At 40.7% G+C, this 576,716-nt stretch overlaps 4 protein-coding genes, 3 long non-coding RNA genes, 1 other non-coding gene and 5 pseudogenes across 16 annotated transcripts; 7 read left to right on the forward strand and 6 right to left on the reverse strand.

Moving 5' to 3' along the window:
* Window positions 1-21,475: 21,475 nt before the first annotated feature.
* On the forward strand, window positions 21,476-21,577 carry LOC111756220 (small nucleolar RNA U13). Its single transcript, XR_002790694.1, has one exon. It is a non-coding gene; the product is annotated as a small nucleolar RNA U13 (small nucleolar RNA).
* A 19,757-nt stretch (window positions 21,578-41,334) lies between these two features.
* Window positions 41,335-43,485, reverse strand: LOC111756171 (uncharacterized). The gene is made up of 2 exons (XR_002790643.2): window positions 43,313-43,485; window positions 41,335-41,716 (listed from the first exon to the last, which is right to left on the reverse strand). It is a non-coding gene; the product is annotated as an uncharacterized LOC111756171 (long non-coding RNA).
* A 59-nt stretch (window positions 43,486-43,544) lies between these two features.
* Ahcy (adenosylhomocysteinase) lies at window positions 43,545-64,646 on the forward strand. The gene is made up of 10 exons (XM_003467707.5): window positions 43,545-43,752; window positions 50,549-50,739; window positions 52,059-52,134; window positions 53,456-53,605; window positions 54,429-54,541; window positions 55,129-55,336; window positions 55,425-55,512; window positions 55,614-55,731; window positions 57,679-57,873; window positions 63,767-64,646. Exons 1-10 carry the CDS (start codon window positions 43,725-43,727, stop codon window positions 63,896-63,898), a joined length of 1,299 nt encoding a protein of 432 aa, XP_003467755.1. The 5' UTR covers window positions 43,545-43,724; the 3' UTR covers window positions 63,899-64,646.
* Window positions 64,647-71,708: 7,062 nt separating this feature from the next.
* Window positions 71,709-105,155, reverse strand: Asip (agouti signaling protein). 3 transcript variants are annotated; one of them, XM_063248494.1, is made up of 4 exons: window positions 105,081-105,155; window positions 78,211-78,377; window positions 76,181-76,245; window positions 71,709-73,348 (listed from the first exon to the last, which is right to left on the reverse strand). In XM_063248494.1, the coding sequence occupies exons 2-4, from the start codon at window positions 78,365-78,367 to the stop codon at window positions 73,172-73,174; spliced, it is 399 nt and encodes a 132-aa protein (XP_063104564.1). In that variant the 5' UTR covers window positions 78,368-78,377; window positions 105,081-105,155; the 3' UTR covers window positions 71,709-73,171. The 3 variants fall into 3 exon arrangements, with proteins under 3 accessions (XP_063104564.1, XP_063104562.1, XP_005002783.2); XM_063248492.1 differs by lacking the exon at window positions 105,081-105,155 and adding an exon at window positions 84,201-84,292; XM_005002726.3 differs by lacking the exon at window positions 105,081-105,155 and adding an exon at window positions 82,277-82,418.
* Window positions 105,156-109,041: 3,886 nt separating this feature from the next.
* Window positions 109,042-303,224, reverse strand: LOC101789329 (poly(A) polymerase type 3-like; annotated as a pseudogene).
* Window positions 126,874-126,991, forward strand: LOC111756185 (U4 spliceosomal RNA; annotated as a pseudogene).
* Window positions 303,225-342,841: 39,617 nt separating the features above from the next.
* Window positions 342,842-346,166, reverse strand: LOC106027195 (uncharacterized). Its single transcript, XR_001200756.3, has 3 exons — window positions 346,038-346,166; window positions 345,585-345,688; window positions 342,842-343,105 (listed from the first exon to the last, which is right to left on the reverse strand). It is a non-coding gene; the product is annotated as an uncharacterized LOC106027195 (long non-coding RNA).
* Window positions 346,167-346,179: 13 nt separating this feature from the next.
* On the forward strand, window positions 346,180-363,707 carry Eif2s2 (eukaryotic translation initiation factor 2 subunit beta). The gene is made up of 9 exons (XM_003467690.5): window positions 346,180-346,373; window positions 351,938-352,115; window positions 354,461-354,564; window positions 357,556-357,691; window positions 358,566-358,666; window positions 359,101-359,249; window positions 360,062-360,118; window positions 362,542-362,627; window positions 363,238-363,707. The coding sequence occupies exons 1-9, from the start codon at window positions 346,359-346,361 to the stop codon at window positions 363,411-363,413; spliced, it is 1,002 nt and encodes a 333-aa protein (XP_003467738.1). The 5' UTR covers window positions 346,180-346,358; the 3' UTR covers window positions 363,414-363,707.
* A 5,564-nt stretch (window positions 363,708-369,271) lies between these two features.
* Raly (RALY heterogeneous nuclear ribonucleoprotein) lies at window positions 369,272-451,306 on the reverse strand. Of its 7 annotated transcripts, XM_063248497.1 has the most exons (11): window positions 450,880-451,098; window positions 425,813-425,895; window positions 415,968-416,052; window positions 377,212-377,476; window positions 375,859-375,931; window positions 375,633-375,680; window positions 373,614-373,780; window positions 372,878-372,991; window positions 372,351-372,658; window positions 370,906-370,954; window positions 369,272-369,626 (listed from the first exon to the last, which is right to left on the reverse strand). In XM_063248497.1, the coding sequence occupies exons 4-10, from the start codon at window positions 377,465-377,467 to the stop codon at window positions 370,910-370,912; spliced, it is 1,011 nt and encodes a 336-aa protein (XP_063104567.1). In that variant the 5' UTR covers window positions 377,468-377,476; window positions 415,968-416,052; window positions 425,813-425,895; window positions 450,880-451,098; the 3' UTR covers window positions 369,272-369,626; window positions 370,906-370,909. The 7 variants fall into 7 exon arrangements, with proteins under 7 accessions (XP_063104567.1, XP_063104569.1, XP_063104565.1 ...); XM_063248499.1 differs by lacking the exons at window positions 425,813-425,895; window positions 450,880-451,098 and adding an exon at window positions 451,286-451,304; XM_063248495.1 differs by lacking the exon at window positions 425,813-425,895.
* A 128-nt stretch (window positions 451,307-451,434) lies between these two features.
* On the forward strand, window positions 451,435-453,494 carry LOC111756168 (uncharacterized). The gene is made up of 2 exons (XR_002790641.2): window positions 451,435-451,812; window positions 453,164-453,494. It is a non-coding gene; the product is annotated as an uncharacterized LOC111756168 (long non-coding RNA).
* A 9,758-nt stretch (window positions 453,495-463,252) lies between these two features.
* Window positions 463,253-463,377, forward strand: LOC111756215 (small nucleolar RNA SNORA2/SNORA34 family; annotated as a pseudogene).
* A 40,908-nt stretch (window positions 463,378-504,285) lies between these two features.
* LOC111756164 (small ribosomal subunit protein eS27-like) lies at window positions 504,286-504,850 on the reverse strand (annotated as a pseudogene).
* Window positions 504,851-537,345: 32,495 nt separating this feature from the next.
* On the forward strand, window positions 537,346-538,541 carry LOC100730072 (histone H3-like; annotated as a pseudogene).
* The last annotated feature ends 38,175 nt before the right edge of the window (window positions 538,542-576,716 follow it).

A 576,716-nucleotide genomic window follows, 5' to 3' on the forward strand; every position in this document is an offset into this window, starting at 1 on the left:
TGGATAATTTTAGCATAAATTTGGCAAAATGTTAACTTATGCTATGTTTTTTTCATTCAGAAATCAAACTCAGGATCTCGCACTTGCCAGGCAGGTGCCACGCTGCTGAGCTATATCCCAGCTTGCTAAAATGTTATCTAACATTCACATTTAACTGGATATCCTGGATGTTACTTGGCAATCCTGCTACCAGGTGGAATTACAGGTAGTACATTTAAATATTTAAATAAATTACCAGGGCCAACTAGATAAGATATATTAAAAAAAAAAAAAAAACACCTGCCTGGTGTGGTGGTGCACTCCTATAATCACAGCACTCAGGAGGCTGAGGCAGGAGGATCTTTGCAAGTTCCAGACCAGCCTGGGCTACGAAGTAAATTCAAAGTCAGCCATAAGTGTGTGGTGAGACACACACACACACACAAAACCCCTCATAGATCTCTTTTTGCTTCTTTCCTTTCTTATCTCTTTCTCTTCCTCCTGTCTTCCTTGTTTGTTTTGAAACAGTCTCACTATGTAAGTCAGACCTGGCTGGAACTTACTGTGTTCTCCGAACTGGCCTTGAATTTAAATTCAAGGCCTCCTGCCTCAGCCTCCCAAGTGCTGGGATTACAGGCATCTTGGTGTTTACTTTCTACATTATAATTACTAAGTCATGGGGCCAGGAGTATAACTCAATGGTGCAGCACCTGTCTGGCAAGTGCAAGGTCTTGAGTTCAATTCCCTCTACTCATAATACAAAGTTAAATAAGATAAATTACTAAATCATGTCTTAACTGTTTTACATGCACTATTAGTGCAGATAGAACAAGGAAACTAAGGAAATCACGCCTCTCCACTCATTTAAATTTGAACACCATTACTGCTTCTGTCCTAATATTATAGCTAGCTAAGTTACGTGGAAATATTATAGGCAGCTGGGAATATAGCTCAGAGGCACAGCACTTGCCTGGTAAGCATAAGGTCCTGAGTTCAATTCCCAGGAGGCAGGCAGACAGTGCTAGACCCTCCAGAGGTCAACGCAGACCACAACTGTGGCTGGAGGCGCATTCACTGAAGGTCAGACTTCAAGAAAAAAGGAATTCACTCATACACTCCCCCTAGGAATAAACAGCACTGATTGATATTCTAAGTAGGCATCAATCACTTTGGGGTGGAGGACCAGACCACCTTAACACACATTCCCAGGAAAACCCTTGTCCATCCCATGTGCCCTTGCTACAGGATTTGTTTGTTAATTTGATCTCCACTTAATGTTACCTAAGTGACTATACTTGTAATCTTATTGGATCACCATCCTCCTCTCCCACCTTATACCCACCTTGTGATTTCCCACTAGTTCAATATTACCCAAGTGACTATATTTGCAATTGAACCTGTTTCACTTCCTGGCTTTACTCAATAAAACACCTTTGAGAAGTGAGGTCAGTCAGCAACCCACTTTCCAGGTCCCCTTCTGTCTCTCTTAGAAGCTTGCTTTCTCTCATAGATTCTTCTTGTTTTTAAACTCTGTTGTTCCTAGAATTCTTTCCTTGATTTGGAGAACATGAACTCAACATTTTGAACATTAGCAGGTTGGGAGTTTTTCTCTTGTGAGGTAGAGAGTAACAGAAGAGAGACAGACAGACAGACAGAGAGGATAACAACAAAAACCCAGGAGGTCTTTGCCACTCTAAGAGTACACACCCACCTGTTACATCTCTTGGCCTGAACTTCAGTCCCCTTTATCCTACTCAAACTTTATTAACTGTAGATGAATATGAACTACATCTCATAAATAATTAACATAAGAGTTATCTGGGACAGGCTGTGTGTTGAGAGCACCCTGTTAATCATACCTAGAGGGTCAGTGGGAGGTACTCGGACTGAGGTGCACAGCCTTTCAATTCCAAAAGCAAAGTTTATCACTGTGCAAATACTTTTTGCTTTTCTGTCATCCTGACACCTCTTTTCTGTTTGTACCATATTTTTGTCAGCAAGAAGTTGCTCTGAGCACATTTTCCTGTGATTCTCAGTAAATGGTTGTTTTTCACTTGCCATCAGTTATGCACTTGAATTCATTGCTTGTTGTACACAAGAGCCTGGGATTTGTTGAATTCATCATGCAATAACATGGTCTCACTGAATATTCACACCAACCTACACGAAGTGCTCAATTTCTCATCTATAAAATGGGAACTGTAAAATGGGCATGGTGGCTCAATCTTGTAATCCCAGCACCCAGGAGGGGCAATGGGATCACCATGAGTTTGAGGCCAGCCTGGGCTACGTAGTGAGTTCAAAGCCAGCCTGAACTAGTGAGACCCTGTCTCATAAAACAAAACAAAACAGGAATTGTAATATTCCTTACCTCAAGGATTAGTGCGAGGGTTACATTAGCTAAGACATGTAAAATACATAGAACAATCAAATACTCAAACAGCAATATCTATAATTTTCCCCATAATGCACATGAGAAAAATGAGTCTCAGAGAAGCAAGGTAATAGCCCTCGATTGCATTGTTAATCAGTAATAGAATTTGAACTCAAGTCCAAAATGTTGGCAACCAATTCAAAGTATTGTGCTCTGCAAGATGTGTTTGCACCAGTAATCCTAGCTACTCAGGAGACAGAAAAAGGAGAATGGCACATCTGAGTCCCATTGAGCAATTTAGCAAGACTTGTCTAGCGGGTAGGGGCTTGGGTTAAATTCCCCAGACAGAAAGAAGAAGACCAGTGAAGACTGGGCACTGAAGAAAGGGAGGCCTCCTCCCCCAACCCCAACTCCAGCCCCACCACCCCCTGGACCGAGGCCACCTCCAGCTGAAGGAAAGGAGCCCACGCCCCCTGGTGAACCAGCCACGGCGGCCCCCTGCCCAGGTGCCAACACCATTGGGGGAACATTGAGTCCGCCCTATACCTCTCCAACATCCCAGGAACCTCAGAAGGACAAAGAAGCAGGGTGCAGTCTCAGACCTCCAGCCCACCTAGTAAGGAAATTTTTCCCAGAGTTATGTAGCCAGTCTAACAAATTAACCCTAAGAGGGTCATGAGAACTCCACTTTTTTTTGGTACTAGGAATTAAAACTAGAACCTTCACACTGAGTTAATACTCCATCCCCTTTTTTGTTCTTTGTTTTGAGACAGGGTCTGCAAAGTTGCTAAGTTGCCCAGGCTGGGCTCAAAGTTGCCAGTTTCCTGCCTCAGCTGCCCAGAGTACTAGACTTAAAGGCAAAGCACCACTGTGCCCAGCATGTGAACCCAAATTTAAACCCAGACATCAGAAGTTCTGGAGGCCTTACTAAGACTGGTGTCTAAAGTGTTTGTGTGTGTGTGTGTGCACGCGCGCACGTGCGCGTGAGTAGGGGAGTAGTCTCATGGGACTGGGTCCTTGATCTGTGCGATCTGATGTACCTCCAGCTAGATAGTGTTAGAATTAAATTGAGTAAAAGGACATTTTGGTGGTGGCCACTGCTGCTAAAGGACTATTTTGTTCAACATAGTGGGGAGAAAACTCCTTACATTGGAGATCACAGAAATATTTTGTGTTGTCAAAATACAGAAAAAATAGTCTCTCAGTCTGGAGATATACCTCAGTAGCATAGCACTGCCTGGGAGGCACAGTCCCTGAATTTGATCCCTGATACCAAAAAAAAAGAAGGGAAAAATAAACTCTTTTCTTTTTCTTTATTTTTTGTCGTTTTGAGACAAGGGTCTCACTATGCAGTTCAGGCTGGCCTTGAGCTCACTTTGTAGCCCAAGCTGGTCTCAAACTTGCAACGATTCTCCTACCTCAGCTTCCAAGTACTGAGATCATACCACGCCTGGCAAGAAAGATTTTCTTATATTTCTTATATTTCTTATATAGTCTCAGACAGCATAAATGAGCTATGTCTTTGTGCTTAAAAGTAGTCTTCTGCAAAAGATTATATACTATATGATTTTTTTTTTTTTTTTTTTTTGGTACTGGGGATTGAACTCATGACTTCATGCTTGCCAGGAAGGCACTTATGCCACTGCGCTGAATCCCAGGCCCTTATATGATTCTGTTTGTATAATATTCCAAAACAGGTTAAATCTAGCTAATAGTAAAAAAAATCACAAAAATGAGCTGGGCATGGTGGCACATGCCTTTAATCTCAGCTGCTGGGAGGCTGAGGCAGGAGGATCACCACAAGTTCCAGCCTGGGATATAGGATGAGTTCAAGGCCAGCCTGCAGTATCAAGTGAAACCCTATCTCAAAAAACAAAACCTCCAGGGACTGGGGATTTAGCTCAGTGGCATAAGCACCTGCCTTGCAAGCAGGTAGTTGTGAGTTCAATCCCTGGTACCGAAAAAGACAAAAAAAAAAAAAACCTCCAACAACAAAATCACAGTAAGGTTGCCTCTAGAGGGAGGGGATTAACAGGAAAGAGATTTGGGCAATTTTCTGGAGTACTGAAAATTGTTCTTTTAATATATTATTTGGGAGCTGGGCATGGCATGGTGGTGCATGCCTATAATTCCATCACTTGGTAGGCTGAGGCAGGAGGCCAGCCTGGGCTACAAAATGAATTCCAGGCCAGCCTGAACTGCATAGTGAAACTCTATCTCAAAAAGATTTAAAGAAAAAAAAAGGGGCAGCTCAGCAGTTTCAGTAGCTGCCTGGCAAGTACAAGGTCCTGAGTTCAATTCCCAATACCAAAAATAATTCTTTGGAGTATGCCGCTGTATGCATTTTGTCAACATTCACCATATGATATGAGATCTATGCACGCCACTATATATCAATGTAACTTCAAATAACTGTCAAAAAACTGTCAAAATACAAAAATTACCACAACTTTAAAGATCTTGATTGGCTTCTATTTGTAATCCTAAAATCCAAAAATGAATACTGAATGCTAGTTAATGACAGGTATGCTAGCTGGGGCCTGGTGGTGCACACCTGTAATCCCAGAACTCAGGAGGCTGAGGCCGGAGGATTGTTGCAAGTTCAAGGCCAGCCTGAACTATATAGTAAATCTGTCTCAAAAAGACCCCCCCCCCAAAAAAAGACAAGTATGCTGAAATGTTCAGAGGTAAACTCTGCCACTTCTTTGAAATGTATCAAAAAAATAGATGGATACATGGAGAGGTAGAGGAATAGATGAATAACGATGTAACAAAACATACATAGCAAACAACTATTATAGAATCTAGGTGGTGGGAAGATGACTGTTCATTGTATGGTTCTTCCAATTATTCTTCTGTATGTTTAACTATTTTCATAGTGAAATGTTGCAGGGTAGCACGCTGCAGAATCCTGTGCAAATGCAGTCCAGTACTCAGGAGGCTGAGGCAGGAGGATCCTTGCGAGTTCAAGACCAACCTGGGCTACAAAGTGAGCTCAAGGCCAGCCTGAACTGCATAGAGAAACCCTGTCTCAAAAATACAAAAAAAAAAAAAAAAATGCAGGCCATTCTCAGGGCTGAATTCATAACCCCTGATGCAGTCCACAGACAGCCTCATCTCTTACCTATTCCTTTCTTTTGATCTATTGATCCAGCACTGTTGTGTCTGGGGAGTGTGCGCCACTGTTCCACTGTAGCCAACCACCAATCATAAACTTAATAAAGAATTAGAAATAGAAAGTTTATAAAAGGAGAACAAAACATTTTATTTGAAAGAAAGGAGGAACTGGACATGATGGCACACACCTGTAATCCCAGCACTTGAGAGGCCAAGGCAGGATTTCTGCGCATTCAAAACCAGCCTGGATTACAGAGTGAGTTCCAGGCCAATCTGAACTAGATAGCATGGCTCCATCTGAAAAAAATAAAACTAAGTAAATGAAAGAAGGAAGGAAGGAAGGGACAGAGAGCTACCCTGTGAGAGGGAGTAGGGGTGTGGAACCAGAGAAACCCTAGGTCTTTGTCTTCAGCCCCTTTTTATTAGGTAGCAGATAAAATCACACACACACACACACACACACACACACACACACACACAGAGAGTTTTGTCGCAGCTGGATTGGGCCACCATCTCCTAAGTGCGAGTTCTTAAATAGGTTTAGTTAAGACAAACAGTCATTAGGTAAGATTTTACAGTTTGATTTGGTTTTCTTTGTTCTGTCAGGCCCTGTCTCTGAAATTTATGGATTTTTAAAAAATGACATTACCTACAACAAAGGTCCAGTTGGCAATTAAGTAAAGGTAAAACAGTGTGGGTGAGTGTGTGTGTGTCGGTGTGAGGTGTGCCTGTGTATTTTACAGACTATGTGAATGTTCTGTTCTGCCGCCCTCCTGCTTCTTCTGCCTCCTTTGGACTTAACTGCAGCATGGTGGGGGGCAACTTAACTACTCGTGGGGGGCCTGGCGGAGCCCTGCTGCTTACAGCTCTCCTACTTCTCTTAGTTGTTCCCTGAGGGGCCAGGGATGTGGCTCAGCAGCACTGCACCTGCCTGGCAAGTGCAAGGTCCTGAGTTTGTTCCCTGTACTGTACCCCAGCGCCAGATTTGCTCCCTTAAGAAGGGCTGGACCCTTTCTAGCTGGGATTTGGAAGAAAGCTTATGGAGGTCTTCGTCCTACTGTTTCCCTGCTTCTCTGTCCCCTTTTCCTACAGTATATGATTTCCAAAATCCTTTGTCATTTTATTTTGTCCGAATATTTGTTCTAATTAGGCTCCAATCCCTTCTCTGCTGTTTAGTACCTCCTATGTGACCTTGCTTCTCTGTCCCCCTGCTGCCGATGGCTGGGAATTGGGATAAAGTATCTTTTTTGCATACACCTAAATTGCAGGAGATGTGATCAGTCCTCTAGACTTGGATGCCAATGGGATAGCATCTGTAAGGTCAACTCATCCGGTCACCTGAGTTCACTCTGTTTCCTCTTCTGTGAAGCAGGACTAGCAATAGTGCCTTACCCTTAGGACTGTGAGGACAAATAGGAAAACACCGACATAGGACAGGCTCAAATGGGCACTAAAAGATAACACTTGATTTTTCCGATGCAGTAACTGTGTTTCAGAGGCATTAGGTGACTAACTTGAAATCAGCTAGTAACTAGTAGCAGTAGAACTCAAATTGAGTTAGTCCAGCTCTCCAGTCCTCATTCTCCATAGCTAAAACAGTATCTTTCTAGGATTTGTGCATTGATGGATATATACAAGATGAATTTAGGCAGCACCATAAAGGTTATGTTAAAAAATACTGGCTAGGGATGTAGCTCAGTGGTAGAATGCTTGCTTCATATGCACAAGGCCCAGGGTTCAATCTACAAACAAGCAAACAATCCTTTATGATGAAAAATTTCATAGATATATTAAAAAAGAAAAAATGGTATAGTGAATTTTCATTTCCACCTATTTCAAGTATCAATTCATTGACAGTAGTTTTCATTTGCTCCCTTTACTGATGGCTTGTCTTTTTTTTTTTTTTTTCTTGGTACTGGAGATTGAACTCAGAACCTCATGCTTACCAGGCAGGCGCTGTGTGCCCGAGCTATATCCTCGGCCCCTGGCCCCTGGTGGCTTATTTTGATGGTGACAGTGTCTAAAGCCCAGCTGCCTGTCTCTGATGAGCACTGACTCAGAAACACACCTTCTTCCTGCCATTACATCACATCCTGGCTCCACCCTATGTGGATGGAGCACTGACACCATCAATCCAAGCACTATATAATGAACCATCACAAATGAACAATGCAAACTCATGAGGCCTGGGGGACACAAACATAAACCATGACAAATGGGTTAGCAGTGGCAAAGTCATGTGGCAGCTGATAGGACTTGTTCTGAAATTTAGGTAAGACACTCCCAGAGTTTCTGAGGAATTCTTGGAGACATGACGGGGAAATGCCAGCTGCATTGATAAACTGAGGTCCAATTTATAGAAGTTTTTTTTTTTTTTTTTTTTTTTTTTTGGTCTTTTTGAAAGTATCTTGCCAAGCAGTTCACGCTGGCCTTGGGCTCAGTTTGTAGCCCTGGCTTGTCTCGAATTTGCAAACAATTCTGCCTCAGCCTCCCAAGTGCTGTGATTACAGGAGTGTGCCACCATGCCCAGCTTTATAGAAGTAGTTTTTTTGTCTTTTTCCTTTTTATCGGTATCAGGGATCGAACTCATGACTGCCTGCTTGAAGGCAGGGGGTTATGCCGCTGAGCTAAATCCCCAGCCCCTAGAAATAGTTTTTAAGAAATTATTTTGGTACTGGGGATTTAGTTCAGTGGTGGCTGCCTGGTAAGCATGAAGTCATGAGTTCAATCCCCAGTGCAAAAAAAAAACCAAATATATATATATATATATATATATATATATATATTTATACATATATATATATGAATGTGTTGTACTGGTATAAAGCTGTCATGTCCTAAACTAATTTTTATAATTTTCAAAAGGCAAAACTGGGGGCCTGGGATATAGCTCAGTGGCACAATGCTTGCCTGAGTTTGATTCTGGGATTCTGGGTACCAAAAAACAAAGCAAAACAAAACACCTAGGTGAGCCAGAAATATTCAGAATTGAACCAACCTCTTAAACTTCTCAGTTGGGTGATCTTAGATAAGTAATTTCATCTCTCTGAGCTTTTGTGTTCTTATCAGCAAAATGGGGATGGCAGTGAGATGGCATAAAGATGAAATGAGAGGAAATGTAGACCAATACGGGCGTACAACAGTGTTTGATAAAGATAAAAACACAGGTGTAATTCTCTGTTGTCTTTTTCTTTTTGTACTGTGAATTTAAACAAAGATATTAGCACTGAGTTACATCCCCAGCCCTTGAGTTTTTAAATTTTTCATTGTGATATGGGTCTCATACAGTCACTAAGTTGCCCAGGCTGGCCTCAAACTTTGCAATCCTCTTGCCTCACTCAGCCTCCCAGATACAGTGATTACAGTCACGTACCTCCGTGTCCAGCTTCATTTTCTTTTCTAGTCCATGTCAGAAGAAAGTCCAACCAGGCATAGATTGTAGATAAGCATCAGATCTGGAGAGATAGCTATCAGGATGGGACAAGTTCTGGAGACAGAAACAACTAAAAAGGAGGATACATCCATTATAATGGACAGAATGCCAATTCAGAGGGGATGTGGTTGGCATGGGGTTGGTGGCAGCAGAGTAGGTCCAGAGGCTGAACTCCCAGGACCGCAGTGGTTTAGACTCAAGCTCTGAGCTAAGGCAGAGCCAATCTCACAGCCTGACCCCACTGTGTAACTGTACTAGTTGCTCTCATCACTAGGGCTCTAGGTATATTCACTATTATTGGATTAATTCATTATTATTGGATTATTATCACTAATGTATATTGTTGACCCTTTTGTCAAAGATCAAACATCTGAATTGCCCAGGGTTATTTCTGCTTCCTCTATTCTATATCACTGAGCCACACCCCTGTTTAATGTCCCAATACCATGTTGTTTTAATCATTGCAGCTTTGTAATGACTTCAAATTTGGGATTATTATTCTTCCTGCTTTGCTTTGTTCTTTCAGGATATCTTTTGCTATTCTGGGTCACTTCTGGTTGCATATGAATTTTAGAATTGTTTTCTCTTGACATAAGGGATTTTGCTGGTATTTTGATTGGGATTGTGTTAAATCTGTTCATCAGTTTTGGATATACAGACATTTTAATTATCTAGGAATAAGGAATTTCTTTTTTCAACCAAACTCAGAGGTGCTTACCACTGAAACACATCCTCATCCCTTTTTTCTTTGCTTATTTGTTTTCGAGGCAGGGTATCACTATGTAGTTATGACCTTAAATTTGTGGCAGTCTTTCTGTCTCAGTCTCCCAGCTGGGAGTACAAGTGTGTACCGCAGCACACAGCCCTTTTAATTTTTATTTTGAGACAGGGTCTTATTAAGTTGCCCAGGCCTGGAAGTTGTGGTTTTCCTGCTTCAGCCTTGTTGAGGTTCTGCAAGCAAAGGGAAAATATAAGGTCACACACACTAAGGGTCAGCAAAATGGCTGCTGTCCGGCCAGCCTAAGCAAGCTGGTTTTATTGAGATAAAGAACAAAGAAACTCAAATTGCTCATGCTTAGATTATATAACTTGTTTGCTTCTTGTCCTTACAGGACCTCATGTTTTTACCTTGGGGTGGGGGCAGTGTTTCAAGGCCTGCACTTTTCTCATAACATTGTTGACTGAATGTGTCTGGGACAAAAGAGAGTCAGTCTGGCCTCTCTACACCGCCTGTCCAGTACTGGGATTATAGATGCATGTTTTCATACCTGGCTCAGTTTTCTTAATATTAGACTGTGGCTTACAAATTATTTAGCTTACTTCTTAACATTGAGGAAATACCCTTCTAAGTATTCTACCAAATATTCTACCTGTGAATAATGAGGTTTTCCATTGTGCCTGGTGGAGACAGCAAGCATCTGTGGCTTTGTGTGAACATCATCTCTAGTCTGTCTGGGTGGTTCTTTCTTTCTCTTCAGATAAGTTTCTCCATGTGCATAAGCTAGTAAGTATTCAACTGAACACTTGAAAAGGACTCCAACCAGGTGTGGTGGTGCATGCGGAGGCTGAGGTCAGCCTCAAACTCACAGCACGCTGGGTCACAGTAACATAGCGAGTTCAGGGCGAGTCTCAACTACATAGTGAGACCCTGTCTCGGAAATAAAAAATGGACTCTAGGGTCCTCTACGTGGCTCTTCTTTCCAGCACCCTGTCCTGCAAGTTCCAGCCTCCTTAGTCTCCCTAGACTCTCAGCTCCATCTCCCTAACTTGGATAGTCAGCTGGGCTCCACCTGGGCCTGAAAACTATGCAGACCATTTTGGAAAATTGTTACCTCACCTCATTTAACTGCAGTCTTACAGGTATCACTGTCTTTCATTGCTTGATGTCCTTTCTCAAAAAAAGTTGTTTCATATTTTCCTGTTTTTGTTTTGTTACGTTTTATTTTCAGATGGAAGGGTAAATCCATCTAATTTCTTCTTTCCTAACTTCTAGGGAGGAAGGCAAGGGGACCTTTAAAAATGTTTCAACGTCTAGGCCACATCCTAAACAATTAAATCCAGATCTTGGAGGCGAAACTTAGGTACCAATGTCAATCCCTATTGCAACTTGTGTCTAGATGTCCCCCAAAGCCTTATGTGTTCATATAAAGGGCTTTTTCAGAGGTGCCTGGATCTAGAGTGTGTAATGCTGGGGTTGACTCATGGTGCCATGTAGCCTCAAGGGCACTAGGATTCAGAGTGTGAGTGCTACCCATCCTAAGTAGCCTGGGTAAGATAAAAGGATAAAAGCACAACTATGGCCGGGCGTGGTGGCTCATGCCTGTAATCCCAGCACTTGGGAGGCTGAGGTGGGAGGATTGTTGCAAGTTCGAGACTAGCCTGGGTTACAAAGTGAGCTTGAGGCCAGCCTGAACTGTATAGGGCGACCCTGTCTCAAAAAAAGACAAAACAAACAAACAAACAAAACCACAGCTGCGGTGAGTCCTTAATTGCTTTGCTGCTTCTGCCCACCATGAACTATTTCTCCTCTGAGATACCTGTTTGCCATCCATCTTGCCTTGGAGCCAGCTGATTATGGACTGAGACTGACAAAAACTGTGAACTCAATAAGACTTTCCTCCTTTAACTTGTGAGTGCAAGTATTTTGTCTCAGCAGCAAGAAAAGTAAAAGTAACTAAGATAACTACTCAGGCTAATTCAATGTGCATTCCCCAAAAAAATTTTTAAAGAAGGATCCAGGTATGGTGCCTGTAATTCCAGCACTGAGGAGGCTGAGGCAGGAAGACTGCCACCAGTTTAAGACTGGCCTAGTCTACAAAGTGAGTTCAAGGCCAACCTGTAATACATAGTGAAACTGTCTCAAAAAGACCAAACAAAACAAAACAAAAACAAAAACAAAAACAAACAAACAAACAAAAAAAAACCAATGGAAGCAAAGGTTTATTTTGGCTCACAGTTTACAGAGATTTCTGTCCATACTTGCTGGCTCTAAGGACGGGTAGCAAGGCAGAGAGGAACTGTCCAGGACATGGCAGGCAGGAAGTGGCAAAAATTCAAGGAATGCGCAGGAGACACGCTCCCAGGCCACGCCCCTGTGCCCCGCCTCTTCTGACCAGACTTCCCTTCCCAGTGTGGACTAATCCAGTGATGGGGATCCTGCTCCCAGGAGCTAATTACCACCTTAAAGCCCCACCTATGAGGTCATGCCCTTTAGAAAAGAGATGTAGGTTGAAACCACAACAGGCTGCCTGAGTAATTCTTCAGAAATGGGTTTTTCTTGCTCACAGTTCTAGAGGAAGGAGGTGCAGATCAGCTGCTGCAGGGTTTACTTCCCGAGGAGGGCTCTTTGCTGGCTTGTGGAGGGCCTCCTCCTCACTTCAGCCCTCACACAGCCTCTGCGTGATCCCAAAGATTCTTTTTCTGTGACAAGAATCAGAGAACCTACGACACAGGAGAAATACAACTCCCAACCTGCTAGATGTCAGATGTGCCAAGTTCATGTTCTCCAAACTCCCAAGAATGAATTCTAAGGAACAGTGGCAGTTAAGAGTAGGAAAGATTTATTGAGAAATAGCTCCTGAGAGAGGAGAGTTCCAAAAGTGAATTGCCCTGTGCACCCAAATTTAAGGACCAGTATTCTATAATGTGATTTTATTACTGTGGTGATTTAAAAATAACTTATTTTAAACTGAGCTGGGCCAAAGGAAAAAGGCACCAGGATACATTTGTAAATTACTGCTGGATCCTGGACTGAAGAGGTTAAATCTCTTTAAAGTTCCCTATTATAAAAACAAAGTTGTAGCCGGGCGTGGTGGCTCACGCCTGTAATCCCAGCACTCGGGAGGCTGAGGCAGGAGGATCATTGTGAGTTCGAGACCAGCCTGGGCTACAAAGTGAGCTCAAGGCCATCCTGAACTGCAGAGCGAGACCCTGTCTCAAAAAGAAAACAAACAAACAAACAAAAAAAAAAAAAAACAAAGTTGTAATCCCAGCACTGTGGAGGCTGAGGCAGGAGGATTGTCATGAGTTCAAGGCAAGTCTGGGCCACATATCGAGCTCAAGGCCATCCTGAACTGCACAGAGACCCTGTCTTTAAAAAAATGAATGAACAAACAACAAAACTAAGTTGGTTCCAGCACGGAGCAGGACAAAACTTACATATGAGAGTTAAGTGACTGACTCTAGCTGTGGATAGATGACCCCTGGGGCAGGGTAGGGAGCAGGGTAGAGCCCCAGGGAGGTGGTTTCCAGTTTATTGTTTCAATCAACAAGGATTTCCTTCCTCACTGTCTTCTTTCATTTTTTCCTCTAAAAATCAAGAAACAAAACTCACTAATTCTGGTTGGCAGATGAGAAAGTGAGTCTCCAGAAATTGAGTGATTTTTCAAAGGGCCTGGTCAAGAAGCACAGTTAAAATTTAAACCTGCTTCTCAGACACGGATTAAGGAGCAAAGCAATCTTTTGCTGGGTTGGCTTCCAAGGGTCAGGAAACATCCTTGAAAAGTGCTAAGATGGGGAAAATTCTTCTTAGCAAATAAGCAACGGGTTCCTTGCTAAGTTCCAGGGCCCGGTGGGGATGGCAGCGCTAGAGACCTCCAAGAGGCTCACTCGGTGTGACACACAGTCCCACACTGCCTTGCAGGGAGAGGAGATTGGAGCTCCCTACATGACTTCCGTCCTCGGAAGGGGTATTTCAGTGCTGAATTCAGAGCTGAATTGCCAGGAGAATAAGGAGACAGTGTTGCTACTTCCTCTTTTCTCTGGCCCTTCCTCACCTCTGCTCTCAATTAAGGAAGGCCTGGTTACATCTCAGCACTACTGCCTCCCACCCCTCAAGTGTTTGCTGAGCCCAACCTTCTTCCTGCACCATCTTTCTGAATCTATATGATGATTATATGAAATGGGTACCATCATCCATTCTACTTTTAAAGACAAGGAAGGGCATGGTTATATTAATTATTACTGCATAAGAAATTTCCCTAAAATTTAATAGCTTAAAAGAAGACATTTATTGTCTTACCTATTTTCTGTGGAACAGGAGGAGTTCAGTAGCAGATTAACTGCTGAATAGTAGTAGTCACCTAATTCAGTAAAGATTAGGTGATTTTTTTTTTTTTTTGAAGGACTAGGATCAAACTCATAGCCTTGTGCTTGCCAGGCAAATGCTTACACCGAGCTAAATCCCCAGCCCTTTTTTTTTTTTTTTGTCTTTTTGAGACAGGGTCTCACTATGTGGTTCAGATTGGCTTGTTGTACTCACTTTTTTTAATTCATTTTTTTCCAAGGATAAAAGAAGAAGAAGAAAAATAAAACTACAACAAAATTTCAAAACATGTTATTTGGGGCAACAACAGTGCATACATTGCACACTGTCATCCCCAAATCATTCATTCTTGTGCTCACTTTATATCCCAGGCTGGTCTTGAACTTGCAACAATCCTCCTGCCTCAGCCTCCTGAGTGCTGGAATTACAGGACTGCACCACCATGCCAGGCCAACTGGGTGATTCTTACCTGTGACATCTCATGAGAATCCACTCAAGATGTGGGCCAGGGCCAGGCATGGTCCCAGCACTTGGAAAGCTGAGGTAGGAGGATCACTGCAAGTTCTGGGCCAGCCTGTGTTACAGAATGAGCTCAAGGAAGCCTGACCCTGTCTCAATAAACAAACAAAAAGAGGGGCTGGGGATTTAGCTCAGTGGCATAAGCACCTGCCTTGCAAGCAGGCAGTCGTGAGTTTGATCCCTGGTACCGATAAAAAGCAAAAAGACAAAAAAAAAAAAAAAAAAAACAAAAAACCAAAAAGATGTAGACCAGGACTGCAGTCATCTTAAAGCTTGCCTGGTGCTAAGGAACGAAATTCCAAAGTGATTTGGGTATAGAGCTTGCAAATCAGTTGGCTATTGACAAAGTTATGTTACTTGCTGCTGTGGTTTGAATGCCCCCTTCAAATACACATGTTGATATTTAGTTGCTATTATAAGTGTCAATAGCATATATCTGTATTCCTACCACTTGGGAGGCTGAAGCAGGAGGATCACTGCGAGTTGAGGCCAGACTGGGATACACAGAGAATTCAAAAAGCCAGGCCTAAACTACATAGCAAGATCCTGTCTCTAATCAATCAATCAATCACTGTGTGGAGAGGTGGATCATTAAATGGAAATTAGATCTAGAGGGCTAATGTGGATTGTGGGTCAATTGTCACAAGCCTGGGTTTAATATAAAATGTAAGCTCAGCTTGTTTTTGATCACTGTCTTGTGTGCTCTCAGCATGTGGTACCTTCTGCAATCTTTGATGTGGCAAAAGAGTCCTTACTAGGGGCTGGGGACTTGCAAGCAGGCAGTTGTGAGTTTGATCCCCAGTACCGATGGGAAAAAAAAACAAAAGTGTAAAAGAGCCCTTGCTATATATGGGCCCTTCCATTTGGGACATCCTAGTCTCCAGAACCATGAGTCAAATAAACAATAAACTTCTATTCTTTTCAATTTACCCAGGCTGTAGTATTGTTTTTTTTTTTTCTTTTTGGTACAGGGAATCAAACTAAGGATCTTGCACTTGCCAAGCAGGCACTGTGCCACTGAGCTATATCCCTGGCGCCTGTAGTATTGTTACAGCAGCAGAAAACAGACTAAGACCCTTGTCATGTGGCTCTCTCCATTGGGCTGCTTGAGTACCAGATGGCAGCTGGAGTACCATATGGCAGAGCAAGTGACCCAAGAGCAGGTGAAAGTTGCAGTTTCTATGCAGGCCGAGCCTCAGAAGCCAATCCATCATTTTTACAATCGCCTAGTGGTTACACTGTCAGTCTGTTCATTGTGAGAGGAGGCTGACTAACACAGGGGAAGGATATCATGGATGCCACAGCACGGGTGATTTTGGAGGCTGCGACCATAGTGACAGTTATTTACCCAAGGTCACATACATTTGGAGTATTAGACATAGGCTTTGAACTCAGGTAGCTACTGTGTCATTGTAAATACTGGCTGGAAGGAGAAGGGACAAGCAGGTGTCCAGAGTCTCCCTTCCCCTGGAGACACTCATTCTTGAGATCCTGTTTCAAATTCCAGTGATCAGGAAATCAGACGCTATCTAATGTGTCAGACAGATACTTTATGGAAACAACAAAACCAGGGCATGTTTGTAAAAGGTTGTGCAAGGCACGCTTGCTGGACTTGCTGCGTCAAAGAGAGTCTGGGATCTTGCTTGTGTTGCTGTTGATTTACCACAGGACCTTTGCAGTCCCTCTGGGAACCTTTGTGTCCCATCTGTACACTGAGTGGTTCAATTTCATGTCCTTCAGGTCCTCTGGCTGGGAGATTCCATGTGTGGATTCTGTGGATAAGGTTTGCTGCTGAGCATAGGGATGGAATTTGCCCTCCACTTGCACTTGCCCTGTCTCAGACCTTTGCAGAAGTGCAGCAGAGCGCTCAGGTGCAAGGGGCACTCTTCTGGACCTGGGCCAGGCCTGGCCAGGCCATTCAGTCCTGCTTGGCCGGCAGCTGGCTGGCACCATTGTTCCCCCACGGAACTGGGCTCTGTTCCAGCTGCTTCCGCCCTCGGGATAGGGGAGAAGCTCAAAGGACTCAGTTGTGTGGCTTTCTCCCTCCCCCAGGGCAGGCCTGGGTCACCCAACAGGCTGACTCAGCCCGTGCAGGGGAACAAAGAGAATGAGAGATGGTGTAGAGAATTTGACATTTACCATTCTCCCGCCTCATAAAACTCCAGAGTAATTATCGCGGGAAAATGCTTTTACACTTCTACATAATGAAATTTTTAAAAACTGAGGAGAGGGGATCATTTTTAATTTCAGTGCTTAAGTGCCCATATTTTTGTTTGCCTTTTAATATCTTTAAAACTGGGGTTCATGAACAATACATAGCAAGTTCTAACCTAATTGCATTTAAAAAATTACACCTGGTGTGGTGGTGCACAACTTGTAAATCTAACACTCAGAAGGCCGAGGCAGGAAGAGTATCGTGATTTTGAGGCCAGCCTGGACTACGTTCACAAGTTTAAGGCCAGTTCTCTATGAACTGCATAGGGAAACCCTGTCTCAAAAACACAAAAACAAAAAATGAAACAAAGCCCAGCCTGTGCAATTTAGTGATTTAAGACCTTGTCTCAAAGTAAAAAGTAAAAAATGTGCTGTGAACATAGTTTAGTGCGAATGTCCTGGACTCAATCCCCAGTACTTAAAAAAAATATATAGGGTCATATACAAGGGATGATCAAAATATACAATGGCTGTTTAAAATTTTTTAATTTATTACAGTAAAAGATACTGTAATATCTTTTACTGTAGTATCTCCCCAAAATACTCGCCCCTTGATTTGAACATATATATTCCATCATTAATTGCCATTTTCTGAAGCAGTTCTGGAAGTTCTTTTTCATAAGTATCTTTATTTCTTTTCTTTCTTTCCTTTTTTTATTTTTATTTTTTGTCTTTTTTGAGACATGGTTTCACTATGCAATTTAGGCTGGACTTGAACTCGCTTTATAGCTCATGCTGGCCTCAAACTTGCAGCAATTTTCCCGCTTCAGCCTTCCAAGTGCTGGGATTATAAGCATGTGCCATCACGCCTGGGTTATAAATGTCTTTATGAGGTACACTAAAAAACACTGAGCATGATCCAACAGAATAGCATGCTGGTAAAAGCAGTAAGCTGTATCTTCATCTATTTTACTCGCTGGACCTGCTTTGTACCGTGTGACTTCTGGCTCTTCCTCAAAGTAAAAATGACCAGGAAAGGTAAACATCTTGAAGCCATCCAGAAAATTGAATTAGCTACTTCAGTGCAAGTAAAGACACTCACAAAACAAAATGTTCAGGAAACAAATGTCCAGGACTGTTTTGAAAAGTGGTAAGAACCAGGTATGGTGATGTATACCTGGAATCTCAACACTTGGGAGGCAGAGGCAGAAGGATCACCTTGAGTTTGAGGCCATCCCAGGCTACGTTATGAGCTCAAGGCCATCCTAAACTGCATAGCAAAACCCTGTCTGAAAGAAATTTTTTAAATGAAATAAATAAGTCAATAAATTCTGGGAAAAGTATGTTTGAAGCAAGAGAATATATTTTGAAAGGGCATAATGGCTGAAAGGGTTTTGGCCCAGACAGGACACTGTAGCCAGGAAAGCCTCAACCAGAAGCAGGAAGCCCCTATCTCCCCCGCCCCTAGGAATTTACCTATGACATCATCTTCTCGCCCCTGGAAATTTACCTATGGCATGAAACCTAGGCCCAGTGAGCTACCTGTGCATCCCTAATGCCCGCCTTAGGTTCCACCCCAAACCCAGGCTACTTACATACCCCACCACGCCACGTGTCCGCCAGAGAGATCACCGGACGCCAGCGGTGGGGGGTGCCGGTCTTCTCTCTCCGTGTTCTCAGAATAAAGGCCGCTTTTTGTTTTATACTTCTCTCTCTCTCTTTTTTTTAATCAACACTGGGGATTGAACTCACGACCATGTGCTTGAAAGGCAGGCACTTACGCCGCTGAGCTATCTTTTGGAAATATTTTTCATCTTTTCGAAATAATCCTATCAATGTCAACATGTCTTTTATTGTAATAATTTTTTAAAAACCTTTAGACATTCTTTATATTTTGTATCACATCAAATAATGGTGCAGATTACAATGATGTATCTTAAAGTTTAGGAAACAGAGTCATTAGGCCCTCATTCTTTGAGTTTTTTTTTTTTTTTTCTTTTTCCTTTTTTTATTGGTCCCAGGGAATCGAACACAGGACCACCTGCTTGCAAGGCGGGTTCTTATGCCACTGAGCTAAATCCCCAGCCCCTAGGCCCCCATTCTTGTATCCTGGGCCTACTGGATACTGCCTCTAGCCTTCTCCACCACCTGAAGGTTTATCCTTATCTTGGAGTCAGTATAATGCTTCACACATTTTAGAGTTTCTGCTTAACATATGATCCTGGAGGAAGTGTGAAAGAGAGCCCTGCCCTTCCTGTCTTCCTACCAAGACAGAAGACAGAGTATTTAGTATCATGAAAACGTGAAGAAGAGAAAAATTAATCCCAAACTGTGTATCAGGCAGTACATGTTTTATGTGTGTTGACTCATTCTTACAACCATTATCAGCAAATCTCCCTTATTACAGATGAAAAGATTTTCACAAAGAGGTAATGTAACCTGCTGGAGAGCACACTGCTAATAAGTGGCCAAGCCCAGAGGGAAAATAAAGCAAAATTCCTCTTTACCTCTTCCTTTTTGTTTTGGAGACAGGTCTGGCTATGTAGTCTGGCCTCAAACTCACAAAATCTTCCTTTCCAGTTCCCAGATCTTGTTTTTATGCATTTAAGACATAAACATGGGGGCATGTGGTGTTTAGCTTTTATTTATTTATTTATTTATTTTTTGGTACCAGGGATTGAACTCACAACCACAGGCTTGCAAGGCAGGCAGTTATGCTACTGAGCTAAATCCCTAGCCCTGTTGTTTTGCTTTCAGAGGGGGTCATGTTGTTCTGTGACTAGTTTTTCCTAATTAACCCCATGATTTAAACATTTCTTTTCTATGTAAGTACATAAAGAATAACTAAAAAAAAAAAGGTACTTTTTAATGCCTCCCAGTACTCCAGATGCATCCATTTGTCTGCAAAGTTCCAGGCCCCATCTTTAATGTTTCACATGCATACCTCATTGCAACATTGAGGTCATTAGCGTTTTCTCCATTAAAATTTTTTTTTTCTGAGGTAGAGTCTTGCTATGTAGTCTAGGATGGCCCTGAACTCACTATGTAGCCCAGGCTAACCTTGAATTCATAATGATTCTCTGGCCCAACCTCCAAAGCGTTTTGTCCATTTTATTAAAAAGGAAGACAGTGAAGCCTGGAGAGATTAAGTACAGTCATGCATCAAATACTGTAGTAATATTCTGGTCAGTGGTGAAAATGACATTGGTTAATGATGAAAATAAGAATGGTGCTAAGAGATTATAAGGGAACTGAGGAATACCTGTCACCTTGTGATGTGGTAATTCTTGCACTATTGTAGCAAATACATTATTCTTGTGTTGTGATCCTGAGATAAACAAAGGTACTGAACTGTGAGTCATAAAGAACCACCCATACTATTATGTAGAGTACATAATACTTGATAATAAACCACTATGCTACTGGTTTGCATAAAGATTGTTATCTTTATTTTAGAATGATACTTTTTAACAAGTAGGGATACTCTACTTGTTAAAAAGAAAAAAGGCCTATTGAGCCAGATATGGTGGTGGACACCTGTAATCTCAACATCCTGGAAGGCTTAGGCATGACTATCACAAGTTGGAGTCCAGTTTGGGAAATTTAGCAACTTAGTGAGATCACCTCAAACAAACAAACAAATCAGCTAAGGATACAGCTCAGTGTGAAAGCCCTGGGTTCAAACCCCAGTACCCTCCCCACAAAAGTTTATTAAAAATAGTTATATTGGGGCTGGAAGTTCAGCTCAGCAGCATAAGTGCCTGCCTTTCAAGCAGGCAGTTGTGAGTTCGATTCCTGGTATCGATAAAAATGAAAAAAGACAAAAAAAAAAAGTTACATTGGCAGCAGCTTCATACATCTCATACTTCTCTCTCTCCCTCTGTCTGTCTGTCTGTCTCTCTCTTTTGATCTTTTCGAAACTGCTATGCACTTGGACTGGCTTTGAACTTGTAGTACAGGCTGGCCTTGAATTTTTTTTTTTTTTTTTTTTTAGGAATTTTCTGGTGATAAATGGCCTTGAATTTGTGTTGATCCTCCTGCCGTGGCCTCCTGAGTGCTGGGATTACAAGTGTGTGCCACTATGTGTGGTCCTTTTTTTTTTTAACAGTTCTTGCTAAACAGGGTCCAGGCTTTCCTCGAACTCATTAAGGAGCCCAGGTTGGCCTCAAACTCACAGTGATCTTCCTGCCTCAGTGTTCCAGGTGCTGGGATCACAGGTATGTGGTGCCACAGCCAGTGTTTCATCTGTCCCTTGGTTGCATCAAGAGGCCACGTCAAGTGATTGACCTATGCCACTTAGGTTTGCATAAATACCTTGTGAAGTTTGCACAATAACAAATTGCTCAATGACACATTTCTCAGGATGTGTCTCATTAAGTGATGTGTGACTGTATTGAGTAAGGCAGCATTTGAACTTTGAGTCCACATTTAGACCATTGCCCTTTTCAGCGCCTTCCTAATAGCAGAGTTTATTTAATTAATTTCCCTGTTGGTGGATAGGTAGTTTCCAGTTTCCTCACTACAAGCGGTGCTAAGGTGGATACTTGGTACATGCCCCTGGATATCCATCTGGATGTGTTGTTTGGGGGTGGGTTTCAATAGTGTACTTCTGAGTCCAAGGCCAGTACTTCTTTTGTATTCTAGCCATTACATTTTTCAGAGTGATACTATTTATCCTTTCTCACAAAGAACTTTCTAATCTACTCTCCTACCAACTGGCAATGTGGGGATCTCCCTAAGGAACACAGGACTTGGAAGCAGCTGGGTTTGTGCCCTGCCTTTGCAACACGTTTTAGGATGAGCTGTTTGTCCTTCTTGGAGTCTTGTTTTCTTCTTTTATTAAAAAAGGATCCTGATCCTCAGGTTCATAAGCGTGATGATTGTGTGTTCATGCACCATGCATGACATGTGCCTCCTTTGAACCTTGTTACGACATTGGCACATTACCCATCTGACGTGAAAAAAAAAAAAAAAGGATCCTAAGACTGGGTGTGTAGCTAAGTAGAGCACATGCAAGGCCTGATCCTGATTTGACTCCTAGAACCAGGAAAAAAGAGAGAAAGAAAAAAAGGTAATAATCTAATCCCAACATCATATAGAATCATGAAGGTGTGAGGGAATGTCATTTTTGTGCCTAGCACTTAGAAAGTGCTTATTAAACAAAAATGCTCAAGAAATGATGCCAAATAAATAGTTTTGCTTTACTTATGAAACGTTGCTGGGCATGGTGACATACATCTATAATCCCAGCATTCAGGAGGCTGAGGCAGGAGGATTGCTGTGAGTTGGTGGAGGCCAGCCTGAGCTACAAAGTAAATTCAAGGCCAGCCTGAACTGCATAAAGAAACCCTGTCTCAAAAATAGAAACAAATGGGGCTGGGGATTTAGCTCAGCGGCATAAGCGCCTGCCTTGCAAGCAGGCAGTCCTTCTATCCCTAGTACCGATAAAAACGAAAAAGACAAAAAAAAAAAAAAAAAAAAAAAAGAAACAACAAAAAACAAAGCTAGGCATCTTGGGGCTGGGGATTTAGCTCAGCAGCATAAGTACCTGCTTTGCAAGTGTGCAGTCATGAGTTCAATCCCTGGTACTGATAAAAATGAAAAAGACAAAAAAAAAAAAAAAAAAAAAAGCTAGGCATCTGGTGCACTTTTGTAACCCCAGCATTTGGGAGGTTGAAGCACTAGGATTGTTGCAAATTCAAAACTAGCTTGGGCTACAAAGTGTGTACAAGGCCAGCCTGGACTGCATGGTGAGACTCTGTCTCAAAAAGACAAACAAACAAACAAAAAACATTCAACAGGAAACATTCCAGCACACAATAACAGTCCTGGAACCACCACCCCCCCAACTTCATGCTGCTGTCCGTGGAACAATGTGTTCCACGAAGTTCACAGCTATGAAAAGCCAAAAGCTCCAGAGACACCAGCCATGACATCAAATCAATGAAACGGACATGAACCACTTCCTGTCTTGTGGCTTCCCACATGATAAAGAAATCTCCTTTCTTCCTTTTGGTCAGTTTTTTTACTTCTGCAACCAAGGAGGTAATTTTTTTTTTCCCAGTGGGGACTGAACCTTTGCATTGAGCTACATTCCCAGCACCCCTCACCCTCTTTGATAACAGGAATCAAACTTGGTCTTGTGCTTGCCAGGCAGCCGCTGTGCCACTGAGCTACATTCCTAGCCAGTCCTAGTCTTTTTATTTCGAGACAGAATCTTGCTAAATTGCTAAACTGTGCAGACTGGGCTTGAATTTAGCCTCCTGCCTCAGCCTCCCAGAGTGCTGGGATTACAGGACGTTCTTAGACAATACTTTGACTATCCTCACTTCACAGCTGAAAAAACAGATGCTCAGACAGTTAAATTAACTTGGCAATAGGAAGGATTCAAGTCCTTATCTGTCTGGCTCCAAATCATGGTTTTTCCTTGTGCTTCCAGAGATCAAGGAAAGAAAGTTTGGGCCAGAGGACAGTGTAACAGTAAGTTTTTAAACCAGGCATCAAGGTTCATGAAATAAAAGACTTCACTTTTGGGGCTGGAGATTTAGCTCAGTGGCATAAACGCCTGCCTTGCAAGCAGGCAGTCGTGAGTTTGATCCCTGGTACTGACAAAAAGGAAAAAGATTTTACTTTTATCCCAGCATGGTAATACATGGAGGAGGCAGAGGCAGGAGGCTCATTTTGAATTAAATTAACTACATATCAAGACCCTGTCTCAAAAAGCAAAGCAAAACAAAACAAAAGCATTTTCTCAGCATCTTTTCTCTTCTTTTCTTTTTTTTGTACTGGGGAATCAAACTCATGACTGTGTGCTTGCAAAGCAGGCTGGGTAAATCCCCAGCCCTTTCTCAGCATCTTTGCAACTAGATGCGTCCGTGTGACTAGTCTGACCAAGGTAATGTGAGATGTTGTTATGGATTTCTGGGATATTAGAGAAGAGGCATCATCTCTTTCTTTTCTTCTCCCTGGAAAGAGGGTTTAATGACGGGTGAAAGCAGCCACTTTGTACTATGTGATGACCTTGATGCAAGCCACACCAAGAATGGTAGAGTAGAAAAGTAAATTCCAGGTTTCGGATGGTAGCCTGAAGCTGCTGCATCAGTTCTTGGTACCCTACCTCCAGTCCTGCATCTAAATGCTTTGCATATTTCTTTAAATCCGTTTTCATTTCTTCCTTCCTGTTCTGTGAAGTGGAATCTAATCTTGCTGACATGCAAACACTGAGTTCAGGCCTGGGCAGGTGATGCAATGCTGGTCACGAGGATGTTATTGCCAGGTAGTGGGAGGGGGAGGGTAAGAGCACATCTGGAAAAGTTTTCTTTTGTGTCATAATTGACAGAAGGAAGAAGAGGTCCCCTTTGCCTCCATGTTGTAAAGAAGTGACATTTGGCCCAAGGGTAACCATTTTGCGAGCAAGAAGGGAGAACCAGCGTGAAGACGGAGCCAAAGTGTGGGGACAGCAGAAAGGAGAGCAACCCGGTTTTTGATGAAGTTACAGAGCTGTCATGGAACTGAAGTTACAGAGCCTGCCCGCCTCCAGGTTCCTGTAAACAGGAGATACTAGCATTCCTCTATGGTCACGCCCATTTTTAGTTGGGTTTTGCAGCCAAACCTGGGACTACTGCCAGCAGGATGATAAGGTCCAGGGTGTGGCTAGCAGAGGAGGGACTGGTATGAAGTACAGGTGAAGGTCACGGATGATCAGGAGAGCAAGGAATCAGGAAGTCAGAGTGGAGGATGGCCAAGCTCATTGAATGACAAGCTGCCCAAAGAGATGACAGGGCTTGGGAGGCAGAGGAGGAGTGTGAGCAGGGAGCCAGGGTCTTCTGCGAATGAAGGAAGGGCTGATAGAAACAGCAAATCAGTGACTGAATACTGTGAGCCCCAAAAGAGCTAGCAGTTTGACACAAATGGGAAGAATGTATGTCAGGATCATTTTGGTTGTCAGGAACAAGAAATAATTCTGACACTTAGACATGCTACTTGTGAAGAGCCTGTTTAAGACTTCAGCCCATCTTCTCTTCCTCTGTTCTTTTATGCAATTTTCTCACTGACTTTTTAGGCATTCTTTGTGAATTGTGGATATGAGTCTTTGGTACAATATATTGGAAATCTCTCAGCCCATTTTTTTTGGACTTCTAAATGAACACTTGCTAATTTTTGCCAATCTTATGATATGAAAGTATTTTTAAACTGTGTTTTCAATTTGTATTTCCCTGATTAAGAGTTAGGGAGGCAGATGCCTTTTGCCAACCAAAGTAACCTCAGGTGGAGAGCCTAACACTGGGTCTTTTCCTTCAGTTTTGACTCCCATGATGCCTACTAGAGGCCTTATCAACGTGAGCTTTAAAAAAATTAATGGATGGCTGAATGGGGGAGGCTGACACCCTCCTCCAATAACAATCCAAAGTGGAATACCTATTATGTATGGGGTGAAAGGTTTGGCCCAGACAGGACACTGTAGCCAGGAAAGCCACAACCGGAAGCAGGAAGCCCCATCTTGCCCTGCCCCTAGGAAGTTACCTGTGACGCCATCTTCCCGCCCCTGGGAATTTACATATGGCGCCAAACCTAGGACCAATGGGCTACCTGTGTATCCCTAATGCCCACCTTAGGTTCCACCCCAAACCGAGGTTATTTACAGGCCCCCACGCCGCGTGTCCGCCGGAGAGATCGCCGGACGCCAGCGGTGGGGGTTGCCGGTCATCTCTCTCCGTGTTCTCAGAATAAAGGCCGCTTTTTATTTTATATTTCTCATCTTTTGTTAATATTTTTCATCTTTTGGAAATAACTCTATCATTTGTTGCCGTGACTCGATCGGCAGGCAACTGACTCTTGGGCCACATACCCAAAGTCTTCTAGCCAATAACCAGATAACATCCTGGATTAATCCTGAGCTTTTTCCTCTCCCAAGACGTTCCTGTCGCCAGCCGCCTGCACTCCGCATCGGCCAGACTGATTTCAGGTGAGCACTCCCCGGGGAACTTTTCGCACTGGGCAGCCCCAGTGGAATGTTCTCCCCGTCTGCGTGGGTCTGTGCATTTTCACGTCCTTAGGACCGCCCAGGGCAGGGTTCTTTCTGGGCAAACCTGCGCCCACAAAATCTCTCACGTTCTTTGGGTTCGGATAGCCCAAAGCAGAGATTTTTGGGACCGCCCACACTGAAAGAATGCCTCACTTCCCTTAAAGCCTTGCGCTTTCACGGGCAAAACTGTTACTGACCCCACGTAGACTCCATTCGTAAATCTCTCAGTGACGACTGGAGTTTACGGTTTGGAACCGTAGCCGCCGCGTGGTACCACAAATAAGTGACGACTTTTTTCTGGACCTCCGGTTTTTTTCTTGCCTGAATCAGTCATGGGGAACGTATTTTCTAACTCCCAAAAGACACCTTTACGATGCCTAATTTCTAATTTACGTACTCTAAAAATTAAAGGTACCATAAAAACTAAACAACTAACTTTTTACTGCCAGGAGGTCTGGCCAACCTACCCGCTTATCGGCAAGCCTTGGCCTCAGCAAGGAACATTTGACCCCTGCATTCTCAGGAACTTGTATGATTTTTGTCAAGCTGGCAACAAGTTATTAGAACTCCCTTATGTCCAAGCCTTTCTTATTCTGAGAACACGCCCATCTCTCATTAAGTCTTGTGCTCCAGCTGAGATACTTTTAGCTAAGTCTACTGCGCCGCAAACTTTTCCGTCCTGCCCTCCATTGTTTTCCCGGCCGCCGCCTGCCTACCACCAAACTTGTTCCCTGCCGTTACCTCCCGCTGGACCGCACTTTCCTCCCCCTATGCCTGATTCTCTCAGCAGCTCTAATCCCTCTCCATTGCAGATACCTCCCACTGTACGATTGTCTCCCTCTCCGCCTTCCAGGACCCATAACTCTCCCAGCAGCTCTAATCCCTCTGTGTCGCAGTTATCTCCTGATGTTCCATCCTCTCCCCCGCCTTCTCCTGGGACCCATAACTCTCCCAGCGGCTCTGATCCCTCTGTTAGCGCTTCCTCGCAGTCTCCGACTTCCTCTCCTGAGAATTCTGTATCCCCTACAGCATTCTCACCGCCCGCCCACCATACTAGGTCTCGGTCGCTATGTCCTTCCAGCAGGTCGCGTGATTGTTCCAGCTTGCGCGGGGAACAGTCGCCATGTTGCAACCCTCTGCCACATGGCATGGCGCCGCCATGTTCCGGAGGGCCACATGGCGACAGGGCGCCGCCATGTTCCCAGGCGCCGCCATGTTTTGGGTCACGTGACAGGGCGCCGCCATGTTTACAGGGCCCTCACTGTCAACAGGCGTCTCCTTGTGGCTCCTCTTGTGGACTACAACAGCCGCCCTGTTGCAGTGCACATGACGCTTCATTGTGCTGCCGACAGCAGTCCTCTAGCTGCGAGGCGCACAGTGAGACGCCATCTGCTCGTGTTTCCCAGGGTGACTGGCAGCAGCTCTGTAGCCGCTCTACAGATGATTGCTCACATGCGCCTACCGGAAGGATGGCTGCTCAAAAGCCCTCTGCTCTGGAATCTCCTCAGGCTCTGCTACCGCTTCGGGAGCAAGCGGGCCCCGAGAGACTTGTTAACATCCATGTGCCTTTTTCCCTTTCTGATCTATCCCAGACTGTCCATAAATTAGGTAGCTTTTCTGTTGACCCACAGAATTAAAACAGGTCCAGGAAGCTAATCAAAACCCAGCTGTGTTCCTAAATTGGCTTTCTAATCCTTGCGCCCTGCAAGCAGTTCCAGCTTTGCGCGCTGTGTCGGGCCGCCTCCCAGCCCCTCCCTCCCCTGTGCGCCGTCGTCGCCGCTGCTGCCATCTTACACGTTTCCGGGGGCAGTCTGAGCCCGCTCCTGCGCGCCACATCCCAGCGCTTGCCCCACCTACTGGGCGTGCTCTGCCGGAGCGCCGCGAAACAGCAGCTCAGCGGCTCTGCTCAGGCATGCTTTTTTTTACCCATGCCTAAATCAAAGTTGCTGGACTTCCATCCTAGTTTCACATCGCTCAGGCTAAGAGATGCCCTCCCAGCCCTAAATCTGATCATTCTGAGTGGTCATCTCATCTTCTGTCGCCTACCCGTCTCCGTCTCACAAAGGCCGCGCAGCCACAGTTAACAGGCTAAGTCATGTTTTGTTATCCACTTTGGTTCCTAATTTCTTACATTCTATTAATGATCATTTTTACAGCAGGACTCTTGGCAGTCTTTCCTAAAGACTCCCACATCATGCGTAAGATAATCTTCATAATGTTCTATATGATAACAGTTGCAGTTCTTTCTACCCTCAGCTGTCTGGTTAAACGTGACATCCCTGAAAGCATAAGCCCTTACCTTCCCTATACGGGTACAGCCACTGCCTTCCCTGCTCCCCCTATTCTTTCCAGTTCAACTCCTGGACCGGAGACAAGTTTTATACACCTACCGTCTTAACTTTTATGCTTTCAGATGGGGGAGTAATCACCTCTCATAACTCTACTCCTCCTAACCCCACGTTTAATTTTCAGAATTCTGCCTCACCATGGAAATGTTTCTACCTCAACATGGTCCTGATAGAATGATATGTCTAAATCAAAGGCACCTTTCCCTCTACCTCACCTGGGTCCTTAAATATGACAGTGCCATGTCTCCTCATAACATTTTGTCTCTTTGTTTTTCCAGTCTGACATACGTGCATTCACCAGTGAAGTTGTCCTGGCCAAAACACCTGGTACCAGCGTCTACCTGGGCATCAACCTTCATCCCGTCGACTCCCCTAGGCTCCAGTACAGCGCCCTTTGCCAGCAGGAAGTAGTTAAAGAGAGAAATCTTCGCCCCTTTTCATAATAATAACCATAAGACGGGATATGAAAGGTTTGGCCCAGACAGGACACTGTAGCCAGGAAAGCCACAACCGGAAGCAGGAAGCCCCATCTTGCCCTGCCCCTAGGAAGTTACCTGTGACGCCATCTTCCCGCCCCTGGGAATTTACATATGGCGCCAAACCTAGGACCAATGGGCTACCTGTGTATCCCTAATGCCCGCCTTAGGTTCCACCCCAAACCGAGGTTATTTACAGGCCCCCACGCCGCGTGTCCGCCGGAGAGATCGCCGGACGCCAGCGGTGGGGGTTGCCGGTCATCTCTCTCCGTGTTCTCAGAATAAAGGCCGCTTTTTATTTTATATTTCTCATCTTTTGTTAATATTTTTCATCTTTTGGAAATAACTCTATCATGGGGTACCATGAAAGAACTTATAATCATTTTTCCAAAGGTGGAACTGAAACCCAGATTCATCTGGGCCTGCCTTAGATATTAATAAAATGAGGTACTGCACTGTGGCTCCCCAAAAGATATATCCACATCCTAACTCCCAGCACCTGTGGTTGAGATCTTACCTGGAAAAAAGATCTTTAGAAATCTAATCAAATTAAGGATCTTGAAATGAGATCATCCTGGATTAGTTGGGTGAACCCTAAACCCAGCCCTAAGTACTCTTCTAAAGAGACACGTGGATGCACCCCAAAACTGGGGAAGTCCTGGAGACAGTGGAAACTGAGCGAGACAAACCTGCTCTGTATTCTTTGGAAGGAGCATAGCTCTGCTAGCTCTCTGATCTTGGACTTCTAACTTCAGAGCTGTGAGAAAATGAATGTCTGTTGTTTTAAGCCACCACTTTGAGATCATTTGTTACATCTGCCCTAGGAAACTAACTGGTAGGCCCACAGAGAAGGAAGAGGAGAAGTGAGAGCTTTGTCCTCCCTGCACGAGCTCACGAGCCTCCATCTCCTTCAGCTGTGTGACGCAGTTCCCACCCCTCTGGCCTAGCTCACCTCACTGTGATTTGGCAGCCTTCCTGCCACTCTGGGGCTGTGCCAGCCAAGTTCTCTCCTTTGGGGCCTTTTCCCGGCAATTCTCTCTGCCTCGAGTGTGTCTTCCCTCAGATATTCATGGGTACTCAGTTCCCTGGCCCCCAGAAAAGCCTGCCTGACTTCCTCTCTAAGGATCTCCCAAGTCATTCTCATCTTTTTTATTTCTCACAGCACTCACCATCAGCTGACGTTATGCCTTTCATTATGTATTTGTCTATAACAAGGTGCTGCCCTTTGACTTCTAGGGCTGGATCCTAAGAGGCGACACAGCTTCCGCCTGGCTCTCTCTCAGACACTCACCCTTGGCACTCAGCTACCAGGTGTGGGGAAGCCCAAGCCACATGCAGAGGGCAGGTGCAGGTTTCCTGCTGATGGCCTAGGCGGGTCCCAGCTGACAACTGCTCAAGTGAGGAAGCCTTCATAATGAATTTAGCCCAGCTGCTGTTAGACTGCAACCAAATGAGAGATGTGGAAGGAAAACTGCTCAGTTAAGCCCATGAGTTCCTCAAACCAAAAGAAAATAAAAGAAATGACTGCTATTGTTTCATGTTCCTGATTATGGGGTGGGTGGTTTTAGGCAACAATAGATAGCCAGAGGAGAGAACCACCCACCCTAGGCCTCAGGTAAGCATGGGAGGAGATGCCAATCTGTCTTCCCCCTGGACCCTCCTCTTCCACTATCTGGGCACAGCTCCGAGCTGGGCTCAGGCACAACAAGGGACCACTGTGGCAGCAATCTCCTTGCATAGTTTTCAGCTCTGCAAGCCTCAGGTTCTTGTTCACCACTGGCTGATGAACAGTTTCCTCTTCTGTAGCATTCCCAGCTCTCAGCACTCATGGAAATGCTACAAGTTGCCATCCTGGGTGCCTTTAAAGCAGTTTTCTCTGCTTACTTTCCCATTTTAAGGGGTTACTGTCAGTGCTTCCATTTTAGAATCCAAGTTGGCAACCAAACAATGTCCTGAAAAGGCCTTTTGGGGATCATCTTCTGCAGCCTTCACTGAAAACAAAGTTCTGGCACCTAGTAAATGCCTTTGAACAGGAGAGAATGTGGGGAGGGAGAGAAAGAAAACAAGTAGAGTTGGACACTGCATCCAATCTTCTGCCATCACTTTTGTCTGATAAGACACACTCCAAGCCCTCCTCTGTTCTATGGGTCCCTGTCTGTCACTGCTTCACCTACTGGGTGACCTCTCCACCCAGCAGTGCATGTGGAAGGGGTATCAGGTGTGTACCCCTACACTTGGGTCGGGCTGATTTGCTCTCCTAGAGACCCTCTCCACTGTTCTGAGAGCCCCTCCCTTGGGGCACTTCCTCAAGTCTACCTGGAGTAGGAAGAGCTGCATAGCAAACTCTAGCTCGCCAGGATGCTTCATTCCTGGGGAGACTCTGCAGGCACCTCTCAGGGCAGTGTTCTCCCGCAGAGGGACAAAGGAAACCAAGCCACTCTGGTCACCATCAAGTTGCCTACCTCTTCTATTTTTTTTCCCCCTTTTTCTAAAAATGCATATCAGATTCCTAGAGTTGCTGGAACAAAGTACTACAAAGCTAGTGGCTTAAAACAACAGCCATTGCCTGGTGATACTGAATAAAAGAAGCCCAAGGGTGCTTAGGTGAATTTTGGAGGGTGTCTGTAGGGTGACAGTACATCAGTGCCCCTGCTGGCACACGGTTCTAGGTAGAGGGAGAGGAAAGGGACCAGCAAACACCCAGCAAACACCCAGAGCCAGGCAGAGCCGGGTTCACATCTTAACTGCAGCCAACCCACGCAAAATGCAGCTAGTAATGATGTTTTTTTTTTTTTTTTATTATTTAAGAGGAAAAAGAGAAAAACACAAAACAAACCAAAGCGGTGTAAGGGTACACGTAATACAGAACTACAAAAAAACAAAACAAAACAAAAAAAACAAAACAAACAAACAAAAAAAACATAACAGTAAGAAATCACCTGTTAGTATATTACATATTATCATCTTGAAAATAGTTCCTCAAATCACAGTATCAAAGAATACAAGGTGGACATTCAAACAGGTAGACGATGTTTATCCTTTAGCACTGTGCAGGGGGTTAAATAAAATAGTTTAGGATTTGAAATGGTTTTGATATGAGGTGTTATTCCCCCCTCCATGCTTTCACTGTTATTGATAGTAGGGGAATAAAACTCCTGACCTACTATATGTCCAGTACAAGCTTATGTTCTCCAATATTAAAGAATGGATGTTAGGAACAACAAAGGTTAAGGACAGAATATATTTATCGAGAGAAAGAATGCTTCTGTCTGAGAGAGACAGAAGGGTTCCAAACAGGTTGCCAGGGACTCTGTCTTTTCTAGGGACTTTTATAGAATAAAATCATGGGGTGAGATGGGCTCAAGGTAGGGAAAACTGGGAACTTGCAAGGCAGATAGGCATAAGGCAGGACAGAACCATGGTTAACCAATAAGATTAACTGTTCAGGCAAAATTGATTAAATCAGGGGCAAACGGGGAAGCAAATCATGTAGGTAGAAAGGGAGCATTCTTAGAAAGCAGTGACTCTTCCTGTAGGGGATTGGGATGGTGACTCCTGACTTCCTCAGGGCGATGGGGAACTGTTTAGAATATCAGTCCTCAGGATATGGATGCATTTGTTTGATCTTTTGTCTTGAGGCCTGACTTTCTGTGGGTGGTATCTATCTCCCAGACTGCTGCCAGGTATCTAGTCTCTGTACTGGCTCCTTCAAGGGCTCATCCTTGTCTGACTGCTTATACTATTTTTACCTAATTTATTGTCTATAACAATCTGTGTTCTCCAGTGACCTTCTCTGATCAGACATTGCATGATGATTGGAAGGACAGAGGATAGAAGGGTGTGACAAATAACTCACAGCTCATTGGTTGAACCTTGGGCCCCAGGATCGTCACAGTTGAAGTACAGGCCCAATGGTAAAGGCTAAAGGACTCATCTTTGTCTAACCTGACAGTGTGCATAAGGGTGAGTGTTTGAAATTGTATGGATGTGTGAGAGCATGTGAATGTCTATGAATAAGTGATTTTTTTTTAATTTTTAAAAATTTTGTTTTGGATTTTTGAGATAAGGGTTACTGTGTAATTCAGGCTGGCCTTGCACACACTATGTAGCCCAGCCTGGCTTTCAACTCACAGCAGTTTTGCTTCAGTTCTGGGATTGAATGTTTTTGTAGTGTGTGAGTATACATGTATGTGTATAAACATTGCATTTGTGCATGATGGTGAGTGTGTGAGTACATTGTGAGTGTTTGTGTGAGAGCACTTGTGGGTACAGACATGCACTCACTAAATGGGTACCTTGGGCAGGGGCTTTGTCTTGCTCCCTTTTGCACCCCTGCATCTGGCCCTCTCAAATGAAGGTGTGTGTGTGGAATAGGGGTATCGAGCAGGATGAAATCAGCAGGGCCTGCTGGTTAGACAGCATTGGTACTTCCTATCTGTAATCAAATGCACCACTACAAGCCGTAGCTTTGCGTCTTTAAGGTGGGTATCACTGCAGAATCTACCTGGAGATTAAAGAGTTTAGAATTGTGGAAACCAAAGCAAGATAACTCAATAAATGTAAACTAGTATTACACTCAGTTGTCACTACCAACGTTCACAGAGGCTTGCCTGACTAAGACCCTCCAAAATAAATCAAAGACAACTCTATAGCGAGGTTCATTAAACTTCCTGAGCCTTTGTTTTTGAGACAGAGCCATTAACTGCAGGTCCTGTCTGCTACAGCAGCTGAGAGGCGTACAAATCAGTTGTTCAAATCCCGCCCCACAGGAGGGTGGAGTTTGGCCGCCACCGATTGAAGCCAAAACCGGGGACAGAGTGCCCTCGCCTGGCAGAGTGGGGTAAAGGCGACTCCAGCCTGACAAAGGCTGGTCTCAGAAGCCCGTGGCAAAGGGAGACAGAGAGAGGGGCAGTGGCTGGGGAGGGGTCTGTTAGTCCCCTTGCTAGAAGCCATCTCCTCTCTTTTCCTCTGCCGCGCCCCTTTCCTCCCAGCTGGCTCTGGGCACCTGCCCCACTCCCACCCCACCATCGCTCGTGCTTTGTCAGACTGGGCCAGGACCCCTGTTGTTCTCAGGGTTATGCATGTGGAGAGTGGCAGGCACCCGACTATTTGGTTTCTAGGGTCTCTGAACTAAGATCTTAGCAAATGCTACAATAAAAGAATTGAAACCCAGCAGGCTCAAGTGACAGATGACCCAGGGGCCACCCAGCCCCATTTTCCAAGGTGACTGTGGGCAGAAGCTAAGAGCTCCAAGAAGACATCTGGGAATATTCATTTATTCCCCAAAATATTGGTAACCTTCTCTGTGCCAGATACCGTGCTGGACACTGGGGATACCGCAGGCGGCCAGGTCCTTACCCTCCTGCAAGCAGTAGGTCACATGGTCACGCTCATGATGAAATTACACCTCATTCATCTGAATACATATGAGTACTGTATTCAGAGGCTCACCCTTATACATGCACCCATTTTACAGGTGGAAAGACAACCTCCAAGAGGACTCGCGGCTAGAGAGAACAGCTTAGTGCAGAATGGGTCCCCAGGGCCCCTCCAAGGGGAAGGTGTGCCCCTACTGGACCACCAGTAGGGAAGGGGGATTCTTGTTGATATCTACTTTTGCCCAGTGGACCCTCAGGGCAAATCTCCAGGATGACTAGGGTGGAGGTGGGGGAGAGACTCTGAAGGGCGGCTTCAGTAAGGGAAAAGTGATTCCCCCAGAACTGCACGTCCCCACTCCACCCCCAGGAGCGGTGTCCTCAGCTCCTGCGGCAACCAGAACTGGGCAGCAATCTGACTGGGCAGCCTCGAGGCCAGGAGGGCTCTGCGGCCAATGGACAGGCTCTGGCCGTCTCCGCCTCTTGGCCGCATCTGAGTGTTTGTGCAAAATGCAGACAGGGACAGGGGCAGGGGTAGGGGCGGGGCCGGAGCTAGGGCAGGTGCGAAGGCTGGAAGAGGCCCATCTGCCTGTGCCTGCTGCTGAAGCCTGGCCTTGTGCCCCGGCAGTTATGGCCCTCCCCTGCTCTCCGCCCACTGTTGGCAGATCTTCTCGTATCCATCCTGATACATGGATTTTGAATAAACAGGCAAATACCTGTTTATTCTTTTTTCTTTTATACAAATAATAACACAACAGGCACGCTGCTTTATACAGTGCTGGGTTTTTTTTCTTCTTCATGTAATGTTACATCTTGAAAATCCGTACTAACATCTTTGTTTTTTATTTTGTTTTATTTTGAAATGGCTGTCTCGGGGCTAGGGATTTAACTGAGCGACATAAGCGCCATAAGCGCCTGCCTTGTAAGCCTGCAGTTGTGAGTTTGATCCCTGGTACCGATAAAAAAAGAAAAAGAAAAAGAAATGGCTGTCTCAGTATTCCATGGTGCGATCTGGACCATTACTTAAAAGTTTTCTACTAAAGGGCAATTTTATGTGTTTTCAATCTTTGGTTTTTTAACATCTTTTCACTCATATTTGTGTACATCTTTGGGATAAATTCCCAGAAGTGGGACTACTTGGCCAAAGGGTATGTGAACTTGTAATAATATTGTTAACTATCATCAGAGAGTTGTTTATGAAAGCTTTCTAAATGCAATGTATAACAGGCCTGTTTCCCCATAGCCTCATCAACACATACTTCAAAATTTTTATCCACTTGACAGTCAACTTAAAAAGAAAATTAAGTGGGGGCTGGGGATTTAGCTCAGCGGCATAAGCACCTGCCTTGCAAGCAGGCGGTCATGAGTTCGATCCCCAGTACCGATAAAAAGTTAAAAAAAAAAAGAAAGAAAGAAAGAAAATTAAGCCTGGAACAGTGATACACATTTGTAATTCCAGGTACTTGGGAGGCTGAGCAGGCAGATAGGAAATTCTAGGCCAGCCTGGGCAACTTAGTGAGAAACTGTCTTAATTAAATAAAAACCAAAATAAAATAATAAAATAAAATAAGGCTGGGGATGAAATTCAGTGGTGCAGAGCCTGCTTAGCAAGCATGAAACCTAAGTTCAAGCATCATTCCTATAAAGAAAAACAATTGATTATTCCCACCTCCCGAACCTTATAGGGATCCTGACACTCAGGTGACATCCCCTCTCGCTCATGTTTCTCTCCTTTCATTTCCAATATAATGATCTAAGAGTTAATCCTCCAAGAAGTTACAGCAATCCCAAATGTCTACCCATAAAACAAGAGAGTTGGGGGCTGGGGATTTAGCTCAGTGGCATAAGCGCCTGCCTTGCAAGTGTGCGGTCATGAGTTCAATCCCTGGTCCTGGCTCATGGCCAGCCTAAACTTCATAGAAGAGACCCTGTCTCAAAAAAAAAAAAAAAAAAAAAAAAAAAGAAAGAAAGAAAATTAGCAAGGCTACAGAAGCACTCAACACCATTAATCAACAGTATCTAATTGACAACTGGTTGACTCTAACCTGACCACAGCAGGTCCATGTGCTCAAAAACATGCACCAAGAGCAACTGTATTGTGGGTCATTAAACAAATTTCAACAAATTGAAAAGATTAAAATCATACCACAATGCGATCAAACTGAAATCATTTACAGAAAGATAATGTGAAACATCTCTAAAACATGGGATTAAATAATCATATCTAAGCAGTCCATAGATTGAAAATAAAGTCTTAAGGAAAGTGGAAAAAATACATTGAACTGAATGAAAATGCGACTACACATAATAAAATTTGTGTTAAACCAGGCATAGTGACACATGCCTAAAATTCCAGCACTTGGGAGGCTGAGACAAGAAGATCACTTCAAGTTTGAGGCCAACATAGTAAATTCAAAGCCAGCCTGAAATAGACCATCTCTCAAGGGGGGGGGGGGAGAAGCCAGTTCTTTGCAAAAAATGAATAAAATTGGCTAGTCTCTAGGAAGAATTTTTTTTTTTTTGTCTTTTTCCTTTTTATCGGTACCGGGGATCGAAGATTTTGTTTTTGTACCAAGGATCCAGAGCTTGCCAGGCAGATGCTTATACTACTGAGCTAAATCCCCAGCCCCTCTTCTAGGAAGATTAACAAAGACATCCAAATAATAAGTGAACACCACACACTATTCTGTACACATAAATTTAACAACTTCAGCTGGTAATGGTGGTATATTCCTGTGATCCTCCCAGCTACTTGGCAGACTGAGTTGGGAGGACTGCAAATTTGAAGCCTGCCTAAGGAATGCAGCAATATGATGTATCAAATAAAAAAAAAAAAAACAAAGGACTGGATGTGGTGGCACATCCCTGTAGCCCCAGTACTCCAGAGGCCAGCCTGAGCTACATAGTGAGTTCAAGGTCAACCTGAATTAAATAACAAGACCTCCTCTCAAAAAACAAAAATAAATAAGTAAATAAGTAAATAAACTGGGCTGCAGCTGTAGCTCAGTGCTGGAGCACCCCAATACCAGCAATAACAACTTGAACAAAATGGACCACACCTTAAAACACATGAACTACCACAACTCACTCAGTGTGAAAAAAATAATTTGAGTAGCCCTATAATTATTAGGGAAAGTGACTTTGTAATTTAAAATTCTCAAGAAAGAAATGTTTAAGCCTAGATAGTTTCACTGGAGAATTTTTATTAAAGATTTGTCATTTTCTTCTTTTTAGTACTGGGTGTTTGAAGTTAGGGCTTTGGGTATGATAGATAAATTACATCTTCTCCCCTGCTCTTTTGAGATAGAGTCTCACTAAATTGCTCAGGCTGGCCTTGAACTTGTAGCCCTTTTACTTCAGTTTCCCAAACAGCTGGGATTATAAGTGTGTGCCACCATGCCCAGTGTGGTGGATCAACTAATGGTCAATTCGGAACACCCAGCTAAACTGAATCACTGTGGTTCTAGGTGTGTATGGCCCACCTAAGGACTGTTGCCAAAAGCATAAAAGAGGTGAAGATGGTGTGCTGTTGATTCTTCTGGAGAAGCTTGTCACACAGGTTTTCCTGATACGAACTCAGCTGGGGTCCCTGCAGTCACTGAGGATGGCTATAGTTCTCTTCAGGGGAACTCTGGTCTTTATTGTGAGCATTGCTTCTTGATTCCAGTGCGAATTCCTCAGCCTGTTGGCACAGATCCTTCAGCCTGCTGACACAGCCTTTCTAGTTTACACTATTGATCTTTTGGCCTTCCCAGTACAGATCCTTGATACAGGCTTGCATGAGACATTGTCATAGACTCTAGGGCTCCAGCTGGACTTGAGGTGGGCATGCCATGGGCTCTAGGTCTTCAGTTGGACTCATGTAGGACATTGCTGTGGATCTGGCCCTCACATGGATCTCTATTGTGTGGACAGATCTCTAACACTATTTTGCATTTGATTATTTGGGTGAGTATCAGAAAGAAATCCTATATATTATGTATCCTGTATTGAATCCACTCCCTTGTAAACACTGTGGTCACCAACCAAAGATACTAAAACTTGACAGAATCAGTACAAAGAAAGAAAACTTTAGACTAATATCCCTCATGAATATAGAAGTAAAAATCCTTAAGCAGGTACTAGAAATAGAATTAAGCAATAACAGAAGGAATTGCAGCCAGGTGTAGCAATACCCTCCTATAATTCTAGCACTTTAGGAGGCTAAGGAAGGAGGATTTCACGTTCAAGCCCAGCCTGGGCAATTTAGTAAGTGCTGTCTCGAAAATGAATGAATGAATGAATGTACTGGGGATGTCGCCCTGGCTTCAAGTCACTTGTAGGAAAGTTGATATGCCTTGATATGATAATGTTAAGCAAAATAAAACAGACACACAAGCACAAATATTGTACGATTTCTTTCATATGAGGAGCCCCAAACATAAATAATTTAAAGATAGATGTTATGAAATAGGGAGACCAATGCTCTGAAAATGGGAAGGGGAACTACAGCCAGAGGCAAAGGGAGAGTTACTGGAAGAGGTTAAGATATGTTATGTACATGTACCAACTCCCCATGATGAAGGCAATGCAAACATGTACTAATAAACTTTAACAAAGTATACAGCAATTCAGTATTTGTTCATGATTTAAAAACAATACTCAGAAAAACAGGAATTGCCATGTATGGTGGTACAGGCTTGTAATCCCAGCACTTAGGAGGCTGAGGCAGGAGGAATACTAAGGGGATCAGGGCCAGTTTGCACTACATCGTGACTTCAGGGTTACCCTGAACTGCACAGTGAGATTCTGTGTAAAAAAATGAAAAAAAAAAGAGGAAAAAAATAGGAATAGAAAGGTACTCTCTCAAATTGGTAAAGTTTTCTATAAAAACTGTACCTAACATATTAAGTGGTGAAAGACTGCATATTTTTCTTCTAATATCAGAAGAAAGACAAGAATGTCTGCTTTCATAGTTCTGGTACTTTTTTTTTTTTGACACAGGGTCTTGCTCTGTTGCTCAGACTGGTCTCAAACTGTTGGGGTCAAGCAATCCTCTTGCCTCAGCCTCCTTAATAGCTGGGACAACAGGGGCAAGTCATGGCACCCTACTTGCTCTCATCATTCTTATTCAACATAGTGAAAAATAACTTTATTCAACACAATAGGATAAGGAAAGAAAATAAAAGGCACACAGATCAGAATGGAAAAAAAAATCTCTGTTTGGAGCAACATAACTGGCTACATAGGAAATCCAAAATAGCTATAAAAAATCAATCAGTCAGACAACCCAAATTATTAGAAAGGTGAGTTCAGCAAGAGCAATCAGTTAGCAGCCTACAAGAGACACAGAAACCAACTGTACTTCAATATACTAGCAATAAACACATGGACATCAATGAGAAATAAAAATAAAAAACATCACTTATAATCACAAGAAGAAGGAAGACTAGAAAAAAAGGAAGGCAGAGAAATGAGGAAGGGGGAGAAAGACGGACTTAGGTATAAATCCAACAAAGCATGTAAGGGTTTTGTGACCATTAATCCCGACATGTTGTCTTCACTGAATTAAGAAATACCTAATAAATCAGCAACAGCACATGCGTGGGTGTGTCTGGGGAGGTGTGGCCTTGGGTGTCCTGTGGTCCCTTGTCCGTTATATTTGTGGCACTGTTTACCTGCTCTGCTTCCCAGCCACCATGAACTGAGCAGCTTTACTCCAGCACGTGCTTCTGCCATGATATTTGTCTTACAACCAACCATGAACTGAATCTCCTGTGTGCCAAACCTGTGAGCCAAATTAAACCTCTCGTCCAAATTTTAGGAATTAGGCACTGTGTCCTAGAACCAGGAAAACTGACTAATTTGTATGCTGAAAACTGCAGAATGCTAATGATGGTAATCAAGGAAGAGCTAAATTAATGGAGAAACATATTTGTAGATTGGAGGAATCAATATAGCAAAACTGTTAATTCCTCTAAAATTGCCTTTTTTTGTTACTGGGAATCAAACTCAGGACCTTGTGCTTGCCAACAGGTGCTTTACTGCTGAACTATATCCCTGCTCCCTGATATACTTTTTTTAAGGCAGGGTCTTGATATATAGTTCAGCCTGGGCTTGAAGTCACTATGCAGCTCAAGCTGGTTTCAAACTCATGGCAATTCTCCTGCCTCAGCGTTTCAAGTGCTAGGATTATAGGTGTGCATCATTACATTTGTCTGCCATATATTTAATGCAATACTTACCAAAGTCCCTGCAAAAATTCTTTTGTAGATGTGAACCATTCTGAAGAAAGATAATAAAGTAGGAAGAATTAGTGTATCTGATTTCAAGACTTATCACACAGCTACAGTATTTAAGATCATGTGTCATTGGCAGATGGACAGAAGGACACTCTGAAAGGCTGAGGCAGGAGGATTGCAAGTTCAAGTCCATCCTGGGCAATTTAACAATGTAATTAAAATGTCAATTAATGAAGAAATAAATTTAAAGAGGTTAGGGATGCAGTTCAGCGTGAAGACCCTGAAAAAAAAATAGGAAGAGCTAGAAATGGTATAAAAATTTTTTTTTGTACTAGGAATTGAAATCAGGACCTCACATTTGCCAGGTACGTATGCACTGTTCTCCTGAGCTACATCTCTGGCCCAATATAAGAATTTTTATCCACTGTTGGTAGCAGTATAGATTTTTTTTTTCTTTGTCTTTTTGAGACAGGTTCTCACTTGTAGTTCAGGCTGGTCTTGAACTTGCAATGATGATCCTCCTGCCTTATTAGCATCCTGAGTGCTGGGATTACAGGAGTGTGTCACCACACCTGACAGTAGCAGTATAGATTGAGGCACCTTGTTTTTTTGTTTTGTTTTGTTTTTGAGACAGATCCTTGCTTTGTAGTTCAGGCTGGCCTTGAACTCACTATGTAGCACAGTGAGCCTTCTATCTCAGCCTCTCAAGTGCTGGGATTACAGGTGTATGCCACCATGCCCAGCCAAAGGCAACCACTTTGTTACCTTTCTCTCTTTTTTTTTTTTTTGTCTTTTTCATTTTTATTGGTACCGGGGATCGAACTCACGACCGCCTGCTTGCAAGGCAGGTACTTATGCCGCTGAGCTAAATCCCCAGTAAGGCAACCACTTTGGAGCTGGCCATGTTGGCAGGAGGAGTATAAACCCAGCTTGGACAATTTTGTGAGATTCTGTCTCAGAAAATAGAAAGTAAAAAACGAGCTGATATATAATTCATATGAATGACCTAGGTTCAATCCCCACTACAGGAGAAAAATAAAACAAAGAATGTCAGGGTGGTTGTCCATAGCAGCAAAAATCTGGAACAACCTAGTGTTCATCAATAATAGAATTGATGAATTGTTGTACATTTATTCAGTATACTACATATAGATGAAAATAAATTGAGCTGCAGGTACAGCATCATACAATGACCCTCAAAAAATGTTGAGAAAAGTAAGTGCCATAATATATACAGTATAATTTTGTTTACTCAAAGGCACAAAACAATCAAAGTGAAAACATTTTTTTATTTAGGGATAGGCATATAGATAGTAGAACTCATGGAGAAAGCAATAGAATAATTAAGACAAAACTCAGTGTAGTGCTAAATCTGGGACTGGGAAGGAGCATGTGATTGAGTAGGGAAACAGGTGACTTTTGAGGTAAGGCACTGTTTTATTCCCTGGATACCTGAATCATCTGGATATAAGCGGTCAAAAAAGCCATAAGTGTAGGTCAGATGTCTCAGGAAGGGGTAAAAGGAACATTAAGCCATTGTGCTGGGTGTAGCAGTGTGCATCTGTTGTCCCTTCCACTTGGGATCCTGAGGCAGGAGAATCACTTCAACCAAAGGAGTTTGAAGCCAGCTTGGTCAACAGTGAGGCCCTGTCTTGAAAACAAACAAACAGGTAAACAAACAAAACATTAATCTCAAGGCTTTGGAAGAAGTTTCTAAGGTCAGAGGAAGAAATGTGGAGGTAGTAAGTAAAGCAAAAGCCACGATGTGGGTTTGAATGCAGGCTGGGGCACATAGTTGGGTTCAGCCAGGCTCTTTGATGACTTTAGCTGGGGCAGTTTCAGTGAAGACCTGCAATTGAAGGTTACACAGCTGAACACTGCATAGGAGGATGAAGACACACTAACTCAGAATGGGAACTCTGAAGAAGTTGGAGGAAGGTGCTGAAGGATGGAGGTGGAAGGAGGAATGGAGAGGGTAAGTGTGGTCTGAGAAAGACAGAAAATTTTTGATAATGTTAAAAGGTTTAATGCTGATGGGAGGGTAAATGGAAAAACCACCTTGGAAGTCAATTGGCAATATCAGGGAAAGCCAAAGATGCACCTCTAGTGCAGAAATTTCACTCCAGGTATACCGAGTAAATCACTCATGAGCATCAGGAGACAAGTACGACAGTCCACTGCTCTATGTATGTAATAGTGACTGCCTACAGCTTGAACAAAGAAGAGAACAGAAAAATCACGGTGCTGTCTCTACACAATGAGATACTGCAGGCAGCAAAAATGAAACTCTGAAGCTATATGCATTATTCTTGCAAATACGCTGATTAACAAACTGCAGGAGGATAGGTATGGTTGATACCATTTTGACAAAAGTTTAAACAGAAAGAATTCTAGATTGTTTAACGACATATGTATTTGCATACAAATTTACCTAATCTCACAATGGTGGTTACTGTCTCCAGGCTAGATCTGAGAGTCTGCAGGTTTGCTGACTCTAACTGTGGAAAAGAATTTTCAGGACGGGGCAGTAAGAGGCACAGAGAGATTTTAGGATGCATTCAAGAGTGGAATGTGGGCACTCAGAGAAATGAGACATTATTTCCTGGGGCAGGAAACATTTATACTTTTCTTGAACAGGTGGTAACCCAGGAAAAAGGTGGTCCCCAGAAGGGTGGTAGCTCATTCTACAGGTAGGGGCCTGTTTTGTTGTTTTTTAAATAGGTCATTTAAACATTTTTTGGATTCTCTAAATCTGTTCCTTTATCTTAGGATCAGGCTCTTTACTTTTCAATTAATCCAATATATGGATTGCAGTATTCCTGAGGAATTTGAGGTATGATGGGATTGGATGGAAAGGAGTCTGAATTTAACCAAGGGAATGAAAACATGGTTGTTCTTGAGTGACTTTGACACCCAAAAGTTGCAGTCTTCTTAAAAGTACAATTTTTACTTAGGATTTGTTTGTCTCTTGTCTTTTATTTCTTCTATCTTACCTCAGTTACTTGGGGAAGGGGCAGGTCTGAGATGTGTGACACAATGCAACTTTATTCACACTCTGCGGTAGGCATTATTTGTGTGTGTGTGTGTGTGTGTGTGTGTGTGTGTGTGTGTAGTTACTAGGTATTTAACCTAGGGCCTTTGAACGGGGCTACATCCCCAGCTCTTTTAAAATTTTGAAACAGTGTCTCACTAAGCCCACAAGTTGCTCGGGTTCGGCTCGCATTTGCGATTTTCCTGTGTAGCTTACCCACGAGGAAGTTGAGGTTCAAGGAAGTGAACTAGCTGGAATTTCAAAGCTCAGCTTGGTCCTGACAACGGGTTCACTGAGTGAGCGAAGGCCTTTGGCGTCCTCGCAGGTGTCTCCTACACTCTCTTCGCAAGGGTGTCACAGGTCCAATAGGCGCCTAGACACAATCCGCCCTCTTCCCGGTAAGGGTCGAAGTCCATTCCGGTCCCGCCCCACGCATCGGGCCCCGCCCCCACACCTCAGCCCCCGCCGCAGGACTCATGAATATGCAAGCAACAGGAACATATTTAAAGACGCCGGTGGCACGCTCTGATTCCTGCACCACGCCGCCCACCCACCCGGTACCATTCCTTATTCTGAGGTTTGGCCTCTTTCGCCCGAGTCCATCACTGTGTGCGGAAGTGTCGCCAGCATGTCTGACAAACTGCCCTACAAAGTCGGTGAGTTCCAAGACGCGCAGCTATGGCGGTTCCTGTGCACCTGCCTCAGGCTTGCTGCGGGGTGGTGGGTGTCCGCGTGGCCCGAGGTTTGTTGGGGGTGGCAGCCGCGGGGCTACCCCTCGGCGCCCAGAACCCCTAAAATCGCAGGCATGGCGCGTTGCTGGGCGCGCGGGGCCGCTTGGGGGCTGGAGTTCGTAAGCCGCGATCAGGCGGCCGTGGGACGCGCTTACGGACTACGAATCCCGGCGTGCCCCGCGCCCTTCGGTGCCGCTGCGCGGGCTGCGAGACGCGGGCTGGTGGCGTGCTCATGAGTCTGCTGGGTGGGATGGAGGCGCACGTGCCCGCGGCCCGGAACAGTCCGCCCTGGCTAACCCTGCGCTAGGATCCCAGCGCTTCTTGCTGGCAGACTGGGTGGTCGCGGTCAAGAGCGGACTGCTCTCTGGGCCTCCTATAGGGCAGGCATGGGCACAGGCGCTCACCAGAGTGTGTGAAAAAAGGCCTGGAAAGGGAGCCCAATGCGGGCACTGGTCTGCACTTTGTGGGGACTTTGAGCAGGTTACTCAACTTGTACGGTCACCCACCCGGCCAACAGGGACAATCGTGCAGAAAAGCTCAAAAAAAAAAAAAAAAAATTGGGAGTAGTTAGTTCTTTCCTGCTGTTTCTCGGATGGAAGGCCACAAGTAAACGTTCATTGAACATTTATTGTGGGATGGGCACTACTTTCTGCTAACTCACTTTATTGTTACTGCGATTCAGGGTGGAACTGTTCTCACAGTGAAAATTCTGAGGTGTTCTGATAGTAAGAGATGGAGCAGGATTTGGATCCAGGGCATGTAGACCTCTGAGTGCACCTGCACACCGTTATGTACAAGTGAACACTGGGAACCTCGCAAAAGAATTTTCAGTAAAGAGCCAGTTGAGACTGGCTAGCAGCTTTTAAAGTAAAGAAGACTCCATTAACCAAAAGAAAGGACACGAGTGTTTATGGAATTCTTGATCTGTATCTGGTGCTTCGTGTGTGTTTACAGAATGATCTTTTTGGATGTTGGCATTATTCCCTTATAGAGGTAAAGGTTGAGGAAAAGGTTTGCAGATTCTTGCTCAAGTAGCTCATTAGGCAGCCACCAGAGTAGCCTATTGATATTGTTGGGTGGATAAGAAACTAAAACTAGTTAAGATGAAGGACTGAAATGGGGACTAGTCATACTATGGAGAGGTATGTTAGGGTTCGGGGTGATGATTTTTGTGGGTGGAGATGAAGATTGGGAATGGGGGACCTTGGCTATGTAAGGATAGAGGAAAGGAGCTTCCATCAGCTAGAGCACATGCAGTGTGCTATCCCTTGCCCATTTGGCATCTTCGGTCACCCTCAGGACACAGCAAAATTAGGGGTGAATATCCTCACTCCACAGGTAAAGAAACTTGAAGTTTAGAGAAGATCTTACGTTGCTTTTAGCCTGTTCTTGATAGTTATTCCTGAGCCTTCTGCAAGTCCTTGGCTCCCCCTGGGTATCAATCAAAGTCCCAGAGCTTGAAAGTTTGGGAGGTGGCACAGCTGCCACCAGTGCATTGAAAAAGTTATTTTAGCTGACGGGACAGATGGTAGTTGAAGGGGTGGAGCTTTGAAGGATTGTACAGTATGCTTTGTTCCCTAAGCAGGACCTTGAGAAGGGGCTACACCAAGTCCTGCCTGGCCAGTCCTACCTCTTGTCATTGAATGGCTGTCACACTTGGGGCAAACCCTGCTCTAGGTCTTTTCCTCATTATTATTATTATTTTTATTGTTTTTTGTTTTGAGACAAGGTCTCTCTGTAGTTGTGGTAGGCCATGAACTGTGTAGCCCAGTATATCCTTGAACCCAGTCCTTCCATCTCAGCTCTCAAGTGCTGAGATTATAGGGATTATATCCTTGTTGGTAAATGCTGGGAAGTGGATTTGGTTCAGGTTTGTTTGTTTGTTGCTACTCCTGTCCTATGCCAGCTCTCTGTGGATCTCCTTATTCAGTTGTAACAGATCTGTTGGCCCTTTTTTTTGTGCTAGACCCTGCTGGGCACTGGAAATACAAAGGTGATCCAATAATGGGGTAGGACAGCCATGTATACAGAGAGTGTGTTTATTGTCTACATTTTATGAGAGGAGATCTGTTACTTTCCTTCACAGCCGCTGCCTGCTTCTGGTCTCTTTCCTGAAAGGTCTCTCTGAGTCTTTTTTTTTTGTGTCTTTTTCATTTTTATCGGTACCAGGGATCGAACTCATGACTGCCTGCTTGCAAGACAGGTGCTTATGCCACTGAGCTAAATCCCCAGCCCCGTCTCTCTGAGTCTTGCTCCACAGATCCATACAGTGGCTAATGAGGCCTTTTAAAAGAAAAATGTGCTCCCTTGAAGCTCTTACAGGCTTTCCAGGAGTAAAACCCTGATTCATCTTACTCTCTCCATTTGGCCCATTCTCTGTTCCTCTAGCAGAACTATACCAAATTCTTTCCTGTTTCCAGATTACTTATGGTACTGGGGATTGAACCAGGGCCTTTTTACTGACCTATTGCCTCACTTTTTTTTTTTTTTTTTAAGTTTTGAGATAGGGTCTCACTAAGTTGCTAAGTTTCCTAAGCTGGTGTCAAGCTCCCCCCCCCCCATCTTTTTGGGATGGGGGTCTCACTATGCAGTTTAGGCTGGCCTTGAGTTCACTTTGTAGCTCAGGCTGGTCTCGAACTCACAATGATCCTCTTGCCTCAACCACCCGAGTGCTGGGATTACAGGCATATGCCACCATGCCTGGCTTTTTTTTTTTTTTTTTTTTTTTTTGAGACAGGTTCTCACTGTATAGTTCAGGCTGGCCTTGAAATCACTATACAGTTGAGGCTGGCTTTGTACCTACAGCAGTCCTCCTGTTTCAGCCTCCTGAGTGCTGGTATTATAGGTGTGCACCACCATGCCTGGCCTGGTGTCAATTTTGAATCCTCCTAACTCAGTCTTTCAGAATGTTGGGGTTACATATGTGCACTACCATGCCCCATCTGTTTCCATGTTTTTTTGAGTATCTTTTGAGTGCCAGCTGCTGTGTTAGATACTGTATGTGGGGGAAGAGCCCTCCAGGCTAAGGACTTCTTGGGTTAAATCTCTGAGATAGGAATGACTTTAGCTTTTTAGAAGAGTTACTGTAGGAGGTCTAGAACAGAGGGAGGGGGAGAAGAAGGTGGAGGTGTGTCGATGTCCGCTCCCCGCGGCTCCTTCCGTGCTTCACTCCGCGGCTCCTTCCGTGCTTCAGTCTCTCTACAGTCTGTCCCGAAGCCTCTACCGGTCCGCTCCCCGCGGCTCCCTCCGTGCTTCAGTCTCTCCCGAAGCCTCTACCGGTCCGCTCCCCGCGGCTCCTTTTGTGCTTCAGTCTCTCTCGGGGGTGGAGGCACTGGCTATATATAGGATTAATAGCTAGGCAGACTACCCTGTGAGGCGGGAACTTAGTGGGGTGATAAGAAACAGGTGCCACACAGGCGGGCTCGATGAGAGGGGTAATCTAGCTCAGGCTTCAGTTGTACTTTCCCACAGGCCTCGCAATCACCGCGTCTGATGACTTGACAGTGCCACGGCTCCCAACATCGGTGGCACAGTGGGATCCCACTGCCAGTTGAGGAGTTAGAGGAGGTCATTAGAGGCTATCCTGTAATGTTTACTTTAGTAGAACTGTGGAGGTGATAGAACTTAATTTTTTTTTTTATTGGTACTGGGGATCGAACTCATGACCGCCTGCTTGCAAGGCAGGTGCTTATGCCACTGAGCTAAATCTCCAGGCCCTAGAACTTAAATTTTTAAAACCTCTCCTTTTGGCTGCTATGGAGAGCATCCAGTTGAGATGGTGCCTGGGTTGTTTATATATTTAGGTGTTGACCCAGGAACAGCTAATGGAGATGAAAACAGCAATGAGAAGTCAACAGATCTTACAAGTTTCTGGCCAGAGTATCTCGTTGTTGGTTTCATTTCCTAAAGTAGAGGCTTAAGGTTGTGTGGCTAAAGATTTTGATAGCTCATACTTGATGCATAGTAGATCCAGTTGCACATTTGAGCAGAGATGCTGAGTAGGCATGTGGAGTCCAATGATGATGAACCTTTTAGAGCTTTCAGTGGTACAAAGAGCCCACTGTGGTGCACGTGCCATAGGTTCGCCACCACTGGCTTAGAAAAGTCTCAAGTTCAGAGACATTTGGGCTAGTGATACATATGCAGTTGCCATAACCGTAGAGTAGGTTTCAGAACCAGAAGACTGGATGAACTTATCTGGTAAGAGTTAGAGAAGTGGGAGATGTGAAGCCCTGAGGGTTCCCAAACCTAAATCTGTTCAGTGAAGAAGAGCCAGGAAGGTAAAAAGAAGAGACAGAAGCCAAGTAAAAGCCAGTCATGGTAACACGTGTGTAATTCCAGCATTTAGAGAAGGTTGTGAGGCAGGATTGTGTGGTAAGTTGGAGGCTAGCTGGGCCATACAGTGAGACTGTATTTCAAAAAAACCCAAACAAGTAGCCAGGCATAGCAGTGCACGCCTGTAATCCCAGCATTTGGGAGGTTGAGGCAGGAGGATTGCTGCAAGTTTGATATCAGCTTGGGCTGCATAGTTCAAGGCCAATTTCAACTATATAGAGAGAGCCCACTGTCAAAGAACAAAACAGCAAGTACAAAAAAGCCAAACCAAACCAAAAAGCCAACTAAAGAAAGGGTTTCAGAAATGGAGGAATAAGTGAAGTTGGAGAGTTGGTGCTGCTGGGAAAAACACAATATGGGTCATTGAATATCAGATGGGGGGTCAGGCTGATCTGATACCTTGAGAAGGGCAGTTTCAGTGGAGTAGTAAGGTCCTGAGGGAGGTGAGTTGGGAGAGGGGAGAGTCATTTGTTGTAACAGAAAAGAATACTGCCAGTCTCTAACTACAGATGGGGACCGTGGGTTCCTTGGAGGAAAAGTAGCATTGTTCTGAATTCTGAAAGAACTATAGAGTGAGGTTGTTAGTCAATGGAGAAAGGTATTAAAGGTTTGGGAAAGGTGGAAAAGGAGAGTAAATACACTAGGAGAATGTGCAGGGCTACTGGAATTTGCTAGGTGTCCACTGGTCACCTATGGTCTTCATAAATAAGACCATTGGTATGGTTGTTTTTCTTTTCCTGTTGGGTTCTATGGCTTAGGTGCAATGGAGGTTTTAACTAGGGTGGGTGTTTTGCCAAGTGAATTCTCAGAGGGAAAGAGCACAGAGGAGATAGGCATTGGAATTGTAAATTATGGAAGGAAAGGAGGAAGGCTGAGACCATGCAGAGTGAAGGACTATGGAAATTGATAGGAACAGTGAATTGGAGGTTCTGACCTGAGTGGCTGCAGTTTTAGAGGGAAAGCACTGGAAAGGTGAATAGGGTCAACTCCTTCCTTGAAATCCAGATTTCCAAAGGAGAAGCTGTTGATGGCCTACCAGGGTGGGTGGAAGGGGTTGTAGGAAGGAGGAGTTGTGTTAGGGGCAACAAAAGGAATTCTTTCCATGGGGATGAGGAATTTCATATTTGAAATTACTTATTTTGGTGCTGGAGATTGAACCCAGGGCCTTGCATGTGCTGGGCCCTGGCTCCTATATCCCTAGTCTCTCTGAAATTTTTAGACATACTGTAGGAAATAGACTGACTTTTATTGTTTATTATTAAATTCTCTTGGAGTCCTTTCCCGATAATCCCCATCTTGTTGGGTGACTGGGAAGGATTTAAGCTTACCAAAAGATAAAAGCCACCAGAAGACCTTGTTAGACCTATTAAATTTTATTTTCCAGAGAAGATTTAAAAGCATACCAGATGACTTTTCTCATCAGGATGTTTGCAAATATTGACCCATATATGACCTTGGGAATGGGCCAGTGGGGGTTGTATGTGAGATAATTAGAAGGAAAAGTATTGAGATAGTGAAAGAGCTTAGAGCAGAGTTTTTTCCTGCCTGAGAACTTGGACAACTTTGAGATATTTGGGGCATCAGTGAAAGATCAAAGTAGGCCTTTTGTTACTAATAGCATCAGAGCCAGAGGATGTAGCTTAATGTGAATACCAAATGATTGTTCTAACTGTTCTAACCCTCAAATTCAGCAGTTACCCACCAGTTAGGGGAAAAGCAGCTGAGAATACCTAATTTCTGCACATGGGCAGGAATTGTTTCCAGAAGCAGAGGGAGCTAAACTGAGTATGCCAGTTTATTCCTCTCAAATTTACTAATCAGACAAGCCACCCCAGCTCCCCTGGAGTGGAACATGAGTTATACTGATGAGTTCCTGCCATGTGGAGTACGAAAGAAGCTTTTTCACATTGTGAAAAGAGATCAAGGAACTGTCAAGTTCAAAATGTTGAATAATGTTTATGTGGGTTGAATTGCTGAGTGTTGACTTGCGAGGAAAGATGAGAGCCAGGAGCTAAACATCTTGAGGGATTGAGGAGTGATTTGGAGGCGGGTGGTAATAGAAAGGAAGGGCAGTTGGAAGGAGAGGCATAGTCAGAGCTGTTTCCCTAAGGGGTAATTCTCTGTGTTGTAATTTTTATGTAGTTGTGTAAGTTTGATTCAGTGTGTTCTTTCATAAGATGGTAAGCTACAGTTAGTCAGGGACCATGTCTTTCTTTTTCGACTACCCTAGTTCAGTGCAGAGTTATTGCCTGATTGAGGGAACAAGGTGTTAGATTGCCAAGACCAAGAGTTTTGGGTCCACCTGAGAATCAGGTCCTTAGACAGTGACCATGCTTTATGGTTGGTGAGAGGAGAAGCTCACAGGACTCCCATCTTGCCTTTACAGCGGACATCAGCCTGGCTGCCTGGGGACGAAAGGCTCTGGATATCGCAGAGAATGAAATGCCAGGCTTGATGCGCATGCGGGAGATGTACTCTGCCTCCAAGCCATTGAAGGGTGCCCGCATTGCTGGCTGTCTGCATATGACCGTGGAGACTGCTGTTCTCATCGAGACCCTGGTTGCCCTGGGTGCTGAGGTGAGGCTTATGGCTGTGTGGCTCTGGGTATGTCCCTTGCCCTCTGGGTTCAGCCAGGGAAGAATACTCTGTGTGTGTGTGTGTGTGTGTGTGTGTGTGTGTGTGTGTGTGTGTGTGTTGAGGAGACTCCAGGTATGGTTGTGGACTTTGGGCCAGCAGGGGCTGTGTCTCTTGACTTTTCTTTCTACACACTTTGTGGTTAAATGCACTTGTGTAGGTTTTCTCTTAGACCACAAGATAAGCTTTTGAGTATACTCAACTCATCCTTCTGAGAGCTCTGCTAGGTAAAACTCAACCCCATTTAGTCATCCAAGAACTGCTTCTTATTGGTCCTCCAAGGTTGTGTTCCTATCCTGGGCCAATCATAGGTGCTGGAGGATGGTGTACTTTGATTGGTTTAGCTTGGTCATAATATGCCAGTGATTGACAGCTCCTCCAAGATTACAAGGAGGGGCCAGGGTAGCCAAAACCAACAGAGATCTCCAGGGCTCAGCCCTTAAATTTCTTCTTTCTTTTCACATTACTTCACTTGGTGGTCTGATTTTGACTTTACTTTTTATTTTATTTATTTATTTTTGTCTTTTTGAGACAAAGTCTTGCTATGCAGTTCAGGCTGTCCTTGAACTTACTTTGTAGCTCAGGCTGGCCTCAAACTTACAGCAATCCTCCTACCTCAGCCTCCTGAGTGCTGGTATTACAGGTGTGCACCACCATGCCTGGCATGATTTTGACTTTAAATACTGTTTGTATGGTGATGACCCCAAAATACATGTATTAGCCTGAATTTCTGGAACTTTGATTCCACATACTCAGGTACTGACAAATCCTTCAAACTTGGAGGTCAAAGTGAATATTTCCAAACAAACTCCTGATTGTCTGCCCCATCCTCTTCCTGAAATCTCCCCACTGTCAGTAAATGGAGCTGCAGTTTTTTAAAAACCTGGAAGATTTGACAGCTTCTTATCACCTTCATTGTTGTGCTGTATTCTTTTTTTTTTTCCTGTACTGGGAATCAAACTCATGATCTTGTGCTTGCCAGGCAGGTGCTGAGCTATATTCCTGGCCTTGTTATGCTATATTCTTGTCAGGGCTGTTCTTCACTTATGCTCTTGCTTCAGATCTTTCCCTTCCGTGCAGCACCAGAATGATAATGTTTGAGGTGGATTTTGTCACTCCTCTAGCTCTTGTCTGCCTACTCAGTCATCTCCAACCTGTCGTGGCGATGGCCTCTTACTCTGAGCCCTAGAGTTTTTCCCACTTCCTTCCCAGTGCTTCTGGGCCATCAGTGTCTAACTGTTTTGTTCTTCTGGTCCTTGTAGGTGCAGTGGTCCAGCTGCAACATCTTCTCCACGCAGGACCACGCGGCTGCTGCCATCGCCAAGGCTGGCATCCCAGGTAAAGCCCCACTCGCTGCTGGGGCATGCGGGACCCTGTGAAGGGGCTCTGCTCCCTGCTTGCTTCATCGACTCCTACAGCACCCGTCTTCTTGATGGCAGGGGGGAGGATCCTAGCCTAGTGAATCATAGCAAAGAGTTTTTTTTATCTCATCATCCTCTAAAATCCTCTAGAAGCTGCTTATTGAGCCATCTGCAGCTTGGGACCCGGAAGGGCAGGATCTGTGGCAGCCACATGATATAGAAGAGGGGAAGTTCGTTAAAGGAAAAGTATGAATTTGTTTTCAAAAAGATGGGGGAAGGGGCCTGGGATATAGCGCAGCAGTACAGTGCCTGCCTGGCAAGCGCAAAATTGTGAGTTTGATTCCTGGTATTAGAAAAAACAAAACAAAAACCTGAAGGATAGGGCAGAGGATTGTCAGAGATCTGTTGACTGAGGGTGGTAATTTAGGGACCTGGCAAAAGACTAGGGCTAATGAGGAAGGACTTTCTCACGAACTGCTGAACAGGGCACATGTCTGTGTGGGCTTAGGGAAGGAAATGGTTAGGTCTGATGGTGATTAAATAAGACATTCAGTATTGCTCCTTATCAATCACAAGCAGAGAGAGGAATTGTGTTGTGACTGACTAGGGTTGAACACTAGGGTCCAGCACTCTGGCTAGGCACCATGACTGCCTTCTCCAGCTGAGGAGCGGGCAGCTGTCCCTGCATGGCCAGTGTCCTTTGCTCAAAGGAGGATCCTGGGGGGGACTTGCAGTGGTGTTCCAGTCATACCATATGATGGGGGGAGCTTTGATTGGCGGTCAGTAACTTTGGTTCTGATGCCTTCCCTAGATTGCTGTGCTAAAAGACACAGGCATATCTTTGCCCTGATGTGGGCCCTGGGATGGTAATGATGCTAATCCTGCTTCACAGGGTTTCTCTAAGAAAAATTGAAATGGAGCAGTCGGAATCATGTCTGGTACAAAGAAAGTATTCTACATGTAGTAACTGCCTTTAGTAATTTTTTGGCCAGAAAAAATGTTTTTTCTTTGGCCAGACATACTGTTGTGAGACTTATTTATTGAAGAGAAAACTGAGGTTCAGAGAAATGAAATGATTAGTTCAAGGTCACACAGCTGGTAGGTGACAAAGCTAGGATTTGAACTCAGGCCTGTCTGGCTCCAAGTAGTGCTCTTACTGCTATTGAGTTCCCAGGGTGGCTGGACATGGCTGAGGATGGGAGTTGGGAAGGGGACAGTATTGATTCTACTTGAGCGGTTCCCTAGAACAAAGGTGCTAGTGGGGAAGGTAAGGTCCTGATGTGCTACTTACCCTCCAGTGTACGCTTGGAAGGGTGAAACAGACGAGGAGTACCTGTGGTGCATCGAGCAGACTTTGTACTTCAAGGATGGGCCCCTCAACATGATTCTGGATGATGGCGGTGACCTTACCAACCTCATTCACACTAAGTACCCACAGCTTTTGTCGGGTAAGCAGGGTGGGGTAGATGGGCCGGATGTTTGTGGCCTGGATGGAGCCTGCTCCTTTGCACGAAGACAGTAGGCTTGGCAAAACTCCCAGATTCTGTGGAAGGCCGAAGGACAGAGGATTCCCACGGTCATGCTAGGGCTTGACCCTTCTGACTTAGGATAAGGGATTTGCTTGGCTTGGCTGGGTGGGAGCAGCTGAGTTGATGGTTCAAGGGATGGGGGAGGGCTAGAAATGGGCCTGGAACACTAGGTAACCCTGCTCTAACACTGAGAAGGACCCAGCTTTGTTAAAGGCAGGGCAGGAAGGGGAGTAGTTGGAAATGGGGTACGACAAAGATAAAGACAGGAAAGGATTGATTATTCAGAAAACAGGAATGAAGCCAATAGAATTACAATGATCTTTCCTTAGGAAATATTACAGGATGTAGATGGAGCGTTAGTTGTGATCTGAATATGCCAAGAGAAAATAATTTGGCTTGATCCAGAGAGCAAAAGGAAATAATCAGAGGTTTTTGAAAAGAATTCTCTGAAAATAAAGGCTAAAGGTAGCTAATGGGTGCTTTATGAAAAAAAAAAAACAATGAGAAATGACAGTGACAGGGACTAAGGCAGGGGCAATGGGACTGCAGAGGTTGAGGGATTTGGGGAGGTGGGGTCACGAAGCCTGGTGACAGATTCTGTATAGATGACACTTACGCAGAGACATTGCACTGGCTGTGGTATCAGTCGTGGAGATGGGAGCCCGGAAGGAACAACACCGGGCAAAATGAAGAATTTGCATGAGTGAGATGTGGTCTCTGATGCCCTTCCCTTCTTGGTCAGGCATCCGAGGCATTTCTGAGGAAACCACGACTGGGGTCCACAACCTATACAAGATGATGGCCAAGGGGATACTGAAGGTGCCTGCCATCAATGTCAATGACTCTGTCACCAAGGTGAGCCCTGGTAATGAATGCTCCAGCTGCTGGCTCCTGGTGCAGCTGAGGAGTGGGCCTGCGAAGGGCGCCCATGGAGGTGGAAAGGGGCTGCAGACTGAGGGTAGTGGGTGCGTTAGAGAAAGGAAGAGTGAGCTACACAGTGGGCCTCTCTGAGCTGGGTTTCATGAACATGGCTTTGGTTTTTGTTTTTTGTCTTTTTCGTTTTTATCGGTACCAGGGATTGAACTCACGACCACACATTTGCAAGACAGGCACTTATGCCGCTGAGCTAAATCCCTAGTCCCAAGAACATGGCTTTGTTAAGAGCTTTGAGGTTATGCAAATTTATGGACCTAGCAGTCCGTCTTAGTGATTAATTCCTAGGAAGGCTTCTAGACCAACAGAGAAAGAGTAGGGAGGAGGTCTGGGAGGTGGTCCAATGAGGGGCATCTGGGGGCATTAGGGAGTGGGAAGAATCCCAGAGGAGGATCACTTCAGGCAGAGGTGCTGAGAGAACCTGAGGCTCCAGGGCTCTACAAAATACTCTGGGATTGGGGTTCAAGGCTTTACTGGCCCCCTCATTCCCTTGTTCTCTTGGCTTTCAGAGCAAGTTTGACAACCTCTATGGCTGCCGGGAATCCCTCATAGATGGCATCAAACGGGCCACAGATGTGATGATTGCAGGCAAGGTTGCAGTTGTCGCAGGCTATGGCGATGTGGGCAAGGGTTGTGCCCAGGCCCTACGGGGTTTTGGAGCCCGTGTCATCATCACTGAGATCGACCCCATCAATGCACTGCAGGCTGCCATGGAGGGTATGGTAAAGCGAGGGTTGACTGTCAGCCACTGGGGAAGAGAAGGGGCACAGCCACCCTAGATAACCCACAGCTGTTGTCTATACAGGCTATGAGGTAACTACCATGGACGAGGCCTGTCAGGAGGGCAACATCTTTGTCACCACCACGGGCTGTGTGGACATTATCCTTGGTCGGTAGGTGCCACGTGTGGGCCCTGGGGAGTGATGGAGTGGGGCAGACTCGGGACTGCTCTTCATTGCTGATGGTCTGCCATGGGCTTGGGCCCTCCCCATAGGCACTTCGAACAGATGAAGGATGATGCTATCGTGTGTAACATTGGACACTTTGATGTGGAGATTGATGTGAAGTGGCTTAATGAGAATGCTGTGGAGAAGGTGAACATCAAACCCCAGGTGAGAATCCTCAGCCCTGCCAGCAGACTGGGCAGTGGAGGGGCATGGAGAGGGCCATGTGGGGGTCACATACCCAGGAGCCCAGGTTAAGAGGTTACCGCAACCCAGATGGTGGAGTGTGGGGAAGAGAGCCTGGTTCCAGAGCTAAGCTTCAGTGTCAGGCTTGATCCTGAGGGCAGCTGGAGTCCCTGAGGGTAGAGGCAGGTGAGCCATATGTGGTGAGGTTGCTGTTTCAGAAAGATCCTTGTAACCCCGTGTGGTGGTGCACTTCTGTAATCCCAGCACTTGGGAGACTGAGGCAGGAGAACCGTTTGCAAGTTCAAGATCAGCCTGGGCTATGTTGTGAGTTCGAGGCCAGCCTGAACTACATAGTGAGACCCTGCCTCAAAAAAATAAAAAAGAAAGAAAGATCGATCTTTCTTGCTACCATGTGGAAAATGGAAGCAGTGGCACAGGGTGGGAAGGGGAGGGCGCTCTTGGTGTCCTGTGGAATGATGGCAGCCTCCACCTGGAGAGTGCTGGGGATTGGGCTCACCCAGGGGTTAAGTGGGGGGGAAACCAAAAAGGGTGCTGAGTTTCTTCTGGCTGGAACAGCGGAAAAGTAGGCTATTTTCTGAGCTGGGACAAGGACAGGTTTGCAGATGACCTGAAAGATAAAATTTCTTCAGGGAATATGATATTTTATTTGGGTTTATTTTCTCTAGAAAACATTATGACTTTATATATCAAGCGATTACTCAAGCTAAGCAACTCATTTTGTTGTTATTCTGCTGCTGATGGAACCTTGGGTCTTGCGTGTGCTAAAGCATGTGCTCATAACTGATTCTCTGGTGGTGTGACCTTTTTTGTTTTGTTTTGTTTGTTTGTTTTTGAGTCACAGTTTCACTATGCAGTTCAGGCTGGCCTTGACCCCACTGTATAATCCAGGCTGGCCTTGAACTTGCAGGGAACCTCTTGCCTCAGCCTCCTGAGTGCTGGAATTATTAAGTGTGAGCCACTATGCCCAGCTCATGCATTCCAATTTTAGTGTGTGTGCTGCTGAAGAGAGCACTCATATATTCCCCCCACCTTCTTTCTTTTGGTCTTTTTGAGACAGGGTCTCACTATGCAATTTAGATTGGCCTTGAACTCACTTTGTAGGCCAGGCTTGTCTTGAACTTAAAACAATCCCCCTGCCCCAGCCTTCTGAGTGCTGGTATTACAGGCATGTACTACCATGCCTGGCTTTTTCTTTTATTTTAATGAGACTGCCTCTCACTATTCTTCCAGACTAGCCTTAAACTCACAGTGATCTGGATTATAAGCAAGTGCCACCATGTGTGGCATGCATTCCTGTTTTTTTTTTTTTTTTATCGGGGATCAAACTCACTTCCGTGTATGCAAGGCAGGTGTTTATGCCGCTGAGATAAATCCCCAGCACACATTCCTGTTTTTAAAAAGCATGGGAAGGGTTTATTAGGTAGAAATTTTAGGAACTGCTTGAGAGCAATAGAAGCAATAACATTAGCTGCTATTTGCTGAGTACCTAGTATGTGCTGTGCAATATGCTTCACAGGTGTTATCTCATTAAAATCTCAGCTGACCTATGAGTTATTGAGTATTATTACTGTTGTTACTATCATCATCATCACTGATGGTACTTGGGATTGAACCCAGGCCTTTTGCACTGAGTTACCTCTCCAGCCCATTTTTACGTTTTTAATTTGAAATAGGATCTTGCTGATTTGCTAAGTTGCTCAGGGTTGCTTAAACTTGTGATCCTCCTGTCTCAGCCTGCCAGAGCACAGGGATTACTGGCATGCACTGCCGTGCTCAGCTGTGCTAACCTATTTGAAGGTTATTTGTTCTGGAGTATTCTGGGCTTCTCCTCCAGAGTGGGAGACAGAGGCAGATGTGGACCATGAGCCAGTGCCTCTCAGCCCTCACCATTGTCCTGGTGACTCGCAGGTAGACCGCTATCGACTGAAGAACGGGCACCGCATCATCCTGCTGGCTGAAGGGCGGCTAGTCAACCTCGGTTGTGCCATGGGTCACCCCAGCTTTGTGATGAGCAACTCCTTCACCAACCAGGTGTTGGCACAGATTGAGCTGTGGACCCATGCAGAGAAGTACCCTGTTGGGGTTCACTTTCTGCCCAAGAAGGTAGGTTCTTGCTTTTCCCTTAAGCACCCAATCCTGGGCTTTCCTCTAAGGGCTCACTAGAATTTATAAAGTGTGGTCTACCCTCTTAGAGGTCCTAAAGGCTTCTCTGTGGTACAGAATCATTCTCCCCACTTGACTGGAGAAAACTGAGGCCTACACTGGGGCATGATTCCTGGAGCACCTCTAGAGTGGTAAAAGGAGCATGAACTTTGCAGGGAGACACACCAGATTCTGATCTCGGCCTCACCATAGAGAGCTGTGTAACTGGGGCACGTTGCTTAGTTTTTCTGTGCTTCCATTCTCTCATCTGTAAAATGGAGGCTTAGGATTTCCCTTAGGGATCGTGAGCATTTTCCTTAGTTTGGGATCACAAATCCACATGTCCATAAAGACATAAAGGATGTCTGCCCCTCATTTGTCATCATCCCAGAGCTCGGGTCTTTGGGACCAGGACTTCTGAGCTTTGAAGAGAAGCCTCACGCCAAGAAATGGCATGAAATAATTTCTCAATGTTAAAAACTCCTATGGTTTTTAAAAATAAATGCGGGGATGGGGATTTAGCTCAGTGGCATTAAGTGCCTGCCTAGCAAGTGCAAGGTTCTGAGTTTGATTTCTGGTACCAAAAAATAAATAAATAAAAGTAAATCAGTGGGTGGATATAGCAAGCCCTACGCAGGTGTCATAGCAGTCTGGAAGTTTATATTTGTAATCCCATGGAAAAATTATTGGAATTCTAGCGAGTTAATTCCAATCTACTACATCCATTGCAACCCATGGTGAGAATAAAGACACTAAGGCATATTTATAGTTGTTGGAAGCCAAGGGGTCCTAAGTCCAGCTAGGGTATAGTTAACTGGAACAGCTCAATCCAGGGCTGAACCTAGGTTTTATTCATTCATGAAGAAGAGAATGGTTTGGGGATGTGTGACTGTGAAAGTGGCAGGAAGTACGTGAGTGCTGTGAGCAGTGCTGGGTGGTGGCCTGAAATCACCTCTGCAATATGCAGAGAAAAGGATACACAGAAATCCTGCGTAACAGTTCTAGGTAGTATCTAATGTTTTGGGGTTGGTACTTCAGCTTGGATGTGTAGTCTTTGATGTCCTGGGAGGTCATAGTCCCTTATCTTAAGGCTTATCCTAGTGGATAGGGTACCATGGAGCATGGCTCTCTCTTCTGCCTGGCTCACACTTGTGTTTTGGGAGCTGCAGGGGTGGGGTAACACTGAGACTACACATTAGCACCTCGCTAGACCAATTTTCATTCTTAAAGCCAGTCGAAGGGATAAGGAAAAATCCTAGCCACTCTGTACATGGAACTAGGGCAAGGTTTAGCCAAAATAGAGATAATTGCTCTTCTTTGAAGGAGAGTTGTCCAGCTGGTCTTCCACAAGTGAATCAACTCAGGCATATCTGTGGGTACAGTCTGTAGGCTGCAGGTTTATTATGGCCTTCAAATGAGCTGATGCAGGGCTAAGCAAGATACTTGACCCCTATGCTGTGGGCCTGCCAGGGTAACTGAGATGTGGAGGTCTTCAAATGCACCGTACAGACTGCCCATCCCTGTGGGTGAAAACTGTTTTAGTTCTGCCTCATTTTGCCAATATCACAAGTGAACTTCCCTTTGATATTTATCTGTCTGATGTTTTCCCTGCCAAGAGTATCTTTTGTTTTCTCAGTCTTTGGGTGCTGGAGGGTCTGTGGGGTCTCTTATCAACCCACCACCCCGTGAAAGGCTGGTTCTGCCCTTGAGGAGGAATTAGGAAGGCATCTGAGTGTATACTCCGGGCCTGGAATCTCTACACCCCAGCACCAGCCAACTCTTTCCCATGTTTCCCTGGGCCACTGTCTTGCTGGACCAAATGTTTTACCCTGCAGAACCTCAAGAGCTACCTTGGTCTGTGCAGCTTTCCTGATTCCCAGGATTGCTGTAGAATTAAAACTTTTTTTTTTTTTTTTTTGTCTTTTTTGTATTTTATCGGTACCAGGGATCGAACTCACGACTGCCTGCTTGCAAGGCAGGCGCTTATGCCACTGAGCTAAATCCCCAGCCCCTTAAAACATTTTTTACTTGACCCCTTCTCTGATCCCAGCTGGGAGAAATATGACTGAATTTGGTGATAATCGGTTGTTTTTTGAAATGAGGTCAGGTTTGGAAGTAAAAAAGAAAAAGTGTGCCATCTTACTCATTAGGACCCATCCTCACTTTCTTCCTTGATCTCTGCTAAGATGTGCCTTAGGTCTGTCTAGGCAAGGGGTTAGGTGTCATGGTTAGAGTCATGATGACAGAGAAAGCCACAATTTATTAAATTACCTTGTACTAACCACTCAGTATCACTGATCTTTTTAACAGCTGTGAAACATGAAGAGCTGTTACATCTGTCCTACAAACAAGGTTTGTAGGTTTAGAGATAGGCTTGCTCTCATAGCTATTAAATATTGGGCCAGGAGTAGAACTCAGCTCTGTTGGTCCAGGTTGTTAACAATTTCTTCATCTTTCTCCTCTTCTTCTTCCTCCTCCTCCTTCTTTTCTTTTTTTTCTTGGTCTTTTTGAGACAGGGTCTCATTATACTGTTCAGCCTGGCCTTGAGCTTACTTTATAGCCCAGGCTGGTCTGGGAACTTGGAATGATCCTCCTGCGTCAGCCTCCTGAGTGCTGAGATTACAGTTATGAGCCACTGTGCCTGGCTTAACTTTCAGGATCGTTTTGCGTATTTCAACACTGATATGTTTGCCTTATGTAAACTCAGCCTTTGACTTTGGCTTCTATGTGATCACTTCAAAGCTGCCCCTGGGGCCATAGCTCAGTTTTTTTTTTCAAGAAAATCTCTCTGTGTAGTCCAGGCTGACCTTGAACTCATGTGTAGTTTAAGCTGGCCTCAAACAGTGATCCTCCTACCTCATCTTCTAATTGCTGGAATTATAGGCATGTGCCACTACATGCAGCTAATTTATATTACTGAGATGTGTTTTGGAATATTGGAGCCAAGTGGACCTTGGTTCAAATCCTGTCATTCACCAGATGTATGACCTTGGGCAAATTATTCCACTTTTCTGAGCCTTGATTTCCTTATTTGTACAAGGAATTCTGCAGTTTTTACTAGTCAGGGTCCTTTTGGTAGCTATTGGGAGTTTTGTTCAAATCAGGGTGCTAGTTATCTACTACTATATAATAGTTTAAATTCAAAACTTACTAACTTAAAACAATAAATATTTAGCTGGTACAGTAGCATATACCTGGTAGCTCAGCTAGTTAGGAGACTGAGGCAGAAGATCTCTTGAGCCCAGGAGTTTGAGGCCAGCCTGGGCTACTTAACAGGAACTCATCTCAAAAAAAAAAAAAAAAAAAAGAAAGAAAGAAAGAAAGAAAAAAAAAGAAAAGAAAGAAAGAGAAACAGTAGTCACACCTATAACCTTGGCCACTTCGGAGGCTGAGGCAGGAGGATGGCAAATTTGAAGCCAACCGGGACTGTTTAGTGAGATTCTATCTCAAAATTTAAAAAATAAGTGGGGATGTAGGTTAATGAATTCTGGGTTACGTGTCTAAGACCACAATAACAAAACTAATTACACATTTGTTTCTCAGTTTCTGTGGAGTAGGAATTTGAGATCAGATTAACTGGGTGCTTCTGACTTGGATCTCATAAGGTTGCAGGCATGATTTCTGCCAGGGCTATTGTCATCCAAGGCTTGTCTTGGCCTGGAAGGTTGGCTGCCTGTCCATCTTGAGGGGAGGTCTCGATTCCTTCCCACAGGCCACTCGACGAGGCTTCTAAGGTATAATCAGGAAATCTTGTTTTGAAGTCTCATCTAGCTTTTGTTCTTCTGTCTCCAATGGTCTAAACAGGTTGTATCTTATTGGATTTTACTATGTACGATAGTATAAGAAAAAACCTTTTAAAGACAAGGAGATTATACAGAGACCATTGTTCATTTTCTGTTAGTCGATTCTAAATACTCTATAATGCTGTTATTCTCTTAAATGGATTTACATTGTTTTGATATACTTAATGCTACAGTATATGAAGTTGTACTCAAGGACGTCAGGGAGGGAGTCAATATGGTAACTATTTTTGGGTCAGGATTAGCTGGTGGTGAAACACTATTCTGCTTAAATGGTTATGTTTTGATCTGCCCTGTTTCGCTGTTATGCCCTCTTTTTTTCTCAATCTCCACTCCATTATTTACTTTTTTTTTTTTACCCATTTAATTACAGGGAAAAATATAGCAGGATATAATATAGTAACCCACTTTGACTTTCTATTATCTCGATTTGAAGCCCTGTATTACTCTCACCATCTTGTTTTTGACTGAGGTTCCTATATTCTGTTTTGCTGGATAGTATCAGGTTCGAAAGTTTAGGCATCAGCTGAGAAGATAATGAGATTCATTATAACGCCCATTCTCGTTGACTTTTATCTACTTTTGAAGACCTACAATGTCTCCAATGTTTTGGTTTTGTCGGTTTTATTCTTTACGGTTTTGTTCAATTGTATTACAACTAATGATATAGGCAATTCTATTAGAAATAGCGGGAGGCATTAGGGTAACCATTGTTGATCACCTTGTATTATGTTTTTATATTATCTATTATGTCCACCCTTTTGACTTGACTGATTCTGTTCTGTTATGTCACATTTGGTTTTACTCTCTTCCAAAAAAGCAACAAGAACCGTGGGAGCAATGAAACCCAAAATGTGTAATAGTCACTGTACAAAAGAGAGGAAAAGAAAGTGCTCTAAACTATATAACTGCATGTATATTTAAAAGTATAAGATAGAAAATGATATCACAGAGTTTTATTGGATCATTGAACAGAACTGTTTGCAGTATCATTGGTGGAATGTCCACTCTACAAGCTTTAATTTTGTGACTTGAACAATTATTTCTAAGATGGCAATATGTAATCCATTAACTAGTGATTTCCTACTGCGCATTTTTTTATTCTGTAAATCTGTATAACTTGTACCCCTTCACTGTTTTTTTTTCTTTCTTTTCTTTTCTCCTTAAATAAAAATTAAAAAAAAAAAAAAAAAAAAAAAAAAAGGAATTGGCTGCTTGCTTCCCTGGTGTAGTGACTCGGGGAGTGGAAAGAGGGAGCCACATTGCTTTTTATGACCTTGTCTCCAGTCATACATGGTTGCTTCTGTTTTATTCTGTTTACCAGAATTGAATTACTCAGGATTGAGAATTAGGTCCTACTTCTTGAAGGAAAGAGTACCAAAGAATTTATGGGTTTACTTATCTCATGGACCATTCTATATATAGATATATTTTAGTCAAAGTTTAATCAGAAAAGAAACTCTACTGACCATCAAGTGGGGAAGTCTGAAGATTTAGGGTTTAATGTCATCATAGTTTTTTTGTTTTTTTACATGGAGGGATACTGTGGAACCCAGGGCCTCATACATGCTAAGCATGTGTTCTGCCTCAGCAATACCCCTAGGTATTGCTTTTTTTTCTCCGTATTTCTCTATATTTATTTCATTTGTCAAGTGGACTTGTCAATGATGAGCTGAGGTGGCTACCCTTCTCCATTTAGGAATCCTAGTGGAATTGGAATGCCCCTGTCTCTACCTCATGGAAAATATGTCCTAAAGCATTTTAGTTAGCCACTGACATTGGTGGAAGTGAGGAAGGAGATAGAATTGCTGGTCTCTAGGTAGGGTAAGTTGGAGGGAAGGATGTGGTATGGTTTCCTCTTGACAGGAATGTACGCATCCAGAAGAACATACCTACTGAGATTGGGTGTGAGGGTTGAATAGAGTGCAATATAGGTAATACACACGACAGATACCCCAGAAGAGCAGTTTCTACTGTTTGGTTGCTTGATACAGGTAGAGGATCCAAGGTCATGTCATTTATTCCAGTTTTCTTTTTGTTTTTCCACATCCCAGCTGGATGAAGCAGTGGCTGCGGCACACCTGGGCAAACTGAATGTGAAGCTGACCAAGCTGACTGACAAGCAGGCCAAGTACCTGGGCCTACCCTCTGACGGCCCATTCAAGGCTGACCACTACCGCTACTGAGAGAGACAACCATCCTTCACCTCCAGCGGCCGTCTTTGTCCAGGCCACACTTCTTCCCAGGAGCAAATGGCACCAACTCTACAATTGCTTTCCAGTGTCCTCCATATGGGGCCCCCTGGGGCTGGTCAGCCTTCATACTGTTCCAAGTGTGGCTGGAGGAATTGAGGGGTCCCAGTAAGATAGAGGTATGAAACAGATCTCTGGGGAACCATGAGCTCGGGAATCTTTGAAGTGCTCAGTCAGTCCTGCCCTAGGCTGGAAGATGGTAGTGGTGGTCACAAAGGCCATGCACACTGCCATCCAGGCCTTTCTCTGGCCTATGGACTTAGACCTGTGTGCTTGGTTTACAGGTTTACTTATTTCTCAGCCCATGATAGATGAGAAGAAGCTCTATCAGAGAGCAAAGAAAAACTCTGGGAGTTTAAATGTTCCTGAAAGTGTGAATTATTTAGTGCTGGGGCTTCTTGTAAATCTCAGAATATTGAAGTTGATCCTTTTAGTATCTGTTTCACGGGGATTAGAATAGACTATTCAGGAATAATCAAGAAGGGACAGAGCGGTGATAGCCAGAGGTTGACAGGGGCCACAGTAACATAAAAAGCAGGCATAGATTTGCCATCACATTGTAAAAAATAGTTCCTGCCATAACCCTGGGTCAAAAAAATTAATTTGGTTTATAATGTTTATATAATCTTTAGAGTGTTATAGCAGAAAGGTGGGTTAATAAAATTTTTGGTGCCTAAAAGAATTCTGAGCCTTTATTATATACAGCTATGTATGACACGAGTTGGGGGCTGTAGTCATGTACCTGTGATGCATGAGAAGGCAAGGGGTCATCAGCAGTGTGGAATAGTGAGAGTTGCAGGCAGCTCCTTAGGCTTGGAGGGGTTAGCTATTCAGGGTGTGTCTTACAAATAAACAATTTCAGCTGGGTGTGGTGGCTCATGTCTGTAATCTAAGCACTTATGAGGCGGAGGCAGGAGGATCACTTTGAGTTCAAGGCCAGCCTGAACTGCATATGAGACCCTGCCTCAAAAAACAAAGCAAAATAATAAAAACCCCATACCATAAATAACCTGTTTCTTACTCAGTTTAAGACTGACCTTTGATTGGTTTATAAATTTAACCCTTTTATAATTATAACTGTTATATTTTGAGCTCTATTAAATTTTGACTCTTAATGAGAATTTCTTTTTTGTCTTTTTCTTTTTTTATCGGTACCGGGGATTGAACTCACAACTGCCTGCTTGCAAGGCAGGTGCTCATGCCGCTGAGCTAAATCCCCAGCCCTTTTTTTTTTTTTAATGAGAATTTCTTTTTTGTCTTTTTCTTTTTTAAATTTTGACTCTTCATTTGCACTTTTTTGGATTGACCCAGTGTACTTTGAGGAGCTAGTTTTACAGATGACAGTGACTTTTCTAAGCTCACAGAGTCCTCATAATGTGAATCACAGGAACATGGATGGGCAGTTGTACTCTTATGCCTAACTGATAAATTTAGTGGCTCTCTGTTCGATGTTTAAAGTCAAAGAAAAGCCAGAGCTTACCTGGGAAGACTCAACTGGGGACTGACCTGACAGCCAGCCACTGAATAGAAGGCCTGACAGATGCTGAGTTGTTTGAGGGCTGATCCTAGCTGGCTTGGAGAGAGGTGCATAAATAGCTTTGCCACCTTCTGGTTCTTTTCTGCCTAACTTTAGAGTTCAGTGCCTGGCAACAGTAGGAGAAAGGCACTAGAGAAGAGGTGGCACCAGAACAGATTTTGAAAGAACTGAAGTTTTTTAACTGGAGAGGTTTAAGGCAAACAGCATGCAACACAGCACAACTTTGAAAATGCAAGGACTGTTGGGAGGAGTTTTTTGGCTGTAATCTAGGAGCAGCCATGAGAAGGCTGGAAAAGTGCCCTGGAGAACAGGAAGGAAAGGTCTTGAGTGTCACAGTGAGGCCTTTGATTTTTTTTTTTTGGAGGCCTTTGGTTTGGATTCTTGAATAGCACAGAGCCCTAGAATATCCCCACTTAATAGAACCTTTCAGAGTTGTGATACTTGCGTAGTGATACTTGGTGACACACTCAGTTTGATCTGAATGTAGGATCATAGTCTCATGTGAGACATGGGAAGTGTTAAGCCTGTTTCATTTAAGGAATCAAGTTTTGACAAGGCAGTAGCTGGGACTGGGTTAGAGTATCACAATATGTAGGAAAGCACCCCTCTCACTGTAGTTGAACCCTGGGTCTCATGCATGCTACACGAGGGTTCTACCACAGCTGCAGGTAAGGCTTTAATGGGACTTCCACTTGAGCAGAAAGATTAATAACCGCTGATTAAAAGAGAAACCAGCCTGCCCCCTGAACAGAGGAAGGGGCAGACTTACCGAGTTTGCTGTGATGGGCAAGGTTTATACGGAGGGTTAAGTTTGCTGTGAAGGACAAGGAGTTTCCTGTGAAAGATATTGGTCAGGAGTCATTTATTTTTTGGAGAAATGGTGCCGACACCCTGACTCTTGTGCATCTGGTGTTGTGGTCCATCAGGTCCTTATTATTATTATTATTTTTTTTTTTTTTTTTTTTGTCTTTTTCGTTTTTTACCGGTACCAGGGATCGAACTCACGACTGCCTGCTTGGAAGGCAGGCGCTTATGCCGCTGAGCTAAATCTCCAGCCCCAGGTCCTTATTATTTGAAGAGCTTAAAGGCAGGAAGAAATGTGTACTATACTTTTAATGGGGTTGGGAGGTTAAGGATTAGAGATTAAGGGTTTAGGAGTTTATTTGCCCTTTGCCCTTGTGTTTCCTGTCCCAGGGCTGTCTTTAATACTTTAGTGTTCCTTCTGTGTTCCAAGTTGAAGCATTTAGAGCTGCAAAATAAGGGAATGTGAGGTACCAGGGGGTAAGATTGACCATTCCTCAGTCATAAGCTTTCTTGACTAAGTCCAACTATGTGGCACTCCCTTGCCCATGTCTTACACTGTAATGTACTCTATTTGAGTGCAGATGCATCTGAGTGACATAGAAAAGGCCTTGTTTCCTGTATTTTTAAAAGTTCAGTGGGTATGGACTTTAAGATGTGAAGTTGGATACAGCACCTGCCTGGCAAGCATAAGGTCCTGAGTTCGATTTCCAGTACCAAAAAAAAAATGTCAAGCAAACTCTGTGAGTCAAGCAAAATCCACTCAGTAGCCCCTGGTCAGAGAGGCACAATAAGCTGAAAACTGGTTCTTTGAACTTAGATGCTTATTGGAATGTCCTGCCCTTAAACATTTTTACTCCGTGTCAATAGTTGAAGACATAAGTTGCATGGATATATATGACTGCTGAAAATAACTTATACTTTGGTAATTCAACTATTATTAGTGCCAAATGCCAGCAACCTACTTCTCAACTGATCACGTCAGTGGTCACAATGGACAATGGATCAGATCTGTACAATAACCACTACTGTTTCCTGCCTTCCCATTGTGTGCCAGGCATTGTGCTTACTAAGCATCTTTTAGATATGATCTTACTTATTCTTGACGAGATCTTTGTGGAGATTTCAGTTCCTGTGTTGTATATCAGGAAATGGGTGCCATGAAAGTGTACGGGCTTTTGCATTTGATTGGACTCAGATTAAAAATCCAAGTATGAAAAAACAATCCTAGTGCGTTCTACATGCTGGCTCAGGTTTAGGTAGACCGGTAACTTCAAATCCGCAACACTTAAGCCAGTAACTGGGACTGTAGCCCAGCTCCCCTAAAGACAAAGTTGCCAGAAGAGAGTGCTATTCAGCCTCACCTCAGTTTTTCTAGCACAGTGACTTTTGGAACGATGACTTGGTAAAAAAAAGAGGTGGAGGGGGCTGGGGATTTAGCTCAGCGGCATAAGCGCCTGCCTTGCAAGCAGGCAGTCGTGAGTTCGATCCCCGGTACCGATAAAAAGGAAAAAGACAAAAAAAAAAAAAAAAAAAAAAAGAGGTGGAAGCTGTTCATGTGCGCCAGGCAAGTTTAATTGCACAGCAGTTATGCCACTTCCTCTAAAGGATCCTGTAATGGTTGATACATTGTGTCAACTTGAGAAATTTAGCAACTCAGCAGGCAGTCAGGTTCTTATTTAGGAAACATCCTCATCCTGTGCAAGAAGGGGGCACAGAGGCTGGGGATTTAGCTCAGCGGCTTAAGCACCTGCCTTGCAAACAGGCGGTCGTGAGTTCGATCCCAAATACCGATAAAAAGTTAAAAAAAAAAATAAGGGTGCACAGAGAAGGTGAGAGCACTACATTCTCCCTAGGGAGTGGTGACCTGCTGGTGATATAAAGGAGGAAAAGAGACTCCCTTTCTTTTTGCTCTTGTTGCTTTGCTGTCTTCTGCTTCACCTTGAACCGTTACCAGTGCCACGCCACCCTTGAAGCCAGCTGAATACAGACTGAAACCTCCACACACTGAGCTAAATAAACCTTTTCTTCCTTAATTTTGGGTGTTGGGTAGTTTGTCTCAGCAGGGAGGAAAACATAACAAAGACAGTCCCCATCCATGTGTTTGCACCTCCTTTCTGTCAAATCTGTCTCCATCTAGACACAGAAACACTTTTCCAGATGTTCCCTTCTGTGAGATCCCGTGGAGCCCCGCACCTCTAGTCTGTCCAGGGTTCTGGTTTCTGTTATCCTAGCTTTTCCTTTCCTCTTTGGAGATGTCCTCAGAACTTTTTGCTTTTTTTTTCTTTTAGACCTCTTGTCGCCCTTCACATCTGGTCTCAGACGTGTCTCTGATCTAAGGTCTGCCTGATGTGTGACGTGTGACACTGAGCAGGTGCTCACAATGAAAGATGTGTCTTGTGCTCCCTCACCCCTGTTCCTGACATCTTAGCTCCCCATCAAGGCTTCATGGGGAAAGATACTGGTTGGAGTCCTGCAGTATCGTGTCTTGCCTCCCCCTCACTCCCTGAAAAGGGAGAAGGGAAGACAAGGCTGGAGGTTTGGAAGGAGGAGAACTGGGTCTGCTGCTGAGTCATGTTTCTTGGGACAGGGACAGAAATACCAGCTCAGAGCATTCTTATATGTAGAGAGTTTTATGTTGAGTTTTAAGGGCTATATCAGGCACCTGGGGACAAGATGCCTGTTTTAGGGACAAGGAAGTTAGAATACTTAGAAAATATTTTGGAGAAATTATAGAATCCTAGAACTAGGAAAGATCTTACAGTTAAAACATCCTTTGAGCAAAAGCTAGAATTTGGATAAGAAGAGATGGAGGTCCAGAGAATATAACTGACTTATCCAAAGTCAGCCTGAAAGTCTGGGCATCTCGCCTGTCTCTGTATCAGGGTTCTTCTCTGGACATCAAGCTCCATGACCCCATGTGTCAGGTTGTGATGGAAAGTCCCTACTCCCTAAGATCTTTCAAATCCTGTCTGGCACAGAAGTGGTGGTCTTAGCAAGCTTGGAGGTAGCATGGAGTAAGACCCAGGAAAGGGTGTAGGGAGCTGTTTATGCTGGTGAAAACTTCAGGAGGCAGCAGAGAGTGGTCAGTTCTGCTTAGGAGGTCTCAGTTTACAGAAAAGCCCAGATTCTGATCCCTGAGACACCCTGAAGACTAGGGGACAAAGCTAGAAAATCTGTTTGAGGCGGTCAAGGCAGCCAGGAGCATTTGCTCATGTGATCCAGGCATGGTCAGTCATTGATTAGTTCTCCAAATGCACTCAAGGACATTCATGTGCGTCAGATTGTTCCAGACTTTAGGACTTTTGTTAGAAATCTGGTATGATGCAAGAGTGATTCCAGGAGTTTACTGTGGGCTAGTGGACTGCATTTGGACTCAAGAGTTGTGATGTTGTAGTAGTCTACACAGCCAGTTAGGAATTCTAAAGAACAGTCCTGGACAGTATGAAAATGTTCAGAATTCAAATAAATGAAGCTATCTGTTGGGCTTTTCAGGCAGCAGGATGGTACAGGCATCACTACCACCACCATTCAGGAAGTGCCACCTCCCAGACTCTTTCAGCTCTCACATCCAGCTGAGAGAGTTGGTAATTAGCTATTGTTTCAATGCAAACTGTCATCAAAAAGCTATCTAAAGTGGAAAACTTCAAAATAAATAAAATACATTCCTTTTCTTCTGTATCATTTCTTCAAAACACATACTGCTATACCCTTGGCCCATGGAAGAAGAGAGTAACAAGTCTACTGGGGATTAATCTGAAATTTACTGCAGATGGTTTGGCTAATGCAGTTCAAGTCACATGCTTTTCTTCACTTACCCTATTTTCTTCACACATGGGAACTGGCTGTTGGAGCTAAATCTCTTCATAAAGTTCCTAAAGACAGCAGTAATTTCCTGATCATGGATAGTGGTGCTAGATCTGTGGTTGCTCAAACATATGGAAGAACTTAGATTAAGGACCCAGCAGTTGCCAATTAAGTTGACCTATGGTCCATAATTCAAGAAGGAATATATAATGTTTTTGTGAAATCATAAGTGCAATTTCTACTTTAAAAAAGATGTAATAAAACATGCATGTTTAAACATGCTGTGCACCAAATTTTAACACACTGGAAGACACCTGGACCAAATTTTGTAGGATACCCCTTACTGTTTGTGTTTAACAGAAGGTTGTTTTGAGGTCTCAGGGTAAGCTCTTAAAACCTTTTTATAACTTCTCTGTGTGATTTAAATGTTCCTCCATACTGTGCAAACAAAACAAAAGACAAACTGGTTGCTGGGACTGATGTTGGAGAACAACTGTTAATATTTAATTTCTGGTTTCACTGTTTTTTTGTGCATCATTATAACATTCTACTAATTAAAAAATGCTGTAATGTGTATTACATAATGAGATTGTCTTAAAATTTGATTTGGGGGGGCTGGGGATTTAGCTCAGCGGCATAAGTGCCTGCCTTGCAAGCAGGCGGTTGTGAGTTCGATCCCCGGTACCGATAAAAAGGAAAAAGAAAAAAAAAATTGATTTGGGGGCTGATGTAGGTAAGTGGCAGAGCATTTTTGCCTAGTATGTGCCAGAGAGATAGAGACAGAAAGAGACACAGAGAGAGAGAGAGAGAATTGTGTTGTGGATGGAGATGGAGTACCCAAATCATCATAACAATAAAACTATAATTCTGAGCCACAAATGTGAGTTTTAACTTTGGTTATCAGATAGCTGCTTGGTAGAGTTTTGCAGAGGCTCAGAACTGTGCTCTCAGGGCTCTCTCCTAAGGCTTGAGGAGAAATTCAGAAAATGTGGAGGAAACTGAAGGAGAACTTGGATCATAAATACTTAACCTGGATCTGGGTCAACAGAAATAAGAACTAAGAGTTTGAGGGAAGAGACCACATAGGCTAAGAATGGTTCTAGTACTAATCATGGGCCATTGAACCATAAACTCTGTAGGGAGAGAGCATCTATGTTGGATTCCCTCACCACAGTATTTGTAGCACTTGGCCTATGGTAGGTGCTTAGTACATGTATGTTGAATGAATGAATGGATTAGTCTTCCATGTGGCTGTCTAGATTGGCAGCTAAATGGATTCATTACTAATGGGCTGAGTCTTTGGTTTCTATCCCTAGCCTCAGGCCTGAGGGTCAAATGGTGCCTGGTTGGTCAACAGTGCTGGAAAACACAGAAGCAGTTGCTGGAATCTGTTTCTAATACTTTCCTTACTAATGACATTTACTCAGCAGCAGCTGTGGTCCAGGGAACAGAAGGTTCTTGCCCAGTGGGCTTGCAGCCTAAGTGACAGAAAACAAAACAACCAACTGCAGCTTTTCTGTGTGGATGTGTGTTTTTCTATTAAAGGTGTGTTGTGTTCTGTGTGGGGCTTCTTGTTTGCTGTATAACAACAACAACACAAATTATTTCCTATTTTATAGCCATGCAAATGGAAGCCCAGATAGACATAAAGACACAGGGGACAGAACTGTGTTTACAGCCTAGCCTAGAGTACCATCTTTTCTTATGTGCATTCAGATGACTGCCACTCTATTCAGTCCAGGGTCTCACAGGAAAGAGGTATTTACCTCGTGGTTATCATGCCACTACAGTCACAACCCGGGTATCCAGTTGGGAAAAGATTCTTGGCAAGAAGCAGTTCTCCTGGGATTTGAAAGAAGGGAAATTGTGAATAGAGACGTGGACTTGCAGGGGGCCCTGAGCCCCACTCTTTACCCTCAAAGATAGATTCTAGGGCTGAGGTAAGGGCTCCACATTTCTTCTGCCTCATAGCCTGTCTGTCAGATAGTCCCCCCTCCTCTTTTATCATCCGGTACTGCAACTATAGTGATTTCTTGGGCAACAGCTCTTGTCATTAGGGGGCCACTGATGGGTGGTATGTTAGCTTTTCTTCTTTCCTGTCAGGGTGTCCAGTCTGGCAGAACAAGTAGATGATGCTATCTGGAGCTCTTAGCTTGTGACCCTCCCCCTGACTAGCCCTTCCTTAAGTCCCTGCCCAGACCTCCTAGCCCCCACTTCCCAAAGCAGTGTCCCAGATCGCCCCTACGCTGCCCTTCCAAAGATGTGACAGCTGCATCCAAAGTCCGCAGAATTTCAGAAAACAGCTTGGAATATTTTTTGGCAACGGGCCCCAGATAACTGAGTACGACTGCTGCCTACTCACTATGCCCAGGTCCACTGCCTCTTTTCCAGATAATAGCTGGGGTCGCAAGTGAGGAAAGGTCCAGTCAAAAGCAGCCACCCTCTCTTCACCATCGGAACCACCCGGTGAGCTTGCGCGTGCAGTTCCAACATTTTTTTTTCTTTTGAGGGGAAAGGGGCCCAGTGAGGGGAACTCCATAGAAGAAGAAAGGGTGAAAAACTGAAAAGCGGTTCCTTAATGGCTCGTCTGTCTAGCCTGCCTTCCCTGATTTTGGACCCAGCCTCGGTGTTCCCAGTTTTAAAGGCAGGGGGCAGCCTCGAACCCGGCCGCAGGACCTGGAGAAGAGAATACCACGCTTGCAGCTGTGGAGCGTGGGTAACCTGGGTCCCTAACCCCGGGAAAGCACGGCGTGGGCCGTACGTGCGACTTGCAGGTGAAGAGGGCTCGGCGAAGGGATCGCGAGCTTTGTGGTCCTGTAAAGAACTGCCACACGCCTAGCGGCAGCTTCAGATGCTATATTCTGGTTTTAGCGAAAGCCCCTTCTCTTTGAAGCCCCGCCTCCTGAAAGCTCCGCGCCAACCCCTGTAGCCACGCCCACCCCGTGGCCACGCCCGCACCGAGTTACGGAAAGCCACGTCTGTGAGCGATCCCCAGGCCCAGCAGCGCCCCCTGGACCTCGGAAGCCGCGTCCCGGCCGCGCCCCTGCGGGGACCGGGCGCACTCAGCAGTGGAGGTTGAGCACGCGGCAGGAACAGACGCTGCCGAAGAAGCGGCACTGGCAGGAGGCGCAGGGGTTGCAGCAGGCAGGCGCCGGCGGCTTGCAGCTGTCGCGGGTGGCCACGCAGGGCGCGGGCGGCGGGGGTCGGGGCGGCTTCACCTCCTTCATCGAAGCCTTTTTCTGTGGAGGAGACGCGGGGGCTGTGCGAGTCGTCCACGCCCGCCCTGTCCGTTCCTATCTCTGACTGGAAATTCCTCGGGTGGTGGAAGGCCTGGACCCGATCATGCACTGGGACATCCCAACAGTCTCCCGCTCCCCCAGATGGTTCCCCAAATCCTCCGCCTCCATCCCCACCCACACTTACATGGCTCAGTGCTGGCCCTTATCTTTCCTAAGGGACCCCACTTAGCTCCAGTTTTAACTGTGCACTGTTTTAGTCTTCTGGCTTCCGGGATACTCTCGATCCCTCTCAGTTCTGTTTTCTTAATACATTCGGAACCCCCGCCCCCACTCCCATTTTTCCTCCCATGCTGCAACCTTGGGCCAGACCCTCTGTCATTCTGGCACCTACAGTTTATCCTCCTGTGTGCTGAAGGGACCTCATGAAAGATTTAGGATTGCATCCTGTCCCTGCTTAAAAGCACTCCAGTAATTTCTCTTTGCACTTAGAGTAAAATACAAACTTTCTTTTGGTCCTTGCTCACTTCTCAGGTTGTTTACACCTCTGCCCCATTGGCCTTCTGTGACCCAACACAGCCAATAAAGTTCTTCTGTGGGACCTTTGAGCTTGTCTCCTAGCCTGGGAGCAGTCTTGCTGGCTCTCCAACACTAGCAGCTGTAGCCATGTGTGTGGCTGTTGAATATTATGTATAGCTGTCAACTGAGGAACCTATTTTTCTTTTCTTTTTTCTTTTTGGTACTGGGGATCAAACTCAGGATCTTGCACTTGCCAGGCAGGCACTTACGCCATTGAGCTAAACCCTCAGCCCCCTATTTTTCTATTTATTTACTTTAAAATTGAAGCAATGTAAAAATTTTCTCCTGTTAAACGCGTTTATTGTTTTGTTAAGACCACATTTCACTTTAGTGTAGTAATTGAGATGTGCTGTGTCAGCTATCCACAGACTTCAAAGACTTAGCTTGAAAAAGGAAAAAAATATTTCAATCACTTTTGAAATGCCTTACACGTTTTTGATTTTGCGGTATTGGATACTGAGCCCAGGGCTACGTGCGTGCTAGGCAAGCACTGTACACTCAACGGCATTTCTAACCCAAGACTGATTACATATTGAAATGTTAGTATTTTGAATATATTGGGTTAAATAAAATATTAAAAATAATTGTAACTTTTCTTAATACTTCTAAAAAATATGAGTAGTAGAAAATTTGAAATCACAAAAATATATATGGCACATATTGTTTCTGTTGGACGTTGATGCCCAAATCACTGCGGTTTTGTTTCTATGTGCTTCCTAGCAGTGTGGCGGTATGTGCCTGAGATCCCAGCGCTCTGGGAAGCTGAGGGAAGGACACAATTGAGTCCAGCCCCGGTAATTCAGCAAGTAGGAAGAATTTATCTCAAAAGTAAAGAATAAAAAAAAGACTGAGGATGTAACAGTGTGAGATCATTGAGTTCAATCCCCAGTACAGTCTAAAAACAAAAGCTTTCTTAGGCCTTCTCTGAAGATTCTTCCCTTTATCCTTCCATTCATGCTTTATTTCCTTACATTTATCATCTGAACTTACTTTACTCATTTATTTGCTATTTACCTGGGTTTCCTCCACAAGAATGTAAACTCCATGCGAACAGGGATATCTCTTTTGCTTCCTCCTCTATTCCCAGTGCCTCCTATGTAAATGTATTTGTCCCTTGTATTTTCCTGTCAGTAATCTGATTTGCTCATTCACTTTTACAGCCAACAAAACAAGCCTAGAGAGGAGCAGGGACTTCCTCAAGATCAGTGTGCCAGGTCTTATCTCCCAATACCTAGTGCAGGGCTTCCTGCTCTGGTTGCAGCTGATCTGATAGACTGAGGCACCCCAAAACAGGAATAATGTGTTCAACAGCACCTCGCTCTAGCTTCTCAAAGTGTGGGAACCTGTGTTATAATGTGTGACTTTAGGTTGCACCTGAATATCAAATGACCCTGAATCATACAGTAAGAAAGGATTTTTTCTGTTTCAACCTGAGAATTTAGTGTTGACGTGTCCTAAATGCTTCTTCAACACTTTCTATAGCATAATTCAGATTTGTACCCTTTGGCAAGCTATCATACCACCTAGTGAGATTTCACTATGCTTTATTTTCCCTTTTTTGTAGTTACCATCTATTTATAGTGATACTGGTTTTCTATCATAGTTTTTTTTTTTAAGTTTTGATTTTATTTATTTTTATTTTTGGTCAAGAATCAAACTCACAACCTCATGCGTATCAGGTAAGCACTTGAGCCACTGAGCTAAATCCTCAGCCCAAATTTTGATTTTAAATAGATAAAACAAAGATACGATAAAAGTTGTAGAGGTGGTTCTGAAAAATCTGAGATTTGAGAAACATCATATTCATCCAAAAGAATGAATGATGGTAAAATTTTTGCTATCAGAATCTGCTTCTTAGCAGATGAACTATTTTACTTGGTGAACTTTGGATCTTTAGGCTTCTGTGAAGGCTTAGCTCATGGCTCGAAGCCAGGAAGCCTTCAGGTAGTTTTCAGTACTTTGGCTAATGTAGGCCTAGAAAAATCTTTCTTTCTTTCTTTTTTTTTTTTTTTTTTTTTTTTTTTGTCTTTTTGAGACAGGGTGTGCAGTTCAGGCTGGCCTTGAGCTCACTTTGTAACCCACGCTGGTCTCGAACTCACAAAGATCCTCCTGCCTCTGCCTCCTGAGTGCTAGGATTTCAGGTGTGAGCCACCACGTCCGGCTTAGAAAATCTTTCATTTAATTTTAAACCACAGGTTGCAGGTCCACCCCTTTTTAAATCCAACCCATTCCCACAATGAGCACTCTCAGGCCTACCTTGGAAGATCGTTTCCTCTTTTCTGCTTCCTTTTTGCTGAATGTTTTGGATTTCTTGTTCAGTGCTTCAAAGAGAGACAGAAGAAGCAAAGCCAGATGTTTCTGGGACCCTGAGCTGTAGTGAAATAGGAGCAGAGGGGGCCCTGGGAAGTCTCTGGGTGGAAGAGGAGGAGGGGTTGGCTGGATGAATCACTTTGCGGGACTAAAGCCAGCAGGTTCTTGTTAGCCTAGCTGCAGAGCTGGAGCCAGGGACTGAAAGCAGTGTCCTCTGAGGGAGGGCAAACAGGAAATCCAAGGAGGTCCTAGGACCTGCCTAAGGCCTCTCTGAGAGGCCTGGTCCCTTGACTTTGATAGCTGTGGGCCACTCAGTCACCCCAAAGCCCCCTTTAGTCTTTTTTTTTTTTTTCTTTTGGTGGTACCAAGGATTAAACTCGCAACTTCATGCTTGCCAGGCAGGTGCTTAGGCCACTGAGCTACATTCTTGGCTGCTTTTGTACTCTCTCTACTTCTTTAGTCTTTAATCTGGCAGGTACAAAGGCACCGCGGCATTATGAAAATTGGCTCAGTGTCCTCTATTTCTTAGAGCTTGGAGCTGAGCAGATCTAATATGAATCCTGACTCTGCCATATAACAGCTATGTAGAATTAGGTAATCTACTTAACCTCTTTGAGATTCAGTTTTTTTTTTTTTCTGCAGAAAAGACTATACTACTCATTTTTTTGTTTGTTTTAGTTTTTTTTTTTTTTTTTTTTTTGTACTGGGAATCAAACTCAGGACCTCATGCTTGCTAGGTAGGCGCTGCACCACTGAGCTAAATCCCTGGCCCTGTTTTAGTTTTTTTGACACAGCCTTGCTATCTAGTGGAGGCTGGTCTTGAACTCACTGTACAGCCCAGGATGGCTTTGAACTTGTGAAAATCTTCTGCCTCAGCCTCTTGAGGGCTGGGATTGCAGATGTGTGCCATCATGCCTGGTTCTTTACTATTCATTTTGAGGAGATAAATGTAGTATATATTTTAAATGTGATATTTTAAAAAGTGAGATGTCTGGCAAAAGTTGGTGACAGAATGTGGATGCTCCTTCCCTTGCCTGCCTTTACTTCCCTGATATGTCTAGAAAATATCCTCTTTTTTCTAATGAGAACCAAGGCAATAAAAGGATATTTGGGATTAAATGCAGAATTCATCTGTGTTTGAAAAGGCTCTGCCAATTAAGAAGTGGATTTCAGGCAAGTTATTTAACTGTTATAAGCCTCAATTCTTTGTCAAACTTTCTTTCTTTCTTTTTTTCGGTACTGGGATCAAACTCACGACCTCGTGCTTGCCAGCAGGTACTTACACCACTGAGCTAAGTCCTGGCCAAGCCTCACTTGCTTCAAAATTATGAAATTAAAAACAAACAAACAAACAAACAAACAAACAGAGCCAGCTGGGTCTAATGTCATATATCTCTATTCCCAGCAATTTAGAAGACCATTAATGGTTGTTACAGTTTTTGCTAAGTCCTGGAATGGCAGAACTGGTTCATTCTAGATTTGGCTATATTCTGCAGCATTTCCTCCAGCATGTTATCTTTTTTTTTTTTTTTTTTTTTTTTGAGACAGGGTCTCACTATGTAGTTCAGGCTGGCCTTGAGCTCACTTTGTAGTCCAGGCTGGTCTCAAACTCGAAACAACCTTCCTGCCTCAGCCTCCTGAGTGCTGGGATTACAGGCATGAGCCACCACGCTCGGCCAGCATGTTATCATTGATGAGTTCTGTGACTTACTTAGTTTCAGAAGTGATAAGTTAAACCAAGTGCACCAAACATCTTAACTTGAGGCTAACATGCTAAGTTCTATTAGATTGATGGTATGCAAATTTTCCCAAACCAAATGAACCAAGGAACACTTAATGTATTTCCCTGGGACTATTTTCAGAATGAGCAAAGAGGCACCAGGAATATGGCCATGAAACCTAATAACAGCTTGGGGAACAGGCTTGACATTCACCCTTCATCCCTTCTGCCCAGTGGGCCAGATCCAGATACTTACCCACAATAGAGACTGAGGGGAAATCCACGAAGTTCTTGGAGGAGTTGCTCCTCAGGTATCTGTCATCTTTGGGCTTCTCCTCAAGTGGCAGGTGGCTGCAGGCAGTGAGGAAGTATAAGACCAGTAGAGTGGCAAGGAGCAGGCGGGTGGCATCCATCCCAAGAGGCCTGAATGGGACAGAGAAGGGGCCGGTAGCAGGTGGACCACAGGTAGTGGCAAGAGGATGTGCCTTCCTGTTTCTTTGGGTTTTTTTGGGTGGTTCTGTTGCTGACCCGTAAATGTTCAAGAAAAGATAGAGGATAGAGAAGGGTAGCGATGAAGGAAGAGAGAAAAGAAGAGGTGGGGAGAGGAAGAGAGAATATCAAGGGAGGGAGATTGAAGTAAAGAGAGAAAAATATGCTTTGCATTGGTCTCTGCTGAACAGAGGGCGGAGTACTGACTGTTGTATTTTAAAATCAGTGGCCCCAGGAGATCCTCGGCCTGGGAAGAGTTACTGAAAGGCCCCCCAACTGTGCCTGACAGTGGCAGAGATTTTACTAAGGTGCAGAGAATAAAGCTAATAAACTAAGGCACAGTGAAAACAAAGCAGTAATAAGTGGCTCCTTCAGACAAGAGTGTATATTGTCTTACACACCAGATTCCTACACACAAGGGAGACAAATGCAGGTACAGTTTGTGGCAGGAGACTGGCCCATGGGCGTAAAGTAACTGGGTTTATTTGCTAGCTAGCTAGAAAGGAGGCAGGTGGAGTTCAGAGTGGATGTCTTCCTTGAATGTCTGGGTTTGGCTCAGTTTCAATAGCATCCCATTCTCTGAGTATAGGATGCCCACTCCTTATCCTCTACTCTCCTATTTTCCTTCTAGTCTTGGAAAAACTGGGACTACTTTTTCAAGGTCCCTCCACCCTAGTCGTAAGGTATTGATTGGGGAGAAAAGAATAAAACAGTTTGCTTATACTGGTCTTCTCCATTCTTGGGCTTCTTTCACAGTAGCTTGGAAAATTTCTAGCTTCCTTCTCCCAGCCCTCAGCTTGATTAGAGTTAATTATCTGCATGTCTATTCCACTGCAGAAAGAGAGACCCCAAACAGCTGGTCTGTATTCTTATTACAAGGTTTTTGAAGCTGGGGAGGACAATTCTGACCTTTTGAAGTCCAGCTTCTACACCTTTCAGCCCCAGTACCCACTCTTCTTTCTTCAGATGTTCTTGTCATTGGACACTTGTCTTTTACAAATTGGCCACAAATTTTCTTTAAGAACTGGGCTGAAGGGCTGGGGATTTAGCTCAGCAGCATAAGTACCTGCCTTGCAAGCAGGCAGTCGTGAGTTCGATCCCTGGTACTGATAAAAATGAAAAAGGCAAAAAAAAAAAAAAAAAAAAAAAAGAACTGGGCTGAAGACCACACTATATCTAAGCTTATCAGATATGCCATAAGTTTTTCTTTTTTGTTTTAAACTAGTTTATAGGTTTCTTTTTCTTTTTTCTTGGTACTAGGGATTGAACTCATGACTGCCTGCTTGCAAGGCAGGCGCTTATGCCGTTGAGATAAATCCCCAGCCCCTATAGTTTTCTTCTAATCAACTTTCTTTTTCTTTCTTTCTTTCTTTCTTTCTTTCTTTCTTTCTTTCTTTCTTTCTATCAAACTCATGATCTTGTGCTTACAGGCAGGCATTTATGCCACCGAACTAAATCCCCAGCCCCTTATCAACTTTCTAAAGGATATTTTCCCTTGTCAGTTGCAGTGGAGTTACCTCCTATAAGTGGTTTAGGTCTAAAATCAGGGGAACAAACTGTACAGCGTGGCAAATCATGTCTGCTCCCACTCCAATTCTTTTTTCTTCCTCTTCTCCTTATTCCTTTCATTTTGCAGAATAAATTTACTTTCCTTGAGGATAAATATTGTATGAAAAAATTTTCTTTCTCTCACATCAGATCACAGATCAGCATGGCAGAAGACTCACACTGTGAGAGACGCATAGGAACTGAGATAGGCTGAGGGAATAGCAGCCCCCAGCCCCCAATTCTTCACCTCATAGCAGATACTCTTTGTGTGACGTGTTGACCAGAGTCACCTGTACTATTTAAATTGATTTTTCTTTTTCAATCAGTACCAGGGATTGAACTCACGACCATGCGCTTGCAAGGCAGGCGCTTAAGCCCTATGTACCATTTAAATTATACCTCTCTTAGCTTCACTTACTCACAAAGTACATAAAATGTCTTAGCATATGTTAAATATGTGCCCGATCTGGCTCCATCGTACTCTGTATCTTTGTCTGATGACCATCTTCCCTCAGTAAAGAATCATGGTATCCATGTTTGACTTTTTTTTTTCTTTTTGACTTTTCCCCCTTAATCTTTATATTCTTTCACCACATTTTGCTTTATGTTTCCTTCAGCTTCTTATTTTTCATTTCCTCTTCCTGAAGTCTGTTCCTCACTTAGAACAAATTTCACACTGACTCCGTCTCCCATTTAGTTCTTGCTTCGCAGACCTTGTCTACTCTCAATTGCCCTGATTGCATCCTCCAGGGCCCCATTCAGATTTGGGGTGTAGCTCATTTTCTCTTTGAGCACCAGGCCATCTCAAATGGCGCTCTCCCTTTTCTCAATTCCTCAAGCTCTTAAACTCAATACTGTATTGTTTACTATTTCATTGTTCTTTAATTGTTCATATGGGCTATTGTCATCTGTTAGGCATAGTGCTTTGTCTAAAGGAGGTAGGACAGTGTAGTTGAAAGAATACAGGCTCTGTGGTCACATATATGTGATTTCATTACTTACAACTACTTGCAAGTTATGTGAGGCTGTAGGGGAGAAAGAGCCCCTCTGCCCCCTCGTAATTCTTATATGGGCTCTTTGGCTGAATCTAGAAACAATTAATATGAAGATTGATTAACTGAAGGAAAGTATAAACATTTTATTAAATTTAGAGGTACACGAGAATCTTCATAAGAGTGAGGTCCAAAGAAATGCCCAAAGCATGATGCTTTTATACTTCTTAGACAAAGAACAATAAATTTGTGAAATAATGACAGGACAAATGACTATCTGCACTACAGTAGCATGTTTTATGGATGTTATTAGGAGGAATTGGGGTGAGGACATGTAAAAGTTAGTGGAAGATAAGAGTTACTTCTTAGTTTATTTCCTTGGGTTCATTGAAACCCCAATTACTAGCATGTGATAAGTCTATTTTTTGATATTGTTATGTGAAAGGCATCACTGCCAAAAGAGTCTTTATATTTGTTTGTTTTGCTCTTTTTGAGTCTTTACGTCTCGCTGCATGTAGGGAAAGAGAGGCCAAATGATCCTGTCAAAGCTACAATACTTCAAGTTATTTCAGCTTGAGTTAGTCAATATACCAGTTTGCCTATTTTGAGATAGCATGTCTTGATCTCTTTCAAGGACAAGTCATTAAATCATTCTGAGTCTCAGTTCATCATGAACAGTGGCCTCATCCTATTCATTATAGGAGGTGATCCAGTATTCTGAGAGTTAAAACAGGATCAGGACTCAGTAAATTCCTGGTATAAATATTAGTTACACACACACAGAAACATACACACACACACACATTTATTTTTTGGAGACAGGATTTGCTAAATTGCCCAGGCTGGCCTTGAACTTGTGATCCTCTTGCTCCGGCCTCCTGAGTAGATGGAATTATAGGTATAATCCCATGCCTGACTAGTTATCATTATTGATTGCAGTGTACATATGTTTACAGAAGTTGTACTGTAGCATTTAATACTTGCTCTAAAATTCACATTTGATTTTAATCCTGGAAAGAATCCTGGAAAATTCCTTCAAATTTAAGAAACTTAGAATGAAGATGAGGGCCAGCTATTTGGGTCTTTTCCTCTTCTTATGTAGTAGACATAGAGAACCTTGCTTCCACAAAGTTAAGCATTGGTGGAAGCAGGTTAGAAATTGGTCAGGCTGCTGTAAAGGGAGCCCATTTATTACACTGTGGCCTTAGTTATCATCTTGGTTACTTTTCTCTCATTGCTGGGACAAAATACCCAATGCCAATAATTAAGAAAGGAAAGGTTTATTTAACTCACAGTTTGTAGAGGTTTCAGTCCGTAATCAGTCATTTCCAAGACAGGGTGATGTGGCACAGGGGTAACAGTTCATGGTGGTAGAATACAGCAAAAGCAATAAGAGTAAAAAGGAGCACAAGAGAGGACTCTGTCCCTTATATTATATGTAGGCTAACCACCCTGGGGTGGGTGTAGCACTCACACCCATAATCCCAGCATTGGACCATGAATCAACCACAAACTCTAGAAGCTTACCCTCATGACTTCATGAGATTGTGGGGAGACAGACACAAACCATAACATTCTGCCCATGGTCCCCCAAAGACTCACGCACATCCTTTATGCAAAATGCATTTAATCCATAGCTAAGATCCTAACAGTTTCAGCAGTGCTGAAAAGTCCAAGTCCCGAGTCTCTTCTGGGATACTGCAAGCCCCTGTATAATCGAAAAGAAAATGAACACTTCCAAACATTCAGTGGCACAAGATAGACATTTCCGTACCAAAAGTTACAAATGGGGATACAAAGGAATGGGACAAAGTGAGTCCAAAATCCAGCAGGGCAAAGATTAAGTCTTGTAGTTACATATTCAGCATCCAAGGTAATCTGCAGCAAGTTGTGAGCTTCATGGTCCTCGACTTGGTCCACCCTTATGATGCTCTGGTGGTAATAGCTCATATGGCTTCTCTCTTAGGCTCACTCTTCTCAGTCCTTGCAACTTTCCTTAGATGACCCACATTCCTGATTTTTCCAAACTGCTGGGTTCTCCACTGAACCTTTGGCTTCACACTCACAGCTCCACACACTGCCCTCTCAGGGGCGTGCTGCCTGACCTTCTGTTGAAATCTGAGTGGAAGCCTTTTTAACTTCAGAACTCTTGCACTATGCAAGCACCTAAAACCAGCACCACACGGATGATGCCAAGGTCTGTTGCTAGCTGGAGCAGTAGCCAGGCTTTCCTATCTCTTTTGGCTGTAGGGGTTGAGTGCCTGGATCACTGGACACTCTGAATCAAATTGTGAGGAACAAATTCTCCATGCTGCTGCCATTCTGGAACGTGATGCTCTGAGGCTTTCATCTTAAAGCAGTCTTTCACTTTTATTGTTTTGAGGTTGCAAAGGGTAGAGACTGACTGCTTCTTGTGATGGCCAGCTCTATCTTTGCAGTCTATAGCTTTACTGGAGCTTATTTTCTTGCCAAATTCATAATACTTTAAATCATCCTGCTGGGTTCTTTGATTTGCAACATGGATATGCCTAGAAGCTCCCAACAATAGCCATGTCACTGCCTCAACATTCAACTGCCTTGAAATTTCTTCTGCCAGATTAATTAGTTTGCTGCCCTTAATCTCAGTCTTAGGCAAAAATCTCTGGACATGAGAAAAATGAAGACAAACTTTTTGCCAAGCCATAACACACATCATCTAGAGTCTAACAACAGCCAGCATAGTCCTTGCCACTGGAAACCTCCTGAGCTAGTCTTTACTGGAAGGATTTCTGACAGCCTTCCAGTTTTCTGAGCTCTGACCAGAATAAATAGCCTAAGGTGTTCCAGCACTACTCACTACTCTGTGTGTGTGTGTGTGTGTGTTTGAGATGGGGTCTCATTGTGCAGTTCAGGCTGGCCTTGAGCTCACTTTGTAGCCTAGGCTGGTCTCCAACTTGCAATGACCCTCCTACCTCAGCCTCATTAGTGCTGGGATTACAGAAATGCACACCACACCCAGCTTTCCAGCACTACTCTTTCAGGTATCATCTCTGAATGTTTCCAAACTCTCCCCACAAACCATTTCCAAAGGCTCTTGAACCACATGGTCACACACAGTCACAGCTATAGCCATCCTAATCCTCTGGTACCAAATTTTGTCTTGGCTAATTTTTTTCTCATTGTTGAGATAAAATATGCAATGCCCAAAATTAAGGAAGGAAAGGATTATTTAGCTCACATTTGTGGAGGTTTCACTCTATAATCAGCTGACTCCAAGGCAGGGTGGCTCATGGCAGAGGAGCAACAGTTCATGGTAGTAGAAGACAGCAAAAGAAACAAGAGCAAAAAGGGAGGAGTGTGAGAGAAAATTCTTTCTGTCCCCTATATTATATGGTAGGTAATCCACCCTATGGTGGGTGTAGCACTCATACCATAATCCTAGCATTGAACCATGAATCAATCACATACTCTAGAAACCTGCCCCAGTGACTTCAGGAGACTTTGGAGGTACATCCAGATACAAACCATAGCAGATATTTTACTTAATCTTACTGAGTTTCAATTTCTCTATCTGCAAAGAGGATAAGAATCTCAATGTATGCCTCAGAGGATTATTGAATATGTGAAGATAGCCTTTTAATAAAGCATCCAGCACAGTGTTTGATACATAGCATCAGTCAGGTTAGTGTTAGCCAAAGCTAAATCTCTCTCTATCTGGATTTCTCCTGCCTGTCTGATGTAGTCAGCAGAATGAACTGCTTCGTTCTCACTGATGGTGTCTTTATTTCCTTTTAGCCCTATAGGTTAAGCACTATGCTACATTCTTGGGCGACAAATTAAGGTCTAGATAGACATGTTAAGGATCCTCCAAGGGCTTGCATTCTCCCAGGAGAGACTCATCACTAAATAAGTAGTTATAACAAAGTGGATATAATGACATATTAAAATAGTGCAGGAGTTAGGGAAGCAAACAGGTTTAAGCTGGAGTTAGTGGTGTTAGAGAAGAGAATGGAGGAGGTGACTAGAAGATTGCAGACACTGAGAAGAATATACATGGAGATTCCTAACTCTGAGAGAGGAGTGCACCTCAGAAGACTAAAACAAGTTCAATAAGGCTGGCAAATAGATGTAAAGGGAGATAGAAGCAGACACCAGACCAGGATAGGTCTTGGGAATCATGGTGAGGAGACTAGACAATATCTTTGAGTCAATGGAAAATGAAGAATTTTTGTTTTTATTTTTATTTATTTGCATATTGGGGATTGAATCCATGTCTTTCTTTAATGATTGCTAAGCATGGACTCCATCAGTGAGCTATGTCTCAGTCCAAATGAAGAGTTTTAGATCTGGAAAAGACTTAATCATATCACACTGTAAAAAGATCCCTTGGCTACAGTGTGGGGATGAGGACAGTGAGACAGCAAAAAGAAAAACCAAATAAGAGGCTGCTGCTGAATTCCTGTCATTCTTCTGCTGTGCTCATCCTCATAACAAAAGAAAAGCAAACTCTATAGACTCAGAAGTGTACCAAGGCCATCCCCACCTGCCTTCCGCAGTCCTTTCCAACTTATTTTTTTCAGCATTCACTAGAATTTAGTGATTGATCTGATATAGGGAAATATAAATTCTAGCCAAGCTTGAGCAGGTCCTGATCCGCATATGAAGCTTAGCCTTTCCCACTTCTTAAGCTTATCCAGTTCCTAAACCTGATCAAGTATTCAGCTAGATATTGAATATTTATTTATCTATCATTTCTTAATGTTTATCAAAGCTGAATCTGTAGCCTTAGCGATTGTAATATTCATTTTTGCGCTTTCCATATTTTGGGATAGTTTATGAGTTAAGAATGGTTTTTACTTACTGTCTTAGTTACTTTTTACTCATCACTGAGACAAAATACCTGATGCCAAAAGTTGGAAAAGAAAGGTTTATTACAGTTTTTGGAAGTTTTAGTCCATACTCAGTTGGCTCCAAGACAGGCTGGCATGGCGAGGCGGCAGTTTATGGAGGTTGCAAACAGCAAGGCAGAAACCAGCAAAAGAGCGAGACACACCTTCTTCCTGCCATTACATTACATCCTGACTCCACCCCTAGGCCAGTGTAGCACTCACACTCCCAATCCAAGCGCTAGACAATGAACCAATCACAAATGCACAATGCAAATGCATGAGGCCTGGGGGCCACTGACATAAACCAAGACATTTCATCCCTGGCTCCCAGGACTCATGTACATCTTTTATATAAAAGACATTTAGTCTTTCTCTAAGAGTTGCCAAAGTCTTAATAGTCTTAGTGATTGATCTGATCAGCATTGCTGAACAGTCTAAGTCTCAAGTCTCCTCTAAAATCTATAGCAAACTCTTACCTGTAACCCCCTGTACAAATGAAACAAGTTTAAACATTTCTGAAATGCAAAGACACAAGATAAACATTACCATTCCAAAAGTTACAAACAGGGGAATATAAAGCATTGGAAACAAAGAAAGTCTAACATCCAGCCGGGTGAACATTAAGTCCTAGAGTTGTATGCCCAGCATTTGAAGCAATCTGGTTTCAAGCCCTAAAAGGCTTGGGTGATTCCACCCCCCTGGCACTTTCAGGGATTTCAGCTCCTGCAGCTTTTCTCTTAAATCTTCTCTGCTCACTTTTTGTAGCTTTCCTTAGATCACCAATGTTTGTGGCTTTTCCAAACTTTTGGGGTCTCCATTGCACCTTTGTATCTTTATAAATTACCCTCTCAGGGGCACACTGCTTGGCCTCCCAGATCCTTTGCAATCGAGGTGGAAGCCATTTTACCCTCAGAATTTGTGCATTTTTCTTACACCGAAAATCAGCACCATGCGGATGCCGCCAAGGTTTGCTGCCATCTGGAGCAGTAGCCAGGCTTTTTTCTCTCTTGGCTGTAGGGATCGATTCCCTGGATTGTTGGGCTCTGTGAATCTGATTGTGAAGAAAAGCTTCTCTATGTTGCTGCCATTTTGGAACCTCATGTGTCCTCCGTTGCCATTCTGGAGCATGGTGCTCTGTAGCTTTTTTCTCTGAGCAAATTCTTTCACTTCTGCAGTTTTGAGGCTGCAAAGGTTGGGACCTGCTGCTTTTTGATTTGTTTGTTTTGTTTTTTGTCTTTTTCCTTTTTTTTTTATCAGTACCAGGGATCGAACTCACGACTGCCTGCTTGCAAGGCAGGCGCTTATGCCTCTGAGCTAAATCCCCAGCCCCAACCACAAGCCATTTTCAAAGCCTCTCAAAAAACATGGTCAGGCGTAGTCACAGCAAATGACCCCACTCTCGGTACCAAATTCTGTCTTAGTTACTCTTTACTCATCACTGAGACAAAATACCTGATGCCAAAAGTTGGGAGAGGAAAGGTTTATTTCATACAGTTTTTGGAGGGTTTAGTCCATACTCAGTTGGCTCCAAGACAGGCTGTGGGGCAGCAGTTCATAGCAGCTGCAAACAGCAAGGCAGGAACTGGCAAAAGAGCGAGATATACCTTCTTCCTGCCATTACATTATATCCTGGCTCCACCCCTAGGCCAGTGTAGCACTCACACCTGAAATCCAAGAGCTAGACAACGAACCAATCACAAATGCATAATGCGAATGCATGAGGCCTGGGGGGCCACCAACATAAACCATGACACTTACATTTTTTTTTTTTTTGTGGTGCTGCGAATCAAACAATGCTAGCAAGTATGCTGTGATTGAGCTACATCTCCAGCATTTTTTTTTTTTTACATTTTGAAAGGTTTCTATCGAAAAATATATCCAGTGGACTGAAAATGCTGCTTGGTGGTAGAACACTTCACTACCAGGTGCGAGGCCCTGAGTTTCATTCCTAGGGCCATCAACAAACAGACAAACAAACCAAAAAACTAAAAGCTTTTTTCTGGGTGCAGTTGGGTGGGTTTGTAATCCCAGCATTTAGGAGGCTGAGATGGGTGATCACCATGAGTTCAAGGCCAGGCTGGGTTATACAGTTTAAGGCCGACCTGGACTATATAGGAGACATTTCAAAAAAGAGAAAAAAGAACAACCCCCCCAAACCAAATCCAGCCCAAACCAAACCAAAAAAATCTCTCCAAACTCCAAAATAGACAGACACCATGATGGGTGATCCACACAACCTATCTGGTATCTTAAGAAAAATTTTGCTGGTGTTTGATTAGATTGTAAGACTTGTGAGGGACTGGACTAAACTCATTATGTTTGCTCTCTGGGCATTTATTAACTGATGAAGTACTTAATTATTTCTTTGGGTAGAGATATTAATGACCCTGAGGTAGGAGGATCACAAGTTTGAGCCCAGCCTGGGCAATTTAGTGAGACTCTCTCAAAATGAAAGAATGAAAAATGGGCTGGGGATGTGACTGAGTGAAGAAAAAAAAAAAAAAAACAAAAAAAAACAAAACAAAACAAAACAAAAAAACAACCCTGAGTTCAATCCCCAGTTTAAAAAAAAATGAAAAACAAATGTGATCTGAGACAGATAATTTTTACCATTATCAACCAATATTTATCAGATGTAAGATTCACTTTTACAAAGGGTAATTGTCTAATGAGACAAATATCGGGACTGATCAGTTTTGATAAGGGAAAAATCTGGGCTTACTTTTGCACACCTGTAAACCTAGCACTAAAGAGGCTGAGGCAGGAGGATCATCACAAATTTGAGGCCAGCCCGGGTTACATAGTGAGTTCACGGTCAGCCTGAACTACATTGCCATGACCCTGTCTCACAAAACAACAAACAAACAAGGGAAAAAAATCTGCATTATGAATAGACATCATGTTTTAAAATTTCCTATTATACCATGCTGCTTATAATTCATCTTTTTCTTTTTCTTTTTTCTTTCTTTCTTTTTGAGACAGAGTGTAGCTATGCAGTTCAGGCTGACCTTGAACTTACTGTGTAGCCCAGGCTGGCCTTGAACATGCAGTGATCCTGCCCCAGCTTCCCAAGTGCTGGGGTTTAAAGTGGCTAGAATTCTTAAAGATTCTGTACAATGATACCTGGAATACAAATAAAAATATAATTATTTGAAATTAAAGACAATATTTTATTTACATAAAATTAAAAGATATTTTAAAAATAAAAATATGTATTTTATTTTATGGCTCTGATCTCTTCCAAAAGCCATTTTATATTTAACTCTAATTGTTGCTAAAGAGGTCCTTTTTTTTTTTTTAAATCAGCACTGGGGATCAAACTCATGACCACATGCTTGCAAGGCAGATGCTTATGCCGCTGAGCTAAACACCCAGCCAAGAGGTCCTTTTTTCTTTTCTTTTTTTTTTAATTGGTACCAGGGATTGAACTCACGACCGCCTGCTTGCAAGGCAGGTGCTTATGCTGCTGAGCTAAATCCCCAGCCCCTAAGAGGCCCTTTTTTCAAATAGAGCTCCAGCAACAATGGATATTAATTAGAACAAATCAGAAATGAATCAGTGGATAGTTCGGGGCAGCAGGAGCACTCCGATGAAGGCAGAGACAAGAGATCTGCCAATTATTGGGAAGTAGGATGTGGAGTTATTTATTTCCTTGTGTTTGGGGAAGATCACTGAGACTCAGCAACAGGTCTTGAGGGATGGACTGGGCATGATAGGTTGAATCAGTAATTGAATTCAACATTGCAAATCTCAGGGGCGGTAGGATTCATGAGTGAAGGGAGAAAGCTCTGTGCACATGGGGTTGGATATCTACAGTTTGGCTGTAGTCCCAGTTCACTGCTTTGCCATCAGAACAACTATCAACCTAACAAATACTAGTCACTGGACAGGGGGCAGGGAGGAAAGTCATCAGGTCAAATTCCCAGATTAATTTGGGGGCACATAGTGAATCCTAGGGCTTAATTTCAAAAAAGAAAAATGTTCTGTGGGAAACAGTGAAGTCTCAGGGCAATTAATCTTATCTGGGGATTGGGAGAAGGTTAAGAAACTATATACCTGATACCAATTCTGAGCTGAGGTATGTGTATTTTATTTTATTTTTTATTGTTTTGAGACAAGGTCTCACTCTACTTCAGGGTGGCCTTGACCTCATTACGTAGCCCAGGGTGGCCTCAAACTTGCAGCATTTCTCCTGCTTCAGCCTCCCAAGCGCTGGGATTACAGGCATGTGCCACCACGCTTGGCTATGGTATGTGTATTTTAAATATAATACAGATCCATGATGCTTAGTTACATTAGGACTCAGGGTTAGAATATTTTAAATTTCAGAATTTTGTGAATTAAAAATGTGATACCTATGTATTATGTTAAACCACATGTAATGGATCTAGGAAAAATACTGATGCCTCCACAGCAAAATGCATGAATATTCGTAATAAATAGGATAAATAAAGACTTAATTGATTTCTATCAATTCAGGAAAGGTTTTGTTGCCGTATGGCTTTTGGTAAATTCAGAGCTTGCTGCCAAATGAACTATATAAAGCAGTGGGGAGTGGGGTAGGGCTTATGGTTTTCAGAGTTTTTGTGTAATTACAGGCAAACCAACTCACTGCTATTAATCCAGATTAATAATTCTGAAAGCAATGACTATGTAATGGTTTCCAAGAGTAATTTATCTTTCTACTTGGTAGTGGTGAAAACTGATCTTTGATCTGTGATCTTCTTGATGACAGTTCTTCTTCTTAAACTCATCATCTGATTTAAGTTGGTACTTACAATTTAAGATGAATTTCTTTTCAACTTGGTGGGATTCAAAGAATCCAGGAAAGGGAGTCAGATCACGTAGATGAATCTACCATTTAAACAACTGTGTGACCTTCTACTTTTTTAATCTATAAAACGAAGGGATTGAACTACATGATTCAGTATGGAGTATGACGGACAAAGTAGAAACTTAATAAAGCCTTGTTTAATGAATGAAAGACTCAAGGACTTTGTTATTCTAAAATTGTGTAGATTTTGTCCAAGTCCGCTCAGGCTTCTTTAACAAAAAACCTAGAGCAGGAGGCTTATTGATAAGCAACAGTTCAGGAGGTTGGGGAGTCTGTGATCAAAGTGCAAACCCACTTCCTCCTGTATAGGTGTCTTCCTACTCTAACCCCCTTAGGCAGAAGGGATCTTTTTATTAAGGGCATTTCTATATAATCCCATTCATAAGGGCTCTGCCTCCAGGACCTAGTTACTTTCCGAAGCCTCCTAATGACATCATTTTTTTTTTTTAGATTATTTATTTTGAGATAAGATCTTCCTATGTAGCCCAGGCTGGCCCTAAATTCACTTCATAGCCAATCTAACCTTGCACTTTTGATCCTCCTGTTTCAGCCTTCTGAGTACTAGAAATTACAGGTGTGCATAATATCACTGCTTTGGAGTTTAGTATTTCAGGGTGCGAATTCAGGAGTCTATGGCAAATCCTTAATTTCTGATTTTGATTTTTCAGTCACTGTCAAGTTGGGGCAAGTTAAACAGTTATTATTCAAAGAAAGATTTTATGACGGTCACTAATATTGTATAAAATAAGAGTTGAGAGATTTTCAAATATATGAATGTGAATGACTCTGATAAAGGCCTGGAAAAGAAGGCATGGAGAGTTGTGGCTAAACGCAGTAGGCTTATGTTCCCCAAGAGTTTTGCTGATGTGCATATATGTGTGTGAATGCACATATGAATGCTACCATGTCAGCTTGCTGGTGGAAGAAATATGGTAGATAACAGTGTCCAGATCATCTTTGAGTAGTACCTCAAAGGCACTGACTATACATCCAAGTCACCTCCTTAAGTCTACCATTGAGAATAGCTTGATATCCTGATCTCTTAGGGGCTTTGGACCATAAAGCAAATGAAAGGATTACAATTTCCCAAGGATGGAGGATCACTAATCACTATTGGGGTGGAGGTGTAGTGAGAGATCAGAACTGAAGGAGTGAAAGTAGCAGAATCTTCTTGAAAACAGTGAATAGTGTCAGCTACAGACCATTCTGGGTGTAGTCAGACTGTCATGGGCTTTGCTAGTGGCATCAGTGAGGGCAGCTAGGGTGTCGGCAAAGCCAGCAATCTGGCACAGAAGGACAAGTGACCAGACTTGGTTGGTTATAATGGTGGTTTCCACTAGCCCTCCTATGTATTGATGCTCAGTGATCAGCAGATATCGTGAAGCATATCTGTCTATGTGGGGAAGAGTGGGCAGAAGCCGAGAAGTGTTCAGCTAGGGCCGACATAAAGGAGCAGCTGCTCATACTTCAGCAGACTCATGTAGGTTAGTGGTGATGAGGCAGGTTAGTCTTTGGAACAAAGCATACACTTGGGAAGAAAGGCAAGTGATAGCAAGAGAGAGTTTAATCTTGAAGATGTCTACAAAACTTAGTGCACATGTTATTCTTCAGTGGAGAGGTTCTATAGCTTTTTCTGGATCCATAATTGTGTCTCTGGCCCCTCGAAGCTTATAGTGACTCAGCTTCTAGCCACTCAGAGCTAAAATGGAAACATCTCTTTGTACACTTGTTTCTACAACTTCAGTGGGGTTCATCCAGTATTACAGACACATGAGTGCAGGGATAGTGTTGGTTTTCTTCTTGTAGACAGTAGTTCAGTTTCTATAGTGAGGAGTGTCATATGTTAGACCAGGTGCTGATTTAGAAGATAAGAAATAATAACATGGAAACAAGATGAAGAATATAAACATTGTGATCCCTGATTATGAACAAAATATATCAAAAAATTCTAAAATATGTGTTTACTTGTAAATGTAAAGAAAAATATGTGGAGGGATACCTGTTAAAAATTTTAATAGTGATTGTTTCTTAGGAATGGAATTAAAGTTAGGAGGTAGAGACATTCACTTTTTATTTTATGTAGTTTGCTATTTGAATTTTTTATAAACATAATATTACTTTGCATTAAAAATGGATGATAGAAATAAAATACTAGATGCTACTTGACATTCTCAAGTGTTTAAATGTTTTACAGAGCATAGTAACCTTTAAAGAAATAATCCTCAGATTTTGATAACATTTACCTTTAGCTTATTTATTTTGGCAGTGCTGGGGATTGAACCCAGAGCCTTGCGCATGCTAGGTAAGTGCTCAATAACTGAGCTACACCCCTGTGCCTTAAAATGTTTTTTTCTCTTAACATATTGATCATCAGACCCCATTTCTTTACAGTACTTCATGATGCTTTTAAAGTGTGGAGTAGTGACTCTAGTTCTTTTACCTTTTCCCAGTTTAGAAAAGTGACTTGCTTAGGGATGTTTTATTTCTGAATGTACCTTTGACTCATTTATTTCACTTTTTCCTGAGGAAATTGCGTTTTCATTTCCATGGCTTTTGTCTGGCAGAGAAAGAAGTTTTGCAGTAGTTCTGAGTCATAGTTTTCCTTCTTTTCTTGATTCTGGTATTCGGTGGGCTTATTTATTTTTTGCTTTGGAACGATCCTGTTGGGCGTCGGGACCCCATGGACTGTCTTGTACCGTCTCCTCATCTTAGTAACATGGCCAGCTGAATCCCTCTGTTTCCTGACTGCTAATCTGGATCTCAGTCTCACCACAGGAAGGTGCAGAGGCATCTGGCTTTTCATTTTCTTTCTTTTTTGCTGCATGTTTAAGGTGAGTTTTCATCTCTGCTGATGATTTGTCTGCCCTCGGGTTGGTCCAGAGGCTTACCAAGGGACTTCTGCTGCTGTTATTAAGTTGACAATGGTGGCAGCCATACATCAGTCTTTAATAAAAAGTTAGTATTTGATTGGAAAGCAAAATTTTCTCATCCCTTCAACAGAAACTATGCAAAGGAAACTGAAACCATGAGGACACTGAAAGAAACCATGCTTTGAATGAACATGTAAACAGAATTGGCTTCCACAAGAAAGCGTTGTCTGCGGTCCAAGGAAGAGCAACAGAAGAAACCTCCTCCTCTCTATCACCCAGTTTGTAACTTATACCTAAATTATTGGAACCTGTAAAAATGAAAATGCAGGACTGCTCGCCAAAAATTTATTAATTCAAGAAGGTGACAAGAGAGCATTAAACCCCGTTTAAGGCTTTTTAAACTTGCGGCCCTCGTGGCAAGTTGCTCACTGATGAAGCCACCTCTGGTTATAAGAGTGACAAAACTGACACTGATAATGTTCCGTGGTTGCTAAGAAGTTTGTAGACAGGGAGAAACTAAATGATTCTTAGTAAAGTTTCATCAGGAAGCTACAGATGGTGAGAGTACTTACAGACATCATGTGCGGTTGTGTGGCTGTCTAACCAGGGGTCCAGTCATCAGACACCCTAATGGAGCAAGGGAAGAAGAATGGACCAGTATCTGGCAACTGGGTTCTTAATCCAGCCTTGCTACTAACTCACTGGACCACTTCCAGCAGCTCAGTTTCTCTCAGTGAGCATTTTCTTTTTACATTTAGGAAAAAGGATTTGGATTAGATTTTAAAATTCTTTTCTAACTCTGATTCATTGTAAATCTAAAAAGCATATTCCATTCAGAGAAGCTGCAACACACTTTGATGAGTGTTTCTTCTGATAGCAAGGATTTGTCCTCTGAGAATGTCTGATATCTGAAAATAGACAATGATTTGCAGCCAACTCTGATAATCTAATTGGTAAAAACTGAGGTGTGTCTAAATGATGGGCATTATAATTTAGACATGACTTTAATTTGTGGCTTTAATTAATGACTTTAAAAATGACCAGAATTGTGACAGACAATTGAATGTTTTTTCTCAAAGTTGCAAGCTTGAGAGGCCACAAATTTATTTTAATGTTGTGAGTTGCTTAAAATATGTTTGAATTCTAGACACGCTTTCAGAGAGAATTTAAGAGTTATAAAGGGCCAGGGATATGGCTCAGCAGGACAAATGCCTGCCTGGCAATTGCAGGGTCGTGGGTTCGATCCCTGGTACACACACACACACACACACACACACACACACACACACACACACAAAACGTCATACAAGAAACAGCATGGTGGTTCATTCCTGTGATTCCAGCACGCTTAGGAGACTAAGGCAGGAGGATCATTGACTCTGAAGCCAGTTTACGTTACATAGCAAGTTTGAAACAGCCAGAACTACGTAGTAAGACATTGTCAAGAAAAAAAAAAGTCACACAAAAGAGTTATATATAATAAAATTTTTTTCTTTCCTCTTTTTTTGGAGACAAGTCTCACTACATAATCCAGGCTAGGTAGCCCAGCCTGATCTTGAACTCACTGTGTAGCCAAGATTAGCCTCAAATTTACTGTCTTCCTGTGCCAGGTTTCCAAGTGCTGGAATTACAGGTATTTACTACAATGCCCAGCTACAACTTTTGTATTGAGATGAAAGCCTATTTTGTGGACCATATATGCACCCTTAAATTGAGGGCCATATGAAATACATATCAATTTAAATTAGTCTTTTCTAAAAAATAAACTAGTAGAGGGATATGTAAATGTTAAACTCAGATTTTAGAATTAAAGGAAGGAGAATAAAACAGGCAGAAAAGAAGAGAGGAGAAAGATAAGTAGAGAGAAGGGCTGGGGATTTAGCTCAGCAGCATAAGTGTCTGCCTTGCAAGTGCAGAGTTGTGAGTTCAATCCCTAGTACCGATTGAAAAAAAAAAAAGGTAAGTACAGAGGAAAAGATAAAAATTAGAAGATGATGGGAATTGGGGGAGTTTCTTGGTAAAAGAACTTTTCTTTTTCTTTTTTTTTTTTCTTTTTGGTCTTTTTGAGACAGGGTCTCACTGTGCAGTTCAGGCTGGCCTTGAACTCACTTTGTAGATGGCTTTGGTGATCCTCTTCATTTAGTGATCTTCCTGCTTCTGTCTCCCAAGTGCTACGATTATAGGTGTGTAATATAATGCCTCGTGTAAGGGAATTTCAAATTTATCTACTTTTTGTGTGTATGTGTGTGTGTGTGTGTGTGTGTGTGTGTGTGGCACTGAGGATTGAACCTAGAGCCTTCTCACTGAGTTGTATCCCTAGCCCTGGTTTCTTTTATTAGCATATATTTCTAATACATAACAATAATTACATTCATCTTGGTCTAACTCTTTTTATTTTTTATTTTGAGACAAAGCCTTGCTAAGTTGCCCTAGCTGGGCTTGGATTTCTTTCTTTCTTTCTTTTTTTTTTTATCAGTACCGGAGATCAAACTCATGAACGCACGCTTGCAAGGCAGGCACTTATGCCTGCTGAGCTAAATCCCCAGCCCTAGGCTTGAATTTTTGATTTTTCTCAGCCTCCCATAATGCAGAGATTACAGGTGTGCATCCCCACACCCAGCTTGCATTTTTTTAAAAAATAAAAAGTAAAACAAATATAATAATAAATAAACAATTCTGAGTGAAGGTAAAACTTTCTATATTTAAAAACATTTTCAAATTTGAAAAAAGAAAAGGTAAGTTGTACTCTGATCTGCTCTGTTTTTAGAAGATTTGTGCCCTTTGAAATGCTGACTAGGGGTTCAGATCTCCTATGTCTTTAGGTATTCCAAGAGTAAGGGGATTACTTACGCCAAGCTGAGATGGATTTTCTAATTCTTCGTTCTGTTCAATCAGAATAAAAGTTGACTTCCTCCCCTGCAAGAGGATTTGTGACTCCCTTACTGTTGCTCACTCCTAAGTGGACTCTAACTTGCCCAGGTTAGAGCAGGAATAAAGGGAGGAAAATCAAACTAGAGCAGCATCAGAATCAGCTGTTGTCTCTGGGCCCAGCTTGACCCCAGCATAACTCCCCACAAACATGGGAGGAATAGGGAACAGATAAGGGCCGAATAGTGAACTTGTAACTTCCAGTTTGCAAATAAGGCTTTTTTGTAAAGCCTTGTCAAAAATGCCACGGCTGTTTGCCATCGCCCTCTCTAAAACCTGTCTTTCCTTTTTTTTTTTTTTTTTTTTTTTTTTTTGGTCTTTTTTCTTTTTACCGGTACCAGGGATTGAACTCACAACTGCCTGCTTGCAAGGCAGGTGCTTATGCCACTGAGCTAAATCTCCAGCCCCAAACCTGTCTTTCTTAGGAACCAGCTTAAGATCTACCTCTTTCAAACTCATTTTTCTCTAGCCTACTTCTGGGTTCTAGTCTTCTTCCTGAGAAGAAGCCCCCTGCCTGAGGACTGCAAGGAGAGGAATAACTACCCTGCCTGGATTGTCATTTCTTGAAGTTTCTGTGGAAAGCCTGTCTTCCAGATCCCTCTATCTGAAGATTCTGGTCATTATTGACCAAGGTCAATAATATCTCCAGTTGAGGTTTTTCTTCAGGGAGTTTTTCTCTGATCTGAATTCCATAGGAGGGTAGAAGGCAAAGTTGTTATAAAATAGGATTTAAGTCATATTCTGCCTTGTCAACCTTCCCTTGATTAGCCACATCCACAGCATGGATTAGGGACCACTAAGGTAATGGTACAAATGATCTCAGACACGGTTAAGTTGGTAACTGTTAGTATAATAATTCATTTTTCTATCTAAAAGTAGAGCTCTGAGGAGAAGAGAAGGAGGAGGAGGAAGGACTCATAGAATTTTGGGGCATGGAGTTAGGAGGGCAAATTCTAATGAAGCTGGGTGGGGAATACAAAAGGGAATGAGAAGCCAGGGGTGGTGGTATATGTCTGAAACCCCAGCACTTGGGAGGCTGAGGCAGGAGAATGGACTTGAGTTCAGGGTCAGCCTGGGCTACATAGTGAGTTCAAGGCCAGTCTGAACTGCATGGTGAAACCCAATCTCAAAAACAAAAAAACACCCCCCACCCCGCCCTTGAAAAAGAAACAAGGGACCGATGGAAAGGATCTGGAGAAGCCCTGTTCATACACTGGCTCCTTTCTCGAGACTCTCTCCTTGTGAGTGGAACTCAAAAAAGGCACTTCTGGGACAGTGCAACATTCTGAGGGATCTTTTAATCATCTTCAGTCATGACTGGTGGGGAAAACAGAAAAATAAGGCCAACTGAGCATGAGGAATTCATCAACATGTGAGGTTGACAAATGTATTTATTTTGCTACATCTGAATCCCAACTTCTGAGGTTGTTCTTGCTCTCTGTCTCTGGTTAGACCAGTCCTGGAGGTTTAAAATCCCTCTTGAACCACTAAGCAAAAGCTTACAGCTACCCTAGGCTGAGCCAGCATCGCTGGACAAATGAATATCACTTAATTGCCATCTCTGCCTTCGTTTTATGCCATCTGTTCCCCATGGAAGGTTTTTTTCAGAAATACAATTCAAGTCACATTACTCTCTGATTAAAACTATTGTTCTTGAAACAAAATTCACATTTCCTACAAGGTCTTGTTACCTCTCTGATCTAATTTGACAGACTCTCCTAAATCATTGCATTTTAGACATATTATACTCCTGACTATAGAATGTGCCCAATTCTTTCCTACCCCAAGGCTTTTACATTGCCATTCCCTTGACCTGAAATATTCTTTGTTTGGTCTTCAGCTTGATTCTCTTAGCTCTACAGACATCTGAATCATTGGCAAACTTTGGGCACAAATATCACTTTCTTCTACCTATCTATCCTTTCTCTCTCTCTCTCTTTCTGTTTCTTCTTCTTTCCTTCTTTCCCTTTCTGTCTTCTCTCCTTTCTCTCTCTTTCTCTCTTTTCCAACGGTTGAAACTTGGACCTTCACACTGAGCTACAAACTCAACCCTTTTTATTTTTTAATTTCTGTGATAGAGTCTCATTAAATCCTAGTTTGCTCAGGTTGGGCTTAAACTTGTGATTCTCCTGCCTCAACCAACCAGAGTGTAGGGATTATGGGTGCACACCAGCACACCCAGGTTTCATCCTGTTTCTTTATATCATGTTTCATAGTTACTTCTATTTATCTTTTTTATTGGTTTTCTTTCCCTTGTAGAATCTAAACTCTACAGGGATCAGTGCCTGGCTGTCAAATTAATTTTGCCACTTCTAATACCAAGCCATGCGTGGCACAAAACAGGCAATCAAGTGTTTGCCAAAAGAATGGGCAGAGAGAAAAGAAAACCAACAACAGAAAAATTCTGATTTGTTGGTTCCTTCTAGTCAGAGGCAAGTCACAAATCAGACTGGAAATGATTCAATGTCCTTTCCCTCAACTTCGTGGTATTCTGTTGAGGCTTGGAAGCCCCTCCGTCAGTTATGCTAGGATAGGCTGCGGATTCTGGCTTCTTTTGATATTTTTGCTCTTGTCTTTGACCAAAAAAAATTAAATATCCAATGTGTGTATAAAAACAATTGGCAAGGGGGTTCTGGTGGGGCCATGAAAGTCAGAGCTTTAGGCTGGGGATATAGTCCAGTGGCACAGCGCCTGCCTGGCAAGCATGAGGTCCAGAGTTTGATTTCTGGTATCAAAAAAAAAAAAAAAAAAAAAAGAAAGCCAGGGCTTTAACTAAAGGAGGCCTTAGAGATGGATCATCTTATTTAAGATACTTACAGCTGACTATGCATCTCAGGTATCAGGAACTCTGTTTCTCCCATCAAGATATAATTTTGTGTACAGTTAAATGAACAAGTTTTATGTATCTGACTTGATGATTTAGCATCTCTCGCCAGCATACACAACATAGTATTTCTTCATTCTTTTTGGGGCTTTGTGATCATTAATCCTGGCATGTCAGCTTCACTGAATTTAGAAACACTTAGCAGACTAGTTGAGCACACTCCTGGATACGCCAGGGCGGGTCATGGAGGATATCATGGAGGCCTTGGGTATCAGTCCCCTGCCTGTTACTCTCTGGTGTTGTTCCCCAGCTCTGCCTCCCAGCCACTGTGAACCAAGCAGTTTTGTTCAGCCATCAGTATTTCCACACTGATGTTCCTGCGCTGGTGCCAACTGAGTATGGACTGGATTTCCCCAAACTGTGAGCTAAAGTAAACCTTTCTTCATTTAAGGTATGCGAGTCAAGCATTGTATTCAGCAGTGGGAAAGCTGACTAGCTCTGGAGAATGAATCTAGTGTCTCACACATGCTCATTACATGCTCCACCACTAAGCTGTATCTTCAGCCCAGAACATTTCTTTCACTCTTCAAAGTTTTCTTGTCTCTCTTTCTAGTTCATATCTATTTCTATCCCCAGAGGTAAACCCTGTTCTGATGCCTACCATAAGATTAGTTTTCCTGATTCCTGAATCAGGAAGTCACACCGCACAAGTTTGCATCTGACTTCTTTTCACTCAGTGTTTTTCAAAGATACTTGTTGCATGTATAAATAGTTTTTGTAAAATTATTGTTGGTATCCTATTGTAAATATACCACATTTGTTTTTCTATTAGGAATTTATAAACCCTGCAGCCTGGCCTAAACCACTGAATCTGAATCTCTGGGGATGGACACTAGATTTTTTTTTTTCAGTGCTAGGGGTCAAACTTACGTCTTCATGAATGCTGGACAAGTGCTGTATCCCTAAACTACATCCTCAGTCTAGGAGACTTCTTTTTTTTTTGTACCAGGAATCAAACTCACGACCTTGCATTTGCCACTTAGGTGCTTATGCCACTGAGCTAACTCCTCAGCCCTAGGAGACATTTTTAATAGAATTCCAGGGATTTTGATGTGTAAGAAACACTGATTTGGTCCACCCACTCTGTTTCTACAGATTAGAAACTGAGGTCCAGAATAGGAAAGGGCTTTCTCAAGCAGGCGCTTCCGAATCCTGACTCAAACCTCTTCCACGTCACTACTCTTTCCATGCTCACTATTTAGTCACAGAATTAGGGACATGAATCAAAGTAGCTTCCATTTACTGAGTATATGCTATGTGGCAGGTTCTGGTCTAGGCATATTATGTACATTTAATCCTCTTAACAAGCTATGTATCTCAGAGGAGGAAACTGAAACCCCGTAAACAATGTCACAGAATTACTGAGTGGCCAAGAAAGTGTCAGTCCCAGGCCTAAACAACTTCAGAGTCACACGAAAGGTTCAATTCTTTTCCTGAAGCGAAAAGAAAGAACTATACAGTTCTTCATTTGCCAGCATGGCCAGTCCAATTCACTATGGAAGAAACTGTTTTAAAAACCCAATAGTATTTATTCCACTTCCTAAGACCTAGTTTCAGAACTTCTTTAACTTTTATAACACAGTAAAAGTGGTCGGCTGTCAAGATAACTAAAGATGTACCAGTAAGGGGAGGGTAATGTGTTTATTCAATCACTAGCTGTTTCCTTTGCTGACAAGTCTCTTCCCAAGGGCCAAGACTGCAAATTCTTCCCGTAGGGCTGTTAGGGATGGCTCTCCACATCTGGGATGCAAATTTCCCAAAGAGAGGACCCTGGCTCTTTTATCAGGGAGTGAACTGACCCTAGAAATCTGGGACCAGAAATCTCTGCTAGTTGAGATCCTGAATCTGGACTCATGAGAGGCTGGTGTTCTCACTTTTCCATAAAAGAGGAGGTCTGGCAAGGGCCTGACTGAGGGAAGTAGAGACCTCTCCTTTGTAGGTGGTGCGGTTGAGGCAGCAGAATGGGAACATGGGAGAAGTGGTGAAAGCTTGCAGATATGGACAGACGCTCCTTGACCAAACTTTAGTTAGGCTCAACTGAGTACTCTTTTCAACTAGGCCTTGATTTTGACCTATGGCCCTGCCTTTGGTCTGTTTTAGCACTGTTCTTCCCAAGTCTGTTTAGTGAATCACTCTACTGTTGGTAGCTAATCAAGTTCTTCATCTCCCACCTTTGATGTTTATGCCCTTAGCAGGCATCCCCTTAGGTTAGTTAGGCATGAATCTTTCTATCCTTCATATTTTCTCTTAGCAATTTTCCATCATTGTCTCCCTTAAATCCCAGTTACCTTTGCTGTATTCAGAGTTGAGCACAATTTATCTTCCCTAGTGCAATAATTTTGAATAAAGTCATCTTTTCCATTTAAGCAAGTATCAAGAATATTTTTTCTTTAACAATAAAATCATTTGATCTCTTGGGTAGCATCTACACATACAAACTTTGGCTGTTGTGGTTGACTTGGAAAATTCATTTACTATGCCTAATAGATGCTAAATAGAATAATATTATAATTGGTGGTATGATGTAAAAAGTATATTTGGTCTTTCTGCCTATTTCCAGACATACAATTCATAAAGTCCTTGGAATTAACAGGGTAATAAGTATCTTTTTATATACTAATGAGTTTACTGATGACTGGCAGAATAGAAGGTAATAAAGGATGGACCAAGGCAGGATTGGGGGTTGGGACTTCCAGTTCTACTTCTAGCCTTGGTTGAGAAAATGGTTGAAGGTTACGTTGGCGAATGATTTAATCAGTCAAGCCTTATGTAATAACCCTCCATAAAGTCCCTAAGGGACAAGGTTCAGAGAGCATTTAGATAGCTGATCGCGTGGAGGTTCCTGGAAGCTGGAACACTGGGAGACAAGATAGAAGCCCTATCCCCCTTCCCCCAAATCGTGCCCTATGCATTTCTTCATTTGGTGTTCATTGAAATTCTTTGTAATACCATTTTTTTTTGAGGTAGGGTCGGGTTGGCCTTGAGATTGCAATCCTCCTGCCGTATTCACCAGGGTACTGAGGTTACAGGTGTGTGCCACCATGCTTGGCTTGTAATATTCTTTATGGTAATTTGGTAAACATGTTTCCCTGAGTTCTGTGAGTTGCTCTAGAAAATTAATTGGACCTGAGGAGAGGATTGTGAAAGCCCCAATTTATAAGGGCTGATCAGATGCACAGATAAAACTAGGTGGAGTTTGTAGTTGTCATGTGAAGGGATGGCAGACAGTCTTAAGGACTGTGCCCTCAGTCTGTGGGGTCTGACACTATCTTCAAGTAGAAAATGTCAGAATTGAATTGAGGAACACCTAATCATTTTCTTGCTTATTTTTTTTTTTTGCGCGGGGCGGGGGGAACCCCACAAATCTCTCACCTAAGTTTTTATGTTGATTGGTGAGTGAGCGTATAGGACAGTAATAGGAAACCTTTTAGGGCTTTCAGTGGTACAAACAACCCACAAGTGCCAAGGTTCACCGCCACTGACTGGTACAACAGAAATTGAGTTTGACTCTGTTTTTTCTTATATCCTCAAGTGATTTGGATCCTTTTTTTTTTCCTTTTGTGTTTTTTGAGACAGGGTTTCAGTATGCATTTCAGGGTGGCCTTGAACTCACTTTGTAGCTCAAGCTGGTCTCTAACTTGAAATCCTCCTGAGTGCACCACCACACCCAGCTGGTTTATAAACAGCCTGCTTTAAAACTCTTCTGAAACCAGAACCATATGGCAGAATCTGAGAGAAGGCTGTGGTCCTTCTCAAGAAACAAAGGATAAGAATCTTCCTGAAAGCTGCTTTTCTCGGTATAATTGGTCTCCTGTTTCATTGTACTCTTTGAGTACAAGAAGTATGGTAGGCATAGTGATGCCCTCTTGTAATCCCAGCAATCAGGAGGTTAAAACAGGAAAATTGCTGCGAGTTTGAGGTTAGCCTGATTACAGAGCAAGACTGTCTTAAAAAAAAAAAAAAAAAGAGTATAATGCATGATGCTGGTAGGAATAGCTGAAAGGAGTTCTTTAAATTTCTTGACATCATTTCCAGCAGTCTGCTTTATCTGTCATCACTCCACAAAGACCTTAGCGTGTACTGATTTCTGATTTTGCTTTTGCTCTTTAGAAATCACGTCTCTCCCTCTCTTTTGCCCCAGTAATCATGCTGTCTTTTGATTTTCCGAGTTCCTTTTACATAGGGTACATTCTGTAGCCCATCAATCATAACCAAATCTTGAGCCAATAGCCAGGTGTGATGGCACACACCTGTAATCCCAACACATGGGAGAATGAGGCAGGCGGTTTACTGTGAGTGCGGGCCAGTCTGGGCTATATAGTGAATTCTAGACCAGCCTGAACTACAATAGGGAGACCTTGACTCACCTCCAGCACCCACCAAATCTGAGCCAATGATCTGCTATAGTTTCCAACAAGTTTAAATCAAAGGAAAAGTTAGAGATTTTGATATTAGGTGAAATTTTTTTCTGGAAAGGATCAAATCAGAACCAAAGAAATTTGGTTGAGCAAACCTTCACAATATACATGTTAGTTTTATTTGGAGAAAGTAGAAAAAGCTTTCAAGACATATACCTATGAAATTACTTTTTAGTGGGTCAGGATTTCTTGATTTCATGAAGGTACCCCAAATAACCAAATAAAATAAAAATGATTCCACGATTCCACTAGTTTAGCTTCTTAGAACAGATGTCCAGTGTCACAGAGACAAAGCAAACTCATCCACAAATGAAGAAATTAACTCAAGCTTTTGCTGATGAGCGTTAGTGTCAAAATGGGCATCCGTTCTGTTTCTTTTTTGGGGGGAGGGCTGCTGGGAATGAAACTCAGGACTTCATGCTTGCCAGACAGGCACTGTACCACTGAGCTAAATCCCTGGCCCCTGGGCATTCATTCTGAAATACCAAACACTTAGAAAGACAAGGGAGGGTTTGTAATAAATGGAAATTTGGTAATCTGTTTTTGTTTTAATAAATGTTTAATAAATGAAGCCAGGCTACACAGCAGACTAATTTCCAAATGCTAAATTATACTCTGTAAAAGCCATTAGAAATCATACTATGAACAATTTTGTGAAGACATCTAAAGAAACACTAAATGTAACTCCAGGTCAGGGTTGAAATTTAGGATTTTTTTTTTCAGAACAATTTATTTTATTGTTAGAAAATGAAAAAAGCAGAATAAAGAGAAATACAAAGCAACTAGTTTCCTTTATATTACCCTCCTCTTTACTCTGCCCTTTATACATTAATCAAATAGATCTGTGTAAATTTCCAGAAGATGAAGGATGACCAAGAAGTTATTTCCTCATTCTGGAAACATATTAAAGTTGCCAACTGAATTCATATACTTCCCACCAAAGAGTGGAGATCAAGGAACTCTGTTTCCACCTTGCTGCAGAGGAAGGTTTGTTGCTTCATTTGAAATATCAAATATAAGAAGAGGAAAACAATTAGTCATACTACAAGATCATTTCAAGCTTCACTCTATCTCATAGACAGGAAGACTCATGAAAAGAAGAAATATGTCATCAGATGAAAAGCAGCAGTAAACAGACTAGGAGAACAGATGTTACAAAAGAAGCCAAAGTAAAAGTAATTTTCTTGTATAAAGGGCTCTTTAGCAGCCCAGATGATTTGAAGCTTAAATCAAGGGAAGCAAATAGCATCTCTGAAGGCAGCAGAAAAAAAGGAAAATAGTTTTCTCCTACTTACAGTCCAAGTGACTATGCCCTTAATCAGCCTTGCTAAGGGAAGCCAGAGCAGAGCGTCTTCCCTGTCCTCGGGTAGGAGAGGCAAGGAGTGCTGTGTGAGATATTTTAAAGCCCCTAGAAGCACCCAGCAGCTGCCTTCCCAATCTTATCCCTTTGCTTTCAGTCAAGCGAGACTGTGCGTTCAGAGTTATCCTGATGGCCACAAGTTTTGTGGTTTAGTCTCCCTGTACATCTTCCCAGTCTTTACAATTGAAATTGGTGTCGACAATGAGGTTAGAAGGGGATAGAAGGGAAGTGGTTATACTGAGGATATTCCATAGGCAGAATTTAATGAGAATTTAATTCAGAATGAACCCCAGGAGGCAAAGTGAAACTTAAGCCTAGTGAGTTAACCTAGACATACAAATCCTGTTGGCAGGGTTTAATTCATTTTCTTTCAGAAATTCTGGGTGGGCTTAAAGAGCAGCTGGTAGAGCAGTTAGGACCTAGATAGGCAGATTGCTGAGGTCTGCTTGCCTTATTAGTAAAATCTCTTTGGAGCCTTTCAATATTGGTCTCCCAGTTTTCAAATTTTTATGTAAATTTTCACCAGTTGAAGGAGTTGCTTTTCTGCTGACTCTATAAGCTATTAGGCTGTGGCTCTCCTGCTTACTCTCTTGGTTTTTTTTCTTGAATCAGCTAGAATTTATAAAGTCATAATTTATGACTCCCTGGTGATTGAAGCTTAGAGGTTGTGCAGAAGGGCACAGCTTGATGCAGGGCCCTATAGAAAGTGCTGTCTATTTTCATGGCTTTTGTGGGTTTAGTAGTAAAAGGGTGGATAGGGACATAACATTCATTGATTTATATTTATTTTTAGAGACCAGTTTCTTGTTGGTGGTTTATAGGGGCAAGGGCAGCTAGAAAGAGACGTGAATAAATAATCAAGATGGGCTGGAGATACAGCTTAGTGTAGCATGGGTGAAGCAGTGGGTTTGCTCTTCAAAACCGTTTTTAAAAATCCGGAGATCTGGATTTCAGTTCAAGCTTTGTTAATTTCCCCCTGTGATACTGGGTAAATCACGTAAACCACTGTCTCCTCTAACTTACCACACTGGGCTGAAAAAAAGATCAAATAAGATCGTGTAGCTACCTTGAAAACTGCAGCACTTCACAGACGTGAATGCTTGCTAAATTCTAATTCATCATATGCTTCAACAAGTAAGCGCTTTGGATAGATAAAGAGTTTGCAAATAGAGTCAGAAGAGTACAACATCTTACGTTTGAGGGGTAGAGGGGATGGGGTGAGGTGCTGCGAGGGGTGCAACTAAGTAGAAAAGAAAGAAAAAAAAAAGGAAAGAAAACAGAAAAGACATCAGACTCCTACGGAAGACCTTAGTCTGAATGCTGATTAGAGTTCATAAACCTAAAATATAATCCTGTTTAATTAGTGGAAAGTATAAGTGAGCAATAAAAATTATTATTTCTTCTTTTTTAAAAATTTTTATTGGTACCAGGGATCCACTACGCACTTGCAAGGCAGGCGCTTATGCTGCTGAGCTAAATCCCCAGCCCCAAATTATTATTTTTTAAAAGAAATTAGCTAGGAGAAGATTCTGGGAAGATGGCAGAGCTGGAAGCATCTAGGAGTCTATCTCCCCACTTAGATGAGACTTGCATTGACAAAATTTATAACTGTTCTGGGACTCTGGTGTCCAAAGCCTTCTCACTTTCAGGAGAAGGTTTGAAAGGTAAAGTAGGGTTAATCTCAGGGTTACAGTTACAGTTACAATTACTCATCCCCCAACCTCAGACCTCTGCTAGGAAGCAGCATACAATTTGTTCTTGGAGAAGATGGTACAAAGCCTTGGGAGCCAGAATGGGCACAAAGGACTCTGTCTTCCTAATGTTGGAAATTTGTGGTCTGATTGCTTTTGGTTGTTCTGATTACATAGATGCAGAGTCTGGGAGTCATTATTGTATCTTTCCCCAGGCTCCCTCCCCAGTCAAAATGACTTCTAGGGGACTTAAAAAGGTCAATGTTCCATGTTCCCCCTTCTTTTTTACTCCCTTCATTTTTTCTTATTTCTCTTCAGGAGCTAGACATCAAAGACTAGGACAATAAAAATTACATACATGGTGATAGTTAGAAAGTGACTATGTATGCCCAGGAAGAGATGAAACAACACTGGGGACAGGAGAGAGCTTGATTTTCAGAGTTACCATATTATTGGATTAAAAAGATATAAAGTCAACAAAGAAACAGGAAAGTATGGTACATTCAAAAGAAAATAATAGGCTGGACATGATGGCGCGTGCCTGTAATCCCAGCACTCAGGAGGCTAAGGCATGATAATTACCATGATTTTGAGGTCAGCCTGGGTTACATAGCAAGATTCTATCTCAAAAACACAAAACAAAACAAAACAAAATAAAACCTCCCACCAAACAAGAGAAAATAATAAATCAACAGAAACTGCCTTTGAAAAAGATTTGATGACAGATCTACTAGACAAAGACACTAAAATGTTTGTCTTTGAGATGTTCAATGAACTAAAAAGTCAAGAAAACAATATAGAAACAAAAAGGAAATATCAACTAAGAAATAGGAAACCTAAGCAGAAACCAAAACCTGCCTGGAGTATTTGAAAGAATTAACAAACTTGAAACTAGGGCCATAGAAAAGACCACGTCTGAATAACAGGAAGAAAAAAGATCAAAGAAAAATAAACAGAGCTCGTGGAACAGTAGGACTCTATCAAGCAGAACAACATATGCATTGTGAAGTCCTAAAATAAGAAGAGAGAGAAAGAGGAAGGGACAGAGAGTAGTTGAAGAAATAACGGCTGACACTTCCAAAATCTGATGAAAGACATAATACAAATATCCAAGCAAATAGTGCATTTCTTGTAAAGTGAACTAAAAAAGATTCACATAACAACATATAATCAAACTTTCAAAAGCCAAACAACATAGAGAGAAACTTGCAAACACTGAGAAATGATTCATCTCTACAACAATCCTCAATAAAAGTATCAGCAGATTTCTCATCAGAAACTCTAAAGGCCAGAGTGTTGAAAGAAAAACTGTCATTCAAGAATACCATAGCTGGATCATCTCCATTGGTGCCGAAAGACCACTTAACAAAATCCAGTACTCTTTCATGATAAAATGTGTACTAGGAATAGAAGGAAAGTACTGCAACACAATAAGGGTCATAGATGAAGACCCCATAGCAAATGTCATGTTCAATTTCTTTATCCATATTTTACTGTGATAGTAATGTGAGTTGCTCCCAGTTTGAACTATTAAGAACAACGCTTCCCTGAACATTTTTCTGTAAGTCTCCTGGGCACACATGTAGTGGTTTCTATGTAAATGTGGAAGAATAACTGGTGGGTTCAGAATTGATAGGTTCTGATGTATGTGCATGTTCAACTTCTGAATGTTTCACAAGTTATTTTATTAATTTAACACTAGAGGGGAGTGGATGTGAATTGTTTATATATATATATCCCATCTGATATAAAGCAGTATCTTACCATAGTTTAAATTGTGTCATCTTAATAGATTGTTTCCTTTATATTTTATGGTATTTTAATTTTCTTTTTTGTGATACTCCAGTTCATGTCTTTTCCCCACTTTCCCTGTCTTGTTAAAACTCACTAATAGTGGGTATGTTAATCCTTTCTTGGTTATAAACGTTGTAAATATTTTCTTCCAGTTTTGGCTTGCCCTTTTACCAAAGTATCAAAAATCTAGATTTAAATTTTTAAAAATATTTTTTACTTTTTGGTATTTTTGAGACAGGGTATCACTATGCAGTTCAGTCTGGCCTAGAACTCACTTTGTAGCCCAGGCTGGCCTTGAACTCACAGCAATCCTCCTGTATCTGCCTCCCAAGGACTGGGACTACTGTCTAAAATTCTTAATCTTAATGTCATTGAATTATTCATATTTTTTTCAGTGTCTACAATAAAATTTTATTTTAATATAAACACATACCATTTAGAAAATACCAAGAAAAATTTATGTACAAGACTTGATGTTATTGCATTTGTACAAAGCTGGCAAGTTCTTGCTACTAGCATAGCCCAGGAAACACCACCAAGGAAACATAATATATTGGAATAGATGCTGTGGCATTTGGCCCACAGTTTAACAGCCCTGAAGTTGTCAGTGTTTGGTACTAGATGTAAAATTTCATCAGTCTGCAACCATTAAGACTTCTTACTCATCTTATTTCTAAAATTTTAAGCAGACTGTCATCTTGCGGATCCAAATCTTCTGGAACAGTCTGCAGTGCTAATTCTGCAAACAAAATATTAACCTCTATCCCATCAAAACAGAGTTTGGTGCCTGATATAAATGCCTCTTCAACAGCTCTTAAATCTTTTATTTCTTCCTGTAATTTCAATTTATCATGGAACGAGGTGAAAAAGTCATTTCGATCAACATGTCTTGGTGCAAGCATAATGCATCAATATCTACTCCTAATCTAAAAAATCCTTCCTCTAACAGTTTCAGTTACGAGTTGGGGAAGATTCTCGCATTTCTCGTATCCACTCTTTCAACAGGTTATTTAATTTTCCCCAAATTGAAATCCTGTGCTGCAGTTCTTCCTCTTCAAAAACCCCACAGGGCTTCAGAGCCTGGGTGAGTTTCTGTGTCAGCATTCTGTTGATCTTCTTGGGGACTGCCGAACTGATAGGCGAGGTTGATGCAATACTGTTTCTGCTGCGGCGGCTCCTCTGTTGTGATCCCAGTGCGTGTGCGGCACCTGCCCCGCCTCATCACTCCCCCTCCCCCTCCCCTCCCCTCCCCCTCCCCTCCTGAGCCTGATCCCCGGGGCGGAGGGAGGGGGAGCCTGCCTCAGCCAAGGGTCCAATCCCACCTGCTGCCACCACTTTAAGCGCTTCTCTTCTTTCTGTCAATATTTTCTTTCTGTGCATGTAAGAAATCTTTTCTTACTCTATGGTCATAAACATACTGTCCTATGTTGTCTTCTAAAAGTTTTATAGAGTTTTGGTTTTTTTTTTTTTTTTTTTTTTTGGGTCTTTTTAAGACAAGAGCCTCACTATGCTGGCCTTGAGCGCACTTTGTAGCTCAGGCTGGTCTCGAACTGTAGTGATTCTCCTGCCTCAACTTTCTGAAAATGCTGGGATTACGGCATGCACCGCCACACCTGGTTAGGTTTGTAGTTTTGTTATTCACATAGGAATCCCCACCCCCCGCCCCCAGTCTCGTATGCTAATTGAACCCAGGGCTTTCACCCTGAGCTGTGTCTTCAGTTCTTCTTAAATTGTTTTCTTTTGAAACAGCTTCTTACTAAATTGCTAAATTGCGAAGGCGAGGCTTGAATTTGGGACCTTCCCGGCTCAGTCTCCCCAGTGCTGGGATCACGGGAATGTGCCACCGTCCCAACTGAGAAAAGAGTATAGTAATCTTATCCTTTCCCTGGGATAAATTTCAAAAATGCTCAAAGTTTGGGGCTGGGGATTTAGCTCAGCGGCAAAGCACCTGCCTTGTAAGCAGGCGGTCGTGAGTTCGATCCCTGGTACCGGTAAAAATGAAAAAGACAAAAAAAAAAAAAAAAAAAAAAAAAAAAAGAAAAATGCTCAAAGCTTGTTTCAGCTATGCTTCCCACCCATGTTCCCCCAAGCATAATATTTTGCCCATTAATTTACGGAAGGTTTAAATATAAGAGCTATTTAAAAAATCTAAGGTAATATTACACATTAATGTATTAAGTTTCACAATATTATTAAATGTCTACTCAAAATTCTTCATATTTAACGATTCTGTCAATTTAGAATCAGTTTTTGCATCTAGTGTAAAGCAGAAAACCTATCATTTTCCCCATATCATTACTACTCTCTGACCTTCATGCTAAACAGTCTTATTTGTTCTTTTTAGTAATGCTATCTCAGTCATAAGTCAAGTTTCCATATAAGCTTGGGTTTGTTTTATTTATTCTTTTTCATTCATGTCTTTGGCTTAAACATTATCTTAATTACTATAACTTTATAGATTTTGATATTTGGTAGGCAAGCTCTTTCATCTTGTTCTTCCTGTCTTGGGCATTACGGTTCTTTTCCTCCTCTTCTACATTAATGATGGAAACTGTAAGATTCCACAAAAAAGGCTGTAGGGATTTTTATTGAAACATCTATGACTCAATCTGAGGAGAAATGTTATCTTTACAGTATCTTTTTATATATCTCCATTTATGTAGGTATTCGTCAGTCATTTTTTTTTTTTTTTATCAGTACTGGGGATTGAACTCATGACCATGTGCTTGCAAAGCAGGCGCTTACGCCACTGAGCTAAATCCCCAGCCCCTCTTCAGTCATTTTCAATAGCTTTTCCCTCACATCCTTTTTTATTAATTAATATTGTTTAAACAAATTACATGGGTTTCATTTTGGCAGATTCGTGCATACACATAGCACACTTTGATATTTTCTTTTCTTTTTTTTTTTTGGTAACAGGGATCAAATTCATGACCTTAGGTTTATCAAGCAAGTGCTAGAGCCAATGAGCTAAATCCCTGGCCCCACACTTTGGTATTTTTCACCTCTCACCCTTTTCAAAATTTCTCCTTAGAGGTTGTACAACCTTTGTGAAGTTGAATCCTGGGTATTTTTTGTTTTTTGTTGCTATTGTAAACAGTATTTTTGCGTAAATTATACATATTAGTTGTTACAAAGAAATGCAATAGATCTTTTCTTGCAATAGACTTTTATAAACTGATTTTATAATTCTTAAATCTTATGTCCCTAATGATAGTAATTCACCTATATCATTTTGAATTTTCTGCATAAATATCTGCCCATAAATAACTACTGTTTTTTTCCTCTTCCTTTCCAATTCTTGTAACTTTTAATTGTTATTCTTGTCTTATTGGACTGGCTAGGATCTCTATACAATGTTTAATAACACAAAAACATCTTGCTGACTTCCGGGAGAACATGGCGGATAGATAGCAGCAGCTTCGGAGGCTCTCCGAGAAACCACACTTAAAATCCAGGAATGGTGCCGGGCGAGAAATCGTAAGCAAGGGAGATATACTTTGCCGACCCAGGAATGAACTAAACTAAGAGAAACCAACTGGAAACGCAATCCTGGTGACATAACAGGAACAGATAAGGTCTCAGCGTGGAAGCGGCACCCTGCGCCACTGGAAGCTGCGATTTGAATTTCCTGCAGCCGCTGCTGCGTTCCAATCGGCCCGGCAAGGAGAGAGGCGTGAAAGCTCTGAGAGTGGGAAGCGGTGAATGGAGTTGAGAGTGGGACTGGCCGGGAGCCCTGCATTGACCTGCAGTGAGTGAGCGGATTGGAGACCCTTCCATAAAGTAGGAAGCTTCAGCAAAGGACATATTGGGACCGGGTGGGCTGGCTGAGACAGGATGCTGCAGTGACTTCAGTCACATATTCCCCTCTCAAGCAGGATTGGTGGGGAGTGCCTGGCCTGCATGACGCCGCTGACTTAAGACCCAGTAGGCTAGCCTAAACCAGGTCCCAGCGCCTGGAGGTGCACCCTAGCAGTGAAGCCTTTGGTAGGTTGATCTGGAGGGGCAGGCCCAGCATAGGCTGCCCAGGTCTGTGTCTCCCTAGTGCACTGCAGTAGGCGGGAACACCTAGCGCACGCAATTCAAACAAACTGTAACCAACAAAGAAAGAAACTGGGCCTCCTATATGCGCTTGTATAAAAGGAACAAAAAAATGGGAAGAGGGAGCAACAAGAAAGGGTCCTCGGTCCCCATTCCTGAGAAACATGCAATGTCAGACACAGCACCAATAGACATAAAGTGCTATCTCCAGAGCCTCGTAGATGAGTTCAGGAATGAAGTTATTAATGACCTGAAGCAAGACATAAGCAGAATAGTTAGAGAAATGCTAAGCACTGCCCCAGAAAAAACAGATGGTGGAATGGAAGAACAGAAAAAAAGGGGAGAATTGTTTGATGGAGAAAACAGAGAAAGCATAGAATACGTGAAGCAGGTTCAAAGAGATTACCAGGAAACTAAAAACTCTACCAAAACTGGCATAACAGCTTGAAAGAAACTAAGGATAGATTATCTGAACTGGAGGGCATATTTGTAATATGGGAGCATGAAATGAAAAACTTCTTAAAAATAACAAAAAACCAAACAGCAACAATACAAAGGCTAGAAGATGATAGGAAGATTTATAACTTAAGAATTAAGAACATAAAAGAAGAAGTAGGGACACAAACAAATGGACTACAAAAGCTATTCACAGAAATAATCCAAGAGAATTTCCCTAATTTAGCAAATGGTAAAGATACTCAGATGTATGAGGCATACAGAACCCCAGCCACCTACAACCCAAACAGAGCTACACCCAGGCATATAATAATCAAAATTCTAGAAATCCAATATAAGAATAGAATATTAAAATCCATCAGAGACAAGAAACAGATCACTTACAAGGGAACACACATCAGAATTACAGCAGACTTCTTGGCACAAACCATCAAATCACAAAGAGTGTGGGGGGAAATAATTCAAGCTTTGAAACATAATAACCTCCAGTCAAGATTGATATATCCTGCACAACTATCCCTAGAAATTGATGGAAAAACAAGGTGTTTCCAGGATAAAGAGGAATTAGGGGAATTTGCAACCACAAATTCAACTCTACAGAGAATACTGCAGGATATTCTAAAAAAGGAAAATACCAAGATTCCAGAAATGGTGGCAGAGAGGCCACAATGAATGGAGCAGAAAATGAAATGAAGACAAATTGACAACAAATGACAGAAAAAGAGCTCGACAGAAATGAGGCACAGCAGATCAGATGGTAGGAACAGCTATTTTGGAGAAAACAAGACATCATAATAGCTAGTGCTGATTTAGTATCATCTTGTTTTGAAGTCCCATCAAACTTGTATTCTTCTGTCTCCATTGGTCTTAAAAGGTTGTATCTTATTGGATTTTATTATATATGATAATATAAGTAAAAACTTTTATAGACAAGGAGATTATACAGAAACCATTGTTCATTTTCTGTTAATTGGTTCTAAATACCCTGTAATAATGTCATTCTCTTGAATGGTTTTATCGTATCTTGATATGTTTGGTGCTACAGTATACGAAGTTATACTCAAAGATTTCAAGGAAAGAGACACTATGGTAACTATTTTTATGTCAGGATATCTTGTGGTGAAACACTATTTTGCGTAAATGGTTATGTTTTGACCTGTGCTGTTCTGTTGTTATGCCCTCTTTTATCTCAATACCCCTTTTTAAAAATTATTTACTTTTTTCTTTTTAATTAAGGGAAAAATAAAAAATAGCAGGATACATTATAGTAAAAAAATCTTGCTAATTCTTCAACAAAGAGAATACTTTCAACATTTTATAATTATATGTGATATTATACATGTCCTTTATTAGATTCAGAAGGTTCTTTTCTGTTGTCTTCTATTTTAAAATTATAAATGAATTTTGCATTTTTATTTATCAGTTGGTATAATCATATGTAGTTTATTCCCTTTAACCTGTTAATGTGGTAAAGTAAGTTCATTCATTTTCCACATTAAACCCACTTTGCAGTCCTAATATAAAACTAATTTGTCATGCTGTGATTTACTTATAGATTACTAGATTCAGTTTAGATAAAAAGATAGCCAGACATGGTGGTGCACGCCTCTAATCCCAGCCTCTAGGGAGGCTGAGGCAAGAGGATTGCTGTGAGTTCGAGGTCAGTTTGGGCTATGTAGTAAACTCAAAGCCAGCCTGAACTATACAAGACTCTGTCTTAAAAAAAAGTTAAAATATATCCATCTATTCATGAAGGGACTTAACATGCAATATTTCTTTATTTTGCTATTTTTGTTTGATGTGGGATCATAATTATGCTGCCCTCATAAAATGAACTAAGAAGCATTTCTTCTCTTATTTTTGGTTCTTTTAAAAAATTCTCTGGAAACTTTGTATAAAATTTTCTATTCTAGGGCCAGGGATTTAATTCAGTGGCACAAGTACTTCAGTGGCAAGGGCAAGATTGTGTTTGATACCCGGTAATTTTCTATGTTTTGAAATTTTGCTAGAATTTACCTTCCAGACTTTTCAGAGTGAATTATTTAGAATATTAGATTTTATTTATTTACTTAATTTCTTTTTTTAGTTTTTTTTGTGTTCAGGCTTTTCCCAATCAAACTCTAAACCTTTTCTTTGTACTTTGAACGTATCAGAGACCTGTATGTGTTAGAAAAGATTGCAAACTTATTCTTTGTTTATTCCCAAATAAAGCCATGGAGATTTGTCTCTTTTTGTTTAACTGTGACTCAATCCTGTGTGCCAGAGATTGCTTCCTTTACTTCACCAGCTCAGAGATCACTTAGAAATCACAGCAGTGAAGAAAAATGTTTCTTCTGCAGCTAATGATTCTTTGTCAGATATCTCCCAAGAATGGTTGTGCCCTTCCTGGATTACAAAGTACGCTTTGCCAGACATGTTAGGGAACCAGTAAACTCTTATTCGGAACTCACGTTTTCTACCTTGGTACATAGTCACGCTATCTCCCTTCCATGTAGATTTCAGACTTTACTTTGACCACCGGTTTCTGTTTCTGGGTCCTTGATTGAGCCTCAATACAGAAAGGAGATTTTCACAAAAGCTTCTGTGGTGGTTTTTTAAATTTTATTTTATAGAAAAAAGGTAAAATTTCATAACAAAATAACAGGAGAATAACGGTAGTTAATACATTGCATATTGCTATCTATAAAGTAGTAGTTACTCAAGAGTACAAGATATGGACATATAACATTCTCCAATCAATATTAGCAAAAACCTTCCTTTTCTATGAACTAAGAGGCACTAATAGGATAATTAAATTGCATTTTTTTCCCTCCCATTTCCCTTTCTTCCTCTCTCCTTTCCCCTGTTGTAATTAATTTTTCCTTTTAAATAGTTTCTTTCCAGCTGGGTGTGGTGGCGCACTCCTATAATCCCAGCACTAGGGAGGCCTGAGGATTTTGCAAATTTGAGGTCAACCTGGGCTGCAAAGTGAGCCCAAGGCCAGCCTGTTCTGCATAGTGAGAGCCTGTCTCAAAAACACACAAAAAAGCAATACATAGTTTCTTCCCATTGGTGATTGTTATTAAAGGAAATAACATGTAAGGAATTGCCTAGTATTATTTCCAGTGTTAGGAAGTGCTCAGTTGGTTTAATTTTTAAAGAAGCAAAATATAATACATCAAAACAAATTTATTTATTAAAATTATAATCAGCCAAGCATGACAGTGCATGCCTGAAACCTTAGTCCTTGGGAGGCTGAGGCAGGGCGATCACTGTGAGTTTGAGGCCAGACCTGTCTCAAAAGACCAAAAGGAAAATAGAATAAAATAAAATAATGATCAAAGTAGAAACTCATTTTAGTGATTAATGAGAATATAAGTTTAAAGATAAACATAATTCATAAATTTTTTATAATTCATAAATTGATCAGTTCTTTCACTGATGCTACAAAAACATCCCATCTTAGCTATAGAATACATATACACATGCAACTAATTGATGATAGTAATTTAAATTACACAGAGAAGGCTTACACTGACTTGAAGTTAGATTCTGAAGTCAATATATATGGTAAAAATTCCATATAGTCAAAATTTCCCCTGAAATTTCTTAGGAAGATGTTATGCTGGAGATCTATTGTCTTAATACATTGAATACATACCACTTTTTGTCCTTTGGTGTTGGAACAAATTATTGTTGCCTTAGTTGAGTATCAGATTAAGGATCTATCTTACATTTAAGGGTCATGCTAAAGTTTTTTTTTTTTTTTTTTTGCAGCATTAGGGATTGACCCAGGGCCCTTTACACTGAGAAACGTAACAATCCCTTTATTTTCTATTTTGAGATAGGGTTGCTAAGAAGCCCAAACTGGCCTCAAATTTAGAGTCCTACCTCAGCTTCTCTCAGCTGGGATTACAGAGTACAGCATCATGCCTAGTTTGCAAAGTTATTCTTTAATCACTAGACTCAGAGATCCAAGAGAAACTCGTACCAGAATTAAGTTAGCTGAGAAAACAGATTCCTACCACCTATTTCGAACTTATAAGATTATCAGGTAGAACAATAAAGGAATCCCCAGCATTACTTAAGTCTCTCCCTCTTTTCATTCTTTACTTTTAGTTTGTTTTGCAAGATAATGGTGTTTATAATTTCTCTATAAAGCCTCTTGATGGTACAAAGTTTTAACCAAGGCATAGGTCTTAAGTGAGAGTACATCTTGTTAGCAGAGCAGGCAATAAACTGAAACTTTTTTTTGTCTTTTTGAGACAGGGTCTTTCTATGCAGTTCAGGCTGGCCTTGAGCTCACTTTGTAGCCCAGGCTGGTCTTGAACTCTCAACGATCCTCCTGCCTCAGCCTCCCAAGTGCTGGGATGACAGGCATGGGCCACCACTCCTGGCTGAAACATATTTTGTATTGCACTTGCTCTCCTAAAGACTTGAAAACACAAAGCAAACATTTAGGTTCTCAGTGAATTTATACGATGTTAATTTATTCAGTTTCAGCAGATTCAAGTTTCATTTAGGTTCACAATGAGTTCTAGGATATTGATTCATTCATTTCTTCTTTTTAATTTTTTTTGGTACTAGGAATTGAACTCAGGACCTCGCACTTGTGCCACTGAGTTATAACACTAGCCCAATTTATTCAATTTCAACAAACTCAAGTTTCTGTTGAGCATTTGTTTTGTGTTAGGCATCACAAAGAGGTCAGAACAGATCAGATAAGAACAATGTCCTCCAAGACTATATAGAAAGCAAAAGTGAATTCTTTACTACTCTATAAACCTTGCCTTTGTTTTCTTTTTCTTTCTTTCTTTCTTTCTTTTTTTTACAAGCATGCACCTCGCATCCAGCTCCTTTCTCCTAAATTGCTCAAAATTAAGAGGAAATGAATTAATGGCAGTTTAAACAAATGTAAACAGTAGTCTGAAACTCAGGTTGCCACTTTGTTATCCTCAATAGTTTTTACCTTTATTTTTATTTTTATTTTATTTTATTTTTTGGAGACAGGGTCTTGCTATGTAGTTCAGGTTGACCTTGAGCTCATGGTGTAGCCCACGAGTCTTGAATTTGTAGTGATTCTTCTGCCTCAGCCTCCTGAATGCTGGAATTAAAGGCATGTATCACCATGGCCAGCCTTTTTATATGCTTTAGAATGATGTGTATGTGGCCTAGCCCAGCAGTAGTAACAGTTAGCAGTGAGCATGGTGGTGCGTGGTGGTACATTCTTGTAGTCCTAGCACTCGGAAGGATGAGCAGGAGGATCACTGCAAGTCTGAGGCCAGCTTGGGCAACATCATGAGTCCAAGATCAGCTTGAACTACATAGTGAGATCCTGTATCAATTACTACTTCTACTACTGAAAATAATAATAATTACCAAACAGTGATTTTTTTTTATTGTGTGCCGGCTACTGCGTTAAGTGTTTTAAAGAGCTCATCTTGTCTAACTCTTGCAGAGACTTCATGAAATAGTTATTATCATCATTTAACACTTGAGAAAACAGGCACAGAACAGTTTAATAATCTGATTTGAACTGTTTCACCCATATTTCCTTTCAAATGCTTTAACAGCACAGAGGGAAATGTGATTATTTAAGTCTTTCTACTTGTGCAACCTTGGGGTAATCCTTTGGGAAAACAGAAGTAGAAAGATTTTATCTCTGATTTCAAGGTGCTCATCTCCCTTTTTCTAAAATGAGTTCAGGAAATATTTCAATGAAGAAAGTAGAGAGGTGGAACCTGACTTGGAGACAGACTGCATTTTTAAATTTTTTAGTATCAGGAATCACACTCAGGACTTTGTACTTGCCAGGCAGGCACTGTGCCGCTGAGCTGTATCCCAGCCCAAAACATACTTGTTAAAGCAACTGTCTGATGCTGAATTGCGGTCATTCTCTTCCTTTCAGAAGACCTCAATCTAGCCCCAAGTTCCCGTCTATCTATTTCTACCCAATCCCGCTGTGGCCATTCCAGGAACCTCACAAGCACCATGGAAAGTACAGAATAATTTTGCCCAGGAAACAGTGGGAAGAGTTTGGTGGCCTTGCCTGGGGACTCTGCAATATAGGGTTTTAGAGAGTTCAGACTGAATATGAGAGTAAAAGAAAAATTATGTTTCCCAATTAAGAAAAGTAAATCTTTAAGGAAAGGTTTCATACCATGTCAGGGACAACTCGATTAGAAGCCATCTATTTGATGTAGCATCTGAGAGACTTTTGTACTACAGCCATTTCCCTGTGTTTACAGAGCTAACTGGCTTATAAATTATTGAAACATTTAGGAATGCATAATGAATAACAGGAACAAACACTACTACTAGATTTCATGAGTACTGGAAATGACAGAGGGTGCTGTGGTTCAATGCTACTGTTTATTACTTGCATTGCTATCATTGCAAATTAGGGCAGAATAAGCTTGGTTGTTGCTTTCTGAACACATCTTTTTTTTTTTTTTTGTACCAGGGATCAAACTCATAACCTTGCGCTTACCAGGCAGGTGCTTATGCCCCTGAGCTAAATTGTTGGCCCTCTGAACACATCTTTTTTTTTTTTTTTTGTCTTTTTCCTTTTTATTGGTACTGGGGATCGAACTCAAGACTTCCTGCTTGCAAGGCAGGTGTTTATGCCACTGAGCTAAATCCCCAGCTCCCCCTCTGAACACATCTTAACACAGGGGAGGCGTTTCAGTTACTTTTCTCTTGTTGCTGAGACAAAATACCTGACACTCAAAGTTAAAGAAGGAAGGTTTATTTAGCTCACAGTTTGTGGAGGTTTCAGTCCATAATCAGCTGACTCCAAAGCAAAGTGGCACATGGTAGAGGGCAACAGTTCATGGTGGCTGGAAACAGCACAAACCACAAGAGCAAAAGGGAACAAGCATGGACAAAAGATCCTTTCTGTCCTTTATATTTTACATAGGCTGCACCTACTTGGGTGTAGCACTCATACCCATAATCCCAGCATTGGACCATGAGTCATTCACAAACTCTTGAAGCATGTCTCCATGACTGCATAAGGCTTTAGGGGGACATCCAAACACAAACTATAACAGGAGGTCTCCCTGTTAGTCTCATGGTAATAGCTAGAGTGTAAACTCCTTAAGAGGAGACATTTAAATGTTTTAATTCACCGCTATATCTCCTAGTCCTAGTGCAGGCCCTGGCCCCAGAGATGCTCGATTAAAATCTAGTGAAAAATTAATAAATACATGATCTGAAGATCACTGAGTTTTCCAAAATACAAATAAAGAGCAAAATACAAGACTGATAAAAAGAAGCAGATAGATCCTGCCTCAGTCTCCTGTGTGCTGGGATTGTAGCAGTGTACAATCACACTGGGCTAATGAATGTAATTTTTATATGTTGCAAATATGAACTAAAATAATAATAATGTGTAGGGAAAGAGGATCTAGAGATGGAAGGTGGGAGATAGGTGGAAAGGGGAAAGGGAAGGAGGAGAATCAAGATATATTAAGTACATCTACCCACTCCCTAAAATGAAAGTAAACATCATGAACTGTAAACATTCAGTAATAAAAACATATGAAATAAATAAGTACCCCTTGGAAACTTTAAAAAAAAGAACAGAGAGAATTTAAGGCCTGTTCATTCAACCTCTTAAGTTCATATAGAATTGAAAACCGAGTTCCAGACAAATGACGGACTTGTTCCATTGTCACATATTGTTTTATGGCAGAGTCAATATTAAAACTAGCTTTTTAATTCCTTTTCTTTACCTTATTGTATTTATGGTTAATTAAAAATTTTTGACGAACAATTTTAATTTAATTTAAAAACTTTTAACTTACTTTAATTTAATTCTAATTGCACTAATTAGCAATTACAGATGTATTGGGCTGAACAGTGCCTCCTCAAAATTCTTGTCCACTTGGAACCTCAAAGCATGACTTCTTTTTCTTTAACTATTGCCTGTCTGATTTTTGTTTTTACTTTTGTTGAAAAGTTGAGCCAGCTTTTTGTAGCTCACATTCCTCATCTATTAAATGCAGATAACAGTAGCAGCTACTTCAAAAAGTTACTCAGGTTATTTTGAATGCTTACTACTGTGTCTGGTACAAAGTAAATGTTAAGAAGATGGTAACTATAATGACAATATGCATGCTACATTGTCTTCTTTTTCCCTAAATATGTTTTGGACATTTTTCTATGTCAGTAACTATACATAGGTGATCACAATTTCAGCTGCTGTGTAGTATTTTTCTTTAATGAAAGTGTTTTTTCCAGTTCTCATTATTAGAAATATTGTGATGAACAGCATTGCTAATTCTACTTTTTAAATTTTAATTTAATTTTATTTTTTGTGGTACAGGGGATCAAACTCAGGACCTTGCCCTTCCCAGGCAGGCGCTTACTTACGCCACTGAGCTAAAGCCCCAGAGCTAATTCTATTTTTTTTGTCTTTTTCTTTTTTATTGGTACCGGGGATCGAACTCATGACTGCTTGCTTGCAAGGCAGGTGCTTATGCCGCTGAGCTAAATCCCCAGCCCTGCTAATTCTATTTTAAACAGCTTACTAAAAATAGTTGACCAAAACCAAAAAATAAAATTGACATACAATAATGTGTATCAAGTTTATAATTTGAAGCATTTTGATGTCTATAAATATTAGTAGAACCATGATCATAACCAAGATAACAAACACATCCATCATCAAGAAAAATTCCCCTCTGCTGTTCTGTAATTCCTGTGTGTGTCCCTCTTCATCTTCCCTGCTCACCCTAGTTCCCAGATAATCACTGACAAGATTTCATTTATGGATTAGTCTTAATATTCTAGAAATCTATACTTACTGGCCATAAAGTGTGTACATTTTCCTGGCCTCTTACACTCAGCACAATTATTTAAAGATGTATGTAGGTTGTTTTATACATCAATAGCTCATTTTTTAATGGTGAAAAGTAATCCTTTGCATGAATACACCATAACTTGTTCGTGCATTCACCTGATCATGGACATTTGGGTTCTTTTTGGGTTTTGGTGATTAAAAATGAAGATTTTGTTATGAATTGTGTAATTGTTATTATGAAATATAGCTGGTCAAATGGAATTTCTGCTTTTAGTTTTTTTGAGGAATGAACATTCTGATTTCCACAATGAGCATACTAGTTAACATTTCTACCAACAACATAGAAGCTCCCTTTTATCCGGAAACCTCACCAGCATTTGTTGTTATGTTATTTCTTTTTATTATTATTATTTTTTAATTAAAAAAATAAAAAAGAAGGAGACTGAGATAAAAGAGGATATAACAACATAATAGGACAGGTCAGAACAGAACAATTTAAACAACATAATATTTCACCACAAGATAACCCAACATAACAGTAGTTACCAAAGTGTCTCTTTCCTTGAAATATTTGGGTATAACTTCATATACTATAGCATCAAACACATCAAGACAGTATAAAGTCATTCAAGAGAATGAAAGTATTTAGAAACAACTAACAGAAAACGAACAATGGTTTCTATATTACCTCCTTGTCTATAAAAAATTTTGTTTATACTGTCACATATAATAAAATCAAATAAGATACAACATGATAAAACCGATGGAGACAGAAGAATAAAAGCTTGATGAGACTTCAAAACAAGATGATATTAAATTAGCACTAGCTATTATGATGTCTTGTTTTCTTCAAAATAGCTGTTCATACCATCACAGACAACAAAATTAAACAACCCAGAATAAAACCATTCCAATTAGTGAATGAAAACATTATAAGGCTTCAAAGCAATATAATGGGGAATCATGATTACCACATACTTTTATGTATTCTTATCATTTCTTACACTAGGGAAACTATTCAGTATTTATATGTGAGTTTGATTTATTTCACTTATGAGTATGGTCTCAAGCTGCACCCATTTATAAATATCTCAATGTGATCATTCTTTATAGCTGAGTAGTACTCCATTGTATAAAAATACCACAACTTTTTTATCCATTCCTCAGTTGATGGACACTTAGGTTGTTTCCAAGATCTGGCTATTACAAATTGTGCTGCTATAAACATGGGTGCACATATATCATGTGATACGATGCTTTCAGTTCTTCTGGGAATGTGCCTAGAAGTGGAATAGCTGGAACAAATGGGACTTCCAAGCCCAGCTTTTTGAGAAATCTCCAGACTGATCTCCATAATGGTTGCACCAGTCTACACTGCCACCAACAGTGTAGGAGGGTTCCTTTTTCCCCACAGCCTCTCCAGCATTTGTTTTTGGTGGTTTTCTTGATCCTGGCCATTCTTTCAGGAGTGAGATGGAATCTCAGTGTGGTTTTAATTTGCATTTCTCTAATGAGTAATGATGATGAACATCTTTTCATGTATTTATTTTCCATTTGTATTTCTTCATCTGAGAAGTGTGTATTCATCTCAGATGCCCATTTTTGGATTGGATCTTTGAATTTTGGGGGTCTCGTTTTTTAAAAATTCTTTATATGTTTTAGACAGAAGTGCTTTGTTTGAGGGACAGTTCACTAAGATTTTTTCCCAGTTTGTGGGTTTTCTTTTTATTATGCTGGAGATTTTTTTTGACATGCAGAAACTTTTTAATAAGAGATGATCCCAGTTATTGATTCTGGGAAGTATTTCCTGTGTGGTTTGAGTTCTGTTCATGAATTCTCTACGTACGCCTATGTCTTCAAGGTTTTTACCCAATTTGTCTTCCAATAGATTTAGTGTTTCTGTTTTAATATTCAGATCTTTGATCCATTTAGATTTTAATTTAGTACATGGTGATAGGCATGGGTCTAGTTTTAGTTTTTGGCATATGGAGAGCCAGATTTTCCAACACCATTTATTAAAGAGACTGTCCTTCTTCCAGTGAACATGTTTGGCCCCTTTATCAAAGATAAGGTGGTTGAGTGTGTTTGTAGTTGTGGTTGTATCTTCTAATCTATTCCATTGCTCTTTGGTTTTGTTTTGATTCCAGTACCATGTTGATTTTACTACAGTTGCTTTGTAGTATAACTTCAAGTCAGGGATTGTGATGCCTCCTGCCTTGCCTTTGCTGCTTAGAACTGTCTTTGCTATTCTAGGTCTCTTCTGGTTCCAGATGAATTTTAGGAGTGATTTCTCTAGATCTATGAAGTATGTTGATGGTATTTTTTATTGGGATTGCATTGAATCTGTATAACAATTTTGGGAGAATGGCCATTTTCACAATATTTATTCTTCCTATCCATGAGCAAGGGATGTCTTTCCACTTTCTGAGATCCTCTTCAATTTCTTTTTTCAGTGTGCTATAATTTTCCCTGTATAGGTCTTTCACTTCTTTCATGAGAGTAATTCCTAAATATTTCATTTTTTTGGTTGCTAGTGTGAAGGGTGTGGCTTCTCGTATTTCTCTGTCAGTGATTTTGTTGTTAGTGTATAGGAATGTGTTCCATCCAACAACATCAGAATACACATTCTTCTCAGCACTACATGGGTCATTCTCTAAAATATACCATATATTAGCTCACAGAACATATTTAAATAAATGCAAAAGAGTTGAAATTATCCCTTGCATGTTATCAGATCATAACACCATGAAATTAGAAATTAATGATAAAAGATACTGCAAAAATCCCACAAACACATGGAAACTGAATAACACACTCTTGAGTAATCAGTGGGTCACAGGAGAAATTAAAGAAGAAAGTAAACAATACCTACAAGCAAACGAAAATACAAATACAACTTACTGGAATCTGTGGAATGCAATGAAAGTTGTCCTCAGATGAAAATTTATAGCACTGAGTTCACACATCAGGAAAACAGAACAAATACAGATAAATAACCTGATGTTACACCTCAAACATCTAGAAAAAGAAAAGCAAGTCAAGCCCAAAGCCAAAAGAAGAGAAGAAAGTATAAAAATCAAAACAAAAATTAATGTAATAGAAACTAAGAAAACAATCCAAAGAATCAAAGAATCACAGAGTTGGTTCTTTGAAAGAATAAATAAAATTGATAAGCCTCTAGCCAACCTTATTTAAAAAAAGGGAAGAAAAAGCTCAAATTCATGCAATGAAGAATGAAAAACATGAAATCACTACAGACTCTGTAGAAATACAGATCATCAACACCTATTTCGAAAACCCCTACTCTCATAGGTTTGATAACACAGAAGAAATAGACAGATTCCTAGAAACATATGAAGTACCAACGCTAGGTCAACAAGATGTAAAACTGTTGAATAACCTAATCTCTATTAATGAAATTGAAAACGTAATTAAGTCCTTACCTACAAAGAAGAGCCCAGGCCCACATGGATTCACTGAAGAATTCTACATGAAGTACAAAGAACACTTAATGCTGATACTCCTCAAACTCTTCAACGAAATTCAAAGAGAAGCCATCCTTCCTAGCAAATATTACTCCAGTACCAAAACGTGAGAAAGACCCAACTAAAAAAGAGAACTATAGACCAATCTCCCTAATGAACACAGATGCAAAAATCCTCAATAAAATATTGGCAAATAGGATGCAGCAAATCAGCAAGAAGATTATACACCATGACCAAGTGGGATTCGTCCCAAGCATGCAGGGATGGTTCAACATGCATAAATCAATAAATGTAATCCACCACATCAATAAAGCCAAAAGTAAGAAGCACATGATCATTTCTATAGTTGCAGAAAAAGCTTTTGATAAGGTCCAACATTCATTTATGATAAGAATCTTACAGAAAATTGGAATAGATGGTCTTTACCTCAATGTAATAAAGGCCATCTATGACAAACCAACATCCAGTATCATACTAAATGGCCAAAAATTCAAGCCCTTTACTTTAAAATCAGGCACAAGACAAGGATGTCCCTTATCCGCTCCCATTTAATATAGTACTGGAAATACTAGACAGAGCAATTAGACAAGAGAGAGAAATAAAAGGGGTAAAGATAGGAAAAGAAGAAGTTAAATTATCATTATTTGCGGATGACATGATACTCCACATAGAAGACCCTCAAAACTCCATTGAAAGATTCCTAGATATAATAAACAAATTCAGCAATGTAGCTGGATACAAAATCAATACTCAAAAATGTTATGTTAATTTCTTGATGTCAGCCATTCTTTCTGAAGTAAGATAGGACCTCAGTGATTGTTTAATTTTCATTTCTCTTGTGGTCAGATATGCTAATATTTTTTCATATGTTTATTAGCCATTTGTACTTCTGAGAAGAGTGTATTCATTTCAGTTGCCCATTTTTGACTGGGTGTTTCACTTGGGGGAGGGTATAATTTTTTTGAGTTCTTCATATGTTTTATATGTTAGTTCACTACACAAGAAATAGCTGGAAAGTTTTTTCTTCCATTTTGTAGGATATCTTTTCAGTCTATTGGCTGTTTCTTTTACTGTGCAGAAGTTTTAAAATTTGATATGACCTCATCTGATTATTGGTGTTATTTCTTGTACAGTTGAAGTTCTGTTCTGAAAGTCCTTGCTTATGCCTATAGGTTGGTCTTGAATTCACTTTTTAGCCCAGGCTGGCATTGAGCTTGAAGTAATTCTTCTGCCTCAGGCTCCCAAGTGCTGGAATTACAGGTGAATGCCACTATGCCTGGCTATTTTCTTTCAGCAGTTAAATTGTCTAAACATTCATATCATTGATCCATTTTGATTTTAGTTTAGTACATGGTAAGAGATAAGGGTCTGGATTCATTATATATATCTAATGCTGGTGTTACCACCATCATTTTTTAAGGAATCTACCCTTGGTCTAGTGTATATTTTTGACCCCTTTATAAAAGACCAGAGGACAGCTTTGCACAGTGACAATATCATAGCCAATGAGGTCTATCCGAGGTGTGATTGTTGCTAATTGAAAAGACCAGATGACTGAAATGCCTGGGGTTATTTTTGCATTTTCTACTCTGTTCCATTGACATACATTTGTTTTTGTGCCAGTGCCGTGCTATTTTTATTATTGTAACTTTGAAATATAATTTGAAATCCAGGGTTGTGGTCCCTCCTTATTTGCCTTTGCTACCCAGGATTACTTTTGCTGTTCTGGATCTCTTCTGGGTCCATATGAATTTTAGGATTATTTTCTCAAGTTTTGAGAAAGGCTGTTGGCGTTTTGATTGTGATTGTACTAAATCTATATGTCAATTTTGGAAGTATGGCCATTTTAACTGTTTTGGTTCTGACTAGGCACAGGAGCTATCTTTCCATTTTCTGATGTTCTCTTAGATTTCCTTTTTAGAGTACTGTAGGTTTTTTTTGTTGTTGTTGTTGTTGAGGTCTTTCACTTCCTTGGGTTAATTCCTAAGTATTCAATTTTTCTTGATGCTGTTGTGAATTGTACTGTTTTCCTACTTTTTTTCCTGAGTTCATTATTGGCATACAGAAATGTCACTGATTATTGTGTGGTGACTGTATCTTGTTATATTACTTAATTTGATTATTAATTCTAGTAGTCTTTTGGGTATTTTTGGGAGGTCTTCTATGTAGAGGATCACATTTGCTACAAATAAGGATAATTTGAGTTCCTCCTCTATTCATATTCCTTTTACTTCTCTCTCTTGTCTGATGGCTCTGGCTAATGCTTCCAGGACTACACTGAACGGGAGTGGTATTAATGAATATCCTTGTCTTGTTCCTGATTTTAAAAAGAACTCTGTCAGCTTTTCCCCACTTAATGATGTTGGTACTAGATGTGTCATAAATAATTCTTGTAAGATTGAGATAAGGCCCTTCTAGCCAATTTTCTTTAGGTTTTTGTCATGAAAAAATATTGGATATTGTCAAAGGTTTCTTCTGCACCTATCGAGATGATCATGTGATTTTTGTCCTTGTTTTTGTTTATGCAATGTACTACATTTATTGATTTGCATATGTGAACTATTCTTGCATCCCTGGGATGAAGCTTACCTGTTCATGATGGTATGATCTTTTTGATGATTTATTGCATCCTATTTACCAGTATCTTGTTGAAGATTTTTGTATTTATGTTCATTAAAGAGATTGGCCTGTAGTTGTGTTTTTTTTTGGTGGGGGTAGGGTGCTTATCTGGTTTTCAAATTAGGGTAACACTAGCTTCCAGGAATGACTTTGGAAGTATGCGTCCCTTTCAATTTTATTAAAGATGTTGAGGAGTACTGACATTATATCCTTCCTGAAATTCTTATAGAAATCAGTGTTGAACACATCAGTTTCTGGGCTTTTCTTAGTTGCTAGTTTTCTTTTTATTACTGTTTCAATTTCATTTTCTATTACTGGATTATTCAGGGTTTTTATATCTTCTTGGTTCTGTTTTGGAATTTCATATGTATTTATGATCAACCCATTTCATCTGAGTCCTTCCATTTATTGTAATACAGGCTTTCAAAGTAGTTACCAGCATTCTGGATTTTGGCAGTGTCCATTTTCATTTCATTTTTTTCTTTTCTTTTTTTGAGAAGGAAAATATATTGGTAAAAGAAATGGGGAACAGGATAACTTTAGAGAAATAGGAGGTCATTTCTAATTGTACTGTTTTGAGTCTTTCCTTTCTTTGGTAAGACTGGCTAAGGGTTTGTCTACTGCTTGTTGTTTCAAAGAACCAGCTCTTTAATTCATTGATTCTTTGTACTTTTTTTTAGTTGCAATTTCATTAATTTCTGCTCTTTATAACTGTTAACTTTGTATTGTTTTCACTTTTCTAGGATTTTGAGGTGTATCATTCGGTATTTCTTTTTCTTTTTTTTTTTTTTTTAATCGGTACTGGGGATCGAACTCACTACCATGCACTTGCAAGGCAGGTGCTTATGCCGCTGAGCTAAATCCCCAGCCCCATTAGGTATTTCTTTAGGACTTTTTTTTTTTTTTTTTTGGTACGGAGGGGGGGGGGTTTGAACTCATGACCTTGCACTTACCAGGTAAGCACTTAAACCACTGAGCTAAATCCCCAGCCAAACTGTTTTTTCAGCATGGAAATTTATAGCTATAAACTTCTCTCTTAAGACTGCTTTTGTTGGGGCTGGGGATTTAGCTCAGCGGCATAAGCACCTGCCTTGCAAGCAGGCAGTCCTGAGTTTGATTCCCAGTACCGATAAAAAGGAAAAACACCAAAAAAAAAAAAAAAAGACTGCCTTTGTTGTGTCCCAAAGATTTTGGTATATCGTACTGGTATTATCATTTGATTCTAGAAACTGTATAATAATTTTATCCTTGATTTCTTTTGTGATTCATTGATTAAGAGAGTATTGTTTAGTTTCTGTGTGTTTGCATGATTTTTGCCATTGTTTTCTAGTTTCATTGTGCTAGTATCTGATAATATACACAGAATAATTTCAGTTCTTTCGCATTTACTTAAGCATGCTTTACTGCCTAACATGGTCTATCTTGGAGAAAGTCCCTTGCATTGCTCAGAAGAATTTTTTAAATGTATTTTAATAATGTTGAGAGGCATGCTGTAGATATCTATTAAGTCCACTTGTTCAAAGGTTTGGTTCAACTCAAATATTTCTTTGTTGCTTTTTTTTTTTTTGGTCTAGTTGATCTGTTTGTGATGATGAGGGTACTGAGGTCTCCCAGGATAATTGTACTGATGTTTATCTGATCTTTTATGTCCAATAGTGTTTTATAAAGTTGGGTATGCAGGTGTTCAGTGAATATATATTTATAATTGTTATCTCTTCTATTGAATTGTTCCCTTAATCAATATGAAGTTACTTTTGCCTCTTCTGATCAGTTTTGACCTGAAGTCCATTTTTTTTGGTCTGAAAATAGAATAGATACTATTGCTCATTTTCAGATTCCTGTTACATTTAATATTGTTTTGCATTCTTTGATTTTTATCATCTATTTCTTTTTGGATTGAGTATGTGAAAGGTATATATAACATATCATTAGGCTTTATTTATTTATTTGTTGGCACACTGGGAATCAAACTCAAAACCTGATGCTTGCCAGGCAGGCACTGCACCACTGAGCTAAATCTCTAGCCTTTGGATTTTATTTTTTGATCCATTTTGCCAATCTGTAACTTTTGATTAGAGAATCAAGGCCATTCACATTGGGAGTTATTACTGAGAGATATTGATTTATTCCTGCTATTGCATTATTTTCTTATTGCTGACAACCCTCTACCCCCACTTTTCCTTTCTGCTTAACTGTTCATACTATCTGGTGTATTCTTTCTATTAGAATTTTTTGCTGTTGGCTTTATTGTATCTCTATAGGATACTCTTGAGTATTTTTTTGAATAGTGGTTTGGTGGTCATGAATTTCTTTTTTCTTTCTTTCTTTCTTTTTTTTTTTTTTTTGTCTTTTTTGAGATGGGGTCTCGCTATGCAGTTCAGGCTGGCCTTGAGCTCACTTTATAGCTCAGGCTGGTCTCGAACTCGCAATGATACTCCCACCTCAGCCTCCCGAGTGGGATTACAGGTGTGAGCTACCATGCCTGGCTGGTCATGAATTTCTTAAGGTGCTCATTGTCATGGGTAGATTTTATTTCACCATTAATTTTGAAAGGTAGTTTTGAAGGATATTTCAGTCTAGGTTGGAAGTTGTTTTCTTCTAAGGATTGAAACACTTCACTCCAAGCTCTCTTGATCTTTAAGATTTATGTTAAGAAGTCTTCGGAAATTCTAGTGGATTTACTTTTATGAGTGATTGTTGATCTTCTCTAATAGCTTTTAAGATTCTATCCTTGTGTTGGACTTCTGGGATTTTGACTATGCTGTGTTATGGACAGGTTCTTTTCTTTCTTTTTCCTTTCTTTTTTGGCTTTTTGAGACAGGGTCTCACTATACAGTTCAGGTTGGCCTTGGGCTCACTTTGAGCCCAGGTTGGTCTTGAACTTGCAACAGTCCTCTGGCCTCAGCCTCCCAAGTGCTGGGATTACAGGAGTGAGCCACCATGCTCAGCAACAGATTCTTTTCTGATTGTAACCTATTTGGGGCTCTATGGGCCTCATTTATCTATATACTAAGTTCTTTCCCCATATTTGGAATGTTTTCTTCTATTATTTTGTAAACATATTTTTTCCCCATTTGTGCTATTTCTGGTTTTTCATTAATTCCAGTTAATCTTAGATTAGTCTTCTTGATGCCATCTGGTAGTTGTTGGATCCATTTTTATTGTGCACTTTTTTAAAGGTATCTCTAAATAATTGGTCACTGCCATCAGTCCTCTTTTCTATTTCTGACACTGTCTTCAAATTGGTCACTTCTGGTGCTTTCTATTTTCAATAGAAACTTTTATATCTTAGGTTTTTGTTTGGTACCTTTTCATGAACTCTAAATCTCTTCTGGTCATTCATGTTTGTATCATTTGTTTAGCTCAGGTAGCTTTTTATTAGTGTCTTCTGCAAAGTTGCTGATCATTTTGCTTAAGTCCATTATCTGTTTCATTGTATCTTCTTTGAATACTTCATTGATCTGCTTTTTATTTCTTTTATCATTTTGTATTATTCAGCAATGTGGACTTTGAATTCCTTTACATCAGCGCTCCTGGATCAGCTTTGGGGTAGTTGGGAGTTTTTGGAGGCATTTTGTTGCCTTGTTTCTTCATGATTCTATTGTTTTGTGTGTGTGTGCTGAGGTTTATGGGTTGATTATTGTGGAAAGGCTATGTTGCTAGTATGGAGACCTCTTCAGTGTCTGATTTTCAGTGATGCACTCTGGGTATGGATAGATATAGGCCTTTGCCTCTGCCCCAAGATCCAACCAACTCCTTTAATTTGGAGAGGGGAGGCTGCAGTGTATTTAGCCCAGTGCTTAGTTCTGTTGAATTAGGCCACAGTGCTGTTAATGACACCAAGGCAATCCAAATTTTGGCACACAGAGAAAACTAATAGCAATAACCATGCCACCCTGGCAATAGCAACAAAATTAGCAACAATAAAAGAACAATCAAAGACAAACTGGACATTGACATGCCAAAAGAACCAGCAATGTATCTCCATAGAAAAGAGCTCTATAATTACAGTAGAAACACTATGACAACCCAAATATTGTTGTACGGTAAATATCTACTAAATGCAGCAAGTATACCACTATTAACAATAGAAAACAATTCAATAGTAATAGAATAAAGTTAATCATTTAAAATTAATAAAGCTTAATGATTATACTAATAAAGATAGAGGGAGTGGGTAATGAAAAAAGAAAACAATAAAATTTGAAAAATCAAGCAATGGAAAATTAGGAGAGAAAAGTGAGGTAAAGAATTTCCTTAGGAATAAAAGGAAATTAATAAAATTAGATAAAAATAACCGAAAAGAACAATCAAGAAAAAAGAAAAAACAAAGCACAAAATAAAGAAAACTGAAAGAATAAAAAAATTAAAAGAAAAAAAGGAAGAAAACTCCAAACTCCCAAAAACTAATGAATAAAAATAAATCAGTCAAAAAAATCCTCTGTATTCATGAATGAGTGGTTTCTTTCCAGAATCTACAGTTTTGGAACCTAGCAAGTCATGTTTTTCGGTTTAGCTTTATAGCTTGTGGGTTTGCAAGGCCCCCGCCCCCCAGCTCCCTCTTTCTGTACAATCCAGGCTGTGACGATGGTCCTCATGTTGGTAAATGTGGAAACAATCAGACTCCTGGAGTCTGTGCTGGATGTAGGCAGTGGGGCAGGCATTCAGGCAGACCACTGGACTTCATACAGTATTTTCAGATCCAGCTGTCACTTTTGGAGTAAATCCTCATTTTGTTTTTGCAATTTATAACAGCTGTAGGCTTTTCTTGGGGCTCAAAGTGCTACCCTGGTCTGTTGTTTCTCCTTGGAGCCACTAACTCTCCAGAGGGCTAAGTTTCTCTCGCCTGGAATTAGTTTTGTCCACAATCAGGTTGGTCAAAATGACTACCCTTAATCCGGGTCATTTTATAGGGTTGCATCTGCAGTGAATACCTTGAGGAAAGTGATAATGGCATTTTCTGGGACAAAAGCCAGGTATACTTTACTGTATAGATGGCATATTCCCCAAGCTCAGAGTTCCTCTCCTCTAATGCAACCCACCACATGCATACACATGTGACCCCTGAGGTACTCAGTGGGGAGGGGAAAGGGAAACCAATGTAAACATGCTGCTCATGCTGCTTGCTATGTAGTAAGTAACATGTAGTTTGTTTTTGACCTAGGAGGCTTGTATCTTCTGCTAGCAGCCCTAGAACAGTAACCTGCTAATTTATTAGCTTGTAGCAGAATAAAGTCAAAGCTTTGATATGAAAAATTTAAGGGTGGGGTGGTAAGACCAGACTTCTAGAAGGTAAAGCACGTGGGTCCCAAGGACAGGGTTTGGGGTTTTGAGAAGATTCCTGGGATCTGATAAGGAATGCTCTTGTGCAGGTGGTAGGTAGGTGGGTAGGAAGCAAATGTCTTTGCAAGTGAGGCTGAATGAGAGGCTGAATAAGAGGACCAAAGCAAGCCATCTGAATAATGCCTGGACAGTTGTTACTTGTAGAGCACAAAAGGATTTCATGATAATGCAACACCAAGGCTGACCCCAGCTGAAAGACTGTGTGGTTCTGGCTAGTGAACTAAGAACCTCAGAGATGAAATAAATTACGTTAATAACGGGGACCTTGAGTTTTATTTATTTATTTATTTATTTTATCAGTACCGGGGATCGAACTCACAATTGCCTGCTTGCAAGGCAGGCGCTTATGCCGCTGAGCTAAATCCCCAGCCCTGGGACATTGAGTTTTGTAGGGAATAAAAACATTATGTGAAACAGGTGCAAATGATTCAACAGAAATGATCTAGAGTCCTAGGAGGAATACTGGTTAAAGGTTGGAGCCTTTTCCTCGTATAGTAGCACCATCTGCCTGACACACACACCAAGTGCAATGTTAAAATGAAACAAATGCACCCCAAAGAGCAACCACAACAAAACATAAAACAGAACAAAAAGGCAGCTGCTGGCTACTAAATTCTTATTGAAACTAAGCTCCTCCTGCCCATAGTGTCTGTGTACTTTTCAGCCTGAAGACCCCACAATGGGTAGGTAAGCAAGGAGTCCTGTGGAAATAATATAACACAAGAGTACAGCTAGGCTGGTCCTACTGACATTTTGGCTTCATGTGAAAAAGCGGGTATTTTCCCTTTTGGGGTAAACTTTCTTTTCTCACTTCACTACATGAAACAAAGCCACAGGCTCAGTTGGCTCACAGAGGTTCTCCTAAGCCTGCTTCACTGATGACTCTGCAGAAATGAAAGCTGATCATGCCCACGGGATGGCTAGGCTCAGTGACAACTCTGGAAGACAAACTACAGTAAGGGCCAGTTAAGTAAAACGAACTCTTTGCTCTTATGAGTAGTGAGGTTGCTTTTACTGACCTTTGGGCCAATGGCTCAGATTCCTGCTCTACACTTGTAAGCCCACAGACTGGTAGGTTAAAGACACCCTGCTTTGGATCACAGAAACTGAAAACAAACTGCAGCGTCCAGTCAAACAGTCTAGATCACTCCTGTGATATACATGGTAACCAAGAGTTTATTCTCTAAGTAAGACCAACTGGAATCAAGCTGCTCATCCCCTGCCCCACTCAGCTTACCACAGTTGCTACCTAGGTTCATCACTACATTGGACAAAGCCATACATCTGCCATCATGGAATGAGTACAAAGTAATCAATGTTTCTCATGCAGAAGCTACCACTGCATGCCAGCCTTAGGACTTCTGCTACAAGTTGGCTATTCGTCTCATGGTGAAAGAGTCCTATTGCATTGTTTCTGGATCCTAAGAAGTCAGTGACATCAGATTTTGGACCCTTTCTGAAGGCTTTCATTCATATGTCACTGCTGTTGACTGTGGCATAGGTATTTTTTTCAGTATCCAGGATTGAATCCAGGGACTTCACATTGAGCTACACCCCAGCACTTTGTTTAATAGGGTCTTGCTGAGCCAATAAGTTGCCCAAGCTAGGCTTGGACTTGCAATTCTACCTTAACCTCCCAGAGTGCTGGGATTTCAGGCTCACACCACCATGCCCAGCTTCAGGTTGTGGTTTTTCTGTTCTAGTCTGATGAGCAACTCTGGCTACACTACTAGTATCCTTAAAACAAATTTGTGGCATATTTTTGCCTCTCTGGATCATGATAATAGCGTACCCTTTAGAGCAAAAGTTTGTTCAGTGGCCTGACAGTCAAAATATTTGATAGACATTTCATTTCCCTTATCATCTTCAGACTGCTGGCTTTATTAAGAGATGAAATAAACTTTTCCTAAATAGCAGCTTTATTGAGATATAATAATCATACCATAAAATTCACTCTTTTGAAGTACATCATGCAACCGGCTCATTTCACTTAGCATTATGCTTTCAAAGTTCACCCATGTTGCATCATGTGTCATTCTTCATGTCTTTTCATGACTGAACCATCTTTAGTTGTTCATTGGTTAATGATCAGGATGAATTATACAAGCTTCTTTTGAAAATTGGGGGTTTTGACTACTCTAACTATGATCCCTGATAGCAATTCCATGCCAGCCTGCAGTTATGACCTCAGTGTGACCATGCATTCTAATAGAGGAGGAGAATCAACTTAATTCTGGTTTAGGCATGTGGATTTTCTTATTAGAATAACATGGTCCTAGATCATGAGGAAAATGAACACTTGGTTGAGCAACAGCCTACTGTTGCCCAAGATGACGAAGATGACACAAACGGGGCTCTGAATTCTTCAGAAAATGGTGGTGTGAGTAGAGATGAATTGTGAAGTTTAAGTTAAGGTTACACATGGGATGCATTAATTTTGTGGCTGTGGAAGGAGAACAATATCCCAAGCACTTTAAGAGGGACCACTAAAATGCACGAAGTGCAGGGAATAGGAGAATAATTAGTGTCCTCTCTATCCATTAGATCCAGCAGTGCAAATTGGTAAAGCATTTATGTGCTATGAAAACACACTCCTATAGACATAGGCTTACACTGTTTTCTGTGCCTGATGTCAGCTCCCCAAGGTGGAACTCCCTTACATGTACACAGATTGGTACAACCATATTTAAATCTGAATGATACAAAATGATATGCCTCTCCTGATGCCTCAGTGGCCTTGCTTAGGCTATGTGCGGTGATTAAGACTGGCCTGGGATTACATCCTGGATGTCTGAAGTAAGACCTATTGATCCTCCCGGAGACCTAGTCACAATTGACTGAATCTACAACTGATTCAGTTGTAGATTCAGCCATCTGTGAGGTCAGAATTGCAGGTTGGTCTCATCCTGCTGCTTGGTGACCCATACTGTATGAGATAAACTAAATGGAGTTGGTTCCAAACTCCAGGAGTCAGATCAAACAAATAGCCTACAGTATGGTGTACTCATGTGAAAACCTGCCAGAAGCCAAGATGGTATAGAACTGAGTGTGGACATTGTTATGAGACATTCTGTTACGAGTCCTTATACTCCTTATTTTACAGAATATACTAACAATGGAAGCATTAATTTATCTTTACCCAGATAATTTTGCAAGATTGTCTTTGCAGCAAGAAACTTTAAGATATTTCTTCAGAACAAAAAGCAGGCCTACATACTTCTTGCTATTAAACAGTGCCTTTAGCCAAGTATATGCTTTGCAATCCCAAGAATGTGGGAGACTGAGGCTGAAGGATCACAAGTTAGAGCCCAGACGGGCGATTTAGCAATTTAGCAAGACTCTGTTGAGAGACAGGGTGAGGGAGAAATTAATTTTAATAGGATGGTAGTGTTATTGTAGTGTTATAATTTGTGTTTCCCTAATGGTATTATTTCAATTATGCATTTATTTCATTTTTAAAAATCGAGTATCTATTAAAATCTTTTGCTTATTAAAAAGTTGAGTTGCTTTTCTTTCTTTCTCTCTTATTTATTTATTTATTTATTTATTTTTGTACCAGGAATCAAACTCAGGACCTTGCACTTGCCATTCAGGTGCTGATACCACTGAGCTGCATCCCTGACTCCTCTCCTTCCTTCCTTCCTTCCATCCTTCCTTCCTTCCTTCCTTCCTTTCTTTCTTTCTCTCTCTCTCTCTCTTTTTCTTTCTTTCTCCTCCCTTCCTCCCTTTCTTTTCTCTCCCCTCGCTCCCTCCCTCCTTCCATTCTTTCCTTTCTTCCTTTCTTTTTAGTGTTACTAGGGACTGAAATAGCGTTTTCACACTAAGCCACACTGCCAGTTGCTTTTTATTTTTATTTTGAGATAAAGTCTCATTAAATTGCAGCTGCAAGGCTCAGACTTTTTTTTTTTGGTACAGGGAGTGAACTCTCCACCTCACGTTTGCCAAGCAGACACTTAGGCTGCTGAGCTAAACCCCCAACCTAAGAGCTCAGATTTTTGCACCTCCTGCCCCAGCCTCCCAGAGTGCTAGGATTATGGCTGTGTACCATACTTAGATGTTTGTTTTTTTCTATTTCTTGTTATGTTCTAGATACAAGTCTTTTTTCAGGTAAGTTACTTGTAAATATTTTTTCCCAGTTGAAGGGATGCATACTCACTGTATTTAATAATATCTTTTGAAGAGTAGAAGTTTTCAATTTTGGGGGGTGGGCTAAAGATGGTAGATAGATAACAGCTGGCTGCAGAGGCTCCCTGAGATAGTCAACTTAGAATTCAACATAACACACCATCAGGAGCCCCAAACAGAGGGAGATGAGTTCTCTCATCCCAAGAAGAAACTAAGGTGAGAAGAACCAATCAAACACACAGTCCCAGTGCTACTATTTGAACAGCTAAAGGTTCAGTGCTCCCGCCACAATGGGTGACTTGCCGAGCTATCTGAAGTCCTGCCGCTTCAACTCACTGGAGGTGTAATCACACTGAGGTTGGGGATCGGCCAGCCCAGTGGAGAGCTGAGCTGGCGGGGAGCCTGCACCAACCTGTGGTGAGTGATGGGAGTGGAGCCATTCCATAGAAACAGGGGCTCCGGTGGATGATATTCTGGGACCAGGCAGGACTAGCAAGTCCAAGGGGCAGCAGTGATTTCAGTCAGTTGTTCCCTTCCCAAACAGGGTTGGTGGAGTGAGCTAAGCCTGGGTCATGTGACCTGGCTGAAACCCAATATGTTATCTGAAATTGATTCCCCACAGAAATGCAGTGAAGCCTCAGAAGTTTGACTGACCCAGAGGGGAGGTGATAAATAGTAATATATCAGCAGCTTGACTGATCTGCTGCCCCTGTTGGCAACTCACTAGCACACTGCAGTGAGAAGGATCACCCAGCCAGCATGCTTCAGAAGAATTGTAACCAACAAAGAAAGAAACTGGAGCCTCCTGGAAGAAGCAAAAAAGATGGAAAGAGGAAGCAACAACAAAAAGTCCCCAGGTCCCAACCCTGAGAACGTTGACCTAGAACAGGTAAATACAAAGGAGAATGAGAACAGCAAACATGCAATATCAGACACAGTGCCAGTGGACATAAAGAGATATATTCGGGACTTCATAGACGAGTTCAAAAGTGAAATATTTAGCCAAGTAAAGCAAGATATAAGAAGATTAATAAAAGAGATGCTAAGCACTCCTCAAGCAGACACAGATGGAAGAAAGGAGGAACTCAAACAAAGGAGAGAACCATTTGATGAAGAATATAAAAAAATATAGAATACATGAAGCAGATTCAAAGAGATTACCAGGAAATGAAAAACTCTATGGAAAGATGGCAAATCTGCTTAAAAGAAAGTAAGGATAGATTATCCAAACTGGAGGACAGTTTTACAATGTGGGATTATGAAAGGAAAAACTTTTATAAAATTACAAGGAAACAAGCAGTAACAATACAAAGGCTAGAAGATGACAAGAGGATCTATAACGAGAATAAAGAAAGTGAATGAAGAAGCAGGGGTACAAACAAAGGAACTACAGAGGCTATTCACAGAAATAATTAAGGAAAACTTCCCAAACATAGGAAAAAGAAATGATATTCAGATGTATGAGGCATACAGAACTCCAGCCACCTACAACCAAAATAGAGCTACACCCAAGCATATAATAATCAAGATCCCAGAAATTCAATATAAGAACAGAAAATTAAAAACTGTTAGAGACAAGAAACAGATAACCTATAAAGGAAGGCCCATCAGAATAACAGCAGACTTCTCGATACAAACCATCAAGTCAAGAAGAGTCTGGAGTGAAATATTCTAAGCCCTGAAGAAAATAACCTCCAACCCAGATGGATATACCCTGATAAACTGTCTCTAGAAATTAATGGAGAAACAAGATACTTCCAAGACAAAGAGGAACTTGGGAAATTCGCAACCACCAATCCAACTCTACAGAGAATACTGCAGGGCATTCTAGAGAGAGAGAAAAGTATTAGGATTCCTGGAACAGTGGCAGAGAGGCCTCAATGAATGGAGCAGAAAACAGAATGAAGAAGATAAGCAGACAACTAATGGCAAAAAAAGAGCGTAACAGAAATGAGGCAGAGAAGGTTGGTTATAATCGCTAATGTACACTAAATTAAAAAAAAAAAAAGAACCACATGTGGAGTAGATCAGGAGGCAGCGTCCACTGAGATGCTATTTATAGGAAATATAATTAACATGAAAAAGAGTACATGGACTGAAAATCAAATATGAGAAAATGATGCTCTATGTCACAGAGAACCAGAGAGTAAGAGGGGCAACTAGACTAGTATTTGTGGACAGATTGGAAAGACAGGCTTTAATAGGTAAAGGAATACAATTAGAGATCAAGTCCAGGAGAGAGAAGGTTCAGAACCACTTAGCTAAATAGCTGGTTGCCTCCCCTCCCATTTAAAACCAAGGTTCTTGGTGAGACCCAAAACTGCCCAGTGTACCCTGGGAAAGTGAAAGGGGAGGGAGAGTCTAAAAAAGATGGCAGAAGACAATAGTGTAACAGGATTTAAAACCCACATTACTTGTACCACTCTGCTTAGATAGATTTTATTCTTTTTTTGATACATTTTATGCTGTCCCAGTTTGTCTACTTGCATTAGATTTGAGGGCACAGACAGCTATCCCAAAAACATCAGAATATAGCACAGTAATCATTTTTAATTTCCTATTATCTTAATCTGGAGTTCTCATTAAATCGCCCAGGCTGGCGTTAAATTTGGCATCATTGTGCTTCAGCCTCACAAGTAGCTGTGACCAGAGGCGTGCACCCCACTGCCTCTGAAAGATCTGTTTTTTGCTTTATGTATTTTAAAGCTGTTTTACTAGGTTTACAAATGTTCAGGGTTTTTATAGCCTCTTAAATTTCCTGTCTATGGTTACTTCACTAGTTAATAATACAGATACATTTTTCTGAAGTTTTTTGTGTTTGCAATATAAACAGAATTTACCTCCAAATTTTTCGACTGTAACTCCAAGGATATGTTTTTGACACTGATTACCTATGAAAGGTAAATACTATAAAATTATCAACTGTGGGGGTGACAAGAATGTAACAGAGTATGTAGTTAGCCCTTACAAATGGTTAAGAACACTGTGTTTTCATGTTCAGTATCTTAATTTTATCACTTTAAATAGAACAAATATGACCAAACAAGATACAATTACTGGGACTTAATTTACCCTTGTGCCTGAAGCAACTGAAACACACACACACACACACACACACACACACACACACACACACAGACACACAGCTTTTAAAGATTCTAATTAGCAACACTGAAATAAAAAAAAAACATAGGTACCAGACTATGAAGGCCAGTGATCCCTAAAAGATTACGAACAGGAACTGGATCTTACAGTTGTCCATAAAAAGGATAATAATATCTAGTTCCTTAATAACAAATACAATGTTGATCCCAATGGCTGATGCAAAATATCAATAAATGATAGCTATTATTATCAAAGACACTTAATATACATAGTACAGTTCCAGAGATCAAACCTGAGTCCTCTTGCCTGCTAGGTAAACACTACCACTGAGCTACATCCTCAGCTGCAGTTTTTGCATAGATATTCAAATTTAATAAGCTATAAGTCAGGTAAAGTCCTTTTTTTGTTTTTTCCATCAGTACCAGAGATTGAACTCACAACTGCGCACTTGCAAGGCAGGCGCTTATGCCGCTGAGCTAAATCCCCAGCCCCAAGTCCTTGTTTTTTGAAAATATGTCACATCTCTCAAAGTTAAATTTTGTGTTTTCATGGATGACACAGCCTTAAAGATAGCTTATAATAACATCTCTTGTCTAAATCAAATTTGAAATCATAATAATCCCCCAAATGCATCAGCTAATTAATGTAAATTATGCACATAACACAAGGCAGTGTTTTTGCCAATATGGTCAGTTGATAGGAGACACATGTAAAATAATTGCAGACCTGTTACAAAATAAATATTTTCAACCATTATCTTTGTATACATCAACAATAAGCCATTAAAAACCACAGTGGCAAAATAAAAAGATATCACAGCAGAAACAATTACAAAATGAAATAATTATACTGCCACATTGTGAAGGTCTATATGGAAAAGCTATTTCAACTCTGCTGATAGATACAAGGAAAAAGCCTGAATCAGTATAGGGATAGACTATTTTCTTCAATAGCAATAATTGTTATTCTAACATAAAATTTCCCCAGGTCAATGTATAAATTTAACACAATGTGCTCCTAAAGTCAAATGTAATTTGTATTTTTATTTTTTTGCTAAACTGTTTCTGAAGGTAATTCAATAAAAACTATGAGAATAGCTACACACTGAAATAAGGAAATAACACATTGAAAAAAGAATAATGAAGGCAGCACATCCTATTCAATGTTAAAAAGTACTATAAAACTGTGATAATTTTAATTTAAAGTTTAATTGTGTAGAACTGGAACTAAAATAGGCCAATAGAACCACATCGAGTCTAAAAATAGACTCGATAAGATTAATAGTCTTTTATATAACAAAAATGACTTTCATGAATCCTCATAGTAGGGCTACAAGAGGATATACGTATGAAAAAGATGCATTGTCCAATCTAGAGGGAAGGTTGAGTAAAGAGCGCAATTTTTGTTTGTTTTTGGTACAGAGGATCGAACTCACAACATTGCACTTGTCTGGCAGGCGCTTGTGGCACTGAGCTAAATCCCCAGCTCTAAGAGCACGATTTTTAATATGAAATAAAGAAGTAGCACATGGGACATAAATTAAGCAACTATAAAAACTCAAAGGAAAGAGAAAAAAGGTCTTATTCAGGTTTGTCAAGCTTTGAACTTTAGCCCTGCCTCTGTGGGTCAGAGATTGTCAGCTCACCCCAATTGTGTCATGTCAACTGGGATTAGGCCAGTGTGGGAGCCAGGGAGGGTACTCCACCACACTTTAAAATCATTTCATTAGAGTTGCCTCTAAAGTCTTAGTGGGATGTCCCAGGAGTCCTCTTTGATTGTTTTGCTTGCTTTTCTCAAGAAAATCCATTCTGCTGGATCTCCAAATCTGGGCAGCCTCTTCCCTTTCCAGTCTCCATAGGGTCATTTAAGAAAATACACGGATGTTTCTGATTCATTACTGTTTTGATGATCCTTCTCACAAACCCTTTTGACGTCTTCAAGTCCCAAGAGTTACTCGGTAGGTCTGGCTGAGTCAGTCTCCTGGAACCCGAGTATCTCCTTCTCCTTCATGGCCAGTGGAGCAGAATGGTCTGGTGGTCATGAGGCTGTGTGTGGTGAAGTCATTTGAGTCCTGAGAAGGTTTACGCACAGACAGCAGCCTGTCATCCTGAAGGGGCAACTCATCTGGCACTGAAGTTTTTCAAATGGTAGTCTAATACCTTTTGCATTACTTTCACTTTAAGAGCTTGTCAAATGTTCCAGGTCAGGGTCTTGGGATGTAGGTCCCGAAAACGTGTTTCACAAGCTTCTAACATGCTCCTAGTTTGTCTATAGTTTCAGAGCTGCTCAGTCTGATAATACTGCCCTCTAAGCAGATTCTGAGCTGCACATCCTTATTGGTCTTCTAAAAATGCTTCACAGGCTCTGAGTTCTAAGCTTCACTGGAAGATATCTAAGACTAGGGCTACTTATTAGCTTTAGATCTGGGTGGTCAGAGCCTTAGCCTTAATTTGCAGCTTTTTTTTTTACATTCTCCTTCTCTGTAGCATATCATTATCAGCCTAAGTTATTTTAGGTTTTATAAGCAGTAACTGGGTATTTACTAAGGTAAAACTGATGTCCTGAGATTCAAGATTCTCTATATACATATTCTCTATCATTCTTTAGAATGTCCTTTGCCTACCAGGTATGGTGATACATACCTGTAATCTTGGCACTTGGAGGGCTAAGGCAAGTGGATGGCAAATTTAAGGCCATCTTGGGCTACATATTGAATTTAAAGCTAGCCTGGTCCATAGAGTGAGACTCTACCTCGTTAACAATAAGAGAGTCTGTGTGTGTGTGTGTGTGTGTGTGTGTGTGTGTGTGTGTAGGGATATAGTTCAGTGGCACAGTGCCTGGCAAGTGTGAGGTCCTGAGTTTGATTCCTGGCATCAAAAGAAAAGAAAATGGCCCTTGCTCTTATTATTTTTTTAAATCAGGAATTAAACTCAGGACCCCATGCTTGCCAGGCAGGTACTGCACCACTGAGCTAGATCCCCAGCCTCAAAACTTTTTTTTTGTAGTTCTGGAGATTAAACCCAGGGTCTTGTGCATGCAAGCCAAAACTCTGCCACTGAGCCACACCCCCAGCTCCTTTCTTTTTATTTCTTCTGTCCCATCTGAGATCTTTAAGTCCAGAAATAGGCTCACACACAGCCTCTTAGTTTCTTAGTCGGATGATTCTAGTCTTCCTTTGCTCACATCTTTTCCATCTACCTTCTATTCAAAATCCTAAAAGGACTTTGGGTATCACCCATGACAATTCTAGACTTCTCTATTTGTTATCCTATTTTATTTAATAGGCATTATTTCCCATTAGTTCAAATAGGCTTCCCATTTACTGCTCACAAACATGTCCTGATGATTTCTATTCATGGATCAGATTCATCTCAGTGTCCTCAGAGAATGTTAACAGGAGGAAGGAGGGTTGGGGGCCAATAAATGCGAACCAACTGAGTCAACAGTGGGCATTTATTCGTTTTGAGAGTCCTGTCTTTTTATACCGCACAGACCCTCAAGTCTCACATTCTTTTTGAAGACTTTCAGCTTCTTCACTTCTTAGGACCTTCCCATTCATTGAAAGAAAGGATGAGGAGGGAGGAGAAGAAAGAAGGAAAGAAAGAAAGAAAGAAAGAAAGAAAGAAAGAAAGAAGAAAGGAAGGAAGGAAGGAAAGAAGAAGGAGGAGGAGGAGGAGGTTAAGGAGGAGAAAGAGAAAGAAGCCTCCAAGAAAATCCTCAATTGCAAATGGGCTTTGAAGGTTGCAAAGGCAAGGGGACGAGAAAGAAGCCTTAGTCTGGTAGCAGTCACCCTCAAGGTGCTCAGAGAACAGCTGGGTTTAGGATATTCGTTGGATTTACGCAGTGCTGTATAATCGGTACCATTCTGATCAGAACAAATACATCGGTAGTGTCCTTACTGTTTTTCAAGTGCGTTCATTCTGCTCCCTCATGTTGGTTTGACAGTCATTTCTTCCTGTTTGATTCATCCATGTTCATTCAGTTCAGTACTGCTCGTGCTGGTTCATGACAACCTGTGCTTGCTTTTTTTGTTTTGTTTGTTTTTTGGTACTTGGAATCAAACTCAGGACCTTGCACTTGCCAGGCAGGATTGTGCTTATTTTTAACTCAATCCCTTACATTAAAAATATCAATTTATGAGTTTAACTAACCCTTACATTGTGAGTTTCTTGAGATGAGGTCCAGGCTTATTCGTTTTTATATTTTTTTGTACTTTATATCTCTATACTTTGTATGCAAGGTTTTTTTTTTTTTTTTTTTTTTTTTTGTCTTTTTCGTTTTTATCAGTACCAGGAATCGAACTCACGACTGCCTGCTTACAAGGCAGGTGCTTATGCCGCTGAGCTAAATCCCCAGCCCCCTGCAAGTTTTGTATGTGGACATGCTGTGTAAATAATATCTGAAGTAAGGCTGGGAGCTTTGGGAGATAAAGAGGTATTTTATACTTTGAATCTTTGTATTCTGAGAAGTTAGATGTTTGGAAAGTTTGTTAATGTCAACATCTGTGTCTTGTTCCTCTCACTGCCTATGCCCAGCTTCTCCCTTGCCTAGAAAAACCTAGTAAATGAACACTTAATAATGGTGTGACAGGGCTGGGAATGCAGCTCAGTGGCATAAGTGCCTGCTTGGCAAGTGCAAGGTCCTGAGTCTGATTCCTGGTATGGAAAAAAAAAATGGCTTGACAGACTATTGTTCTTTGAGATTAATGCTGATGACTACAGTGAGAGAGAAATAATAAACAGTTCATTATTATACTTCTTTTTAGAAGTTCCACTGCAGAGTTTATTTGATTAAGTGAAATCTTTTGCTTCTTATACTTTCAGAGAATAGGCTTGGAACTATGCAGAATTAGATTTGTTCTGTAAAATGTACTAGCTATCAGACCTTGCATATAGCCTTCCAACATCTTAAATTAAAAATGAGAATAACAATATCCATTCTGTAGGATCATTATGAGTATTGGATACACTTATCTATTGGGAGAACTCTTAACATTGCACTCGGGATACAAGAAGGATTGACCGAAGTTAGCACTTAGTATTAGATTTAGATCAGAATCCAATAAACTGCATGATGTTGCCTTGCTAAGTCTAAGGTTAGTCTTCCTGTTCTCACACTGCCTGTTCCCCAGGCAGGATCTGTGAGTCTATGTCTGCATAAATTGAGACGTGTAATATATGTATGATATATTTGGGAGTCTATGTGTGGCTCCCTATGTGTGTACATCTGTACCTAAGAGCCACAGGCTTCCAGCTAGCCTTACATTTGGTTCTAAAAATTTCAAGGGCTTAAGATGAAATTGCTGAATATTCTCTCTTCTCGCTGCTGTCACCTCCAGCAGCCTGATTTCCTCATTAAATGACAATGCAGTGAGAGATTCCTGGGGTTAAGCCAGGATGAGCAGATTCTACAATCAACCTATAAAGGTGAACAGGAAGAGGGCTCCTCAGCAGCTATAAAACCCACACTCTGCTGCGCCTTAGTAGTAAAAATGATGAATGGATGATGCTTTGGTGGTAAATGAGCCAAGAGCTATTCTTCCCTGCTTCTTTTTTGGGGGTGATGGTGGGGAAGGGCAGTAAATTCTTATGGCATACCAAATAACCTCGGTGAGCAGCTCCCAGCATCATATTGGCTTTGTGGTCACTTACATTCCACTTTAAGGATCTATGGTAGTTTTTCTCCCTACTAAGGCTGAAACCAAATCCACATGTTAAGAATTTTTACCTCTTTAGGGAATTGCCAATTATCTGCTGCATCATGGGGAAAGTATGGACACATTTTCCAAAACAAAGTTAATTTTAATAATTCTTAAAATTTAATTTTTAAATTTTTAAAACGTATATCATAGTTATACTTCTGACAAAGCCTGTCTAATTAGGATGTTTCAGACAAATTTCTTGCTGAGCACAATTAGAAAATTTGAACAGATTATTAGTCTTTTAAACATCAAATTGAAGACATAGAGGAGCTATTCAAACAGTGAGAATTTTCTATTCTACTTCCTATTTGCTTTGTAAATTGATAGTAGAAAAGAGAGAAGCCAAGAAGGTGAGCCAGGTGTTTGAGGACACTTTACCATGAAGATAATCACTGATTCCAAACAAAACAGCAGCTAGGAACTGAGATGTTGAGTTTTCAGCAATATCAACCAGAACTAACAAGATGAAAAACTATAGAAAAGAGCTGAGAAAGAGGAAAGACCATGCGCTCCCACAGTTACCACACAGGATTTCAGCCCAGGATAAGCTGAACCGCAGCTCTGCTTTGAATTTCTGACACTGCATGAAGGTGTTCAGCTGTTAGCTTGCTTGCTTAACAGAAACGCAAGTGAAGTCTCTCTGGAGGGAGATACATCATCCAGAATCTTGAATCATCTCTGAAGTTTAGCAGGCTATTTTGAGAAATTGACAGTGTGGTTCTAAATGTATTTGAAAATGCAGAGGACTTAGAACAGTGGTGGTGAATGTGTGGCATGTGTCACAGCAGGCTGTTTTTATCACTGAAAGTTCTAAAAGGGTCACCATCACTGATCTAGAACAACTAAAACAATATTGGTGGCGGGGGAAAGTACCTTGAATTCAACATTTATTATTCATCTGGCTGTGGTTGTCCATGTCTGTAATCCCAGCACTCAAGAGGCTGAGGCAGGAGGATCTCTGTGAGTTTGAGGCTGGCCTGTGCTACATAGTGAGACCCTGTCTCAAAAAAAATTTCTTTCTTATATAGCTATAATAGATATAACACAAGTATATAGAAATAAATCAATGGAATTGGGGCAAATCCAGAAGTAGACTGAGACTTATACAGTCAATTGACATTCAGTCAGATGCCACATTAGCAGGGAAAGCAAAGTTTATTTAACAAATTCTCCTGAAATAACTGGATATATTCATGGAAGAACAGCTAGGACTCTTATGACACTTCATATGCAAAAAATTAATTCAAGATAGATCACAGACTTAAATGTTCAAAGTCAATAAATACCAGTAAAAATGTAAACATGAAAAGAAACAAGTAAGAATTTCAAAGGATGTCTCAGGCTGTGAAGAGGCCTGTGCCCTCCCCTTAGACTATGTAGTTTTATGTAGATTTGATTGTTTGTGTATGTGTTAAAAAATAGTCTGGTAATGTTTTTTTACACGCCTTGTAGTTCTACATAACTTTTTTTTTTTAACCATATGGCTTTTTAAAAGCTACTAGCGATTGAACCCAGGTATTATATAGGTATATTTATTCATTTATATACATAAATGTGTGTGTGTGTGTCTGTGTGTGTGTATGTGTATAATTACTAAATCATTACGTTGCCCAGGTTGCGCTCAAACTTTCAATACTTCAGTCTCAGCTTCCCAGAGTGTTGGGATTATAGGAATATACCACCATGCCAGGCTTTAACCATCTGGCTTTAAAAAGTATGTTTGAGTATTATCTTGATAAATGAGAGCGAGAGAGAGAGAGAACTTTCATATTCATCCAGACATGTGATGTAAAAGAACATATGAATTTTCTTTACAGAGAAATTTGGGAAAATATTAGAAAGAAACAACTTTAGATGTCTTAGAAAAATACAGTCCTAACTATGTGGCCATTTTCTTAGAAGTATAGATCACATCTAGGTTGAAACTCCAAAGTCTCCAAAATGAGAGAAATAAAGTGGAATGCTAGAAGATAGTTATTTCCTGAGTTCTAATCGCTCTTACTGGCTGATTTTATTTATTTATTTTTTATTGTGAACTAAATGAATGTCATAAAAACTCAAGAAAATGCTTTTTTTAAGTTAATGTCATGAGACGGTCTTACACACACAATAAGGAAATCTAGATTGAAGTCTCCTTTTTACTATTAATGTTCTGTGACCTCAGCTATAATTTTGTCTTTGGTCCTGCCATTTCTTCTGTTTACCCCAGAAGCTAAGTTACAAAGAATAATGCCCAAAAAAGAATGGCCGTAAGACAAATTCTTCTCAGTAGCAACTATGCCCCAGTGTAGTTATTGGGAAAGATTCAGCCTCCCCTATTAAGCTATAAGAACTTTAAAATTACCAGCTATATCTTTGCCTCTGAAATTTCCCACACATTTTTATTTTTATGGTTCTCCACTTCTAATGGGCACCAAATAAATGTTTCCAGAGATTTATTGATTGGCATTATGAGGAAAATGTTTGTCATTAAACATTTTGTCAGTTCCCTTTTCAAGATGACGGGAGTTCTATATGTTCCAGGAAAATTCGGTTTTGATTGTTAAATTTATAATTAAGTTGGAGCTAAACAATAAAATAGAAGCAGAAGAGTCCTATGTGCTTCCTAAAAAGTTTCTTAATGATTTATATTTTTATGAAAAAGACAATTTTTATTCAAAATATAGGTATAATAAATCTGGGCATACAGTACTCAATAGATTTTGAAAATTTATTTTCTATTCTTCTATCTTTATTATTTTTTACTTTCTTTTTTTTTTTGTCTTTTTTGAGATGGGGTCTCGTTATGCAGTTTAGCTGGCCTTGAGCTCACTTTGTAGCCCAGGCTGGTCTCGAACTCGCAACCATCCTCCCACCTCAGCCTCCCAAGTGCTGGGATTACAGGCGTGAGCCACCACACCTGGCTTATCTTTATTTTTTATGAACTTTATTCTTCTCTCTATATTTTTTATGAATTTTAATGCAGAATTTGTGGTCCACCTGAACATATGACACTATAGCACAAAAAGGTAAAGCCTTATGAGGAAGTTTTTTGTGATTATTATTATTATTTTCTATTGGAGACAGAGTCTTGCTTTGTAGTTCAGAGTGGCCTTAACCTCACAGCAATCCTCCCACCTCAGCCTTCTCAGTACTGGGATTACAGAGTGTGCCACCATGCCAGGCTTGTGATCTTGAAAGTATAAATAGCATAAACAACTTGTTCATTAACTAGAATATTAGAACTTAATATCACCCTTGGAAATTTAAAATATGCTACAATAAAATACCCTCTATAATGAGACTCTCAAATTTATAAAAAATTATTTAATCATTCTGTATGTTTTACAGCATTATAATTTATCAATTAAGGCTATAATATAGAAAATACTTACTGAATGTATTCATAAACACCTTGCTAAACTGTTTAATACATTATTTTACTTCCCTATGATAAGTGACCCTGTGAAGTAGGTACTATACTTATCTCTGTATTATAAATAGAAAAATGGGATAAAAGAGGTTAAGTAATTAAGTATAATATTTCAGATATAACCTGAACTGTTACTAGACTTACAACTCATTTGGGGATCGAACTCATGACCTCATGTTTTCCAGGCAGGTGCTTACAATGCTGAGCTAAATCTCTGGCCTCATTTAAATATGATACATATTTTTTTCCATAGCTGTTTTGCTGGTTCATTCACTGAAGTGTAATTTTGGGGGGGCTTCTCTTCCTGTATTCACCATTTTAATTGTATCTCTGACCTTTGTGCTATAAATGAATTGTATAGGCATAGACTATATGATTTTCTCTACTTTGCTGATAAAACATTGAAATGATCACGTCGTGTGGCCCATTAACATAGAGTTTTGTTCAGGTTCACATTGGTCATTCCTTCAACAACAATGCAGCCAACTACAAATTAATTTAATTTTACTGCTCTAGAGGGACTCATTTTTCTTTTGTGTTTTCACTGTTACTATGAGAGACTGTTAAATATGAGCCTAAAATAAAGATATATATTATATAGAAGGGAGGATGTACTTTACCTGTTACAAACTGTTATGGCTTGTGTCTACATGTCCTCCCAAAGCCTCATGTGATCATCGGTGGGGCTTTTCAGAGGTGGCTGAATCTAGGGGGTGTAATGCTGAGGTTAAGGGTTTGATGCTGGGATTAAGAGAGTGGGTAGTGGAAGGCCCACCTGGGAGTGGTATGGCCTGGATGGCATACAGAGGAGGCTTCTATTGCTGTGGCTGCTTCTGCCACTTGCCTCCTGCCTGCCCTGATTTGCCACAGACTATTCCTCCTCTGCAATTTCCCTCTGCCATACCTGTCTTAGAGCCAGCCAGTGATGGACTGGAGCCTCCACAAACTGAACTGAAATAAACCTTTCTTCCTTTAATTTTGGGGTTGTGTATTTTGTCTCAGCAATGAGAAAAGTAAGACATCAGATAAAGAAAGTTTAAGTTATTTGGTACACTAACTCATGCCTATTTTTCTATTTCAACTTTTTCCAAATGTTCACAAAGCACTGATTAACTTCAGAATACTGAGCAGAATTTAAGTCACGAACTAAGCTACTGTTTCTGGAAGCCACTGTTTCCTTAGGTAAAAAAATTTGAGCTACCCTTACTAGTCTCTAGACTTCATCTTTTTGATTTTCTGGAGATTACTGACAGTAAATACACAACCTCACTGATAAAATCTTTAAGAATCCTGGGATGCTGGGTATGGTGGTGCACACCTGTAATCTCAGCACTTGGGAGACTGAGGCAGGAAGATCACTGTGAGTTTGAGGCCATCCTGGGTGACATAAACAAGTTCAAGGCCACCCTGCACAACATAGTGAGACTCTGCCACAAACAAACATGCAGACAAACAAACAAACAAATCCCTGGGAGGATTTGAGGGGTGGTAGTGGAGACTGAACCCTGGATCTTTTCATCAAGCTATATTCCCTAGCCATTTTTAAATTTTTTATTTTGAGACAGGCTATCATTGGGTCATTAAATTGCTCAGGCTGTCTTGAGCTTACAATTTTCCTGTCTCATCCTCCCACAGTGTTGCAATACAGGTGTAGACCTGACTTCTAGTATAAAAATTTTACCTACAAAACTAGGGTCCTTCCAAATGACTAAGGGCTATTTAACCACCATCTTTTTAAAATTTAATTCTCCTTTAATGGTGTTAAATCTATTTTGGTTTAACAGTGTTCAGGGTGAAAACCCAGTGGCTTTTATTATTCTTCCACATATATGACCTCTAAAGAGCTAGGACTCTTTAGCTTTCTCTAAATTTATTTTCTCAGATACCTGATTTTCTAAAGTACAAGGCTACTATTCTTTATAACTCTACTAATCAAATAAATGAAAAATAAAAAATCCAACAAACTAATAAAGAAAAAAACCACAAACAAGAAACACCATTAGACAGCGCTATCCTTTTTGAGAAAAATTTCTCATTTCCTTGCTCAAGGCCCCTTTTACCCACATAGCCTCATTAGGAAACACTCTTTTTATTCCCTGAACTTTTTATTTTTTTTGGTACTGGGGATTGATCTCACACTTGCAAAGCAGGCACTTATGCTGCTGAGCTGAAGCCCCAGCCCTATTCCCTGAACTTTTAAGCTACTTGCTTTATGCCTCTTTTATAGTATTTGTCATTTGTTCTCTCTCTGTTTCTTTGGATCTCTCTCTCTTCATGTGTCAGAGCAGAGAGAGAGAGGCAAAGTCCAGACCACACAGGTGAAATGCTAGATGTCAAATACACTTGTTCATGGTCCCTGAAGTTGAAGAATAAATTCTAAGAAACAGTGGAGGCTAAGAGTAGGAAAAATTTTGGACAATAGGAATGGGGAATAGGAATAGCTCCTGAGAAACATGTGGGGTCCTGAATGGGCTGCCCTGTCATTATCTCTTAGTATTATAGTGATCTGTATTTATTTTCTGTTCACTAAAGTCTAAGCTCCTTCTGGAAAACAATCAAGCCATGTACACTGTTGTGTATTCCATTCAACCTTTTTTTTTTTTGTACACAGAAGATTTTCAGAGAGTGTTTTTGAATTATTGAATAAATAGTCAAATGAGTAAATGGAATTCTACTTAGTGATGTGCTGGAACTTGCTCCTACTACTGGCTTTAGAATGCTGATGGTTAGATTTCCAGGAAATTTTCTGTAGACTATTAATAGTTTGAAAACAGACTACAATGGAAATATTTACACTATGCTATTATACAACAAAAAGACCTCCTCCTTGGGGTCCAGTTATTATAAAATGTTTATATTAACAAACATTTCTCAGTATACTAAAAGACTGTTTATATCTTTTTATTTATTTTTATTTTTTAGTTTTGGTACCAGGAATTGAACTCATGACCTCATGCTGCCAGGCAGGCTGTGCTGCTGAGCTAAATCCCTGGCCCAAAATTGTTAATATCTTTTTGTGTTAAAATTAAGCCTAACATTAAGAAGCTATAAAGATTTTCTAAGCCATTTTCTAATCTAACATTTTACAGATAAAGAAATTGAGGTCCAGACAATTAAAACAGCTTCCTCATGTCATAAATCTAGGCAATAGCAGAGCAGTTACTAGATTCCAGTTTTTTGGTTTATTTTTCTAGTCATTTCTTCTTATGCCACTACATGGCTTTCATTTTATGTTGTTTTACCCTTGCTGTAATACCCTTACCCTTGGGATAATCCTAATTAAGACCATATATCTTCTTTCAACCATAAGCGTTATTAAGAGATGTCAGTGAACAGAACATAGTTTTCTCTAACTTTTTCTTGTAGACTTGTTTATTTATTTATTTTTGGTGCTGGGAGTCGAACACAGGACCTTGTGCTTGCCAGGCAGGCACTGTGCTGCTGGGTTATATTCCTGGCCCACTGTAGATCTGTTTAACTGAACATAGTTGTGGAAAGAAAGCAGATCATGCATTGAGTGTTATAGTAAAAAATACTTCTAAATATTTTTATTGGATGCTTAAAAAACCTATTTACATTCTTCAGTTGAATAAGTGAGGAATGCATTTGATAAAATATACTCTATGAAACTCAGGAATAAGTTTGCAAATTTTATTGCATGCTCCCAAGAGTGATTGTGAATGTTAGGCAGGGACAACATTACTTGCCCTATGGGATGGCTGCCTAGCAATATCTTCCTCAAGATAGTCTAGGCTGGCCTCGAACTTTCAGCAATCCTCCCTGCTCAGCCTCCTAAGTTATGGGATTACAGGCATGGACCACTACGCCTGACTTCAGAAACATTTTGATTTTGAAGGCATAAGGGTGATAAAGAGAACAAAGAGGATAAATTCTCTTTAGAGTTTTCTTATAACTTGGAATGAGTGACAGCCAGAGGATGGCATGAGAGTATCTGTTATAATCAGTGGATGTGTTAGAGATTTACTGAGACCTTACAAATATGGTTATTTTCAGAGAGCAGAACTAGTAAGAAATAACCTGCAAAGAAGGTTGATTTGAGGTTAATTAGAATTAGTAAAAATCCAGAAGACAGCAAAAATGGCATAAAAGTCTATTTACCAAAATAATAGCATAAAAATTTCCAAGAACAGGAAACAACTTTTCTTTTAATATGGGGTCTCGTTATTGTGGGAGACTATCAAGCTATGCAAGTTCCCTTCCCTGACCTCTCCTTCACCCTGTTCACTGAGATATACAGAGCTGGCTACATTGAAACAGATGGTCCTTTAACTGGCTAAAAGAGTGGTACTGGTGGTATCATTAATAGGCAAGTGGCAGCAACGCAGGCGAGAATAGTCTCTGTGTTGATGCCGAAATGGAGCTCAAGCAAGAACCTGTGAGATTCTAAGGTTAAGACAGGAGATAACATCCTAGCTGAGGCCATGAGACTCAGAAAGAATTAAACCTTCCGGCAGTAAAGGAGACAGCCTTGCATACATCAAAACTATCTGTGCATTGCTAATTGGAGGCCTTTGTGCCTGGTACAAAATTGCTGTTTCACATTATAGTCAGTGGTTACAAAGTTTCTTTTCTCTATTCACTCTGTTTCAACTCCCACCCACCTCTCTGGTTGATACAATAAAATTTATGAGCTTTTGGACACAAGACCTTTTGCTTCACAGAGAACACTGGGTAACCCCAGAGCTGCTCAACTGCAAAACTTTCCTTCTTTGTCTTTATTTTGTATCCATGTGTCATATTGCCAAGTGGGTTGGACTGAGATCCTCCACAAGGGTTTCAGTAGATATTGTAGTTCAGGCTCACTATGTATCCCAAATAGGCCTTAAACTTGCAGCAACCCTTCTACCTCAGTCTCTTGAGTGCTGGGATTATAAGCATGTGTCATCATAGCTGATGAAGAAAAACTTTCTCATACAGAGAATTGAGTTTTACAGAACTCTAAATAGCCACAACCAGAAAAGAATTTCTCCACAGCACATCATAGTAAAATCCCAGAAGTTCAATACAAAAATAGAATCTTAAAAGGTGTTAAACCAAAGTAACAAATCATTATGAGTATAATGGTAAACACATTAGAATAGCCGGGAGACTTCTCAATAGAAACTTTTTTTTTTTTTGGTACCAGGGATTGAACTCAGGACCTAGCACTTACCAGGCAGGCACTTATGCTACTGAGCTAAATTCTGGCCCTTCAACCGAAACTTTAAAGGCCAAAAAGATTTTGGAATAAAGTGTTTCAAGCCCTAAAAGAAACCAGCTCCCAAGCTACTTGAAGATATCCTGCAAAAGTACCTGTCAAAATTGATGGAGAAATAAGGCCTTTATTAAGAATACCTTAAGAAATTCATTCTGGGTGTGGGGGTGCATGCCTGTAGTTCCACTATTCAGGAGACTGAGGCAGAAGGATCACTGTGAGTTTGAGACCAGACTGGGTTACAAAGTGAGCTCAAGGCCAGCTTGAACTGCATAGCGAGATCCTGTCTCAAAAAGGTCAAAACAAAACAAAACAACATCCGAAGCAAATAAAAAATTCATGAACACCAAATCAAACTCCAAAAAGTTCTCAAGGATATCTTAGAGAGAGACACTAAAGCTAACGATGCCAAAATTTCTAATAGCATGAACGTACCAGGTAGGATGAACAGTTAAACAGAAAGGGAAACAAACAAACAAGAATGAAAAAAAGTAATGCAATGATAGCAGTAAATCAACATCTTTCAATAATAACACAATGTGAATAGCTTCAGCTTCTGTTTTAGTTACCTTTCTCATCACTGAAACAAAATGCTTGACACTCAGCGTTAAAAGAGTAAAGGTTTACTTTGACTCACATTTCGCATAGATTTCAGTTCATAGATGGCTTCAACACAGGTTGGCATGGCAGAGAGATACATCAGAAAGGAGAAACAATTCATGGTGGGAAGAAGTCAGCAAGGCAGAAAAGCAGCAAAGAAGCAGCAGCAAGCCACAGCAGCAAGTCTCTGTATTCCTCATATTCTATCCAGTGTGGGGCACCCTTAATCCCAGCAGTGAACTACGAATCAAGCCCGGCATCACATCCTTAATCCCAGAATCACACTCTAGATTGAGCCGCCCCTGAAGAGGCCCGCCCACCTGTGACTGCCTGAGGCTTTGGGAGCACATGTAGACACAATCCATAACAACTTCCAAACAAAAAGATTCTGACTGGGTCAGAAAACAAAACCCAGTGGTATGCTGTACACAAGAACACATAAAAGCCAAAAAGAAATTAGCAGACTGGATAGAACTGTGTCTAGATGTCTCCCAGAGTGATCATAGGTGTGGATTTTCAGAGGCGGCTGGATCTAGAGTGTGTGACACTGGGATTAGCTGTGTGATCCTTGGATTTAGGGTATGCGATTATTGAAATAGCCCACTGATTGGCTTAGATAGTTCTGGGTGTGGATAATAGGAAGGCCCACCCTGGATGTGGGTGGCAGCACTCAGAAGGTGGGCAGCCTGCAGGGATAAGACAGAGGCGGGCTGCTATTACCGCTGCTATGCTACTTCACTGCTCGCTAGCTTGCTGTCTTCTGCCTTCTGAGAACTGCTTCTCCTCTGTAATGTCCCTTTGCCAGCCCACCCTGCCTTGGAGCCAGCCAACTGTGAACTGAAATCTCTGCAAATTGAGCCAGAGTAAACATTTTCTTCTTTAACTTTGAGTGTTGGGTACTTTGTCTCTGCAATGAGAAAAGTAACTAAGACAGATGGAAAACAATATTCCATACAGGGTGCTCCAAAACAAGCAGGAGTAACTATCCTACTTTCTGACAAAGTGGACTTCAAGCCAAAACTGATCAGAAGAGGCAAAGAAGGTCAGTATATATTGTTTAAGGGAAGAATTGAACAGGAAGAGATAACAGTTATAAATTTATATGCACTGAACACCAGCATGCCCACTTCATAAAGTAAACACTGCTGGACATAGGAGATTAGATAAATATCAACACAATTATAGTGGGGAACCGCAATAATCTTATCACAAATAAATCAACTGGACAAAAATCAATAAAGAAATATCAGTGTTAAATCAAACCTTTAAGAAAATGGATTTAGTAGATATCTACAGAATATTCCACCCAACAATACAGACTATGTGTTCATCTCAGAAGCAAAACAGACCACATATTAGTCCATAAAGCATGTTTAAGTAAATATAAAAGAATTGGAATTACCTCGTCTATATTATCTGATAATAGTTCAATAAAACTAAAAATCAATAGCAAAAGAAACTACAGAAATTATGCAGCCACATAGACATTAAATAATATACTTTTGAATATCAATAAATCACTGAACAAATCAAAGAAGAAATTAGGCATTTCATAATGCCAGTACAAAATATGAGAATGTATGGGATACAAGGATAGGAGTCCTAAGAGGGAAGATTATAGACATGAATACTCACATCAGAAAAACAGAATGATCCCAAATAAATAACCAATGATTGAACCTCAAGGTTCTAAAACAGAAAACAATCTAATTCAGAGATAGTATGAGGAAGACAATTATAAAGGTTGTGGAGGATGAAGAGTTACTCTGAGGCTCTGGCCCCCTCGTGACCTGCAATAAACAATAGCCCCCGGTATGCAGGACAGAGACGGGACGGGAAGGCCCACCCCCAGTGTGGGAACAGGTTCCCCCCTCTAACTCATACTGTGTGACTTGGCTTTGTTTGCAGGGTCATGAGGAGGTGGCCGACCTTCAGGTGGCTAGAAAGAACAAACATAGTTAAGAGCATCCTTGAGCTAATTGGAGTGCATTCTTGGGCTAATTGGATTCCTCCTGGGTTAGTGTGGTTAGAAGAACTGTTTTTGCTTGTTTAACTTAGAGAGTAGAGATAAACATTGTAGTTGGTCACAAATCTTGTCACAAAGAGTGCTTTTTCAAGATAATTGCCTTTACTCTGTGAGCTGACCTGGTTTTACTATATAGGAGCCCCAGAATAAAGACTTAGTGTGCAGTTGCAAGCGCTGTCTCTCTCTGTTGCTTCTTCTCTGCGCGCTGCACCCCCCGTGTCCCGATCTTAGTGTGTGAGTTTGAGCCTCTTCCCGGGATCCAGAGTGCACTAGACACTCGTGACAAAAGGTCAAAGCAAAAATTAATGAAATTGAGACACAAAAATATAAAAAACCAATGAGTCAAAGATCTGGTTCTTTGAAAGAACAAACAAAATATACAAACCCTTAGCCAATCTTATCAAAGAAAGGAAAGAAAAACCCATATCGATCCAACTAGAAATGAAAAGTCAAAATCTGAAGACACCATTAAAATCTAAAAGATTATCAACACTACTTTAAAAACCGATACTCCAATTAATTGGAAAAGCCAGAAGAAATGATAGATTCCTAGATACACCAAATCACCAAAACTGAACCATGACGATATAAATGGAATAATCCAATAAGAGGAAATGAAAAAGTCAGTAATAATAGAAAACCTCTGAGCTAAAAAGCTCATGATCCAATGGATTCACCCTTGAATCTACAAGAACTTTAGGAGGAGCTGACACTAATACTCCTCAAACTCTTTAATGAATTTGAAAGAGAGTATTTGTTTTTTCCAAATTCATTTTATTTCCAACAGAAGTAGAAAAAGAAAAACAAAGAAGAAAAAACCCTAAAAATTTCAAAGCACAACAATTGGGAGGCAACAATGGTACATACATTATACATTGTCATCCCCAAATCATTCACCCAGAGCCCAAGACATCTGCATTCAATTGTCTGAACAGTGGCAGCACAAATCTTACTCTTCAGTGAACTCAGAAATCAGTAGTATAACTATCTTAACTATTTTATGTACATATAGATATGTTGTTTCTTAGCTTCTCACACTAATGACACGATATGATGTTTATACATGTGTCTTACTTATTTCCAGTTGCATCCATTTACCTATGAATGGTCTCCACTTGCATCCATTTACCTATAAAAGTCTCCAGTTTATCCTTCCTTATGGTTTGGTAGTACTCCATTGTATAAAAATACCATATATTTTTTTAATCCATTCATCAGTGGATGGACATTTATGTTGTTTCCATGATCTGGCTATTACAAATTGTGCTGCTATAAACATGGGCACACATATATTGCTATGATATCATGTTTTAAGTTCTTTTGGGAAGATACCCAGAAGTGAACGGGCTGGGTTGAAGGAACCTGTAGTACTAGTTTTTTGAGGAATTTCCACATTGATTTCTGCAGTGGTTGTACCAGTCTGCATATTCATCAATGGAGGAGGGTTCCTTTTTTCCCACAGACCCTCCAGTATTTGTTATTGCTTGATTTTTTGATACTAGTAATTATTTCTGGGATGCAGTGGAATCTGTGTTTTAATTTGCATCTCTTGAATGACCAGTGAGGTTGAACATTTTTTCACACATTTATTTGCTGTTCATGTTTCTTCATCTGAGAAGTGTGTATTCATCTCAGACGCCCATTTTTGGATTGGATCTTTAAATCTGGGAGGACTGATTTTTTTTTTTGAGTTCTTTATATGTTCTTGATAGTAATGCTTTGTTTGAGGAACAACTGGCAAACATTTTCTCCTATGTTGTGGGTTGTCTCTTCACTCTGATGGTAGGATCTCTTGCTGTGCGAAAGCTTTTCAGTAGGTGAGATCTCAGTTGTTGATTCTTGGTGATAGTTCCTATGCAATCTGGGTTTTGTTCGTAAAGTCTTTGGCTACACCAATGTCTTCAAGAGTTTTACTTAGTCTCTCATAGCAGATTTAATGTTTCTGTTTTAATATTCATACCTTTGATCCCTTCTGATTTTAGCTTAGTGCATGGTGAAAGATATGGGTCTGGTTTTAATCTTCAGCATGTGTAGAGCCAGCTTTTCTAGTACCCTTTATTAAAGGGGCTATTTGCCTTCCAGTGAATGTGTTTGGCACCTTTCTCAAAGACAAGGTGACTTAGTGTGTCTGGAGTTTTTTCTGCATCTTCTAATCTGTTCCATTGATCTTCAAGTCCTTTTTGTTTTATGTTTTGCCAGTACCACATTTTTTTTTATCCCAGTAGTTTTATGTTATAACTTCAAGTCAGGGATTGTGATGTCCCCTGTCTTTTTTTTTTTTTTTTGCCCAGGATTGTCTTTGCTATTCTAGGTCTCTTCTGGTTCCAGATGAATTTTAGAATTGTTTTCTCTAATTCTGTGAGATATACTATTGGAATTTTGATTGGGATTGCATTGAATCTGTATAACAGTTTTGGAATTATGGCCATTTTCACTATATTGATTCTTATCTGTTGTAGACAGGGGTTGTACACAGAGAACAACTAGGATTAGGACATGGAGTTTATAATATTTTTATAATGGTCACCGGAAGTTAACACAGGAGAATGCAGGAAATCTATCCACAACACCAAAGACATAGATTATTTAGTCAAGAGCCTAAACCCCACAGCAATGTCCCACACGAGTCCAGATAAAAACCCAGAGCTCAGGACAATGCTTTCCACGAGTCCAACTGGAGGCCCAGAGTCCACAAGAAGGACTCACGCCAGTCTCTTTTATGGGTCCTTGCCCGGAAGACCCAAAGGTCAGTGGTGGAAGCCAAAAAGTCTATGCCAGCAGGATGAAGGAGCTATGCTAGTGGGATGAGGGTTCTACGCTAGAGCCAAGAAGTCACACTCATAACAAAGACCAGGGCTATCCTGAAGGCATCACAGCCCTCCTCAACCACACGGAAGCCCCAAGCTCCTCCTCTGACAAGCACAGTTGGGTATGTGCCAGGAAGCAGTGTGAGAAGTTCATCTTGGAGACCAGGCAGCACATGTCTTCCCCTTAGGAGCCAGGAAGCAATGCTCGATAGGAAGACCAAAGCTTCTCCAGGAGAACCAACAGCTCAGACAGCAACTTGTAGGAGGACCCACAATGCCTCCTTAATGCCTCAACCCTCCCACATCTCCCTTCTTCTCCACCTATTTATCCTGGCAACCCTCCTCAGGTGAAATATCTTCGCTCAATGCATGCTGATGTAATCCAGCTGGCGTTAAGGTGACCACCAGTTCTCAACCCATAACACTATCCAAGAACATAGGATCTCTGTCCATTTTCTAATATCCTATTCATTCTCCTTTTTCAGAGTATTGTAGTTTTCAATATAGAGGTCTTTTACATCCTTTGTTAGATTGATTCCTAGGTGTTTCATTTTTTTGGATGCTATTGTAAAAGGTATTGTTTCCCTGATATCTCAAGAGATGGTACTTCTAAAGTCATTCCTGTAATTCATAATTATCCTGATTCCAAAACTAGAGAAGAACCCCACCCAAAAAGAGAACTACAGGCTAATTTCATTAATTAACATAGATGCAAGATACTGGTGAACAGAATGCGACAAATTATCAAGAAGATCATACTCTATGACAAAGTAGGCTTCCTTCCAAGGATGCAAGCACAGTTCAACATAGCAAATTCATAAATGTAATGCATTACATAACCAGAAGCAAGGATAAAAATTACACGATGTTCTCAATAGATGCAGAAAAAGCCTATGATAAAATCTAGCATTTATTCATGATATAAACCCTGAAGGAAATAGATATAAAAGGACCTTATCTCAATCAGTTTAAAACCATCTATTATGGTTTATATTTCAATGTGTCCCCAAAGCCTCATACAGTCACAGTGGGTAGATCTTTCGAAGGAGGCTGCATCTAGGGTTTATGATTGGTTTGCTGGCTAACACTGGGATTGGTGATGTGAGTGCTGCATCCACCCAGGGGCTGATAGCCAGCAGACCATACAAGGGAGGGAAGGAGGTGTGGTTTTCTCTTTTGTCCTTTGTGCTCTTGTTGCTTGCAGCCATTATGAATGGTTGCGCCTTAGCCATACCATCCTGCCTTCAGCCAGTTGAGTGTGGACTGAAACCTCCAAACAAAGAAAAACAAACAAACAAACACCTTGTAAGCTAAATAAACCTTTCCTCCTTTCATTTTGGGCATCAAGTATTTTTGTCTCAGAGAAAAGTAACCAAGGCACCATCCACGACAAACTTATTGCCAACATCATATTAAATGGAGAAAAGCTGAAAGTCGTCTTTCTAAAATCAAGAACAAGGCAAGATGCTCAGTGTCACAACACTTGTTCAACATAGTTCTGGAAACGTTAGCTACAGCAATCTGGCAAGACAAAGGAATATAAAAGGCATATCTACAGGAAAAGAAGAAATCAAATTACTCACAGATGACATGATACTTCACATAGAACAGCAAAAAATTCTACCAAAGACTATTCGAACTAATAACCAAATCCAGCAATGTAACAAGATACAAAATTGACACACAAGAATTAATAGCATTCTTGTATACCAATAACAAACTAAATGAGAAAGAAATAAGAAAAAAATATCACTTGCAATAGCATCAAGAAAATTTAAGTATTTAGAACAACTCAATTAAGGAAGTGAAAGACTACAACAAAAACTACAGTGCTCTGTTGTTTGTTTTGAGACAGGCTTTCACCATGTAGTTCAGGCTGCCTTTAAACTCAGTAAGTAGCCCAGGCTGATAGTGAACTCACAGAAGTCCTCCTGCTTAGCCTCTCAAATGCTGGGATTACCGGTATGAGCCATCATGCCTGGCTTGTATTCTAAAGAGGAAATTGAAGGGGACATCAAAAAATGGAAAGATACCCCTTGTTCCCAGATAATATGCCCATCTTCTAAAATTGATATACAGGTTTAGTACAATACAATAAAAAATCTTCATAGAGAAAAGAATCCTGAAATTTGCTTAGAACCACAAGAAACCTAGAATAGTAAAGGTAATTCTCAGCAACAAGAGCTAAGTGGGAGGTACCACAATCCTTGACCTGAAGCTATATTTAAATGCTATAGTGATAAAAGCAGCATGGTATTGGCGCAAACATAGACATAGGATCAATAGAACAGTATAGAAGATGCAGAAATAACCCCAAGCATATTCGACTATTTGATCCTTGACAAAAGGAACAAAAACTACATTGGAAGAAAGATATCCTCTTTAGTAAGTGATACTGGGAAAACCAGCTATTCACATGCAGAAGATTGACTCTAGATGTGTATCTGTCAACATGAACCAAATTAAAATAAAAATGGATCAAAGAATTAAATGTTAAAACAGAAACACTTCACCTATTAAAGATTAAAATAGGTAAACTTTTTTTTTGGTACCAGGTGTCAAACTCAAGGGCTTGCACTTGCCAGGCTGGCAGTGTGCCTCTGAGCTACATCCCCAGCCCTAAAATAGGTAAACTCTTGAAGATATAAGTGTAGGCAAGGATTTTCTATCTACAACCCCAGTTATATGGGAAATAGTACCAAGACAACAAATGGGACAACAAATGACATCATATCAAATTAAAAATCTGCACAGCAAAAAACAACACAAATAAATAATCTCTCAAGCAAACAAAAAGGAACCAACAGAGTGAAAGGAAAACCTACAGAATGGGAAAACATTTGCCAGCTATTCCTCAAAGGCTATTATCTAAAATATACAAAGAGCTAAAAAAAAAAAAAAAAAAAAAAAAAACAAACTAGGCCTCCCAAAACAGAAAATCTAATCAAAAACTGGAAGTGACACTTCTCAGGTGAGGACGTGCAAATGGCCAATAAGAAATGCTCAATTTTTCTGGCCGTTAGAGAAATACAAATTAAAATAGCACTGAAATTCCATCTTACCCAGAGAGAATGGCCATTATCAAGAAATCACATAATAACATAATAACAAAAGCTGGCAAGGCTGCAGGGGAAAAGGAACCTTTTTAATTGTTGGTGGGAATGGAAACTAGTGCAACCACTGTGGAAATCAGTATATAGATCCTTAAAATAACTCAAAAGAGAAATTCCACTTGACCTAGCTATTCCACTTTTAGGCATTATCCTAGAGTTTAGTCATCATATTACAGGGATACATGCATATTCATATTTAATAACAGCACAACTTATAATAGCTAAATACTGGAAGCAGGTTAAATGTCCATCACAGATGAATATATAAAAAATATAGTATTTATATACATTATAATACTATTCTTCCATAAAATAAAGATAAACTGTAGTCATTTGTAGCAAAATGGATGAGCCTTGAGGTCATATTGTTAAGTGAAATAAGTTGGATACACAGGCTTAAATATTGCAATGGTTTATCTTATATGAGAACTCCAAAATATAAATAAAGAGCAAAAAGAAAGATAGATAATAGGAAATGGGATTAGATCTTTTACAAACAAGAAGGGGACCAAGAGATGGAGAGAGGGAGAAGGCAGTGGAAAAGAAGGGGATGAAAAAATAATTAAGACATATATATACACATGTACCAGCTCCCCAGGATGAATATAATAATTGCATGCTACAAACATGTACTAATGCAGATAAAAATTTTAAAAGATGCCAGGTGCAGTGGCACATGCCTAGCATTTGGGAGGGTGAGGCAGGATGATCCCCATCAGTTTGAGACCAGCCTGGACTATATAGTGAGTTCAATACCATCTTGAACTACACAGGAAAACTGTTTCAAAAAAAATTACTCATCAGCCACCCCCCAAAAAGAAAACAAGAAAGACATCTTTGGTTATATCAAGACTGCAAAGACTTTTGTCCTATTCTTTCTTCTAGAGTAAGCAATTTGGTTCTTTAGTTCTGTAATACGGGCCAAGCATGGACTAGGCCCTTTAACATTCTTAATTGTATCTGAAATAAAATTTTAGTTTTTTTATTAATTGAATATATCAGTAACAGTCTTAAATCCATATGTAGTGAATAGATTATATAACTGATTATGCTGTCACAGAAGTTATACACTTCTCTAGATAATGATATAAGGAAGATCAAAAATATTGGAGTAACTATACAAGCAGATACATAGGAAAGTTAGAAAGACACATAGATAATTATGTTTAAACCCCCAAACCGCAAAATTAAAAATAGGAGCTTATAAGAGCAACAGCCAAAAATGGAAAAAACAAAACAAAACAACAACAACAACAAAAATGACAAAGCAAAACAAACAACAAACCTAACCCTTTAAAAAGGCTAGCGTGAAATCGCAAACCTCCTGTATTCCATGTGATAGGTTTTTATTTTTTTGGTACCAGGGATCAAACTCACAACTGTGTGCCTGCAAGCAGGTGCTTATGCCACTGAGCTAAATCCCCAGCCCAACGTGACAGGTTTAAAAGTTCCTATAGACCTAGATTCTGAGACATGGCCCTTGTATGCTCACTTAACAGGTCATTCGGAAATGCCCTATTCTCTCCTTTCTCTTTACCAGTTAGTATTTGGTCAGTTCTGACTCTCGGTCTGAAAAATTAAAGTTGAATGAAAGATTCAGATCAGCAGCAACTCCTTTTCCACCTTTCATAGGAATTACAGGTCACTGGACATCAGAGAAATAGGTGAAAAAGAGGAATGTGATATCCCAGTAGTCTCTCCTCTCCAGGTAGGTCTCAGTTCTTTGTAGTACGCCGTCTACAAGAAGAGTCTTTCTTTTCCTATTGTTTTCCCACTCTTTCCATATCAAAACTTCGGGTCCTTTACTCTCACTTTCTGGGTATCTCACCAGTATCTCTCTCCATTCTTCTGGTGCAGTTCAAGCACTAAAGAGACAGCTTTAGACAAAACACTGACCAGTTTACAGGCTTACAAGCCCTCAATCAGCCTCGGCATAGACTTGCCTATTGCATATTTAGGATCTTCTTAGTGAAAATTTATACTATTTTTCTGGCTTTAAAGAAATTAAAAATGAAATGATTGCAGAAATATGAAATGAAGGTCCTCTAGAATTTTATTAGGTATATACAAATGCATACATATTCTTTTTTTCTTTACAAAATTGTCATTGGATACATTTGAATCTGTAACTTTTTCAGTTAATAAAACTATGGTCTTTTTTCTATGTCAGATATTATAATTAAAACTGTGTAATAGGGGCTGGGGATTTAGCTCAGCGGCATAAGCGCCTGCCTTGCAAGCAGACAGTCGTGAGTTCGATCCCTGGTACCAATAAAAAACGAAAAAGACAAAAAAAAAAAAAAAAAACAAAACAAAAACCCAAAACTGTGTAATAGAGGAGACCACAAAGTCTAGAAAAACAGGCAAAAGCACATATGACATATGCTTTATTGATATGAATTATGGTGATATTTTATGATATGTTCACTGTGTTATTTCTTGAATTACCAAGATATGGTTCAGTGAGCAGTTCAAAATTGCAATGAACATGGCCCATTGAAGAAGGTTTTACATTTTTTCATGTGATGAGAAATCAGATGCAGCTATAAGAGGAGACATAGGAAAGGGTCAGGGAAACACAGGTACTGAACTCACAAGTCTTAGAAACAGGAGTCACATGGACAAACCCTAGGGTGGTCAGGATGCGGAAGACAGGAGCAATGGAAGGAGCACCAGTGGTTGTATCATTTTTATACCCTCACCAACAATGACAATAAGTACTTTCTCCCCACAGCCTAACCAGCATTGGTTGATTTCTTGATGGTGGCCATTCTTTCTGGGATGAAATGGAACTTTTTTTTTTTCCGGTACTAGGAATTGAACTCAGAACTTTTTGCTTGCCAGGGAGGCAGTTATGCTGCTGAGCTATATCCCTGGCTGAGATGGAATCTTAATGTCATTTTAATTTGCATTTCTCAAATGGCCAGAGATGTTGAACAGTTTTTCATGGATATATTTATAATATATACATTTGTATTTTTTCATCTGAGAGTTATCTATTCATTTCATTTATTTTTTTATTGGGTCTTTAAATTTGAGGAGTGTAATTTTTTTGAGTTATTTATATGTTTTAGATGTTGGTTCTTGGCATGAGGAGTATTTGGCAACATTTCCCCCATTCTTTAGGTTGTCTCTTCAATTTGTTGGTTGGTTCTTTTCTGAACTTAGTACAAAAGTTTTTTAATTTAATGACATCTCATTTGTTGACAACTGGGGTATATTCAGAAAGTCTGCCTATGCCTATATCTTCAAGAAGTTTGCCTATTTTGTCTCCTGGCAGTTAAGTGTTTCTGTTCGAGATCTTCAATCCATTTTGATTTTAGTTTAGTGTATAGTGAGAGGTATTGGGTCTAGGTTTCATCATTAGCATATGGAGAGCCAGTTTTCCCAGCAGCATTTATTAAAGAGGCCAACTCTCCTCCAGCAAAGGGATTTGTCAAAGATTGTATAACTGAGTACCTGAAGTTGTTCCTATACCTTCTATTCTATTCCAGTGGTACACAAGTCTGCTTTATTTTTCTTTGCCAATGCCATGATGTTTTTATAACTGTAGCTTTGCAGTGTAACTTGAAGTCTGGGATTGTGATGCTCCCTGCCTTGCTCTTGTTGCCCAGGATTACATTTGCTACTCTAGGTCTCTTCTGATTTTAAATGAATTTCAGAATTGTTTTCTCCAGTTCTGTAAAAAATGTTAGTATTTTGATTGAGTGTGTTAAATTTATACACAATTTTGGGAGTATGGCCATTTTAACTATATTTTTTCTGTCAAGGAATGGGGTATAATTTTCATTTTCTGATATCCTCTTCAATCTCCTTTTTCAGAATACTATAGTTTTCATTGTAAAGGTCTTTTACTTCCTTGGTTAGGTTAATTTCTAAGTGATGCATTTTTTGGGTGGTATCATAAAAGGTACTGTTAACAGAAGTCAAGATGGTGGAGCAGTAAGCAGCAGAGAAAACAGCTTCTCTGAGAGTGGCCATCCAGATGCTGGAATACAGCATTGTTAGGAAGAAAGAAAGAGGGAAGTGGGTCCACTGGACTCAGGTAGAAGCTGAAGTGTGAACTAAAGCTCACAGAGAGAATAAGGAGAAAAACTTCAGCAAAGAAGGTGGTAGCTGGTGGCACCTTCTCCCTGAGATGGGACTCATTGCACAAGAGATTTGAACTCATTGTTCAAATCTGTGAACACAAAGTCATAGTGATAGTGATGGCTGGAGACCATGGAGACCTCTTCAGAGAGATGCAGCAGTGCACGAGAGCAGCAGTGCAGGAGGACTGCACTGGCTAGCAGTGAGTGCACAGAATTTAATCCTCCCATGGGAGGTAGCAATTGTCTGGAAGCAATCTTGGAGACAGGCCAGCTGAGCTCAGATCCCAGAACTGCTGCTGGCTCCATCTAGCAGCTCTCAGCTGGGCTCAGACCCATGAAAACTGCCCAGGTGGTGCTGAGCTGAATGTATCTGTTGTTGGGACAGCACTGCTGAGATTATCTACTACCCCACCAAAAAACTACTGCTGGCTTGCTGGGATAGACTGACATGATTCAGCACTCTGTCTTGAGAGGTTGTTTACTAGTGAAACCAGAGAGAATCCTGGAAGTGGATTGTTTATCTTTCTTTTTCATTTTTTTCTTCTTTTTCTTTTACTCTTTTCCCCACATTATTTTTTATGAGTGTGAATATAGTTCCTAGCTTCTTTGTGGGTATGGTTCTGTTCTGTTCTTCCTCTTATCTCTTCTGTCTCTCTTTTACTTCAGTCTTCTCCACCATTTTCCAAAGATGACATGATCCCCCTTACTTTTAATCTCTTCCTCTTCTTCCATGTCTCTATTTTCTACTTAATCCATTTTAAAATTTAATCCATGAGGGCAAAATTGACACATTAAGGACTTATATATTGCATATAATTTTCTGGTTTGTTTTACATTTTGTTATATAATCATAAATCTATTTCATACAGTTAAAAGTGATAAGAGCAGCTCAGTTTATCCTTTTCTAGGTTGTTTTTGATGCTATTGATACCACTAGAACCAAAATTGATATAATTGTTTTAAACAGCTGTAGTGGTTGGTCCTGGTATTCCATGACTGAGATTGACAAAAGGTTACAGAAAATACCGTGGAATAGTGGCAAGGAACTGGGGACTAAGGCTAAACAAGCAACAACTTCTTATTTCCAATGAACTGAAGAGGTAAGATCTTCCAACAGACTCAAAACCCAAAAGCTAGCTATACCTGAACGGTACCTCAGAGAAATAGTCATCACTTAAGGGACCTAATTACTAGTAATAAAGCGACCTACCAAGGGCAATTTACAAGCGTCACTCCAGGAATTAAACTGAAAAAAAAAAAAAAAAAGAAAAGAAAAGTAAATGAGAAGACATTTAAGCAAAATGCAACCCCAGACATCCAGTTCACCAAAGGTAAATCCAGGAAGCAATGAGGAGGCCCAGTTCAAAAGCTCCCTGCCCAGGCCTCTCTGAAGTGGTAACAACAAAGCAACTGAATGAGGCTCTAGGAAAATGAAATCAGAAATAATCTCTCAGATAAATACAGAGTTTACCAAAATACAGATCATTTTTAGTGACATTACAGCAGACACAGACAGAAAGAAAGAAAGGAAGAAAGAAAGAAAGAAAGAGAAAAAAAGAAGGAAGAAAGAAAAGATGAGTGTAAGAAAATTATGGAAGCTCAGCACAGGAAAGGAATGGAATCCATAAAGCAGGTTCCAGCAGAGATCCAGGAGAATAAAAACTCCACTGAAGTATTTGAATCAGATTAGCCCAGTGTGAGGACAGGATCTCAAATATTGAAGACAAGTTTGCAGTTAGCAACCAGGAAAAGAAAGCGTTCTCAAAACTAGCAAGGGACCATGATAAATCAAGTCAGCAGCTGCTACATGAGACAAAGAAGAATAACTTAAGATTAATTGGAGCCAGTGAACAAGCAGGAGATACCACAAATGTCACTAAAAACATGTTCACAGACATCATGACAGAAAACTTTCCTGGTAGGGAAAAAGAATTTGACATACAAATAATTGAAGGTCAAAAAAAAAAATCTATATCCAGGCATACCATAGACGAGATTTCAGAAATTCAGCACAAGAACAGAATCTTAAAAACTGTTAGGGAAAAGAAACAAATCACTACAAAGGAAGGACCATCAGAATTACAGCTGACTTCTCAGCACAAACTCTCAAGTCAAGGAGAGCTTGAAGTAAAGTACTCCAAGTTCTAAAGGAAAACAACCTTAAACCCAGATTGATGTATTCCACAAAACCGTCTTTCAAGATTGTCAGAGAAATATGATACTTTCACGACAAATTATATCTGAGTAAATTTATGGCCACAAAACCAGCACTCCAAAATGTTCTGAAGGACATTCTTGAAAGAAACAGTAAGAACTACAGTTCCATGAACTGTAACAGAAGGAATCCACCAGGGAACGGGAACAATTAGAGGGAAGGAAAAAAAGGGGAGGGGCTGGGGGTTTAGCTCAGCGGCATAAGCACCTGCCTTGCAAGCAGGCAGTCATGAGTTCGATCCCTGGTACCAATAAAAAGGAAAAAGACCAAAAAAAAAAAAAAAAAAAAAAAAAAGCGTGTGTGGAGGCAAACAACAGGAAAATAACGTGGCAAGGATAAGTCAATACATATCAACTTAACCATTAATGTTAATGGTCTCAATTCACCAATTAAAAGACACAGACTGGCAGAATGGATCAAGAAGCAAGATCAAACAATATGCTACAAGAAACTCAATTCAAAAGAAATTCATAGACTAAAAGTCAAATGATGGAAAACAATACTTCATGTGATAAGAATACTGAAAAAAAGTGGGGTAGCTATTCTATTTTCAGACACAGTGAATTTCAAGCCAAGACTGATTAAGAGAGATAAAGAAGGTCACTACATCCTTGTAAAGGGAACAACCCAAGAAGAAGAAAAAACAATCATAAATATATATGCAACAAAAACCAGTGTACCCAACTATATAAAATAATCACTAACAGACATGAAAAATCAAATAAGCCATAATACAATTGTACTGGGAGACCTCACTGTCACAAAAAGAATGATCAAATAGACAAAAAAGTCAATAATGAAATATTAGAACTAAATCAGACTTTTGAACAAATGGACTTAGTTGATGTTTATAGACTGTTCAACCCCAAAACATCAGAATATACATTCTTTTCTTGAAGAACATCAAGGGATGTTCTTCAAAATAGACATACACTGACTCATAGAACATGCTTAAGTAATTGCAAATGAGTTGAACTTATTCCATGCATACTATCAGATCACAGTGCAATGAAATTGGAAATCCATGGCAAAAGAAACCACAAGAACATCATAGACACATGAAAATAAAATAGCACCCTATGGAATAACCAGTGTGTCACAGACCGAATTAAAGAAATTAGTTTTTACAGTTGAGTGTAATGATGATACAATATACAAGAACTTATGAGACACAATGAAAGCAATCTTAAGAGGAAAATAGAGCAGGCACATAAAAACAACTTAATGGTGAACCTCAAACTTCCAGAAAAAGAAGAGCAAGTTAGGCCAAAAGCTTGAATGAGGGAGGAAATTATAAATATCAAAGCAGAAATGAAAGCACTGGAGACTTTAAAAAGAAAAAACCAATACAAATAATCAATGAATTGCAGAGTTCTTAGATTAAATAAAATTAACAAACCCTTATCCCAACCTTATAAAAATAGTACTCAAATTCATGCAATTAGGAACAAAAAGGGTGAAATCACAACAGACCCTGCAGAAATCCAGAAGATCATCTATACCTACTTTAAAAACTTGTATTCTAATAAGATGGAAATTGCAGAAAACATGGACAGATTCGTAGATATATATGAATTGCCAAAACTGAGTTAAGAAGCTGAGTTATAAAGATTCTAAATAACCTAATATCAATCAATGAAATCAAACCTGTAGCTAAAAATCTATCAGGAAGAGAAAAGTCAATGCCTTCTAAGAACCAGAACTCAGAGTATCCAACAAGAAGACAACTAGCCAACCTTTCTGGTAAGTTGTGCAAGCCATATGGCTTCCAGGAAAAGTCAGCATCTCCCAAGAATCAACCATGCTGGGACTGGGAGGATCCAACAAAAAGCCAACTTGCCAGCCTTTCTGGTGAGTCATGCAAGCCCCATGGTTTCCAGGAAAAGTCAGCACCTTCCAAGAAATGTCCATGCTGGAGCTGGGATCCACCAAGAAGCCAGTTAGCCAGCCTTTCTGGCTTGGGGCCAGAGGTCTGAGCATTTCTTGGGAGGATGATAGTATGCAATAGAGCAAATATGGAAGATTTCCTTCAATCTTGTCTTTGAAGTCCAATATTGTTCTCACAGTTTTGGTTTGTTCCAATGGCTTTGCTTTATTCAATATTCTGTTTTGATTGCTTTATTCTGTTTTGTTTTTGCTATACCTGATGGGATGGACAACTATTGTGAAGATAAGAAGATATACTATGGTAACTATTGTTTTCATAGTATACTGCTTTGAAGTTTTGTACCAGTTTTTCTACTTTGTTTTAATTGGCTTTGTTTTGTTTTGTTGGATTTTACTATCTTTAAAATAAAAAAAACTATCAACAAAGGACATTCCAAGCTCTGATGGATTCACTGCTGAATTCTACAAGAAATTTAGAGAATACCTACTACTTCTCAAACTCTTTAATGAAATTGAAAAGGCAGTAATACTTCCAAATTCATTTCTGGAAGCAAGAATTATCCTGATACTAAAACCAGAAAAAGACCTAGCTAAGAAAGAGAATTGTAGGCCAATTTCACTAATGAACAACTGATGCAAAAATCCTTAGTAGGATACTGGCAAATAGAATGCAGCAAATCATCAAGAAGATTATACACTATGATCAAGTGGGATTCATCCCAGGGATGCAGGGATGGTTCAACATTCATAAATTCATAAATGTAATACACCAAATTAACACAGCCAAGGACAAAACTCATATGATATCTCAATAGATTTAGAAAAAACTTTTGACAAAATCCAGCACCCATTCCTGATAAAAACCCTGCAGAAAATTAAAATAGATGGTCTTTATGTCAATCTGATAAAAGCCATCTATGACAAACCAATAGCCAACATCATACTAAATGAACAAAAACTAAAAACTATCTCTAAAATCAGGAACACAACAAAGATGTCCATTGTCTCCACTCTTATTCAACCCAAGTCATGGAAAATGCAGCTGAAGAAATTATTCAAGTGAAATAACTAAAAGGAATAAAGATAGAAAAGGAAGAAATTAAACTATTATTTGTAGATAACATGATACTCTGTGTAGAAGACCCCAAAAGCTCCACCAAAAGATTACTAGACTTTATAAGTAAATTCAGTAATGTAACTGGATACAAAGTCAACACTCAAAAAACAATAGCCTTCCTGTACATGAATAATGAACTCACTGAGAGAGATATCAGGGGAACAACCATTCACAATAGCACCCAAACAAATGAAACAGGTAGGAATCAATCTAACAAAGGATGTAAAAGACCGCTATATTGAAAACAACAGTATTCCGAAAAAGGAGACTGAAAAAGATATTAGAAAATGGAGAGTGAGCCCATGTTCTTGGATAGGAAGAACCAATATAGCGAAAATGGCCATACTTCCAAAACTGTTACACAGATTCAATGCAATCCCAATCAAAATTCCAATAGCACATCTCACAGAATTTGAGATAATCCTAAATTCGTTTAGAACCTAGAATAGCAAAGGCAATTCTGGGCAACAAAGACAAGAAAGGGGGTGTTATAGTTACTGACTTGAAATTATACTATATAGCTACTATGACAAAACAGTGTAGTACTGGCGAACAAAACAAAACAAACAAAACCCCACCAGACCTGAAGATCAATGGAACAGATTAGAAGATGCAGAAACAACTCCAGACACACTAAGTCACTTTATCTTTGAGAAAGGTGCCAAACACATTCACGGAAGAGAGATAAATAATATATATCTTTAATAAATGGTACTGGAAAAACTGGCTCTACACATGCCGAAGTTTAAAACTCATATCTTTTACCATGCACTAAACTAAAATCAGAAGGGATCAAAGGTATAAATATTAAAACAGAAACATTAAATCTTCTAGAAGATAGATTAGGTAAAACTCTTTGAAGGCATTGGTATAGGCAAAGACTATGAACAAAACCGAGATTACACAGGAACTATCATAAAGAATCAACACCTGGGACCTCATCCTATTCAAAAGCTTTCACACAGCAAGAGAACCCACCATCAGAGTGAAGAGATAACCCACAACATGGGGAAAATGTTTGCCAGCTGTACCTCAGACAAAGCATTACTACTGAGAACATACAAAGAACTCAGAAAAAATCAGTCCTCCCAGATTTAAAGACCCAATCCAAAAATGGGCATCGGAGATGAGTACAGACTTCTCAGATGAAGAAATATGAACAGCAAATAAACATGTGAAAAAAGTTCAACCTCACTGTTCATTTGAGAAATGCAAATTAAAACAACACTGAGATTCCACCTCACTCCAGAAAGAGTGGCTATTATCAAAAAATCAAGCAACTGCTGGAGGGGCTGTGGGGAAAAAGGAATCCTTCTCCACTGTTGGTTGGAGTGTATACTAGTGAAAATCATTGTGAAGATTCCTCAAAAACTAGAGTGGAGGTCCCATTTGACCCACCTATTTTCCTTCTGGGTATCTTCCCAGAGGAATCAGAAACAGTGTACCCAGTGATATGTGTGCACCCATGTTCACAGCAGCAAAATTTGTAATAGCTAGGTCTTGAAAACAACCTAAATGCCCATCAACAGAGGAATGGATAAAAAAGATGTGGTACTTTTATACAATTGAGTACTACTCAGCATGAAGCAGGATAAACTGGAGACTTTTATAGGTACATGGATGCAACTGGAGAGCGCGCTCATAAGTGTCTGAAATAAATCAGAGACTCACATGTATAAACATTGTGTTGTCATCATGTGAGAAGCTAAAAGAAACATTATTAGATATATAGGCATATAAAAAGATAGTTAAGAGAGTTACATTACTGATTTCTCTGAGTTCATTGAAGAGAAAGATTTGTGCTGGTACTGTTCAAACAATTGAATGCAAATGTCTTGGGCTCTCTGGATGAGTGATTTGGGGATGACAATGTGCAATGTATGTACCATTGTTACCCCCTGATTGATGTGTTTTGAAATTGTGTTTTATTTTGTTTTCTTTTTCTCTTTCAAATAAAATGGTTTTTTTTTTTATTTTTTATTTTTTATTTAAGGAGAAAAGAAAAAAAAAACAGTGAAGGGGTACAAGTTATACAGATTTACAGAAGAAAAAAATGCGCAGTAGGAAATCACTAGTTAATGGATTACATATTGCCATCTTAGAAATAATTGTTCAAGTCACAAAATTAAAGCTTGTAGAGTGGACATTCCAACAATGATACTGCAAACAGTTCTGTTCAATGATCCAATAAAACTCTGTGATATCATTTTCTATCTTATACACTTAAATATACATGCCGTTATATAGTTTAGAGCACTTTCTTTTCCTCTCTTTTGTACAATGACTATTACACATTTTGGGTTTCATTGCTCCCATGGTTCTTATTGCTTTTTTGGAAGAGAGTAAAACCAAATGTGACATAACAGAACAGAATCGGTCAAGTCAAAAGGGTGGACATAATAGATAATATAAAAACATAATACAAGGTGATCAACAATGGTTACCATAATCTATCTCTAATAGAATTGCCTATATCATTAGTTGTAATACAATTGAACAAAACAGTAAAGAACAAAACCGACAAAACCAAAACATTGGAGACATTGTAGGTCTTCAAAAGTAGATAAAAGTCGAGAATGGGCGTTATAATGAATCTCATTTTCTTCTCAGCTGATGCCTAAACTTTCGAACCTGATACTATCCAGTAAAACAGAATAGAGGAACCTCAGTCAAAAACAAGATGGTGAGAGTAATACAGGGCTTCAAATCGAGATAATAGAAAGTCAAAGTGGGTTACTATATTATATCCTGCTATTTTTTCCCTTTAATTAAACGGATAAAAATGGAAAAGTAAATAATGGAGTGGAGATTGAGAAAAAAAGAGGGTATAACAGCGAAACACGGCAGATCAAAACATAACCATTTAAGCAGAACAGTGTTTCACCACCACATAATTCCGACCCAAAAGTAGTTACCATATTGACTCTTTCCTTGAAGTCCTTGAGTACAACTTCGTATACTGTAGCATTAAGTATATCAAAACAATGTAAAACCATTTAAGAGAATGACAGCATTATAGAGTATTTAGAATCGACTAACAGAAAATGAACAATGGTTTCTGTATAATCTCCTTGTCTTTAAAAGGTTATAAAATGGGTTTAACAAAAAATGGTACTGTTTCTCTAATTTCCCTCTCAATGAGTTATTGACATGCAAGAGCACTACTGATTTTTAGTGTTGACTTTATAACCTGCTATGTTACTGTATTTGGTTATTATTTCTAAGTCTTTTAGTGAAATTTTTAGGTCTTCTATGTAGAAGATCATGTCACCTGTGAAAAATGTAATGTAACCTCTCCTTTCCCTACCCATATTCTTTTTTTTAAATTTTTTTGGTCTTTTTCGTTTTTATTGGTACCAGGGATCGAACTCACGACTGCCTGCTTGCAAGGCAGGTGCTTATGCCGCTGAGCTAAATCCCCAGCCCCTATCCATATTCTTTTTTATCTCTTTATCTTATACAGAAAATTATACACACACACACACACACACACACACACACACACACACACACTACGTCATACTTCCCTCAGCTTCTGCAAATGCATTGCCTCAGTTGATTTGTGACTTTGTTTTCACTGAATAAACTTTTTGCTTTGTTGATACCAGGATTAGCCAAGGGAGTAGATATCTAATTTTTTTAAGGCTAGGTAAATCTTAACCCAGGGCCTTTGCACTGAACTATATCCCAGGCCTATTTTTATTTTTATTTTTATATTGAAACAAGGTCTTCCTAAATTACCCCAGCTGGGCATGAACTTGGCAATACTCCTGGTTTAGCCTTCCAAAGTGCTGGGATTATAGGCATGTGACACCATGTCCAGCTTCTAGTTTGTTCTTTCTTTGACATCAGGTCCAAGTTATTCCTGAGTTCTGGGTTTCAGTTGCCTGCTTCTTTTTTTAAAAGTAAAACAGAAAAAAAAAAGGATAGAAATGATATAGAATTTCAAAAGAAAAAAGTAGAGAATTAATACTTGTTAATATATTGCATATTGTTATTTCAGAGGTAGTTGTTTAGGTTACAAAATCCAGGCACAAAAATGATCAAACAACGACAGCAAGAACTGTTCTTTTGTTGTACAGTTGTTCTTTTGATTAACAGAGATTAGTAGTATAGTTATCTAACATACATATACACACATACATTTATATATGTTTACCAATACACACATAATCCTTTCTTTTCTTCCTTTTGCCCTCTCCTTTATCCTAGTTGTTTTATCCTTTTGGTCACTTTCTTTCCCTTTCATTATCACAATATCTATTGTATATTTTGGATCATATTACTCTGTCAGATTTTTATTTTTTATGCTAAGAAGACAATGATATTTATACATGTGAGTTTAATTTACTTCACTTATGAATATGGTCTCAAGTTGCCTCCATTTACCTATATAAGCCTCAACACTATCCTTTACCTGCTTCATTTTGTATCTCTATCAAACACCATACTGGGCATGATGATATGTGCCTGTACCACTTAGGAGGCTGAGGCAGAAGGATCACCAAGAATTTGAGGTCAGATGGGGTACGTAGTGAAATCGAGGCCAGCCTGCACTACACAGTGACACCCCAACTCAGAAAAGAAGCAAATAAACAAATAACCACCATTGACTCTGTGTGTGTGTGTGTGTGTGTGTGTGTGTGTGTGTGTGTATTGTTCAGTATCAAGCCATAGGCTTTGTACATGCTAACAACGCACTCTCTTAAGCTGTATCCCCAGTTCAAATATCAGGTCTTTGGTTGCTGAATAGGCAAGCTTCTCCACTGCCCTATCCAATCCATAGGATCAATTCCTATTTCTCCTCCAGTTCTAGCTCCTTCTGTATTTTTAATCCTCTGACAGGGGGAGGGAGATGAGAGGGAGATGCGGATGGGGGATTGAAAATGGGAAGGAGATGTACAAGCTCAGTGTACATTTAAAATAATACATATGAGCCGGGCATGGTGGTGCATTAATGTGATCCCAGCTACTCAGGAGGTTAAGGCAGGAGAATCATAAATTTAAAGTTTACCTGCTCAATGTAGCAAGATCCTATATCCAAATTAAGAATAATAAGAGCTGGGGTCCAAGGTGTAATTCCCAATACCAAAAAATTATAATAATAATATTTTAGTCAACAGTCTTAGGTATTTTGTAACAGGGGGTTTTCTGAAAATCTATGCTGAAAAATTCTTAAAAACAAAAAGCCAAGCATTTCTGTAGCCATCAAACTTCCTTTTCCCAACTCCTCACAGAGGAGAAAATGTGGAGAAAATGTGGAACAAAGATGTGATGGCCTCTTTAGTCAACACAGACTTATTTGGAGCCCGAAAAGCCAAAACAGTGAAACATAACTTTCTTCATTAAATTCTGCTTAATCTTTGAGAATGTTGTTAGCATTTGGTTTTGCTTAATTTTATCCATATCCTTTTTCTCAGAAATGGGTATTATGGGGGTTCTAATGGCTTCTCAAACATCAAATAGCTCTTAAAAGTAAAACTGTGATGGATTGAGTGTGAATGAAGCAAACAGGGATTAAATTTTCCTTTAAATACATATGGACTTAATAATTAGCAGGAAAGCTCTTCATAATTAGAAAAAAATGTTTTGGGATAATGTTTGAGATGCCTGAGAAATGGAGAATGCTGCAGGACTGCACTGTCTCAGATTATAGCTTTTCTCTGAAACTCTGCTGTCGCAGCCGGAGAAGCAATTGTCCCTACCAGGAGGTGAAAAAGGCTAGCAGAGTCTCTGGCTTATAGTAAGCAATTAAGGAATTACTGCTTGGTTTCTGTTTTCCAAATGTTTTAAACACTACTAAACTTAGTTTTGTCAAGGAAACTTCTTTCACAATGCCCTTGGGAGTTCTCAGTGTAGGAGAGGGGTGAATATAGGAAGAAATAAAAGTGGAATGTTCAGGGTCTGGTGCAGGGAAAACAGGAGTTAGTACATTTCGCCTGAAGGAATATACGAATGCAGCATGGATGACGCTGGTGCTGGGTCCTGGGAACAGAGCTGTTTGCCTTGTGGTCTATAATGAACAGAGGGATAAGCACATGGAAAGACTCACAGGCAGGAAGACAGCCTGGAATTTTTTAGGGAACTGCAAAATTAATATGTGATGCCAAAATATAACAGAAGAGAGGGACACACTGAAAAATGGGACCAAAGGGCCAGTTAGAGTTTTGACTAAGTAGGTCTTGTGTTTGAAGACCTTTGAGCTTTATCCTGAAATATCAATATTGTGATTGTCGTCACAGCGTCTCAGCACTCACTTCATACAGCTATATTGTAAAATAACATTTATTGAGGCATAATTCACACCAATAAAACACACCAATTTAAAGTGTATGTCTTGGTGACTTTTGACAATGTATATACTTTTGTAACTACTACCCTTCAGTCTACAGAATTTTGTCATTACCTTAATAACTTTGCTTATAGCCTTTTCATACAATCCATCCACTTAAGCATATCCATGAAAGCAGTACAGATTTCTACCATAAATTATGTTTGGCTTTCTAATGAAATCATATACTATATATTTATGTTTAGCTGCTTTTGGTCAACTTGATGTTTTTTAGGTTCACTTGTGTTATTGAAAAGTTCATGTCTTTTTATTGATGATATTTTATGAAAACTCACTCCATTAGCATCTAGTCATCTTTTGACACTTACTGATGGACATTTGGTTCATTTCCAAATTCTGGATATTATGAAGCTGCTGTGAATATTTATGTACAAGTCTTTGTCTGCTCTCACTGTAATATACGGTTTGGCAAATAAATCTTGGAAGAACCTATCACCCACTACCATAAGGCGAACCAGATGAATGTGTGGCTGAGAGTTGAGAGAGGGCAGCATAAAGAGCAGTCACGTGACCCAGGAATATTAGAGTCTTTTCTCGGAAGAATAGAAATATCTATTCCACTTGGATTGCTAAAATAGGACTATTCAAACGTGAAGTTGCTCCACCTTTTTATCTTAGTTGCACAGAAGAAGCCCTTCTATGGCACAAGAGAATAAGAGGAAAAACAGTAGGGAGAAAAAAAATCCCAGCCTCCTCCCAGGAATCAGATTTAAACCAAAAACAAACAAACAAAACAAAACAAAAACAAGACAACAAAAAGAACAGCAACAAAGACAAAACCCCAAACCCAAAAAACCACTTTGAAACGGAATTGAGGATCTGAAGAACCCAGTAAAGAGGAAATTGGAGGCTAGATGAGAAAAAGGACACAGTGGAGCCTGCTGAAGCTGATAAATAATCTTCTTAGTATCTTGATTGCCACGAGCCAGCTCTTTCTTTGTGATCAGACATCAGCTCTTCATCCATGGAGAAAGAGACCCCTACAGGCAGAGTGACGTCCTTTACCATCTTTATCTCCAATCATTCTTAGTTCAGCTCAACAGATAAATATTGATATCTGCTTATTAAAGTAGCAGTATGATGGAAATCAAGACTATAAATGTGAATTCATTAGGTAGTCTCCCCTCCCAGACTCACATACTAATGAATGAGGGTAGTACTTCGTGCAGACTGGAATTGAGAGCATCAAGGAGCTAAAATTTAGAGCATAAAATGAGAAAGAGGAACAAGAGCTCTACAGGCAGACAAGCACTGTTCTAGATATGTAGTAAAAGCCAGGAGCAGTCAGAGACATTTCTAGGGCAATAAGAGGCACAAAGCACTGTGAATGCTATATTAAGAAGTTCGCATTTGTATTTTATTAGTATTCTAAGGTTTCCGCAATAAGTACTGCAGACTGGATGCATTAAACAACAGAAATGTATTTTCTCACAGACGTGGAGGCTGAGCGTCCAAGATCAAGTTTGTTAGTTTGGTTTCTCTCACCTCAGCTGGCAGATGCCTGGATTCTCCTTGTGTCTTCACGTTGTCTTCTCGCTGAGTGTGTCCATGTCCACATTTCCCTCCGATAAGGATGCCAGTCAGTTTGAAGTAGGCTCACCCTAATGGGCTCATTTTAACTTAATTACCTTACTTCAATACGGTGTCACATTGTGAGATACTATGGCTTGGGAGTGCATTATGTGAATATTTGATGATACAATTCAACCCAATAACAGAACCATTGAAGGTTTTCAAGTAGGGAAGGTATAAATAAATTCCATACATCAGAAACTTTACTGGTAGCAATATAAAGATAAAGTAGAGGCAGATGAGGCCAGAGGGAGCAGCTGAAGCTGAAAATCATTGTGGGCCAGACAAGCACCTTCTGAGAACAAAGAACACCGAGGCAAGCCACGTGAGCAGGCTGCTTCAGTCCAGACACAATCTGAGTAACGGGTTTCTAGGCAAAGGGAGTGTCACATGGCGCCCACCTGCTAAGCGCACAAGTAAACACATAATGGTGGTTGAGCAGTTTCTCTCCCCCCACCTGGAGCGGGGGCTCCTCTTGATCCCCGCTTTCTGCGTCTCATCTTCACTTCTGCATCTTCACACTGCCCTTCACAGTCCTCACCCTGAGAAGTTGTAGAGCCTCGCGGGCGCAGCGCAGAGACTTGAAGCTTGTTTGACTTTTGGAACTGCCCAGGCAAAGAGTGATAAAGACTTATGGGCTATTCTCGGATGCTACTTGCTTAGAATATAAATCAATTAACTATAACTTGGCTTATGAGCAGTTGATGGCATGTCCCACAGCACAAATTCTGCTGTGAAGATGTTTATGTACATTTTTATGAAGGGGAAGAGCTGGTGGCATGAAGTAGGAGGGGGGTCCTCAGCTGCATTATGGCTTTAAAAGACTTGCTAGGTTTAGACCTTGTTTCTTTACTTGTCACTCTTTCTTTTCTTATTGTTTTGTGGTGGTTAATTTTTGATGTGGTAGAAAGATCATATGGCATTGACTTGGGGTCTTCTTGAAGCCTTAATTTTGGAAATTACTAGGTAAATGCTATTTTTAAAAAGTCATTTTATCTTTCTGAACCTGTTTCCTGATCTGTAACGTGGGGTTGATAATGATATCTACCTCACAGGTTTGTCGAAAGAATGAAATGAGATCCTGAATGAAAAGTATTTTTAAGACCTCTACATTTGTTATTTATTATATTTGACACCTCAAAAGGTCCATAGGAAGCAGATGTTTTTTCCTTGTTTTGTTTTGTTTTCTGTTTTTGAGGCAGGATTTTACCTTGTAGTTTGGACTCACTTTGTAGCTCAGGAGTCTCCTGAATGCTGGGATTATAAGTGTGTGCCACAATGGCTGGTTCTTGGTTCTGTGATTTGTTGTTACATTACACAAATTGAGTTGTGTAATGTAAGGCCTGGCTATGAGCCCTAGATCATCTCTTATCTCTAGAAGGGAGGCAATCCCTAGATGACAGAGGTTGGCTGGGTATTAGTTTTTACCTTCATATGTGGAAAACAAAACTGTTCTTTGGCCAGTTCAAATCTGATTAGCAAGAAAGAAAAAGAATAAAGTTTGATTTTAGTGAATAGTAGATTCTAGTGGTATGTTCAATATCACCAAGACAAAGGGAAAAGAGCAAATAGACAAAAGCAGAGAAAAAGGGAATCAGAGACAGCCATAAAAAGTAATATGAAAACAAAAGACAAAATCAGAAAGGAGACTGGAAAAGTAAAAACAAAGACTTTCCCCAAATGTATCCAGTTTCAGACCTCTTGTTCATGTCTTGAGACCCTCAAGGGAGAGGGAAACAGTTGTAATGTCATTTATGTTTTTGCCTGGTCAGTGTCAACTCATTATTAATAACACTGTGTGCAAAAATTGATTCCTGGAAATTTTGACTTGGATTTGTTATTATATATTTTTGTGAATCACATACATCATTCAATGCAAATTTAGAATATAACCCACTTTATATAGCTTTTATTTGAATTTTTTGAAGATAATTTTATCAAATATACACTGATTGATTCAACAAACTTACCTCAGGCTAGAATGTTTCTAATTGGGAGTGGTGGCACATGCCTGTAATCCCAGTGCTTGGGAGGCTGAGGCAAGAGAATCACTGCAGTTCAAGACCAGCCTGGGCTATAAAGTGAGCTCAAGGCCAACCTGAACTGCATAGTGAAACTCTGTCTCTAAAAGGCCAAAAAAAAAAAAAAAAAAAAGGAATGGAATGTTTCTTCAAAGAAATCTGACAGTTTCATATGAAAAAACTTAAATTGTGTACTAACAATCTTCCCTTTAATCCACCAAATTTTTTAATACCGAAACTAGATAATAGCAAAAATTGACCTCAGATGAGATCAGAGCTCAACCATTTATTCATTCATTCTTTGAGCAAATGAATACTGAACACGAGGTTTTTTACTAGGTATAGAGTGGATGAATAAAACAGAAATAGTTCCTACCTTCATGAAGCCTACAGTCAGACCGAAGAGTTAAACAGTAAATAAACATATCAGAAAACATCTAACCAACATATAATCATAAATTCTGATAACTTTTATGAACAGATAAGTTGCTATGAATGAGAACAACAGTGGAGACTTCAGATGTGGCAGTGTCGAAGAAATGAAATTTAAATTGAACCCTAAAGGATGAATATGACAGTCCTGAGAAGTTAAAGCAGCCAGAAGGAAGAAACAAGAAAGAAGAAATGACACATTTCTGTAGCCCAGAGACAGCAAAAAGCTCCGCTGTAGAGTTCATCAAAATGGACACAAGTGGCGTATCTCAGGATTCTGGGTAGGCAAACTTGGCTTTTAAAAAACTCTGTTCTTGTTTCTCATGTCTTTACAGGTCACACTAACTGATCACTGAATATTTTAGGTATAGTCTACACTGAAACAACTGTCAACAGTTCAAGCAGAACTATCCATGAGGCCAAGCCTAACTCAGGCCCTAATGGAGACATAGGACAGGGTTGGGTAGAGGAAATGAACTTAAGGATCCTGTGTAATCTAATTCGTTATTCAGTTATATCTTTAAAAATGCACTGCTTAAGGGGCTGGGGATTTAGCTCAGTGGCATAAGCACCTGCCTTGCAAGCAGGCAGTTGTGAGTTCGATCCCTGGTACCGAAAAAGACAAAAAAAAAAAAAAAAAAAAAAAATGCACTGCTTAAAAGGTAATCATTTGAATTTTTCAACATTTTGGCATTTCAACATTTTCAATCATTTCAACAGTGATTTTTCATAATTTTTTTGTTGTTTTGTTTTGTGTTGTTTGAGATAGGTCTTGCTATGTAGTCTAGAACTAGAGTCACTCTGTATCTCGTACTGGGCTTAAACTCACTGCAATCCTTCTCCCTTAACCAGCTAAGTGTGGGGGTTATGGGTATGCACTACTGCATCTGGTTGTTTTTACTAGGGAAATTTTTCTGGTGATTTTGTGACTTGGCTTCCTGCGTCCCCTACTTCTGTGATTGCTGTTCCCACTGATGTCATCACCTTTGTGGAAATTTCATACCTCAGAGATACCTTTGGCTTTTCTGTCAACTGTCAAGAACAGTAGATTCCATCTCAGCAGTTCTCTCCATGAGCTGCCTCTGGCTCATTCTCACAGCACTGACTGAATCAGGTTCTCCCACCCAGCTCCCTGAATCCAGCCTTATCTTTTTCTTTAATTTTGAAAAGAATAAAACCAAACTAGAAAGAAAACAAAATGGGGTCCTTCAAAACAAAAGGATGTGACATAGCACAAGATTAAAACCACAATACAAGGTGATCTACAATGGTTACCATGATGTCTCTTGTTATCTTCAATAGAATTGTCTATATCTTCAGGCGTAGTGTAATTGAACATAGCAGTACATAACAATATTAATAAAAACAAAGTATTGAAGACATTATAAGACTTCAAAAGCAGGTAATAGTCAAACTCACTGCGTATCCTAGTGAAATTTGTCATCTTCAGAGTAGTTGCCTATACTCTCAGACTTGATACTATCAAACATAACAGATTTGAATAAAATCAGTCAAGACAAGATAGTGATTTAACAAGCCAGATTCAAATAAGATCTGTCATAATAAGACAATGTAAGTAACACAGGGCTTCAGATTAAGTTAATAGGAAATTCAGGACGGTTACCATAGTATATCCTACTATTTTTGGAAAAGCTGTCTGTGCCCTCAAATCTAGTACAAGTAGACAGACTGGAATAGAATATAATCAAACTAAACAGAGCGATGAGAATAATGTGGGTTTTAAATCCTGGTACACTATTAACAATGTCCTCTGTTTTCCTTTTTTAGACAATTCCTCCCCTTGTACATTGTACATTTTGGGTTCCACTAACTCCTTTTGTTTTTAGATTAGGGGGCAACCTGCTATTTACCAAAGTGGTTCTGAACCTTTTTATTCCTGAGCTTGATTATAAGTTGTATTCCTTTACTTATAAAAGCCTCAAAGTTTTCCTTCCTTATAGCTGAATGGTTCTCCACTGCACAAAAATGTCATGACTTTCCAACCTATCTGGATGAGCTGTCCTTATTTCTTTCTGATTCCCTGTCACATAGAACATTATTTTGTCATCTTTGACTTTCAGTCCATAAACCCTTTTTCAGATTAATTATATTTCCTATACAGAGAATCTTGATGGACCCTGTCTCCTGATCTACTCTGCCTATGTTTCTTTTTGTTAGTGTATCAAGGCCATCTATGTTAGAGATTATAGCCAACCTTCTCTGCCTCATCTCTGCTATGCTATTTTTCTGTCATCGGTTGTCTATTTTTCTCCATCATTCCACTGTCTGCCCCATTCATTGAGGCCTCTCTGCCATGGTTTCTGAAATTCTGGGTTTTTCTCTCTTTCTATAATATCCTTCAGTATTTTTTTGTAGGGTTGGATTGGTGGTCACAAACTCCCACAGTTCCTCTTTGTCATGGAAGCATCTTGTTTCTCCATTAATTCTGAGAGATAATTTTTCAGGGTACATCAGTCTGGGTTGGAGATTATTTTCTTTCAGGGCTTGGAATACTTTAAGTTCTTCTTGATTTGATGGTTTGTGTTGAGAAGTCCGTGGTGATTTTGATGGGTTTTCCTTTATAGGTGATCTGTTTCTTTTCTCTGACAGCTTTTGATATTCTGTTCTTGTGATGAGTTTCTGGAATCTTGATTATTACATGTCTGGGTATAGATCTGTTTTGGTTGTAGCTGGCTAGAGTTCTGTATGCCTCATGTATCTGAGTATCATTTCCTTTTCCTATGCTTGGGAAGTTTTCCTTAATTATTTCTGTGAATAGCATTTGTATTTCATTTGTGTTTACCCCTGCTTCTTCACTCACATTTTTTATTCCTAAGTTATAGATCCTCTTGTCATCTTCTAGCCTACAATTGTTACTTCCTAGTTCCTTGTTATTTTTAAGAGATCTTTCCTTTCATGATCACACATTGCAAACCTATCTTCAAGTTTTTATAGTTTATCTTTAGTTTCTTTCAAGCAGTTTTACCAGCTTTCAATGGAGTTTTCAATTTCTTGGTAACCTCTTTGAATCTGTTTCATGTATTCTAGATTTTTTTATATTCTTCATTGAAGGTTTCCCTTCTTTTTCTGTGTTCCTCCATTCTTCCATCTGTGTCACCTTGAGAGGTGTTTAGCATTTCTTTTATTAATCTTCTTATATCTTGCTTTACTTGTATTAGTATCTCTGTTCTGAGTTTGTCTATAATGTCACAAAGATTTTTTTATGTCAGCTGATGCTGTTTCCGGTCTTGCATGTTTGCTGGTCTTAATCTCTTCTGTGTTTACCTCTCTTGGACCCTATTCCCTGGGTTGTAGCTGGAGACTCTTTCTTGTTTCTTTGTCTTGTCATGTTTCTGGTTTCTTCCAGATAGGTGTATAGGAGAGGTCCCAGGCCCTTTCTGTATTGGTGATGGTGACCCTGAAACGTGCTGGCTAGGAACTGCTGCCCTCTCCAGTTTGCTGTTGATCACTAAGATACAAGCAGGGGCAGTGCAAGCTGGCCCCTCCCCTCTGAGCCAGTCAGTCACCAGGGATCTTTACCACATTAGTGTGTGTTGCCCAGATGGAACTGGTTCAGGACAGTTTTGGGGGCAACTTCATCCCTGCTGTTGGATCCTGTCCAGGGGTGTGACCTAGCCCAAGTAGTTCCCACCAATCTGCTCTGCACCAGGAGCAGCCAACTGAAACCGCTAGGGTTTCAGATTCAGGCCCGTCTTGCCCGATTCCAAAATATCATCCAGCCAGTACTCCTTCCCGCAGGAGGACCAAATTCCAAGCACTCACCATGGGCTAGTGCAGATCTCCATGCCGGCTTCAATCTCCATTTTGACGTGTCTTCCTGTTGAGGGCCTCAGGCTCGCCAACCCCCAACTTCAGTGCGACTGTGAGTCCTCTGACTCGAGGGTGCCTAGCACAGTGTGGGACTGGCTCTGGTGAGAGCACATCTGGCTCCAGCCTTCTGTCCATGTTTTTCTTCTCTTTTCTTTCCCTTAGTTTCTTTCTGGGTCATGAAAATCCCTCACCTTTATTGGTCTTCTCCATGGTGTTAAATTCTAGCGTCTGAGCTGTTTGTCTCAGAGAGGCTCTTTATCTTGCTACTTATCGATCTGCCATTTTCTAGGAGTCCTCAAATCCAGCCTTATCTTATTCTGTCTATTCTTCAAGTTTCTTCCATGTTCATCTTCTTTGATGGATACTCTAATTTCGTCCCTTTCTTAGCTCTTAACATTTTCTCTGTAATGGAATCTATGTAAGACCAGCTCATATTTGGCCCCCAAAATTAGCATTCTTTATTGTCACCTCAGCCTTTACTCTTGTTTTGGCTGTTTAGTGTACTTGTCTTATTCCTTACTCACTTTCTGGTCATCCTAATTATATAGTCTTCCAGTGCATTTGGGCATTCATTCATTCATTCATTCACTCAATAAATACATACTGAGTTTCTATTATACAATTCTTAGTACCACACACATATACACTCAAAGCTTAGAAGAGATGACTGAGTGAGCAAACATTTGTATTAACAGTTTTATAGAACAAGAGAAGTATGTCAATGAGTTTCATAGAAGAGGAGAAATGATATGTATTAGATGGACCAATTACCCTAATCTGATCAATATGCATTGTACATACAGGCACTCCTCTTTTAACAACTGATGCCATGCATGGTGGTGCACACGTGTAATCCCAGCACTTTGGAGGCTGAAGCATGAGGTTCACTGTGAGTTTGAGGCTAGCCTGTGCTACAAAGTGAGTTCAATGCCAGCCCAAACTCTTTAGGAAAACACTGTCTCAAAAAGACACACACACACACACACACACACACACACACACACACGCAGACAACAGCAACAACAACCAAGAAACCAAAACTGAGTTTCAGTCCTGGGAGTAGGTACTTAAGTAAATAGATTGCTAAATGAAAATCACATATAATATGTACATTACAATATTCACAATGAAGAAATAGTCAATTGAAACTCCAACTTGATGATTTTGCTTTTATTTGTATAACTCTTACATGCAGTATTGTAATGTATGATACAAAAAAGACTACAGTACTATAAAGAATCTATTGGGAAAAATACAGTACTTTGTAAACAAAGTGTACTGTACAAAAAAGACATTGGGGCTAGATCAATAAGATGTATAGAACTGTACAAAAAAAAACACATGGATTGTAAGTCTGAGTGGCAAGTCATAAGTCTGAACAGTGTACCTCAATTGTGATTCTGAGAACTCACTAACCTGGTAGGCCCTTAAATAAAGACTATTTGTACTACAGAAGAAAAGACACTGTAAAACAGAATTATGGAATACACTAACTGTGAAGGTTACAGGGGTGGAAAAGTTGGTAAAAGAAACAGACATGCCCAGAAATTATTAAGCCATAAGTGGAATTTCAAGAAATAAAAAGTATGTATTTTACAGTGCTCAGTGCTCCAGAAAGGTCAAGCATGATAAGGACAGATATTCATCTGTCAATTTCAGCAGTAGGGATGCAGGTCATTGTTGACATTAGACAAAGTTTTTTTTTTTTTTTTTTTTTTTTCTTTTTCTCTGATTTTTGGAGATGGTCTTGCTCTGTAATTCAGGCTGGTCTTGAAGTCACTTTGTAGTCTAGGCTGGCCTCAAACTCACAGAAATCCTCCTGCCTCAGCTTCCCAAGGGCTAGAATTACAGGTATGTGCCACCACTTCCAGCTTCCTACCTTTCTTTTTTATATAATTTTTTATTTTAAAGAAAATAAAGTTGAGCAAAATAGAACAGAATAAAGCCAATCAAAACAAAACAGTATAAGTGATACAGAGTTGCACAACAAGATAATAGGAAATCAGCAATGGCTATCATAATGCCTCTTGTCTTCAAAATAGTTGCCTATACTATCAGACATAGGAAAATCAAGCAAAACAGAACAGAATTAAGCCAGTAAAAACAAAACAGTGGGCCATGTTGGAACTTAGGGCACTGGGAAGCCAAGCAACCAGCTCGTCTCCCTGATAAGGAGCCATGGCTCAGGCAAGTTGCGGCTGCCCCAGGGAAACTACCCAGCATCCGTGCCATGTTGGAACTCAGGGTTCTGGGAAGCCAAGCAACTGCTCGCCTCCCAGGTAAGCAGCCACTGGTGCACAGGCTGAGAATCAAACATCCTATCCTATCCCCACACCGCCATTAGCACATGGGAGCCTGAGGTCTGAGCATCTCTTGGGAGGTTGACCATATGCAATATAGCAAATAAGGGGACTTCCTTCTACCATCTCTTTAAAGGCAAACATTGTTATCATTGTTTTGCTTTGTTCTGATTAATCATATTACTCTATTCAATATTCTGTTTTGATAAGTTCTATAATGTTCTGTATTTCATTTGATTTTGTTATACCTGATTGAAAGAACAACTATTGTGAAGATAATGATACTTATTACTGTTATCCCAGTAACCTGATGTGAAGTTCTGTACCAATTTCACTGCACTGTCTCAACTGGCTTTGTTCTGTCTTGTTCTGTTGTATTTTACTACCTTCAAAATAATAAAAAATTTAAAAAGCAATGAACACAATACAGAACTTCAAAACAAGATAATAGTAAATCCAAAATGGCTACCATAATATATCTTGCTATCTTTGAAATAGTTTTCCATGTGATCAGATATAATAAAATCAATCAAGACCAAACAGAATAAAATCAAACCAAACAAAAAAATGAAAATGATACAGGACTTTAAAACAAGATAATAGGAAATTAACAATGGCTACTACCTTCAGAGCAAGATCCTTCTTAGATGCTATACTGCATATTGTTATACTCTAAAAAGATGATTAGATTATTGACTTTAATCCTGCAAAACCAATACCTTTCTTTTTTTTAAATCTGAAAGCTGTATGTACAATCTCTGTTATTATTATTATTATTATTATTATTATTATTATTTTGGTGCCAGGGATCGAACTCATGACCTCGTACCTGCCAGGCAGGCACTTAGGCCACTGAGCTAAATCCCCAGCCCATCAATATCTTTCTTAGTAGACCAATTTCTCTTGTATGAGTTAGAGAACTCTGAGATAAGATCTTCTGTCACATATCTGGAAAGTTATTTTTAATTAAAACATTATCCCTAAGCCCATATATTTGGCAGTTTACCAAGGATATTTTCTGTGGACAAGTATGACAGTACTATTGCTTAATCTGGAACATTTTAGTGAAGGATGAAAGTTAATGGAAAAATGTAAGCCATTCTTAAAACATGATGAATGTACCTTTTGAATCAACATATACTTCCAGAGACGAGTGTTTTGTTTTGTTTTGGTCTTGGGGGTCAAACTTATGAACATATGCTTGCCAGGCAGGCTCTTATGCCACTGAGCTAAATCCCTGGCCCAAGACAGGTGTTTTTTTGTACAAAAGTAAAAACTGTGAGTCCAGTGGGCATGGTGGTACATGCCTATAATCCCAGGTATGTGGGAAGCTGAGGCCAAAGGATGACAAGCTCAAGGCCAGCCTGGGCTTCTTGGCAAGATCTTCTTTCAAAATTTTAAAAAGGCCAGAGCAAAGCTCAGTTGTAGGGTACTTGCCAAGCGTGTAAGAGGCTCTGAGTTCAATAATAATAATAATAATAATAATAATGTCAATAATAATAATATTTTTAAAAAGATAATTAGTCAATTCCAGCACATATTTTTAAAAGAGTTTAATAGCAGAGACCCTAAGTTATCCTTCCTATACACACAACCCCAAAGTAGTCAGGTTCCAATAGCTTAAAGAGGGAAGACAAGGGAAGAAGATGTCTTAGAAAATAAAAAAAAACCAAACTTTGCATCGGGCCTTTTTCATTGGAACTGTATTTGCTTTTGAAGGCCTGTCTGACTGGTTTGCAGAAAGGAAGAAATTGTCAACATCTCAGAGTTGCCCGCCCAAAAAATTTATAGGAAGAAAGATTTGTTTCAGCTTATGGCTTCCATTCAGAAGTTTCGTTCCATAGTCACTAGCTGGTCCATTGTTTCTGAGTCCCTGGTGAGGCAGTACATTGTGTCAAAAGGTGCAGCAAAGCAAAAGTGTCCATGTTATAGTGTGTGAGGGGGGTGGAGAATTCGGGCACAAAATGTACCTTTAAAGATTTGTCTCCAGTGATGCTTGTCTTCCAACTAAGTCGCACCTTGTAAGTTTCACCACCTCCCCTTAGTGCCACTAGCTGGGGCGCAGCCTTCAACACTGGTCCTTGGATGGACCCTACAAGGCCAACTATAGCAAGAAGGCAGAACACATTGAACAAATACTTTTCCTGCGTGGAAAACCAGCTGTTCTGCCTTCAGATGTCTGCGATTCAATGTGGATTTCTACATTCCTTTAAAGAGCTACAGCTTTTGTATAAGGGAGAAAACCCCCTATCAGCTTTCAGAATAGTTCAAGTTGAAGTCTTTAGACTTCAATACATCAGAGAAGGAAATACGGCCTGTACTTTGAAGTGCTCTGTTTCTAGGCCTTCCCCATTTGTTGAGAAATTGTAACTCATTCACATTTCTCCTCCAAAGCAGATGTCTGAGAAAGAAATGGAGCAGCACAAAGATACTTTCCCAGAGGAATTTCCAGATGTGAGCTTCCCAGAATAATGAAGCGCAGCCTCCTGTCAAGTTCGGGGACCAACACACTGAGCTCTGTTGACACATGCTTTTGTTCAGTTTTTCCCAAGGAGGTGTAAATGTAGGGTTAGGTCACAAATTCTATCCTTTATTCCACTGTCTCTTGTCCTGTGTTAAAATAACCTTTTCACACCAAGTCTAATGTGATTTATGTGTGATGGTGATTCTAGTCTGTCTCAGGTTAAGATGGTTAAAATATAGCTTGAAATGTATTGTTTTATTTTTCACACACACACACACACACACACACACACACACACACACACACATATATATATATATATATATATATATATCTCCTAGTTCAATGGAAGTGATAATAAGAACAAAATATATGGAGCTGTATGTATCCTAAGGTTATGAAGAGGTATTTTTAAGAAAAATTCATAATAAACACTTGAAAAAGGGTTGAGCATGGTGTCAGCAGATAGGCAGAATTTTATGACAAGGAAGCAACTGGCTAGTGTGGGCATTTTCTTCAGGTAGATTTCAAGTGGTGCCTTAGTAGTTGGCGCTCAAGAGCCTCTGAAGTGAGATAGGAGTGGCCATCAAACGTAGTTTGGGAAATCGCTGCTTATTCCTTGACTAGAAAAGCTGATGTGAAAATTCTGGTATTCCTGGGCTACAACAAAGAGGTAATTTGTTAATACCCGTAAAGCATGATTTGTGTGCACACTTGTCAAGATGAAGTAATATGATTGTGTTCATAATGAATTCAATGTTCCTTTAAGGAAAAAAGACTCATCCCAACAAGACTCTTTTAAAAATACTCTATCAGCCAGGTGTTGTGGTGCACACCTCTAATCCCAGCACATAGAGAGGCTGAGGCAAGTGGATCACTATGAGTTCAAGGCCAGCCTGGGCTAATAACTGAGTTCAAAGTCAGCCTGAACTGCATGGTGAAACATTGTCTCAAAAAGACACACACAGACACACACACACACACACACACACACACACACACACACACACACACACACAAAGTCCTCTATGACTTTAGGTAATTTGGATGGCAAAAGCATGTCAAGTCAGGTTTATAACATTAAATCTTAATTAAAATTGCACTAAGTAGGCCACTAGGACATTTTTTCAGAGGGAAGGGAGGGGTATACAAAATCAGAGTAGGGAAAACTTTTCCTGGGCTTTACTCTCAGAGTAGTGACTGATCTGGATCTAGAGGCAGTTCATAGACATAGTGGCACATGTTTCTAATCTCAGCACATGAGAAACTGAGGCAGAAAGATCACTGCTAGTTTGAGGCTAGCCTGGACTACATAGTGAGTTCAAGCCCAGCCTGAGCTAACAGCAAGACCCTGTCTCAAAAAACAAAACAAAACAAAACAAAACAGGCAACTTGCCAGAACAAGAAGAGAAGCCAGTAAATGTAGAGAAGACTTGGAAGATATGTGTTGCTAAGATCCCAGGAATCCTGGGGACCATTGTTTAGCAGGTTCCAGTTGATACATACTGGGAAGAAGGTAAATAAGGAATTCTGTGGTTTCCTACTTTCTGCAATTTTAAATTATTTACATTTCTTTTTATTTGTAATTTATATATAGAAATTGTACATATTTATGGGATACAGTGTAACATTTAAATGCAAATATTCCTCATGTAATGACATACCTATTTAATGGCTATGTGGTCTTACAAGAGAGGCAGCTGTTCAGGTTTATAAACGACTGCTCAGACTTACTATTTGTCTTTTTTTGTACAGTTCTGTATACCTTGTTGATCAAGCCTCAGTGTCTTTTTTTGTACAGTACACGTCATGTATATAGTACTGTAGCTTTTGCTGATTGTACTGTACATTACAGTACTATAGTTTTATGTTGTGTCATACATTATATTACTGCATGCAAGAGGTAGGCAAATAAAAGCAAAGTCATCAAGTTGGAGTTTCCTTTGACCATTTCTTTGTTCTGAATATTGAAATGTCCTCAAAATATGTATTATTTCTATAATGTCTGATACTGGAGGAAAAATAAGCCAATTAAAAAGACTGTTTCACCTCAATATCCAAAAAATACATGGTGCCTGTTTTGGTGTAGAAGGGAATGATTTAGAGTACAACCTGATGAGACCTATTGATCACAAATTATATAGGCAGAACAGCTGTGTGAAAGGGCCAGAAAAATTTATCAGTCCACAAATTTATTGGGTTCACTTTTAAGGACTATTTATTTCCAACAGTTTCTCAGGTGATAATAAAACTGAATTACTTGAAGAAATTATTTATTCTTAGTTATAAACAGATTCTTTAGAAGTGATGTTACCTTTGAACCTTTTGATTTGTATAAATATCTCATATCATATATATGCATATATTTTCTCAAGGATTGGAGCCACAGGAAACAATTGAACAATTATTGCTGTTATTCTTGGTTCTGTGATTGTTTTACGTGTTTAATTTTTATTTTACATACCTGGCTAGTAAGTGTCTTTGCTACATACTTAGATGTCTTTCTATCCTCCAAGATTTACTGTAGGGGTGGATAATAATGTGGCTGCAGTAATGTCAGTTTCATTGTCAAGGATATTTGACATTTCCAGTGATTTTTACAGACTCAAGCAGGTCCATGGTTCTGTGATACTTTATCAGTAGTACTCTTTTTTTTTTGAGATAGGGTCTCTCTATCTCAGGCTGGCCTTGAACTCACTATAGACAGAGCTCAGGCTGATCCCAAACCCAGAGCTATCCTTCTGCCTCAGCCTCTTGACTGCCAGAACTATAGACATGTATCACCAAGATCAGCCATTATTAGTAGTATTTTAATCTCATTGATCCCTTGCAAATGACCTACAGAAGCTCCTTCGCGTATGAGTCAAAACCGTACATTCAAAAACACAGCTTCTAGCAATGTCAACTGTATGATCAACGTAATCCTGAAGAATTCACGGAATTTGTTAAGATGCAAGGAAAGGGCATGTGAGAAAATATAGGAATAAATGCTTGACTGATTTGCTGAAGATCATATCTGTATTGCATCTATTTTGTGATCATGATTATTGATGAGTACTTTGTATATTACTGCTGTATTACAAAGCATCCTGGATTTTCTGAAAGTTTTATCCCTGCCTTTTTTGACATGTTGAGGGATCAGTATTGCCTGAACCCAGCTGATGCGATTTGTTGGTGGCTGTTGTATTTTATTTTAAAGGTTATTGGAGAATATGTATCCTTAAGAAAAGCAATCATTTTCATTGTCCTATTTTGATAATATGAGGCCTAATGCAGATATTCCTCGTTTACTGACCTATCTGCTTAGTGACTGGGCTTAAGACAAAGGCACACTGTTCAGATTTTCAACATCCCACTAAGACTTAGACTCATTTTTTTGGTACAGATCTGTACGGCTTGTTGATGGAGCCACAATGTCTTTTTTTGTGTAGTATACCTCATTTATGCAGTACTGTAATTTTTGCTAATTGTACTGTACAACACTGTAGTTTTATGCTCTATTATACATTATAGTATGTAGGCAAGAGTTATTAAAATAAAAGCAAATTTATCAAGTTGGAGTTTCCTTTGACCATCTTTGTTCTGAACATTTTACGTACTATATATGATTTTTCATTTAGTGAATGCTTTATTTAGCCAAATTTGTTGCAGGAACATGCTCAGTTACTAAAGGAGAAGCGCTTGCACGTATTCTCTGGACTGCTTAATTACTCACATGCCAAACTCATGCCTCTGAAATCTCCACTCCTGATTGGCTGATTCCCTCTGAGCATCAGTGAGATATGTTCAGTTGCTTATTAGGTATCTGCCTATGTCCACAAGGACTATAGCCTTACCATGACTGCAACCCAGCTTCTTACTTCCCCTGTCTTGTCCAGCCCCTAGACTGTATTTATCGGTATTAACTTTTCATCTAGGGATATAATACCAGCATCACCTTGTGTCTGTGTCGGCATCATCTTTCTTCCCTCTGTTATTGTTTCTCAGATCATTTTGGTTTCATTTCCATGGTATGTTGTGACTCTAAATCCTGATGTTGGAGAGCCCCTGTGGAGCCCAGCAGTCTCCCTAGAATAAGAAGATGGAGTTGGAGATCCAGGGAGGCTACAGAGCCTATAATTAACAGAGGATAATTCTGTAAATAGAACTTGAGGTAAAGATGAGGGGGAGGGGAAGGGAGGGATATAGAGGAAAGGTAAGAAAGAGAGAGAGAGAGGGAGAGAGACAGAGAGAGAGAGAGAGAGAGAGAGAGAGAGAGAGAGAGAGAGCAAATATGAATATAAACACCAGAGATCCGCAGAGAGCATCTGTGACCTGTGAGAAAACTTCAGATACCCTAATTCATGTGGAACAGAAGACCCTCCCCAAAGAAGAGGGCAAGAATGAGAAAAAAGTGAAGAAATAATGACAGAAAATTTTCAAAGTTAATGAAAACTATAAACCAGCAGACCAAGAGCTTCAATAAATCCTGAACACAAGAAGCCCAAAGAAAACCACACCGAGAACCAGCAGGACAGAATGGTAAAAGCCAGTGATAAACAGAACATCACCGCACCCCTAATCCCCGGCAGGCCCTTTTCACTTCTTGGATGAACTTTAACAATAGCCTCCAGGTAATCTCCTACCTCTAATAATTTGATTCCTACTAGTGTTTTCCTTTTTACCACTATCAGAGAATTATTCACTGCCCACTGAGTAAAATCTAAATCTCTCAGGTTGGCAAATAAGGCCTTCTTAGCACAGGGTAAGTCTGACTATTTTCTCTCTAACCTCCATGATCCTTGCTCCCACACTATTTCCCGTGCTCCAGCCACACGGAACCATCTGTAGAAAAAGTGTACTCCTCTGGTTGCTGTGTCTTTACTTGTGCTACTGCCTGTCTCCTTTCCTTGGAGTGCAAATGAGCCACTGGTTTGGTAATTCAGAGGTTGTGGCAGACCTCAGGGAAAACATTTTCAAAAGAGTGTAAAGGGAAGATAAGAGACATATTTATTGCCAAGGCTTGATAAAAGGATAACATGCCGAAAGGAACTTGAGAGGGCTGGTGGAGAAAAGGGACAAAATGACAAGTCAAAGAGAAAGACAACCCTGATGCATTTTGCCCGAGTGTCCTAGTTCTACAAAAGAGATGAGTAGCAGAGAGAAACAGGCAAGCAGGTGTCTAGTGGAAATGTGAGTTTGGCACACAGAGGGACGGACTCCTTTTAGTGAGAATGAAATAAAGCATGAGGGAGGGCAGGCAAGGGCAGAGGAGATTACAGTTTGTACGGATCCTGTGTAAGACTTACAACTGACTAGGAAAGAGACCTGGAAATCTAAATGTGTCATAAATTGGTATAATGGAAATTTTCAGTCCTACACAAAAGTAGAGAAAGTAATAGAATGAATCCTATTGAACTGGGGACTAGCACTTAAATGGAAGTTGGTAAGGAAGAATTAACCAGCTGCACCTGTGAAGTAAGTGTCACTTTTGATGAGGTCGCCTGTCCAAACTACTACTTGAATTTGCTATGTTGAATTTCTCCAAAAGCAAATTGCCTTTTCTAAAACAAAACAAAAAAATGTAATTATGAACACTTTATCTCAAAATGAAAATAAATCCTATGGCTTTTCTTTATTTTATAGAATGCAAATACACCAAACATTCTCAGGGATGGTGAGGAATTTTTAACGATTCTGAATAGCAGGTTTGCTTCACTTTGTTAGTTAATGGTCACATATCGTTCAACCAATATTTTGACCATTTGTAATATAAGATTTAAACTGCTATTATAGAGACTTGAAAGATCTCAATGCAGGGGCTGGGGATTTAGCTCAGTGGCATAAACACCTGCCTTACAAGCAGGCGGTCATGAGTTCGATCCCCAGTACCGATAAAAAAAAAAAAGATCTTAATGCAGTAGCTATGTATTTCTTCCTCTTGTGGCAACATGGACAGCAATAATGCTACAAGGAAATATGAACTTTGAGGGATAGACAAATAGCTTTCTCTGCTGTATCGCTAGGCTTTGTTATGATCTTAGGGGCAGATCTAGACTTTGCAAATCCCAAAGCTTGTAAGAATTTGAAGGCCCTCTTTAAGTAAGAGAATATATAATTATAAATATGAAATTAAATACAGGGACCTGAGCAAATGAAGCTCACTACAAAAACTTTACTTAGTGTTGCAGAGAATCCAACTCTGAGCAGGCACCTGTTTCCAGACAATATCTGCCTAAAACAATTACTTATTTAAGTTCAAGTTATAGCTGGGACCCAAGTATACCTCCAAAAGGCTCATTGCCTTGGTTGTCAGTTTATGGGCTTTTGGGGACTGTTATGGTTCATGTCTATGTGTCCCCCCAAAGTCTCATGTGGTTATAGAGTTTGTTTTGGAGGTGAAGCACCATGTTCCAGAATGGTGGCAGCATAGTTTTTTCATTAGAACTGGATTCAAGGGCTGGGGCTATAGCTCAGTGGCACGGTGCTTGTCTGGCTAGTGCATGGTTATGAGTTCAATTCCTGCTACAAAAAAAATTGGATTCAGAGTTCCCAGCTATCTGGAAGTTCCCAGTTCTGTAAGGCACTGGATCCTTACAGCCAAGAGAGGAAAGCCTGGCTATTGCTCCAGCTGGCAGCAGACCTTGGCATCATCCACATGATGCTGGTTTTAAATGCATGTAGAATGGAAGAGTTGTGAGGTCAGGAAAGTTTCCATCCAGATGTTATCAGAAGCCCCTGAGAGGGCAGTGAATGAGGCTGTGAGTGTGAAACCAAAGGTACAATGGGGCTCCCAGAAGCTTGGAGAAGCCAGGAACATGGATCACCTACAGAAAACTGCAAGGAGGGAGCAAAGCAGACCTAAGAGAAAAGCCATGGGAGCTACAACCACCAACACTGCCTTTGGGGTGGACCCACCCAAGCCTTTTGAAGTTTGCATCTTCTCACAGATTTCCTTAGATACTTCACATGGCGCACAGGACTTAATGTTTGCCCTGATGGATTTTGCTTTTTGCTTGTAATTTTTAGAATGGAAATGTTATCTGTGTCATTGAATGTTGAAAGTGTTTAACTTTCTTTTTTTCATTTGTACAAGGGTTTATAGCTAAGAGTTTGCCTTAGATCTCAGAGGAAACTTTGGATTTGAACTTTTCACCAATGCTGAACCTGTTGGGACTTTGGTGACTCTTGGAGATGGCCTAAATGTTCATTGCATAAAGAGATGTGCATGAGTCTTTGGAGGTCCAGGGGTAGAATGTTATGGTTTGTGTCTAGTTGCCCCCTCAAAGTCTCACGTGGTCAGAGTTTTTTCTTTCTTTCTTTTTTCTTTTTTTTTTTTGAGGTGGCTGGATCTAGAGTGTGTGACTTATTTGTAGTGTAATGCATGGATTAAAGGCGCTGGGATTAAGTGTGGGCTATTGGTAGATCAGTCCACTGATAGGATTGGCACTATCCTAATCCCAGCAGTCTGGATAAGATATAAGGGACAGGGGAGAACATGGCAGACAGATAACAGCAGCTACGGAGGTTCTCTGAAAGACCTGGCTCAGAAGTCAGGAATGGTGCGGAGTAAGGAGACATAAGCCGGTGGAGATATGCTTTGCTGACCCAGGAACGAACTGGGCTGAGAGAAACCAACTTGGAATGCAGTCCTGGTGCTAGAACAAGAACAGAAAAGCCTCAGTGTGGAGGCTGGAGCCCGCGCCATTGGAAGCTGCGATTTGGGTTTCCCGCCACGCAGCGGCTGCCTCTACATTGGCTTGGCAAGGAGAGAGACGCACGGAAGCTCTGAGAACGGGAATCTGTGAACCGAGTCGAAAACAGGACGGGCAGGGAGGCGTGCATTGACTTGTGGTGAGGTGAGTGAGAGAAATTGACACTGTACCACAGTTTGACTCCAGCGGAGGACATTCTGGGACTGGACAGACTTGCGGGAACAGGGCGCGGTGGCGACTTCAGCCACAAATGCTCCTCTCAGGCGGGATTGGTGAGAAGTGCCTAGCCTACGTGACGCTGCTGGCGGACCCAGTAGGCTGGTCCAACCCAGATCCCAGAGCCTGATGGTGGCCTTGAGGGGCGGCCCCGCATAGGCTGCCTGGTCTGGAACTTCCTGGTGCGCTGCGGTGGGCGGGAACACCTAACCGGTACAATTCAATCAGACTGTGGCTGACAGGGAAGGAATCTGGGCCTCCTATATAAGTTTGCATATATAAGGAACAAAGAATATGGGAAGAGGCAGCAACAAGAAAGGCTCCTCGGCCCCCAATCCTGAGAAACAGGTAATAGCGGACACCGCACCAATAGACATTAAGCGCCATCTAGAGAGCCTCATAGATCAGTTCAGGAATGAAGTTATCAATGACCTGAAGCTAGAAGTAAGCAGAATAGTTAGAGAAATGCTAAGCACCATCCAAGAAAAAACAGATGGTGGAATGGAAGAACAGAAAAAGAGGGGAGAATTGTTTGATGGAGAAAACAGAGAAAGCATAGAATACGTGAAGCAGGTTCAAAGGGACTACCAGGAAACTAAAAAGTCTATCGAAAACTGGCATAACAGCTTGAAAGAAACTAAAGACAGACTATCTGAACTGGAAGGCAGATTTGGAATATGGGAGAATGAAATGAAAAACTTCTTAAAAATAACAAAGAAACAAACAGCAATAATACAAAGACAAGAAGATGATAAGAGGATCCATAACTTTTAAGAACATAAAAGAAGAAGTAGGGACACAAACAAGTGAACTACAAAAGCTACTCACAGAAATAATCCAGGAGAATTTTCCTAATTTAGCAAAAGGTAAAGATACTCAGATGTATGAGCCATACAGGACCCCAGCCACCTACAACCCAAACAGAACAACACCCAGGCATATAATAATAAAAATTCCAGAAGTTCAATACAAGAACAGAATATTAAAAGCTGTCAGAGACAAGAAACAGACCACTTACAAGGGAACACCCATCAGAATTACAGCAGATTTCTCTGCACAAACCATCAAATCACGAAGAACATGGGGGGAAATAATTCAAGCTTTGAAAGATAATTATCTCCAGCCAAGATTGAGATATCCTGCACAACTGTCCCTGGAAATTGATGGAAAAACAAGGTGCTTCCAGGATAAAGAGGAACTGGGGGAATTTGCAACCACCAATTCAACTCTACAGAGAGTATTGCAGGATATTCTAAAGAAAGAAAAATACAAAGAATCCAGAAATAGTGGCGGGGAGGCCACAACGAATGGAGCAGAGAACAAAATGAAGAAGACAAACTGACAGCTACTGACAGAAAAAGAGCTCAACAGAAATGAGGCAGAGAAGATTGGATGATAGGAACAGCTATTTTGGAGAAAATGATGTCTTAATAGGTAATACTGATTTAGTATCATCTTGTTTTGAAGTCTCATCAAGCTTTTGTTCTTCTGTCTCCATTGGTCTAAACAGGTTGTATCTTATTGGATTTTATTATGTACGATAGTATAAGCAAAACCTTTTAAAGACAAGGAGATTATACAGAAATCATTGTTCATTTTCTGTTAGTTGATTCTAAATACCCTGTAATGCTGTCATTCTCTTAAATGGTTTTACATTGTTTTGTTATATTTAATGCTACAGTATACAAAGTTGTACTCAAGGATTTCAAGGAAAGAGACAATATGGTAACTACTTTTATGTCAGGATTATCTTGTGGTGAAACACTATTCTGCTTAACTGGTTATGTTTTGATCTGCGCTGTTTCGCTGTTATGCCCTCTTTTATCTCAATCTCCACTCCATTATTTACTTTTTTATTTTTATCCTTTTAATTAAGGGAAAAATAAATAAAAATAGCAGGATATATTACAGTAACCCACTTTGACTTTCCATTATCTTGATTTAAAGCCCTGTACTACTCTCACCATCTTGTTTTTGACTGATGTTCCCCTATTCTGTTTTGCTGGATAGTACCAGGTTCGAAAGTTTAGGCAACAGCTGTGAAGATAATGAGATTCATTATGACGCCCATTCTCGTTGACTTTTATCTACTTTTGAAGACCTACAATGTCTCCAATGTTTTGGTTTTGTCTGTTTTGTTCTTTACTGTTTTGTTCAATTTTATTATAACTGATGATATAGGCAATTCTATTAGAGATAGCGGGAGGCATTATGGTAACCATTGTTGATCACCTTGTACTATGTTTTTACATTATCTATTATGTCCACCCTTTTGATTTGACTGACTCTGTTCTGTTATGTCACATTTGGTTTTACTCTCTTCCAAAAAAGTAATAAGAACCGTGGGAGCAATGAAACCCAAAATGTGTAATAGTCATTGTACAAAAGAGAGGAAAAGAAAGTGCTCTAAACTATATAACTGCATGTATATTTAAGTGTATAAGAGAGAAAATGATATCACTGAGTTTTTTTGGATCATTGAACAGAACTGTTTGCAGTATCATTGTTGGAATGTCCACTTTACAAGCTTTAATTTTGTGACTTGAACAATTATTTCTAAGATGACAATATGTAATCCATTAACTAGTGATTTCCTACTGTTTATTTTTTTCTGTAAATCTGTATAACTTGTACCCTTTCTCTGTTTTTTTTTCCTCCTTAAATAAAATTTTAAAAAAAGATATAAGGGACAGGAAGTTTTTGTTTCTCTCTCTCTCTCTCTCTCTCTCTCTCTCTCTCTCTCTCTCTTTTGCTCACTCACTCACTTGTTGCTTCTGCTGTTTTCCATTGTCATGAATTTTTGCCCCTCTGCCATGTGCCAGACTGCCTTGGAGCCAGCTGATTATGAACTGAGACCTCTACAACCTATGGGCTAAATTACTTCTTCCTCCCTTAACTTGTGGATATTGGGTATTTGGTTTCACCAGTGAGAAAAGTAACTCAGACAGGAACTGATTGAATCATGTGGGCTCTGATTCATTAATCTATTGGTGAGTTCCTATGGGACTATTAGGAGATAGGGCTGAGGTGAGGGAGTGGGTCATGTGAACTTGGCCTTGGGAATTATATCTAGTCTGCAGCACCTTGCTTTCTGGCTCTTTCCTTCTCTCTCTGCATGAAGTAAGTTCCTTTTCTCTAACATGCCATTCCACCATGGTGTTTTGCTTCTTAAAAGGCAAAATGGAGCTTAAAACACTGGAGCCAGCTGACCATAGATAGAAACCTCTGAAACTGTGAACCAAAATAAACCTTTCCTCCTTTAAGTTGAATTTCTCAGGTATTTTGTCAGAGAGACAAAAAGATGACTAAAGTGTCATACTATAACTGGTCTAAAATGAGTTCAAAATAGTTTGGTATACTAGGAGTTCCTAACAGGAATGAAGGATTGAGAAAAAGGAAAGAGGAATGTTTATTGGCGTTTCATAAAGAAAGCATAGCCAGAACCCGGAGAATGTGTAGGACTTAGAAGAGCAGAATGAAGGAAAAGGCTACTACTGGTGAGATATCCACATATGCTGAGTTTTGAACATAGGAATAAGCAGAAAGTTTGGGACTTGCGAGAATACTTGTACTATAGAACTAGTCTCAAGACTGGGGAATAATAGAATATGAGGCAGACAAATGATGAAATGTCCTGCAGAGGTGCCAGAGTGAAGCAATGAATCTGATAAGGTAGATTGAGAGTCAGCAAAGCAAAGCCGTAAGCCGGCCAGATCTGGTCCCCTTCTTGGTTTTTAAAAATAAAATACTATGGAAGTGCAGTTATGCCCACTCCTTTACATACTGGGGTAGCCACTTTCCTGCAAGCAGTTGAGCAGTTGCCACAGAGACCTTATATAAAAAGTCTTTGTAGGGCTGGGATTTAGTTCAGCAGCATAGGTGCCTGCCTGGAGAGAAGAGGTGAGTTAGATCCCCAGGAAAGAAAGAAGAAAGAAAGAAAGAAAGAAAGAAAGAGAGAGAGAGAGAGAGAGAGAGAGAGAGAGAGAGAGAGAGAGAGAGAGAGAGAGACAGAGAGAGAGAGAGAGAGAGAGAGAGAGAGAGAGAGAGAAAGAAAGAAAGAAAGAAAGAAAGAAAGAAAGAAAGAAAGAAAGAAAGAGAGCTTTTGTAGAAAGTTTGCTGGTCCCTGAGATTAACAGACAAGATTTGAGGAAGGTGGAATTTTAGAGAAAGGGTATCCAGTTAATCAAAATCTGTAAACTAAGATTAGCCACGTGTGGTAATCTCAGTATTTAGGAAATTGAGGCAGGAGTATCACCAAGAGATTGAGGCCAACCTCGCCTACATAGTGAGTTCAAGGCCATTTGAACAGCAGAGTAATACTGTGTCTCAAAAAAGAAAAAAAAAGATTTCATGTAAACCAACATTAGCTCAAGATGTAAGTTTTTGGAAAATTTCACATCTAGATGATGAGTCTCCTAGGTCAAAGAACAGGAAATATAAAATCCCCAAATGAAAAGAGAATTAAAATTTTATTGGAGGCCATTTTGAAACATTTGATATGTTTACAGTTTCTTCAGTAAAGCTCTAAGGCAGGTTTAGCAAACATTAATTGAAATGTTTTCCTTGTTTGCAGAGAATATGCCTCGAGGGATAATTTAAATTGAAATGCATCTCCTTGTCTTGCTTTGGCAGTCTTTGAGCCACTATTTGCTTTTCCCTGGAGTTCTTTTGTTCCCACATCTTTCACAAACCAATTGGGGCCAATTGTCTATGTGATTAAAATCAAATAGTTTGTGCAGAGCAGCCCTTTAACACAGCTGTTTCTCCTTAATCCAGGACATTTTACAAAGTGCTACTTTCCGCCTAAAATTCTCATTGGTACAAGCACTTGCAAATTAACATGGCCAGCAAACTTTTTTTTTTTTTTTTTAACAAGGTTTAAACTTTCCTGAGCAGTATTCTTTCTCCTATACTGATGGCCCAAAAGTACCCTCAAGTTCAATAAAATGTTGGTATATATTCATTTTTTATTGTACCTATGAATTTACAGCAGAAAAACAGGTGAGATTATTATACCTATGGAGTTATACCTAGCAAAGAAAAAAATAACATTTCAGACAATGACCACGTTTCCTCTTTAAAAAATGACTTGAGCCTGAGATTTAGCCCAGTTGCATCAACACCCCTGGCAAGCACAAGTGTTTCGATCCCTCGTACCAAAAATAAAATAAAATAATTTTAAAAATGACTTGAAATTTGTGTCCCTTCCCACATCTTCACTGAAGTCCTACAGTGTACATGGCAGAAGAAACACAACTAACTGTAAGATCTGCTTATTGTGCTCTTACATTCTACAGCAGGATCTCTTTAAACTTTTTGGATTCATGACCTTGTGCTTACCAGGCAGACACTTGTGCTGCTGAAAGAATTTTTCCACTATGGAAAATTTGAGGCCTTTGTTTATATGAATTTTATCTCTTGATGTAAACCATATTAGAATATGAGGATGAGAAAATGTTCATTCATTCCTTAACAACAAACAAATCCCAATAATATGCCTCTTACTAGTACAAAAAGATCATAGAACTATTGGGTTAATCAATTTTGCAACATAAAAGGCATATAAAAATCAGTTGTATTTCTATTTACTGGTCTGAATACACGGACACAAAATTTTAAAATACCATTGTAATATTATATATAATTTTTCAGTTTACTGCTGATTCTCACTATAAATGCACACTTACTGTATAATTCTAATTTACTACTTAGATGTAAAGCTAACAAGCTTTACAAGCTTAACAAACAAGTACAGGACTTGTATGCTGACAGCTACAGTGATGAAAAAAATTAAAGATTTAAATAAATGGAGAGGGATGCAGCACAGTGTGAGGGCCTAGGTTCAATCACCAGTACACACAAATAAATAGTGCATTCATCAGCTAAGACCTGTCATTCACAAATTAAAAGAGAAGTTTAACTTGGCTCAGAGTCTCAGCTCATGATTAGCTGGCTCCCTGGCAGGAACGTCGAGGCTGAAGGGCCTGGTAGAGGGAAGCTGCTCACTTCATACTGGCTAGGAAGCAGAGCATAGGGGAAGGGTGTTTGTCAGCTGAGATGTGCTCTCCAAAAGTGTGCCCCAGGGACCCTCCTCCACCAATCAGGCCCCACCTTTTAACAGCATAGTCAGTTATGAACATCAGTGGAACATTAATCCACTGATGAATATAGATAGCATGCCCGTGATTCAGTCACCTCTCCAGTAGTCAAGTTGACAATTAAGATTAAGTGGTACAGATGCACAACTTTGTTCATGGATTAGAAAACTTAGTACTATAAAGATTTGATTTTTCTCAAATTGACAGGATTATTCCAAAACTTTACTTAGGTAAAGGAATAGTGTAGTTAAAACAGTTTAGAAAAAGAATAAAGTGAGAGGAATCAGTCTCCCAAATTTGTAGATTATTTAGCTAAAGTAATTAAGAGTATGAAAATTTTGTGCAAACTAAAAACTACAGCAAAATCCTAAGGCAGTACATAGAGGAAAGTGTTAAGAACTATTGTTGACTGTCCATCATAAACAATACAAACCATAAAACAATTTAAGGATGGTTTAAAAGTACAAGAAGAAAAAAGTAAACACAAAATTCTACACTTAATGGAAACATTTTTCAAAATAAAGGTAAAATAGGCATGGTGACACATACATGTATGATCCAGCACTCTGGAAGCTTAAGCAAGAGGATCACAAGTTTGAGCCTAGCAAGGACAATTTAGCAACTTAGTTTGACTCTCTCAGAAGAGAAGTTTTACTCTGTTAAAGAGAGGAAAGAGAGAGAGAAAGACAGACAGAGATTAGGGTGAAATAAAGACATTTAGAGAAAATACAGTCTGAGAGAATTTGTTGCTGACAGACTTGCAGATTGAGAAATATGTAAGAAGGTTCTTCAAGGAGAGTGAAAATACTACCAGCTGATACTAGATGTGAACTTGGATCTATAATATGAATTATGGGCATCAGAAATGGTAAATTTAAGTATTTCTCTCTCATAGCTTAATTTCTTTAAAAAGTAATTAACTTTTAAATAAAAACAATAAAAGTGTACCATGAGATAAATAGTCTATAGGGCTAGGGGTTTAGCTCAGTGGTATAAGTGCCTGCCTGGCAAGTGTGAAGGCGTGAGCTGGTTCCCCAGTACTTAAAAAAAAAAAAGTCTATATACAGCAAAAAGGCAGGCGCAGGAAAATGGAGGTATTCCTCACAAGATTTTTGTTTGTGTATTTTTGCTGTACTAGCCTCACGCATGCTCAACAAGGACTTAACTATTAAACCACATGTCTAGTCTTCATCAAAAGGTTTTCAAATTACACATGAAATAGTCAAAATTTTTTGAAAGAATTGAAGGCCCAGAAATAAAACTCATATATCCTGGTCACCTGATTTTTTACAAAGGTACCAGGACTACTGAATAGGGAAAAAATAATCTTCTTAACAAATATTACTGGGATAACTGAATATACATATACAGAAGAATGAAGTTAGATCCCTACCTCACATCATTTATAAAAGTTAATTCAAAGTTGATCAAGAATCTAAATATGAAGGTTAAAACTATAAAATTCCTGGAAAGAAACATGAAAATCTACATGATCTTACATTAGACAATGATTTGTCAGATATGACACCAAAAAATGCAAGCAAGGAAAAAATAAGTACCCTGGACTTCATCAAAATTAAAAACATTTTGTCTTTGAAACACTACAAAGTAACAAGACAGCTCACATATAGATGTTAAAGTCTAGTATTCAGAATACAAAAAAGAACAATTACAATTAAACAATATAATGGCAAGTATCTCAGTTCAAACAATGGGAATAGCATGAGAAAAGACATTTCTCCAACATGCATATATAAATGGGCAAGAAACACATGGGAAAAACACTTAGCATAGGAGCTAGGGGTTTAGCTCAGCAGCGTAAGTGCCTGCTTGGCAATCGCGAGGTTGTGAGTTCAATTCCCAGTACCAAAGCCAGGGGAAAAGAAAAGCTTAGTATCACTGGTCATTAGGAAAATACAAATTGTAACCACAATGAGTTGTAACTTCACTCACTAGGATGACTAAAGTAATACTTTTAGAAAGAGAATTAACAAGTACTGATAAGGACACTGAGAACTTTGAACCTTCATACATTGCTGGTGGAATATAAAATTCTGTAGCTATCATGAAAAAGTAGCTTGGAAATTCCTTAAAAAGTTAAACATAGAATTATCATAAGACTCAGCCATTCCACTCCTACGTATATACTCAAAAACACATACAAAATATATATTTACAAAAATTTATGCATATTCATCCCAGTAGCTAGAAATTGGAAACACCTGATGCCTAATAGTGATGAATGTATAATCAAAATGCATTGTACATGTACAATATTTCAAAAGGAATGAAGTACTATTCCATGCAACATGAATGAACCTAAAAAGTAAAAAGTGAAAGAATTCAGATACAAAAGGTCACGTATTATATGATTCCATTAATATAAAAGGTCCAATAAAGTGAACTCACAGAGACAAAGAGTCTATTATTGATTGCTACCAATAGAATATACCAGTGGAGAAATGAGGGCTAAATAGTGATAGACAAGGAACTTCTTTTATGAGTGATGTAAATGCTCTGTTTGATTATATAACACAGGGGATATGCTAAAAACCACTGAAGCATATACATTAAAACAGTATATTTTATGTGACAGGAATTATGTCTCAGTAGGAAATAATTTTAAACCAGGAATGGTGGCACATACCTATAATTTCAGTGCTCTGGAAGGCTGAGACAGGAGGATTGCAAGTTCAAGCTCATCCCCCTGCCACAACTTAATTTTATATCAAAATAGAATTTTATCTTAAAATAGAAAATAAAAAGAACTAGGAGTGTAGCTCAGTGAAAAGACTCTCGGTTCAATCCCTGGTAGCTCAAGATAAATGAATAATTAATGAAGTAACTAAAATGTTTAAAAAGCAATCAGCAAGATAATATACTTAAATCTAACCACATCAATAATTGTATAAAATAGAAATGGATTGGCATGGTTTAGTGGTGGCATTACAATACCTAACTTCAAAACTTACTACAAACTGATAGTACCAAAGCCATATGATTGATACAGGCATAAAAAAAGATTTGTAGATCAATGGAACAGAATAGAGAACCCAAAAGTAAATTCACATATTTGTAACCAACTGATTTTCAACAAAGGCCACAAGAACATATATTGGGAAAGTGTCTTCAATAAATGATGATAGGGAAAGTAGATACCCATATGCAGAAGAAAGAAACTACACCTCTACCTCTTACTGTATATATAGTCAACACAAATAGATACAAATATTTAAATATATGATCCAAAACTGTGAAACCACCAGAAGAAAACATAGGAGAAATGCTTCAGAACATTGGTCTGTGCAAAGCTATTTTGTATATGACCACAAAAACACAGGCAAACAGACATCAGCATTCTCATGTTTATTGTAGCACTATTCACAATGGTAAAAAGATGGAATCTCTCTCTCTGTATATATATAAATATGTATTATATAGTCTACATATAGACTATATATATATATACACAGACTATATATATAGAACATATATAGACTATATACAGAGACTATATGTAGACACTATATATATAGACTATATATCAAGGCTATATATAGGCTATTTAGAGAGACTATATATATATATATATATATATATATATATATATATATCCAAAAAAGGAAAAGCAATTCTGACATTTGCAGCAACATAGATTGGATTGAATTGAAGGATTTTACATTAACTAAAATAAGACAGGCAAAGAAACACAAAAACTGCATGTTTTTCTTACATGTGAAGCCTAAAAACTTGGCCTCAAAGAAGCAGAGAATAGAACAGTGGTTACCAGTGCTTTGGATAAAAATTTAAGCTGTTCCTAGCCAAAAAAAAATTCATAAAGTCCAAAAGAAATTGATATACTAGCAAAAATATTTACACCATATAGCTCAGACAAAGGGCTAACATTGCTAATATATAAGAAATTCTTAAAACTTGAGCAAGGGCTGGAGATGCAGTTTAATAGTAAAATGCATGTCAGAATTCGCATGGCTGTGGAGTTCCAGCCTCAGTATTAAAGAAACAAAACAAAACAAAAAAAACTCTGAAAGTGGGAAAAAGGCAAATGTGTAATGACTTCACATCCACAGACAAAAGATACTAAAATGATCCTCAATGTATGAAAAAATACTTAAAGTGACTCATAATTAGTGAGGCCAACCAAAACGACACAATTATCATTTCATTTCTTATCTATCAAATTCTCATAATTAAAAGGTGTGGCATCATGGTTATAAGAAACAGATCCTCTCTTACATTGCTGGCAAGAATGCAAATTAGTACAGCCTTTTGGAGGAAAAGTTGCAGTATGTAACAAAACTACATATGTACTTATCTTAATTTTAACAGTTTTAGTGAAGTATATTTTATAAATCAACCCATTTACAGAGTATATCTCAGTAGTTTTTAGAATATTCACCCTAGTTGTGCAACCATCACCATAATTTAATTTTACAGCATTTGAACACCCCAGAAAGAAGTCCTTTAGGCATCAGTGGTTATACTGGATTGTATTTTTGCTCCATCAACAGGCAATCATTAATATATCCCAAAGGATTTGCTCATTTTGATGCACTGAGCTTTTGACTCTTCAAACTTAAGAATCTCCATCAATTTGAAAATATATATGCACATAGTTATTCATTAGAGCAGTTTTTGTATCTGTAAAATATTGTAAACAACCTCAATGTTCATAGGCTGGATGTATAAACCAAGATGTATACATCAAGCCACATGAAGAGGTAGAAAGCACTTATAAAACAGTTATCAGGGGGGCTGGAGATTTAGCTCAGTAGCATAAATCTGCCTTGCAAGTGTGTGATCATGAGTTCGACCCCCAGTACCAATTTAAAAAAAGAAGTCATCGGGATTTCTCTACTAACTAATATGGGCTAATCTTCATGACACTATTAAGTGAAAGACAAGCAAAATGCTAAACCATGTCTACTGTATTTGTCTACCTGATTCTGTCTCATCAGAGTGTATATGTTGAAGTCTTAACTCCCAGAATCTCAGAATCTGAGTATTTAAATAGATGTTTCAAAGAAGTGAGCAAGTTAAAATAAGGCAGTTGGTATGTATCTTTCCAATCTGATTTGTATCTTTATGAGAAGAAATTTGAACACACGGAGACACCAGTGTATGCACAGAGGAATGATCACATGAACACATAAGGAAAAAGCACAACCATAAGCTGAGGAGAGAATCCTGAGAAGACAACAAACCTGGCAACAGCTTGACTTTAGACTTTCAGTCCCCAGAGTGTGAGAAAATAAGTATCAGTTGTTTAAACCACTAAATCTGCAGTTTTTGCTATGATTTACCAAATTAATATACTACATGTCATTTTTTGTAAGAAATAAAGAAAAAACGTAGTATGCATATGCTCTTCTATGCAAAGAACATAATGGAAAGCTAAACCAGAAGTTAATGAAACTGGTAACCTACAGAGAGTTGGAAAGAACAGGAGATGGAATAAAATAGTAGAGATTAAAGAGGAGAAATTCTTAACAATGTCTTACTGCATAGCTCTTATTCTCAAAACTATGGTATTGTGTGCATTCACACACACACACACACACACGCACACACACAATTTTTAAAAATCGACCAGGTTGTGAGAGGAATCCGATATGATGAGAAACACAAGTAACAGGTGAACCAAACTTTACTATAAATGAATAATGTAATTGCACGGAAATGACTAGAGAAAAAAGATCTAAAGTAAGAAACTATGGAAGATATTACAGTAATACTTTAGTTTATGGAATGCTTCTGTTGGCAAACAATTCAATCTACAAACAAAAGAGTTCAGCCAAATTTTGCTTACATTTGCAAACTCTGCATTGAGTGACAAACACGACCAACAGCCATCTTCCCCATGCAAACACAAATGCACCCATCGGGGCTGGGGATTTAGCTCAGCGACATAAGCACCTGCCTTGTAAGCAGGCGGTCGTGAGTTCGATCCCTGGTACCGGTAAAAATGAAAAAGACCAAAAAAACACAAATGCACCCATCATACCTAAAACTGTAAAATAAATTAAGTTTGTAAACTGAGGCACCAATGTGCATAGAACATAATATTATACAATAGAGACAAAATAAAAATATTGTGTACAGGTCTGGGGATTTAGCTCAACGGCATAAGCGCCTGCCTTGCAAGTGTGTGGTTGTGAGTTCGATCCCCAGTACTGATAAAAAAGAAAAGGACAACAAATAAAAAAAATTGTGTACAAATAGCATAATTAGTCAGTTTATTTCTCATAGGTGTTGGAGGGGAGGAGGGATTGAAGGGAGAGTAGAGGAATGGAAAAAAATTCATAGGGATATGAGTTAGCAATCATGAAATTACCTTTATGTATATACTAGGATTGAACTTTATGTGTGTACTAGGATTGAACAAATAACTAAATATATTCAATAATAAGAACCAGATTTATCATGGAGTTGTAAATAAGAGAGCAAGCCAGAAGGAATCTTATGGGGTTGAATTGGAGTTGAAGGTACTGATATAAAGTCATATTATAAATATATATTACAGATAGATTGATATATGAATATAGATGTGTGTTTATGTGTATTTTAGCATGTTCACACACACACACACACACACACACACACACACACACACACACACATCCTGGTTCAATCTTTTGAAATACCTATCAGGAATGACACCCTAATAGTAAGAAACACGCCTAGCCGCCTAGATCTTTGTTCTAAAGGTCACTGTCCAATTAAAGGGACCAGTAATCCAACACAGTTGACTCCCATCTGGAGGTAGGAGAACTACAACATGAGCCTGAAACATCTGGTGGTAGCCAAATTTGATGAAGGCGTTTTGAAAGGTGAAAGAAGTCAAGTTGAAGGATCTCTCAGCTATCAAGAATGGGACAATTTGAACAGCAAAATAAATAATGACAGTAGTAGACTATAAGTCATAGAATAAAATACATGTCCATCAGTTGATATTGATATAAATAAACGTGGGGAACCACCCAGATGACTCTCCTTGAAAAGAGGAGGGACTAACTCCATTTTGGATAAACTTGGCCCTATCAGAGCTGGCTAAGCTATTTCTTTGTCCCTTCGATTGGCTTTAAGCAATGTAAATGGGGCTGGCAGAGGAGCTGATGTGCAATCCTTGAAGCAAAGTGACCGTGCTACCCCTCTCTCCCACTGATTTCTCAAATGCATGGTTGAGCTGGGTGGGATGGCCAGCTGTGCTCCACACTGTTTGCTGGGATTGAGCCTGGAGAAAGAGGCTATGACTTCCCAGAGTGAAAAGGACTATACATGAGAACTGAAGAGGGGCTGGGGACTTAGCTCAGCGCCATAAGTGCCTGCCTTGCAAGTACACAGTCGTGAGTTTGACCCCTACTACTACTACTACTACTAATAATAATAACTGAAGCACCAACCCCAAATTATTAGCTACTACCTCAGTTGTTATGTAGATTGCTCTATTTGCATTTCTTGCCCTCTGCATGTTGCAGAGGTGATCTCAGACCTCCCACCTAGCCCAGCTCATGGCAGTCATGGCAGTCATGTATTTCCTGCCACTCTCACTGTCACTCATCCCTGAGCCACTCCTCTCATGGAGAATTAATAAAACCTGGGTTGGGCCCTGGGTCATGGCCTCTGTTCTGATGAGCCACCATCATGGCTGGCCTAATGACCCCTTGGCTCCCCATAACTGTATACATGTCTCCGTGTTTTTATTCTCACCATGGGTTGTACTAGAAGTGGTAGATTGGAATTAACTGATTAGAATTCCAAAACTTCTCCTAAGGTTTATAATTATAAACCTTCTTGGACTGCAACAAGGATGTGTAAAGGTTCTCTATAAATAAATACCTGAATGAATAAAAGATGAAGAAGTGGAACTTTAATACATGTAGAAGGGATAAGGAGGCGATCCATGGGGCATGGGGAGAGAACCAGACACTAGGTCCTTCCTGTGAGTCAGTGCCATTCATGGGCTCCTGGGAGAACAAGAAGCCAGCCTTTTCCTGTGAGTCAACACCATTCAGGGCAATGGGGAGGAAAACCAGATGCCAATGCCTTCTTATGAGTTGGTGCCATCCACGGGCCACTGGGAAGAGAACAAGAAACCAGGCCCTACCTGGGAGTTGGTGCCATGTGCGGGCTGTGGGGAAGAAAACAGATGCAAGCCACTTCCTGTGAGTTGGCACCATCTGTGGGCCTCTGGGAGGAGAACAAGAAGCCAGGCCCTTCCTGTGAGTCAGGGCCATGAATGGGCCATGAGGAGGAGAACCAGACACCAGCCTCTACCTGAGAGTTGGCGCCTTTCATGGGCCACAGGGAGGAGAATGAGAGGCCAGCTGCTTTCAGCACACAGCCTGGGAGACAAGAAGAGCCAAGACTCCTCTCCTGTGCCCCCACAAATGATCAGCTGACCTGGAGAAACACAGGCTGAGATGGTAGCTATTAAGGTAAAATATAACTTAATGCTTATAGTGTTTCATTGACTTTGCAGATCTAAAGCTGTTAATCTGATCATCTAGAGGACAGCAATATGCAATACAGCATCTATGGAGGATCTCCTTTTGAAGATAGTAGCCATTGTTAATTCCCTATTACCTTGTTTTAAAGTCCTGTATCACTTTCATTGTTTTGTTTGGTTTTATTCTGTTTTTCCCTGTTTAATATTATTATATCTGATGGTATGGAAAGCGATTTCAAAAATAGCAAGATGTATTATAATAGGCATTTTGGATTTACTATTATCTTGTTTTGAAGCCCTATATTGTATCATTATTTTGTTTTTATTGGTTCTATTCTGTTCAGCTTTGTTTGATTTTACTGTGTCTGATGGCATGGGCAGCTATATTGAAAACAAAAAGAGGCATTATGGTGGCCATTGTTTATTTCCTATTATCATGTTTTGAAACCCTATATCACTTACATTGTTTTGTTTTGATTTGCTTTATTCTGTTTTATTTTGCTTGATCTTATTCTCTTTAAAATAAAAAAAATTATTTTTAAAAAGGAGAGGAAAATAAAAATTCATAATTAGGCAAATCTGTAAAATATAATTGCAGGCAACAATCATTAATAGATAATAGATAATAAGAGTAGTAAAAATATAAAAAAAATCACACATTAGATCATGTTCATATAAGATATTTACTATATATAAAGGGAAAAATAGTAACTGCAGGGTTGAAAACCCCAGAAAATACCACATTAGTCAAGACTTTAAGATTAACATCAAAAATAATAAAATACCATACTATAAAGCTTGTGATAGAAAATCATTTCTGCAGTGTTCTAGCCAAACACGAACAGCTTTTACCCAATCATGAATAAAAATCAGGCAAACCTAATTCAGGAAACTTTTATAAAATATATGACCAGTGTTCTCCAAAAGTATAAATGTTATAAAAGACAAAGACTGGAGGAAATATCATAGTTTGAAGGAGACTGAACAGTTATGATACTGAAACGCAAATACATGATCCTAGGCTGGATCACAGTCTAAGAATAGTACATCAGGGGAGCTGGGCATACTGGTGTGTGTCTGTAATTCCAGCTCTCTGGCCTCCGTGACTTTTATCTCTTAGGGGTTTTGTCAATGTATGCATTTACCAATCTATCGAATTTACCACAGATATTAATTAGGTGGGCTTAACCCATTCAGACAGGTTGTTTAAAAGAAGATAATTTTCTACTTCTGATGGCAGAAGTCAGAGAGGTTCAGAGTGTGAGAGGGATGTGGTGAGAGTGATATTCTGCGGCTGGCCTGGGAGGATTATTTTGCTCCCATGTTGTGAAGGGGCCATGTGATTTATGCTTATAGCCTCTAAAGGGGAAAGGAGCTGCCAGTGAGGCACCAGCAAGAAAATGAGAAACCCAGCCTTATAGTCACAGGAACTGAGCTCTGGCAACAACTTGACTGAGCTTGGAAGATGACTTTTTCTTCAAATGAGAATGCCAGCAACCAATACCTTGATTTTAGCCTTGTGAAACCCTCGGCAGGAGGCACAGCTACTCCACAATAGACTTCTGACCTACAGAACTATGAGTCAATAAGCACTTAAATTTGCAGTAATTTGCTAAAGAACTCTAATAAAAATGCCAATGTCAGACTGGATGAAAAAGCAAAACCAAACTATATATTGCTTACAAGAGATGCACAATAAAAGTTCACAGGGTAGAGGCAGCAAACTGAGAGTAATCACAAGAAAGCTGACTTGATTCTACTAAAATCTGATAAGTAGACTTCAGGACAAAAGAATGTTGTCAGAGGTAAAGTACTATTTCTTATGATCAAAAGGTTTGTTCATCAAAAAAAGTAACAGTTCTAAAGTGCGTGTGTGTGTGTAATATCAAAGTTTCAAAGTACTTGAAGTAAAAACTGGCAGATGGAAAAAGTACACGGATAGCCAATTATATTTGGAGATTTCAGCACTGCTCTCTTGATTAATTGGTAGAACAAGCAGTCACAAAATCAGTAAGGAAATCTTGTATCAGACAATGTGAACCAAATGGACTGAAATGCCATTTATCCATTTATTGAGCCCTGCACTCTAACTGAAACATATAACTCTTTTCAAGCATATCTGAAGTATTCATTAATATAGACCAGATGCTTGAATATAAAAAAGATTTTAAGACATTTAAAAAGATTTAAGGAATAAAGAATATGCTTTTTATTATGCAGTCACAATAGGATTAAATAAGAAACCATTAATGAAAAGTCATGTGAAAAAACCTTCAATTAGTTTTGAAAATAAGAAAACATGTTTCTTACAAATCCATGTGTTCAAGAGGAAATCACAAAACTTAGAAAATATTTTGAAAGGAATAATTAAAACCACATATCAACATTTGTAGAATGCATATTTATGGTAATGTTTAGCGGGAAACTGATACTTCTAAATGGCTGTATTAAAACAGAAGAAAGATTTATAATCAAAGATTTATAATCAACCTCCTCATTACGAAGGTAAAAGAGAGACAGACAGGGAGAAACACAAACGGCAAAGGGAAACAATTCAATCCAGATTAAGGCCAAAAAACACTGCAGAAAAAATTATCAGCAAAATTAAAAGTTGGCTCTTTGAAAATTTTAGTTAACGTATTAAGCTCTAGCTAGAGTTCTTAAGAAAAAAGAAAATACTTAAATTACTAATATTAGGAACAAAAGATACAATAATCAAAATTTAAAACTCACTATGGGATCCAACATTACAATAAAGGAAAGAGTCTGTGAAACTCAAGATAGAGCAACAGAAATTATTCAATCTGAATTTATACCATAAAGAAATAATATGTATTAGAGGATCTGGGTATGTGTAGCTCAACTCTAAGTATTAAGCAATCTGTACATATATCAAAACATCACACGGTATTTTATTAATATGTACAGCTTTATATTTTCTGTATTAATTACAAAATAAATTTTAAAAAGAAAAATTATTCAATCCAAAAGACAAACAATGATTTTTTAAAACAAGCAGAGCATCAGGGCACAATAACAACAGATTTTTTTTTTGAACCAGGAATCAAATTCACAACCTCATACTTGCCAGGCAGGTGTTACGCCACTGAACTATATCCTCAGCTGTTATCAGCAGGGTTAGCTCTTGCTCAGGTCACTGGAATTTCAAAAGGAAAGGAAAAAGGTGTAGGACAGAAAGCTTATTAGAAGAAATAAAACTTGAGAATTTCACAAATTTGTTGAAAGACAAATCTGAGTCCAACTAGCTCAGAAAACTACAAACCAAAAATAACCTTTTGACATGACACTTTACATTAAGTCTGCTTAAAACTGAAGAAAAAGAAAAAATAGTGACATCAGAGTAAAATGATATATTACTTACAGGAAAACAATGATTGCATGGCTGTATATTTCTCATCAGAAACTATGGAAACCAAAAAATAGTGAAGCAAAATTTTTAGCATGCTAAACAAATGTCAATCTAGAATTCTACATTCAGTGAAAATATCCATGACAGATAAACACAAAATAAAGGTATTTTTGGATGAAGGGAAGCTAAGAGTAAATACACTGTCAGTAGACTGTTCTAAAAGAATTACTAAGGATAATTCTTCAAGAAGAAAAGAAATGATTTGAGAAGAAAACCAGAAACACTAGGAACAAAGGGTAAGGAGCAGAAATGGAAAACAACTGAATAAACATAGGAGACTATTCTTCTCTGAGTTCTTTAAGATGTTGATGGCAAAAAATTACGTTATCTGGTGAGTCTTTATGTATGTAAATGCAATACAGGACAGCTGTGTCATAAAGAGGGGACACAGTGCTGGGGCCTCTAAGTCCATGGATAAAGCATTAATTGAAAGGAAAATTGAATAAATTAAACATGTAAATTGTAATTCTTTTAGCATTTGTTAAAAAAAGAAACTACACAAAATGATATAGTTTTAAAAAACTCCACATAATACAAAACTAACAATTTCAAGTAATTCAAAGAAGACAGATAACAGGCAACAGAGGCATAAAAAGAAAGAAAAAGAAAACAAAGAACAAAATAGCAGGTCAGTCTTAGCACATTACTACACAGAATGCAGATTACTGCTAAACACAGATTGATGAAATGGATTTTTAAAAATGAACCAACCATATACTGTCTAAAAAAAAAACCTCATTTCAAATATACTTATATTGCTACATTAAAAATAAAATGATAAGAAAAACCATAACACTGACCAATAGAAATTTCAGTGGCTAAATTAATATCAGACAACAACAAAAATTAACAAAGATAAATAGAAGCATTGTGTAATAATAAAAGGGTCAAGTCAGCAAATCGCACATTTATTTTTCCATTAATATAAAATCATTTCAAATTATATGTTTTCTTTGCTTGTTTGTTATTAGTACTGATCTTCAAAGGCAGTATTACTCAAATACACAAGACTTTAACCTAAGATAAGCTGTACTACATATATCTGACACAGACCCTGTATACAAACAACTCCCAATCAATAATGATCACATAACCAGGCGTGGTACTGCACCTCTGCAATCCCAACACTCTGTGAGGCTGAGGCAGGAAGATGGCAAGTTCGAGCCCAACCTTGGCAACTTCATAGTGATTTAGCAAGACCCTGTCTCAAAAAACCCCCTAAAAAATGGTCTAAGAATATAATACAGTCCAAAGTACCTGGGTTCCATTTTTAATACCACAAAATAATACAGTAATAATAATAATAATAAAAACAAACTATTCAATTAACATTTTGGCTAAAACTTGGGACAGACTCTTCAAAAAGAAGCTGTAAAAATGGCCAATAAATATATGAAACACAGAAACACTGTTATGGATCAAAGAAACATAAATTAAACTGAGTGAGATACAATTTTATATTCACAGAAATCCCTTAAAACATTAAAAGTAAAAAGTCATTATTACCAAATGTTGGTGAGATTGAAGAAAAACAAGAACTGCTATATATAATTGCTGTTGGGATATAAAAATGCTTTGCAATAAGGCACAGCAATGGGAGCTATTGGGGAAGCCGAGGCAGAAGGATTATCTGAGCCCAGGAATTTGAGGTTTGCTGGGCAACACAGTGAGATCCATTGTGAAAAAATAAAAGGCAAGCAAACAAAAATGCTTTGACCATATTAGAAACTCCTCTAGCAGTGCAACTGTCTCATCATACTATACAGACAGTCCACATAGTTTCCTATATGCAAAATATATCTACGTTTTTCTCTTCCTTTCTTTTTCAGACCATGTCTCACTATGCAGTTCAGGCTGTAGTTGAACTCATTTTGTAGCCAAGGCTGATTTTGAATTGGCAGCAATCCTTTTGCCTCATCTTAACGTTTTTTAAAAAAGAGAAAATTAGAATATATTACAAATCTCGCCTGCTCGTTGACTGCACTACAGCCATACGGGTCATCTTTCCTTCCCAAACATGTCAAGCTCTTTTCTGCCTCCAAGGCCTTAGTACTTGTCACTTCTTCTGTTTAAATCACTCTTTGCATACTTGGCTCATTCTCATCAATCTCCATCATTACTCTCTCACAGAGCTCTTTCCTGACCACTTTAAGACAAACTGCTTTCCACTGCTCTTTGACATGATACTATTTGTTTGCTTTTTAGCACTCTCATTATCAGGCACAATTTTGTTTTTGGCTTTAATTTGTCCATACTTTATTTTTCATTTTCCTACATTTTTAGTCTTTTCTTCCTTCATTTCAATATCGCTGTTGTCTAGAATATAGCCTGCCACATAGAAAGACCTTAATAAATATTTGCTTGTTGCATGAATAGCCTCTTCTCTGAGGTTGGAGGAAGGGAGAAGAAAATACAGAAAAGATAATTGAAGAATATATGCCTTCAGTCAAATTTATCTGCACACGTAGACCAAAATTTCTTGGAAGAATCTGGTAAATACGCTGGAAAAAATCATGAAAAAAAAAAAACATGATTTAAGGTGAAGGCTAGGATACATAAACAGGTGGCCTGGGGTTTAATCTCTAGCAGTAAAAAGTGACTGGATAAATAGAAACAATGATAAAATTTAAATTTATTTTATAATAGAAATGAAATGCAAAGATAATTTAGTGGAACTTTGAAATATAAAAATAGAAAATGTTAACAGTGAAAAAGTACCGTGGGATATAATAAAATCTTATCTCCAGACACAATCATTAAAGGACCAAGAAGTCAACTGGAGTTAACAATGCTGCAGAAGTCAAGAATTATGAGTGAGCAGGAATGTCTTGTTTATCAGTCACTCGATCCTCTCAGTCGTGTGTTAAAAAGCCAAAGCTCCACAGAGCGTGCCTCAAATCACAGCTAAAATCAGGACTACAGTAATGTTGGTTTATATGTGAGAAATGAATGGAACTTTCCAACACATAAAGCATAACAAAGTAATCTGATATGTTGAAAGGAGCACAAGAAGCCACTTATAAAAATGCACACATAAAAATATGTACACACACAGAGAAAGCCCCCAAAGAGACAAAACTTAATTTGTGAGGTTATAAATTAGGTTATTGGTTACTCTTGGAAAGAGAAAGAACTTGAAGGGGAAACCAGGGGCCTTTTAAGTGCTGGTCAGGTCCTGTTTCTAAACCTAGGTTGTGGTTTTCAAAATATGTTCACAGGATGAAAATTCATTACGTGTAATACTTTTCTGCAATTGTGTTCTCTTTCAATAAAAAATTTATTTAAAAGAAAATAAAAGTGTGTCCAAAACATTTAGAAGTTCAGGAAAAAGGAACACGATTTAAAAAACTTAATCAAATGAAAAATTCAAGACTTACAGGGTCTGACCCATCCTAAGGGAGATTTTTTAGGCTGTCATTTTACACACAAGTATCCCTGCAAGCAGAAAAACTAATAGTTCTCGTCTTTCTAGTAAATGTATAGAAAGACGGCATCCTTGAGCAGGTAAATGAATAGAATAAAGCATCACAGGCAGTTAGAAGTTGACGCAGTGTCTGCAAGGATATTTCTGAAAAAGCAGAAGACATACTCCCCCATCATTCAACAAGGTTCAAATAGTGGTTTAGAAAAGTTCAAATTAGTACTTTTGCTCCAACCAAATGCAAAAAGAAATTCTGCCAGCACAGGTTTGGGCAAATGGAGATGAACTTGGTGACTGTCCAGCAGACAATTTATGGGTTCAGTCCTACCTTTGTGGAGCCATTCAAGGCGCTACGGAACTTTCTCTCCATTCAAATCCTCATTCTTCTTTTTTCTCAAGAGATCGCCCTTGTTCAGAGCAAAATGCAGACCTCTAAAAGGTCTGAGACTACATTAGCCCTAAAGTCAGCTATATAGGTATTTAAATTGGATGCAGACTCTTACAGTTACTTTCAAGTTCCTCCCAAAATTTGAATAAATCTTCTCAAGCCACCCGAAGTCCGTTTTCTTTCAGCTATCAAACTATTTCTTTGTGTACGTTTTCCTCCAAATTGTGTTCTTCATCAGCAAAGACGCTGCCCTACCCACAACATTCCTCCTAGTTATTTGCCCTTTTTTGTTCCTGTTTTCTTGTCTAAGAACTCTTCTCTCTTTTTGATAAGTGGCCGAGCTCTCATTGTTTATTTTGCCCACCTCTTGACATTTGTTTCCTGAGCCCATTTCTAGCAGCTGCCATGTATGCCTGATGCCTGAATGCTTCCATATATGCAGAAATGCTTGGAAGAGAGAAACACTCAAGATATATTCAAGGTAGGACAAGTTTGATGTTATTTCAAATTTCATGGCCTGTTTCAAAGATTGCATTCCAATCCCAAGCTACTTACACAAAATGAGGGTTACTGCACTGGATATTGTAACATCCTATTATAAGCAATTGTCTCAATTTGGTTGCACATTTTCTTATGTCCTTGATTTTGCAAGAGGCCTAAAGCAGTAGAATCTGGTGTTTGGTTTCCTGAACACACAAAATTCTGTTTTTCAAAGCCTCAACCTGACAGAAGCTGAAACCAAATACTTTAACCTGCAATTTACTTCTTTTGAGGTTAGGGTCAGTTTCCTTTCCTCATCTGTCTGACAGGATATTGGGAGTAACCAAATCAAAAGGCTGTAATGAGCCCTTATTCCTGATAATTACCTTTGCATGGGGCTGTCACGCTGAGGGTTGTGTCCAAAGTGAAGCCATCAGTATTAGTGTCCCTATTCTTAAATGGGATCTCTCTGGCTTAAGGGACTGAACACAGACATCCTCTTTTTCTGCACTTTCAAAGAGAAGTTTGAACCAAAGAACCATCTCTTTCTCAGAGCTTACCTCAGTTGGGAGATTTCTAACGGTGTATTTCCAGGCATGGCTCAGTGAACGCCTGGGTTGGCTCTTTTGCTTGTCTATGCAGCTTCCATGAGGAAATTTCTTTCTAGACAATCTCAGCAAGGCTCTACATTTTGCTATAGTAAAGGGTACAGACACAGACTTGCAGCCTTCTCTTTTCTGGTGCCATCTTGGCTTCCTGTTCACAATGAATGAACAGTGGCCAGCTGCTTTTATAATAATTTAGGTGCTTAGAAGTTTCAGAAAAGTTTTCCAAATAAGAAATCACAATTTGGAAACTACAACTAGCAGCATATAGCAGGCCAAAATCATTTAAACCTCTAAGCTAAAATAATTTTGCTATAGAATGAAGAAAGTGAAAATAAAATGATGAGGAAGTTGCAAAGGTGGAAAATGGAGGAGGAGGACAAGGAGGAGAGGGAGAAATCCAGCCTGCAGAGATACCAGTGTCGGTTAGATATTGTGCTGTACTAAAACACCTACCTCTCACTACACCGGGGCCCTGTCGCAGGAATCGCCAGTAGCCGCTCTCTGTGGTCAATAACAGATAATCCCAGATGAAAAGAAGTTTCCACAATCGAGATGTAGCTTTCAGATCGATGGTTTTCCAAATAGAATCGAGGATCTGTGGTGGTCTGTAGAGACTCTTCCAGTGGTTCAGTGGGCTGGGTCAAAATGCAAGGCACACAAGTGTATTGGGTGGTTTTGTTTGCTTTTTTTTTTTTCTTTTTCCTTTGAAGCATATTTTCCATTGCGGATTAGACCCAAAATTTAAAACCACCAAAACAAACATTTCTGAAGGGACATAGGAATAATTAGAAGGAATTTGATTAAATACCTCAAGTGTTTTTGTTTGCTTGCTTGTATATTTCATCTAAAATAGGTGAGACTTGTTCTGCACCAATAGTCTTAGGGTGAAAACGTCTACACTGCACCAGTCCAGGTGAAAAAGATTAACCTTGCCAGTCATACCTTTGTGAGGGAGGAAGGTCAGATCCTTTCTTCCCTGGGAATCCCACCTCCCCGGTGTTCTTTATTCCTGGTCCTGTCTCTCTCTCAGCATTGATTTCTACAGTATTATGCTCACAGCTTGCAGTCAGAGGCAGCCCCTAGCAAGAACTGCACTGTGCTGCCACACTGTCTTCCCTCAGGTTTCTTTTGCAGGGAGCAGGAGCTCAGGTGTGGGGTGAAGGGCAGTCAAAAGAGGCTGCAGTTTAGGAGGATCTGTTTTTCCTCATCCCAGACCCACAGCAAGAGTTAACCCCCCAGGACAGCTGGGCTGCTGGAGGAGAGTTTGGTGAGGTATCTAAGGTAAATTGCTGAGGAAAAAATTATTTTGTGTGCTCCATATAACTATCTTATTTATTGTTTATTTATAAAGTAGGCTTATTGTATCTAGTATAATTTTTTTTTACATAGATAAGAAATTGAGGGCCAAGGATAGTGGTGCACACCTGTAATCCCAGCATTTTAGAGACTGAGGCAGGAGGATTGCTGTAAGTTCAAAGCAAGTCTGGGCTCCATAGTGGATTCAAGGCCAACCTGAACTGCATAGCCAGACCCTGTCTCAAAAAGAAGAAAGAAGAAGAAGAAGAAGAAGAAGAAGAAGAAGAAGAAGAAGAAGAAGAAGAAGAAGAAGAAAAAGAAAGAAGAAAAAAGAAAGAAAGAAAGAAAGAAAGAAAGAAAGAAAGAAAGAAAGAAAGAAAAACATAAAAGGAGGCTGGGGGTTTAGCTCAGCAGGTCCAGTGCTTGCTTAGCAAGCATGAGGTTGTGAGTTCAATCTTCAGTACAAAAAAAAAAAAAAAAAAAATTGAAGCTCATGGGGACTAATTTGGAAGTCCATGATCTTTTCATAATCCATCCCATCTTTGGACAGAGAATGCAATTTTTCTTTGGGAAACCTCTGACTCCTTCCACAGAGCCTTCCAAAGCAATCTGGTTCACAGTGACGTTTTCTATTTTCTGGGCTTCTTTAGTACTTGTTACTTATACCAGAAGTTTCACCTCTCTAGCTCCTTGCAATGTTTCTTTTGATTTATTTATAATCAGTAAGCTTTTATTGAATATGGATCCCCTAGGCAGTAGGGATACATAGATGAAGAGGACACAGATGTAAGGAGTTAAAATCTAAGAGATGGAGTAACTCATCAGCAATTTATACATACTGCAATTCATTCTTGATAGAACTGTGGGGGACCGGGCGGTGGCTGAAAAGATAAGAAGTATGAAATATAAATGACCTTTATTTTAAGAATGCGGGGAGAGACACCCCCCCCATACCCTGGGGTCCGGCAAAGCTGATCTCTCCGTAGAACACGTGGAGGGGAGGCATACATGTAGCTTAGGTTGGGGGTACAGCCTGAGGGGGCATTAGGGATGCACAGGTAGCCCATTGGTATTCTTTTGGCACCAGAGGTAAATTCCTAGGGGTGGGGAAGATGGAGCTCCTTGGTTCGCCTGAGGCTTTACTGGCTACAGTGTCTTGTCTGGGCCAAAACTCTTTCAATTCTAAGATTAAATCATTTTCTGTACTTCATTTTCCCCCAGTTTGGAACACTTTCATTTCAGATCTCAGAGGGAAAATGTCATACCAATAAACCTAAAAATAGTAAAACCAAGCCTTAAGGAAGAGGATAATGTAAGCTACTGAACTGCAGTAGGAGCAGTTACCCTGTAAGAAGCAATGATAAAAGACAGGAGAGTCCTCTGACTAAAAAGTTAAACTCTCAGCCAGGTGTAGTACTACGCACCTGCAGTCCTAGCACTGTGGAGGCTGAGACAAGAGAACTGCAAATGCAAGGCCAGCCTGGATTACATAACACAGTGAGACCCTACGTCAAAACAACGGTAAAGGGTCAGGGCTTTGGCTTAGCAGCATAAGTGCCTGCGTGGCAAGTGTGAGGTTGTGAGTTTGATTCCCGGTACAAAATAAAAAGTAAAAACAAAACCTTAAATTCTCTTATGGCATTCTACTCACAAAGAGTGGGTTTGAGCTAAGCTTCCAGCCCTGTGGCAGTAGAGAATGCTTTAATGTCTTAATCCATCCCACAGGGAGAACATTGCCACTTCCTGGTAGCCCCTCCTTGAGGCAGTTAATTCTACCAAAACATTTCCATGGTAGTATTTGAGTGCAATAATATCTTTCTAATACATAAGGAAAGTCTACAGATAATGGTTATGTGAGCAAAGCCTGACGCATAGAAAGATAATAGCTCAGTTTTGGTTTCTTCTTGCTTCTGGTAGTCAGTCTGGCTCTTGTTAACCAGCAATTTTAAATTCCATTCCCCCCCCCTCAGTTTTACACTATGGGATAGTAAGTCAATCCAGTACCACTGAATAACCAAATTCAATGTGCAAAGCAATAGGGTAGGCACTGAGGAAGATAAGTTGAATAAAAGAAGAACCCTGTTTGAAAAGTTGAGAGCTTTAATATGGACACAGAAATGTCATGTTCTTAAGACAAGTACTTATGCTCTTAAGAACTATGTATAAAAGCCATAATGCTATTCCATAATATAAGATTAAAATCATTGCCATCTACAAGGTTCTTGACCGGGCTATTAATGAGGAGTCCTGGTCATGCCTACTGAGAGACTTGTCCCAGAAATGAACATTGCATGTGTTCTCAGAAATGGAGCTGAATTCAAATAGTATCTCTTGGTCTACCTCCTGTAACCTAGGATCTGAGAGTGTTATCAATCCCCGTGACCATAAAGGACATCTACTCCATGTCCTTCCTCAACTTGTGACTGAGTAACATACTCTTTAACCTAAACTTCATCCTGTCTATTAAGTAAGAGGTAAGGCAGGTGAATAAATTCCTTCTAAAATGTAAAGAGTATGATTAAGGGAATTAAAATTCATCAAGACTCTGCCATATGCTAAACATATCTCATTTAAAAGTCATTTTAAGAACAGAAAGGTCAAAGCATTTAAATAACTTGTCCAAGATCACATAGCTCATAAGTGCTAAAGGCATGATTCAGATAGGGACAATGGCAGTAGATGAAGATCTAGAAGGGCAGAAAGTAATCACATAGTCACTGAAATTCAATTGCATCAAATGCTTTTTGTCTGCATAATTCATTTGTCAAATCTTAATTTTGCACTGCTTCCTGATTGGAAATGTGATGTTAATTGTCATAACCAAAATAACACAAATCAAGGAAACTCCTGCTAAGGTGGCAGCACCTTGAAAAGTGGGAATCCCAGAGAGACAATTGGCCCTGGAGTAAAAGAATTTAGAGGCCCTTTAATTCCTCTAATGGTCTGAAGATCCAGCCAGGAGGTGGAGCTGTGAGAGGAGTGATGCCATGAACACAGGTCATCAACAGCCCACAGATGCATAAGGAAGCAGTGGGAGAGCCTGGCATGGTGGGGCATGCCTGCAATTGCTGCACTCAGGAGGCCGAAGCGGGAGGACTGCTGAGAGCTTGAGGCCAATTTGGGCTATGCAGTGAATTCAAGGCCAGCCTGAACTAGGTAGGGAGACCTAGTCTCAAAAGAAAACAAAACAATCAAAGAAAGAAAACAGTGAGAAGGCTTGGAATGCCCATCAATGGGATGGTGCTTGCCTAGCATTCTTGAATCCCTGGTCCTCATCCCCAGTACTGGGGTGTGGGCAAGACTGAGGTGGGGTGAAGAGAACAGTGGGAAACCAGAGGATAGCTTTGGTCATACTATGAAAGTTATTGAACCCAAGTTTGGACTCTGAGTTTATCGAATTCTTCCACCCAGTAATTTTGCACTTTTAAGTATCTGATAATTTATCCTTGCTCTGTTGATACAGGAATATCATTACCAAAGCTGGAGAGAAAATGGGCCACTGATGATGATATGATTTTATTATAAGGTCCACTCTCATTTTTCCACAAGTAACTGGGCAGGAATTCTCTAAGACAACAGAAAATCTTCTAATCATTAATATTCGACTTTGCAATTTGTGGTGGCCCAGGTAGTGATAGAATAGCTAGACATGGTGGCACATGGCTATAATCCCAGCAATTGGGAAGGTGAAGCAGGAAAATTGTTGAGCGTTTGAGGCCATCCTGGGCTACACAGTGAGTTCAAGGCCATCCTGCACTACAAAGTGATACTCTATCTCAAAAATAATTTTAATTTATTATGTTAATTTTGGTCGAAAGTCAAAGTACTTAGTAGTCCTTGGGGATGCACTGATTGATGAGATACTAAGGGGAAACAACTGGTCATTGACAGATCAATGATCAGTAATTATGAAAAGCAACCATAAATAAATAACTCTAGCAACAGTAATCCCAGTGTCTCCTTGGTCTAGGGTTATAGTTCAGCAGTGAAGCATCTGCCTGGTAAGCTCAAGGACCTGAGTTTGATTCTCAATTAGTATTTGGGCACAACACTAAATACACTGGGTAAAAAGATACATTGGTCAACAATTTGAAATCTTTTCCTTAGCTTTCTTTCAAAGAGGAGCTTTTTTTCAACTTGTGTTTTCCCTTGGCCTCTAAAGTTCTCCTCAGAGAAAAAGATAACTTCTTCTGTAGACTGGGTCCATGTACATAAGGTCTGTAAGTTTTTTTCTACCCATAGGCCCAGTGGCTTAAAATGTACTTCCCCAGGGCTGAATTTGTACTGGTAGTGTTTCTGTCTTTGCCTTAGGAGGCTCTGAAGTTCCTAAACTGCTTTTCAGAGATTCATGTTTTATTTTATTGTAGCAGAAAATGTGCTCCACCTCCAACCAGTATAATTCAGTTTGTTAGTTGGCCAGATAATAGTTCCTGTTCCAGATCTGGTTGCTCCTGTCTCTTAGAAACAGCTAGTCACTGTGATGCATAGCTGGTCACTATGACGCTCATTGTATAAACCAGTCCCCAGCTGACAAGCTATTTTGCCTCTGTACTTACTGCCTGATTATGCAATATAAGCCCTAGACCACCAGAGATCTGGGCCCGATATTTTGGGAGTAATCCCAGTGTCTGTAGACATAAATAAATAAAGCTGCCACCAAATCCTGGGTGTCATTTCAGTGTTTCTGCTTGCCATTGCATCTGTGGTGTTGACCAGGAAGACTGACTGTGCTGACTTCTTTGGTCACTGGTCATGGCCCTTGTGGCCAAAGCAAGGACCTCTTCGGGTCCTGACAGAAAGGCACACCTTCAAGATTTCTCAAGTCCCCTCAGAGGTCTGGAGGAGGATTTCTGGTTCCCTGCTCAGTGGCTCACATGGGACCACAAAAGGAGGAGGAATGCAATCTCTCTGTCTGTCTACTTGATTCTGATAATTCCCCTGGGGGAACCCCAGTTAGTCAGTTTGTCAGTCCTGCTCAGTTTGAGCAGAAGAGCTTGATCACCTCTTGTTAGTTAAGGTCACCCTCCAGGGAAGTGGAGTTGAAATGCTTAAACTCTGAGTGCCTGTTAAATGAATGTTTGAGTGAGTAGACCAAAGAACATAAGCAATAGGCTGTTCTGTCTGTTCACCAAAACTGGGAAACACTGGTCTCAGTAATTGATTAGGCCCTCACATGAAGTTTCGTGGCAGTTGACATATGGCATAACAGAGACTTCACATCCTTTGTAGCTAAGTTGTGCCTAAGTTTCTGCTAGGTGAGCATCTGAATGGTCTCTCTCTGAAGGTCAGCCACCCTTTGTGTGTTGCATCATCATTCAAGGGTATATAACACACACTAGGGAGATAGAATGAGAACTAATTAAATTCCACAGCCCCTTACTGCAAGGGGCTTTTATGGAATTAAGAATAAAACCAAATTTCTCCTTGTATCTCAAAAAAAAAAAAAAAAAGAAAAGAAAAAGAGGCCATTCTTTCTGAGAATTCTGCCTTGACACCCTTATTGGCTGCTGTAGTTGCTGCCAACATCTCTAGCTTCACTTCCTGCTCCTGATCCATCTAGTTCCAGCCAATAGAACCAGTTCCAATTCATTGCCTGCATTCAGCTACAGAAGCCCCCTGAGACGTGCCTGTCTTGGTCAGATGGCATCATCTTTACCCACCCAAAATGATTATCAGTAATTCCTTCTGAGTTCCACATTTTGACTGAGTTGCATCCTGTCAGGCCTGAATAGCTAGGATAGACTGAGCTTGATCAAACTGGGCCCTTGAGAGCCCTTGATCATCGCAAAAGTCAGGTGCAAACCTGTGACTTTCCTGGTAGACAATGGAACAGAACTCTTTGCCTTCAAAAGTTCCCTCTGTCAAAAATTACCATCAACAGGGCAACTGGGACTCTTGCTGCTTGCCCCTGCTGCCAGGAACAAATGTACACCCTGGGAGGCCATCTCCTTTGTACCCAGCCAGTTAGCTTCACTCTTGTTTGACTGTTTCCCAAGAAAAAAAATGATGCCTGCATCAGTGTAAGACAGATAACTGCAACCCTAACCTTCTGAAAACTCTCCCCCCAGGGGTACAGACTACAGACTTACCTCTGGGCCTAGATATCAGTCATGCCACCTTGCCATGACCCCTATTGCTATTAGATGTTATAGAAAGCACAAACAGTTATCCAGCCACACATCAGCCTGATAGACTATTAATTACCTTGGGCAAGATGTCTGTGCTGTCAACACAGAAACAATGCCTTCCTCTGCTTGCAAGTTGCTCCCATAGGCCTCTTCACCTTGGAAAATCCTGAGATAGAAGGCCAGCTCACTTGGATTCCATTGCTGTATTGTTAGTATCGATCCAATAAAGAAGTGGGTCACATAGCAAGAGTAAATAGAAAGAACAAACCCATTTTGGGATGTCAAAATATTCTGGTTACCTACCTGGGTGACTGATGCTTACCTGGACTTCCTGAGCCCTGGCTATTACAAACTATAGTATAATCCTGAGTTAATGTTTATCCCTTAAGGAGCCATGTAAGTCTGACTATTGCATCTTTACCTTGAGGCCTGGTCTTATTCAGATGCCACAATTCTGATGTCTTTATTTTTTTCTGCTGACTTCCTTGAGAGCCCAGTTCCTCTCTGACTGTATATTAATTTCCGTATAACTTAGCTGCCTATAATACCATGACAAGACTAAGTGTATTTACAAAAGCCAGATCTCCAAGTCCAAAAAGGGAGAAAGAACTATTAAATTTTCATGGTGCAGTCCTTGGAACCAGTTGTACTCTGCTGGTGTGTAACAGCCCCACATCTTGCCTAGAGTGGACTTTAGGGCTGGCTGGAGGTGGAAATTGAAGGAATATGTTTCAGAATACTTGTTTTCCTCTTGGCTTCCCACTTTCTTATACAAAGTGACTTATTCTAATATCATATTATTGAGCCAGCCAATCTTCAGGCATTTATTAAGTATGTATGTGTGCTACTCTATCCTAGTTGCCAAAGAAAATAGAAAAAGAGAAATCTTACACATGATTATAAAAGTGACTACATAAAGCCATGCATAGAGCACACACCTGTAGTACCAGTACTTGGGAGGCTGACGTAGGAGGTCTGCCATGAGTTAAAACCATTTCCTGAGCTGTATAGTGAGTTCAAGGCCATCCTGAATACATAGTGAGATCTTGTCTCAAACAAACAAAAAAAATGACTACACAAATTCTTACAAGAGGTGCCATTGGTCCTTGATTATCCTCCTGTTAAGTTCTTTATTTCTGATATTCAACAGTCCCAGGTTCCAGCTCCTGTGCTTGAGGCTTGATACACTATCATGTACATGATACTAATAATATGTGAGATGATTTTAAATTATACAGAACATGATTTGGTGTGGCAGGTGGACAAGAATAAAATAATCACATCATGAGAAAGTAATCCCTTTTCAGTTCACTTTCAAATCTGGAATATATCTAGAAAAAGGTCGTATCTGGGGTTGTACCATGAACAGATTTCACCACTTACGGTATTTTCTCCTTTTAAAACAAGAAAATGAGACTCATATTAAAGTTTTATTTTGATGACTTTCTTTTTGAGATTACTTTCTCCTTTTTTTAAAGACAGGGTCTTGCTTTGTAGTGCAGGCTGGCTTTAAACTCATTATGTAGCCCGGGCTGGCCTCAAACTTTTTAAAAAGGGAGTAAAACAGAATAGTAAAACAAAACAAAACAATAATAGACCTTTAGGAAATCCATAATCATTACTATATTACATATTGTTATCCTCTAAATAGTCACCCAGTCCACGGACCCCAGGCCTACAAAGTCCATCAAACAACATAAATGTCTCCATTTCAGCTGCTTTAGTTATTATCTCGGCCTGTGTGTGTCATGTCCAGTAGCTTATGGAGTGGGGGGCGGGGAGTAGGGGACAGAGGCAGCTTCTTTGCTGTTTCTCCCCAACTAATGGGGCCTTTTCCAGCATACAGCGAGGCTGCACAGCTTCCTTGCTGCTTCTCCCCAGCCAGTAGGGCCTCTGCTAGCACACAGGTTGGCCTCTAACTTGCAGTGATTATTTTTTACCTCTGCGTCCAGAGTGCTGGGATTACAGGTGTGAGCCACCATACCTGGTCTCTCTCTCTCCCTTTCTTTTTTGTCTCGGTCTCTCTGAATCTCTCTCTCTCTGTGTCTGTCTCTGTATCTCTCTGTCTTTATCTTTTTCTTTTTTTCTTCCCTAATACTGGAGATTAATTCCAGGGCCCTCTCACTGTGCTACATCCTTAGCCCTTTTAAAAATCACTTTTTAAAAGCTGGGTGTGGTGGCACACACTTGTAATCCCAGCATTTGGAACACTGAGGCAGGAGGATCACCTTGAGGCCAGTATGGATTGCACAGTGAGGTCAAGTCCAGTCTGAACTGCATAGCAAGACCTTATCTCAAAAAATAAAACAGGAAAAAAATAAAAATCACTTATTTTGAGACAGGGTTTTACTGTGCCCTAAATTGCTCAGGCTCAGTTTGAATCTTTGGTTCTTCCTCTCCCAGCTCCCAGAATGTTGGGGTTATAGGCATACAAAACTACATGGGCTAGGACCACATTATGTATATGACAGATAACACTAATAGCGTATGAATTTTTATTTACACATGAATGTACTTATGTGTTAGAAGAGCTAGTTGATTTAATAGATATCATATATATATGGCCAGACACAATGATTCACATTTATAATTCCAGTACTCTGGAGGCTGATATAGCAGGATACAAAGTTCAAGACCAGCATGGGCTACATAGTGAGTTCAAAATCAGGATGACATAGTGAGACTCTATTACAGAAAAGAAAGAAAGAAAGAATTATTAAGCAAATAATAAAAAGATAGTTGAAATCCTGATACTATTGAATAAATGGTTAAAGTTTAGAACATTTGTCTGCCTCCAGCAAAACTAGTTATCATTTGTGGTCCATTCTTGCCCTATTTGGCCTAAACCAATTCAGAATTTTAATGGGTGAGAATCACATAAACACTAGAATAAGGCTTTTAGATCTAAACTGAAGAGATCATTATAAAGGCAGAAATGTTTAAAAAGACAAGACATTTATAGTAGGTGAAACTGTCACAAGGTTAAGCAAGTGCCCTGCCACTGAGCTATCCTTGTCCTTTTGAAATTGTACTTTAAAATGATGTCTTGCTAAATTGTTCCAGTTGACCTCAAACTTGCAATCCTCCAGCTTCAGCCTGCCAAACAGTTGGGATTAGGTAGGTAGGGGCTGCCACACTCAATTGAGGTATCGTAGAATTCTCTAATACGGCAATCCTGTGAAGTACTTTTCAGGTTACAAAACAGGCTCAGGGAGTAAAAGTAAAATTTTAAAAAAGCCACCCTTGTACACTAAAGCAATAAAGAGTAAAGCCAAGATTTTTCAGCAACACTCTCTGTTACTGGTTCCTAGAGTCTCTGCTTGTAGGGGTACCTACTCGTTCTCTCTAAGATAAAACCTAGAGAAGTCACACAGATGAAAAATCTGAGGAACCCAGGAGAATATGTGAATAATCACATGATAATATGACATGATGAGACTCTGAAATGCTATGAAAATACATTCAGAGTGACAGAGATCACTAGGAGTAAGTAAGCACGGGGTCTAACGTAGGAGTAGGGAGTTGCTGCATTTACCTGTCTGCATGGCTGTTAGCCATACTGTCCCACAAGTGTTGTTTTAGTGCCAGGTCAACCTTAATGCTCCCGCTGACCTCAGGTATTTGGAAGGAGACTTAGGTTCTCTTGCTGTCTTATTTCTATCTCTGAGAATGATGCAGCCCTTTCTCAAATGAGGCTAGTAAACTTCTGGCCTCAGGACATGTGGAAGCAGGAAGGCTGTATCTGTTTCTAGAGACAAGGCTCCTGTCAGCTCCATCACTATACTGTACAACCTTTCTAGTCCAGGTTCACAGGCTAGGAGTCTAGATGAATGTGTCAAGTGCTGTTACAAATCACTCTGTGTTGTGATCACTGGGAGCTTACAAGTCTACAGCTAGGAATAAATAGATTCTTAGATACACTATAGAAACCCCATCTTTAGTCTGTCAAATGAATCAGGTCTCTTGAACTCTTGCATCATCCCAAAGATACCTCACTTGCTAGTTACTTTTCTCTAGTTGCTGAAACAAAATACCCAAAGCCCAAAATTAAGGAAGGAAAGGTTTATTTAGCTTACAGTTTGTGGAGATTTCAGTCTGTAACCAGCTGGTTCCAAGGCAGAGTGGCATGGCAGAGGGGCATCTATTCACAGCAGTGGAATACAGCAAAAGTAACAAGAGCAAAAAGGGAGGACATGCAGACAGAAGACTCTTTCTGCCCTTTATATTGTATGTAGGCCACACTCACTCGGGTATAGCACTCACACCCATAATTCCAGCATTGGACCATGAATCATTCACAAACTCTACAATCCTGCCTCCATGACTATATGAGGCTTTGGGGGGCTATCCAGACACAAACCATAACACCTGTTTTTATGTTAGATTACAGAATCCTTTAGATGAAAATTAAGATAATGAATATAAAAGCAGCTAATAAACCCCAAAGACCTGGAAAAATATACAAACCTGTATCATCAATGCTTTATTAGCCATTTCAGGGTTCAGTCTGGAAGTCTCTATCCTTGTTTCTATTCTCATTCTCCCCAGCTGGATTGTGTCTGTTTATGTGGTTTTAATTGTTATCTATATGCTAGTGACACTCAAATTTGCATGTCTAGTTTAGATCTCTTTACAGAATTTTAGATTTTTCATTTCTGCCAGATCTGTTCCAGTGTATCCCATGAATACCTTAGAGCAAATAGAACTTGCCCCCCCCCTTTTTTTTTACTAATCCTTGCTTGTCTTTGGACCTCTGTGTTTCATCAGGATTATTATTAATCATATAATCATTAATCATTAATCATACCACCTGAGCTAGACATTAAAGAGCCCTTCTTGATTTTTCCTTTGCCCTCATCTCCTGGCATCCAAGGGCCTTAAATCTGTCACTTTTCCCTCAGATTTGCTAATCCAGGTGCTTACTTGTCACCTGCTATGCTACTTTATTTCACTTAGATTATTTTCTATAGTCATTTTTGTCTCCAGATGTGTTGTATCAGTGTTCCTGCACACTTCTGTTGCACACTTCTCCTGCCACTTCTGCTGTAAAATTAAACATTTTCATACATCTCCCCTGCTTAAAACCTTTCAGCAACACCACAGGACATGATCCAGGCTTATTAACTCATTACATGTAAGGCTTTCCCTACTTGCTTCTTCCAGTTCTTTGGACTCCCCTCCTCCTCTCACTTTCATTTTCCTTTATAACTTTACTACTCCTAGATTTTCCTTCTGAAATGTAGTCTCCTTCTGTCATCAAACCCCTGCTCCTACACCATTAAATCATATTCTTTATTTAAGGTTCAATTCAGACATCCTTTTTCCAAGAAGCATTTTTTTTACTATTGCCATCTCCTGGACCATTGTATACTAGTATATCTTAGGTATACCTTTATCAATGCACAGAGATCATTTATTATTGCCTTGGTTACTTCTTATAATTCCTGAATATTATACATATGTGTCCCCTCTCTTGATCTTTGCAGACAGACAATAACATTATATCCTCTACTTCTTAGTGTGTGGCATAAACTAAGCCTCCAATAAGTATTTGAATGAATGTCATAGAAGTCATTTTAGCTTAAAATATCTTCAATGGCAAAAACTGAAAAAGTACTTTAGCTAAATCTCATTTACCTTGTATTTTCTTTTTTCAACTCTCTGAGCATTTTAGCTAGTGAATTGAATCTATTTCTCTGAATCTATTTTCAATTTAGGCCAACAATTTCATAGCGATATAATCAAAAGACATTCCTTAAGCATTTTAGTGCCCAACTTGGTGTTCACAGGTCTTGACTTCTCTCCTTGTCTTCTCACCACTTGGTCTCCAAAGAACTTCAGCTGGAAGAGATAAAAATATCTCAATCTTCTGCCCATACCAAGTGCAGAGTGGAGCTCAAGTGTGGCCACCTGGGGGCAGTATAAACTTTCTGGTGGTTTTCTCAGTGGGCCTTGAGCCCATTTAGTAATCCCAGTCTTGCATGCCTTTTCTCCTCAGCCTTTCTCCTCCTCCTTTCTTTTGTCTTCAGATAACCTTTATTTAGTCCATCTTTAACTCAGGCTACTAAATTGGTGAAGGAAGGCCTAGAATCAGTGCCCAGAGGCGAGACTCACTAATAGAGCTGCACTTGCACCAATATGCACAGATACCGAACACCTTCCAGCTTCTCCCACTCCTGAGAGACAAAACAAAGGTGGTGGCTTCTTTAGCCAGGTATCATAAATAATTTAAAGAAAATAGTGAGATCCAGGAAGTCTCTAAAACCCCAGGCTAGACCATATGTATGTTAGTCCAGTAGCTTGACTTATAATAAGCTTGTCTCCACTTGAACTTCATCAACAGTTCATATTTAGGGACTGCATGTCATTTATGTGATTAAAACAGAATGAACTTCCAGGAAGATGATGAAGCAGTAAGCAGCAGCAATATCTCAGAGTTACAGAATCCAGACACTGGGCTATAACAACTTGAGAAAGAAAAGGAGGGAGATGGATCCCTGGGACCCAGGAAAGATCAAGAGGGTGAATTAGAGACCAGAGGGAAAGTGAAGAGAAAGATCTCAGTACAGAAAGGGGAATGGCAAGCTGCACTTTCTTCCTGGGAGAGGAGGCTCAAATCTACACAGTGAAGGCAGGTGACTCCAGAGGCCTCCACAGAGAAACACATCAGTGGAACAGAGCAGTAGATGCTGTGAACTGAACAGCTGGTGAACAATTGCAGTCCATGCATCCTCTGCAGAGGGAAGCTGACCAAACATCATTTAGGGTGGGACCAACCGAATCCAGGGTTCAGAGGAGCCATGAGTTGGCTCACTCTAAGGACTCATAGAAAACAGGTGAGGAACGGTAGGCAACATCCAGGAGTTCAGGGAGCCAATGTCAGACTAGCAAGAAACTGACAGAATATTGTAGGCTGAACAACCAGAGACCAGGATCATCCTGAACTCCTACGGAGTTGAAGGCACCAGAATCAGTACCCCATCCTACTCCTACTGCTGGCTTGCTGGAAGTATTCCTGACCTAATCTTACTGATGGCTTACTGGAGTCATCAGGATGGATCTAGCCCCTCTCTGCCTTCTTTGTTTACTAGACAGTGGTGACAAATACTGAATTGGACACTAACACAGAACTTAAGGCCCCAGAAGATAATCTCAGGTTTGAATCATAGAGAATTTTTCTTTTCCTCCCATTTTTTTTCTCGTTTCATTTTTTCTTGCTTTTTTTTGTTTATTTTTAATGAATGTGAACATTGTTTTTAGTTTCATTTTGGTTTTCTTTAGTTCCAGTTTTTATCTTTTCCTTCTTTCTTTCCTTCCTGTTTTTGTTACCAGTTTCCCAAAGCTTGGGCAATGTTCCTTTGTCCTTTAGCCTTTCCTCCAATATCTCTCTTATTTTATTTCTTTATTTTTTTCTCTTAGCACTTTAAAATTTTCTTTTAATTGTAAAATTACTCTATTGATGGGACATTTACTCTATGTAATTTTCTGATTTGTTTCAGATTTTATTATGTAACTGTATATCATGTACACATGGGTTAAGGTGGTAAATCAACCATTACCACAATTTGTAAGTTTCTAGATTATACTTGTGCTATTGTTATTATTGATTGTACTACATTAGCAAAGTGATATGGTTCTTAGGATCAGTTGTTCTTCCTTGAATACCAGTACAGAGATTGTCTGAGTTGTTCAGCCTACAATATTCTGTCTGGGAGTCATAAACAATACTAAATAGTCCAGCACCAAAGAACTGGGTGCTAGGGCAAATAGGCAGCAACTTCTCCTCCCGATAAATTGAGGAAGCAGGATCTTGGGACAGACTCAAAAGCCAAAAGCCAGCTATAACTAGAAGATATCTCTGAAAAGTAGTTATCTAAGGAGATCTTGATACTAGTAACAAGGCTATCTACCATAAGCAATTTATAAGTATTAATTCATAAAATAAATTTTAAAAGAAGAAAGAAAATGACAAGACCAGGAAGCAAGATACAGCTCCAGACTTCTAGTTCACCAAAGCAAATCCAAGGAGCACTGAGAGGGAAGAAATCAAAAGCCACCCAGCTGAACTTTCTGAAATGGTAGCAGCAGAAGTAACAAAGCAGATAAATGAGGCTCTAGAAGAAACAAATCAGAAATAATGTCACAGATAACTAAAGAAATGATGACCATAATGAAGGACATGGTTACTGAATCTAGAGTAGATACAGATTTAAAAAATAGTGGAGCTTATGAAAGTGATGAGAACCACGAATGCCCCACATAGGGAAGAACTGGATTCCATGAAACAGATTCAAACAGATATCTAGGAGATTGAAAAATTCACAGCAGTATATATAGCAGAATCAATCAATGTGAGGGCAGAATGTCAGATCTAGAAGGTAGGCTTGCAGTTAGTGATCATCAAATGAAAGACTTCTTAAAACTAGCAAGAGACCAGCAACTGCAGGATGATGCAAAGAAGAATAACATAAGATTGATAAAAATCAATAAAAAAATCGAATGATATTACAAAGGACTTTAAAAACCCATTTACAGAAGCAAGGAAAGAAAATTTCCCAAGCAAAGAAAAAGAATTTGACATACAGATAAGTGAGTCATACAAACTCAAATTATCCATCATCATAAAAAAAACTGCACCAAGAATATAATAACACTCCAGAAATTCAACACAAGGATAGAATACTAAAAGCTGCTAGAGAAAAGAAATTGCTCATTTATAAAGGAAAACATATCAGAATCACAGAAGACTTCTCAACTCAAACCCTTATTAAGTCAAGAAGCACTTGAAGTAAAGTACTTCAACTCCTAAAAGAAAACAATCACTAACCCAGATTGATATGCCCTGCAAAACTACTTTTCAAAATTGATGGAAAAATAAGATAATTCCATGGTAAAGAACATCTGAAGAAATTCATAATGCCCAAATCAACATTCCAAAGAATTCTAAAGACATTCTAGAAAAACACAATGAAGATATCAACTCCATGAATCTCAGTCAAATGAGTCCACCATGTAAGGCCAGTGGTTAAACAGAGGGGGAAGAAAGGGAGCCAACAACAGGAAAATAATATGACAAGGGTAAGTCAAGACCTGTTATAATCGCCAATGTAAGTGGTCTCAATTTTCCAATCAAAAGAAATAGGCTGGCAGAATGGATCAAGAAGCAAGATTCAACAATATGTTCCACAGAAGAAACACAACTTGAAATGCACAAACTGAAAGAGGCAAAGGATGGAAAATAATACTCCATGTGACAGGAACTCAGGAGTAGCTCTTCTATTTGCAGACAAAGTAGATTTCAAGATAAGACTGATCAGGAGAGACAAAGAAAGTCACTACATACTTGTGAATGTGATAATCCAAGAGAAAGAAATGACAATCATAAATATATATGCACCAAAACCTGTTAGGTTTTTTGGCATTGTAGAGAAACAAAGGCAGAAAAGGAAAAAAAAAAAAGGCCTTTTTTGGGGCACAGAAGGAATGCTGAAGAGTGCAAGATCCCTCTGAGACAGACAAAGAAGCTGTCAGGCTTTTATTAGGTTTGACAGGGGGTGGGGCTTGAAGGGGTGGGGAGAATGACATATTGGTCCCAGGGATCAAACTCACGACTGAGCGCTTGCAAAGCAGGTGCTCATGCCGCTGAGCTAAATCCCCAGCTCTGTTTTTTTTTTTTTGTCTTTTTCCTTTTTATCGGTACCGGGGATCGAACTCACGACTGCCTGCTCGCAAAGCAGGCACTTATGCCGCTGAGCTAAATCCCCAGCCGGGAGAATGACATATTGATAGCTGATTGGGGAGACACTGGCACACCCATGAAAAGCAGGAAATTCAATTCATGCTTGGAAGAAGAACGCAAAAATCAGTGTTGGAGGGGCAAGCTGTCATTTTAGGGTCCAGCGCCAGGTTGGCCAGGCACCACATTGTGCCTGACAGAACTTCATATGGTTGGAACCCATCAAATACCATAGGGCATGAAAAATCAAATAAGCACCAACACAGTTGTAATGGGGGACCTCAATATCCAACTGTCGCAAATAAACCAGATAAACTAGACAAAAAGGCCAGGGATTTAGCTCGGCGATGTAAGTGCCTGCTTGGCAAACAGGACATGAGTTCAATCCCGGCACCAAAAAAAAACCAAACAAACAAAAATATCCTAAATTTGGGCTGGGGATTTAGCTCAGTGGCATAAGTACCTGCCTTGCAAGCAGGTAGTCGTGAGTTAGATCCCCCGTACCGATAAAAATGAAAAAGACCAAAAAAAAAAAAAAAAAAAAAAAAAAAAAAAAAGAAAGAAAGAAAAAAACTAGACAAAAAAAAATTCAACCAAGAAATATCACGGCTGAACAAAATCTTTGAACAAATGGACTTAACAGGTATCTACAGAGTGTTCCACCCCACAACAAAATACACATTTTTCTCAGTTGCATATGGGACTTTCTCCAAAATAGACCTCATACAGGTTCACAGAACATGCTTAATTAAGTGCAAGGGATTTGGAATTATTCCATGCATATTAGCAGATCATAGGGCGATGAAATTGGAAATCAATGGCAAAAGAAACCACAAAAGCTACATACTCATGGAAATTAAATAACACCCACTGAAAAACCAATGGTTCACAGATGAAATTAAAGAAGAAAATAGACATTTTCTATAATTAAACAATAATGCCAATACAACACACTGGAACTTATGAGACATAATGAAAACAATCCTATGAAGGAAATTTATAGTGGTGAACTCCCACATCAGAAAAACAGAATGAGCTCAAATAAATAACCTAATGTTGAACATGAGGCTTCTAGAAAAAGAAGAGCAAATTAAACCCAAACCATGCACAAGGGAAGACATTATAAGATCAGGATGGAAATTAATGCAATTGACATTAAGAAAATAATACAAAGGATCAATGAATTGAAGAGGTGATTCTTTAAGACATTAAGTAAAGTAAAAACACGTGGCCAACCTTATTTTAAAAAAGAAAGAAAAGACTCAAATTCATGCAATTAGGGGTGAAATCACAATGGATCCTGAAGAAATGCAGAAAGTCATTAATACTTACTTTGAGAACCTATACTCTAATAAGATGAAAAACAGGAGAAATAGACAGATTCCTTGATACACGTGAATTACCAAAGCTGAATTATGAAGATACAAAAATTCTAAAAACCTCAATGTCAGTCAGTGAATTTGAAAAGTAATTTAAAAAACTACCAACAAAGAAAAGCCCAGGTCCTGATATATTCATTACTGAATTCTTCAACAACTTTAGAGAAGATTTAATTCCACTACTCCTCAAACTCTTTAACAAAATTGAAAGGGAAGCAATACTCCCAAACTGATTCCTGGAAGCAAGCATTACTCTGATACTAAAACCAGAGAAAGATCCAACCAAAAAAGAAAACTACAGGTCAGTCTCCCTAATGACCATAGATGTCAAAATTCTTAATAACATACTAGCCACAGAAAGCAGCAAATCATCAAGAAGATTATACACCATGGCCAAGTAGGATTCATCCCAGGGATGTAGGGATAGTTCAACACATGCAAATCAATAAATGTAATATACCATATCAACAGAACCAAGAACAAAAACTATATGATCCTCTCAATAGATGCAGAAAAAACATTTGAGGAAGTCCAACACCCATTCATGATAAAAAAAAAAAAAACCCTACAGAAAGTGGAATAGATGGTCTTCATCTCAATCGAATACAAGCCAAATAAGAAATCAAAAGCCAACATCATACTAAATGGACAAAAACTGGAAGCTTTCACTCTAATATCAGGGGCAAGAAAATGATGCCCACTATCACCACGCCCATTCAATATAGTCTGGAAACATTAGCCAAATTATACAACAGAAAGAAATAAAAGGAATAAGGATAGGAAAGGAAGAAGTAAAGTTTTCATTATTTGTGTGACATAATACTCTATATAGAAGAATCCAAAACTTCACCAAAAGACTCCTAGATTTAATAGGCAAATTCAATAGTACAAAATCAACACGCAAAAATCAATAGCATTCTTTTACAGAAATAAAAAGACTCACTCAGAGAAAAATTGAGGAACCACAGCTTTCACAATAGCATTAAGAAAAATAAAATAGTTACAAATCAGTCTAATGAAGCAAGTAAAAGACCTTTACATTGAAAACTACAGTACTCTGAAAAAGGAGATTGAAGAATATACCAGAAAATGGAAAGCTATCCCTTCTTGGATAGCAGAACCAATACAGTGAAAATAGCCATACTTCTAAAACTGTTATACAAATTTAATATAATCCTGATCAAAATACAATAATGTACCTTACATAACTAGAGAAAACAATCTTAAAATTCATTTGGAACCAGAGGGACCTGGAATAATAAAAGTAATTCTGGGCAATAAATGCAAGACAAGGAGCATCATAATCCCTGACCTGAAATTATACTATAAAGCTATTGTGATACAAACAGGTTGATACTGGCAAACAGGCTCAAGGATCAATGGAATATAGTGGAAGATGCAGAAATATCTCCAAACACATTCAGCCACCTTATTATCTTTGACAAAAAGGGCCAACCAGCTTCACTAAAAGAAAGATAACCTCTTGTAAAAAATGGTGGTAAGAAAAATGGGTTTTCACATGCTGAGGATTAAAATTAGACCTATATCTCTCACATGCACTAACGTAAAATAAAAATGGATCAAAGATATAAATATTAAAGTAGAAACTTTAATCTTCTAGAAGATAAAATAGGCAATACTCTTGAAGACATAGGTGTGATGACTTTATGAACAAAACCCCAATTCACAAGAAATATTATAGTGAATCAACAACTGGAAACTCATTTTATTAAAAATCTTTTGCAAGCTGGGTGTGCTGACACATGCCTGTAATTCCAGCCTAGGCTACATAAGCAAGCTGAAAGCCAACCTGCACTACATAGTGAGACCTTGTCTCAAAACAACAACAACAAAGCCAAAAACAAAAACACCAAGAGAATGAAGGGACAACCCATAGAATGGGACAAAATTTTTTTATCAGCTATTCCTCAAAGAATAAATATCTAGAATGCATAAAAAAAAAATCAGCTCCCCTCCCCAGTTTGAACAGTAATGGCTGACACTACAGAAATAAGAGATTCAGTTCCTCAGGCAGATTATACTATCGAACAGAGTCAGTGGTCATCTCAAGGCTTATGGAACTGTGGAAGTATGGGGCCCTTCCACACTGACCCTGTTCTAGCATGAGATCGGTTAGAATTAAGCTACAAACTTAGGCTAGTATCCCCAGGTTTTAATTCCAGCGAGCTAGTCTAATTGAGACCTTCCCATTCCCTGCTCTCCGGAAAAGGTTTGACCACCCCATGAGAGTAATCCTAGGTCCCACTGAGCCCTGGAATAGTACAGCTGTATGATAGGACAGTAGAAGAAAGCTCCCTTGATAAGGGATATTCTTTCTTTCTTTCTTTCTCTTTCTTCTTTCTTTCTTTCTTTCTTTCTTTCTTTCTTTCTTTCTTTCTTTCTTTCTTCCTTCCTTCCTTCCTTCCTTCCTTCCTTCCTTTCTTCCTTCCTTCCTTCCTTTCTTTCTCTTGCTTACTTTTTTATTATTACATGTTTGCAGTACATACTGATTACATGCATCACGAGGAATTTGTACATTTACATAACACATCTTGATTTTCCTGCTGACTCCCCCTTTCATTCCTCCCTGTTCCCTCCAATTCTTGTTCGCCTTCCCATTCGGAAAAGCTCTTTTTCATTTTCTCTTCAGTTCTCAGGGTTTAAAATTCTCTTCCTTCCCCCTCTCTCTCCATCTCTTGTTCCCTTTCCAGTTTGAAAAATACCTTCCTGCTTCTTAGTTTCTATCCATCTTGCTCTTTGTATTTTGGATTTCTTATATAAGAGAAACTATGCAGTATTTAAACTTATGTGTCTGGTTTACTTTATTTAACATTATGGTCTCAAGGTGTAACAATTTTCATTGCTTCAAGTTTTCCTTCATTATGGTAGAGTAGGACTCCATTGTGTGTAAATAACACATTTTCTTTATCCTTGCATCTGTTGATGGGCTTACAAGCTGTTTCCAAGATTTAGCTACTATAAATTGTGTTATTATAAACATGAGTATATATGTATCACTATAATATGATGTCTTTAACTCTTTGGAGAAGATACCTGGAAGGAATTAGGTGGGTCACATTTTTAATTTTAGTTTTTTTGAGGACTTTCCATATTGATTTCCATAGTGGTTGTACTAGTTTACATTTCCACCAACAGTGTAAAGGGTTTTTTTTTCCTGTGAAGCCTTGCCAGCATTTGTTATTTTATTTCTTCACGATAGCCATTCGTGCTGGAGTAGAATGATATCTCAATGTTGTTTTAATTTGCATCCCTCTAGTGGTCAGTGATGTTGGATGTCTCTTCATATATTTTTTCAACCATTTGCACTTCTTCTGAGAAGTGTCTATTTTGGTTCCCATTTTTATTGCCTTTTATTTTGGACTGTTTCATCTTTCTAAATTCTTTTTATATTCTAGATGTCAGTCCTCTGTCTGAAGAATAATTGTTAACTTTCCTTCCATTCTGTAGGTTGTCTCTTCACTCAGTTTTTTCCTTTGAGGTCAGAAGCTCTTTAATTTGAAATGATCACATTCGTTGATTTTCAGTGTTTTTTCTTGTCTCACCGGGGTTCTGTACAGAGAGTCTGTGTGTACACTGTCTTTAAGTTTTAAATCTTTTTATCTTCCAGGAGACTGTTTCCTTTTAACATTTAGGTCTTTGATTCATTTTTATTTTAGTTTAGCATGTGGTGAGATAAATGGGTCTAGACCCACTCTTTTACATGACCGAAGCAGAGTTTCTCAGCACCATTTATTAAAGAGGCTCTCTCTCCTCCAGTGTATATTTTTGGTCCCATTGTCAAAGATCGAAAAGTTGAATGAGTCTAGGATTGTTTTTGTTTCCTCTCTTTTATTCCACTGATTCAAATTTCTGTTTTTCTGCCAGTATCATCCTGTTTTTATCACTTTATAACTAACTTTACCATATAGTTTTGCAGTGTAACTTCAAATCTGGGATTGTGATGTCCCTTGCTTTGCTATGGTCACCCAGAATTTCTGGTGCTATTCTGGGTCTCTTGTTCCATATGAATTTTTGGGTTGTTTTCTCTAGATCTGTGAGGAATACTGTTGATATTTTGATTGGAATTGCAGTAAAACTGTAATTAGTTTTAGGAGTAAAACCCTTTTTACTATATTGGTTTTGCCTATCCAGGAACATGATGTCTTTCCATTTATGGATGTCCTCTTCAATCTCATTTCTCAGTGATGTAATTTTCATTGTAGAAGTCTTTCATTACTTCATGTTACGTTATGTTATGTTAATTCCTAAGTATTTAATTTTTCTTGCTGCTACTGAATCAATGATTTCTTTTGCATTAATTATTTTCAATGGTTTGTTAAAATATAATTTTTTTTGTTTTTGAGATTTTGGCACCCTCTTCAATTATGAGCTCAAAATGTTCCTCTGACTCATCCATTCCCAGCTGTCCCTGCCAGTGCTACCTGGAAACTTGTGGTATAGGAATGTGGAGAGTGGCCTGGCCTGGCTCTGTGAAATCCCCTGTGGGACACAGACATTCCAGTGTGGCCATGCTTGAGAGGTGTATAGACACTCCTGTCCATCAGTCCAAGAGTCCTTCGATTAAGTTTTTCCACAGACGGAGACTGTTTGTTCATATATCACCATTTATTAGGGTCAAATGAGGACCCAAAAATTTCAAAACCTGGCTTATCCTGATCTAAGTCCACATTCTTTATGAGACCAGACCTTCATCTTCATTCCATCCATCGCTAAGCTCATGCCTACATTCCCTTACACACAACTCTGCTTAGTCATAGGAAACAATTTGATGTGCTTGGTGTTTTCCAGGTCTGACAAGCACTTTCATGGTTCTGTACCTTCCTCATACTGTCATTTTACTGGAACATACTTTTTCTTCTATGCCTGTTAAACTCTTCACACATCTTTGAGGTTCAAATAAAATTTCATCTCCTCTACAGTTTTGCTTTACATGTTTCCTTTTTGAAGTTCATTTCCGCTCCTGATGTCCCTGCAGAAATGTTCATTAGCTATGCCTGTGTCTTCTATTTGATGATGAGCTCAGTGAGTGGACTGAAAACTCAAGAAAGAGTAATTCTTCTGGCTACTCCCTCCCCCTGTCTTACTCAGGCTTTAACTTCATTAATCTTTGTATTTGTAGCTCTTGGCATAGTTCTGGGTTCGTAAGAAGAGCTTAAACACTTGTTGAATATGATGAAAGCTGGAAGGCAGCAGGAAAAATGTGGTTGTTCTTTTATTTTCATTCTTTATTTCCACTTCTAAGGAGATTTTAGTTACTGGTCCCGATTTCCTCTTCTGATCATTCCTATTCTTTCTGGCCATATGCATCCCATTACAACTTTACCTGGTTTTCCTGGGCTAGCTTCCCCAGCCCTAACTCTCTACTTATTTATTTTCTCATCCAACATGTGTTTTTGGAGCACCTGCTGTCCTGCGGAGGCAGTATTTCAGACGCTGAGGATGCAGCAGTGATGGGATCCTTTTATGGAGCTTGCGTTGTGGTTGTAGAGTGTGGCGGTTAATCCTGATTATCAATTTGATTGGATTCAGAGACACCCATGAGATTAGAATCTGACTGGGTGACGGAGGAGTGATCCCAGATGCTGGCCCCTTCCTTTCAGACTGTCTTTCTGTCTCCTGCCTGGATGCCGTAAGCTGAACAGCTTTGCTCACCCCTGCCCTTCTGCCATGATGTTTCTGCCTTGGAGCCAACACCATGGACTGAAGCCTCTGAAACTATGAGCCAAAATAAACCTTTTGTATAACAGGAATTTTGTCCTGGCAATGGAAATATGACTATCACAGAGAATGAGGTCAAAGCAAGTAAACAAACAAGAAGTTTCAAATTGTGAAGAGATCTAGGGAATACGGTAATGTCACTGGGAGTCAAGTAAAAGTAACTTGAGAGAGATTGGTCATGCAAGTCTTCTCTGAGGAGGAGACATGAAATCTGAGAGACAGAAGGAGCCAGCCACGTGAGGATGTGCTGAGAAAGTCTTCCAAGCAGCAATATTAGCAAGTACATGGACTCTGAAATAAGATGAAGAGGCTTAAAATTATTTAAAAAAAAAAAAATATATATATATATATATTTTTGTTGTTGTTGTTCTGGGGATCAAACTCACAACCTTGTGCTTACCAGGCAAGTACTTGAGGCACTGAGCTAAATCCCTGGCCTTAAAAACATAACTAAATAAAGTGATTGCTTTAAGGTGTTCCTTAGCCCACCACTATCCCTTCACCTCTCTTACCTAAGAGTAACTTTGATCCTTTCTGGGAAGTGACTACTTCCTCTGGCCTTCGCCTTCTTACCAAATTATGGAATTTTTTTCAGTTAACCCCATGAAGTTCATTTGATGTTTATCTGAGCTCAATCAGAAGCATCAGTCTATGGGATTAGAAGCTTTGTGCTGTCCCTTGATTCAGACAATGCCTTCTTTTTCTGTCTCTCCAGGAAGGTTTGGGTTTTACTCTTCTCTTTCCAAGAAAGAGCTGTCTCACAGGAAGACATAGAAATTTTGGGATAGGGTAAAAGCTAGTTCTCCAGATTGTCACCCCAAGACACTGAAGCCTGGTGTTCACCTCTGTGACTGCCAGAGGAATTTCCCCAAACGCTATAGTCACTCTTGTTATGCTTTCTTCGCACTGCACAATGTGCTCCACTGGACTCCCATGCCCAGCTTATAAGGACGTCCCAAGAGCTGGCCTGTTCTCTAAGATGCCAGGCCAGCTGCTTAAAGAGGCTACAGGGTTTCCTGTCACCGGAGACATGAAAGGAGCTTGAATTGAAACCATATGGCTTGCTCTGCAGTAAGATTACAGGGCCTGAAAAATGTGAGAATGGAGCCCCAGTCCGGGGACAAACTCTTTGGATGAAGTAGAAGTGCCCACCCCAATCCTGCCGCCTCCCTACTCAGGAGGAACAGTCTTCCTGCCCCAGAGACCTCCTGTCCTTGGCTCTATTGGATTTCTTGCCCAGCTGGACTGTTCTTAGACCCAGACCAGTGGAAGTTTCAAACAATACAGGCAGAAAGATGCAAAGTATCAGGATACTCTGCAAACTTTCTCACCAGATGTACCAAAGTGAAAACTGTCCTTATTTGTTCTTTTCTCTAATGACATGAAATACCTCACACCTTAGAAGTATTAAGCAAGCAGCCCTTTATCTGATTATCTACTGTGTAAATAGATAAAAGTTTCTTAAGATAAGGTTTTAGATTTTTCCAAGGTGCCACCAAAGTAGGATCCATAAACATTAAAAAGAAATTCAGGGCCAGGGATTTAGCTTAGGGGCTCAAGCGCTTGCCTGGTAGGCACAAGGTTGTAAGTTTGATCCCCAGTACCAAAAAAAAAAAAAAAAAAAAAATTCATACTAATGACCCCCTCTAAAAGAACACACTACATGGATGATCATAGTGGTGTACACTTGTAATCCTAGCACTTGGGGGCTGAAGCAAGAGGACCATCATGAGTTAAACGCCAACCTATACTACAGAGTGACAGACCAGTCCGAACTACATAGGAAAACCTTTGTCTTAAAGAAAACAAAACAAAACACCTCCCAAACAAACAAACATTACATGAACCCAGTGTGAAAACCTAGATTTGGATCTTTTTGGAAACTTCAAAGCCAGGACTGGTTTTAATACCAGTTGCCAGTTGATTCCTGTTCTTACTGATATGTGAACAGGGACTGTTCCTAGGCAACTTGGGGAAGGGGCGCTGCATGCTGGGACTGTTCTGTAGAGCAAGACTAATATGCTTGAGGAAGCGCTGAGCGCTGTCTCCCCACTCCCCTATCTGAGCCCACCTACTTCAGTAGTCCATGCAAAGGGCAGCATTGTAAGGAAAGATTCCTGTCCCCATACTCATATTAGAAGAGTCTGGGGCAGACGCTTTTGTCCTAAGACCCAGGCCAGTTCATACAGCGAAAGAACATTCAAGCTAACTTTCTGCTATAGAAGAGATTGGAGCCTCAGCACCTCAGGATAACAGCTATTACATAAGCCTTTCCTCTAATCTCATCAGCCAGGGAAAATCTGAAATATGCTGATTTAAGTTGGGGGAGGAAACAGATGAAATGGGTTTTCATTACTTTCTTATACAGATTTTTTTCTTGAATGGGAAGGAAAAGAGCAAGTCTAATAAAGAAGGTTTTCCAGGCTAGTGTTGAAAATGAATGCTTACAAGTTGTATGTAGTCAGTGATTTGTATATAGAACCTATCTTAAACTTCTCAAAGTTGCAAGAATTGAGTTACTGTAAGATCCAAGACCAGCATGACACCTTGCCTCACTCTCATATGCCCCCTGACTTGCTTTACTACATGCTAGGATCAAAATAGGGACTTATGTTGTAAGTAACTCCTGAAGCTCTCTGGCTTCAAACAGACCCCTTGATTCTACCCAACAAAGCTCTACTTCTAGAAGCTTCGACCTTGTACACACTCACAGATGACTTAGAAAAGCTGAGACTAACCACTGTTCACATTCTGATGTTATTTCTCTTTGTCCTTCAAGGACTATGCACTGAACCTGTGGGACTGTTTCTTTGGGTAATTGAATGAGGTCATTGCTAGCTATAGTTTATCCTTGTCCGTCATGTAATAAAGATTAAACTGAATTTTAGGTAAACTTCTGCTATTATCTGAATATGGTTTCAATTTCCACCCTCATGGTGAGGTTTGGCACTCAGTGTAATGGTGTCAAGAGGTGATGCCTTTAAGAGGCATCTCATCATAAAAGATTTACCCTCATGAAAAAGTTACTATAGTTCTTGCGAGAGTTGATAAACTATCATAAGATCAATTTATTATAACCAAGCCTTACATCTCCCCTCAGCCCTCACAGTTTTCCGTCTACATGTAAACATTTCCTCTTCCAGGCGTCTGCCATGAGGTATTCGTCAAAAACAGAACAGATGCTGGTGTCACACTCTTGTATTTCCAGACACATAAGCCAAAGTGGGCCCTGGGCATGGACCTACAACCACACTTACAATTGGGCACCCAGACAGGATGATTTTACAGCAGTGTGAAGAGCACCCAACAGACTCCAAGATCAAATTGACTCCTGGGCTGCAGTAGTTCTCCAAGACCACAGAGCGTTAGACCTCCTCACGGCCCAACAAGGGGCACTTGCTTGGATCTCTCCCAAAGAGCCAAAGCCCTGCATAGTGGGGTTTTGGGGATTTTAAAGGGAAAGCAAGTGGGGAGGTGCAAAGGCAGATTTGGAGCACATGATTGGAGGGTTGGGTGACATCATGGGTTGCTAAAGGAGTCTGAAGATCTTAAGTTACTTTGTAAGGCTATCAGTTGCACCTGAAGTTACATAGCAAGGCCATCAGCAAAGGTAGTAAAACAGGAGATATTCAAAGAAATGTTCTGTCATGAGGCTTGCCTGGATTTGGTGGGCATTCCTGGCAGGTTCTGTCTAAAGTTTAAATTCCCTTCCACCTCGACAACCTATTTAAACCAACTTGTAGTAACTGGCAGCAAGTTATTCCCTGACAGGGTAAGTCTGCAAACTTGGAAGGAGAATCAGTAGCAGAGCTAACCGTTCAGAAGCCAAGGGGTCTCAGAAGGTGCGTAATAAATTCCATCCAGATGTTCAAATTGGTTCTCTTCTCTCTCTTTTCTGATCACACACACAAAAAACAAACAAGCTGTTTTCACCTTATCAAGCAAAGTAGGGAAAACAGGGCTTCCTTCTTTCCTGGGTGTATCTGTACCTAAGGATCAGGAGGCTAATACCACATGGGAAATGTGGGGCGGCATCTGAATTAGGGGAGCACTTCATACAGATGGCAGAATTACCAGCCATGTATGGAGTATTAAAACATTTAGCAAATGCAATTAGAGATCTTCAAGTGCATTCCAATTTGTAACTTCCAAACTGTTTACCTGCATAGTACGGAGCCCATCTGTTTGGAAACTATAGCCATGTAAATTGGTCCAACAAGTAAGGTGCATGTTGTTGCACTGGAATGGTGAAGGTTGATTTAGGCTTAAATGCAACATTTTTCTCAAGGCATCTGAGCAGCCTGAATGCCTGCAAAGCTTTGTTGGGCTTTGCAGTAACAGCGGGGGTCATTAGATACCTCACCAAACTCTCCTCCAGCAGCCCAGTTGTCCTGGGGGTTAACTCTTGCTGTGGGTCTGGGATGAGGAAAAACAGATCCTCCTAAACTGCAGCCTCCTTTGACTGCCCTTCACCCCACACCTGAGCTCCTGCTCCCTGCAAAAGAAACCTGAGGGAAGACAGTGTGGCAGCAGAGAGCAGTTCTTGCTAGGGGCTGCCTCTGACTGCAAGCTGTGAGCATAAGCTACTGTAGAAATCAGTGCTGAGAGAGAGACAGGACCAGGAATAAAGAACACCGGGAAGGTGGGATTCCCAGGGAAGAAAGGATCTGACCTTCCTCCCTCACAAAGGTATGACTGGCAAGGTTAATCTTTTTCACCTGGACTGGTGCAGTGCAGACGTTTTCACCCTAAGACTATTGGTGCAGAACAAGTCTCACCTATTTTAGATGAAATATACAAGCAAGCAAACAAAAACACTTGAGGTATTTAGTCAAATTCCTGCTGATTATTCCTTTGTCCCTTCAGAAATGTTTGTTTTGGTGGTTTTAAATTTTGAGACCAGCTGGGTGAATGAGGCATGAGAATTGCCATGAGTTCAAGGCCAGCCTGCACTACATAGCGAGACCTTGTCTCAAAAAGAAAAACAAACTTTGTTAATCTAATCCACAGTGGAAAATATGCTTAAAAGAAAAAAGCAAACAAAACCAACCAATACACTGTGTCCCTTGCATTTTGATCCAGCCCATTGAATGATGCAGAGACCACCAGAGATCCTCCAATTCCATTCGGAGAACCACTCATCCAAAGGCAACATTTTGATCTTTGAATTTTTTCGTGTGACACTGACCACATAGAGCAAGAAAGTGCTGCGAATTCCTCAAACAGGAGCCTGAATAACGAGAATTGAGCCCCACCTAGTGGGGGAAGATGAAATTTCTTTCACACTTCAAGGGGTTTTGTTGCAGTATCTATGCCTTACTAAAGGGTCCATGGGCTTAAATATTTTGTTCTGTCCTTCTCCTCTTCTTCCTCATGTCTGTCTTCTTCCTTCCTCATCATCTCATTTTATCTTTTGTTTGTGTCTTCTAAATTTTCCTCAGCTGAGATTTTTAGATGATGTTAATTTATAACATTCTGGTGCTTGGGAGTTTCAGAATCCACGTTTCTTGTTTGGGCACAGAATTTTCCAGAACATTTCAACATCAAAATTAATGTAAAAGAGACTGCCCACTGCTCACACCTTGTAGACATAGCCAAGATGGTACCAGAAAAAAGGCTGTAGGTCTGAACCCTTCACTGTGGTAAAACGCAGAGCGCTACTCAGATATTTGTCGAAAGGAGAAGGTCCCTCAGCCATGTTGCACTGAGCTGAGTATCACAAGTGCCACCATGGAACCATGCATGGGAGTGTGCCATTAAGTTATCTCCCAAATGAGCTGAACTCTGAGGAGCTGGTTCTTTGGCTCAAACTGCTGTTTGAAAATGAAGGAAGAGGCTATTGGTTATGCTTGGCAAGTGCAAGATCCTGAGTTCAGTTCCCAGTACAGAAAAGAAAGAAAGAAAGAAAATGAAGGAAAAGAATCTTATTCACACAGAAGGTTCAGAGCATGGCTGCGTTTTCCCTTGTAAGCCAGGAGGATTCCGCTAAGGGTAGTCCTAATGCCAGTGGCTTCACTTTGGACACAACCCTTGCATGACAGCTCTGGGCAAAAGCAATCACCAGGAATACAGGGTTGTTGTAGTCTTTTGATTGATTACTCCAGTGTCCTGTCAGACAATTGTAATACAGCTTTACCTCAAAAGAAGTCAATTGCAGGTTAAAATATTTGGTTTCAGTCTCTGTCAGGTTAAGGCTTTGTTTATATTTTTTAAATTTTTTTGGTACTAAACGTCAAACTCACAACCTTGCACTTGCCAGGCAGGCACCTGTGACGCTGAGCTATATCCCCATCTCCAGGGTGAGGCTTTGAAAATCAGAATTTTGTGTGTCTAGGAAACCAAATATCAGATCTCATTGCTTTAGTCCTCTTGAAAAAAATCAAGGACGAAAGGAAAGGTAGCCAAATTGGGACAATTGCTTATAATAGGATGTTACAATATCCAGTGCAATAATGTGTAAGTAGCTTTGGATTGGAATGCAGTGTTTGAAAGAGACTATGAAATCTGAAATAGCATCAACCTTGCCTATCCTGAATACACCTTGAGTGTTTCCTCCGAGCACTTCTGCATATGTTTAAACATTTGGGCGTCAGGCACACGTGGAGCTGTTAGAGTTGCGCTTGGGAAGCAAAGGAAACAAATGTTGAGAGCTGAGCAAAACAAATGAACAATGAAAGCCAGGCCATTCATCAGAAAGAGAGTTCTTAGAGAAGAAAACAGGAGCAAAACGAGCAGAAGACTGAGAGCAGGGCAGCCTCTTCAGCGGATATAAGAGTAAAATTTGAGAAAAATGTACACAAAGAAATAGATTAAAGGTTGAGAGAAAACTAACTTCAGGTGGCTTGAGATTTATTCAGATGTTGGCAGGAAATTGGAAATAACTGGAAAGCTAGAATCTATATTTAATTAAATATCTATATAACTGACTCTATTGCTAAAATGTCCATGTACCTTATACAGGTCTGCATTTTGCTCCCAGGGAAACTCTCCTGAGAAAAAGGAAAGAAATGGGAATGTGCATGGGGAGAGTTCCATAAACCTTTTGGACGGGCTCTTGAAAGGCAGGATTGAACCCTAAATTGTCTGCTAAACAACCACCAGTCTTGTCTCCATCTACCCCAAACCTATGCTTACACAATTTTTGTTTGTTTGTTTGTTTGTTTTTTGCATTCTGGTGTAGTTAAGAAGAATCAGTTTGGAAGAAGCAGACTATATATGAGACATTCTAAACCACTACTTGAATCTTGTTGAAAAGATGGGAGAATAAGGAATGTTTGTTTTTCCAACCTGTTTAAAAATAGTTGCTCTAGATGGGATCCAGGTGTTAGGTGTTTTCTCTCTTCCCTTGGGTTACTCTGCAGCCTGGTGTTAGAAGAACACTCAACACAACAGCTAGCAAATGGGCTTTGGAATAGGAAAATGGTTATTTGAAATCACTTCCTTGTATTCTGTAGCTGTACCCTGTGACATTCTAGGGAAGTATTTGCAGTGACAATTGGCATGATATCTCTTTTAAATCTGTTCAAATAAGAAATAAATGAGGAGGTCTCCCCCACTTTTATCCCATTATGGGCTAGCATTACAGACATAGAGAGAAGAATATTATGAAGACATTGGCTGCTTCGTGCCTAAACTCAGTACAGTCAAATGGCCTGGCTCACAGTAGCAGCTGTCTCTAGCACAGAAAGCTCAGGGCCAAGAAACAAGATTTCAGGTTCTGTTCTTGAATCAGCCTCTAACTGCCTGTGAGGATCTAATCTAGTTATTTACCTGGCCAGGAGTTCCATCTATTTATGCATCAAGTGGGAAAACAAGACCAGCTGCCTTCACTGGCAGGGAATCTTGTGCGGAAGATGACACCCTAAAGAATCTGCCTTACCATTTAATTAAAAAAAAAAAAAAAAAAAAAAGAATCTGCCTTACCTGGGGAGATGGAAAGGGGTCAGATCCTGTGTGTTGTGGTGGCTTTTTTACGTAATTCATGAATGTTTTGAATCATCAGCTACCTTTTTTTTTTTTTTTTAATTGGTACCAGGGATCGAGCTCACGACTGCCTGCTTGCAAGGCAGGTGCTTATGCCGCTGAGCTAAATCCCCAGCCCCCATCAGCTACCTTTTTTATGCACTGAATGTTTAGGAAACATTTTCATTTTTTAAAGTAAAATTTAATTTAACTAAATTAATTAGTTAATTAAAGATTTTTGGTCTTTTTGAGACAGGGTTTCACTATGCATTCAGGCTGGCAGTGAACTCACTTTGTAGCTGAGGCTCGTGTTGAATTTCCAGTGATCCTCCTGCCTCGGCCTCCCAAATGCTGGGGTTACAGGTGTGGACCACCACATCCGGTTTTAAGTAAAATTTTATAAAAAGGGAAGAGTTACAGAAAAGTATTCAGCTTGATGAGTTTTCATCATAAACGCACCCAGAAAATCAGAACCTAGGTTTAAACAGGACATGACCAGCCTCCAGAAAGCCCTATTCCCCCTTCAAGTCCTTTCTCCTGCCAAAGGTAAACATTGAAATGACTGAATCCCATGGATTAATTTTTGCCTCTTTAGGAGTTTTCTCTATGCATGCATACGTTTTAATGTGTGGCTTCTCTGGGTCTTTTCAACATATCAGGCTATTTTATTTTATGCTTTATATGTTGGAAAGTTCCATTCACTTCTCCCATCTAAGTCAATATTGCAGCCCAAATTTTTGGTATGATTCAGAGGTAGACCTTAGAGGACCTTTGACTTTTTTACCAACAGGCTAGAAGGACCAAGTGATTGACACATATATAAGATATTCTTGATCATTCATAATTTCTGACTTATACAGTATTGTTAATTCCAGGGAATTCTTGTCCTTCAGTTACAGGGATCGTGCTAGTGCAGGGCAACATTTTGTTAGTTTCCATTATCATTCATTTTTTTAAGTTGAACATGCTGTTAACATGATTTAGATTATTATATTTTTTTATTCCAAGGTTCCACTGCATTATTTCTGCATTTCACTTCTAATATTAAATTAATTTAAAATTATCACTTTATTTATGTTCATTTTTTTTCTTTTTGCTACTTGGGATTGCACTGCAGGATTGCTAAGCCCACCAGCCCTCAAATTTTAGTAATTTAAAGTCATTTTTTAAAAAAAAAACAGGTTCCTTCTTTGCAGCCCAGGCTGGTATGAAACTCATGGAGATTCTCCTGCCTCAGCCTTCTGAGTGTGAGATTATAGGTATGCACCACCATGCCAGGCTAATGCCATTTTCCCCTTAATAATTTTTTCCAGTGCAGACTCTTCCAACAAATTTTGGAATACTTTTGCAGATTATCTTTTCTACATTTACTGAGAAATTACCTTCTTCCTTCTACCCTCAGAGAACTGGTCATTCATTCAACCAACAAATACTAAGGTCTTTCTACAAGCTATACTCTAGATAATGAGAATACTGAAATGAAGGAATAAAAGATTAAAAATGCAGGACAATGAAAAGAATGAACAAGAACAAAGCCACAAACAAAATGGCAACCGATAATGAGAATGCTAAAAATCAAATAGATAGGATAATGTCAAAGAGCAAAGGAAAGGAGTTTGTTTTAGACAGAGTGGTCAGGAAAGAGCTGTGTGAAAAGGTAAGGATGGAGGTAAGACCCTGTGAATGTGAATGAGCCAAGTAGGCAGAGAGCTAGGCAAAAAGTCATCTAAACAGAGGAAGCGACAAGCACCAAGACCTGGGAGAAAAAGAAGGCTTTGAGATAGGAGGGGAGACCAGTGTAGCTGCAGAGCACTCAACAGGAAAGAGAGGATGAGATGTGTTGGGAGAGAGGGGAGGCCAGCTCAGACAGGCTGATGTAAACTGTGGCAAAGAATTTGGACCTCATATAAGAAACTGGGGGTAAACAGTCTCATTTTCTCCTCTTGAAAATAATATGTATTGAATATATATGGGAAATGTGCAGAACCCACGTATATCCTGGGATGAGTGTGACAGCTGCGCTGCCAGAGTGGTTTGCAAAGGGGGCAAACGCTTTTGCTTTTGAGATGGGATCTTCCTATATACCTGAGACTGGTCTTAAATCCCAAGATTCAAGGGATTTTTCTGCTTCTTGAGTAGCTGAGACTATGCGCTCCCAACCAGTGTCCCTGGCTGCAAAGCATTCTTAATCGCCACCAGCAATAACACAAGAGTTCGCTTTGCTTCATATCCTCACCAACATTTTGTGATGACAGTTTTTCTTTTTTGCTTCTTTTCTTTTTTTCTTGAAGGTTTTAAAAAGTTGGATGTAAAAGGTATCACATTTAATTAGTGTTTCTTTATGCTTGCTCTGGCAGCACAGATGCATTTAATTAATGGTTCTTTGATACATAATGATGGCGAGGCTTTTCATATGTTTATTGGCCAGTTGTGTTTCTTCTTTTATGAAAAACACTTCCCATGTTTTAGTCCAAGTGTAAATTAGGCTAGTTTGTTTTTTAATTACTGAATTGGAGGGATTTTTTGTTTTGTTTTTGCAAATAAGTATATTATGAGTATTTTCTTGTATGCTTATTTGTTTTACTAACATGCATTCTGAAGACCGTACTAAAAACAAACAAGCAAATAAAACAAATGTACTTGGAAATAAATTCAAAGTAATGGAAAAATAAATTTGTAATTATTGGTGAATTGACCCTTTTATACTCCATCTCTTAATTTTCTTTGCTCTGAAATCTACTTCATCTGATATTAATCAGCCATTTGGTTTTCTTTTGATTAGTGTTTTCATGTTACATCTTTTCTCATTTTTCATTTTGTTTTGTTTTTTTTTTTTTTTTGGTACTGGGAATCGAACTCACAACCTAGCGCTTGCCAGACAGGTGCTCATGCCGCTGAGCTGAATCCCTGGCCCTCATCATTTTACTTTTAATCTATCTATATCAACATATTTGAAATTAGTTTCTTGTAGACAGTATACAGCTGGCTCATTTTTAAAATTCATTCTGACAGTCTAGTTTCTTGTGTGAAACCAGCTCATGTCTTTCTTTTTTTTTTTTAATTTTATTTAAAGAAAGACAAACAAAACAGAAAATGAGTAGAAATAATACATACGTTCAGAGAAAAACAAAACTAATGTCTTTTTCACAGTAGAATATTCCTTCTCTTACACAAAGCATTCCAATAGGAATGTTTCTCCTAATTATAAAGTATCTATTATACACTTAGTACTTTTTGGTGTATTAATGACACAAATTTCAAGACAAATCTAGTGAATGTACTAAATTTATGATGCCACTAACCGTATTGAAAGAAATGATATGTTAAAAATGACTTTTGCCTGTTTTCCTTGAGAAGGAAATGAAAATATAACTTAATGTGGTTTTCAAAGAATTACAACATTCAGGTTTTCTCAACTACATTAAGTATCACAATACCATTCTTAAAATCTCTGTGTAGGTGAATGACACCATACTTTATAAACTTTGATCAAAGAAGTCTTATCAGATCTCACATGAATAAAAGGCAAATAAAAGGAAAAAATTAGCATGAGAGTCTAAACTGTGATCAATGGTATCTTATGTAAATGCAGTCAGTGTAGGGAAAAGAGAACTTTTTTGTGGTATATGGAATTTCTTGTTTGTTGATATAGTACCAACTTGTTTGAAATTATCTTGTTTTAGTAAATAATTCTGTTTCAGTAGATATTCACACATACACAATACTTCACACACATTCACAATTAAAAATTGTGGAAATCTCCTATGGCTGAATGTCATCAACAGGCACATATATTTCAGATAATGTACATCGGTTACAAAGTCTGTATGCTTTGTAGCCCTATGACATGTGAAAAAAGTTACGGGGGAAACTCTAAATGAAGACGTAAATAAAAATATGATTCATGGGAATAATAGTATTCAAATTATTTGCATATGAATAATCATGAAGAAAAATTGTGTTACTTTTTCCATTAACATATTAACATTTGTTCCTTGTAATGTTGAATAAAGTGGGGCAGGTTATATTCTATGGGAGAATAACATGCTATTCAACAGTCAATATGGTTAATATATTGCAAAACATAAACGTTCATTTATTAAAAATTATCTTCTCTGGAAAAATACTTAAGAACTGTTAGTAAACACTCTTGTTTATCTGATGAGTGACTAATTTGAGGGCTGTTCTTAATCCCATTTCCTGCAGGAGCAGGGACACGCAGTCAGGTAAGCCCCGTGTACCCGTAGGCCACCACTGGAGGCCATCTTGCTTCCTTTGGGCAGCCATCGTCCACTGGGAGAATCAAACACACCCCTGTGTGCCTGTCACCAACACAGAAGTCCCAGTGTAGACATTCAGGCTGTGAGAAGCAGCCCCACCACCACGCACTGCTGACGATCAGGGAAGTCCCAGTGTAGCTGCACAGGTCTGGAGAAGCCTGCCCATGCCCTGCTACCTCCCTGTAAACCCGGGGTCAGAGGAAGCCAGGTGCCTGTCCCATTCCCAGCCGACTGCACAGGAGCTGTCAACGTGGGAAGAGCCTGGGGCCCCACAATCCCAAGAGAATGTCAAGACAAAGGAGCAAAAGGCAATCTCAGACCTCCAGCCCACACAGAACAAGTCTGGAAGACACAGTCATGGAATAAAATGGAATTTACACACCTGAAATCTCCGAGAGGATAGCAACTGAAGTAAATAAACAATTTCTTAAGACTGTAAAAGTAATCAAATCAGAAGTAATGTCTCAGGTAAAAGAAATCACAAACATATGAAAGAATTGCTCAGCATAGCTAAAGAAGACATAAATAAAAAAGAGGAGCATAGGAAAATGATGGAAACCTTGAATGAACAATATAGAAAGCAGTTACAAGCCATAAAACAGATTCAAAAAGATATCCAGGAAATCAAAAAGTCAATTGAAAGCTGGCAAAACTGCTTAAAAGAGACTGAAGACAGACTTTCAGACCTTGAAGTCAAGATTGCAGCTAGCGATCGTGAAAGAAAAGATCTCTTAAAAATAACAAGGCACCAGGAAATAACAATTCAATGGCTGCAAGATGACTCAAAGAAACATAATTTAAGAGTGATAGCTATCAGTGAAGAAGCAGGAATCAACACAAATTAAATAAAAAGGCTATTTACAGAAGTAATAGCAGAAAACTTCCCAAATATGGGAAATGGATCTGACATGCAGATAAGTGAGGCATATAGAACTCCAACTAGCCATAACCAAAGTGAATCTATACCCACATATATAATAATCAAGATCTCAGGAATTCAGCGCAAGAATAGAATATTAAAAGCTATTAGAGAAAAGAAACAGAACACTTATAAAGGAAAACTCATCAGAATCATGATGGACTTGTCAACACAAACCATCAAGTCAAGAAGAGTTTAGAGTGAACTGTTTCACATCCTGAAAGAAAACAACTTCCAATCCAGACTGATGTACCTGCAAAACTATCTTTCAAAATTGATGCAAAAATAAGATATTTCCATGAAAGAGAACAAGTGAAGGAATTCATTACCAACAAACCAACCCTACAGAGCATGCTAAAGGCTATTTTAATTTTTTTAAAATTTTATTTAAGGAGAAAAAAAAACAGAAAAAGGGTGCAAGTTATACAGAATCTCAGAAAAAACAAACAGTAGGAAATCACTAGCTAACAGATTATGTATTGTCATCTTAGAAATAGCTGTTCAAGTTACAAAATCAAAGCATACAAAGTGGACATTCAAACAGTGAGATTGCAAACAGTTCTGTTCAATGATCCGACAAAAACTCAGTAATATGGTTATCTATCTTATACACTTAAATATACATGCTGTTATATCCTTTAGAGCACTTTCTTTTGTACAATGACAATTACACATTTTGGGTTTTATTACTCCCACAGTTCTTATTACTTTTTTTGAAGAGAATAAAACCAACTGTGACGTTACAAAACAGAGTCAGTCAAATCAAAAGGATGGACATAATACATACTGTAAAAACAAAATACAAAGTGATCTACATTGGTTTACCATAATGCCTCTTGCTATCTTAAAAAGAATTGCTTATATCATCAGTTATAATAAAATCGAACAAAACAGTAAAGAACAAAACCAAGAAAACCAAAATATTGGAGACATTACAGGACTTCAAAAGAAGATAATAGTCAAACCAGAATGGGCGTCATAATGAATCTTATTGTCTTCAGAGTTGTTGCCTATACTCTCGAACTTGGTAGTATCAAGCAAGACAGAATAGAGGAAAATCAGTCAAAACAAGATGGTGAGAGCAATACAGGGTTTCAAATCAAGTTAATAGGAAATCAAAGTGGGTTACATAATATATCCTGCTATTTTTTTTATTTTTCCCTTACTTACAAAGATAAAAATAAAAAAGTAAATAATAAAAAGAGGAGACTGAGATAAAAGAGGACATAACAACAAAACAGCACAGGTCAAAACATAACCATTTAAGCAAAATAGTGTTTCACCACCAGATATCCTGACATAAAAGTAGTTACCATATTGTCTCTTTCCTTGAAATCTTTGAGTATAACTTTGTATACTATAGCATCAAACATATCAAGACAATGTAAAACCATTCAAGAGAATGACATTATTACAGGGTATTTAGAACCAAGTAACAGAAAATGAACAATGGTTTCCGTATAATCTCTTTGTTTATAAAAGTTTTTGTTTATATTATCACAGGTGATAAAATCCAATAAGATACAACATGTTAAGACTGATGGAGACAGAAGAACAAAAGCTTGATGGGACTTCAAAACAAGATGATATTAAATCAGCACTAGCTATTATGATGTCTTGTTTTCTCCAAAACAGCTGTTTCTACCATCCAACCTTCTCTGCCTCCTTTCTGTTGAGCTCTTTTTCTGTCATTAGTTGTCAGTTTGTCTTCTTCATTTTGCTTTCTGCTCCATTCATTGTGGCCTCTCTGCCACTGTTTCTGGAATCTTGGTATTTTTCTTTTTTTAGAATGTCCTGCAGTATTCTCTGTATAGTTGAATTGGTGGTTGCAAATTCCTCTAGTTCCTCTTTATTCTGGAAGCACCTTGTTTTTCCATCAATTTCTAGGAATAGTTGTGCAAGATATATCAATCTTGGTGGGAGGTTATTATCTTTCAAAGCTTGAATTATTTCCCCCCATGCTCTTCATGCTTTGATGGTTTGTGCCAAGAAGTCTGCTGTAATTCTGATGGGTGTTCCCTTGTAAGTGATCTGTTTCTTATCTCTGACAGCTTTTAATATTCTGTTCTTATATTGTATTTCTGGAATTTTGATTATTATATGTCTGGGTGTTGTTCTGTTTTGGTTGTAGGTGGCTGGGGTTCTGTATGCCTCATACATCTCAGTATCTTTGCCCTTTGCTAAATTAAGGAAATTCTCCTGGATTATTTCTGTGAACAGCTTTTATAGTCCATTTGTTTGTGTCCCTACTTCTTCTTTTATGTTCTCAATTCTTAAGTTACAGTTCCTCTTATCATCTTCTAGCCTTTGTATTATTGCTGTTTGTTTTCTTGTTATTTTTAAAGAAGTTTTTCATTTCATGCTCCCACATTACAAATCTGTCCTCCAGTTCAGATAATCTATCCTTAGTTTCTTTCAAGCTGTTATACCAGCTTTCAATAGAGTTTTTAGTTTCCTGGTAATCTCTTTGAACCTGCTTCACGTATTCTATGTTTTCTCTATTTTCTCCATCAAACAATTCTCCCCTTTTTTTCTGTTCTTCCATTCCACCGTTTTTTTGGGGGGGGGGGAGGTGCTTAGCATTTCTCTAACTATTCTACTTATATCTTGCTTTATTTCATTATGTACTTCACTTTTGAACTCGCCTATGAGGCTCCAGAGATATCGCTTTATGTCTATTGGTGCTGTGTCTGATATTGCTTGTTTTCTGTCCTCATTCTCCTTTGCATTAACCTTTCCTGGATCAGTGTTCTCAGGATTGGGGGCCGAGGACCCTTTCTTGTTGCTCCCTCTTCCCATATTTTTTGTTAAAGGAGGCCCAGTTTCTTTCTTTGTCGGTTATAGTTTGTTTGAATTGTGCCAGCTAGGTGTTCCCACCCACTGCAGTGTTCTAGGGAGACACAGACCTGGGCAGCCTCTGCTAGGCCCACCCCTCCAGGTCAGTCAACCTACTGAAGGCTTCACTGCTAGGGTGCATCTCCAGGTGCTGGGACCTGGTTTGGGCTAGGCTACTGGGTCTTAGTCCACGGCATCACCCATGACAGGGCTCCCTACCAATCCTGTTTGGGAGGGGAATATGTGACTAAAGTCACTGCAGTGTCCTGTTCCGCCTAGTCTGACCGGTCCTAGAATGTCCTCTGTTGAAGCCTCCTAGTCTATGGAAGGGTCCCCGTTTCTCTCACTCACCACAGGTCGATGCAGGGCTCCCTGCCAGTCCCACTCTCAACTCTGTTCACCAATTTCCATGCTCAGAGGTTTTGCCTCTCTGTCCCTGCTGTGCCAATTCAGATGCAGCAGTGGCAACAGGAAATTCACATCGCAGCTTCCAAAGCATGGGTTCCAGCTTCAGCGCTGAGATTTTATCTGTTCCTGTTATAGCACCAGGATTGCATTTCCAGTTAGTTTCTCTCAGCTTAGTTCGTTCCTGGGTTGGCAGGGTATATCTCCCCTTACTTAGGACTCCTCACACTGCACCATTCCTGGATTATAAACTGGCTTTCTCAGAGAGCCTCCATAGCTGCTGCTATCTATCCACCATATTCTCCTGTAAGTCCTAAAGGCTATTTTAGAAAGAAATAAAGATGATCATGGTACCAGGAACAGCAACAGAGGAGGATCACCAAACAGGACAGGCAACTGAATGAAGGGGGAAAGTGGAGGACTAACAGCAGGAGGATAGCAGGGCAGAGACAAGCCAGTGTATGCTGGTTGTAACCATTAATGTAGATGGCTTCAGGTCAGGAATAAAAAGAAACATAGGGACAGTGGACCAAGAAACAAGATCCATCAATGTACTGTATACAAGAAACACATTTAACTTGAAAGGAAATTCATAGACTGAAAATCAGAGGAGAGAAAACAATTGCTCCATGTAACAGGAGACCAGAAAAAAATCAAAGGTAACTTGCCCATCAACCACAGGAATGGATAAGATAGATATGGTATTTTCATACAATGGAAAGCTACCCAGCTATAAAGTAGGATAATCTTGAAGCTCTTGTAGGTTAACAGATACACCTCGAGATCATGCTCATGAGTTAAATAGTTTTAACTCATACAGGTGAACACTAGCATAAAAAATAGAAGGAATTAGTGGGATCCAAAATATATAACAGATATTATAAAAGTGATGGGAGAAAACATCTAGGAAGGTGGTGACCACTGTTAATTTTTTATTGTATTGTCTTCAACTCTTGTATTGTTTACACAATTTTGTTAGGTTTTGTTCTGTTCCATCTTGTTTTGTCAGATTTTACTGTGTCTGATGGTATGGGCAACTATTTTGAACATAACGGGGTGCATTATGGTAATCATGGTTGGTTTCTCATTATCTTGTTTTGAAGTCCTATAGTGTTTTCATTCATTTGTTTAATTGGTTTTATTCTGTTTTGTTTTGTTTGATTTTATCCTTTTTTTTTTTTTTTTTTTTTTTTTTTGGTATCAAGGATCGAACTCATGACCTTACATTTGCCAAGCAGGTACTTACGCTGCTGAGCTAAATCCCTGGTTTGTTTGATTTTATTATGTATGATGGTATGAATAACTATTCTGAAGAAAATGAGACATTATGATAGCCATTGCTGATTTCCTATCATGTTGTTTTGAAGTCCTATAATGCTTTTATTCTTTTGTTTTGATTCATTCTATGCTGCTATGTTTTATTGAACTTTATTATGGTGATAGTACAGACAGCCATTTTGAAGAAAATGAGACATAGTAACCATTGTTAATTTCCTGTTTGTTTGGGGTTTTTTGATACTGGGGATTGAACTCACAACCTTGCGTTTAACAAGCAGGCACTTATGCTACTGAGCTAAACCCCCAATCCCTGTTATCTGGTTTTGAAGTCCTGTGATGCTTTCATTCTTCTGATTGGTTTTATACTATTTTGTTATGTTTGATATTATTGTGTGTGAAGGTATAAACAACTATTTCTAAGAAAACAAGAGACATTATGGTATCTACTGTTGATTTCCTGTTGTCTTGAAGTCCTGTGTTACTTGCATTGTTCTATTCTGATTTGCTTTGTTCTGTTTTGTTTTATTCTTTTAAAGTAAAAAAAAGGGGCTGGGGATTTAGCTCAGCGGCATAAGTGCCTGCCTTGCAAGCAGGCAGTTGTGAGTTCGATCCCTGGTACCGATAAAAAAGTAAAAAGACAAAAAAAAAAAAAAAAAAAAAAAAAAGTAAAAAAAAATGTTAAAAGGATTTTTGCAGGTATTTATGATGATGCAATTTTCTTCCAACATGAACATTATGATGTCTAAATCTTAAATTACAGTTAAGGCGATAGGTCTGCAGAGGAGGAGCTGGGCAGATCTGGGGTGCCCTCACCGGCCTCTCTGCGTGTCTGGAGGACTCTGGATATCTCCGCCCAGACTGCTGGAGTTCCCCCAGGCTTCCAGGTGCAGAGAAGGGGAGAGGTGGGTTTGAGGCTTCCACATCAGCCTCCCCATTCCGGCTTCACTTGGAGAACTGCTGAGATCCCGATAGGTGGGCTGGCCCACACTACCAGTCTAGCCCAGCCTGTTTAGCTGCCGCGCCTGGCCATAGGTCTGCAGAGGAGGAGCTGGGCAGATCTGGGGTGCCCTCACCGGCCTCTCTGCATGTCTGGAGGACTCTAGATATTTCCGCCCAGACTGCTGAGTTCCCCCAGGCTTCCAGGTGCAGTGAAGGGGAGAGGTGGGTTTGAGGCTTCCACATCAGCCTCCCCATTCCGGTTACACTTGGAGAATTGCTGAGCTACCGACGGGTGGGCGGGCCCACACTATCAGCCTAGCCCAGCCTGTTTAGCTGCCGCGCCTGGCCATTGGTCTGCAGAGGAGGAGCTGGGCAGATTTGGGGTTCCTGCATCGGCCTCTCCATGTGTCTGGAGGACGGTGGATATCTCTGCAACCAGGGAGGGTCCACAGGTTCCTGAAGCACTGCGGCCTGTGGTGAGTACCCTAACCCGGCTGCGATTGAAGAACTGTGGAGCTTCCAAGGGGCAGGTGGGCGCACAGTATCCCTGAGGCCCAGCTTGTCTGGAACTGCGGAGTTCTGAGCAGGCAGAGGAGGGCCACTGGTTCTGTAGGCCCAATGGCTTGGGGTAGTGTGGTGCCAGAGTCTCAGTAGCTCCAAACATAGAAGGGGATTTTCAACAGATCCTGAGGAAGCTTTCAAATAACACTTGAAACACAGAAATATAGGAAAATGACAAAACGAAAGACCAAATTACAACCTCAAACCTCCAGCCCACCTCAAGAAACCCTAGGAGTGATGTATATAGAAGAAAATATATCCCATCCACCTCATATATCGGACACAATAGCCACTGAAATTGACAAGCAACTCCAGGAAGCTTTAAAGAAATTCAAACTCGAAATAATCTCCCAGATAAAAGAAGAAATGATAAAAGAAATGAAAGAGATTCTAAATATATCTAAAGAAAACACAGATAAAAAATTGGAGGAACTAAACAAAAAGATAGAATCCCTAGACGAGCAATATAAGAAACAAACAGAATACATAATGCAGATGCACAGAGATATACAGGAAATAAAAAACTCCACTGAAAGTTGTAAAAACCGCCTTAATGAAAGTGAAGATAGAATTTCAGACCTTGAAGACAGGATTGCAGCTAGTGAACAGGAAAGGAAAGATCTTTTGAAAATAACAAGGAATCAGGAAACAACAATTCAACAACTGCAAGACGATGCAAAGAAGAATAACATAAGAATGATAGGGATTAATGAAAGAGAGGGAGACAACATGAAGGATCTCAGGAGGATATTTAGAGAAGTAATAGCTGAAAATTTCCCAAGCATGAGATCAGAAACTGACATCAGGATCAGTGAAGCATATAGAACTCCAAACAGTCATAACCAAAATAAAAGTACACCCAGACATATAATAATAACCATCCCAGAAATCCAACACAAGAATAGATTATTAAAAGCTGTCAGAGAGAAAAGACAGATCACTTATAAAGGAAAACCTATCAGAATCACAGCAGACTTCTCAGCACAAACGATAAAGTCAAGAAGAGCATGGAGTGAAGTATTCCAGATCCTAAAGCAAAATGATTTCCAACCAAGACTGATATATCCTGCAAAACTATCATTCAAAATAGATGGTGCAATATGATACTTCCATGACAAAGAACAGCTGAAGAACTTCATGAACACCAAACCAACCCTGCAAAAAATATTGAAAGACAGTTTAGATACACCAAGGAAAAAAACACTAAGCAAAGCAAATAATTAAACAGAACAGAAAGATAAAGATGCAACAGCAGAGAGATAACATTCCTATAATTAACCAGCATTTAACAGTAATAACCATTAATGTAAATGGTCTCAATGCACCAATCAAACGAAACAGACTAGCAGAATGGATCAAGAAACAAAATCCAACCATATGCTGTTTACAGGAAACCCATCTAACCCAGAAGGATACTCACAGACTGAAAGTCAAAGGATGGAAAACAATTCTTCATGCAGCAGGAATCCAAAAAAAGGCAGGAGTAGCCATTCTGTTTGTAGACAACGTGAACTTTAAACCAACAATGACCATAAAGGACAAAGAAGGTCACTACATACTCGTAAGGGGAAAACTCCAAGAGGAAGAGATAACTATCTTAAATATATACGCACCAAACTCCAGAGCACCCAGTTATATAAAACAATTATTAACAGAAATGAAAACTCAAATTACCAGTAACACAATTGTAACAGGAGACCTTAATACACCACTGACACCAAGGGACAGATCAACCAGACAGAAAATGAGCAAAGAAATAACAGAACTGAATAACACCTGTGAACAAATGGGTTTGATAGACATATACAGAATGTTCCACCCAACAACATCAGAATACACATTCTTCTCAGCAGTACATGGATCATTTTCTAAAATAGACCATATATTAGCTCACAGAACATATTTAAGCAAATGCAAAAGAGTTGAAATCATCCCTTGCATATTATCGGATCATAGCGCTCTGAAATTAGAAATTAATGACAAAAGATACTGCAAAAATTCCGCAAAAACATGGAAACTAAATAACACACTCTTGAGTAATCAGTGGGTCACAGAAGAAATTAAACAATACCTAAAAGAAAATGAAAATGCAGATACAACTTACCGGAATCTGTGGGATGCAATGAAAGCCGTTCTGAGAGGAAAATTTATTGCACTGAGTTCCCACATCAGGAAAACAGAACGAATACAAATAAATAACTTGATGCTACACCTCAAACAGCTAGAAAAAGAAGAGCAAGTCAAGCCCAAAGCCAAAAGAAGAGAGGAAATTATAAAAATCAGAGCAGAAATCAATGCAATAGAGACTAAGAAAACAATCCAAAGAATCAACGAGTCAAAGAGCTGGTTCTTTGAAAGAATAAATAAAATTGATAAGCCCCTAGCCAACCTTATTTAAAAAAGGGAAGAAAAAGCTCAAATTCATGCAATAAGAAATGAAAAAGGAGAAATCACTACAGACCCAATAGAAATACAGAGGATCATCAACACCTATTTCGAAAACCTCTACTCTCAAAAGTTTGATAACACAGAAGAAATAGACAGATTCTTAGAAGCATATGAAGTACCAAAGCTAGATCAAGAGGATATAAAACTGTTGAATAACCCAATCTCTGCTAATGAAATTGAAAATGTAATTAAGTCCTTACCCACCAAGAAGAGCCCAGGCCCAGATGGATTCACTGCAGAATTCTACAAGAAATATAAAGAAGACCTAATGTCGACACTCCTCAAACTATTCAATGAAATTGAAAGGGAAGCAATCCTTCCTAAGTCATTCCTGGAAGCAAATATTACTCTAGTACCAAAACCTGAGAAAGACCCAACTATAAAAGAGAACTATAGACCGATCTCCCTAATGAACATAGATGCAAAAATCCTCAATAAAATATTGGCAAATAGGATCCAGCAAATCATCAAGAAGATTATACACCATGACCAAGTGGGATTCATCCCAGGAATGCAAGGATGGTTCAACATACGCAAATCAATAAATGTAATCCACCATATCAATAAAGCCAAAAATAAGAATGACATGATCATTTCTATAGATGCAGAAAAAACCTTCGATAAGGTCCAAAACTTATTCATGATAAGAACTTTACAGAAAATTGGAATAAATGGTCTTTACCTCAATATAATAAAGGCCATTTATGACAAACCAACAGCCAGCATCATACTAAATGGCCAAAAATTGAAAACCTTTACTTTAAAATCGGGCACAAGACAAGGATGTCCTTTATCACCACTCCTATTTAATATAGTACTGGAAGTACTAGCCAGAGCAATTAGGCAAGAAAGAGAAATAAAAGGGGTAAAGATAGGAAAAGAAGAAGTTAAATTATCATTGTTTGCAGATGACATGATACTCTACATAGAAGACCCCCTAAACTCCATTGAAATACTCTTAGATACAATAAATAAATTCAGTAATGTGGCTGGATACAAAATCAATACTCAGAAATCAGTAGCATTCCTATACACGAACAACAAAATTACATAGAGGGAAATAAGAGAAACTGGACTATTCACATTAGCAAGCAAAAAAATGAAATATTTAGGAATTACTCTTACGAAAGAAGTGAAAGACTTATACAGTGAAAATTATAATACACTGAAAAAGGAAATTGAAGATGATCTCAGAAAATGGAAAGACATCCCTTGCTCATGGATAGGAAGAACAAACATTGTGAAAATGGCCATTCTCCCAAAACTGTTATACAGATTCAATGCAATCCCAATAGAAATACCATCAACATACCTTATAGATCTAGAGAAATCACTCCTAAATTTCATCTGGAACCAGAAGAGACCTAGAATCGCAAAGGCAATTCTAAGCAGCAAAGACAAAGCAGGAGGCATCACAATCCCTGACTTGAAGTTATACTACAAAGCAACAGTAGTAAAATCAACATGGTATTGGAATCAAAACAGAGCCGAAGATCAGTGGAATAGATTAGAAGATACAACCACAACTACGAACACACTCAACCACCTTATCTTTGATAAAGGAGCCAAGCAGGTTCACTGGAAGAACGACAGTCTCTTTAATAAATGGTGCTGGAAAAACTGGCTCTCCATTTGCCGAAAACTAAAGCTAGACCCATGTCTATCACCATGTACTAAATTAAAATCTAAATGGGTCAAAGATCTGAATATTAAAACAGAAACACTAAATCTATTGGAAGACAAATTAGGTAGAAACCTTGGAGACATAGGAGTAGGTAAAGAATTCATGAACAGGACTCAAACCGCACGGGAAATACTTCCCAGAATCAATAACTGGGACCACTTCTTATTAAAAAGTTTCTGCATGTCAAAAGAAATCTCCAGCATAGTGAAAAGAAAACCCACAAACTGGGAAAAGATTTTAGTGAACTCTCTCTCAGACAAGGGCCTCTTGTCTAAAACATATAAAGAATTAAAGAAACTCAGACCTCCAAAATTCAAAGATCCAATCCAAAAATGGGCATCTGAGATGAATACGCAATTCTCAGATGAAGAAATGCAAATGGCAAATAAATATATGAAAAAATGCTCATCATCATTGGTCATTAGAGAAATGCAAATTAAAACCACACTGAGATACCATCTCACTCCTGAAAGAATGGCCAGGATCAAGAAAACCGACAACAAATGCTGGAGAGGCTGTGGGGAAAAAGGCACTCTCCTGCACTGCTGGTGGGAGTGTAGACTGGTACAGCCTTTGTGGAGATCTGTCTGGAGATTTCTCAAAAACTTGGGACTGGAAATCCCATTTATTCCAGCTATTCCACTTCTAGGCATATTCCCAGAAGAACTGAAAGCATCATACCACAGTGATATATGTGCACCTATGTTTATAGCAGCACAATTTGTAATCGCCAGATCTTGGAAACAACCCAAGTGTCCATCAACTGAGGAATGGATAAAAAAGTTGCGGTATTTCTATACAATGGAGTATTATTCAGCTATAAAGAAGGATCACATTGAGATATTTATCAATAAATGGGCGCAGCTTGAGACCATACTCATAAGTGAAATAAATCAATCTCGCATGTGTGAATACCGAATAGTTTCCCTAATGTAAGTAATGATTCAAATATATAAAAATATGTGGTAATCATGATTCCCCATTAGGTGGCCTTGAAGCCTTATAAAGTTTTCACTCATTAATTAGAAAGGCTTTATTCTGGGCTTCTTGATATGAAAATATTTGAAACTAGAGTATATGAAGTTTTATCCAAATATTTCAAGGAAAAAGACACTATGGTAACTACTATTAAGTCGGGTTATATGATGGTGAAGTACTAGGTTGTTGAAACAGTCATGCTGTGACCTCTATTGTTATATTGTTATGTCCTGTTTTATCTCAATCTCCCCCTTATTGTTTTAAAAAAATTATTTAGTCATTTCTTATGTTTGTCTTAATTAAAGAAAAAATTCAAAAAATTAGGATATATAAATAGCAACTCTTTTTGATTTCCTATTAACTTGTTTTGAAGTCCTGTAGTACTCCCACGATCTTGTTTTGACTGATTAGACTCTGTTCCATTCTATATGATAGTATCAAGTTTGAAGACATAGGCAACTACTTTGAAGACAATAAGATTCACTAAGATACCCATTCTGGTTTGACTATTGTCTTCTTTGGAAGTCCTGTAATGTTTACAATGCCTAAGTTTTATTGGTCTTGTTCTCTACTGTTTTGTCCAACTTTATAATATCTAATGAGATAGACAATTCTTTTTAAGGAAACAAGGGACAACGTTGATAACCATTGTTGATAAACTTGTACTCTGTTCTACACCATGTGCTATGTCTATCCTTGGTATTGACTGACAGCTTTGTTTTGCCATATTTGACTGTATTCTCCCCCCCCCCCCAAAAGTAATAAGCACTAAGGAGTAATAAAATCCAAAATGTGTAAATTTTGTTGTAAAAAAGAGAGGGAAAAAAAAAAAAGAAAAAGAGCTCTAACGGATATAACAGCAAGTGTGTTTAGGGGGGTTAAATAGCTGACTATATCAATGTTTTTGGATCTTTGAACACAGCTGTTTGCAGTCTCCCTGTTTGAATGTCCACCTTGTATTCTTTGATACTGTGATTTGAGGAACTATTTTCAAGATGATAATATGTAATCTACTAACAGGTGATTTCTTACTGTTATGTTTTTTTTTGTAGTTCTGTATTACGTGTACCCTTACACCGCTTTGGTTTGTTTTGTGTTTTTCTCTTTTTCCTCTTAAATTTAAAAAAAAATTACAGTTAAGGCTCTATAAATTCTTTGGTATTAATCAAAACTTGAAAAACTGTTGAGGAATATGGCATATTTATATGTGTAGGGCTTATCATCAATATCAATCCTCTGGTACCTACTAAGTGTTGAACAGTATCTAAAGACTGTTACATTCTTTAGGTTTGTGAGATTGTCCTATAGTATGTTTTCTTTGGTGCTGAGTTAGGTATGAGATTTGATTAAATGTTTTGCCATAGTCTTTACATTTGTATGGTTTCTCTCCAGTATGTGCTATCCAGTGCTGGTTAAGCCAGGAGATTCAATGAAAGTTTTTGTCACATTCTTTATATTTGTAGGGATTCTCTCTTCTATGAATTCTCTGGTATTTAGTACGATTTGCGCTTCAGTTGAAGGCTTTACCACATTCTTTGCATTTGCAGGGTTTCTTTCCAGTGTGAATTTTTTAGTGTTGAGTTACAGCTAATCTTTGATTAAAGACTTTGCCATAACTTTTATATTCTTATGGTTTCTCACCAGTATGAATACTCTGGAGGTATGGCTGCAGATTCTTGACTTAACATATTCCATGAATCTTGGAGCTTTGTCTCAGAAAGCTCCAAGTTATAGCTTAGAGATGGCTAGGCCTGGGAAGAACCAGTTTTTGTAGTTCTCTAATATCACATCTCTGTACAAATTCTGCTAATGAGGATGCAATCATTTCCATTGGCCACATCCCTGAATGTCAACAGTTTCATAGAGGACTCTCCAATCTGCCAGTAGCTCAAGGGAGTAAAATCTGCCTATATATATATATATATATATCTTCAATCACTCAAAAAGAAATGTGTGTATAAGACAGACCATTTCTCACTTCTGAGGTGTTCAACATCCTTCCTGCAAATCTGCCAACACCTGATGGTTGACAAGGTGTCAGGTTCAGAGAATGAGCCGGCTCTAAACTAGGCCACCTTGATTCTCCTTCCTGTGACATCTCATCCTCCAGAAGGTTAATATGGACTTATTCGCATGGACACATTTTCAGCTTCCAGAGTTCCAGCATTCCCCAGTGCATCCCCTGCCCTGCAGACCACAGGAGACAGTGGACATAGGAGGGCCACTTGGGCTCCCAGAGCAGTTCATCCTACTACTGGACCCACCAAGAAAGTTTTTTATTTTGGTTATTGTACTTGCAATGGGGTTTTTAAATGATAATCTCTTATTCCTACTAGTAGTAGTTTTAGTCTATTATTTTCTTAATCATGATAGCTAGAAGTTAGCAGTTTTATTTAATTTTTCAAAGACTCATCCTTTATTTCACTAATTTTCTCAAAAAGATTTTATGTTCTGTTTTATTGATATCTATTTATACATTCACAATGTTTTTCTTTAGTTGGGTTTAATTTGCTTTCTTTTTGTCTAACTGTTCATGAAGAATTTTAGATCATTTGATTTGAAAGTGTTCTTTTTTAATATATACAATTAGATGTATCAGTTTCCCTCAAACACTATTATAAATGCAACCTACAAATATTAATATGTGGTTTTAAATATTATCCTTTTCAAACTATTTTCTAATTTTTCATGATACCCTCTTTGATCCAAAGATATGTAAGAGGAATGTTTGTCTAACTTCAAAATATTTGGAAATTCTTCTAGATATTTTCATTACTGTTTTCTAATTTGTTAGAATTTTTAAAATTAGAACAATTCTGTTAGGGTTTAAAACAGACAACATTCTGTATTATTTGTCTTTCAAATGTATTAAGTTCTTGCTTGACAGTAAAGCATATGGTCTAAATTAATGAATAGTCCTGATATCCTTGAAAGTACACTTACTTTTCAGCTATAGGTACAGACTTCAGTAAATGGCAGTTAAGTCCATTTGATTTACACTGAGTTAGTCAAGATTTCTTTACTGATTTTGTGACTACCTCTTCTATCAATTATCAAGAGAATGGTGCTGAGATCCCCAAATATAACTGGCTGTCACACACATATTTAGAACTGTTATTTTTTGATGAGCAGACCTTTTGATCGTAAGAAGCAGTACTCTTTACCTCTAGTAATGTTCTTTTATCCTGAAGTTTACTTTACAGATGTTAGTAGAACCAAGTCAGCTTTCTTATGATTACTCTCGTTTGCTGCCTCTAACCTGTAAACTTTTATTGTGCATCACTTATAAACAACATACAGTTGATTTTTCATCCAGGCTGACACTGGTGTTTCTATTAGAGTTCTTTTGTTGTGTGACAAATTATTGCGAGTTTAGTTTATCTACTCATGGTCCTGTAAGTCAGAAGTGTATTGTGGGGCTGGGGATTTAGCTCAGCGGCATAAGCGCCTGCCTTGCAAGCAGGCAGTCGTGAGTTCGATCCCCGGTACCGATAAAAACGAAAAAAGACCAAAAAAAAAAAAAAAAAAAAAAAAAAGTGTATTGTGCAGTGGCTGTGCTCACTGCTGCTGGTTTCACAAGACTAAAATCAAGGTGTTGGCTGCCGGGATTCTTACTTGAAGAAAGGATCTTCTTCCAAGCTCATTCAAGTTGTTACCAAGCTCAGTTCCCGTGACAGTGGAGCTGGGCTTCTCATTTCTTTGTGGTGGCTGACTAGCAGTTCCTCTCCCATGCAAGAGGTTTTAAGCATGAATCCTCACATGGGCCCTTCACAACACAGTAGCACAAGAATCCTTCCAGGCCAGCATAACCTTCCTTCCAACAAATCCTTCCTGTACTTTAAACTTCTCTGACTTCTGCCACAAGAGGCAGAAAAATTCTCTTCTTTTAAATAGCATATCTGATGGCTCATCTGGATAATATCCTTGATAACATTAACTGACTGGTATACTTAATACTTAATCACATCTGCAAAATCCCTAACAGGGAAACTTCATGTAGGCCATTTTTGAGTTCTGCCATTCCCATATGTAGAAATTTTTTTATTTTGAAATAACTGACTTACAGAAAAGCTGAAAAATAACTTTCCACCTAACTTTCTAAAGAAATGTTAACATCTTACATTAACTACAGTACAATGTTCAAAACTAGAAAAGTGACTTTGGCACAGTACTATTAATCATTTTACATAAAATTTTACCGGTTTCAGGACCGAGGATATAGCTCAGCCGCACAAGCACCTGCCTGGCAAATGCACGGTCCTGAGTTCAATTCCGGGTACCAAAACAAAAGAAAATTTTTTTACCAGTTTCCCCACTAATGTCATTTACTACTTTAGGATCCCACAATGTGCTTAGGTGTCATAGTCCTTAGTATCCAATGTATGACAGTACTGCCAGTCTTTCTTTTTCTTTCTTTCTTTCTTTCTTTCTTTCTTTCTTTCTTTCTGTCTTTTTGAGACAGGATCTCACAAGGCAGTTAAGCTGGCTTTGAGCTCACTTTGTAGCTCGGACTGATCTTGAACTTACAATGATCTTCCTGCCTTACCCTCCCAAGTGCTGGGATTACAAGCGTGTGCCACCATGCCCAGAGTTTTTTTTTGTCTTTCTGACTTGATAGTTTTGGACAATACTGCCACATATTTTGTAAAAGTTCCCTGGATTTGGGTTTCTGTGACGTTTTCTCATGATTAAGTTAAAGTGATTCAGGTTTGGCAATAGGAACCGAAGCAATGGTGTGCTCTTCTAAGTGTATTCTATCAGAGGGAAGCTAATCTCAAGCTAACTTGAGATCTTGATAAAGGTGGTGTATCTTCAAGGCTTCATCACTGTGGAGTTACCATCTTACCCTTTGTAAATACAAATATCTTATGGAGTATGCGCAAATATACTATTTTAAAATCATACTTCAACCTCTTTAACAACTATTGAAGGTTCTTGCTTGCAACTATTATTAAAGTTTTGCCTTGTCATGATTTTCTGTTTCCCTCCTTCTTTCTATATTTATTATTTGTAAAGAAGAATTATGTTTCTTCCTTATTTATGTATTTATGTCAGCATTAACTGATGGACATTTATTTTAGTCTATGGTTTATAATCCAATACCATTATCCCTCTCAAGGTCATTGAAAGATACTTCAAATTGCCCCTTATACTCTTTCTATTTTCTGTCCAACATGTATGGATATATGTATTTTATATATCAAACATTGTACATGTTTGCAGTGCATAATGTTCATATTCCTTGTGTGGAGCTGGTCCATGTACATGATGCACCTTAATTCCTTTTTTCTTCCCCTTTTCCTCCGCTCCTCTCTCCATCTATTAATCCCATTTGAGGAAGATCTAATTCCTACTTCCCACTACCTTTTATTTTATTCTTCATTTGTAACTTGGATCCCTCGCATACAGGTAGAAAAACAATGCAACATTTAAGCTTGTGTGTTTGATTTATTTTACTTAATATTATAGTCTCAGGGTATCTCGTCTCCTTTCATAAGATCCCATCATATTTTGAGCATTTGCTTATACTGGCCATCTCAAGCTGTCTCAGGATCATTTTGTGTTTTCTCTGCCTTAGGATGAGTGTAAAGCATGTTGGTTCCTGATTCCTTGAACTGAGAATGGCCTTCAGAGACAAAGGTCTGGGGGCTAGGGGTGCTTATTGCTCTCAGAGTACCATTGCTTCTAGGCTATTTCTGACAACTAAATCACTTCAGATATGTGTTCATGTATGCATATTAAAACATACCTACACCCTTCCTAGAAAATAAGACCTAGCCAGGAAATAACCAGCCTTGAAAACTAGAGATCAAAAATGCAACCCCACTCAGCATACTCTGGAGTGTTCAGATCCGTCAGTTGTTTATTCTTTAAAAACGGTTTTACACCAAGCCTTGCCCCACATGTTGGATGGATCTGCTCCTTCCCCTTTCCCTTGGTGTCCCTCCATCTCTCTGTTCACCCACAGCCTGACAGCAGGCGGGAGAATGGCAAATTGTAGGTTGTAATTTTATGATTTTTCCCATTGTATACAGATGCTTTGAAATTTTAGGCTTTGACTTCATGCTATTTGGAGAATGAGAATTCTTAATAGATTTATCTTGCCCTTCTTTTTTGTTTGTTTGTTTTACATTGTGTTAGAAGAAAATATTAGGCAGTTATTGATGGAATCACATCATGGTCTTAAACACAGTTAATCTGTATCTATGTTATATTCCTGTGGATATGGTTAAATTTTAGTACGCCATCTTCCTAGCTGCTTCCAAACATTTTATTGAGATATAACTCCCATCACCTGACATTCACTGTTTTAAAATGTTTAGTGGCTTTTAGTATATTTATTCTGTGTACAACCATCACCACTACTTAATTCCAGAGCATATCCATCACCCCTAAGGAAGCCCTCTATCATCATTGACCTCCTCCTGCTACTGTTCTAACATAAGCAATTACTAATCTACTTTTCATCTCTATGCATTTACCTATTCATAATATATCATGTAAATGAAATCGTACAAAATGTAGCTTTTGTGTCTAGATTCTTTCACTTAACAGAATGCCTTCTCCATTCATCCAGTGGTAGCATGAAACAATATTCATTCCTTTTGTTGGGTATATACTATTCACCGCATATATACACACACATTGTCTACTCACTCATCATCGATGGAAATTTAGGTTACTTTCAAATTTTAGTTACTATAAATAAAACTGGTATGAATACATACAACTTTTTGTATTTGTTGTACTATGTTTTCAGTGCTCTTGAGTATATACCTAGGAGAAATCATATGGTAATTCTATATTTAACTTTTAAAAGAATTGCAAAGCTATTTTTCCTTGGTAGCTTTACAATATTATATTCCCATCAGCAATGTATGAAAGTTCCAGGTTCTCCATATCTTTATCAATACTTGTTACTATCCTTTATAAAAATTATTATAGCCCTACTAGTGAATGTAAAGATATAATTCATTATGGTTATGGTTTTCCATTTTATTTTATTTATTTTTTGGTACCAGGGACCAAATTTATGACTTTGCACTTGCCAGGCAGGCACTGATGCCACTGAGCTAAATTGCCAGGCCTCTGGTTTTCCTTTCCTAATGACCAGTGATGGCTATCTTTTCATGTATTTATTGCCCATTTGTATATGGTCCTTAGAGAAATATATATTCAATATCTTTGCCCATTTTCAAAATTAGAATGTCTGCCTTTATGCTGTTAAATTGTAAACTTTTTATGTATTCTGGAAAGTAGATCCCTTATAGTTATATCATTTGTAAATATCCTCTCTTATTCTATGGGCTTTTTGAAAACTTTCTCTTAGTATCTTTCAAAGCACAAAAAGATTTTAATTTTGTAGTCCAATTTATGCATTTTTTTCATGAATTACTGGTGCTTTTGGTATCATGTGACATATCATAGATTGATGTAAGATCATGAAGATTTCTGTTTCTATCAAAAAAATCTATAGCTTTATTCTTTATATTTATGACTTTGGTTTATTTGACTAAAAGTTTGTACGTGGGACTGACTCCATTCTTTTGCATAAGTATGTCCAGCTGTCCCAGGGCCATTTCTTGCCCCACTCAATGATTCTGGTGCTCATCATAATCAGATGATCAGAGGTGTACAGTTTTATTTTTGGACTCTCAAATAACAAAATGATACTATATAATATAGAACTTTAAAACTTTACTTCCGTTTTCCTCCTCCTTACCATTTGTTTATCTCAGTGATAAATTCTATGTTACATTTAAATTATTTTTTTCTGCTGGGCATGGTGGCACATGTCTGTAATCCAGCATTCAGGAGCCAGAGGCAAGAAGATCACAAACTGGAGAGCAACCTGGATTATACAGTAAATTCAAGTTCAGCCTGAATTACCTATCAAAACTATGTTTCAAAACATACAAACAAAAAAACCAAAACAAAATATTATTTTTTCCTTAAATAGCCAATTTTTAAAATTAAGACACAAGAGAAACATGTTTATATTTCCCATTTCTGATTCTCTTAGTTTGAATTATAGACCCAGTTCTCATCTAGTGTCATCTGAAGAATTTCCTTTAATATTTTTTATTCTGCAGATTTGCTAACAACAAAGTCTCTCAGACTTTGTTTTTCTTGGAGTATCTTTATTTTAAAAAATATTTCCATTGCATGTAAAATTTTGGGTTCACTATTTTCTTTCTGCACTGTAAAAATGTCATTAATTTTTTATGGTTTGTACTGCTTGTCATGAGAAGTCAGAGGTAACTCTGATCATCATTTCTCTGTATATAATGTCTTCAGACTCGGTTTTTATAAATTTGATTATCGCTCTCTTAATAATTTAGCTAGATTATAAGTACAAATTTGGTAAACTGATTCCTGGGGATTTTTCCAAATTGTTTTAGCATTGTATTCTAGTTCATTTGCCTTTCTTTCTGCTTGGGGGGCGGGTGGAGTGGGAGTGGTACCAGGAATTCAACTCAGGACCTTGCATTTGCCAGGCAGGCAATGTGCAGCTGAGCTATAGCCGAGCCCCTCCTTTGCCTTTCTAAATAAGTTTTGGAAAAGTTTTGTCAATCTCTATGAAAAACTTTGTGATATTTTGAGAGGGGTTTAATTAAATTACATATTGATTTGAGAACTGACATTTGCTTTATTGAATCTTCAAATTCATGAATATGGTCGTCTCTCCATTTACACAGATCTCTTAATTTCTTTCATCAGTGTTTGTAGCTTTCAGCATGTAAGTCCTGTGCAAGGCTTATTAGATTTATATCTAAGTAGTTCCATTTTGTGCTTTGAGAATTTATAAATGGTGTTATAATGTTATTTAAAATTTTAATGCCCATGTATTTATGACAATAAATACAATTGGTTTTTACATTTGTATATTGTTATAAAAATGTCCTTTCTGAGCCTGGTGTCACATTACTGTAATCACAGCACACAGGAAGCTCAGAAAGCCTGGCCTACACCGTGAGTTCAAGGCCAGTCTGAACAGCAAGATCCTATTTTGAAAATCAAAATAATTAAATAAATACAATAAAAAAACTCTGAATCTAAAAAGTTTAAGAACTGCTACTCCAGATGATAAATGGGCAGGAAGCAATTCTCACACTTTTTGATGTCTCCACTGACATAAACATTGTCAGATATCAATGAATGATAACTAAGGTGGGAATGGGAAAAATATTTCATAGCAAAAGTAATTTTTTAAAAGAGAAGCATCTTGTTATCATCTGATATAGTATTTTTTTCTTTGGTAGGTACATCTCCCTAGATATGGGTAAAACTAAAAATGAGTGTATACCAACAGTTTATTGAATCTGAGGGTATTTCTGGGCTGTCAACATTGGGCATTTTTCAGAAAAGTTTAAACTCTGGAAAAGTTCTCTGGAAATGTTAATTTACAACTGCCCATATCATAGACAGCTTTACTTAGGAGGGAAAACTAGTATTCTGTAAAATGCCAAGGATTAAAGAGAAACAGCTATGTAATGAGTCACTTAGCACAAACTACTTGATTTTGATTATGTGAAAGATAATTAGCCCCAATTGTTTTGTGAAAGATTTGGAAATAAACTCCAGCAAAAGCAAATAATGACTCAAGAACTGTAAAAGACCATAAAGATGCATTTCAACCTAATTTATCCCTTAAGGCATATTCTCTGCAAACTAGGAAAATATTTTAATTAACATTGCTAAACCTGTCTCAGAGTATTATTAAAGAAGTTGTAAATATATCCGATGTGTCAAAATGACCTCCAGTTTCTACAGTTCCTTTAAAGAGTTGCAGCTTTTCCATAAGGAGAAAACTGGTACCAGCTTGCAAACAGGACAAGGTTTAAATCTTTAGTCTGATATATCAGGAGAAAGTAGTGTGGCTTGTACTTTGAAGTGTTCTATTTTTAGATCTTCTCCACTTGCTTAAAAACTTTATTCCGTCCACATCTGCCCTCCATCACAGATGTCTGTGAGGAAGAAGGGAAACAGCACCATGATATGTTTCCAACAGGAATTTCCAGATGTGAGATTTGCAGAGTGATGAAGCGCGACACTCCTGTCAAGTTCCAGACTATCATATTCTGAGTTCTCTTAACACATGCTTTTATCAAATACACCTAAATTTAGGGATAGGCAACAAAATTCTATCCTTCTCCTACTGCCTTTCTTTCTGTGATAAAATGACCTTATTTCCCCAAATAATATATGATTTGTGTATGGGTGGTGACTAGCCTAAAGTTAGGACAGTTTTAAAAAGGTGATTTAAAAAAAAAACAGCTGTTTTTTGTTTTTGTCTTGATATAGTAATCCAAATACTTCTATGATGGTGATGATGAGTGATGCTAGGCATTTTAAAGAGGTATGCTTTAGAAAAATTTTAAAGGAAGACTTGAAAAGTAGTTGATGTGGTACGAACAGATAAATCATGTTACACGACTGAGAAGAGAAAGGATAGTTTGGACATTGTTTTATGGCAGATTTCAAAGTGGTTATTTAGTGTAGTTGAGGTTTAAGAAGCACTGAGGTGCTGGGCATGGTGATGCACCCCTGGAACTCCAGCACTCAGAAGCCTGAGGCAGGAGGATTTCCAGGAGTTTGAGGCCAGCCTGGGCTACATAAGTAAGTTTAAAGCCAGCCTGAACTGCATAGTGAAGCCCTAACCCTGCCACCATCACCCTCACCCACACACAAAAAGGCACTGAGTTGTGTATTTTAAACTGTTTTTAAAACTCATCGGCCTAGAGGCCAGCCCTCTCTTGTGAGTCGATTCCGTTTGTGGACTGTGGGAGAGGAGAACAAGAAGTCAACAAGAAGCTAAGGCCTCCTGTGGGTAGGTGTCATGCGCGGGCTAACTGGGGGGAGAGCCAGATGCCAGCCCCTTCTGGCATGTGGGCAGGGAGAGTCAGTGTCTCCCCCCATACCGTGTAAGTGACCGGCTGATCTGGAGAAACAAGCTGCAATGATAGCTAATGAGATAAAATACAACTGAATGCTTGTAGTGTTTAGTGTTCACTGACATTGCAGGTCTAAAGCAAGTAGTCTGATCATCTATTCAGAAGGTAACAATGTGCAATGTGTCATTATGGAGGAATCTCTTTCTGAAGGTGGTGGCCATTGTTAATTCTCTATCATCTTGTCTTGAAATCCTGTATCATTTTCATTGTTTTGTTGGGTTGGGTTTCATTCTGTTTTGTTTTGTTTGATTTTATTATATCCGATGGCATGGATAGCTGTTTCAAAGATAACAAGATATATTAGGTAGCCATTTTGGATTTACTATTATTTTGTTTTGAAGTCCCGTATTGCGTTCATTGTTTTGTTTTTATTGGTTCTATTCTGTTTGGTTTTGTTTGATTTTACTATGTCTGAAGGTACGGGTAGCTATTTTGAAAACAACAAGAGGCATTATGATAACCACTGTTGATTTTCTATTATCTTGTTTTGAAATTCCGTGTTACACTGTTTTATTTTGACCAGCTTTATTCTGTTTTATTTTGCTTGGCTTTATTCTCTTTTTAAAAAACTCATTGGCCTTTCACAGATGATCTTCACCTCTTCAAACTTTACTCCCCTAATCCAGACCCATGATGAATGACTGTTGCCCACAAGGTTCCTGATATAATTTCAGATGCAGCCTTCTAGCTTGAAAGGTCCTAGGAATTTACCCTTTGTGAGGAAAATTTTCCTGTCTTATCTGGCTTTATGTATTTCTTTTGTTGAATTTTTCCTATCTTTTTGTAAAAGGGTGGGACTGTACTCGTATTCCTCACTGTGTATCTCCAGATTCTAGTACTGTCCAATGTACAATAAATATCCAATAAATATTTAGTCAATGAATGAAAAAAAGAATGCTGAAAACATTGGAAAACTAGGATTGGGATGGACAGACAGTGAGTGGGGATGGATGATCACTAGACAGACAAAATAAGAGCAAAATCTGAGATAACCATAATAATGCTGTTTTTGAAGCCTAAAGATGAATGGGAATTCTAGGAATCCCATTTTATGGAACGTCTGTTTTAAAAAAAAAATGTACACAGCTAAGAGAGAGAGAGGGGGTTGGAATAGTTTTCAAAGCTGATTAACATAGCAGAAACTTGACAGATGAAGTGGGGTGAGGATGGAGCCAGGACTGAGGGGGAAAGGCTGGCATAGTAGTATGCCAATGTGACATGACAATGACCAAAGGGACAGTACTGAGGCAGAATCTAATGTTCTTGACAAAAGGCAGAAAATCATCAGTGCTTCTGAGGTTGGAGGCCTAGAAATTGCCACGTAGGCAATGGCAACAGGATAGTGATCACAGAGGCAGGGGACACAGCAACCAGGCAGGTCACCAGGTCAGCAGAAAACTGCAGAGTAAAAACAATGTTGCAGTGTCAAGAAAATCCAACAATTATACCCTTAAGTTCCATTTATTCTCCTGATCTCTTTGTCCTCGCTTACCAGATGCTGAGCTAGTCAGGCCCAGCCCCAGGAGGAGCTCTATTTCAGCAGGGGGCAGCTGTTTCAGCTTTGACCACACCCAAGGTGAGGATGTGAGAAACAAGTGTACGGGTCTTCTTTTGTAACTGAGCTTTGCCTACATCAGTTCATGAGCCTGCTTTGATGAACTTCGCAACCGAACTCTTTCCTGATTCAGGGCTACAAACTCATTATTTCTTCTGCTTGGTCTATTCTTCATCCATTCTTTTCAGTACCAAGTTTCACTCATCCTTTAGGTTTCAGTTTAAAAGGGCTTTTCTTTTTTAAATTTTATTTAAAGAGAAAAAAAGCAAAACAGAAAAAAGGGTAGCAACAATATAGAATTTCAAAAAACAAATAAATAAACACTAAGAAAAATGGGGCGGGCATTTATCTCAGCGGCATAAGCGCTGGCCTGGCAAGCGTGAGGTCATGAGTTCTATCCCCGGTACCAAAAAACAAAACAAAACACCACTAAGAAATCACTAGTTGATGAATTACATACTGTCATCTTAGAAATAGTTGTTCAAATTACAAAATTAAAGCATACAAAGTGGACAAACATTGAGAATGCAAACAGTTCTGCTCCACGATTCAACAAAAACTTAGTAATATGGTCATCTATCTTACACACTGAAACATACATGCAGTTATATCCTTTAGAGCACTTTCTTTTCCTCTCTTTTTACAATAGCAATTACACATTTTGGGTTTTATTACTCCTGCAGTTCTTATTACTATTTACACTAGAGATACAATGTGATATTTATAAATATGATTATTTCATTTATGAGGATTAATCTCAAATTGCCTCCATTTCAATATGAAGGCCTCAAGATCATCCTTTTTATAGCTGAACAATATTCCATTGAATAAAAATACCACATCTTTTTCATCCACTCTGCAGTTGATGGGCATTTTGGTTGCTTCCAAGATGTAGCTATTACAAATTATGCTGCTATGAACATGGGTGCACATATATCACTGTGATATGACTTTTTTCAGGTTTTCTGGGAAAATACCCAGGAAGGGAATTGCTGGATTGAATGGAACTTCCAATCCCAGTCTTCTGAGAAATCTCCATAGTGATTTTCATAGTGGCTGCACCAGTCTACACTCCCACAAACAATGGAGCAGTGTTTCTCTTTCCCCACAGCCTCGCCAGCATTTGTTATCAGTTGATTTCTTGATGGCAGCCATTCTTTCCGGAGTGAGATGAAATCTCAATTCTGTTTTAATTTGCATTTCTCGAATGACCAGTGATGGGCAACATTTCTTCATGCATTTATTTGCCATTTCTATGCTTTTATCTGAGAAATGTTTGTTCATTTCAGATGCCCATTTTTGGAGAGGGTTTTTGAATTTGGGGGGCCTGATGTTTTTCAATTCTTTATATGTTCTGGATATAAGTCCTTTGTCTGAGGGGTTGCTGGTTATAATTCTTTCCCATTCTGTGGGTTTTCTTTTCACTCTGTTGGTGATTTCTTTTGAAGTGCAGAAACTTTTCAATAATATGAGATCTCAGTTGTTGATTCTTTGAAGTGTTTCCTGTGCAGTTTGCATTGTGTTCATGAATTCTCTGCCTACCTTTATGTCTCCAAGACTTCTACCTACCTTGTCTTTCAGTAGATTTAGTGTTTCTGTTTTAATTTTTAGATCATTGATCCATTTAGACTTTAGTTTTGTGCATGGTGATATGCCTGGGTCTAGTTTCAGTCTTTGGCATGTGGAAAGCCAATTTTTCCAGCACCATTTATTAAAGAGGCTATCCTTCCAGGGAACGTGTTTAGCCCCTTTGTCAAATATCAGGTGGCTGAGTGTCTTTGTAGTTGTGTTTGCATCTTCTAATCTGTTCCACTGATCTTCTATTCTATTTCTTTGCCAGTACCATGCTGATTTTATCACTGTGGCTTTGTAGTATACTTTCAAGTCAGGAATGGAGATGCCTCCTGCCTTGCCTTTGTTACCCAGAATTGCCTTTGCTATTCTAGGCCTCTTTTGTTTCCAAATGAATTTTAGAAGTGTTTTCTCTAGATCTGTGAGGTATATCAATGGTATTTTCATTGAGATTGCATTAAATCCATATAACAGTTTTGGGAGTATGGGCATTTTCACAATGTTGGTTCTTCCTAGCCAAGAGCAAGGAATATCCTTCCATTTTCTAATATCCCCTTCAGTCTCCTTTTTTAGCATAGCATAATTTTCAACATATAGGTCTTTTACATTCTTTGTTAGGTTGATTTCTAAATATTCCATTTTTTTAGATGCTACTGTGAAAGGCGATATTTCCATAATTTCTCTCTCATTGAGTTTTTTGTTTGTGTACAGGAATGCTATTGATTTTTGAGCACTGACTTTGTATCTAGCTATACTGCTGAATTTGTTTATTACCTAAAGTAGTCTTTTAATGGAGTTTTCTGGGTCTTCTATACAAAGTATCAGGTCATCTGCAAATAGTGATAGTTTAACTTCTTACTTTCCTATCTTTATTCCTTTTATTTCTCTCTCTTGTCTGATTGCCCTGGCTAGTATTTCTAGAACTATATAGAATAGAAGTGGTGACAGGGGAAATCCTTGTCTTGTTCTTGATTTTAGTGTGAAAGCTTTCAGTTTTTGTCCATTTAGTATAATGATGGCTGTTGGTTTGTCATAGATGGCCTTTATGGGATTGAGGTCTACACCATGTATTCTGAATTTCTGAAAGGTTTTTTTTTTTTATCATGAACATAATGTTGGGCTTTATCAAAAGCTTTTCTGCATCTATTGAGATTATCATGTGGTTTTTTTGTTTTTGGCTCTGTTGACGCGGTGTATTACATTTATTGATTTGCATATGTTAAACCATCCCTGCATTCCTGTAATAAATCCCACTTGGTTGTGATGTATAATCTTGATGATTTGCTGCATTCTATTTGCCAGTATTTTATTGAGAATCTTTGCATCAGTGTTCATTAATGAAACTGGCCTATAGGTCTTCTCTTTGGTTGGGTCTTTCTCTGGTTTACCAAAACCAGAGTAATACTTGCCTCCAGGAATGATTTAGGGAGGATTGCTTTTTTTTCAATTTCATTGAAGAGTTTAAGGAATATTGGCATCAAATCTTCTCTAAATTGCTGTAGAATTCAGCTGTGAATCTATCAGGACCTGGGCTTTTCTTTGTTGGTAAGTTTTTGATTATGTTTTCAATTTTAATAGCTAATACTGGGTTATTCAAAATTGCTATATCTTCTTGGTTGAGCTTTGATAGTTCAAATGTTTCTAGAAATCTGTCCATTTCTTCTATGTTTTCCACTCTGTGAGTAGACAAGTAGTTATTCACGATCTTTTGAATTTCCATGGGATCTGTAGTAATTTCCCCTTTTCAGTCCTTATTGCATGAATTTGGATTTTTTCTTTCTTTTTCTTGATAAGGTTAGCTAGAGGTTTGTGAATTTTGTTTATTCTCTCAAAAAACCAGCTTTTTGACTCATTAGTTCTTTTTTTTAAAATTTCAATTGCATTGATTTCTGCTCTAATCTTTACAATTTCCTCTCTCCTATGAGCTTTGGTTTTAACTTACTCTTCTTTTTCTAGAAGCTTGAGAGGAAGCATTAGGTTGTTTATTTGTTCTCGCTCTGTTTTCTTGTTATGACAATTTATTGCTATATATTTCCCTCTTAAGACCACTTTCATTACATCCCACAGATTGCAGTATGTTGTTTCTGCCTTTTCATTGAATTGTAGGTAGCACTTTTTTCTTCTTTAATTTCATCACTAGCCCACTGGTTGTTCAGAAGGTTATTTAATTTCCATGTCTTTATGAAGGTTTTACCATTTCTTTTGCCATTAATTTCCAAATTCAGTGCACTATGGTCAGATATTATACATGGGATAATTTCAATACCTTTGCATTTACTTAAGAATGTTTTATGGGGTAATATATGGTCTATTCTGGAGAATGTCCCATATGCAGCTGAGAAGAATGTGTATTCTGATGTGGTTGGGTGTAGACATCTACTAAGTCCAATTGCTCACAGGTATGATTCAGTTCTATTATTTTTTCGCTGGCTTTTTGTCTAGTTGATCTATCTCTTTGTGATAATGGGATATTAAGGTCTCCTATTATAATTGTGTTCTTGTGTATTTGGTTTTTCATGTTCATTAGTATTTGTCTTATATAGTTGGGTGCTCCTGTATTTGGTGCATATATATTTATAATTGTTAGTTCTTTCTCTTGAATTTTTTCACTAATGAATATATAGTGACCTTCTTTATCTCTTTTAATCATTTTAGGTTTGAAGTTCACATTGTCTGCAAATAGAATAGTTACCCCTGCTTTTTTCTGGATTCCTGTTGCATGGAATGCTTTTTTCCATCCTTTGACTTTTAATCTCTGAGTTTCATTTGGGTCAGATGTGTCTCTTGTATACAGCATATTGTGGAGTCATGTTTCTTTTCTTTTTTTTTAAATTTTATTTTATTTTTTTTATTTTTTTATTTTTTTTTCGTTTTTATCGGTACCAGGGATCGAACTCACGACTGCCTGCTTACAAGGCAGGTGCTTATGCCACTTAGCTAAATCCCCAGCCCCGAAGTCATGTTTCTTGATCCATTCTGTTAACCTATTTCTTTTGATAGGTGAATCGAGGCCATTTACATTTATGGATATAACTGATATGTACTGGCTTGACTTTGCTATGTTATGTTCCAATTGTTTGCTTTCAGCTTTCCCCCTTTGTTTAAGTGCTTGTCCTACCTGGTGATTTCTTTCTATTGTTATGGAGATATGATCATTTTTATCTCTATTTAGTATGTCTTTCAAAACTTTCTATGGTTGGTATGGTGGACATGAATTTCTTCAGTTGTTCTTTGTCATGGAAGCATCTTGTTTCTGCATTTAAATTTAAATGAAAGTTTTTCTGAATACATCAGTCTGGGTTAAAAGTTGCTTTCTTTTAGGACTTGAAATACCTCATTCCAAGCTCATCTTGACTTGAGGGTTTGTGCTGAAAAGTTTTTTTTTAAAGGGTACAAATAATACAATATTTCTAGAAAAAATATATATAGTATGAAATCACCAATTAATAGGTTACATATTATCTTCCCAGAAACAGTTGTCCATATCACTAAATTAAAGCATATAAAGTGAACATTCATACAATGAAATTGGAGACAGTTCCGTTCAATGATCCAACAAAAGCTCAGTTATATGGTTTTCCATCCTACACACTCAAACATACCTGCGGTTATACCCCTTAGTCCACCTTACTTTCCTCTCTTTTTTACAGTAACAATTAGACTTTTAGGGTTTTATTACTCTCACGGTTCTTATTACTTTTTTGAAGAGAATAAAACCAAATGTGATGGGGCTGGGGATTTAGCTCAGCGGCATAAGCACCTGCCTTGCAAGCAGCAGTCGTGAGTTCGATCCCTGGTACCGATAAAAAGGAAAAATTCCAAAAAAAAACCCAAAAAACAAAAAAACAAAAAACAACCAAATGTGACTAAGCAAAACAGAGTCAGTTAGAACAGAAGGGTGGGCATAGCACGTGATGCAAAAATAGAATACCAGGTGATCAAAAGTGGTTACCATTGTGCCTCTTTGTGCTGAAAAGTTTGATGTGATTCTAATGGGCTTTCCTTGATAGGAGAGTTGTGTCTTTTCTCTAACAGCTTTTAGTATTCTGTTTTTATGCTGCATGTCTGGGATCTTATTATATTTCTGGGTGTAGATTTATGTTGTTTGTGATTATTTGGTGTTCTATATGCCTCTCTTATCTGTATATCAGGTTTTTTCCCCCCATGTTGGGAAATTTTCTGCTATTACTTCTATGAAGATTTTAGTTATGTCATTTGCATTGACTCCTGCATCTTCACTGATGCCTATTAGTATTATATTGTTTCTCTTGGCATTGTCTAAGGAGCTGCTGGATTGTCATTTCATGCTGCTTTGTTTTTTTTTTTTTTGTTGTTGTTGTTGTTGTTCTTTTTTTTATTGGGACCAGGGATCAAACTCACAATCACATGCTTGTAAGGCAGGTACTTATGCCACTGAGCTAAACCCCCAGCCCCTGCTTTGTTATTTTTAAAAGTTCTATCCTTTCATGATCGCTAATTGTGATCCTGTTCTCAATGTCGGAAATTCTATCCTCAGCTTCATTTAAATGGGTTTTTCAGCTTTCAGTAGAATTTTTTGTTTCTTGGATGTCTCTTTGAGTTTGTTTCATGAATTCTGTTTGTTAAGTGCCTGCCTTGCAAGCACACAGTCATGAGTTCGATCCCCAGTACCAATAAAAAAATGAATTCTGTTTGTTTTCTATATTGTTCATTCAAGGTTTCAACCAGTTTCCCTGGCTCTTGTACTTTTTTTTTTTAATCTATTTCTTCTTTAACTGTGCTGAGCAAATCATTTACTAAGTTGTTATTTCTGTTTTTACAAGAGAAGTTACTTCTAATTTGATTTCCGTTATAGCCTCATGGAGTTTTTTTTTTTTTTTAATTTCACTTGCTATCTTTTCAGAGATTTCCGGTGTGTTACTTTTGAAGTCCTCTATGTCAGTGTCTCCTGTACTTGCTCCTGGTGGACTAGATGTCTGAGATTGCATTTTGCTTTTTCATTTTGTCATTTTCCCCTTTCAGGTTAATATTTGGTCCTTTAATCCCACTAGTGTCAACTGTTGATAGTGTGTATCTTGGGGTTCTACTGTAAAGCTGATGTTTGTCCAATTTCTGGGTCCCACAAGAGGTGGGCCAGTCACCTGAATTCCCCCTGCAGGGCCTGTTGGGTGAGTCCTATGTTCTTTCTAGGCTGACAAGCCTAGGAGTACTGATGGAAATCAACCCCGAGTTCCTGCTGTTGTTATGTCTTCAGGTTGTTCAGAGTCACCAGATCTCCCTGTTTATAGTATTTGTGTCATCTGGGGCCCTACTGTGTTTCTGGGTGTCCCAGAAGCCCCCTTAATTTTCTCCAGGTTGGGAGAGGCCTTGTTGGCACCCTCCTCAACCTACCTGATATTCTTTGTGTGGAGGAAGGACTCACCCACCCACTTGCAAGCTCACCTATGATGGAAGGCCTTGTCTTAGAAACCCCACAAAAAACTTGAAGCAGTGCATATAATGACAAGTCAGGTCAAAATTTCCAGGAATAATTTCTTGCAAGCAACAATTATTAATAACGAGTTGACAGTGATCAGGCATAAACATAAATGATATTAAAAAGAACAACTGTTTCCCCCTCCTTTGAAATTCTTAAGACATGAATATTAGGTCTGAAATAGAAGACATTTGGGTAAGTCTGATTTTATTTTTCTAGTCCCTTTTCTGAATTTTGTCTTTTGTTTTCATATTAGCTGTTATGTTTTCTCTGATCTCCCCCTTTTTTTTGGTACCAAGGATCAAACTCAAGACTTGGTGCCTGCCAGGCAGGCCCTTATGCCACTGAGCTATATCCCCAGCCCCTCTGATCCCTTTTTTCTCTGTTTTAATCTAATTGTTCTTTTATCTTAGTGATATTAAATATACCACTAAAATTCTATCATTTACTGAAATCAAACTTTTTTCTTTTTCTTTCTTTCCTGGTAATCATATTTGAATGGCCCATAGTAGAGTTCTGTCTTTCTCAGATATTTATGAAAACTAATATCTAGCCAACTTCTGTGATCTATGAATTGATTCTCTTCTAGAAGAAAAATGTATTCTAGGGCTCACAGCCATTGTTTATAGGAGGCAACTCAAGAAATTATAGACACTAGTAGGTTATAAAGAATATTTGCTTTCTACTCCCACCTATAGAGAGAAATATTGTTGGCAGGCACTAAATACAATAAATAACAAGTGCACAGGTGTTTAAATATATTTATGTTCCTGATCTTATTTCATTCCTTCAACAAACCTATGAGGTAGATATTATTATTTTATCCCCTTTTGCATATCAAGAAACAGGCTTGAAAATAAACTGTCCAGGTATGGTGGCATAGGCCTGTTATCCTAGCAATGAGGAGACTGAGGAGAAGGATTGCCACAAGTTTGACACCTTCCTGGACTGCATAGTGAATTCAAGGCCAGTCTGAGCTACATAGCAAGACCTTGTCTCAAAAAGCCAAAATACAGACCTGGAACAAGCCAGCCAGCCCAGTGCGCAGCACAGGAGGGATCAAGTAGCCTGTAAAAGTTCAAAATAACAATAAGAAATCAAACCAGTGGGTGAATCAAGGGACCTGAGAGACAAGGCTAGGCCCAGGTGTGGGTGCACATTTTGGTGGGTGGGACCAGTGAGACTGGCAGCATGGAAGAGTCTAAAGCAGCAGTGAGGGACCAGTAGATGGCAAATTAGGTAAACCAGCCTGGTGCTCTGGTACACAGACACGCAGGACAGAAGTGGGTGGGGCTACCATTCTATATCAAAGGGCTCTGGAGAACTGTAGCAACAGAGCATTCCCAGCTTTCACATCCAGAGGCCAAGATCAGCTCCATAGCCAGCACAAAACCTCAGCAAACCTGGCTGAAGTACACAGCACATTTCTGGGAACTGACTTGGTACTACCACAGACCTGTGAACACCAGAGAAACCTTGTTACTTTTATTTCTGATTGGTTATCGTTTTGCTGTCTGGATGGGACATTTTTTTTTAAACGTGGTTAGCTTTGTTTTGGTTAGGTTCCAGTTTTTGTTGTTGTAGTTGTGGTTCTTTCCTCTTCTCTCTTTTTTTTCATTAGTTAGGTTTATTACTTTTCTTTTTGTTTTCTTCTACTCATGTTTTTTTTCTCTTTCCCCAGCTATCCCTTGAAATGATATCTTCAAGTGAGTAAACATTGTTCTTTTTCTTCCTGATTCATTTTGATACTCCCACATTTTCTCTTTCATTTTTTTCTCTCCTGTGTCCTCAAACTTCCCAAATTTCAAGTTTGTCATCCACCACTGTATTTGACCTCAATAATCTCTCTATCTTGTCTCCTTCCCCTTTTGACACCATCCCCACCCTCATCCCCCAAAACAGGGTAAAATCACTCCAGTAAGGGGTGTCGAACTAGTTGCTGGTATATGTTGGATTTTGTTATATAACTGTAGAATTTGATCCTATGCTCAAAGGTATAAGGTTAGTAGTTACCACAGTTTGTCAGCACCTTGGCTATACTTGATGTTATTGCTATTACTAGCCAAAATGTTTTAGCCAAGATGTTGCACATATTATAATGAATTTTTTTCCCTTATAACACTGTATTGTGTCATAATCATCACCATAGTCCAGTACAAAAGCACTGGGTGCTGAACCAAATAGCAACTTTTCATCCTCAATGAGTAGGAAAGGTAGATTCTTTTTTTTTTTTAATTTTATTTAAGGAGAAAAAGAAAAAAAAACAGAAAAAGGGTACAAGTTATACAGAATTTCAGGAAAAAAACAGTAGGAAATCACTAGTTAATAGATTACATATTGTCATCTTAGAAATATTTGTTCAAGTTACAGAATTAAAGCATATAAAGTGGACATTCAAACAGTGAGACTGCAAACAGTTCTGTTCAATGATCCAACAAAACTCAGTAATATCGTTATCTGTCTTATACACTTAAATATACATACAGTTTTATTGTTTAGAACACTTTCTTTTCCTCTCTTTTGTACAATGACAATTACACATTTTGGGTTTTATTACTCCCACAGTTCTTAGTGCTTTTTTTTGAGGGGAGTAAAACCAAATGTGACATAACAGAATAGAGTCAGTCAAATCAAAAGGATGGACATAATATATAATATAAAAACAATACAAGGCGATCAACAATGGTTACCATAATGTCTCTTGCTATCTTAAAAAGAATTGCCTATATCATCAGTTATAATAAAATTGAACAAAACAGTAAAGAACAAAACCAATAAAACCAAAATATTGGAGACATTACAGGTCTTCAAAAGAAGATAATACTCAACCAGAATGGGTGTTATAATGAATCTTATTATCTTCACAGCTGTTGCCTATAGTTTGAACTTGGTACTATCAAGCAAAACAGAATAGAGGAAAATCAGTCAAAACAAGATGGTGAGAGCAATACAGGGTTTCAAATCAAGTTAATAGGAAATCAGAGTGGGTTACTATAATATATCCTGCTACTTTTTATTTATTTTTCCCTTAATTAAAAGGATAAAAATAAAAAAAGTAAATAATAAAATGGAGATTGAGATAAAAGAGGGCATAACAACAAAACAGCACAGGTCAGAACATAACCATTTAAGCAAAATAGTGTTTCACCACAAGATAATCCCAACATAAAAGTAGTTACCATATTGTCTCTTTTCTTGAAATCTTTGAGTATAACTTCGTATACTGCAGCATCAAACATATCAAAACAATGTAAAACCGTTCAAGGGAATGACATTATTACAGGGTATTTAGAATCAACTAACAGAAAATGAACAATGGTTTCTGTATAACCTCCTTGTCTATAAAAGTTTTTGTTTATATTATCACATATAATAAAATTCAATAAGACACAACATGTTAATACCTATGGAGACAGAAGAACAAAAGCTTGATGGGACTTCAAAACAAGATGATGCTAAATCAGCACTAGCTATTATGATGTCTTGTTTTCTCCAAAATAGCTGTTCCTACCATCTAACCTTACTAAATCAGCACTAGCTATTATGATGTCTTGTTTTCTCCAAAATAGCTGTTCCTACCATCTAACCTTCTCTGCCTCATTTCTGTTGAGTTCTTTTTCTGTCATTAGTTGTCAGTTTGCCTTCTTCATTTCATTTTCTGCTGCATTCATGTGGCCTCTCTGCCACTGTTTCTGGAATCTTGATATTTTTCTTTTTTAGACTATCCTGCAGTATTCTCTGTAGAGTTGAATTGGTGGTTGCAAATTCCCCTAGTTCCTCTTTTTCTTGGAAGCACCTTGTTTTTCCATCAATTTCTAGGGACAGTTGTGCAGAATATATCAATCTTGGCTGGAGGTTGTTATCTTTCAAAACTTGAATTATTTCCTCCCACGCTCTTCATGATTTGATGGTTTATGCCGAGAAGTCTGCTGTAATTCTGATGGGTGTTCCCTTGTAAGTGATCTGTTGAAAGGTGGGTTCTTGAGCTAGACATAAAGAGCTACCTTTATCTAGAAGACAACCCTAAAGAATAGAAAACCCCTAGAGATGCCTCAATACTAGCAATAAAGCTATGTACCATAAGAAACTAGCAAACACCAACCAAGGAAACAAGAGAAAATTAGAAAATAGAAAATGACAAGACACAGAAGCAAAATGCAACCCCCAACTCCTGGCCCACCCAAGAAAAGCCCAGAGCACAAGATAGAGGGAACCAGAAGTCAAGCACTGGAACTTTCTGGAAGCAGAAGTAGAAAAACAAATGGAAGGAGTTATAGAAAAAATAATTTCTTAGGCACAAAAAGAGATAATGATCAAAATGAAAAATATTACAGTAGACACAGATTTTTTAAAAAGATCTTAAAAAAAAAGATGGAAACTGTAAGTGCCTAACATAGAAAAGAAATGGAACCCATGAAATAGAACCAAACGGAAATCCAAGAGATTAAAACCTCCATGGAAATTATATGCAGCAGATTAAATGAAGTCAGGATAGAATATCAGATCCAGAAGACCGAATTGCAGCTAACAACCATGAAAAGAAAGTTATCTTAAAAGTAGCAAGAGACCATGAAAAATCAATCTCACAGCTTCAAGATGTAGCAAAGAAGAAGAACAACATAAAATTTATTGGGGTCAATGAAAAAGTGGAGACAGCACAAATGTTATTTGTCTTTACAGAAATAATGGCAGAAAATGTCCCAAATATGGATAAAAAATCAACATATAAATAAATGAATCATAAAGAACTCTACCAAGATCAAAATAAATCACACCAAGACATATAATAATCAACATTCCAGAAATCTGGCACAAAACATTACTAAAAGTAGTTAGAGAAAAGAATCAAATCACCCACAAAGAAAAGTCCATCAGAATCACAGTAGCCTACTCAAAACAAACTTTCAAATCAAGGAAAGCTTCGAGTGAGGTATTTTAAGCCCTAAAAGAAAACAACCTCCAGCCTAGATTGATGTATCCTGAAAAACTATCTTTCAAATGTGATAGAGAAATAAGATACATACATGACAAAGAACACCTAAGGAAATTCTTGTCCACTAAAGCAGCTATTCAGAATGCTCTGAAGGATATATTAGAAAATGAAAATGAAAATCACAATCACAAGAACACCAACAGAAAGAAACCACCAGGCAAAGCAAGCAATTATAGGAAAGACAAGGAACCAACAAGAAAACAATATGATGCTCCACTTTAGTATCTTGAATAACTATTTGTAAGAGGACAATCTGTATCATCAACTAGTGATTTCTTACTGTTTATTTTTTCTTTGAAAGTATGTATTATTTCTACCTGTTTTCTATTTTGCTTAGTCTTTCTTTAAATAAAATTTAAAAAAAAAAGACACTACAGTACCAAGTGCTGATCCTGGAGTGTCATGATGTGAAATCCAGCAATACTATTATTCTTTGGTCAGAATGATTGTAGCCTGCTTTAGTTTATTTAATCTTAACATAAACAAAGATATGGATAACTGCATGTATGTTTAAATGTATAGGATTGATAACCATATTACTAAGCTTTTGTTGGATAGTTGAACAGAATTGGTTGCAGTCTCACTGTTTGAATTCCCACTTTATATGTTTCACTTTTGTATCTTGAACAACTATTTGTAAGAGGACAGTATGTAAACATCAAGTAGTGATTTTTTTCTGTTTATTTTTTCTTCAGTACTTCTACCTGTTTTCTGTTTTGTTTGGTCTTTCTTTAAATAAAAAGTTTTAAAAAATAAAACAATATGAAAAAGATAGGCCAATAATATATGGTATAACTATCACTGTATGTGATATCAATTAATCAGTTAAAAGAAACAGACTGGCAGAATGGAACAAGAAGATCCAACAATATGCTGCATTCAAGAAACACATTTAACTCAAAAAGTAATTCATAGACTGAAAGTCAAAGGTGTAAAACAATACTCCACACCACAGGAAGCCAGAAAAAAGCAGAAGTAGCTGTTCTATTTATAAACAATGCAAACTTCAAGCCAAGACTGATCAAAAGAGATGAAGGTTACTACATCTCTAGTTAAGGCAATACTCCAAAAAGAAGAGATAACAATCATAAATATATGTACACCAAACACTGGTGTACCAACTACACAAAACAAATATTAACAGACATGAAAAATCAAATAAACACCAGCACAATTGTAATGAGGGACCTTAACATCCCACTTTCACAATTAGATAGATCAACTAGGCAAAAAAAAAATCAATGAAGAAATATGAGAATTAAAACAAGCCTGTGAATGAATGGACCTAGGAGATGTCTACAAAGTATTCTACCCCCAAAAATCATAATACACATTCTTCTCAGCAACACAAGGGACATTCTCCATAATAGACCACATATTGTCTCATATAATATGCTAAGTAAATGCAGAGGAATTGAAATTATCCCATGCATATTATCTGATGATAGTGCAATGAAATTGGAAATCAATAGCAAAAGAAACCACAAAAACTACATAAACACATGAAAATTGAACAACACCCTCCTGGACAACCAATGGGTCACAAAAGAAAATTTTTTTTTGTCTTTTTGAGACAGGGTCTCTCTGTGCAATTCAGGCTGGCCTTGAGCTCACTTTGTAGCCTAGGCTGGCCTCAAACTTGTGATGATCTGCCTGCCTCAGCCTCCTAAGAGCCGACAAAGGAAATTAAAGAAGAAATTAAATAATATCCACAATGGAATGAAGATGCTGATTCAACATATTGGAACTTACGGGACACAATGAAAGCAGTCATACGAGGGAAATTTATAGTAGTAAATTCTCATATCAGGAAAACAGAATGAGATCAAATAAACAGTATTGAACCTCAAACTCCTAGAAAAGGAAGAATAAATCAAACCCAAAGCTTGTATGAGACAGGAAATTATAAAAGAAAGGTTCTTGCCCTAGTATAAATTACTGTACAATTATGGAGGTGGTCTAATGTGGTGGAAGGCCAAAGCAGAAATGCTTACCACTTCCTGCTTCTTCTTCAACCCTAATTGAAACTACCCTTCCTGTTTGCATGCACAGAGAATTCCAACTGGTTCCTCACATGTCATCAATATCTGCCCCATACACCACTTCCAATCAGAGGTCATATAACCCTCTACCTCTCTGTATCTGGTTAAAGGAGACAACCTGATTGCCATGGGTTGTTTCTCTTTTCCACATCCTCAACTCAATAAACCTGTTCATTTTGTACTTTTACTTCTCTATTGTGCCAGAATACTCTAACAATAAATATCAAAACAGAAATTTATACAGCCTCTTAAGCCTCCAAAGAGCTGAAGTTAATACAATTGAAAACAATACAAAGAATCAATGAATTAAAGACTTGATTCTTTAAAAGATTAAATAAAATTGATAAATCCCTAGCCAACCTTATCAAAAAAGAGGAAAGAAAAGACCCAAATTCAAACAGGAATGAAAGGGATGAAATCATAATGAATCCTGTGGAAATCCAGAAGATCATCAATACCACTTCAAGAACCTGAACTCTAAAAATTTGAAAACACAGAAGAAATGGACATATTCCTAGACACATATGAATTACTGAAAAAGAATCAGGAAGATATAAATACCAGTACTTGGGGGACCAACCAAGAAATCAAAGATCCAGCCTTCCTGGTAAGCAGCACAAGCTACATATGTGCCAGGAAGACAAAAGTCATCATCTCCCAAGAATCCACCACACTGGGTCTTAGGGGACCAACCAGGAAATCAATAATCCAGCCTTCCTGATAAGCAGTGCAAGGAACACCCACTCCACCCCCATTAGCAACCAGTTCTGAGTTGATAGCAACTAAGGTACATAAAGGAACTAAATGCTTGTATTGTTTCGTTGATTATGCAGGCCTGGAGCCAGCAGTCTGAGCATCTCTCTGGAGGATGACAGCATGCAATACAGCAAATATGGGGGATTTCCTTCTATCTTGTCTTTGAAGTCTAATATAGCTTTCACTGTTTTGCTTTATTCAATATTCTGTTTTGATTGGTTTTATTGTGTTTTGTTTTAGTTTGATTTTTCTATAGCTGATAAAATGGACAACTATTGTGCAGATAACAGGATATACTATGGTAGCTATTATTGTTTTCCTGATATCCTGCTCTGAAGTTCTGTATCAATTTTGCTGCATTGTCTTGACTGGCTTCTGTCTTGCTTTAAAGATTTTACTATCTTTAAAATAAATAAATAAAGATATAAATATTCTAAATAAACCAATTATCAGTCAGTGAAGTTGAAAATATATTTAAAAATCCACCAACCAAAAAAAGACCAAGCCCTGACATATTTGTTGCTGAATTCTACAAGAAATTTAGAGATTTAATGCCATTAATGCTCAACCACTTTAAAAAAAAATTGAAAAGGAAGCAATACTTCCAAAATTATTCCTGGAAGCTGATAGAACTGTGGGGGACCGATGGCAGCTGAAAAGATAAGAAGTATGAAATATAAATGACTTTTATTTTGAAAATGCAGGGAGAGACACCCCTGATCCCCTGGGGCACGGCATCTCCCCCCACCCCCCACCCCAGGGTCGGTGATCTCTCCGTGGAACACGTGGAGTGGAGGCATATAAGTAGCCTAGGTTTGGAGTGGAACCTAAGGGGCATTAGAGATGCACAAGTAGCCCATTGGTCTTTGTTTGGTGCCATAGGTAAATTCCTAGGGGTGGGGGAGATGGAGCTCCTGAGGCCTTACCAGCTACAGTGTCCTGTCTGGGCCAAAACTCTTTCAGGAGCAAATATTACCCTGATACTAAAACCAGAGAAAGATCCAATCAAAAAAGAAAACTTACAGGCCAATTTCCCTTATGAACATGAGATAGCTTGGACCCCGAAATAAAATCCAAGGAAGCAAGAAATTAAGAAAATTCAGAGCAAAGGCTTTATTTCAGGCCTGGTGATGCAGCCCCTTTTGGATCAACTCAGAGACTGTGTGCCTAACAGACTAAGGGAGAGATATTTAAAGCTAAAAAACCGCAAAGCTATAAAACTGTAGACTTAGTTCACTTAGTTCTGAAAACATCTGGAGCTCTTGGTGCATTCCCCTACTCCCACCCTGCGGTTAAACATTATCTCAGAATAGCACACCTGCAATAACATGCTGAAAGAGGGTAGGGGAGTTAATTATCTCGGAACAGCTCGCTAGCAATAACATGCTAAAAGGGGTAGGGAGTTACAAGAAGCTGAAACTTAAGCTTTTACAAGGATTAGAAACTTAACCTATTGAGACAGTGCATACAGAACAAGATGGAGGTGCATTGGTTAGAGTTAAGCCATAACAAACATAGATGCAAAAATCCTTGATAACATACTGGCAAACAATGCAGCAAATCATCAAGATGATACACCATGACCAAGTAGAATTCATCCCGAGAAGCAGGGATGGTTCAACATACACAAATCAATAAATGTAATACATTGTATTAACATAGCCAAAGACAAAAATCACATGATTGTCAGGCATGATGGCTCACGCCTGTAATTCCAGCACTCGGGAGGCTGAGGCGGGAGGATCCTTGAGAGTTTGAGACCAGCCTGGGCCACAAAGTGAGCTCAAGGCCAGCTTGAACATCATAGTGAGGCCCTGTCTCAAAAAGACAAAAAACAAAAACAAAAACAAAAAACATGATCATCTCAATAGATGCAGAAAAAACATTCAATAAAGTCCAACACCCTAATCATGATTTTTTTTAAAAATGCCCTACAGAAAACTGAAATACATGGTATTTATCTCAATCTGGTAAAAACAATCTATGACAAACCAATACCTAATATCATACTAAATGGTCAAAAACTGAAAAATTTCACTTGGAAATCAGGAATAAGACAAGGATGCTCCCCATAGCATTCTTATTAAGTATAGTTCTGGAAACATCAGCCCGAGGAATTAGACAAGAGAAAGAAATAAAAGGAATAAAGATATAAAAAGAAGTTAAATTATCATTATTTGTGGATGACATGATACTTTTCGTAGAAAACCCCAGAAACTCCACCAAAAGACTTGTAAATTTAATAACTAAATTCAGTAGTGTAGCAGGATACAAAATCAACATTCAAAAACAAATAGCATTCCTCTACACAAACAACAAATTCATTGAGCAAGAAATTAAGGAAAACATACCCTTCACAATAGCATCCCAAAATATGAAATACCTAGGAATCTAACCAAAGAAGTAAAAGATCTATACATTGAAAATTACAGTACTCTAAAAAAGGAGATCAATGAGGTTATCAGAAAATAGAAAGATACCATTTGCTAATGAATAGGAAGAAAAACATAGTGAAAATGGCCATACTCCCGAAACTGTTACACAGATTTAATCCAATCCCAATCAAAATACCATTACCATACCTCACGGAACTACGGAAAACATTTTTAAAATTCATTGGTAAACAGAAGAGACCTAGAATAGCAAAAGTACCTCTGGGCAACTGAGGCCAGGCAGAGGGCATCACAATCACAGACTTGAAATTATATTGCAAAGCTCCTGTAATAAAATCAGCATACTACTGGCAGAAAAATGGCCCTGCATATCAGTAGAACAGATTATAAGATGCAGAAACAGCTCCAAGCATACTCAGTCACCTTGTCTTTGACAAAGGGGCCAAACATGTTCACTGGAAGAAAGAGCCTCTTTAAAATTGGTGCTGGAAAAACTAACTTTCCACATGTTGAAAACTAACTAGATCCATATCTATCACCATGCACTAAACTAAAGTCAAAATGGATCAAAGATCTAAATAATAAAATAGAAACACTGATTCTATTGGAATAGAAAGTAGGTAGAAATCTTGAAAATATAGGTTTAGGCAGAAAGTTCATGAACAAAATCTGGATTGCATGGGAATTAATTCAAAGAATCAACAACCGGGACCTCATCTTACTAAAAAGTTTTGCACATCAAAAGAAATCACCAACAGGATGAAAAGATAACCCACAGAGTAGGAAAAATATTTAGCTAATTGTCCCTCTGGCAAAGGACTTATATCTAAAAGATAAAGAATTTTAAAAATTCAGATCCCCAAATTCAAAGATTCAATCCAAAAGTGGGCATCTGAGATGAAAACACACTTCTTAGATTAAAAAAAAAATACAAATGGCAAGTAAATATATGAAAAAATGTTCAACATCATTAGTCATTCAAGAAATGCAAATTAAAACAACACCAAGATTCCATCTCACTCCAGAAAGAATGACTGTCATCAATAAATCAACCAATAGCAAATATTGGAGGGGCTATGGGGAAAAAGGAACCATTGTCCTCTGTTGGGAGGAATGCAGACAGACTGGTTCAACCACTGTGGAAGTCAGTATGCAGATTCCACAAAAAGCTAGGATTACAGGTCCCATTTGATCCAGTTATTCCTTCTGAGTATCTTCCTACAAAAATTAAAAACGTCATACCATAGTGATATATGTGTACCCGTGTTTATAATTTTAATAGCTAAATCTTGGAAACAACTCAAATGGATAAACAGAGGTAAAGATAAAACTGAGGGATCAATAAAAAAGATGTGATATGTTTATACAATGGAGTACTACTTGGCCATAAAAAAGGATAAATTTGAATTTTCACAGGTAAATGGATGCAATTTGAGGCCATACTCATAAGTGAAATAAATCAGACTCACATGTGTAAACACTGTACTATCTGTCTGGATGAATAAGATCTTAAATGTATATTGTGAGATGGGAAGAAATTGTTGAAAAGGAAAAGGGAACCCATAGGGGAGAGGGGATGGATAGAAGGGAAAAAGTGGGGGAAAAAGCAAGTCATTTATACTACTGTTGTCTCCTGGTTCATTTAAAGGGAAGGTTTGTGCTAATATTGATTGTAAAATATTTTAATCCCGTATCTTGCACTCAGAATAATTACTTTAAATATAACAATTTGCAACATATTAACTACTGTTATTCTCCTGTTTTTTTTTTTTCTCGTATTGTTTTGATAATTATCCCATATAGGATTTTTTTGTTGTTGTTTTTAGTACCCGGAATCAAACTCACAACCTCACACTTGCCAGGCAGGCGCTGCACCACTGAGCTATATCCCTGGCTTTCTGCCTCTCCTATTGTTTTGTTATGAAATTTTGTTTTACCTTTATTCCATAAAATAAAAAAACACAACATAAATAAATATTTTTTAAAAAGAAAAATAAATGAATTTCTTAATATCGCTCACTTATTAACTGTCAGAACTAAGGTTCCAAGAAGAGCTCCAACTTACAGTGTGTGGTCATTGTGCCGCATCAAAAAATAAGAATCGTAATAGGAATTGTGACAGGTGAAAAAAACCAAGATCTAAACCAGTGGAGTCTTCAAAAGCCAAATGTTGAAGAGTTCTTCATTAAACTGTTTTCCGTGTCTTCTTACCCACCCTTCTCTCTGCCTTCAGAGCACTTGTGTCAGGAGGGCCCAGCGGGAAGAGAAGCTGGCGAGGATCAGCACACAAGGGCCTCATGCCTAGAACCTCCTTCCTGGCAGAGCCCCGCGTCCAGGCCCCTTGCTGCCTCTTCCATCTACGCTGCTCTGCCTGTGCAGGTCTTGGCATGGGTCTTGTACGGAATTGGTCCTTTTCTCCATTAACTGTGCACCTCTCTTAAAAGGCCACTAAACAAATTTTGTGTTTTTCTCCAGAAGGAAAACCATCTCCTGTGTTCTGGGAAAAGGGCTCTGGCATCCTCTTTTGCTCATCAACCTGACAGTTACAGTGCATTCAGAGACGGTTAATGAGTGAGTGATATTTCATGGCTAAGGAGTAATATCTGTGGCTTGATGATAGATGTTATAACCCAGTTACTCAAACACTAACATACTGAGACATCCAGATCAATGTAGTGATTTCAGTTCCCAAACTTCTCTACAATGAGTGATCTCTTGAGCAAATGATGGAATGTTCACGAAAACCCCACCATCTGACTTCTGTGTGCGTTTGTCTTTCTCACGACCCTTTCTGCCTTTCTGAGTTGAACATGATTGAGGTAAGAATGGTGGCTGGGTTACTGATGGATTCCTCTCACCATTTAGTGGGCTTGAGGATGTCACTGTGAACTTTGCTGAGGAGAACTGGATATTGCTGGATCAAACACAGATCTACAGGAGATCTACAAGACTCTCATTACATTTGAATTGGATTTTCAGCACAAGATTCACACTGTTTTAAACTATTTATGCGGAAAAAAATCAAATGAAATACAATTGAAGGGAAGCAATGCTGCAAAAAACAATTACATGACACAGCACTGTGGCAAAGTGTCTCATAAGCATTTGTTTCTCAAGATTCACAAGAGAACTCAAGTCAGAAGAAAAGCATATAAGCATAATCAGAGCAGAAAAACTTTTAAAAAGAATCGTATTTATTCCCTGCACACACACACCCACAAAATCCCACAATGAGGTAAAAACTTCCAAATTTCAGCCAATTTCAGATCGTACTGGAGAGAAGAAATTCGTACACAAGAGAAATTGCATGAACACAAGAATTGTCAGAGAACTTGTCTTAACAAAGCGTCTCTCAAAGTACAAATGAGAGGCCTGCCTGCCACCTCACCAGCTGGAGGAGCGCACCACAGCGGCCAGCTGGAAGGAGGGAGCTGGGCTGAGCCGCTGGAACCTGCTCCGGCCTCCTCTGTGACCTTCTTTTGACCTGGAGAGCACCAGCACTCCTGCCACTGCCTGGAGGAAGGAGCAGCCCTGCTGAGGAGGTTTGAGGCCTACCTAGGCCATAGGGGGACCCTCTATCAGCCTGGGGAGCTTTGCCATCCAAGGAGCTGGATGACTACACAACATCCAATCCCTGGGAGAGTATGAGATCCTGGCTTTGGTGGGTTGGGGGTCCGCTGGGCTTGCAGCCACTCTAGACTGGGCTTAGCGGGATTTGGGATTGCCTGGACTACATCAGGTGGCCTTCTTTCCCTCTGGGGAGCTTTGCTAACAGAGGGGGAAACTGTGCAGCTTGAGGAGGCTTTAGGTCTACCTGAGAGGAGAGTGGCAACTCTCTTTTAATCCAGGGGCTCCACTGCCCAAGGAGGGAGCTACACTACCAGAGGAGTCCCAAGAGCCCAGATCATAAGAGACAATCTCCAACACACCCAGGGGAAACTCTGGAACAACACTTGAAACATGGAAATATAAGAAAATGACAAAATGAAAGACCAAAATGCAATCTCAAAGGTCCAGCCCATCCCAAGAAAGCCTAGGAGCCATGTACATAGAAGAAAATATATGCCATATACCTGAAATACCTGAAATAATAATGACTGACATAAAGAAGCAACTCCAGGAAGCTTCGAAGGAATTCAAACTAGAAATAATCTCCCAGGTAAAAGACGAAATGATAAAAGAAATGAAGGAGATGCTGAACATATCTAAAGAAGACAGTTAAAAAATTAGAGGAACTAATCAGATAGAATCCCTGGATGAACAATAGAAGAAACAAACAGAATATATAAAACAGATGCAAAGAGATATACAGGAAATCAAAAATTCCATTGAAAGTTGTAAAAACTGCCTCAATGAATGCGAAGATAGAATTTCGGACCTTGAAGACAAGATTGTAGCCAGTGAACAGGAAAGGAAAGATCTTTTAAAAATAACAAGAAATCAAGAAATAACAATTCAACACCTGCAAGATGACGCAAAGAAAAACAACATAAGGTTGATAGGGATACATGAAAAAGAAGGAGACAACATAAAGGATGTCAAGAGGATATTTAGAAAAGTAATAGCTGAAAATTTCCCAAACATGAAATTGGAAACTGATATCAGGATCGTGAAGCATATAGAGCTCCAAATAGCCATAGCCAAAATAAAACTACACACAGACATATAATAATCACCATCCCAGAAATCAAACAAAAGAATAGAATATTAAAAGCTGTCAGAGAGAAAAGACAGATCACCTATAAAGGAAAACCTATCAGAATCACAGCAGACTTCTCAACACAAACAATAAAGGCAAGAATAGCATGGAGTGAAATATTTCAGATCCTAAAGGAAAATGATTTCCAACCTAGACTGATGTACCCTGCAAAACTGTCCTTCAAAATTGATGGAGAAATAAGATACTTCCACGACAAAGAAAAGCTGAAGAACTTCATGATCACCAAGCCAATCCTGCAAAGAATACTGAAAGACAGCTTAGATACACTTAGGAAAAAACCACTAAACAAAGCAGACAATTAAGCAGAACAGAAAGATAAAGATGCAATGGCAGAAATACAACATGTCAGCAATAAACCAATATACAACAGTTATAACCATTAACGTAAATGATCTCAATGCACCAATTAAAAGAAATAGACTGGCAGAATGGTTGAAGAAACAAAATCCAACCATATGCTGTTTACAAGAAACCCCATCTAACCCAAAAGGATACTCACAGACTAAAAGTCAAAGGATGGAAAACAATACTTCATGCAACAGGAATCCAAAAAAAAGCTATTCTGTTTGCAGACAATGTGAACTTCAAACCAATAATGATCAGAGGAGATAAAGAAGGTCACTACATACTGGTTAAGGGAAAACTTCAAGAGGAAGAGATAACTATCTTAAATATATATGCACCAAATTGAGCACCCAGTTATATAAAACAATAATATCAGAAATGAAAAACCAAATTAGCAGTAATACAATTATAACAGGTGTGTTAATACAGTTAACACACCATTGACACCAATGGACAGATCAACCAGACAGAAAATCAGCAAAGAAATAAAAGAACTGAATCATACCTGTGAACAAATGGAATTGATAGACATAGAGTATTCTGCCAACAACAACAGAATACACATTCTTTTCAGTAGTACATGGGTCATTCTCTAAAATAGTCCATATATTAACTCACAGAACATATTTAAATAAATACAAAAGAGTTGAAATTATCCCTTGCATGTTATTGGATCATAGCGCTATGAAATTAGAAATTAATGATAAAAGATACAAAAATCCCACAAACACATGGAAACGGAATAACACACTCTTGAGTAATCAGTGGGTCACAGAGGAAATTAAAGAAGAAATTAAACAATACCTACAAACAAATGAAAACACAAATACAACTTACCAGAATCTGTGGGGTGCAATGAAAGCTGTCCTCAGAGGAAAATTTATTACACTGAGTTCTCACATCAGGAAAACAGAACAAATACAAATAAATAACCTGATGTTGCACCTCAAACATCTAGAAAAAGAAGAGCAAGTCAAGCCCAAAACCATAAGAAGAGAGGAAATTATAAAAATCAGAGCAGAAATCAATGCAATAGAGAAAACAATCCAAAAAATCAATGAATCAAAGAGTTGGTTCTTTGAAAGAATAAATAAAATTGATAAGCCCCTAGCCAGCCTTATTTTAAAAAGGGGAGAAAAAGCTCAAATTCATGCAATGAGGAATGAAAAAGGTGAAATCACTACAGACCCAATAGAAATACAGAAGATCATCAACACCTATTTCAAAAACCTCTACTCTCAAAGGTTTGATAACACAGAAGAAATAGACAGATTCCTAGAAGCATATGAAGTACCAAAGCTAGATCAAGAAGATGTAAAACTGCTGAATAACCAAATTTCTACTAATGAAATTGAAAACATAATTAAGTCCTTACCTACAAAGAGCCCAGGCCCAGACAGATGCACTGCAGAATTCTACAAGACATACAAAGAAGACCTAATGCCGACACTCCTCAAACTATTCAATGAAATTAAAAGCAATTCTTCCCAAGTCATTCCTGGGAGCAAATATTACTCTAGTACCAAAACCTGAGAAAGACCCAACTGAAAAAGAAAACTACAGACCAATCTCCTTAATGAACACAGATGCAAAAATCCTCAATAAAATATTGGCAAATAGGATGCAGCAAGTCATCAAGAAAATTATACACCATGACCAAGTGAGATTCATCCCAGATATGCAGAGATGGTTCAACATACATAAATCAATAAATGTAATCCACCATATCAATACAGTCAAAAGTAAGAATCACGATCAAGAATCATGATCATCTCTATAGATGCAGAAAAAGCTTTTGACAAGGTACAACATTTCATGATAAGAACCTTGCAGAAAATTGGAATAGATGGTCTTTACCTCAACATAATAAAGGCCATCTACGACAAACCAACAGCCAGTAACATACTAAATGGCCAAAAATTGAAGGCCTTTACTTTAAAATCAGGCACAAGACAAGGATGTCCCCTGTCACTGCTCCAATTTAATATAGTACTGGAAATACTAGCCAGAGAAATTAGACAAGAGATAGAAATAAAAGGCATAAATACAGGAAAAGAAGAAGTTACATTATCACAATTTGCAGATGATATGATACTCTACATAGAAGACCCCCAAAACTCCATTGAAAGAATCCTAGATATAATAAATAAATTCAGCAATGTGGCTGGATACAAAATCAATACTCAAAAATCAATAGCATTCCTATACACTAACAACAAAATCACAGAGAGAGAAATAAGAGAAGTCACCCCCTTCACACTAGCAACCAAAAAAAAAAAAATGAAATATTTAGGAATTATTCTCATGAAAGAAGTGAAAGACCTATACAGGGAAAATTATTATACACTGAAAAATGAAATTGAAGATGACCTCAGAAAATGGAAAGACATCTCTTGCTCATGGATAGGAAGAATAAATATTGTGAAAATGGCCATTCTCCCAAAACTGTTACACAGATTCAATGCAATCCTGATAAAAATACCGTCAACATACCTCATACATCTTGAGAAATCACTCCTAAAATTTATCTGGAGTGAGAAGAGACCTAGAATAGCAAAGACAGTTCTAAGCAGCAAAGGCAAGGCAGGAGGCATCACAATCCCTGACTTGAAGTTATACTACAAAGCATCTGTAGTAAAATCAACATGGTATTGGAATCAAAACAGAGCCAAAGATCAGTGGAATAGATTAGAAGATACAACCCCAACTACAAACACACTTAACCACCTTATCTTTGATAAAGGGCCCAAATATGTTCATTGGAAGAACGACAGTCTCTTTAATAAATGGTGTTGGAAAAACTGGCTCTCCATATGCCAAAAACTAAAATTAGACCCATGCCTATCACCATATACCAAAATAAAATCTAAATGGATCAAAGATCTAAATATTAAAACAGAAACACTAAATTTATTGGAAGACAAATTGGGTAAAAACCTTGAAGACATAGGGGTAGGTAGAGAATTCATGAACAGGGCTCAAACCGCATGGGAAATACTTCCCAGAGTCAGTAACTGGGATCACATCTTTTTTTTTTTTGTCTTTTTCCTTTTTATCGGAGGATCCTTTTTCCTACTTTTACTGGGGGAATCGCATCTTATTAAAAAGTTTCTGCACGTCAAAAGAAATCTCTAACATAGTGAAAAGAAAACCCACAAACCGGGAAAGAAATCTTAGTGAACTGCCCCTCAGACAAAGGACTTCTGTCTAAAACATAGAAAAAATTTTAAAAAATCAGACCCCCAAAATTCAAAGACCCCATCCAAAAATGGGCATCTGAGATGAATAAACAATTTTTAGATGAAGAAATACAAATGGCAAATAAATATATGAAAAAATGTTCATCATCATTAGTCATTAGAGAAATGCAAATTAAAACCACACTGAGATTTCATCTCACTCCTGAAAGAATGGCCAAGATCAAGAAAACCAGCAACAACAAATGCTGGAGAGGCTGTGGGGAAAAAGGAACTCTCCTGCACTGTTCGTGGGAGTGTAGACTGGTGCAACCATTGTGGAGGTCAGTCTGGAGATTTCTCAGAAAGATGGGACTGGAAGTCCCTTTTGACCCAGCTATTCCACTTCTAGGCATATTCCCAGAAGAGCTGAAAGCATCATACCACAGTGATATATGTGCACCCATGTTTATAGCAGCACAATTTATAATAGCCGGATCTTGGAAACAACCTGTGTCCATCAACTGAGGAGTGGATAAAAAAGTTGTGGTATATTTATACAATGGAGTACTACTCAGCTATAAAGAATGATCACATTGAGACATTTATAAATAAATGGACGCAGCTTGAGACCATACTCAGAAGTGAAATAAATCAAACTCACATGTATAAATATCGAATTGTTTCCCTAGTGTAAGTAATGATAAGAATACATAAAAGTACATGGTAATCATGATCCCCAGTCATGCTGGTTTGAAGCCATATAATGTTTTCACTCATTAATTGGAATAGTTTTAATCTGGGTTGCTTTATATTATTGTCTGCGATACTACGAATAGCTATTTTGAAGAAAATAAGAGCGTAATAGCTGGTGCTGGTTTAATATCATCCTGTTTTGAAGCCCCATCAAGTTGTTGTTCATCTGTTTCCATTAGTTTTAACATGTTGTATCTTATTATATTTTAATGTATCCAATAGTATAAGCAAAATTTTTTATAGGCAAAGAGATAACATTGAAACCGATGTTCAGTTTCTGTTAGCTGGTTCTAAATACCCTGCAATACTTTCATTCTCTTCAATGGTTTCACACTGTCTTGATAAGTTTGATGCTGTAGTATACGAAGTTAGACTCAAATATTTCAAGGAAAGAGACACTATGGGAACTACTATTAATGTCAGGCTATCTGGTGGTGAAACACAATGATGCTTAAATTGTTCAGTTCTGACCTGGGTTGTTCTATTGATATGCTCCTTTTTTTTAATCTCAATCTCCCCTCCTTTTTTTTTTCTTTTTTTTAAAAAGTAATTTATTTCTTAGTATCTTTTAATTAAGGGAAAACTAAATTAAAAATGGGATATATTATAGTAATTTTTTTGTTTTGCTATTAACCTGATTTGAACCCTTGTATTGTTCTCCACATCTTGTTCTGACTGATTTTATTATATTCTGTTTTGTTTAATAGTATCAAATTTGAAGGTATAGGCAACCACTTTGAAGGCAACCAGATACTCTATGATACCCATTATGGTTTGACTATTATCTTCTTTGAAAGACCTGTAAAGTCTCCAATGTGGGTTTTATTGGTCTTGTTCTATACTGTTTTGTTCAATTCTTTTATACCAGCTGGTATAGGCACCTCTTTGTAGGATAACAAGAGGCATAATGGTAACCATTGTTGATCACCTAGTAATCTCTTTTGCATTATATACTATATCCACACTCCTGTTTTGACTCTGTTTTGCTTTGTCACATTGGGGTCTTTTTTGTTTTGTTTTGTCTTGGTTCTTGGTTTATATATATATGTTTTTTCTTTTCTTTTCCTCTTCAAAGAAAAAGTTGTAAGAACTGTGGGAGTAATGGAACCAAAAATGTGTGATTGTTAGCGTAAAAAAGGGAGGAAAGAAAGCGATCTAAAGGATATAACTGCAAGTGTATTTAAGGGTGTAGGACAGAAAGCCATATTGCTGAGTTTTTGTTGAATCATTGAACAGAACTGTCTGCAATCTCACTGTATTAATGTCCACTTTGTATGTTTTAATTTTATAACCTGGACAACTGTTTCTGAGATGATAATATGTAATCTATGAACTAGTGAATTCTTACTGTATATTTTTTCTCTTGAAATTCTGTATTACTTGTAGCTTTTTACTGTCTTGCTTTTTTTGTTTTGTTTTTCTCTTTAAATGAAAAAAAAACAAAGTACAAATGAGAACTCTCATCAGAGAAAAACACTACTCAGAAGGATTGTGGGGAATCCTTCAGTGATTCCTTTCCCTTTTCAGGACATGTAAGAATTGACAGTGGAGAGAAGCCTTATACCTGTAAAGAACATAATAAAGCTTTCTCTCAATCCACAGTATTTAAATTACATGTCAGAACTCACACTGGACAAGAGCTATTTACTATATATGTAAAGAGTGTGGGAAAGCCTTCTCACATTTCTCGTATATCTCAGATCATACAAGAACTCATGATGGAAAAAAGCGCTATGTGTACCTAGTATGTGGGAAAACTTTTACTCAAGCCACACAATTTTTTTACACATACAAATTCACACTAAAGACAAGCCTTACCAATGTAAAGAATGTGGAAAAGGTCTTATTCCCGCCTTCTATCTCACAAAACCTGTTAGGGTTCACAGTGGAAAGAAGCCAAACATCTGTAAGGAATGTGGAAAGTTTTTATTCATGCCTTGGGGCTGATTTTTACAAACATAAACACATACTTTACTGGAGAAAAGGTCTGTAAGCACAAGGAATGTCAGAAAGCCTTTACTGTAGCCTTTGGCCTTAGTACACATTTAAAAACTCACACTGGAGAAAACGCCTATCACTGTAAGAAATGCGGAAAAGCATTTGCCCTTTCCACAAAATTTTAATATCCATCTACGTAGCAGAAAAGCTACTGTAAAGAGTGTGGGAAAGCATTCCACTACTGTGTATGTCTTTACAATGTCCACAGGCAAACTCACAGCGGAGCAAAGTCATATGAATGCAAGCAATGTGGGGGAACACTTTATTCAATCTTCAGAACTTGTTAAACATTGAAGAACTAATGTCCCTTCAATTTTAGTGTTCACATTTGGACTCATCTGGAAAAGCCCTCCAGAAACTAAACACTGAGAAATCTTCAATTTTCATTTCTACCATGTGAGGAAGACCAAAATATAGGGACTATGAAAGAGAAATTCTTCATAGCTTACTCATTATATAAGAATTCACGTTAGAAACTTTAACTGTTGTGAGATACAGGAGAAAGCCTTTTCTGTTCCAACATTTTTATTTTTCATATCTAAAAAAAATCATTGTGAAAATCAATTGAAGGTAATAGATATAGCCTTAAAATCTTTCACATGCCTCAATAACACATAATAATCCACATGTGAGAAAAACTCTAAGTAAGAAGTGGAATTTTTTCCTTTGTTTTTGAGATAGTGTCTTGTTATGCTGCCTAAGCTGGCCTTGAACTCCTGGACTATAAGAAACTGGGCTATACTTTCTCCTCATACTACTTACAAACTCATCTTTAAGAACTCACAATAGACCAGGCATGATACACACCCATGATCTCAACTACTAAGGAGACTGAGGAAAGTTCAGACCAGCCTGAGAAACTTAGTGAGACACTAACTCAAAAAAATTTTAAAGTGAGAATAAAGATGTAGCTCAGTAGAACAGTGCTTGTGTAGAGTGTGCAAAGCCGAGTTTAATTTCTAGTATTGTAAAAAATAAAAGGTCATCTCAGGGGAGTTGCCCAATACATGTTAAAAAAAAATCTAGGACAGCTTTCAGAAATTTCTTATGCAGACTTATGTGTAAGAAGCCTCAGAAACCTAACACATATTAAAAATCCTTCAGGTAGGGCTGGGGATTTAGGTCAGTGGCATAAGCGCATGCCTTACAAGCAGGCAGTCGTGAGTTCAATCCCTGGTACCGATAAAAAGGAAAAAGACCAAAAAAAAAAAAAAAAAAGATGACCAATGAAAAATCCTTTAGGTATCACAGTCACATGAAATGGTAAAGAAAAACTTCATGGCTGTAAGATATGTGGGAAAACTGTAGTTCTGCCTTATGTTTTTTTTTTTTTTTTTTTTTTTTTTTTTTTTTTTGTCTTTTTCCTTTTTATCGGTACCAGGGATCGAACTCACAACTGCCTGCTTGCAAGGCAGGCGCTTATGCTGCTGAGCTAAATCCCCAGCCCCATTTATGTTTTAAAATTTAGTAATCTGAACTAGAGTTGGTGGTACATACAGTAATCCCAGCACTTCAGAGGCTGAGGCAGGAGGATCATGAGCAACTGCAGCTTGGACCATCTAACATGAACCTGTCTCAAAAACTGATAGAACTGTGGGGGACCAGCGGCGGCTGAAAAGATAAGAAGTATGAAATATAAATGATCTTTATTTTGAGAATGCGGGGAGAGACACCCCCGATCCCCTGGGGTGTGGCATCTCCCCCTGGGGTCTGCGATCTCTCCGTGGAACATGTGGAGTGGAGGCATACATGTAGCTTAGGTTTGGGGTGGTGCCTGAGGGGCATTAGGGATGCACAGGTAGCCTATTGGTATTCTTTTGGTGCCAGAGGTAAATTCCTAGGAGTGGGGAAGATAGAGCTCCTTGGTTCCGGCTGAGGCTTTTCCAGTGTCCTGGCTGGGCCAAAACTCTTTCATATCCTGTCTTATGATTATTATTATTATGAAAAGGGGCGAAGATTTCTCTCTTTACTGCTTCCTGCTGGCAGGGGGCGCTGTACTGGGGTGTAGGGGAGTTGACGGGATGACGGTTGATGCCCAGGTAGAAGCTGATGCCAGGTGTTTTAGCCAGGACAACTTCACTGGTGAATGCACGTATGTTAGACTGGAAAAACAAAGAAAAGATGTTATGAGGAGGCATGGCACTGTCAAATTTAAGGACCCAGGTGAGGTAGAAGGAAAGGTGCCTTTGATTTAGACATGTCATTATATCAGGACCACATTGAGGTAGTATCATTGTCACAGTGAGGTAGAATTCTGAAAAATAAATGTGGGGTTAGGAGGACTGAAGTTATGAGAGGTGATTACTCCCCCATCTGAAAGGGTAAAAATTAAGAGGGTAAGGCTTGTCTCTGGTATGCATGATGTGGGAGTCTTTGGGAAATACTGTTGAGAGTCCTGCTGTAAAAAGAATAAGAAATTAGAAACCAAATTGGATAACAAAACAGCCTGAGAGTTGTGGCTTTGGGACCTTCATAAGGCAGAGATGAGTAGGCAACAGGATGGTTAGATCTAAGGCTGGAAGGGCACCACTTAGCCTGAGTGATGTCAAACCAGGATGGCAGTCTAGCAACTTTGATCACTGTTGAGGTTGTCAAGAATATCAGGTATGGGTCACTGTAACCTGGTTGTAGTCCTTGGAATGATTTGCTATAACAGGACTTCAGTAAGTATATCAGCAGTCTCCCTGGTTGTGTGAAAGGCTTTTATGTATCCTGAAAAAGTATAAACAAAGTGAGAAGACAAAATTTATCTGCCAGTCTTGACCAGGGTTGTCTGAGAAATTGGTGAGTAAGAAAGGAAGAGAGTGATTTATATCACTGAGGAGAGATTTACTAGCGATAACAGGTGTAAGCTATTGAGGCCTCAGTGTCTGGGTCATCCTGTATAAACACAAGGGAATAAAAAGCATTTTTAAGATTTAGGACTGAAGAGTGAGTGGTGGAGGGAAGATTTGGCACCACTGGGAGGACTGGGAAGAAACAGTTTGGGACCTGCATGAAATAGGCCTGTTTGTAAAAGGCATAGGTTGACCTTTAATACTTCCTAGAGATTGACGACTTACTATAGCAGCCTGAAAACTCAGGAAGAACTCTGTATATATGGCCTCTATGTCCACAAGTATAGAGAATGTCTTACCTGAGAGTTGTAGTGGGACTTGGACTCTGAGACAGACACCTTAAAGTGGGCTGCTGTTGGCCCTCAGCCCCGTCAGTATTTAGCAGCAAGTTTAAGCAATCTGTCAGCGATGAATCTGGCAGTGTTGACATTACCTGTGAGGGCTGGAAGTTAGCATGGCTTACCCACTCTCTGATAGCTAGGACAGCCCAGTAGCCTGGGGTAAGGTCTTTAGGAATGCCAGGTTGGGGCACTCTCTTGCCCAAAGTCTTCTGCTGCATTTGAGGCATGGTCCATGGGGTGGGGGGCAGGTAGCTCCATCTTGTGTCAGTTTACCTGTTTTAGAACTCCAAGTGTCACTGTTAACTCTGTTGTTGAAAACATGAAAAACCATATTAAGGTCTCTGTGGAGTTTGAAGGTCAAGTTTTGCCTTTTTGTTTGGGATTTGGACTACAGTAGAAGGTATCTATAGAATTAAGTAAGTATGCAGGTGTCAAATATAATCAACAGGGTATTTATAATTTTAGTAGTGGCTTCTCATAAGGAGGACAGGTCCAGAGAATTTTAGAAACTGACATTTATGTCATATATATGAGTATCTCTTTATGTTATTAAAATGTCTAATGCCATCTGATTTTTGGAGGATGGCCTGTTTAATTAATTTTTATCTTTTTATTTAGGAGAGAAATCAGCTATGGTGTTATTTAATATCAGTTGAATATAGTTAATTATGGCTTGGTGGAGGGCTGAACCAGGGCAGGCAGACAGGCTGGAAAAGGTTTAAGTTTGCTTCTGCTGCAGTGTTGGCTTTGCTGTTTTGCATATACAACCCTTGTCTTGAAAAAGAACTAGTGGTTCCCAGCAAAAGGAATTTATAATTTTTTTAAAATTTTAGTTGTTAAACATTTAGATTGTATATCTCTAAGTGTATATCTGGATCTAAAAGAAAACATTTGTCATGGCTGGAACACAAAAAAGGCAGCAGAAACAATCTGAATTTTATATCTGAAAACACAAATATAGCATCAGATCAGCAATATAATGAGTTGTCTGCCACGCCTGTCTGCAGGGCGTGGGGTGGGCTGGGACTGCCCCCGGAAACGCACGCAGGGCAGCGGCGGCACATGGGGAGGGCGGGGCTGGGATGTGACCGGGAAGTGGCGTGCCAAGTGGAACTGGAACTGCTCGTGGGGTGCGTGGATTAGTGCGCGGTGGCGTTAGAGCCGGACGCCGCAGACCTGGAGCGCGGCATGAGAGCCGAGATACCGAGATACCAGGACGTGAGAATGTCACAGAACCCACGGAAAGGGGGAGAAAACCCACCTGGGGCCTGGCCCAGTGGCAATCTCCAGGGGGTTGCTCACCTGTGGTAAATTGGGTTGGTGTTGTTTGCAAACTGGCAGTGACAAGTTTACAGCTCCCGAGTGTAGAAGTGAGGAGTTAATGCAGGATGCAGTCCGGTCCTGGTCCTGAATGGCAGGGGACTCAAACTGGGAAAGCCCCAGGAGTCTCTCATCTGCCGTTCCCAGTTAGGGAACCATATGATAGAACTATGGGGGACTGGCGGCGGCTGAAAAGATAAGAAGTATGAAGTATAAATGACCTTTATTTTGAGAATGCGGGGAGAGACATCCCCGATCCCCTGGGGCGTGGCATCTCCCCCTGGGGTCTGCGATCTCTCCGTGGAACATGTGGAGTGGAGGCATATATGTAGTTTAGGTTTGGGGTGGAACCTAAGGGACATTAGTGATGCACAGGTAGCCCATTGGCACTCGTTTGGCACCAGAGGTAAATTCCTAGGGGTGGGGAAGATGGAGCTACAGTGTCCTATCTGGGCCAAAACTCTTTCAAAAACCACAATGAATGAACACATACACAGAGATATGAATGTTAGAAATATGAAAATGACCTTTTCTGTACATTTCTACTTTCATCTTTTAATACAAATACATTAGAGAAATTTTTTCTTTGTAAAGAATGAGGGAAATGAATCCATTTTACAAATCTTACTATACCTGAGAAAACCACCTTGCTAGGAAGATGTATCCAATGCAAAAATGTGGAAATGTTTTTAGTAATTGTATCAGTTGGTGCTCACTAGAGAAACATTTAATATAAGATATATAAATACATAAGGAATTATAAAATAGGCTTACAGTAGCCACCTGCAGTGTCAAGTATGCAAAAATGAAAAAGGGCTGACTACTTGGGTCTTCTGCCTTTAATAAATCCATTCAGCCACACCCAGACCATACTCTCAAATGAAATAAATTGGACACACGTGTAAATATCCATTGTATCTCTGGTATGAGAAACTGAAAGTGTGACTGAGAACCAAAATGTATAATAGAAATTGTGAAATAGAAAGAAATGTTTCAAAAAGAAAGAAGAACAGTGGAGGGGATGTTATAGACAACTGAGTTAGACAGAAATACTACAGGCAGTCAGACAGAGCCGGGCCCTGGAAGGAGCCAGGGCAGAAGACCACACAGCTTGCAAACTTGGAGGAGAGACACTTCCCACTGTGGGCCAGTTCTCAAGACAAAAGACAAAACAAACACAGCCACACTCTTAAGTATAAACAACAGGATTGATATTCTAAATAGATATGAATCACCTTGAGGAAGCCAGGAGTCACCATCCCAACCCCTTCAGGAAGAGTCACTGCTCTTGCCGCAGGCAGGCTTCATGACTCCCTTCCCTATTTGTCCCTGATTTGGTCAATTTTACCTAAACGATTAATCTTATTGGTTGACCATAGTTCTGTCCCACCTCATGCCCACCTTTGTGAGTTCCCATTTTCACCCACCATGACCTTACCTTACCTTGTGATTTTGCTCTATAAAAGTCCTTAGAAAAGACAGAGTTTTTGGCAATCCACCAGGACACTTTCTATCTCTCTCTTGGATAGAAGCTTTCTTTCTCTCAATAAATATGTTCTGCTGTTAACCTCCATTGTTCCCAAAATTCATTCTTTGATTTTAGAGAACACGAAATTATATCAGACATCTAGTAGTTTGGGAGTTTCCCCCTATATCAGGGGGAGGGGAAAGGAATAGGAAAAAATGAGAAAAGAATAAAATGAAAACAAAGCTTTGTAAATGAGAGAAAGAGGAGCTGAAGGAGAGAGAATGGGGGAAAAAAGAGGAATCAAGATATATCATGCACAGGTATAAATTCCCCATGATGAATGTGATCATTATATATATCTAAATTGTACCAATAAAATTAATTTTAAAAATCTGTTCAGCCTTGACTGATGTTTCTTGATTTTTTTTTTTTTTCTCTTTGAAATAAAATGGATTTGGAAAAAAGAAAAAAAATCCATTTGGCCACACTCAGAATCCAGTCAGTTTAGCATTTCTTACTCAAACTAACACAACTGTTAATTATCACAATCCACCCGTCAACTTGACAACCAGACACAGTTCCTTAAACCACGCTTAGTCTCTAAATACAAAGACAAGTTCATAATTATACCTCACATGGTACAACTATCCTGTGAACAAATGGAAGCACACTAATTCTCTCTCCACAAAAGAAGGCAAGTTTTCTTTGGGTGATTCATAATTTGAACATTATAACACAGATTTAATACTACTTAACAACTAATATTAAGTCTATCAACATATTCCATAGAAAGTATATTAGGTGAGAAGTATTACAAATACAATCTTTATTTCTGTAACTGATCACAGTGTCATAGCTGGTGTTTGTAATTGCCTTCTTCTCCTGCCTACTCTGTATTCTCTTGGCCTTCAGTGAACACCTCAGTGGTCTTTGTTCTTTCCTTAGTGGGATGACTCATACATTCATTCCTGAAGGTTCTGGGCCATTTGTCATCCTGACTGGGTTGGGTTGTTGTAGTTCCCTCTAGACCTTAATAACAGCATGGTACTAGTAGGAAGAGCCCAAAGGGATCTCCTGCACTCCAAATATATGCTTCCTTCCCTCCACTGTGCAGTAATAATCCAACTTCCCCTTGATAGTCTGGGTCAGTCAACCCTGCCAATATAGTAACTCCTTATTTAGCTTGTTTACTCAGAGACATGAGGAGACCAAAATGACCAAGGGAAAGCCTTAGCTTCTGGTTCACCGGAATCATTGTGCTTCCTGATGCAAATCTTCCCCCTTTTGGAACTAAGACTTCTGGACCAGTAGACTATAAGGTTATGGGAACAGGAAGCAAAAATTTTTCTGGCAGATCACTAAGGGTAATAGTGAGTGATACTACTTCCACTTCTACATTTGATTTCTGGACCCATGAATCCTGGTTATGGAAAAGACAATAGATGCTAATTCAAAGTATATACAGATTTTTGAAGAGCCTTGCCCAGCCCTGCAAACTAATACCATCTAACTAGCACTGTAACTGCATCTGTAAAAGACCATTCTACGTTTCTATTAATCCAGCTGCTCTAGATGGTGAAGAACATAGCAAGACCAGAAGCCCATTGCCTCACTTCTTTGGCTGTAAAATGTGTTCCTTTGTCAGAAGCAATGATGTGTGGAATACTAGGATGGTGGATAAGGCATTCTCTGAGTCCATGAATGCTAGTTTTAGCAGAAGTATTACATGGAAGGAAGGCAAATCCTTATCCAGAGTTAGTGTCTAAGCCAATAAGGACAAAGCACTTCCCTTTCTGTGATGTAAGTGGTCCAATATAATCAATCTGACACCAGGTTGCAGGCTGTTCACCTCAGGGGATAGTTCCATATGGGACTCTGCAATATTGGACTCTGCTGCTGGCATACTGAGCATCCAGAAGTGGCTGCAGCAGGTTGCAAATCAACCTTGGTGAGTGAGAGTTCATGTTGCTCAAACCATGCATAATCTCCATCCCTGCAACCATAGATACTCTGTTCATGAGCCCATTGGGCCATGATGGGGTGGCTGAAGAAAAAGTTTGACTGCTGTCTACAGAATAAGTCATCCTATCTACTTGACTATTAAAGTGCTTTTCTGCTGAGATCACATTTTGCTGAACATTCACCTGGAATACAAATATCTTTGCATCCCTTATCCTCATGGAGATGTCTATCTCCATACTGCTTCTTCAAACATCTTTCACAGATTTTCCAGTCATGTTCCTTCCAAGTTCCTGACCATTCAGCTATATTGTTGCCTACACTGCATAAATCAGTATACAGTGACACAACTGGCCATATTTTCTCCCAGGAAAAAATGTAATAGCAGGTACACTGCCCAAAGTTCTGCCTACCATGAAAATTTCCCTTCACCACTGTCCTTCAGGGATATTCTGTAAAGGGGCTGTAAAGCTACAGGCATCCACTTATAGGTGGTATCTGTCTAACAAGGAGAACCATCAAAATAGGCTCTCACCTTTCCTTCCTTAGACAGTCAGTCACATAGTATACCCCATGAGGTGATAGGTGCATTCTAGGAGACAGAAGGAAATATAAATATAGCAGGCATAGGAATAGGAAACATGGGCATGTGGGTAACTTTTTTTTTTAAGACAAGGTCTCACTATGTAGTTCAGGTTGGCCTTGAACTCACTATGTACCACAAGCTGGTCTTGAACTCATGAAATCCTCTTGCCTCAGACTCTCAGATGCTTGGATTACAGGTGTGTGCCACCACACTTAGCTAGGCAACTTCTTCATGTAATTTACTTATGTCTTCTGGACCTGCTCTGGCTTGATCATGTATATACCACTTCCAGTTAATGTTGGACTATTTCTGTGTACATCCAATTTTATGACTCCACGGATCAGAGAATACTCAGCTCATGATATGCAACTCAGGTCACACGTCAACCTAGTATCCAATGGTCAAAAGTTCAGTTTCCACTATGGTCCAGTAGCAAGGCAGGAGCTGTTTTTCAAAGGGAGAGCAGTTGAGACTTCCAGGAAGATAGTAGAGAGGCAAGCAGTTGATAAACAGCCTCTCCAAGATTTGGTGTCCAGATACTAGAACATAGCAATATGAAGACAAGAAGGGGGAGGGGGGGCAATGGGTCCCCAGGAAGAATCTGAAGTGAGAATTGAAGCTCACAGGGAGAGTGAAGAGAGAGACTTCAGTGAAGAGCAAGGAGGTGGTGGGCAATGCTTTTTCCCTTAGCATGGACTTACTGTGTGAGAGGGGCAGTTTGAACCTGAAGATGCACAGTAATTGCTAGGTTCCCATGAAGAAGTACATCAGTGGAAAGAAGTACATCAGCCACTGCAGTCTGTAACATCAACAACAGGACAAGGACAATAACAGACAAGGATAAGTCAACACCTATCAATTATAACCATAAATGGTCTCAATTCACCAATCAAAAGAAATAATCTGGCAGAATAGATTAAGAAGCAAGATCCAACAATATTCTGCATACAAGAAACACATTTAATTCAAAAAGAAATTCATAGACTCAAAGTCAAATGATAACAAACAATACTCTATGTTACAGGAACCTGGAAAAAAGGAGATGTAGCTATTTGCAAACAAAGTGAATTTCAAGTCAACATTGATCAAAAGAGACAAAGAAGGTCATTACATCTTTGTAAGGGGAGTAATCCAAGAGAAAGAGATAACAATAATAAATATATATGCACCAGTGTACTCTAGTATATACAAGTATTAGTGCACATGAAAAATAAAATAAGAACTAATGCGATTATAATGGGGGACTTCAATATCCATCCAACTGTCACTGAAAGATAGATTAACTAAATAAAAGATCAACAATGAAATATTAAAACTAAACTAATCTTTTGAACAAATGGGCTTACTACAAATTTTTCCACCCCCCAACATCACAATACATATTCTTCTTGGCTGCACACAGGACATTCTCTATAAAGATCACACACTAGCTCATAGAACATGCTTAAGTAAATGCAAAGGAACTAAAATCACTCAATGCATATTATCAGACCATAATACAATGAAACTGGAAGTCAATGGCAAAAGAAACTACAAAAACTACCTAAACACATGGAAATTAAATGGCACCCTCCTGAATAACCAATGGATCACAGATGAAATTAAAGAAGAAATTAGACAGTTTTTACTATTAAATAATAATGTCAGTACAACATACTGAACTTATGGGACATAATGAAAGCAGCCCTACAAGGGAAATTTGTAGCAATGAATTCCCATATTAGAAAAACAGATTGAGTTCAAATAAACAACCTAATGTTGAAACTCAGGGTTCTAGAAACAAAAGAGTGAGGCTCAAAGCTGTAAAGGGGAGGAAATTATAAAGATCAGAGCAGAGATTAATGTGATGGAGAGTAAGAAAATAATACAAAGAATCAATGAATTGAAGAGTTGGTTATTTGAAAGATTCAGTAAAATTGACAAAGCCTTACGCCCTCTGACTGCATGAGGCTTTGGGGAGAGGGGACACCTAGACACAGCCCTACCACCACCTTATTAAAGGGACAGGAGTTGTCTGCAGATGATGGCAGAGCCTTGTGCCAAAATCTGAAGGTGTCTGGTAGGATTCACTGATGGGAGCCTGTTCTAAACAGTATTCCTAGCTGCCACTGACACTTGAAGCACCACTGGATCTCCTGGATCCCATAGCTTAATAGCAGAGCAGCTGGAAGAGGGGCATGGATCTGTTGCAGAGCCTTTGCTTGTTCTGGGCCCCACAAAAACTAGAAGCTTTCTGAGTCACTTAGTAAATGGGCTGGAGTAAAACACCTGTGTGAGGAATGGGTTGCCTCCAAAATGCAAAGAGGCCCACTAGGTGATGTACTTCTTTGATTATAGGTGGAGCCAGATATAACAGCTTATCTTCACCTTGGAATATCTCTACATGTCCCACAGCACTGGACTCCTCGAAATTTCACTGAGATAGGAAGACCTTGAATTTTAGTTGAATTTGTTTCCCATGCTCCAGAGACTCAAGATATTCAGTTATTCCAAGAGTGCTAAGGCATGAATTTAAGGAATTTCAGGAAGGTTTCTGATTTGGTACTTCTATTGTACATACAAAAACTCATTTTGGAGAAGAAATTGAAATAAATAACAAGAAAATGTGAAAAAACAAACAAATGGAACATCTTGTACACTGGAATTTATCCTGTGGGATATGTCATCAACTGCTCAGAAGCATTTATATTTACATTTAAGTGATTTATATTCTAATGAGGTAGCATCTGAGAGGTTTCATGCCCTTGTTATCCCTTGTGTGATTCCATGAAATACGTATTTTTTATTTTTGTCTATGGTTATTAGTTTCTCTTCCTGAAGGAAGGTCACAGAAACTCTGAGCTTATTCCATCTCCCTGTCTTTAAGTTAGTCAAAATAAGCTTCTGGCTTTGTCTGATAGTAGCCCATCAAACCCTCATTGATCCAAAGAGCTCCTGCACCATACCTTGGAGGAAAGAATGCTGCACAGATTTCAAAAATAATCTGAATAAACAGGCCTTGCTGGGTTTCCCTAGTCAGTCTATTAGCAATCATACCTATGCTTTGGAGTCTTCATGAAAACTCAAAAGGACAGTTTGGAGATCTTCAGATAGTAGAGTGGCAAACTTTGAGACAGCATGGAAGCTCCACGTACCTTTTCTTATACTTTCATCGAAGCATCTCTTCATCTACACCCTTTATAATGAATTGGTAAACTTGTTTCCCCAAATTCTGTAAGCTGCTGAAGCAAATTAGTCAAACCCAAAGAAAGGGTTATAGGACATTCCATTTACAGCTGATTGAAAAGAAACCATAGAAAAACAACCTAAGGCTTTCAACGGACATCTAAATTGTGTGTATGGTGGTGAGGGCTGCCTTAGAACATGTGGCAGCAGATGCTATCTGTTATGGCTTGATTTTAGGTGTCCTCCAAAGCCTCATGTGCTCATTCATAGGCAGGGCTTTTTGAAACAAGCTAAGTATGTGAATATTAAAGATGTGATAATTGGATTAGCAACTGATTGGTTTAGCATTGTTCTGGGATGGGTAATGGGAAGTCCCAACTTGGATGTGGGTGGTTGTCTTAGTTACTTTTTACTCATTGCTGAGACAAAATACCTGATGCCCAAAGTTGGGAAAGGAAAGGTTTATTTCTTATAGTTTTTGGAGGTTTAAGTCCATACTCAGTTGGCTCCAAGGCAGGGTGGCATGGTGGGGCTGCAGTTCATGGCGGCTGCAAACAGCAAGGTGGAAACTGGCAAGAGAGAGAGACACACTTTGTTCCTGCAGTTACATTGTATGCTGGCTCCACCCCTACGTGGGTGTAACATTGATACCCTCAATCTAAGCTCTAGACAATGAACAAATCACAAATGCATAATGCAAACACATGAGGCCTGGGGGCCACCGACATAAACCATGACAGTGGTACCAACCAATAGGCTTGTAGTCTGGATAGAATATAAACAAACAGAAATAAAGCAGGCTTGCTGCTTTCTGCCTGCTTTGTCATGGGCTGTTTCTCCTCTGTCATGTCACCTTGTTTTGGAGTCAGCCAACTAGGGACTGAAACCTCCACAAAATATGAGCTAAAATAAACCTTTCCTCCTTAAAATTGTAGGTGTCAGGTATTTCATGCCAGTGATAAGAAAGTAAGACACTGTCTTTATGTTGGTAGTGTCAGAGTTGAACTGAATTGGAGGACATGAATCTTTTACTGTAAAATTACAGTTTGTGGGACTTTGTTATGGCAACCCTAGAAAACGTACAAGTTTCCAATGCTTACAATAAAGTATAAAGTTTTTCTTTTAGAATTTTATTATTTAGCAGGACTTGAGACTGAACCCAGGATCACCACTAAGCTATATCCTCAGTCTTTTTTATTATGAAACAAGATCTCACTAAATTTCCCAGGCTGGGATTGAAATTATGATCTTTCTGCTTTAGCCTCCAAAGAGCTGAGACTAAGGCATGTCTCACCACACCTGGCTACAGTGTAAACTTCTTAATGTAGTATTTGAGACCTTTTGCAACATAGCTCTTTTTTTTTTTTTAGCAATATCTCTGCCTACTTCCCAGCTTTCATCACATATTCTAGAAAACCAAATGTGTCTTGTCTTCCTGTAGTGCTCCTGTCCTTTTTTGTCACTTTATGCTCCAAGTTTTAGGTGCTTTCTACTCGTTCCCCAGGCTGCATGAGGTACCTCTCCTTCATTAATATGTGAGGTCCCAGAAGGAAGAGTGCTTGGTTCATTTTTATGTCCTCAAACTTCATTGGTACTTTAATATGTAGATATCAGAATTTATTTATCATCCAAACTGAGGATGGATGGAAAGGAAGATGGTAAAGGACACCACTCTTTACCTTAGGGGTAGGTTTTTTTCTCCATGTTTGAAGAGTCTGAATACTTCTCTTTGTCAAGTCTCTGGCTGGCTATTTCCTTGTCCAATCTCAAAGTTTAAATAAAAAGAGTTACTCCTGTGGAAATAAAGTCACTGAGAATAAGATTCATGAATTTTACCCACCCCCTACTATGTCTTTTCTCTTTCAGCCTCCAGTTTCTTCTTTATTGGGTTCTTCAGATTCTCAGTTCTGTCTCAAAATGGTTGTTCTTTTCAGACCTAAATTTAATTCCCGGAAGAAGCTGGGATTCTCTTTTCTTCATTCTGTTTTTCCTCTGTACTATTTTCATTCTTTCCTACTATAGAAGAGCTTCCTCTATTCAACCAAGGTAGAAAGGTAGGTAGGCCAGCTTCAAGTTTACAAACTCCCACTTTAGCAACTCAAGAGGAATAAATTTTTCTTTATTCTGCGAAAAGATTCTTGGGCCACAAGGCTGCTCCTTGGGCCAATTACTTTTACTAAGGAAATAAGAATATGATTATCCAGGCCTGAGGCAAATTCTTCTACCCTCCTTCCACTCCCAGCCAAACACTCTTCTATTTCGGCTAGAAGTGATGGTGAGGGGAAAAATTTAAATTTTAAATAAAAACCTTCCAGAATGCCCACCAAGAACAAGTGAACATGTCTGGAAAGCCCAGCAACAGAACTCTTTCTTTATGTAAACCCCTGTCTTTGCCGCCCTTACAATAATGGCTTTATAATGCAACTTAAAATGTAACAGGACATTTCTTCCTCTGTATAACCCATGCTTTGCATGACTGATAGCCTTATGACGCAACCTGAAATGTGGAGACTCCCCTAACAACAACCCATGATGTCACCCAACCCTCCAATCATATATGCCAAATCCGCCTTTGTACCTCCTGCTTACTTTCCATTTTTGCCACTGATGTTATCCTATTGTCTTGTCTTGAAGTCCTGTGTTGCTTGCATTGTTCTGTTCTGATTTGCTTTGTTGTTTTGTTTTATTGTCTTTAAAATAAAAAAAAATTAAAAATAAAATAAAAATGGATTTAAAAAACCCGGAGGCTGGCTTTTTAGGTGAGATCTTAGTTAAAAGCTCACTGGTATAATAAACTGCTTCCTTAACTTCCTCAGTGCTGTTTGGTCTGTTTTCTGTAATAGTGAGGCAGTAGAATCTTCTCATATTTATTAGCTACTTTCCATTTTATAATGAGTGCTAACAAAGAATCATAAATAAATATTCACAATAGTTTACAAGTCAGAAAATGGAAAGGACAAAAATTTCCAGCAATAGAGCATCAATAGGTAAGGAGGTAAACAAAAATGTGTTATATAAATCTAATAAAACCCCAAAGCTTAGTGTGGTGGTGCACATCTGTAATCCAGCACCCAGCAGGCTGAGGCAAGAGAAGCACCGAAAGTTCAAGGCTGACTTGAGCTACACAGTGAATTCAAGCCTGGAATACCTAGCAAGACCTTATCTCAAAAATGTAAACAAAAATTTAAAAATTTGATGAAACCTCAACAATGAAAAGGAATAAACTTTTTCTTTTTATAGTGTTAGAGATTGATCTCAGGGCCCAGCTAGGCAAGCACCCATCACTAACCTACCTTCTCAGCCCAAGAATGACCTTTACAATATGAGTGAACTTCAAAAATATCAAGCTGAGCAAAAACAGCCAGACACAAGAATTATATGGTGCATGATTCAGTTTAGCTGAACCTTAGAAAAGACAGATCCAATTTATAATAACAAAAATCAATATTTTTTTGAGACAAGTTTTGTTTTGTAGTTCAGGCTCGTCTTGAACTCATTGTGTAGCTCAGGCTACCCTCAAACTTGCAGTAATCCTCTTGCCTCAGCTTCCTGAGTGCAGAGATTACAGGTGTGCATCACTTCACTTGGCCAAAAATCATTAAGTTTGTATTCCTGAGTATTTAAAGGAAGCAGACTGAGGTTCTCAGTGAGCTGCTGAAGTAAAATTAAAAGTTAAAATTTTACAGATTGAGTAGTAGTGGTTACACGGGTATATACAACTATCAAAATTCACCAAGACATCAAGACATACACTTAAAACTGGTGAGTTTTGTTTGTTGTTTATTATTGACACTGAAGAATGAACCCAGAGTGTTTTCACTGAGCTACATCCTCATATATATATATATAATTTTTTAAGATTTTTTATTTTTATTTTTTTGGTAGCAGGGATTGAACTCATGACCTCACGCTTGCCAGGCAGATGTTTATGCCACTGAGCTAAATCCCCAGCCCTTTTTATGTTATATTTTAAGACAGGTTCTTACAAAGTCACTAAATGTCCTAGACTGGGCTCAAACTGGGATTATAGATATATGCCTCCATGGCTTGTCTGAGTGCATTTTATTCTATGTAAATTATGTTTCAATAAAGTTTATTTTATAATATAGCTATATAAATAAGTGCTGAGATAATAAGATGATAATAATAATATTGATCTTTTGGATAAAGCCCAAGGCTCTTGGAATACAACCTCTCTCAGTGGGGCTTTAAGTGGCTCCACAACCTCATGTCTCATTGTCTCTCTCTTCTACTATGCTTTTAGAATAGTTGTTAGAACTTTCCAGAACATACCTTCCTATGGACCACAGGCTAAGGAACACTTCTCCATCAATCTTTAAGGGGTCTAGTTCTGCCTATGGATAGCCTCTCAAACATAACCACACTAAATAGACTTAGTTCGTAAATCAGTTCTTGGGGAAATCCTCAACTCGGGTGCAGGCGCAAAAATACCTCAAAGTATCTGAAAATAACCTTAGTCAGGACAGACTCATCATTCATCCAAATGAGTTGCAGCTCAGGGACAATTATAAAAGAGAATTATGGGAAAGGACACACAATTAATATAAAGAACATAACCCAGTATGAGCTGTCAGACTCACCCAGCACAGCTGTCTGGAAGGGACTTTGATCCCTGACCAGAAATAAAAGACATCTCCACCCATTCCCTCAAGGTTCATGCCAATTCCCTTTCTGATGTGAGCCCTCTTGTCTCTGAGTACACTATTAATTCAATAAATTTTGCTTGCTTCTTCTTTTGAATCTGTGTAACTGTCCCAATTCTTTGTGACACACAAGAACCTGGATCCTTGCGATCCATCAGCAACCTGGTAACTGGCACTACAGTAATATGTTGGCATCCCACATTAATTGTAATTCCCTAAAAGTTCCAAGCTGTCTTTCTGCCTCTGTGTCTTTACATGTGCTGTTCACCTACACCACCACCACCAACCACCACAGTCCACCAGGCAAGCAGCTGTTTGCAGAGGACCCAGCTCAAACATTATCAGTCCACTTCTTCTAGATTTCTTTAGGCAAAACATAGTCACCTCTTCTTTTTTCTGCACTAGACTCTAAACATTCTAGTGCTTTTATTACTTTATACATTGACCCCTGCCTGGACAAGGCTCCTAAGAGTCTATGTGAAAGAATATTCTTCCACAAAACTAAGCTTAACAGTGTTGGAAACACTTGAAAAACAGCGATTAAGTAAACACTTCCTAATTTCTTACTGGGTACCACTTTTCCTACCTCTAGTTGGGACAATTTGTTCTCTGGCTGTGACACCAGTTTTAGAAGAAATATATAATCTAAGTCTGCAAAATCCAGCAGCATTGTCTGTTACAATGTATCTAACATTATTTTAAAACACCTTTTTCTAATTATGAAGAGCTTTTCCTACTAATTATTAAGTCCATATGTATTTCAAGGAAAATTTAATCCCTGTTTACTTCATTCACACTCAATCCATCACAGTTTTACTTATAAGAGCCGTTTGGTGTTTCAGAAGCCATTAGAATCCTTGTAGTGCCCATTTCTAAGAAAAGGAAATGGGCAAAATTAAGCAAAACCAAATGTTAAGAACATCCTCAATGACTAATCAGAATCTTAATGAGGAAAGTTGTGTTACACAGGGCTGGGGATTTAGCTCAGCGGCATAAGTGCTTGCCTTGCAAGCACAGGGTCATGAGTTCAATCCCCGGTACCAAAAAAAAAAAAAAAAGAAAAGAAAAAGTTATGTCACAGTGTTTTAGCTTTTCAGACTCCAAATAAGTCTGTGTTGACTCAAAGGCTCTCACATCTTTGTTACACATTTGCTTCCCGAGGACCGTGAGGAGATGAGAAGAAGAATCGTTTGTTTGATGTACACAAAAGTGTTTGGCTTTTGTTTTCAAGTGTATGTCAATGCAGATTTTCTGAAACCTTCAGCTACATCTATAATTGCTAGCCAAAATATTAACCTTATTTTAAATACGCATTTTAGCATGTAAGAAAGAAATCCCAGATATTTGTCTGCCTGTCTTTTTTTCTCTCCAGGGATGAAAAAATACAGGATGACCTAAAACTGGCAGAGAAACACAAATTGGATGCATGTCAAAGTAGAAAATATTGTTTAGGCAGTAAGAAAGGACAAGATGTTTGGGTAATAGGCAGGGACAGAAAACAAAGCAGAGAATTTTTACTCAGCTACTCAGAAGAACTTGGGCCTTCAATCAAAGAATGAACTTTTCCACGGTTGTAGAGTTCTTCCAATATCACAGAGAAATGAGGGTGTGAATCTGTTTTAGCCTTGCATTGCATACAAAAAAAGGTTTACCTCAAGAATTTGTAGCCATTGCCTCATCCTCAGGTGGTTCTGAGGATCATATTTACACTAATCACATTTTTAGAATCTTCAAGCAAGAAAATTAAAATTGGTCCTATATGGAAGCATTTGTTAAGAACAAACACTAATCCTTCTGGAGGGCCACAACCTCATACATAATTCACACAAATAAAGCCATACAAAAGATAATCTCTTAAGCGTTATAAAGCATAACTCTAAAATGACAAAATTTAGCCTGCCTGGCAAGAGTAAGGTCCCGAGTTCAATTCCTGGTACCAAAGGATAAAAAGGAATAAAATGACAAAATTTGCAACAAAAACTCCACAGTAAGTGAGTCAGCCCACAAGTTGACTCTAGATCTGAGAAAGAAAAGTACAAAACGAATCTGGAACATTTTATCATACATCTAGCAAGGATGCAATCAAATACTTCTAGGATTAAGAAAAAAGTACTCAGAGAACTACTTACAGAAGCTTTCACTGGACAAAAATGGCACAATTGGAGTGTTGACATAAATAATAATTGCAATGGATTAAAATCTGTCATATACTTATTCCTTTGGTTATGATAATTTTTTTTAAAAAACCTAGTTGGTCATTATCTAGGACTATAGGAAATTATCTTGAAAATTAGCAAAGGGAAAGAATCAAGAATTTATTCAGTCTTTCACTTACAAATTCTACATTTAGGTGAACAAATAGTACATGAGAGAATAATTTCTTTTTTTTTAATGGAAGTATTCAAACAAATAAATAAAAAGAAATAATCAGACAACCACCAGTTTATAACCTTCAATGAATTTAGGCAATGAGCATCAATAGCCGATCACATCTCTCTGACATACACATACACACAAAAAAACCACAAAACAACTATACAAAAAGATCATACTTATTAAGCTTTCGCCATCCAGCCACTAGTTTGTAGGCAATACAAATGACATACAATAATACTAAACTGCGCTTCTAATATGCAATCATTCCAAAATGTGGGAACAGTGCAAATCAAATGTGCCAGGTTCTTCAACAGATAAACTCTAAGGAAAAAGAAAGATTTAAGAGATACAACAAAGAAAAAGAGGCATAATAATGTTTTTAAATGGACAAGATTAAACTGTATATCTTACTTGTGTAATAAAACTATAGAGAAATGCAGAGTCAGTATGGTGGCTGCTTTTGAGAGGGAGGAGATACTTTTTTTTTGTGGTGCCAGGGATTGAACTCACGACCTCGCACTTGGCAAGCAAGCACTTATGCTGCTGAGCTAAATCCCCAGCTCCTAGGGAGATACTTTTGACTGGGGATAAAGTATAGGGAAGCCTTATGGGGAAGCTAAAAAGTTTTTTTTCCCCTTGATCTTGTTAATTGGCTAAAAAAAGCTTACTTTATTTTTACAGCATTGGGGATTAAACTGAGAGCCTTCCATATGCAAGGCAGGTACTCTAATACTGAGCTACTTCCCTACCTTAATAGGAGTTCATTTTGTAACAATTCATTAAGTTATATAGGTGTGTGCTCCTGTGTGTATGTGTAACATGCTCTATCGGCACCTGTGTTTTATGTTATAATGAAAACCATTAAAAACAAACAAGCAAAAAAACCAAAGATGGCTACACAACAGAGAGACTATAGTAAAAACTAGTGAGGTATACTCTTTAAAGTTATGAGAAAGCAACCAGAGATCAGTTACCTAGAGGCTAAGGTGGGAGGATCACAAGTTCAAGACCCACCTGGGCAACTTAGAAACTTTGTGAGACTCTGTCTCAAAACTTAAGAACACATGGGGGTACAACTTAGTGCAGCAAAGATTCTGGGTTCAATCTCCACTACGAAAAATAAAATACAGAAAAACAATGAAAAAGAAAACTTACCTACCAACAATGGAATGATATTTACACTAAAAATGACTTTTATACTGGAATAACATTTTCAAAGGACAGGGAAAAAAATTTACTTTCAATTTAGAAATCTATGCTCAGTTATAATAAATAACAAAGACTTTTTAAACAAAACTAACAGATTTACTACTTGCAAGTCTTCATTCAAGGAACTACTTAATTTGTGACTATTACTTTATGACAAAGGAAAATACACATAAACTGACAAGAAATGGTGAATAGGAGATGACATTACTGAAATAGAGCTGGAATCCATAATGATTTGTACAAAGGGTAAAGGGAAGAAATTAAAGAACATGCTTGGGGCTGGGGATTTAGCTCAGCGCCATAAGCATCTGCCTTACAAGCAGGCAGTCGTGAGTTCAATCCCCAGTACTGATTAAAAAAAAAAGGAAAAAGACAAAAGAAAATCTTCAAAAAAGAAAGAACATACACCATCTAATTCTATTTTAAACCTGACCACTCACACAAAGGCTATAAATATGGAAAAGATAAATTGAGGTAGAAAAATATACTTTAAGCATCACTGAAATGGGGAAAATACATGCAATATTTATTTATAATAGGTAAAGAATTATTAATACAATGATATATAAAATGTTTTCCAAATCAACTGAAACCTTAAAAGTGAAAACTGGGCAAAGCACATGTACAGAAAAGCTATTAAGAAGAAAAACAATTGATCAGTGAAAAAAGAAATGTTCAGCGGGGTAGGTGCTGTGCACATGTAATCCCAGCACTCTGTGGGGCTGAAGCAGGAAGATGGAAAGTTTGAATTCAGTTGTGATTTAGTAAGAATCTTTCTCAACACAAGGGCTGGGAATGTAGCTCAGTGCTAAGGTCCTGGGTTCAATACCAGTACTGGACCAAAAAAAAAAAAAAAAAGCCTAACTCCATTGATAAGACATTCCAGTGAAAGCAATTATGAGATACTCAGCAATAGTGAAATTTCAAGAAAACAGTTTCATGAACTGTAGGTGGGAATATAAAGCAATTCAAGTGTTAATGATTAATATAAGCAGCTTAGATTTTTGTGGAAGGCAGTTTGGTAATAATTTAACAAATGTTAAATGTTATACATTTTGACCTATCAATTCCACTTCTTTATTTCAATGAAATAGTCAACAGAAAACCTACATGGCCATTAAAACAGGAATAAGCAGAGTGTGGTGGCGCTCATCTATATCAGGACACCAAGAGGCTGAAGAAGGAGGATCTTAAGGTCAAGCACAGTCTGGGCAACTCAGGGACTTAGTGAGACTTTATCAAAATAAAATAAAATAGCCCAGGATGGAGTTCAGTTTGAAGACCCTGGGTTTTCAATCCCTAGTACCATATATATATCAAAAAAAACCCCAAAAAACAAAAAACAAAGGAATGGGTGCAGGGGATTTAGCTCAATGGCATCAGCACCTGCTTGGCAAGCAGCAAGGTTCTGAGTTTGATTTCAATACAAAAAAAAAAAAAAAAAGAAAAAGAAAGAAAAGAAAGACGAATTGCATATCTGCATCTGCCCCATTGGTCTGGTACACATTTCTTCAGTGAAAAAAAGCTACAAATCAGATGAAGCAATGCATTTTAGGCACATATGTTTAATTTTCTTTATGACATTTTATCATCTTAAAAATCTTTTCTGGGGGGGGACTATTCTCAGGAATAGCCAATTGACAGAGCTGGTAAAAAGTACATTGGGAGCATATTTTCTTATGTAAACTAACCAATCTCAAGCTATACGTCCTCTAACTGCACCAAATACACCAGGAGGTCTTCTTTCTTATTTTCCTTGTCCTTGTAGGCTGCTAACTTTAACTAATATTAACTATTAATATTATCTGCTAATATTAACTACCATTTTAGTGAGTTGGGGGAGGTGCAAATAGGGATAAATGTGTTTATTCTGTTCATGTACAGCCAGAATGCAAGACTTACTCTGTTCCTATCTATTTATTTATTTATTTTGTCTTTTTCCTTTTTATCGGTACCGGGGATCGAACTCACAACTGCCTGCTTGCAAGGCAGGCGCTTATGCCGCTGAGCTAAATCCCCAGCCCCTCTATTCCTATTTAAAAACAAATAAACAAACATTTCAGAACCAGAAAATGCAGAGGTGAAATCCTGCTCCTGTGAGGCTGAATGGGAAAAAGCAAGAGTCTGAGAATTGTAGTACTTCTGTCTAAATTCTATTATTATTTGCTATGTTAGGTAAGTTAACTTTTCTAATCACCTGTTTCCTCATCTCTAAAGTAGTGATACTCATCTCTACATAGCCTATTGTACTTGTAACCAGGTATGATACATTTGATAAATGTACAAATACACATCAAATACATATCATTAGTCACTGAAATCTATACCAATAAGTATAGTCAAATTTGGCTAAACATAACATGCTAGAAAAAAACATTTAATTTGAATTCCATCATAACCACACTGTGTGATTTTTGATCAGTAACTTCTCTGAGTTTTATTTTCCCTCTTTATTACATGATTATATTATTAACCTGACAAGGTTATTTTGAGGTTTTTTATTTTGGGGTTTTTAAAAAATGTTTGTTTGTTTTGATTCAAGATCCTGCTGTCTGGCCTTAAACTTTATGTGGTACAGACTGGCTTCAAACTCAGTGATCTTATTGTCTTGGCCTCCAAAGTGCTGGGATTACAGGCATGCACTACTACATCTATCTTCTTTTGAGTATTAAGTGAAATAGCACACGTAATATATCTGTTTCAGGGCCTAATGCTTAGCTGATACTCAACAAATGTTAGATCTTCCTTTTTAACTCTCTGATTTCAGACGTGTTCTCATAGTAACATGAAAATCTTGAGCTTGTTTTTCCTCAGTTAATGCTAAACCATACCGATAATTAGCATCTTAGATCATCAGTAGTCTTCATAAATGTTGTTTATTTGCTGTTTTACTGGAACCAAATTATAAGGTGAACATCCCAAATTGAAAGGGTTCAGCTTACAAATCTTTTGAAGTGGCAACACGCTATTGCTGAGGCATCTTCAGGAATGTGCTGTTATGAAAGAAGACGCGAAACTCGTAATAAACATTAAGAGACAAGGAACACTGGAATACTGGAAAAACTACTAGTCAAAAGACTGTCTTAAAAGTTGGTTTTGTTTGCTTGTTTTTATTGATCCACATACAAACTCAGAGCCAGTCGGCTTTAATCCTGGTTAAAGATGAAGGAACAGGAGCACTCAGTAAAGAAGCAACTTACTCAGCATACATCAGTTACCAGGAAACAACCAATAACTCCAATCTTAATCTTTTGACATCCTATCAGTACCCTTTTTTAAAAAGTTGTGGTAATATACAGATACCATAACATCATAACCAATTTTAAGTGTACAGTTCAGGTAAGTACATTCATATTGTTGTGTGACCATTTTCCAGAGCACTTTTCATCTTGCAAAGCTGAAATTCCATGTCCATTAAACAACAGTGCTCCTTCTCTACCCCTGTCAGTCCTGGTAACCACTACTCTACGATTTTTTATTTTTATTTTTTGGTGCCGGGTATCAAACTCATGACCTCACACGTGCCAAGCAGGCGCTTATGCCACTGAGCTAAATCTCCACCCTACTACTCTACTTCTTGCTCCTGTGATTTTTAGCTGCTCTACATACCTCATATAAATGGGATAATTCAGCATTTGTCTTTTTTGTGTTGGCTTATTTCACTTAGCACAATGTCCTCAAGGTTTATCTATGCTGCAGCATATACCATAATTTATTGGTTTTTTTTTTTTTTTTTGACAGGGTCTCAGGCTGGCCTTGAACTACTCATATAGCTGAGCCTGGCCTTGAATTCAGTGATCCTCCTGCCTCAGCCACCCAAACGCTGGTATTATAGGTGTGTGCTACCATACCCAGTAATTTACTTCTTTTTAAAGGCTGAATAATATAAATATACCACATATTGCTTATCCATTTATCTAGTAAAGAACAGACAATTTCTGTGTTATTTAGAACAATGTTGCTATGAACTTGGGTATAAAATAACTCTTTAAGAACCTGATTTTAATTCTTTAATTAATATATATATATATATATATATATATATATATATACATATATATATATATATATATATACCCTAAAGTAAGATTGAGTAGTCATGTAGTATCTCTGTTTATTTATTTGTTTATCATCTTTTTGAGATAGGGTTTCACTGTGGAGTTTAGGCTGGTCTCAAACTCACTGTGATCCTCCTGAGCACTGGGATTACAGCTGTGCACTACCATGCCCAACCTCTTTAAAATTTTTGAAGGAGCTGCTATACAGTTTTCCACAGTTACTAAATCATCTTATATTCCTGTCAACAATGCATAAGTGTACTGATTTTTTCACATTTTTGCTAACACTTGACATTTGCTAGTGTGTGGGTCTTGTTTTTTGTCATCATTTTTATCATAGCCATTCTAATGAGTGAAGGTGGTATCTCATTGTGGTTTTCTCAAGAGTGTTGAATTTTTACATTGAAATGCCCAGATCAGTAGTGGCAAACTTATGGCAACTGTTCTAGCAGGCTGTTTTTATCACTGAAAGCTCAAAAAGTTCATCATCTGGCCTAGATACTGGGTAAATAACATCAACAATTTACAGTATGATGATTCTACTAAATTTAAGACATTGTAGGAAATGCAATTTTAACACACGTTCTGTATTCTCAAGAATTTATAATCTAGCTGGAAAGAACGAATATATTTAAAAATACTAATTCAAAATAGCAGTCTAAATGCTTACTCAATAATATTGATAAGTATTACAAGATAATAAGAGAAGGGTAAATTTATATGTAGTAGATTAGGTTGATCAGATAAGGCATCTAAAAATTCCTTAAGTGAGAGGACTTAAATTATCCAAAAGGACAGAGAGGGAAGTTTGGCTTTTATTTTTACTTACTAATTCATGCATTCTTTCAACAAACATTTACTGAGCTCCTAATAAGTACTAGGCACTGTGTGTGATACTGAGGTTATAAAATCTTTCAACAAGGGAAAAATGAGCAATGAATTGTGACAATCCAAGAGTGTATATGAGGTATACTGGATCATTCCTTTGAAGGCCTGCTGATCTGTCAAGACTGTTTTCACCCCCTTTTATAGTGAACCATAAAGAAAGTATGTAACACACATTTCTTCACTGACTAGCTCACATTTAATGTCTTCAAACAGGATACAGCTGGAAAGTTTCTTATTTCCCTTGAGAAGGATGTTATGTTCAAGAAGCTAAGACGGTTGGCAAGTCAGTTATTAGCACTCATATCTAGCATCTCATTTGGGTATTTGCATTTGCAAACATGTGCTAGACATCAGGAAAGCAAAGAAAGATAAGTAAGACACATACTCTGTATTCTAGGATCTCAAAGATAGCTAAACTATGATATGATAAGAGATGTGATAGCGTAATAGAAAACAAGTAAAGAGAAAAGAACAGCTTTTCCCCTCCTAAGAAATCAAAGTGTTCTTCTTCAAAAAAGTAACACCTAGTTGGATCTTAAAAGACGAAAGAGCCAGGTATGGTGGTGCATGTCTGTAGTTCCAGTGTGTGGGAGGCTGAAGCAGATCACTGCGAGTTTGAGGCCAGCCTGAGAGAGAGAGAGAGAGAGAGAGAGAGAGAGAGAGAGAGAGAGAGAGAGAGAGAGAAAAGAAAGAAAGAAAGAAAGAAAGAAAGAAAGAAAGAAAGAAAGAAGGGAAAGACATGCCAGTTATGGAACAGTATGAAAAAAATTTAAAAGCACAGCATGTGCATGAAATGTTAAGTGATTGAGAGTGGCTAGAACTTAGCATACGTGACAGGGAAGAAATAGTAAAAAAGGAAGGCAGGGCCAGGGATATAGCTCCATGACACAACTGTCTGACAAGCACAAGATCAAGAGTTCGATTCCCAATACCAAAGGGGGGGGGGAGGGTGTGTGCTGGGGATGTAGCTCAGTGGCACGAGCACCTACCTGGCAAGTGCAAGGTTCTGAGTTCAATTCCTGGTCCCCCCACCACAACCCCCTAAAAAGAAAGGAAGGCAGTAAAATGGTGAAGGGGACTTCAGAGAAAAACTGTGGATTGCTTCTAGTCATAAGATAACAGAGAGGTAACTTGTTTTCAGGCAGGGAGCAGCGTAATTAGATTTTTGATTTTAGGAAACCCTGTGGATTTGATGGAAGATGACTGGAATTTCAGAGAAAGAGGAAGATGTTAGAGGAGGTAAGCTAGCTAATCAAAGAATCTCAGACAAACTCTGAAGCAGTAAAAGTTTAGTGTCTCAAATTTGGCCTCCAAAATCAGGTATCTGATTTTTATAATACATGTCATGAAATGGATATCTGAAGATTGAATCATAATAAAAAATTCGTTAAGACAGTATAAGGTATTCTAATTTATTAATACACATTCACCAAAAACTTAAAAGGAGCTAGGAATATAACTGATTAACATTCTTCTGTCCTCATTGAGTTACACTGCAATGTGAAATGTGTTTTTCCAGTGACTAAAATATTTGTGTTTGTTGTCTAAAGCATTTCCTTCTCAGTGGAAAGATTCCAGGGCATGTAAGTGAGTAATCAAATACTGTTTGGTGAACAATCTAGGAAAAAGAAAAAAGAAAAAGAAAACAATGGATGATACTAATGTCTATTTCATTTAGGCTACAGGTAAAGCCTAAGATTTATCTATACTCTCTCAGTGTGTCTCTCTAATAACTAGTTGAATAGTGTTCTTTGAGTTCATTAATTTTGCTATCTTGAAGATTGCTGCATAGAAAAGTATGGCCAGATCCTGGCTGATTCTTCCCTTTCTGGGTTCCAGGTCGTACCATTTCAATTCCAACAGACACTTCCAGACACACAGTAATACAACTGATTTTAATTATGTTAGCTTCAGTCATTTTTACTATGAATGATTAAACTAAAGCTCCAATTTCATATGAGCAATTATGTTAAAGTTTTGGACTATTATATTTTCATCTATTAATTCAACAAACATTAACCAAGTATTTGTTAATTGCCTATGAGGGGCCACATACTCTGGTGCTGGAAATATCTGAGTGAACAAAACAGATTTTTGTACCTATCCTTAAGGAATTTACATACATTCTAGTGAAACATTGAAATTAAGAAAATTACAAGTGAACACTGATCAATAATTAAATTGTGCTAAGTACTGTGAAAGGACAAGACAAAAATGTAGTATCCAAGAAAGAGATGAAATGACAATTACTTGGGCTAGAGTAGTAGTTGGAAGATAGGCGTAGTTCATATTTAAAATTTATTAATACTTAACCAGGATGGTAGCACACACTTGTAATTCCAGCACTCAGGAGGCTGAGGTAGGAGGACTGCTGCAAGTTGAAGGCCAGCCTAGGCTACATAGTGAGTTCAAGGCCAGCTTGAATGGCATAGTGAGACCCTGTCTCAAAAAGACCGAAAACAAAAAAGCCCCAAAATAAATAAAATTTATTAATACTTGATAATGAGTTGGATGAAGAAGGAAGGAATTGAGAGTAACTCCTGGATTTTTTATATAAGCAACAGGGTAAAAGGCAGTATCCCTTTTTATCTTCTCAAACCCATTTTATTTCAAGGGAAAAAAAAGAAGAAAAAAAAAACCCTAAAACTAAATTTCAAAACATGTCAATTGGTGTAATATGGTACACTTATTGCACATTGTCATCCCCAAGTCATTCACCCAGAGCTCAAGACATCTGCTTACAACTGTCTGAACAATACCAGCACAAATCTCTTTTCATTGAACTCAGAGAAATCAGTATCTTATCTTTTTTATATACTTTTATATACCTTTATATACATGTTTCTTTCAGCTTCTCACACTAGTGAGAAAACATAGTGTTTACACGTGTGTCTGATTTATTTCATTTATGAATATGGTCTCAAGTTGCATCTATTTATCTATAAAAATTTATCCTTCTTTATGGTTGATGAGTACTCCATTGTATAAAAACATCACATCTTCTTTATTCATCCCTCAGTTGATGGGCACTTAGATTGTTTACAAAATCTGGCTATTATTTCTGGGGGGGGGGTAGCACATGCTGGTAATTTCAGCACTCAGGAGGCTGAGGCAGGAGCACCATTGCAAGTTTGAGACTAGCCTGGGCTACAAAGTGAGCTCAAAGCCAGCCTGAACTGCTAGTGAGTTCCTGTCTCAAAAAGACCAAAAAAAAGATTTTGCTATTACAAATTGTGCTGCTATAAACATGAGTGTATACATATCGCTGTGGTATGATGTTTTTAATTCCTCTGGGGAAATATCCAGAGGGGAATAACTGGGTCGAATGGCACCTCTAATCCTAGATATTTGAGGACTCTCCACAATGATTTCTACAGTGGTTGCACCAGTCTACATTCCCACCAAAAATGAAGAAGTGTTCCTTTTCCCCACAGCCCCTTCAGCATTTTTAGTGCTTAATTTCTTGATAATAGCCATGCTTTCTGGGTTGAGGTAGACTCTCAGTGTTGTTTTAATTTGCATCTCTCAAATGACCAGTGGGATTGAATGTTTTTTCACATATTTATTTGCTGTTCGTATTTCTTCATCTGAGATGTATATATTCATCTCAGAAGCCCATTTTTGGATTGGGTCTATAAATCTGGGAGGCCTGAATTTTTTGAATTCTTTATGTGTTTTCGATAGTAATCCTTTGTCTGAGGAACAACTGGCAAAAATTTTCTCCTACACTGTGGGTTATTTCTTCACTGTTGGTGGTTTCTTTTGCTGTGCAAAAGCTTTTCAATAGGGTAAGATCCCTGTTGTTGATGCTTTGGGATAGTTCCTGGGCAATCTGAGTTTTGTTCATAAAATCTTGTCTACACCAATGTTGTTTTACTTAATCATCTAACAGATTTAATGTTTAACATTAAGATCTTTGATCTATTCTGATTTTAATTAGTGCATGGTGAAAGATACGGGTCCAATTTTAATCTTCAGCATGTGTAGAGTCAATTTTTCTGGTACTATTTATTAAAGAGGCTTTCTAGTGAATGTGTTGGCACCTTTGTTAAAGGTAAGGTGGCTTAGTGTGTCCGCAGTTGTTTCTACATCTTCTCTCCTATTCCATTAATCTTTGGGTCTGTTTTTTTGCCAGTGCCCATAGTTTTTAATCTCAGCTGCTTTATAGTATAATTTTGTCAGGGATTGTGATGCCCCTTGTCTTGTCTTTGTTACCTAGGATTGCCTCTGCTATTCTAGGTTCCAGATGAATTTTAGGATTACTTTCTTTGTGAGACATACTATTGGAATTTTGCCTGGGATTGCACTGAAGCTGTATAACAGTTTTGGATGTATGGCCATTTTTACTATATTGGTTCTTCCTACCCAAGAGCATGGGATCTCTCTCTATTTTCTAATAGTCTCTTCAACCTCCTTTTTCAGAGTACTGTAGTTTTCAGTGAAGGAGTGTTTTACATCCATTACATTGATTCTGAGGTATTTAATTATTTTGGATGCTATTGTAAAAGCATCCAAAAAAGTATTTCCTTGATTTCTGAGTTTGCTATTCATGTCAGGAAGGCTACTGTTTTTTGAGTGTTGACTTTGCATCCAGCTATGTTACTGACTTTGCTTATTAAATCTAGTAGTCTTTTGATGGAATTTGGGGGGTCTTCTAAGTAGAGTATCAGTCATCTACAAATAATTCTTTCTCCTGTCTAATTGCCTGTTAAATTTTCCAGGACTATGTTGAATGAGTGGAAACAGTGTCTTGTTCCTTGTCTTGTTCCTGATTTTAGAGTGAAAGTTTTCAGTTTTTGTCCATTTAGTATGATGTTGGCTGTTGGTTTGTTAAAGATGGCTTTATCAGATTAAGATAACAACCATCTATTCCAATTTTCTGTAGGGTTTTTATCCCTACAGAATGGGTGCTGGATTTCGCCAGATGCTTTTTCTCCATCTAGTGAGATGATCTTATGATTTTTGTCCTTGGCTCTGTTAATATGTTAAATGTAATATGTGTAATACATTTATGGATTTGCATATGTTGAACTATCAGTACATCCCTGAGATAAATGCCACTTGATCATGGTGTATAATCTTCTTCGTGATTTGCTGAAGTCTGTTTGTCAGTATCATACTGAGAAATTTTGCATCAATGTTCATTAGGGAAATTCACCTGTAATTCTTTCTTAGTTGGGTTCTTCTCTAGTTTTGGTATCAGGATAATACTTGCTTACAGAAATAAATTTGGAAGTACTGCTTCTCTTTAAATTTCATTAAAGAGTTTGAGAAATATTGGTGTTAGGTCCTCTCTAAATCTCTTGTAGATCAGCAGTGAATCTGTCAGGGCATGGGCTTTTCTTTGTTGGTATATTTTTAATTACAGCTTCAATTTCATTGATTGATATTGGTTTATTTAGAAGAATGCAGTATCCTTAAGAGATGATGAAGACTTACTATTGGAAATACCAAGAATTCTATTTTAGACATGATAACTTTCAAATCTCTGTAAAAGAAGCAAATGTGAGATGTAGGCATTTGAATAAAACTCAGAGGAGAGATTTGGATTGGAAATAGGAATCTGGGAATCACTAAAAGAGTGCTTAGAATTTGTGATTGCTGAATCTCCTCAGTGACACATTTAAAGATAATGTCTTACATCACATATATATGATTAAATTTAATAATTAAGAATGCATTCCTACTAGTTTATGTCTCAAAGGACAACCTCATATGTAAGATTTTTGAGGGCTGCTTCATTATACTTCTTTTTTTTTTTGTCTTTTTCCTTTTTATCCGTACCAGGGATCGAACTCACAACTGCCTGCTTGCAAGGCAGGCGCTTATGCTGCTGAGCTAAATCCCCAGCTCCCTGCTTCATTATACTTCTTGTCTACTACATCAACCTAAAGATAAATGTAATTTGAGATATTACATGTATTTTATTAGTATCTTAGTGATTTCCTCTATAGAATTACTTGTAGGGTTGGGTATGTCTGAATTTCTATATGGAATAGAATCTCTACTTGATGTTTTCTGTAAACATTATCATGAAGATGTCTGACCTGTTTTATAAAATAAAAGAGTATTAGACAGAGAATCATGATATCTGGGTTCTAGTTCAAGTACTGCCACTACAGTGAAGAAGTTTTAGAATATTGTAAAGATAACAAAAACATTTAATTTTGTATACAAGGATTATCATCATTAACTTACTGAAGATTTGAGGTGGTGCTAAACATAAAAAGATTTTTTTAAAATCTAGAGAAGTTTACTTGTCATTACTTTGTCAATTTAGCCATTTCACCAGTGAACACTGGCTTTTCCTAGAAAGTAATGTATTAACTTGGAAGAAGTATGAAATCTCTGCAGGATGACTTCTTTCAAATGGCCAGTTCAAGGAGGTTACCGGTGGTACTACTCTGTAAAGAAAAGGAAATCTTTTCACAACAGTGACCAAGACAATTTGCTAAGCATACCAGCGTGCCCCAAACAGGAAGCAGAGGTACAGTAAAGCATCATTAAGATTTCCTTAGTGTATTTTCAACAGGGTGAACTAACTATGCTATGTGAACTAAGTTAGGATGATTTACTATGAGCTCCTTTTTTCCCGCTGTCCCACTCTTTTCCCCACATTTTTTCCTACTTTGCTTTCTTTCTCTCAGTACTTGCTTTTCCCAGTTGAATATGATTTCCAAAAATTTAGTCTACACCTTCTTTCTCTCTTCTTCAAGGCCTCCCCTTCTCCAAGTGATTTAGGGACTGTTTTGTGTTTTTTAGCAATGTCTGGAGACATTTTTGGTTATCATGAGTAGGGGAAGTGTGCCAGTGTCATCTATGACTAGAGATTAGGGGTGCTGCTAAATATCTTACAACACATAGCATCTCACCCCACAACAGAATTATCTGGCCCTAAATGTCAATATTTACTGTTGAGAAACCTTGATATTGCACATATATTAGCAGCTGAAAATGACTGATGTTTGGAGGCAACAATTCAAGGTGGTTAGTAATTCAGATTTTTAAGATGGAAAGGGGCCTCCATCAGTGTCAGATTCGTCTTACCTTTCCAGTTCCAGCAGTTTCTTCATCTAGAAAAGGGGGCTAATAAAGTACCCATCTCAATAAACTATAAGCTCCTTAGAGGAAAGACTTACAATGTTTAATTAAGGAAATGGTACCTAGTAGGGAGTACCAGATATTTGTGGATTATCTCATATAATTCTTTTGAGGTCAAAAGTAGAAAACATATATTAAGTAATGTGGAGCATAATGCGAAAAGTAGTCCCTTATAGCAAGGCTGGCACTATCACCCAGGATATTCTGACCAGCTGAACTAACCAACTTCACAGAGCATGGATCAGATAAGACCATTCTGCGACCACAATGGATCAAAACAAAAAGAAACCACTCTGTAGAACAAAAAGAACATTGTACTAAACACAAACAAAAAGCTAAGTATTTCTCTATCTTGTCTACTATTAGAGACTACTACTTTTTCATCAATTAAAACTGTAGGCCAGGTATAGTGACATACAACTGTAATCTCAGTACTCTGGGAGACTGAGGCAGAAAAAACAAATTTGAGCAACTTACTCAGACCCTGTCTCAGACCTTAGCTTTGGGTTCAGTCCCCAGCATTAAAAAAAACCAACAACAAAAAAAACCAACCTCCTCCCAAAAAACAACCTATAGCCTCATTTAGTTCTTGTCCATTTGAACCCAAGAATTATTGAAATATCCAGTCATAGAATTACTCCTACTTCTTGAGAGCATCTAATCCAGAGAGAAGCCCTGCTTCCTTTAACCCCAAATTACCTAAGAAGCCCAAACTTAAAATTCTTTCCAACAGTACTTAAGAAGCTCAAATTTAAACTCCAACATCCTTCCTGAGATATCCTGCTTTTCTCCTTGGTGGGCCTTTTTCCCTACAAGAAGATAAATAAGTCCAATTTGTTCAATCACAAGGACAAATTCTTGGTTTTTGATACAGGGACGCACTACGTAGTTGAGGGTGGCTTTGAATTCACTATGTAGCCCAGGCTGGTCTCAACTCACAGTAATCCTTCTGCTTCAGTCTCCTGAATGCTAGGATTACAGGTAAGCACCATTATGCCCAGCTATCCAAGGACAAATTTTATTTATTTATTTATTTATTTATTTTTAAGTAGAGAGAATACTAGGATTGATCTCAGGGCCTTGTGTATGTTAGTTAAGTGCTCTATTACTGAGTTATATATCCCTTACAAAAAGTTTCCTTTTTTTTTTTTTTTTTTGTTAGTACTGGGAATTGAACCCAGTGTCTTGGCAGTGATTTACAGCCCTACCACTTTATTTATTTTTGAGACTGGATCTTGTTAAATTGCTCAGGCTGGTCTCGAATTTTTGATGATTCTGCCTCAGCCTCCCAGAGTGTGGGAATTACTGGCCTGCACCACCACGTCTAATTTAGTAACGGGGTATTCTTGGTTATCTCTGAAGGCCACTGATAATAGCGAGAACTCTTTAAATGGTACCTATTACACCTTATGCAGAACTGCATGATACACCCAGAGTGGTCAAGGACAGACTTCATACAAGCACAGTCAAGTGACATCTAGAAGTTTCCGTCAATAATGGTAGCCCCATAAGATTATTTTTTCCAGGTGACACGGTAGCTGTCTTTAGTTTGTATGGTATTATGTTCAACAAGAATCTGTCTCATCATACTTCACAAATTCCCATAATTAAGTAAAGCATGACTGTATTTCGAGGCTTCCTGGTTCATTCTCTCTCTCTCCCTATCTCTCTGTACTTGGAAGAGAACTCAGAGCCCCTTTGATGATATTTACTGTCAGCTTTTTTATTTTATTTGAGACGAGTTCTCCTTAAATTCCCCAGCGTGCCCTCGAACCCTCTCACCTCAGCAAAGAGCTGGAATTACCAGCGCGCACCACGACGCTCAGTATCTCCAGTATCTCGTATCTCGCCAGCAGTTCCTCCTCAGGTGACGTCTTTCTCACTCTCTGGAGAGACAGGAAGAAAACATCTTTGGTTTTCGATCTTAAAAGTAGAAAGCCAACTCGTCAAGTTTCTAATGAAGTAAAATCCCTTTAGTGGGGCGTACTTCCGCAGCCTACTATTTAGAATTTCTCAAACACAACACGGCAGGGGCAGGTGGGAAGCCCTCATTCTACAGTCTGACCCAATACCCTAGCCCGGGGTTGGGGGGGAATAGCCTCAAATTCATCCTACCAATAAGCTAAAATAGCGCTTCACAAGCAATAGAGAATCTCACAACGGCTGAGGCACGGTTAAGACAAATAAGCAAATAAATAAACCTTAAAAAGCCTAACCTCTACGTCGCGGACCTACCGTCTTTGGGCTACTGCCGCGCTGGAGTCCGCCCCTTCCAGAAGAACTACAAGTCCCATCATGCCCGGCGTAGCGGCATCGCTCAAGTAACTCGTGCTACAAGAAGCGCGCGTTTGGTTCTTCCGCGCGCCTGCGCCTTGGAGAATTCTGCGCAGGCGCAATTCCAACGTTTGCGAGGAGGGCGGGGTGTCGTCCCCTTTCGCTGATGCAAGAGCCTAGTGCGGTGCTTGAAGGGGTATCGGGAGGAGCCGCGCTGACGCCTGGGCCTGGCGCTGACCCGTCTCACTTCCCATCGGTGCCGAGCCCACTCGAGCTGCAGCCATGTCCGGAGACGAGGTGAGGGCCTGAGCTTGGCGCTAGGGCTAAGGGCCGAGGCCGGAAGCCGAGCCCACCCCCGTGTGGGAAAGTGGGCCTGCGGCCTAGCGGCCAGCCGCCGCCATGTGGGGCAGCCGGGCCTAGGCAGCCCGGAGCGGTAGAGCAGGCTAGGACTCGGGGTCCGGGATTTGGCCGCACCCTGTTATCTTCAGGGTGTCGGCGGAGGTTGGCTTCCTCCGTGGCTGGAGTTTCTGGAAAAGGAGAGCACACGTTGAGTCTCCTCCCGTGAAGGGGTTTGATCCTAGGGAATGCCTCCACTGAGCGAAATTGGGGTCGGCGACCAGACGTCTGCATCCCTTTCCGGAGGACCCTGCTCCCGTGCCTCGCCCCGCTGGGCGCCGCGGGTACCTCGAGGAGCTTTCTTCAGCTCCGGCGAGAGTCCTGGTTAAAAAGTTTTGTAGGCTGACTTTTCCGGGCAGGTATCCCACTCTGGTTCTCTTCTTGAGCATTATTACTATTTTAAGGGGGTGAGAGAGTTAGGGCCACCTCACCTTCTTCAGCCTCAAAAAACAGCCAACCTTTCCCAAAAGTTTCCGGGCCCGAGTCCTCGGGCTTCCATTAACAGGGCTCGCGGCAGCGTGAGCGGGAAGTCCGCGTTGCGGAGCTGACAGCCTTCCTGTCGTAGCGCTGAGGTCTCGACAAATTTCCTCAGATCCGTCCTCCTTCCTCCGGCCCCCACTTAACCTTCTTCATGTAAATGCGAATGACTTAAAAATTAAATTGGTGTTAGTTGCTCTCAGTAGGTGTACCTTAACATTAGAGGTAAGAGTTGACCCTACAACCCTTCAAAAAACAGCTTATCAAGCATGTATAATTCAGTTGGCGTGTTGGGGCCCTGGAGAGGAGGAGGAGTTTAAAGCTTAGAGTCGGCTTTTCTGTAGGCTTTGATGATTAGAATTCTCTAAAGCAGTGGGAAGGTTTGATTTGTAGGGTAAGTAATGGTCTAGAAAAGCAAGTACTGGTAAGTAAGCTCATAATAAGTGGAGTATTCACCACTTTGGTTAAAGGGTGAAGATTTGAAAAGTACTTTTGAATAGTTCGTAGAGGACTTTGAAGATTGAGTTAAGCAGTTTGGAATTTATTATGGAGGCGACTCTAATTAGATCTCAATTGATTTTTCACAGTAGTCCTGTTAACCCTGTAAGATAATTCTTGTTATACTCATTTTAAATGACTGAGCCAGTAACCAAGTCTGTTCAATATTGCCTTCATTTTGGTAACTAGGCAGTTCTCACTTTGGCTTAGAGAAACTGAGTCTGAAGGATGTAAATGATTATTTTCTTGGAGGTCATAGTAGATCCTGCTCTAAGCTTTTATTACAAAAGTTATAAGAAGCAATGTTCTCATTTGTTTTATTTCTACTCATTTTCCAAACTTTTTTGTAACTTAGCAAATACAGTGCAGTACTTAGGTACTGCGAGATTATGGGTTATTGTGTGTATAGTTTCTATGGTAATGTGTGCAATGTAAAAGGGAGGGAAGAATCAGCTTTAATGCAAGATAAAAATTGTCTAGGTGCCACAGAAGAAATGAGGCCACCAATAATGATGAGAGGAGAGGGAAGAACGAACATTTTTAGTAATGGAATCAGATTTTAAAAGAAATAGAATAAATACTGTGTGTGACTGAAGGATGAAAAGGATTTTGTCAGGAAGAGATAATAGAATCAGCATTCTAGCAATAGACTTGAGAAGCTAGTATAATATTTTGTAGTTTAACACTGAGTATCAGTGCGATTTACCAGTTTACCAGTACAACTTCATTTTATGGGTAAAAAAATAGAGCCCAGGGAGGGCTCTAGTCATCTAGCAAGTTAGTGGGCCTAGAAGCCTGCCTTTTGGTTTAACTCTTACCAGATGGAAGTTACTGGTAGTGGGAGGTCTGTAAGTGGCAGGAGGTTGAGTTCATGTAGTACTGTTTTGTTTTGTCTGAGACAGAGTCTTGCTCTGTAATTCAAGCTGGCCTTGAACAAATTATGTGGCCCAGCCTGGCCTCATGATCTTCCTGCCTCAGCCTCCAGAGAACTGGGATTAAAAGCATGTGCCACTGTGACTCCCTAATGTAGTGCTTTTGACTAGATAAGTATTTTTAAATAAATTCCGTAATTTTTGGCTACTTTGCAAACTTAACCAAATGAAAATCTGTATATGGAAATGATTTGTAAACTTCTAGGGACTTTCTGGAGTGGAAGTAACTTAGGTAGCTAGGTTAGAGGTTTAAAGAACCTACCATTTTAAAAGTAGTTTCTTTTTTCTTCATATTTCTTTTTGCTTTAAATGGCTTACTGATACATAATTGAGATAAAATAAACTGGACGCTAAGGTATACCACTCATTGGCCCACACATTTCTTTTTAAATCTGGCAAGCCAGAAACTCACTAGAACATCACCTTTTTTTAATCCAGGGGAACTGTAATCTTTAAAAAGCAGTATCTTAGAAATGTGAGTGCTGCTTGTTAGGAAAAAATAAATCCCCTAATCTTTGGGTATTCAGAATTTTTTAGACTTTTAAAATATCCTCGTTTAAAGCACTGATAATATCTAAGATTTGGTTACTACTGGATTTCACATGGTGTCAGAACATTGGTTTTCAGAGTAAAATTGTTTTTACAAAAGAAGCTTTAAAAGGAAAAGAAAAGTTTTTGAGTGAAACAGAATGTATGTTGTGTGAAGTTTACAAAACACAAAAGAATACAAAGAAAAAATCTCTCAGAATCTTATTACCTTCTTAGCGTTTCACTGCTGAAAATAGACAAGGTCTCTTACAGAGTGGCCTCCTGGGTGTGAGGTGTGATGAATGGAAAGAGGCAATTTGATGAAGCACTTCAGGCTATTGACAGGGTAATTTTATCAGGTATCCCTTTACCTTGCCTTCTCCAGTCCAGTGTGAGAAACAAGTTGAAAATGGAAGCTTTATGGGCTTTACTGTGGACTTTTAAAAAATAAAAAGTTCAGGTGGTTCTGTAATTCTCTGTAGGTGCACATGCATCATCATCAGCAACTATTTGCTTCTCATATCCAAACCAGTCTCATAAACAAAACATTTGGCATGTGGATGTCTGATAATTTGAGATATGAAAATTTTAAAAAGCCATAATTTTAGTTGAGACTGCCATAGCCTTTAGCTTTGAGGAGTCCCATTCTGGGTTCTGGTTTGGGATCCTTGGTTTCAGTATTTGTGAACTGCTTTGTAGGATTGTAGCAAATAAAACGAGGTAGAGTATATTAAGTACATCAATGCTAAGGACATTTTAGATATTCAGAGACAGTAACTGAGAGATACAATTTCAGTATAAATCCTGCACGCTTATTACCATTTAAAAGACTGTAGTCTAATTTTACCTGTAGATCTCTCCAGGTATGGTTGCACACACCTGTAATCCCACCACTGGGGAAACTGAGGCAGGAGGAATGCTGTGAGTTCAAGGCCACCCTGGGCTACATAGTGAATTCAAGACTGAACTACATAGCAAGCCCCTATTTCAGAAAAGTAAATAAATAACAATAAAACTGTAGATCCAAATAAGAATGTTTTTCAGGCATAAGAAGGCAATTGTGAGGCTGTTCTCTATTGGTTTTAGGATCTCTCCCTTCTTTGGTCTGTCTTGCTGGATAGTTAAAAGGCAGTTAATATTCCAAGGAACATAATGCTTGAAAAAATGCAATAAATGGATAGTAAGTCCTACCAGAACAAAAGTTAAAGTGCCTGGAGTGTTGTCCTGTTGCCAAGTCTTTCCCTTTCTAGAATAAGAAAGAACTGTAACTCCCTCCCTGTAACAGGTTGCAGTATTCTTTGTAGGGTGACCTAAGGCTCAGTAGTAGGTCAGCAGGATGTGTGGGCATCCTCTAGTATTTCTTAGGAAGGGATTTTTTTATTTCCAAATAAATGTTCTTCAGATCAACTGCCTTTCAGAATTGTTTGTTTACACAACTCGATACTTACTAAAGTAGGAGAGAATAACTTTGAAATGAGGCTGTATAAAAAATGGGCATAAAGAAATCTTAAGTTAATTATAATGAATTTTGAAATTTTTTTGTGAGTTTAATCATATGACTGAGAAATCAAATATCACAGTTCATAAACTGTAAATATTATATAAATTATAATTGCAAGGACTTTATATTCATTTTATCCTTCCATTTATCTTGCCAGGTTTAGTTTTAGTAATCTTTATTTTACAGTTGAGCCAGAGACTCCAGACTTGACCCCTTGTTTTATGGTTTGAGACAGGGTCTTGCTGTGTAGTCAGGCTGACCTTGAACTCACTATACAGCCCCACCCAGGCTGACCTGAACTAGTTCTTTTAATTACTACACAGCTCACGGCAGATCAGTGAGCAAAATGCTAAATTTAAGTCTGGTAAAATGTAGGCAAAGATTTTAAAGTAGCTCAGGAATAAAATACTTAGGGTCTGAATCCAATTCTGTTCGATAAAAGAGTTTACTCTTTTTGTTGGGCATGGTGGTATATGCCTGTAATCTCAGCACTTGGGAGGCTGAGGCAAGAGGATCATTGTTGTTTGAGGAGAATATGAGCTACATAGTAAGTTTATGACCAACTGAACTATGTAGCAACAACCTGCTTAAAAAACAAAACAAAAAACCCTGCTGTTGTCAAGCGTTTGCCTGGTAAGTTTAAACTCTTTATGTCTGAAATACCTTTTTTTCAAGTAGGCAGTGTAAAACAGTCCACAATTAGAAATTATTTTTTTCTCTTAATTGTGTTGTAGACGTTTAGATAAAATAACCTGAGAACTTCTCACGTTCCACAATCAAAGAACAGTAAAAGTTTCTATAGAAGTTTCTTTTAATTGGAGATTTATTGCATGAAAAGATTTCCTTAAAAGTTAAGATTTGTCTAAACTTCAGAATAAAATTCTTAAAATATCAGATCAAGCAACAAATTTCTTTGTGGCAACCCTGGTTTTACCAAACTTGAATAAAATGTTTATAACCTGTCTTGGCATTTGTCATCCAAAAAGTTACAGTCATAGCATAGGTTGTTGCTGAGGTTCTGTACCTCTCTGAATTCTGTGGTTCATTCAGAATGTCCAAATTTGTGTATGAAACTAAAAGTGATATTGTATCTTACTGTGCTGTACACAGTAAAAGGCATGTGCACATGTTCTGATGCTCCTCCCACCATCGCTATGTTTAATAAGTCAATGGATAATGTATTTTTTATTTTTGTAAAATTGTTTTTGATATTTTAATCCATCAAATACTCTTTGTATGCCTTGAGTTCTTGGAAAAAAAACAGGTAATACTCATTATTAGATCAATTTAGCATGTCTATATCTGGTAATCTAAACCCTTTTGAAGGTAACAATATGCAATATTACAACCATTGTTAAATTCCTATCATCTTGTTTATTGTTATTGTTTGGGGTTTGTTGTCTTTTTTCTTTTCTGTGTCTTTTTTTCTCTTTTAAAAAAATATGTCTTGAGGATAAAGCATATTTGAAATGTGAGCATTATTAAGAATAATCATTTGGTTTCTTTTCCTTTTTCACTATCTTAAATAGATGATTTTTGATCCTACTATGAGCAAGAAGAAAAAGAAGAAGAAGAAGCCTTTTATGTTAGATGAAGAAGGGGATGCCCAGACGGAAGAAACTCAGCCCTCAGAAACAAAAGAAGTGGAGCCAGAACCAACTGAAGATAAAGATGTGGAAGCTGATGAAGAGGACAGTAGGAAGAAAGGTGAATGGTTGATGTCAAAATCACTGTTGTCCTTGGAGCCTAGGTTCCTTCAGTGATTTGGATTTAGTGTATACAGGGACATTTCAGCCTGTGAAGGCCATCAGTAGTCTGTGTGCACTGGGCCTTGCCAGATTTCCAATAAGTTTGTTGCAGAAAAATTCTCACTGAATTCACAAGTTGCAGACATGGCAAAATGTCATTATTTCAGGGCTGATTTTCTAGTCCAACCTGTCAGTTCTCTTCTCCAAGTTTAATAGTAGTTGTTTTTGAGGGAATGCATAAAGAAATAGACCAAGATAGGTATAGATTTTTGGGTTGTTTTGTTTTTGTCTTAGCGACTCTGAAAATGTATTTGAGTTTAATGTGACCTAAAATGTTTGGAATTAGGCCCCAGTTTTTTCACTTATGTTAGTGCTTTAACATAGGCACAATTTTACTATGAGAAATAAATGATTCTAAACATAATTGTATTAAACGTAAGACAGTTGGGATAGGATTAACATTCATTGACTAAATAACCATATTAATTTTTGTACATTTTTAAAAGAAACTTGGGAAATAAATCATTTCATTTGTAATAAGATAAAATGAGCCAGATGTGATGGTGATATGTGCCTGTAATGCTAGCTACCATGGAGGCTAAGGCAAGAGAACAGCAAGTTCAAGGCTACCTTGGACAACTTAGCCAGATACTGCTTAAAAGGACTGAGGATGTTGCTTAGTGGTAGAGCACTTAACTAGCATGAGTGAGACACTGGGTTCAATATATCAGGTACCACAAAGAAAGGAAAAAATGGTAAGAGTGAATTTATTAAAAGCTCCTTGAGAAACATTGTAGCAGAAGGATCCTGACATATTCTTAGTATACAACATGGCAGAGCAAAGGAAAAACTTATGGAACAGAACCCATTACTACCCATTCATAATAGGTAAAGTTTCACTGATTTTCACATGTGATACAATCAAAATATACAGTGAATGTTAAATTTTTGAACTCATTACAGTAAAACACATTGCCGTTAATCTTTAGAATACTTCCCCTCAGTTTATATACACTTCACCCATTATTCTTCCCACTTGTTGAAGCAGGCCTTGAAATCTTTTTTTGAGTGACATGATCAAAAATATGGTGATTGCTGCTGCTAAGTGATAACTGAAAGGAGGCTTGTAAAAACATTACAGTGTGTCCTCATCCACCTTATTAACTAGATCTGGCACCATGTGACTTCTGGTTCTTCCCCAAAGTCAAAATGGCCATGAAAGTGAACATTCTGAATCTATTTTGGACATTGAGGCAGCCACAGCAGCACAACTAAAGACACTCATGAAAGACTTATAGAACTGCTTCAGAAAGTGACAAGAATGGGTGTGTTCAAAATGAGTATTTTGAGGGGGATTAATGGCAATGTGTTTTTCTGTAATTTTAAAAAAGCATTCACTGCGTTTTTCAATTATACCACATACTTACCTTGCAGCTTTATTTTTATGAATGTGACATAATTTATATGAGCCTTTTAATAATTGGTTCAGTAAAATACTGAGCTTAGCACCAATATTGAGTTGTACAAAGCTTATCCAATTAGTACCTAGAAGGAAGATGGACAGGCAAGGTACTTGCAATTGGGTGATCAGGACATACTGAGTGTTCTGAGGACGTCTCAGTTACAGTGGTGTCTTGGTTCATGAACTTAATTCTTTCTACAGTTCTGGTCACATATAGAATTGGAAAGAACCCAAATCAAGTGAAGTCAACATTGAGTCTGACCACTGAATTTGATTTGGTTCCTGTCCAGGTTGGCTTGGGACCAGAATTGTGGAAAGAATTAAGTTCGTGAATGGAGGTACCACTCTAAGTTTATAGGCGATTTCTTTGTGGGAGTAACTTCTAACTAAGATATGTGAGATGGAGGTTAAGAGCTGTGTGAGAATATCTATGGGAAGGCTTGGAGATGAGAGACTATATGCACTAGGAAATGAAGTAGGGGTTCAGGAGAGTTGGAGGCAAGGATTGAGGTCTGGGGGTTGGAAGGCAGTGATAGAAGTGAATAAAGCTGGGGAATCTTGGAAATTGTGGAGAATCTTGGAATTGAGCTCCATCTTTGTCTTGGAAACAATATGAAATGATAGAGTCAGATTACTAAATAGACTCATCATGGTCCTCTAAACCAAATTTTTCTAGAAAGCTTTGAGCTGACCTATCAGTATTTTTCAGATCTATAACCTCTGAGGTGTGGAAGGACTACTATACTAACTAATACCTGATTTCTTTTCTGGTCACTTAAAGCAGATTCTTTGCTTTCTGCTAGATGTTAATAACTGGTACAATGTTCAATTTGTCTTTTTAGATGCTTCTGATGATCTAGATGACTTGAATTTCTTTAATCAGAAGAAAAAGAAGAAAAAAACGAAAAAGATATTTGATATTGATGAAGCAGAAGAAGGTATAAAGGTAGTATTGCTTTCTTATTGAAGGTAAAATTTGACCTTTCAAAATGTTGCGAATGGCTGTTTTTCCCTCTGTCTCAAAACTTAGTACCTTTGTTTTTATTGTTATGAACTTAAATCACCATTATTAAGGTAATTTTCTTTGGTGTGTACCTGACTAGTTATCTGAAAGACTATGGAATATAAATATAGATCTTACATATTGTTTGCTACAAAATGCCCATTGTCCTTAACTGGAGATTGTTTGACTGAGGGGGAGATTTCTATAAATAAGAAATCTTGTGTAACATTGTTAAGATTTCTGGTAGCATCAAAGAATGAACCCGTGCCAGCCTGGGGTGTTTGGTAGCTGATGACAGAGTATTCAGTAGACAAACCAGAACAGTTGGCTGAGTTCAAATATGATCCTGTCATTATCTTGCCACGGCATTGATTTCCAAATAATCTTTTGAATAGGAAGCAAAAATGTGGGTAGTGGGTGATAGGAGAGTGGATAGATGAAGGAGGAAGGAACTGATAGTGTTCTTCCCCTCCTGAGAGCAGCTACCATCTTAAATACTCTATGTAGGAATCACAGCAAAGCCTGTTTATCTGTATGACCTAGCATATAGCAGGGGGTGTGTGTGTTCATTTGTTTGTGTGTGTTGGTGTTCACTGAGAAAGAACTGAGACATACACCAAGCATCCATTGTTACACTTTCTGAAATTTCTCTTTGGGAAATGCTTTATTGCTCAAACCCAAGTAAATAAAGAATAGCTATGTGCAGCACTAAATTGATACACTGAATTTTGGAAACAGTATCATCATTTTGATGACATTTCAGCAAATACTTACAGATGATTATTGTAAATTAGGGATTGTGTACTAATAGCTTAGGTAATAATTAAGATTTTTTTCTGTTTTTAGAGATATTTTAGTTCAGGGATCATGTAGGATCCTTTAGAACAAAATAACTTTATCTGTTCTCTCCTATTTGGGAAATCTCTTCTGTCATTGTAGAGAAATACAGAAAGTAGTACTCATACACACCAAACCAATCAGATTTAAACATCCCTGATAACAAAGTGACACATCAGAGATATGCTGTAGGAATTAACAGGGATTTGTTGGTTGATTCTTCCAGTAGCTTCTGTCCTGAAGAGTCACTGATAAGCTCCATTTTTATTAGGTGTATGGATCCTTTTTTTCTTGCTGTTGAAGTCATGGCATAAGAGGGTGTAATAAGTATCTTGGTTACAGGCAAGCAAGGGCATCAGCTGAAGTGTTCTAAGGTCTTGGATTGCTCTCCATCTGGATTTTCTGACCATTGCAAGGCTTTTGAACTACCTTGAAAAAATACTTTTTGCTATTTTCTGCCTATCTCTCTATTTTGGCCCTAGTAAGGATGTAAACCTTACTGGGATAAAATACCTAATAAGAGTGGTAGGAGTAAGAGCTGGCTGGTCTGTGCTAGTTTATATTCAGCATTGCTCTCTTCCTGGTTCATTTTAGAGACTAAGTCAATATCTGGTTTCTGTTTTATATGGTATCTAGTTAGTACCATGGGCTGATTTAGTGTGTTACAAAGACTACATAGCTAGATTTGGGGTCTCAAGTCTGAGTTTAATTTATTTATATATATTCTAGCTTTTTTGCTGGTAACATTTTTGAAATTACTGTAACCATTGTCACAGTACTTCGGAGTGTAGGTACACAAAATACAGACACCAGTTCTCAGTAGTACTGATAGTATACTTAGGACAGGGAGCTTGGTAAGCTAACTAATGAGAAGAGGGAGAAATTAGAAGGCTGGGGGCTGAGACTGATTTTTTTTTTTGCTTGTTAGGGATGTTTGTGACTTATCTGTAGGTCTGTTTACATGCATGTTAATAGCAGCTAATCTTGGGGTCAGGTGTACCATGTCTGTAACCATTCATGTGAGTTAATTCCCCATGAACTCTGCCTTAACTCTTTCATGATACCATCTACTGAAATGATGCTCAAAGATCTCTCCACAGTCTGGTGCCAAGCCCAGGTGGTATAATGAATAAATATTTGGTCTTTGCCCTTGATTCCTGATACAAACTACCAACATCCTTGTAATCTTTCAATATAGTAACTTTTAATCTTTCAATAATGACTTGTATACTAAGAAGCTTAATGCTTAAAGATGGATTTGGTCACCAGGAACACCAAGCCATGATTAGAGATAGAACTTTCTATGAATCCTTGCCACACTGGGGGTTAGAAGTTCTGGAGATGGAGTTCAGTTGCTAGGTGCCAGTGATTTCATTGGTCATACCTTTGTAGATGAAACCCCAAAATGATGTAATTCAGATCGTTTCCAGGTTGCTGGTCTTATTGAGGTGCTGAGATTGTGGCATACCTGGAGACACACTTGCCCTCCTCAGCACACTCAACTCCCCACTCTCCATACTTTGTTGTGTGTATCTCTTTCTGGTTGTCCCTGGGTTCTCTTGAGTCATTTTAACAAATTATTGAATTGGGGGATAAGGCTCCAAAGTTGTAGTCAAGACAGACAAATGGGAATAACTTTGGGGCCTCGATAAGAAAGTATATAAGAGGGGGATTGGTCCTACAAAAGTATCTCAAGGATTTCACAATTTAAATGGCAGAATCTCAGCCATTTTGGCTCACCTGTGTGAGGCATTTTGTGTCTGTAACTTTTAACTTTGAATATTTTTTTACTTAAAGGTGTTTCTTGTGTGCAGGATATTGTTAGAGATTGTTTCTTTTTTTTTTTGGTATAACCTTGCATTTGCTAAGCAGGTGCTTATGCCACTGAGTTAAATCCGTGGCCCTAGATCTTGTTCCTTGATTCATTCTGCTTATCTTGTTTTGAATGGGGAGTTGAGACCATTTAACATTGATAGTTACAACTGATACATGTATTATCATTGTCATATTTCCCCCCCTAAAATAACATGAGTCAGTGTCATTTTAAAAAATAATAGTGTCAGTATCAAAATGCTGAGAATTATTTCAATTTCTTAGGATCTGAAGATTGATAGTGATATCCAAGAGCCAGCTGAACCAGAGGATGACCTTGATATTATGCTTGGCAATAAAAAGAAGAAAAAGAAGAATGTCAAGTTCCCAGATGAGGATGAAATACTAGAAAAAGACGAAGGTAGTACTGGGGACTCAGCACTCAGTAACCTTGTTTCTAGGTTACTTAATCCTTGATTAGGGTTGAGGGGGGCCTTTAAAAATTTTTCTTCTGCCCCTTCTCTCTACTGCATGATAATAAAAGGTGAAATAAATAATTCTTGATAATGGTAGTCAAAGCTTAATTTTTAAAAAAAATTTTTTTCTGAGACAAGGGCTCACTATATATTTCAGGCTGGTCTCAAACTCTCCATGATCTTCCTGCCTCAGCCTCCCCTGGGTGTGGTTTGCACTACCAACCCAGCCTGACAAATACGCTTTTAAAGATACGGAAATCTCAAGGGGTTGAAGATAGTGCTGTTTACTCTGATGAAGTTAATGCATTATTTTATTATATTAAGATTAATGCATTTTATCACATTAAGATTAATGCAGTATTTTATCTTGTAAAAATTGTTAACTCAAGAAATGTGTCAGAGTTGGTGTGATGACATGTTTATTACTGTAATCCCAGGATATGAAAGGCTGAGGCAAAAATATCTCAAGTTAAAGGCCTACCAGGGCTACAGAGCAAGTGTAAGGCCAGCCTGGATTACATAGGTAGACCCCATTCAAAAAAAAAAAAGAAAGATAAAGAATCAAAATATTTTGGTGTGTTTGATCATGCATGTTACTATTAGGAGTCTGTTTATGAAAAATCAAAACATCCCTGTCTGTCTTTAAGAAAAATAGGGTTGTTTGGAAGACTTGGGCCTTTTACATTGGAGGCTACTGTGAATGCCATTGTGAAAAGGAAAACAAATGTCTTTGAAGCTTTTGTTTGTTTCTCTATCAACCCCTATCCTGTTACTGTATGAGGCCCCTCCCCTTATTCTTACAGTTTTTGTTATCTGTAGCTTTAGAAGATGAAGACAACAAAAAAGATGATGGTATTTCATTCAGTAACCAGACAGGCCCTGCTTGGGCAGGCTCAGAGAGAGACTACACATATGAGGAGGTAAGATAAATTCTGTTGTGAAAAAGCACCAGGCTGTTCACTAGGGCTCAAAGGAAAGCAAGATAAAATAAGCTCTAAATTTTAAAGGTCCACAGATTGATGGTAAGATAAGATGTAGAGGGGCCTTGACGTCTGGAATTTGCTTGTTCAGGCTTTCCTAAATCTTTGCCATGTATCATATACCTTCCATAAAAACAGCAGAATTAATGGTGGCTCATTCATTAATTTTGAACAGTCACTGAGCATCCATAATGGGCTAGATCCTGGTTGGTAATGAGTTCCTGCTTTCAAGCAGCTTCAGAAAATGTTTAGTGGTACATACTTATATTTAGTAAAAAGCAAAATACTGTGCATTAAAGCAAAGTGATTCAAATGGGAATGTTACATTCTTGCTATTACTAAGAATGTGATTGAATACCACTTTATCTCTACAGCTATTGAATAGAGTATTCAACATCATGAGGGAAAAGAATCCAGATATGGTAGCAGGAGAGAAAAGAAAATTTGTCATGAAACCTCCACAGGTCGTCCGAGTAGGAACCAAGAAAACTTCTTTTGTCAACTTTACAGATATCTGTAAACTGTAAGTTGATCAATGGAGACCCTCCATTCCAAATACCAGATTCTCAGTGGAATTTGAAGGATGTCATTACTGAATTTTATTGCAGGTAGAAGAGAAGCATAAGTGTAGGGTTTAGGTTTGGGTTTAATTCTGTCAGTTCTTTCAACTCATAGGTCTTGGGTTCATTTTGTCGTGATATCAAGAGATAAGAAAATCAGTTCATACTGATCAACAAGAGTGAACTGTATTTGCTTTCATTACTTACAGGCATTACTTAAAATACATTAAAATGATTTTCCTGATGACAGTAATATCATTTAAAGAAAATGAAAAATACAAAATCTACCATTAAGAGAAACTGTTACCACTGAAATATGTATATTTTCCATTTTAAAAAGATGAATGGTTTCTTACAGGAAGTATAGATTAACATAAATACCCAAATACTCAGCCATTAGGCTCGGTGTATATTTTGCCTTTTGACACATTTACTTCAGATCTCTTCATTAAAGAGAGATTTACTGTTAAGGCCACCTTTGTGTCTCTTTTTGAGGTTTTTTTTTTTCCCCTTCTTAAAGAAAGGAAAAGGCCTTTAAAGTTAGTATTTACCTTTCCTATCTTAAAGATGTGTATGTGTTTATGAATAGAAAATAATACTATTTATAAGCATTGAAATATATATAGTATCAACCCAAAGTTTAAGTGAACTGTGCATTGAAATTCATTGAGTAGCTGAGTGTTTACAGATTGAAATGGTGAACAAGATGGTTTTTTAGAAATTCAGTCAGATTTCTGTGAAAGATAAAACTTACATACTTGATTTTTCTTTGTAGATTACATCGTCAGCCCAAACATCTTCTTGCATTTTTATTGGCAGAATTGGGTACAAGGTGAGAAACTGTTAGCATTTATGTATAATAAGTAATAGTAGACATTTTCTAAGAACCTCTTTAATTTGAGAAGGATATATAATACACTCAGAATAAACAGTGACCTGAAAATGAGTAGAACTGGTACTGCCATGTTTGTTATCATTATGTATATCATTGATTGGAACTCTTGGGTCTTTTTATGGAGCAAATACTGATTTTTGAGGAATCCATTTTCTTAAGTTAGAACTTGTTTTTAAAGTTGATTAGAGGCTATTGAAGAAATAAATCTTAAGTTAATGAGTGGTATAAGAGAAACCACTGAAACAAAAGATTCGAGATTAGGTACTTCCTGTCTTCAGGCTCATCTTTTGAAGGCAGTGAACCAGACCACCTCTATTCAGAAAGGCCAGGATCTCGTGGATCCCAGGCTGAGGAGCTTGACTACTATAGGCACAAAGCTAAATGTCCCTTTAAAAATATCAGTATAGGCTTAGGTCATAATAATGACAACACACATTAAGCACCTGTTGTATGCTGGTCATTGTCAAGTGCTATTTTGGGGAATTATCTTCATAACAGTCTAGAGTAAATGCACTATCTTTTTCCTCAGATTTGGAAACAGGTTTAGTGAAGTTGTAGGTCACATGGCTAGTGGCACAGTCAGTATATTCAAAGTTATATGTATTTGTGTGTGAAGCTTGAGCTTTTAAAAGGCTTAATACTTCTGCCTTACCAGCAGCACACAGATAAACTATTCTGTGCTTTTCTTATTCTCTTAAAACTCAACAGTTGGAATTTGCTATATTTTTATGGTATTAAGGAATATATTTGATATGGTAGATAAGCAAGCCCTGTGTAGAACTGACTTTTTTTTTTCTATTTTTAAGACAGGTCTTACTGTGTAGGTTAGATTCATTGGACTCACTGTATAACTGTGGCTGCCCTCAAACTCACAGTGATCCTCCTACCTCAGTCTCTCAAGTGCTGGGATTACAGGCATGTACTACCATGCCCAGCTAGAATTGTGGTCTTTAGCTAGAATTGTGGTCTTTAAACACAGATTTGTTAAAATCACTGAACAGTGTTTTGTCTCCTTTTCAGAATTACAGTATTTATAGAGGTGTGGCATAAATATAACAAGTTTGACCACTGACTGTTAGTAAATACATTAAATATTTTAGGGCGTTGGACAAAATGGCATTATTTTTACAGTGAACACAAAATTTTCTATGTCAAAATCACAGTAGCCTAGAGATAAAAGGATTATAGGCTATAGAGGATATTAAGTCCTTATAGTTAAACTGCCTAAATTTTGTTTTATGATTTGTAACTTTTAGCAAATGACGGAGTGTTTAGTATAGTCTTGCTTTCTCAGATGTTCTTGTCAGCTGGGACGCATCTGTAATCCAAGCACTCAGGAGGCTGAGGCAGGAGTATTGCTGCCAGGCCAACCTGGGTTACATAATGAGTTTAAGGCCAGCCTGAACTGCATGGCAAGACCCCGTCTCAAAAAAAATAAAAAAGAAGATTGCTTATCAACAACTAATTTTATTAATAACTATCATACAATTTGTGGCCTGTGATTTCAGCTATACATTTTTAGTTAGTGTTTTTTTCTTTTCTTTTTTTTGAGAAACAACTCACATGTTAAAAGCCTATAACTCATTATTTTTTAATGTTCACCTGTTAATATGTACAACCATTTCCATAATCAGTTTTAAATGTCTTTTCAATTATGACAATCAAAAACGTTGTTTTTTGCTTTTGTAATGAGATCTTGTTGTGCTGTGCATGATGGCCCTGACCTGGGCTCAGGTGATACTCCTGCCAGCTTATGCTTGTTAAAGATATATATAGCTCTTTCCTTTTGTATTTTATACTACCAGTCCCCTCACTTGATTTGCACATGATATACATTTAGTAAGTTTGTTTTCTTTTGTTGGATAAATGGACTGTCACACGCAGTTAAGGAATCAGTTTTATCAGTTAAAGTCTGCCGTCTCTGGCAGTGTAATAGGTTGAAATTGGATTTAATGTTAGAAACTATGGGTGGATCATCAAGTTTAACAACTTAATTAAAAATAAGTTTTGAAGCTGGGTTGGTGGTATAAGATCTTTAACCCCAGTACTCTGGGAAGCTCAGGCAGGGTGGAGGGGGAGGGATTGTTGCAAAGTTTACTCCAGCCTGGTCAGTTTATTGAATTAGTGAGACTGTATCAAAATAAGAAATAAAAAAGGACCTGGGATATAGCTTAGTGCAGAAACTGGGTTCAGTCTCCAGTACTGCCAGAGCAAGAGTGAGAGGGATCTCAGATAATACATACAGCACACTGATCCTAGAACTTACACCGTTAAATAAATTTGAAAATCATTAAATGTAAAGGTGCTGGATTTTTATTCCTTTAGAAAAAAATAATGGCAATATTTTTATTTTTTTATAGTGGTTCTATAGATGGTAATAACCAACTTGTAATCAAAGGCAGATTTCAACAGAAACAGATAGAAAATGTCTTAAGAAGATATATCAGTAAGTATATAATTTCATTATAGCATTCTGAAATGTTATTAGGCTGCATTGTATTGGAGAGAACTGTTTATGAGCCAGAAAAAGCAGGCCTTAGAGTGATTGGGGAAGATAATAGTGAAAGGGAGGTAGGCTATGGATTAGGCATGCTGGGAAAGGGACATGAATTTCCTGTAAGGCCCAGCTGATAGAGCCTGCTGGCTGTTTCTAGGGCTGAAGGCCAAATCAAAAAAACCTGCTTGTGACTCAGGTGTGACCTGGCCCCCTTTTATTATCATATTCATCACCTAAATTGACAATCTGTATTTGTTCTCACCTAAGCAGACTAGTAAGTTCCTTTTTAGTGGCTCTCCAGTCACAGAAATAAGAATAGGCGCCTAGCAAGCTTCCTGTCATCCTGGGGCATTTGGAGACCTTTTTAAAAATTCATCTTCTAGTACCTGAGTATTATAGCAGGCAGCTTGTGTTTTCTTACTCTTAGAATAGCTAGGTTTAGTTAAGCTTCCCTGTTTTGGGTGCCTAAATAAATTGTCATCTACAGATGCATTTCACAGGGTAGAAATCTCTGCTTCATGTGGCTACCAGGTAATGCTTTGTGTTGTTTTTCTTGCAGAGGAATATGTCACTTGTCACACATGCCGATCACCGGACACAATTCTGCAGAAGGACACCCGGCTCTATTTCTTACAGTGTGAAACTTGTCATTCTCGATGCTCTGTTGCCAGTATCAAAACTGGCTTCCAGGCTGTCACAGGCAAGCGAGCACAGCTCCGTGCCAAAGCTAACTAGTTTGTTAATCACCACTGATTTTGCAAAGCGTGTTCTGAGGAATTGGCTGGACAGGTTTACCATCAGAGTGGATGTACCATTATATCCAAAACAAGATAGAAAAGCTGCCAACTTCTTTGGCGAGTGGTTGATCTTGAAATCCTTGCCGATGCTCAAACTGTTGACATACTTATTGCCTACTTTAACAACTATCAGAGAAACATGATGGGGTAAGGAGGTGCTTTTTTAAAATCGTTCATAGACTTCTGTAAAACGCAAGATAAATTAAAGTTATTATAACAGTGATTCTTTCAATTTGGTTTGTCCTTCAGTTTTCTTTTTTATATGTGCTTAACTGAATTCAGCACCAAGTAAGTTTGTGCCTGTGCTCTGGCAAGTTCACTGTACTTTGGTCCTGACAAACTGGATTTATGGATGCACTTCATGTGGGCAGCCACTTCTTTCATAGCTTCTGTTGAGATACATGGCTAACATAGACCTGGCTTCCCATGAAAGGGTATTTGGAGCGTAAGATCTGGCATGACTGACTACATGTCTTTACTATCCATGGAATGACTGGATTTGATTTTCCGTATGTGAGGATTGTTGCTACTACCTCTCCTCCAAGGCCTCCAGCTGTTACCATGAGAGAAATACAAGGTGCTAGGTATCCTTTTGTCCTTAGTTTTCCTCCTTACTGGCCTCTTACTGTGTCTTAGTTGGGCATCTGTCTGCGTTGGTAAGGACATGGTCTGGTGTGTGCTTTACACAGAACTCTTCTGAAATGGTGACACTGGAAACAGCTTTTTTCTTCTCTAATCTTGTGTTTTGGGTTGAAAAGGGCCTACCACAAATACTTTTTTATTTTCTATACTAAAGTAACTTTGAATGTGACTGAGAAACCAAGAGATGCAGTTGCTTTGTGGTATTTCTGGTGCCTCCAGGCCTTGTCTCCTGGTGATTTGGCTGGAAGAGTATTCTTCATTGGACCCAGGGGAGAAGGTGTCTTGGGGGTCTTGCTGTGTTCTGCCTTGCTTATACCTGCTTGAGATAAGGCATACACAGTGGTTCTTCCTTTCTGGGTACCAGATTGTTCATACTAAGTGGCCTAGCAGCAGTTGCTCAGCACTGAATGTGTTGACCTCATTTGTTTTAAATCACTGTGACCTTTAATTTTAAAAATACAGGCCACTGTTGTCAAGTACCTGGCTGTGAAGTGGTTAGAGGGAGTCCCCTCTATTTAGGTCTTCCTGAGAAGACTCCATAGGGGCTGAGTTGCCACCACTGCCATGATGAGTCCAGCTGCTGTTTATGACCCTATTTTACTTATTTTGTATCTATACCCACATGATTCGCAATGTTGGATATTACTGCGTGAATAAAGCAAGGATCAGTGCCTCTTGTGTAACTAGCACTCTAGTGCTTTTGTGTGTATGTTATGTGTTGTGTTCACTTCTATACTTATTGGGACTCCTTAGAGGAGAGCATGGAACATCACCATTTAGTGAAAGATTAGAAAGCAACTTATGTTGGCAGTTTTAACTGTTAAAGCAGGAATTATTCATCCTTTCATAATATTCTAGTTAAGATACTCTTTGGTTAAAAGTAAACAGTAGATTGAAGGTGATGGGTTGCTTTGTATCTACATTCCATATAGTAACATCAGTTTCTTAATATCTCCACTTGCCTGTCACCAACTTTGGCTTGCTGGGAAGTGACAAAGTAAAGGTAGTTGGGGGTTTCTGACCAAAAGCCACATTCTACCTTTCAGAATTCAACTTCTAATTTTTAGTTTAGCATCTTAGGAAAAAATGTTGAAGGCCTTATGTGGCACACACCTGAAATCCCAGCACTTGGGAGGCTGAGGCAGGACTGCTGAGAGTTTAAAGCATGTCTTAAAAAAAAAAATTGAGGACCATTCCCAGCTGTACAAATAAGCAACTAACAGATTCCATGGTAGGGAAAAGGAAAGGTAATCAGGTTTCATAACTGCTTAAGTACTATGTTGATACGTACTTTCTTCAACACATAAATATGTACTCACAGTTCTACTCTAGAAAATCATAAACCTGGGGAATCCACCTGGTACACTTTTCACTTTAGATCTCTGCCCACTATATGCAGTATGTTTTCCTCTAGGCCACTCATCATAAGTTGTCAAGAGCATTTAAAAACAGATTTTTATTTATTGTATATCCCATGCTGAGAGAGCAGTGCCTATTAAATTGAGGTGTTGTATAAATACTCGGATGATTTCAAAAGGAGAACATGCAGAGAGTTGATTTTTCCTTTCCCTGCCACCAATCTCAGCCTAAGTATTCTGCAGAAAAAAATGGTCTTGATATAAGGTGGTATATAAGGCCTCTGTCCTGTACAGGGCTTCCCCATACAGTTCCTTCGCTTGTCAAGTGCAAATGTCACATTTCAACAGAACATTGTGCTTAGCAGTATGCTGCACTGTTTTTAACCTGAAAAGATAGTTATTTAAAACATCAAGATTCTCATAGCCTACTACGATACAGCTTTTTAATGTCAAGATCATTTTCCTCAAATTAATGCATCCTTCATAATTTGAAGACTACATGAGAATGGTTTGTTAAATCAGTAACCACTGAGCTATATATCCTAGCCCTTTCAACTTTTTGAGATGGAGGGTCTTGTGAAATTGCTGAGGCCTCTGACCACGGAACTGTCTTAGCTGGTGTAGATTACAGGCTTGCACCTGACCCCTTGCTAATTCTTGATAATGCTGAGTGTGGCCTTTGGACGATCTAGAAAGCTAACCTCTCTTAGTTTTTCCTTAACTTTTAAGTAATGGTTAATATAGGCCTGCTCAACACAGAATTGTTTGCCTCCTGTTGAATGGTTTAGGCAGCTGGATTAATTTCCTGGGTTGAATTCTATGGTGGTCAGTAATCAGGAGACTAGCTGGTAATATATGTAACTATATCCTTTTTCCAAAAGGTGGTATCAGTCGGCCCTTCCAAATGTGTAATTTTCACTATATGTTGGGAACTCTAGTTACGGTTAACAATAAGCTGTCTGGGGATGGTTGCCTATCTTGGTTAATCTGACCAGCCCCGCTCTCCTTGACCATACCAGCAGAAACATAGTCCCTGGAGTTTTAAGTTAATGGTGAGTAATTTTAAGAAGCTGCATGCATGGGTCTTGGCCTTTCAAACCTTCTCCAAGTAGGGATACTCAAAAAACCTTATAAGAAAACCACTTCTTTAAGAGTTTATTTTATGAATACAGCATTTGAAGCCACTAGACGACCAGCTGTTCTCAAGGGTTAAATGTTTATGGATATCTGGGCTGGGGATTTAGCTTAGTGGCATAAGCACCTGCCTTGCAAGCAGGTGGTCTGAGATCAATCTCTGGTACTGATAAAAAGAAAAAAATTTATGGATATGCTTCATATAAACTGACAGTATTTTAATTGGCATCTTTTAAAAACTATTCATCAGCTTTAGATTTTCATGAGCTTTTAAATGTACCAGAAGCGAAATCGAAGCCAAAGTATCAAATAGAAAATTAGCCAAACCTGTAACTGTTTTTGCTTCTGACAGACTACTTTTTTTTTTAATCCCAAATGTCACTGCACTATGACATGCCTCTTTATGGCTTAGAACCTAGGCCATCTTGCATAATAACAAAAGTCTTTAACTGTGTGCCAGGCCCTGTTTTTTTTTTTTTTTTTTTTTGTTGCATTAACTTACTCTTCACAGCAACCTTTGAAGTACGTGTACTTTTCTCCCAGTTCACACATGGGGAAATGGGAGTCTTGGGAGTCTTTTCCTGGAAAGCAACCAAAATTCAAATACATTCCGGTAAGGGGTGGCAAGAACTTCCAGGCGTTTGGGCACCAGAGTGCTCTTAACCATTTTGTAGTGCTGCCTCTCAAGTGTCATGTTCAAAAGTGTCTCTTGCAGTTTAGGGCAGTTCGTGTCCCTCCAAAAGCTAGTGGTAAATACCATATGGCACGAGCTGTGATAGTGGCCAGGAACGTATGTGAGATAGCCAGAGGAAGACGACATAAGCGACTTGGGTAAAGGGAACGACATGCATAAAGGCTTATTTAACTCAGATGGTAGTTTGTTCCTTCTGGGCCAAGACCAGAGAATAAATTTCAAAAAACGTTAAGCCATGGCTTCTTCACCATGCTAATGGTCTAGATCTTACTCAATGGGTAGTGAAGAACTCTGGCAGCAAAGGACAAAGGTTGGTAAGAAGCAACAGGGCAAGCAAAAAGCAGAAGTCCACGTAAGATATGAGAAAGGTCTCATCTAAGGCACGGGGATGAAACGGTGCTGAGCCAAGGCAAATTAACATCTGGAGAGGGACAAGTGGAAGACGAAGATGATGTTAATCCCCCAAGATGAGGACTGAACAAGATACTCGGGGGAGTTCCTTGTGGACGTCACTGTAGCTATCTCCAGTGGGGAGATCTGATGATACATCCCTTTGGTCCCCATGGAAAGAATGGAGTCAATGAAATCTGAAGCCATGGCGTAGACTATCTAGGAAGTGTATACCTTAGAAGAAAACAGCAGAGAGGTACAGGCACAAAGTAGAATGAGGAAACACTGAAAGTGCAGAGGGCCAGGAGATGTTCACAGAAATTACAAGTACCCTGGGCTGGGGATGTAGCTCAGTGGCACAAGATCCTGAGTTCAATTAGTTAAGAGCAACATAGAGTCACTTATGATGGAAGTGGGGGTATGTATCACACCTCCACTTCCAAAGTGACAGCTTAGACAAAGTTATTCAACTAAAGTCTTCAATTTCCTAGTCTATATTCACCCCTAAGGGATTATTATCAGGGGATATAGGATAGTGGAATCTACGTAAAGACCTGGCAGAGCACCTAGGAAATTCTCTCTCCTCTATACTTGATGCAGGCAACAACAGACAATTCCCTGACGAGCCAGAATATTATCCCATGCCCAGCCTTCATTCCTCTACCAAAACCTGAATCAAGGCCCTGATGGAAGGCATGCTATAGAACTGATAGCTACAATTATTTGAGTTTCAGTTTCTATGGGTGACCTTCAGACTGCTGGTTATATCAAACCCAGGATATGTTAAGATCGTTTGAAGCACATAATAATGGTGACTTAAAAAGACCACAAATGTCTATATTTTGGCTATATTCTCATCTAGGTGAGGTGAGAGAGCCTTACTTAGTAAGGGGGAATTAACTTTGAAATGATTAGCCCACTTTTTGTTAGTTTTTGTTTTCTTCATAGCCCTTTTCTGTGTATGTTATCAATCTCTATGAGGGGGAGGGGAGGGAGGAAAAAAGAAGTGAAAGGAGAAGAGGGAGGGAGGCAGGCAGGTGGGGACCCAGTGTAGATGGGTGGTGGGAAATGGGAGGGGCTGGTGAGAGGGCCAAGTTCAAGTGGAAAAAAAAAAAGGAGTCCAAGACAGGACGGAAGGTAGAAGCAGTGGCACATTCTAGAATCATTTTAGAGAAGCTGAGGAGAGAAATTAGACTATAGTCTACTGTTGGATGGCAAGTGGCTCACAATCCTTGGCACTTCAGCCAGCAAGATACACTCATGGGCGCTAGCACATCTGACCCTCTCTGGCTGTCCTATTGGCCATTTTTTATCATCGGAGCTGAGGAAATGAAGACCCACACAGATGAGTATTAGACACCCTAAACCAGTGGGGGTGAACTTATGGCACCTGTGCTGCAGCAAGCTATTTATCATTGAAAACTAACCGTCGGCCATCACGGCTCTACACAGTGATCTCTGGGCAGAAGAATAAAGGAGGTCAGGATGAAAGTGGTTCATCAGGGCAGATCTGTGGTGAGCAGAAGGGCCAGGATGTCATCATGCAAAAAGCACAAACTATCTCATCTCACAGCAGGCTGGATCCAATTTCTTTATTGTCAAGGTCCCCATCCTATACCACCCCGCTCCAAACCTATAGAAAACCCCCAAGCATAGGAATGTCCTGGGGAGGGGAGGCCAAGTGTTGGGAAACCCCTGTGCTCTGCCCTCTGGCTTGGACAGTGCAGACAGGGAGGGTGAATGGGGAAAGGGTAGCTGATAACTCCACCTGCAGAAGATGTGGCACTGGCCTGGGATGCATGGGGAGCAGGAGTGCCTGCTGCCAGCTTTCCTCTGGTACCCGCCACAAGTTGGCATCCAGGGGCTGAGTGCCTGGTGTGAGGCCTTGGACAGTGATGCCCTTCTCCTGCTGGTGGCCAGTGCTGCTGTCAGGCTGAGAAACAGAGACAAAGACAAGACTAAGGCTCAGAGGAAAAGGACCCAGGATAGAGAAGAAAGGGTGGAATGATGTCTGCAGACAGATACGCCCACACTATGGCTCTCGCCTTATAATGTGATCATGTTTTTGGCTATGTTCCACCCCTACCTGAGCCTCTGTCCTCACCTGAATCCCTTCCATCTATCCAGTAAATTAGCTTCCTAAGTAAAACTTAGCTTCCCACATAAAACAAATCATGAAGTTCCAAGAGAAAAGACTACCCATAAGGAATTCTCTATACTTAACTCTTCTGGAAGCCTTTGCTGATGGAGTATCTAACAGCATGAATGAGTCATGTATCAAGACATCCCTGTAAACACTGGTATTTTGAGGCCTTCCTCTAACAAGCCCATCTTATTCTGAACATGAACCCAAGCAAATGGATCAGACAGTAGGCAGAGCTAACTACAACCTCGCTTTCCTCTAAGTTAGAGCAGAGCAAGGTGGTAGAGAGTAGCTTTACAACAGCACACTACTGGGTTCAAATCTAAGCTCTATCCGTAACTATGAGATCCTTTGAGATATATGGTATCTCTCTTCGTTCTTCAGTACATCAGTTTTTGTGTTTGTAATACTGGCACAACCTTGTGGCAGAGCTGAAGATGAAATCAGGTAAAGAGGTGTAGCTCCTGTCACACAGGGCACCTTCTCCCCACAATGGGCTCAGGTCCAAGCCCTTAAGCCTGGCACATTCATAATCGTCACCACCCTTTGATGATGAACAGTGTCTTCTCCCTACTGTGCAGAGCAGGACTATAGGCACAGGAGGCTATTGGCTCCTCAACACTCCCAGGACTGTCTGTCTGAGCACTGTGTGTCTCTGCTAATGTTAGTCCCTTGGTGTTGAATGTCACTCCCTCAGTTGTGAGCAGGTTTGGCTACACATCATTTCTTCCTTCACTTGGCCTTCCTTTTATTGTCCTTCAGCTCATATTGGGTTACAACAGTTTGTGTCTTTCTCCTCCTGACAAGTATCTCCTTAAGGGTAAAAAAACAGGCAACATGGCTACACAATGTGCTGAGAGAACCCTTGCTGGTACCCTAGCTATGCATAGTATCCGTGGCACCTGCTCCTCCACTTGTCAAGCTCCTGCCACACAGGGACATGGCAAGATGGCTGCATGCAGAAGGACCTTCATTCTTGATACAGTCCACCCTTACCAGGTCTGCCTTGGGGAAAATGCACACCCTTCACTTCACTGCCTCCCTCCCTCTGCTCCCAAGACCACCATACCTGCTTACTGTAAGGCCCCATCCTCCGCATCTGTGTCCTGGCTGTGCTCCTGAGAAGGGCAAGCAGAAACCATACATTATTCACGGCAAGCTCTGAGTTCTGCCCTGAGCAATCTATGTAGAAAGGTCCTGGGGCCCAGAACACATCTGGAAGACCCAGTCTGAAAAGGGAAGGACAAGAAAATGACTATGAATCAGTCACAGTAAGGCTGGCTTGGAATCCTGAGAAGGTGGCTCAAGGGCCCCAAATGAGACAGAAGGGACCAGACACAGTTGTAGAAGTGGCAGAGAGCACACGCCTGTGGATAGGACAGGAGTAGGCTGAAAGTCTTGGAGACTGTTTGGGTCCCTATCTTTCGAAAATCTTAAGTCTTCACTGGAGCCTTTATAGAGACTACTAAGCCCAAGAAAATAAAGACAGAAATAGCAGGCTAGATTCAAAGAAAGACAAGCTGGGCATGTGGAGGTCTTCTTGACTGGCATGGCCATGAGCCTAACTGTCCACATGCTACATCCCAGCAGTGATGAAAAGTCCAGCCAATGAGGAAGTTTGGGCTCCAACTCTGGCATGGCTGCGTTAGTTATGAAGCCCTGAGCAAGTTATCGACTGTTCCAAGCCTCAGTTTTTTCATGGGATGAAATGTGGTAACAGTAATACTCTGAGTAACATAGGTCTGCTGTTAAGATTAACCAAGTTAACAAATATGGACACTGTTTTGCTGGTGGTCACTGAATGTTCATGAAGTACACAAGCAACTATACAGCAGGTATCTTACAAACTCAGGAGTCTGATCCACCATCCCTCTCAAGGTATGCTCCCCAGTCTTAGCCTGAACACTTGCAATACAGACAGGAGCTCATCCTTTATAAAACAGCCTGCCAGGTGTGGTGGTGTATGCCTGTAATCCGAACACACAAGAGGCTGAGACAAGACAACTGCTCCAAGTTCAAGGCCAGACTGGGCTACACAGTTCAAAGCCAGTCTAAACATACACAGTGACAGCCTACCTCAAAAAACTGACAAAAAACCCCCACAGCCTGACCTTCAGAAAATCCTCTTGTGGAACTGATACCCACTTTCTTCCCGCGGCAGTCCCCAGCCAACCTGTCCTGCTCTCTGGAACTCTGCATATTGTGTGTTCCCCTGGAGGCTGATTCTCCCCCTTTCAGACCCATGTGGAGAACAGAAGCTAAAATGGGCCTTGGGTGGCACCTAAGTCTGTCTTCTTACAGGGATTTCTGCCTGAGCAAATGTCAAACAGACAACTAGGCCCTGCTCATTTTCCACCCCACAAGACTAGAACCCTTAGAAAAGACAAAGCTCACAGGGAAGCCAATTACTTTAGTCATGGTGTCCCTGTGTCGCTGTCTCCTCCTCCCACCCCCACACTACAGTGCAAAGTCCAGTCCCAGCCCCTCCCAGTCACACCCCTGAGCAGGCCTCACCAGCTCTTCCTCGCTATGCGTCAGCAGCCCCTCCTCATCACCATCATCTCGAGTCTGAGTCTGAGTTTCTTCCTGGAGTGTGCCTGCCTCAGAAGGTGTGTCCTCTGGGGGTGGTGGTGGCCTGCTGCTACTGCTGCTGCTGCTGCCGCCACCGCCAGTGCCAGCACCACCACTGCCACTGCTACCGCCACCGCCACTGCCACTGGCACCGCCACTGCCGCCGCCGCCACTGCCGCTGCCACCACTGCCACTGCCACTGCCACTGCCAGCACCACCGCCACTGCTGTTGTCACCTTTCTTCTTGCCATCTTGAGTGTTGGGGTGGAGGAAGAGAGACTAAAATTCAGCCTTAGCAGAAGCTGGTCTCAGCACCATAGGTTCAAGTAGACTAGGATCTGCAGGGCTCTGGGGACTGGAGGCCACCCCAGTGCCTGACCATCCCCCCAGTTTCTGATGCCCCCTCCCCCATGTTCTGTCTTGTGCCCCTCCCTGGTCATGGAGCTGAGTGAGGACCCTCAAAGGCTGACCTGGATTGGCCTTCTGCTCCTCAGCGATCTGATCCAAGCGGCCCAACAGAGCATCAATGTTGGACTTGATCTGTGTCAGTTCTGTCTTGATGGTCTGCAGCTCACTGCTCTTTACTAGGAATCATGGGGACAGGGCTGTCATTTGGGGGCTTAAAACTAACAAAAACTCTAACCCCATTCTGTCAGTCATAAAGAGAGACTTGTTCTTTTCCTAGAAAAGGGAAAAGCCTCTTAAGGTTGCCTGGAGACCACCCCCACAACGACCAGTTTATGCTTCTGAACCTGGCTGTTCTTCTCCTAGATTTCTCAAGCTGAAATGGACTGGGAAGGAGCAGGAGCGCAGGCTTGTAGTATGCTCTTGTGCGCACCTCAGCAACAACACATATCTGTTTATAAAGTGGGAGTTTATCTTACAATGTGTAAAAGGGAAGTCTTTTGTACTTGGGTTTGCTAAGTGCCTGAACGTCAGAGAAAATGTGCAGTAAGAGGAAAGATAATACTATTGCCTCCCAGGTACCATGTAACAGCATTAGACTCTGTATCTATCCGAAGTCCCACCTCCTCAAACGTCAGCCTTTTCCTCAGAAATGCATGAAAATAGTGATGGTGTCAGAGCAACAAAACTATGGGAAATTTATTCCTTTTTTCTATTTTCCAATATAAAAATAAAATGTCATTCTATTATTTGCTAATGATAAAAATACAAATTATCCAAGACAACAATGGAGTCACTCACACTTGATCTTGGCTGAGCCAGTAGTCACGCCTGTGGAGCGGGCAAAAAGCTTGACAGGTATGGTAGTTTTGACACGACGGACCAAAGGGACTGTGACACGGGGTCTTTTCACAGGAACTGCCCTGGGCACTGGCACGGGTGACAAGCGACCTCGGTAGTCAAACAGCCTGTGAGAGCAAACAGGCCAGAGGCTGCAGTATGGCCCGTGGCCACCAGAGAGCACTGCAGTACTAGTCCTACATATTTGGCTGCGAGGGGCTGAAGGCAAGGCACTATGCATCTCTGCCTGCACTGTGAAGGCATTCTGAGCCCTGATGGTTGCTGATATTCTCCCAAATCTACCTTTCCAGCCAGCCTGGCCAAGTGTTGGCAGGAGAGGCAGTAGGTGGTAGTGGTCCCAAACCAACAGAGGATTGAACAGACCAGCCTCAAAGGAACTTTCCCTAGAACTCTCTGAGACCCAGACCTACCTTATTTCACAACTTGGCTTCTGTCACTCCAACATCTGGTCAGTTTGCACATCTCCATGCAGTATGAATCCCCAGAATGGGGGTGGAGTGAGGTAGGTACAGGCAGGAATCCCTGAATCTGCCTGTGCTCAGTTTCTCTATCTACCTAATGAGGATGACTATTTAATACAGTGCCAAGTCAGTTTGAGATTACAGAGTAAGAGAGCTTGGTTAAAAATACACTACAATTTATGCCAGGCAAAATTTCAGGTTACTTAAAATTTGGAAGTGAAAAGCTCAGAGATGTGAGGCTAGACTCTTCTGGCCAAGCCTTGACAGCACATCAAGACCGGGGAACTCAATCACACGTCAGGGCCTGGTCAGCACTATCACCCAGCCCTCTCCAGGAGGCTTCCCTTTCTGCTGACCAGAGAGAAGCTCAGTAGGCTTAGCAGATGTCTCTCCCACATCTGCCACTATCACTATTCTACAGAGAATCACAGCCTTCGTCAGGACTATTCTCTGGCACTACTTTCTCATGCCATACATGACAAAGTACCATCTGTGGTATCCTTTTGCTCACCAAGTCCCTGCCCTAAGGATGGTGATGGCTAGAGATGGAGTCTCTTGGGAATGGATCCAAACCGGGACCCTGCATTTCTACCCCCAAGGGGAGGGGGCGGCTCTGGCCTTGGTCAGAATCACTGAACCATAGAATCCCAGAGCTAGAGGAGCCCTGAGGGATGATTTGGTGCAAGCCCATTCAAAGAATTTGCCTAAAGTCACATAACTCATTCAGTGGCAGAGCTGGAATTAGCACCTAAATCTTCTGACACCCAGGCTAAGGCTAAGGCATTTCCACCACACCACAATAGCAACTAAAACCACTTAAGGGCGAGAAATATCAAGGCTCATAAAGGTTCTGTTCTTCCTAGATTGCGTGGGATGGATAAGCTTGAAGGAGGGGAAATAAGGAAGAGTCAAGAGCTGAGCCAGTATTCGCCATGACTTCTATTCAACAATACAGCTAATGTCATTGGCATGGGGGCCCACAGCTTCCAACCTGGGGTCTGGGCAGGATTGGGTTATACACAGTGGGACATAAACCACCAGGAACTAACTCCTTATAAATATAAGGGGTAAGAGGCTGAGCTCTAAGGCTGCCTTCTGGCTGGCTAGATACCTCACCCAGGTAAGGAGACTGAAAAGCAGAAGTATGAGGATTCAAACTGCTTGCAATTGGCACTGTACTGTTTTGTATTCCAGTTGATAGTATTTACGTTTCGTTCCTGGGTACACAGTTCCCTGGTATCTCTTTAGAAGGAAGGGAAGTCAGATTCAGACTGTAGGACAAGATGGTGTGATGCTGGGAACTCTGGCATGGGCACTTGCAGAACTGGTCCCTAGTCTCAGCTCTGCCACTGATTTGTGGAGCAACTTTGGGCAAATGCCTGTCTATACTTTTGAGTTTCAGTTTCCAATTGGAGGACTTAGTGGGCTGCACCAGCAATCTCTCAGGACCCTTCCAGCTTGGCTGTTTCATGCCTGGGCACGCCCCTCCCCTGCTCACCTGTCGTAGAAGTCGTCCCGGTAGTAATCATAGTCAAAGCTGTAGCCACTGGGGAAACAAAGGGGAGAGGGCTGGAGCTTAGAGATGGCCACTCAGCCCACTTTCCATAGGCCCTCAACTCCAAATGCCTCCCAACTTGTAGGCTCAGGATAGTTACTACCAGTAATTACTCCCTCTGTGGAAACAGGACCCCATCCTACAAAGACAGACAGACAGACAGCCCCACCTGTATATGGCAGATGCTGCTCTCTTTAGCCCCTTGGGTCTGTTGGGCTTGGGTTCTCCAGCCATGTTGATGTCTGTGGGGAATGAAGAGGCAGAGTCAGAATGTTGGCCTGATAGCAGGGTGCCTGTGCACATACCACCATCACACACACGCATGGTAACTTATGTGCTTACATAGCATATAGATGGTAGACAAAGGCCTTCATACATTTGACAGGTCTTCAAAACTCAGGCTCATACCCAGACATCACACAAATATTTATATATTCCATATATACTCAGATACATACACTACCATCAAACCAATCACACATATGATGTTTACGTGGGCATACTTGAGAATGCATAAATCAGATACATGGAAACACATACAAACACAGTCACACCCATTCATACATTATCACTAACACTGGCACCTCAAGCACACTCAGACTTGGCTCCAAAATTCTATAGTTAAACTGCATATATGCAAGAAAGCCAATACACACTCTCATGGATTGCCTAGCAAACATCTTTATGTCTGTATCAGTGCTCAGCACATGAAATAATCTCAAGAAATACTGGCAAGTGAATGCATGCATATCTTACATACTTGTGTATTCCAGCACAAACAATACACTGTACCTATAACATAAGGTTATGTTTCCATATGCTTTGTATAATGTCTCATCTATACGCTTCGTATTCACAGATACATTATAATACAGATGTCACCTTTCAAACATACACAGAAATATGTACACAACATGAACAATATTCTAAGGCAGACCACGAGTGTATATCACACTATGTACCACCAAGGTGCGTTAATTCTTACTGCTGGCTCTCAGAAAGGGTTTCAACCTGAGTCAACTATAGGCTGGGGTAACAGGCTATGCTAAGTCCACTGTGTTCCCTTTCTCTGTGGAATCTGCATTTTTTAAATAGAACTGTAAAGTTTATTAAGATGCAGTGAAAAGCTGGGAGTGGTGGCACACATCTATAATCCCAGCACTTGGGAGGCTGAGGCAGGAGGATCATTTTGAGTTCAAGGCCGGCTTGGGCTACATAGTGAGTTCAAAGCTAGCCTGAACTACATAGCAAGACCTTGTCAAAACACAACACAACAGGAATGAGAAAGGCAGGGATAGGACAGAAGTATTTTCCAGGAGCTTCTAGAATTTTCTCCTACAGGACTTTGTAACTACTTAATTTACAACTTAAATACAACCTGTAACTATTGAAGTTATAATAAAATTTCAGAGGTGTGAAAGTGGTGGTAGAGTTAAAGGAGATTAATAGGAGAAATGGAGAATAAAGGATGCCAGCTATTTTGCAGGATTCTAGGAAAGCCCTTAAGAGACAGTTAACTCACCCAGGGTCTGCCCGGCCAGCACTCGTCCATTTTCTCCCAGCACAGCTGCCCGGGCATGGCGCTCATTGGAGTACTGAACAAAAGCATAGCCTTTGTGCACAGAACAGCCAGCCACACGGCCATATTTGGAAAAGATGGTCTCCACATCCGATTTCTTCACCACAGCTGTGTTAAGGTTTCCAATGAAGACTCGAGAATTAATGGATTTGGGATCATTCTTGTTAGTCACATTGCTTGTCTGGATCTTCAACGACATGGTGGCCACCTGCAGATAGAGTGTTACTGTCACTGTTAGTCTAGGTCCCTGGGTTGGGCTCAGGGTGGCTCATGACTCACATCCTGATTAAACTGGATTGCTCTTTGCCTTCCTGCACACTGCGACCCCTACAACATCCAGCCTTCAGTTTCTGCATCGTTTTCTTATTGCACTATCAACGGGTGCCTCTTACTGCTGCTATTTCATACTAGATGATTTATGCATGTTCCTTTATTTGGTACTTACATAATTAGATCCACGTATTATATTTGTGCATGGGAAGAATCTAACATTCTGAGAGTTCACAGCACTAATGAATGGGACTGTCTAGTCTGCTTGACACAATTCTTTTAAACCCACAACATCTAATATTCAACTCAAATGTTACTCCATTTAGAATCTAAATCTGAAGATCTTCCTACACTTTCAATGTAAAACTGTAACAAACAGTCCACATGGTAACTCTGGTACTGTAATGCTTGTTCTAGAACAATACCATATTACTAAAACTGCTTAGTCTTGATAGATATAGACCTAGCTGTCTTTATTAGTCCCATCATTTCAAAAAGATATTTAATGTAGAATATAACACATTTTTGGCATAAAAGCCTATTACCTTAGGTGTGTGAGACCCTCCCTTATTCTTCAGAATATTTGTGAATTATACATTATTAATTTTAATTTTATAAATTTTACATTAAACAATGCTTAACAGGGGAAAAAAATCACAAAAGTAAAGCATTACATTTTTAGTATTTATTGAAGATTTATTTAAAAAAAAATTTTCAACACTGACTGGTTTTTGATATACAAAGTCTAAAAAAGAACAACAAAAGTAAATTCCTGTATGAATAATGAAAATACCAATAGCACGCTACAAAAAAAATCTTTACTTCAATTACCATACATAAGGCAGTCTGCACACATGACAACAGCACATTTTGTACACATGTGTTGCTTATACTGACAGCACATGTGTTTGCTTTCCTGGCCTTTTTGTAGGAATATTTGACTTCTCAATGGTCTCGCTGTTTTGTTGGGAGGTTCTTACTATATTATGCAATGTGTACTTAGCACATAAAATAAATTATTAGTATGTACTGCATGTTTCAAATAACATTTTCACATCAGCTGTCTACTTCCTTACACACCTAAGAGATAACATCAGAAGTAAGAACTTACAATGTACAGGTAAACAAAAGTCTACCACAGAAATAATCTTTGCTTCAACTGTCACACCAAAGGCAGTCTTATGAAAACTATTTTTCATGCACAGGTCTCACTTACACCGAGAACACATGAACTTAGCTTTCCTTTCCTACATGGCAGGACATTCTTGTTACCTCTCTTCTCTTTATATTTTGTCATACTATGCTGTATAAAAATGCAGTTAGGAGGGAAATGAGATATGAATAAAATATTAAATGTCTAATGAGTACTCAGAAACAACATCAGCATTTTCACATCAGCTGTGTTGCACACATAAGCTGTGTGCTTATGTACAAAATCTAAGTGATAACGGAAATAAAAACTTACGTGAACTACAATAAAAATACCAATAGAACTCTACAACAAATACAGTATTTGCTTCAAATGCCACAACAAGGCAGTCTTCACATATGATAATTGCATGTGCCATACACAAGTACCACTTACACCAACAGCACATATATTTTGTTTTCCTGCCCTTTCTTGTAGGTCACAGTTGACATTTTTTTGGTTGTCCTATTATCATAGTAAGTCTTTGTGATGCTGTGCCTGCCTATTCACTTGTCAGCTCACCAGTGTGCTCCATAATTTTTCCCCATAGTTCCCTGGGCACAAACATTTTGTTTTTCCTATGCTGTAAATGACCAAGAGTTCCAGGCTCAATTCTTTAAGGAATTTCTCCATGGTATTTTGCTTTGTTATTTTCCTCTGTAAATTAGCAAACTCTGCACACATGTTTAGATCAAGTATAACACAACCACTTTGTGTTTTGAGTGACATCATAATTGCTGCATAACTCGCCAAAATTTACTCTGCCTCTGATATTGTTGTAGAAAGTTTCCATCCCAGGTTTCCATTTTGTCAAGGCTTCCCTATATATATTTCCATCACGGTGAAGTGCTGACAACAGCAATACCAGTCTGCTTTTGAGGTCAAATCTACCTGAAATTCAAAGACTATACTATACACTTCTCTTTTGAAAATGGTTTTATTTGGAATTTCTGCTCTGTTCTTGTATACTGTTCCTGTGCTGGTCAACTTGTGCTGTTAGCAAATGCAACATCAATTGGAAACTGGTAAACTAACTGTCAAATGTCACATTCCAATTAGTTTGGAAAATGGGAGAAATAAATTTATTCATATCATTCAGTTTATTACTATACAAATAAGGACCTGATGACTGAGTTCCAGGATAAATGTCTAAACTGAAAGCATAATAAATCTTCACATCTACAAGGGCAAAAATAATTATGCCATATTTTGACTTAGCACTTTTCCATCAGTCTTTTACATTCCTGCAATTACCATGAGAAATCCCTGCTAAGTACAGCAGACCTATAGATGCTTTCAGTTCAACTACTGAGGTATTATGATAAAAACATTTTTTAATATGGCTATTAGTGCCTACAGAATGCTTTACTGGGGTTTCAGTCTGTGTGTATTTCACAGCATCCTGTAGCATTTTGTCTGTTACAATTTCCAACACTGATTGGCAGTGCTGACATTTTGTCCAATTGGTTTCACCCCTGCCAAGACTCTCAATGTATTTGGAGTTAATTCTAACACTGGATTCTTCCATTAGGTTGTTTGATCAGATTATAACATTTCAAGTAGTCAAGCAGTTGTTTTGTCATCTGTATCAAGGAGATCTGTATTCCCTGTGTCTGTATCTATTCTTGTTCTACTTTACTATTGTTAAGCATACAGCCTATACTGCACTGTACTATTACCAATCTTCTCCATGTTCAACAACTGAAAGTAAGAGACAATTATAAATTCCTTTTGCAGAGGCCAGGTTTGACCCTTTCTCAGCCCGTCCGCTGGCCTTGGTTCAGCCCTCCACTAAGCCATATTTAACTATACTCAGCTGGCGTTAAATGACACCATAGCTGATCTCTCCTAAATAAAAAGGTAAAGTTAATAAAATAGGCCATCCTCCAAAAATCAGATGGCATTACACATTCTAACAGCATAAAGAGATACTTAACATGAGACAAATAAATGACATATCAGTTCCTAAAATTCCATGGACCTTATCCTCCTTATGGGAAGCCATTACTAAAGTTATGATCATAAATACCCTATTGATTGTATTATTTGACTCCTGCATACTTAATTGATTCTACAGATACCTTCCACCATGGGCCAGATCCCAAGACAAAAGGCTAAATTTGGCCCTCAAACCCCACAAGGAGACCTTCTTAATAGGGCTTTTGGTGTTTTCAACCACAGAGATAAAAAATAACCATCTGATCTTTTAGCAGTGACACTTGGAACTCTGAGACAGGTAAACCGACACAAGGTGGAGCTGTCTGAGCCCCTCCTGGACCATGCTTTGAATGTATCACAAAGACATTGGGCAAGAGAATGCCCCAATCCTGGCATTCCTTTGGGGCCTTGCCCCAGGGTCACTGGAGCAACTGTCCTAGCTGCACGAGAGGGTAAGCCATCCTCCAACTCCTTGCCCTCACAGGAAATGCCATCACTGCCAGATTCATTGCTGACAAATCTGCTTGAACTTGCTGCTGAAGACTGACGGGACTCAGTTCCCATTAAGGTGCCCTTCTCAGAGCCCCAAGTCTCAGGTAAGACATTCTCTATACTTGTGGACATAGAGGCCATGTACAGGGTTCTTCTTGAGTTTTCAGGCTGCCATATTAAGTCCTCAGTCTCTATAGGGGGTACTGAAGGCTAACCTATGTAGCTTTTACAGACAGGGCCTATTTCATGCAGGTTCCAAACTGCTTCTTCTCTGGTTGATTCAATAGTTTGAGACACCTCCAATCCCACCTGCGCTGCCCATGTCATGTCTATTTTAATTCGTCTCAGGAATCCTTCAATTCTTCCTTGTGTTCCCCAATATCCCATAGCTTCCAAACATTTACAGGGACTTAAACCTGTAAGTAAGCACCTTTTAGACAATGGTTTTTTAAACCTACCCATTTACCCGATAATATTCCCTCCCATTCTCCTGGTACTCAAGCTGGATGGGTCTTACCCTCTAGTACAAGATTAAGATACTAAATAGTGCTGTTACCCCAATCCACTCGGTGGTGCCAAACCCTTATATCATGCTCTCTTATATCCCTCCCTGCACCACTCACTTTACAGGCCTAGATTTTAAAAATGCTTTTTTATTCCTTTGTGTTTATACAGACTGACCCAGACACTCTGAGGTCTCAACAGCTTACACCTGTTATCTCTAAACCTCTCCTCAGGGATTCATAGCACCCCTTCCTTTCTGATTCACCAATGTCTCAGACACAAACCTGGTCAAGATTGACCGATAAATTTTACACACATGCCTTGCCACAAAATTCTCAAATATCTTCTTACCTTTGTTTGTACTTTTTCAGGATACATAAAAGCCTTTCCCACAACCAGGAAAACTGCTGATATACTTACTAAAGTCCTGTTATAGCAAATCATCCCAAGGACTACAACCAAGGTGGAGCAGTCCATACCTGGTCTTCTTGGCAACCTCAATAGCAGTCAAAGTTGCTAGACTGCCATCGTGGTTTCACATCACTCAAGCTGAGTGGTGCCCTCCCAGCCCTAGATCTAACCATCCTTTTGCACACTCATCTCCACCTCTGGCCCACAGCCAAAACTCTCAGACTAAGTCATGTTTTGGTTCCCAATTTCTTACATTCTATTAATTAGCCTTTTTATAGCAGAACTCTCAATAGCCTTTCCTAAAGACTCCCACATCATGCATACCAGAGACAAGCCTTACCTACCTACCTATGCTCTTAACTTTTACCCTTTCAGATAGGGAAATAATCACCTATCATAACTTCACTCCTCCTAAACCCTCACTTATTTTTCAGAATTCTACCTCACCGTGGCAATGATTCTACCTCAACATGGTCCTGATAAAATGACATATCTAAATCAAAGGCACCTTTCCTTCTACCTCACCTGGGTCCTTAAATATGATAGTGGCCCACCTCCTCATAACACTTTGACTCTTTGTTTTTCCAGTCTAACGTGTGGGCATTCACCAGTGATAAAATTGTCCTGGTTAAAACACTTGGCACCAGCTTCTACATGGACATCAACTGTCAGCCAATCAACCCTCCTAAACCCCAGCACAGCACCCCCCTTTCAGCAGGAAGTAGTAAAAGAAAGAAAAACTTTGCCCTTTTCCCTAATAATAAAAAGATGGGAATGAAAGGATTTTGCCCTAAAGGGGACGCTGCAGTGGTGGAAGGTGGAAGGTCACCTTCCCCGCCCCTAAGCAATTTACCTGTGGTGCCAAATGAATTCCAATGAGCTACTTGTGCATCAGTAATGCCCCTTAGGCTCCAGCCCAAACCTAAGCTATATGTATGCCCTCACACCACGTGTCCGGCAAAGAGAAAGCCAGGCTTCAGTGGTCGGGGGTTCTCTTTCCACATTCTTAAAATAAAGGCCACTCTATTTTATATTCTGTCTTCTAACCGCGCCAAAAACTCTTACTGTATCAGAGGAACTTTGGCTCACATGACTAGCATCAAAGTCACTGTCGTCTTCATTGTCATAATCATCATCCACCCCACAACTCTGTTCTGTTATAGAAACATGTATTTTACCATAATGGATCATTTTACCACTCATGCATGAGTAATTTGATTTCACTTTTGACCTCCTCCAAAACTTGCAAATCTGGTTTTTCATGTGCCACTCTACTGAACTGGGATAGTTCTACCAGAAAAATTAAAAGAAAACTGCTTTTAAAAAACCAAATCTTAGAGTGATATGGGTGTAACAAACCCTCATGATGCTCAGGTAAACATGTGCAGAATGTGGTAGACACAGCAGCACTTGGGTGTAAAACTCTTGGTTTGACACTTTTGTACATACCTTGCCTTTCGTGGTACCAAGTGGGTAAACACTTAAAAAGACTGCTTCCTGGGGGCTGGGGATTTAGCTCAGCGGCATAAGCGCCTGCCTTGCAAGCAGGCAGTCGTGAGTTCGATCCCTGGTACCGATAAAAAGGAAAAAGACAAAAAAAAAAAAAAAAAAAAAAAAAAAAAAAAGACTGCTTCCTTTATCCCCCAGGTACAGCTCCTGAGATGCAAAGCTGGCCATTATTTACACTAAAGTAAAAATTTACAGTGGAAAAATAAGAGTTGTAATTTGTAGAACCCAGTATTATGCTCTTCTCTAAGTCTTGAAACTCATTTTAACGTGAATGTCGCATATGATATTGAGTAATTTCAGATCCCACAAGTGAATGTTGTCTTTTTTTCTTTTTAACAGAAATTTGAGGCTTTAGTAAGATCACTAACTTACCAGTAATAGGCATTTAAATACAGGTTAGCTGGTTCCTAAAGTTCACTGCCCTCAACTTCATCATTCTGGTTCCCAGAGCTAAAGCCAACTTAAATAAGAGATAACTTATCTCAGTACTGTTGTCTCCTACTGATATCTCAGTAAGAGATAACTTGTCTAAAAATTATTTTTAGTGATTATCATTTTTATACTTATACATTCAAAGTTTTGTTCTGTTTGTCTTAAAGATGAATTTTCAGCTAAGTTTTTATTTTCTACACTGTGGCAATGTTTCCCACCCCTTACCACTGGGGTTACACTTGTGCACAGGTTTCAGGGAGGAGGAGGAAAGGAGACTCAACTTTAGTAAGCAAGGCCTACAGTTAAGCCTTGGCATTTGCACTACCTGTGCCAGCCTTGTACTCATGTGCATGGGTGCTGAAACTCAAATCTCAATCTAGAGCCATTTCACAAGGTGCTAAAGCCCCCAGGCAGCATGCAGAGAAATTCTCATCAGCCTACCAACCCATTTACCTAAGATGGGGGTAGAGAGAAAATCTTTTCAGTAAATTCAGTAGAGAAGAATATGAGCTGGGGAAATCTGCCAGCTTTTGTCCCACTAGGGAAGAGATCTCAGGTGAAGCGAACATATTCTAATCAGCAGGTGGCACTGTTTACAAGGAAATCAGAGACTGTATCAGAGTTTGGGATTCTAGAGAAGAAACAATTCCTAAAGCTAGGTTTGTAATAAACTCAACAAACATATTGGGGGTCAGGCATGCATTATTCTAAAGCAAGGACACTGCAGGGAACTATCACTGCTACTGATAAAGGGCCTGGTGTCAAGAACTGACTTAGAAAAGACAGATATCTGTAACTCATTTTATCTTTAGATCCAATCATTGACATTTATAAAGCAGTAAAGGACACACAGGAGATAAACCTTAAGAACACCCAACACTGTCCATATGCCCCAGGAAATCTCAATCTGTGTTATGTTCTCAGGCTCCTCATTCTTCACTGTTCTAACAAGTCTCTCTCTACTTGGATGACAAGTAGTTCAAGGATGAATTCCTTATCCATCCATGAGTGTATATAAAAAGTCTGTGGGCTCCTCTATAAACACAGATGACTGGTTCTGTTCAGAGCTGATGCCAGAGATGCCACTTGATTTGTCTGAGGGAAGTTAATCAGATCTGTATTGTGGACTGAGACAAAAGGGAAGCAGTGATGATGTTTCAGAGATCTGCTGATGACTGCTGGCTCTGCCACTGCCTTGGCAGGAATACAACAGTTTTGAGTTCCCTCAGACCTCTGCAGGGGTCCCTAACACCACTGAGATGCAGTATTTGCTAAGCACCTGATAGTGGTACTTTGAAAGAACTAGTACTCACTGTTTGCTGCTAAGTAGTCTTTCAGGTTAGTCTTACTCAGACTTTTTAAGCTCCTTCCCTGGGGTCTGGAGAGATGCAAACTGTTAGGTCTTTGCAAGATTAACACCACCACTTGTGGGCCTTATATGTAAGTCCTCAGACTGGAGAGATTCTGTATGATACCACTGAGAAGCAGACAGGAGTTCTATTATATGAAGGTCTGTTTTCTAATGTGTGGAAAAAACAGTCAGGACGTGAGGAATTCACCAAGCTAAGGAGAACAGCCTATCTGGAGAATGTCCTATGCTCTTAGGCATTCATCTAAGCCACCCTCCAATCTGTAACCTACATAATAACGGAACTTTTAAGAATTAGAACTGCTTCCTTTAGAGACAAATGACTTCTCCAGACTTACGGCTAGAGCATAAATGCCACCCTCTCTTTTCCTCAGCCTAGATGAACTGACAGAATATGCAGGTGCTGGCACCAGGAATTCAGGATCCAGGAGATGAAACAAGCACAGATGTCTACTACTGTCTCACTTGTATTCCCTCTCCCCTCAGATCCTTGCTATAAAAGATTCATACACCTATACCTCAGATAGTGATTTGATGGGAAACAAGGCCCCTCTATCTCTTTGGAGTGGCCTTTGGTTTGGTCAACAAGCAACTAACAAGACCACTGAATATATGGATCTGAGTGACCATAACAAACCCACTTTTTAAGACCCACATAACCTTTTAGAGGGCAGGCTGTGCTGCTGCTATATAAACACTCAACTCCAAAAGCCCGGGTATCTGTGAGGTTGTGGGAAAACTTCAATGACAACACATTAGTCCATGAGGCATCACAAAGTGAGAAATGGAGTTAGGAACAAGAGGTGGGCCCAATACTAGGTCTCCCTGTACTGTCAAGTTGAGATACAGAAACCTCAAGGGTGTTATAATTCTAAGTATAGACTTGTTTCTTCCAGTTATTATAAATGTCTCTATTTGTAGGACTGGGGATTTAGCTCAGTGGCATAAGCGCCTGCCTGGCAAGGCGAGGTTGTGTGTTCAATCTCCAATTACCCCCCCCCAAAAAAAAGAATTCAACGTGTGAGCTTTGTGTACAGCCTTCAACTATTTAAGACATATGGTGCAGGGTGTCCATTTGTACTCTTACTCTACCCTATAATGTAGAAGGCAGACTTTGAAAAAGTGTTAATAAATCTTAGGGAAAATATGATAAGGATATCTGCCAGGAAGGCCTGGTATGCTTTCCTGAAGTGTTGAGAACACAAAAAGGGGACTGGAGGAGAGCCACTCCTAACATACAGGTCCCGGACTCCTTTTTCTAATCTGACCCAAAAATCTACCTTCGCAGACCAATCACCCTCACCTCAATACCTACACGTGTTCTTTCTTCTCCTTTGGAATGGAAGCCCTAAGAAAATACTACTATCCTATTCAGCAGAAGCTGCTTGACTTGATAGGCTATTTTCTCCCCTGGCCCAAACTCTGCCCTACAGACCAGATATATGTAAGAGCAAGATGTCTGCAGTTCCAGAGGCCTGACCTTAGCAATGAGCTGAGAATGTGCATGGAAAGATTGTTCTTGGTAGTAATAACAGGGAAGGAAAGAAAAGAAAAAAGAAGTATGTTCTTAAAATCTTCTACAAGGTCAGATTAGCAGGACCTTGCTGAACACAGTTTATATGTCTTCACTCTGGGAAAAACACCTGGTCAGCATGTCATAGCTACTCAACAGCAAAGCCAAGACTATCCCAAGGTCCTCTAAGCCCCACAATTCTTATATTCCATTTTTCCTTTAGGGCTAGTATGAGATGGTCCCCCATGCCACCCAGTCAGGATTCTGAGGAGGACATAGTATCCCAAAACGTACTTTTTCAGAAGAAACAGGCTGCCTCCCAGATAAAAGTCTTTACCTTTAAGCTGTAGCCTTAAGCTAATTAAAACCCACCAGGGGCAAAGGCTTTTAAATGCCATTTATAACTCAAAGAATAGGCTGGCTTCTCCAGGCTACTAAGAACCAAAGAACTTTGCCAAAAACAAATTGTATTTCACAGTTGAAAATTTCAACAGAAACTGTGTTTTAGAGCCAAGTCCATATGTGAAACAAAGGGGGCTTTGCAAAAGTAGAGAAGGCCTAAAAGGCACTCCCTCTGCCCTAAACTTAGGGTAAATGAGACCCTAATGAAGCATCCTAGTAAAAAGAGCCTCTAACTCTGAATGTTAATGTTGTGTCAGAAGCTTTAGGTTTCTCACCTCATTTAATTCTCACAATAGTCTATAAGGAGGTATTTAGATAGAAGAACTAAAGCAACTGGCTGAGTAAAGTTACAACTAGGACTCAAGTCTGTAAGACTACAAAAACAGGGCGAGTGCAAGGTCGTGAGCTTGATTCCTGGCACAAAAAAACAGAAACAAAAACAAAAAATAGGGCTGGGGTATGTTTATCTCAGCAGCACAAGTGCCTGCCTGCCTGGCAAGTACAAGGTCATGAGTTTTGACTACAAAAACAGAAACCATAGAGGAAAACTGTGTATGTAGACATCCCTTGGGTATTGTTTCCATGATTGGCCACACATCCTTCCTTCATGCTTGCCTTCATTTCTACTATAATTCCTTATACTTGCACAGGACTTTAATAAACAAAGCCAGTCATGTCTGCTTTGGTCTGTGTACACTCCTTTTCATTCTATGTTAAAATCTAATCCTCAATAAGATGGGGGGGGGGGGGCTGGCAAGTTTGAAATGTTTCTGCTCCCTTGATCTACTAGTGGTTATATGTGTGACTGGCCCATGGGGGTGAGGTGACCACCAGATGAGACTGTCCCATGCACCCTTATGAATCATGCATGTATTAATGGTGGTTCAGAGTCACCTGGCACCAAGCCATATGAATTACAGTCCTGCCTGAACATGTTGATGACATTAACAGATGTTCTGTCATCCCCAACTGCCTGGTAAGCAGATCCTCTGGACCAAAAAGGCCCTGGACACTAATCTAATTGCTTGGCTTTCTCCAGAAATAGTTTCCCATCACTGACAGCTATTTTCCTTTTAAACCAGAGTTATCTAAAAGTATTGGGTAGTGAGGCTTCTGGAAGGTGAATATGGGCGAAAGTCTTTACAAATGGTTCTAGTGCCCTCATTGGTCCCAGGGACCTAACTTGACAACAAAAAGACAGCTATCTGTGAACCAGGAGGCGCACTTTCACCAGAGACTGAATTTGCGGATGTCTTGATTTTGAACTTCTCAGTCTCTGAAAGTGTAAGAAATTTCTTATTTTATAAAAAAATTTAATATTTTCCATTTTTTTGTTTAAGCCTTTGTCTCCAATACTGCAAAGATCAATAAAAGAGCGCTAATGTATTCCCAGTAATATTTAAACTTAGGCAAAATAGCAGATCATTCAGCTAGGTAAGAAAACATCATTTTTTAAAAAGTTGGTACTGTTTGACAATTGTTTTTGTTCTTAATTTTAAATGCATGAGTGTTCTTCCAAATTTTATTTTTATTATTGTTTATTAACTTTATAAAATATTGAGCTTCAGAGGGCCGGAGATTTAGCTCAGCACCCTAAGCGCGTGCCTGGGTCTTTAGTTCGATTCCAGCTACCAAAAAAAGACAAAAAAACAAACTCAGCCTCAAAGTGATATTCTTACACATATGTAACATTTTGATCATATTCATTTTCCCTGTTACTTTTATGTCCCCTCCTATCTCTCCCTTAAGTCCTTTCTTTTTACCCAATAATAATTTCCCACTTTCATGCCATCTTTTCTTTTTTAAGACTCTGGATATTACAGAAAACATGCTACATTTGTTTTGCTTGAATCTGGCTTATTTTATTTAACATGATTATTAGAGCTTGTGCATCTAGATGTCCCCCAAAACCTCATGAGTTCACAGGTAGAGCTTTTTAGATAGGGCTGGATCTAGAGTATGTGATGCTGGGATTATGGGCACCCACCCAAAAGGCATGTAGCCTGGAAGGGATAAAAGAGAGAGAGCTTCCAGAAGGCAGGCCTGCTGCTTGTTGCCTTCTGCCTGCCCTGTTTGGCTATGAACTGTTTCTCTCGAGATGCCCCTCTGCTTTGCTATCTTGCCTTGGAACAAGACAATCATGCCTGAAATTTCTACAAACTGTGAGCCAAATAAGCTTTCCTCCTTTAACTTTGGGCATTGGGTATTTTGTCTCAGAAAACAAAAAAAAAGTAACTAAGACAATGATCTTCAGTTCTACCCATTTTTTGACAAAAGAAATGATTTTCTTTTTTTCAACTCAATAATATTCCACTATACACATGCATGTTTATTATATAGAAGAATATAAATTACCCAGTGGTTTGTTATGACAGTATCCTTCATCCTGATATTAATTCAATCGTAGAAATTTTAAAAAGCCAAAGATAAGTAAAATGACTTATAACCAGTGGGAGGGGGGGAGAAAGACTAGAGAACTTGCTCAAGATCTAATATCACTCTTTTAACAGTTATCCCATGTCTCTGATTCTGCCTTGTCACCCCTCTGTCCCTCCCACTCTGCTTCTTAGATCCAGTCTTGGCCCCTATCTCCTGAAATGTTCATCTCACAGGAAGAGCTGCTATTTTCAGTCTTTACTGCTTGCACTGTCTTGTGTCTGTGCTTTAGCTTGACCTGCAGACATGTCTGGCTTTATTCTCCTGCAAGGCTATGAGGCTCAGCAACCTTAGATAACCCTGGGGACATCTGGGTAGCTTAGGAGGAAAATAGCTATCTGTTGTATGGGGACTATTTCTAAAGAAAGTCAAGCAATTATACAGACCAGTGTCCAGGGCCTCCTTGGTCCAGAGACTCCTTATAGGCAGCCAGGGATGACAGAACATCTATTAATCTCATTAAGCTCACCAGGCCCCCACTTATTAGCATTACCCACATGATCACTACTGGCCAGACAGGACTAATTTCCCCAAGGAATGCTCTTTAATTGCTGACCATTTCCATTCCCATGAAAAGCCTTAGCTTCCAGTCTGCCACATGCTCCTAGAAGGGTGGTTTATAAGGGGTGCTGATTACAGGCCCAAAAGGGCTTGGCCTTGGCCCTACTGTTCTTGGTTCAGTGTCGTTAAGTCATGTAATTTCTCTGGGCCTATTATCCTTATTCTGAAAACATTACTTTTTCTCTGATTACCTTTCAGATCCAGGACTCAAACATGCTAATCAATGTAAAAGTGCCCCACTCCATCTTTTAACAAATCATAAAAAGGATACAGGATTACATCTATTTCTATTTACCCAATTTCTATCCCCTTCAGTCATTCAATAAGCATTTCCTGAGTGCTGGCCCTGTCTCCACACTGAGAAACAAAAGGCTTGTTACAAGCTTTGTGCTCTACTCACATGCCAAGAAGCCCTCTTTCTAGGGACCTGGTTTTATTTTTGGTTTTTTTTTTTTTTCCTGTTTCCTAATAACAAAAAATGTGTAAGAAACAGCAAAACACTACAAGCTCTGGAGTCAAAAAGGACTAAATTCCAAATCTAGTCCTACCACGAAGAATTGCCACCCTGGCCATGTCCCTTAACCTCATTCTTACCTCAGCTTCCAAACATGAATTGTATATGTGTACCAACCTTTCAGGACTAGAGATAACATGTATGAGGTGTAATTAAAAATACAGGATGAATGCTTACATTAAAAAAGAAATTGTCATCAAGATTCTAGAAATTTGGCACAAGAAAAGAAATATTAAAAGCTGTTAGAGAAAAGAAACACATTACCTATAAAGAAAAACCAATCAGAATCACGGCAGACTTGTCAACACAAACCATCAAGTCAAGAAGAATTTGGAGTGAAGTGTTTCAAACCCTGAAAGAAAATAGCTTCCAACCCAGATTGATGTACCCTGCAAAACTATTTTTCAAAATTGATGGAAAAATAAAATACTTCCATGATAAAGAACAAGTGAAGGAATTCATGACCACCAAACCAAGCCTACAGATAATGCTAAAGGATATACTAGAGAGAGATAAAGATGATCATGATACTATCATTCAATGTTCAGACTGGTATTAGTCTAGTCTCTTATGTTCAATTTCAGTATACGTAAATATAAAGACAGCTACTATGAAGAGACTGAGAAACACTATGGTAGTCATTATTGACTTTCCCAAAATAGGTCTTGAAGACCTAAAAAGCCTTCATCATCCTGTAATGATTTGATCAGTTCTATAATGTTCAGTATATATTCAATGTGTGTGAAGAGGGGGGCAACTATTTGGAAGAAAACTAGAGAAAATAAGATAAACAGTGAAGATCTCCAGTGGACTTGCTTTGAAATCTGTGTTTCTTTGTTTCCTTATAAACTGTTTTGTTCTGTTTAATCTTACCCTTTTTAAGATAAAAAACAAGCGTGTAGGACTGATAACCATATTACTAAGTTCTTGTTGGATCACTGAGCGGAACTGTTTGCAGTGTCATTTGAATATCACTTTGTATGCTTTAATTTTGTAACTCAAGCAACTATTTTTAAGATGATGGTATATAACTTATCGACTGGTGATTTCTTACTGTTTATTTTTCTGAAATTCTGTACTGTTTTTACCATTTTTGTTTTCTTTTTCTTTCTCTTAAAAAAAAAAAAAAAAAGATGATCATAGTTCCAGAAACAGCAGCAGAGGAGGATCACCAAACAGGGCAGGCAACTGAATGAAGGGGAAAAGTGGAGGACCAACAGCAGGAGGATAGCATTGCAGAGACAAACCAATGTATGCTGGTTGTAACCATTAATGTAGATGGCCTCAACTCAGCAATAAAAAGAAACAGTGGGACAGTGAACCAAAAAACAAGATGCATCAATATACTGTATATAACAAACACATTTAACTTGAAAGGAAATTCACAGACTAAAAATCAAAGGGGGAGAAAACAATTATTTCAGGCTACAGGAGACCAGAAAAAAGCAAGGGTAACTTATCCATCAATCACAGAATGGATAAGAAACGGCATTTTCATACAATGGAAAGACACTCCGCTATAAAGAAGGATAATTTGAAGCTCTTGTAGGTTAAGGGATACAACTGGAGATCATGCTCATGAATGAAACAGTTTGAACTCGTACAGGTGAACATTAGCATAAAAAAATAGAAGGAATTAGTTGGATCCAAAATGCACAATATTATAAAAGTGAGGGAGAAAACATCTAGGAAGGTGATGACCACTGTTGTTTTCTTATTGTATGGTCTTCAACTCTTGTATTTTTTACACAATTTTGCTAGGTTTGGTTCTGTTCTATCTTGTTTTGTTAGATTTTACTGTGTCTGATGATATGGGCAGCTATTTTTGAACATAATGAGATGTATTATGGTAATCATGGTTGGTTTCCTATTATTGTGTTTTGAAGTCCTATAATGCTCATTCTTTTGTTTAACTAGTTTTATTGTTTTGCTTTTATTATGTGTGATGGCATGAACAGGTATTTTGAAGAAACACATTATAGTAACCATTATTCATTTCCTGTTTTCTGATTCTGAAGTCCTGTAATGCTTTCATTCTTTTGATTGGTTTTAGCCTGTTTTTTATTATTTGACTTCATTGTGTATGAGGGTATGGATAGCTATTTTGAAGAGACATTATGATAGCCATTGCTGATTTCCTACTGTCTTGTTTTGAAGTCCCATAACACTTTCATTCTTTTATTTTGATTGATTTTATACTATTTTGTTTTGTTTGACTGTATTGTGTGTGAAGGTATAGACGATAGCCACTGCTGACTTCCTGTTTCTTGTTGTGAAGTCCTATGTTGCTTGCATTATTCTTGCTCTAATTTGCTTTGTTCTGTTTTTATTCTTTTAAAAAGAATTTTTTAAAATAGAAATGATCACAGTAAAAGACACACTGCTATTAATTCTCCTCAAAAATATTCTCCCTTGCTTTGAAAAAACTTATTCCATCACTCTTGTCACGTTTTGAAGCAGTTCTGGGAGTTCTTTTTCATATCTTTGTAAGATATGGTCAAAAGTACAGTGAATGCTGCTGCTGAGTGTCATTCAGTGGAAAAGCAGCTCACAAAAACACTGCTATATACTCATCCATCTTACTCACTGGATATGGCACCAAAGTCAACTTACAGCTCTTCCCCAAAATCAAAATGACCATGAAATGTAGATCTTCTGAATCAATTCAGGACATCAAGGAAAGCACCACAGTGCAACTGAAAACTCAAAAGAGGACTTTCAGAACTGCTTCAGAAAGTGACAAGAACAATAGGATAATTACATTCAAAGCAAGGTGAAGTGCTATGGTAATGTGTCTTTCAGTGCAATAATTTTGACTGTCCCTTGTACAACCTGCATAGTCTAATGGCTGGCACCAGTTAAGTATTCAAGAAAGTGCATAGTCCTATGAAATGCCCTATGAAAGCAGATGAATCAGCCTGGCATTCTAGGTCTTACACAGTTTGTATTTAACGTTTTTCCCCTATGTTGTCTCTCAGAACAGCATACTTTGCCTAAGAATAAGGAAATCAATGGTATGGAGGCACTCCTTTATTCGAGAATCTAATATGTAGACAATTTAAAAAGATGCCCTGTCCCCATTTCTGTCAGAACATTATTGGATGGGGCCAGGATAGAAAACAGCCCTGGCCAGGGAGAGTTCTAGGCCTCGCTAAGCCACTCTAATCCCTCAATTGTACCAAAGCTCTAGTCTTGTACTCTAACATTGGTGTAAGTACCTGGTAGTCAAAAGCAGAAGCAAAAGGCTAGGTTGGGCCACAGTCATCTCTTCCCACAGCATAGTCTGGGTGTACAGCATATCCTATTTTACCTGCTTCTTATACACGAACTCTACCCCAACTGTGGCTTCAGGTTGAGGCTCAGCATCTATGAGAACTCTCCTCACAGCTATGGGGAAAGCTAAAGTTAGAAACCTACAAATGAATGTTAACTTATTTTTGCCAAAGAAGTCCTTTAAAAATCTACCTATCCATCTAATCGTAACTATAAAAATCCAGACACTGAGTTACCTATGAGGTGTTAATTAACAAATGAACTGCTCATTTATTCATCCAATAATCTGATACCTGGCCTCAAGCAACTCCCAGTCCAGTAGGCAGTGTCCACCAATGGCCACAAAGCACATGTGCATTGGCATGGAGTCCACTGCCTCAGAAACAACATAAAGCAAAGTGGTATAGGAAATCACAGAAAGTTTAGAAGCATCATAGAAGGTTCTACCAAAAGGGAGTCTGATTAAGATGAATTCATACTGGGTGGCAACAAAAGGACCTGGAGAAACAGTGTATAAAATGTGTCTACCACCTGCTCCACACCTTAAGAACAGAGTCGGCCTGAGAAAAGGGAGTGTGAAATAGGACAATGTTTTCATTGCTATCTCCTGTTCTGCTTGATAGATGCATACTAATGCTTGTCTTTAGAGAACACAAAAAAGGAGCACACAATTTTAGTATGCATCAACATTATACCCAGCACTTAGGGGAGGCTTTACAGGCATAAACTCTCATAAGCCTGATCATCATCTAATGAAATAGTTACACTTTCATTTTACAGATGAAGAAACTGAGGTACAGAGACAGCTTAATTTATCCAGTCATAATGAGTTGCAATGATTACCAATGAAAGATCCTCAAGTTTGTCTGATTTTTAAGCCTGCAGTCTTCCTACTCCACAAGTTGCTCTGCTGACTCCTGTCACCCCCAATTCATGCAACAAAGGAAGAATAATCCTGGCTTTGTTGTTGAGAGTTTTAGATTGGGAACCACAAAAAGCCATTCTAGGATTAAACAGGTGATTATAATAAAAACACTTACTGTGGACCAGGAACTGTGCTAAGTATTTTGCTATGAGACAAGTGTTAAAATCATTTCAGAGAAGAAACTAAGGCTTGATGCTTAGTTCTGTTCGAACCAGGAAATGGTACGGGTGGAAAAATCTGTATGACAACAGAACTGGTTCTCTTAACTTTGGTTCCAAATTATTTCAATGCTGGGTGAGCCCTGTATATCCTTAAAGAGTTAGCTTTTAACATTTTCTGACCCTTCACACCAAACTCAGGCCCTGAAAAGGGCACACTCTCAAGTCCAAGAGCCAATCAGCACTTACTATGAGTCTGGAGGACAGCCTCCCTCCCTTCCCAGCCTTAAGGGGCTGGCCCCTCACAGTGATAATGTGGCAAGATTACTCACTGCTTGCCATTGGTTGATTATAGCTATTCTTTTCTGTAAATGAAGTTTAAAAGTCACCCAAGGGTTTGTCAGCTGTGACTTATGAGCCTCTTTCCCACAGGGAAGTCAGGCAATGACAAATACCCTTTCTTATTCTGCCATCCATTATAAGTCGGAAGCTGCCATGTTCCAATTACTGGAGACTCTGATGCAGCTCATGGAAAACCCTACTCCAGGCTGCAGCCATTACTCAGGCAAGGCAGTGCTACTGCAGGCTCAAGCCCCACTGTGTAGGAATGGAGTAAGAGGGCTTTCCTGACTTTGTAACTAGCCCATTCTCCTCCTTAGTTTGTGTTATCTCTGGTACTTTCCCCAAGGCAAATTTCATAGCACTATGTGGGCTATCTCAAAGCACCCAGAATGAAGAATACCTAAAACAGACATGAGGAAGTTAAAATTACACTTCCAGGTAAACTATGCAGGAAACATGATGCTACAAAAGCGGGGCAGAGTAATTATCTAACATCCTGAAAAAATGCTGAGACTGAAAGAACCCTTAAGAGATGTAATCAATGGGTCAGTATTCAATACCCATTACATGACAGTCCTTGTTAAGCAAGATGCTATGAAACTGAATAAAGTATATACCCTGCCATTAAGTGTGAATAAAAAATTAAGGTCCAGGGAAAATGACTTACTCCGGATCACAAAATTAGGGTCAATAATGGGATTGGCAGATATCTACCCATTATGGTTCAGATCTAAAATGCCCTCCAAAAGCCTCAGGTGTTTAGGAGGTGACTAGATCATGAGAGGTGCTATGTTCAACAGTACATTCATTAATACACTGATGAGTTTAGTAGTTGAATATGCTGTTAGAAGGTAGATAGCCAAATTTTCTTAAGTGTTTCTAAGTGTACAAAACTTTTTGCTCGAATTGAGTTATCTTTCAACATGACCAAAGCTGAGTGGCCATGGGACACTGTAGAGGGGAATATAACTTGCTGTGAATAGGAGCTAAACACATGGTCTGCCATCAAACAGGAGGTAAAGTCTGAATTTTTACTTTCATGTGAAAAACCATGAAATGTGGTCAAAAATAATCTCTGAAAACAAAATACTTTCATTCTGCTACTAAACTACTTATGTGGTCAAGAATGGTAGCACATGCTCCCAACACTTAGGCTAAAGGCAGGAATATTGTGGCAAGTTCAAGATCCACCCGGTTATATAGTGAGTTCAAGGCCATCATAAACTACATAGCAAGACCCTGCTACCCCTAAATCCCAAAAAGTTAAACTACTTATGTGATGTAACCTTGCAAAGTATCAAGTTCTTTGTGCTTTATCTGACCTATAAAATGAGAAAAATGAGATAGCAATATGTATCACTAGGAATTCCTATAAAAACTTTTCCTTGTGAGTACAAAAGGGTCACTTCTATCATTGTAACCAAGAGCTGAAATGTCATGAAGGATGAAGTGTCACCAGATGCAAGAGTCTCTTCAAGAATATTGTTAAAATTCTAGTATTAAGAAATGCTCCTTGAATACAGTAGAGATCACCAGACTAAATGCTCATTAAATGTTTAATGAAAAAATAAATATCTTGAATAAAACAGCCTAAAGAACCCTCAAAAAATACAAGTGAAAAGTGGGACAAAAAGAGATCCTTAAGCCATGGTTTCCAGCAAGGTCTCCCATGTACCACAAGCTCTAGACAACAAGATCCCAAGGGCACACACTGCAAGAACCCAAAGTATTCTATTACTGTTAAAACTTTACATTCTGTGGATGCTCTGAGTAAGACTGTGCCATGGTAATACACATCTCCATTTCTCAATCTGTATTAGATTTAAATAAGGATCTCTAAAAAAGACAGGTAAGAACAAAGCCTAAACTTCACCCCATAATGGGCCTAGTTTTAAGTGAAAATAATAATGGAGAGCCTTTTAGACTTTGATTCCTCATGGATGTGGAGCCCTGGGACGTGAATTTTACCACTACTAGCTATGTAACCCTAGAATACTTTACTTCTCTTAAATTCAAGATTGCCCATTTAGAAAACAGGATAACAATCCTTGCTCTACCAATATGTATCACAGGCTGTTGTGAAGGTGAAAGGAAATAACATGCTCTGTTACATGAGATATGTTACATGAATAAGCAGGTTGTGAGGCCCCAGTCTCTTCCCTCTTCTCTGTGCTCCCTGGCTGAGGATGTCAACTGGTTCTGCTCTGCCTAGTAGTACTCTTGCTAGGATATGATGTCCCTGCCATGGATCCATAAGGAATAGGAAGATCACAAGTTCTAGCCCAGCCCGAACAGTTCAGCAATAAGATAATTAAAAACAAAAGAAGATGAGGATGTAGCTCAGTGTGAAAACCCTTGGTTCAACCCCCAGTATCAAAACAACAACAGAAGTTGAAAACTTGTCTTAAGAGATAAGATGAAGTTAGCCCACAGCAAAAGTTAATCCACAACAAAAATAGCATAAGCTTTGACAAGTTTTCATATTTAGTAAATAATGTACTATGTCTTGGCCATGGTCTAGGTCAATGATGACAATCCTACGGCATGCATGCAGCAGCAGACTATCTTTATCATTGAAAGCTCTAAAAGGTCCATCATCAATGGTCTAAGTTGTAAGAAAGTATGTTGTAGGAAAACAACATCAAAGAGGCTGAAAAACAACCAATCAGGAGGAACTTAGGGTCACTAAACAGTCTGGACTTCAGGGAGGCCAACACCTATCCCTATGTCATACTGCATAGTGGTCAGTAAGGAGATACACTTAAGTCTTCATAGCTCTTACGAATGTAAACCACGAAGGCCGGGGATTTAGCTCAGAGGCATAAATATTAGTGCCTGCCTTACAAGTATGTGGTCGTGTTCGATCCTGGGTACTAAAAAAAAAAAAGAATTTAAACCACCAATTCAACCCCTGACCCAAATATTCCATTTTGTGCCAATTCCTCTTTTGTCTCATGTGTTAGTCTTCTCTTACCAACCAGTAGAGCTTTCTGGGTATTTTCCACATCACCAAGAACATTACTAGGCACATGGCAGAAATGTCAATAATGTTCATGGATGACTGAGGTAGCTCATGCAGTAACACATATACTGTCAAAGTCCTGGGATAGCACCTGCCAATCTCAACAGTCACTGCCTCTCCTGGCAGAGGTCTTGCCTCAAAAACCTACTTCCCCTTCCTACTCTTCTGCCAAATTAAAAAAAAAAGTGCTTGATACAGGAAGCTATAAAGTATGTGATAACTTAAGGAGCACATTGAGTAACCAGGAAGAAGGCCTGAGGGAACACAAATCTTTTCCCATACTACACTTCTCAAGCCAAGGACTCCCTTACCCCTACTAGTGGCTTCTCCCCTGCCATAAAATAGGTTTTTCTAATTGAGCATATTAAATGTCTCTTTTTAATACACTGCCCTTCTCTAAGATATTACCACTTTTGACATAATAATAACAGCTGCCTTAATGATGACAAGGATATTAACAGGATGATGATTTTTAACAGTCAATATAATGGCAAGGCATACTTGCCTTGCCAGTTACAATATGAGCCCTGGGCAGTGGAGTCCAATGTGTCAGCTCAGATCCAAGTGAGGAGACTGTTTTTAAATGATCTGTTTTAGTATTATTTCTCCTCCTAGCCTGACTGAATTCCTAGACAGCAGGGATCACACTCTACTTCTGCATCTTCAGTGCCTTTCCGTATAGGTCCAAGCCCAGAGTGAGTGCTCAGACACTATCTACTAAACTGAACTTGGTTGAGCCATGTAGCATCATCTCCACCGTTTGCCTCCTTATCTCAATCCATTTTTTTAAATGAACAAAGAAAAAGGCTACATAGATACTAAAGCCAGGGTTGGTTGAAGAGAGGAAAGAAATATTTCTGCAGGAATTCAATCAACCCTAGCCTTTGGGAAACAGTATTTTGTAATAAATGTCCACTATAATTTACTAAACACTTAGCTGGTAGTAGATGAATTGCTAAGTATTTCATGCCTCGTCTTTGTAACTCAGGTAAGAATTATAACAAGATCTCAATGGGGGGCTTTTATTATTATTTTAAATTTTTTTCTGATAAGATCTCCCTATTTACCCAGGTTGACTTGAACTCATGGGCTCAAGTAGCCTTCTTGCCTCAGCTTCCTCAGTAGCTGCCAATGAAGTGTGTGCAATCGTACCTGGCTTGAGGCCGCTTTAGGAGAACGACTCTGGGTTCAAATTTCAGTTCTACCATGTATCATCTGTATGATCCCAAGTAAATGATATAACTTCTCTTAGTTTGGTTACTTGTAAAATGTTAATAATATTGGAGTCTTTCCCCACAGGTTATAAGAATTCAGTAAGGCAAGCTAAATATTCAGGAATTTTCTAAATGAAAATGATGATTATTATTATTGCCCCCATATAACCGATGGCTCCAAATAGCACACTAAGTAAGGTTAAGAAAAGGACCACTTCATCCATTAAGCACTATAGAACCAATTTCTGATTTGGGGCCAAGCATTTTTTTACTACCAATTTGCTGCTCTGCCCCTGATAAAATTCTTAGGAAAACCTTTGTTTCCCACTGCTAAGCATAGCCAGCAATTCCTCATTCAGATTTTAGTATCCTCTATGAACCACTGCTGTACTTTTGCATTCATAATATCTCCTTCCATTAGTCTTCTTGAAGGTAGAGACTGTTTTATTCATCTATGAAGCCTCCAGCTTTGCCTTTTGTTTAGTGTATTTTTGCTAACAAACAAAATTGTTTGGGTTTAGGTACAAACAAAAGAATCTTAAGAATTGTGTACTGTTTCAGTACACAATTTCCCAGTGTTCTTGACATGACAGGATTCTTAACAGTGAACTATGTAATTAGTGTTCAAGATGAATCCAAGTTCCTCATGCAGGAGAGATTAAGATAGTAATAAACAATGCAGAAGTAGGCTTAAGTGAGTAAAAAGTTGGAGTTCACCAGGCGCAGAGGCAATGAGTGGCTGAGCTTGCAGTTCACACTACTAAATCTGGGCTTTCTGTGGTAAGGAAGAAATACAATATCCTAACCAAACAGAGAGCAGGGAAAATCAGAAAATATCCTTGTCCGAGTTCTTTCTCTGTGTTACCTGGTAATCCTGAGATGAGCCCAACTGCTAGGTATCAATGTGCTGACTTACTGGAACAAACACTGGACAAAGTGTTAGAAGACTTGAAGTTCATTTCTGAGATTGTGTGCATGACTTAATATGGTGCTATATATTTAGTAATTTCAATTAAAAAATAATTCTTAAACATCTACTATGTCAGGCTTATACTAGGGACTTGTCATATAACAATCTATCACCAGTTTGCTGTCAGATCTCAAATAAGTATGACTTTCCCACCCTTAATGTCTTCATGTAACATGAAAAAGATAACCTCAACATTATAAGACCATCTTAAATATTATAAGATCAGCTTTAAAGTATCTACCACATAGCTTTACCAATATAAAGGAAGCATTTTTACTAGATGGAATCTAGAACACTTAGTAAAATATAAGAATAAGTCCCCACCAGATGCCAGTGACAGTTCCCTCTGTCAGGGAGAGAAATCCCACAGTATTTTCTAACCACTGAACTTTATGGTGGAGACTGTAATAGAAAAGCAGAAAATTGACATATTATCTTTAAAGGTCACTTAGGATCTTTCCTATAACTGGTATCAGAGCAGTACTTTGTTGGGAGATGGACTGTGGACTTTTTACATCTAGAGTAGCCCCTAAATATAATCCAAACATCTTACAAAAGAACAGGAGAGGAGTGAGCTTTGTGAGTTAGAGGCGACTCTCCAGATCTGCAATGGAATGAATTACCTGATTCCTGATTCAACTATCTGAAAACATTTGTGACCACTAAGCCTGTTGTTTATTTTCCTACTAGCTGGAACATATCAAAACAGAAAGCTTTATGTTCTAACAATGCTCTCTGATTAGTAGTTTGCAGAAGCCTCTGTAATTTTATCATTTGCTGGTTAGAAAAGGAAGAATGAAGCCCCAGGCATGGTAACACATGCTTGTAATCTCAACACTCTGGGAAGCTGAGGCAAGGTGATCTCAAATTTGAGACCAGACTGAGTAACTCAGCAGACTTAGTGAGACCCTATCTCAAAATAAAAAAATAAAGGAAGGGCTGGAGCTCAGTGTAAAGGTCTTGGATTCAACCCCTACACTGAAAGGGAAAAAAAAGGCAGAATGCAAGTGATGGTCCAAAGGTATGTCAGGCTCCTTGGAAGTTTACAGGTTCTATTAGCTCAATTACAGGCCTTACCTGCCTCACTTAGAAAATGTGTTCTATGAGCTCTTATCCGGAAATCCAGTGTTTTCCAAGATGTTAATGAGAGTTCCTCAGAAAAGGAGTTTCAAACTCAAACAAGACTAGAAGCCTTGGTGTATTTCCAACAATACCCTAACCACATTCATGAGTTACAAGCCCAGTAAAGCTAAGAAATAAGCAGTAAAAAGAAGTACTTAATATCATTCAACCCCACTTTCCCTAAAATTAACATCTTTTCTAAGGAATATACAGTTTGAGATGGACACACTGGGACAGATTTCTGGGGTTCCTATTTAACTCTACCCTCCTGTGATTTGTATCAGAAATACTCAGCAGTGCCCAGAGCACCTCTGCTTCCCTCCAATCCAGTTCTTTTAACTCAGTTCAAGCCTTTTACACAGACATATTGTTATCACTCATTCTTCATAGCAGCTTAAAGGACACACACATCTTCCTTTGCAGATGGGCCAACTGATATCCACAGAACTAACTAACCTGAAGGTCATTATTCATGCAGGAACCAGGACTGGAACCTACCCCATACTCTGGTTAGTAAGAATTTACTGCATGGAAACAAAGCTTTGTACATGAGGAGGGGAGGAAGGATTGAAGAGAGGAGAATGGTGGGGAACCAAACAAACAGGTTATATCATGTACAGGTACAAATTCTCTATGATGACTGTGGTCTTTTGCATATCTAAAATGTACCAATAAAATCTAATGTAAAAAAAATTTACTATGTGCAGTTCATTTTAATGGAGTACCACTTTTCAAAGACTCAGAATGTAAGACACTTAAAACACAGAGATGGGAACCAGCAGTTACTGAGATTCTATTACTTGTTCTGTACTGTGCCAAGTATTTTCTATGGTATATCAGATACTGTTATCCTCACACAAGAGCACAGGAAACCAAGACTCTGAAAAACCAAGTAAACTTGCTCAGGATGGCACAGATAGAAAGTGGTGAGCTCCAGATTTCAAGCGCACAACTACTTGTCTTCAAAATCTTGGTTATGCTTTGGGCTCTGCCTTCATGATTATCAGATTGTCATTAATCCTCCCTGGGCCTCAGTCTCAATTGTCAAGTGGACATCCTTGCACTACTTCTCTCACAGAGTTGCTCGATGGCTCAAAGGTGGTAACAAATATGAAAGGGCCCTGTGATGCATAAAGATGAAATACATGCTACATATGAAATATTACAAATAAATATTTCTATTTTTCAATATTTGAGAAGGAGGGGAGATATGGTTTTGCTTTGTTGTTCAGGCTGGCCATGAACTTACTATGTAGCCCAGACTAGCTTCAAACTCATGGCAATTCTTCTGCCTCAGCTTTCTGAGCTACCCCATCAGGCCATGATTTATTATAAGATTCTTGAAGAGACCCTAATCATCACCTCTCAAAATAATACACCTTAAAAATTTCCAAGTAAGATTTTAAATAAAGAAGAAACATCAATTTTTCTCAGTATTGGTTACTCTTTATGCTGTTTGGCAGAACCTCACGCTATGCAGACAATCTATTTCTTAAGGAGTCAAGAATAAGAACAGCAGAGTGGATAGCAATCTGATGGGAGGCCTGCATTTCAAATGATCCAGAAAGAGAAGATGCCAGACTTGCTGTGGGGCTACACTCTGTAACCTCCCCTTGGAATATGCTTGGGAAGTAAGTACAAAGAGCCACTTGGGATGGCAGACCCCAGCAGCCATGAGACCACCTATATAGGATAGTCAGAGGGAGGTGACTGGAAACAGGACACGTGACCAGGCTATCAGCTTCACTTTGCCCTGGGATGGAGAACACCTTGGCAGAGTCCTAGACATAGCCAACAGCAGACCATCTTCTAGCTCTGCCTGAGATCACACGCTCATGGTCCACACTTCAGTGACCACTGACCTGCCCCAGCTCTGGCAGACTAAGGCCAAAACTCAGCAAAATATTTTTGGATCCAGGTCCTGACTGGGGCCAGAGACAGAAGTAACCTAAGTCTTTACTACTGAGTAAGACACTATACCAAGAAGGTCTGAACCTCACCAGAGGCTCTCTGGTACATTGGGTATATTCAAGAACTGTTCGAATGAAACTGAATCAAAGGATCTTATGTTCTCTAACTTAACAGTACCTGTTTGGTGTCAAGAGCTCTAGATTCAAGTTCTGGTTCTAGCATGAATAATTCAAGGCCTCTGGGTTAGTTCTGTGGACACCAGTTAGCCCATCTGTAAAGCACACTGTGTCACCTTTACAACCTGCTATGAAAAACCTGTGAGCTAACAATATATGTCTATAAAGAGTATGAGTTAGAACAGCAAATACTGTTGGAACTGCAGGACCCATGGTACTGAGTTCAGGAGACAATATGCCACCTGAATGAGGTAGAATAAGATTATACCATCTTCCTACTACTGGTCAAAATTTGTTGACATCTACGGTAGCACAAAACAGTTCAGGATTTGGATTTATAATCATAACTTGTTAAGCAAAAGCTGTAAAATCATGAACAAGTCTCAACTTTTTTGAGTCTTTGTTTCCTCATGTGTAAACTAGGGGAAATTTCCCAAATCCTAAGACTGCAGTTAAGATTCAATGAACTAATGATGTGAAGTATGCTGTAACCCATATACCACTGAACAAATACCAGTTACTACAAAGTGTTTTCCCATCAGTTCATGAGCTATGTAGTACAGTGGTTATTTGTTGGAGCCGCTGAAGCTGAATACATTTGCAGGGCTGTGGCATGGCTGAACTGAGAACAAGGAGACACCTCAGGAAGCAAAATAAGCCACTGATGAGGACACTTGGAGACTTTCTCCTAGGCCAGTTCTCCTTAATTAGTTTCATTTGTTGTTTGGAGGGGTCTTTAAACCCTTTCCAAGATCCTGCTCAGGTTTCCTATGTTTTCTACCCTAACCCCTTCCTTGTTAGAAAAATACAGCCTGCCCAGACATTGTCTGTCTCAGCCACCAGAATTAAGAACTCTGCAGAGGGTTCTGGTTCTCCTGGAGCTCTAAAGATCATACCATTTGTCTCATTCATTTGGGCCTTTGCCATGTATTCATTTGGGAGATTGGAGATCTAGGTACAGTTCACAATAGTTATTTACCACTTGACAGGTATTTTAACATCAAAGACCAGAGAAAATACTAAAAGTAACACACAGTTCAACCTTGACTTCTTCCAGCAGTGGTAATTATTCATTTGATTTCTTATGGGAGCTTTTTATCAGTTTGTCCGCCTCATTAAACTGTCAGGTCTCTAAGGGAAGGGACTTATATACATCTTATGCATTTTTGTGTCCCAGCATGGCACACTTAAAAGATGTTAGGTACATAGCCGAAACACATCTAAAACTGAGGACTTCTAATCTCAGGACTACAGGTTTTTATAATTATACAGAACGTGGTTTGAACTTGTCAACTTCTCATCTCTTCCTCAGTTCCTCTATGCTAATAAGATTCAACTTTCAATTTCTGGAAAAAGTCTGTGGCCTTTGTAGGCACTAGCTCCTCTCCCTAACATGCATCATCTATCTTTCTCCTAAGGTAATTCTTATTTAACCTCAGACTCTAGGCCTTTCTAATATCCCCTAATACTGCATCAGGTATGTTACCTTGCCTCATGCCTTTTTGTTTATCACCAAACCTTAGCAAACAGAATGTGTTTATAAGTATCTGTCAGAAGTTGAATGAAGCCAGCTATGGTGGTGCAAGCCTGTAATCCCCACACTCTGAAGTCTAAGGCAGGAGGACTGCTGCTAGCTCAAGACCAGCCTGGGCTACACAGTGTTTTTTCAAGCCCAGCCTGAAGTACATAGCCAGACTCTCTCAAAAAGCAAAATGGGGGGCTGGGGGGGATAAGCGCCTGCCTTGCAAGCAAGCAGGCAGTCGTGAGTTCGATCCCTGATACCAATAAAAACAAAAAGAAGGGGGGGTGGGAGAGGGGGGAGACCAGGATGGAACAAAAAACATTTTTTAAAAAATGAATGAATGAAACACTGGGTCTACAAATCCAAAGTGCGTTTAGGGTAAATATTTCTGGCCTTAAAGTCAGACCTGACTAATTCTAACTCCATTATGTTTAATGATCTTGTGATTTATGAAAGATCTCTGAAGTTCCTTCCAGTGCTGGCAGAACTTAAGACTTATACTCTGGTTAGTCCTAGAGGTAAAGTATTTTTAAAGACAGCTGTGCATTCCACAGTATAAGTGGGCCCAACACCAGCAGCCCTCAGTAACACCAGGCACATAGGACTCTGCCTCCAGTAGTCTCCCAGCTTGCTGGGAGAGTTTACTTAATCCCTCCTGATGATGAAACGCCAAGAATAAATTGTAGGTGAGCACTAGAGCATTTTAATGAGTCCAGACCCTAATGAATCTTTCCCTTCCTCTGTCAATTAAAATTTCAAAGCTAGGATCCCCAAGGACTAATTTATTGGGAACAGAAAGAAGCCTTCTGTTCATGAGCTGCTGTCTGAGCTACTTGCCCTGCCCCTGAGTATCTGCTAGACAACAATTCTGCTTACGCAGGTATGGTACCTGATGGCATACAACCTAACCTATAGAGGCTCTTTTTATGCCCAATGTTTCTGGAGCCCAAGCTTGAAGAAGCAGCTAAGAATCCAGGGCATTTTTTATGGTAAGGATAGGGCTGGTCAGAGACTCAGAGCAGCCTTGACTTTATTGCCATCTTCTAGGGATATTAGTCTTCAAAGAGCTAACAGATTAATCAATCATTTATCCAAGTAAGTTTCAGGTATTATTTCACGACCATTTCACAAAAGTAGATATCAAAGTACTATTCTAGAGATAAGAAAACTGAGGCTCTAAAAAAAAAAAAAAAGTAAGAATTAACCTAAGGAACACAATTAATAAGTGGCAGGCAGTAATTTGAACTATGCAACTCCAAAGACTGGGCTCTGTCAAAAACAAATAAACAAAAAAACCCCAGCAGCATTGAATAGAGACCAGTACCTCATATCCTAAATGGTAGCGATGAGCTACAGGTAACCACAGTAAGACTGAGCACTTGTCTACACACTGTCTTTTACCCAGGTATAAGTAGAGCTGTGCATCACTGATCCTTCCACTCTGAGGTGGCAATCCCCATCCCACAAGATTATTCAAACAGAATCACCATCAGTCCTACTCTTGACTCCTACCCTACGAATCTTTTGATATAGTTTATTTGTGAGGAATTTCCAACCCTTGATCTAGGAGCTCCCAGGCACCTTCTCGCATTCTGTTTTCTCCAAGTCATACAGGGTTTCTAGTATCAGGTAACTGAACTAAAAGATGTCTAAAAACCTCTTTATCTTTGACCAAACAAGAAATGTTAGCTACCAGATAAATTAGAAAAAAAGGGAGAGGGCTTTCAAGAGTGGCCTGTGATGAGTGAGAGTTTCCTTTACCAGAATGTTTAAAGTGTACATATATAATACTTTAAATATGAAGCAGTTATTAACAGCCCCATCTCATAGAAGAACAAACTGCTCTCCGAAGTATCTTGTCCAATCTTCTTCCTTTTTTTGGGAATATGTTTTCAGTTCTTAATGTTTACATTCCTTACTGAAATTAGTGAAATTAGTTACATGCACATAACACATCCCAATTATTTTTCATTTCTTTTCCTTCTTCCTTCCCTCCATCTTATTTCCTTTTCGCTTTAAGAAAGCTCTATTTCCTTACTTCTTATTAGCTATCTTTTATTTTGCTCTTTACACTTTGGGTTTCTCACATATAAGCAACCATGCAATATTTAAGTTTTTATGTCTGATTTGTTTTACTTAACATTATGGTCTCAAAGTGCATCCATTTTCTTACAAATAACTCAAATTTATCTTTCTTTATGGCAGAACAGTACTCTATTGTGTATATATATCACATTTTCTCTATTCATTCATCTACTGATGGGCATATAAGCCACTTCCAAGATTTGGGTGGAGTGGGGAGGGAGGGAAGGGAAAGAGGATAAAAGGAATAGGGACGTATTATGTACATGTATCAACTTCCCATTAGGAATATAAACATTATACATTACAACAAACATTTTTTTAAAAAGTAACTAGTCCAAGATTTGGCCCAGTGTGTGCCAGAGCTAGAATTCAAACCCAAACACAGTTAACTCAAAATCTTATTCCTCTTCCACATTACCTCTCTTGGAGGTAAGACAAGTTGGCCTTCAAAGACTGGTATGCAGTATGCATAATGACTGGTGGTTAAGACGCTGCTGGTTCAAGGGCAGGGTAGCATGAACACAGGTGGAGAATTGGCAATATGCTATCTTTATAATAGAAGGTAGTGGTTCAAATACACCAGCCAAAGACTAAATAAAAGCTGGGGATGTAGCTCAGTGGTAGAGTGCTTGAACAGGCTCACAGTTCAATCTGTGGAACAGGGAGAAATAGTTACAAGGAAGAATAAATATGCTTCATTAAAAAAAAAAACTAAATGAAAAGCTACAGGATGAGAGCAAATGGCAAAAGGCCCTAGCTGCTCTTGCCCATCACCTGGGTCACAACTTGACTCCCTTCTGCTGGAGAATACGGAAAAGGAGACAGCAGGCAGAAAATTATGAGTCAGAAACAAAAAGGCAAGAGAACTGGGGAAAATAAATCAAGTTTTGCCACTAATTATATAAATGGCCTTGGGCAAGTCATTTGCCTTCTCTGAGTTTGTGAACTCAAAGATTTCTAAGGGCTTCTCTAGTTCTGATCTTCCATGTAACACACTATTACCAAGTCATGTGAGCAAATCTGACTCCAAGAAATAGTGGAAAGAGAGCTGTATGAGACAGAATGAAAAGACATTAAAATGGGATTCAAGTTAATCTTAGGCAAAACACAGAAGCTACTAGGGAGGAACTTGCTATTGGCCCAGGCTATGAGTTGGTATCATTTTCTCACTGAAAAAATGAGCCTCAGAGCTCTGTTCTGGCTCCAGCTGCTCCTTTCTCCTGCCTCTTGCACACTGTTTCTCTAGAGTAGGATTGGTGCTGCTCCAGGCACACTCTGCCTTCTGGTTATTCCACTTCTTACCTCAGGGCTTTTTCACCTGTTCTTTTCTCAGCTAGAAATGAGCTTCCTCTTCAGAGAGGACTTCTCTGAAAGTTTAAAAACTTTATCCTTGCCAGGCATGGTGGCACATGCCTGTAATCCCAGCACCCAGGAGGCTGAGAGGCAGGAGAATTGCCGCAAGTTTGAGACCAGCCTGGGCTACACAGTTCAAGGCCAGCCTGACCTAATAAGGCCCTGTCAGAAAGAAAGAAAAAGAGGAAGAGGCAGACAGACAAAAGAGAGAGAAAAAAAATTATCCTTGTTTACATTTCATCATTTTCAAAAACTGTATCTGACCTCTAACAGCAATACCAACCACTTGTGTTATAAACCACTTGTTGTTATAAAAGCTCCGTCCTGTTCAATTCTGATATGCTGTGACTAACTTACAGGCTTGTGGAACTGGGGAACACTTCAGACATTCCAAGCCTAGATGAGTTTAGATATACCCTATTCTTCAGGCTCCAATCTTTGTATATGCTCTGCCTCACTGATTTTTCAAATTAACACACACATCCTAGTGCACAATGATATACTTAAATAGATAAATACATTACTTAACTCCAAAATGTACCTTCTTGGGTTGGCATGACTCTAACTAGCTTTAATAGAGGTTCTGATCATTTTCAGTAATTGTATGTTAAGGAAAATTATTCTAAATTTGGATTTAAGGCAAAAAGATAATTGTGTCACCTTTTAAAGTCATGCTGGAGTATCTGTGAGTTATCTGACAGAATGAAATTTTGTTTGACTTATTCACAAATGATTAGGGCCCAAATGTTTTAAAGCTCTGCAACAGGAAAGGTTAATGTATTAAAAAGTGAGGAGGGTACACTTTTTTTAAGCAGACACAGTAACGCCATGGGTTACATTTTTAGGACCTTAATTTAAGACCTAACCTTTTCCACTAACGACCTAAATCACTTCTTAGCTACTCTCTTTCTACTTATTTACAGGTGCTCGCTGTATGTGAGAATGACGACTTAACAGGGATACACATATCCACAGGCATGCCTATCTCACTGGAACCAAACACTGGGAAGCAAGAGAAGCCTGACACCCTGTCACAGGATGCCAGTGAAGTGTTATAAATGGTCACTTAAAGGACACAATGGCACAAAAGCCAGTGTAGTGGAAAGCACCTCACACTGAGAGTCAGGACATACACCACTTATTTCTGGGGTATCCTGGGCATATTACTGCCCTTTTCTGGGTTCAATCTCACAATTATAAAATGGACAAGTGAGTAAAGCTCAGAGCTGTTTTTATAAATTGTGTTCCTGAGAAACTTTCCAAGTTTAAGGCATATGCCTTGGATTATTTTTGTCCAGGGTATTTTGGAAGCTGAGTCACTAGGCCTGCTACTGCTGCTTCAATCAGAGTAGCTCTGTTTGGGTGGTATATCTTTAAATAAAGGGTGTTTGATTGACTCTGCAAGCCTAAAGCTGAGCAACTGTTTGGGGGACAATATGCAATATAGTAACTACAGTAGATTTTCTACTGTCTTATTACTGTTTGGGGGTGTTTGATACTGGGGATCGAAACACACTTTGTACTTCCCAGATGCTTGCACCACTGAGCTAAATCCCCAGCCTCTTATCATTGTTTTGATTCATTTTGCTGCATTTTATTCCCTTTAAAATGAAATACATGTGTGCATATATATCCTAGTATACATTGTGACATCCTTTGATGTTTCTCAATGTTACAATTCAATTTAACCTTTATTTTCATTGTAAATATTTGTAAAATTCTCAAATCATTTATAAGACTTAGATAATAATATTCTACTTCCTTCATAGAATCATCATTATTTTGCTCTACAAATTTAAATATACAATCCTCTTTGGAAAAAAATTGTATATATGAAAGTAAAAAAAAAAACAAACAAAAAACAAAAAAACAAGCAAGATTCCCTCTGTAAATTTGATAATTGTCAATCCCTTAACTTTTTTTTTTTTTTGAGACAGGGTCTCATTACATAGTTCAGGCTGGCCTTGAACTCACAGCAATCCTACTACCTCAGCCTCCTGAGTGCTAGAATCACAAGCATGCCGTACCATACCCTGCCCTTAATTCTTAATATCCTAAAACTCTGTAATGTATGGCAAATGATACTCAGAGAAATAGAGTTAAAAATATCTCTTTTCACCTTATGCTAAAAAGACAAGGGGTCTCATTAAGAAGTTGCTAACAGCTGAGTATGAATGAATGAGGAGGGGGACAAAAGGGCAGAGAGGGGCTCAAAAACATACAGAGACTAAAGAGGGCCTGTCCCTTTTGCAATTGAAGCCTTTGTAGGTAGGTCCAGGGAAAGAACCTCCTCAGGAGGACTTAAAAACTGCTGAAGATGGAAGACTCTCTGCCTGGATCTCTGGACCCTACAACTGGGTTTTGGAGGTGGTCTGAAGGAGAGAAGTGGAAAATGAACCTAAGATATAGATGATATTTCATTATTTCTAGGCCACCATGCCTGTTCCTGGAGACTTGTGAACAGTCTGCCCTTGTACAGTACCATGGCCAGAGGCCAGAGGCCAGAGGCCATAGGCAGGCAAAATTACAGAGTAATGAGCTCAGTCTATGGTTTCAGGAAGGCATTAGTCCAAAACCTAGTTCTTTCAAAGACTATGTATGTGACTTCAGTAAATCCATTTACTTCACTGAGCTTCAGCTTTCCCCTCTGGAGCTGTTATTAATTTAATGAGTTAGATTACAGAGATAAAGTTAACGTACCTACCACAATACCAGGCACACAGTAAGGTACATAATATGTTACCCCAGGAGGAACACGCAAACTAGCAAAAGACTGAATGTGATTCATGTATCAGATAGGGAAGACTCAGGGACAATAAACCTCAGGCTACAGTACATCAGAACTGAGTGGATCAAAATGGGAATGGGGTGAGATTTGGAGAATCTGTTGTGCTATTCTAAGAGCATCTGGATCTTGTACCAGCCAAAGCAAATCTAACACGAGTGCTTATGGATAGCTTGTTCCAAAACAAGTACAGGCTGTGTTACTGACACACACCACAGGGGATTTGAGAAGGCTGTTGGCAGAGATGTTAAGAAAGCTGACATGCTTTCCGGTTCCAATCTTTGCTACTATACAGATAGGTGCAACTGACCTTGGCTCTAGAAGAAAATGAGACACAAGAGGCCTGCCTCATGACTTCATTTCTCAGACCTGTTTTTTCTTCCCTCTTTTGAATAATAATTTTCTATCCCTACTCTGTATCACTATCCCCACTTTCAGATGACAATATTGTGGCTTAGAAATATTAAGTTAGTACTGGCAGAACTGATATTCAGATTTTGCCAAGTTTCTTTTCTCCTTCATTTATCTCTCAGTGTTAAACAAGTGGGTTGGATGAGGAAGACCAAGACATTAACTTTACGGTTAGAAACTGGATGGTTCTAGGTGGCTTGAAATTATGATTTCAAGAGCAGTCTAAACACTCTAAGGATAGACAAAGCCTGGCTGGTTGAAGTCTTCTCCACAATGGAACCTTTAACACCAAGGGCAAAGTTGGTAAACAACAGAGTTTGAAAGCCAGAAAAGAGGTGACAAAGAAAAGGCCCTTGGAAAAACACCTAACTCAATTAACTTTCAGATGAAGATGTGGAGGCTGCAAAAACAAAATGCTTGACTAGAACACTTAGCAACTGGGTAACAGCACAAACTAGGTCCTTTGATCATGCTTTCTCTCACAGTTGCTAACTACTCACTCTCCAAACTTTCAACTACTCTGCTCTTTTCTCCCCGCCCACACCTCACCCTTCACCCCCAAGTGCTGAGTAACAAGGTCACTGCCCCTGCCGCAGACTCCCAGTCACTTCCCACATCTTTTCACTACAGATAATAGCTCCATCTTTTTAAGTGTACCTGCTACAGCCTTAAGCAGGACTGAAACTGAGGCTCCTCCTTTGGCTCTTTCAGGTCTTAGTACCACAGACAAGTCTTTGATAGAGGCACAAAACTGCCAAGGACATCAGCCAACTATAGATCACTCTTCTATCTCATTCTCTCCTTACAGAACTGAGGAAACTGAGGCCCAGAAATAAAATGGTTCCTGTAGCTGAGTTAGCAAGATAAAGCTCAGAGTCTGAGTCATCATATTCTCCTTTTTCAATCTAACAATGAACCCACAGTTTCAAAATTGACTTCAGTCACTTGTAATTGAATACCAATCCAGGTCCACTTCTTTTCCCCCACCTACGAGCATCATGATGACCATAGAAAGTACATTTATACCTTGGTGGCTGCTTTGAAACTTCAAATTTGGTGCTTGACACATTGTGATATGAAAATTTTGTCCCGTTGTCATTTGTTTGGTATTTCACATTAGCTAGAACTTATCAGTGTCAACTGTCTCCTGACTTGCTTCCCTTTCTAGCCAAAATAATTTGTTTGGCACTCAGTCATTTTGGTACTCATTGTGCCTCTAGGAATAATTAGTAAGTACTGAAGTATCTCAGTGGGATTGTTCTCATTTTGCAGGTGAGGAAAGCACAGCTCAAAGGTTAGTCTCACAAAAAAAAAAAAAAAAAAAAAGTCCACAGATTCAGATCTTAGTAAATCTGATTCTAAAACCTCCTCCCTTCCTCCAACATCAGATGGCCTATGGTTTTAAAGAATACACAGAATAGTAAGAAAGATGCAGCTAATTAATCTTCCCAAAGACCACATATTCCATCAACAGCTTTTGTCTTTTGCTGTATGCTCTAAATATACTTGACAGATCACACTAACTGAAGAGAAAGGAGCAGGTAGTGGATGAGGGTTAAGGATGGAGAGTGAAGTTTCAGATAATACAAAATGACAACAGACAGTCTCAAAAGAAGCAATTTCTGTTTTGTGTTAATGGGGTCTTTTGTTGTTACAGAACAGTACTTTCCTCCTACTTCTGGCCAGTTAGATAATGACGGCCCATCATCCAAGATTCTTGCACCACAGTTGCTAATGGCCCTCATTTTTCTGAAATGTAATTTTCCAGTCTCCTAGTTTGGATTCTGATATCTCAACTCTAATCTTAGGTTCAGGACTCTCTGCTATGGCCAATATTCCTAGAACTACCCTGACCTATCTATAGGGTAAGTTGGTCTCTCCCTTGTTTGGCTGATCTTTTGCTCTGGCCTACTGTCCCAGGGGAAAGCTAGAAAGATTCTCTGCAATTTTGGTGAAAAAAATGAAGGCAGTAGGGGGGCTGGGCGCAAAGGGGCCTAGACCCTTTTGTATGCCACTCTTTTTCCCCCAAAGCAAGCTGTGACATTGCTTTGCCATGATAACAACCTTCAAGAAAGAGACAGCTGTTTCTGGAACCAAAGCAATAAAATGTGGCCAGAATTCCTGGGTGTAGAGTGAACAAAGACAGCTGCTTCTTATATGAGCTGTTCTGGCAGCCTTCCTTAGCGCGCACACACACACACACACACACACACACACACACACACACCACACCACACCAATACACAATTCTCTAGACACCATATGATGATTATACTGGCAGACAATGGGCCTTCTTTCTACCTTTTAAAGTTACCAATCCCTCCTGGGTCAAATGTTTGTTCCTTCACCTTGAAAGATGATGATGTAGTGCTACAGCTCCAACAACAAACTAAACCCAAAGCAAGGAGAGGTCAGAAAGTAAGATTAAAAGAGATGTATTATGGAAATTAAAAAGATTTTAAGAAAGTGCTGTAAAAAAAAAACAAAAAAAAACCTGAAGCCAATAAATTCAAAACGTAGATGAAATAGGCAAATTCTTAGAAATTATCAAAATGACTCAAAAAGAAAGAAAATCTAGGTGGACCTATAAAAAAGGAAAAAATTGAAATAGCAATATTTTCCCAAAAAAAAGCCAAAACTCACTAGGCTTCAGTGGTAAATTCTGTAAAACATTTGAAGAATTAACACCAATCTTTTACAAACTTACCCAGTACAGAGGCAACATACTCTTCTTCATCTTGAAGATATTATTACCAATACCAAAACCAAAGACACCATAAGAATACTTTAAACCAGTCCTTCAGCAAATCAAACCCAGTATTGTTTTTTAAAAAGTATATGCTAAAACCAAGTTGGATTTACTTTACAAACATGAAGTTGGTTTAATATCCAAAAATTTATTACTATAAAACAATGTCAGCAGAACAGAAGACAAAACCACACAATCAACAAAATCTAATATCTATGTAAAGTCTCTCAAACTAGGAATACAAAAGAATTTTCTTAATCTGATAAGTCATCCACAAGGAAAAAAAATAACTGAATGGTAAAGGACTGATATCAAACTGGTACTAACATAAGGCTGTCTGCTTTCACCAATTCTCCTGAACACTGTCCTAGATAAAGTAGTAGAGGTACCAACTGATGCATCAGAGGCGGTTTCTTTTTTTAATAAACATCTGATCATGTCATTCCTCCAATGGTTCTCTATTTCACTCAGAAGAAAGCCTTCCCTGTCTATCTTTGTGACTTCTCCCGTTTTCCACTCTCCTGCCTTGTTTACTTCCTGCGTAGCCACACTGGCCTCCTTTTGTATCTCAAACACTTACAAGCATACTACTATTTCAAGGCCTCTGAACTTGTTGCTCCAACTACTGGAATGTTATTGCCCAAGATACATACATAGCACACTACTTCAGTTCCTGTACCTTCATGCATAGATCTTATTTGATCAGACAAGCCTTCCTTGATAATTTAGTTCCTCCCTACTTCCTTATCCTGCTTTATTTTTCTTTATATTTATTCATGTGTCTGCTTTCTTCCACTAGAATGTAAACTACAATAGAACTATTTTATTTACTGCTACATCTCAAACACCTGAAAGTGTGTTTAGTTCACAGATAAACAGTGACCGATGAATAAATAGCTTCCAAAAATTTTTATATATAAGAATTAATTTAAAAAGTGAAAACTCAGCCCAAGATAATGTTTTCAACATCCTCTCTGACTAGGAGGCTACCTTTGCTAACATCCATTCTCTTAAATATTAAGTAGATTAATGATCAGCATAATGATCAGTATGTTATCTGCACTAAGTGTAAAAAATAGTCCCCAAACTAGTTACTCTATCTATGTCTTAGGCCAAGCTTGCCCCAAATTTGTCCACTTACCAGTACCAAGGCTGAACTTAGCCAGCTATTTTCTCCTTTGGCTTATAAAAGGTCAGCAGCAGCTGCCTCTGGAAATAGGTGTTCCCTGTAACAGAGAAGTCCATTATACGGTTCTGTATGAACAGACATAAACTTAGGATAATACAGGCATTCACAGTTTCTGCTCTCATACACTGCATCCTAGTGAAAGGTACATTATTAAATATACCATGAGAGGTAGTGCTAAGTGGAATAAAGAAATTAAAATAGAGTAAGGAACAACAACAACAAAAAAAAAATGACAAGGAATATGAGGAATATTTAATTCAGATAAAGTGGTCAGGGAAGGCCTTTTCAAAAGACGGCATCACACAAAAACTTGAATAAAGTGAGAGGATAAGACCCACAAAACTCTGATGAAGACTATCCCAAAGAGGGCATGTCAGTGTACAGACCCTAAGGCAGTAACAGCTAGACAAGAAGAAGACTTATGTGAGCCTCCGGTATTGACCTCATGTTTCTAGGATTATGCTCCTCTTCCTCTCTGTTGTTCAGTGAGAACGGTAAGAACAGAGCAATCCCTATATTTCCAAGAACGTGGTATAGAGGTAATCCTGGTGCAAACAAAAGTGTAGTACATGTTAGATACTATTGTAAACCTTTTGTTTCTATTAATTCATTTGATCTTTGAAGCAATTTTACAAGGTCAGTGTCTACTATAGTCTTTATTTTACCAGTGAGAAAAATGAAGCACAGAGTTAATTAAATTTGCCCCAACCCCACAGCTAACAGAATGAACCCAGGAAGTCCCAGACCTAGGGTTTACCTCTTAACCACACATTATACTGTACTCAAAAACAGAAGAAGACAAGCAGGAAATATGTTCTCTAGTTCAGCTGATAGGCCCACCTGCTTATTTACAAGCAAGCCTGACATCTTCATTTACTTGCAGTCATGGCTTTTTGGGGGGGCAGGGGTTGCTGAGACTGAATCCAGGGCTTTTGCACAGAGCTCCATCTTCAGCCCTTTTTTATTTTTTGAGATAGTGTTTCATGAAGTTTCTTAAATAGGCCAGGCTGGGCCTGAACTTGACGTCTTTCTGCCTCAGCCTCCCTGAGTGCAGGGACTACAGTTGTACACTGTATACAGCAATACAGGTAGTGGGGTAAGTGCAATAAAGAAGATTAGGCTTTTTACTACATACAAATTGAAGGACTTTAAGTCCATCAGTCAGATGGTTCCAGAGACTTCTCTAATCTCTAGCTATTGTGATGCAAAGCCTGGGAAAAACAACAGCAATTTAACAGCCACTAACATTTATTACCTACTTGGAAATAGACTGGGTAAAGGAGACTAGAAGAAAAAAAATGGAAATAAAGCTTTTATAAATAAAAAGGGGCTGAAAAGAAGCAAAAAAGTAGCAAGATATTATCATGTACAGGTACCAATTCCCTATGGTGAAAGCTATCATTATATATATCTAAAAGGTAACAATAAAATTAATTTTAAAAAATAAAATAAGATGTCTTGTGCTCTGGGTTAATGACCTGGGGATGACACGCACCATGTACGTTCCGCTATTGCCCCGACTGACATGTTTTGAAATTTTGTTGTAGTTTTTTTTCCTTCTTTTTTTCTATCTAACTTTGAAATAAAATGGTTTGGAAAAAAATAAAGTAAGACTAGGTACTAGGCTAAGCATCTCAGTGTGCTATCTTATTTCAGGGAGAGAATAAGAACTGCTTCAAGGTATGAGTACAGAAAAGGGGTGCGGGGCAGGTTTCCTGGAACAAACAGCAAACCCAGGACCTGAAGCTATCTGCAGGCCCAGGTAAAAGGACAAAGGCAGTGGGCAAATGGTACCAGGATTAGCCTATTAGTATCTCCAACTCAACAGTCAACAAACTGTACTCAACTATTTCTCAGCCTCACAGTTCAGCAAATGGTATAACCATTTTCCTAGGTTCTTGAGACTCCAAAGTTCATGTTTCATCCAACCCTTCCTTCTCTATTCCCACAACTGCTGAGTCCTTGTGTTTTGTTTTTCCTCTAAGAATTCTATATTCACATGGGTCTTCTTTATTCTCTGTGTTAGCTTCCCCTTTTTGTGATTTTTTAGTTTTGGTTTGGTTTTTGCATTGCTGAAGATCAAACTCAGGGCATTGCTAGTGCCAGGCAAGGGTACTAGGACTGAGCCACATCCTCAGCCTTCATCTTCCTCTTGACTGAGGATCATATTATAACGTGTAGGGGTTTAACAGTTACCCAGTGGGTGTAAGATTCAAAGTGGGAGGGGTTATTTGCAATAACTCTTGCTTCACTACTGAAATATTTCTTAAAATTTACTGGGATTACAAGAGCAAACTATGAGAGACCAGGAGGTAATCCCCACCTGGAAAGCAGCAAGATGCACCCACAGCTGCCAGAGGGGGGATAGCCACACCCATGCCCTTCTCAGTGAGTCTGTGCCATTCTGGGACTGCAGGGTACTGCAGATCAAGGCCTCACCAGGAAGGATACCAATTGGAAAACCATATCATTTTCATTGTTTTGTTGGGTTGGGTTTTATTCTCTTTTGTTTGTTTATGTAAATGTTAAATCTGATGGCAGGAGCAGCTATTTGAAAGATAACAAGACAAAGTATGGTAGCCATTTTATATTTACTAGTGGCTTATTTTGAAGTCCTTTATTGTATTCACTGTTTGGCTTTATTTCTATTCTACTCTGCTGTTTGATTTTTACTATGTCTGAAAGTATCTGCAGCTATTTTGAAGATAACAAAAGGTATTACGGTAACTATTTTTGGTTTCATAAGATTTTGAAGTCCTGTATCACTTATACTGGTTTATTTTTGTTTGGTTTTATTCTGTTTTATTTTCCTTGGTTTTATATGCTTTAAAATAAAATAAGGGTCAAGGATTTAGCTCAGAGGCATAAGCGCCTGCCTGGCAAGCGCCAGATTATGAGTCCGATCCCTGGTACCAAAAAAATAAAATAAAATAACTGCTTTTTAAAAGCAAAGAAAGAAAAGAACAGACTATGAGAATAGTCTCCCTCCAAAATGCCGCTCCAATCCACTGCCCCTAATAGTCCTAATGCCACTCTCCTGCTCCAAAAAAAAAAAAAAAAAAGTTACCATTCCCAGTTGCCTCGGTGTCATTCTTTAGATACGTGATTGTGATCATCTGGTCATCATCTGCCTTACCTCTACTGTGCTTACCATCTCTAATACTTTTTTCCATGGTGTTGCCTCTTCATCTATATATACTTGAATCTTTCCTAATCTTCAGAAATCTGAAGAATCTATCAAATAATCCTGAACCTTTTCTCACCATTTTCTCTGGTATATTCATGAACATCTCTGATTTACGGTTACATTTAATTTTGGCTTTACCATTGGCTAAAGCCTCAAGAATGAAGTCCATCTTTTCCCTTTCATTCTCCCGGAGACTCCCAGTGTTTCCACAGAATGGAGACCTAGTCAGTTAAGATTTCTATTCCCAATGCTCTTACTTTTATCTTAGTCTAGACTTATCTCCTAACAAGAAACTAGATTCTAATCTGAGCTCCAGTTCTGTCATCTACAAAATAGGGATACAATTCTTATCCTGTTGGCCAGGCATGGTGGTGGCACAACCTGTAATCTTAGCACTCTGGAAGACTGAGGAGGATGGCAAGTTCAAACTCAATCTGGAGCTCAGTAAGATCCTACCTCAAAACAATTCCTATCCTGCCAAAACAGGGTTTTTGTGAGACAAAATAACAAGAAATGAGAGGAATTAGAAAACTCCTATCCAAGTCTATCACAGCTCCTATCAGATGAAAAATGCTGTCACCCATGAGCCTTCTATCCAATTACAAAATATTTCTTGATATTATCTTCCTGACTGGCCTTCCTGTATAAACAGCTGAATTAGGGGTTGTAGCAAATGAGAAGATGACTGAGAACAGAACTTATTCTTAGACAGACTGCAACCTAGGGTGGGACCATATCAACTATCCACACAGGAATACTAAGACTACTAGGCAAGATTTAATAATTTAAAGAATTTTATGTATTGGGCTGGGGATTTAGCTCAGCGGTGTAAGTGCCTGCCTTGCAAGCCGCAGTTGTGAGTTCGATCCCCAGTACCCCCCCCAAAAAAAGAATTTTATGTATTATAAAAGTGAACAAAGATAATGAGTTTGAGGCTAGCCTTAACTACCTAGTGAGACTTATTTCCAAGAACAAAAAACAAAAAAATAGACAAAGAAATCCATTTGATGTAGGGTGGCCTCAGAAGCCATAAAAGGAGTAAAAATTTAAGTCAGGCCTTGATTGAGGAAGACACAAGGCAGTACTAAGATTACAGGCAGCCAAGTTAGACAGAAATTAATATACAGTCAGAGAGATACTGGGCTCTCAACAAGTCAACAGGAAAAATAAAGACATAAGAATTGTGGCATAAATGAAGGAGGTCAGACCTCAAGATAAAGATGTAAGGGCCAGACCTACATGACTCCCTAAAGGATAAGTAATAACTTGGAATTAAACTATTGTCACTATCACCTATCTGGTAAAGTTCAGCTTGACATCAGTCACCCAAGTGGGTGACCAGAGAATCTGGACCCATCCTTTCCCAAAAATCACTTTGTTCTTTTCATGTACTCTTGCTACTCTGCTTCCCTACTGGATCAATATTAGCTAAATGGCTATATTTGTAATCTTATTGGTTGATTACAATTTGATCCACATTGTACTTGCCTTGTGATTTTGTACTCACCTTATGATTTCACTCTATAAAACATTCTCAAAAGAGAAATGACCTCGTCAACCCACTTTTGGGACCCCTCCTGTCTTTCAGGAGATACTTCTCAATAAATCTTTCCTACTCCTAACCTCTGTTGTTCCTTGAATTCATTCTTTGATTTTATGAGACACAATTCACCATGTCTGATATCTAACAGATTGAAAAATAGCAGGTTGGAAGTTACATTTCTCTTATATCACTACTGTTGGGGACCACAAATTATAAATTGAGTCTAGGGGACATCTAAGCTTGTCCTTGTCCTGTCCTTTGAGCTAAACCGGAACTCAGGAACTCCCTACTCTTTTTCAGTCACAGATGGAAGCCCTAGAGCTAGTAAGTGCTGTGGCACTCACAGAGCAAGCTAAGACCTGCTACAGATGATTAAGGCACCTGGGAAAACTATAGTTTCCACATTCCCCAGTATTGTCCCTGTTCTGACAAGAATGCTCTGTTCTTCTTACTAGCCCACTGTAGTAGTAGCCATCACTATAACTGTTCCTGGAAACATCCACTACCCCTTATCATCTATTTTCCTTGATTCAGATGTAATGAATAAATACCAAGGTTCTGGGTGTCTAGTCTCATAGCTTTTTGTTCCCCATGAATAAATGGTCATCCTAGATCCCTGCTGCACCCCTATTCTGTCTCTTGCTCTTTCATCATGTACTATAACACTTGGCAGGAGATCAGAGATTCATTGCAGGGGTCCCTGCAAAGGGTCTCCTATATACTACTATGTCCTAAGGTGCTGAGTTAAGAGTTAAGCTGCTAATTCGCATGCCACATTGTAAAAGTGGATGATGGCATATCCACTATACAGCCAAAGTAACTGAAAATAGGTGAGGTAAAATGTGTCATTCAGATCAAACAGCTCAAAGTAGCTGAGTCAGGATTTGACCTCAGGCCTGCTTTTGTTACAGGGACCTAGAGAGGCTTGGCCATGAGATGCCCAATGGGTATAAAAGTAGGATGGAGCTTGGCATTTCTGTCTTCATTTCTTGTATCTGTCCTCTTTATTACCTTAAAATTTTGGGTTATATTGCTGCTCAGCTCTGCAGGTAGTTATGTTAATCACTTTAATAGTGTCTGTAATACAGGCTTATTATTAGCTTTGAATTTACCTAGCCTATCTTACTCCTTTTAAAAACTAAGAATATTAAGATACAAGGAATAAAAGTAATTTTCAAAATTGGCCAGGACATCCAATATTGTTAGCTTTTATACATCCAGATCCAGACCCCTGGTATGCCTGTAAGTCGCCAGTCACTATTCTAAATCTGCAGTCACCTCAGATTCTAGAGAAAGCAAAGCCTCATAGACCACTCCAAGATGCAGTCTCCATGCCCAAGTAGAAACATTTACCCTAGGAACCAAGGCTGCCCTTGGCCCCCAGAAGCAGAACCCATTATCTCATGATAGGAACTAAACAGCATCTTCAAGCGATGATGGCTATCTTAAAAACTTTTCTCATTGCTGAGACAAAATACCTGACACCCAAAGTTAAAGAAAGAAAAGTTTTAGCTCACAGTTTGTAGAGGTTTCAGTCCATAACTGGCTGGCTCCAAGGCAGGGTAGCACTGAAGAGGAGAAACAGTTCATGGTAGGTAGAAGATAAGCAAAGCAAGCTAGGGACCTTAGCAGCATTCTTCTCCCCCTTTCATATTCTATTTGACTACAAGAATTAGGGCAGCAACAAACCAATCAGTGGGCTGATTTTAGTAATCACCCACCCTTAAGCCTAGCACATTTAATCCCACTACTGCACCATGAATCACATACCCTAGATTCTGCCACCTCTGAAAAAGCCCCATGTAAAACTGCGTAAGACTGTGGAACATCTAGACACAAACCATAACACTCTCTCCCAGAACTTTGCAGAATCAGTCTTGAGATGCAGCTCAACTAGATCAGGGTTACCTACACTGCCAGCTATGTAAAACACCCAGCCTTTGACTTTGTTCCCTTTTTCTATAAAACCCTAAAACTTTTGTCACCTCTTCAAAAACAGATGTTGAACCTCTTCATCTCTGTTTCCCAGCCTGCCCATGCTGATTAAAGCTCCTTTCCTGGCCACTCCCACTGCTCATGTCCTTGACTAGTATAATGGTACTGGTGATCAAATTTGATCTGATTAGTATTACAGACAGCTAAGTTAGCTAGATATACTACAGGCAGTCAGACAGGGCTAGACCCTTGAAGGAGTCAGCACAGAGGATGAGAACACATTAAGACTGACTGGATATGCATCTGCTGGAAGGCCAGGCCTCAAAATAAAGACAGAATGATAGGCCTACCTGCCTCCCCAAGGGATAAACAATGTACTACAAACTGATATCAAATAAAGGTCAAGAGTCTAGATAGACATCAGTCACCCAGCTGGGTGACCAGGACCTCCTGACTCCCTCTTTCAAAAAAAGTTGTTGTTCTTTCCATGTACACTTGCTATGTGACTGCTTCCCCATTGGATCAATATTACCTAAGCAGCTACATTTGTAACCTTATTGGTTGATCATAGTTTTGTCCCACATTGTACCCATCTCATAATTTTGCCCTATAAAACTTTCTTTGAGAAGTGGACTTGTTGGTAACCCATGTGGACCCTCTCCTGTCTCTCAGGCACTCTCTCTTCCAATAAAGCTTACCTATTCTTAGCTCTATTGTTTCTCAGAATTCATTTTTTTATTCTGGGAAACACAAACTGTTATTTCCCCTATATCATTTGGAGATCCTATATAAATAGGACCCTGGCAGCTGAGTTTTTGCCTTAAGCTCTGGAAACACTTTCAAAGCCTGCACGCTATTCCTTACTTTATGGACTGCCTTACTTCAATAAAGAACAACATGGAAAAAATACTGGCGTGGGGGGGGGGGGATTGAAAGCATAACCAGATAAAACTCTAATGGTCTTTCAACCTCAAAATTCAATTATTTGATTTGGGGGGAAAGGGGCTGCCTGTTGCTCTATCTTCGCCTTTAGACTCTTATGGCAGAGTCTTATTAATTGTAACAGACCAAGCACCTAACTCCCAGCCTGGCAAGTAGGGGTTACGAAGTATTTGGAGAACATGTGAATAAATGAAAAAACAAACACCTGCCCCATCAACCTTTGTTCTGAGGACTAGAAGAAAGATCCCAAATTTCAAGGTCCATGTTAATCTGAAAGAGCTATGATTCTATTAGTTGAAGGTATCCTTCTCCTATTCTTGTTTTCATGAAGTAGGGAAGAAGCCAGAAGATAAGAAGGAAAATTGCACAAGGAGCAAAGTAACAAGATGAAGAAAGGGGTAAAAGGAGAGAGGGTACGGGAAACTACAAGGGGATACTGGGTAGGACTGAAATGTCTGAGGCCTGGACTTTGGAAAAGATTTATTTTTCCTTTTGGTTTAAAAACCAAAGACTTTTAAGAGTAACAGAAATTCCTTTTTATAAATTTTAAACAAAGGGAACTTACCTGTCCAAATTCCAAACCAAATCTTTCAGGAGGAAATACTTAACAACAATCTTCTCAAGATTCCCATCGTCAGTCCTCACTACCGTTCTGTCTCAACCAACCCCAGCCTGGTCTAGCTGAAAGCCTGGAGAGAGTAAACTGCTTCCTTCCAAAGTTATTACAGATTAACAAACCCTAGGAGTCTATCCTCCTTATGGATGAGGGGACATAAACATGCTCCGGAACTCTTGTCACAAACTTTATTGAATTCTAAAAGGAAGTTTTTTTTCTCCCCTCTGAATTCCTCAAAGGTGTGTTAAGTGAACTGGAATGAAAATGTGGACAGAAGAGCCAAGGTCCCTTTGGAACTCTCTAGATCTGCAGATCAGCTCACTTTTAGGCCTGATCTACACATTTTATACATGAGTCTTTCCTTATTGAAAGGTATAGGAAGAGTGTCCCTGGAGGCCCAGACAGAGGCTGGAATCTGGACCCCAGAATATCCAAATTCACTCTATTGGGATTCACTTGCCATCTCCCAGAAAAGCCCATAATAAAATACAAAAAAATGAATGTATGAGCAACTGACCAAATTGGAAAGGCTGCTGGTTCACCCCCCTCCTTCAGAATGAACTATTCTAACTTACAGGAATGGTACAACAAAAGCCAGACAGCAAAAGCCAGCATATGTGGATTTAGTCAGGCTTTAGCCCATCAGTAAACCAAGAAAAAATGTTGAAAATGTGGTTCTGTTGAATGTGGTAGAAGTATCCTCAACATAGCAAAGCTGGATAAATCAGCTTAGTGACTTCAGTTTCAAGAGCATTAGACTGAGTCAGAAATTTCAAAGCCTAGCTCCAGCTTTGCCTCTAATTCACTGACTGAACAAAACTTGGTTTTCAGATCTGTAGAATGAGGGTGATCATTATCTACCCTTCTGAAGAATTAAACACTGACAATAACAAATTAACATTTAAATTTATGGTTTGATAAGAAGCAATAAAAAGGAGTAACAGAATGGCCTCCATTAAGGGCTATCTCAGCTTTTCAGTTAAAGGACTTAACTAACTCTAGGTGAGTGAATTAGGAAGCATTATGGCAGACAGTGGCACTGTCTGTACCTCCATGAAGACAGGCATCAACTCAAATCAGAAAAAGTTCAAAAAACACATACACACAAATCTCAAAAGGTGCAAGTAGAGAGAACCAATGAACCACTAAAAATCACGTATTACTCAGTGAAAATAACAGAAAGGTAATACACTAATACTTTGGCACACTCAATCGTGTTGAAACTCACTGTATTTGGTATTTAAAGCATTTTGGTGTGAAAGTTTTGCCCTTAATTTAGTACCCCACTCAGGACAACTTGTCTTGTGTCAACTATTTCAGAATTGCTACCCTTTCCAGCCAAAATGATTTGGCTATCTGGCCTCCCTGAATCAATTAATGACAAATACTTGGGTTCCACTGTGATGACCACAATTCTGTGGTACAAGTTTTAGCACCCGGATCTCAATCCCAGTTCTGCCTTTCTAGCTTTGTAACCTCAGGTAAGGTATTTATTCTCTGTGCCTCAGCAGTTCTCAACATGTGTTTAAAAAGATTCCTGCTTCATAAATAAGACAACATGGGAAAGTCCTTACCTCAGGGCCCAGCGTAGTACTGAATGCTAAGTATTGTTATTTGACTCAAGTATTACAGAAGGATAAATCTGAAGCAAAAAGTCCTAAAAGAAGAGAAAGAAATGTAATTTGCTATCACACCTATTACGTAGCATGCACTGCACCCAAAGCCTTAATTATTCTCATAATTTATTGGAACATAGGTCTGCTCCACAGTCTTTTCTACTATTGTATGCACCTTGCACTTTTTCATTCCCAAAGAAAAGGAGCCTCCTGCATATCAAATTAGGCACTAACTATAAAATTTTAAGAAGCAGACAAAAGCTTCCCATTTCATACCTGATCTTATATACCTGGGGCAAAACAGGCAGGAACATAATCCAAGTATACAAGCAAATGGTACTGCAACTTATATAAACCACCTTGGGGCCGGGATTTAGCTCAGCGGCATAAGCATCTGCCTGCCAAGTGTGAGGTTGTGAGTTCGATCCCCAGTACCACACACACACACACACACACACACAAAACACCACCTCCCCAACTTATGATTAGCTTACAGGGACTTTTATCAATTTGGATGTCACACCCTAAAGATCAAGAAATTACTAACAAGCAGGCCTGGCCTGAACAGAATTATCTGTTCGAAACGCTTTATATAATGATATAGACACATTTACAAGAATCGGCATGGACTGTGTCCCACGTGTGTATTCCATTCCTATTTCTGAAAAGCACTTTACTATGGCCCAGATAACTCCCAAGTCAATCTGAAAAGGAAGTGCTCCTCCCTTGGGCCAGCCTATTATTTTCAAGCACTCTATCTAAAAATAACAGGGAATAGGTTCTACAAGAGGATAGGAAAACTAGCAATCTATAGCTGAAGGCTAAGGGACGGAGCTAGAAAAAGAATATAAGAGAAAATTATGAGGAAACTGAAGCCTAGACATCAAAGAGTGAAGAATCAAGCAAAAGGTATGGGACAAAAGACAGTGAGCACTTCAGTGGGCCAAAGAGTAGAGACTGACGGAAGAACTAGCTAGGCCTACACTTGGAAAAGAAATTTTTAAACAGTAGCAAGTTCCTGACTAGCACTTGCTGTTCAGAGTAGCAATGGCCAGGATGGAGCATACTATCTTCCTCAGGAGAAGGAAATGGAAGCTGGGTTCTCTAAAACCCCTGGCGTGACAACCACTACCTGGAGTAAGAAGATAATCACAGCCTAACCTTCTGGCTCCCTAGGGCTGGGCTCACCTGCAGGTGGTTTCCACTCTGCCACATTCAGCACTTGAGGGCTCACAACTGGCCACAGGCAGGGAGTAAAAGCAAACAGCCCTTGACTGCTGCATGAGCCAAACTTGCCAATTAAATGTGCTAGTTCTGTTTCAGTTGCCCTTAACCTTCTGACCTCAAAATTGCCTCAACTCTTTTCTCAACCTTGACCAAACCCAATGGTCTCACAGCTCTACTTAACACCTCCCACTCAAAAGGATACCTGACCTTGATTCATTTGTTTGTGACAGAATCTCATTACACAGTTTAGGCTGGCCTCCAACTCACTGCAATCCTTTCCCTTCAGCCTCCCAATTCCTAGGATTACAGGCATGTGCCCCTACACCTAGCCTCTGACCTTGAGTCTAATAATCTGAGTAATAAACCTACTAACTATGTTAGCATGAGGGTTAAAAAGATGATCTCACAACATAATAAAAATGCAGCCTAGTCACAAAAAAAAAAAAAAAAAAAGGCTCAGTAACCCTTCTTTAAACTCCCAAAGAGACAGGTTTTGTCAGGATGCCTAACATCACAAAAGAACAGTTGGTTTTTTAATAGGAGGAGATACTAGGGTCCTTGAACCCCAAGCCATGCCCATGCACGGAAACATAATGCATGCCATAAATAGATGAAACTCAATCCAGGCAGTCTCCAGGCTGCCTGGAGGAATGTCCAAAAGTATAGCAGATGTACAAAATAATCATCCTTGTATATTCTGAAAGCTAAAGTATTTCTCCTTCCTTAGCTAAAGCTATCTCCAATTTTCCCCTCCTCCTTCCTTAGAACCAACCTAGCAGGAATTATCAAGGGAGGCACAAGTAATTACTGTTTTCTTTTCGCTATACTAATGAGACAGTTGGATGGTTTCCCCTTCTCATTCCACAGCTGGAAGGAAGAATCCTAAAGGTGTTATCATCAGTAACCCACACACTGAAACAGTGTTCTGTGCAACTGAGACTGTGTCAAGGATGACTATTCTGTCCCTGATGAGACCAGTGCTGATGGCCCCCTACCATTTTATAGAAAGAGAGGGTCAGACCACACTAGGAAGGGCATCTAACCAAAGTTACAAAGGGAAGCCCATGGCAAGACCAGAACCACTCTCCTTATTCCCCTCCAGGCTATTTCCCCGAAGAAAACTCACCTAGACTTCCTACAATACAAAATGACCTTGGAGGTGTCCTCAACGTGGAGGCCAAAACTAAAATTTCAAGTTCTCATACCAGTCCTTGAATAGGTATTTAAACAGCAATGTAATGTCCTACAGATGCCAACTCACCCCCAAGAAACCCAGCTCTAAAGTGGAAGGCAAGGATCTGAGAGATACCCTCAAAATTAAAATCACAAGTAGATGGATGTGGGGAGAAAATTCTGTGAATTTTAATTGGGAGACAGCTCAGTTATGTGAAGACTATAGGTACAGTAGTAGAGATTAGTGTTCTTCATAAAAATAAACTTCAGTGCCCAGCATAATTCCTATAATTCCAACACAAAGAGGCTAAGGCAGCAGGACTGCTTCGAGTTTGAGGCCAACCTAGGGTACCCAATGAGTTCAAGATCAGGATGGACTACAGAACAAGATCTTGTCTCAAAACAAAAACAAAAAAAAAAACTTAGTAAGAGCAAGAACTTCAGCCTGGTAAAGAGCCTCTTGAGCACACAACACAGGAACCTCACTCTGTTAGTTCCTCTTAGGTAACAGATGAAGTTAAACCTAGCATTACCAGAGACTTCACAAAAGAGGGCCCAAAGTGAAGCAGGAAGATTGAAAAATTATCATAGCCCAGGGATGGCACACTCTAAGCAAAAGAGCAAGTACTTGCAAATGCTGTGCTGAGAAGACACTGGTCAAGGTTTTTAAGCTGGAATTACAGAATCCAAAAAACCTGGTTTCTAAACTTGAAAACTGGCTCCTGACAGTCTCCAAAGTTTCTTGTTTTTGTCTCACTTTTATCCCCCTAGCTCTATCACTTCAAATAGGATTCAGCAATTTAAATCTAATTCTCAGACTCTAGCCAGAAAATACCTTAAAACAACCCTTACCCTAACTCCTATCTCATACCCAACTTTGGATATCAATGCTCCTCCCTGCCATCTTGTACCATAGACTGAATGGGACTCTTGTATTCCAGGGTTCATCTTCTGAAGTGTATAAAATTAGGTGCTTTAGTCTATGAATGGGCCCACATAAGAGTCCCTACCTTGGTTGGCTTCCCAGGACTAAAGTCTAGCTCTGAATCCAAGGCCAGGTCTCCACTGACAACCACTCTCCAGAGGCCACTGCTAGCCAAGACATCAATGCAAGGTAGGCAGCATGGCACAGCAGGAACAGCATGTGAACAGACCTGGGTTTGAGCCCTGGCTCTGCCGTCTAAACTGGGTAATCTCTGTACTTTTATCACTGTTTACTTGTCTGCTTCTTCTACTTTTCTTCCCTTCTTAGAAGCAAGGAATGCCTTAGTTGTTGCCCTGTATCTCCAATGAATCAGTCACCAATAGCCACTGTCTGCTAAATGAAACTCTAGAGCAGTGATGACATACCTTTTAGACGCTGCAACCCAAAACCCACTTATTCATTACAAAGTGCCAACACTGCAATCAAACCTAAATATTAAGGTTTTAGTTCAGAAAAAACAACTTACACATTACATCTTTTTGTCTTAAAAAGAAAAATAAGTAACACACGCACCACAGGTTTACCACCACTGCTCTGGAAGTTCTCCTATCTATAAAATGGTAATAAAATGAATAGAATTATGAGGATAACTGTAAAGAAGGGAATACTATGTAAATTGTCCAGATAGTGTCTGGCCCTTCTACTGTATCTTGGATGCCCAGGGCCAAGTATTTACATGACATAGGTAGACCGCACATCCCAGAGACATCATGTTTTGGTAAAACTCTGGTGTCAGCTGGACCTGATTCCAGGGTCTGTTGTTCTCTAGATCAACTCCCAGTTCCTAGACCCCCTTCCAAAAAAGACAGCTAGAGACATGACTTTCTTCAGTTAACGGCAGTGAATTGCAAACAAATGTGTGGGCATATACTAATGTTCTGGATTGAAAGGAGGGGTGAATCTTAGGGGAAAGGCTGTACTCTAAAACTGGACCTTTACAGAAGAAATTCCAAAATGTAGCCACAGTCATCTGTCTACTGGAACCTATCTGGGCCAGGGATAAGAAATGAATTGGCTGAGGTCAGACAGTAAGCTGAAGGTATCAATGAGCTTAGGTATGTGATTTCTCTTACTGTTTTTCCCACTGCACAGTGCTACCGAAAATGGGAAGTGAAGCACAGGGGTCTCGGTGTAGTGACAGGAAGGTAGTCAAGGGTGTCAAGTAGTACTTACAAGGTTTCTGGCTGAAAGTAGCTAATGGATAAATCTAGCCTTTGGTTTTACAGTGGCCTTAACTGCCCTGCCAGCTGAAGGGTAGAAATGAGTTCATTCTGGCCACAACAAATGTCAGCAGTTACTCAGGGAAGGGTACAGTGTGTTCTCAAAGTATTATGAGCCCCTCCCCCACCTCACCAGCTGCTTTGTAATCAAAGCCTTCTCTGCCCACCCATCCCCAACTTTTCAATTCAAACTATATTACAGGTTTTCTAAGATATCCGAGTTTTCCACTAGAGGCCCTTTAGACTTATAACCTAGGAGTGAAGTAAACAAATAGGCAGAGCAATAATTCTATTCCATGAAGAATTGGATTTATGAGGCTTTTCTTTACCTTCTCACCATATTTATCCAAGATTCCAGGCAGTTAAGTGAATGGTCCAAGGTCAGACAGCTAAAAAGCAAATCAGGACTTGTCTGTTTGTTGGGTGTCCTTTTGTGACCATGCAGCTTTTAACAAATTTGACTTCTACAAAGTTCTCAGGGGCAGGTAAGTATTCCTCACTAAGTTATGCTGTCCTTTTTGAAAACTCTCATTTGACACTTCTAATCCATTTCAGGCCCATTTCTAACATTACAAAAGATATCATTACATTTCAATTCTGAGATAAGCAAACTTTCTCTGTATAGGGCCAGCTAAGTCTTTCAGGTTTTGAGGACTATACAGTAGTCTACACTACTCAACTTTACCTCTGTAGCATGAAAGCAATCAGAGATAAACAAGTAAGTTCCTTGGGTCTGTGGCTGCATTCCAAAAGCCAATGAACACAGTTTGCTGACACCTATTCTAACTAATGCACTGTTTCCAATCACCTCTATCCCAACAGTCTATCATACACATTGCCATCACAGCCCTCCATCCTCAATATATCCTTCCTGCTTACAGGGTGTGAGTTAAGCTGTACTCTCATCCTTCATCATATCCTTTTCCTGCACACTATCCACCAATCACACCAGGCTATCATCTGACAGCACCAATGTTTGGCTAAGGTTTTCCCTAACTCCTACAATGCCCTTCTCTTTCCCAATATTTCCTACATGTACTCAGGGACAATCCCAATGCCAAACCTTGTGATGTCTTTGCCAGTGACCTACCTTACCCTATGGGAATTAATCTTTCCTTACTTCCTGCATCTCAGAATTAAAACGTAATGATGCAGGGAAGCATACTTTCCATATATCCATGTTACAGCAAACTCACATGCCTGCCTGTCCTGATTCACTGGGATTTCTTGGAAGCAGGAACTATGTCTGATATATCTATATACTACTTTCAGTACATGACACATAATAGGCATTTAAACTTTCTATCCCTGAAAAAGGTTTGTTCTGCCTTACATTTTCACATACACAAGAGTGTTCCTTACTTTCCACTAACTCCCCATTCCCCACAATTTGAAAAGTTTCTCAGGAGCAGAGACTGTTATCTCATTAAACTGTGTCCCTTGCAGCTAACACAGCACTCCACAGTCTGCTTATCAGGCTTTAGAACATGGAATTTCTGGTTCTAGTAAAATGAAATGACTCACAGCAGCAACAGATCCTTCAGTCTTCTTCATGGGCTTGATCTTGTCACTTATTTCAACATGTTCCTTTAGTCAACCAAGTAACTAGTTAGCTAGTAGGGGTTAAAATCAAGCACCCTCTCAAGGTCACTCACCTGTACTAAGTTCAAGGAAATGAAGACAGGCAAAAAGAGACCTGTTTTTTGGGCCTCCTTGGCTCTAATCCCAAATTATATCCTTAACACTAGCCATAAACCAACCCAAAATCAGATCAGCCCTAAGCCAACAAATAGCCTTTAACAAGTAGAGTCTTGGTCCCCAAATGCAATGAATTTTACTAAAGAAAATGACTGCATCTTTTTTTTTTTTTCTTTTTTGGTACCAGGAACTAAACCCAGGGCATCACACTTGCTCATCTTTTCTTACTAAAGAGAAAACTCAGGTATGTGGTAGGAATCATCATAAGTATCACCTTTGGGTGCAAATGGACCTCTGTAGAAAACAGGGGTTGTATGGGATGACAATGCATCCCATATGATGCAGGATGAACAATGTATGTACCACTGTTGCCTCCAACTGATGCGCTTTGAAATTTTGTTGTAGTTTTTTTAACCTTCTTTCTTCCTTTTTATCCTTGAATAAAACGAATTAAAAAAAAAAAATAGGGGTTCTAGAGCCCAAGAATAGCTACCCTAGCACAGGGATCGAGGCCAAAGACTAAACTGCTAAAGAAAAAAATGAAAAACAATTACACAAAAGAATTTTCCTCCTAAGCACAGAACAGAACACTATTCCATCTGGGTAAGTGAACATGTCACAAGCACAGGGTACTTAGCATATCTGCCATTCCAGGACTATAGCTGTCAAGTTTTAATTAGGGTAATTAGAGTTAAAAATGTAATTTCATTTCAGGGGTATTTTGAACAGATTCAATTAATTTCTTTTTCTTAAAGAACACAGAGGGGCAGGCTGTGTATAGCAAACAGGATTGTGCCATTAGCTAAGCCAAGCCATTTGCCAGGCCAGAAATTTCAAACCACTGCCAAGAACGCTTAGAACGTCTGCAAGCTTGGCCCACAAGACAGAGAGCTACTGCTCTTCAGCTTTCCCCTCTTTTCTCCCAGAGAATTCTAGAAATAAGTTTCAGTTGGCACTCTTCCTTTCTGCCTGCTGTTCCTATGTTACTAACATCCAATGGCTACTTCTATAATCTAAAATCTGGCAAAGGGCAGCGGCTCAGAGCAATCAATCTGATTTGCTACATGTTAGGGTCTGCTCTACTGTCAACTCCTTTACTGAAAGTTCAAGGACACATCTTTATGTTTTATTTCTGATGTTCCCTGACCTGGGATGCATGCCCTTCATCACCTTAGCTTTTACACTTCCTTCAAAATACGTATCAGTTATGAACCTCAGCCCAATTTTACACCTCTATCTTCCTGTACAGTCTTCCAAACATACAAAATAAACTGTGGTTTGTATCCTTCTGGCCAGGAAGCTAGCTTGTAAAATAATCTAGGAGTCTTTAACACTAGTAAAAGTCCAAACACATAGTCCTGGCTCATCAAACATTTGTTGAATGGTCAAAAAAGGAGGGGGGGCAGGATTTTGTCTGTCCATACTGATTGGAGCACATGTTACACTTCAGTTTCTCCGATGCCTAGAAATTCACACAGGACCAAATCAGAAACCTGACTGCACTCCACAAAGGAGAAAGCCTTCCCACTGATCCCAAATGATGATCAATCTCTCCCATTAAAGCCTGCTTATTCCTTAGGGACCCTGGAAAAAGATGAGAAAGCAAAAGCTAGCAGAATCTGTATCCCACTCCAACCCCTACCCTCACTCCATACATGTCTCACCACTGATTTTTTAAAAATTTCCTCCAGTCTTATGGGGCTCCAAAGAGAAGGTCTGACCTCCAATTTAATCTGTAAGAAGTAAAGGAGGACACAATTCAGCTGGAGCTGGTGCTGCAAATGTTTTAGTATAATACTACAGAGAATACGCTATGTGACAGCTGAATCACTTCACTTTGAGGTTTCAGTTCCTTTGTCCAGTACACTGGGAGAAGTAGCCACACAAATGGGCTTAACCCAGCACTTACTTAATTGACTTTCCCATCTGAGGCAGGGCCTATACTATTATCTAGCACCTCATTACATATGAAGCAGGGTAATCAGATCACTGAGTTCCAGATCAGTCTCAATTACACAGCAAGTCCTTGTCCCAAATAACTCTCCTCCCCCAAAAAGGTAAGGAAACCTAACAAAGGCAGAAACAAGGTAATCATTTCATCACTAGTCCCAGGATAGGAGGGCTATACCAGGAACTACTGTCCTGTTAACAAGTATAACCAGATTTCATGACAATCACAGCACTCCCTCTCACACACACGCGCACACACACACACACACACACACACACACACACACACAGAGCACTCCTCAGCCTCCTTCCAGATTCTACAGGCCTAGATGCAGGCCCATATTGATCCATTTCTAATTAGGAGCTGTCGCCTATCAGTGTTTCAGACAGAGAAGGTCAGGGCCTAGACTGTCTCTATTGGCCTCTGGCCAATTGCCCTGAAATGTTCGTGGAGTAGATGATTCCAGACTATCCTGGTGATGTAGAAAAAGACTCTAGACTACACTCTTCATAGAACACCAAGACATTTTAAAATGGACAGGATCCCTTATAACATTAGCTTTGTTACACAAGTCGAGAAAGCAAAGATCCAGAAAGAAACATGTCAAAAACAGAACAGGAAAATAATACAAGAGCTTCGTATTTCTAGTTCTTTTCTCTAGAAAAAGTGATTCTCAACCTTGCTATATAGCAGGACTTGCAGAACTTGTTGAAAATTCTGGTTTCTAGGGCCCATTCCAGAGATTCTGTTTTGGAATACATGCAATGGCTGTGGCTCTTTGGCTAAATGTGAAAATCTCCCAACCAGAAATGAACTCTGAAACCACTGATCCAGTTTGGACATAGGTTCAAATTCATCTCAGGTCATAATAATATCACTAAGAAGCAATGCACTACTACCTGATCCAGCTCTCCTTTTCCACCACCATGTTTTAGTGGCTTAAGTCCAAAGGATCTGTACCAAGCATGGTGGCACTTGCCTAGAATCCTAGCACTTGGGAGGCTGAGGCAGGAGGATCGTTGTTAGTTCAAGGTCCACCTTGGTGACACAGTTTAAAGCCAGCTAAATACAATAGGGAGACTCTGTCTCAAAAAAAGAATTTGTCATCATAAATAGCTCAGATTTTAACAGTCCACTAGCTTGACGGTCAGCAAAGATACTTCTTGTCAAAACTAGTCTGAAAAGTTTTTAAAGACAGACAAACTTAAGGAGGACAGAAGTAGCACCAGAGTGTAAAGAATATGTAGGAGATATTCTTACATGGAGTAAGCATGGTCTGAAGCACACTTAAATGTCAGTATATATGTAGATATGGGGAGAGGCAGACTCATGCACATATGTACAGGAATGAAGAGTGTGGTTTGAGACACCAAAACTTTTGTAGCCCGCATAATTCTAGGTATCTGGGTAGAAGACAGTGGGCAAGAGGTCGTGAGAAAGGGTAAATATGTGAATATACTGGAAGGGGGAAGAAATGACTTGAAAGTGAAGGGAGACAGTACAGATGTATATGGAAGAGAAGAAATACACGCAACACAGTGACTCAATGACATGTGTATGCACAAGCTGTAAGGCATGCAAGCCCAGATACAGCAGGAGGAAGAGTGACTCTACATGGCCTGTACACCTATAGGCATGAAAAAAATAGGACATCCACAAGCATTTCTTACTCACTCAGTCCTGGCTGTGCCTGAAGGCTCATTACCAGTCAGGAACCCTGTCTTAGAAATTTCTTATTAAAACTGACATTCTGACAACTACTAAAAAATAAAATGCTAACAACACCCCCAGCATAGTGGGAGGTTAAAAAAAGTTAATGCCAATAAAACATAAAAGACAGATGAGAAGCAATTATGCCACAATTACTTCTCAGCTTCACAAATGAGGGTGTTGTTTAGAGTTAAATATTGTGTGTCTGAGTCACATTTCCACCAATAGGCTGGATTTCCTCTGTTAACTAAGAGAACAAGAGAAAAGTAAACAAAATTTAAAGAAAAACTGGAAAAGCAAAGATGAAAGAAAAGAGCTGGAAAGAAACCAAAACTAATGAATGGGTTAAGAAGGTCATAACAAGGAAAAAACACAGAAATGGCAAAAAATACGTCTCTATGCTAGTCCAGAGATTCAGCATACATTCTAACAGGAATTCTGGATGTTGGGATGAGTGGATTAATAGGTGGGCCTAACCTCTATATATTTTCACTCTTTTTACTCCAATCATTCTGGAATATTCATCTCACCATATGAATCTTCAAAGTTACAGTCAAATACTATCAACTTCTAAACACTTCCAAGATTTCTCCCAGTTATCTCTCAAGAATTTCACTATATGCTGGGAATGGTAGCACATATCTGTAATCTCAGCACCTGAGAGGCTGAGCCAAGAGGATTGCCAAGAGTTCAAGGCAAGTGGAGATACGTTACGAGTTCAAGGACAGCTTGAAATGCATTGCAAAGGCCAGGACTTTAGCTCAGTGGCATAAGCACCTGCCTAACTTGCATGAGGTCACAAGTTCAATTCCCGGTACCAAAAAAAAGAAAGAAATGCATTGCAAGATGCTATCTCAAAAAAAAAAAAAAAAAAAAAAAAAAACCCAAAAAAAGAATTTCACTATACTTGCAGAGCACTTTAAAGGATTTCATCTATAGCATTTAACATAAATTTCTGTCATTCATTTCACAAGTAGTATTTTACAAAGACACAAGGAAAATAGATTAGTAGTACAGTTACTGCCCCTTGGCCTATAAGGTCTCAACATCATAAATGAGAAGATTCAAGGGTGATATAAAGTATAACTATAGAAGTAAAAGCAAAGCATACAAAAGATTAAAATATAAAATTAATTCTATTTGTATAGCGATTAGGGACAGATTCACTGAAGGGGTGGCATCTGAATCAGGATGAAAGGTAAGTAGGAGTCTGGCAGGTACAGCAGGCAGGAAGATGAGGTTTTTTACTTAGAGGAAATAGAACGTAAAGAAAGAGCCTGGCATATCCAGGAATTTTCAGAGTAGAAGCACATGAAAGTTTCAGGGTTATGCACCATACTGCTGACATAAGGCAGCAAAGTGAGATGATGTCAGACTGTATAAACCTAAGAGTTATAGGCAGTATTTAAATTTTATTCATTATAAGCTGGGGCAGCCAGGAGAGGACACTTTTATCACAATTCCTCTTAACACAAAAAAACAGATCTGTCCATTGCAGTGACATTACAAAAAGTTCCCAAGAAAACGACAACTGTGAAAGAAAATGGATAAAGCAGAAAAGTGGAAGGATGCAAAAAGGGAGGGTAATAGGGTTCAAAAAGCAAGGTGGTAGGAAGGAAACAAAAGAGGAAGGGGCAAGAAAGGCACAAGGAGAAAACATTTATCCTGGCACACACAGGCTCCTTATTATTGAGTTGTCTTTTACATCTTTCTATGTTAAAATGATGATGATGTCATCAATCTGATGCTGACAGAAATAAAACCTCTGCACAAGAGGCTGAATACATTACCAACTGCCACCTCAACTCTCCTCCCCAGCGTGACAGGACTGTAGCAAGGAAGTGGAAGGTATCAGCTCAGCTTTACCAACTATCCCAAAGTATACCGGAAGCCCTTTGCCTCATACATTAAATATGCATGCAGCAGGAGCACCAAGGAATGGAATTCAAAATGTAATCTACTCAAGATCTATGTCTGCTGGTTATAATACTAGGAAAAAAGCTTTGGTTCCTTCTCTGCACCTTAGTTTCATATGAAAAACAAAGCGAGTGAACAAAAAGGACTAAGCCAGTGAGGTTATAGAAGCTGCTTTCCAGAGTGACATCTACTGTGGGCATCTGTCCTATCATAGCACATCTCTTTCCAGTCTGAGCTAGGGCTTGTTTAAATCTAAAACAGAACCAGGCCTGAAATGGAAGCCATTCCCGATAACACCAACTTAGTTAGCCCTGTCCAAAATCTAATGTTTTTGCCTACATATGTATTTTATCCCACAGGCTACACACAGATGTCTAGGTCCAACCCAGTGTCTTTTCTGAGCCACATAAATCTGGTTAAAAATTTCTGAGTTAACTGCCAACATTAAAAATCATACCTTGCTTTTTAAAAATTTAAATTTCTAGCTGCTCTTTAAATTGTCAAGATTTGGCAACACTAGATTCTCTAAAGGTAGAGGTCAAGAGGCCTGTTATAATTAATAATTTATATATATGCTTTCTCATTTTATCTGAAAAAAATGCTAATTTATTATCCATTCAGTAATAATTTAGTGATAAAACATTCACTATCCCTTTAGTCTTTGTTAAGCACAGATTTTTATAAACCTGAACAATGATAAAGTTCTATCTAAATTTTTAGGATATTTTATAAAAACAAAGAACCAACTCTTAAATTGTTAGAATACTTAAAGTAATCCTACTTCAAAAATAACCTGAATACACTGCCACTTCAGTAAGGTACGTTTTATCCTATAATTTCTTGTATCATTCAACTTTCAGCCATGTGTCCTACCAGAGAAAGGCTGGCCTTGAATACACTATTTAACCCAGGCTGGCCTTGAACTTGCAGTGATCCTCCAGCCTCAGCCTACCAACCAAGTGTTGGGTTACAGGAATGTGCCACCACAGCAACCTGGAAAACATTAACAAGACAGATATGGTTCCCACCTTCAAAAAACTCACAGTTCAGTGAGACATAATAGGAAAGAGTCATATAGTATTCTGGTGGCTCAGAGATATTAAACTGAAGCTGGGAGTAGTGACAACTACTTGGGAGGATAAGGCAAGCCAGGCCATCCTGGGAAACTTAGGAAGACCCTATCTCAAAAATACAACTGAAAAAGGACTAGAGCTACAGCTTAGTGGTAGACTGCTTACACAGCATGTATGGAGCCTTGGCTTCAATATCCAGTACTGTAAAAACAAAACTAGACTGAGAATATAGAGTTTATTCCATGAACAACCTAGACAATATACTTAACCCTTTTGAGCCTATTTCTTTCTCTGTAAAAGCAAAGTACAGTTAGGCATCTGCTTCTGAAAATTCAGCTTGAAATTCTACCATCACGAGAACTCAGCACAATATCCTTTTTGAGTTCCTAACTCTTATCAACTTCCTCCTTATCTCGGAAATCATGATCAGTTGTCATGGAAATTACCATGGTGCTGCTCCAACACACTGGATGATGAAGTTACAGTAATTATAAGAAGTCACAGGCAGTGATAAAAGTCACTTACTTCTAACACATAGGAGCTACAACTCATTGCAGCTGAAGAGAAAAAAAAAAAGACCATGCATTAATTCCTAAGTAAAATATTTAGTTTCAATTTTATTTAGATGTCATACTTTCTTTTGTGACCAACAGATCTACTGCCCTACTCTAGTGTGCAAATATTAGGGACCACAGAAAACTACAGCTGGGTACTGCACATACCCATAATCCAAGCTACTCAAAGGCAGAGGTAGAAGAATGGCAGGAGGATGGCAAATTTGAGCCCAACCTGAACAACTCAGTGACTTAGCAAGGGTTTGTCTCAAAAAAAAAAGGTGGGGGAGAGAATGGAAGGCGGTGTGCCTACCAACCAATTTAGCTGGGCATGATATAATCCGAGTTATTTGGGGCCTACAAATTCAAGGCCAGCCTAGAAAACAAAGCAAACCAGCCCCAAAAATAAGTAAATAAGTAAATGAGAAAGAGAGAGAGAAATCCAACTTAACAGCAAAGTCCTTTAAGTCTCAGCTTGTTTGCAGTTTTTATGATGTCCTAACAGTAACCAACAACACCAAAAGGTTTCCAGTAAAACCAAGATAATTCACTTAGTCCCTCAGGATTTCTACAACTAAAGAGAATTCCATCTAGAGCTGGGCTAGTCCTTGAGGGCTAAGCAGATAGCAAACTGAGTTGACCAAGTATTTTCAAAACAAGGGCTAGCCTGGTGATAAATAGCAACTAGTTCTGAGTTTGGGTATCAAAAAGACAACAGGAAATGATACACTTTGACAAACTTGAGCACAAAATATGCTTCTGCTTGAAGAAGCCCACCCATAAGGAGGCAATATGTATAGAGGAAAAAAAAAACAAGAATGTGATGTCGCAAACTAAAGCTTTCTGACAACTTGGGTTGATGCTCCAAAGTGATCATAGTCACAACTCTGCCTCAGAGACAGACCACAAGCTGACTAAACACAGGCAAGACAGTGTACAAGGAGTCATAATACCGGAATCCCTGGTAGAAGACTCAGGGAGCGAAGTCTTATTAGGTACAGCCTTATTCCTACTTCTGTGAACAACTGCTCATGGTCAGCATCAGCATGGAACTTCTACTACCTCCTCAAAAATCCTCCTATTCATGTATTATCAGTCACCTTCTCAGGATACATGCCAGAGTTACCACCCCTAAAAGGGCAGTCCCACTCTCTCCAGGCTAGAGATCAACTCAAAATAAAAAATATTTTAAGTAAATGAAATATGTACGTGGGCCTAGCACAACACAAGGGGCTGACAGTTTTCAATCTCTGATCTAGTGGGCAAGACACTCTAAACAGGTCTGGAACAGAAAGTATTTAGGAGCCTTCAATGAGATAAAGGTTGAACAGCTTCATTCCCCCAAATAGTTATCCTTTAAAACTTTTTCCTGAACTTCACAACTAAAATTTTCTTTTCATTACAAAAAAACCCACAAAACTGCCTCGATTACAGTCAGATACCCTTGGGAATGCACAATACCAAATGTTCTTTCTTGAAGCAGGATGGTATTTTCATGCTTTACTTCATCATTTTTCTATCATCTACAGATTTCTTCAGCGTTTCCATAAATGTATTAACACTTTTGCCAAAGAGAAGAAAAAAAAGATCAGCTACCCTTGAAATAGTAACTAACCCCCAAAATGGAATGCTTTATTACCAAGAAAACCTTTGCTTTCTATTTACCAACTCAGATTAATGAGCAGGGTACAGACAGGAAAGCACACACCACCCCCCTCTCAGTTTACAGCACCTTAAAGAATCAATAGAAACTGCTTCTTAGGGTTGAAATGAAAAATAAGACTTTATGTGTACAAACAGCCTAGTATAAGATAACCTTCAATAAATATTAGCTCTATAACATGAACACAAAGAAACAAATATGTTATCTTAACAAATTGGGCACACAATTCAAGGTAGCTATTATAATCATATTCTGAAACTCATCAAATTGGGTATTTCACACATATTGATGAGAAAATTTTATCCTGGCACTCATTTGTTTGGTACATGATATAAGCTAGAACTTGTCAATGTTGACCACCTTGAAACTCAATACCCTTTTCCAGCCAGAACAATTTGTTTGTACTCATCATGTCTCCTGGAACAAATAATGACAAATATCATCAAAGTATCTGTCTGCATTAATAGGAAAGATAGTTAGATTAAGAACCCAGATCAGATTTTTAATCTAATACTCAACTTGACAGGGGGCCTGGATACCTTCTGGTGAGTATCTCTCAGTAGCTCTAACACCCCTAGTCTCCTCTTATCAAACACCCTGGGATCCTGACACAGGATCAGGAGCTAACTAATGTTCAACATGAAAGTACTGCTCCCTAGGAACAGCCTGGACCACCTTATTTCCCCCAACCAGGTAATTTAAAGTATGTTTTCTAATATTTGCTAACAGAACAAAGAGGAAAAGCTCTAAGACATGATCAATGTTCATGCCAGCCTTCAAAGTGATTTGGTAAAACTACAAAAAATAAAACAGCCAGCCAGAGTCCACTGGCAGGACAAAAGCTGACAAGAAATAGCAATTTTTCCCTGAGCAAATATACAAGTAAGAGATGAGCTCTGAGACTAAGCTCTTTAGGTTCTGGTGTTTCCCTCCCTCTATTTTAAAATCACACACAAACTCTCTTTCCACACTTGCAGTGCCAACTGTTTGCTGGATTAATTTCTTTCCTGAAATGGTATAAAGAAGCAAAGATGCCACTCTCATCCTTCTACCATTTACATACAAACTGGCTTCAGAAAAGTATGATCTTTGCCACCTGGTCCGGGAGGCTACAAAAAGCCATCATGCTTTCACCAAGTATGGGACACCTCTATACCCACTGCTTATTAGGAGAAATATGAATGCTACCATCTGGTCATGCATCTGTGTCTCTTTTAAGTTGTTTTCATTATACAAATGTTTTCTATCTTTACAGTTTAAATCTCTTACGACTTTTTGGAAAGGGGGAAGAGAGAAGAAAGAATGTTAACTGAAAAAAATACAGTTGTTTTTGGGTAGTCTGACAGAAACTGAAATATCAACATTTCATAGGTTATAAGCACAGCTAGTCAGAATATTAGAAATTAGGATGGTCTTGAACTTATATGGTCACTATCCTGGTGCCATGAAACCCACCTGGCTCAAATACCCCCTCCTCATTCTTTCTTCCAAACAGACTAGCTCAGACTACTCTTCCTGTCATTTTACAGATGACAGAAGAAAGGTTCAGAGAGAGAAAAATGTCTTCTCTAGTTTACCTGTACTTATTAGTACCAAGGAACAGGAACAGAACTTAGTTACTAAGCCAAATTTTACACCAAACTATCTTACATCTTATTATTTTCCATCTTCATGATGTTATTATCATCTCCCCCAAAGAAACTGTAAGGTTCCTGAAGACCAGAGTGTGTCTAATACATTTGTATTACTTCCAGCACTACACATGGTCCAAACACTTGGGCCAACTGATTTCATTACTGTTCCAGTCTTGAAGGATTGACACAGACACACTTCCTCTCCTTTTAGACCCCACAGACTAAACTGTTGGAAGAAATGATTAACACAACACAGCATCCTAAATAACAATTCTTTTTTCATTATAGTGGAGGAAACAAGAGGACTTTAAGATTTGGGCCGTCTCAATATTCCCTCCCCTCCGTCTCCATTTCCTAGGGATCCATTCAGCAAAGTGTTCAATGAAAGCTGACAGAGGCATAGCAATGGGCTTTGCAAACAACAATTTAATCACAATTAGTTAAATCATACCTCACATAATCCTTTCTATCAAAATACAGTAAAATAAAATGTAAAACAATTCAATATGAAACTTAATTTTCTTCTTTCCTAAATAAGAAGCTAGACAATACCGTATCTTTCTAGAACGTAGCCAGAGAATCAATGTGAGAACAAGGAAGTCATCAAGCAAATGTCTGTCTAGGACAATCAAACCTAAAGGACAATGCTGTCCCCTACTTTAATGTTCATGGCTTTATAACACTGGGTGTCAGATATCTTAACAACAGAAAATATAAGAGTAACGGACAAGAGAAAGGGAAAGACAAAGTCAAAAATAAAAATCTACATATTAGAAGTCAAATAATCATACAAATTCTCTTGCCTAATGATATACAGTATCTATCATTTATGTTAGTTCCAGTCTGAACTCACAACACAAATATCTGAGCCCAGGCAGGAAAGGCAGGAAGCGGCCAGGATCTGGATCTGTTTTACTTACATGTTTTTTCCTCTCGATACTAAAAGTGATCTGAAGGCAGGAATCATGTCTTACCTGGCTATTACATTCTACATAGGAAGAACATACAGGATTTATTTCAAATTAGTGGAATGAATAGTTGAGCTAAGATATGAAAGACTGTTGAATTTCAAAGCATAAATAATGTTATGCCAGCCAGAAAAACTACTCAGAATGGCAACTCTACCTCTGTCTAACTGTAGTAAAGGTTGATTTTAATTGGTGTGAAAATCAACTTAGATGAGTCTTAAGTTTATAAAGAAAAATCACTCTTCTGTTCAACTGATTCACACAAACTCTCATTATTAAATTGATAGTGCCATTCCTAAGTGCCAGCTTATAGCAATCTGCAAGAACAAAGGCCAAAAGCCTTTAAAATCATCTGTAAGAGCAGGAATATTTGATTTCTCAGTACAGCATGATCATACCTTTCACAAAAAAAACTCAGACCCTCAGAAATGATGTTATGGTTTTAAAATCTACTGTTTTTTAAATCTACTGCTGGTTGTTTTCAGTAGCATAAAGAATTACTAAGGAAAGTAGACAGATCACAAGAAACCATGCAAAGAGCACCTTTAACTAAGCTTACTAAAATCTTTAAAACAACAACTAGATATGAGACTGCTAGATACCAGATAAATGCCTCTGGAATGAGAAAAACCTAGCCAACAACATTAAGCTTCTAAACTTGGCCTTTTAAAAGAGAATATTTACTTGGAATAAAACAATGATTCTAGCTTGACAGAATTATTGTGTCTCTACAGATAGTATTTCAAGGGCCAGGTTAACTCAGAAAGGGTATCTATTTCATAAGGCTAAAGTTCTAAGGAAATTAAGTTTCTAGTCTGGTGTTTTTTCAGTACTACTATGAGAAAACCTTAGACTATCCCTTGAAAATCTTTAAGAACATTCTTTAAAATTTTCCCTTTATTGTGTGATTTTTAAATAGTTTTCTAGATATTTAAATATGACTTTTTAGAATCTTAAGATTTCCAAATTTGTCCCATGGGACTATGGTCCCAAGTTATAATAGAACTCAGCAGACAATTTGATAAATTCATCTTATCATCATTTTTTCAGCAATCTGTCCAGTCTAAAAAGCAATATATACCCCTTTAAAACACGTCGATAAAACCAGAAATTATCAGACTGCTAAGAGGCAGAAAAGTCACTCAAGATTATCTAACTCAGTCTCCTTGTTTTACAAACAGGGACACTAAGATCCCAGAGTGCATTAGGTCATTATAATTAACCTGAGTTTGGCAAGCATGAAAAACCCACTGAAAGCTATTTTCCCCAGTGGAAATCATTGGGCATGTTGGGAAGATAGCCAGATTCACTGTAGTTTAGTGGAGCACTCCCAAACCTGAGTATTTAGACTCGACCCCCTTCCTTACCCCATCGTAAAGAGCAGGGGGCAGCTTGAATGGCTCTTCTGAAATGGAGACTCAAGCCCAAAGACAATATCCCATTCCTTTCTCTTTTCCATCCAGGAGGTACAGCACATTTATTATCATGAAAGCTATTATGAAATACGATGCTAATACTGAGGAAATAAGATAGGCTTTTAAAACAGAAAAGATAACTAACTTAGGCAGATTCCTATTTCTATGTATTCAATTAAGTTAGCAGAAGAGAGGGAGGTAAATTCAAAGGAATGCTGGACCCTTTTTCTGTCCCCACATTCCATCTCTCATCTTCAGACCTTTAACAGAATTTCAGGAACCTCTAGATTATTTTATGAAGAAACAGGGCCAGAGAAAGAAAAGCAGTTGATTAAACCTATACACTAAATAGCAGAATTCAGATCAAATAATCCTCTGGCTAAACTTTCAATGTATACCACTACCCCCTCGCATATCCTCAAGGTCTGTGAACTACACTCTGAACACAGGTCTGAAATTTTCCTCACAGTACCCAAGGAAAAGCAGGCTGATATTATTGCTGTCATATTTTCCCTTCCAGTTATACATTCTATACATGAAGCTAAAATTGAATAAAGCCAGGTTTTTAAAAATACTCATGTGGAAACTCTTGCTGTCTCCAACCCTACCCCCAATCCCAATCACTGCCTAAGAAACGGGAGGAGGGAATATCTCTCCTAGAAATACAATGCCTAAATCATCACCTAGAATCATAAAATGTTATTGCTGGAAGGGATCTCTGGGGTCATTTAGTTGTTATTTCCACTCATTATTCAGATGAATAAACCCAGACATTTGCCACCTGATGAAAAAGTTAAAGCAAAGAGCAAAGGCCTCCTGACTCTGATCCCTAACAAACTCTCCTGTATCTCTCCATATTCAGCCCTGTCTGCCTCATCCAATCACCTTCTCACCACACCAAGGTATCTTAGCTACTGAGATTTCCTGCTTCTTGGAAACATGAGCTCTTCAGGCTGTTTCATTTATCTTTGTTTTTCCCAATGCCTAACACAGAGGTGACTTCAGACTTAAAAAAGGATACACTGGTATATGTAAAGTGCTAAAAAAAAAACATTAAAGGAAAAAATGTAAGCTTCTCTTCACTTAGCACAAGCAGTCTTCAGCATTGTGCAGGACCTAGATGTCTAAGATCTAATATTTTCTCCTTCTCCAAACTACTGTTACATCATCCAATTTAGCCAGGAATAGTTATCAGATTTTTGTTGTCACACTTCCTCTTTCTCCCTCCCTCATCCTCTAACACAGAGAACAGAGACCTGTAAATAGAAGTCAATGAAAGCAGATAGAGAAGATCCTGCATGAGAAACCCTTTCCCCTTCTTTGTGTACACAACTGCACCACGTAGAAACCCAAATGTCAGCCAGCCTGCTCCCTTCCTCACTTTCCACACCAACAAACATTTGTTAGTCTTATCATTTAATTCCAAACATTTCCTACATATATACAGTACCATAACCTTCATCTAAAACATCATCACCCCAGGCCTCCATCACTCCATTAGCTTCCTAACTGGTCTCTGGCCATAACATTCTAGCACTTGGTCCGCTGCTGTAACAAGTCGTCAGAGATACTCTTCTAAGATAGCCATGGGCGCCTTCCTTGGAATTAATAGTTTGGACCTTTACACACCTTGTCAGTCTCCTCCCTCACCACACCCACTTGCCTGATGCTTTATGCTTCACCCAGTAATAACCCAGAAATTTATTTAACCTGTTTGGACCTATTTCCTCAGCTAAAGGATGAGAACAATTGTACGTACCTCTGAAGGTGTTTATAGAAAGAAACGAGTTATTACATTTTAAATGCTTAGAGTAGTATTTGACAGATACAGTAAATGGCTAAAAGTCTCACTTATTATCACCATCCTGGATTTGTGTGGCTCCTGTCCGGAACAGTCCTAACTATACCTTCTTCCTGCCTCTTCTTTTTCTGGCTTATGTTTATTTTTTTTTCTAGACTAGGCTTGGCCAACTTCTCCACGGAAGCTTTCTCTGACCTTCCAATGGTCAGAAGCCATTCCTACATGCTTTCTTGGTGCCTATCTTTGTCACACTTCTCACATACCTGTTTCCTTGCCTGTTTTCCCCATCAGTCCATATGCACCCAAATTTCCAAGCTTAGTACATGTTGGCAGATGGTTTAAAATTGTTCAGTGAATAGAATGCTTTCCAATAATGAATGAGGTATCCAATGAAACAATCTCAACAAGTAGTTGACTCAAATGTTGGCCAGGTGGTCTAAGTAACTTTATGGCCCTTCAATTACAAGATTCTACCCAATAAAGCATACTCTGACTTCAATGGTTTGGACTTTAGTATGCAGGCAATGCAGACGTCAGATTTTGAAGGACAGCATGGACACGAACATGAACATGAGGACAGGGAGGTTATAGAAGTAAAGCATGTTTCTCCATCTCTACAACACTTCCTGCCCTCAATCCCTGTTGGTATCTGGACAAAATCAAACCACCTTTCATAAACATATACTCTCCATCCACTCCAAAAACTCAGATATAGAAACAGTCAAACTAAAGAAAACATTGAGGTTAAATGTATCATCTAACTCTACCCTATGCACTTACAAGCAGTGAGAATTGATAAATATCCTCTAAGAACCTAAATGTTAATCCCTCCTGTGTGATTGTATGGAAAGAAGGGGACACAGAGAAGGAGCATGTCATAAGGTTAATCCACTTAGCCAGTCTGATACAAGCTGCTGTCAGAGTACCACTATTCTTGATCACTGCAGTCCCATATGCTCAAACCCTGGTCAGAAATGCAAATGCAAACAAGGAGAATTCTCTGGTTTCTATTTCAAAAGGAGAAGGTCTCTTCTGAGGATATACTTGGGAGTTAGTACAAATCCAAAAAAGGCTTCAGCAATAAGAAACTTCAATCCACACAAAGAGGAAAGGGCAAAGAAAGCTTTCAGAGACAGAACCAACTCTAGACTCATGCTGTGGGGCTTCAAGCCACACCCTACTGCAGATGAGAATGAATAATCATTTACAGAGCACTATGAGATGAAGACACTAAGAGTGCCAGCTTTGTCAGTCACAAAAAGACAAATATTGTATGATTTCACTTATGTGCGATTCCTAAAGTAGACAAATTCATAGACAGTAATTAGAATGGTGGTTGCCAGGGGATCAAGGGAAAGGAAAGGATAGTAATGGATATGGATGGCAGTGATGGACATACAACACTGTGAATATACAACATCACATAACTGTATTTAATGATTGTTAAACTAATAAATGAAATATTTACGTTTATAAAATCCCACAATTCTAAAAAGCATGCCAGTTTTAAAGTTATACTGTCTGCAGTTCTAATCTTGGCTTGGCCATATACAAATCATATAAACTGTCTGCTTCTTCTTCCATAATAATACCTAATTAATAGGTTGCTCTGTGTTAAATGACACACTTCAGTGAAAGTTCTTATTCCAGTGACTGATGGTACACGTGAAGTATTTTTTTTTTTACTACAACGCACTTTCTCACTGTCCCCACAACCCTGTGAAAGTTTACATAAAGAAAATGAGACCCAAAAGTCCACAATGAGTAGCTCAGTTCATCAAATCCTCTACCTACCAGCTGCTTTGTACTCTACACTTATTAATTCTATGATAGAAGTCAAGTGCCCCTACCTTGGTATGTTTCCAATGCCAAATAGCAGTAAAAAGAAGACATGAATCAAGCCTAAGTTCACAAACTCCCCTACACAACTAGAATAAAAAAAAAAAATCAGATAATGCTTACAAAAGAATATTATAAATTACAAATATTTAAAAAAAAAACTAGTACACCTGTGCACAAAACCTGGCTTCTTTTTAATGCTAAATACAAAACACATTAGGTGGCCAGGACTACACAACCTCCTTGAGATTTCCAATTACTCAGGATTCGTAATCTTAAAGCCTAAATAAATAAGTGGTTTAGTGCCGTTTTTAAGAAGTGGCAAGATATGGGAGAAATAAAAATTACCAGCCTGGAAGAAGACTGGGAATTGCTATTCTAACTCGCAACCTGTGAACCTGGCAACTTATATCCCCTTTCCAAGTTTCAACCAAGCCCAGCCACAGTGTCTGCCCGGCAAGCAATGAGGTCATGAGTTCGATTCTCCATACCAAAACAAAACAAAAAAAATTCAGTCAATAGGAAAGAGGAAAGCAGATACTAGCAGATACTTGGACCAGACAGTTGGTAAGACCCTTTCAACCTCTTATATGCCACCACTCCTCAATATAATTCCAGAATCTTAAGAGGTGGAGGGTACAGAACAGACCTCCCAGCTCCGAACAGCTAAAGCAAACATTACCAGACTCTTTTAAGACCTGGCTGAAGAATGCTTCCGCCTGATTTTTAGACATTTCTCACAACCAGGATCAAACACACTGGAACACTTAGCAAAGTTAATTTTAGTTTACATTAACCCCTCTGGATCTTATCCGAAAATAGGAAAAATAAAAAGTATTTGAAAACAGCAAGTTGAAGATGACTTGAGCTCTATATCTTGCCCTCTTCCCCAAAATACAATCGATAATATAAATCTAAACAGAGCGTGCAAGTCTGAAGAGACTCATTCAATGAACAAAGCACAAGATAGATTTCACAGTTTATAAAAAATTAATGGCTTCTTGCGCCAAAGGTGAGAGAATTTCAGTAGTGTTTGAGACATGGAGTCTCCTGCATTCATCAACCTCTAAGGGAATTACCGGCAAGAAATTCATCGGAACTTCCCTTCCCTTGGAGCTCAGGTTGTCTCAGAATGAAACTTCATCCATAATACAGTGGACACTGGCCCTGGAGTCAGGGATGACTCTTGGTTAAGATGCTAACTAAACAGTAGGGTTACCTAAAGGTTAAGTCAAAACAATCTCTACACTGTGATGATATATGCTCCAGAAAATATAAACACAAATAACCACTGCTTTGTACTTCCGTAGTACTAGGAGTTGAAGCAAATGATTTAACCTCTCTGCATCTAGATTTCTGCTTCTGTCAATGAAGGCAATTCTAGAAGGCCATTGTGAGCATTACATGATAGTCTTTATCAAGTTCCTCCTCCAGTCATTAAATGTTACCTGATGGTTTTAAATGCTTCTCTCACATATTAGTTCCCAGTCTGGACTCGCGAACACCCTGCGGGATTAGTTTTCTTTTAACCCCATTTCACGGAGTAGCAAATTAAGACTCGTCTACCAAGAGGTTGGGTGAAGTGCGGAACATGATTACAGCTCGCCGGCCCATTGTTCCTCTCCGAGATCAAGGTATGCCTAGAGCCCACGACCGTCACTGGCGGGGGCCGAAGCGCTTTGACCCATGGGGAGCTAAGACAGCAGCAGCTGCGCGCGCCTCGGGGAGCGCACAGCCCCAGCCAGGGCGGGGGCGCCGGAAGAAGCCCTGGGCTGGCGCCCGAGCCGAGGCCGAGCCCGCCCGAGGCCTCCCGGCGCAGCCTCCGCTCTCCTCCCTCCTCCCCTCGCCGGGCGGGGCGGGGCACGAGCACAAAGACTCCAACTTCCGAGCGGGCGCGGGCCCACCCCGCCAACTCCTGGCCCAGGCCAGGCCCGCGTTCAGAAAGCGGGCAGCAAACGCTCGGGCGCCAAGAAGCCAGCGCGGGTGGGCTGGGGCCGGGAACTGAAGGTGGCGGACCCAAGAGAGAGGAGGAGAGGGGGAGGGGGCCTGGAGTTACTCAGGCTACCAGGACTTCCCGAATGGCGGAAAAAAGAGTTTCTAAAAATAGGGAGCGGCCAGCCTGAAGGGGTAGGCGACCTAGAAGACACAAGGAACACCCCCCCGCGCCCTTAACGAGATGCTTGCGGCCCCCACTCACCCGCGCCTAAAGGTCTGCTGGAAGCCGCACAGCACAGAAGGCGATTGCCCCGCACTTGGGCGGAAGAGAGAGAGGTGTAAGGAGGGGGCCCCGGCCGCGGCTTGAGAAGGCTGAACACACGCGCCAGTCGCCACCGCTACCACCTCCTCAGCTCGTCTCGTTTTTTGCGCCCTGCGCCCGCGCCGCTCGCGCGCCCCGCCGCACTGACAGCGGCGCGAGCCCCGCAGCCGCTAGTCCTTCCCTTGGCCAACACCACTCAGGTGCGCAGGGGTGGGGGCGCCAGAAGCAGCTTCCCTCGGGTCGGCCCCGCCTATCCTCCGGCCCCTGACTTTCTCCCTACCTGGCCTGTCTCTCCAGGAAAGGACACAGTGACACAAGCACAAGGAGTCCTCAGCCCCTTCCTTACCCAGCTCGGCTTCCCAAGTGCGTGAGCTCTCCCCACCCCCCGAGCCTGGTTTTGGAAAGGTCCAGAGCTTCGGCGCGAGAAGGAGGAGGAGGGGGCTGGGGCGGGGTCTGGAAGGAGGGGGCCAGCGGGGAGAGGCGGGGCTAGAGGAGGGATGAGCGTCACACCAATAGGAGCGAGGGGGCAGGGCGGATGAGAGGGTGGTGATGCAAAAAAGAAAGACGCTGGACAGGTGTGGAAGACGGCTTAGGCCTCAGAGATCTGGGAGCAGGAGCAGCGCTCGAAACAAGGCGGGATGTGGGCGGGGCTAAAGGTAGAACGTGCCTGGAGGAGGCGGACCCGGAAGCACAGTAGGGGGGCGTCCAGGATAGCCACTCTGGGGAGGAGCCGGAAGGAGGCGTGCCCTAAATTTGGCCCTGGTGGGTGGTGCTTGAGATGGGAGAGGCCTGAAACCAGCACCCAGAGCTGTATTCTAGGAGTCGTGCCAGAGCGATCCGGAAGAGGCGAAAAGTACCCGCATTTTGAGCTGGGTGAGGATCTTTCCTGGCTGCTAAAGCGGGGACTAAGCAGAGGCTGAGGTGAGGGTGGTCTGGGCGGGAGGTACCACTCTTCCAAAAAACATAATAAGATTGATTACATTCAAGTAGCTTTACCTCTCTGGGACGCAGATGTCTTATTTGTTGATCTTGGTAGTGGACCTCCCACATAAAATTTCTCCTGTTGGAATTTTACACTTGAATCCAGGCTTCAGGGTCTCCCAACTATCACCAGCTCATGGGTTCTTGTTGTTAGTAATAATGGAAGTAAAAACTAAAGCACAAATTCACAGGAAAAAGCTATAATTAGAAAGTAAGAGAAAATAATAAGGGACTTTAGTTGATGACGCTGACAGAGATCAAGCCAGGCCTCAACAAAGTAGAGTAAGAAAAATGGGAAAGAATACCAGCTGAGCAGCTGGAGAGGGAACCCTGTGATGAGGGGATCAGAATGGCCCACCGCAAAGGTAGGAGGCGCTGGGTGGCGGTGGGGCTGGGGGTCCGGTTGATCATCATCTCTATACCATTTCAGCTCTGGAATCCTCATGACTGAGGGAAGATTTGTTCCCATGAAAAGATTTTTTATGTTGTGGTTTCAGTCCTGTGGGGCTCTGGTTTTTCTGGAGTCAAGGTGGTAACAAGTTTAGGACCAATAGTGGAAGACTTCTGGGTGTAAAGAACCTATAAATGGGGCTGAGGATTTAGCTCAGCGTCATAAGCGTCTGCCTTGCAAGCGCGTGGTTGTGAGTTCGATCCCTGGTACCGGTAAAAAAAAAATAAATAAAATTTAAAAAATAAAAACCTATAAATTCCTTGTCTTTTTTTTTTCATCTTTCAGTACACTGAGATAAATTCCTTATTTTGGTATCCTCAGTCTTGAAGGGAGATGTAAATTCAGAGCTAATCAACCTTTAGCCAACTTTTAGGTAGACATTCCCTAAATGACTAACATACCTATATGAAAAATTAAGAGATTTGACCTAAGCTTTAAGATAACAAAGCATACAAAATAAAGGGCAAGCTTCTTTCTGCTTTTAGTTACCTATTATGCATCTATAGGCCTAAGTGAAGAGTCAATTTTTAACAAAAATGGCTTTTAAGTACCCTAGAAGAAAATACAAATTGTGCTTTTAATGAATAACAAGCTAAGTGCCCAAGAGTCTCTTCATCCTGTTCTATAGCAGTCTCTTTCTCCCTTCCCCGCCCCCCACCACGTGCACACTTCTCCAAAATAGCCAGGAGATCTGCTGAGAGGAGGACAGGAGTACCACTGTCAGCTGTCAAGTTTTCCACTCCTCTTCCCACCTGTGATTTCATGATTGTATTCTTCATGTCTTTCCCCTAGAATCTGCCTGAGAGAATTCCCAATGCAACAGTTTCTACTGAGAGTGCTGTCTGTGACAGACCAGCAGTAATAACTACTCCTCTCTGGTTTGATGACCTCCATGTCCCACTTCAAAAGGAAGAGAAATAAAACCAGACAGATGATGACATTGGAGAGCAAAGCCTGGAATATTCTTCCCCCAAATCTCTGCCTAAATAGCACTTCTGAGAGTTCTTCCTTAAACACCCTGCCTAACAGTTTGGTCTCTTGTTCTGACATTTATTAGTCTATTTATGTGTTTTTTTTCTGTCTCTCCCAGTAGAGTGGATCCATGAATAGAAATATAAAGCTCCATGAGACTTTTTTTTTTCTTTTTCTTTTTTTCCATTCATGGCTTTCAGTGTAAACTTACGGCCTTCACACGGAACTACATCCCATCCTCAGCTATTTCTTTATTGTTAATTTTTGAGACGGGGTCTCAGTAAGTTGCCAAGTTGCACAGCCTGTGCTCTGACTTGTCATCTTCCTGCCTCAGGCTTCCAGAGTGCATGTCCAACAAGATCAGGAATTGGGGGGGGGGGGGGGCGATACAGGAAATCAAATTCAGGACCTTGTGCTTGACAGGTAGGGTGACCAGGGATTTTTGACAGTTGATTGTGTCGCCAAGTTCCCAAACATTCAGCAATAGCTGGCACATACCCCTTCAGTAAATTCTTGAATGAGTTAATCATTTAATGAACCCAGCCCCTAGCAACCTCTTCTGCTGTCTTTCTGGTCACTCCTCGCCGCTTTCCCTGTGCACGGCCTTATGACATTTGCTTGAAGACACCACAGTCATTTTCATTATTTGAATTGCCCCTGCCTGTCTGCTCACACACTTCCAGTTCATCCTTCAGCATTCAGCTCAGGAGCCACGTCCTCAGAGAAGCCTTCTCTCGCCTTCCTTCAGCCCCACCGTAGCCCCAGGTAGAGGCTCTCACCCTGTTTTGTTCATAGCCTCAGTTAGTAAATTTGTGTATGTAGGTGGTGTCCTATTGTCTGCTGGCACTGAGAATTATGTTCATGTTCTGCCAGGTTCTCTGTGACCTGCTGCCCTTCTGAACTGGTCCCCTATAACTTTGCTATTCTGCCCCAAAATCATTTTGTCCTCTTTCCTGTTCACTGTTAACAGGCCAAGCATACTGTTACTTCAGGGCCTTTATATTTGTTGTTTTCTCTGCCTCAGATTCTCCTCTTCCAGATATTCCTGTGGATCATTCCCCATCTTCATGTCTCAGCTCAAAGATTATTTCTCTGAGAAGCCTTCTCTGACCCACATTTAAATTAGCATACCACTTTGTGCTTCTCCATATCCATTCCTGCTGGATTTTTTTCTCGATGCCACCTGAAATATACTCACATGTATATTTATTATCTGTCCCATCCTCATCTTCCACTATAGTGTGATCTCTGCCAGGACACGACATTGTTTTGCTCGTTCCTCGTTCCTAAAACAGTAGGCCCTCATTTAATGTTTGCTGAATGATTGACTACAGATTCAACAGAGAAATGTCTAGAAGACTCTTGTCCAGAAAACTCCCTGAAGCTCATTGTATTAAGAGAAATGTTTCTAAAGAAATATGCTTTTATCAATAGCTAACCTTTATGGAGCTTTTGCTAGCTGCTGAGTGCTTTGCAAGCTTTTCTAGTTTCAACAACCTATGACAGACATACTGTTTATAATTCTTCTCATACGGATGAGGAAACTGTTTCACCAAGAGATAATTTACTGGGCTGGAGATTTAGTTCAGTGGCATAAGCGCCTGTCTGGCAAATGTGAGGTCATGAGTTCAATCCCCAGTACCCAAAACAAAAGAAAGAAAATTTACTGTTGTCATGTAGCTAGGAGATAGACTTTAACCTCAGAACCTGTTTACTAAATCACTATCCCACCTCCTAATTATTAAGAACCTGGGGCTGTTGTTCCAATAAAAGTGAAGAAAGAGAAAGAAATATTCTTTTATTTTCTGGGTAGTAGAGTATATTATGAGGCCTACAATTGCAGCCAAATTTTATTTTAGCTATCTTGAGAGAAGCTAGCTGGAAGACAAAACTTATTGAGATTTTGGAGCATGATAGGAAAATACTACAGAAAAGCTGAGCCAGTGACCTGATGAAGCCATTCCTGAAGTGTGACCCACCGCTGGACATGTAAACCAATACATCTTTATCATTTACTTGCAGGTTTTGTAACTTGTAGCTATTATGGTTTTGATCTAAAATATCCCACAAAATTCTCATGGGTGTGAAAGGTGACTAGATCATAGGATGCTGTACTCAACAGTGGATTCGTCCATTGGTGAGGTCAGTAGCTGAATGTGCTGTTAGAAGGTGGGGCCTGGTTGGAGATGGATCACTTGGGGGCATGACCTAGAAAGGTATATTCTTGTCCCCATTCCTCTCTTCTCTCTGCTTCCTGGTTGCCATGGGTTGAGCACCTTTTCCTCCACCATTTTGCCATTCTATTTCAACCATGTGGACTGAAACTGGGAACCAAAATAAACCTCTCCTCCTGTAAGTTGTGGGTGTTGGGTTCTGTGTCTCAATAATGGGAAAGTGACTAAGACTCTAAAACAAATGAGTAGGGCTCAACAGGTGGCGATACAAGTATACAAGTGCCTCACATTTTTATGGGAGGTTTGTTTACGGAACGCTGTGACATATTGCAGATAGAACAGCAAACATGAAGACAGGAATGTAAGAGGTAGGGGTTTCTGGAGAGTAATGTGTGAATTAGGGAAAATAAATGTAAATGTAAAGGACTAGAAATAGGAACTGATTTCTGTACTCAGTAAATGAGAAGCATTGAAAAGTTTTGAACAGAGTTGGCTTTAAAATTATAAAGTACCAAAATTTAAAGAACATTGTTAAAGGTTTCAACTGTTGTTTTATTGTTGTTTTTGTTTTTCTTTTTGGGTTTTTGAAACAAGGTCTCACTATGTAGTTTAGGCTGGCCTCAATCTCACTGTGTAGCCCAGACTGGTCTCAAATTCCCAACAGTCCACCTGCCTCAACCTCCTGAGTGCTAGGATTATAGATGTGTACCACCACACCTGATATTTCACTGCATTATTTATTTATTTGTCGTTTTGAATCAGGATCTCAGGATCAGTTCAGGCTGACCTTGAGCTTACTTTGTAGCCCAGGCTGGTCTTGAACTCACAATGATCCTCCTGCCTCAGTCAACTGCATTTTTAATCCTCTCATCCATCCTACAAAATTTTGTCCCCATTTCATGGTTAGGAAATGTGACATGGCCAGTGTCTTGCAGATAATAGAAGAAGGAGCCAGTATTGAACTCAGGACTATGTGAGCCCCAAAGCATACATTCAATTGTTTCCTTTCCCTTCCGCTGGACTTAATTCTGCCCTCAGAACTCACCCTCAGTGGGCACATCCCTCTTGAGAGATTTGACAATGATATTTGTAGAGCTACCTGTGCTAGGATTAGAAAAATGAATTCAAGAAACAGAAGAGTAGAGAGACACACTAGCTATCTTTTTTAAAGGCAAAGAATGAAGGCTGTTCCAAGAAAACCAGGTCCCATTGTGTGAGAACTGGCTTCCAGTACTGTGAGACCAAAGAGAAAGGGAGACAGATCCATGATTGTACAGAATGGAATTTACCGTGGGTCTTAAGTACAGAAGCAGAGTTAAAGGTAAACAACCAGTGTATCCCCATGATTTGAGTCAGACAAAGCTGGTTTATAGAGTAAAAAGGACAAAAGTGATTTTTATCCACACCAGAATGTATCTGGTTTATTTCAAACTAATATCAAGACAAGGATATTCCTGGCATTGATGGCACCATGATCAGGTAATAAAGCCCCACATACCACTCAGATAGTTTTGCTTATTTATAGTATGCTGAGAAACTGCAGGGAAAACAGGTGAGGGTTATTAAGGGTAGTCATGGCAGTTACCACTCACGATGGCTACAGGAAGGGCTGGAGGAAGAATAATGGCTTTTGATAGCATATTTGCATAATAGGCACAAAGCCTTGGGTTCAGTCCCCAGCCCAACTCATACCCAGAGGCTGCAGTCATATTGAGCTGGATCCCTACAACAGCAGGTGAAAAAGAAGAAGGCAAATGAATGAAAAGGGAGCAGATAAAATAGGGGGAACTAATAGCACAGGTAGAAGAATGTTAAAAGGAAAAAGACACGGGCTTCTCAGTAGAACAGGGATTACCAAATCAGGTGGCCATAGAGGTGGGTAGTTACCCTAAATGAGCAAAGTTTGCCAGATGTTAAGACCATAGAGAGGGACTATGGCAACCTGGGAGACTGTGACCTTTCCAAAAGGGAGTAGAGTTCCCAGTGTTAGCAGTGACAGATTTGAAATGGCAAACAATCTCTAAATCCAATTTTTATATGACATTGTTTGGTTTTTAAAAACTGGCAATTAATTTAAATTTTAAGAGGAAAAAAAGCAGGGTATAAACCAAAAAAGACAGGTGTTTTAAGGCTGGGTTTGGCCTGTGGACTAACAGTTTGCTCTTTCCTATAGATTTAAGTTCAAACCCTACTTCACTACTTAACAGCTATGTGATTATGAACAAAATTACTTCATTCCTCAAATCCCAGGTCCTTATCTGCTAAATAAGGATAATTAATTCATAGCATTGCTGTAAAAATTTTTTAATATAAGATAAACAGATATGAAGCATTTAACATAGTGCTTAAATAGAGCAGTCAAAAACACTTTTATTATTGTTTTGGAAGCCGTTTTTCTTCCTCCAATAACCTATAAAATCATGAACTGTCAGAATTCTAGGACATCTTGTCCGGGGTTTTTGAAACTTTTAAGCTATAGAATCCTCATAAGCAAGAACTTCTACAGAAAGGTGATACATAAAATAAGGGAGAGGAGGCAACCATGCTTGAAGTGAGGAACAGGAACCCAGGATCCTTGCTACTGAGCTTCCTCACCCTGCTGCAAACCACACTCCTTGAGCAGTGGGCCCTCCACAGAATCTCAGGGTATCAAGGAATATAGTTTAGGATCACATTCTTTTCCAGGTCTGTTTTACACAAAGGGAAACTGAGGCTTATAAAGATACAGAGATTTGCTTAAGGTTCTGTAGGAAGTCTGTGGTAAGAAGGAATAATTGTCTCCCACGCTAATAATGTCCTTTCCACTGAGGGTGGCACTTCTTCCTTCATGCTCTTCCCTCTCTTTCCTCTTCCCTGGCTGGGAGGAGGAGTAGCCTTCCTGATTGCTTCGAAGCTGCAGGGAATAGCCAGGGTTCTGTTGCATATTTGAAAAAGGACAGGGAGAGAGAAGGTAGCAGGGGAGAAAGAGGAGGAAGCAGGAAGACTCAGGAAGCTCCCAGAACTGATGATGAGGCTCAGAAAGAGACTTGAATGAGAGCAGACATCTTTCTCCTACTCTCTGTGCGCACTTTTCACTTCAGGGCTGAACACTTGGCTGCAGCAACTGTCACCACTTAAGCTTTTCAGCTGCTCCATCAGAGGCTGCTCTTAGTTCTAAGGACACAGTTTTAGGGAGGGACATTGGTCCAACATAAATAGGTGTCCATCCACCCATTTATGGCTGGAAGGCCAGCTATGGCTAGAAGGCCAGCTACTCTAACTTGCCCAGCTTAAGTGAAATACCACTCTTTGGGTTTGGTTTGGTTTTTGGTTTTTGGTTTGGGGGGGCGTTTCTTTTGGTGCTGGAAGTTGAACGCAAGACCTTTGCACTAAGGTACATCACCAGACCTTTTTTTCTATTTTGAGACAGAGTTTACTAAATTACTCAGTTGCCCAGGCTGGGCTCAAACTTGCAACTCTCCTCCCTCAGCCTCCCATGTGTTACGAATACAGGCGTGCGCCACCACATCCAGCTGTGATATAGACTCTCTAACCAGTCATTGTGCATGGGGAGATGGGAAATCTAAAGAGAACTTGGCAGCCCAGTTGGAACCACATCATCCAACCAGGGGAAAGAACTTTTCTGATGAATGAAGTTCATGGTTCTGGGCAGATTAAATAATAGACTTTGTATTACACCTACATAGAGTCACCCCTACTAATGCATCACTCACTGCCCCCCAGCTCTCACCATTCCTCCTCTTCTCAGAAGTCTTCAGTGGCTCCCATTGCCATGCCAACAGCATGGATCAAAAACTCAGATGCCTACAGGGGCCAGAAGGCAGGTTAAGAGTGAGACAACAGGCGGGTGGTCGGCACTTGGTGAGCCAGAGAGTGTGTGCCACATAGATAAAAGACAGCTAACCAGCTGTTGCTAGGACCCGGGTGCTAAGATGAAGGACTTTTCAAGAGAACCCCCAAATCTGGATTTTCATGTAAAATCTTCCAAATTTTAAATACTGGCTCAAAAAAATTTTTTTGGCCTTTTTGAGACAGGGTTTTACTATGCTGTTCAGGCTGGCCTTTCACTCATGTTGTAGGCCAGGCTGGCCTCGAACTCACAGTGACCCTCCTGACTCAGGCCTCCTAAGTGCTGGGATTACAGGCATGTGACACCATGCCCAGCTTTGGCTCAACTATTTTAAAATAACTCTGTGTAAGCCAAATAAAGTATTTCTTGAGGCCAATTATTGTAGGGTGTGGCCTAAAAATTTGTGATCTTTAGTCTTTTGGGTTAAAGCCTATAATTAGACAGACAGCTTTGGGGTCTGTTTTAATTTTCTGTTGCTATAGAATAAGCCATCACAAAGTTCAGTTGGCTGGAGAAAGCTTCCTCCCATCTCTCATGCTCCAAGATTTCTTTTTTTTAGGATCAGGTACCAATGGTGTCTTCTCCTTGACGCTTACCTTGCCTTCCCTGCCACACACATGACCACTGGCTAAGTCTAAATGAGAGGTCTTGCCCTGCTAACTTGTTTGCCCTTTATAAGTAGAGTGGACTGGGGATTTAGCTCAGCGGCATAAGCACCTGCCTTGCAAGCAGGCGGTCATGAGTTCGATCCCCAGTACCGATAAAAAAAAAAAAAAAATAACAAACCATTAGAGCACATATGCAGTTTGCCTAGAACCAAGGTCTGTCTGATCCATCTTAGTAGCCTTCCCACACAGTCACACAGGAAGTTCCCACAGGCACTGTCAGGTTGGATCCAACTGAACTCACCCTTGGAGGTAGAGTGTGACATGCCCATTTTATAAATAGAGAAATGAGGCCTGCAGAGGGAATTCATACACTGTGCACACAGAATTGCCCATCAAAGTGTTGCAGAATAGGGAAGGAACCTGGCAATTTGACTGCTTATTAGAGTGCTGGTTAAACTCTGTTTGACCTTTATCAGTGTGAATGTCTGGGACTTGCATGGAAGACATTTCTCATTTCAGAGGCATCCTAGCAAGTCTTAACCAGCAGCCTGAACCTCCCCAGCGTTCAAGAATTGATGACACTAGAGCCAGAAATCCAATGAACAAGCTTCAGTTCAAACCCTAACTTTGCCACTTGTGGGATAAGTTCCTCAAGCTCTGTGACCCCAATTTCCTCTCTGGAAAGTGGGCATAAATTACATTTATTTTGAAAGTTATGTGAAGACTAGAAATAGTGTGTGTAGTACTTCCCAATACAAAGAAAGTGCTTAGAAAATAGTAAGCTTCTACAGTCCTTGTTATTAATAATGAAAATGAAAAAAAAAACCAACACTTCTGACTTTACAGAGGGGAGAAAATCATTCCTGAGGCTCTTGAAAAACACAAATCCATGTTTTTTCTTGAACAGGTTCTTTTACTAGAAAGGAAAAACAAAAAGAGGGATGAACAAGGAAGGAAAGAAGGGAGAAAGTTTGGCAGGTAGTGTTGGTCTCCAGCTCTCCCTGAGCCTTGCTCAGCCACTCTCACCCAAATCTCTGGTCCGTCGCTCTGCCATTCTGAGCTTAGGCCATGCACACACCTGTTGGCAGGAGACCGTCATCTCAACTGGAAGCGAAGGAAATGCATGTGGCAGAAGCAGGGAACCCTCAGGACAACAACAGTGCACAGGCCCAGACTGATGGCTGAGGCCTCGTAGTTATGGGAGAAACTCTCCTAAGTCAAGCAAGGTGTGTCTCATTCCTGCTGGCTCAGTCCTCAGAGCCCTTGCTCTCCTCTCTGCTCGCCACTGGGTCTCCACATTAGTTTTTATCAAACCAAAAAACAAGCTGGCATCTTTGAAGTGTAGACTTCATTAAGCAGGGCGCAAATGATTCCACATCTTCCCTCCCAATGCCTCCCTCACCAGGGCCTTCCAGCCTCCTAACAAGAGGGGGCACTGCCTCCCACTTCCCAGTGACCTTCTGCCCCCTCATTGCATCCACAAGTGACATTGCTGAGATCAGAGGCATCGGCGTTAATTGAAATTGACATTAAGGGTTGACTTGCTCAAGCAGAAGCACATTAGAAGAAATATAAACGAGGAAGGCATTGCATCTGTGGCATTTGTTTTAATGAGGAAAATCATTTCTGAAGCATCTTATTCAAAAAGGATTGAGTGCTTGAGAAATGAGAAATAACATGCAGCCTTCTACCCTTGCTCTGCTCCAGTGATCAGAAGACTCGCAGTCACCTCCACAGACTTCCTGATCAATCTTGCTTCATCCTGGTCTCCCAGGTATATTTCTGAAGATGTCACCCATCACACTCCCATACATTTTCTCCACTTGCTTCTCCAGATCTGCTTTTCCATGTCATTGTAAGAATTTGTGACCATAGGGGCTGGGGATTTAGCTCAGCGGCATAAGCACCTGCCTTGCAAGCAGGCGGTCGTGAGTTCGATCCCTAGTATCGATAAAAAGTTAAAAAAAAAAAAAAAAAAAGAGCAAAGAATTTGTGGCCAGATGTTGATCCTAGTTGTTCTTGTTTGCTGTCCCCTAGAAATACTTGACCAGGTAGTTATCTGAAAACTTCTCAGTTTTCATATCAGGCCTGGCCAATCAGGACATTCCACCCCCTTGCCTACCATGCAATCCTTCTCCCTGCATGGACAACCAAACCAATCATTTTGGTTGGTCCCATGGGTTGAAACCTGATCTAGTCTCTGAAAGTCTGGTTGGGCCAAGCAAAGCTGCAAAACTGCGAAGCAAAGGTGAAGACAGATATGGGCAGGTTCTCCAGGAGACAGTTCAGAGTGCAGACTCAAGGACTATTAAATTTTACTCAGCTGTGAAGGCGCAGTCTCCCTTTCTCTAGCCTTTGATCAGACACCCTGAGAACAATAGTGGTATGAGAACAATGGTGGCCAAGAAAGCATGCTTCCAGGGGTCCACACTCTTCTGTGCCCTCCTGCAAGTAGACTTGGAGCTTGGCCACGTGAGGTGCCCTCAGCAAGCATAGGACCTCAGCGCGACCTGAGCACGCATGACGCAAGCAGAGGCTTGATAAAGGCCTGCACAGCAAGTCTTGCCCTCTTGGAGTGCTCATTCCTGGGACACAGTAACAACTATGTAGAAAATCTAGGTGCCTGGCTGCAGAGAGTATATTGGGAAAAGGCCCAAAGCTACTGCAGGAGAGTCAGAAGCCAACTTTCCAGCCGAGCAGCTGAGTGCCACCATGAGAGTGATCAGCAGCAAGGTCAGTAAAAAAACTGCCCACCTGAGCCCAGTCTAGACTGAACATCATGAGCAAGGGTTGCTATTTGAAACCACTAAGTTTGAGGGCATTTTGTTACATAACAAGAACAGCAATCACGTCCCATGATGTTTCCTAGCCACAGGGGATTCTCACAGCCCTTTCAGTCCTCAGAGAGTGGAATTTTTTTTTAACTCCATCACACTACTTTTATTTTTGCACGTTGCCTCTCAGTTGTCCACAACCATGTTGACATTATGTAGTTGTAATTCATGTGTGTAATTTTTTTTTCTTTTTTTGTAATTGAGAGTGGGATTGTTACTACTCCCATTTTTATAAATGAAGGCAGCTGAGAGCCCAGAGTGGAACAAAATTAACACCCACTAAGTACTTACTGTGCTTGAGTGTAGTGGTACACACCTGTAATCCCAGAACAATCTCGGGAAGCCGAGACAAAAGGACCCTAAATTCCATCTCAGCCTGGATGATTTAGCAACTTACAAGATCCTGTCTCCAAAACAAAAAAGGGACTAAGGATAAAGTTTAGCTGGCCCTGAATCAAGGCCGGCAGCTTCCTGACACTGTTGGTTTCAAGCAAGAGCCTAAAGAGATGTCTTTCTATAGTCTGTTGGCCATTTCAGAATGTGGTCAATTCATTAGAAAAAAACAGCTTGAAGCAACCCCTCCCACTCTGGTGAGCAGCTGTGAGTGTAGCAGGCTACAGCAGCCCAGGATGAGAGCCACTGGTGTTTACTGGATCCTGTGCCATGCTGGGACCTGGAGGGCCGGGAAACCAAGCAACCCCTCTTCCCGGCCTATCTTGTTTGGTTGAACTTAAATATACATGAAAGTATGGACAGCTATTTTGAAGAGAACGAGAGACCCCACAACAGCCATTAGTGACTTCCCTATTGTCTGGATTTGAAGACCTAAAATGCCTTCCTCATTCTGTTCAGATCAGTTTTATACTGTGTTGTCTTGTATGAATTCTCTGTATGTGAAGACATGGACAACTATTTGGAAGAAAACAAGAGACAATATGATAGACAGTGAAGATCTCAGATCGTCTAGCTTTGAAACTTATATCTCTTACATTGCTTTCTTATATCCTATTTTGTTCTGTTTTGTTGTATGTAATTTTACCCCCTTTAAAATAAAAAAAATTTTTAAAAAGGATATAGTTTAGTACAAAGGCCCTAGGTTCAATCCCCAGTGCTGCCATCCACAAAAATCACCTACTGTGGGCTACACATACAGAAGACATTTTACAGCAGCTGGCCCAAACCCTTTAATGGCTCTGCCTCTTATAAGCTTTGTATCCCTGGGCCAGTCCTTAGCCTCTCCTAGCCTCAGTTTACACACTTCTAACAGAAATCATCTTTCAGTCTTTCAAGGCTTTCATATGCATTAAATTGGGAAATTTATGATGTGGAAGGTACTTGAAGTTGGCTACCTGTCAATTGTTTACATGGCCTCCCTCCCATGAAGGCTGGGTGGATGGCCTATGCTCTCTAGAAGATAAGATTGACCATATGACAAAGTTCTGGCTAGTGATATACAAGTGGAAGTTGCTTGGTATTCTCAGAAAAGGTTTTGTTTGTTTGTCTGAGTGACAAACTCAACTGTCATTATTTAGCTTTTTGCACTTTCTTCTCCATCCTCCATCCTGCCCCTCTGTTCCCCATGTCCTACCTGGAAAACAGAGCTACAGCAGCCATCTTGAAACCTTGAAGACAACAACTTACTTGATAAGGATGTCAAAGCAGAAATAAAGAGCCTAGGTTTTTCAGACTTCTTGCTACATAACATAAACAAAGTCTCCTGTGTTCGTACTGTTACTTTTGCTTCTTGCTGCTAAGCACATTTCTGACTCAGACGGCATAATATCTGGTTTGAGAAAAGACTCAATATATATTAGCTATTGTTACTTGGCCTGTGTTGTCTTTTATAATCATAAACACTTATTCTGTGCATATACTATGCTCAGTTCAGAAGGAAGAAAAGTTGGGCTTCTTCCCAGGACAGATGGGTTGTCACAGAAACCATTCTGTCACACGCACCATTCAGAGGTGGTGCCATTCTAAACGTTTTCATATGGTAACTTGCTTAATCCCCACAGCAATTCATAAGAAAAGGCTATTACTGTTTCCATTTAGATGAGGAAACAGAGTCAGAGAGGTTAGTCATACAACTAACAAGCAGCAGATTCGGGATTCAAATTCAGCAGCCTTTTAAGATAGTGTGAGATTTTATTTGTGTGTGTGTGAATTATAAGTAAAAGGCTACAGCCAGATATAGTGGTGCATGCCCTCAGAAGTCTAAGGCAAGAGGATTACAAGTTCAAGGCCAGCCTGAGTAATTTAGTGAGATTCTGAGTCAAAATAAATGAAAAGAGCTGAGAACGTAGCTCACTGGTAGAACCTGTGCTTAGAGTGTGTGAGGCCTTGAGTTCAAACTCTAGTATGATGGGGTGTGGGGAAGATAAAAAAGAGAGAGAGGCTCACAGAGGTTAAATAACTCAAAGCCACACAGGTAGGAAGAGGTGGTAGGCCCAGGAGCACTGGCAGACTCCAGAGCCTCATCATTAGGGAAACCCTCATGGTGGAGGGCTGCATAGTCCAGCAGCGTTGAAGAGTCGTACATCTGCACCACGAGAAAGGCCATGACTAGAGAAAAGCCAACAGCCACACTCAAAGCTGTTGCCCTGTGCGGATAAATGAATTCAGCACTTAGAGAGGAAAAGTGACACTGCTCAAGGTCAACCAGAAGACAGGGGCCTGGCATCCAGCTCTTTTCCATGACTGTGGAGACAGAAGGATGGAGGTGCACAGTGCATCCTTGATCATAATGTGCCTTGGACACCAGTGCTGCTGCCCAGCTCTGGATGGAGCTGTGATAAACTTAACTAAAACCAAACGACTTAGATCTTGGGAGGGAAGAGGCCCCTGGTAGGGAAACACAGAGTGGAAATACAACATTTTTTCACATCGTTTATGTGCCCAGCACAGTGCTGCATGCTCCAGACATGGCAGTGATTAAACCAGATAAAGGTGCTGGTCCTGGTGGAGGTTATATTTGTTGGGGGATTAAACTACCCTCTACAGGGGCTGGGGTATTTAGCTCAGTGGCACAAATTCCTGCCTTGCAAGTGTAAGGTTGTGGGTTTGGTACCTGGTACCAAAAATAAATAAACAAACTACCCTTGAAAACTTGTATGTACAAAAGAATTCTATGTACTTTATTTTCTATAAGTGACAAATTCTTTCTTATTCCTTATTTTCTTTTACTGACAGAGAAGAATATAAACCTGATTATTAACTGTAACCCAATTGTTTCCAGTTTCAAGCATGTAGGTAAATGTTTTGTACCTTTTTCTAGACTTGGTACTGGAGATGAAACCCAAGGTCTTGTGCTTGTTTAGGATGAGCCACTAAGCTGTACTCTAGCCCCTGTTGAGTCATCTTATTGTGTCTCCAACCCCCTCCTCTACTCAGGTTGATGTGTGAATGTCAACTGGTCCCCATGGGGATCCTTGCACTGTCATCTGGGAAGGTTATCTGAGGTGGCGGGTATACTCATATGTGGACCACCTCATGGTGGGGTGGAGAGACTCAGCATACCGTGGCTCAGAGGAATGAAAATCCATCTGTTGCTCACTGTCAATTCCCTGCCTCTACCTCCTCAGCACTACAAAGACAATGACTGCAGCTGTGCCCCTGCTGAGCTCCTGGCCACAGTTGCAAGCTTGGCTCTCACTGGACAAGATAGAAGGACAGGAGATGTAATGCCAACAGAAATATCTGTCAGCCAGTGACAGGTGGGGAATTGACAGTGACCCCGCGTCCTTTCCCGTCACATGGGGATAACTCAGAGGAGTGTTTTTGACTGTCCTCAGAGCCCCTGGTGGAACTAAGCCCCAGATGTCCACAACAGCAAATTACTTTCTTTCCCCATCTCACTCCCTTCCTACACTGTGTTCCTGGAATCATCCCCTAAATAAACTACATAGCCTCAAATTTTGTCCCAAGATGTATATTTGAGAGAATCTTGAGACACCATTTAATCTTTTTAAAATGTCATGTCCATTATATATTCTATTGGAAAGTGACCAACAATAAACTCATATGGTAGAAACTTCTTTATTTTGTATAATCAAAACAGATATTCAGTCTGCGAATCAAAAATGTTAGTTCATATCTCTTGGAAGACTCAGATGGGAGGATTACAAGTTCAAGCCCAGCTTGGACAACTTGGTGAGTTAGCAAGACCCTATCTCAAAACAAAGAGCTTTTTAAAGGGCTGGGATATGATTCAGTGTAGAGATGCCGAGTTCAGGGTTACAGCTCAGGAGGCATAAGTGCCTGCTTGGCAAACACAAGGTCCTAAGTTTGATTCCTGGTTTAAAAAAAAGTGCTGAGTTCAATCCCCAGCACCACAAAAAAATTATGATAACATGTGATATATGCATTTTAATTGAAAATAAATATGTGGTTAGGTGTCAATATTTTGACAAAGGGCCAATTTTCAGAAAATTCCACATTGTTCCCTAAGGCTTTGGGTGAGTTAAAATACACTTGAAGAAGAGGTGAGGGTTGGAAGGCTGAGGCAGGAAGATCTCAAGTTCAAGTGCTGCTTAGGCAACTTAGCAAGAGCCTGTCTCAAACGTTAAAAATGGGGTGGTGCAGGGACGAGGGATGTAGTTCAGTGTTAAGAGTACCTGAGTTCAATTCCTAGAACTGAAAGAAAGAAGGAAAAGAAAAAAAAGGATGAGAAGAAAGAGGAAAAGCAGGAGAAGATGGAGAAGAAGAAGAGTAGGAGGATAAGGAGGAAACAAGGGGCCAGAGAGATGACAGAAGGGAATTGCTCAATGCCATGGCAGGGCCAGTTCCAGAACTCAGGCCTGGGAAATCCCAGCCCTCATATCAAGGTCAAATTGTCCCAAGACTTAGAGTCACAGCAGAAAGTGAAGCTGGTCAGGAACCAGCCCTCCCAGGGGTACAGGGACAGGAGATGACCAGAGAGATGGGCAGCTGCTGCCTGCCTATTTCATACCTGAGGAGAGCTCTCCTGGCAGCATTTAATGCAGCCCACTCACTGACCCAAGGGACCAAACCCAGATGACTGCCAAGGACAGTACGAGAGGGAGCTGCCTCTCTGAGTGGAGTTGGCAAGATCACCAGATGCCAGCATGGGAGGGATTTCCAGATAACTCCCTCCCACCCCAGTGGGCAGAGGGGCCTCCCAAGGTGCAGACTGGGGAAAGACTGCCTCCCCACCCGGTAGCTTTCTGAGGAGCTCTACAGTTAGTTCATACACATTGAATTGACTTAATTCATGGTTCCCAGTGATTTCTCCAGCAGCCAACTTTATTCTGCAGTGATCAGTCCAGGCCATGAACATGTGACTGAGCCCAGACCAATTAGAGACAATCCCTGGAGTTCTTTACACCAAAAGAAAGGAAGAAATGTTCATTAATACACTAGAAGTTACCAAAGCCAGAGGTGGTGATTCTGGAATTGCCTCTGCCCCAGGATAAAGCCCATCTGTGATAAGCAAGAATGGCTTCAACACGTGAACAGCAGTAGAAAAATATGACAAGCCTGATGGAAATTAGATAACTAAATACAAGCAGCCCTGAGATCAGTTCTACCCCACAAGGTCAATGGTTAAGTGGTATGAACCAGTAAATCCCCTTGTCTTGCTCAAACTAGCTGTGAGTGGGTGTCTATCACAGTCAGTGAAGAACTTGGGCTAATACAGTATCTCAGCAAAGGAGGAGGAGACTTCAGGTGGCCTCCCAGGCAGGAGATGTTCACAGGCAGGGGCTGGAGAGGGCACAAGAGAGAAGAGAGTGCTGCAGAGAGCAGGCTGCTGATCACATGGTCTTCCTGTAGGTTAGAAATACCTTCCAGAGATTCCTAGGAATACACATCGCCACTACTAACTCCTCTTTTCATGTACGCACACGCGTGCACGCACACACACACACACACACACATGCACACGCATGTGACTGGGGGAATGTTTCCATAATACAACATTCTACATCAGGCCCTGTGCTGAGTTACATCTTTGTAAAACTCATTCCCTGAGTTTCTTCTCTTCTACTATAGAAGGCAGCAAAGAAAATAGATGTTTTAACCATTGTTCTCACTTCCATTCTCTCTCTCCTTTCTGACTTGTTTCTAAATTAATTTATTACCTTTTGCAACCTTATACCACCTTAAAAACTAGAACAAAGCCGTCCTTTATGAGGAATTGCACAATACACATCTCTTCTCAAACAGACGGTCTCCTGTGAGTGAAAAACTCTGAACATAAAGCACTGGGTTACTGTCAAGTCCTCCAAGAGCCAGCCCCAGCCTAACGGGCAGAGGAGGGAGTGTAGAGGCACAAACTCCAAGGCAATGATTTGTTTCTTCTTTATTATTGGAAAAAGTGTCAATCAGTTGAGGAAACCATGTGCTGTGTAACTTTTCCAGAGCCTGTTCTGGGAGGTGGGAGGAACCCATTGTGTAAATAGTCATTATCTGAGAGTTCATCTTTGGGATTCTGGGTTGGAGGGAAGAATATAGGGACTTTACAAAGAGAACTTGAGGACTTCTATGAATAAAAAGTGATAAGAAGTGAAACCATGGACTTTTGATAAGTGATAGTTAGACTGATGTCTGGAACATTTCCTCCCTTATTCTCCACCCCCACCGCGGGATGGAGCGTATTTCCTCACCATTTAACCTTGAGTTTGGCTATGAGATTTCCTTTGGCCAATGGAATACACCAGACAGGAAGCAAAAGGGCCTGGATTACACTTGCATGGCTGGGCATGGTTTCTTGAGATTTCGTTATCTCCAAGAGCTAAACATGGTATGTCTAGTTAGCCACTTGTCCTGGGGGAGAAGTGGGGTAGACACAGAGTACAGCCTCTCAGCCAACTTGTGGATTGTAGCAGGGCAACTATGCTGATTGGGAAATCTGTGACACAAAACTAAATGATTATTGTTGCATGCCACAAAGAGACTGATTTTGATTATTACGTAGCATTACGATAGCAATAGCTTATCCATTAGTCTACTTTCCCTCAAATGTACACACTGGAAAAATCCAACAACATTTTGGATGTTCTACTAAAAAAAGTTGAACTACTGAAGTCAGCCAACTGTTTATCTTTTAATGCATTATTATTAAAGTGGAATCAAGATGAACCTGTAATACATCACCACATCACTTTACTGATCTTTTGCTTTCAAGAGTGGGGGAAAGTGGTGGAGATTCAGCTCTGGGACCTCCCAGCCTATCTGATCTGGACAGTGGGGCTTGTGATGGGCCTTGAACATCTCTGTGTGTTCTTGTTGAGTATCCAAGAAGGCAAGGCCCTGACTGCCCTTGAGCCAAGCCAGTCACTAGAGTGTGTTTGCAGCAAGCAATCTTGAGGGATGAAGTTGCATCTTTTCTGCAGACAGCAGGCTTGGTGCTTATTGCAAAGCAGTGACTGGATGCATTGTGCATGCAGACTCAGCTGTATCAACCTCCATGGGGCTCAGGCGCACCAGTGTGCACCTGAACTCTGCCTATTCTTTCCCTATGAGGAATATAGTTCCTTACTTCTCACCCAGGGCAAGATACATCCAGGAAACAGTCTAAATGATGAACTTGCAACTAGTGCAAAAATCTCAGATCCTTCACAGTTCCTGACACAAGTCATCTCCCATGAATGCTAATTGTCCTGTGCATTATACAGGAATGAAGTTCCTGAATATCTTTAGAGAAAAGAGAGTTTTTCTGAGAGGGGTGATGCATATCTATGACTCCAGAACTCAGAGGCTGAAGCAGGAGGATTGCTGTGACTTCTGGGCCAGTCTGGGCTACCCAGTGAGTTCCCAGCCAGAACTATATAGTGAGATTCTATTTTGAAAAAGAGTGCAGGCAGGAGGGGCAGTTCTGGGGCAACATGCAGAGATAACCTGGAAAAGGGAACCATATACTTTCTCAAATATAAAAATTAGGAAACACCTTTGTGATCAGGAGAAAAATTTATAAAGTAATTTTATAAAGTAATTCCTTAAAGGAGATATATAGTAATTTTATAAAGTAATTCCTTAAAGGAGATATATCTTCAATGAGTCACCAAAATGATTTTAGTTGATTTAAAGAAATGGGGAAAAAGCAAAAACAAAACAAAAAATAAACAAAGAAAAAAAGATCAGGGATTTAGCTCAGTGGCACAGCACCTGCTTGGCAACCATGAGGTCATGAGTTCGATCCCCATTACCAAAAAAAAAAAAAAAAAAGGCGGGAGGAGGAAATATTTTTTAAAATTTAATAGCAATTGTTTCTAATATATGTTATAAAACACTTTGAAATTTATTTATTTATTTATTTATTTATTTATTTATTGAGACAGAGTCTTATTATAATGCGCAGGCTAGCTCTGAACTATTTGGTAGAAGAGATCCTTCTGCCTCAGCCTCCTGAATTACACATACTAATTTGGCTATCCAAAGGTTTTTCTCTTTAAGAGAATATTTAAATGAAAAAAAGTAAATTTAAAATATAAATAAAACTACAGGTGTATATAAATTAGGCTTTGATTAACTGCAATGGGGGAGGTGCTTTGTAAATGACCCCAGTCATAAGAACTGAATGTAATAATCTCAATAACAAAAAGACTGGATGTCCCAGTTATCTATTGTTGCATAACAAAGCATCCCATTCATTATATAAATCAAAAACAACTGTATTCTGCTGGCAGACACTGAGGACTAGAAATTCAGACAAGGCACACTGAGGATGACTTATTTCTGTTTAGTGAGGTTCAGGATCTTTTCAAGGGAGACTCAAACGACTGAGGGCTGGAATCACCTGAAGATCTGCTCCTTTTATGTCTGGTGCATAGACTGGTGGATTCAGGGGGACCCCAGCATCTACCCAAGGCTTCTCCTGTGACTTTGGTTTCCTCCTCACATGACACCCACAGGGTAGTCCAGCCTCTTACACAGTGGCTCAGGGCTCCAGGAGCAAATATTGCAGTGTCTGGCAGCAACCACATAACCTTTTTGTGACACAGTCTCTGAAAACATACTGTATCACTTCTGCTGTATTACATTGTTTAAAACAATCAGAAGCCTACCCAGATTTAAAAGAACTATCACCTTTCTATGGGAAGTACAGTCATCCCTTGGTGCCCATGGAGAATACCAAAATATGCACATGCTCAAGTTTCTTATCTAACAGTGTCTTACAGAACTTTTGCACAGTATTCATATACTTTAAATCACCTCTAGCTTATTTACAATATCTAACACAAGGTATGTAAATAATAGTATTGTTTAGGGGATAGTAATAAGGGGGAAAGTCTGCACATGTTCCACATAAATACATTTTTTCTCCCGAGTCTTTGATCCATAGTTGTTTGGACCCATGAATGTGTGTTACATGGACACAGAAGACCAACTGTTTATCACTGAATTTACAGGGCTAGCACAGAGTCAAGTTTCCAAATGACCTGCAGCTTGTGGCTTTACATATACCATTTGAAAAAGAAACTAGAGATTTCTATACTTAAGATGCTGTCTGACACTAACTCTGAAGTGTTCAGAAAATTGCCTGTTAGGGTTACTTGATCCTTCCAGATTTTTTCCTATACTTACACCAAATATATAGTTATTTAAGTATCACTGCACATAGATGAAATAGTGTACAATTTTATAACTTTAAAAAACTAGAGTGTGGATGGCTTTCATACCTGTCTATAAAAATCTCTTTAAAAGTCTTTTCATGTCAAGGATGGCAGTGCATACCTGTAAACCCAGTATTCCAGGAGGCTGGGGCAGGAGATCTTAAATTCAATTCCCCCTTGGGAAATTAGCAAGACCCTCTTACAAAGTTTAAAAAATTTTTAAAAGGCCTGAAGGTGTAGCTCAGTAGTAGAGTGCCCTTAGGTTCAATCCTCAGTACTTAAGAAAGTAATTATTGTACAAAATTTCAAGTATATACAAAAATGAGCCCAACACCCAACTTTAGTGATTAACAGCCTAAGGTCAGTCTGACTTCATCTCTATACACACACATTTCCTTTTCTCCCATATTATTTTAAAGCAAATCTCACACATCATATAATTTCATTCATAAACATTTCAGTATAAACATTGGAATTGCCTCCCTCCCTCCCTCTGTCCCTCTCTCCCTTTCTCTTTCCCTCCCTCCCTCTCTTAGTGATAGGAGCAGTGTCTGGTTGCTATCAAGAAACAGCAACATCATAGACACAGACCACATAGAAAATAAACATTGGTCATAGCCACAACTTCTAGAGATAAAAGTTATTAACACATTTCTAGTGACTATCCCTCTAGATCTCGCTTTATGCATGTGCTAGCATGTATTGATATTTTTCAAAATAAAAATAGGTACCTTGTTTTGCAATAGGAATATTGTATTTATCAATGTGTCTTAGATGTTGTCTATCACAGTAAAGGCTCTGATTATTTCGGAGACTGGAAAGGCGGAGGGTGTGTTCTGGGGTGAGGAGTCACAGTGCTTACTTAGGAAAAACAGCATCCTCACCTTTCCACCCCACCCCACCCCACTCCTGCAGTGAGATTTTTTAGTTAAATTAGTTCAGCTCAGAGTGCACAAATTATGCCTGGGTTTTGAGGGGCATTTCTGGCTGTCTGAGGAATAGCAGAGAAGGTAGCAGAGGAAGGCAGGCCCTTTACCATACAGGCTGATACACAGTCCCTGCAAATAAACCCGGACTAAGATTCTGGATACCTAAGCTGCTTACTTATTTATTTTTGGTACCACGAAGCAAACTCACGACCTTGTGCTTGCCAGGCAGACGCTGTGTCACTAAGCTGTATCTCCAGCCACAGTTAAGCTTCTCGTTATGGTTTACATCTAGCTCTCCCCCTAAAGCCTCATGAAATCAAAAGCAAGACCTTCAGAAGGTGATTTGATTACAGGGGCCTTACACTTGACTTGCTGTAAAGAGGTGAAGCCTGGTCAGAAGAAGCAGGTCGCTGTGTGACCTGGAAGTGTTTAACTCCCTTCCTGGCTCCTGTCTTGACTCTGTCTGCTTCTCTCTGATGCCATAGTGAGCAGCTCTGCTCTGTAGCAGACCTTCCCACTAGGCCCTTTTTGCCCCGGAGCCAGCTGGCTAGAACTAAAACCTTTACAACCTGCGAGCCAAAATAAGCTTCTCCTCCTTTAAACTGTGAGTGTTGGGTATTGTGTCTTAGTTGGGAGAATGGTGATTAAAACATTTCTTTTCTTGACTCTGTCCTTTGTGTGCTTTATTACCATTAATTTGTTGAGACCTTTCTTTTCCAAATAGATTACAAGGATAGAGAACCCAGTGCTTTCTCTCTGCTCTCTCTCTCTGTTGTGCTGGAGATCAAGTTCACATTTGCCAGGGATCTTTCTTTAAAATGTATTTTTATTAATTCTGATTAATTTTACACGTTGTTGGGTTTCGATGTGGAGTTTGCATACACACAAAAGTTGAATTTTGATCATAGCCACCTCCCCATTACCCTCTGTGCCAGGCATCTCCCCCCCCCCCCCCGTACCAGAGATCAAACTCACACCCTTGCACTTGCCAGGCAGTGCTTACTCCTCTGAGCTACATCCCCAGCCAGGCACCTTATTAATGGGTCATCTTATTAGGCATTATTTTGGAAAAGAAAAAAGAAATATATCACTATTTAGAAAAAAGGCATATGTAATTAGATATATGAATTGAGAAACTGTTGCAAACAGTAGAAGAATTCCATGGAATAACATAGTAAAAGATTAACAAACATCAACTACTGTCATATAAGCCAACAACAGTCAGTTAAAAAACATAATGCAAGAAAATATACTATTTACAATAGCAATGTAAAATACACAAAATATTCAAGTTGTAAAGAAATTTAAATATTTCTCTACCAAATATTTAGGAATAAAGGTACCAGATCAAGAAAATCTTGCCAGTCATGGTGATATAAGCTTGAAATTCCAAATTCTAGGGAGGCTAAGGCAGGAGGACTGCAAAGTTTGAAACCAGGCTGGGCAGCTGAACAAGACGTTGCCTCAAAACAAAGAAAAACCTCTGAGGATGTAGTTCAGTGCAAAGGCCTTAGGTCAGTCCCTAGTACTGCAAACAAACAAATGGGAAAATTAAAATAAAGAAAAAAGAAAATATTAAAATTCTACCAAAGGGGATAAAAGATTTGAACAAATAGCCATGTTCTTGGATAAGATGACTGAATAATGTGAAAATGTCGTTTTCCCCCTAGATTTATATTTATATTTAACCTTGTGGCAATATGTTTTTGAAACAGTTTCCCAATGTAGCTCAGGCAGGCCTTGAACTTGCTATATGGCCCAGACTGGTCTTGAACTTGGAGTGATCCTGCCTCATCTTCCACGGTGCTGGCATTACGGGCATGTGCCACCATGCCTGGCTACAAACATGTGTTATTTTTTGTTTGTTTGTTTTGTCTTTTTGAGACAAGGTTTCATTAAGCAGTTCAGACTGGCCCTGTACTCACTTGTGGCCCAAACTGTCCTTGAACTCACAGCAATCCTCCAGCCTCAGCCTCCTGAGTGTAGGCATGTGCCACCACACCCAACTCATTTGGTTTTAATTAAACAAGTCTGTATTAAATTTTATAAGAAACATAAATAAACAAGAAGAAGAATGAAAAAGGATTAGCCCTATTAAACATTTAAACTTGGGGCTGGGAATTTAGCTCAGTGGCATAAGCGCCTGCCTTGCAAGTGTGTGGTCGTGAGTTCGATCCCTGACACCGATAAAAAAGAAAAAGACAAAAACAAAAGTTTAAATTTATTGTGGGACTATAATAATTAAAACATGAGTAATTAAAATATGAGTAGATGGAAGACTAAATAGGCTAGAAAGCCAGAATATACTCAAAATATATGCAGAATATAAGATAGAATATTCAAAGAAAATCAGTGGAACAATTGGGTAGCACTAAGGCCAAAGCAAGTTAGATCCATCCCACACTCTCTTCACCAGGATAATTTCTACCTGAATTAAATATGTAAATAAGAAAATAAAGTCAGTAAGAGGAAACATGGGGCAAATCCTTTATTTTCAGGGCATGGGAAATGCCAGGTTATAACTTGAAATTCAAATACATTTGAGTAGAAATAAAAATTAAAAATTAAAAATTGCAAAGCAAAAATACCAAGAACAAATCTAAAAAACAAACAAAACCTGTGTTGTACATGCCTATAAATGACTGCACTCTAAGAGGCTGAGGCAATAGGATCACAAATTTTAGCCCAGCCTGGGTAACTTAGTGAGACCCTGTCTCAAAATAAAATATAATACAGATTGGGAATGTAGTTTAGCGCAAGAGCTGTGGGTTAACTCCTCAGTACTACAAAAATAAATAAATAAATAAAAACCGCCAGAAATTTCACTCAACTCATGTTGTAGACAAATAGCTAATTGCCTATGTAAAAAGCTCCAAGAATTCAAAAGGAAAAACACAACCTGACTTAAAATAAGCAAGGGATAAAAACAAGTGAGTCACAAAAAAGAAAGAGGAGAGATTCTCAATATGACTGATAACAAGGAAAATGCAAACTAACACACTGCCCTATCACTTTTTGTTCAGATTGGGCAAAATTCCTAACCTTACATTCTGTTAGGAAGGCCAAGCAGTGTCTCACGTCTCAGGTGAAGAGAAGGAAGAACATGGAAATGAAGGGGAATTTGAAATCCTCAAAATTTAAAATGCCTATGACCTAGCAGCAATACTCACCATTCAGTGTGAAATGAGGGACATATCACTATGGCATTGTTCATAATGGCAAATGATTAGAAATAACCTAAGGGCTCATCTGACAATGATTAAATACATTGTGGTATATTCATATGATGGCGCACAGGCATAAAAAGAATGAATGGGAGCTGGGTTTGGTGGGCACACCGATAACTTTAACTTCTCAGATGGCTGAGACAGGAGGATCTCAAGTTCAGTGTCAGCCTGGGCAATTTAACAAGACCCTGTATCAAAATAAAAATACAAAAAGGGCTCAGTGGTAGTGAACTTGCCTAGCATAAAGTCCTGGTTTCATATATATATGAAGAGACAGAGAGAGAGAGAGAGAGAGAGAGAGAGAGAGAGAGAGAGAGAGACTGAGAGAGAGACTGAGAGAGAGAGGTCAGAGAGACAGAGATAGAATAGAAGAGAATGAATGAGACTCCCAGTTTTATTAAAATAGAGAAGCTCCATTTCTCTTAGAACCTCACTGGCAACTGAAAGGCCATAGAAAATCTGAAGGACAGAAAAGAAAAGGGATCCTACACACCAATAATTCTCGTGTACTTAGATGTAAAATTTCTCAACAAAATATTACAAATCAAGGCCAGCAGCATATAAGAATTATACACCATGACCAAGTGGGATTCATTTCAGGTATATAAAAGGTGGTTTAACACCTTTTATATCAGTGTAATCAGTGTAATCTGTCACATCAGTATGAGGCAGGAGGTAGCTAAGGAATAGCCAGGGAGAGGAGTGAAGAGCCACCTTCTGAGTTAAACATTAACCCAGCAACAGTGTATTTCTAAATACAATGAGAGAAAGTAGCCTGGTAACCCAGCTCAGAAACAAGTCTCCATGCAAGCCCCAGTGGTCTTCAGCAACCTATGGCTGGACCTCAGCCTTAACATGTCCTTGACTGTGCAGTTCTGATCCTGCCCTCTGCACGTGCTCTAATAATTCCAGGGGAAGCTGGGCATGGTGGCACACACCTGCAATGCCAGCACTCGGAAGGCTGAGGCAAGAGGATCGCTGAAAGTTCGAGACCAGCCTGGGTTACAAAGTGAGCTCAAGGCCAGACTGAACTGCATAGGGAGACTCTCTCTCAAACAATAACAACAACAATAATAATAATTCCAAGGGAATTGGAATTATCAAAATTTAAAATGCCTGTGCTTTTTGGGTGCGCATGGTAGCACGTGCCTTTAATTCCAGCACTCACCAGACTGAGGCAGAAAGATTGCATGACAGTTCTCGAGGGCCATAAAAGGTCAAAAGCTGCACTATCCAGTTCAGGAGCAGAGCCAAGCTGTTTACTGACAAGAGTCAAACCTCAGAACAACCCATCAATCCTGTCCCAAACTCTAATGTTTAAAACTCTGTGAAAAGAAAAACTTTTGATGATCTAGTGTTAAAGCAGAATTCTTAGACTTAACCCCAAAACTAGGGCCAATAAAGCTAAACTTGGTAACCTGAGTTTTATTAAAATTAAAAATATTTTCTTTGTAAAAGACCCTGTTAAGTGACAGACTAGGAAAAAATCTTTGTAATCCACACTTCTTAAAGACTGATGTAGAGTATACAGAGAACATTAAAACTCTATACTTAAAAGTTACCTAGAAAATAGGCAGAATGCAAAAATAAACTGGATACGGTGGCATATGCCTGTAATCTCAGCACTTGCGAGGCTGAGGCAGGAGGATCACTGTGAATTCCAGGCCGCCGTGGTTACCATGAGTTCAACACCAGTCTGAAAGTCTGAACTGCATAACAAGACTTTGTCTCAAGAAGAAAAAGAAAGAAAGAAAAAGAACAGATATTTTCAACAAAGCAGATAAGGTGCATAAACATATGAAAAGATATTCAATAGCATTAGGCATTAGGGAGCTACAGATCAAGGCCTTGATGAGATGCCATTATGTACCTATCACACTGACTAAAACAGCTGGAGATGCCCCTGTAAATCTACTTGAGAAACTAAGGCAGGATGATCACACATGCATGTCCAACCTGGGAAACTTAGTGAGTTTCAAAATAAAATAAAAAGGGCCCCGTATGTAGTTCAGTGTTAACCCCCACCCACCCTGTTCAGTTCCCAAAACCACCCCCACCAAAAAATGCCAACACAGAAAATAATGGCAACAGCAAATGCTGGTGAGCATGCAACCCAGGGGCTCCCTCTTGGGCATTTGTCCTAGAGAGATGCAACATGCTCACATGAAACTCTGGACACGTGTGCTCACAACAGTTTCATTTACAGTGGCCCAAACCTTGAAGCATCCCACCAGACCTCCAGGGGTGAGTTGTTCACGGGAGACGCACATTGCAGGGGAGGGCACAGTTATCACAAAGTAAAAGTTGTATGCAGGAGAGAGAGAATTAGGTTGCTGTCTGTACTGCTGTCAAAGGAGCTGTCAAATAAAAGGAAAAGAGGTTCCCAAGAGTGTAGAATATACACACAAAGAGAAGTCTGGAAGGATACGCTGTGGGGAGAGGCACATGCAGAAGACGGGTGGATGGGAGAGGGCTATACCTTTATACAGTGTTTGGAGAAATGAAAATATCCCCATTCTATATGGAGAGTCAATTGGAGGGACCAAGAATGGAGAGACGGGAAAGAGACATCATCTGGATATGGTGGCACACGCCTGTAATTTAGTAAGACTCTGTCTCAAAATTTAATAAAAAAGTTCTGGGGTTATAGCTCAGGGTGAGAACCATGGGTTCAATCTCTGGTAACTCAAGGTGTCAGGGCATCACAGCCACCCTGCTAGAGAACTGCAGAGCTCCACACTTTCCAGTACAGCCTAATTTGCCCGTGCAAACAAGTCACATGCCTCTCCCTGGCTTAGAATCTTTTTCACTTGTAGGATAAGGCCAGCAGCTCAGCATAGCACCGGAGACATTTCACAGTCTGGCCCCCAGCTGATCTTCCCAGGCTCATCTTTTATTTTCTCAACCATGATGCTTTCCTTTACTGAGCACTTCAAGTGTTGTTATTCCTCTGTGCCTTTATTTAGGCTGTTCCTGCTATTGGAATGCATTTTTTTTTTTTACAGCATCTCAGTATGTAGTAGTTCAGACTGTCTTTAAATTTGCTATATAGCACAGCCTGGCCTCAAATATAAGATCCGCTGTCTCAGCCTTCTGAACACTGGGATTTTAGGTATGTACCACCATGCCAGCCTGGAATACTTTTTCTGCAAACTTTACTCTTAAAATCTCAAACTTTCTAAGGCCAAATTCAAGGTTTTCTTCTTTCTTGGATCTGTCCATGACCAATCCATCTCTAAAAGTCCCAGACACAATTACTTGCTGTTAGGTTTTTCAAAACACTTTTTCTTGCTTGGCATGGTGGCAAATGCCTGTAATCCCAGCACTCTGGGAGGCTGAGGCAGGAGATATACAAGTTTGAGCCCAGCCTGGGCAACTTTTGAGACCCTATCTGAAAATAAAACTAAAAAGGACGAGGGGTGTAGCTTAAAGTGAAGGCCTGGGGTTCAATCCCTAGCAAGCAAAATCATTTTCACTAACTGCTAGTCTATTATTCACAACACGGTGCACAGTGTGTTCAGGTATTATTTTAATTAAATCATTATTAAATACAGACGCTCTTCAATTTATGAAGTTACAACCCAATGAATACACTGTAAAATCAGAGAGTCTAAATCATCTGTAATTATTGAGTGCTTATTTGTTTAATCGTCTTCCCTCCTGCTAGATTGCCAGTTCCAGGTGGAGAAGTACAGTGCTCATGTCTGTCATACGACCTCACTGGTGGGGATGGTGTCCAGGATCCCAGAGCTGTGATAGCTTGGTTTGGTCTGGATTCATTTAGAGGCAGGGTTTAGCTATCTAGTTCAGGCTGGCATTGAACTCCTAGCAATCCTCCTGTCTCAGCCTCTCGAGCACTGGGATTATAGGCATGCACCACCCTGCCTGGCCAGAGCTCACTATTAAAGGACTATCTGAAAGGCCTGAGCCCCTAATATCTAATTTTGTGTTGCTATAACAAAATACCTGAGACCAGGTAATTTATAAAGAACAGAAAATAATTTCTCTGCAGTTCTCAGGCTGGAAAGTCCAAGATCAAAGTAGCAGGAGATTCGGTGTCTGGTGAGGGTTGCTGTCTGCCTCCTATATGATACCTTGTTGCCGTATCCTCTGATGGGATGGACGCTGTCCATGTGGCTCCACAAGCCCTTTTATAAGGCACTGGCCATTCATAAAATTGGAGCCTTCATAGCCTAGTCACGTCTTAAAGACTGGGTTAAAGGTCTCCCTGGGGTTGCAGCCCAACAGTTGTCAGGACATAAGCCCTTCTAGCATAAATAAGATGAGTCAGAGAGCCTAGAGCTGCAAGTCCAATAGAGGAGACCATTTATATTTAAATAAACTAAAACTACATTTATAATTCAGATCCTTCATCAAGTTAGCCATATTTCAAATGCCTAATAGCCATCAGTGGTATTTGCACACAATCAAAGATAAATTCAAGTCATTTGTAGGAAAATGGATACATCTTGAAATCATAATGTTAAGTGAAATAAATCAAACACACAAACTTAAATACCTTGTAGTTTCTGTTTACAAGAAACCCCTATTATAAATAAAGAGTAAAATATAGATAATAGAAAGTAGAGGGATAGATCTTTCTCAAGGGGCATCCAGAGATATGTAGAGTGGGAAGAGAAGGGAGAGAGAAGGGATAAAAAAGGAATTCAGATGTGTTATGCATGTGGACCAACTCCACACCCGCAATATAAACATTATGTACTGCAAACATTTACTAATATAAAAATAACCACCCGTGGCATTGGACGGTACAGAATTATGACACTTCTACTGTTACAGAAAGTTCTATTGGACATCACTGGATTAGACAGTTACCCTTAACTCTGTGCTTGCTATAAAATATAGTAGTCTGTTGTGGCAGCTCAGTGGGCGTGCTCTGGGACCAGGCTGTCTGAGTTTGAGCTGCAGCCCTGCAGGTCACTGGCTGTGACCTTGAATCAGTTACTTTCCATCTCTGTGTTCCATTTTCTTCAACTGTATGGTGGGGAATCTCAGTATCTACCCAGGAGGTCACTGTGAGAAGTCAAAGAGATACTATGTCTCCAGCACTTGTAATGCCACCCAGCACTGCCTCTTTTTCTCTTTCTTTCTTTCTTGTCCTGTCTTGTCTTGTCTTGTCTTTTTCTTTTTTTGGTACTAGAGATCAAACTCCAAACCTGTGCTTGCCAGGCAGGCATGTGCTATATCCCCAGAGCACCTGCTATTTTTTAACACCTTCTATTTTCATTTAACCTTCACAATTTCCCTCTTACCTACATGTTATTATGCTTCCCACTTACAGAAAGGGAAACTGAGAGCTGGAGGAATTCATCCAAAGTCACATGGTAATACAGTGACAGGGCTGGCTTTGAACTCCAGAGTCCTGTTTTTCTAGACTTGAAGCATGTCTCCCTACTAGGGGTGGGAATGGGTTTGCCTCCCCTTCCCCACGGGCACAGTACTTGGTCTCACTGCACAGCCCCTTCTGCCAGATGAGCACCTGCCAACCCTACCAGTGTCTCCAAACACTTGACCCGCATCTGCAGGGGCCTACGCCATCAGCGGATACCCATCAGAAGGCCTTGTTCTGCCTGGTGCCCTGGGTGCCAAGACTCTAGACCTGCAGCACTGTGCAAATAGAACGTGAATTCTGCTGACAGGGGAATAAGAAGGCTCCTAAATCAGCACTTGGACTTTTTGCTTTACATGTATTACTCAAATTACATGTCAGGGATTAATATACATTATAAACCAGATGTGCCTGTTACATATTTCTCTCTGAACGTCTCTCAGGTGCCTCCTATAAATGCTATTGTTGTTAATCATGCATTCTCCCCACCAGCTTTAGCCCTTCATGGGGCCACACAGACAGCAGAGGAGCCAGAGAGGGGTCTGGAAGAAGGGGAGGCCGAGAGGAGTGGGAGGCTCAAAGGCCGATTTTCCCCCATTGGAGTTAGGATTTCACAACTACTTCTGTCTTTCCAGTGCACAGGCTGGGCATTTCTGCCTGGGGTCCTCAGTACCTAGCCAGGATCTAGCACACAGTACATAGTTGTAGAAAGTGCTAAAGGCTGCTGATTGCCTATCTGATGTCTCTTCTCCCCTTGCTTGCAATTAACAAGATCCAAATATTGTCCAGGGTTATAATGTACCAAGCTAAAAATATTCCCCTCTGCATTTCCTTTGTGACTAGTAATGAGTATATGGGAACCAGCTTTGGCCAGAGAGATGGAAGAAGAAATACGCTGGGAATTTGTGGGATATTTTAATATAATTCTAATATATTCTTTTTCCTCCTGTCTAGAATACAGTCATGATGGTCACAGTTGCATTCACCTTGCAACCAAGAGGTAATGAACATGAAAATAAAGGCTTGTATGTTAAAATAGGAGCATGAAAAGATGGAAAGAGCCTGGAGTCCTGCAGACATATTTGGCTTTTGGAGTAGACCTATTCTGCCTACTTCCAGACCTGTGATTTATATAGATAAATAAGATAAATAAGCTCCTCTTTTGAGCCAATAGTTACCAGGGCTTATTGCATTCCTGATGCATTTGGTTTTGGAGTGTCTGACATCCACAGAGACCGAACTCTTGAGCCACCCCATTGGGCCTTGCCTTTCTTTCTGAATACAGCCTTTCACCGTAATTCCTGCCTATACCTTCTCACCCTAGCGTGTTATGTGCACAGTTCCCCTTTTCTCATTCCTGTTGCCTGCCTAGCTCCTGTAGGCATTTGGTGTATGATATCTGCTCTTGTTAACCTCTATAAACCCCTTGAGTGATGATGATTATAATAATTTTGGTTAGAAAGTTAATAGCAGTTATTGATGTTTACTGTGAGTCAAGTCGCTTGCTGAGGGCTTTATAAATGTTATCTTACTTTATCCTCAAAACAGGAAAACCCCGAGCCGGGCGTGGTAACTCATGCCTGTAATCCCAGCACTCGGGAGGCTGAGGCAGGAGGATTGTTGCAAGTTGGAGACCAGCCTGGGCTACAAAGTGAGCTCAAGGCCAGCCTGAACTGCATAGCAAGAACCTGTCTCAAAAAGACAAAAAAAAAAAAAAAAGGAAGATCCCTCTGTTATCCTCATTGTACAGGTGAGAAAACAAAACCCAAGATACAGTAACTCAACCAAAATCTCATAGTCGAGTAGAGAATACTGTTCATTTGGGATTTGAACACACTCATTGTGATCTCTAACCAATAGGCTATACTATCTTCCCATGAATTAAGAAAAAATCACAGCTGGACAGAGAGACAGAGACAGAAAGAGAGACACAGACAGACAGAAAGAGAGAGACACACACAGAGAGAGAGAGACAGAGACACAGACAAAGAGAGAAATTGAGGCACCAAAGTGAGAAGTGGGAGGGGAGTAGTTGCCTTGACTATTTTCTGTTTCCCTGTGAGACCTGGTTATAATCTGATCTTGGATTGCAAGGAACTGCTATTCACAAGTGCAAGCAACAGAAACTGACTGGAAACTGAAGCAGACGAAGAATCAGTTCCATGGTCACTGGGAAATCTGGTGTTGATTGCTAGAAAGGCTGTGGTATCAAACCTGGACACCATGACAGCAGAGGCACAAAGCTAATCTGGTCCCAGAACCCTCAAATTCTGCCAACCCTACCCAAGCTCCTCCCATGGACACTAGGAACAGTCACTGGCCTTACAACTTGAGCTTCTCAGAAACAGGTTATTGCTGCTTCTATGGCCACCACCACTAGTCTTTGTGTCACTATCCTCTTATTCAAAGTCAAGTTCATGCCTCTGACCTTCAAAGCTTAGGTCAGATGTCCAAACCTTAGCTGCAAGGGAAGCTAGGAAAGCCAGCAGCCAGCACTTTTACATCCTGTGAGGGGATGAGTTATATTTCCCACCAAGATTCACATGGTGGAAGTTTCCAGATGTGAGTATGTATTTCTGAGGTTGGGCAGCCAAAAGGGACAATAAGCCCTAGAATTTCATAAGTGTCCCTTTTTTTTTTTTTTTTAAACTTTTAACCGGTACCAGGGATCGAACTCACGACCGCCTGCTTGCAAGGCAGGTGCTTATGCTGCTGAGTTAAATCCCCAGCCCCAAGTGTTCCCTTTCAAAGAAGCTAGCATTGTGATCATTGTCATTGAGCTACATGGAAAAGAGAGAAGGTACAATTGGAGCAATGATGGAGAGAATTATGAAAGTGCAGGAGGGGATGAGGGAAGCCAAGAGGATGAGAAGACATGCAGAGGGAGCAACATTGGGGAAGGGCATTATGACTCCAGGCCTGAAGGGGCAGAGAGAGGGTGCTTACAGAAATGTGGAAAAAGTCAGGGCTGGAGAAGGATCTTCAGAATGTACCGTTCCTTGGCTCCAGTGAAGGGTGAACTGGGGGAATAAACACCCTCACTTCTCTTGCTTCCTGTACTTTCCTGTCAGTGTCGCTCCCGGCCGGCAGGAACAGCATGCAACAGGGTTTCGTGGTAGACAAGCTTTTCTTTATTTGTCTTCCTCACAGTCTGCCCCGGGATCCTACCCGGCCGAAGCCTCAACCGGTCCGCTCCCTGCGGCTCCTTCCGTGCTTCTCCCTCTGGCGGGAGAGGCACTCACTTTTATAAGGTTACAGTGGCCAATCAGTTCAAAGCGCGCGATGCGGACTGATTGGCTAACATCAGTTGTTGCTAGGCAGACTATCTTACAGAGCGGGTTGTTTACCAAGCAGGAAGCAGGAGACAAGCGCCATCTTAGCACACTCGATGGGAGGGGTAATCTAGCTCAGGCTTTGCTCTTTCCTACAGGCCTCACGTCCGCCAAGTAAGGCGACCGGGCTCGGCCGCGGCTCCCAACACTTTCCTATAGGTATCTCCCATGGGGCAACAGGAAGCCAGAGAACAAGGGATCCTGTTGACACATTCATCACGGCGAGCCCTGTGGCAGCTCAGGAAGGTGGAACAGAATAGATAACAACCCATGGTGTGGCCTTGACCCTATCATTGAATCCCTGAATTGATTTGTCCACTTTATTTTGAGGAGACTTATATTTTAAGTTCTCTTAAGCCTTCCTGATTCTCATGTATCCTGCAGGCTCCTAGCATACCCTGTAAATCTGTCTCCATTTGAAGGTCAAAGCCTTTGGTTTCTAAAAAGCAGGTCTTTTCTATGTGGTCACAATGATTCTTTGTTACAAGTGCAACCAATTCTCCATCCAGCTTCTAAAATTCTGATTTGAGGACTTCCTAGAAATTTTGCTGTATGAGATATTTGCACTTTCAAGGGGTAAAATGTCTGTCCAGGTTTTAAGGGTTGCCTCAATAGAGCTGTTTCTTTAATCCTTTGATGCCTCATTTGGTCTCTTTTTCCTCTCACAACTTGCTCCTCCAGCCAAATTCTATCCTAGCTTCCCACACTCCACTGAGTGAGCATCTCTCCATGACCCAGCTCTCAGCCCCTCTCTCTTCTCCTGTTTACTACAAAGAACATCTCGTCATTACCTTAACTGCCATTTGGTGACTCCATTACCAGCATGATTTGAAATGTTCTTGCCTAGGTCTCTGATGAGAAAAGCAAAGTCTTGAGCCGATAACCTAGATAAATGAACTGCAACTATGAAGACAGAACCTAAAGGACAGCGGCAATCCACTTTCCATGCCCCCTTCTGTACCTCTTACAGAAGCTTTCTTTCTCTTAACAAATTCTTTTTACTCTTAGCTCTCCGTTGTTCCTAGAATTCATTCCTCAGTTTTAGAGAACACAATCTTGGTGTTTCAGGCATCTAGCAGGTTGGGCGTTTCTTTCCCCTGTATCATTTGAAGGTCTTCCACTGAGATAATAAACCCTCCGTGGAGCATCTCTGACTGCTGATCACAACTACAACCGGAATGCAACTTCAGCCGGAAGTAGACAGATTGGTCTTTGCTCCTTGCCCCCCTCCCAGCGGTTAGGGGTACTTCTTCAGAGGAGGGAATATTATAGACAGCTAAGTTAGGCAGAAATATTATTGGCAGTCAGACAGGGCTGGGCCCGCAAGAGGTCAACGCAGAAGACAGCTGTGGCTGGAGGCACATTCACTGAAGGCCAGACTTCAAGAAAAAATAATTACTCACTTGTATACTTGCCCTAGGGATGAACAGCAATGACTGGTGGACATCAATCACCTTGCATGAGGGGCCAAAAATCCTTAACCCACCCTTTCCACGGAAGTCCCTTGTCCATCTCATGTGTGCTTGCTACCTGACTTGCTTCCCAGTGTGATCCCCATATGATCAGTATTATCCCAGGGACTATCTTGTCGTAACCTTATGGGTCACCATAATCTCATCCCACCTCATATCCACCTTGTGATTTTCCATCAGAGCAATATTACCTAAATGACTATACTTGTAGTCTTATTGATTGATTATAGTTCTGTCCCACCTTGAACCCACCTCACCTCATGGATTAGCCCAATAAATTCCCTTGAGAAATAGGATTGTGGGCAACCTCTTTTGTCTATCTTAGGCAGAAGTGTTTTTTTCTCAATAAATTCTTCCTACTCTTAAAACAAACAAACATATAAAGGAGAGACATCAGTTTGAATGATATAGGGGAAAGAGATTCCCAACCTATAAGGTGTCCAGTATGAGTCTGTGTTCTCTAAAATGAAGACTGAATTTTAGGAACAATAGAGGTTAAGCGAGAATATATTTATTGAGAGAAAGAAAGCTTCAGTCCAAGAGAGATAAGGGATCTGGAGTGGGTTGCTGAGAATGCCTGCACTTTCTAGGAATTTTTATAGAGCAAAACTATGAGGTATGGCAGGTCTACAATGGGGAAAAATGGGAACTTTGCAAGGCTGGTGAGCATGAAGTGGGACAGAACTATGGTTAACCAATAAGATTATGAGGATAATGGCTCAGGTAAGATTGATCAAATCTGGATCCAATAGGGAACAAGACACATAGCAAGCAAGAACAAGGCCTTTGCCTGTAGAGGGTTGAATTAGTGGTTTCTCCTCGCTTCCTCAAAGGGATACCTATTTAGAATATCAATCTCTGATGTTTATCCTTAAGGTGCTACATTTGACATTTGTTTTGTCTTTTTTCTTTAGAGTTGGCCCCATTGGGAAGTGTTTGTTTTCCTCCATAGTTGCAAAGTATCTTCTACACTGACTCTTTCAAGAGTCTAACCTTGTCTGACTGCCTATAGTATTTCCAAGCTAATTTAGCTGCCTATAACGTGATTATATAAAATTGGTGCAAAGATCAGACCACACAATTAGTGATCCAAAATGTTTCGTGTATACCTGTACAAAAAATGACAATCACGTTGTAAAATTAACATCACAATCCAGGCATGGTGGTGCACGCTTGTAATCCCAGCACTGAGGAGGCTGAGGATCATTGTGAGTTCAAGGGCATCCTGGGCTACAAAGTGAGCTCAGGACCAGCCTGAACTGCATAGTAAGACTCTGTCTTAAAAAACAAAACAACTAGCATCACAGTTTTTAGGGCGATGTTGCAGTGGAGTAGAAGATGATGTCCACCCAAAAGTGCCCCCACTTGAAGAATGAAAGACTTAATCTACCAGCTTTTGGGAGTCTAGTTGGCAGGTGAGCCTTGGCTCTTCTGGGATGTCTTTGGCTACCACATTTTTAAGGCAGCTCTGTACAATGATTGATCAACTTGAAGCCACAGAAGCTGATCCCCTTGCCTCTACTCAGGACAATTCTATAAAGATCTATCTCAGGTTCAGAGTTCTCTCTGTGGGAGCCTTAGTTCTGATATAGTTCCACTACTCTGTCTGCTGTGTCCCGCTATCAACTCTTCCGCAAGTGCTGAGCACAAGAGCACTCCTTAAGTCACCTCTCTAATGCTGATCTGTGCCTCAGAGCCTGCTTCCCAGTGCAGCCACCCAGCGCTCCTCCTTACATTCACGTCCCTTGGAATATGACTTTCTACCATTATGAGGTGGGGTCTATATTTTTCCACACCTTAAATGTAAGATCCTGTTGGATTTGCTTTGGTCAACAGAATGACACGGAAGTGGCCTGTGCCAGGTCTGAGCCTGAACTTCCAGAAACCTTGCATGCTTCATTTCTCACTCTTGGAACCCTGCAGCTACCCAAAGACCAAGCCCAGGCAAGCCTGCTGGACCACAAAAGACACTAGGCCGCACCACCACTATTACCCCAGCTGATCATGAACAAACCCCCAAAGCAGAGTGACCTAGCTGGCCACAATGCATGAATGAACCTAGCCAAGGCCAGAAATAACACTGAGCTGAGCCCAGCATAACTTACCAATCTAGAAATCTATGTACTTAAAAAGTATTTGTTTTAAACCGGGTGTGGTGGCTCATGCCTGTAATCCCAGCACTCGGGAGGCTGAGGCAGGAGGATCATTTCGAGTTCGAGACCAGCCTGAGCTACAAAGTGAGTTCAAGGCCAGCCTGAACTGCATAGCGAGACTCTGTCTCAAAAAGACCAAAAAAAAAAAAAAAATCTTTGTTTTAAGCAAGTTGCCTTCAGATGGATTTGCGATGTAGCAATTCATAACTAATGCAAAAGGGAACAACACCAGAGCCCCGGCAACCAAACAGAAGACAATTTTCTCTGAGAAAATGGGAGAAATTCATTTCTTGCCTCTGTGAAGAAACCTGAGTGTGAAAACATAAAAGGTAGGATAAAGGAGATAGACAGCAGGTGGGTGTGTGAGTAGGAGCAATGCTGGTTGAAGCGGCAGGCAGAACTCCCCAGTGGCTGTGGGTCTGTGTTCATGGAAGTGGGCTGACCTGGAGGCAGAAACACCTAATGCCCAATGGTTACTTTGAACTTGCTTCTTTTTCTTTGATGTAACCATCCCAGCAAATCTCCTTACAAAACAGGAACCCTTGCTGTCTATGGTATCACATGCCTGTAATCCTAGCATACAGGAGGCTGAGGCAGGATTATCGCCAGGAATTCAAGCCAGCCTGGGCTACATAATGAGTTCAAGGCCAACTTTGAACTACATAATGAGAATCTGTCTCAAAGAACAAAACAAAACAGGAGCCCACTTACTCTGCGGGTGAAAGTGTAAGCATGGCACGTAACTTTGGAGATCAGCAGTTTGTTAGTGACATATCAAATGTATATGCCCTCTGAGCCAACAATTTTAAATCTATATGCACATATGCACCAGGAAATTCATAAAAAAAATGTTTGTTCTTCACAGCATCATCTGTTACAGGAAGTTTTGGAAGAATTTAATTATCTACAAGTAGAGCTTTAGATAGATGAATTTATAAATATTCATGTAATAATATACTACAAAATAGTTAATATGAATGAACTAGATATATGTATATATATATACATCATCAAAGACAATTCTTAACACATTACTGCATAAAAAACCATGTTGCAGAAAATAAAATATATCATTCATGTACCTTTTAAAACCACGCAAGACAAGCATTAATGGATTCATTATATGCAGTATAAAAGCAAGATTTGGAAGGATAGACCCCAAATTCCTGACGAAGGATTCCTCTGGGGAGGGAGGTATGCATAGATTTCACTTTTAGTCCCATTAGATTTTTAAAAATCAGAAGGTAACTGCTGTAAAACGGTAACAGTAAATTATGAGAGCTGGAGAGCATGGATATTTATTAGGTTACTTTCTGTTCTTTTCTGTATTTAAAATTTATACTGAGAAAAAATCTAATTATACCCATGAATGCTTTTTGTGATTTGAGTGGTTATTTGTCTGTGTGTGTGACTGAGTTTCACATCTGGGTCACAGAGATTCATGCCAGAATCAAGCTGTAGGAGGCAGATGTTACTGAGCATGCGAGTCCCCTGGGGTCTCCTGGACCCTGTGGACCTATAGGCCACGGAGCTGGAACCTGGGTACATCCTACTGGGATCATCCACAGCAAAAGACCTTGGGGACATTTGGGTACATCTATCATTGCTGCAGACATTGGCACCAGGCATAAACAGGTCTCGTAAATTAAATGAGTGGTGAAAAAATGTTTCTCGGTTTGCTGATTTTCAGTGTCTATGATCAGGCTTCACTTGGATGACTTTCTCTGATGTAGTGTGCAGTCCCACACCCACACAAGGAAAGTCTCTGGAATGACTTAGATGTGAGCATTAGGTGATGAGCGACAGATCTAAAACCAGCACTGAAGGCCAGGGGTATTGCTCAGCAGCACAGCACCTGCCTGGCAAGCATGAGGTTAGGAATTCAACCCCCAGTACCAAAAAATAAAATCAATAAATAAAATAAAAACCAGCACTGAGCAAAGGAGCTGTGGATAAGTCTGGAACAAGGAGGAGATTCAGGAGAACTCCCTGGTTCTCAATTCAGAACCAGGCCCACTCACCTCCTGTCTTTTTCCAGCTAAATTTTCTCTCTGAAAACTCAAAATGTACCTGTGTTTCACCTCAATTCCTGTCCTAGGACCTGTTAGTGTCATAGACAGAGCTGACTTTGCACCCCACATCAGCTGCGTGGTGAACAAGTCATTGAACTTCACTGAACCTCAGTTTTCTCACCCATACAATATGGATTGCAATCATTACCTTCTCGCACAACTGTTACAAAAAACTAAGTAAAATAACAGACAGAACAGTGGACTTGCAACCAGTAAGGCTCTACGCAGAAATGTTGTAAACTGTTCCATAACTCTCGGGAGCAAGTGCTGTAGGTTTTTTTATTTCTTTAGATTCAAAAATGATAGGAACAATGCCACTCAGGGAGTGTGGGATCAGTATTACTATTATTAGGGTCACTATTGTTGCTCCAGAAGTCGCTATAACATTGCAGCCTTCCCGTGTCATTGAGCAGGGCTTGGTTCTGGCCACAGCAATACCTCAGTAGTCACATGCGCCTGTACCACCTGGTCATGAGACGGTGCCTCTTCCACGGCAGTGGGGCCCTGTCTGACACCAGGTATTCGTGTCACTGCTCTTGCGTTCGACCGTTCCCCTCTGGAGTACAAATGCCCAAAAGCTTTGTGCCTGCTATTTACATATCCCTCTTTAGTAAAAACCACCGTTAGTTTTTGCTATTTCCAGTCTAAAAATTAGATCCATTTCTTTTAGCAAAGATGGTAACAGAAGTTTTAAAACTTCTATAAAATGGAAAAAAATTTTAAAAAATAATAATCCATATTTCATCATGTTTAGTCTTGGCATATGTTATACCATACATTTTTTAAAAAATTAACCCTATTGTTTTGGAAAAACATTGCAATCTTTTTATGAAAAAATCAAATGATGCAGGAAAGGAATGTAAAAGGGGAAAACATCACACCAAATTATCCAGAAATTACAAGAGATGAACATTATTTGAAACATCTGTTTATGCCAATATAAAACTAGGAAGACAAGACAGATACATGTTACTGAAGTGGGGTTATGTTATGGACTTAAATTTTAATTAAAATATTACTTTTATTTTGTTATAATTTACTAGAAGAAAAAGGAACTGGGGAAACTAAAGGAATTATTGAGTAAAATGTTTCTGTATTCCAGGAGATAATTTCTTAAAATATTCTTCTAACTTTGTAAAGGCAAGTTTGCAAAACACAAAAGTCATGGTCATTATGTCTATTTTAAACTATGTGCTTCAGGCCAGGTGTGGTGGCACAGATCTATAATCCCAGAACTTGGTGGCTGAGGCAGGAGGATTGCCATGAGTTCAAGGTCAGCCTTGACTACAAAGTGAGTTCAAGGCCAGCATGAACTGCACAGTGAAACCTTGTTTCAAAAGAGAAAAAACAAAAAACAAACAAATAAACTGTGTGTTGCAATTCTATCTTCCCATTTTTAAAATGATGACACTAACCTCTTGTTTTAGCTCCTAGTTGTTGTTACTTACGTTGTTATTTTTACATCATTCAGATGTTTATCTTTTTTGTTTTCTAATGGCAAATCTAATGTGTTTTTGTTGTTTGCTTGTTTTGTTTTTGAGACAGAGTTCTTCCTGGGTTGCTCAGATTTGCCTGGAACCTGCGATCCTACTTCAGGCCTCCAGAGCAGCTGGGGTTACAGGCCTATGCCACCATGCCCAGAATATGTATCTTTAATTTGACATTTAATCCACATAAATAGCTCACCATTTTAAAGTGTAAAATTCAGTGATTTTAGCCTATTCACAAGACTCTGCAACCATCAATACTATATAATTCCAGAACATTTTATCCTAAAAATAAATCTTGTACCCATTATCAGTCTTTCTCTATTTCCTTTCTTCCCTTCTGCTCTATACCAAGAATCATTAATTCACTGTCATTCTCTGTGAAATGGCTTGTTCGGTGGTTGCGTTTTGCTTCTTTTACTTCGCATAAGATTTTTAAAGTTCCTCCATGTCATAGCATGTTTGAGTCCCTCACTCCTTTTCGACAATTGAATAATATTCCATTATGGAACATAAAAGGTTTGTTTCTCTGTTAATCAACTGATGGACATTTGGGTTGTTTCCAGTTTGGAGCTATTGTGAAATAGCGTCGGTGTATAAATTGTACTATGAGCGTCTGTTTCTTTTGGCTGTATCCTAGGAATGGAATTCCTGGGTTATACAATAGCTCTCTGTTTAAACTTTTGAGGAACTGCCAGACTGTTTTCCAAGCGACTGCACCATTTTGCATTCTCCTCAGCAGTGTAGGAGGCTCCAGTCTCTCAGCATTCTTTCCCAACATGCTTGGCTATTTTGCTTTAGTTTTTATTTTTAATTTGTATTTCCCTAACTACTAATGACAATGAGCATCTTTTCATCTGTTTCTTGGTATTTGTATATCTTTTCCGGAGAAAGCTCTAAATTCTTTGACCTTTTAAAAATTGGACTATTTGTCTTTTTGTGGAGTTGTGAGAGTTCTTTATGGCTTGGAATACTAGATCCTTACCAGATGCACTATTTGCAGGTATGTCCTCCCATTTTGTGAGTCTCTTTCTTACTGCAACACGAAAGCTTTTCAGTTTGGTGAAGTTTATTTACTTTTTGCTGTTGCTTGTGCATTTGATGTCATGCTTTAGAAGTTACTGCCTGCCAGGTGCTGGTGGCACACACCTGTAATCCTATTTACTTGGGAGGCTGAGACAAGAGGATCAAAAGTTTGAGTCCCTCCTGGGAAGTTTATGAAGACTCTTAATAAAAAGGTTGGGATGGGGGATGGCTGGGATAGCTCAGGGGTGCAGCACCTGTGAGTTCAATCATAGTACAGAAAATGAAGCAAGGAAGGAAAAAAGAAATTCCTGTCAAATCCAAGGTCAAAAAGACTTTCATCTGTTTTCCTTTTGAAATTTTTATAGTTTTAGGTCTTACATTTGGGTGTTTGATCCATTTGCTGTTAATTTTTACAGGTGTGAAGTAGGGTCCACTTTCATTCTCTTATGTGTATTCAGTAGTCCAAGCACCACTGGTTGAAATAACTATTCTTTCCTCACTGAATTGTCTTGGTATTCTTGTGGTAGGTAATATCTTGATGTGTGGGACTTCTTTATGTTGAAATTTCCAGAACAATTCTGTCTGTAGGTTTGTGCTTTTTTCCCTTGTATCTGTACATCTGTGCAGAGAAATTCACTTGGTTTATTTTTTCTTTACATTGTCTTTATCTTCCATATTTATTAATTTCTAATTGTTTTAAACTTGTCTTCATCTGAATTTACCATGATAGTCTCCGATCTTCCCTGTATGTTAATATTGCTACTTTTCAGCAGTGTATATGTTCCTTGTAGTTTTAAATTATTAGTGCCATCAGGCATGGTGGCACATGCGTGTAATAACAGCATGAAGGAAGCTGAGGCAGGAGGATTTCTGTGAGTTTGAGGACAGCCTGGGCTCCATAGTGAGTTAAAGGCCAGCCTGAACTACATAGTGAGATCAAAACAAACAAAACAAACAAACAAACAAACAAACAAAACAAACAAACAAATTATCAGTGCCATAATGATGCTGTTTTGGCTTTCAATTGGTTTCCTTGGGTCTTACTCATTTAATTTTGTAGTTTTTATCATCTTATTTTGAATTCTTTTAAAAAGTAAACCCAGGGAGTCAGAGATGTAGCTCAGTAGTAGAGTGTTTGCCTAGCATGCATGAGACCTTTGGTTACATCTCAGCTCTACAGAATAAATAAATTAGGTTATATTCTTACTGTATTTTTGAAGTATAAAGCAATTTTCATTAGTGTTTGTTTGTTTTGTTTTGTTTGAGACAAAGTCCTGCAATGCAGTCCAGGCTGACCTTGGACTCACAGCAATCCTCCTGTCTCAGCCTTCTCAGTGCTGGCTTTACAGGCATGTGCCACTATGCCTGGTTTTCATTAGTTTTCCTTTGTCCTTTTAATTATGTTCTCTTCCCACATGGGCTCTTTTGTTATCTACTTTTGCTTGAATGGGGTGATATACACATACGTATACATGTACACACATACTTTGAAAAAGTGTTGATATTTCTTCACATCTTGTTTTGTCCCCCCACTCCTGTGCCTTCCATCACTGGAGACTCAGCCCAGGACTTTCACACCGAGCTACATCCCCAGCCTTTAGAGACAGAAGATGTAGCTCAGTATGAAGCATCTTGCATTTTTTAAATTACTAAGCTACACAAGCTGGATTTCAACTTGTGATCCTCCTGTCTCAGCATGGTTCAGAGTGCTAGGATTACACACATGTGCCATCACATCTGGTATAAGTTTCCCCTTTTCATGACATCAGTCATATTGGATTAAGGCCCACTCACATAACCTTCCTTTAACTTGATCACCCCCCAAAGACCTTATCCCCAAATATATTAACATTCTGAGGCACTGAAGCTTTAGTGCATGTGAATTTTGGGGAGTCACGATCAACCATAACAGCAATCTGTTTTGTTTAATTTGCTATTTGTGGTTTTGCCACAAACTCATTTTTACTATCTTTTGCTTATATTCTTAAGTAAAGAAGGAACATTTCAATGATTCTCTTAACCTGGAAGACTCTTAAATTTCCTTTGGAACCCCTGAATCACGAAGGATTCATTCTATTTCTTTAGGTCCACTGTCTCTAGAAAGGTCTACACCTGCACAGTCCAGTCTGTAGTCACCAGTCTTATATACTTATAGAGAACCAGTTACATATGCTAATACATTCTATCCCTAGTACCACGAATAAATATATGGCATAGCATTTGCATGTAACCTACTTACTTCCTCTCATATACTTTATGTTTTTCTTTTTGTGGTGCTGAAGCTTAAACCCAAGGCCTTGTACATGCTACAAATGCTGTACCACCGAGCTGTATTCCCAGCTCCTCTAGTATACTTCAGATCATCTTTAGATGATTTATAACACCTGATGTAATATAAATGCTATGCAAATAATTATGCACTGTATTGTTTAGGGACTGATGACAAGAAAAAAGTCTATATGTATGCAGTACAGACAATGTTTTTGAATATTTTCTGTCATGAGTTAGTTGGATACACAGATGTGGAGCCCAGGGATTCTGAGTGCCATCTGTATTTTATATTTCTTATACAGACCTACAGGTAATCAAATGATCTGATACCCATCCTGACACTTAGCAGGCATAGAGAGTATCTTGCATGCCTAGCACAAGGACGGGGTGACTTACCAGTAACTATTCTAATGAAACGGAAAACAACCAAAGTTAAGACCTCACTGGGCCACTGTGCTACCTAAATCTTCAATGGGGCATTCCAGTATATACTAACTACCAGCTGAGGTATTGATCATCAGCCTGACCTCATGTGTCCCTTACTTCTTCTGATCTCACCTATCATAATTCACTTTGGAACCAAGCCCCTGGGCTCTGGTACCTACCAGCTGGGTCTGCAGCTTCACTCTGCAGCAGCCTGCATTCAAGCAATAATTTATTCTCAGAATTGGCTTTTCCCCAATCTTTGCAAAGGATCTGCCAAATTGCATCTCCAGATGAGAACAGCCCTCCTCCTTTTTCTTTCCTTTCTATCATTTTAGAATTTGTAAGACGATGTAAATTTCCTTTCATCTTGATGAAAGTGTGAATGAGTAATGCCCACCGAAAAATGTAAACCTTGAGGAGCCTGAGCCATTTACATGAGGAAAACTTCAAATATCCATTCCAGATCACACACAGGCCACCCAGAGGGAGGCATTCATTGTGAAATTCAATTACCAGACTTCGTTCAGCTGCTCCCTGGAAGACCAATTAATTTCCCCCCTTTTCTGCATGTGGAGCTTCTTTATAAAGCTGCAATTAAGGGGCTGCCAGAAGCAGATCCTGTTTTAGCTTTTAGGTAAATACAATGAACAGGAAAGAATCTTATTCTTGCTGTGGATGAGGATGCCAGAGGCCAGGAAGCAACTCACAGCTATGGCTAGAACCCCCATCTCAGGTCTTTATGCCCCTTGCACTCCAAGATTAGTCAGGGCAATGTGGAAATCCAGTGGGACTCCTCTCCCATCTGTGGAGGACCCTTGAGCCAGATGCCAGGGCTGCCTGAAAAAGAAAAACTCTGCTTAGCAAAGGTCCGGTAGTGGGGAGACAAGGGCTAACCACATCATTAGCATCATGGGACGCTGTAAGGGAAAGAGCAATTAGACACTGCTTCTGATGGCCACTTTCTGTGTTCTTTTTTATTTCATGTTTCTTAACAACATTTTTTTACTACCAAGCCCTTTCAGTGAAGCAAAACTCATGCGGGAAAAGAATAATATACAAAATATATAAATGGAACTACTACAGTTGGGGGATGATGTGGAACGGAGACTCAAAGAAAGGACCTTCTCTTGAATACCTAGAATAGCCCTTGAATTTCCACAAGGAATAGTTGAAAAGCCACTGGGGTCAGGCATGGTGCCACATGCCTGTAATTCCAGCTACTCAGGGGACTGAGGCATGTTCAGTGCCAGCCTGGGCAATTTAACAAGACCTTCAAGGTAAAAAATAAAAGGGGCTGGGACTGTAGGTGGTGGTAGGACATCCACCTACAATCTACCTACACAGTAGAGTATGTGGAAGTCCCCAGTTTCAACCTCTGGCACCACCACCACCAAAAAAAAAAAAAAAGTCTGCAGAATGCCTCTCTTAAGTATCTTGCTAACCTCTCCCCAGGCTGGCAACTATTGCTTGTCATCTGACACAGGCAACATTTAGCTTCTCATCTGACATTGTACAGATCTGTCTCTGCCTCACAGTGACACTATGAGCAGCACCTGTCTCATTAAAATTGTTGTAAGAATTAAACGTGAGGGGTTGGGAATTTAACTCAGCGGCATAAGCGCCTGCCTTGCAAGCTTGCAAGCATGCAGTTGTGAGTTCGATCCTCCATACCAAGAGGAAAAAAAAAAGAATTAAATGTGAAGTGTTCACTACAGCATGTGGTACACAGTGGGCACTTCCACAGTCATTATTATTCTCAAGACTACTAGTCAGTCATGGAGTCGGGCTTAGCATCAATTTTACCCCATCTGGTACTTGCCTGGCCCCTGTCTCTGGATTCCCAGCCAGTTACCTGCCTTGTCTTCGCCCCTTGGGTCAGGACTTGGGCTGCAGAACTTCTCTGACCTGCATGGGTATTAAAACCCCTGTTCCCAGTCCCTTACTATAATTTAGACTTCAAATGTCCCCTAAAAGTCCATGTGTTAAAGGCTTAATTTCAAGCATGGGAACATTGGATGAAATCTTAAAAAGTCAGCACCTCATGGGAGATCATTCTGTCATTTGGAGGCTCTCTCTTTCCTTCTTGGTCACAAGCTAAACAGCTATGCCATGACACATGCTCCTGATCATGACGTGCTGCCAGAAGCCCAAAAGCAACAGGGCCAACCCACCATGGACTGAAGCCTCCAAAACTATGAGTCAAATTAACCCTCCCTATTTTTAAGTTGATTGTCTCAGGGATTTCTAACAGTACTGAGAAGCTGATTAACACATCCCTGAAGCACATGGATATGCCCTGAGAGCTGCTGCAACATCAACTGAGAGTTTATTTTTCTTCCTTAATGATCATTCTTATTTTCAAAAACTTAGGGGTTCCACTTTCCTACTTCTGAAGTCAGCTATACATTAAATAGATATGTGTGAAGCCTTTTGTGTAGCATTTCCCTATGTTGACAGTTGCAGCAAGGCTCCACATAAGCTTGGTAGATTACATTGCCGAGACCAGAATTTTCTCTGTCAAATAATAGTATGAAGATTTTCATTTTTACTCTCTAGTGCTGCTATAAGCCTGAATCTCTTTCTTCTGTGCACACTTATTGAGCTGTAGATGTCCATCTCGTGTGGCAGTTACAGCCTACTTTCAGCACCATGAGGCAAAGAAAACTTACCTCGAAATGGTCCTGAAATCCTGTACAAATTGCCCCTGAATCACCAGGACCTGGATTTTCAGAAATGAACTGCTTTGGTTCTTCCTCTTATGCAGCTATACCTCCTTTTCCGTGGAGCAGGGAGAGTGGAGTTGTGAGGAAGAGGTAAAGGGTACGTTAATATAATACATGTACTTCTAGCTAATAGTTGAGCTCCTGGAATTCATATTTTATCTGTCATAGCCTTTACATGCATTTCTTTCCATAGCTTGCACAGCATCCCAGGGGGGTAGGGAGAGTTAAAGGGAAGATGCTTGATTTCTGTTGAGTGTTGGTGGTGCCTGCTGGGGGAGCAAAGGCTAGGGAGAAAAGCGTTACTTTGCACACTGGTGGGAGAAGAATTTGGATGTGGGGGATGAAGAGGATCCAGGTTAGAGATGGAGGTGAGTTGGGGGAAAGAAGCAAGGCACCAGAGAGAAAAACAAAAAGAATGGGGTCATATGAAGTGGCATGCACAGGACTGTCACAGGAGGCACGGGGGCAGCTAAAGGACTGCCATATCTAACGATCAACTTGAAACCATTTGTGTAGCAAACAGTTAACACCTCTCCTACCACTGCATTCAAATGCTTTTTGTAAGTTCTATCATATTCATAAAAACTTTTTTTCTTAATTCTTTTACAGTACTGGAGATTGAGCCCAGGGTAGGAATTAAGAAAGGAATGGGATTTTATATCTGGATCAATAAAGCACAGAATAGATTTACATACAGTGACTTTTAAAATGTTTTAGTAGCCTAGTAAGATAAGAGTTGTTATCATCTCATTTGACAGGTTAGAAAACTGAGGCCCAAGAGGTTATCTTGATCAAGGTCATACATGGAGTAAGTAGTGGAGCTGGGATTCCACCCCAGGAAGTTTGGACCTGGAATGCACACTCCTAACTTCTGAACCTCACCACCTCTTAAAGGCCCATATTCCAAAAGCCAGGAGTCAGAAGCACACAAAAGTGAGCCTTGGGGGCTGGGGATTTAGCTCAGCGGCATAAGCGCCTGCCTTGCAAGCAGGCAGTCATGAGTTTGATCCTTGGTACCGATAAAAACGAAAAAGACAAAAAAAAAAAAAAAAGTGAGCCTTAAAAGTCCCCTGAATTTTGTCTAGCGCTTTGTAACAGGCACTTTTATGAGCCCTTAGCAAGCACTAACTTGCCTAGAAGGGCAAGTGAGATTTGAACCCATCTTGTTGGTTTCAAGGGCCTGGTAGCCCACCTAGAATGTGGGTTGCGTACCATATTTCACTGACTTCACAGAAACTTGCTAAGCTGGCATTGTCTCCAGTGAACACACGCAGAGCCCTGGGAACAGGGAGGTGACAACTGCTGCCTAAGGTCCCAGGAATATAAAGGAGACACATCAGAGAGTTGGAGGTTGAATATGTGTCTATTTAGCTCTGTGGCCAGACTCTTGGTCTCCTAAAATTCAAAGTGCCCTGGAGGTGAGGACCCAATTGAGCCAATGCCCAGTGCCAGGAAGAAGAAAGCAAGCAAGTTGCTTCCAACAGTTGTCAGACTAATGAGGCAGTCAGTGGCTCATCCAAGCGGCTAAATGGCATCTAAACGTTTCAGAACCACTTAGCAGACGTTTCTGAGATGGTTCCCCTGAGTCCAGGAAGCCCACGTCCATCCATGAGGAGTAACAGGGTGCGACAGGGAGGCAGTGAATTGGACATGGCACACAGCATCACCAACCAATGCATGCCAACAAGTCTTTTGCTAAAGGTTACAGATACAGCCATAGGAATGAAAGGGATGCTAACCAGCTTGAAATGACACCTGCATTTCTTCCTTCTCAAGTTCAAAAGCCATGCTCTATTGTGAAACATTCAAGATCTCAGCACAGGCTGCTGGAGAGGACAGAGGTACTGACCCCACAGCCTAAGCAATCCTCCTTTCAGACTGGAGATGTAGGGAGCATCCTCAGCCCCCAGCGTACTCTGTGGATGGGATAAGATGTAAGCTGGCACTTCAGGCTCAGGCCCACAAGGGGACCTGGCACATATAGCAGGGAAACTGAGACAGATCTTGACTGTGAGGCTGAGTCTCAGTAGGAGAGTTAAGAGTAAAGTTTAGTAAATGTCTCAGTTACTATTGCTGCATAACAAAACGCTTGAAACTCTGTGGCATAGACTGAAACCATTTATTTTCCTCATGAGCTTATAATTTGGGCAGAGTTCAGCAGAGACAGACAACAAATAGTTAAACACATAATTTGAATTATGATAAATGTTATGAAGGAGCCAAGGAGAAGGCATGGCTGGCTGTACCTTGTGTGGGAACTCACCATAGGCATCCAGCAGCGAAGGCCAAACGTCCCATCCCGGGGACTATCCAGAATCAGTCTTCAGTGATGACACTGTGTGGTACTCCCTGCCGAGCCCAACCCACTTTTTGTTTGGTTGTAAGTAACCCTGGAACCATAGTGATCCCCTAAACCCAAGTCTTTGCCCGGGCTTTGAAAATCCAGGAATGGGGTGCCCCAAGAAGGGAGATCTTAAGCCTTGTACTAAAATAAGGGCATAAAATAAAATAAGTCATAAAATAAGACTTGAGAGAGTGGAAACCAAAGTAAAAGGGGAGATATTTGTGTCCACAAACTGGCAAAGTGGATCCCTCTGATTATCCTGATTTTAAAAGCTCATGATTTGGACTGAGCCCCAGGACTTAGGTGAGCAGAATCTAGCTATAATCTAGACGTGCAGGAGAAGCTCTAGAGCGGAGCAGAGGGCTCTTTTCAGCAGTGGGGCTGGAGTCAGTGACCCTACTGAAGGAGGCTTTCCTCGGTAACCAGAAAGGGCAGAGCCTATGTCTTAGTTACTTTTTACTCGCCGCTGAGACAAAATACCTGAAGCCCAAGTTGGGAAAGGAAAGGTTTATTTCTTACAGTTTTTGGAGGTTTCAGTCCACACTTAGTTGGCTCCCAGGCAGGCGGGCATGGCTGAGCCTCAGTTCATGGCGGCTGCAAACAGCAAAGCAGGAACCAGTGAAGAGCAAGACACACCTTCTTCCTGCTGTTACATCACATCCTGGCTCCACCCCTATGTGGCTGGAGCACTGACACCATCAATCCAAGCACTAGACAACGAACCATCACAAAAGTACAATGCAAATTCATGAGACCTGGGGGCCACAGACATAAACCATGACAGCCTGCAATAGACCTGGAGGCCTCGGTTGTAAGGCAGGGATAAGTGCAAACAGAAGCCAATGAACATTTTATGATGCTATTCTTTGTTTGGCAGCCAAAAAATGAAGATTGAAAGGCACTGGCACATGTGCAATAAAGGCACCTACTCTCAGATGGAATTATCATTTGGTGCAATCTGGCTACAAACAGTAAGAAATCCAACCCAAACTGCCAGTGTATAAGGGAACACCATTGGCTCATGGACCAAAGGCACAGTATTCAGACTTCCGATGCAGTTTGACCAGGAAGTCAGATGGGGTCACCAGGTTCTAGTTCCCTCACCCCTCCTCTGTGCCTCTTCAGTTGCTGGCTTAAGTTTCAGGCCTCAATTGACAGCAGTAACAGATCCTGTTCATGTATCCTCTTGGATGTCAAACACAGCAGGAAAGAGGTCTCTTTCCCAGAATCCCAAGTAAAAGTCTCCTTATAGCTCTTTGTCGCTGACTGGGTCATGTACCCATCCGTGAACCAACAGTGGGACCAGAGGATTGAAACACATTTATCTAGACCTAGTCAGTAGTTTCACCGCAGAGTTGGTGAGTTCAGCGTCACTGGAGTTCAAGTAGAGTGATTATGGGTCAAGGAGTGGTTGGTTACTCAGAGGAAAATTGGATGTGAAACCAGAAGGAGTAAACAGGGCCTATGTGTGAACTCTAGGAACACATGTATCTAAAAGCAGGAGCAGGGCTGTCCCTAGGGTAGCAGCCCTGGGAAATGTATTCAGAGCCCTGACTATAAAAATAATTGGATAAAAAAATAAAGAATTCTTGGGCTTGTATGAGACATGAGAATCTATTGATGAAGGTTTAAAATTATGGGTACAGAAGTACTTAGGTGTTTGTGTATTATCTATGAAATGAAATGAAATATCAAAATTCTGTACAGTATCTAAGCAGCATCTCTTTCTGTTCTTTACAATCACCTTTCCCGTTCTGGGCTCTGTCATATTTCCTACCACAAGAAACAAGCAACGATGTTATGCGCTTTTCAGGCCCTGTTAATGTCAAGCAATATGGATCTTCTTGTTTTTGTGTTTCCCTAATATCATTTGTTTGATACTGGTTACATTATTACATGTGAGGTTGCATGGGGAACCCTGGATTCCCATAACTGTCTCAAAGGTGGTGGTTCACTGATTGCTTCACTGATATTGACCACTACTGTGTATTACCCAGAGTAAATGATAATTCATTCTCCAGTCATGTTTAATTTACTATCTGGAATTTTGTAGTGAAAATATAGAACAATATGGGTGCAGTGGTACATATCAATAATCCCAGCACTTGGAAAACTAAGGCAGGAGGGTCACCATGAGTTTGAGGCCAGCCTGGGATACATAAATGAATTCAAGGGCAGCTTATATGGCATAGACCCTGCCTAGAAGAAGAAGGAGGAGGAGGAGAAGGAGAAGGAGAAGAAGAAGAAGACAAAAAGGCTGAAGGAGAGGGAGAGAGAAAGAAAGAAAGAAAGAAAGAAAGAAAGAAAGAAAGAAAGAAAGAAAGAAAAGAAAAGAAAAGAAAGAAAATGTAGAACACATCTCCAAGCTATGTCTTATTTTGATATGATTACTTCATGCACAGAATATGATTTGTTTCAATGCTGATGTTCAGTTTGGATAACTGTTTTGTTATGGAAGCTTGTTTTGGAAGCTTGATCCTTGGCTTGGCAATGTTGATAGGTGGTTTAAATTTTAAGAGGTAAGGCTTAATCCAAGGTAATTAAGTCATTGGGGTCATAGCCCTCAGAAGGGTTAATGCAGTTCTTGAGGGTCCCGAGTCAGTTTTCTTTGAGAGGAGCTGGTATAGAAAAGCAAGACTGGCAGCTCCTCTCTCTTTTGCTTCCTGTCTTGCCATATGAGCTCTCCCTTTCATATCCTCTCTCACCCTGATGTTACCTGTTATTAGTCCCAAAGACCAAAGCAATGCGACTGCTTCATCTTGGACTTTCAGCTTCCAAAACTGAGTTAAATAAACCCCTTTTCTTTAAAAGGTACCTAGCTTCAGGTATTTTGTTATAGCAACAGAAACAGACCAAGAAAGCAGAACTCACTTCTGCCTACAACACACCACCACCAGAGTAGAGCATAGATAAAAGGCCCATCAATGTTATCATGCATGTGGGGAATATTTTGTCTTCACTCGACACAGCTTAGAGCAGGATTTGCCTTATCAACCTGAAGGAAGAAAAGGCAGTGAGAGGAAGGGCCCATGGGTGTAACAGAAGAATGGGTACAAGCCAAGCCCAGAGGACGACCTGACACGTGACTGAGGTCTAAGAGGAGGTGAGGGTCCAGCAGACCATGCAGAGTGAGGACATCTGCTGCCACCCCATGAGCCATGGGGTTCAGATGAGAGGACACTGTTGTCTAACTATGGATGAACAAGAGCCAGTGCATGGGTCAGAACACATAAGTGAAGCCCAAGAGTGGGTGATCAATTGTCAACAGCTCAGATACCTGGACCATTCCTTTCTGATGTGAGAGTTACACAAAATCTGTGTGTCAGCATCATTCTGGAGCCTCAATCATTTTGTTGTGTCTATCGTGTTTATTGGGATGGCTTCCCATTCATCTTGTCAATGCTGCTTCCTCCTAAAGGAAACCCTTCTGGAAACCTTGCTTCTCCTCCTGTAGGCTGGCAGAGGACAGTGGAGCAGCCAACACACACAACCACCGTCTGTGATGGCTAAAGACCACAGTGATTTTAAAGCACCCTGGACACTTCACATTCATGAACTGGGAATTGGGGCTCTGTACCCCGTTTCCCCATGTGTTTCCTCTTCTTATTCTCCAGAGAGGGTGGAGATCATCTGCAAGAAGCATGTCCTCATGGAGAGGTCATCACCACTGGAGAGGGCTGAGCCTTAATCTTGCATTCTCTCTCCCTCTCTCTCTCTCTGTCTCTCTGTCTCTCTGTCCCTCTGTCTCTCTGTCTCTCTCTCTCTCTCTCTCTCTCTCTCTCACACACACACACACACACACACGTACACACGTTCTACTACAGACAAAGGGAGTGACCTGCTTCTAAGTCACACTTCTGGAGCCAGGTTCTGTCCAGGACCACCCGATTGGCACAAATCCTAGAGTTTCTCAAGTCGTCAGGTCAACTCCACAAGTCAGGTAGAGGGCTGAAGACCATTCTGAAGAGAGAAATAGGGACAGGAACCCAGATAAAGCCCAATCCAGGCTCAGGGAGCCCAACATAGATTATACTGCCAATCCCAGCCATCAGAAGGGTTCTTAGAAAATTTTGAGATAAATGCTTTTGACAACTGACACTCAACACTGGTCCGAGTCTGGTTTTAGGGCACAAGGCTTGACTGGCATTCCCCATTCCAGCTCGTCCCAGTCACCAAAGTCAGTCCAAAGTGCGGGACTCATAAAGCATATGGGTTGCCCGGGTTTAAGGACAGTGCTGACAAGGAGCCAGCCCTGTAGGGAAGCTGGATTCACATTTCAGCTTTACACTCTTACTGAGCACCTGCTAAGAGCCAGACATTGGGTGGGGACACATTAGGAATCTGTGGTGCAATGTGCTATGCACAGCACATTGCATACTAAGGCGCTGCCACTGCAGTGACCATGGTGCCATTGCACCACACCTCAAGTCTTTCAAATGGACTCCAAATCCATTTAGAAAGTAGAGACTTTCTTTAAGCACCCAGGGATCTGTTCAACCTCAATACATCCCTAATTTCAATCTACTCCAGTAAATATTAAACAACAGGCAACACTGAGGTTCATTTCCTGTATTCCAGGCATGGCTTATACCTCATTTATTTCTAGAAAGATCTACTGTGTGGAGGGAGGGGGACCATGAAGACAGTAAGAATGGACAGCTGTGTGTGAGGAGCCTGACTCAAAACGTGGCATCCAGAATGAAAACTCTTTCTGTCCCCTGTCCACTCAGGTTCCCTTCCTTCCTCACTCCAGTGAAGGCTGTTGTGGCTAGAAAACAGAGTAAACCACTCCCCAAATAAGACTCCTGAGGATTCACGTGAGGAGGCAGAGATGACAGCTACTCCAGGAACCGTGGGACTCTTGTTCAGCCAAAAAGAGTAAACAAGCTGAGGACAGGATCGAACAGCTTGGGAATTAGAGAGATCTGGAGAGTTCTTGAGGGAGAAGAGAAGGAGAGACGCAGGAATGTGTGGGGAGACAAACTGGGTGTTCGTTTAGTGTCTCCTGTGTGGTGTGAGGGGCAGTCCTGTTTTTCTCCCTGCTAGTTTTTAGTTTTACATCACTATAACAAAATACCTGAGATAATCAGCTTAAAGGAAGGAAGAGTTTGTTTTGGCTCATGATTTCAGAGGCTTTAGTCCACAGGTACTGCCTGGGGGCCTGTGGCAAAGAGCACATCACACAGCAGTATACACAAGCTACTCACCTCGCAGCAGCCAGGAGGTGAAAGGGAGAGACAGCACGCAAGAGACTGATATCCCACAATACCTTTCAAAGCCATGCCTCCAACAACCTCAAATCTCCCACTTGGCCCAAGCTCTACAGGTTTCTACCACCTTCCAATAGCACCAAGCCCAGGGCCAAGTCTCTAGCCCATGGACTTCTGGGAGATATTCCAGATCCAAACTATAGCATGTCTCACAATTATGGGGGCCAGAAGTCTAACATCAAGGTGTCAATAGGGCCCAGAAGTACTCAAGGAGACTCCTCTCTGACTCTTCTGGCTTCTGGAGGTCATACTTTGGCTGTGGCTGTACACCTCTGTTCTCTCTCTCCTTTTTGACATGGCCCTCTCCCATTTGTCTTCTCTTGCTTCTTATAAGAATATTGTCATTAGATTTAGTGCTTATGTGGATAATCCAGAATGATCTCCCCTCAAAATCCTTTACTTATTTCTGAAGAAGACTTCTTTCCAAATAAGGTTACATTTACTATTCCTGTGAGTTAGGATGTAAATGCATCTTTTAGCGGGAGAGAGGCACAATTCAGCCTGTTACTGAGCTTAAAACTGATACTGCAACCGGGCATGGTGGTGCACATCTGCAATCCCAGCACTGGGGAGGCTGAGGCAGAAAGATCACTTATGGGCTCAAGGCCAGCCTGGCCTACCGAGTGAGACCCTGTCTCAAAAACAAAGCAACACAAAACAACAAAAACATAAAACCTGATACCACAGATTTGGGGACAATGAAAAGGAGTCATCATCACAGAATGAATAATCTCTCACCTGAGCATCAGGTATTGCTTAGGCCAATGTTCCTCACCTGGATGTCTTCGTGGGTACCTGACTCCTTTCACCATAGCGTACTGCCAGATTCTCTCTTCCCTTTCTCCTCTCTCTGTGCCATTACGAACTTTGGTTAAAACAAAGTGCTAAATAAAGAGAAAACAAAGAGACAGGCAAAGATACATGAGAGAATGCAGAGGGCAGTATTTGGGGAAAACTGAAATTTCTGTCCTTTAATCATACACAGCAACGCTGGCCCTTGGCAGGTATCTCAGCCCTCCCTAGGCATTTCTTTGCATAATCAATAGGTCTCTTGAAATGCTCTCCCAAACAAAAGAGCAGTTCTTGCTCAGGGAGGAATTCTAAAGTCTGCCTATAGAGAGCAATATGCATGAATTGCCTATAAAACAACACATTCTCTCCTAGCACCTGGAACCACAAGACAGACCCCACAGGACTCCTGCCCATCAAGCAAGGAGGACCTGGACTTCTCTAGCTCCCTGTTAGGGAAGGGATTTTGCAGAGCCTAGAGAATTCTAAGTCCAGGGAATATTCAGTAAGCCAGGCTCTTCTTTCTTTTCTCTTTAAGCCTTTAAACAATTGTTCCAAACAGAAAACAATGCTAATTTATGTGCATCTGTGATTTTTGAGTGCAGGGTTCCATAAGGAAAGGATGTGCCTTCGCTGGACTCAGGTTTTCTATGACTAAAATGGCAAGCAGAATGCCCCAGACATCTGCAGAGAGACTGCAGAGGCTGTTCCCTTTTATGGGTTTCAATGCAGGACTTTATGTCAGATTTCGTTTGAAGTAAATCTGAAGACCCCTGAACTCACTGATTTCGAAGGGCTCCATCCAGTTCTACCCTTTGTTCAACTCCCACAATAACTGATAAATGACACCTGCTAGGTGCCAAGCACTGATTCAGGCAATGGGAACACAGCAGTAATCAGGTAGGCACGAAGCTCTGTTCTCCATGGAGCGCCTACTGGAGGGGGAAGACATGAGACCATTTTCTCTTTAAAGAAAACTGCACATACTATTAGGAGATAAAGGTGCTCTAGAAGAGACATGGGCCCAGGGGAGCTGCAGTGTAATCATGGAAGGTCGTGTGGGAGGCAGCACTTAAGCTCCTCCAGCAAGTGGGAAGCAAGTGAGGAGCAAGCTCAGGAAGGAGAGAGTGGCTCATGCACACACCAGGACCTCCAGGTCCGCCTGGCTCCATGATTCAGACACTAGTTACAGATGCTATGTGGGCTCTGACCTCACGCCTGGGCCACCTCCTTCTTGCATTCTGCCTCCTTCTTGCACTCTCTATTGACTCTGAATTGAGAGACAACATGAGACCAACTCTCATGATGAGAGCTACCAGGAAAGGCAGGAGAGTTCATGCACCACAGGGTGAAGCTTTGCCCAATGGGAGAAGCCAGTAGATAAATTCCCCTCCGTTCCTTTCCTTGGGTATATTGTCCTGAGCAGCTTCACTTGTGTCATCCCTCGGAAGACATTCCTATGAGACTAACAATCAGTCATGCCTAATAGCAAGTGGTGACCTGTCTGGTGGTCCACCCTTGTACTTGTTTGTCCACTTTCCTTATGATTGTAACCTCTAGTAAACACGTGCAAGAAACATAAACTTTGCTTCTGATTCTGCTTTCTGGGGAACACAGGTTCTAGCAAGGGTCTCAGGAGAAAGGGAAAGGAGTGGGAACTGCAAAAGCCCTGAGGCAGCAGTGAGACTGGCGTGGTGGAGAAACAGCTGAGAGGGGATAAGGTAGCTGGAGCACACAGAGAGGAAGAGTGGCAGGAGAAGGGAGACTGCCCGGGACTGCAGGAAGAGCTTGTAGGATTACACGTAAATCACCTGAGAATCTTCTTAAAACGCAGGTTCTGATTTAGTACGCCTAAGGTGAGTCTTAGATCATGCATTTATATCAGCTGCTAGGTGATACTGATGACACGGCTGGTCCACGGGACCACACTGTGAGTAATGAGGCTATTAGACATAGCAGGTTCTATGTTTTTACTGTGAGTGAGATGAAAGCCACTGGAGGGGCCTGGCTGGAAAATGACGTGATCTGATGGGATAGGTTTTGTTTGTTTTGTTTTGAGACAAAGTCTCACTATGTAGTCAAGTTTGCCAGGGTGGCCTCGAACTTGCCATCCTCCTGGCTTAGCTTCTGAATGCTGGGATGATTCTGGCTGCTAAAGAAAAAATAGGTGGGGATGAATGTAAAAACAGAAAGATTGGTTGGAAGGATATTATAATAATCTAGGTGAGAGATAACCTAGGATTTATTAAGATCTCATATAAAAGTTTTAGCCTTTTAAATTTAGTATTTAAAACTATTTCTTAAAATATAGGAATCATATCAGTGGTAGAATATGAGATCAATTTAACTAGGGAAAAACTAACCATGTTTTATTTTTATAGTTATGTGTTTATTACAAGTACTTTGTTTTCATTTTTAGTAATGATATATAGTTGACTTTTAAAATAAAAAATTCAAATTTATGGAAAAAAGTTAATTTAAAATAAAATATTAAGTAAAGCAGCAGTAGTGATACAAACTTATGGTAAATGTGAAGGTAGCTCTTAAATGCCCAGGGTCTGAGAAATATCGACTTTAAAATTTATTAAATTATTACTGGTAGTAATGTTTTTCTTGAACATATCCAACATTCAAAAGCAGTGAGAAAACAGAAACACGAATTTGACACAACTTCTGTCAGCCTCTTTTTTTTTTTTTCAAAAATCCATCCCAGAATCAAAAAAATATTTACTTTTCACAAAATCATGGTCCAAAAGGACAGCACTTATAAAAGGTGGGGCACACTTGAAGGATCACCTACAAGGATTGGTTACTTAAGCTTCCCATACCTTGGCCAAATACCTAACACACAATTTAAAGGAAAAAGGGTTTATTTGGGGTTGTGGTTTCAGTCCATAGTCAGTTCGTTTCCAGGAGAAACATGGAGGAGAGCACAGTGCAGTGAAACTGCTCACATAGAAACCAGGAGGCAGAGAACAGGAGGAAAGAGAGAAAGAGCCTGAGAACCTGAAGATCCCGTCTCTGTGATCTCCCTCCAACCATGTCTTTCCCCTGTTTGCTGTCATCTCCCCAACAGTGCCATTAAATTATGACCTCACTAATGAGTAATCCACTGAGGAAGTTAGCAGCCTCATGACCCAATCTTCTATCTAGCGGTCCCTTAATCCAGTCAAATTGACAAACAGGATTAACTATCACATGCAATGTGGCAATCAAGGGGATATGAGCTGTCAATATTGTAGTCAAGGTTTTGCAAGGGATAAATCTAATACAGGACACATAATTTATAGGATTATTTTATAATATTTACCCAAAAAGTTAAATGCAAAAGAGTGCATGAGATCTCTCCACACACTAGAGACCCAAAAAATCCAGCTGAGGGTCTGGATCCTATGGCAATGTCCTTCACGTATCCAATAAGAGGCCTAGAATCCACAACAGTATCTCATGCAAGTCTATATCAAGGATCTGCCGTAGCAAGGCCCAAAGGTCAGTAGTGAAACTAGAAAGTCTCTGCCAGTGGGATGGGAGATCTGAGCCAAGAAGCTGAGGGATCCGCAGTGGAGCCAGGAAGTAACACTCAAGGTAAGGAACAGAGCTCCCCCAAAGAGAAGCACAGCCATCCTCGGTGACAGCAAGGACCCGAGCTCCTCCAACAATGAAAAACAGCCAAGTTCACATCAGGAGAGCCAGTGTGACAAGCCTCTCCAGGAGAATCAACGGCACCATCTTCCCTCCAGGTCGCCCCTTAGGCTGTTGGCAACAGTCCTCAGGTGGGCCATGCGCATCCAGCACCATACTGATTCAGTTCAGCTGGGCTGGGCGTCACAAGTTGCCCAATTAATTCACCACACAGCTTTAAAAGGAAAAAAAAAAATCAAAGCCAAGGCCCACCTGGGCCCATCAGCATCTCTGAGGACCAGTCTAGTACCTGCTGCTCTAAAGGCTCACGGTTGGTTCCATGCCTGGCAGTCCTCTTCTTGCTCCTTGGTGTAGAAGAGAGGGTTCAAATCCTTCCATTTATATGCTGTGTGATCCCAGCTGTTTATTTGACCTTTCTGAGTCTCACGCTGTTCATCTGTGCAAGAAGACTCTAAGAGTTCCCATGACACAAGATCTACTGTGTGCCTACAACAGCGACCTGAAATGACTGTCATGGGGGAGTAACAATGCCTGGGAGTCAAATCCTTAATTCATTATATTCCACTTAATTAGCATTTAATTATATCTGTTACAATTGAGTCTTTTTAAGATTAATAGGACATTATAAATAAAGCAAAAATCTTTTTAAAAATTAATTCCCTTTTGAAATTTGTTTATTGGTACATTTTAGGTATACATAATGATCACATTTATTATAGGGAATTTGGGCCTGTACACGATATAACTTGATTTCCCCCCCATTCCTCTACCCTCCTTTCAACCCTTCTTCCCCTCCTTATTTACAAAAGCTTTGTTTCCATCGTTTCCTTTTTTTTCTCTCATTTTTGTCTTTCCCCTTCCTTTCTCCCTTCCCACCTTCCTGGTTCTCCTTCCCATCTGAACATTTTCTTCCTATTTCACAATATCTGTTATACATTCTGGTCCTTATTTACACTTCGAATTTCTAACACTAGAGAAATAGTGCGATAGTACATGTGTGTCTGATTTATTTCACTGAAGGATATGATCTCGAGGGTTATACATGTATAACATAAATATATCCCATGTCTTCTAGGCATTTGGACTGTTTCTGAGATTTAGCTACTACAAACTCTATAAACACGGGTGAAGCACAGGTCTTTTTGCTCATGCCCCACAGTCCTGGTTCCTGGCCTTCTTAATACTGGGAGAAGTATTGAGTATTGAAAAGAAGGCCAGAATATATTTTCCAAAGGTAGGTAGCTCCTAGAACTTTGGAAAATATATTTAAAGGATGGGGGTATAGCTTAGTGGTACAGCCCTTGCTTAGCATTCGAGAGGCATGAATTGCATCCTCCAGATTTAAAAGAAAATAGTATGTGAATACATATATATTCACATATTTTATATGAGATATATAGTTTTATGGGTTAAGTGAATAGGTGATTTTTAAACTATATATATCATTATGTAACTTTTCTTTCTACAATGATGTGTTTGTAAGACTCACCTAAATTGTTTTTCCATTTTTAAAATTTTATTTTGAAAAGCAAAACAGAAAAAAAAAGAATAGAAATGATACAGAATTTCAAAAAAGAGAAAAAAGTAGGGAATTAACACTAGTTAATACATTGCACATTGTTATCTCAGAACTAGTTTTTCAGGTTATAAAATCTAGACACAAAAGAGATCGATCAAACAGTGACAGCACAAACTGTTCTTTTAGATGAACTAACAGAGATTAGTAGCATAGTTATGCATCTACATACAGTAATGCACACATGAATTTATGTACATTTACCAACATACATACAATCTTTTCCTTTCTTTCCTTTTTCCTTTCCCCTATCCCAGTAGTTCTGTCCTTTTGAGCACTTTCTTTCCCTTTCTTTATTACAATATCTATTGTATATTTTGGATCCTACTACTCTTTCAGATTTTTATTTTTTTACACTAAGGAAATAATACAATATTTATAAATGTTATTTTTATTTATTTCACTTATGAGTATGGTCTCAAGTTGCCTCCATTTACCTATAAAAGCCTCAAGATTATCCTTCTTATAGCTGAGTAGTACGCCACTGTATAAAAATATCACTTCCTTTTTTTTCCATTCTGTGGCTGATGGGAATTTTGGTTGTTTTCAAGATTTAGCTATTACAAATTGTGCTGCTATAAACACGCATGCACATACAACTCTGTGGCATGACATTTTCAATTTTGGGGGAAAATACCCAAAATGGGAATACTTGGATTAAATGTGACTTCCAGTGCCAGTGTTTTGAGGAATCTCTACACTGATTTCCACAGTGGTTGCACCAGTCTACACTCCCACCAGCAGTGAAGCAGTGTTCCTTTTTCCCCACAGCCCCGCCTACCTTGGTATCAGTTGATTTCTTGATGGCAGCCGTTCTGGAGTGAGATGGAATCTCAATGCTGTTTTAATTTGCACTTCTTAAATGACCAGTGATGTTAAGCATGTCTTCATGTATTTATTTGCCATTTATATTTCTTCATCTTAGAAATGTTTGTTCATTTCAGATGCCCATTTGTGGATTTTGAATTTGGGAGGCCTGATGTTTTTCAGTTCTTTATATGTTCTAGATATAAGTCCCTCATCTGAAGGGCAGCTGGCCAAAATTCTTTCCCATCTTGTGGGCTTTCTCTTCACTCTGTCAATGATTTCCTTTGAAGTACAAAAACTTTTTAAGAAGAAATCCCAGTTGAGGTTCTGGGAAATACTTCTCATGCAGTTTGCGCTTTGTTTATGAACTTTTTGCCTACCCCTATGTCTTCAGTATTTCTGTCTACCTTGTCTTCCAGTAGATTTAGTGTTTCTGTTTTAATATTTAGATCTCTGATCCATTTTGACTTTAGTTTAGTGCATGGTGGGAGGCATGGGTCTAGTTTCAATCTTTGGCATGTGGAAAGCCAGTTTTTCCAACACCATTTATTAAAGAGGCTATCTTTCTTCCAGTGAACATATTAGGCTCCTTTGTCAAAGATAAGGTGGCTGAGTGTGTTTTTAATTGTGTCTGCATCTTCTTCTTCTTTTTTTTTGTCTTTTTTGAGACAGGGTCTCGCTATGCTGTTCAGGCTGGACTTGAGCTCACTTTGTAGCCCAGGCTGGTCTCAAACTCACAACGATCCTCCCACCTCAGCCTCCTGAGTGCTGGGTTACAGGCGTGAGCCACCACGCCCGGCTGTCTGCATCTTTTAATCTGTTCTCTTGATCCTTAGGTCTGTTGTTTTGTTTTGGTTTTGCCAGTACCACACTGATTTTATCATTGTAGCTTTGTGGTATAATTTCAAGTCAGGGATTGTGATGCCTCCTACCTTGCCTTTGTTGCCCCCAAAATTTTATATATAGTTGAGCTCATTTATTTTACCTCCCCCTATACTATTTATTTCAAGGATGCACCACAATTTGTGTAGCTATTTTCCTACTGATAAACATTTAGATTCTTACCAACTTTGAATATATTTGGTACCAGAGATTGAACCCAGGGCCTTATGCATGCCAGGCAAATGCTCTACCTCTGAACTGTATCCTCAGACTCTTTCTAACTTCTTAACATCCCAAACAAAGCTAAGAGCCAGTGCACTTTGTTTGGGCTGGTTGCCCGGTACCACTGGATCTTGGGCTGTCCATCCCTGCTGCAAGTCTTGGTCCCGGCCTGCCACAATTCTTTCACCTTAATCATGACACCATCTTTGTCATAGACCACCCTTTCCACAGCTGGATCTCCCTAGATCCTCCCAGTGCACCTCATCATTACCATCAACTCGTCCTGCACAAAGCCCAGCTCCAGTGAGATCAGAATCTTCAAAAGACAAGGGAGGGAGGCTCAGGGCAGGGGACAGACAGCAGCTATTAAGAAAGGCCAACAGCGGACAGCATAGAATCACAAAGATGTGAAACTGACCTCCCTGGACAACTCCCCACTACACATTCAAATACCTCTCCCCATGAAGACCACCAGGGCATGGCCCCCACTCCCACCCCCAAGAGGAAACCCAGAGCAGGGTGCAGGCTAGCTTGTGCCCTACCAGTGAACAACATCCCCAGCCTCCACTCCCTTGACATCTCCTTAGACTCCCATGAGTCTGTGTCTGGCTACTATTTCAGCACTGTGAACCTGGATTTTATAGCACGTCACCTTCTTGTGTGTTTCCCCTTTAGCCGATGTGGGCTTTATTTAAGTAGTAACTCTGAGTTGGTATTTGTTGAAGAATGAGTGTGAGCTTGGGTAGGAGCTGATGGGCAGGCAAACAACGCAGGCCTGACAGGTGGTCAGCTTCCTGAGGGCCAACCTAGGTGTCAGTCTGGATTCCTGAGTTTGGCAACACCGGAAGGCCTGACGTTTTTCAGTTCTTTACGTGTTCTTAGATATAAGTCCTTTGTCTGAGGGACAGCTGGCTAAAATTCTTTTCCATCCTGTGGACTTTCTCTTCACTCTGTTGGAGGAAACTGGATTGCAGTCCTAATATGGTTGGTGTCTCAACTGTCCTGTTGCTATTTAAAAAGTCACTTCCGGGCCAGAGATTTAGCTCAATGGCATAAGTGCCTGCCTGGCAAGCGTGAGGTCATGAGTTCAATCCCTGGTACCAATAAATAAATAATAAAAAGTCACTTCATTCCAACTTAGAGGCTTAAAATAATGATGTGTTACTTTTTTACTGTTCCAAGTGATCACCAGACACAGGAGGGGACTTCTGTTCCACTGGATGTTTGCAGGTCACTCATACATTCAGCTGGGGCCAGGGGAAGGTTGGGGCTTTCAAGACACAAGTAGAGAAGTCCTGGCCCCTTCCTCACAGGAGCAGCCCCAAATATCAGCCTTAAACTTCTGCCATTGCCCTGCCTTTGTGGTCCCTTCCCTTCCCTTCTCTTCTCCACAGCCTTGGCTGTACAGGTGTGGCCAGAAGGGAAGGGGCTAGTTGGTCCTCATTCTCCAGAAAATCACTAGGACTTCTTCACAGTGGTTTAGGCCTTTAAGACAGCAGATACTGCCAGGCATCTTAGGTCCAAACCCGGAATAGGCACCGTAGAAAGCAAAAGGAAGTCCAAAGGCGGCCCAGATTCCAGGCAGGACAAATGGCGCCACCTCTTGACGGGAAGAGCAGCAGGTGAATCCACAGATAGGAAGAACTGGTGGCCATCCAAGGAAGCAGTCTCACACAGTGGGGAGAGAATAGACTATTTTCTTCCAAGTTTCAACCCTTAGAGTCACTTTCATCTAGGTCTTAGGTGGAGGATCAGTAGGGGAAGGGGGAAACAGGTAGTTGGTGATGCCTGGAGAAGTGGCCCAGAATTTGTTGGATGTCTTAGTTTCTTTTCTCTCCCTGCTGAGACAAAATACCCAACACCAAAGTTAAGGAAGGAAAGGTTTACTTAGCTCACGGTATGTGGAGGTTTCAGTCCATAGTCGGCTGGCTGTAAGGCAGGGTGGCATGGCAGAGGGGCTACAGTTCAAGGCAGCAGAAGACAGCAAAAGCAACAGAGCCAAAGAGGGAGAACAAGCCTCTTTCCTCCCTCACACTGCACTCACACCGCCTCTGGGCCCTCCTGCTGCACAGTCCAGGGTGTTTACAGAGCAAAGGCCCTGGCCGCCTGCTGAGTCACTTAGTTAAACTGTTAAATGTCACAAGTTGACACAATGAATAACACCCTTGTCCTCTGCACCCCAGGATGCAGAACTACTGAGTTACTTAGTTAAGCTCCTAAACTCGATTAACAACTATATTGACCATTACATGGGAAAATCCAGGAACTGCAAAGACCTTCTAACCTGTCTAAAGAGACCTCAGGTCTCATCCCCCAGCAATGGCCCTGAGCCCCTAACCCCTAGAATCATTGCTGAACCGACCCCCTCCCCATCTAAGAACAAGACATTTGCTTTTATTTAAATTGCCCCCAGTCATGAATAAGGATGCCTCTCCAGTCTTCCTTCCTGATAAATATTTGAACAGTGGTTTGTTAATTTTTCTTACTCTCCACAATAGAGATTAATTGCTACTTTATATTACACTCAACTTCTGTTAGTTTAGGATTTGTTCCCTCAGTGATACCAACACTGGACTTGAATAAAACATTATAACCTAGACAAACTCATTAAATTCTTGAAGGTGAGTGGACAGAGAGGAGAGAGAACCGGCCTTAGTTTTTCAGTGCTGAGGCAGCAGTCAAAATCCATCAGACAAGTGTCAGTAGATTGAGGGCTGGGACCTGCTGGATGACAAAAGAAAGAAGCCACTGGAAACAGAATCTTATTTAGTCCTGCTAGGCATCTGGCCACCAGGACTAGCCAGTCTGTCCCCAGCTGGTTTCTGAGCCCCCTAAAATGTTTACAACACACAAAATGTCACTCAACACACAGTTTACCCTAATCCAAATAGGACTCCATTTCCTAGTTGGTCCACAATCTCCCGCCTCATGACCATTACTGTAGGGAGCCGCACGACAGCCCCATTGCTGCCTCCCTGCCTCCCTCTCTCTCCTATGGGCACAATCCATCTGCCTACATTAACCATAATCCTCTCCTGCTTACGTCACATACCCGGATGTGATGATGACCCTGTTGTATTCATCCCCATAGCCTCTTCCTGTCCCACCAGTCCACCCTTGGCCTATAAAAGATATAATCACTTCCAGAATAAACGGGGCTTGACTGGACTCTCTCAATTTGCCTCAGTCTCTCTCTCTGTCTCCCCCATGTCTTTATTTAATCCCGTTCCCCCTCCAGGTACACCCCACGGATTGATCCACAGGCCGGATCACATTACCTCATCATATTTTTAGCATCTGATTTTATTTCTTGGATTTGACATTCAGCCCTGCTGAGAATGAAATTTTCTTTTCTGTAAACAGGAAATGTTAAGGCCACCAAGGTGCTCACCATCGCTGTTAAAATAAATGTCACGCTGTCCTTGACTCAAGGACTCTGCTGGACTCTGCCTTTGAGATCTCCCCCTGCCACATGGGGTGCAGGCCCATCTGACTGCTGCACCGTGTACAGAGAAACCCTGCTGCCCTACCTCCTCTCTCTGACCCCAGCCTCAGTGGGGCTCCTTCTTCCCGCTCCAGTTGAAAAAGTCTAAGAAATTCTGTGGGAAACACTAAAGAAGTAGATGTTCAGATTTCAGAAATATAATTTATGATCTTGAAAGTCTCCAACTTTGAGGTCTTGTTTTGGGGAGATCTGATCTTAATCCTTGAACTAAGCTCTACTGAGAGTAGTAAAGGAACATGCCCGAGGCAAAAGCTAAAGGGAAAAATTAAAACATTGGCTTTTTAGCACTGATCATTAGTGCTGGCTTCTTCTACATTTTCCTCACGGATCTTTATGACCTTTATTTAGGGTCCTTGGTCAGGATCAACCCAACCAACTAAAAATGCTGTGATCATGTTTCACTTCCAAATTAAAGGGCACTGGGCCTCAATTCCTGACCTTCCAGGTAGCTCCTGGCCCACAGGCAAATTTGCCCAACTCTTCCCAACTGTAGCTCTATATGTCTTATATCTACTTTGAGGGACACATTTACGATGCCACAAAATGTCTTCAGTGGCACATTTTGACCAGAGCAGAAGACCGACTCACCTTATAACTGCATATTTTAGAGAGAGATTCTGAAAGACTTAAAAACAATCTGCTGCACTGGACATGGATGTAGCTAAATTATTGTAAGCTCTAGAACACCTGCTTCCCACTTTATAAGACAGCTTGGAGAATGAAAGGCAGTGCTCATCGGACCAGCGCTAGAGCCTCGGGACCTTGAACTTTGTTCCCCTCTTGGAGTCCAAAATCTGCCTCTGCTTCCTGCCTGCTTCTCCGCTCACACTCTGATGTGATGTCCACATCCACTGGCGCTCAGGTTCACCTTAGAAGAAGACCTTGACATAGAGATCCTAGTGTCTTTCACATGGGAAGTGATCACAGGTAACACTGGTAAGGATGTAGGAAAGAGGGGTGCATGATGAACCCAGGTACTAAGGTGGACAGAGGGAACCCAACCCCACCAGTGGACTCTTGAGGCAGTGTGGAAAATGGGTCCATTACCCCACCCCAGAGCAAGGGAGCTGCAGAATGTACCCCATCAGCCACTACTGGGGCGCCGCTACATGGGCACGGACCTTCTGGCGCTCTGGCTCCCTGCACATCGGTGGATGTGTCCCTAGCAGAAGGTGGCCAGGAAAAGACCCTCAGATGAAAGGTGGCAGGACCCATGAATGTGCAATGACATAACGTCTTCAGAGCATGAAGTTGAGGCCCTCACAAATACGGGTGGAGCACTAATCATACCTGCTCCCTGGCCCCAGCCAGCCCTTTTTACTTTGGGAATTGTGTTGTCTCAAGATCTGTGTTGAAGCCCTAGGCCCCAGTACCTCAGAATGTGACTACACTTGGAGACAGGGCTGGGGGGGGGGGTTGGTTGAGACACAGGCTTGTGTATATAATCCAGGTTGGTCACAAAAATCACAATCCTCCTGTCTCAGATTCCTGAGTACTGGGACCACAGGTATGCATCATCACACCTGGCTTGGACAGAGGGCCTCTGAAGAGATGAAAAACTTAAAACAAGACTGTTGGGGAGCTCTGATCCAATCAGACTGGTATATTTATAAGAGGAAATTTAGACATGTAAAGAGATGCCAAGAATCTCAAGCACAGAGGGAAAATCACGTGAGGACACAGTGAGAGGCCAGAGAGAGAAGCCTCAGGAGAAGCCAACCCTACTACCCCTTGATTTTTATTATTATTATTATTTTCTTTTTTTTTTTTTTTAGGCAGAGTCTCACTACATAGTTCAGGCTGCTCTTGAACTCACTACGTAGCTCAGGCTGGCCTCAAACTAGCTCAGATCCTCTTGCCTCACCCTCCCAAGTACTGGGATTACAGGTGTGTGCTACCATATCCAGCATCCCTTGACTTTAGACTTCTGGGCTTCAGAGTTGTTAAAAATCCCACTGTTAAAGCCATCTAGTCTGTGGCACCGTGTCATGGCAGCCTTAGTAAATTTATACATCTCTGCTGGTTCCATGTCTTCAGTCCCAGAGCTACTTGCAGTTGGCCCATCATTTTGAGGCAGGACACAGGTCAGAGGGGGCTGAGCTATCTTTGGGTCAAGCGTCCACCTGAGTTCCTCAGGTGTTGGGAGAGACTTGGTCACATGGCCAGCACTGTGAGGGAGGACATGTCTAGGGAAAGACTCCCTCCCCAAATGAGTCTGCATTTTGATCTGGGATGGTCCTGGCTGAGCTGGCTTGTCATCTACCTGCTTCTTTTCATCTGGGCCCTTTCCAAACCAGTGTCTTTGCCCTGGAACTAGATCGTCTGGAGATGTAAATCACAATGCTGAGCATCTAGGCACTGTCTGCAGCTACTCACACATCGGGCCATGTGTGGCTGCTTTCCTGCCTCAGAGATTGTGACAGGAGCCCCAGTCCAGTGGGGCTGAATCAAAAGATGAGGGAGGCACAGCTCGCCTTGTCTGGAAACCAGCAGGATGTGAGGCTGACAGTTAATTAGGTTAATTAGGAAACCATGCCTTAAAATGTAATGCTGCTTTCATGAGCTGTTAAAGCCTATCAAAATGTTTGCCGAGCTTTATGGCTCGTAATTAACAATCTTGTAAAAATATACAAGGAAACAAGCACATATGAGGGAACCGATGGATGTGGCAGCTGCCAGGCCCACAGAACCTGGTTCTGGTATTCAGATCACCCAGGTTTGCGCTCCAGCTCTATCTCAACTTGCAGTGACTTCAGACAGGTCCCGTGCCATCTCCAGTCTCCACATTCTCATCTTATCTGATGAAGAGACTGGGTGACCTCTGGGCCCTGGACCAGCCTCTTCCCTTGCTGGGTCCAGTAGTAGGTGCCACTGCTCTGAGGTCTCTTCAACTATCAGGGCATAGGTGTTCCCAGCATCCCACTCCATGGAAACGGACACAACTTCTGTGGCCAGCGCTCCATTCACTTTACTTTGGTAAAAGTTTTTCCTTTGGAAAACTCCTTCCTCACAGCTCTCAGTCCCTATGCTTTAGAAAGAATTTTTCTCCAATCCTGCTGCTAAAGGGGTGAGCCTGTGTCTCGACCTTAGCCAATCAGAGTATCTCAAAGTGATCACATGACCTAACCTGAGCCAGGACTTCCCACTCATTTGCAGTGAAGAGATTTAGAGGCAGTTGCAGTTTAAACAGAGCACCAAGCAAGGCTGAACCAGATAATAGAGGATGGCGTTCCACTGCTTAGGCCCCTGTTCGATCCCGTTCTAAGTTACTCTTTAGTTTTTTCCATCGTTTTATTTTGGTTATCAGTTTTCAAAGTATTGGGCTTCAATGCATGTAATATGTTGTGATCCTCTCCTTACACCTTCCTTCCACTCCCCTTCTTCTGTGCGTAACAGTCCCTTCTACTGACATGTCATCTTTTAAAATCTCACATATCAGGAGATCATGCAACATTTGTCTTTCTAAATCTGGCTTATTTTGTTCAACATGATGTTCTCCAGATATATCCATTTTCTTGCAAATGACAGAACTTTTGTTTTTGTTCTTTATGACTGAATAAGACCCCATTGTATATATAGACATATTTTCTGTATCCATTTATCTGTTGAAGGGCACCAAGGCTGGGTTCATAGCTTGGCTGTTGTGAATTATACCACAGTAAACACAGGTACACAGGTATCCCTATCATCTGCTGGCTTTTGTTTCTTCAGGTATCTACCAATGAGTAGTATAGCTAGATCAAATGGTAACTCTATTTTTAGTCTTTTGAGAAACCTCCGCATTGGTTTCCAGCATGGGTGTACTAATTTGCAATCCTACCACTGCTGTAAAATGGTGCCTCCCCCCCATATCCTCCTGCGTTTATTGTTTTCTGTATTCTTGATGATAGCTGTTTTGATTGGATGAGATGAAATCACAGTGTACTTCTAATTTGCATTTCCCTAGTGGCTAAAGATGTTGAACATTTTTTATATACTTATTTGCTATTTGTACTTTTATGTGTGTATGTGGTAGTGGGGATTGAACACAGGGCCTTTGCACTGCTCTGTATCTCCAGCACTTTTAAAATTGTTACTTTGATACAGGGCCTTACCAAGCCTCTAATTGGCCCACGATGAGTCCAAACTTGTGATCTTCCTTCCTCAGCTTCCCAGAGCGCTGGGACTGCAGGAAATGCTTTAAGATTTTCCACATGCAGAGTGATGTTGGCTGTGGGTTTGTCCCATGTGGCCTTTACTCTTGAATGTTTTAATGAGCTGAACCTCCAGATCATTTAAGCCACTTTGAGATGAGTGTTCTATCACTTGCACACAAGAATTCTAACAGTTACATAGTGTGTTTATGAGTGTAAGGATGTGAAAAAGAAGAAAACAAAGTCACAAAAATGAAAAAAAAATTACAATGAAATCCTATAGTTTCTTTTATATTGGGAATCAAACTCATAACCTCAGACTTGACAGGCAGGCATGCACTATGCCCTGAGCTCCATCCCCAGCCCAGGACTCTCCATATTAGGACAGTGGTAGACACACAGGACAGCTGTTTATTGCTGGGTCAATTTTCAGAAAGAGACCCAAAAAAAGAAACATCTCATTTTCAAGTTCTAAACTTAAGAGATAAAAATGCTTGGAAAACAGACAAAAGCAGGAAGAACCAGCTTGGCAACTACCCCTGTGCATCCGTGGATCCACCAACTGTGAATCAAAAACATTAGAAAAACACTTTGTTTGTTCTGAACATGTGTAGACCTTTTTCTTGTCATAATTCCTTAAACAATACAGTATATCAAGTATAACATGTATGTTACAATTTTTAAACATTTTAAATTTTGTGAGTACATGTTTGCTATACATAATAATTACATTCATCTTATGGAGTTGGTAGATCACATAACACATCTTAATTTCTTTTTCATCCTCCTGCCCTCCACATCCTCCTCCCATAGTTGAAAGACAAAGTAAACAGGAGGACCTGCCCTGCTTTTTGCAAACACTGTCATTTCACATCAGAGCGTCTTCAAAGGACTTAAAACCAATCCCCCTGCAGACTTTGCGGGACAGCTGTATTCACTGAGACCTGTCTTCCCTCTCTTCCATCGGAGTAGTTTAAACCAGGCAGGATCAGTGCCCCACCCTGAGCCAGCATCCCAACCATCCTTGTAACTGGTGTAGCCACACTGCTGTCACAAGTGGCATGGGGACGGAAGAGGTGGGCACCTTCTGCCTGGCTGTTTTCTCCTTCCCTGAACACAGGTGCTGTGACCAAGTTCTGACATTGGCAGTGAGTGTAACACCGTGAAAGACACCAAACAAAGACGTAGGACAGTGAATGGGGGCATAGAGCACAGCCATCCCCAACCTGGACCACTCACCTAGAGACAGTCACATGACAGGGAATAGACTGTTTTCTCCAAGCCACTATATTTTGTGTACTCACTACAGCAATTTCTGCTTACACTAATTATTATGTTCCCAACCTCCCCTCTAATGACTGCGAAGATCTTCCCAGGTCGGGAGAGGGTGAAGTTTTGGGAAGAAAGAAGAGACAGGATCAGGGCGACATAATCCACTTCTGCCCTTTTGCCTAAAACAAATCACAGATTTGATGGTAGAGGGAAACACAACTGAATTCCTTTTGAAGTTTGGGTACTAAAGAATAAAGAAGCTAAATGTAATGGCGCAGGCCTGTATTCCCAGCATCTGGGATGTTGCAGTAGGAGAATCACATGGAGCTCTCTCTGAGCCACTTGGCAAGACTGTTTCAAAATAAAAATTTAAAAAGGCTTGGGGATGTAGCTCAGTGCAAAGGCCATACACACAGGTGCACACCTGTGCACAAAATTCATGCCTTATTTCCATCTGGAATTTGTTTTATTAGTACATGTTTGCAGTGTATAACAATTTCATTTGTCATGGGAAGTTGGTACAAAATTTGTCCTTGATGGTAGGAGTTGATCACCTGTTACTTTGTCTCCCAGCATTTCTTCACCCTGCTTTTGATAACAGTGCTCAATAGGCCCCTCAGAAACCACTTTCTTGCCTTTGTAGAATTCTGGAAATGTCTTTCACTGCCTCTGGTCACACTAGGGCTGCTAGTGTGACCTACAGCTGTGTAGTTTGTGCACTGCACACCTCCGGGAAGCACGTATCACACTGACCAAGACTGGATGGTGTTTCCTGGTGTTATGGTACAGGGTGGCACCATGGCACACCACACAGGCCACTAACTCTTGATTTGCATGAAAGTGGCCCCTGGCTGTTGTAGCTCTTATAAGAGACGGAGCCCGGTGTCAAACTGGATCAAACCTGCTATGAGTCAACAGTGTAATAAGCACTTAATAAACATTCTCTCTTTCACATGCTCATCTTGGCAGAATTCCATTATATCCTGGGACCATACTGTTGACTTTGTAGTTCTGCTGTGTTGTTGACAAGGTTCGTAATACTATCCAGTGCCTCCAGCGAGACCTGTCACGAAAAACACCCAGGTGGAGCTGAGATGTCTTGAACAATTGGCAAGTTATACTGAGAATCATACAATCAACCCCACACCACACCACCTTTTACTTTTTGCAGTGCTGGGGATGGAAGCCAGAACCTCGCACCTGCCAAGCAAGCCGTAGAGCACTGAGCTACATCCCTCACTGTATTGGTTTTATTTTGAGACAGAATCTCAAAATGGCCCAGGAGGTTGGTCTCCCTCCAACTTGTGATCCTCCTGCATCAGCCTCCCAAATAGCTGGGATTCCAGGCATGTGCCACCACAATTAGGTTGGGATTTCTCCTTTGCTTTCACTATCAAGGGACTCAAAATTAAATGAAATTATCTTGTCAAGATCATCAGTGACATTCACGTTGCCAAATCCAATGAATCAGCTCCCATCTTACTAGAGCCATCAGCAGCACTTGATGTAACCTGATAACCACTCTGCTCCTTAAATTCTTCATTTGGTTTCCAAGACCTTTTACTCCCTTGGTTTTCTCTCCTACCTCACTGGCCGCTTCTCGCTCTCCTTTGTGGATTTCGCCTCAACTTCCTAATCATAGGAAGATCAGAGCGTTTAATCTTTTCCTGTGGCCCAAGGAGAGGGAAGGTCTTAAGGAGGAATGATTCCTCACCGAAGGCTCACAAGGCTAAACATCCCCTCTTCAATTTCCCTTTCATGCTGTTAAAATTTTTAAGCCTTTTCAAATGACGAGTAATTTGTCAGGGTAACAGCATTTTGGCAGCCAAGCTGGGAAAAGAGAAAAAATGTTAGCATCTTTCGACTGGTCATTTTTTTCCTCCTTTTCAGCTTAAGCAGGCCAGAGCCAGTATCCATTATTAATAGACACATGTTTTATTGAAAGTGTAAAGACCAAAGATTTGTAACTTTAATAATCCCGGTTCTTATTTTAAATTCTCCAACATTATTATTTATTGATCGGCTGGGGATGTTTCTTTGGCAATCGCCAATCCACCAATTCCTGGAGGACAAATAGAAGTAGAGGAATTAGAGGAGCAATCATGGAGACTGACTTACTCCAAAGTGCACAATGAAACTACTACAAAATAAGCGCCCTTTCCTGCCAGGCTCAGGGCTAACTAGAGCGGCACAATTGCCCCCCTCAACTGAAGAGGCAATAAAAGAAACAATTATACGGCAATGCAGTCATCTGGATGCATGCAGAAGAGCAGAGTTGAGAGGTGCAATGGCTCGGGTAAGCGCCCTCCAGAGCCCACGCACTACAGGCTTGCTTCCCCAAGCTGTGCTGTTGGGAGGCAGCAGAGCATTTAATAAGTAGGGCCAAGGAGGAGGCTTCAGTCTGCTAGGCATGAGCCCTTGCAGAGGATGATGGGACCCCAGTCCCTGCCTCTTCCTCTTCCTGTCTTTCACACCCAGCTATGAGGTAGTGAATGGCTCCCTCCACCACACACTCCTGCCGGGGTGTACTGTGCCACTGCAGGCCCAAAAACAATGGGACTGATTGGTCATTGATTAAACCTCCAAGACTGCAAACCAAAAGATTATTTTTAAAAAGTTAATGTGTCTCAGACATTTGTTATAATAACAGAAAGCTAACACAAGTGGTAAAGGTTTTCTCTGGGATTAGGAAGATTAGTGTTTCAAGGTCACAACTCACTAGCTGTGTGATGTTGGGCATGATATATTCTTCCTTAGAGCCTCAGTTTTCTCATCTGTAAAATGGGGGGATTGCAAGATTATAATGAAGTCAACTGAGCTATTGCAGCATATAGCTTGTTTAGGACCCTTCAGGTCCTAAACTCTTGTTAAACTGTCACTGAAGTAGTGGTGGTGAGGATGCATTAGAGTATATACTCTGAGCATTAATTCTCTTTGGAGGCTGGGCATGATGGTGCACACCTGTAATCCCAACACTGGGGAGGTTAAGGCAGAAAGGTCACTACAAGTTTGAGGCCAGCTTGAGCTACATATGAGTTCAAGTCCAGCCCGGACTATACAGTAAGACGCTGTCTCCAAAATGATCATCATCATAATAATCTTGGAGGAAAAGGGTTAAGAGGTTTTTCAGAGGAGTATACATCTGAGCTGATTCCTGAAGGATGATTAGAATTTCAAAAGTTAGGACTGGGAGTTGTAGTACAGTAGTAGAACATTTGCCTAGCATGAACAAAGTCCTGGGTTTGATCCCCAGCACCCCTCTCCCCCAAAAAAAGTATTTCAAAAAATGACAAATTGGAGGAAAGGACGCTGCAGGCAGAGAAAGAGCCACGGAAAATCTGATTGGTGAGCAAGTGTGAGCGTGTGAGGGACAAGCTTGGTGGGACTGGGGAAGGTGGGATGGAGCAGGTCATGGGAGCAACATTGCAGAGGCCTTGGAGGCCAGCCAGGGGCTCTGGATCTGCCCCCTGAGTGACCAGAAGCCTAAGGAGGTTCCTTTGCTTTTTTTAAATGATGTTAAAAAGCCTGCAGTAGGTTGCTAGGGATTGTAGCTCAGGGGCAGAGCACTCAGCCAGCTTGCGCAAGGCCCTGCTCAGCACCACACACAAAACCCACAGCGTGGAATTTACCACCTTAACTTTCCCAAGTGTGTAGTTCAGTCAGGCTAACTCGACCTCATTGTGCAACAGGTCTCTGGAATTTTATCTTGCAAAACTGAAATGTTATACCCGTTGAACAACTTCCTATTTCCTCAGCCCTATTTCTGTGTGTTTGACAGCGTTAGATACCGCAGATGGGAGGAGTCCTAACAGGGTTTGTCTTTTCTGACTGGCTTATTTCACTTAGCATTAATATCCTCAAAGTCCAATCATGTCATCCAATGTTGAAGGTGTTTCTTCTTCTTTAAAAGTTGAACAATGCACCATTGTGTACAGATAGCACATTCTCGCTGTCCTATTAAATTTTGGAGGGTTGTGAGCAAGGATGGAAACCAGTGTGGTCTGTGATTTAGAACAGTCACTGTGGGAGGAGAGGGGAAGGCTCTAGAACTGAGCAAAGGGATACAAGTGGCAGCGGGGATCCAGCAAGGGCTGGTGCAGTTGTTCAGGGACAAGATGACCAGGGCCAAGGGCTTGGGTGCAAGGGGCATCCCGAGACGTAACTGGCAGGATCTGATAATGGTAACGAGATATTTTTCCTAACTTTAGAAATGAGGTGGCTCAGAGCTTCTCAAAAGAAGGGCGTCATCCTTCGATAGTAAGGAGAGAGACAGAGAATTACTATGGTGGGTAGAAGGCAAACGGCTTTGGAAACCTCCTGTCCTGCAGACTCTAGAGACAACCCCAGCCCCAGCACGTGCCTGGGACATTGGGTACGACGGCCAGCAGCCGTGCAGATGCGGAACAGTGTCAAGGCGAGTGAGCGTCAGACTTTGGGCGGCCCCATTTGCTGCCTGTGGTATGACCTGGATGATCCCTCTCCCTCTCCAGCCCTCAGGTCTCTGCACGCTGTGGGTGGCGGTGACCATGGCGCAGTGGCAGCCAGCTCACTTTGACTGTTACTCTGTGCCAGGCGCTCTTCTTTCCTTTCCAGCATTCATTCATTTTGCTCTCCCAGTACCAGTATTATCCCCATTGTACAGATGAGAAAATCAAAGCAAGAAAAATAAGTCAATTTAAATTCAGCTACCTCGCTACATTCATCCCAGTTCCCAGAATCACCCGAAGAGCTTTAAAATATCAGATTCCTATGACCACTGCAGACCTGCTGGCGTGGAGCCTCCAGCCGGCGCCCTGGAGTGAACAGTTGAGAAGCTCTCTGGGTTGAAAGTGGAGATTAAAACCCAGAGTTCCATGGGGGACTCCAAACGTCCAGGTCTGGCTGCGAGAGAAGCCTGACTGACTCCCTCAAACCCCGAGCACAGGCTCATCCTGTGAAGGGATGTCCACACCACTGCCACCCTCTCACACAGCACGTGGGGAGACGTCCCCAAACTCTCATCCCCCAGCTGCAGAGAGGGTCCTGCAGGGTCCAAGGGAAACATGATAAAATGACCCTAAGATACTCAGCCTCTACTAACTTAGAAAACTGGAATTAAAGCGACAAAGATGGGAAGGAAGTGGGCAGTTGCATTTCTAATCAGATTCATCCTTCCCACTTGGAACTTGAATGCACTTGAGTACTTCAAGAATAAAATTATTCCTTTTTTTTGATTACATATTATAATAACAGTATTGGACCCACAAATATCTTGGCATTTGGTTATTTTTTTAAAGGGGCAATACAATGACAACTAGATAACAACTAGTAATCACGAGGGTAATAACTTTTTAAAATGTTAAAGTAAAAATGAACTCAAGAGCTCTTGCTTTATGCAACAAGATGATCTCATAGATACAGCTGTGGGAAAAGAAGTCAACATTAAAAACTAGATTCTCGCCAGGTGCGGCACACACCAGTAATCTCTGCACTCAGGAGGCTGAGGCAGGTGAAAGCCATGAGTTCGAGGTCATCCTGTGCTACGTAGTGAGTTCAAGGCCAACCTGAACTGCACAGTGAGAGCCTGTCTCAAAAAAACAAAAAGGGGCTGGGGATTTAGCTCAGCAGCATAAGCGCCTGCCTTGCAAGCAGGCAGTCGTGAGTTCAATCCCTGGTACCGATAAAAAAAAGAAAAAGAAAAACCTAGATCCTGGGTGATTTCATTCATATGAAATTCAAGAGCAGGTAAAACAGTCTTAACTTTTAAGAGGCTGGAAATATTTGTGTCTCAACCTGAGTGAGCATTTCATGGGTGTGTACAAATTAAGATTTGCTGGATTGTACATTTATAACTTATGAATTTTACTGTGTGCCTACGACTGTTTAAAAAGTTGGGTTACTATGTTAGAGCTACATCTGTGGTCCCAGCTACTGGGGAGGCTGAGGCAGGAGGATTATTGGAGCCCAAGAGTTCAAGGCTGGCCTGGACAACATAGCAAGACCCTGTCTCAAAAATTGATTGATTAGGGGCTGGGGATTTAGCTCAGCGGCATAAGTGCCTGCCTTGCAAGCAGGCAGTCATGAGTTTGATCCCTGGTACCAATAAAAACAAAAAAGACAAAAAAAAAATTGATTGATTGATTGACTGATTAAAATGTTTGGAGTATTGGTTCTTTGTGGCTATTTCTATATTTTGTTAAAATTCAGATAGTAGCTCAGTGCTGGTCAAGTGCCTACAAAATTTACAGCCACTCACATGGGGCAAATGGCTGAAGCAAAGGGAGATCAGGACCTTGCTGTTCCTCTACAAGGGGCGGACACTTGGCTCTAGACCTAGAGCAAGGCTTACAGCTGGATCAAGGCCAGTTTGCTTGGCGTGTTGAGCTCCCCACTCCCACACACACCCTCAAGGGCCAAGGCCACGCCTGGACACACTGCTCCATTGGCCAGCTGGATCAATCAGAAGGCAGCCAGAGGTGAGAGGCCAGGAAAAGGCTGGGAATGGGCGAAGATTTGGTCATCCTGGCTGCACACCCCTGTATGGATCAAAGATGAGCTTGGGCCAGGCGCATAAGGCAAGTATGAAGCCAGGGCCAGCAGCACGGAGAGGTCAGATTAGCCTGTAAGAGACTCAGAGACAGATTTCTTGCCTCTTTTGTGACTGCAAGTCAGGAGGCGAGAGCTCACTTTGGGAGCCAGCTAGTTGGATGAAAGAAGTGCAGCCAACCCAGATAGAGACCAGAGACATCCAGCTCCTGCCCAAAGTTACACAGCAAGTCAGGGATTCAGCCAGACCATGAATCTGCAGCCATGCTGTGGATGCTCCAATTGTACAAATCCCACATTTTCAGATTTGAAAAAAATCAATTCTTGATTCTTATGACATCTTACATTGTTTTAAAAGTTGGTAAAAAGAATCACCCTACGCTACCTCACTTTTAATACATGTCAAGAGGCATAAACAAGCCAAAAAAGCAATAATTAGTTCTAAATTCAGATAAGGTTTATGGGATGTGAACCATTTGAGTAATCAGCTGGGATGGCACCATGAAGTGGTAATTAATTTTTTTCCTTTAAAATGCTTTGCTTAATTAAGGGAGGAGCTGATTTATATACACTCATCCCCTGGGGATAGTTTGTAAGGCAGGAGAAAATTCTGACTGTCTCTTTGCCATGTTTTTCATCGAATTATTTCATTACATCCAGATACATTTTTGCAACACTGATTGTGACAGATCTCGAAGTTATGAGCACATAAATACTGGGGGGAAGCTGGAGACGTGCACTTAATGGGAAATGTTCTCATAATCAAAAGAATATTTCAAGCTGTGACAATGTGGGCCAAGAGAAGGAGAGGGAGCTGCCTTTTCTTCAAAGAACAGTGAGATGCTGTAATCAGCCAGCACCTGCAACTCTATCTCCCGAGTCAGCCGGGCTCTTGAGGCCCAGCTGCCAGGCCGTGCAAGTCAGGAGGACCTGGACCTTGTCCTGGCTTTGTCATAAGTCACTTTGAACTGACGGCAGCTTCAGTTTGTTGTTGCATTTATTCAACTAATATTTGTTTGTGGAGCACCTGCTGTAAGCCAGGCACTGTGCTACAAATGCTTGGGGAGTAAGTGATGAGAAGCAGGCTTCTTTCCTCCCTGCATGAGACTTACAGTCTAGTGAGAGAAAAATACTCTTAAAGAGTTAAAAAAGCAAATAGCTGATAAAAATGTGCCTGCCCTATGACTCACCAATTCCATTCCCAGGCATATATCCAAAAGAAATCAATGCATATTTCTGTCAAATGATATGCATAAAAATGTCCACAGTAGTGTTATTCAGTGGCTGCAAATCAGAAATAACCCAAAGCTCTATCACCAGAAGAATGAACAAATGTGTTGAGGCGTAATTCTACAATGGAATAGTTCACAGCAAAAAAGGGACAGACTGCTGTTGTATGTGAACACACGTGAAAATATAGATCAATATAGCAGACAAAACTGAACACGATGCACACTCGTAACCCCAGAATGTGGTAGCTGAGTGCAAAGGCCCCTGGGTTCGGGGTGGGGGCGGATGACAGAAGACATTTGTTGGGGGGTCCTTTTTGAGACAGAGTTTCACTATGCAATTCAGGCTTGGTTGAGAAGAGAAATCTTTAAAATAATAATAAGTAGCTAAAGTAAGAAAGAAAATGTAGCCAGGAACACGATGGAGGGAGACTTGAGGGAAGCAGTGGCAGTGTGGGCAGCCCTGGTGGGAGGCCGGAAAGGGGCTCCCTGCCGCCAAGTGTCAGGAGGGAGGTGGCCACGCAGAAACAAGGAGCCAGGAGCCAGCGTTCCAGACAGGGGAGCCGCAGGGCAAAGGCTCCAGGGAGCAGCACCGCGGCGTGTCAGAGGAACCACTTGGAGTTCCGGATGGCTGCAGAGGAAGTAGGAGAGGCCAGAGGGGTGTCAGGAGCTGCTCAGGGAAGACTTAAGGGTTTGCATTTTATGCAAGTGCCATATGAGCCATTGGAGAGCTTAAGCAGAGAGGTGACACGACCCATTTGATTTCATTTTAAAACCTGAAGCTATTAGAATGGAAAAGAAAGAAAGAGGAAGGAAGGAAGGAAGGAAAGAAGGAAGGAAGGAAGGAAGGAAGGAAGGAAGGGAGAGAAGGAGAGGGAGGGAGGGAGGGAGAACAACGCCTTGTGCTGGTGTGCATGCTGTAGAACATGAACTCTGACACTTGGCTGATGGTAACACCAAGTGGTACCACTACTTAGGAAAATACTCTGGCAGTTTCTTACAAAGTTGAACATATATTCACCAAACTACTCAGAAGACCTGGTCCTCGGTGTTTACTCACATGAAATGAAAGCCAACAGTAAGCCAAAAGCTCATGTACAAACATTGGTTTATAATCATGAAAAACTGTAAAGGATCCAAATGTCCCTCCGTGAGGAGCAGAGGGAAAACTGACAGCCCGGCCACTCGACGGGACTCTGCTTGCTAACAAAAAGGATTTCTGTTGCTGACATTTGCAAGGACTTAACTAAATCTCAAGTGCAGTGTGTTATCTGAAAGAAGCCAAAGACACAAGTTTACCTGTATGTGATTCCATCAGTCTGACATTCTGAAAAAGGCAGAACAGATCGTGGAGGCCACAAGATCAGGGGGAGGGAGGGTTTGACTATGAGGGGGCAACGAGAGGGAATTTGGGGGACAATGGGACAGTGCTATATCTTGACTGTAACATTGGCTCCAATTCTACGCATTTCTCAAAACTCATAGAGCTAAATACCAAAGAGAGTGAATTTTACTGCAGGGAAGTTTAGAAATATTTTTAAACTTAACAGTAGATAGACTGGATTATACTTTCCTATTGAAAATAAAGGCCATCTGAAAAGTTGAGGCCTTTTCATTCAGGGCATTGAATAATGTAGGTCCAGGCAGCAAAACCAAAGACCAGAATTCCTGGGCAAGCACCTTATAAGGAACTGACTGTTCTGAGAGGAAACTGTCAGCCAAGCGTTGGAGGGAAGGGGAAAGAGAGAGAAGCCAAGCAAGGATGTGACTTCACGTGTGTCCCCCGCCTCAGCTTGACTCGCTGGAGCTGCAGAATGGAAATTCCAGCTCTGTGTTTGCACCTGGAGGGGAGAGAGCTGGGCTTTCCTGCTTGTGTCCTCCAGTCTGTGGCCAAGGGCCAAGGGGACACACGCCCAGACATGCAGCAAGTGCCTCGGGAGCCCCATGGCAAGCTGCTGAAGAAAACCCCACAGGGAAGCTGTCAAAGAAAGTCCCCAGACGCTGGGCACACAGCCATGGTGAAGGGCCCTGGGCAGGGCAAGGGGCAGGGCACAGGTGGGGTCCCCGGGTACTTACTCCTGGGGCCACCAGGGGTCAAGCTGGAGGGGCTAGGAGAGGCAGTCCCCCCTCTTCCCTGTGCTCGACGTGGAACAGGAGATCAAGGGCAGGAAGTGCTCGCTTCGACTGGATCCCAAAGGCTGAGGCAGGAAGGAGCTGGAGGCCGAAGGCATTTGCTGGGGCTGTCTGAATCTCGGAGGTTATTCTCTCTTACTGATGTCGACCCTGCAGCCTATGAGGCTTCCAAGACATAGATCACAGAGTTAAAGGTGCGGCAAGGGTTGCTCTGCCCCAAAAGTGAAAGCGCCATTGTTCCTTCCTTCCCTTCAACGGGGTGAACTGGGGAGGCAACCTTCAATGCTGGTTTCTGGGCAGGCCCATGTGCCCAGCGGGAACATCCGGAGGACAGCTGTCCCTCGCTCAGAGGTTGTTTCTAACCTGCAGAGGAGACCTGCATCATCTACTGCAGGGGATACCAAGTGTTCTTTGGGGATTTTTGGGGGGTTTTTTGAGACATGCTCTCACTCTGCAGTTCCAGCTGGCCTTGAACTCACAGCGATCGTCCTGCTTCAGTTTGCAGAGGGCTGGGATTGCAGGTGTGCACCACCACTCCCATATTGAACCCAATATGATGTGTCTGACAGTATAAAACACTGGCAGCTCTGCTCTGGGTCATAAGTAGGGGTAGGAAGAGTGTGCGGCACTGTGGAAGAGTCAACGCCTCTGCTGAGACAGAAATACAGGTTCAGGTGTCCGCCTTACCCCAGCCTCTGGAGAGTGGCATCCTGGGAACCCCGTGACCTCCCATAGCCACCTCTGTGGTAGATTGAACCCCAGATGGCCTTGACCAGAGCCAATGAATTCACTGGTTGATCATCAGCCAACGAGGTAATGCAAGGATTTTGTTTTAAGGTAATGAGTATTTGAGTTGTAAGCTCACACAGACCAGTAAGTAGTTCCTCTGAATATGTTCTGCTGTGTTCCTGATCTGCAGACTCATGGACAGAAGGACCCAAGGGGACCCCATGGAACGGCTGAGTCACAAAGGCAGCGGGCTGCTGGGGGAGGCAGGTCAGCCCCAGTGAACTGTTCCCGCTGGCTTCTGTGAAACCTCACAAACACCATAGCAAACTCCTCCATTTTAACTATCAGGAAAGAATCTGTTCCTTGTAGCTAGGAAACCAAACAAATGCAACCAAATTCATCCTAAAGGAAACCAGACAAGTGAAGACTGTTTAGATATGCTAAATGTTTTCAGTTAAAACTTTTGAGCTTGCTAATTTAAAAACGAACTCATAAACTAGTTTGGCAAGTATTTTCCCTGGACTGAGGGTCCCAGTCTGACTCTGGATATGTGAGTGCTGAATACTTACTTCCTAATAACAAAGTCATGTAGTTCCTTTGTAAAGAGCACTTGGAGCCAGTTTAACTGATGCCAGTTCTAACTTCTGAATCACTGGGGTATAGTATCAGTTGTCTGAGTTCTGATCCTGGATCGACTGGCTGTGTTACCTCAGGAAAGTTACTTTACCTCTCTGAACCTGTTTTATTCTATTTTATTTTTTTGGTTGTTTGTTTTGTTTTTAGTCATTTTGGAGACAAATTTTCACTACACAGTTCAGGCTGACTTTGACCTCACTTTGTAACCTGGGTTGGCCTTGAACACATAGTGATGCTCCTGCCTCAGTCTCTCAATTGCTAGGATTTTACGCATGTGCCACCATGCTCGGTTGAATCTCAGTTTTCCCACCTGTGAAATAGGATGATGGTGAATCGATCACCTTATCAGGGTTGTTACAAGACAAGCTTAAATGCATCTAATACAGGCTTTCATTTAATTATTAAAAATCCATTTGTTCCTGCTGTGGTTCCCACATTTTCAGGACAGGAATTAACTGCAGTTTGTTCCATTGTTAGGAGTACCCCAAACCACTTCATGTGTGATGGATTTACTACTTGGAGAAAGAAAAAAAATTCATCCCTCAAAACATATACAAAATTAAACTCCAGATGGAATACAGTTAAATGTGAACAAACATTTAAAACCTAGAAGAAAATAGAAGTGAATATTCATCAAACTTGAAAGCAGTGGAGAAAAAATATCACACACACACAAAGACACTGACAATTTTTTTCTTTTTTCTTTTTGTACCAGGGATTGAACTCAGGAAGCCGATCATGCGCTTGTGCCGCTGAGCTAAATCCTTGGCCCCAACAAATTTGATGTATGAAAGATAAACCACATCTACAGAGACACTCACAACCTAACTCTACAGGCAAACTACAGTTGGAACCCAACTGTAGCTGCCCAAACATGGTAGCTGCCCAAACATCCTTAATATACAGAGTTCTTACAAATCGACAAGACACCAAGATCACCAACAGGTGAAAAAACGGAACTGACAATTTCACACAAGAAGTACAAATGGCTAATAAATATCACATTAAAATATTCATTGTTACTAAAATTTAAGAAACTTGAATTTAAAATGTAGTTTTCATTTGTACTTATTGATTAGCAAATATTTAATGGTAGTACTTAATATTGGAAAGATATATAACGATTATACTTTTTTTCTTTTGTCTTTTTGAGACAGGGTCTCTATGCAGTTCAGGCTCGTCTTGAGCTAACATTGTAGACCAGGTTGGTCTCAAACTCCCAACAATTCTCCTGCCTCAGCCTCCCGAGTGCTAGGATTACAGAAGTGTGCCATCATGCCTGGCTAGTGATCAGACAGTTTGAACATAAGTAAAAATTGGTTTGGAAAGCCAGGTGTGGTGGCACATACTCGTAACCCCAGCACTCCGAAGTCTGGGGCAGGAGCATCTTTGGGGGTTTGAGACCAGCCTGGTCTACAAAGTAAATTCAAGGCTATCCTGAACTGCATAGTGAGATCCTGTCTCAAAAAGACCCAAAAAAAATTGATTTGGAGTTTTAGATTTTTGAATTCATAAAAAATGGATTGTGCTGTAATTCTAGCACCCAGGAAGCTGAGGCAGGAGGATCACTAAGAGTTTGAGGCCAGCCTGGGCTACATAATGAGTTCGAGACTAGCCTAAACTACACAGCAAGGCCCTACTCAAAAAACAAACAAAATGTTGTGGCTTGGAGGTCTAGTTCAGTGGCAGAGTGCACTCTTATCATGCACAAACACTTGGATTTGACCCCGCATTGCAAAAAAATAAAATAAAATTTCAAAAAAGATTGCACTCAGTCGTCTTTCTTCAGCCCTGTCTTTGACTCTGTCCACCTGGGGGCCCCTTAGTCCTAAATCACACCCCTAGGAGTCTACTGCTGGTGTGTGAATGATAAGATATAAATGAGCATTACAGGAAGGAATCTTTGTTTAAAAAATGATAAAACTGAATTTTAAAGACTCTGGGTATATTTGATTATCTGGCTATCCGTTTGACATGCAGAGTTGGGATGTTTCTCAATCTATTTATCTCCCACTAACAATGTTAATGACAAAACTGGAAGGGTGTCGTCTCTAACACGCTCACAAATCTTGGACCCTGGTGACACTTCCAGGATGTGAGAGTCTAAGGAAATAAGTGGAAACAATATGAAACTTTATATGTAAGGTTCTGTAAAATCACAGCATTGTAATGCAACAGTATAAAATAAAAATAAAAACAACTCAAATTTCTAGCATTTGGAAATGATCAGTAATCACCTACACAATAGCATATTACAAATCATTAAAAAATTTTTAAAAAGAGAGGAGCTGGGAGGCCCTGGGTTCAATCCCCAGCACCAATAAATAAATAAATAAATGTATGTTTGTTTAAAAATCATACTTGCAAGAAGATTTTAATGGTATGGGAAAATATTCCTATATAATCTTAGGTGAAAGAAGAAAGTAAGGAACCAAATATATTTGTTATGTGCTCACTTGTGAGAAAAAAAGTTCATAGTGCCTCTTTCTGGGATTATGGGTAATTTTAATCTTTCTATCTCTGTAAATTTCCCACACTGTTCACAATGCCCATGGATTGTTTTTCTATTTAAATAAAAACATGTATCTTTAAAAAGAAGAGTTTAAAAAGAAGGGATTTAGTTCAGTGGCGTAAGCGCCTGCCTTGCAAGCCCGTAGTCATGAGTTCAATCCCCGGTACAAATAAATAAATAGATAAATAAATAAAGAGTTTGTTTGAAAGCAAATGACAGAGACACTTTGTCCCGTAAGGAGCAGCTCATCCCTGTGGAGACGGGGTAAGGAAGAAGCAGACCACAGTGGGGTGACCCCAAGGGGCAGACCTGGGACCCAGCGTGGGAACCCGCTGAGAGGTAGGTAAGAGTGAGTATCAGGAAGAACTCTGTATCCTACAGAGCTAACCCAGGGGAGCAGGCCGTGTCAACAGGGAGGGAGCTCCCCATCACTAGGGGTATCCAAGAAGAGACCCGACAACTCCTTATCAACAGACACTGTCGCAGAAGAGATTCAGGGGTGTGAGGGAAGGTTAGGACAGAAGAGGAACCTTCCAGCTTGCGTGCTAGGAAAGTGTGCACAACAATGGGGGAAATGTCAGTCTGGGAGGGGCAAAGCGGCAGAGGAGGCTTTGCTCAGAGCATGAAACCTAGAGATCTGCTGTCCTTCCAGTCTGGGTACAGGAGTGACATGAGAGGCCCATGACTTCAGGCTTTCAACCCTGAAGTCCCAGCTGGCTCGACTTAGGCTGTCTACCATCATCAGGGGTGGAGACCCTGCTGGGTCCTCGGCCAGCAAGTGCTGGCCAGTCCTCTCCTTTGGCCCAGCAGAAATCCTTTTCAAATTAAGCATCTTGGTGTTCTCTGCCACTGCCACCTGTGTCACTCTCTAAAGCCAGGACCACCTCTTGCTTGCTGACTTCCCGCCAAAAGAGGAGAGGATAAGGAGATCCCTGTGCCATGGCGCAAACCAAACAGACTGCTGGTAAATCCAGCAGTGCTAAACCGCTCAGGAAACAACTGGCTGCAAAAGCCCCTTGTAAGAGTGCGCCCTCTACTGGAAGGGTGGAGAAATCTCATCGTTACAGGCCTGGGACAGTGGCCGTCTGTGAAATCAGGCATTACTAGAAGTCTGAACTTCTGATTCGCAAGCTCTCTTTCCAGCGTCCGGTTCATGAAATTGCTTAAGACTTCAAAACAGATCTGCTTCCAGAGCTCAGCTATATCTGCTTTTTGCAGGAGGCAAATGAGGCCTCTCGGGCTGACCTGTCAACGATGCCAACCTGTGTGCTATCCATGCCAAACGTGTATCAGTTATGCCAAAAGACAGCCAACTAGCACACCACAATTGTGGAGAATGTGCCTAAGAGTCCATGATGGTGGGAGACATTTCATGCTCAAAAAATTGTTTTCCACTAAATCTACTGGAAGACAAGGGAGGTAGAAGTCTTGGAGATACAGACAGGGGTAGGCAGAGAATTCATGAACAAAATGCAAACTGCACAGGAAACACATAAAAGAATTAACAACTGGGATCTCATTATTGAAAAATTTTGCACTTCAAAAGAAATCACCAACAGAGTGAAAAGAAAACCCACAGAATGGGAAAGAATTTTAGCTAACAACCCCTCAGACAAAGGACTTACATCAGAACATATAAAGAACTGAAAAATATCAAGCCTACCAAATTCAAAGACCCTCTCCAAAAATGGGCATCTGAGATGAACACACACTTCTCAGATGAAGATATACAAGTGACAAATAAATACATGAAGAAATGTTCACCATCACTGGTCACTTGAGAAATGCAAATTAAAACAGCATTGAGATTTCACCTCACTCCAGAAAGAACAGCTGCCATCAAGAAATCAACTGATAACAAATGTTGGTGAGGCTGTGGGGGAAAAGGAACACTGTTCCATTTTTGGTGGGAGTGTAGGCTGGTGTAACCACTACGGAAATCAGTATGAGAATTCTCAGAAAACTAGAATTGGAAGGTCCATTCAATCCAGCTATTCCCCTCATGGGTATTTTCCCAGAAAACCTGAAAAGGTCATATCACAGTGACATATGTGCCCCCATGTTCATAGCAGCACAATTTGTAATAGCTAAATCTTGGAAACACCCAAGATGTTCATCAACCACAGAGCAGATGAAAAAGATGTGATATTTTTACACAATGGAATATTACTCAGCTATAAAAAGGATCATCTTGAGGTCTTCATAGGCAAATGGATACAACTTGAGGCTATCTTCATTAGTGAAATAAATAAGAATCATATTTATAAATATCCCATTGTATCTCTAGTGTAAAAAGTAATAAGAACTGTAGGAGTAATAAAACCCAAAATGTATAATTGCTATTGTAAAAAAGAGAGGAAAAGGCAATGCTCCAAAGGATATAACTGCATGTATGTTTAAGTGTGTAGGATTGATAACCATATTACTAAGTTTTTGTTGGATCATTGAACAGAACTGTGTGCAGTCTCACTGTTTGAATGTCCACTTTGTAATCTTTACTTTTATAACTTGAACAACTATTTCTAAGAGGACAATATGTAATTTATCAACTAGTGATTTCTTACTATTTTATTTTTTTGAAATTATGTATTATTTCTACCCTTTTTCTTTAAATATAATTTTTTTAAAAATCATTTTCTCTTCTTCCAATTATTGGTAGCTCTCAATGTTAGATATTCTCTTCCCATGGGGTCAAAAGGTACCTAAGTACATGATTTTGAGTGGGAAATAGGGGACAGATTCAGGTATTGACAGTTTTTCCATTTTCATTTGTGTGTAAATTTTTAATATTCATGCGGGTTTGTAAAGCATGAACGCAAGTCAAAAATGTTTCAGTGAAAACGTTTCAGCACTTCGACTTTATAACAATCATAAATAAAAATCTGTTAAATTTTTCTGGACAATGACGGCATTTGGATTTTTTTGAAACTAAGTTTTTTAGTGACAGCAACTTCTCAGTGCATCAAATTCCTCCTCCTCGTCTCAGATACCACCAAGGTCATGGCTCTATCAAACACTAGTAAAACTGAGTCAAATCATTGAGCATCTCTTTTGCTACGCTGGAGACTGAACCCAGAGACTTCTCACTGAGCTACATCCCCAGCCCTTTTTTATTTTTCATTTTGAGACACTGTCTGCTAAATCACTGGGCTGAGCTCAACCTTTCTACCCTCCTGCCTCAGCCTCCCAGAGTGCTGGATTACAGGCTCTTAACCTCAGCTTTGTCTGCAGAAGTCTGGGTGAGGATGACGGGCAGAGTTGCAAAGATCCCTTCCTTCACCCTCCACCCACCTCAGCGTGTAGTTCAGGTAGTAAAACAACCACCTCCTGGTTGATTTCTGCTAGAAGAACAGCCAACATAGAGCAGGAGCCTGTTTCTCCAGCAGCTTACGTGAGGTTGATTTGGTGTTTGTTAGAAAGTCTTCTGTTCTAGGGGTGGGAAATGCATCTCATAAAGGACCCTCTTAGGACTTAAAGACCTAAAGCAGGACCAAATGGGGCTCTTTAGAAAGTGTCGTGAAACAGGCCAGAGTGACCACCCTGGTTTCCTCCCTCCAGGCATGGTCTTTCCTCAGCATCACACCTTGGCCAGACAAAGCCTTCCTCACTCCCGAAGGTACCTTGAGCACAGGTGGTCCTATGCAACCAGCTTTTACTGAGGGACTTTGGTACAATGGAGAAGATACTAAAGTTCCAATCTGGAACTCAGGAATGTTTATCTGAAAAGGTCTGTGGTCAGTGCTCCCTGGGTCCAGGCCCCTGGCTTGTTGCAGGCTTAGAACCCTCAGATCATAGCACTTTGGTTCTCAGCTCAGTCGCATCAGGTCTCAACTGCCCATCCAGAAATTCTGTCTGTGACAGATTTTGTAAATTGTCTGTCTCCTGTGCATCCCTACCATGCACCTCCACTCAAGGTTTGAATTCCCAGGAGCTGGTCTGTTCAGCTCCTCCTGGGCCATCATGCCTGCCTTAGAGAGAGATGTGCCCTGTGGTTGACAGCTTTCCAGGATCAAGAGGAGTATGGAAGGTGCCAGGAAAATAAAAACTAGGAGATCTTTCCAGCAGACCTGATGCACTGTCCTCCAGTCATTGCCCCTAATTCTTGGCTCGTTGAACTGGACTCTTGTTCAGACATCCCTGTGACCCCCCAGTGTTGCTTCCTCGGCTGTTTCAGAGAGGACGGGCTTTGCTGTAAGAACACATGCCTGACTAACATGACTGAAGCAGTGAGGCTTTGTTAATTTCATATGAAAGGTGGCAGTAAGAGGGATGGGGGCTGATGCAGTGGCTCGGTGAGGTCACCTGAAGTTAGCCATCCCTGTCCTAGGGGAGCTATCTCTTTCTTGATCTCAAAATAGCTGCTGAAACTCCAAGGATCATGCCCAAATCAAGAAGGGAGGGAAGAAGGTGCTCCTCCTAATGGAGCAGAGAAATCTTTACAGAAGCCTCCAGCATATTTGACCTTAATTATCAGTTAGCTGGAACTAGGTTTCATGTCCTTCCCTGGACCAGTTGCCAGCAAGAGGGAATGGAATTGACATAATAATTCGGGTCACCCATCATTCATCCCTTGCAGCTGGACACAAAGGGCCATATTCTCCAAGTTCCGGGTCTGTTGGCTATCCCTAGTGACTGGCTCGTTTCTGGCTTCAGTTGGCAAGGACTCCAGAGTGCCCCGTGGGGTTGACCGAGGTTTCATTGCCCAGCTTCCCTCACTCCCTTGCAGATGTTCCTGAGTGCACAGCCTGATAACATCCTACGTGCACATCTGCAACTCAGAATCTGCCTCCCCGGGACCTGACTGAAGACAGGTAGCAAAATGGAGCAGGGTCACCCCCATTCCTTGCCTCTTGACTCTACAGGACACATCACCAATCGGTCACCATGCTCTTTCCTGCTGAGCCTGCCTAGAATGTCAGAATCCTTTCCAATACGACGCTATCACTAGATCGGATTTGTCACATGAGATGCACCAGTTAATCTAATCCTTAGATCAGAAGGAAGAAATGTCTAGTTTGCTCCAATCTACTTTGAGTCCAACCAAAAGAAAAGAAGCTCTACAAAGGACCTGCAGAGAGATAATCAAATAATTAGGGGCAAAAACCTCATGATTTCCCCCAGTTCCTGAGGTTTTTCTGCCCAGCCCACAAAAATAGCCAATACATACGTCAAATGTCCCTATCAGCAGCTAGTTAGCGGACACTCAATACATTGATGGCTGCATTCCCTAAGGGGTGCCGTCGGACCTCAGAAGGTAGTCTGAGTGCCTTTTTCATTTCCCTGAGCCTAAGGTGCAGTTGGGGGAATCTGGTTGGCTGTGTGAGATGCCAAGATAGTTAAACAAGCAAAACCATCACGTCTGTGTGCTCATATGCCAGTCTTGGCTGGGCCCTGGCTAAGCTGGAAAAAACTCCGTTTATTTTTCTCAAGAGGTAGTACACATCTCTGAATATCTCTGTTGTTATTATTATTGATCTCGCTGGATTTCTTTATGGCCAGAAATAAGAAATCCAATTTGATTAGGATTTGATTTGGTCTTCAAGCCAAGACACATTAATACCACAACTGAGAACCAAGCAGGCACCGATCTGGTTAGAGTCGATCAGGCACATGGGGTCTGGTAGCAAGGCCCACCCTTGCCCATCGGCCACTCCTTCCAGCTGTTACAGCCTCCATCCCCTCTCTGCTGACTCCCCTCCATTTAAGATGGGGATAATAAAGACACAAACACAAAGCCTGGCCCAGGCCAAGTCCATATGGGACCCCCACTTCCTCTCGCAGGCTGGGTGGCACAGGAGATATGCACACTGGCTTTGGACTCAGACTGACTCAAGTTCAAATATTAACTTGGTCACATGCTTCAGGGGCTCCGCCAAGTCACTGGACTCTCTGAGGCTCACTTTCCTTGCCTGAAAGTGAGGATTTAATTGAGTCTCCTTTGGGTTGCAGTGGCAGAAACCCTGCATCATTTTCTTTTTTTTTTTTTATTTTTTTTTATTTTTTTATTTATTTTTTTTTTAATTTTATTTAAGGAGAAAAGAAAAAAAAAGCAGGGAAAGGGTACAAGTTATACAGATTTACAGAAAAAAAATGAACAGTAGGAAATCACTAGTTAATGGATTACATATTGTCATCTTAGAAATAATTGTTCAAGTCACAAAATTAAAGCTTGTAAAGTGGACATTCCATCAATGATACTGCAAACAGTTCTGTTCATTGATCCAATAAAACTCTGTGATATCATTTTCTATCTTATACACTTAAATATACATGCAGTTATATAGTTTAGAGCACTTTCTTTTCCTCTCTTTTGTACCATGACTATTACACATTTTGGGTTTCATTGCTCCCACGGTTCTTATTACTTTTTTGGAAGAGAGTAAAACCAAATGTGACATAACAGAACAGAATCGGTCAAGTCAAAAGGGTGGACATAATAGATAATGTAAAAACATAATACAGGTGATCAACAATGGTTACCATAATGTCTCCCGCTATCTCTAATAGAATTGCCTATATCATTAGTTATAATACAATTGAACAAAACAGTAAAGAATAAAACCGACAAAACCAAAACATTGGAGACATTGTAGGTCTTCAAAAGTAGCTAAAAGTCAACAAGAATGGGCGTCATAATGAATCTCATTATCTTCACAGCTGATGCCTAAACTTTCGAACCTGATACTATCCAGCAAAACAGAATAGGGGAACATCAGTTAAAAACCAGATGGTGAGAGTAATACAGGGCTTTAAATCAAGGTAATGAAAAGTCAAAATGGGTTACTATAATATATCCTGCTATTTTTTTCCTTTAATTAAAAGGATAAAGATAAAAAAGTAAATAATGGAGTGGAGATTGAGATAAAAGAGGGCATAACAACGAAACAGCGCAGATCAAAACATAACCATTTAAGCAGAATAGTGTTTCACCACCAGATAATCCTAACCTAAAAGTAGTTACCATATTGTTTCTTTCTTTGAAATCCTTGAGTACAACTTCCTATACTGTAGCATTAAGTATATCAAAACAATGTAAAACCATTCAAGAGAATGACAGCATTACAGAGTATTTAGAATCGACTAACAGAAAATGAACAATGGTTTCTGTATAATCTCCTTATCTTTAAAAGGTTTTTGCTTATACTATCGTACATAATAAAATCCAATAAGATACAGCCTATTTAGACCATTGGAGACAGAAGGACAAAAGCTAGATGAGACTTCAAAACAAGATGATACTAAATCAGTATTACCTATTAAGATGTCATTTTCTCCAAAATAGCTGTTCCTATCATCCAATCTTCTCTGCCTCATTTCTGTTAAGCTCTTTTTCTGTCAGTAGCTGTCAGTTTGTCTTCTTCACTTTGTTCTCTGCTCCATTAGTTGTGGCCTCCACTATTTCTGGATTCTTTGTATTTTTCTTCTTTTAGAATATCCTGCAATACTCTCTGTAGAGTTGAATTGGGGGTTGCAAATTCCCCCAGTTCCTCTTTATCCTGGAAGCACCTCGTTTTTCCATCAATTTCCAGGGACAGTTGTGCAGGATATCTCAATCTAGGCTGGAGATTATTCTCTTTCAAAGCTTGAATTATTTCCCCCCACGCTCTTCGTGATTTGATGGTTTGTGCAGAGGAATCTGCTGTAATTCTGATGGGTGTTCCCTTGTAAGTGGTCTGTTTCTTGTCTCTTACAGCTTTTAATATTCTGTGCTTGTATTGAATTTCTGGAATTTTTATTATTATATGCCTGGGTGTTGCTCTGATTGGGTTGTAGGTAGCTGGGGTCCTGTATGCCTGATACATCTGAGTATCTTTACCTTTTGCTAAATTAGGAAAATTCTCCTGGATTATTTCTGTGAGTAGCTTTTGTAGTTCACTTGTTTGCATCCCTACTTCTTCTTTTATGTTCTTAATCCTTAAGTTATGGATCCTCTTATCATCTTCTTGTCTTTGTATTATTGCTGTTTGTTTCTTTGTTATTTTTAAGAAGTTTTTCATTTCATTCTCCCATATTACAAGTCTGCCCTCCAGTTCAGATAGTCTGTCCTTAGTTTCTTTCAAGCTGTTATGCCAGTCTTCGATAGACTTCTTAGTATCTTGGTAGTCCCTTTGAACCTGCTTCACGTATTCTATGCTTTCTCTGTTTTCTCCATCAAACAATTCTCCCCTTTTTTTCTGTTCTTCCATTCCATCACCTGTTTTTTCTTGGGTGGTGCTTAGCATTTCTCTAACTATTCTGCATACTTCTAGCTTCAGGTCGTTGATAACTTCATTCCTGAATTGGTCTATGAGGCTCTCTATATGGTGCCTTATGTGTATTGGTGCGGTGTCTGCTATTGCCTGTTTCTCAGAATTGGGGGCCGAGGAGACTTTCTTGTTGCTGCCTCTTCCCATGCTGCCTCTTCTTCTCTGTTCCTTATATATGCAAGCTTATATAAGAGGCCCAGCTTCTCTCCCAGTCAGCCACAGCCTGATCGAATTGCGCCAGTTAGGTGTTCCCGCTCACCGCTGCGCACCAGGGAGTTACGGACCAGGCAGCCTACGCGTCTCCCCTCCCGGCCACCGTCAGGCTCTGGGATCTGGGTTGGGACAGTCTACCAGGTCCGCTGGCAGCGTCACGCAGGCCAGGCACTTTTCACCAATCCCGCCCGAGAGGGGGATGTGTGGCTGGAGTCGCCACCGCGCCCTGCTCCCGCAGGACTGCTCGGGCCCAGAAAGTCCTCTGCTGGAGTCAAACTGTGGTAGAGTGTCAGTTTCTCTCACTCACCTCACCATAAGTCAGTGCACGCCTCCCTGCCGTTCGCAGATTGCCGTTCTCAGAGCTTCTGCACGTCTCTCCCCTTGCCGAGCCACTGTAGAGGCAGCCAGCCGCTGCGCGGCGGGAAACCCAAATCGCGGCTTACAATGGCGCGGTTCCAGCCTCCACACCGAGTCTTTTCTGTTCCTGTTTTAGCACCAGGACTGCATTCCAAGTTGGCTTCTCTCAGCCCAGTTCGTTCCTGAGTCAGCAGAGCATATCTCCACCTGCTTATGTCTCCTTAGTCCGCACCATTCCTGGCTTCTGAGCCGAGTCTTTCAGAGAGCCGCCGGTAGTTGCTGTTATCTGTCCGCCATGTTCTCCCGGAAGAGTCAAATGGCAACTTAATTGTGTGTACTGAGCAATTGGCTAGATCTTACATCTTTGACATCCTCCATAATATATTAAAAGATCACTGTGTGTCTTTCTGGTCTGTAAGAGTCCTTCCATGAGGCCTGTAGGCCGTAGAAGTCTCAGTAAGCAGTCTAGCCGGGACAGAAATTCTCAGCACTACGTTGTGGTCAGGGCAGCCATGACACCGGAAGTCCCCTGCATCATTTTCTGATGCTCAAACCCTCATCCTTTTGCTCCGCCTTACCTTAGCTCTCACGTGTCCTGCACAGGGCCACAGCTCTGGCCCAGTAGCCTTAATGCTCAGGCTGCTGTCAGAGCTGGAGCCCTTTTTTTGTTCGTCTTTACCATCCAAGTCTCAGCTTAGGACTTACCTCTGCCATCTGTCCTCCGGCCCCCTCTCCAGGCTGTGGCAGGGGTCCCAGCTCTGGACCACCCTCCCATCTCCTGTCCCCTCATCACAGCTCTTCTCTCTCTGCAGTGTCTGCCTCCCTCTATCAGACTGCGAGTGGAGGAGGGCAGAGGCTTTGTGTCTCTGTGCTGCATGTGTCCAGTGTCTAACAAGGGACAAGGCCCAGTGAACAGACAAACACAGCCCATGGTGATGAGTCACTGCACTGGTTTCTGTCCCTGCACCAGGAATCACCCCAAAACTCACCCAAGCTTAACAGTTTTAGCAGCCTCCTACTGTGAAGAATTGATGTCTGAGAAAGGAGGTGTCCCCTTCACCCCAGGCTGGCTGTGGGATGAACCCTCAGTCGAAACTTTCAACTGAGCACTGACAAGTGGCCTATCTGTGCGGTCTGACACTCTCAGGGTGACTGGACTTGTGATCAGCAGCGGGCACTCCAGGGCACACATTCCTGTGGATAAGTGGGAGCCCCTCACCTCTGATGCCCAGCCTCAGATGCTGCACGGAGTCACTCCTCTTGCAGTTGAAGGATGCAGGAATGGTTCCAACTGTTCTCAGAATGCAGAAAACTGGAAAGAGCATCACTTACAGCAAGAAAAGGCCAGATATGGACCGGGGATGTAGCTCAGAGACATAAGCGCCTGCCTAGCAAGTGCAAGGTCCTGAGTTGGAGTTCCAGTACCAAAAAAAGAAAGAAAGAAAGAAAGAAAAGGCCAGGTGAATGACAACTTCTCTTGAACCTATCACAGGGCAACCATGAGTCTGAAATGTAAAGAAAGGCAGGTGTCTCCAAGGAGCAAGAGCCCTCGATCACCAGGGACATACATTTTCTTTTTTCTTTTAGGTTGTTTTTTGGTACCAGGAATTGAACTCACTACCTCATGCTTGCCAGGCAGATGCTGTGCCACTGAGCTATATTCCAGCTACCAGCGGCACACACTTGGTGCCACATAGCTGTAAATATTCAGTTATAGCTTTTAGCAAATTGCTGCATTTAAGTGTGATCTGGAGGGGGTGTGGATCCCGGGAGTATGGGACCTGAGAATAGGCACTGACTCACAGGGTCATTTCAGATTGCCACAAGAGCACCTGGGGCCGGGAGAGAGGTCAGAGCATCCTGCCTCCTGCCCCGGGGCCTGCTGGGAGAAAGTCTCGGACCACTGGGGAGAGGAAGAGACAAATCTGTCACCCTCAGTCTGTGCCTGAGCAGGTGGGAGTGGGAAACAGAAAACTCCTGTGGCAACAGGGAAGAGCAGGGTCACTGAGAAGGCCCCATCCCCAAGCCCTGGGGACATAGTGCCACCACTGTGTCAGTGCAGATGTCAGTGGAGCATTTGTAACACGGTAGGGTTTAGGCACAGTCCCTGGCATGTAAGACACTCATGGGACTCTCAAGTAGGGGACCCAGAAGACCCTAGAGACAGACAGTTGGCACAGAGTTGGTACAGACAGGGCATCAATGAATGTGAGTTTGGGGGCAGAGCTGTCCCCAGTCTTAGCCCTTTCTCTTTCTTTCCTAAGACTGTCAGAGGAGAGATGCCACGGGTTGAGTGTGACCTCTGCTGTTCCACAACCAGCAACAGGACACAGAGCAGAAGTGAAAAGCAAATCAAATCTCTCCTCGGGTTATTTGACTGCAGAGTCTGTTCCCCAAGGTGGGTGGCCTCAGACTCAGTGCCAGAGCAGGTCTTCCAACCCTTTGAAATAAGGATGGGTGAGGAGGAGTCTTTGGAGCTGAGAGTCCTCAGCCTGAAGAGGGGAATGTGGAGGCATTTAGTCTTATGGCTTCTCCCTTTCCTGGGAGACAAGGGCACCCACACTCAACTCAAGCCACTTGACCGAGCTCCAAGGGAAGCCTCAGGAAGTGAGGGTGCTATTCAGAGGAGACCCCACAATGCACTCCCTGGTTCCCTGGGGGCCATGTGCCTCCTCAGGGAGAAGAGCCAGGGAGGGACTCCAGGCAGAGGGGACATGGGGTGGGGGGAAGCCTGCACCCTCTCATCCCTCTCATCAGGGTCGCACCAGAGCAGGTTTTTGAAAGCCTCAGGGATACCAGAGGAGGGAGATACGCTGGGCTCCTCCAATAAGGGTGCGGGTCGGGTGAGTGGCCAAGAGAAAGAGCAGGTACAGGGTGGCAAAAGTGAGCCCTGATAGGTAAAGAGGCCTCCAAAGACACTTGCTCACGCCCCATGTCAGGGCCACCATTTGGGTGCCAATGACACACACATAAACCCCTGATGGTCACTCAGGATGGCCTGAGAAATGATTGACACTGGCCACTACGCAGCTCTTTCCCGGTCCCCTTCCTCCTGCTGCCGAAGCCACCTTCCGCTCCCCACTTTCTCCCTAAGCACCCTGGTCGCACCGACTCTGAGGCAAGGGGACGTTTCAGGGCCCACTTGGCCTAGACTCCCTCGTGCTCAAGGCCACCAGCCAGAGCGCAGGGCTGATGGCAGGAAAAGAACACCACCACCCAGCTCTGTGTCCAGAGGGACTCGGACCAGCTGAAGGCAGCAATGTGCAGATGCCATGCTATACAACATTCGTGGGCAGATCTGTTTTTATTTGCTTTCACATCTTATTCCCATTACAGCTCTTTTTAAAGTGACACAGTATTGTCTTACAGTATCCCCAGGGATAGGAGACGATTGCTTTTGTGGTTTAATTATGCTCCTTCTTTATAAAAAAAAAAAATCATGCTGAAATTCTAACCTTCAGTACCTCAGAATGTGACCTTTGAAAATAGGGTCCCTGCAGATGCAGGTAGTTAGGATGAGGTCATCCTGGGGTAGGAGGAGCCCCTAATCCAACATGACTGCGTCCTTGTGGGAAGACGGCCGCATGAGGACAGGAACACGGTGTGAGAGCGAGTGCAGAGGCAGCAGTGATAGAAGCTACAGAAGCTAAGGAGAGGTGAGTCCCCCATCCAGAGGGAGGTGACCCTGCCAACATCCACTGTCCGAACATCCGACCTCCAGCAGTCTGAGAGGATGGATTTCTGCTGTTGTAAATCACCCAGGTTGTTACAGCAGGCCTGAGAAATTAGTATTTAAAACAGAGGTAGGGTAGGTGATGCATCCTTTATAGAGGATCAGGGAGGCCATGGTAAACTGAGAAATAATTAGTGAGAACTGGTCCTTGTTGCTAAGTACGTGAGCCTGTTATGTGTCAGGCCTGGTCCTAAGCACTGTGTGTGGATTAACCCAAGCAAGTAGGTACTACTATAAGTCTACCTTACAGGTAAAGAAAAAGAGACCCGCAGACAGGAAGTGATTTGCCCAAGACCACACAGCCGACAGTATCGAGGTCCTGGCTGTCTGGCCTAAGTTGAACCCTTAATCACCACATCATCTGCCTCAACAAATCAGTATTATAATCATGGGCTGCACAGAATACCATGGGAGCCCCAGTTTGAGTCAGAGAAGGGTGAGGAGTTTATCCGAGGGCTCTTGTGTCCTCTCCCAGACTCTATGTCCCCACCTCACAAGGCACACGCACGGAAAATGTGGTGGTTCAGAAGGGGCTCACTAGGGCCCTGGCTTCCGCTGGGGCTGAGGAAACTCAGCCTCTTTCCTTTGCTCCTCCAGTTCCCTGATGGACTTTACTCTGATTTCCCTGTGTGGGGCTGGCAGTGTGGCTCAGTGGTATAGCACTTGCTTAGTGGGTACAAGGCTCTGGGTTGTTCCATCCCCAACAGGAGAGAGAGCCAGGAGTGAAGAGTGAGGAGCAAAATAAAGCAAGGGAGAGAAAAAATAAAAAAATAAAAAGACAGACAGATCAATTTCCACTTGCAAAAGGCTCTTTCTCCCTCTCTCCCAACCCCCTGGGAAGCCCAGGACCCAAGCACCCCGCTGAGACAGGCATCTGGGGCTCATTTTTGCGGGCAGCTCTGAGGGGGCAGCTTGGAGCTTGGTAGCCAGCAGTGCCTCACCTCCCACACTGGCCAACAGCTCTGTACATCAGCTCTGCCTCGAAGTGATGGGTGTGTTACAATTTGGCCCAACTGTTAAGGACTTGGTCCCTGTGATCCTGGTTGGGACAGCTGGGGAAAGGAACAATAGAAGTGAGATTATGTGAGCACAGACACAGGCAAGATTTTTTTACGCATGACGGGGGCAGGAGACGGGGCTTCAGTTAAAGGAAGCGAGCACTGATAGAGAGGCCCAAGCTGCTCTCCAAAAAGGAAGAGAAGCGAGCTGTTACTGATTTGCTGGGTAGGCTAAAGGCCAGTAAGTTTCCACTGGCCAGGGCATGGTTCCAAATACGTTCTGTCTTGTGAGTACCAGGTGGTTACAATTACCCTGCTCTAGAAGCTGTTGAGTTTCCACATAGCTGGCACCTTCATCAGGTAACATTCCGGCCATTCGGTTTGGTCCCGGCCTTAGGATAAGGAGGAAGAACTTCAAGCACTTGAGTTATTGCAGTCGCTGCAGAAGCGCGGGGTGGGGCAGAAAAGAGGGAAGAGAAAATGGGAATGAAACCCACCCTAACTCCTGTGCATAACAGGTCAGTCTCCCTGCATGATCGTCTTACCCAAAACATTTGTACATGATCAGTGTGTCCATGTGCAGAGCGGAGCAGATGCTGACCTGAGGGTTAAGGCAGCAAAGCAGGTAGGCAGTGAAGACAAAGATTCCATGGCGTTTATCCCATTTTAGCCACCTACGGCCTTCCGGGCCCTGGTAAGTAACTGAAAGGGTTTTGGCGCAGGCCGGATATTGTAGCGGGTAAAGCCAAGGAGCTCCTATCTCCCCCACCCTTAGGAAATTTACCTATGGTGCCAAACCTAGGACCAATGGGCTACCCGTGCATCCCTGATGCCCCCCTTAGGTTCCACCCCAAACCAAGGCTACTTACACACCCCACGCCACATGTCCGCCGGAGAGATCGCCGGACACCAGCAGTGTGGGGTGCCGGTCTTCTCTCTCCGTGTTCTCAGAATAAAGGCCGCTTTTTGTTTTATACTTCTCATCTTTTGGAAATATTTTTCATCTTTTGGAAATAATCCTATCAGTAACCTCGGCAACTGTTATAACCCACACGTCAGAGGTGCTTTCTGCAGCAAAGCTAGCGGGAAACTAATAACATAGTACCCAGCTGCGTGACCTCCAAAATTAGTGATTTTTAAGTCAACTCAAGCGAGGGAAGCTGGAGGAAGTATTTAGGTGTTTCTCTCAGCAGCAATTCCCTCATTTTGTACAAACATTCTGCTTTTGTGGTTTCATTAAGGTCCCATGACAGGTCTGTTGAAAACAGCAAGGGTAGAAGCAACTTTGCCATGCTATAAAGGTAACAGTTCACTGTACCCAGGGGTTTAACTTGTGCCCCAGTCTTTTATCTGACCATAGTGGTCTCTAACTGTCTCGCCCTAATGGTCCTTGTGAGAACAGGTAAGGCTTGTATTTGCTTTGTGTTTTTTGCTTGTTTGTTTGTTTGAGACAAGGTCTCACTATGTAGTCCAAGCTAGCCTTCAACTCATGGGGATCCTCCTGCTTCAGCCTCTTGAGTGTTGGGGTTACAGGTGTGCACCACTATATTCAGCAACATGGGATTTCACTTTTGAAAAGTAGGATAGAATCTTCCTGGTTTGAGATGTGACCATTTATTCTAGCAGATCTCCCAGTACCAAATGCTATGCTTGCTTGAGGCTCAAGCCCTTAAGACCACTCAATCTTGAACTTGAAACTCCAAAACTGTGGACAGGCAGGGAAATTATGGGCAAGACTTGTCTTAATCTGCTTTCTGTTTCTGTAATAAGATATTTGAGACTGGGCAATAAAGAATGAAGTTTATCAGACCATGGATATAGCTCAGGGGCCCAGCACCTGCCTGATAAGCATAAGGTCATGAGTTAGATTTCCAGTGCAAAAAAAAAAAAGAATGAAGTTTATTTGGCTCAAAGTTCTGGAGGTTGAAAAATCCGAGATCAGGGCACGGGCCTCAGCCCAGAATCTGCTGAGGGATTTCTTGATGCGCCATAAAGTGGCAGAAAGCACAACATGACAAGACAGAAAATGAAAGTGCTAGCTTGGATCTCTTCCTTTTCTTTAAAGCTGCCAGTGTCATCGTGGCCCCCACCCTCATGACTTCATCTAATCATAATTACCTTTCAAATACCATTTCCATGTGTTTCCAACACATGAACTTTTGTGAGACACAGTCAAACAAAAACAAACCATACAGTGACTATTATACAGCTATACAAAAGAAGGAGGCAGGTATGAACAGGTATGAACAGATCTCCAAAATATGTTCTTTTTGTTTTAGAAAAGAAGATGAAGAACTGTACCCATAATAAGCTACCATGTGGGTAAAAAATGGGGATTGGCAGGGTTGTTGACATGTGCATAAACTCTGGAAGGATGTACAAGGAGTAAGAAACATGATGAGTGATGGGAACTGGCCAGGTAAGAGTGTGTAGGAGACAGACTTGCTTAACTATGTGTCTTTCAAATGTGATTTTTGTTGTTGTTTTTGAGGTTTTAGAGACTGGACCAGGACATCATGTGTGCTAGGCGAGTGCTCTACCAGTGAACTAGATGTCTTAGCCCTTTGCATTCGATTTCTGAAACCTGTAATTATATAACCCTTTTTAAAAAACTGACTAACAAGAGTTCAGATGATGATGAGAAGGAGCGAGGTTGGCAGAGGAGAAAATACTATGGGGCACGCGTTGTGTCTGTGAGATTAATGACAGCCGCGAAGCCCGCGGGAGCATCTCACAGGCTGCTACTTACTATATGTCATTTGGTGGAATGATGCAACCAGGCCGGGGATTTCCAGGACACCAGGCCACAGCACAGATGCGAGTTTCACAAATCTATAAATATGTTGCCCTTACACAGACAGCCTCCGCTCCCTTCATGAAAGAAACACCTGGCGAAAGACTTGGGCCAAATGCAGGTATAAGAGGGGCGAGGGCTCCCCAGTTCTCAGGATGATGAGAGCATCCTGCTCAGTCTGTCACCCATCATGGCCGCGCCATCACCCTGCTGCCCCATCCATCTTGTAAAAGGCTGAATAAACTACCTTGAGCATGAGACACTCATCTGTGATGCAAATGGAGCCAAGGGGAGCTGGTTATTTAGGGCCACCTGACACCCCTGAATATGACAGCTGCTTTATTAAGTGGGCTGTAGTAAGGAGCCATGGAGGGATCTAAAAGTAGGGAGAAGGTACTGTGACGTGACCAGGCTTGTGAGTGGCCAGTGCAGAGGGTAATTTACAGGGACAAGACCAGAGCTGGGAAGCAGCACGGAGGGGGAGCTGTGATGCCCCACTGATTCAGAGCAGAGACGGTAGCCGGGTGAGGGTGGGGGCTGGACAGAACTGGCAGTCAGAAGAGAGGCAAGCAAATGAGGCCTGCACTGCAGGCTGGTGAGGGCAGGGGTATGGGCCAGCACCGTCCTCCTCAGAGCAGAAGTCAGGCAGACCCCCATCTGGCCTTGGAGAGTCCCTGCCGGCTCAGAGGACAGTCATTACTCTTCCCGTGTGAGAGACGAAGTGCAGAGGCTGCCCTCTTGCCACACCTGACCAAGGCCTGTGTGAGCAGGAGTGGGAGGGACCGACAGCCTCCCTCCTCCCTGATCCCACCTCGCTGCTCCTGTGGGCCGCAGGAAGCCAGCCGAGCTCCCCGCTCATCCATCACACAAGGCCACAGCACTGTAATGAGGACGAACCTCACAGAAGTCATCGGGCCAGGACTCCTGTGTCAGAGAGGTGAGGAAGGGAGGGTTAGGCAGACGAGCTGGGCCAGTGCAACCACACCTGGGGGGGCCACGGGGTCACCACCCCTCCAAGCCATGGGTCCTCACCTAAATGTGGATAATGTGCCCAGCTCCACACCACTTATCCTACTTCCTTTCCGTGAGAATCACAATTTTGATCGGGCTAGAGAGGAAAAGTGTCACTGAAATACTGTAACTCAGTCCTTCTACCTCCCTTGCACAGGGGCCACTGAGTGACCTCACTCTGACAGTGGAGCAGACAGAGGTGGGGGATATAAGGTGGGATGCCTGGACAGCAGACTACAACCTGGAAGTGAGTTTCCCACCTGGGCCATGGGAGGGAAAAAGTTATCCAGGAAAAAGAAAAAAAAAAAAAGAAAAAGCAAACCCGATGGGTCATCTGAAGCATTCTGGTTTGTTAGCTCCCTAGAGCTGCCATCAAAGATCCCTTGGGCCGGGCTGGGGATACAGCTCAGTGTAGAGCACCTGCCGAATACCTCACATGTGCAGGGCTCAGGTTCAGTCCTCAGCACCACAAAACAACAACAACAAACCCACAGACTGGGTGGTTTAAACGAAATTTATTTTCTCACACTTAGAGGCTGGGAGTCCAAGCTGAAGGGTCCGGCCGGAGATGGCGCCTTCTCACTGTGTCCTCCTGCTGTCCCGCTGCACAGCCCAGGGTGGTGTCCCATTTGTGCACCCAAACCCCCTGTTCTTACAGTGACACCACCTGGACAGCTCATTTTAACTTAATCACTTATTTAAAGGCCCTATCTCCAGATCACATTCGGAGATTCTGGCAGTTAGGGCCTCGACACAGGAATTTTGGGAAACACAATTCAGCACGTAACATCTGGACATAGCTAAGAAGAAAATATTAGGTAGGAGACTTATCCAAGGCCATCAACCAAGAAGGCAGCACACAGAAAGACAGAGAAATGTGAAACACAAGAGAAGCTCAGGAGGAGGATGAACCGAGGATGAACCAAGATGCTCCACCATAGGTCAACAGGACGTGGTCTAAGAGCAGGAATTCTGATAAAAGACCACAGAACAAGGGAAAGTTAATACAGACAACGTGCAGCTTACAGTGATTTTATTTATAATTTTTTCACCTTACTCCAAAGCAAAAATGATATGCATTCAATAACCATATTTCAGTGGGGCGTGGCAACATACATCTGTATACCAACAGGAGGCGAGAGGATCACAGCAAGTTTGAGGCCAGCCTGGGCTACATAGTGAGTTCAAGGCCATCTGAACTACATAAAAAAAAAATTTGTTTTTCAAGTTTGAATTTTTGTTGCTGTTCTTTGAAACAGATGGCTACCTATTTTCTAGGTATCCTAGGCTGGCCTTGAACTCATAATTCTCTGGCTTCAGCCTCCCAAGAGCTAGGTTTATGCCACCCAGCTCACAAGTTTTGACTTGATCTGTTCCAGGCCAGTGATATTCAGTACCATACTCTCAGGGGTGACACTGGTAGTAACAGGGAGCCACAGCTGCCGCCAGCCACATGATCATGAGGGAGGCAACCCACATCCACAGCACCCTGCGTTTTTAAGCTCTGAGTCAATCAGTGCATTTCAACTTACGGTATTTTCAGTTTCCATTGGATTTGTGGGGCGTAACCCCATGATAAGTCAAGGAGCATAACTCCCACATGAGTTAAGTGTCCTGTCGCTTGCCACCAAAAGAGCCCAGAATGACACACTTCACAGTCCTTCCCTAGATGCTAATCTTATGGATAAAATCCCACAGCTTGGAAAATAACTGACATAGATAAATGGGTGTTAAATAAAGGAAGTATGGATGCTAATTTTGGAGTCTGAGAATCCAAACTACAGAACTTTATGCTTCCAAAGACTTCGAATCTTGGACTCTGCTCTCACTCACATTCTAGTTTGTCTGGAGTTCACTCATCAACCCAGCTAACAGGATTGACTTGCTGTCTGTAACTCCTGTGAGACACTCACACACACACACACACTCCCCATGCCATACACTTATACACACCCCACATACATGCCACATAGTCTTCCTCTTAAACTCACTCTCCCAGCCAGGACCTGTGACCCCAACACACCTGGAGGCCAGGGAGGCCCCTCCATTTCCCAACCCCACCTCTAACGATGTGCCAGGGTGCTGCTCCTGCTACGGTGCACCACGGCTGCTAAGCACTCACAGATCACCTTGTGGCTTTCACTCCAAGGGCTCCCACCAGTGCCACCAAGCAGCATCATCTCAGAGACTCACCTGAAGCACGTGGGAGCTGACCGGGGAAGTGGGGTGGCTGCACTGACTTCTCCAAAGGTATTCAGAGCCCTGCTCACTGATCAGTGAGCTATGTCCCCCTCCTCTGCCCCAATCAGGATAGGTCCCTTGAGGTTTCTCTCACATATTCAGCTTCTAGGTAAGATTTTCTTAGAGAAAGAGTTCTGTGGCAAGCTTTAAAAATAAGTGTTAAAACCCTCAGAGTAAACGATCTCTTGTGCTCCCACCCAATTCTGTGCTCCCTGCTCCTGCTGGGAATGTAGCAAGCGGGAGAGACAGCAGCGTCCCTGGGGACCCACCCCCTCTGAGGAGCACACATTTAGGAAGATGTCTTCACCAGCCTCTCCAGACAGAGCCAGCTCTGGCTCACCCGCACGCCCTGCTGCCTTCCTGGCTGGGCCTGCAGAGGTAGCGTGCTGGGCTCATCAGCTTAGAGGCAGAGCTTAGCAGTACTGGGGGCTGCTGGGTAGGTTCTAGCCAGGAGACAGTTTCTGGCCTCACCACCATTTCTGGCCTGAGCAGAGTGCGCAGTCCTTCCTGGGCCCTGCTCTGCCACTCATCATCTGGGACTGATACCTGCAGCTGAGTGAGGCCAGCTGGCCCCCACCAAGCCGTGTCTCATGAGAAAGCTGGAGAGGTGGCAGGCCTTCCCCGGGGGGTCCCTGGTGGAACCCTGGACAGTGAAATCTCTACCTCAGTTACACAGCCCAAGGGCAAATGCCCAGGACAGTGGCTGTGCCCACTCCAGGAGGGGCAAGAGGAATGGGCTTTTGGACAAGGGGAAATGAAGCTCAGCTGGTCAGGTCCTGTGTGTTCCCCCTCCTTCTGTGCATCAGTCAGGTTCTCCAGAGGAACCATACCAATGGGAGAGAGGGAGAGAGAAATTTTTTTGAAGGAATTGCTCACTCCATCATGGGAACAGAAAGTCTAGAATGGGTAGGCTGCAAACAGACAAGGTTTTATGCTGTAACCCTGAGGCCAAATTTCTTCTGGAAGTTTCCGCTTTGCTTTTAAAGCCTTCAAGTGATGAATGAAGCCCACTGCGTTACCTAGGATGACTTGCTTTAGACAGTCGCTGCTAACCTGCCTACAAAGTGGGTGCACAACCTCCCCTAGATGGGGATGTGATTGAGTCAGGCTCCCGAAGACCAGCTGAGGAGACCTGCGGGACCAGCTTCAAGCTGTTCTCTCAGTTCCACTGCACTCCTCCTTCCACTGAAGGCCCCCCATCCCCTCCCTGCTGGCAGGTGAGTCTGCCCTGGCCTTCCCACTTGTCAGCCTGCCACGGGACCCCAGTGCTCAAGGACCAGCGCCACCGCCCCACCCCGCCAAGGAGCCTGGAGAAGGTGCCCCACCTCCTCTACACTCAAGCTCTCTATCTTCCTTGTTGTAGGGGAGGCAGGCACTGGGCACCCACCTCTCCTTCAAGCCACATCTCTAATCAACAGCCGCAGAGGATTTATAGAGGAGGCTCTCAGGCCCAGAGAGGAGAAGGGACTTTTATCTCAGGTCTGTGCAGAATCAGAGCCCAGGAGAGAAACTTCCCACAGCACCACACTACCTCTCAGTCTTTGGAAAATTTGAGATTTGTTAAGATTTGGGCCAAACCTCCAAGACCCCAGTTCATTCAGAGAAGTGCAGCCCGGCCTTGGGAATGGCATTTTGAGGAATGAGGCGTCTGTGTCCTTCCCCTGTTCCTTCCTGCACCCCCAGCTGCTGGTCTCACCTCTGACAGCAGAGCTGCCTAAACCCTCTCACTAATTAAAAAATAAAATCAAAGAAAGAAAACTTTTTATTGCACTTCCCTAATGGTGGAAAATAGTTTCAGGCATAAAAAAGCATTCAGCTGGCTACTTCCCAGGCGTCAAAAATTAACAGCCACTACATTTTATTCTGAGGAATTAATGGAAAATTTTACACGGTGGTGTAAAATGCAGGGGACAAGATGAAGATGAAGGGCACGGTTCTTCATTGAGCAGCTCGGCCCCTCGCTTGAGGCTGGGTTTGGCCACTGCTTGGAGCAGAAGCATAGAGTTTCAGGCTGAGTGCAGTATGGGGGCCTGGAGGGGAGACATGGGCGAAACAGGTGCAGCCACAGAGGACACCCCCATTGCACGTACATTTGAGCCCTGGCCTGCCGAACTGGCCATCTTTCTCCCTCACTTTCTTTCCCCTAGAATGACTGCTGGTGGGGAGAACCTTAGGCAAAGGCAGTCGGCCTGGCTCTGCCTCAGTCTTTCTATCTGTGAAATGGTCACAGTCTCTCTGGACTCTGTCCAGAGACTCTGGACCCTGTCCATAAAACAAACTCAGTCATTGTTTACACTTGCAAATATGAACAACCTGGGCTTTGGAACCAGGTAGACCAGGGTTTGAAGACTACCTTAGCTACTTCTCTATCATTCCATGACTTTAAGCAAGTCTCTCTGAGCCTTAGTTTCCACCTCTGTAAAATGGGAACAATTGTCCCCCACTTCCCTGTGATTATGCAGTCTGAATATCTGCTGGTCCCATCATCTCCAGCTCTGGGGTCTCCAGGCAAACTCCAGGTAACACTGGCCCATGCTCTTCTCTTGTTCCCACAAGAGTTCACTCTCCAACATGCCAGTGAGGAGCAATGCTTACCTAGATGTCCCTGGCTAAGCCCACACACCCACAGCCAACTACCTGAAATCCCCTGTGGGGATCCCTGAAACAGGACCCCCTACTCTCAGCAAGTGGGATGCAGGCGCAAGAACACAGGAAGATGTTTTGGGTTTTTCAAATGTAATTTAAGCCTGTCTGGAAAAGGGGCCATGGGTGGAGCTCAGTGCTAGAATGCTCCCCTAACATTCACAAGGCCCTGGGATCAAGCCCCAGGAGCTCAAAACAGAAGGGAAAGAAGAAAGCAGCAGATAATTCATTGTATGTTTATGCTTTTTCCTTAAAATGTTTCTGAACCCAAATTTAAATAGATACTAGTGTGCTTAATAATACTGACAAAGGATTACTTGTCAGAGGGACAGTAAGCCTGTAGTAAAGCCACACCGTGGCCTCCGTGACCACCCCACCCTCGCTCTTGCCCCCAGTCCAGTTCCTTCTGCAGACCACAGATGCTGGGCCCCCTGGGACATCTCCCCTGACACCGCCTCCCACTGGGAGCCCACACCTGACCACAGCTGCTCTGAGGCCACCACTCAGCTGCCCTGCTGATTCTCCTCCCTCTGGAGTCCTCCGCCACCCCCACTCCAGCTCAAGTCCTTGCTGTCATCTCCCTGCTCACTGCCTGCACCCACAGCCAGGGTCCAACATTGGATTATGTCCCTCGGGTCACCCCAACAACCACGGGCTCCCCGGGCTCAGGACGATATCCCTGCTCTTCATCGGGTGCTGACACACTGAGACCCGGCCCTGCCGGGGTCCTCCACACATGACTCACTTTCCCCCTACTGGCAATTAAGCTGCTCCAAGGCCTGCCTTCCCCGGCCCTTTCCTGCCACCATGCTTTGGCTTGTGTTGCCCCTCTCTGTGGCATGCTCTTCCCTCTCTTCGTTCCCTACCTCTTCTCTAGACCCTTGGTACCTCACCTGCCAACCTGGTTCAACCAATCTTCATGAGTGTGTAATGAGCACCTGATAAGTGCTGGGGATGTGAGGCTGAGTCCCTGCCATCAGGGAGTGTCTGAGTGATTAATACCCTGCCTGGATAATGCTGAGATAAAGGACACTCACAGGTCTGGATTCCAGAGAAATCATAGCAGGGCTGGAGAGACCAAAGATGGCTTTTGAAGCCCCAGCAGGACGAGGTGTTCACCTGCAGGGAAAGAAGGCGATGGCTGGAGGGACAGAGAGCACAGCATGGGCAAAGGCCTGCACGCCACTTCCAACAGGGGCTTGACCAGCCTCAAGAAATCTCCTCCTTGGAGCTCCTCTGCCATGAATCAGGAAGCTCAGAGCACTGCCAGCTCCTCAGAGAGCCCTGAGAGGAAAGCTCTCACTGAGGAGCAGGATTTATTTGGTTGTAAGGTGAAAGCCAGGCTGGGGCTGAGCCTGAAGAGCAGAGTCAATAAAAAAGACACATGCGGGGAGGGGAACCCTCCAGCCCAGGGCCCTGAGCCAGTGCTTCCCTAGTGTGCTCCCACAATGCACAGAGAGCACCTGCTGTGGACCATCCTGTGCTGGTGCTGGGGAGACAGCAGCAAATGGAGACAACCCCCCTGCTGCCAGGCCAAAGGTGGACAGTGACAGGCCAGAGGGAGCATGGCTGAGGCAGCAGGAACCTGAGGCCATGAGAGCCAGATGCCCCAACACCAAGTCAAGAGAGGGTAGGTGATGACAGCATCCCCGGAAGGGGCTGTGAGGAGGGAGGAGCATGAGTGTGCTCCAAGCAGACCTGTACCCTGTACCCTGTACCGGTGCAGGTGTGCTGCCCCTGGGGTCCTGACGGGGAGGGGGACACCACCACCAAGGCTCTGGCCCGTCCACCCCACACCTCCCGCTGCCCCTTGAGCCCTGTCTCAGCACCTGTGCCAACCAGCTTTCTCTCTGGAGTCCACTTGGCCACGGCTTCTCCCTACAGCTCACACCTTGTCCCAGCACATGGAGGTCCCAGGGCAGAGACCAGGATGACCAGACCCCTCACCATGGCACAAGATATCCATCCTTTCTTCTAGGGGTCCCCATCTCTGTAAACGGTATCTTTGAAGATCCCCTGTCCTCTCCCACAGGGATTTGATGATTTGATGATAAGATCCCCTGTCCTCTCCCACAGGGATTTGATGATAAGTGACTCCTCCCTGGGCTGACAACTTAGGACCCAGTACCTCTCTCCTCTCAGTCTCCTGCTGGTTTTCTGCAAAAGATAGGACAAGGGATGGGGGCCTGGAGGGCAGCAGGTGTAGCAGAGCTCACTGGCTGTTTACGCGCTCTGAAGGGTGCATCGGGCCCCTCTGTGGCTCTTCAGAATGTGGGTACTGGATGCCTTGACCTGGTCCTCATCACAATTTCTCCCACATTTCACCCTGGTAGGTACACTGCCGTAGTTAGGGATTGCAAGGAAAATAATTACATACAGGACACACAATTTATAGTATTATTTATAACAGTCACCCAAGGAGTCAAATACAAAGAAAGTTCAAGAAATCTGTCCACAATACTAAAGACCTAAAAAATCCAGCCAACGGCCTGGATCCTATGGCAATGTCCTCCATGAGTTCAGCTGAAGACCTAGGCCCCATGACAATGCCCCTGATGAGTCCAACTGGGGGCCTAGGGCCCCTGACAATGACACGTGTGAATCCGTTTCATGGATCTGTGCTGGAAAGGCCCCAAGGTCAGTGGTAGAAGCTGGAAAGTCTGTGCCACTGGGGTGAAGGATCTGTGCCAGTAGGCTGCACTGGCGCCAGGAAGCGACACTCAAAGTAAGAACTAGAGCTCCCCTGAAAAGTAAGTACCACAAGCCATCCTCAGCGACAGTGAGGTCCCGAGCTCCTCCAGTGATGAGAACAGCCAAGTTCGTAACAGGAAGCCAGCATGACAAGTTTCTCCTGGAGATTGAACAGCACACAGCTTCCCCTCTGAAGCTAGAAGGTGATGCTCAAAGTAAGGATCAGATCTCCCCCAGAGTGAATCACAGCCATTCTCAGCAACAAGGTCCCAAGCTCCTCTGACAGTGAAAACAGCTGTGGCCATATCCTCCATACTCTCCTGCAGCAAGCTCCTGCAGGAGAACCCATGCTAACAGGAGAACCAGCGGCACCCAACTCTACGACTCTACGGAGAACCAGCAACACTAACCTCTTTCCCCGTTCTCCTTTTATGTTTGCAGTAGTCCTCAGGTGGGCCCCCCACTCAGCAGCACGCTGATTCAGTTTAGCTGGTGTTAAGTTGACCACCAGTTTCAATCCTCCACATGCACAGATGTGTTCACTGCTCCATATCTGCAGAAACCAGAAATGGCCCAACGGCAGGGAGCAAGAGCGAGAACATTTGCCCTGCTGCTGGCTACATTCCCGCAGCGAGAGCAGACCCTGGCACAAGGCAGGTGTTCAGGAAATACCTGTGGAAGACAGGTATTTCTGTGGAAGGGAAAAGGGAGGAAATGAGGGAGGGAAAGGAAGAAAGGAAGGAAGGAAGGAAGGAAGGAAGGAAGGAAGGAAGGAAGGAAGGAAGGGGGAGAGAGAGAGAGAGAGAGAGAGAGAGAGAGAGAGAGAGAGAGAGAGAGAGAGAGAGAGAAAGAAAAAAAAAAGAACTTTGAAAGGTTCTTCCAGAGTCCCAAAAAGCAAAGCTGTTTCCCCATCAGTGATGCCAGAGAAGATGAAGTTTGGGGGGCTGTTATTGTTCATTTTAAAAACTTCCATCAAATGACTCCAAAATTCAATTCCACCCTGAATGTTTTTCTTTTTTCATTTTCATCCTCCATCGTCTTTTTAACACTCTCTGCTGAATTTCCCGTTTGGAGAGGCTGATTGAATTGTGGCTCCAGGGACTTGTGATAGTCACTTTAGACACTTAGAGTTCCAATCATGCTGGTGTCACCCCCACACCTTAGCACCAGAGAAACCATCTCTTGTGAGAGCTGATTATATCTTTACAGCCCAGAACCACACTCTAAAACATAGGCTATAAAAATCAGAATTCTCCATGACTAATGTGAATCCAGTGAAAATATTAAAATGCCTATTTAATGGGAGAAGCCTGATTAGAAAATTCCAGGTGCTGGTGAGGTCAGCTGATGTCACTCAAAAGCCACCAGGTCCAAGCCTGAGGCAGGCTGTGAACTCATCTGTTGTCCAATCCCTCAAGAGAGCAGCCACTGGGGAGATGGCTGGTGGGGTGATGTGCACACAGCACCTGCTGTGTGCTGGCTGCCCTGGGATCCTGAGGACAACCCTACTGGGGGGTTTATTTTCACGCTGCTGCACAAAGTACTCCTGTGAGGTCTCAAAGGATGTACTCAAAGGATGAGGAGGATTAGGGAAAGCAGGGAGCCCTGGGAGGGCAAGCGGCAAGTGCAAAGGCCAGCAAGTGGAATAAAAGCATTTAGTGTTCTGCAGCTTTAAATGCCAGCGGGGAGGAGTGAGAATGAGGCTGGAGAGCAGAAGAGAGGTTGAGGCAGAACTTTGTCCACCTGGCCACAAGCCGGAGCCAGACGATGGCAAGGTGGGTTGTCACCGGCATCCAAGGCAGGGATGATAGGGCCGGGAGAGCAGGTCCTGGAGGCGAGGTCAGTGACTGAGTGGTGGCTTAGATGCCATGGAGGAACAGACCCAGGGGTGACACCCACAGTCCAGGCTCCAGGGTGGAGAATAGGGACCAAGGCAGGCCCAGGCTGGACGGATGTTGCACTGCATGGTGGACACACTGGGTTCGTGACAGTCACCCCAGGATGACAGGCTCAGACTTGAGTGGGTCCACATCCAACACGGAAGTACAGGTGTCAGCTGTCAGCCTGGCGATCACCCTAAAGCCACAGACCTGAGGGGCACCTAGGACAGTGTGGGTAGAGGGTTGCAAGTGAGCAGCCCTGGCTTTGTTCCCCCTCCCCAGTGCACTTTGGCCTGCACTGTGTTTCAACTCTTTGGTCTGATATTTAAAAATCAAGCCCAGATCTCTGGCTTGTGTTGAAAATCCAGAAGATCTGACTTCGTGGCTTAGAAACCCCTCAGAGGTTCAGAAATGGTCACCCCCTTACACATCATGACATGAGCTATCCTGTTCACCACAGCCCCCCATCATCTCCCTGAACCAGAGGCTACGTGGCCCTGTGCAGGCAGGCCGTCCCCAGCCGTGCTTTCTGTGTCCAGCACCTCTACCAATTGGTGGAGTCTCAGAGTGACAGAGCTGCAGTTTGAACTGAAACAGGAGAAGACTTACGTTGCAGAGGACAAGTCCTTTGGCTACTACAGCCTCTCTTCCAGAGCCGCCCACCCTCAGGCTGCAGCGCACACTTCTTTTCATGGTAACTTTCACCTGGCCCAAACTCACTCTACAGAGCACATTACTTTTCCAACCTTTAATAAGCGTAAAACCTTGCTACCCAAAAAAAAGTCCTTTGCCTTTCATCGACAAAACACAAAGTCGGGGCTGGGCCAGGTCTCCTTTCTCTCATTCATTCATGGCTTCTTCCTGGAGAGAAGAGAGGGAATCCAGGGGAGAGCGGTCAGGAAAGAGGGCTACAAGGAGGTTGCTAGGGAAGAGGTCTGAAAACCACTAATGCTGCCAAGAAGGGAAGGCAAGAGCAGCTCCTAACGTGCAAGCACGCACCAAGCTCCCCGTGCACACACAGGCACATGTGCGCACACGCATGCACCAGAGCATACACATGAGTTCACTTACACTCCCAGCCACTCAGGCACAGGACACACAGATCTGCACCAACCCCACACACACGTGTGCATCGCCTGTGCTGTCCCGGGGCTCTACGCTGTATCTCACGAGCCAGTTCCAGCCCAGCAGCTCAGAACTAAATGAAGATGATAAACAGCCCCTCCAGATGGCTCTGTGCACCCCCCGCCTCCTTCTCGGAGGGACAGCACATTTTACACCAATAAATCTTCCTGTTTGAAAACATTTGCCTTCTTAATTGGCCTGCTTATGGGTAAAATATGTTTCTGGGTAGAGCTCTGCCAGATGGGCCTCGGGGTGTGGGTCTGTGCACAGGTGGCCTCCAGAGCCAAGGCCCCTTGCGGAGGGAGGGTCTTGGTGCTGCTGGGACAGATATCCCCACCCCTTCTCCTCCTTGTGCCTCAAATCATTTCTGTGGTTTAGGTTCACTGAATGTACTGCAGCACCATCTAAGCCCCTGCAGGAATCCAATGGCCTTCACCTCTGCTGCTCTTTGCTTGCATAGACAACTGTCCCAAAAGAGGCTGATGGAAGCCCCCCAGAAAATTCGCCCACAGCCAGGCCCTTGGAGCTGGTGAATGTGACTTTTTCCAATAGAAAGGGGTCTTTGTAGATATAATTGAGGATGACATTATCCCAACTTGCTCTCTGGACCCTGAATCCAATGAACAGAGAAGCAGGGCATGGTGGTGCTGGCCTGTAATTCCACAACTCTGGGAAGCTGAGGCAGGAGGACTGCCAATTTGAGTCCAGCCTAGGCAATTTAGTGAGATAGAATTAAGAAAGAAAGAAAGAGAGAGAGAGAGAGAGAGAGAGAGAGAGAGAGAGAGAGAGAAAGAAAGAAAAAAAGCAGAAAGAAAGTAAGCAAGCTAGCTAGCGGGCTCTAGTCCACTATGAAGGCCCTAGATTCTATTCGCCATACTGAGAGATAGACAAATGATAGGTAGTGATAGACGATGTGTGGACTGAGCAGAACCCAGAAGTTAAAGCCCAGGGAAGCCCAGGACTGCCACTGCTTCCCTGGAAGCAGCCAGGGAAGATCCTTTCTAGATTCTCTGCAGAGTGTGGTTCTTCCCATAGCTTGACTGGAGACTCCAGAATGCGTTCCTATTATTTTAAACCAGTTTGTAGTGATTTGTTATGAACCTACCCCTTGTTAACCTGCAAGGGTCCTGACTGTACAGCAGGTCCTGAAACCCACATTTGCACCATACCCTGACACCTTGATATAGGGAAATGCTTGATGTCAAATACGCTGAGTTCATGTTAGAACTGTTTGACCCAGGAGGTCAAAATCCAGTTTCATTTCCAGAGGGAAGGGATGGAGAGTTCAGGATCAAGGAATGAAAACAACCCTGTGATCAGGGTGTGGTGGCTCACACCTGTAATCCCAGCACTTGGGAGGCTGAGGTAGGAGGATTGTTGCAAGTTCGAGACCAGCCTGGGCTACAAAGTGAGCTCAAGGCCAGCCTGCACTGCATAGCGAGACCCCGTCTCAAAAAAAAAAAAAAAGGAAAAAGAAAAAGAAAACAATCCTGGACGTGTCTTCTACCTTATTGTATCCTCCAACCCCCACTGTCTTGTCCTGTGCCTAGAGAAATGATGAGTTGGGTGATGTGGCCCCTCCATCTCCTTAGAGCTAGTTTTAAATAAAGCTTTTTTCCTTTATATCAAAAAAAATTATTTTAAAAAACCTATGTGGGTCAAAATCACGATCAACCAATAAGATTGCAAGTGTAGTCACTTAGGTAATATTGATCTAATGGTAGCAAGGTACATGAGTGACATCACTAACCTTGGTCGATAATCTATAGTCTTGGCCTTGTTTTTAGTCTTACCAGTTTTTTTTGTTTTGTTTTGTTTTGTTTTGTTTTACCAGTACCAGGGATCAAACTCATGACCACCTGCTTGCAAGGCAGGCGCTTATACCGCTCAGCTAAACTCCCAGCCCAGTCTTACCAGTTTTAGTCTTAGTCTTAGTCTTGGTCTTAGTAGGAGAGAGAGCATGACCCACCCCTAATGAGATAAGGGGAAATCTCAAAATGGTGATACCAATAATCCCAAGTCTCCATTCATCCCTTAGGGAAGTATGCAGAACTGGCCAGTGTGACTTTTAATCTTCAGATGTGCCTCCAGCCACAGCCCTGATAGGTTTTTATCTTTTGCACTCACTTCCTTGAGGATCCAGCCCTGTCTGACAGCCTACTATATTTCTATCTATAGCTGTCTATAATAACTTCACTGGCTTTGCAAAAAAACAAAAAAAAACCATGTCAGAGGTGAGGAAACTGAGGCCTACCACTCAGTAGTGAGGAGAGGACCAGAACCAGCTCCCCGGCCCTCTCTGACAACTTCCTCAGTGAAAGGGTTTTGGCTCAGACAAGACACTGTAGCCAGGAAAGCCTCAACTGGAAGCACGAAGCTATCTCCCCCGCCCCTAGGAATTTACCTGTGATGCCATCTTCCCGCCCCTGGAAATTTACCTATGGCACCAAACCTAGGACCAATGGGCTACCTGTGCATCCCTAATGCCCTCCTTAGGTTCCACCCCAAACCGAGACTATTTACATACCCTCATGCCACATGTCCACTAGAGAGATCACCGGTCACCAGCAGTGGGGGGTGCCGGTCATCTCTTTCCGTGTTCTCAGAATAAAGGCCGCTTTTTATTTTATACTTCTCATCTTTTGGAAATATTTTTCATCTTTTGGAAATAATCCTATCATTTGGTGCTGTGACTCGATCGGCAGGCGATTGACTCCTGGGACACACCCAGTTGAGTCCCCAGCCAATTCGCAAACCAGATAACACCCCGGATTAATTCCACACTTTTTCCTCTCCTGAGACACCTTGTTGACAGCCACCTGCACTCACCATCGGCCAGATTGATTTCAGGTGAGCACTCCCCGGGGAACTCTTGGCATTGGGCAGCCCCAGTCGACTGTTCCCCCCATTTGCGTGGGTCTGTGCATTTTCACGTCCTTAGGACAGCCCAGGGCAGGGTTCTTTCTGGGCAAACCTGTGTCCACACTCTAAAATCTCTCACGTTCTTTGGGTTCGGATAGCCCAAAGCAGAGATTTTTGGACTGCCCACACTGAAAGGCCCTCACTTCCCTTAAAGCCTCACGCTTTCACAGGCAAAACTGTTACTGACCCCACATGGGCTCCACTCGTAAATCTCTCAGTGATGACTGGAATATACGAGTTTTTAGAACCTTAGCTGCTGTGTGGTGCCACAAACGAGTGATGGCTTGTTTTGGACCATGGCTTATTTCTTACCTGAATCAGTCATGGGAAACGTATGTTCTAACTCCCAAAAGACACCTTTAAAATGCCTAATTTCCAATTTACATACTTTAAAAATTAAAAGTACCATAAAAACTAAACAATTAACTTTTTACTGCCAGCAGGTGTGGCCAACCTACCCACTTATCAGCAAGTGTTGGCCCAAGGAAGGAACATTTGACCCCTGCATTCTCAGGAATTTGTATGATTTCTGTGAGGCCGGCAACAAGTTATTAGAACTCCCTTATATTCAGGCCTTTCTTATTCTGAGAACACACTCGTCTCTCATTAAGTCTTGTGCTCCCGCTCAGATACTTTTAGCTAACTCTACTGTGCTGCAAACTTTCCCATCCTGCCCTCCGGGGTTTTCCCTGCCACTGCCTCCCTACCCCCAAAATGGTTCCTCGCTATTATCTCCCGCTGTGATTTTAAAGATTGGTAAACCTTTACTGCAAAATGTTTCCATTAAAGCATTTTTGGGCAGACTAAAGCCTTTTTTGTCAAGTATGTAATTTCAGTAAAACAATGGCCTGCTACATGGCACCCTGAAAAAAGCAGTATGCCATCCAGATAAAGCCTGCTCTCTAATCTAAAATGCCAATATTAAACTCCTGCATACTTACTTAATTCTACTGTAATCCAAGTCCCAAACTAAAAGGCAAAACTTGACCTTCAAACCTTATAGAGATCTTAATATGGTTTTTCATATTTTTAACACTTTTGACACTTGGAGTTCTGAGGCAGGTAAACCTACACAAGGTGGAGCTGCCTGGCCCCCATGGACCACGCTCAAATGCAGCAGAAGACATTGGGCAAGAAAATGCCCCATCCTGGCATTCTTTGAGACCTTACTCCAGGGCTGCTGGACTGTCCTAGCCACCAGAGAGTGGGTAAGCCATCCTAACTTCTAGCCCTCACAAGAAATGTCGACACTGCCAGATTCATTGCTGAAAAAAATTGCTGCTGAAGACTGAGGGGGTTCAGAGCAATAACAGCCCCCTTTAAGGTGTCCATCTCAGAGTCCAAGTCGACTAAAGTCTCAAGGAAGACAATTCTCTATATTTGTGGACATAGAGGCCATATATACAGAGTCTTCCTGAGTTTTCAGGCTGCTATATTAAGTCCTCAATCTCTATGATGGGGTATTGATGGTCAACCTATGCCATTTATAAGCAGGACCTATTTTGTACAGGTCCCAGTCCTAAATATACAGGCTAACTTAGACACACTGAGGCCTCAACAGCTTCCACCTATTATTGCTAGTAAACCTTACCTCAGTGATATAAGACCACCTCCTTCCTTTCTTATTCACCAATTTGTCAGACAACCCTGGTCAAGACTGACAGATACATTTGTCTTCTCACTTTGTTTAGACTTTTTCAGGATACATAAAGGCCTTTCCCACAACCAAGGAAACTGCTGATATACTTACTAAAGCTCTGTTATAGCAAATCACTCCAAGGACAGTGATCAAAGTTGCTAGACTGCCATCCTGGTTTCACATCACTCAGGCCCTAGATCTAACCATCCTTTTCCTATTCATCTCTGCCTTACCAAGGCCTCACGGCCACGACTCACAGGTTGTCATGTTGTGTTATCCAATTTGGTTTCTAATTTCTGATTCTTTTACAGCAGGACTCTTAACAGTATTTCCTACAGACTTCAATGTCATGCATACCAGAGACAAGCCTTACCTACTTACCCTTTTAGCTTTTATGCTTTCAGATGGGAGAATAATCACCTCTCATAACTTCACTTCTCCTAACCCCACATTTAATTTTCAGAATTCTGCCTTACCATGGAACATGTCTAAATCAAAGGCACCTTTCCCTCTACCTCACCTGGGTTCTTAAATATGACAGTGCCATGTCTCCTCATAACATCTTGTCTCTTTGTTTTTCCAGTCTAACATACGTGCATTCACCAGTGAAGTTGTCCTGGCTAAAACACCTGGCACCAGCGTCTACCTGAGCATCAACCTTCATCCCGTCGACTCCCCTAGGCTCAGGTACAGTGCCCTCTGCCAGCAGGAAGTAGTTAAAGAGAGAAATCTTCACCCCTTTTCATAATAATAATCATAAGACAGGATATGAAAGGGTTTTGGCCCAGACAGGACACTGTAGCCAGGAAAGCCTCAACTGGAAGCAAGAAGCTATCTCCCCCGCCCCTAGGATTTACCTGTGACACCTTCTTCCCGCCCCTGGAAATTTACCTATGGCACCAAACCTAAGACCAATGGGCTACCTGTGCATCCCTAATGCCCTCCTTAGGTTCCACCCCAAACTGAAACTATTTACATACTCCCCACACCACGTGTCTGCTGGAGAGATCACCGGTCGCCAGCGGTGGGGGGTGCCAGTCATTTCTCTCCATGTTCTCAGAATAAAGGTCGCTTTTTATTTTATACTTCTCATCTTTTGGAAATATTTTTCATCTTTTGGAAATAATCCTATCACTCAGCAGCAGAGCAGGCAGGTAGCAGAACTAGGACAGCCAAGGGGAGGGCCCGGGTCGCAATCCCGCAGCCACTGAGGAAGGATGAGAAAGAGAGGACACGGGGGATTTCACTTCTTCTACTCCTGGGTGGGCCTAATGTGGGAGAAGCTTGCAGATGTCTCAGAGCTGCTCTACTGAGGGATCTTGCTCTACCGGGGCCCCCTCCTCTTCACGTCCCCCTCCCTGCCTGGGCAGGTGGGCACTGCCCTTTGTTCTCCCCACACTCCGGTGGGAAAAGGAGGTAGGAGCTCCCACGCCCCTGCCGTTTGCACCCGGGACTGCCTGTGCCCAACTTCCTTGGCTATGCTGCCTCCCGGGGAAGAGCTGGGTTGCCTGCCAGGATGAGGGGACACAGCCAGGCCATAGAAGCAGCACAAACCCTGATCTTTCTTCCCCTCTTGCCTGTAGGTGCTGTGGTGCCTGAGGTCTGTGGCTCAGCAGCCCTATCATGCCCAGGTCAGGCTGGGTTGAAGTCTGAATCACCTTTTGGGTGACCTTGACGAAGTCATTCCCCTTCTGGAAGCTTCTATTTTTTCATTTGTATAATGAGGAACATAATAATAACCACCTCTAGGGGGTGCTGTGAGGACTGATGGAAATAAAACCTAGGAAGCATTTTACAACATACTGGGCACCCAATAAGCGCTTAATAAATGCTGACAGGTGTTAAAGAGAACGTAGGAGTCCAGTGAGAAGGAGCCCATACCCTCTGGCCACAGTCACTTGAGACAGAGGCCAGAATGACAACACAGCCAGGGGACAGGCAGGCTGTGCTGGCAGATGGGGCTCCAGCTGGGCTCCTGTACTGCCCATGGGACACCAAGTCTTCTGCACATGACTCAGCCTGCCTGCTGTTCTCAGAGCCCAGAGGTGGCCAAGAGTCATCTGCATGCACAGGGAGGACGGGAGCCAGGGCCACATCCAGGTTTACAACCCTCTGACGGCTAAGTTCAGTGTCTGGCCAACAAGAACATAAATCAAATCACCAACACCAGCCAAGAAGAGCTGGCTGAGGTTAACTTAGGCAGAATGTAGGCAGTGCTGTGCTCACCAAACCTTCCACAGTTCTGACTGTGTGGAGTCTGGGGTGGGGCTCTGGTCCCCAGCCCCACTGCAAGCCAAGTGGCCTCACTCGTCTGTGTCACACCATGTGGGCTTTGTATTAGTCAGCTTTTCCTCTCTGAGACCAAGTACCCGACATACACAAGTTAAAGGAGGAAGGGCTTGCTTTGGCTCACGGTTCCAGAGGTTTTGTGGGTGGTTTTGAGGCAGGCTCACCACAGCAGAAGAAGCTCTGCTGGCTTCACAGCAGAGGGGGAGAGCAGCAGCGGGAGATGGACCCCCCGGAGGCCGGCCTGGTAACCACCTCCACCAACATCCCTCTTCCTAACAGCACATTCAGCTAAGGTATGTGGATTAACCCAGGGAAGAGTATGTGGCCCTGTCTTCCAGCTGCCTCTTAAGGAGTCTCAAACCAGTGAAGGTGATAATCAAGGTCAACACAGCACAGACTTCCCTGTAAGATCTCTTCAGATCAAATGCTTCTGTTATCCAAACAAGTTTGAAAATTCCTGTCCTGGTCCAGTTGCCCTTTTCCTTAATTCATTTTATTTCATTTAGTATGCACTGAGTACATACCAAATGCAAACCCACAGAAGGGCCCAGCACAGGAGCAGCGACCACTGTCCTCACACACGTTATAGTCTGGATGGACAAATTTGTCCAAGTACATGTGAGGTTTCTACAGCCATAAGAGCCTGGCAGAGACACATGAGTGACAAACTTTAAAGGCATCAATAGGACATAAGCCAGGCAGAAAGGTCTTGTTCTTACTCCCAAGACAAGTGACAGGCAGAGGAGTGGCAGGGCCCAGCCTGGTTATCAGTGGGCACCCGTGGTGCTGAGTGGCTTTTAGGGAGCAGGGAGACAGCAGCAAAGCCTCTGAGGGAGTTGTGGCTGGTAATATTGATGAGCTGGATCACAGCCCAGGTAGATATTACGGGTGTGCAAACTCCTCAGTGACAGGCGGCTCTCACTCAGGAGTGTCCACAGTTGGTTTAAGACTTTTTTTTGTTGCTGTCTTGAGATATTGTTTTTTTGGCACCAGAAATCCAACTCAGGAACTTGTGCTTTCCAGACAGGCGCTTATGCCACTGAACTGTATCCCAGGCCCTGTCTTGAGATTCTTAATAATCTTTAAACAAGCCTTGTGTTTCATTTTGTGTTGGGCCCTTCAAGTTAGCTGCCAGTCCTGACCTAAGCTGCAAACATACTTTTTTCCCATGGTGCACTGGAAGGAGATTGTACTGGTTCCCAGAGCCACCAGTTCCATCCTGAGTTTTTTTGCTCATCTTTGTAGCCCCACAGGTACACCCACCCTTAGGCATCTCTTTATCAGCATTTCCCACAGTGTGTCCCAGGTGCACCCTTGCCATGTGCTGCTGTGTCACCCCGCTGGGTCAGGGTGAGGTCCTGAGTGAGTCTAGCCCTCTGAGGCTGGAGGGCAAGGGCGAGGAAGGGCAAGGCCCAACACTAGGCCTCAGGCCTCCAAGAAAGGGAAAGACACAGAGGAAATCAGTTTTGTGGGACTGGAAAAGAAAGCCACTTGGCCTGTGGTGTGAGGGTGACAGGCTCACCACGACAGCAGAGGGCAGCGGTTCAGAGCAGTGGCCCGGGGACCTGGCTCCATGGCAACAACTCAAGTTCCAGACCAGAACCAGACCCTGTCCCAGGTGGGCAGCCACTTCCTCCCAAGCTGGGGTGGGTGGGGTGGGTGGGAGGTCTTGTCCATAGTGCTACATCCTTGGCCGGAGTCCAGGCCACGGCAGGAACCTCCAAGAGGTTGAGAAGCAACCCCACCTGCACCCCGAGGGCCAGGACAGAGAAGACGGCAGGGAATACAGTTGTCAGCCCTGATGTGGTACCAGCTACCCCAACTCCAGGCTGCTCTGGGTTCCCTTGCATTGGCAGGAGCCAGACATCCGATACACCACTGGAACCCCCTGTACAGGTCTGCATGACGGGTGGAGGAGGCCGCAGCAAGTGGGTAGAGGTGGCCTGGTGGAGAGAAGCCGGGGAGGAGGGCTCCTAAGCAGACGCCCCTCCTCACGGCCCCTGCACCTTGCAGCGCCCGCCACCCTGGAAGAGTCCACCCTTCCCTAGCAGAGCTCGAGCCTCACGGTCTAGCAGATGGAGCCACCTGCAGGCCCCCAGAAGCACTGCGGCTCGGCCCCTCACCCCACTCTAGAGGCCAAGGTCCTGCGTTCCCTGAGCACAGCACTGCCTCCCAGGCCTTCTCAAAAGTGTGCTGCGAAACTCGCACCCCCATCAGTCGAGTAGTGTGGAAAATGCCCTTGCAGATTCTCACCTTTGCTCCTGAGGTCTGACTCCATGAACACTTCAGTTCCCTAATGTGAACCTGAGGCCTTGAAAAACCTATTCATGCTACCTGTTTCCTCCTCTGCAGAATGGGACTTCAAAGTATTGCATTAGAAGAGATGATATCAAAGGTGACGAGGACTCTGAGAGTTTAATAAGAAAGCGAATCACGTGGAAGTAGGCTTAAAATAAATTCCAGGTCCCACCCCTCCAGAAAGCAGGACTTCTGCTGGATTTAGCATGCTGAGCAGTTCCCAGAGATTCTTCCCCGACAGGATGAGCAGCAGAAGACAAGGCTGTGAACACAGGCAGGGGCCAGATCGGGCGTGGAAGCCGGAAGCTGAGACTGGGAGGCAGTAGCAGCCCTGGCACGGAGTAGGGAGGCAGCTCTTTCGAGCTGTGGCTCTGACTGTGAAGGGAGCATCGATGCACGTTGGACAGTGACTGGCAGAGAGACCAGGGAGCTAATGCTGACATTGCCCAGGTCAGGGACAGTGATGTCCTGTAGCAAGTGCTAGCAGTAGAAGGGCAGGAGATGGAGTTTTCAGAAGTAAATCCTTTAACACCTTTGGTTTAACTTCTTTTTTGTTTGTTTTGGTACCAGAGCTTGAACTCATAACCTGCACTTGCCAGGCAGGCGCTTACAATGCTGAGCTAAATCCCCGGCACTTTAACACTTTTGGAATGCAGGAAGCAAACTGAATTTTTAGAATTTTATACTTTTTGAAAACTTCAAGGTGTTGTGTATGTATTATTACATAATATATTAGTACCGTGGTGCATACACAGAACTTACAAATACGGTGTGTTTCAAAATATCCTTTAGATGCAGATTCAGGGACTGAATGAGGGAAGTCAATTCCTAGCACGTTACTAAACACTCTGTCATCTGTCATAGTACACTGTTTCCCAAAGACATTCCCAGGATATCGCCTGTCCCTCAAGCTCTTTTAGAACTAGCTGTACCCCATCAAGAGGTAGTGTCTTGGGCACAGTGTCCACACCTCTAATCCCAGCTACTCAAGAGGCTGAGGTGGGAGCAACACAAGTTCAAGGCCAGCCTGGACAACTTAGCAAAAGCCATCTCAAAAGAAAAAAAAGAATAAAACGAGAGGCCTGGGGTCTAATTTCCTTCCCTTTGCTGCAAGGAACCCAAGGCACATGGAGAGACTAGGTGACCAATCCAGAGAGCCTCCCACCTGAGAAGGGACAGAAGGAAGCAGCTGTGGTGAGGCTGTTGTGGGAGGGAGAGGACAAGGTCTCGGTGCGGAGGGCACGCAGCCCCAGGGCAGCTCGCTGTCCTCAGCCCCCTGTGGAAGGAGGCAGGCGCCTCAATGGTTGCGTGGCTCTGACCCTGCTCTACCCCAGGTCACCCTGGATGAGTCTGAATCCCACTGCTTGCAGCCATTTTGCTCTTGGAAGGAAAGAGAAATGGAGGAGGCTCCACTCACACTTGAAGAGATGGGTTGTCTTCCCACCACCATCACCACCACTTCTTGGCCCTTTGGCTAAGATCAGGCGTCCTGTGGGCTCCTCTACTCTGATCTGAGGAATCTTATCATCCCCAGGGCTTGTTCAGTGGTAAAACCAGGCTATGAATGGTTGTGCTCTAAAATAGGCCTTTTGTGGGTTCAAAGAAATGAGTTAAGTGCCTATTCCTTTGTGCCACTATTTAGAGCTCTTCTGATCGAAAACCAAAAGCTCAGGCTGGTAGCAGAACCGTGAGGCAGAGAATGCATCTCTGCACAGAGAGGCAACAGCAAGGCCATGATGCAGCTCAGCAGGGAGGAAGGAAGCTGTGTCTGTGAGGCGGGCACCAAAGACAGGAAGAGGCCTGAAAGGGAGATGAGAAGGTTCTGCCGGGACTTGCTGTAAGACTTGCAGCACCTCAGTGCCTCAGTTTCCTCATCTATTATTCATTTCATAAATATTTACTGCAGGTCTATTGCTTCTCGTGTCGTTGTTCAGCTCAGGCCCAAAAGCCACCTGCGACAGCCCTGGTCTTCGCACTCGATGTGAGCACTACCCTGTCCTCCCACCCCATTCTTCCCATCTTTTCTCTTGCCAAGTCCTGCCTCCTATGCCTTGGCTGAGACAGCGCTTCCTTGCACCAGCCACCGAGTCTGGGTCTTCTTCCCAGTGGGTTTCCGAACACCGATTACTCAACCTGTGGTGACACTGAGAAGAAAGGTGAGTTCATCAAACCACACACTTCATGAGAGCTTCCACAGTGGTGCCCAATACATCTGTAAGGTTGGGGAGGTAGCTTAGTGCACCACAAAAAAAGAGGGCTCTGTACAGGAAAAGAAAGCTTAGGGGTCAGAGATACCAAGAGTTGGGGAGATATAAAAGTGGGTACCAAGTCATGGAAAAGCCATGTAAACCTGAGGACTTGATCCTGCTGACCCTGACTACTCAAAAAGTGTATCCCTCAACCCACCTACACCAGAATCACCCAAGGAATTTGTTAAAACAAAATTCTGGATAACTCTGAAGCACCTCAGCAGAGAGGTGGCAGACTCTTCTCAAAAGCCAATCTGCTTTTGAGAACTGGTAGCATGGTACCACATGGCCATCTGTGTGTGGTGCCACCTATTCCGCTATCAGCCTGCCCT

Source organism: Cavia porcellus, unplaced genomic scaffold, assembly GCF_034190915.1.
Source record: "Cavia porcellus strain 051 isolate PalLab524CR breed Dunkin Hartley unplaced genomic scaffold, mCavPor4.1 scaffold_5, whole genome shotgun sequence".
Lineage (NCBI taxonomy): Eukaryota > Metazoa > Chordata > Mammalia > Rodentia > Caviidae > Cavia > Cavia porcellus.

Coding starts and splice junctions, on each gene's coding strand:
- Ahcy (XM_003467707.5), top strand. CDS start 43,725: ATGTCTGACAAACTGCCCTACAAAGTCG. Junction 50,740..52,058: donor TGGTTGCCCTGGGTGCTGAG/GTGAGGCTTATG, acceptor TGGTCCTTGTAG/GTGCAGTGGTCCAGCTGCAA. Junction 52,135..53,455: donor CGCCAAGGCTGGCATCCCAG/GTAAAGCCCCAC, acceptor CTTACCCTCCAG/TGTACGCTTGGAAGGGTGAA.
- Asip (XM_063248492.1), bottom strand. CDS start 84,274: ATGAACTGTTGCTCCTCTGCCATGAGCCACCCTGCCTTGGAGTCAGCT. Junction 78,378..84,200: donor AGAGTGAAACCTCCACAAAT/GTGAGCTAAATA, acceptor TGTCCCATTCAG/GCCTCTTGGGATGGATGCCA. Junction 73,349..76,180: donor AGAGGAAACGATCTTCCAAG/GTAGGCCTGAGA, acceptor TCTCCTCCACAG/AAAAAGGCTTCGATGAAGGA.
- Eif2s2 (XM_003467690.5), top strand. Junction 352,116..354,460: donor AGAGGACAGTAGGAAGAAAG/GTGAATGGTTGA, acceptor TTGTCTTTTTAG/ATGCTTCTGATGATCTAGAT. Junction 360,119..362,541: donor TTGGCAGAATTGGGTACAAG/GTGAGAAACTGT, acceptor ATTTTTTTATAG/TGGTTCTATAGATGGTAATA.
- Raly (XM_063248500.1), bottom strand. CDS start 377,467: ATGTCGTTGAAGATCCAGACAAGCAATGTGACTAACAAGAATGATCCC. Junction 373,781..375,632: donor CGGGACGACTTCTACGACAG/GTGAGCAGGGGA, acceptor TTGCTCTCACAG/GCTGTTTGACTACCGAGGTC. Junction 372,992..373,613: donor TGGCTCAGCCAAGATCAAGT/GTGAGTGACTCC, acceptor CATGATTCCTAG/TAAAGAGCAGTGAGCTGCAG.